The 532,512-nt window shown below is 43.4% G+C and overlaps 9 protein-coding genes and 1 long non-coding RNA gene across 34 annotated transcripts; 4 read left to right on the forward strand and 6 right to left on the reverse strand.

Annotated features, from left to right (window-relative positions):
* Positions 1-638: 638 nt before the first annotated feature.
* LAMB2 (laminin subunit beta 2) lies at positions 639-77,153 on the reverse strand. Of its 3 annotated transcripts, XM_061618846.1 has the most exons (33): positions 76,833-77,153; positions 68,681-68,850; positions 65,599-65,734; positions 58,977-59,050; positions 55,152-55,340; positions 54,846-54,909; positions 51,392-51,594; positions 49,514-49,634; positions 47,875-48,063; positions 46,299-46,478; positions 44,111-44,223; positions 43,940-44,019; positions 43,284-43,419; positions 41,007-41,165; positions 38,257-38,384; positions 37,109-37,229; positions 36,357-36,549; positions 35,295-35,438; positions 33,409-33,640; positions 31,814-31,977; positions 31,471-31,695; positions 30,349-30,566; positions 28,897-28,993; positions 27,236-27,608; positions 23,020-23,204; positions 19,863-20,104; positions 18,883-19,086; positions 18,269-18,413; positions 14,066-14,273; positions 12,255-12,396; positions 9,101-9,277; positions 6,222-6,381; positions 639-1,222 (listed from the first exon to the last, which is right to left on the reverse strand). In XM_061618846.1, the coding sequence occupies exons 1-33, from the start codon at positions 76,858-76,860 to the stop codon at positions 1,086-1,088; spliced, it is 5,337 nt and encodes a 1,778-aa protein (XP_061474830.1). In that variant the 5' UTR covers positions 76,861-77,153; the 3' UTR covers positions 639-1,085. The 3 variants fall into 3 exon arrangements, with proteins under 3 accessions (XP_061474830.1, XP_061474831.1, XP_061474832.1); XM_061618847.1 differs by lacking the exons at positions 65,599-65,734; positions 68,681-68,850; positions 76,833-77,153 and adding an exon at positions 60,266-60,463; XM_061618848.1 differs by lacking the exons at positions 54,846-54,909; positions 55,152-55,340; positions 58,977-59,050; ... (1 more) ...; positions 68,681-68,850; positions 76,833-77,153 and adding an exon at positions 53,485-53,542.
* Positions 77,154-85,375: 8,222 nt separating this feature from the next.
* On the reverse strand, positions 85,376-170,814 carry LOC133380806 (laminin subunit beta-4-like). Of its 3 annotated transcripts, XR_009761550.1 has the most exons (36): positions 170,202-170,814; positions 159,372-159,424; positions 149,357-149,535; positions 147,663-147,786; positions 144,178-144,251; positions 142,131-142,319; positions 139,013-139,076; positions 137,485-137,687; positions 136,480-136,600; positions 135,678-135,866; positions 134,341-134,520; positions 131,988-132,100; positions 131,820-131,899; positions 129,199-129,355; positions 126,051-126,203; positions 124,524-124,682; positions 121,343-121,464; positions 115,713-115,833; positions 109,490-109,682; positions 108,184-108,327; positions 105,314-105,545; positions 103,729-103,892; positions 102,666-102,890; positions 101,210-101,424; positions 100,939-101,035; positions 98,499-98,877; positions 97,848-98,032; positions 97,509-97,750; positions 97,106-97,309; positions 96,165-96,309; positions 95,692-95,899; positions 94,194-94,335; positions 92,416-92,592; positions 90,436-90,583; positions 89,532-89,774; positions 85,376-88,730 (listed from the first exon to the last, which is right to left on the reverse strand). XR_009761550.1 is itself a non-coding variant. In XM_061618849.1 (35 exons), exons 1-35 carry the CDS (start codon positions 170,327-170,329, stop codon positions 89,641-89,643), a joined length of 5,643 nt encoding a protein of 1,880 aa, XP_061474833.1. In that variant the 5' UTR covers positions 170,330-170,814; the 3' UTR covers positions 85,376-89,640. The 3 variants fall into 3 exon arrangements, 2 of the variants coding, with proteins under 2 accessions (XP_061474833.1, XP_061474835.1); XM_061618849.1 differs by having other exon boundaries at positions 85,376-89,774; XM_061618851.1 differs by lacking the exons at positions 85,376-88,730; positions 89,532-89,774; positions 90,436-90,583; positions 92,416-92,592 and having other exon boundaries at positions 94,279-94,335; positions 95,680-95,899.
* Positions 170,815-179,967: 9,153 nt separating this feature from the next.
* Positions 179,968-215,383, forward strand: LOC133380809 (uncharacterized). Its single transcript, XR_009761552.1, has 3 exons — positions 179,968-180,093; positions 208,406-208,650; positions 214,846-215,383. It is a non-coding gene; the product is annotated as an uncharacterized LOC133380809 (long non-coding RNA).
* Positions 180,337-239,425, reverse strand: LOC133380808 (uncharacterized). 4 transcript variants are annotated; one of them, XM_061618854.1, is made up of 7 exons: positions 239,360-239,425; positions 210,005-210,116; positions 197,998-198,164; positions 187,427-187,524; positions 185,842-185,946; positions 183,061-183,092; positions 180,337-181,472 (listed from the first exon to the last, which is right to left on the reverse strand). In XM_061618854.1, exons 3-7 carry the CDS (start codon positions 198,156-198,158, stop codon positions 181,266-181,268), a joined length of 603 nt encoding a protein of 200 aa, XP_061474838.1. In that variant the 5' UTR covers positions 198,159-198,164; positions 210,005-210,116; positions 239,360-239,425; the 3' UTR covers positions 180,337-181,265. The 4 variants fall into 4 exon arrangements, 3 of the variants coding, with proteins under 3 accessions (XP_061474838.1, XP_061474837.1, XP_061474839.1); XM_061618853.1 differs by lacking the exon at positions 239,360-239,425 and adding an exon at positions 214,548-214,665; XR_009761551.1 differs by lacking the exons at positions 183,061-183,092; positions 239,360-239,425 and having other exon boundaries at positions 185,849-185,946; positions 210,005-210,111.
* On the reverse strand, positions 225,468-241,614 carry CCDC71 (coiled-coil domain containing 71). The gene is made up of 2 exons (XM_061618852.1): positions 241,527-241,614; positions 225,468-227,168 (listed from the first exon to the last, which is right to left on the reverse strand). Exon 2 carries the CDS (start codon positions 227,105-227,107, stop codon positions 225,911-225,913), a length of 1,197 nt encoding a protein of 398 aa, XP_061474836.1. The 5' UTR covers positions 227,108-227,168; positions 241,527-241,614; the 3' UTR covers positions 225,468-225,910.
* Positions 241,615-242,037: 423 nt separating this feature from the next.
* LOC133380810 (uncharacterized) lies at positions 242,038-308,722 on the forward strand. 7 transcript variants are annotated; one of them, XM_061618859.1, is made up of 6 exons: positions 242,038-242,105; positions 289,874-290,423; positions 294,855-295,240; positions 297,841-298,001; positions 300,350-300,482; positions 304,650-308,722. In XM_061618859.1, exons 2-6 carry the CDS (start codon positions 289,916-289,918, stop codon positions 304,833-304,835), a joined length of 1,374 nt encoding a protein of 457 aa, XP_061474843.1. In that variant the 5' UTR covers positions 242,038-242,105; positions 289,874-289,915; the 3' UTR covers positions 304,836-308,722. The 7 variants fall into 7 exon arrangements, with proteins under 7 accessions (XP_061474843.1, XP_061474840.1, XP_061474841.1 ...); XM_061618856.1 differs by lacking the exon at positions 242,038-242,105 and adding an exon at positions 286,831-287,084; XM_061618857.1 differs by lacking the exon at positions 242,038-242,105 and adding an exon at positions 286,833-287,092.
* On the reverse strand, positions 266,161-287,060 carry LOC133380811 (uncharacterized). Its single transcript, XM_061618864.1, has 4 exons — positions 286,735-287,060; positions 270,440-270,543; positions 268,169-268,343; positions 266,161-266,906 (listed from the first exon to the last, which is right to left on the reverse strand). Exons 2-4 carry the CDS (start codon positions 270,509-270,511, stop codon positions 266,347-266,349), a joined length of 807 nt encoding a protein of 268 aa, XP_061474848.1. The 5' UTR covers positions 270,512-270,543; positions 286,735-287,060; the 3' UTR covers positions 266,161-266,346.
* Positions 308,723-318,447: 9,725 nt separating the features above from the next.
* Positions 318,448-357,923, forward strand: KLHDC8B (kelch domain containing 8B). 4 transcript variants are annotated; one of them, XM_061618865.1, is made up of 7 exons: positions 318,448-318,762; positions 326,315-326,400; positions 337,382-338,224; positions 351,609-351,773; positions 354,029-354,253; positions 354,885-354,986; positions 356,683-357,923. In XM_061618865.1, exons 3-7 carry the CDS (start codon positions 337,849-337,851, stop codon positions 356,877-356,879), a joined length of 1,065 nt encoding a protein of 354 aa, XP_061474849.1. In that variant the 5' UTR covers positions 318,448-318,762; positions 326,315-326,400; positions 337,382-337,848; the 3' UTR covers positions 356,880-357,923. The 4 variants fall into 4 exon arrangements, with proteins under 4 accessions (XP_061474849.1, XP_061474851.1, XP_061474852.1 ...); XM_061618867.1 differs by having other exon boundaries at positions 337,389-338,224; XM_061618868.1 differs by having other exon boundaries at positions 337,392-338,224.
* Positions 357,924-359,058: 1,135 nt separating this feature from the next.
* Positions 359,059-396,155, reverse strand: C3H3orf84 (chromosome 3 C3orf84 homolog). The gene is made up of 4 exons (XM_061618879.1): positions 396,020-396,155; positions 388,092-388,205; positions 361,432-361,509; positions 359,059-359,806 (listed from the first exon to the last, which is right to left on the reverse strand). Exons 2-4 carry the CDS (start codon positions 388,095-388,097, stop codon positions 359,327-359,329), a joined length of 564 nt encoding a protein of 187 aa, XP_061474863.1. The 5' UTR covers positions 388,098-388,205; positions 396,020-396,155; the 3' UTR covers positions 359,059-359,326.
* Positions 388,652-466,917, forward strand: IHO1 (interactor of HORMAD1 1). Of its 9 annotated transcripts, none has more exons than XM_061618876.1 (8): positions 388,652-388,673; positions 415,376-415,443; positions 422,802-422,955; positions 437,670-437,827; positions 447,767-447,815; positions 448,040-448,115; positions 463,181-463,284; positions 465,582-466,917. In XM_061618876.1, the coding sequence occupies exons 2-8, from the start codon at positions 415,418-415,420 to the stop codon at positions 466,692-466,694; spliced, it is 1,680 nt and encodes a 559-aa protein (XP_061474860.1). In that variant the 5' UTR covers positions 388,652-388,673; positions 415,376-415,417; the 3' UTR covers positions 466,695-466,917. The 9 variants fall into 9 exon arrangements, with proteins under 9 accessions (XP_061474860.1, XP_061474861.1, XP_061474855.1 ...); XM_061618877.1 differs by lacking the exon at positions 388,652-388,673 and adding an exon at positions 395,885-395,919; XM_061618871.1 differs by lacking the exon at positions 388,652-388,673 and adding an exon at positions 402,164-402,696.
* The last annotated feature ends 65,595 nt before the right edge of the window (positions 466,918-532,512 follow it).

Below are 532,512 nucleotides of genomic sequence, written 5' to 3' on the forward strand. Positions count from 1 at the left end.
GGTTTTGATGACCACTAACTTGGATGGCTTAGAAAGGGCACTAGACACAATGAATGAAGAAGTCTATCAATGGTCTCCAGGTTCTGTTACATGCTATTCCAATTGTTTGGGCCCAAAAAATGGTAGAGAGGTATTGCTTTCATGTCTTGTTTGCAGGTTTCCCAGAAGTGATTCAGTAGGGCTCTTCGTAGGTTCTTGTGGTTTTCTTGCTACAGCTGTCCTCTGTTGCTGCCTTTGACCCCTTCTGTCTCTTTGCTCCACCTCTATTCTGCTTGTCTGACCCCACTTCTACCTGTGTGCATCAGTAGCCACATCAGTCATTCTTGATGGCCACATCTGGGAATCCAAGGCCTAGCAAAGGGGATGGGGAACCTGTGACCCTCCAGATGTTGTTGGACTCAACTCCCATCAGCCCCCTCAAGCATGGTCAACTGTCAGGGATGGTGGGAGTTGTACTGGAGGGCAACAAGTTCTCCAACCCTGACCTAGCAGCTTCTGCTATATGACCACTTCATGTTAAATCAATTCCACCAGGGCCCTGCTGCTGCGTAAAATAGCAGGGTAGACATACTCTGGGGTGAGTTGCAAGATAAGATTTGAGCAGACAAAGAAACAAGACAGTATGGCACAGACAGCAATGCCTTTTTGGCTTTTATTCACACACACACAGAAGCCACCCTGGTTAGGGCAGATTGCGTGTAACAGATATGCCAATGTAGCTACCTCATCTGACCCCCCTTTAGGCAACTCCTCCCCTGTTATACTTTACACTGTTATTGCTTTGTGGAAGAGTAACAGAAATCAGAATGGGAATCCATTCCTTTGGCATCTTAAGCGTTGCTGTTTGTGTCCAAAGTTAGCAAGGAAGAGATTCTCCTAAGGAAGCCTTGAGGCATACAGTATTGTGCTTCCCACAGTCAAGCACTGCTGGGAAGGAACAGCCATAGGAAGTGGTGCTCCAGGCACTACGTCAGAGCTAGGCAGGGGTAGCCAAGAGTCTTTGAAGCACATGGGTGAGCACGAAGAATTGGGGTTACCTAATGGGATGGCAGGCGGGGGGCGGTCGAAGAGAGAAAAATGGTGCTTCACTGGCAAGTGTTGTAGATTTGAATCTGCTGATTGATGTCTCCCAAGATGACCCTCATCTTGGCTTCCAGCCCATCCAGTTGGGCTGCTTTCTCTTGCAGCAGCCTCTCATTGTCTCCATATGTTTCTTCCAATGCTGAATTAGGAATGGGAGGAGGCATGGGGTTAGGAATGGATGAGGAAAATTACAACAACACAATGGAGAAGAGTTAAGGAAATGGGAGCTTCTGCTGGCCTATCCCTGATTCCCACGTCTGAGCAGCCAGTTCCATTTTTGTCTCTCTTGCAGTTCCAGACAAGGGTTTGCTTGCATCCGATAAAGTTGTTCTGTTTGTGCAAGGACTTGTTTGTGCAAGGTTGCAAACTGTTTTTAATAATGTATTTTATAGCGCCCTGGAACCTACTGGTGAAGGGCGGGTAATAAATTTGACAACAACAATGGAACTTCCACTCCCTCTCTCCCTGTTCTTCTCCCCCCCCCAAAAAAAAATATGCTCAGAGGGTTTGGGGAACCTCTAAAATAGATTTCTGAGGGGGGAGAGGAGGAGAGAAAGTTCTATTGCACAGGAGGAAGTCCTTTAGGATGCACACCTTAACGTGGTGAGGGGAGTTGAGAGTGCTGAAGAAGCCAAGAGCAATGCTGTCAGGAATCTAAACCAAGAGGCTAAACTCTTAGCAGGGGCACCCAAGGCGGAATGGTCAAAGCTGAGAAACCAGACTAAGATGCATCCAAACTCAGAGGAAGGCAATGGTAAACCACCTCTGAATACCTCTTACCACGAAAACCCTATGAACAGAGTATCCAGAATGCAACACGAGATAGTACTGGAAGATGAGACCCCCCAGGTCAGAAGGCACTCACTGAGCTACTGGGGAAGAACAAAGGACAAGTACAAGTAGCGCTGTGACTAATGACGCGGCTGGGTCAAACCCAAAAGGAAGCCCAGAGGCTGATGCACACAGATGCGAAAGGAGAGTCCGGAGTTGTACGACGCACACAATAGGAATATGGAATGTGAGAAGCATGAACCAGGGAAAGTTAGAAATTGTCAAGCAAGAAATGGAACGTATCAACGTTACAATGGACAGGAATGGGACATTTTCAATCAAGCAGCTACAAAATATTTTATGCAGGAAATGAGAAATCGAAGAAACGGGGTTGCTTTAATAGTGAGAAGTGATGTAACAAAAGCAATTAGGAGCTACAATGCAAGGTCTAAGCGACTGATATCAATGAGATTAAACGGGAAACCTATTAACATAACCATCATCCAAGTCTACACTCCAACGTCAAACGCAGAAGAAGAAGAATTGGAGAGATTTTATGCAGAAGTACAGGAGGAAATTGATCACGCACCAAAACAAGATATAATGGTAATCATGGGGGACTGGAATGCAAAAGTAGGGAACAAAGAAGAACTAGGAATTGTGGGGAAATGGGGCTTAGGAGACAGAAATGAAGCAGGAGGAAGACTTATTGAATTCTGTGAAGCCAATAATTTGCTTCTTGCCAACACATTTTTTGAGCAACCAAAAAGATGACTGTACACATGGACATCACCAGATGGTCAATATAGGAATCAAATTGATTATATAACTGGAAACAGAAGATGGAAAAGTTCCATACTTTCTGTGAAAACAAGACCAGGAGCAGACTGTGATACAGATCATGAACTGGTCGTATCGAAAATCAGAGTAAAGCTAAAGAAGAAGAACAAAGCAATCATAATGCCAAAATACAATTTAACTAACATCCCAGAAGAATATAAAGATCAAATAAGGAACAGATTTGAGGCTTTAAACTTAGTTGACAGAGAACCAGAAGAACTATGGACTGAAGTCAGAGACATTATCAGGGAAGAATGCAAAAAGACAATACCTCTAGTTAACAAGAGAGAAAAACCTCAATGGATGACTGAAGAAACTCTTAAAATGGTTAAAGAGAGAAGGAAAGCAAAAGGAGATAGAAACACAGTCAGAACCCTAAATGCGACTATACAACGACTAGTATGCAGGGACAAAGAAAGCTATTACAATAGTTATTGTATAGAAATAGAAGAGGACAACCAAAAGGGAAGAACAAGAGCCCTATTCCAAAAGATTAGAGAAATTAAAGGGAAATTTAAACCATGAACAGGGATGTTGAACAATCAACAGGGGAACACACTGACTGACCGAGATGAAATAAAAGGAAGATGGAAGCAATACACTGAAGAACTCTATAAAAGAGATGCCAGGATAACAGATTCATTCATGGAGGAACTGTATGATGAAGAACCAGAAATATTAGAATGCAAGGTGAAAGCTGCTCTTAAAATACTTGGAAGAAACAAATCACCAGAAATAGATGGCATACCAATAGAGTTGCTACAAGCAACTGAGACTGAGTCTGTCCAAATTTTGACAAAAATCTGTCAATAAATATGGAAAACTAAACAATGGTTCACAGACTGGAAGCATTCAGTATATATCCCAATTCCAAAGAAAGGGGATCCCAGAGAATGCAGTAATTATCAAACTATTGCCTTAATATCCCATGCAAGCAAAGTAATGCTCAAGATTCTACAACAAAGGCTCTTACCATATATGGAGCGAGAAATGCCAGATGTCCAAGCTGGATTTAGAAAGGGAAGAGGTACCAGAGATCATATCGCAAACATACGTTGGATAATGGAATGAACCAAGGAATTTCAGAAGAAAATCACTCTGTGCTTTATAGATTACAGCAAAGCCTTTGACTATGTAGATCATGAAAAACTATGGATTGCTTTAAAAGAAATGGGGGGTGCTACAGCATCTGATTGTCCTGATGCGCAACCTATACTCTGGACAAGAGGCTACTGTAAGGACAGAATATGGAGAAACTGATTGGTTCCCAATAGAAAAGGGTGTGAGACAGAGGTGTATTTTATCACCCTACTTGTTTAATCTATATGCAGAACATATCATACGGACAGCGGGATTGGACTAAGATGAAGGTGTGAAAATTGGAGGGAGAAACATCAATAATTTAAGATATGCAGACAATACCATACTACTAGCAGAAACCAGTAATGATTTGAAATGAATGCTGATGAAAGTTAAAGAGGAAAGCAAAAAAGCAGGACTACAGCTGAATGTCAAAAAGACTAAAGTAATGACAACAGAAGATTTATGTAACTTTAAAGTTGACAATGATAGTCATTAACCAAAATGGAAACAATAGTCAAGAAATCAGAAGGCTAGGACTGGGGAGGAAAGCTATGAGAGATCTAGAAAAGTTCTCAAATGCAAAGATGTATCACTGAGCACCAAAGTCAGGAACATTCAGACGATGGTATTCTCGATCTCTATGTATGGATGTGAAAGTTGGACAGTGAAAAAAGCGGATAAGAGAAAAATCAACTCCTTTGAAATGTGGTGTTGGAGGAGAGCTTTGCGCATACCATCGATTGTGAAAAATAATAGCAACTTGGTGTTAGAACAAATTAAACCAGAACTGTCACTAGAAGCTAAAATGATGAAACTGAGGTTATCATACTTTGGACACATAATAAGAAGGCATGATTCACTAGAAAAGGCAATAATGCTGGGAAAAACAGAAGGGAGTAGAAAAAGAGGAAGGCCAAACAAGAGATGGATTGATTCCATAAAGGAAGCCACAGACCTGAACTTACAAGATCTGAACAGGGTGGTTCATGACAGATGCTCTTGGAGGTCGCTGATTCATAGGGTCGCCATAAGTCGTAATCGACTTGAAGGCACATAACAACAACAACAAGTCCTTGCACACACGTACAACACAAAAGAACCTGCAGTGGGCATTCCCTTTGGGCAAGAGAATTGCCCCCCCCGTCTCCCCCATAAAGAATGTTTGTGTCACTTCTTGATACATAATCTAGCCTTCCTGCTGGACACCCCAAGCGCCAAGAGAGCTGCAGGGAAGGTGGATGTGTGTGTGTGTGCGTGCATATGTGTGTGTATGCATGCACACGCATATGTGTGCCAGGTCTGTGGCTTGGCTTCAGCGATCATAGATCCTGGGCAGTTGCCTGGCTTGGCTGGAGGGTGGCATTGGCCATGAAAGCAACATCAGCTAAGATAGGGCTCCTCCTGCTGTTTTAGGAGCAGCAAAGCAATAATCGCAAGTTTCCTGCAGTGCTAAAATTCCCAGCATACCGAATTCTCTGCAAGATACTGGATTCTGAAAAGGAGAATGCACACAGCTCTGCCCTCCCCCTCCTAAAATCCTACTTCTCTGGGAAGTTTGCCTCTCTACCCCCTCCCACCCCCGGCAGAAGACTTTACTCCCATTTCCCCACAACAATCTCCTCTCTTTTCCCATCCCTGGGACTTTATCCTCTTTCCCCTGCAATATCCAAGATTGGTGCATTCTCTGTTTGTGAGTCCTCTAACCCAAGTGTGTCATTTAGCACAAAATGGGAAACTTTCAGAATGTCTGTTTTCTAAATAAAAATGGTTCTTCAGGTTTCTGTCCTGCATGATGCAATGAGACAGACTAGAATGGAAATGTGTGGATAGTCTGATGAAATTCCGTCTATACTGTGGAATTCATTGCCTCTGTAGATTAGGCAGGCTTCTTCTGTGTTTTGTTTCAGACACCAGCTCAAAACATTTTTATTTACACAAGCTTGCCCTGCCATGTGACCCAGTTTTATGTTCTTCTGAGCTTTGCCTTTTTAGGTTTTAATTTTGATTTTATGTACACCACTTTGAGAAGGTCTTTTTTCTTAACTTAGCAGTATAGAAATTTGGGCATACGTAAGATAAATAAGCAAGCTCAGACACCAAAAGGGAGGCCTTCCATTAATTAAATGGCAGGGTTTCAGGTCTTCATGTATCGCCCTGCTCTGCTCTTACCTTCTCTCAGTCTTTATTATCTTTCTTTCCCCACTTCCACTATCCCCATCTGTGTGTGTGTGTGTGTGTGTGTGTGTGTGCGTGCGCGCAATTAAAAATTTGAAATTTTGGAAGTAGCATAAAAACCACATGCAAAATGTACACTTGCACTATTTAATCTGAGTGCAGAACATGGGGGGTTTGGCACAACATTTTGTGAACCCCGATTTATTTGGGAGGGATGTTACACATACAGATGTAATATTCTTCCTCTCACCTTTGTTCTGGGCACTTACCGCTCAGCCGTTGCAGCTTGTCATGAGCATCACGTAGCAGCCCCTTGGCCTCATCTCGTAGACGCTCTGCTTTCTGCCGGGCCTGGAGTACATGCTGGGCCTTGAGTTCCACTAGATCATTCAGTGTGCGGTACTGGTCGCTCAGTGACCCATCCAGTATCTGAGATGCAGCAGGAAATAAAGGGCAAGCGCTGAGCAGGAACTGCGTGCCTTCTCTGAAATGACTTAGTGGTGGGATGGGGAACCTGTGGCCCTCCAGATGTTGTTGAACTACAGCTCCCACTATCCCTGACCACTGGCCATGCTCGTTTGGGCTAACTGTGGACAAGGAGTCCAACAATATCCGGAGGGCTACATCCCTGACTTAGTGGACAGGTTTTGTTTATGCCAATGATCCTGCTGAAGCCCTTATTTATTTATTTATAAATCGCTATCATCAACATGTGTAGTGCTTCATAGGGTGCAAGAGGACAAATCCCTGCCCTGAGGAGCTTACAATCCTAAAACATATCTGGGGCGAGAAAGGAATGTCCTCACAGATGAGACTGGCCAGTGACCATGGTTACTTTTTGGTTTGGTTTTTGCTATTTCTTGAGGCTCGTGCCCTCATCCTGTTTGTGGCATCTGGTTAACCCCTGTGAGAAACAGGATGCAAGGCTCTTATTATTTATTTACTAGTTGTTACTATTCCTGGAGTTCAGGAGCTGTTTTTTCTCTAGGCACCTTGCCTCCGTTTGTGGCACATTATGGGCTAGGCTGCATGGATGGATTGGGAGGTGGGAGTTTCTGGATGGTCAGATCTGCTCCTGAACTGGGATGGCTTTTCAACTGCTTCCTAATCAGTGGAGACTGGTGGCTCCAATGTCAGTGGGGCAGTGAATCCACTCTGGGTTTTAATTCAAACTTTCAAGGAGCTGTCCGAGGTTAGGGTCTCTACTGCTCCTAACTTCATGATTCCAGAGGAACACATTATTATCATCAGCATCATCCCTTCCTTCACCAACAGGTCTCAGGGCGGATTACAAAATTGAAATACAATATTAAAAAGAATCAAAACACATTTCAATCACAAGAATAAGGTGGGTTCTGAAAATATACTTATTGGGAGCCAAAGGCCAGATAAACAGATGCTTCTTTAGCATTTGCCAAACTGTATAGCAAAGGTGCTAGAATCACCTCTGTAAGGGAGGGAATTCCACAATTGAAGGGCTGCCACAGAGAAAGCTCTCACCCAGGCCACTATCCCCCAAACTTCTGTGGGTGGCAGAACTACCAAGAAGGCCCCCTCTGCTAATCTTAACACCCCAGAGGGTCTGTAGGGAAGATGGTCTCTTAAATATTTGGGGTCTAATTTGTTTAGGACTTTAAGCACTAATGTGAACATTTTGAACTGGGCCAGAAATGAACTGGCAACTTTGGAATTCCCTCCCCTTAAATATTAAGATAGGCGCCATCTGTGTTATCTTTTCAGCACCTACTGAAGACCTTCCTCTTTCAACAAGCCTTTTAAGCAGAGCAGTTATCCCCGTCTGCATCTGTGTTGGGATTACCTTTTTAGATGTTTTTAAAGCTTTTTTTTTTAAATACATTTTAAAATATATTTTGTTTTAATATGTTTTTAAGTCTTTTGTTTTTAAGATGTTTTAGAGTGTTTTTAGTGTCTTTGTTTACTGCTCTGGGCTCCTTCTGAGAGGAAGGGTGGGATATAAATTTAATAACAAACAAACTTAGAGAGCTGAAATTGTCAGGGGCTGGTGGCTAGAGGAAAGCAGGATATCAGCCTGGCTCTGTCCATCTGCCAGAGGCTTCAGCAAGTACCCAGCTACCCTACCTCTGGTTGTTGTTACGTGGCTTCAAGTCGACTACGACTTGGCAGAAACCTTTTTATCTCTTCTTTTTTTAAAAAAAAAAAAGATTTTTTTGTAGATACGAAATAAGCAAACTACCCAATACACCGGGAGGGGGGGGGGCAGAGTTGTAAGGAGAGACATCAGCAAAATCTCTAATTCTCTTTGACAGGTAAAAACTACCGTATTTCCCCCCTGTTTTACATAACAAGCCTCCAGTCTCAAAAAGCGGGCTGAAGTCCATCTTAAGGCACAGCTGCCTCTTGGCACTGACTGTTGTGGGGAATGTTTGGGGTAAGAAGCATTTCTCCTGCCATCTTTGTTTTGGTTTGAGTGCCTAAGAAGATTAGCCTTGCCGATTTCTCCCATTTATTGAATACTTTATCAGGAACCACAAATACTTGGAGAAACTGAAGCCAGACACTATTTTTTCAAGCTGAGCTACCTCACAGGGTTGTTGTGAGGAAAATTGGGTGAAGCGATTCTGGGGTGAGGCTGGGCTCATTGGGGGAACAGCAAGATAAAAGATAAAATAAAATAAATACATTTAATTAATGTGCCGCAGTCATCCTGGAACGTTTAGTAATAGCAATGGGAGTTTGTTGTGATTTCTCATAATTTAAGAGACAGTAGGATGAAATTGACAAGACTGAATTGCTGGAGCCACTCAAACAAAAGCTAATACAGCAGTGTCACTGAAAGAGCAAGGCTAAGAGGATACATGAAGTACCAGCAGAAGAATGTGAAGAGTTTCCAAGTATCAATTTACACCGACAATACTTGATTTGCATTATTTACTGCAAGCTGCCTTGAGTTGGTACAACAAAATGTGGTAGAAAATCTTCTAAAACAAAAACAAAATAAAACCCAATTGAAACTGTGACGTGCATAGCCACCCATTTGGACCACGTGCATACAACGCAGTGAGGATGCCCCCTTTGCCCACCTTCTCAATCCCAGCTTAGACCCAGGAGGCAACTGGCATCCGTCTCTGCCAGACTCCTAGAGTTCATTCAGCCCAGCCTCAAGTACCTGTTCAGCTTCGCCAGCTCGCTCCCTGGCAGCACTGGCTGTCTCCTCAGCTCGAGTGGCGGCCAAGCTGTTGTTGGCCCGTTTCATCTTGAGGGCATCCACCTGCCTGTCAAGGTGACCCACACGTTCCATGGCTTCAGCCAGCTGGCCCTCAGCATTTGCCGTCTGCTGCCGGATCTGACGTGAGAAGGAAGGCAAGAGGATGAGATGGTAATAATACTGATGAATAAATTTATTACCTGCCCTTCACCTGCTTGTCCCAGAGTGGGTTACAACAGTTTAAAATTCAATATGGTATAGTTTATTGTAAGAAGGTTCACTGTTTCTCATAATTGTGGGAGCATCTCCTCATCCAATACAGAGTGCTAACCTCCCCAAGGATCTAGGGCCCAGACCTGAGACAAGGATGTAGAGGACACCACCTTGGATCAGGAGGAGAATGTGCCCTCTGAACCAGCCTTTGATGTCCCTGCATCCTTGGACATTCCATCACCACCTCTCTGGCATGGAGAGATTACATTATCATTTTCAGACACTGAGGGCTCCAGCTTCGAGGCCACAACAGAACCGCAGTAGAACCTTGCACACATTGCTGGAATCCACAACTTCTTAAATTGGCTTGGCTCCTTTCAGATTAGAGGCTCCACTCATCCAGGGTTGGACTAGGTGTTCAAAAGAAGCTGCAAGCCTATTTAAGGCTCAGGTTGAGAGAGTTGGAGCAACATTCAAGCCTGCATTATCTGACTTTCAGCCTAGGTATTACTTGGAACTATCTATGGTGCTGCTCACCTTGGTTCTTTGCTTTTTGGACTTTGACCTCTGCTTTGCCCAGCCTTGTTTATTCATGTCTTGCCCTCTGCTGTGTTTGACCTTGCCTTGCTGGAACCTGCCCCGTGCTTGACTGCATTCTGCTTCTTGTACTAGTGATATGTGATCTGGTGTCCCTGGGCTATATGTTAGCACAAGCCACCACTTGGCTAGAACCTCTTCCCCCAGCTGGGACAGAAGAGGATTCAGTGCTTCAATAAGACCACCACCACTCATTGCTGAGACCAGGAAAAAGAAAGGGTGGACAGAAGGGGCAAAGTGCATTTCTGGGTGGGTAAGCTTTGTCCCACATCATGTGTATGTATGTATAATGGAGGGAAGCAACCCTTTGGTACTGCATTCCCAAGTACTGTGATATGCAGCTGGAGATAAAAATGGCTAAGGGTTACACTGTTGAGCGAGATCTTTTACAGATAACAACACAAGGAAATATATTTTTGCCTGTGGTCCTATGGCCATTCAGTTCTCTGTGTGAAGCCTCTCACTCCCTTCTGCCTGTCATGATATTCTCTATGCTAGAACAGGCTCCCCTTCTGTGATGGCACAGGCTGCAGCTTGTACCCTGAGTGGGAAAGAAGACAACCAAACCAGTCAAGCTGACCCCTTAACTTTGCTGCTGCTGCTACTGCTGGCTCCACCAAACAGCTCTTTTGTTTTCTGGACTTTAAACTGTCCACCCTACTCCCAATACTATGTAGAGTGGTATGGCAATTAGATGTACAGTGAATAACAAGGACCAAATTCTTCCAGAACAAGTTATGGTTTTACTTAAGGTTTTTAGTAAGGCAACCGGATAAAACAGTGTGAGAAACTGAATTTAGGAAAAAGTAATTTTACAGTTTGATAAGTAACTCAGAAGAGCAAATGAAACAATAAACAGATATATCTATTCTAGACGGTCTCCCTAACCAAGCCAATACTTATATACATTTGTACTCCTCAGTTCAGCTTCTGGGTCTCTTCATGATCCTCTCCTGCAGGACCATCTTAAAGAGTTTCAGCTCCTCAACTTTCTGACTCCATAGCTTTCCCCCCCTTCAGTTCTGCAAGCAACTACCTTATTTTCCAACTCAACTTATATACAATATTTTCACTCCCTCTCATCATCACAAAATTACAGTGTAATCCCTTCCCTCTGATCCTTACCTAACCAAATGCAATTTTTAAAAACTCTCTCCAATGGAGCATTTTATTTAAAAAATTAACAGGAGAGATAGAATATGCACCCTGACAACCGGAGTTAAAATAATGGCATGTCTGGACACATTCTGGCATGCAGGACAAATAGGTAAGCAGAAGCACGTCTGAAAATGAAGGCCAAAGTACAGTGGCAAAAAGCACAAAGCTGGCAGAAGAAGGTAACCAGAAATCTCAATTCAAATTACAAAATTAAAATGAGTTGTAGGAAAATTGGACAAACACACTAGGATCACTAGCAGGGAAGGTGGGAGGATTAACAGAAAAGGTAGAAGCAACCGCTACCACAGCTAATGAAGCCTTGGACCTGGGGCTGCAATAGCAAAGGCAGTTTAAAAAACAACATCGTGGTGGACTCAGGAGTGAAAGATCTTGAAAACCAAAGCTGATTACAAAATCTGCATGTGCATAGGATTAAAGAATCAGCAGAGGATTGTGATCTAATTGTCTTCTTGATCAGGTGGCTATCGGAGCAGTTTCCTGTTTTTGCAAATTTGAGCTGAGAACATAGAGTGCACAATGAGATAGTCCCAAAGCCAAGAAGCATTTTGACTTATTTTATTTATTGTGCCTTCAAGGATGACATACTAAGAGCAGGAACAATAACATCACCTTTGAAGAAACCAAAGTATCACTTTACTAGGGTCTGAGCTCAATTACGTTGCAGAAATGCAGGGATTTGCAATACTGCACCGAGCAATTACAAGCAGCCAGTATTAAAAACAAGTGGGGCTTTCCCTTTAACCTAGTCATCCTCCCAGTTAACACTGCACATTCCGTCATTCCACACAAGGAGACTAGAAAACTATTGGCACTGAAAAACATGGACCCTGGTGACAATGGCAATGAATCAGAGAAAGAAAGGACAGACAGAAAATAAAGGCAGCTAAAAGCACAGGAGCTCAAAGAAAATTAAATGGACACTAGCTAAATAGAAATCTAAAGGTAAAATAGGACTAATGCAAAAGGCTGGGAAGAGGAGCAGAAGGAAAGGATGGGATATCCTCACTCTAACTTTATTTTGGCCTGCCTCTGTATATAAGGCAGCTATGTTCCAGGAGTTCTCTATGTATATAATGGTATGTTTTTGATAGGGCTGGGGAGCACTGCATGCAGTGGTGAGGCTTACCCTGTTAACAACGTTCTCGGTGTTATAGATGTCACTGGCTGCATTGCGAATGGCTCTCTCGGCAGCACTTTGGGCACGTTGAGCATCATCAAGAGCCTTCTTCACAGTTTCAGCTGCATTCTTTACGCCCTCTGCTCGAGTACTGGAGAGAGAAAATTGCTGTAAGTATGAGCACAGACCTATGTTCACTAGCAGTCCTAATGCTCCAATGGCCACTAGCAGAAACGACAAATTCATGGGAGCCATGGATCTATTGGCAGCTATTAATCATTATCACTAAGTGGAACCTCCATCTTCAGGTACAGTGTACTCCCCCCCCTTCCTGAGATCTGTGTCAAGCCCTCTCTTTGGATGTTTTTAAAAAAGACCCCTGAAGACTAATTTGGCTCATTTAGCTTCTTCCTTAATGCTTTTATTCTGACCACTTATGTCCCCTACTGTTAGTTATTTGTTTTATATTGCATTGATTTTGAAACGCTAACTGTGGACTCTGTTCTGAAAGGCAGGGGGAAAACTGGTTTTTAAAAAGAATATTTCAAATTATTTATTTAGCTATTTTTTAACCATCCATTGACCACACTGTAAACAATATGCAACAATAAAAGATTAGAACAATAAAATCAATACCAATAATCATACAAAAATTAACACGTACCATAAAATCATTTTTTTAAATTGTGTTTAAAGCCCAGCTAAAATTCAATAGTTCCAAAGGCTAAAATACATGGGCAAAACATTCCAAACTATAGGAACACAGCATACTTTACACCGGAGTTGGTATAATGTACCCCACTCCAAACTCCATTCAGGACTGGGAATATTGCTGGCTGAGCTGGGCTGAGCCTGGCAAAGGGAAAACAAACCTTTAAAGTTGAGTTTGACTTAAACCATCCTTTTTGCCAGTGTAACTTTGCTTGGATTGCTAGTCATGTGACCGAGCTGAACAGAGTTGGGAATAGGGGTAAGACTCCCCCTGCCCCATCCCCACAACTCCCCTAGAATGCCCCTTTTTCGGGACTTACCCCAGCCTTGACTGAGCCGGCTTCGGCTGAGCCAGGATGGAGGACTTATGCCAGCATATCTCCAGCTGAGCTGGGATGAGCAACTTCAGCCGACGTAGCCCCAGCTAATTCCAAACTCTGCTCATCCCTGTGGAGCTTGGGTTTGGATTGCTCCCTAAATGTAGAAGCGGCCTGAGACTATTAAAAAGCTCTCCACCTGGTGCCAAAAAGAATGCCAAGGTCATACAACAGGTGAGGGTGGTTTCTCTCATGCCTTGCCTGCTTGTGAGGTTCCTAGGGTATCTAGCTTTCTGGGATAAGGCAGCTTTGTATATTCCTAGAGTAGAATCAGAGTTGGAAATGACCTCAAAGGACATCTACTCCAACCCCTGACAGTTCAGGAAATCAACTGCTACAGCATCCCTGACAGAACAGGATATACAGCCTCTGATTAAAAAACGTCAATGAAATAGAGCCAACCACACTGAAGGAAAGAGTCTACCATCTTCTAAGGCAGACTGTTCCACTGTCAAACTCATAACATCAGGAAGTTCTTCCTAATGTTAAGCTAAATACCTTTTCTTGTAATGTGAACCCATTGGTTTGGATTCTACCCCCTGGAGCAATAGAAAATAAATTTGTTCCATCATCTGTGTCACAGCCATTCAAAATATTTGAAGATGGCTATTGTATTGCTTCTCTCTTCTCCAAGATGGCTTTGGGAGTAACAATTTTGGCTCTATTGCCTTGCCCTGAAGTCTGAACGGCAGTCACCCTCTCCTCCTCATGTCCACTCCTTCCCACACTCACTTGGCACGGCGTGCATCTTGCAGTAGCTGTCCTGCCACACGTACATCCCCTGCTGTTTGGTCCAAGATGGCATCCACATTGGCCAGGCTACTGACACGTTTTTTGATCTCCTCAGCAAGATGGTGGATCTGTGCAGGGGATGCTGGGATGGAGAGTTCCAGCACACGGGAGGCCACCAGTGCAATGCTGTCAGGATCAGCCCCCTCAACTGTGTGAGGGATGGGGTCAGTTAGTAGTGTGAACTGGGAGAATGACATTTCCTTGTGGTCCACAAAACCCATCCTAAGTGTCCCTCTGCCCCCTCTTCTTTCATCCCTGCCTGAATCCCCTCCCCCATGCACACACATCACCTCAAGCTATTGGGTACTGCATAACAAATCCTGATTATGGCTTTTGTTCCAAGAGAGGGAGGAATTGGTTTTTTAAAAAAATTGTGAGCTGGTTTAGGAGCTTTGCTCGGTCGCAGAGCAAAATATCCTCACCCCGCCAAGAAAAATGCAACAAGAATGGGGCCCAGTCTATCTCTCTCTCTCCTGCCCCCACCCCCGCTATTCAAGAGGAAAATGCTTTTTTTTTTTTTTTAAGAACTAGAGCACAGAACTCTGGGGTATTCCACATAGCCTCACTGCCACTACCAAAGGCCCACTTCCTATGTTGTGCAAAACGGACCTCCTGATAAGATGGTATCTGCAGGACGCCCTCACCTGCAGAGCATAGTTATCAACTGGGTATATAAGAGGTAAGACAATCTTTCAAGTATTCTGGTTCCAAGTTGTATAAGGCTTTGTACACCAAAACCAGAACCCTGAACTTAGCCTGGTAGCTAATGGGCAGCCAGTGCAATTCTTTCAGCAATGGGGTGACATGTTGGCAATATCCTGCCCCAGTGAACAGTCGCACTGCTGTATTTCGCACCAGCTCCAGCTTCCGGACCAACCTCAAAGGCAGTCCCACATAGAGTACATTACAGTAATCCAGTCTGGAGGTTACCAGTGCATGGATAACAGTAGTCAGGCTATCCTGGTCCAGAAACAGCCATAGCTATCTTACCAGCCAAAGCTGGTAAAAGGCACTCCTAGCCACTGAGGTCACCTGGGCCTCTAGTGACAAAGATGGATCCAGGAGCACCCTCAGACTACAAACTTGCTCTTTCAGAGGGAGTACAACCCCATCCAAAGCAGGCAACCGACCAATTATCCAAACTCGGGAACCACCAACCCACAGCACCTCCGTCTTGCTAGGATTCAGACTCGGTTTATTGGCCCTCATCCAGGCACCAGTCAAAGGCTTGCAGAGCCTCTCCCAATTCAGATTTTACAGAGAAATAGAGCAGGGTATCATCAGCGTACTGCTGAAACCTCACCCCAAATCTCCTGATGACCGCTCCCAAGGGCTTCATACAGACGTTAAACAGCACTGGGGATAAGATGGTACCTTGTGGCACCCCAGAGCACAACTGCTAGGGGGCCAAAAGACAATCACCCAATGCTATTCTCTAAAAACAACCTGGGAGGTAGGATTGGAACCACTGTGAAACAATGCCTCCAATACCCATCTCACCAAGTTGGCCCAGAAGGATACCATGGTCAATAGTATCAAAACCTGCTGAGAGATCAAGTAAAAGTAACAGGGTCGCACTCCCCCTGTCCTTCCCTCGATAAAGGTCATCCATCAAGGTGACCAAGGCCGATTCAGTCCCATAAGCAGGCCTGAACCCAGACTGGAATGGGTCAGGAAAATCTGTTTCATCTAAGAGTACTTGCAATTGCTGCGCCACAACCCTCTCAATCACTTTCCCTAAAAAAGACGCATTTGCGGGTGGTAGTTGTTGCAAACCAATGAGTCCAGAGTGGGCTTTTTCAGGAACAGTTGGATCACCGTTTCTTTCAGGGCAGCTGGAACCATTCCCTCCCGCAATGATGCATTGACCACACCTTGGATCCACTTGGTCAAATCCCCTCGGCAAGCTTTAATAAGCCAAGAAAGGCAAGGGTTGGGAGGACACATTGCTGGCCGCATCATTGCAAGCACCTTGTCCATGTCATCAGGCCGCATCAAACCAATCCCAAGAAGTTGCAGCAGACATTGCACTGGACACCCCACTGAGGACTACGCTAGATGTGGATGGGGCATCAAGACTGCTACAGGGGCGAACAACTTTACCTTCAAAGTGCCTTGCAAAAAAGTCACAGTGGAATTGATATCAACAGACCCCTGACAATATGGAAATGCTCCACTGGACCGCTAACTGGAGGATAAAATGGTGGCAGAGAAGTGGGCCTTTTTTGCCACCCTCACCGCAACACAGTAGGCACGGTTTTGATATTTTACTCGTGCCTGATCAGCCTCACAGTACGTATTTTGCCACTTGCACTCTTGCTGTTGTCTAACCTGTTTCATTGCCCTTAGCTCACTGGTGTACCAAGGTGCAAACTGAGTTCCACAATGCTGGAGAGGACGTTCAGGAGCAACCATGTCAAGGGCCCGACATGCCTCATTGTTCCACAGTGTGACATAGGCTTCAACAAGGTCACCTGCTCTATCTACTGGGAACTCCCCCAGGGCATTCAGGAATCCAGTGGATTCCATTAGTCTCTGGGGCCGGACCATCTTAATCTGTCCACCATCCCTGCACGGAAGGATCAGAGCCATAAGTCTAAACTTCACCAGGAAGTGGTCTGATCATGACAGTGGGGTGACATCCACCCCCCTTTCTCCAGACCACCCCTTCCTCCATCTGGAGCAAAAACCAAGTCAAGGGTGTCCCCTGTCCTACACACCTGGCCAGTGACAACTTGAGACAACCCCATGGTCATCATAGAGGTCATGAAGTCCCGAGCCGGAACACTAGAGGCAGCCTTAGCATGGACATTGAAATCACTCAGAACTATTGTTCTGGGCTCCTCCAGTATCACAGCCAAGATGGTCTCTGCAGAGAAGCTGCCAGGCAGCAGGGTGGGTAGTACACCAGCAGTGACTCTAGTTTACTGTCTCCTTGGCCTAACAAATCAGGCTCAGCTTACACTGAGGATAGTCTAGGAATCTTGGAGGTCTCTTCTCTATCTGTTTTAACCCCATTCAAACCCAACCAAAGTTCGAGTTGCATTTCCAACACCTCTAGCATGTTCAATACACAGGATGTTGGTACAAACAAGAGAAGGACTGTCATCGTCACACCCAGCTGGGGAGCTTTCCAGAGGCATCTAGCATGGTTTAATGTTTATATTTCCTCCTGTTAAACATGGCCTCCTGCAAAGGAAGCCTACAAATCCTAACGCCCTGCTAAGGGGAAGGGTCATAGCTCAGTGGCAGAGCACTTGCATTGTATGCAAAAGGTGTCAGGCTCAATCCCCGGCATTCATTCATTCATTCATTCATTTATTACACTTATATCCCACCTTTCCTCCAAGGAGCTCAAGGTGGCTTGGAAATGCTCCTGTAGGAAACCCTGGAATCTGTGTTGATAATAACTAAACAAAACAGATCAATAGCTGGGCATCGTCTAAAGCAGGGGTGGATACTGCTGCAGCCTATTAGAGGATGGCTTACAGAAAAACTGGAAAGGGAAAGAGAGATTCTTAAGGAGGGGATTGATTGGGGGAGCTGGGGCAGGGCTACAGAAAAGTTTGAAAGCATTTGGACAGTGCTTGGTATATTTGCAGATGAACTGCTGTCATGCAAAATGCAGGACACTGATCCCTTACATATCTCTCTTTTCTGGGGCTACTCATTCTCACACCCTGCTAGCAGAATCCAGATTTCCATACATTTCCCCCACCCCACCCCCAACTTTCACTTGCCCAGGCCATGTCTTGCCAAAAATGAAATTAAAAACCACAAAATTAGTTTACAAACTTAATTTGTTTTGAAACAAAATAACTCATATATGAACCTCTACTGTTTAATCAGCATAATTTATCCTAACCACAACATATTTTTGGGAGTTTCTACAGAATGTGAACATATTGATGACAAATCCAGAGTTCTTTTTAAAAAATGCCTCAATTCAGAGAGGCTACACCGGCATAACTGCAATCTGTGACTGAGTCTACTGATGTTATGATGTATAGGTTCTAATTAAAAAAAAATTACTGGAAGTCTTAAATTGTATATGAAGTATTTTACGTGAGCTATCATGAGAAACCTCTTTTTAATACATTTAATGGAATAAAATAAGGGAGGACAGTCTGATCCTGCACTTACGATTCAAGAATCCTTTGATTTGCTGGATGAGGTCCCGCAGTTCCTTGTTAGACCGCTCTAGCCGAGCTTTGGTGGCATTGGCATTGTCCAGAGCAGCCTGTGCTCTCTGCTTTGCCTCACCTGCCCGTGCCTTAGCCTCAGCCACCTGCCAATAACACATCAGATTCCCTGTTCAGCCAGCAGGGGGCAGCAAATGCACAGGGATGCAGCAGACACTCCAGTTCCAGAAATAAATCCAGAGCTCCATTTACTGCCTTGAGAACCATTTCCTGGCATATGTGCTGGGCCTCAGGCCAGAGCCAGCCTAAAAGTTTTTTGGGGGGGGGGGTTATAAAAAAAAAGTAGGGCGGGACAGTATCTTTTCTGTAATAATTTTATTTATTATTTATTTATTTATTTATTTAATTTGTATCCTGCCCTTCCTCCCAGCAGGATTTTGTAAAAATATTTGGGGGAAAGAAAAATTTAGGGGGAGTCAGCCCCCCACCCAGCCTCTCCCACCCAGCTACAGACCTGCTGGGCCTTCTGATGAAACATAATATGCACAGAACTGAAAGGCTCTGGCAGGTTACCCTACCTACATAGCAAGCTCCACAGTTCCCCTCGATGCATACCTGACGCAGCAGGATATCCACGTCAGCCACAGCACGGCGCAGCTCCCCTTCAGCGTGGCGGGCTCGGTCCAATGCATTATTGGCTGTGGCCACAGCCCCGTTGCAGTTGAGGCCCCCACAGTGATGCCTGCCATCTTCATCGCGGCAACCAGCCCCTCCACAGGGGCTGCTAGAGCAGGGGGCATCCCCTGGAGCACCACATACCTAGGGGAGAGCAGGTGGGATAATTGCTGAAACTGTACTCATATTTCACTCCCCACCAGACCCACTCCCAGTTATTTTACTTATTTATTATCATTTACATACTGCTTAATATAAGCAATCCCTAAGCCACAAGTTGGCAACCTGAGGCCCGGGGGCTGAATGTAGCCCTCAAGGCCTCTCCCTCTAGCCCTCAAAACTCTCCCCCAGCCACACCCCTCAGTGGCACTGCTTCACGTCCTAAGTGTTTTTGTTTGGCCAAAATATGTCCTTCAACTCCAGTAATAATTCTGGTTTGAGGAGCATGTGTAGAAACTAGCCCGCTGTATGAAGGTAAAATTTACACTTGTTGCTGTGCCCACTTTTATCTCTGAGGCATGTGGCCCTCAGAAAGCTGCCCAGAAGTGGTTCACAAACAAAACACACACATCAAAGTACATAAAACAAAATAAAAATGTCAAAGTAACACACTAAAATAGCAATAGAACATTAAACAGAAACACAGCAGTGTGATCTAAAAATTCTTCCAGGTTGGGCTATCCTTTTTTCCTCTGTCCAGACTAACTGGTTACATCAGGGATAGGGGAAACCTGTGACCCTCCACCTGCAGCTAGACTACAACTCCCACAATCCCTAATGTGGCCACACTGGCTGGAACTGATGGGAGATGGGGGCCCAACAATATCTGAAAGGCCACAGCAGAGTTCCCATCTCTGGCTTCTACATGCTCTACTTTGTGATATTGTCATCCTAACCTACCTGCCTGCTTACCCACCCACCTTCTCGTTGATCTGATGCAGGCTCAGCCGTCCAACGCGTGTCGACAGGTCAGCCAGGGCCCGCTGGTTAGCTGCATTCTGCCTATAGAAAGCGTCTCTCCGTGCTGTCATTAACTGTTCTGTGCGACGCCGGGAAGCAGCCGACTGGCTGACGGGGCTAGGAATGGCCAAGGCAGAGGCGTTGGCCCGGTGCTCAGCCTCACGTGACTGCAAAAAGGACTGGTGGACACTGTCATAGGCACCTATTCAGTGGGAAGAATTAGAACAGGGGTACTAAAGGCCCTGTGTTGGGCATGTCATCTATGAGGTCTATGGGAAACTCCACTCACAAGGGATCAGAGGGTTGTGTTCAACCTGGCATTGACTGCAAGCATTTCTGCTTGCCTGACAGAATTATCTCCCCATTCCTTCCCCCATACGCTGTTCTGGGGGTTCTCCCAAGCCTCTGGAGCAGATTTGGGGAAGGTGTGGAGAGCATGCAGAGAGGGGGGAGAGGGGGAAAGTCCTGTTGCACTAGTGCAAAAAGTTAGTTGAATACAGCCCACTGTGCTCCAAAATGGCCCAATAATGAAACAAAGAGGAGCTGGATTTGGGGGACCGTTGCAGAGTTAAGGAGGCAATGTGGAATATTTGGAGTCAATCTATTTGGGTTTCCCACCACAAATATACCTTCTGGTTTGAAAACGGAAAGTGGCCCATACTTTCTCTTTTAGGATCTGAATGCTCTAGGGAAATTTGGGAGTAGGACCAGACTAGAAAAACAAGTCTTGCTCAGCTTGTAACACTGGCCCCAGTGAGGGGCAGGAGTGCAAGAGGAGATTGGAGAACTAGACTGGAGCTTCCCTTCCACCCTCTCTCTGAAATTAAAAATGGGCCTTTGGCTTGATGTTGCCTTATGACAATGTCAAGAAGGGCTGGTAAGGATTGAACTAGAACGCAGCATGCTTGAGGTTACATCAGTGATACATACATGCAAATAATACCACCTGGAGCTGTTTGCATAATTGGTACGCCATGTGGGCTCTGCTAGAGCCTATTCCCTCCCATCCCTTCCCCCCCATCTATTTATTTATTCATTCACTTTTCTCCCTCTCTTTTTAAACATATATCTGATTCTCTTAATGGTATTATGAATTGATATCTTTTGCTGCTCTGGTTTTTGTTCATGTCTGTTGCTTTTATTGTTACAGAAACAAATGAAAAACCAATAAACTATGCATTAAAAAAAAGAATAATCACTCATGCAGCCAAAGCTTTGATCTAGGGATGGGGTTCGGTAGCCGGTTCCTCCTAAAACTTTTCTTAAAAAAAGACTTTTAAAACATCTTCTAAGATTAAAAACATTTTTAAAAAGAAGGTTTAAGAACATATTAAAAAGCAATTCCAACACAGAAGCAGACAGGGATAGGTCTCAACTTAAAAGTCTTGTTGATAGAGGAAGGTCTTCAATAGGCACCTCTCTCAACTCTCATCCTCTCATCTATACCTTCAGACACTCAAACGCTCAGCCAATCATAATACAACACTCATCAACATTCCAACCCATGTACTCCTCCCTCTCACTCAGCCCATTTACCTCATTTACTCTTAATATCTAAATTTTAGCAGGGGGGAAATGTAATTGCTAACGAAAATGCTTATTCTCTAGGCACTTGTTCCACCAATTTGCACCAGCTTAGGGGAAAGCTTATTACGAAGACAATAATGTAAAATTTGTAAAAAATCAATGCCAATCCAAAAATAATGTGGATTGTCGGATTATGTCAAAATCCAGTAATAAATCCGATTTAGCTAATATTCTCCCCCATCCTAGTTTGATTGCTCCTTGTGCTGCAGCAAAGACAAGGTGCTCGGCAGTTTAAAAGGCAATTTCCAGCAAGGGGGGGGGCTGCCACAAAAACAACACACAGACCTGGATGTGTCCACAGTTCTGTCCCTTGTGCTACTTATGGGGGTGGGATGGGGTGGGGTGTTGGTTCTTGGGCATCTCATTACTTCAAAAAGGATTGGTATGCTTTAGTATTAATCAAAAAGATTCTGGAAAGAGGAATTGGCAGGCATCAGAGGCAGGCCAGAAAGGTTCTAAGGTATAGGTGATGGCAACGGCTGAGGAGGCCAAACAGGGCAAAGGTGATGATGGCAAAGGGAAAGGGTGAGCAGGCCAAACACACACAACAGGAGAAACGGAGTGCACAATGCATCCCTCAGCTGTAAGGTGAACCAAGCTTCAATTGTGCATCCTAGCAAACAGCTGGCACCTGGTTCAGCCGTCACACCCTCCCTCAGTGCTTCAGCTGGGTTGCCCCCCTTTTTATTTTTAAAAGCACTGCATAAATACGTAGAATTATTGCAGTGCTTTTAGCATGACAGAGTGCTAGATAACAGGACTGTTGGACTAGTACTCATGTCATGAGAACACCTGCTCCCAATTCACAGAGCAGTTTTGCAAATGTTTTTAACTTGTTTCCGTTATATTTTAATAAGGCAAAAGATGGGAGGCTTAAGTCAATAAATGCACATACAGAGAGGTTTTAAAAAATAATTTAAAAAGTGGGTAGTTTATCTGAAGCATGGGGAAAGATTGATGTCTGATTCAGCATTTGACCTGACTGAACATACACATCTGCCATGCAAAGCCAGTTTGGCACACTGCAGGGAACCCCCAAAGACCTCTCTTTAAATATTACATCTGTCTTCACAGTCGACGACTATCCAATCAATTCATTTCTGAACTGAGATCTGAACTTCCAGCTCATGCTCTTACACACTACACTCACTAGAGATGGTATGTCATGGTAACATTTGTGGAGGCTGCACGTCAAAAGTGTGAGGCCAAAAGAGAAAGGAGTCCCAAGGAGAGTGGTGTAGTGTCAGACTAAGACCTGGGAGACCCAGGTTCAAATCCCCACTCGGCCATAAAGCTCACTGGGTGATCTTGAGCCAGTTACACTCAGCCTCACAAGGTGGTTGTGACCATAAAATGGGGCAGGAGATGGGGCGGGCAAGGTGGCTGGGAAGAACCATATACCCCAGCCTGAACTCCTTGGATAAAGGGGTGGATAAAAATGGAATGAATCTAGAATAAAAAAGGAATAAATGAATAAAGGATAACCAAGCATGGATTTTATATTGCTTTGGCCTCTGGGCGTAGACTTACCCAGCACATTGGCATTCTTGAGGGCATCAAGCTGACGTACAAGGTCTGCCAGGCTGAGATTGAGCGCACGAGCACCACGCTCCAGCATGCCTAGGGCATGGTTGGCATTGAAGTTCTTGTCCTGGGTGGCTGTCAGCAAACCCTCCAGGTTGGTAAGCGTTTCTGTGACATCTGCTATCTCCTGCCTGGTAAAAGGATGAAAGTGAGAACAGGGGAGTGTAAGGAATCAAATATTGGGAATTTTTAATCTTTGACTTCTTGTCTCCTATGGAAATTTGGGGAATGTTGCCCAGGAAGAATTAGGTGCTCCTTCCAAACAAAGAAACGGTTTTACATAAGGATTATGATAATTTGTAACCTTTAGGAATCATCAGGAATCTACAGCAGGGAGATCACACCTATTATCTGGGAACTTATCAGGAAATGGGTTGGTTCACATCTTCCTGGTCACATTTACATTGGAGTCAGTTTAGTGAGAAAAAGGTATAAAACATGAGGAGTTGGGAGCGGTCAGGAGTTCCTCCTTCTGGAGGGCTCAACAGCTGCTTTTCTTATCAACGCACCCTAGCATCTTCGGGACAATTGCAGAACTTCAGAGCTAAGAATTTGGGTGAGAACTTTCAAATCTAGCGCTGGTTACTAAGGGCAGAGCTTTGGCTCATTGGGCTAGATACAAAAGTCTCTCAGCCTTAGTCTTGCAGCAACTCTCCAGGAAAGGTATATGCAACTTCTGGGCCTTTCCTTTTTCTTTCTGTGTGGGTGAGCTTAATGTGAAAGTGTTCATAGGGTTAGTCTCTTTGCTTTAGTCTATCCAGTGTTGCTGAATGAATGAATGAATAGAAAGCTGCTCATTGTTAACTGTACTTGTAAACTGCAATATTTTTCCTTGTTTCTTCTCTTAATAAAACCACTCTTTATTTTACTTTCTGTGTATGTGTCATTGGGTTAAGGGTAAAATTATACATGCTCTGGGGGTGACGTGCGGGTAACTTCAGCAAAAGATCCTGCTGCACTCTCGATAGGGGAACTTGGATTTCTAGTGAGCTCTGCTCATGAGGAAGCTCAAGGTCCATTTGTAAGAGGAGGAAGCACGCACACACACCCCGACATGCTCTTCCACTGCTCCTCTTCCTTGGAGAAAGGAAAGGGGCAGGCAGATGGTTAAAGGTTGCACCCCGGTCATCATCAAAGCAGGTGCTGTATCACTGAACTACAGTCCTTTCAAACCAGCCCTCCCCAACCTGGCAGCCTCCAGATGGTTCAGACTACAGCTTTCCTCAGCCTTGGCCAGCATGGCTGGGGGCTGATGGAAGTTGTAGTCCAAAGCATCTGGGAGGGCACCGGGTTGACAGAAGCTGCTCTCAACAAATGAGGGGCTGTAGCTTAGTGACAGAGCACCAGCTTTGCATGCAGAAGGTCCCAGGTTCTGTCCCTGGCATCTTCAGTTAAAAAGCTCAGGGAGCAGGTGAAGGGAGATGCATCTCTCTGCATGAGACGAGTCAAGAGAGGCGCTACCAGTCAGAAGAAACAATATGGCCTAAATCAGGAATAGGGAACCTGTGGCCCTCCAGATGTGGCTGGACTACAAGTACCATCATCCCTGACCACGGGTCAACTGGCTTGGGCTGAGGGGAGTTGGAGTGCAGCAACATTTGGAGGGGCCACAGGTTCCCCATTCCTAGTCTAGATGGTCAAGCCATCTGATTTTGTATAAAACAGCTTCCTATTCCACCTCTGTTTATACTTAGCTTCTTGAGCAAGTTACTTGTCTTTTAGCCTCATCGGGTTGCCTTCCTGTCAAATGGGTATTCTCTTGGAGCAGAAAACTGTGGGTTCCTGAGAGTGATTTTGTATTTTGGAGCTCAGACGTGATCTCTTATCTCATACTAAAGGTATTTGGCTAGTTGATTTTCTTTTAAGCTTCTCCAATTTACCTTCTGTGAAATGGGTGTTTTGTGACTGGCCCCACCCACACTACAGCAGCCATTTTTTGATGGTGCCCATAATACTTTCTCAATATTCCTAATATAGTCAGCTGCCCAAAATGTTGGCGACTCCTATGATTAATTGATTTAACTGATTCAAAATCATTTTTAATCCACTCAAAGGCATCCTTAATGAACTGGATAGCAAAGTTTTCAAAACACGTTAATTTTTTTTATTAAAAAAACCCTGCAAATGGTAGCTGCCATCTTAGAGAGGCATTTCCCCCCCTTCACTCTCACACAAGCAGGAATCTATCTTCTAAAATGGCGCCAGCTGTAACACAGACATACACCGTCTGAAAAAAGTATTTTTCCCTTCAAACTATGGTTTAGTCATACACAAATTTATGTAGATTTAAATGATTTCAAATAACTAATTAAAACCATTTAATTTGGTTAATCAACTTCTTTAATATGGCGACACCCCTAATTATGACCCTTTCAGAAAGATTCAACAAATCCCCCATGAAGTCATCCATCAATAGCTACTGGCTAACCCTAATTTAAAAAGAACCTCCATTTTGAGAGCAAGTATATCTAATGATGAGATTTTGGAAAAACATCGGGATGACTGCCTCCATCATGCCTTGTTTTCGAGCTTCCTCATGTGACAAGCCACTGTAGTTGTCATTCTAGCCCAATAGTGGCTACTATAGGAGTGGAGAACCTGTGTGGTCCTCCAGATGAGAGACAGACTAGAATTCTGCCCAATTTAGATTTGGTACTGAACATAAGAACATAAGAAGAGCCTGCTGGATCAGGTCAGTGGCCCATCTAGTCCAGCATCCTGTTCTCATAGTGGCCAACCAGGTGCCTGGGGGAAGCCTGCAAGCAGGACCTGAGTGCAAGAACACTCTCCCCTCCTGAGGCTTCTGGCAACTGGTTTTCAGAAGCATACTGCCTGACTAGGGTGGCAGAGCACAGCCATCATGGCTAGTAGCCATTGATAGCCCTGTCCTCCAATGAATTTGTCTAATCTTCTTTTAAAGCCATCCAAGCTGGTGGCCATTACTGCATCTTGTGGGAGCAAATTCCATAATTTAACTATGCGCTGAGTAAAGAAGTACTTCCTTTTGTCTGTCCTGAATCTTCCAACATTCAGCTTCTTTGAATGTCCATGAGTTCTAGTATTATGAGAGAGGGAGAAAAACTTTTCTCTATCCACTTTCTCAATGCCATGCATAATTTTATACACTTCTATCATGTCTCCTCTGACCCGCCTTTTCTCTAAACTAAAAAGCCCCAAATGCTGCAACCTTTCCTCGTAAGGGAGTCGCTCCATCCCCTTGATCATTCTGGTTGCCCTCTTCTGAACCTTTTCCAACTCTATAATATCCTTTTTGAGATGAGGCGACCAGAACTGTACACAGTATTCCAAATGCGGCCGCACCATAGATTTATACAACGGCATTATGATATCGGCTGTTTTATTTTCAATACCTTTCCTAATTATCGCTAGCATGGAATTTGCCTTTTTCACAGCTGCCGCACACTGGGTCGACATTTTCATCGTGCTGTCCACTAAAACCCCGAGGTCTCTCTCCTGGTCGGTCACCGCCAGTTCAGACCCCATGAGCGTATATGTGAAATTAAGATTTTTTGCTCCATTATGCATAATTTTACACTTGTTTATATTGAATTGCATTTGCCATTTTTCCGCCCATTCACTCAGTTTGGAGAGGTCTTTTTGGAGCTCTTCGCAATCCCTTTTTGTTTTAACAACCCTGAACAATTTAGTATCGTCAGCAAACTTGGCCACTTCACTGCTCATTAATTAATTAATTTCCCATTAATCTGTTTATTTTCTATCATTCTGTGTCAGATTCTTATACAGTCATTTTCCGTGGCTACTTTTGAAAACAGATTTTTTTTTAAAAAAAGCTACCTCTAAAATATTGATATTGACCAATAATTTTATTGATATTTCCTTTCATTCACTGATTCCCTTCAAAATATTGATATTAATATTTTTGCAAGTGAAAACACAGATGGGTAAACAGAGCGGCCAGCAGACAAAGAGCAAACTTGAATTGATACCAGCCTGTTAGGTCAACGGAATGCTTTCAAACCAGCAATGGCCAACGGATCCCATCTCTACTTCAGATGTTGCTGGACTCCAACTCCCTACTACTCCCATGACTCCTGACCATTGCCCAACCACTGTTCCTAGGCTCCAACTGAGCTCATCTCCTGTGCAAGTTTATGTGGTGCTAGAATAACCCTTCACTCACCGCAGCTCATCCATGTTATGCAAGACGTGGGTGATGGTGCTGGCGGTAGCGTTGCGAGCATTGACAATGGCCTGGGCAGCACTCAGCTTGTCCTGTAGCCGACGGAAGGTGCCCTCAAACGCCCCAGTGAGGCCTGTCTGGTGAAGGTGTTGGGCACGCTGTGCTAGGCTGCGGGTGCGGGTGGCCAAATCCTGCACAATGCGGTCCCAGTCCCCAAAGCATTGGTGGCACGGCTGGCAGGCTGGGAATTCGCCAGCAAAACCACGGGAACACTGGTCGCAGCGCACACCTGAGATGCCTGGGCGGCAGGAGCAGTGTCCAGTGATGCGGTGGCATTGTAGCTTCTCAGTCCCACGTGGGTCACAATCACAGGCTGCTCAAAACATAAACTAAGTGAGCAAGACAAAATAAAGCCCTCCACCTCTGCCCCTCCCACACTGCACTTCCCAGCAGCCTAAGCCCACAAGGCATGGCCAAATGAACAAATCCCTTAATAATCTGATCTGAGCCCAGGATCTCCCAATCACTCTTCGTAAAACATACTCTTCCAACTCTGCTTATTTAATGCAGTCTCTATTATCTCCCATGTATGCTGGCAGATTACTATCTAGTATTCAATCACACTCTCCAAATGCCTTTGTAATAGAATCAAGAAACCATGATTGTCTCAGGAGTCATCCTCCTGAATTAATAACTGGCTTTCAAGTTTTCTCCAGCATTGATTGCCTTCACACTTCCAAGCATATTGTTACAAGACTGGCCATCCAGCCTTTTAGTATTCCACACCCTTCAGGTAGTTAGTGAAAGGGGCAGAGAAACACCAGTTTGCTGTTTGAATCTGGACAGAGACAGATAGCAAGAATAAGATAAAGTGTTGGGTATTAAGGAATTGGCTGCAACTGGGATACAACTGTCATTCTTTAGGAATCTAATGATGGATTATTCGTTGTGCTGCCTGCTTTAGGAGTCTGCTTGTTTCCAATAAGCTCTCCTTGTACATTATCAAATAAATATTACAAAATACAAAGAAAACCTCCAGTGCAGCTCAGGAGACCTTTTCAAGGAAGTAGGGAGAGTCCCCTTTCTTAAATCATGGCTTGGATTCAAGAGATCCTCATATGCAAACAGAAGACAATGATGATCCCCTCCTACCTCAAAATCTCACCTTATTCTGGAGGATCTCTTGCCTCTCAGGAAGTGCCATTTTGAGGAAGGAGTGTGCATGGGGCAGAAGTGGGAAGGAGGAGAAAGGAAAGCTCTTGAGAGCAAACAAAATCCTCATTCAATGTATTTAATGTATTTTAAGATCTGTTTTTATGATGTTTTAAAGTGTTTTTAGCGCTTTGTTTGCAGCCCTGGGATCCTGCTGGGAGGAAGGGCGGGATACAAATTAAATAATAAAATAAAATAAATAAATTCATGGTTCTCAGAAAACGACCCATTATCTTCACAGTCATAAGGAGCAGAAACTCACTTTTTAAAAAATAAAATAAAAATGAAGTCTGACATTTTCAGGATTTCTGCATCGAATAATGCAGTTGTAGGATTTCAGCATAGACAGTACTTAATTTCATCCTTAATTTCATCTTTGCCTCCTGGTTCCAGCTTTTACACCCCACCTGTCAGGGTCTGGCTTCTGCCAGCACACTAGCTGCACTCACCTCTGCACAGCTGGCTGGGCTCTCCCCAGTGGTTCTCCTGGCATTCTGAGCAAGTGCGACCCCCGAAACCTGGCCGACACTGGCACTGCCCTGTGAACTACAAGACAGGCCCATTTAGAGCTACAAAAGTACTTCTTCACATAGCGCATAGTTAACCTATGGAATCCGCTCCCACAAGAGGCAACGATGGCCACCCACTTTAGTGGCTTTTAAAAAAAGGATTAGAGAAATTCTTGGAGGACAAGGCTATCAATGGCTACGAGCCGTTATGCCTATGTTCTGCCTCCATGGTCGAAGGCAGTATGCTTCCAAGTACCAGTTGCTGGAAACCTCAGGAGAGAGTGCCCTTGCACTCCTGTCCTCCTTGCAGGCTTCCCCTGGGCATCTGGTTGGCCAGCAAGCTCTTCTTATGTTCACCAGCAGGAATTCACATTAGCAAGTCCTTGTTCTCCACCTCAGGGCAAAGATAAGAAAGGTGTTGTCAAGGTGCAAAAGCATATACGCGAGACCTGGATCCTAATCTGACATGCTAACCTCTACTTCACATGAATTCTCAGCCCCAAGCCCTAGATGCTCTCCACTCCTTCAGCATCTAGGACGGTATTGCCCTAGATCAGGGGTGGGAAAACCCAGGCCCAGGGGTCAAGCGTGGTCCTTCAGGCCTCTCTGTCTGGCCCTCAGAACTCTCCCCAGAGTACACCCCTCACTGGCCCTGACTGGCACTCCGAGTTTTTTGCGTGGCTGGATTGTGTCCCTGAACTCTGACACGTGGCCATCTTGGTAGTTCCACCACCCTCAGGAGCTGGGGTGGCAGTAGTGGCAGCGGCAGCAGCCTAAGAGAGGCAGTCTCTGCGGCAGTCTGTCGAACTCCCTCTCCTCAGAGGTGCATCTGGAAACTTTTCTGTACAGTTCTGGGTGAATACGGAAGACGCACCCTTTAACCTGGCCTTTGACACCTGAGGTGTATGTTTTTGGGACCCACCCTATTTTTGTGACATTTGAGATTTTAACTTGTTTTAAAATGTTTTAATGACATATTTTAGACTGCTGTAACCCATCCTGGTGAAGGACGGGTAATAAATTAAAATAATAATAAAAATGATGACAATAATAATAATGCCTCTTGCTTACCTGGATGGAGAGCAGAGAGGGGTATGTGAGTGGGGAAGGGCCAGAGCTCAGTGGAAGAGCCAGGGGGCCAATGGTGCGACTCAGTATAAGGCAGCTTCCTACACTCCTAGTCTGTGTAGGAACTTGTCTGCTACAGAAAAGTAAAAATTTCCGTTCACTGCTCCCCTCACTTTTGCCTCTGGCTCTGCCCACCACTGGCACATGGCCCTCAGAAGATTGCCCAGAAGGGAATGTGGCCCTCGGGTTGAAAAAGGTTCCCCACCCCTGCCTTAGAAGTTCCCAGTCTTCTGCCTCACCTAGCACAGAGCCTCTTAGCCTAACCTGATTGCAAGCAGGGCTCAGTGAGTGCTGGGGGTGGCAGCCGCATGGCTGACAGCCTTGACCACTGGCCAAGTTCCAGAAGTTGGGGGCACAACGGTCACAGCTCTGCCCTTGGACTTTGGGCAAGCATTGGCACTGCCCACTGTGCCGCTCACACTGGCACTGGTCCTGCGATGGGCACTCGCTGCGCAGCGTGCCCAAGAAGTTACAGGAACAACCTGCAGGGAGGGAGGCACAGAAACACTATGCTCAGAAACACTATACTTTTTGAAAATGGCATCTTAAAAAGAGACACACTATCAGGCCAAACAATCTATTTACACAAAAATGACATATGTAATTATGTAAATTAAAAGAAATCATGCCTCATTTGGGTTTAATAAACTAAGGCACTGAGATAGTGGGGTATATATGTAGGGTAGCATTCACACTTTAGCAGGGTTTTCTCAAAATGTGTGTTTGTGCAGTGGGGGGATAGAGTGCATGAAAGTGCATCAGGGATAATCTGACTCTTAAGCTGCTCCTTCAACCATTAGCATGTGATGAAATAGTCACCCTTGTTCTTTGTACAAGGCAGAGAAGACTTGCCTTCTTATCACTGTAACCCTTAAACCTAGGCCCCACTGACATTACTAGTCCCATTTATTAACAATCATGAGGACCAGAAACAGCCTTTTTCTTTTCTTTTCTTTTCTTTTCTTTTCTTTTCAAAGAAACCAAAAACAGAAATTCTTGATCCTTTAAAGGATACCAGGTACTGAATTAGAATGTCAAGTTCCTCACAGAATTATGAAGATAGATGTCCAGTTGCTGTCAACACTACTGGCCCTGCCTGTAAGAAGGGGATGTGGGTGCCTTAGATGGTTTTGTTTCTAATTAACAATTTTGTTGAGAACTGCACTTGGGGATAACAAAATGATATGTGGTAAGATCTAAGGTGCACCCAGACCATGAGCCCTCATTACTCAAGATGATCTCCCTCTCCAATAATTTAACAGGCCAGTTGTTGACAAAATGAGCTGATTCTCTTTAGTTACTGAAGGACCACCAAGAGTCAGAGTTGGGAGGGTAGCAACAGGAGCTGGATGGAAAATAAATCTCTCCTCCACAGCAGACACTCACGGTGGCAGGTGCGTCGGGTGGCATCCCCATAATAGCCCCCTTGGCAATGTTGGCACTGGTCCCCCTCGGTGTGGTAGAGGCAGCGGAGGCAGCGGCCTGTGCGTCGGTCGCAAGATTCTGGGTTTGCCACATCAATGTTGTTACTGCATGCACAAGGCTGGCATCGCCCCCTGGCCTGCCAAGGATTGCCGTAGTAACCAGGAGCACACTCATCACAGCGTGGGCCTGTGTAAGACAAAGGGTGTCCTTTGGGAAAAGCTGGGTTCCTGCCTCGTTATATCCTTGCCATCCCCTCTCAAGACCTCACTCCTAACCCCATGGGGTGCCAGAAGGCTGGACTTGCCTGTATAGCCTGCGAGGCAGCTACACCTTACGGTCCCAGAGCGGCTGTCTTGGTGGCAAGCAGCAGCAAAATGACGTCCAGAGCCAGGTGCCTCAGGGCAGGGGCAGGGCCGGCAGTGGCCACCTGAGGCCAGCGCTGGGTTCCCATAGTATCCAGATACACAACTGCAGATTTGGAGAGAAGAGGTTTCCAGGAACACATTAATTACTATATGTGATCATAAAATATAAAGGGGCAGTGTTTGTATCTTCTTCATATCTGGGCTGGCATTGCATTAAAAGCAGCAGCATGTCACAACTAGCACAGAATACAGGAGTCTGAGAATTCAAGGTTTCTTGATTTCCAAAGCAAGTTTCTGCCCCTTCCCTGGATACCTTCCGCCGAGCATTAAAAACTTGGCTGTTTGGTCAGGCCTTTGAGACTATCGGGATGGGCTAATTATATACTCAATCCCCGCTGCTATGTATTACAATTGCTGCTATTCTGTCACTGATGATTATTTGTATTTTATTGTATTTATTGTATTTACTGTATTTTGTATTTTATTGAATTTAATATGTACGCCGCCTAGAGTGGCTTCGGCCAGATAGGCGGCCTAAAAATCAAATTATTATTATTATTATTATTATTATTATTATTATTATTATTCACTGGTGTGGGTTAATAGGTTGGAATCTGATGAAGAGAAACCCCCAAAACAGAGGAGGTCTGGAAAGGGTTTCCACCCTGCAGAACACTGTACTATTCTGCCATGGCTCATGTTCAATGCACCTCTCAGCCTTCTCACCTCAATCTTTAGGCCCTTGCCCTTTGTTACCCTATTCCTTACCGGTGTTGGTAGTGTGAATGTTAGGCAAGAAGTATGTGAATTGTGCATACATGTAAATTTAATTTATTCACTCCACAGAATCTGGGCTTCCTTAGAACAGAATTTCTTGGGGCGGTGGGAAAGACTATATACCTACCTACAAAAACTCATTACTACAAGGTGAAATTTCATCAAGCAGTATGTAACAGGCTCCTTCACCCATCAGGATGCTTGAGGACTTGCCTGTTTCCATATGTACTGACCTGTCCCTTCTCCAGGAACACCTGCCAGATGTATGTGGTGGGTGGCTAATAGAGAAAGGGCCTTTTTGGTGGTGGTACCCTGGCTGTAGTGTGCTCTCCTTAGAGAGGCTCACCTGGTGCCTCCCAGTGATGTCACTCTGGTGCCACATGAACGCCTTTTTATTTGCCTGGGCCTTTTCATTTGCAATAGCTTTTTATCTATTATCTCTGCCATATCTCTATATGCTGCTTTTATGTCTTTTTTTTTTAATGATTTTATTCTATGAATTTTCACAAACCTGATGATAGGGCACCCTATAGCTATTGGAAAGCAAACATACAAACAAATTCAATAAGTGTGGACATCAGTTTATTGCTGTGGGACTTATACCCAGGGCTGTTGTAGATAATCACTTGGTCCTTTGGAAGTTAGGCACAATCCTGAGGCTTTCACCTCTGAACTTCACATACCTGGGACATCAGCTTGCGTGTGCCCCCAACTTCCGCTAGTAGTTGCCTCAAAATGCTCTAGTGCCCTCCCTCACCTCTGGCATCGATCTCCTTCTGTGTGGCCTCGGCAATGCAAACAGCTGCCTGTCCGTGGGTCACATTCCTCCGAGCGCCCATTGCAGTGGCATGGCTGGCAGTTAGGGAAACCCCAGTGGCCAGGCTGGCAGTGATCACAGCGTGGGCCAAAGACACCTGGCCGGCACGGGCACTGACCGTTGAAACTGTCACAGAAACCGCTCAAGGAGCCTTGGCTGCTGCACTGACATGCTGCAAGGGGAAGGAAGGAAAGTTCACATGTACCTCTGTTCCTCCTCCCAACAGACATAATGATCTATGTATGCTTCATGTCCCACGCATGATGTACCACTCCTCACATATGCACAACTTCCTTCACCTGTACCTACCACGTGGTTCACAGTCTGTGCCAAGAAGATTCAGCTTCTGTTCTCATCCAATTATGCAAATCACTGAATGGAAATGTGCTTATTTTGTACGAAAACTTATTCATTTGATCACTTGAATTTTTGTAGTATGTGCCAGGGATTTTTTTTTTTTTTAATGTCAGGGTAGTGGCAGGACAAAAAAGTACATCCAAGGACAGCAAGATAAATAAAAGGCCATGCTCCAATAACGCACTGTTGCTTCACTGTTGAACAAGTGCAGTATGAGTGCTTAGAAAATGCTATGATACATCAGAAATAGGTGAGCTAGCTTGAGGAAACAAAATGCTTCTTCTTACCAGCTGCTGCTCTTTGAAACCACCCTGCACGGTTCCTTCCCATCTTTGATATTGGGGCTTTGTGAGCCTCCCCATGCTTTGCACTTCTGACAGTAGGGCTGGAAAGCAGAAGTTCAGGGAGGCCTGCAAAGGGCTTTGTGAGCATCCCCACACTTCTCCTTTGCACCTCCGACATTGTAGATGTAAGGAGAAATGTGGGGAGGCTTCCAAAGCATATGGCTAGCAACGCCCCTTGGGCTGTGATTCCCAAGCATGGGAACATTGCACAAGGGACTTTGACAGATGGGCAGGACAACCCACCTGTTGATCATGTGGTGTCATGATGATGTTGCATGATTGACAGGTGGGCTGACCGGCCCACTGGTCAAAATTGGCCTGTGGTGTAGGGCCAGATAAAGATCTGCCCCACCGCAACCAAAACACTTCTCCACCCTGTAATATAGCAACCATGATAAACAGCCTAGCAAAATAATCCAGGTGGATCAAATAGGCAGGAAACATGTGGTCATACCACAAAGTGGTGCACAGAGAAGTCTGCCCCTCATTATCTATGATATGCAGACACATACATTAGAGCCCTCATGGCTGCTATTTGTTTTAGGAAGGAGAAGTAGTGGTTGGCAGGGCAGGACAGCAGCACTTACCTGACCTCCCATAACCAGCTTTGCTGCAACTTACTGGAAGAGGCAATGTTGCAGCAAGGTGAACAAGTCAAATTAGCGCTGCCAGTGTGTTTGCACTGTGCTGACTTCACCCCTTATCGTCCCAGTAAGCTGCGGCGACACTGGTGATGGGAGGTCAGATAAGCGCCCCCATACTGCAAACTGCTATACAAAAGGAGTGATAGGGACTGAAGAAGCAGGTGGGAGGCAGAGAGCACATAATAATTTCCTTGCACACTGCATCTATGTTCCAAAGTGCCTTCCTCTCTGCAAACAGCTTCTCTTCCCCACTCCCATGGTGGAGTTTCAAATGAATGTCCGCAATTTGAGGCATCTTCACCAACCACAGAAGCAAAAGGAAATGGACAATTATCTGTGCCCTGTCCTGGCAAATGTTTACATCAGCACTTACTGAAATGGACTAGCTGAGCAGAGGACTGGTCTATGCTTTCAAAAGGTAAGAACTAAATAAAGAGTTAGTTGTTTGGGGAGGAAAAGCCAGAACCTGAATTTTACTCACATTTGCAGCCACCAGGCCCAAAACCATAGGTGCCAGGGGAGCAACGTTCACAGCGGTGGCCCATGACATTAGGCTTGCATTGGCACTGCCCACCATCCGGATTGCACTCGGAGCTCAGCGAGCCCTGGGGGTTGCACAGGCATGCTGAGGGCAAAGAGAGAGTGAGGAGGAGGCAGGGGAAAAAGGAAGGTGGTGCCTTTTTGCTATGAGTAAGCAGGCGCCTCCTTTCTACTTACATATAAATGGGCTTGTGGAGGAAGATGGGGTATTGAAAGAGCTGTGGCTCAGTGGTAGAGCATCTGTTTTGCATGCAGAAGCTCTCAGGTTCAATCCTCAGCATCTCCAGGTGGGGCTGGGAAAGATTCCTTATCTAAAACCCTGAAGAGCTGCTGTCAGTCAGTGCAGACAATACTGAGCTAGATGGACCAATGGTCTGACTTGGTGAAAGGCAGCTTCCTATGTTCCTAGGTGTCCCCAGCTTGTCCACTACTCTAGTATAGGATAGTTGTAAGCTATATCTATTTGGTATGGACACAATCTTGCAAGGGCGCAAGGTAGCATTTTTTCCATTTGGTATGGGCCTCCAGGGACCATCTCTCCCAGCCCATCCTGAATTCAGTGTAGCACTTGAAACCTTCCATTGTTTAACTAGGGTGGGCAAGAACATCTACTGCAGGAATAGGAAAACTGTGGCCCTCTAGATTTATTAATTTATTTATTATTTAGTATAGTTTATGCTGCTTTTCATCACCAGGTGACCTCAAAGATGCTTCCATAGCAAGAATAAAACAATATAATACAAACAATTCAGAACATAATAATAAAAAACGTCAACAGTATCAATAAATAACACCACAAAATATCACAAAACAGATGTTGCTAGACTACAGCTCCCATAACCCCTGGCCAGTGGCCATGCTGGCCATGGCTGATGTGAGTTGGAGTCTAACAACACCTGGAGGACTACAGGTTCCCCATTCCTGGTCTACTTAGTCATGACTTGCGTGGGTGGATGTATTGTATGGTGGTATGTTTTTTGTGTCTGGATATTTTAACACTCACGCAGTGCCCCCTGGTGGATAATGGCTGACATGCTGGTGAGCAAGTTGGCACATGGTTCCGGGGCAGACATCTTAATCACAGGCCGAGCCTGTAGGGCACAGCGGTAGCGTTCAAAGGTCTCCTTGCGGGTGATGGAGGCGGCATCCCCAGCAATGAACATCTCCAGGGAGGAGTAACGTGGCATCAGTACCAGCTTAGCAGGAAGGAAAATGAGAAGGAGTCAAGCAGAGTGTGTGTTAATTTGCAACTAGGGATGGGTGAATATGTCAATGTCAGTTTCTCTCAGTTTCTTATTTTTCCAATCTTAAGTTCAGTTTTCCACATTTCCACATCAGTTTGCAATGAAAAAAATGTTCTCATGAAAATTTGTCAGCATTTTTGTGCAAATTTCTCCTACTATACACATTTTATATGCAATTTCCCTTAATATACACATTTTTGCAAAGCAATTTTTTCAGATCTAATGTATTTTTGTATTTTCACTATGCATGTACATGTGCACTTTAGTATATGCATTTTTGTACACATATTGCCTGGAGAACTATGTTGCAAAATTCAGATAAGTGTAAATTTCAAAGGATGGCTGTGTTTTGGTTTGCGTGTTGTTTCAGAAAGTGCAAATTGGGTAAGTTCACCTTTAAATGCAAACTGAATCAAATTTCTCCCCCATCCCTATTTGCAGCAACGTGTTCTTCCAACAAGCTATGATTCTGTCTACAGGAGATGCCAGAGCTCTACATCTCAGTACTCACCGAGTCCAAGAGTACAGCAGCACCTTGTAAATGTTCATGTCCTCCATAGCGGGTGAACTCCACCCGGATAGTGTAGCTGATCCCTTGTTCCAGACAGACTGGCTGTGGCAGCACCACATACCTACAGAACAGAAGGACCAGTTTACATCACAAAGAGGAGCGGAGGAACCAGTATTTTTACCATGTGTGGAAGTTTCCTGAATGCCAAGGACAGAAAAGAACTCCCTACGCCAGCCTCAAGTGACTGGCTCGCTACTCACTGCATGGCACATCTAGATACCCTCCTCTGCTTCCTACTACTGATGGGAAGAGGTTGCTGACTTCCGAGGCACCTTGTCTAGCAAGGGGAGGAGGAAAAGGGAGGGAAGAATCCTTGCCACTGCTTATTTGCACATTTCAGGGCTGTGTGAATTGCACATGTCCATTGATTTGCATTTAAAAATGGGCATTACTGTAATTGTTCCTCTTTCAAATGTTTCTAGTCCTCATGGTTACAAAGAGAAGCTTGGAAATGCAGAGTCTGGAGAAAATCTGAAAGAAGATCCCAGCTAAGCATGGCTTTCAGGAAATACTGCTGCCTACTTACCCTGAACCGCACTGCTTTTTTCTCCCCCTGCCACTCCTCCCCTTCCTTCCCCATTCCTATCTTCTATGGACATTTATCAATTTACTATATAATCCTTTCTCATACTGGCAAGGGGAGCCTGCTCTGAAAAAAGCAATTTTGGAAGCAAAATAAAATACACCAAGGGGGAGAGGAATGGAAAAATGCTTAATTTGCATTATTTGTTCTGGGACAGTTCTTCAGTGTCCTTCATGCAGAATTGGATTTTGTTTTTTAAAGTAAATACACAATGCTATGCATTTGTTAATTCATGTAAATATATGCATATTTAAACTTACCTTTTACCTGGACACTGAAGCTTTGAAAACACCCACTCTAAGAACAGCTGTACAGCAAAAGAAAAGTCTGGATGGTTTTAAATGGGCTTTAAATGGGCAAATGCGTAGCCCTGGCTGTTCCCAGTACTGTATGGGCATTCCTCATGACCCAAAGCTCTTTATACTTTCCTTTCTCCCCAGTGTGAGCTGCATTTTTGTTCCAATAAAGTAAAAAGGTCACCAATTCCCAGCTTTTCAGCACTCACCAGGATGTGGGTTGCAAAGCGACAGACATCAAATCATCAGTAGGGATGGTGTTTCCACATGGGCTGCTGGAGGGAATGAGCCCAGGCCGGATCACAGACACTTTCACCTCCTCCCATTTTCCTGGCAGCTGAGGAAAGAGGAGAGCTTAAAGCATTGCTCAAGGGGCCGTATGGCTGGATGGGATATGGAGTCAGGCCAAGTGTAAGATGGTGTCACCCAGTGCCAGTGCCAGGCTATTTTGCGCCCTAGGCAAGGCTAACTACTTGCACCCTCCCCCCCCCCAAATTGCTAACTTCAATGTTCAAAAACAGATGTCTTGTAGAAAAAATGAAAAGCACAAAACTTGAAACTGCTAAATTTATTTTAGTTGCATTTTTTCCAAGGGTTAAAACAACTAATCTGTATAAAACTGTGCCCCTCAAAGGTCAGTACTGCGCCCCTCTGAGGTCTGCGCCCTAGGCGGCTGCCTAGTTGGCCTAATGATAGCACCGGCCCTGGCGTCATCTCAGAGACAGATTTTAAGGTCATTAGCCAGGCCCAGAGTAAAATGGTGCCTCCTCAAACACAACTTTTGCAATCAAGATCTCTCAGGCGCAGGTAAGACGGTGCTGCCTCACAGAGCGTTTTTGAAAGGTCAAGGTCTTTCAGGTCATGGATAAGATGATGCCAGCTCAGATATCATTTTTAAGGGTCAAGGTCTGTCAGGTCAATGTGCAGGTGAAGAAATTATGGGTTCCAGACACAGCGGACTGAAAAGATCCAATAAGTCAGGCACAAGGGAGTAGAACACAATGAGGAACAAAGAATTGTCAAAGCAGGGGGAGTGAGGGCATTACAAGGCAAGGGAATTTGCTTTTTCCCTTAGACTCCCACTGCAGATATACAGTTTCAACAACACGGCTTGGGACCACAATACCTGATGGAACGCCTCTCCCAATACAAACCCACCTGTACACTACGTTCAAGATCAAAGGCCCTCCTCCGGATGCCTACTCCAAGGGAAGCTTGGAGGATGGCAACAAGGGAGAGGGCCTTCTCAGTGGTGGCCCCCAAATTACGGAATGATCTTCATGATGAGGTGCGCCTGGCGCCAACGCTATTATCTTTTTGGCGCCAGGTCAAATTTTTCCTCTTTTCCCAGGCATTTTAGCATGTGTTTTATACTGTTTAAACTTTTAAATTGTGTTTTAAATTGTTTTTATAAGATCTGTTTTAAATTGTATTTGTTTTAATGTTTTTAGTTACTGTAAACCACCCAGAGAGCTTTGCCTATGGGGCGGTATACAAGTATAATAAAATAAACAAACAAACAAACACTGTTTTTATCTTGCCTAAATGGACCGGCTCAACCTTCTGCCAGATACCATAGGATAGGATAGGACTGCCACTTCCACAGATTCCTCTGATTTGCAGAAAACCTTTTCCAGGTTTTTAGCCAAGAGGAATAGAGACAGTAATGCTCCTGACCAGAGGTCTTTTAAGGACTTTTAAGGATGAACTAACCAGTATTAAGGTTACTTCCCTGACCAACTGCATGATATAACTATCCAAAAACCATCTCCTGCTTCAGAGGGCTGAAGGGAGTGCCTTGCTGGAGAGGTCTAATAGAATTGCCAACTTATCTTCACTGACCCTGTGCCTTTTAACAGGAAAACTTCCAGGCAAAAAATTCAGCATTCCTGCCACAGACAGGAAGGGTTGTAATCCAGCGGAGTCACTGCATAAACAAATCTGTTCCAGAGAGTTATGGGAAACCCCAGAGCAGTTTTGGGGAGGATGTGGGGGATGTGAGGGGAAGAGAGGGAAGGGGATTCTGTTGCACAAGCAGAAGTCGTTTTGCACTTGCAATGATTTTTGTTGAATGCAACCTAAAGTGATGAGAGAGGGAGTACAGTATTCCCCTGCTTAATTTTCACATAGTAGGTTGATATTACAAGCCACATGAACAGGGAAAGTAAGAAGATGACAATCTTAGGTTCTTATAGGACGCAGCAGAGCAGAGAACAGGAGCAGAGGGAGAAAGATAAAATACTGGGGAAAACCAAAGGCCATGAGTGGTCAAGAGGAGACCTGGAAATTTGGGAACTATTATTATTATTAGTAGCAGTAGTAGTAGTAATAACAGCTACTGTTATTATTATTGAGAACTATTATCATCATTATTATTAGTAATAGTAGCAGCAGCAGCAGCAGTATTTATTAAATACATATCCTGCCCTTCCTTCCAGAACGAGATCAAGGAGGCAAACAAAAACACTAAAAACATCTTTAAAACATCTTAAAAACAAACCATCTCTTAAAACATTTTTTTTTAAATCTAAAATCAGTTTCAGCACAGATGCAGACCAAGGGAAAAGGCAAAACAAAATTCCAGGCAAGTTTAAAGTTCACATTTCTTGAAGCTGATACTCAAAACATTTCAAATTCTGAAAATCCATAATTTGGGTTTTGATTTTTTAAAATGGAAATACATTCTTTCTTGCTGAATCTTAATCTCTGCATGTTAGTATTAACATATATTTATTCCCCTGAGACATACTTGCTCTGACCTTCACATAAAACTCTGAACCCTTCATCAAAGGGCTCAACATCTGAGTTTATATATTTTAAACTGGAATTGCAAATTGCATGTCCTCAATTTTTCTATTTCAACTTGCCACCCTGGGCTCCTACTAAGAGGAAGGGCGGGATATAAATCAAATCAATAAATAACAGGTGGGAATGGGATGGTAAGCAAACATAGGGGCACCTGAGGCTCATAGCGCAGCAGTATGTCATACTCCATGGAGAAAGGCACATTGTTGATCTGGAACTCCACCACGCTGCCTTCCAACAGCCGGGCAAACCCTAGTCCTGTCCATGTGGCTGGGTGGCCTGTGAGGTGAACTCGCTCCAGTACTTCAGCTCCCTGCCAAAAGAAAGACTAGTAAGACTTTGCCCTTCCCTTAGGACAGCCTCGCCAACCTGGTGCCCTCCCATGAGCTCCAGCCAGCACAGTGTTGGTGAAGACTTCCTGAGGAAAATGCACTACGAACTCAACAAGCTTTGTGATGCATTAACCAACAACCCAGACCCCTTGTGCTTACCTTTAGGGAAAGGGAGACAGTTTACTGTAGGGTGTCATGAAATTATAGCAAATTGTTATTTCATTTATTTATTTATTTATTGCTGGAAAGGGGAGAGGTGCTTGAAAGATTTTCTGCTTTAGCTTTCAAAATAACTCAGCTGGCCTTGGGTACTTTGCACCTTGACTTTAGTTGTGGGGAGGGGATTGCCACTGTTGTTGCTCTGCCTCCGGCAGCAAAATGTCTTGGGCTGGTCCTGGTCCCCCCAGTTCTCAGATAATTGAGATTTGGTTGCCTGTTGCTTTGGTCGTTGAGCTCTTTTAACAGATTTAAGGAATGTCAAGAAATTCAATTCTATTACCTGTGGCTTCAGTCAAGATTATGTTTTTTTAAATCTCACTTTATGTGTTAATTAGCTACCAATAACAGGATCTGTGAGTTATCACCATCATTGCTTCGTTAATTATCATTGTAACTATTTTCTTTTACACAATTGTCACTGTCTGTTCCTTTTATATTTCTTTTCCCCCGATCTCACTCATCTGCATTTCCCCCCATCATGCATATATGTGTCTGTCAATTTAAAATTAAACTTTATGCATCTGATAAAGTATACTCTAGTCCACAAAAATGTATGCCATAATAAATTTGTTAAGGCTTTACAGTCCCACAACTCTTTTTGCTGTTTTAACTACTATTACTGGTATTTATTTTTATAAAATCATTGTTATGCTACTTTTTGGCTTTAAAAGGGGTCCTCAAAGTGACACACAGTAAAATAAAACTGAGTAAGAATATCTGCATGATGCACTTCAACACATTCTAATGTTCTTTATTGGACTGTTTGTTGTTATGTGCCTTCAAGTTGATTACAACTTATGGCAACCCTATGAATCAGCGACCTCCAGTAGCATCTGTCATTAACCACCCTGTTCAGATCTTGTACGTTCAGGTCTGTGGCTTCCTTTATGGAATCAATCCATCTCTTGTTTGGCCTTCCTCTTTTTCTACTCCCTTCTGTTTTCCCCAGCATTATTGTCTTTTCTAGTGAGTCGTGTCTTCTCATTATGTGTCCAAAGTATGATAGCCTCAGTTTCATCATTTTAGCTTCTAGTGACAGTTCTGGTTTAATTTGTTCTAACACCCACTTATTTGTCTTTTTCACAGTCCATGGTATGCGCAACACCACATTTAAAATGAGTTTATTTTTCTCTTATCTGCTTTTTTCTGCACTTATATTAAGGAATCGCACCAGAGAATGTGTTCATGATATGTCTCTGGATGCCTAACTCTCATAGCACAGAAGGCAAGCCTTAAGTGCCAAAACAATGTTCATTTAAGAAGAATGTGTATTTAATGATATCACTCTCAAAGAACAGTAGTCATTGCACCTACAGAGTTCCCAAAATTAAAAGACAGACCTGGTTCACACATTATGCTAAGCCAAACAATCAGTGAGTGTGGATGCATGAGCGTATGTGCTCCCAAGGAGTACAGTGTGGCTGTTTAGCCCCTCCTCTGGTCCTCCTGCTGCAATCTAAGACAGGGTTTGGCTCAGCATATTGTCCAAACCGGGCTTGTGGTTTGTCTCCTGGTAAACCTAAGAACAGTGATCAACTTAAGTTGGAAAATAAAGCCAGAAATGGGCCTATCAGGCCTGCCAAGTAGCCAGCCTCATGGCTGAGTAGGCAATGAACTGCTAGTGACACTTCCCAAAACCAACCAACATCATCCCACGCCTTGGGAAGGGCCATAGCTCAGTGGTACAGCATCTGCTTTGCATGCAGAATGCCCTAGGTTCAATCCTTGGCATCTCCTGGTAGGGCTGGGAATACCCCCTGCTGGAACTTCTGGATAGCTGCTGCCAGTTAGTGTAGACAATACTGGGCTAGATGGACCAATGGCCTGGCTCATCTAAAGTGCCTTCCTACATTTGAGCATCCATCAGCTCCCTTCCTCACCTGGAGAAGCCGTGCCTCTTCAGCCTCATACGTGTAGTGATCCAAAGCAATGTGGTAGTAACCAGTCTGCACTTGGCTGCATTGTCTGCCTACCATGTGGCTGCGGCAGCGGCACTGCCCCGTTTCTATGGCACACCTGTGGCAAGGAAGAGCAAGAGGCTCAAGCAAGGCAGGGCAGGCAGAGCTAGCACACGAAACAATGCCTAACTGTCTCCTCATCCACTGCCAAGCTAAAGGGCTCTGGACGGAAGGCACCGGGTGCTGCAGCCTTGCTGAAGCGAAGCAAGCTCAGGTCTGGTCAGTGCCTGGATGGGAGACTACCTGGGAACTCCATGCATGCTGGCTTGACTTCCATGAAAGAGAGGTTGGGTAGAACTTTAACAAAAGGATGAGTTTTTTTTTTAAAGGAGGGAAAGGTTCTGTCTCCTTCCCCACCTCTCCTTCCAAAGCAACCTGCCCCCTTGCTTCAGCAGATGCTGCCAAGTCTTTCTCCTATTCTGCTTCATGGCTCCTTTTCATGAAGATGGATTGCTCCTCAGCTGATCTGCAAACCCCACAAGACTCCTTGTTGGGCCCCTGCTCCCAGTTCCTCTTTGCTTAGCCTCCACACACACACACACACACATAGAATGCTCTCTCTGTCATCGTCTCCTTACTGGTTGTCGTGGGCACCTCCTACATCGCAGTCACAAGGCCGGCAGCCGTGAAGGTCAGGGCTCAGAGCCCAGTGCTCAGGCTGGAAAAAAAGAAACACAAGCGGGTGTTAGCCCAGAGGGAAGACATAAGCGGAAGGCAAGAGGCAAATGCAGGCTGGCCTGGGTACTTACCAGGCACTGGCTACAGCTGCGCCCAGTCACCAAACGTTTGCAGAAGCAGTCGCCCGTGATGGTATCGCACTGGGGTCCACCCTGCACTGTGCCCCGTGGGTCGCACTGGCAGCCTGGTAGGTCAAACAAACAAGGCAAAATCACCTCCGTCCCCTGCAACTCTCCATAGACGGGCGATACCCCTGCCTGAAATATCTTTGCAATATCACCAATGTCCGATAGTCAGAACTGCTGAGATCTGTCTGATATGGTCTCAGGATGCCTTCTTGGTATATCACCAGCAGCATGGTAAAAAAAAAAAAGCCAAGAGGAAGTGGAAAGCAGCAATTCTCAAACTGCATGCTGGGTCAGAACCCGCTAGGGTGCCTCAAATAATTCATTAAATTTAATCAAGTAATTAAAAGGCTCCTGTGAGCTTGAAGTACCCACCCACATGGGAGGATGCCCACCATGTGTCTGCATAATTAAATGCTCTGGCCTTGTGACTTTCCAATCAGCCTTTGCTGACTTAGTGGGTAATTTAGCCCCATCCTGCATTGTGTGTAATTGGAACATTTGGTCATGCATGCATGCAGAGAAGCAATGAACTTAAGGTACAATTCAAAGCCCACATCCACAGGGCAGGAAGGGGCGGAAATGCAACAGTTTTTATGCTGGTGGCCACTATACATAACATATCCCTGTAGTTTGGATTGCTTTGTTTTCTGCTATTAGAGGAGGCAACCCATCACCTCTCTGAATGAGTGACTATTCTGGGCTTGCCTCCTTCTAGTACACGGAGAACAGCAACTCATGCAGAAACAGAGGGGAGGATGTTCTGAGGGTAGATCATTTTTATATTCCACCCCTCAAGAAAGTAAACCTTCTTGCATATAAGTGTGAAGAATGTTTTCAATTTCCAGCTCTTAGAAATCTGTGGAAAATTTTGTTAGAGGACTGGGATTTTGTTTGGGGACAGGGGGAGGGAGGAAATTTTTGAGGGAAATTGAAATGTTTAGTACATTGGCTTGATTATTACAATAACAATTATTAATACAAGGTTACATTCTTGGGACTCAGCAATAATGCCTAAAAAAGTAATAATGCACAAATATTTATGCCCTTTATATTTCAGCCTTCCTCAGTATAGCAAGATGCACGGGGGAAGTTTCTCCATTTTATCCTCACAACTACCTCGCAATGGAAGTTAAGGTGAGGGCCAAATTAAACAGCATATGAAATGCATGGTCACATCTGTGTATCTTTAAAAAAATGCATGGGCCATAGCTCAGTGGCCGAACATCTGCCTTGTATTGAAAAGGCCCCAAGTTCAGTCCCTATCATCTCCAAGTAGGGGTGGGAGAGAACCCAGTCTGGAACCCTGGAGAGCCCCTGCCAGTCAGTGCACACAATACTGAGCTAGATGGACCAATGGTCTGTCTCAATGGAAAGCAACTTTCTATGTTTAATGTTGTTTTTTAATTGCACCTATAGGGCCTCTCCAGAGGGGAGGAAAGGTTAACCTTCCCCCCCCCACACACACATGGCATGTTCCTCAATGAAATCCTTCCCCTCAACTGCTATTTGAAGATAATATTTGAAGTATATAAATAAATAAAATGTCTCTTTATTCAAGATAAGTCAAACCTCTTTACTCTGGCCTTTTGACACCTGAGATATATATTTTAGGACTCATCCTATTCTCTTGATTGTAACCTGTTTTTAATATTTTATTTTTAAATTGTTGTAACTTGGCGTGAGACCTTATGGTAAAGGGCAGGTAGTAGTAGTAGTAGTATCATCCTGCCCTTCATCCAATTCCTCCAAACTGGAGCTCAGGGCAGCCAACAACCAAGAGATAAACATAAATGGTGTCACACCTTTAACATTTTGTCTAGGTTTGCTCCAAGAGACAGTGACAGGCCCAGTGCACTTCATGGTTGAGCAGGGATTTGAACTCAGTTCTCCTCAGACCAAGTCCTGCACCAGCTTCCCCCAGCCTGGTGCCCTCCAGATGTTTGGACCCATCAGCCCCAGTGAACCCAGCCAACAGTCAGGGATAACAGGAGCTGCAGTCCAACCATTTTGGGGAAGGCTGTGCTATATTCTATGCAATATACCACACGGGCTAAAACAGCCCACCCACAACTGCACCTTGCTTAGAAGAGGAACCGGACAGGCTCAGCAAAACCCATCAGGGGCTACCTACGTTGGCAGCCTTGAGGGTTCTCTGCATTCAGTCCAAAGAAGCCGGGTTTGCACTTGTCACAGCGTGGTCCCTGCACGTGCTCCTTGCAGCGACACTGCCCGGCAATCAGGCCCAGCACTGGATCATCATGTGTATCACACACCCCACCATCGAGTGTGCCATCGGGATCACAGTCACAGGCTACAGGGCAGGCAGAAAAGGGCCAGTTGTCAAAGATGGGCACAGAACAGATCCCACAATTCAAAGCACAAAGAGTGGGAATACTTAAACTAACCCCTCCCCCATTTAACCCAGCAACAAAAAAAAGCATGCCACTTTCAGGAAGAGATATATTTTCTTTTTGGATGGACTGGTCTGATGTGTCAAGCTGAAGTTCTTAATCATAACTTAAAACAGTTTCCATTGTTAAAGAGAGGGGTGCAAGTCCTCAAGTTTGCCTGAAAATCTTGCCCATTAGAACTCAGCAAGTTTTGCCAAATCACATGCTAAATTCCACACAGAGACTGCCTCTGCTAACTTAGCAATGAAGAAAGAGCACCCTTTTCGGAGACAACCAACCTGCAGGCAAAGGAAAACGTTCCTGTTGATGCACAATTAAAGAAGACAGGTTTTGGCAGCTCCACATCAGCTTCTGAAATCAGGATCTAGACTTGGAACCTTTGCAAATCCTCACGCTGCACACTGCTATTGAACAGCGGAGCCCCAGGCTTTCAAGGGAATGTGCCTAGGCTGCCTTCCAGGCACTCCTGTTTTAAGGACTCCACCAGGGGTCCACATGCCAATATCTTTTGCATGCTGTGGACATTAGGCTGAGGACAAAGCCAGCCATTCCCCAGAAGGAGGTTTAGAAGCTCTGTGGTGAGGAAATAAAGCAAGGGTGGGGAACCTTTTTTGACCCAAGGGCAACATTCCCTAGTGGGCAACTTTCCAAAGGCTGGTGGTAGGTAGGCCACATAGAAGTCAGAGGTTTCTACGTCCACATCTCTCCTGCTTAGCAAGCAAGAGGCATTCATACAGTTCAGGGACACACATTTTAGCCTAGCAAAGGAACTGGAAGGGGCATGGAACAGGGCCAGTGAGGAGGAGGAGTGGCCTAGGGAGAGTACCCAGGTCCAGAAACAAAGACCTGGAGAGCTCCTTTCGGCCCTGGGTCTGGGATTCCCTGCCCCTGAAATAAAGAATCACAGGACTTTGGTTCAAACTAGAGTCTGAAACTTGTGCCTTCAGGCTTAACTTTCCAAAAGACTAAGGGTGGTATCTAACTAAGTCCTACTCAGAATAGATCCTATGGACCTATGTTAATTATGTCCATTAATTTCAATGCTTCTGCTCTGAGTATGACTAACATTGGATGCAACTGTAAGTGGGAGATGACTTAAATGATTCTAGGAACAAACAAAGCCTTGGGACCATCGGCAAATCCAGATGCCCCCACTCTCCAAAGCACGCAACACTACTTTTCCAGTGCTGAAGGAGGGAGCCTCTCCTTAAGAGACCTCCTCCACTCCTGAAAACATGCAGACCCCAAGCCCCGTTTCCCCCACCCCACCCTCCCATGCACACAGCACGCCCTCACCGCGGCACACGCTGGGGTCACGGATGTCCTTTGTGGGGTCCTTGTAGTAGAAGGGCTTGCAGAGCTGGCAGTGGCGGCCCATGGTGTTGTGCTGACACTCATCACAGACCCCGCCGCTGGTGTTGCCCATGGCCAGGTACACGGCCATGTCGAAGTGGCACTTGTGCGAGTGCTCATTGCAGTTGCACTCTGCGGAGAGATGGTAATGATGCCCAAAAGTCCTTGACTATGTGCCTGTACCCTGACCCCACACCCCCATACCCATCACTCATATCCATGTAAATCCTAAATCGCTTGGGCTCCACATAACTGACAAAGGGCTGTATCATTATATTATTCATGTTAAATTACTATGAAATCAATAAAAACAATTAAAAAAAAATAACTGACAAAGGGCCTCTTTCCTCTATAGACCAGCCTGGGAATTAGGATCACCGAAGAAGGCCCTCTTGGTGGCTCTGGGGCTCTCAGCGGTTCGGGGAGCAGCAGCTTATGTGACGGCCTTTTCAGTGATGGCACCAAAAATGCAGAATTCCTTCCCCATAGAAGTGCATAGCCTTTGAAAACTGAAGACCTGATTTTGGTGTCCTCCCTGCAATGTGTTATGTGGAAATATTGTGTTTTTTATTGTGTTAATTGTACTGTGTTTCTGTAACCCACCCTGGACCTTCTGGTGAAGGGTGGGCAAGAAAATAAATAAATAAAGAGAATTAGCACCCTGAAACACACACACAGGGCCACCACGTACAAGGGTGAACATGATTTGTTAGATCCATTTCAAAGCCCTGGGCAATCTCCACTTCATAGGGCTGCTTCACACATGACAGTTTCCTACATAGAAATAACCTCCATGTACACACTGCTGTGTTAAGTATCACACAAGGATCCGTTTCCCCAGGGCTGCATGACGTGGTAGCTGCAGCAGACACACTGCTGCAGCAAAACAGCCATCCAGTTTTCACACATGGAAGTGCGCATTTCTCCCACTCCTCCTGCCCCATGCATAGTGCCCCTTGAACAGTAAAAATATAACACTGTCTTAAACAATTGACAATTTGCTGCCTTGTTATTGCCTTCCCAAATTGCCTCACTCTGGGTGCTTCTGGATGACCTGTTTATTGAGTGTTCATCCTGATTTGTTTGTGGGGAGATTAGATGACAGTGCATCAAAGCAAATATTAACCCACAATTTCCAGTGTATTTCCCCATCACTTTCCTTATTGCAAAAAGTCCGATCTTTTGAGGAAGCAGATTTGTTGCACAAGAGCTTTCAATCAACTTTAACTGCGCAACTTGAATTTGCCAGTATGTGACTGAATCCCATCCAAAAATACAGATGTTCTGGAAGTGCCCTCTGTTAAGTTGTAGGACTGGGCATGTGGGACCCCCAGAGCCACTAGATCAGCAGAAGCACCCAAGTGATAGGAGTGCAGTGACCTCCGTCCCTCCACTCTTGAATTCAGATACTGTTGGGACAGGCGATAGAAAAACTCAATTATATGGGTGCGTTGGGAGAGTACTCCTCATTTCCGATCATCACTGCCCTCCCTGCATGGTAGCCCATCCCAGCTTTGCCTCTGGATGCACCAACATCCCTCCTGGCTTCACTGTTCCCTCAGTACCCCCTTCCGACACTCACTCTTGCAAGCATTGGTGCGCCGCCCCTCAGCTGGGCGCCAGGGCAGCTCATGGTAGAAGCTGTTACACTGCTCACAGTTCAGCCCTTTGGTGTTGTGCTTGCAGACGCAGCGGCCATGCACCTGTGGTCAAACAAAGGGGACAATAAAGGCCCCATCCCACAGTGAATGAAAGAAGCTGCCCAGAGGTCTTTCTCTGTTCTCATGTTTTCAGATGGTACATGGTATTCTAAATCTCATGTGGGACAAAGGCCATGTTGGCTGTGAATATTCTGCTATGTTCAGCACCATAGAAGCACAGCATCTGGTGTTTGGCATTGAGTTTAGCATTCCAAGAAACTGTTTTTTATACAGCATGATTCCAGCTCTTAAAATAAACTTGAAAACATGCGGATTTGACAAAAACTTAAAAGACAGAGGGAAATTATTAATACGTTTCCAATAGTCCAAGGGTGAAGCCTCAGAGCTCTGCGTAGTTCCTCATCTCTGCTTTCGGCTAGCGGAAGTGGGGGGGGGGGAAGAGAATTGCATAAGCAGCCTTCCCCAACCTGGTGCCCTTCAGATTGGCTAGTCCACTCTTCAAACTTGGGTCCCCAGAAGTTGCTGGACTAAAACTCCCATCATCTCTGACCATTGGCTCAGCTGGCAGTGGGTGATGGGAGATGTAGTCCACTGACATCTGGGGACCCAAGGTTGAAGAACACTGGGTTGGACTACAACCCCGTCATCCCTGCTCATTGATGACACCTGAGGCTGAAGGGAGTTGGGAGTCCAAAACACCTGGAGGGAACTAAGTTGGGGAACGCCACTTCTGGAGGACGCTGTCCCTCATGCACTGCCCCACCCATCCTACGACTGAGCTCTACCCATCATCCTTGGGGAAGCTGTGCTAAAGCACCACTGTAGCAAAGGCACTGGTTGCCAGTTTAGTATTTTTAGATCTTGCCCTCTGTCCATCATGCAGCTCAAGGAATTGTACATATGCTAATGTCTCTAGCAGCTCAGCAACACCTATCAGTATCAGTGTATGCTCCTTGCAGGCTTAATTGGGAACCTGGATGACCCAATTAACCATCTGGAAGCACCTTGTTGAAGCTAAGCATGTGTGGATCTGACCAGTGCCCCTACTTTGCCTATTATGCCTGCAAGCCCCAAGCACACCTTAGGACAGGTGTTCAGGGGGAGATGGAAGGGGACAAACCATTAGAGCACAATGCAGGGGTAGGCATGGCAGTTACAAATGTAGAAATGTAGCACTGCCAGCTCCTAGCCTTGTGAGAGAGCAGTTGTTTGGGAGGAAGGTGCAGCTTTTCCCATTAGTTTTCTATATACTGAAGACCTTGCACCTGTTGAAATCTGCATGACATGCAGATACTAAAGTCAGTGTGGTGTTGCAGTTAGAGTGATAGACCAGGGTTCAAACCCCCATGCAGCTATGAAGCACATTGGGTGACCCTGGGCTAATTAGTCACAGTCTCTTAGCCTAACCTACCTCACAGGTTTGTTGTGAGGATAAAAGGTGGGTGAAAGACCATGTATGCTGACTTGAGTTCATTGCAGAAAAGGAAAGATATAAATCTATTAGAAAGGCACTATATAAAAACAGTAAAGGGCCACAGCTCACTGGTGGAGCATGTGTCTCTCATGCAAAAGGTCCCAGGTTCAATCCCCAGCATCTCCAGGTAGGGCTGGGAGTGTCACCTGCCTGAAACCCTGGAGAGCTGCTGCCAGCCACTGTAGGCACTACTGAGCTAGATGAACCATGGGCCTGACTCAATGTAAGGCAGCTTCCTCTGCTCCTAAAATATTTGAGGGAGGAGCTGGCCTGCCTAAACGGCAGTGTGTCTATGTGTACCCATATAGCTATGAGGAAGCCTTACCATGCCCTCAACATCAGCAGGGCTGCCAGAGAGTGGGGCACACTCTGAGGCATGCCCGTAGCAGAAGCAGTTTCCGCGCAACACCATCTCATACACAGCATAGTAGTACTTTTCCTTGATTTCCCGTCGGGAATCCAGCAGATCATCCCCCAGTGTGTGTAGTTTGGTCAGGTTTACCCGCAGGTTGGTGACCTTCAGGAGATCTGAAAGACAAAGATTATTATTGTTGTTGTTGTTAATTTATACCCCCCTTTCCCCCCAAAATTAAAACAAATATATAAATAAAACATACAGAAGTTAAAATGTAATTAAACTAACTATAAAATTAAAACCAGTTAAAACACAGTGATTTAAAAAAAATACAAACCAGTAAGAACAGCACCCTATTTAATAGCACTTGCAGTCAGTTCCCAAAAGCCAGTTGCAACAGGAAAGTTCCTGCCAAAGGAAGGCTAGCAGGAAGGAAGACAGTCTAACCTCCCTAGGAAAGGAGTTCCAGAGCCTGGGGGCAACCACCGAGAAGGCACCAAGATTGAGGTGGGTGAGAAGGAAGATCTGTGATTTTAAATGTTTGATGTGATTTTTATTGTATAGTTATAACTGCTATAAACCGCTTTGATATTTTTATGAAACTGCAGTATTATTATAAATAAATAAATGAGAGAGAGAGAGAGAGAGAGAGAGAGAGAGAGGCATCACCACTGGAGGACAGCCTTCTAGACTAGGCTGTAGGTTCGTAAGTGGGCTTTCTAGGCTATAAATATATGATTTGTCAGCCTCCACAAGCAATCAGCTAGGATCAGTCAGAAATATGCACACCCCAACAGGAGGAGAGGGGAGGGACAACAGCTTTCCAGACGTTCACAAAGTCAATAGCTAAATGTAGCTGCTGACAAAGCAGAAACATGTCTAGGGCCAAAATTATCCAGCCCCCAAATAAAACCAATGACAAGGCCAGCTGCAGGCCACACTAGGATCCCAGGGAATCATTCACTAGCCAGCTAAATAATTTGTGTCTAAGCTAACCTTCCTCTTATTTATTTACAAAAATACTTGTATACTGCAATGTCATTAAAAATATCAAACTGGTTTACAACAATTATATCTATACAATAAAATCATAGAAAAATTAAAAACCACAAATCATCAGCTATTACAGAAACTGTTAGGGACTGGAATCCTTTGTTGGGTGTGTTTGTCTAGAACTGGGGTCCCCATAGTGGGACCTGTGTGGGCACCACAACACCCTCAAACACGTTCTTGGTGCCCACCGACACCCCCTGTCCTTCTTAATTTTTAATTATTATTTGTCAGGCTTTTTTGTCTGGTTGGTTGACGAGTTGCTGCCTGGTTTTTGTCTTATGTTTTAATTGTTTTTGGGGTACTGCTGTTTTGCATGTTTTGTCGGGGGCATTCCGTTTTTCTTCTGTGAAACAAATATTTTGTGGTGCCCGCAACAGGTTTCTTAGATTTTCTAATGTACCCCAGGCACAAAAAAGTTGGGGACGCCTGGTCTAGAATGGTTCTCACACAGATGAGGATCCAGCATTTGTGCCAGTAAAACATTTGTTTGGGGAATTGGATCTGGTGGGAAACAGGATGCTTTTCAGGAGGAAAAGATCCAATGTATGGAGCAATTCCCAGGGTACGGTCTGAAAGCACATGAGGATCATCTTGCTCAATTTAGGCTGGGCCTGGTGAGTACCTGGATTTGACACCTCCTTGGTATGCCACCTTGGATTCCATGATGGCTATAAATGTAAGAAAGAAGCATTCCGTATGTGTGATTGTCTGTATTTGGAAACCACTCTCATTAATGAGGCAGAACTTCATAAATGAGCACACTAGACTTATGTATTAACTTTTATCTCACCTTTCTACCAAGATACTCAAAGTAACTTACAACATGATTAAAACAACACAGTGCAAAATGTACAAAACAAGAGCAAAACAAAATAGCACAACAGTTCTATAAAGCAGAATAGCTTTCATTAGTTCAGGCAGTGACAAGGCCAGGCATACTTCGCTCAGGAGGCCATGCCAAATCCTAGGCACCACAACTGAAAAGCCCTTATGCAGAACATCTGCCCTACCTACTGTATCTCAGATAGTGATGGGACCTGAAGGAGCCCTCCAGAACAGAATGAAAGTCTTAGGTACTCATAGGGGTGGAGGGACATGGAGATGGAAGAGACCTCAAATGTCACCCAATCCAACCTCCCTGCAAATGCAGAAAATCCACTTCTACAGCCCTGATAGGATAGGTGGCCATCCAGCCTCTACTTACAAAACCGCTAAAGAAGAAGAATCCATCACCTTCTGATTCAGTCTGCTCCACTATCACATATCTCCTGAAATGTATGCATTTGCACATGAGTGTCATTCTCTGCCTACTGAGTGAAATAGTTTATGGCTGCAGTAAGGTAATTAGCAGATAACGGCCAGCAACCAGGCCGTAAATCTGTCAGGCTTGAGGCAAGGAGGCCCGCAATTACAGTCAGTGTAAATACCAGGTGGGGAACAGCCGAGAGAGTGAAGAACAGACGAGTCCTGAGGAAGTCCAAAGTCAAGGTACCGGAGATCCGATGAGACAGGGCAGGGTCAAAGACATGTGATCACAAGCCAGGCTGGCTACAAGGAGTCATGAAAGGTCGACGTTGTTTCCAGTAACAACCCCAAGCCACTCACAGCCTTTTTAAGCTCCCCTCCCTTGTTGAGGTGCTAGCAATCAGCCCTCCGACTCCCGGGAGCTTGTAGCCTTAGTCAGAATGCCTGCACTGCTGTGTTGCTCGCAGGCGTCTTCACTCTGCAGGGAGTGGAGGGGCCTCCTGTTCACTCCCTGAGTCTGACTGCGGAGCTCCAGCTTTCTCCTGAACATCTAGTGACTGGAGTTCTGGAGCTGCATCTTGGGTGGGTCTACTTGTTCCCTCTTCCTGGGTCTGCTGTGCCAATCCAATGCTCCTCATCCTCCTCTGAGGAATCATCCGAGGGAGGCATGACAATGAGCAAGATAGCCTGAGGTGCATCTGCAGCACAATTTTTATGAGAGTTGATCATGAGGCCTGTAGATGTGTGTGTGTGTGTGTGTGCGTGCGTGCGTGTGTGTGTGTGTGTGCGCGCGTGCGTGCGTGCGTGCATGTTTCTTGTTTGGTTCGGGATCAGCAACTCCAGTCTGGCATGTTAGTGCTACAATTTGGGGGCTTGATTTCACCGTTAAGGTCAAAATGTAATGGTTGGTACAGCAGGCATATTCCAAGATCCCACTCACTTTAAGAGGTCAGAATACTATTTGTCCATTGGGAACCCAACTCCTCTCAAGGCAGAGGGGTGAGGGTGGTGGGGAACAGGATCCATTGCATGCTCAGCCACTCTTTGTCCCAAGCTAGCTCCCCCCTCCTCAGGGTACCTCCCATGGACAGACTCGCTCAGGCCCACCTTCCATAGACAGACTCACTCTGGATTTTTGGACTGTAGGGGTCACGAATGTGGATAGCTGGATCCAGTACCCTGTAGATCACCTGGAGCAAGGAAGAGAGACCTGTCATATCACAAAGAGTATCGATCAAGGGCAACAGGCAGTTTAGAGCATCCAGCTCTGCATGCTTTGAGCCAGGCCTCTACATAAAGGAGAAGGCAGTCTCAAAAGGCATCACCAACATGATCTGTTTGGTACTGAACCTCAAAGCTGGACTCATCTCCCTACCCTCACCCCCACTCCACCGGTAATCCTACGGCTTTGGATACCCTGCCTTTTACTCACCTCACCCTCAGTAGAGGGTTCAATGTCTGAATAACGAGATTCACAGATGACATCATCCACGTGGCGTAAGGGCCCATGGGAGGCAGCAGGGAAGGAGGAAGCACACTCATAGGCAAAGTAGCGGTACACTTGCCAGGTGCGGCCGAAATCTGCTGAACGCTCCACCAACATAGCTGATGGCCTGAAGGTCTGTGGGGGTAGAGGAAAAGTGGGAAGTCTTGAGTGCGACTAGAATGGTCATCCAATAGGGTAGGGTGGGAAAGATTTGCAAATGAGCCCATTCAAATGTGCAAGTCATCATCAGTTGATGTGCCAGTTGTCAAGTGATGGATGCAGATGGGTGAACCAGGCCCCAGACCAAAGTTAACTCTCCAGATGTTGTTCGACTACAACTCCTGTCATCTTTGACCATTGGCCATGCTAGCTGGGGTTGGTGGGAATTACTGGATTCAAACAACATCTGCAGGGTCACAGGTTCCCCAATACCACTGTAGACTCTAGGGCAGCCTTTCCCAACCAGTGTGCCTCCAGATGTTGTTCGACCACAACTCCCATCAGCCTCAGCCAGCATTGCCAATGGTTAGGAAGATGGGAGTTGTGGTCCAACAACATCTGGAGGCACACTGGTTGGGAAAGGCTGCCCTAGGCAATATATACTGTGCTTGCAGGCTTGTGATCTAAAATTAAAGACACATTAGGTAGAGGAGGAATAGGAAAGGAAACAAGAATAAGGTGAAAGAGTGTCAATTGAGATAGGCCAGGGTGGGCAGATGTGTTTTTAAAGAGGAGTTTGAATGAAAAGACAGACTAAGAGAGTTGAAAGTCAGGTGAAAGGACATTCCAGTGAAAGAGGAAAAAGGCACTTAGGCAGGAAATAGAGAGTTGTCTTAGGCCAGCCTTTCCCAACTAGTGAGCCACCAGATGTTGTTGGACCACAACTCCCATCAGCCTCAGCCAGCATCGCCAATGGTCAGGAAAGATGGGAATTGTGGTCCAACAACATCTGGAGGCACACTGGTTGGGAAAGGCTGTCTTAGCCTCAGCTAGAAAGTTAGTGGCTGTAGAGTAGGGATGGGCAAATCTGACAGTTTCATTTTCTTTCAATTTCTCATTTTTCGTATCTTAAGTTAATTCTCCACATTTCCACATCAGTTTGCAATTTAAAAAAAAGTCATGAAAATTCACCAGCATTTTAGTGTGAACTTCTCCTAATATACACATTTTATACACAATTTTACCTCATATAATGCATTTTAAACATTCTTTTCACTGATATATGCATTTAATGCACATTTGTTGTTGTTACGTGCCTTCAAGTTGATTTCGACTTATGGCGACCCTATGAATCAGCGACCTCCAATAGCATCTTGTGTTGTATTTTGGATACTCATGGTAAGAGGTATTCAGAGGTGGTTTACTATTGCCTTCCTCTGAGTCTGGATGCATCTTAATCTGGTGTCTCAGCTTTGACCATTCCGCCATGGGTGCCCCTGCTAGGAGTCTAGTCTCTTGGTTTAGACTCCTGACAGCATTGCTCTCAGCTTCTTCTACACTCTCAACCCCCCTCACCACGTTAAGGTGTGCATCCTAGAGGAGGAATCCACACTTAAGTATTTAAAATTTTTGTACACATTACTTCGCTGGAGAACTGCATGCAAACTTCAGAGAAGTGCAAATTCTGAAAGATGACTGTGTTTCAGTTCACATATTGTTCTGGTAGGTTCAACTTCAAAAGTGAACTGAATTGAATTTCTTCCCCGTTCCTAAGGGAGAGCAAAAGGTCCAAAGAGGAAGAGGTCTGGGGAGGGGCCAGACCTCAGTGGGGGATGATCACATGCTGTCCACAGCACGGGACAGGTAGCAGGTAAGGTGAAACACACTCTGCCTGAGATTCTGGAGAGCTATGCTCAATCAGAGCAGACCATACTGGCCTTGATGGGTAAATAGTTTGTCCTGTTATAGGGCAGAATCCTAAGAGGAGTAAACAACAGATATAGAGGACCATGGAGGCGCCTGAACGCAAGTACAAAGAAGCTTAAGGTAAGAGCAAGAAGGGGGGGGGAACCAGTAAACAGAACAATACAAGGGAATAACATAATCTGAAACAAATCCCTTTTTGCTTTTTACCTTACAGGAAAAAGTTATGTGGGGAGGTGAAAAAATATGGAAACATATATGATAATTTTTAAAAAAGGTAAAGGTGTCCCCGCACTTGTAGTGCAAGTCGTTTCCGACTCTTAGGATGACGTCTTGCAACATTTACTAGGCAGATCATATATATGGGTCGCATTGCCAGTTCCATCCCCGGCCTTTCTTTACCCCCCAGCATATGCCGGGTACTCATTTTACCGACCATGGATGGATGGAGGGCTGAGTGGACCTCGACCCCTTCTACCGGAGATTCGACTTCCTCCTTCCGTTGGAATCGAACTCCGGCCGTGAGCAGAGCTTTCGGCTGTGTTACCGCCACTTACCACTCTTATTCTAAAATTACGTATGATTTATTTAAACCACACTTTATATTATGTGTAACTTGATTAGTACATAGAAGAGAATTCTTTTGTAAATGAAATGGATCGAAAGTATAGCAACAGTATATCCTTTTGAATGATGACAAATATGCACAATATTATGGGCAACATGAAGCTGCAGCTGTGCACTAAGCTGAAATTAAAAAAATTATTCACCCTACAGATCACTGTTATGGAACAAAAGATTTACTAACATATTATTGGAAATCCCAGCTTAATAATTCCCTTGTTTAATTTAACCATAGCTCATTCCAAGAGAAAATATTTCACAATAATATTCTCTGTTTGATTTTTTCCCATTATAGGGCCTCAGAAAATAATCAAACAATGTAAAACCCCAAGCCCATTCCTCTCTCATTTTCCTCCTATTGTGAATAGCAGGTGTGCCAGGAGTGTGTGTGTGTGTGTGGGAAGGAATTCTTGCTGGGATTGTGGTAGGGGCAAAGGGTAAAAGACCCTTCCTCCCACACCACAATCCGACTCTGCACTCCACCCCCAATGCTGGCTATATGTTGCTGTCATTGTAAAGAAATGGTGATGCAAAACCACATGACAAATGACATTTCTTAGCCCAGTGATGTGAGCTCCAACTGCCATTGGTTCCTGAGGGTCTCAGGTTCAGGGTTCTCTCCTATCACCTTCTGCCTGATCCTTTTAGCTGGAGATTAAACAGACTGAACCCAAGACCTGCAAAGGAGATACTCTGCCACTGAGCTACGGTTCCTCCCCTTGTGAGGAAATGAACAGGGTGACAGAGAAACACAAAATCAGAAGGCCACTCATGCTTCCCAAGGTTACATAGGAAGCTGCCTTAAGCTGAATCAGACCACTGGTCTATCTAGCTCAATATTGTCTATACTGACTGGCAGCAGTTCTCCATAGTTCCAGCCTAGGTACATTCCTAGCCCTACCTGGAGATGCCAGGGATTGAACCTGGGACCTTCTGCATGCAAAGCAGATGCTCCACCACTGAGCAAGGGCCCTTCCCCCCAGTTTCCATGTTGCATGGAGGATATGGCTGTCAATGGCTACTAGTCATGATGGCTGTATTGCCTCCAGTATCAGAGGGAGTATGCCTCTGCGTTCCAGTTGCTTGGGACCATCAGCAAGACAGTGTTACTGCGCTCCTGTCCTGCTTGTAGGCTTCTCATAGGCATCTGGTTGGCCTCTGAGAGAACAACATGGTGGACTAGATGGGCCTTGGTCTGATCCAGCAGGGCTCTTCTTACACTCTTAGGAAAGCCTGGATCCTTCCACTGGACAAGAAGCCCACCTATTCCCAAGGGGGACATACCTTGAAAGTCATGATGAGGTGAGTAAAGTGGAACTCTGCCTCTAGGTCCAGGCGGATGCTGACCTGCTCCACACCTGTAGAGAGACAGACAGAGACTGGTGCTATAGGACCCAACAAAATATCATTCCATGAGGCAGTGCTTTTCAGACTGTGCTCAGGAGTCCCTTGGAAGCTTATTAGGGAATTTTTTTCTCAGTGGAAAGATCTGTAATGGTGCACAAGCATTCCTGAAGAACACTGCTTGCTCACCGCTCCTGATCTTCCTACGCAGTATGTGTTGGAAACAGAGAAACCAAACAAATCAGGCAAACACCCTGCCAAGGTACCTCAGCCCCAGGCCCAGCATAAGCATGTGACAGCCTCAAGCAGTTGCCAGGAGGCCCCACCGCTCAGCAGGACCCAGAACTGACAACTGCCTTGAGCCCTTGTTTTTTAAGAAGAAGAAAATCCCTACAGTCCAGTCGGCACCAGGCAGCTGGGTATGAGAACAGCCATTTTAATTGCCCACAAGTGCCACAGAGCAGGGGTGGGGAGCCTCAGGCCCAGGGGCCAAATGTGGCCCTCCAAGTCTCTCTATCCAGCCTTCGGGACTCTCCCCAAGCCACACCCCTCACTGGTCCTGCTCTGTGCCCTCCCTCAAGTGCTTTTGCCTGACTGAATGCACCCTTGGAATGCTGATAATGCCTCTTGGTTGCCTTTTCTTACTTGTAGTTTTATTTAACAAAATGTATATACTGCTTGATTGTAACAAAACTTCTAAGCCATTTACAAGAAATATTAAATTTATTAATAAAAGCAGTTAAAAATAAGTAATCAAAAACATGTAAAATATAATTAAAACCATCAGTAAACTAAAAAAAATTAAAACACATCAACACCTGCTTGTCTAGACAGGTTTGCCTAAACAGCAATGTTTTAAGCAAGTGCAGAAAGGAATACATTGAAGGTGCCTGCCTGATGTCAATACTCAAGGAGTTCCAAAGTGTAGGTGCTGCACAATAAAAGAACAATTTCTTACAAGTTCAGAATGAGTATTACGGGGCACCTGTAATGGTGCCAGTTCCACAGATCAAAGTGGTTGAGTGAGCACATATGGGGTCAGGCAATCCCACAAGTAATAATGGAGTGATGCATGAGTCTGCATAGAAACTAGCCTACTGTGCAAAGGTAAAATTTACTTTTGTTGCTCTGGCCATTTTTGCCTCTGGCCCCACCCACCAATCGCAGGTGGCTCCAAGAAGGTTGCTCAGATGGGAATGTGTTCCTTGATCTGAAAAAGTTACCCTAACCTTGTCTCAGGGTGATGATGCTATGTTGTGCATGATATTAACGTCGCAGCTTCGCACTGTTGCTGTCACCATCAGGGTTCAGCCACATAGGAAGGGGCCTACAGAGGGCACTTTACCAAGGCCCCCCTCAAACCTGGAGCCAGCTCCCTGCTAGCAGTCAATGTGGAAAGTGGTTCCTGTATGGGAGTCAGCAGAGCTTGGAAAAGTTACTTTTTTAAAAAGTTGTGGAGGGGGAAGGGAGAATTCCACTTTGTGGTTTTTCCCATTACAGGGTTGCAAGAACACCTGCACTTGGCTGACTTTCTCTTCTCCTAAAGATACAGGACCAGTCTCAGGCCCTGCACCAGGCAACCCTAGGTAGGACTGAACAACGGTTAAGTGATGGAAACATCTATATCCCTGTCATCGTGATATAGAGTGCAGTGTGTGCAAACCTTCTCTCATAAATTATTGGTTTATTTTATTTTATGTTTTACAATTGGCTTATTAGCTGCCTTGAGGGGTCATCAGGGAAAAGTTCTGTTGAAAGCCTCTTCTGTAAAGAAAGCTTTTGGAGATGGGACAGAAGAATTACTTTCTTCAGTAGCCCCCGACACTCCACCTGAGCCCCTTCTTTGCTGGCTTTTAGGGGCCAATATAAAAAATTCTTTTTAGAAACATTTTAAGGGTTTATGGTAAATGTAGTAGGCTATACTTATACAGGATGCTTTATTTGGTTTGGGAAAATGCTGAGGTGTTTGTAAGCAAGCTGTCACCTTGACTGTGCTTTAACGGGCTATAAGTGGCTGCTCTTTAGTTTTGGGAAGCTGATTTGGTGAAAAGACCCATTTTGTGCATCCTTCACAAGATGCCTGTGGAAGGAGGAGGTATTTTAGTGTAGACAGGATTGTGTGGATGTCAATATTGAACCAAGGGATGACAGTGACATTGTGGAATGCAGAAAAACCATGTGCATATTGCATTGGGTTCATAATTGTGCGTGTACCATGCTGGTGGCCTGGCATATAGGGATGAACACTCTGTCTGCTAAAGATAAGACTCCCATGTTTGCCAGCACTAAGTTCCTGTGAGTAGTAGGCCCCTCCCCTGTTGTCTCTGTTATCTCCCACCCCCGCCTGGCAAAGGTCCAGGAAAGAAGGGACTCACTGGGGTATGATTCAGCGTTTCCTCTGCGTAGAAGAGAAAGGAAAGCAAAAGGGCTCTGGGGACACCCCCTGTGCTGTTGTCTCAGCCATCCCATGTCCCAATCAAAGAAAGCACTCTACAGGCTGCTTGCCCACATACCCAGGGCATGGTGAGTTCAACCAGCTGTGAGACAGGCTTGCCACAGGGCAACAAACAACTCTAGAACAAGGAAGGACACACACACACAGGCATGGGTCCTGCTGAAAAACAGCTTAATCTCCCTACAAAGAAACAATTGAAAGACTGCCTGCTGTAACATGGGATTGTAACGCCCCTGATGGGTTACACATGTATTATATAGGATGGGATATGTAGACATAACATGAAATGATGTAAATGCAGCAGAGGTGGGAGGCATAAATATCTGCACAGCCAGGGTTGTGGACCTCTACTTCTAGCCTGGTGGAGTTCATTGTCTGATGCTGAGAATCACATTTTTCTTCTCTAATAAAAAACATTGGACCCAAAGGTTTCCTTCCTCTAACAGAGGAAGACACTTTCTGGTGGAGGAAGATAACCTTTGAATCCAAGTTTCTAGCCCTCATGGCTAAAGTTAAAAAGGGTTTTAAAAGTAGTTGAAAGGAGTTAAAGGATTCAGAAATCAGAGGCGACCTGGTATGTATGTTCCACATTTGACTGACAGAGGAAGGGTCAAGGGCTTCTTTATTTTGCAATTCTCTTCCTAAGTACATAGCTGAATATAAATGGAAAATGGAAATGGATTGCCTTCAAGTCAATTACGACTTATGGCAACCCTATGAATAGGGTTTTCATGGTAAGCGGTATTCAGAGGGGGTTTACCATTGCCTTCCTCTGAGGCTGAGAGGCAGTGACTGGCCCAAGGTCACTCAGTGAGCTTCATGGCTGTGTGGGGATTCAAACTCTGGTCTCCCAGGTCATAGTCCAACACCCTAACCACTACACCACACTGGCTCTCAGCTGAATACAAAACTACCTTTTTATTCTGCCTGGTGAATTGTTCTATGTAGATTGAAAGGTTTCACATTCTTGTACCAACTAAACTTGGTCACATAATAGAACTACAGAGTTGGAAAGGACTGAAAGTCCCCCTATTTCAACCTCACACTCAAAGGTCAGGAGGATCAGCTGTCTGTAAATCCCCCAAAGATCTACCTATGCAAGGAAACAAGCTTGCAAAGACCTCCAGAAGACTCAAACATTTGGCATTCTTAGCAATTCATGTATTTTGTATAATTTCCCCCTGCGAGCCATGTCTTGACTATACTAGGGGTGGGTAGATCTCCTGGTGATTTACATCTGCAAGGGTTGTTTATGTGTGTGTTATGTGCCTTCAAGTTGATTATGACTTATGGCAACCCTATGAATCAGCTACCTCTAGTAACATCCGTTATAAACCGCTCTGTTCAGATCTTGTAAATTCAGGTCTGTGGCTTCCTTTCTGGAATCAATCCATCTCTTGTTTGGCCTTCCTCTTTTTCTACTCCCTGCTGTTTTTCCCAGCATTATGGTCTTTTCTAGTGAATCATGTCTTCTCATTATGTGTCCAAAGTATGATAACCTCAGTTTCATTATTTTAGCTTCTAGTGATAGTTCTGGTTTGATTTGTTCTAACACCCAATTATTTGTCTTTTTGTGGTTCGTGGTATCCGCAAAGATCTCCTCCACATTTCAAATGAGTTGATTTTTCTCTTATCCACTTTTTTCACTGTCCAACTTTCACATCCATACATAGAGATCAGGAATACCGTGGTGTGAATGATCCTGAGTTTAGTGTTTAGTGATACATCTTTGCATGTGAAGACCTCTTCTAGTTCTCTCATAGCTGCCTTCCCCAGTCCTAGCCTTCTTCTGATTTCTTGACTATTGTCTCCATTTTGGTTAATGATTGTGCAGAGGTATTGATAATCCTTGACAAGTTCACTGTCCTCATTGTCGATTTTAAAGTTGTATAGATATTCTGTTGCCATTACTTTAATTTTTTTGACGTTCAGTTGTAGTACTGCTTTTGTGTTTTCCTCTTTAACTTTCATCAGCATTCATTTCAAATCATTACTAGTTTCTGCCAGTAGTATGGTATCATCTGCATATCTTAAATTATTGATATTTCTCCGTCCAATTCTCACACCTCCTTCATCTTGGTCCAATCCGTATGATATGTTCTGCATGTAGATTAAACAGATAGGGTGATAAAATACACCCGTCTCACACCCTTTCCAATGGGGAACCAATCGGTTTCTCCATATACTGTCCTTACAGTAGCCTCTTGTCCAGAGTATAGGCTGTCCATCAGACAATCAGATCCTGTGGCACCCCCAAAGCATTCCATATTTTTTCGTGATCTACACAATCAAAGGCTTTGCTGTAATCTATGAAGCACAAGGTGATTTTCTACTGAAATTCCTTGGCCCGTTCCATTATCCAATGTATGTTTGCAATATGATCTCTGGTGCCTCTTCCCTTTCTAAATCCAGCTTGGACATCTGGCATTTCTTGCTCCATATATGGTAAGAGCCTTTGTTGTAGAATCTTGAGCATTACTTTACTTGCATGGGATATTAAGGCAATAGTTCGATAATTACTGCATTCCCTGGGACGCCCTTTCTTTGGAATTGGGATATATACTAAAAGCTTCCAGTCTGTGGGCCATTGTTTTATCTTCCATATTTGTTGACTTTTTTTGTCAAAATTTGGACAGATTCAGTCTCAGTAATTTGTTGCAACCAAGAGTTGTTTAGCAACAACAGAAAGGCTCTCCCCCCACCCCCCAAAAATCCAAATTAGGCTGCAAAGAAAGTTTAGGGGAAAGCCAGAAGTGGATTTTTGTGTGAAAGGACTGTGGACGGTGACCTCAGTTCTGGAAGGCGGGGGGATAGGGTTCCCAGGCTCGGGGCCTGAGAATGATTTTGTATCTTTAAGAGAAGAGAAAATTCAGCCAAGTGCAGGTTTTCTTGCAACAGTGTAATGGGAAAAACCACAAGGTGAAATCCTCCCTTCCCCTGCACAACTTTTAAAGATACAGAAGACCTCTTGGAGGCCAGGCCCAGCCCCCAAGAGGTCTTCTGTATCTTTAAAAGTTGTGCAGGGGAAAGGAAGAATTTCACTTTGTGGTTTTTCCCATTACAATGTTGCCAGAAAACCTGCACTTGGCTGAATTTTCTCTTCTCTTAAGATACAGAATCATTCTCAGGCCCTGAGCCTAGCAACCCTAGGGGGGAATGGCTAAGCATGTGCTCAAAGGCACCTTCTTCCTTAATTCTAAATTTATTTCTGCTCCCCTAGGTGCCTATTGTGCACCTGGCTCTACCTAGTGGGCTTCAGGGTTTTCCTAGTAAAACAAAATGCTAAAAATCCTGCAAGCTCCAAGTAAATCTACCCTTGGGTGGAGCCTCCAGATGCTGTTGCACTTCAGCTCCATCAGCCCCAGCTGGGGTTGAGGTAAAAATTCAGTTCAGTTCTCATTTAAAGGCAAACATACCAAATATGCACTTCACAAAATAGTGTGTGACTTGAAACACAGCAATCCTTCAAAATGCACACTTCTCTGAATTTTGCAGTGCAATTATCCAGCCAAGTAATGTGTACAAAAATTTACATAGCAGGATAAGAGTGGGATACTAATTTAATAAAATAAATAAATAATATAAATAATAAATAAGTTTGCTAGTGAAAATAACTTACAAAAATGCATTGTATTAGGAAAACTGCATATATAAATGAGTACAGAAGAAATTTGCACTAAAGCACTGGTGAATTTTCATGAGGACTTTTTAAAAAATTGCAAACTGATGTGGAAACATGGAACTCAACTTACAACTGAAAAAATGAGAAAAAAAGAGAAACCAAAGCTGACAGATTCTCCCATCTCTAGCCCCACTAAACACAGCCAACAGCCAGGGACGGTGGGTGTTACAGTCCAGCAACATCTGGAGGGAAACAGGTCTACCCCAATCTACAGGATCTTCTTTGCACAGAGATCCCAGGCCCCTTGCTCTCCAACGTCCTAATTTGCTGTCTCTCCTTTCCTTCTACAACAGCACTCCAAATGCAACTTAGCGATCTTAAAAATAAGCAAACTACTCTATGTTCAATTTTTTGTACAGCACCTAGCAAACTGTGTAAAAAGGAAATCATGGCAACCTAACAGGGATGAAACCTCCACTTCTTACCATTCTCCGACTGCCACCAGGCCTTTTTGCGACGGGGTGCAAAGGTGGTGATCACATTCTCAATGCGATGACTTTTAGGATTCGACAGGGCATCATAAGGCCGACGCGAGTCACACACAAAGCACTTTTTTTCATCCTGCCAAAGAGACAGAGTCACTCATATGCTGAGCCACATGATCACACTCAGCATGTGAAAGATTTGCTACAGAAGTCAACATCCAAGGAAACTTAACTTTCATTACACAAACACACACACACTTTGCCTTTACAGCTGCAAGGGTGTGCAAGTATTGCCTGGTGAAATCTCAGAAGCCAGTGAGAAGGAATTTTAGTTATCTGTGTGTGTGTGTGTGTGTGCGCGTGCGTGCGTGTGCGCGTGCGTGCGTGCCCTTCCATAGAATCAAATGGTTGGAAGGGACTTCAAATGTCATTTCATCCAATCTCCTGTTGATGTAGGAAATTTGCTGCTTCAGCATCCTCATTCAGTAGCTATCCATCCTCTGCTTGAACAAAGGAATCTCTGACACCTTCCAAGGCAGTCTGTTCCACTGTCGAACAGCTCCTACTGAGCAGGATGAGGCCCAGCCTTGCCTGAGCTGGGACATGGGCTGCATGCACCCCACTAGACCTCTTATGGGGACCCCCCTTATGTTTGATCCCACCCACTGCCATTTCTGTCAGGGAGTTCTTTCTAATGTGCAACTGAAGTTCCCTTTCATGCAATATAAATCCATTGTTTTGGGTCCTACCTTCTTTTTTAAAAAAATCTTGTTATTAATTGTTTTATCTATTCATTTTTGGCATTTTGTTTTAAACTGTTTTAATAATGTATTTTATTAGGTCCCACCTTGGGACTTACTGGTGAATGGCAGTTAATAAATATAAATATAATTTTTATTCAGCTTTTCATTCCAGGAACTCAGAGTGGCATACATGGTTGTCTCCTCTCCTCACCATTTTATCCTCATAACAATCCTGTGAGGCAAGTTGGGGTGAGAGAGGGTGTGACTGGCCCCAAACTACCCAATAAGATTCATGGCTGGGTAGAGATTTGAACTGAGATCTTCCTTGTTCTAGATGTTCTCCCATGGCTGGCAAGAAACAGAATCCATTTTGCAAAATAAGCAATTCTATGCACACCATTGGCTAACTTTATTCAGGCTGCAGAATTTGCCTTTTCTTGGGGCAGAACTTGGGTTATCTTGGTGCAGAATTACCACTTGTTTTCAAACCGTCTTGAGCATTACTTAAAGCACTTAAAAATACTATGTGCTGAACATGAAAACTAAAAAAATTGTCCTCACAGCCAGGTCCAGTACCAGGTGTGTGTGTGGGGCCTTCAGGTACCAACCCCACCGAATGCCCCACCTCCCATGTTGTGACATTAGCACGCTGTGTGCACATATGCTGACATAAACATGCAGAAGCCTGCACTGGCTGCAGGGGAGGGGGTTTGTTGTCTGGGAGGGTTGTGGAGCACCCACTCTGCAATCAGAATCGGGTTGTGGGGCATGATTTGGGGTCACAAATCATACACTCCATGACTTGGTGTTGTCATGGATTGCAGAGTTCCATCCTCCCAGCCCCAGCCTTTAGAACTAGGCAGGGGCCCCTCGGGAGAGATCTGCTATTAGTGTTGGGTTGCAGGGCATGATTTGCGGTAGCAAATCATGTTCAGTGACTCGATGCTGCCACAGATCACAGAGCTCCACCCTACCAGCCCCAGCCTGTGGATCTAGCCAGGAGCCCCTTTGAAACGGCCAGGGCCCTTGGCCCATACCCCACCTGGCCACCCGCTGGCATTGGGCCTGCTCACAGCACTTGTGCAACCAGGGCTGCTGTGTATGTTTAAAAACATTAAAATTCTGTGCCAGAATAGTCCAAATTCTGTATCAAGGAAACATGAATTCTGCAATCTCTATAAATTATATAAATTAAAGACACAGGTTTAATTATGTAAATTAAAGACAATGAAACTGTGTGTCATTTACTCTGTTTGGACATATTATGGGGAGAGGAGAAAGCACACCAAGGGCACTCTCAATTCTGTTTGCAACAATAATGGCTAAAAACTTGTTTATCTCTTTTTTGTTGTTGTTTATAAATAAAAGTTCAAACTTTCAGCACGCTGGGTTCTGCAACCAATTTTCCATTCAGCATTTTTTCCTCCTACTAAACTGCAGAATGCACACAGGCCTGTGTATGTGATCGCACAAGACAGCAACAGATGCAGCAGTGCCCAACAGAACCCAGATGTTGTCGGACCAGTGCAGCTCTCATCCTGGTTGAGAGGAGAGACAAAGAGAAGATGTCTGCTCCTCTCTCGAGAGAAAAAGAAGAACTGAGAGAGGCAGGAAGGAACTGGGATTCAACATTCCTTTGCTTATCAGTATAGCAGGAAGGGAAGAGAGGGCAGGATCAAAGGGATAGGTATAGCCTTAACCAGCAAGAGGTCTAGCTCTCTAGCTGCCCTTATTAACCCCATGCAGCCTCAACCCACCAAGATGGAATTGAACCTCATATATTCCAACAGACGTAAATATAGAATGGCACTGGGCACTGGATAAACACTATGGGCTATAGCCAGGGCTGGCCCTACCATTAGGCAAATTGAAGCAGTCACCTTAGGCGGCATATGCTGAAGGGCAAGGAGTGGCAACAAGGGTTTGGAAGGTCAGGGCTGAATGTGCTGACTGGCCTGGCCTGTGCCACCTTAGCTAACCTGCTGCCTTCAGGTATGGTGGAAGATGTTGTCCTGTTGCCACTGTGTTGAAGTAAGCATCAACTGCCGACTTGGATGGCTTTTGTACATAGACTGGGAGAGAGGACGCCATGTTGTCCGTTGCCTCAGGCAGTAAAATGCCTTGGGCCAACCCTGGCTGTAGCCCACAAAATACTGATTCTTCCAGTTACTTCCAAAGTCCCCACACCCACTCCACTCCACTGTAGTTTGCAGGAACTCACTTCATCCTCTAGCCCAAGCAGGAAGGTGAGGTTCAAGTGCTCAGTGTTTATATTTGCAGACATTGGTCCTCCAAACACCAGCCACTGTGTCTACCTACCTTTGCTATGCAACACTCACCTGCAAGTGGCTGACAATACAGTAGGGCTGGGGACGTCGCAGCCCACATGTGGAGGAGGCGGAGAGACGATCAGTTCGGCCCACCAGCAGATCTCCTGTGGCTGGGTAGCAACTGCCTTGGGAACAGCCATGGGGGTGCTCAGGCTCTTGGCACAGAGCTCCCCCCAGTACTGTGGAGACAAGGAAGGTGGAGAAATAAACAGGGAGTATAGAACAAGGGACACAGTGGCTGCGTCTACCCCGGCTTGGGCCCCTATTTTGGGCAGTGGATGCAATTCCACTTTTAAATGCTTACATTTGCTCCAGGAATAGAAATATATGAGAGGAGTCTACAGGTGCTTCCAGACAGTCAGTATTTTGCCAGAGGGATTCAAGTGCATACTGGAACTTTAGTTTTGCACATTTAAAGAAGATTAAAGTGTTCTGCTATCCTGGTGCAATAAATCCACTAAAAAAAAAAGACTTTTTGCAGTTTGGAAAGTGATGGGAGAACCTATCAAAAAGTGTGGAATGAATGCTCACTGTCATATAACTACCCTGTAGACAAGTCAGAATAAATACTCATTAAAGACTTTGCATGGGCTAACCATTATCAGGATGAATGCTGAACAAGCACGTCATCTGGAGGAGCCCTTCAACTTGGAATTGTGGGGAGATTGTGCTTATGCATTAACTGGGGTTTTGCCTGTAGTGTGGTTCTTCAAGGGCAAATCAGACCCGCAAGCTGGACTACTGTGAGTGCTTGGGGTGACAGAAGATGTAAAATCCATAGTAAGGGAAGACAGGAAAAGTCCACAGTCCAGAGGACTAAAATAAGATTTCCAAATATGAGGAAGATATAACTTCAGCATCTGAGGCCATAACAGAGAAAAGGTCACCAATAATTAGGAGAGTATAGAGAATTTAGATTATTCACAATCTTGGCTTTCATCCATTTTTAACAGCAAGGTTCTAGCTTTCATGAGATAACTTTGAAAGCAAGTAGATGAATTGGAAACAAACAAAGGGAACAGCCCAGTCAAAGGAAAGCACTGTTAAAGTCCCACTAATTTCAGGGAAAGAGATTTACAACCCAATCCTATTCATGTTTACTCAGAAATGAGCCCTGCCAAATTCAATGGAATCTACTTCTAGGCAAGCGTGCAAAGCATTGCTACTGAAATCAGTAGTATTTAAAAATGCTTAATTTAGCTGGATAAGGCCCAAATTCATTAAAATGTTGTCATCAAGGAGCTCTTATTAAGATCTGCTATTTTTTCTTCCAGATTCCCAAGGAAAATGTTTATATAAAACTATATCCGATTTATTTCATTTGTTTTTTTGGGCAATAAAACTTTTCCTGTTAAGTACAGTGTATGGGCGTTTGCATCTGATCTGCTGCTTTGACAGTCTTACTTTTTCCTGACAATATGCAGTCAGAGATTGGCAAGCACACCATACTCTTGTGCATTCCACAGCCCTTGTTCCTTTCACTTGGCTCCTAGCCAAGCCCCTGGACTCCTACACACCTGACCGCTGCACATTCATATATATGTCACCACATCACTGTTTGCTTCTCCACCCCAAAAACCCTTCAAATTCAGAGGAGGGTGGGAAGGGGACAACCTAAACTAAATGGCTCACAACAAAACATTTGTGCAGATTTACTAAATGTGTGTACTGTACCATTGCTTCCCAGCATAATTTGTTTTGAATGGAGAATCCGGGTTTCTTTGGCACAGAAATTTTATTTTTGTTTGTTTCATTTATGAGTCAACACCACTTCCAGACAACTTGCTGAGCATGCATTCTGGACACGATGGCCTTATAGGCCCCTTCCAACTCTACTATTCTATGATTCAATGATCCTGATTTGTTTGTAGGGACATTAGATGTGTGTGTGTGTGTGTGTTATGTGCCTTTAAATTGATTACGACTTATGGCGACTCTATGAATCACCAACCTCCAATAGCATCTGTCATAAACCACCCTGTTCAGATCTCATAAGTTCAGGTCTGTGGCTTCCTTTATGGAATCAATCCATCTCTTGTTTAGTCTTCCACTTTTTCCACTCCCTTCTGTTTTTCCCAGCGTTATGGTCTTTTCTAGTGAATCATGTCTTCTCATTATGTTTCCAAAGTATGATAACTTCAGTTTCATCATTTTAGCTTCTAGTGATTGTTCTGGTTTGATTTGTTCTAACACCCAATTATTTGTCTTTTTCGCGGTCCGTGGTATGCGCAAAGCTCTCCTCCAACACCACATTTCAAATTAGTTGAGTTTTCTCTTATCCACTTTTTTCACAACGGCTATTTACTGAGCATTCATTCTGATTTGTTTGTGGGGAGGTTAGATGGAATTGTGTCAATCAAATGTTCTCCTATATGTCCCAGTACATTCCCAGTCACTTTCCTTATTGCAAAAAGTTTAATCTTTTTGGGGAAACAGGTTTTTTTGCACAAGACCTCCCAGTCAAATATAATGGCACATTTATTTGCCAGTATGTGGCTGAATCCCACCCAAAAATAGTGAGAGTCTGGAAGTGCCCTGATTAGATGGGCTCCTTTGCATTGCTGCCCCTCTAGATTTGATGTTCACAGGCATACAGAGAGTGGTATATTTTGCCCTGGAGGGCAAATAGCAGCTACCATCACCCTCAGCATTGTTATTCCAACTGAACGTCCCTGCTACAGGTGGTGTCTGTTAAACCTTTAAAAACCTATTCCTGTTTGCAGATCTCTTAACATCTAGTTTGGCCCTGAATAAAAGGATAGGTAGATATATATATATGTGAGTTAGAAAAATGCCAGTAGTATAGTGGCAATTTCAGAAGTACAATGTCCCTTAATTAATTAATTAATGCATTTATATACCACTTCATAGCCAAAACTCTCAGGGTGGTTTACAACAATTAAAAACATTAAAAACAAGTATACAATTTAAAACCATACCAAATTAAAACCCATAAAAACTGATAGGCAAGTTAAAAACGTGCTATTCAAATGCTGTTAAAAAATGCCCGGGAGAAGAGGAAAGTCTTGACCTGGCACCAAAAAGATAAGTGTTGGCGCCAGGCACACCTCATCAAGTACATCATTCCATAATTTGGGGGGCACCACTGAGAAGGCCCTCTCCATTGTTGCCAGACTCCCAGCTTCCCTCAGACCTTTGATGTTGAGCATAGTGTACGGGTGGGTTCGTGTTGGGAGAGATGTTCCATCAGGTATTGCGGTCCCAAGCCATGTAAGGTTTTATAGGTTAAAGCCAGCACCTTGAATCGGGCTCGGAAACATATGAAGGAGGGCCAGAATCAGATTTATATGTTCGGACCGTCTGGTCCCTGTTACCAATCTGGCCGCTGCATTTTGCACAAGCTGCAGTTTCTGGACCATCTTCGAAGGCAGCCCCACGCAGAGTGCATTGCAGTAATCTAACTTGGAAGTTACAAGAGCATGGACAACTGAAGCCAGGTTATCCCTGCCCAGATAGGGGTGTAGCTGGACCACCAACTGGAGTCGGTAGAAGGTACTCTGTGCCACCGAGGCTACCTGAGCCTCAAGTGACAGAGATGGTTCTAGGAGAACCTCCAAGCTATGAACCTGCTCCTTCAGGAGGAGTGCAACCCCATCCAGGGCAGCTTGGACATTCACCATCCAGTCAGAAGAACCACCCACTAGCAGCATCTCAGTGTTGTCTGGATTGAGCCTCAGTTTATTAGCCCGCATCCAGTCCATTGTCGCAGCCAGGCACTGGTTCAGCACATTGACAGCCTCACCTGAAGAAGATGAAAAGGAGAAGTAGAGCTGCGTGTCATCAGTGTACTGATGGCAACGCACTCCAAAGCTCCGGATGACCGAACCCAACAGTTTCATGTAGATATTGAACACCATGGGGGACAGAACTGACCCCTGTGGAACCGCATACTGGAGAGTCCAGGGTGCCGAGCAATGTTCCCCAAGCACCACCTTCTGGAGGCGACCTGCCAAGCAGGAGTGGAACCACTGCAATGCAGTACCTCCCACTCCCAACTCAGCCAGTCTCCCCAGAAGGATACCATGGTCGATGGTATTGAAAGCTGCTGAGAGATCAAGGAGAATCAACAGAGTCACACTTCCCCGGTCTCTCTCCCGACAAAGGTCATCATACAGGGCGACCAAGGCTGTTTCCATGCCAAAACTAGGCCTGAAACCTGACTGAAATGGATCCAGATAATCGGTCTCATCCAAGAGTGTTTGGAGCTGGCCTGCAACCACTCATTCAAGGACCTTGCCCAGGAATGGAACATTTGCCACCGGCCTATAATTATTAAGATTTTCTGGGTACAAGGAGGGTCTCTTCAGGAGTGGTCTCACTACCACCTCTTTCAGGTGGCCAGGGACCACTCCCTCTTGCATAATAGTCACAGCCACGCCCCCTCACAGCCATGCTCCCTTGTAAAGTTATACAACCTCTAAGATCATAGAATAATCTGTTCAGGCTTCTTGCTTTAGAAGACTCTTCATAATGGTTAACACACTGTCCTGTCATGATGATTGGCTCATAGGATGCTGGAGACATAGGGATCCTGTTGGGACCTGGCTCCCAAAAAAGTGAAGAGTCTAAGATTCCCTCCCCAAGGCCCTGTACGACTATACCCCAATGCCACTTCTTCAGAGTTTCCAAAGTGCTTTTGCAAAGAAGAGGGGAGGGGAAGGTCAGTATAATCTAACCCTACAGGAAGGTTTTAGAAGCATCACTTCTGTACTAGAGATAATTGATGACCCAAAGAAATGTGGACCAAATCACTGCCTTGGATGGGAGATCCCTGGAGCCCCATATGAACCACTCAAGAGTTCTCCAACAGAAAAGTGAGAAATCATAAAATAAATTAGTAGTAATTTAGAGTTGGTCTTAGGCCCAGGTTCATATCCCACATCTGGCAGGGACCCACTGTATGGCCCATTCTTCACTGATAAAATAAGAATAATAGCAATCTACCTAGTCAGGTTACTGTGAGGACAAAAGCACAATAAAGACTGCCAAACAATTCGCAGATTAAAGATGCTCAATAAGGCACCTCTAGCATCGGGGGGTGTGCCATTTTGATCTGGCCATACACCTAGGACCTGACAGCTCAGTGATTCCAAGCAGGAACAGATAGATACTTGCAATGCTAGAGCTGGAAGTCCCAGGCTCCTTTCACACACAGACGGACTTCCATCCCTCTGACATCCCCTCACCCCCCCCACACACTTCCACCTGTCTCTGTGGCTCATGCAAGGGTGGGGCTAGAGGGAGAAATGTCTCAGCTAGCCTTCTCTGCCCTCAGCCCCTTCCCTCAACTGCAATTCCATGGGGCCTGGGAGCGGAAGCTACAGCACTGCCAGAAATAACCCTGGCAGGGATTGGCTCTGTTGTTCAGCCAGACTGGCCCTGCGCCAGCGATGTGGGGGCCGAGGGCCGCGTTGTGAACGATGGCTTTGTAGAGTACACGTTCATTTGGGAGCCTGCTGAAGGGAGGCAATGAAACAGCACCAGGCAGCAATCACAGCTTAGATAATTTGGGTCCCTCTGGATGCCCAGCCTTTCTCCCTCCACCTGGCTACAGACTGACAAGAGAAACACGGGGGATGGTGATACTGGATACTGTTGCTAAAGGAAATTTCAAGGACCATTCCTTCCTCCACCAGCACATTCCCCACCACGGCAGCCAGGACTCCTGAGGTGGGGCAAGTGTCGGTCCTTCTTGTCAGACCTCCCCCTTTTCTTCACATTGCTAGCTGCTCCCAGGCACAATGCCAGCTCCCTGAGCCTCAAATCCCCTGGAGCCAGAGCTTCAAAGGGCGCCAGGGACAAAGGCTCCAACTGGTGGGGCTGGATGCGCAGCTTCCTCAAGCCCAAGGTTGGTTGGGAATTAAGGGGGAAATACACAGACCACACACCCACCCAACTCTGGAGACAGGAAAGGGGCATGGAGAGACCCAGCTCCACAAAATTAAGTGTGAGAGTGGGTGTAAAGCTACGATTTAAGATGCATCTTCCAAATTACTTACACAACGTATAGTCTATTGCACTGTTTTGCTCTGAATTAAACAACTGGAATAACAGACACCCCCTAAATTTATATTCACAAGCACCGATTAGGATTCCAATCCTACTCATAAGTATGTCCTGAAAGGGAGGAAGAGTAACCGTTTATATATTCTTCAGCTATGCTAATTGTTAATATGATGCGGTGACAAAAGTATGGCAAGGTAGGGAACATTAAAGTACTTCTGAGAATGTACATGTAATATGGATCAGTTACACCTTAACATCTTGTAGCAGCCAAAGGTGGATTTTCTCCTACTGTTTCAGTATGTGGCCATGAGAAGTGAAATGGGAGTTAGGGATTGTAAGGATGTTTCAGACAACAACTGCTGTTTGCCCCAGGCAAAACATCTCTAGGGTTCGTGAAGGCTGATTTGGGGGGTAATAATAGTTATTCCAGACAGGTTAATCCAGAGTTCAATTATGCATGTTCTGCTGATAAACCCTAGTTCAAGAACGTAGGGGAAAGGAAAACCAGCCGCTTCTCAGAGGCCAAGACATTTGTCAAAGCCAAGAATAAGGGCACCTCTCTTATGTACATACTTACAAACATGTACTATTCACGTACACTCACTCTCTCTCTCACATACACACTTTCTAATTTTGTCTTTGCTACTGCCATGACCCCATGTATCCCATATGGTGGGTTACAGCCACAGCCCAGGCTTCCTGTTCTATAAAATTTTAACTTCTTACTTCAGCTCTCAGGGTGCACACTCAAGAACACTTAATGTAGATTCCTCAACATCCTTTAAAGAATGAACGCAGTTGTGGAACACCCAGAATCCAAGATGGATTCTTTCACATTTTATGTATGCATTTGCAAGTAAAGTGGGGATTTTGATCTGCTTAAGTGATTATGAGTGTATTGTATGAGGGTATTGATTTTTATTATTTAACACAGAGTATGATGGTGCAGTCTTGTGAACAAGGCATCAATAGGTGTCCGCTAGTAACAGAAGAACCAGGCAATACCAGCGTAATGCAACCCTTCCCTGCATGACCTGTATCCTTATCCTTTATATGAGGCACATTTAAGATGCAATCCTATGCAGTTACTGCTCAGAGAAGGGCTCACTATAATCTGTGAAAGTTTCTTCTATGCAGACATGCATAGTGTTGGGCTGCTCATCTGAGAAAAGGAGAGATCAGGCTGGTAAGTGGGAATCAGCAGGTGCAGCTTTCCCTGTCATTGTGTCTTGCTGCTGGGGGAAAAAACCTGCTGAGCTTCTGCCCATCATGTGGCGGTTTAAAGCAACACAGCACATTGCCCATCATAAAAGTTGGCAACCCAAAGTGTGAGGCATTCTGGGATGGAGCAGATATGAATCATCCAGCAATCAGTATTATGGGAACAGCTAGGACCCCAACCTCAGCCCAGGGGTGGGTGAGAGCCCTCTAAATCAATATGATCTAGACCAACATATATGGCAGGTAAAGAGTAGGAATTTGGAAGACACACCCTACCAAGAAGGCTATCCATAATTATGTCATCTTAGAAGCTGTCCTCCCTAAAGGGGGAGATCATGGATCCCTTGATGTACTCCCAACCCTTTGCCTCAATTCAGCAGGGGTTTTCTGGAGGTAGTATTCATCCCTCCAAAGCAAAGCTCTGACAGCACTCCAGCAAGGTGGGTGGCTGCTCTGTGGAGAACTGACAGGGTGTTTGCATGAGGCTGAATGGTTTCTCCGGGTTTGGATGTGAGCAGCCCCTTGCTCTGAGGGAAGAGAAAGGGTGGCACTGTGGCAGTGCTCTCAATATGGGTCCCACTCCCTGTCAATAGAAAATAAAAGGCTCTCAAGTCACAATGCTAGTAGTATCAATTATCATTCTTATTATTATTAATTGATTTATATACCACTTATTCGCCACTTCTAAGCAGTTTACAACAGAAGATCAATTAGAAAATGCATACATAATTAAAATACCCACTACAATTCAGTCAGGACGTAGACCCCAAAGGTCCATGTTCTCAGCCTCTCCGAAGAGCTGCCTGCCTGCCTCCCTCCTGACCATCATGCCGCTTTTGACAGGTAGGTGCCACAATCCTGAACCTGATCCTCCTCACCCAGGAAGTTAGATGTGGACTTGACGGAGACTCACCTGTAAGTAGTAAACCCCACAGCTTCATTGCAGCTCAGGGATACCACACAAAAGAGACTCTTCTTGTGATCTGGAGACAAAGCCAAAGTGATGATGAAGAGCAAGGCGACGTGGGCGGGGGAAACTGGGCCTGGGATCACTCCAGATAGGGAGGACCCCCTTTCGAATCCAGGCCGTTCCTTTCTCCTCCTGCAGCCTTTGCTGCCTTCCTAGCTAAGCCGCGGTGTCTCTGTCCCGAGAACCCTTCTTGCTTCCTAGCACTCCCCGCCCTCCTCGCTGCCCCAACTTAAAAAGAAGCCAGCTTGTCACACACCGCCGGGTTTGATCCAAATGCTAAACTTAGTTGGAAAAAGTTAGCAACAAGGCCAAAGGAAAAGCGCGGGGCGGATTCCACCAGGATCTGGTGCTACCTGAAGCTACTATAAACCATACACGCGCGTGCACACATAATTGTGTGCCCAGCTCACTGAGCCAGGGTTGCATCTTCGATGGCTTTTCTTTTTCAATAATCTGACATATGGTTTGAGTGTTTGTTTGGGGGGGGATATGCCAGGAATTTCAGCAAATTAAAACACAATAATTAAAGCTACTTAAACTTCTGCCCTACTCTATTCAAATAGCAAACTACACTGACTGAAAAATAGCCTCAAATGTGACAAATCTACGGATAGTTGGCTTTATATATATTCCATAACATACATATAAAGCCAAAAATCAATATATTTGTCACATCTGTGTATATTTTTCAGTCAGTTTATATATTTCAGAAGATCTGCCAAAACTGTTTTATCTCACATACTCTTCACAATAACAGCCTTCTGAGGTAGGTTAGGCTGAGAAAAGGTGACTTGCCAATAGCTATTCAAGCTTCATAGCTGGGGAGTTATCTGAAATTATTTTCACTATTTTGTAGGAGGAATTCATTTGCATGTTGGAAATTTTGGTGAGGGCAATTCAAGTGGATTAAAGCACTCTGGCACAACAAAACCACTTTAAAAAATAAGGACCTTTGTGGTTAGAAAAGTTACAGGGAAATGCACTAAAAAGTGTAACAATTGATAGGAAGATACATAACTTTCACACACAAAAATCAGGATGAATGCTCATTGTATATAAACTCACACAAACATATCAACAAATGATCCGTCAAGACTGGATATAATCTAACCTCTGTGTAAGCTTTGTACATGCAAATCAGGATGAATGCTCAATATATAGCATTTATTTATTTATTCAGTGTGGTTGTGATTTTCTTCCATAGGGGATGGGTGGGCTCTGAAGACAGGTATAGATGCAGTTTTCACTGTAACAGAGATGAAGAAAATAAGAAAGATTGCTGGCTAACTTTCTGACTGTCCTGCAACTATTAAAAGGATTTTTAAAAAAGAGATCATTGCTCATTTGCATAACTGTTTATAATTGCTGCCTCAGCCCAAAGATTTAGATGAGCGATGCCATTGTGTTACTTCATGTTATTCACACAAAACGTTGCCTATTGCTAAACTTTTTGAAAAACTGACACAAAATAGCTAGGATGTTTAAAAGCTAGCCACATGGAACAGCGTTGGGCTATTTGTAGCTGAATTGCCTGAGGCAATCATCAAGATGGCACCCCCCCATTCCATTCCAAACAGGTTGACCATTGAATTTTACTTCAACGCTGGCGATTTGTCAGAGTCCTCCACTGCACTAAGAGGCACAGGCTAGCTTAGGGGCACACAGAGCTGTGTCTCTGTATGACATGTGCAGTTTTGCCCTCCAACAGAGGAGAATAGCTGGAGGGAGCTCAGAAGGAATGGCTGAGAAGGGGATTGCCCCCCTTGGCCTCCCCAGCTTCAAGGAACTGCTGCTTGAGGCGTCTGTCTCACTCTGTCTAGTGGTAGGGACACCCCTGCCCAATTCTTACACAGGACCAATGGGGGGTGGAGATCAGGAGGGCTATTTAACCTGGGCCTCAAGCTCAAAAAGGACTTCAAATTTAGACACTTGTTAATTTTTTGGCATTTGATAAGTTTCCTACTTGTTTTTATGTGTGTAAAATGTGACATAGGCTGTATGCACACTGTGCATTTAAAGCACATGACTTCCCCCTAAGAATTCTGGGAACTGCAATATACCCCTCACAGAGCTACAATTCCCAGTATCCTTAACAAGCTAGTTTCCAGGATTTGGGGGGGAGGGCAGGAGGGAAAGTAGTATGCTTTAAATATATAGTGTATATATTCTCAGAGGTGCAAATTTAAGCAAATAAGAGATTCATTTGGTAAAAGACTGTTTTTGTTAACTAATAAAATTTTTATATTAAAGAGTTTAAAACACTCATAAAGTTGGTAAAAAAACTATCACCGTTCAGCTATGGGACAAGTCCGTTTGAGTGGGCTCACCATGCTTAATATTAACAGTGACATTGCCCAAGAACTATTTTTTTCCTTAATAATTAGTGCATTTGCTATAAAAGCATTTGTAAAAAAAAAGAGTTAAATTACATCTCACTTTTTTGGTGCCCTATTTTGTTTTCATGTATCACAATTTTTTATTTTAGTGGCCTCAAAAGCTGGATATGGCACAAGCCTCTCTGAACCTTTGAGTGGGCCTGCTCCCGCCTACACAAACAACTAGGCAGGACTGGCTGATGGATGGGGCCAGAGCATGCTGGCCTTGGGTTCTGTAGCTGGAACAGAGTGTTCTTTCTGGTGTGGAAGGAGAAGCAACCCAGGCATTGACTTGGAGAATACCACTTAACTACAATGACAGTGAGAGTCATTTCTTAAAACAGTCATGAGGAAAATATTTGCCTGGTCTCAGGAGATGGTCAGTAAATTCACGTGATAATAGCCCCCAAGCAGCATCCTCTGGCTTTAAAGTGCTACAAAAAGTCTCTGCCTGAGTCTGACTGGCCCTTGTCTTGAGACCTAACTTAAGGCAACATTATCTTCAGGAATTATTACAAACTGATAATGCAGCTGTAAACAGGCCCCATCTATACAATTCATTTAAAGCAGCATCATGCCACTTTTAACAGTCATAGCTTCACCCAAAGAATCCTGGGAACTGTAGTTTGGGAAGGGTGTTGAGAGTTACTAAGAGACCTCTATTCCCCTCATAGAGCTACAATTCTCAGAGTTCCCTGGGAAGAGGGGTTGACTGTTAGACTACTCTGATAACTGTAGCTCTGTGAGGGGGAACAGGGAAATGTGCAGAGTACTCACTTTGAACCAGAGCTTGGAAAAGTTACTTTTTTGAACTACAACTCCCATCAGCCCAATCAGTGGCCATGTTGGCTGCAGCTGATGGGAGTTGTAGTTCAAAAAAAGTAACTTCTCCAAGCTCTGCTTTGAACAATATGCAGCAGGGTTGCCAGGCTCAGGGCCTGAGAATGATTCTGCATCTTTAAGAGAAGAGAAAATTCAGCCAGTGTAGGTTTTCTTGCAACACTGTAATGGGAAAAACCACAAGGTGAAATTCTCCCTTCTCCTGCACAACTTTTAAAGACACAGAAGACCTCTTGGAGGTCAGGCCCAGCTATTGCCAAGATAGGCCTCATACCATATTGTTGCAAGCAAAAACCTCTTTGGATGTGTAAAAATGACATACTCAAGGTGTTTGCATAGTTTGCTAGCTGAAGGTGGTTAATGGCCTTTGATGACTGCTGGTAGTTACTAATGGATCTGCATGGCATGCTGTGCTCTTCTGGAAAATTGATGCTGTTTCCATAAAGGAAGCTACTGACCTGAACTTACAAGATCTGAACAGGGTGGTTTATGCCATTGGAGGTCACTGATTCATAGGGTCGACATAAGTCGTAATCGACTTGAAGGCATATAACAACAGCCACCCTCTCAGAATCACTTGACCCACATTGCATTGCATGTACATGAATGAAAGGAGGAACGGTATACAAATGTAGCAAATAATAGTAAATATGAAAGAGTGAGAAACTAACTATCTTATACAGGCATGAGAGACTGCACAACCTATTAACATTTTCCAGCACAACCAAGTTTTAAAATGTACATTTTCACAACATCTGGGAATCACATACATACATACATACATATATATATATATATACATACATACATACATACATACATATATATATATATAATGTATATATAGCTTTCTGTGTATCATGTCAAAGTACTTAGGAAATAACTAGATTTTTTTAAATGTCAAAACTGATTGTAGATAATAGGAAGTTTTTTAAAAAAGAGATCTAGTACCAAAGCAAGAAAGTTTATATTCTTAATTTGGGTGATATGTAGGATTGCCAGCTGACCAGAAAATAAGCAGCCTGTCTTGCTGCTGTGTATTTAACAGCAGCTTAATATGCATATGTTGGATAATGGAACGGATCAAGGAATTTCAGAAGAAAATGACCCTGTGCTTTAAAGATTATACCAAAGCCTTTGACTGCATAGATCATAGAAAACTATGGAATGCTTTAAAAGAAATGGGGGTGCCACAGCATCTGATTGTCCTGATGCACAACCTATACTCTGGACAAGAGGCTACTGTAAGGACAGAATATGGAGAAACCGACTGGTTCCTCATCAGAAAGGGTGTGAGAGAGGGGTGTATTTTATCACCCTATTTGTTTAATCTATATGCAGAACATATCCTGAAAGCAGGATTGGACCAAGATGAAGGAGGTATAAAAATTGGAGGGAGAAATATCAATAATTTAAGATATGCAGACGATACCATACTACTAACAGCCTTTCCCAACCTTTGGGTCCCCAGATGTTGCTGGACTACAATTCCCATCAGCTCCAGCCAGCATGACCAATGGTCAAGAATGATGGGAATTGTAGTCCAGTAACATCTGGGGACCCAAAGGTTGGGAAAGGCTGTACTAGCAGAAACCAGTAATGATTTGAAATGAATGTTGATGAAAGTTAAAGAGGAAAGCACAAAAGCAGGACTACAGCTGAACGTCAAAAAGACTAAAGTAATGACAGCAGAAGATTTATGTAGCTTTAAAGTTGACAATGAAGACATTGAACTTGTTGAGGATTATCAATACCTCGGCACAGTCGTTAACCAAAGTGGAGGCAATAGTCAAGAAAACAGAAGAAGGCTAGGACTGGGGAGGGCAGCTATGAGAAAACTAGAAAAGACCCTCAAATGCAAAGATGTATCACTGAACACTAAAGTTAGGATCATTCGGACCATGGTATTCCTGATCTCTATGTAGGGATGTGAAAGTTGGGACAGTGAAAAAAGTGGATAAGAGAAAAATCCACTAATTGGAAATGTGGTGCTGGAAGAGAGCTTTGTGCATACCATGGACTGCAAAAAAGACAAATAGTTGGGTGTCAGAACAAATTAAACCAGAACTATCACTAGAAGCTAAAATGATGAAACTGAGGTTATCATACTTTGGACACATCATGAGAAGACAGAAGGGAGTAAAAAAAGAGGAAGGCCAAACAAGAGCGGATTGATTCAATAAAAGAAGCCACAGACCTGAACTTACAAGATCTGAACAGGGTGGTTGATGACAAGTGCTACTGGAAGTCACTGATTCATAGGGTCGCCATAAGTCATAATCGACTTGAAGGCACATAACAACAATATGCAGTTATCAGTAGGGGAAGCTTTTCACAGCACAGAGATAAGCATTAGCTCCAGATATTAGATACAAATATTAGCAATATACTCTCTTGGTATGGGTTGCTGACAGGATATATCCTTATATCTCATGCTGTCAGTATGCTTGTCAGTGGAATACAGTGTGAAGAACCCATAGCTACAGGAAATCAAAGCTTAAATCCAGGGCTGGTGCCAGAGGGCCGCCAGGCTGGGCCCTGGCTGAGGGCCTTGTGGCCCAGAGGGGCTCCTGAAGAGCCCCTCCTTAGGGTGGGAGGGTGGTGCTCCCATACCGTGATCTGAGGCAGCGTTGGGTCCTGCAACCCAGTCCTGCCCCGGATTGTGGAGAGGGAGCTCCCAGGCATCCCCCCAATACAGACTGCAAGGGCTTCAATAAAACTACACATATGCCCCACCTACCTCTCCCATCAAGTGTGAATGCCATGCACACTGTGTGTGCATGTCTGCCATCACCCAAGATAGTGGGGAGGGCTTCTGTAAGGGGCTGATGCCCCCACTGCTATCTTGGTTGATGGCAGGCATGTGCGCTATGTACGGATGTAATTCACCCAACATGAGAGGTAGGTGGGGTGTGCAGGCAGGCTTATTAGCCTCATGCCGCCTGTATCAGGGTAAGTGTTGGGCTACAGTGCTGTGGACCTGGGGCAGGCTGGTGGTGCCCAAGGGCCCAGTCATTCCTGGTGCCGGCCCTGCTTAAATCTATTGCTATGGAAGGATGGAATTAGGCAGGAGTAGCCAACATGATGCCTTCCAGAAGTTGTGGTCTGCAGTTCCCATCATCCTTGACCATTGGCCACGCTGGCTGGGGCTGATGGGAGTTGTAATCCAAAACATCTGAAGGATACTATATTGGCTACCCTGAACAAAACTTTAGATCAGTATTTTTTTCTCCTTTTTTCCTAGTAACATGTAGCACAGGGGTTTCCAAACTGTGGTCCACCAATGGTGTGCAGTGGTCCATTGGCCATGGACCACCAATGATTAATTCAGGTGGTCCATGACATGTCTGTGGATTTGTAGTTGAGGATGGGAGATGGCACATCCACCACACTGAATTTTCATATTTATTTTAATTGTGTTTGTATTGCTTCTTTTCTTTCCTATACCGCTTTCCTATTTTATTGCATTAAAATTTGGATCCTATGAGATTACAACCACTACAAAAGGCAGAAAAGTAATTAAGTGGTCCATAAAAACTCTCAGCAATTTTCAAGTGTTCTGTGGGGGGAAATTTGGGGGACAACCGATCTAGCATAAAATAAATATGTGATATAACACCATCACACAACAGCCAGTGATGACAGCTGGGGCAGAGAATCACTCAGCACAATTATTTCATTTCAGACATTGGGTGCTGCCAGGACGAGGGGGGGGGAGATGCAGACTCTATTGGGATATGTTCTCCCCCCCCCCGAGTAAAATCCACTTGAGTTTCCAACACAAAACAAAGCTGCCTTATACCAAGTCAGACCACTGGACAATCTAACTCAGGGGTGGGGAACCTTTTTCAGCCTGAGGGCCACATTTCCTCAGAGGGGGGTGACTTTCAGAGGTCATCTGCCCATGGTGGGTGGGGCCAGAGGGGAAAGTAGGTGGAGCAATGGATGTGACTCTTACCTTTGTACAGTAGGCAACACTCCCGCCACACATAAATCAGGTTTCTGCTCATGCCCCTTTCCATCCTCCATCCAAGGCAAGCAAGAGGCATTATCACCATTCAATTCCAGCCAGGCAAAAACCACTCAAGGAGAGCATGGAGCAGGGATAGTGAAGAGTAGGGAGAGTCCTGAGGGTCAGATAGAGTTCTGGAGGGCCACATTGGGCTCCTTGGCCTGAGGTTCTTTGCCACCCAGTTTAGCTTACCAACTGCATCAATTACCCACTGATGCACTTTTAAGTATTCTTTATATTCAGAATGAAAGGTGGTTAAACTGATGGACTCCTACCACCTCTTTACTGCTGCATGTTTATAGGTTTTTTAAAAATATCTGTATTATGGCTGTGAGTACAAAAATATGCTATTTATTTAAAATATTTTGTTTATTTTTGGATATATGAATCAATAGAAAATGAGTCTTGCTGTCAGTGATGTGTAAGCTGGGTGGTCTCCCAAGACATAGTGAATGCAAGATGATGATGGTCCAAACCTTTATCGCTAGACTTGGCCAAAAGAGAGGGAGAAAAAATCCTGTTTTACGGCAAGGATGGGGAACCAAAGGCCTTCTAGATGTTGTCAGCCTCCAACTCCCATCAGCCCCAGGTAGCATGGCCAATGGTCAGGAATGATAGAAGTTGTAGTTCAACAATGTCCGAAGAGCCACAAGTTACCTATCCATGTTTTAAGGGATTTCCCTTATAATACCAAAGCGTGCCTCATTCTAGAACACAAGGGTTGTCTCCAAACCCATCCACTTAAATTCCACATATCAGACTCCACGTCTCTTCCAAGTTTCTTGTCTCTCCAGATATTTTAATTAAAACATTAACATTGATATAGCAATGTAAATTCGTCAGGTTTTTTTAATATAAAAACGTACAAGTATTAGTACGTATAAGGTAACATTGTAATCAGATCAGCTTGGACGGTACATATTAAATAATTCTTCCAGGCCTCATCAGCTTCAGATCTGGGATGATTGTGTGGGTTATACAAGCTGATTCTATGTAACATGTTCACAGAGCCCCAACATTAAAAACCTAATGACTTTGTAATTAGCTTTTATATTCCTATAAATTAATGATGACTTTCCTACAAGAATAGTGTTTGTTCAGGAAGGTGGGAGGAAAGGCAGAATTCTACTTTCTTAAGATGACCTGTAAGTCTAGAATATGGCAATCCACTTCTGGGTTCCACTTCCAGAACCCTTAAGGCTTGGTGTAGGGGAAGTCTGTTCCAGTTGCTGTGGCACTGAAACAAACTCCCCCCCTATACCAAACCTTTAGGGTTCTGGAACCCAGAAGTGGATTGCCACATTCTCTCTACACTGCAAAGTTCCTTCAAAACTATTTCTTGGTATTTTAAAAACACAGAAAAAAGTGTTGGCATTTGAGCTCACTGTTTTGTTGTCTCTGCTAAGACTCAGGGATCACTAGTCCAGCATTACATAATTGCTCCATGGTAAAATAATGACTATTAAAATTTATTCTAACATGCATAAAATTAGATGAGCGGACGGCCAGTGTTTTGTTTTTGACATTTTGGTTTGCCAGCGTCGTATCAGTGCCTTTCGTCTCTCGGTGTAGTGGGTGGACACAGGCTCCCATTCCTGCTGAGGACTGAGCATGCTCCAGCTTTTCTTATGTACAGAGTGGGCTGGCCCTGTATCTGGGCTGGAATGTGCCTTTCCTAGCTTGCTCCCCTCCATGCAGAGACAGCCCGACACACCGCTCTGCATTCTGTGCTGCTGTTACCCCCTCGACCTGTTTTCTTTCTTTATGTGGGAGCAGGCTCCTTTTGAGACCCCTCATCAAACCATCAATCCCCTGGCAGAGGGAGTCAGAGAAAACCTTCTCTGTGGCTGCAGGAAAAAAGAGAGAAAAATGATCAAGCTGCTCAGATACCCGTTATAATGATGCTTCACTAGTGGGAGGGGCAGGAAGCCAAAGATCCCCACCCAGGTCAAAAGGCTGTCCTCATATAATACACAGCATGATCAAATGCCCAAGCATTCTAGAGTGGCCAAAAAATGCTCCTGTTTGTAAGTGCTGACTCATTTTAATCATTTCCAGAAGGTTAGCTGTGCTGGTCTGTTGTAACAAAAACAACAAGGAGCCTTGCGACACCTTGAATACTAATGCTTTATTGTGGCACAAGCTTTTGGGGGCAACAGTCCCCCTTCATTAGATGCATGAGGTGAAGCTTGAATTGGCAAACATATATATACTTTTGAATACCCCTCTTCCCACCCCCACGCCTGCCCATTTAAGATTATACTTGATGCATCAGCTGAAGTGAACTATGGTCTAGAAAAGCTTCTGCCATAATATATTTAGTAGTCTTTAAAGTGACACAAGATGCTTTGCCATTTTAGAAAAGTCATTCCCAGACATCATAAAGCCATAGAATATATAAACTGCAGTGCTGAGAGGCTGCTGGGCACAAAGCTAGGGAGACACGGGCACCAGTACTACATTTGCCATGCCCTTATTGTGTGATCTTGGACAAGTCACTCCCAGGGTAATTCCACACATGCCTTGTTTGCCTACGTGCATGGAAAAAGGCATTAAAGTGCCATTTGAGTAGATTGGTTCTCCATTTTGCCATAATTATATGTGGAAGGCACTATAGCTGGTTCTCATCTGGAAAACAGGAATTCAGTACTTTGCTATCCGTCTATCAAATTGCATCTGGAAATTATTGATCATAATAGTGTTGAGTTGATAGTTGATAAAAGCAGTTTTTTACTGGCAGTGTCTACATGATGCAGAACATTTCTGGATGTCTGCCCAGTTCATGTTGCAATGCTTTGACAAAGACAAGGTGTTCCAAATAAAATTTAGGACAGTACACAAATGTGCACAGATAGATGTCTGAGTGTGTCACCACTAGTCACCCCACCCATCATGCTCTTGCAAACAGATGACACTTGTGCTGGTAAGAAAGAAGTGTGGAGGATATCATACCCTTTTCTTCTTTCTTCCTTCCCTCCCAGCTTTAGAGCCTCTTTGTAGAAGGAACTGTCATAAGTGGACACACACAGCACATTGTTTTCCTCTTTCTGCTAGCAGCTAGACACTTGGAAATAGATTGTGTGGGGGTTTTTCTATCCCCAAACCTCATATGGCTTCTACTATTCAGCCACCTTCATTCCCTGACTATGATAAGTAGTGTGAAGTATGATATTGATTCTCGTATCAGTGTAGACAGTATCCACATATGCCACTATTAAAGCATAGGAGCACCTTTCAAGCTAGGTAGTTCTAGGACACAGAAACTGGGACTCACTTTAATTGGACCAAAAGGTATAGCTGTTATTGTCCTTTGTTATTAATGTTCTGGGGGCATGAGAATTCCTTAATCCCTAAAACCATTTTCTCCCCTTCAAGAGGCACAGAGATGCAAACACACATCGGAAAATCAGGAGGGTCAAGGGCTTTATTTTACAATGAAGGGAAGCTAAATGCTCCACTCTACAAGGTGTTGGTCAGGAGGGGGGGTGTATGAGTGGGCATTGGCATTTTTCCTCATGTGCAGTACCCATATATTCACTGGATCAATGGGATGAGAGGAGCATTTCAAGCGGAAAGAATCACAGAGGGCCCTAATGTTAGGCAGACGTGTCTCAGGCAGTTGATTTGGGGTGCTAACTCGTTAATTTATTGTTAATGTATTTTTACTTCCAAGGTGGAAGATGTGCTTGTGGATTTTTTTTTTGTCTCAGTTGTCAAATTAACTTGGGAGGGGGGAGGCAATATACTCTAACTTGGGAGAAAAGGGTGACTAAGAGCCATTGACAGACACACCTTTCGTTTATTTATGTCATCCTTTTTTGACTAGAACCTCACTGACTATTTTTGGTTTGATGGGGAAGTGGTTTGTGTGTCTTCATCAATTAACAAGAATAAGGGCAGTTGTGGGACCTCAGACCTAAAGAGAAGAATCCAGGACTAAACATCTTTCTTTTCTGGGGGTAAAGAGATAGGAAAGGAGAACAGGAGGCCACTGAAAGTCACAAGCAGTCACAACCCTTGATCAACAGGTAGAATTCTGTTTGCATAGCAGCCACTAGGGATGGAGAAAAAATTAAATTCAGCTCATCATTTAAAGCCAAATGTATCAAATTTGCATGACAGATGCTGTTGGAGATTGCTGATCCACAGGGTCGCCATAAGTCGTAGTCGACTTGAAGGCACATAACAACAAAACAATATGAGAACTGAAACACAACCATCCTTCAAGATTTGCAGTTATCCAAATTTTGTGAGGCAGTTCTCTAAACAACATTTACAAAAATGCATATATTAGGGGAAAATGTGTATAAAATGAATATATTAGTGAAAATAACAAACATGCTTGCAAAAATTAGTCAAAACTGCAGACAAAAATGTGTTTCTTAGAAGCAATTCACACTAAAATGCTAAAGAATTTCTTTTTAAAAATGCAAATTGCAGCAGAAACATGGCAAAGTGAATTTAAGATTAGAAAAATGAGAATCTGAGAGAACCAACACTGACAAATCCTTCTATCCTTAGCAGCCATTCAGTACTTTTGTAGACTGAGGTTGCAGGCTGAAGCACCCGGGTACTTCAGGAAGTGCTTCATTTCCATGACAACAGCAAAAGAGCCTGTGGAAGGGAAAGAGAATTGAGCTGGGGTGGACATAATCCAGACACCTTTAAGGACAGGCCTAGTTTTTTCAGTTCTGGGGCAGAACATCAGGGCTTGACTTTAGAAGTCTAGAAAGACATACTCAGTAAAATGAGGAGGAAAGCCCCCAAATGCAGCAGGTTTTGTTTATCACAATTTGACGCAAAATCATAGACTTGGAAGGGATCTTAAGAAGGTCATCTTTACAATTCAGGCAATATACATTACCATCTAAAGAGAGGGGTCTCTTGAGATGATTACATAGGATTAAAGGAAGCTGCCTTATATCGACTTAGACCTTTGGTTCATCTAGCATTGTCTACATTAATTGGCAGCAGCTCTTCAGTGTGGCATAGTGGTTAGAGTGTTGGGCTTCGACCTGGGAGACCAGGGTTCTAATCCCCACACAGCCATAAAGCTCACTGGGTGACCTTGGGCCAGTCACTGCCTCTCAGTCTCAGAGGAAGGCAATGGTAAAACCACCACTTACCATGAAAACACTAAGTCGGAATTGCCTTGAAGGCAGTATATTTACATTTTACTTCAGGATTACCTGGAGATGCTTGGGACTGTGAATCTGGAACCTTCTGCATGCAAAGTAGATACTCTACCACTGAGGTACAACCCTTCCCCATTAACCCTAGAGTTTTAAATTACCTAACTGCACCACAACCTAACTGCATGCTTATGAGATATTGACATTAAGATCACCCTGATGTGCCTGATTCCAGGCAGGCCTAACTGATACAACTAAGTGAAGATTAAATGAACTGAGTTACTTTGAGGCCCTGAATTTACAGCTACAGCCTCAGAACCAGGAGCCAGACAATGACATGTACGATAGGCCCTCTCATCATGGTAGAGTCCAGAGCTGGCAGGAATCAGGCCCTAGCAGGTAGCATAGGCAGTGGCTTTGTCCCGGATATACTGCAGCAGTTCAGTCACTTGTCCCTCCAGCTTCTGCAGCTTTGTTGCTTTCTGTTTCATTTCTTTTTCATTGGTCTCGAAGCGCCCCTCCAACTCTGAAAGAATAGGCACGCATTTTCAGAAGCTGGAGTAATACTCTTACTGGAGTAAAAACAGCTTTTCAGTGAAGAGGAAGTGGAAGAAGATATACTACAGAAGAGTCCCCAGGAAGCTGAACTACGAACTAGAAAGTCCTGGGTTCAAGTCCCACCACTTCTATCACCCTAGGCAAGCAGAAATCTGCATCTCTCAGTGTCAGCCCCCATCAACAACATGGGGATCATAATGATGTTGACCTACCTTTGTAAAGATTACGGCAATGTGAAGTGCCTTGGAAATTTCAAAATGCAAACAATGTTATTACTGCAGTCTTCCTTTGATGCCAAACCTATTCCCAATACCTTTAAATGTAATTTCCTACAAACCTGAAAACATTCCACTGTACAGGAGATTCCACTTACACAAACCACAGGCTACAGAATCATCATACCATCTCTTTCCCAACTCAGAACTTGTTCTACTGACACTCTGGCTTCTCACAGTTATAGTACATACCAGGATATGGCACATGTTGTTTTCATGCGACAGTGACAAGTGACAAAAAGTCCTCACTCCCCCCCCCTTGATTTTCACTTTATTTTTGGTATATGTATTTCTAACATCACCAAGTTTTTTCAAGGTTGGGACCCTGCTCAGTCATCCCTGTGTCATTCCTACCTTCCAGCTTTCTCTTGCTACCATTGGCCTTGTCTAGGAGATTCTGGGCTTCTGTCCTCAGACTTTTCAGCTTGAGCAATACATCTGGAGGCTGTTTTCCCAGTTCATCCTGCAACTTCTGGTATCTCTTCATCACTTTCTCCACCTCCTGCGGACACAGGGATTGAAAATAATCACTACAGTAAGGCATCTATGGAGGTGGGTCAGCAAGACCCAGATACAGGACACCTGAGGTCGGATCTAAAGAACAGCATGCTCTACAGCATACCAAAAGGAAGAGGACACAACACCTGAGGCCAGGGAAGAAATGGAGAAACATTATTATTATTATTATTATTATTATTATTATTATTATTATTATTATTATTATTATTATTATTATTATTATATTTATATCCCGCCCTGCCTCTCAGTAGGAGCCCAGGGCAGCAAACAAAAGCACTAAAAACATTAAAATATCATAAAAACATACTTTAAAACACAGTAAAACAAAACATCTTCAAAAATGTTACTTAAAATAAGCTATGAAAACATCTTCTAAGATTAAAAACATTTTTAAAAAGAAAGTTTAAGAACATATTAAAAAGCAATTCCAACACAGATGCAGACTGGGATAGGTCTCAACTTAAAAGACTTGTTGAAAGAAGAAAGTCTTTCCTATGTTGTGCAGAACTGACCTACTGATAAGATGGTATCTGCAGGAGGCCCTCACCTGCAGAGCGCAGTGATTGACTGGGTATATAAGGGATAAGACGGTCTTTCAGATATCCTGGTCCCAAGTTGTATAGGGCTTTGTACACCAAAACTAGAACCTTGAACTTGGCCCGGTAGCAGATGGGCAGTCAGTGCAATTCTTTCAGCAGCAGGGTGACATGTTCGCGATACCCTGCCCCAGTGAGCAGTCTCGCCGCCACATTTTGCACCAGCTGCAACTTCTGGACTAACCTCAAGGGCAGCCCCATATAGAGCACATTACAGTAATCCAGCCTGGAGGTTACCAGTACGTCGACAACAGTGGTCAGACTATCCTGGTCCAGAAACGGCTGCAGCTGTCTTATCAACCGAAGCTGGTAAAAGGCCCTCCTAGCCACTGAGGTCACCTGGGCCTCTAGCAACAAAGATGGATACAGGTGCACCTCCAGACTATGAATGTGCTCTTTCAGAGGGAGTACGACCCCATCCAAAGCAGGCAACTGACCAATTATCCAAACTCGGGAACCACCAACCCACAGTGCCTCCGTCTTGCTAGGATTGAAAGTCAGTTTATTGGCCCTCATCCAGCCTACCACCAAGTCCAGGCAGCAGTCCAGGGCTTCAAAATCAAGAGGGTCAGAGGACAAAGGATGGAAAAGACAGGAAAGTGAGGGACAGGAAGGGCCAAAGAGAAAGGGTAGTCTGGGAAAGCTTTTATTGGGAATGGACTGGTGAGGCTGTGCTGTTGGCAGCATTGATCAATTTATGGACCCTGAAGGATGTAAGCCCAGGAGTCTGGAAGGGGTGCAGGAGGCTAAAGGGGTCCTATCCAGCCCTTGTTTTGGCTGGATGCCTCTAGTTCACATGATATTTGCTTAAATTTGGTTCAGCAGTTTTTCCCAGCCCAGGACCCACTTTCAACCCAAACATGCACTTGGGGACCCATTTCTTAATTATTTTACCATGTATTTGTATAGTTGTAGTGCTGCTGTTGTGGCCCACCTTAGATCAGGCCATAACCCAGTAGTCCCGACCCACCAGTTAAAGACTAATTTTTAGTTTGAGAATAGAATTTGAATTTCTTTGAATACAAAAAAAGTGGATATGAGGGCAGAGTGGTTACCATGCTTTATGGCAGAAGATGGGAGAAAGAAATGCTTATGGCAGGAGAAATGACAACTTTGGCCATGGGGAGTTGGTATCTATGTTCTTGGCAGTGGACTCGTGGGCAAGCTGACACAGTAGCCATTGGAAATGATGGTGATCTGAGGGAAAAGGAACTCTCACATTTTCCAGTCTGCCAGCAGCAGTGGTAGCACGCTCAGCTTTTCCCTTGGCATCCTGGGCAAGCTTCTGATTTTCCTGGGACTTCTTCCGTAAAGTGGCCACATGCTGTGCCAGGTCTCCAAGATGGCTTTCCAATTGTGACTCCTTGTTGACCAGTCTTTGGAGCTGGCTCTCCGCCTGAGAGAAAAGAAAGTCGTAAGACATACTCAAGAGAAAAAAGGTTATAATCCATTGGACAAAATTCTCACTTCAGGCAGCACCATGAGCGCAGGGACACAATGAGTTCTTATGTCATGAAGAAGCCACTGGAAGTTGACTTTTGCTTTGGCATTGCGACTGGAGTTGTGAATACTCTGGCATGTCTCTGGCCTAGTAGCTTAGTTTGGAACATCACATTTTAAAAAAACACTATGGTTTAATGTGAATGAGCAGTGTGCTCATGCATGCTACTCAAAAGTCTCTGCTTTGTTCCTCCCCCACTCCTGGTGCTGCTGCACTAGGAAAGAAACAAACAAGAGGCTGGTTTTTAGTTACTTGCAAACCAGCACTTGTAATTTATTTCTTGCAAAATAAATAAATGGTAATCCCAACACAAACTTTGGATCCTAGGCCCCATCTGCACTCTACATTTAAAGCAGTATCATACCACTTTAAACAATCATGGCTTCCCCCAAAGAATCCTGGGAACTGTAGTTTGTTAAGGGTGCTGAGAGTTGTTAGGAGACCTCTATTCCCCTCACCCCCCTTTAGGATGCACACATTAATGTGGTAAGGGGGTTTGAGAGTGTTGCTGATCACTGATTCATAGGGTCGCCATAAGTCGTAATTGACGTGAAGGCACATAACAGCAACAACAAATTCCCCTCACAGAGCTACAGTTCCCGGAGTTCCCTTGGAAAGGGGATTGACTGAAATTAGTTTGCTAACAGACATTTGTTAAGAGAATTGTAAGCTGAAGTTTGCTTAAAATCATTATTCTTTGTGAATGCCTCCTCAATCCTTTTATTTAATTAATTATTTTTATAAATATTGTTGTCATCTTTGGTGACTCAATTTTTTCCTCCCCTAACTTTGCAGACATTTGCAACTTGCATTAAAAGAACAATATTAAGATATTTTACAAATTCAAGGCTAATTATTGTTATTTATTAGTTACATTTATACCCTGCCTTTCTTTCACCATGGAACCCAAGGCGGCATACATGTGGTTCCCAGACGGTCTCCCATCCAGGCACTAACCAGACCCAGACCTGCTTAGCTTCAGGAAAATTATGGCCTCATATGCCTTCAGACCATAGCCTAGGACCAAAGTTATGCAAAGTTTATACATTATCTAACCTGCTGTCGAATTCTAACTTTGCTGCTATCTTCTTATATTGCTTATTGAAACTAGGTAGTACTGATCCCCTTATAAGATATGGTTTGAACTTTGCAACTCAGGTCCTGCAAAGCTTCTTTGGCTTCTAATGCCAAGACTTCATTTTTTGAAAACCTTAAATGAAGCAGTGAATGTTTTGTAGCACTTCAGTTGAAACCTGCTTCAGGAATACAATAAGGTTTAAAATGATGCAATTCAAGAATGAAAGGGAAATAGATAACTTCTAATATGACTAGCTCATTAAATTCTTTGAGAAACTTAGTATGTCTGAAACAAAGAACAAAACGAAATTCCAGGGTCAGAAGCTACTCTGGAGCTGCCCACTGAAAAAGCAGAGGAAGTCTTTAGAGAGGCCTTCCTGATCCCCATGGTGACAACCAGATGGCACTCTTCATCTCACCAGTCTGACTCTGCCCTCCACACTCTGGATGGCTTCCTTAGTGCTCTTCATTGCTTGCTCTGCTGCCCTCACGTTGTCCTGTGTGCTGTCTAGTGCCACACGTGTTTCTTTGATGGTTTCCTGAACACCCTCTGCTCTCTCTCTGGATATAAAGATACAGCAATTACAACAGATAGTTGTAGCACCGTAAAGATGAATAAGGTTATTGCAACATAAGCTTTTTTGGATAAAGCCCAACTCTCATCAGGTGCAATAAAGAAAGAGCAAAACACAACACACACACGACAAAAATGTCAGCCTTTGTCAACCTGGTGCCCTCCAGATGTTTTGGACTATAACTCCCATCAGCCTCGGGCAGCACACCAAGATTTGTTCATGACATATTTCTGGCTTACCGATCCAGGTTTGCATGACAGAAGCCATGTTTTTATTATTTATTAGACTTTAGTCATTTTTTATCCAAAGGTCTCCAAGCAACTTTCAACACATTTAAAAACATAAACATGAATACATTGTTTTTATTAATTGGAAGGTGGTTTTTAGATGATTTATTGAATTGTGACCTTTTGGTCTATATATTGTAATTGCTTATATTAATGTACGTCGCCTAGAGTGGCCGTTCATTCGGCCAGATAGGCGACTCACAAATAAAATTTTATTATTATTATTATTATTATTATTATTATACCATTAACAAATTCACACAAAACATTAACAAATTCATACAAAACACCTACGATTTGCTTGTGCTGTATGTGGCACCCACAAGGGTGGAGGTAAGTTGCATGAAGGTAGGTGGGAAGAATATTCACGATTAAGCCATGGTTTAAAACAGACTATAGTGTGACATGTGAACCAGCTCACAGCCTTACACTTGTTTTTCTGCTTAACAGGCTATATCAATACTCCTGCAGATATGTAGAAAAGAACCCAGCCTTTCACAAATAACAAATAAAAAGAGTCTTACCGATCCAGGTTTGCATGACAGAAGCCATGTTTTTATTATTTATTAGACTTTAGTCATTTTTTATCCAAAGGTCTCCAAGCAACTTTCAACACATTTAAAAACATAAACATGAATACATTATGTTTTTATTAATTGGAAGGTCTTTAAAAATTTAACCCAAAAGAGACCACTGACAGTCATGCCAAAACACATTCACACGCACTGCAGCAAAGCTGGTCACAATTCTGGGGGTTTGTTTTAGCTCTTCCAGGGTACAGTTTGAAGCACTGCAAAAATCTGTGTTTTTGTTTAATTTCACCAGAGAGTGGTGCCTGTGTGTCAGAAGGGGCGAAAAATAAAGTAGCCGGAGGCATCCCAATAAAGGACTGCGCTCTAATCAGTGGGTTACGCTGGAGTGTGATTATTGGTATTATGATATCAAGACTTGATTGAATTACGGTACTGTAAAATGTGCAATTTTGCAATTTAATTTTAGAAAAACAACTAGCAATAAAAAAATCTGTGTTCTTTTTTTCTTACAGAGAGACTCACTTGGCTTGTTTTGCTTCTGCCAGTAGTTCCCTGGCACGGGTCAGGTTGTGCACTGTACTGTTCAGGATAATGTCCACTCCATCCAGTTGGCTGATTCTATCCCGGATCTCCTTAATCAGGCTGCTGATCTGATTGGGGCTGCTGGGCAAGGAGATATTCAGGACCTGCTGGGCCACAAGTTCAATGCTCTCAGGATCAGCACCTTCCTCTGTGGAGACAAGAACAGACCTGTGACTGTCCATCCTTGCTTCCTATCCAACCATCCAGTTCTTGACACACACACATACACACACCCCTAAATCTAAATGTCCAAATATCAGTATTGTCATAACATGATTTGATGTAAATATATTTGTATCATTAACCTCTGCATTGTACGTACAGAACCTAAATTTTCCTGGGGCAGCATGGAACACATTCATCCCTTCTCATGTTACATTTATTTATGATCAGAGTAAGCAGTGCTCTGTTACCTGCTAGGAAGTCCTTTATCCTCTGGATAAACTCCCGCAGTTTGGCTGTTGACTTTTCCACATGGCTCCGGGCTCCCTGAGCACGGTCCAGAGTGCCCTGGGCATGGCGCCTGGCATTCTGTGCTAGGTCTTGGATTTCTTGCACCTAAAAATGATGCCATTGTTTAGTACCCCATGGCTCGCATGAAATGGGAGGGTGGTGGATATTTAGCATTAGAGAACACTTCTTGCCCAGTGCAGGGGCTGTGGAGGTGTGGGAATGAATACTTGGTGGACATTCTATATTCAGTGCTACAGAAAAAGATCTAGAAGTTTTTGGTGCCAAGCGTACTTGGTTAAAAGGATAGGAGGGGACTTGGGGATTCTGCCAAACCATCCACTGGTCACACACACCATATCACAACCACCCACTGGTCTCTCTCTCTCTCTCTCTCTCTCTCTGTCTCTCTCTCTCTCTCTCTCTCACACACACACACACATCATAGCCTTATGCTAAGCAGTAGTTTTCAAACTTCCTATCCTTTGGGGAATTCTTTCTGCATCAGTTTGGCTGCTGAAGAACCTTTGCACAGTAGTCACGGAACCCTGTTGCATTGGCAGAATGTTCTGGGTCATGCTTAAGGGGACATGCTCAATTCCCACGTGGCACTGGCCAAACCTGTTGGGTCTCGCCATCAGCCTGCAACAATGGAAGTATGCCCTAGAACAACCAAATCCTCTAGCATTATACAGCACAGCAGGGGAAGATTTCAGGTCTATCTTTTTCCTTTCACTGTCCTGAAACTTCCCCTTCTCCTCTTTAAACCCCAAAGATTGCTGCAAGGCTCCTGCCCCAAGCTGACTGGAACCTGGCCCCCGAATAAGTGGTGAAGTCCTTCCCTTCACCACTTGAGCGGCAACTTTTTTTAACTTACTTACAAACACTTCTGCTGTCACCGTACCTTGCTAGCAATGGCACCCAGGTGCCTTGTGGTGCTCTCAAGCTGGCGAGAGATGTTCTGGGCTGTATAGAGTGCCTTCATGGACACAGGTAGTGCTCCAGTGCAGCCAGGGCCTCCGCAACGCCGTTGGCCTAAGCTGTCCCTACAGGAGGCCCCTCCACAGGGGGCTTGTTCACAGCCCTCTTCTCCAGAAGCACCACAGATCTAGAGCAAGACAGCAATCCGAGGTCAGAGAAGAGCAGGGAGGCAGGCATCTGATGACAGCCTAGTTCCCTGTGCAGCAAGATGTAATGGGAGGAGGGCAGTCATTGGAGTCAGGAGAAAGTGAGGTCTGGGACACAGCTCTCCTGTCTGACAAACTCCTCCCTGCTTGCCTCAGCTCTTGTGGCCCTGCAGAACTCACCTTCTGGTTGATCTTGCTCAGGCTGAGGCTGCTGACCTTTTTCTGGATGTCACGCAATGACTTTCGATGAGCAGCCGCAGTCCTATGAAAAGTGTCTCCTCTGCGCTTCAGCAGCTCCACAGTGGTCTGATGTGTGAGCTTGGCTTGGCCCACTGGGCTCTGTGGCCCTTGAACCGAGGCATTTGCTTGCTGCTGGGCCTGTTCTGACTGCTGGAAGGATCCCAAGATGCTACGGAAAGACTCTACCGGCAGAGAGAGACGTTTCAGGGATGGAACTTCCTTTGCCCATGACACTTGTGTGGTCACTTTTGCTTACGCACTGTCCCCCATGATTCTTACCATTGAAGCTCGTGTTTGCCATCCTCCCCAGCTGGCTACTGAGGTAGCTGACGGTGTGATTAAGCTCCCCCAGCTCTCGGCTCAGGACATTCAGACGGCCCCTCTGCCCTGCAGTTTCCTTCTCAGTCCCATCCAGGTGTGAATCTGCAGCCTGCAGCTGTTGCCATAGCTCATCCATATCTGACCTAGTGAGGGAATATAGCAAATAAGCTCACATCCCCATGACGCTCACTGGGCAAGGCTCACTGGGCAAGAGCTGTTGTGATCAAGAAGGAGAGCATATAAGTAAGACAGAAAAGATAATTCAAGTGCTGCACATCTCCATTATTGGGGGACAAGGGAGAACATACCTGCCATGCCTTTCTCAAATAACATTTGGAACTGTAACACTGAGAATTCTGAAATATGACTCCTAGCTCCCTTTCCCCAAATTAAAATGTTCTATGGGGGAGGGATGATTGTTAGCATTTTTTTTAGTCTGTAGCATGGATGTGCCCAGAAAAGAAAACAGATTCACAGAATGAAGGTTACCATATCAAGCAAATCCTGGCATGCACACACAGAATGAAAAACAGACAATTCCCCCCTTTTCTGCCTCCCTCCAATTCCACCCACCTTTGTCCTGGGCTGGCTCAGTCCATCTCTCCTTACCTAGTATTTGCAAGAAGGACACTGAGCTGGTGCAATAGGGGGCTGCTTGGACTACTCCCTTCCCCAAGAAGCTGCTCCACCTGACCTAGGCTGTTCTCCAGGTTGCGCATGCGACTGTTGCTGGCCTCAGGTATGGGCCCACCTTCCTTCAGGGCCTGCACTGTGTCCTGCAGCCGCTGCAGCTGTCCCCAAAGCTGTCCCAGAACCACATCCCACTGGCCAAAGCAAGGATGGCAGGGGGAGCAACGGGGAAAGTTCTGCTGGAAGCCACGCTGGCATTGGTCACAGTGTTGCCCCATGAAGCCACCTCGGCACGGACACTGTCCGGTGAGACTGTCACACTGCAGGCTCTCAGACCCTGTTGGGTCACACTCACAAGCTGTAGGGGGCAAAGGCAGATGTCATTCCCAAGTATTTTATTCTGTACTAGCAGCCTAGTGCTTGGCATTGCTCAGGAATTCTAAGAAACCAAAAAAAATCAGTGCAGTTTTGAAATTAGTGGTGAAAATTAGGGCCGTTTTGAAAGGTTCAGTTCTCCATCTAGATTCAAAATAGTGTCCAATTGTATCCAAATAGATGAAAACCTGCTCCATGCAAAATTCTGTTATAATATATTACAAGGTGTCCAAACACATAACAGACAAATAGATTGCCAAATAGATTCCACTCAGTGCCATAATAGGAGGTGGTTTACAAAGATTAAAACCAGTTACACAAACATTAAAGTATTAACATCCATAATTAAAACACACAATAAAACAATACAGCAATTAAAACAGTTCTGGCAACAGCTCTCCAGAGTTTCAGACAGGAGTGTTTCCCAGCCCTATCTGGGATGCCAGGGATTGAACCTGGGACCTTCTGCATGCAAAACATGCACTCTAACATTGAGCTATGGCTCTTTCCTCAAGGAGCATCTGCAAAATACAGCCTTTTTATGCCAATAGACCAGAGTGGGTCAGGTTATACTCCCTTGGCCACTGTAAAACATTTCCCGGTCAGACTTGCTTGCTTCTTGGTCTGAATAACTAAGAGATCTGCTCTTGCTGCATCCACCCCATAACTCCTCTCCAACACAGCTGAATCTGCCAGGTATATAGATATGGGAAGGCAAAATGAAGGCAATGCCACCAAAAAATGATGCCACAGTAGCCACGTGGCTCTTGTGGATTTCAGGAAGCTGGCACCTATTTGAGTGATTTTCCTATACATGTAACTAACCTTGGCTTCAAATATTGAATTAAAGAAGGGTGGTACAATCCAATATGTGTTGACATTTTGACTGTTAATTTACTCATTTTTAAAAATTTTATTTTATTGATTTTTCAAACAAAGTAACAACACTTCCCCAACACTCTGCCCACATTGCATGTAACAGAAAGTATAATAGGGATATTCAAAGGTATGTACAGAAACAAACCATAATAATGACTTCAGCCCAAGGATTCCTCTCCACAAGTGAACATGAAACAATACAGGAATGTTTATTTATTCACTGACTTATTTATAAGCTTATTTATCAGCAGTTTTGGGGGCACAGCCCATCCAAGGTGGCATACATATCATAAAAACACAGTACAATTCATTAAAAAAACCTAACAATTTAAATGGCAGCAATACAAAAACTATTTTAAAAACATAGGCCAGTTAGAGTAAATAAAAGTCATATAAATTCCAGCAGATTTTTTTTCTTTAAAAAGCTATCCATTCTGAAATAGCTTTCTAAAATAAAGGCTTACATTAGGAAAAGACAGCCCAAAATAAATGTTTTTTTTTTAAACCTGCTAAAAGATTTGCAGGGTTGAGGCCATCAGCACTTACATGGAGAGCAAGTCTCATAATCTGGGGGCCACTTTCTGTACACTTTCATAATCTTCTTCGCATCAACCTGAAGTGATTGAGCCCTTTTGCTATGATGTGCCAAGATATGGCAGTAGTCTAGTGGGGAGGAGTAAGCTAGTTTATGGAAGTCCCACCCCCTGATCCCATTAAGTCAGGCTCAAGAACTAATAATTTTTAAACAAAAAATCTAGAGAAACCTCCTCTCCACCAGGCAGAATCTTGAAACAATGTGGACAGCCTGGCTTGTTCTAGATACTTTATTTTTAAGTTGAGGAACCTCCTTTCTCCTAATCATATCAGGGCCACTAAGGTAAATCCCAGCCTTACTGACTAGGATGAGGCCCCATTACATACAACACCTAGGCTTTAAAAATATTTAATATGCGTGTCAGGTATAGGCTTAGGGCATGATCAATGTAAGAATTAACGATTAGAGAGTCTGGGACTGGTGTGAATCCATAGAGAATCATCCCTCTGCTTTTAACAGGCTTGTTCACAGTTGCTTATGCTCACGAGAAAGCTGTATGCATGTTCACATTCATCTGTACATGATGTGTGGAGTGGGAGATGCTTGCTTGCACCATGCACTCATACTCACCTAGACATTCCTGTTCTGGGTCACCCCAGTGATCTTCTTGACAGTGGGAGCAAACACGTCCCCCAAAGCCTGGCTGGCAGTGGCACTGCCCTGTGAACTGAAGGAAATGAAAGGCGGGACGGTAGTATTTTTTATTTATTATTATTTTATTATTTTATTTACATCCCGCCCTTCCTCCCAGCAGGAGCCCAGTATAGCTAAGATGCTGGGGCACAAGCTGTCTAGGTGTCTCTCCTCTTTGGCTAACCCTTTTCAGTTTTCAGTCACTTACCATGTTGCAGTCTGACCTCACTGAATAGGCGGGATCACAGTTGCATGGCTGACACCCCACATCACTACCAAAGCCCCAGAAGTTTGGGGCACATCTGTCGCAGTTCTTATCTACCACATTGGCACGGCAGGGGCAATTGCCTGTAGTTCGATCACAGTGGCAGATGCCTTCAGAGCAGTGAGAGGGTAGCGTGCCCTGTTCGTTACAGGTACAGCCTTGGAGAAAGAGGAAGACATTGGATAGGACAGGGAAGAAAAGTGTAGCCTCCTGCCTGAGAAGGTTCTCCTGCCCCAAAGCTCAGGATGCCCCCAAACCTCCTAGGCAGAAAATCAGACCCTGTTTCACTCATCCATGAGAACCACTGGGGCTCCTGATGCTGCAGAATGCAAATCTTTTAAGAGCTTCACATGGAATGCATATGAAGAGCCATGAATTTGCTCAACATGCAACTATAAGATCCATACTGGACTCTTGACCAAAGAGTTGGGCAGTATCCAGCTATCTTATCAGTGGAAGGATTTCTAGTTGCGCAGTGGAATCCCCCTCCCCAATCTGTTCTGGAGGTTCCCCCAGCCCTCAGAAGCAGATTTGGGGAGGGCGCAGGGTGTGCGTGGGGAGAGGAAGGTGGGTGGAACGAGATAGCTGGATATCACCCTCTCTCTTTACAAATTAGGTCTAGTTTCTGAAACATGTTATCAGTGCCAAAGGCACCAGATTCCTAGTCTTTTCTTCATAGCAACAGTGGGCCTCCTCAACGTAGGCCTCCTCAACATGGCAACAGGTCCCTTCCCAGCTATACAGAAAAGGAGCCTATCCTGTAGGCTGCGGTCACTGTGTGTCCACGTCAGGGATAGAAAGATCTATCAGTATTGGTTCTCTCAGTTTCTCATTTTGCTAGTCTTAAATTCAGTTCCCCACATTTCTGCAGCAATTTGCGAATTTTGTTTTTAAAATAATGCTCGTGGAAATTATCTAGAATTTTAGTGCACATTTCTCCTGACAAACACATTTTTATAGGCAGTTTTGACTAATGTACACATTTTTGGAAGCAACTTATCTTGTGCAATGCATTTTTGTATGTTATATATTCGTTTTTATGCACACTTTCCTCTAACATATGCATTTTTGTAAACATTGCTTGGCTGGCAAACCGCATTGCACAATAAGTGCAAATTTCAAAAGATGGCTGTGTTTCAGTTCTCATATTGTTTCAGAAAGTGAAAATTTGATAGATATAACTTTATATGCAAACTGAATTGAATTTCTCACCCATCCCTAGTCTTCATACTGATATGAATGGGCTCTTGCCCAGAATAATGGGCTGCTCACCTTCCTAAGGTTGCCACATCTTCCTTCCTCCAGGCCTCATGGTCTCCCAGCCACAATGAAGCCTGCCAAACACTACTTTTCATTCCCAAATCACAATCTTCTCCCAAGTCATCACAATCTTACTTACGTCGACAGCTACGCTGGAAGGCATTGCCATAGTAACCAGGCTGGCATTCAGAACAGTGAGGTCCACCAGTGTGGTAAAGGCAGCGTAGGCATTGACCACTGTGTGGATCACAGGCCTCAGGGTCACTGGTGTCAATGTTGTTGTTGCACTGACAGGGGCGGCAGGCTCCACCCTCCTGCTCAGGTGCTCCAAAATAACCAGGTGAACAACGGTCACAACGTGGTCCTGTCAGACACAGGAAGTTATTAGGGAGAAAAGTAGAACATAATGATTGCTTAGCAATTGCTCTTTTGCCTCTCTTTTCACGATGGTCCGATGAGAAACAGAACTCTGTTGAACTGTGCTGTCAAGGAGATAGATCTAAAAATTGGGAAGTCCCTCAACTCCTCTTTCCTACCCATTCTCAATCAACCAGTACTAGTGAGTCTCTAGTAAAGAGCAGAAGTGATGTTGGGAAGAGCAGGTCCATGAAGATGCTAGAATTCAAGGCAAGATGGAATACTGAACGAGGAGTTAGGTGCAGGGGTTCAGTGGTGCATGTGTTTAAATGTGCAGAGAATCAAAGATGGGGAGATGGATGAAGCCATCTGGTTATGAATATGAAAGCCTACCAAAGACTCAATAAATATCCTGCCACCTGCCTAACATTGGGGATGTCAACCACCTAACAGTGAATAATACCTGGCTGGTGGGTAGATGTGTTTTTGCAAGTCACTAGTTATGCAGGTCACTATAGCAGGAGCATAGAAAGCTGCTCATACAGAGTCAGACCATTGGCCCATCTAGCTCAGTATATTGCCTACACTGATTAGAAGCAGCTCTCAAGGGTTTCTCCTAGTCTTAGCTAGAGATGCCAGGAATCAAACCAGGAACCTTCTGTAAGCAAAGTAGATGCTCTACCGGTGAGCCACAGCACTTCTTGGAGCTTGGCAGGAGTCTGAAAGGGCCCTGGAGGTGTAGCATAGGCTTTCAGACATTGGACTATTCCCCACAACTGTGACTTAAATAACTACAGTGAGACCAGCCCTGGGAGCATCATCCCTTGCCCTGTAATATCCCTTACCTGTATAGCCTGGAGCACACAGGCAAACAATCTGATTCGTTTCCCTATCCATATGACAGGAGATGCCATGATAGTGCCGAGACCCTGGATATCCAGGGCAAGGGCAGGGACGGCACTGTTGCCCTGAGCCCAAGACTGGGTCTCCATAGTAACCATCCAAGCATCTGTGACAGGAGCAAAAAGAGAACAGAGGCAGTGACAGCAGCCTAAAATTATCCCTGTCTCTTTCTGGTCACTCTTCATCATAGCTAGTTTTGACCCAGTGTAAGTATGATTCCAGGCTTCATCTGCCACTCTATTCCACAGCCTAATCTCTTTAAAATATACTCACTGCCTAATCTTTCCCCCTCACTCCTTGCAGACTCTCTCCCAGTAATCTTCCTGTAGAATCTTCCTATTTCTTCCTGAAACAAGCCAGCAATCCCAGTTCTACTCTCTACCTTTAAGGCTGGTATCGGAGGACCAAGCTACATATTCCATGTAACTCCATGATTAGGAAGAACAATTATCTGTACCTTTCTATCTATGCAGAGCATCCACAGATGGTTTCAAGGTTGGCAGGGGATGGGAAGAGGGACTGCTTAATTCTTTGAACAATAGAGACTGCTGTACAGGTAGATATGGTTTCTAACACACTGCAATAAAACTCTTTAGCAAGGAAAATATTTATTTTTTCTTGATTAAATATGAGTGCCAATCCTCCTAAGAAAGTGGAATCTATCAGTCTATACTTGTCCAATTGGCTTCACTCACTCTACCAGTCACTCTAACCTTTTACACTTCTGTGAAATCCAGTTATGGTCTTCCATACTTTTTTTATTATTTATCAGATGATGCACTGAGGAAGGCATTTACAGCTTTGTGATTTTAAACTATGTATGTCCACAGCATATTTGGATAGGAGATATGATAGAATATCTGTACATTGTCATTTGTGTATCTGCAGCGAGGGAGTGATGGAAAATATTGTTCATTATGTTCTGTATTGCTCCCTGTGTAATTTTCCTAGGGAGAGAGTTTACTTTTTGAATAACAGGGAGAAAATCTATTATTTGTTGATGGATGGGGATTAATACACTACATATAAGGATTCTATGTTAGCAGCTCAATGGATCAGACAATTTCATTGTGTGATATGGGGGTCCCATATGCTGGGCATGACCTGTGCTAAAATATACTTCTATACTGTTTGCATTTTTGTGATGTCTAATGGTTTCTAGCAAATAAATTTGACTGACTGGCTGGCCCACTCTAACAGTCTCTTCTGTGGGGGATTCTTAAGAGATCATTCAGACATCTTCCTCCCAATCTCATTACAGTATGCAGCAGCCTTTCCCAACCTTTGGGCCCACACATGTTGTCATAATCCCTGACCATTGGCCATGTGGCTGGGGCTGATGGGAGCTGTAGTCCAGCAACATCTGGGGACCCAAAGTTGAGAAAGACTGGTATATAGTATGACCAGGAAATATCATACATACTAATAATGAACTTAGTTAACCATACTGCAACATTTCATTGCAGGTCCCATTTACGTTGTACTATTTGAGACCCCTCCACATTTCCATGAATCCCACACACCCACCTCTCACAATGGCGGCCAGCTGTGTAATCACGGCACTGGTGGCAAGCTCCAGTGTGCAAGTCACATTCGTCTGCATGCCCGTTGCAGTGACAAGGCCGGCAGTTTGGGAAGCCCCACTGGCCTGGTGGGCACTGATCACACTGGCGTCCCACAGCACCATGTTGGCACCGGCACTGTCCACTTACTGGCTCGCAGATCTTGGAGACAGAGCCCTCAGGGGAACAGGCACAGGCTGTGGGGACATGTACCAGAGCTGTCAGCATCACTGAGGAAAGGCTGTATCAACTGTTTGGCTAAACATGTAACTGAACAGGGCCCAGGTTAGGCACAATCATCTCGGGATTTCCTAAAGCGAATATTGTGCCCATTTTCCTGGCATAGGGTATTATCAGAGTTCCCTGCTGCTTATATTGTGGTGCCAGGTCTACAAGGCAAGAAAGCTCTCCTAGAACACATCTCCCTAATATCTAGTAGTAACCACCTAAGCATCTGCGATGAGGCAAAGTGATAATAGAAGCAGTGTGAGTGGGTCTAGTGGTGATAATGCTGAACTAGGACCCAGCATTCCTGGGTTCAAATCCCAACCCAGACATTAAGCTCACTGGGCTTAATGACTTTGGGCTGTCCACCTAGACTTACCTCACAGGAAAAAACAATCAGTCTTATGGCATCTTAAAGAGTAACAATTTCATTATGGCTCCATAGAATCACAGAGTTGGAAGGGGCCTATAAGGACATTGAGTCCAACCTCCTGCTCAATGCAGGAGTCCAAATTAAAACATATCTACAGGTGGCTGTCCAGCTGCTTCTTGAAGGCCTCCAGAGTTGGAGAGCCCACCACCTCCCTAGGTAATTGGTTCCATTGTTGTATCGCTCTAACAGTTAGGACGTTTTTCCTGATGTTCAGTTGAAATCTGGCTTCCTGTACCTTGAGCCCATTTTTCCATGTCCTGCACTCTGGAATGACCAAGAAGAGATCCTGGCCCTCCTCTCTGTGACAACCTTTCAAGTACTTGGAAGAGTGCTATCATATCTCCCCTCAGTAATCTCTTCACAAGGCTAAACATGCCCAGTTCTTTCAGTTTCTCCTCATAGGGCTTTGTTTTCAGTCCCCTGATCATTCTCGTTGCCCTTCTCTGAACCTATTCTACTTTGTCTGCATCCTTCTTAAAGTGTGGTGTCCAGAACTGGATGCAGTACTCAAGATGAGGCCTAACCAGTGCTGAATAGAGAGGAACTAGTACTTCACGCATTTTGGAAACTATACTTCTGTTAATGCAGCCTAAAATAGCATGTGCCTTATGCAGCCACATCACACTGTTGGATCATATTCAGCTTGTGATCAGCAACAATCCTAAGATCCTTCTCACATGCAGTATTTCTTTTTGAAAGAAGTCCTAAAAGTCCTTCTTGGCATGAGCCAAGTATCCCTATCTTAGAACTCTGCATTTGGTTTCTTTTTCCTAGGTGTAGAACTTTGTACTTCTCCCTATTAAATTTCATTCTGTTGTATTCAGCCCAATGCTCCTGCCTATCAAGATCCCTTTGAATTTTGTTTTTGTCTTCCAAAGTATTAACTATTCCTCCCAGTTTTGTATAATCAGCATATCTGATAAGCATTCCCTGCACCTCCTCATATAAGTCATTAATAAAAATGTTGAAGAGCACTGGGCCCAGGACAGAGCCCTGTGGTACCCCACTTGTTACCTCCCCCCAGTTTGAGAAGGAATCATTGATAAGCACTCTTTGAGTACGATTCTGGAGCCAACTGTGGATCCACCTGAGAGTTGTTCCATCCAGCCCACATTTGGTTAGTAGCTAATCAGAATATCATGGGGCAAATGAAAGCCTATGCCATAATAATCATGTTAATCTTTAAGGTGCCACAAGACTCTTTGTTTTTGCTGCAAGTGACTTACACAGCTACCCCCTGGATATGTCTACCTCACAGGGTGGTTGTGAGGATAAAACTTGGGAGAATTTTTTAAAAAAACCTTAATTAATTAAATAAATTAAAACTTTGGCGACCTTTCTGGAGAGAGTGGGATAAAAAACAATAATAAACATACAGATGGGCATTCAATCATGTGTCCCTCACCCCCGCAATCTGAAGTGGTTCTCCTGTCTTGACCACTAGAGGGGCCACACAGTAAGACAATTGCCTGAGGGTGACTTTTAGGGCAGATCCACACCATAAATTTAAAGCACATCCAATGCACATTTAAAGCACATGACTTCCATAGAATCCTGGGAACTGTGGTTTCCCTCTTGTAGAGCTACAACTTCCCAGCACCTTTAACAAACTACAGCTCCTATGATTCTTTGGAGGAAGTCATGTACTTTAAATGGATGTGCTTTAAATGTATGGTATGGATCTACCCTGAAGTCAGTTAGGTAGCAATTCAGCATCAAACTCAAGTTATAGGAGCTTGAATCATCTCGAGCAGACTATTTGCTCTAATTCAGTTCTGTAGCTCAACTGAGGCCTTTTATCCCTCTTGGACTGGATTGCGCCTCCCAAGCTCCAACCCTTTCTTGAAGAATGGAGCGTCTTAAAGAGGCAGCTCTCTGGCTTGGAGCTTAGTACTCTGTCAACAGGGAGCATGAGGTCCCAGTGGTGAAAGGAGCTGGTTCCTCAAGGGAATGTAGCTCAGTGGGTGCTATCTCTGGACAGAGGGGGTCTAGTTTGGGGATCTCCCCCCTTCTGTGTCAGGGCCCTGCTTGCTGTTCTAATGATCAACAATACAATCCAGGCACAGCTTTCTACTTCATCTGCTCTTAGTGAGAACTAGGCCTAACACACAGCTGAACAAAATACAAGAATGAACATAAGGGAGACAGTGGTTGCAGGCCCTTCCCTGACTACTCACGGCTGCAGCCATATGGTCCAAATCCATAGGTGCCTGGAACACACTGGTCACAGCGCCGACCCATCACGTTGGGTTTACACTGACACTGACCTCCCAGTTTGTGGCAAACGCTGCTGGTAGAGCCCTGTGGATCACACTGGCAGGCTGCAGAAGAAACTGCACATTAGGAAAGTAGCTATGCAGGGGAAAGACAAGAGGCATTCCCCTCCCCACCCCAATGCAAATAAAACTGGGCAGAACTTGGGAGTCTTTGTCTCTCAGGCTCAGGGACAAGTGCAGATGTCCTCCCAAAGCTAGCCACATAACTTCTTTTCCAGAGCTCACTCACAATTCCGCTTGCAATAAAGTAATGTAACTGTGTAAGTTTAAGATGGTGGCCAAATACTGAAAAAGTGCAAGATATGGTTTAGAACATCAATCAGACAGCTGCCCCCAGATCCTGAGAATCTTAATGTTTGTTTTCTAACCCTCATGGTTGCAATCAGAGACACCTAGGAATATTTTGACATTACAATAATGCTAAAATTTTGGCATCACAATTCTAGTTGCAGAATTCGGAAAAAAGTTGTTTGCCGAAGAATTGTAGATTCTCCTTCACATGATTCCACAGAGTCTTCTTATTTACAAAAGAGTTTCGCCTGGGGAATCCTGCTCTCCCATATCAACCCCTTTGCTTGCTGATTCCAGGCAGCTCTGTCTCAGACATTTGGGGCTTTAATTTTCACAGCCTAGGCTCCAAACGTTATCCTGGACCCACCCCAAAAACTACATTACCCAGTTTGAGAAGGCCAGCTCTCCTTGCTAGAGTGGCCTCTCAAAATTTGTGGGCCTGGGGATGGGGGAGGGTGACAGTTTTGCCAAGTTTTTACAGAGGGAGGAGAAACTCACCAACAATTAACTGAGGGTGGGGTTCATCAATAGCAGTGGCATGTGAATAATTAAAAGATATATAAAAATCTTAAATAAAATTAAATATCACAGTTTCCTTTTTTTCTGATTTTTTTTAATACCACAGCAAGCAGCAGCAACTGTATTGGCAGCTTGGATACCATTTTTTATCCCCCACAATGCCCCAGACCTAGCATCATTCCAGGGTGGGCGGGGGGATGGCAGGTGCCACTAAAATGGTGGAGAATATTCTGAGAAAATTCTGCAAAGTGGCTTTCTTTTTTGGGGGGAAAGAAAGTTCTCATACATTGTATCAGAAAAAAAGGTTTTCTCAGAAATTCCACCTTAGCCGTCCACCTGAGAATGTACACCTTTTCACATACTTCTGTTCCTGGCCCACACTGGGCCTTTCACTCACCCAGAGCCCCATCATGCATCAGGGCAGAGATGCTGCACAGGAGGCAAGCACAGGTCTCAGCTAGGTCAGGCATGGTGGCCATGCGGAATGCCTCCAGGCACGTGTAGCGCTCCAGTGCTTCCCGACGCTCCACTGCTGCTGGATCGCTACCATGGAATCCAGGCAGTTCTGTCACACGGGGCAAAAGAACCAGCTGTAGCAAAGATGGAGACATATCAGAAAATGTTCAGCCTGGTTGGGACAAGGACTAAAGTCACTTCAGCTTCTTATGGAGGATATAGGAGGGATGCCCATGGGGACTCACTAACCAACTAGGAATGTGTGCAGTGGGCCAAGGAGTCTGCCGCACTGCAACTGCATCGGAGTGTACAGAGAAGCTCTCCCACACAGACTCCATTAGCCTCTGTAGAACCCTGGGACCCTCAGCTACCTTATACTAAGAGATGCACCTATTTACCCTGACCTTTCACACCTGGCATGTGTGTTTTCAGGACCTACCCTATTCCTGTGACTCTAATTTGTTTTGACCATTTTAATACTGAATTTTAAATGGTTATAACCCACCCTGGGACCACACCTGGTAAAGGGTAGTTAATAACAACAACAACAACAACAACAACATAGGAAGCAGACCTTTAGTGTAGTATAGTGGCACCTCCCTTTGGAACTCCCTCCCTTTAAATATTAGACAGGTACAATCTCTGTTATCTTTTCACCGCCTACTGAAGACTTTTCAACAAGCCTGTTAAGCAGAGACCTTATCCCAGTCTGCATCTGTGTTGCAATTGCTTTTTAATATGTTTTTAAAGCTTTTTAAAAAAGATGTTTTTAAAGATGTTTTGTTTTAATATGTTTTTAAAGATTTTAAAAATATATTTTAAAGTCTGTTTTTATAATGTTTTAGAGTTTTTGTTTGCCGCGCTGAGCTCCTACTGGGAGGAAGGACAGTATATAACAATAACAATAACAATAATAATAATAATAATTGCAGCAGCAAGCTCCTTGCCATCATTTGGTCTCATTCTTGCTCTTTGCTTGAGGGGAACAAAACATAATTATTTGTTGGAATATGATTTTGGCAGGGGATGTGAAGATTTAAAAACCACCTAACCTGCTGCAGAAAGAGTCGGGGGGGGGGCTTCCAGTAGTTGGGAAGTGGAACTCCTTCACATAGCAGGGCTCAAAGTGTCTCTCTCTCTCTCTATCCTCTGGAATGTTTCCCATCTGCTCCTAACTACAGATTCCGCTTCTTATTTTCTAGGAGCTTTATTCAACTAAGTCCTACTCAGAGTAGATCCACTGAAATTAATGAACCTAGGTTAGTCATGTTTATTAACTTCAACAGATACACAGTAGAAATAGCACTGAATACTCCCCTTTTGTTGTTGTTATGTGCCTTCAAGTCCATTACGACTTATGGTGGCCCTATGAATCAGTGACCTCCAATAGCATCTGTCATGAACCACCCTGTTCAGATCTTGTAAGTTCAGGTCTGTGGCTTCCTTTATGGAATCAATCCATCTCTTGTTTGGCCTTCCTCTTTTTCTACTCCTTTCTGTTTTTCCCAGCATTATGGTCTTTTCTAGTGAATCATATCTTCTCATTATGTGTCCAGAGTATGATAACCTCAGTTTCACCATTTTCGCTTCTAGTGATAGTTCTGGTTTAATTTGTTCTAACACCCAATTATTTGTCTTTTTCGCAGTCCATGGTATGGGCAAAGTTCTCCTCCAACACCACATTTCAAATGAGCTGATTTTTCTCTTATCCGCTTTTTTCACTGTCCAACTTTCACATCCATACATAGAGATCGGGAATACCATGGTCTGAATGATCCTGACTTTAGTATTCAGTGATAGATCTTTGCATTTGAAGATCTTTTCTAGTTCTCTCATAGCTGCCTTCCCCAGTCCTAGCCTTCTTCTGATTTCTTGACTATTGTCTCCGTTTTGGTTAATGACTGTGCCGAGGTATTGATAATCGTTGACAAGTTCAGTGTCCTCATTGTCAACTTTAAATTTTCTGTTGTCATTACTTTAGTCTTTTTGACATTCAGCTGTAGTTCTGCTTTTGTGCTTTCCTCTTTAACTTTCGTCAGCATTCTTTTCAAATCATTACTGGTTTCTGCTAAGAGTATCGTATCGTCTGCATATCTTAAATTATTGATATTTCTCCCTCCAATTTTCACACCTTCATTTATTTTTATTTATTTAATTTAATTTTTATACCGCCCATAGCGAGGCTCTCTGGGCGGTGTACATCAAATATACACCATCTTGGTCCAATCCCGCTTTCCGTATGATATGTTCTTCGTACAGATTAAACAAATAGGGTGATAAAATACAACCCTGTCTCACACCCTTTTCTATTGGGAACCAATCGGTTTCTCCATATTCTGTCCTTACAGTAGCCTCTTGTCCAGAGTATAGGTTGCACATCAGGACAATCAGATGCTGTGGCACCCCCATTTCTTTTAAAGCATTCCATAGTTTTTCATGATCTACACAGTCAAAGGCTTTGCTGTAATCTATAAAGCACAGGGTGATTTTCTTCTGATATTCCTTGGTCCGTTCCATCATCCAACGTTTGTTTGCGATATGATCTCTGGTGCCTCTTCCCTTTCTAAATCCAGCTTGGACATCTGGCATTTCTCGCTCCATATGTGGTAAGAGCCTTTGTTGTAGTATCTTGAGCAATACTTTACTTGCATGGGATATTAAGGCAATAGTTTGATAATTACTGCATTCCCTGGGATCCCCTTTCTTTGGAATTGGGATATATATTGAATGCTTCCAGTCTGTGGGCCATTGTTTAGTTTTCCATATTTCTTGACAAATTTTTCTCAAAATTTGGACAGATTCAGTCTCAGTAGTTTGTAGCAACTCAATTGGTATGCCATCTGTTCCTGGTGATTTGTTTCTTCCAAGTATTTTAAGAGCAGCTTTTACCTCATATTCTAAAATTTCTGTCATCCTTGCATCTTTTTTATAGAGTTCTTCAGTGTATTGCTTCTATCTTCCTTTTATTTCATCTCGGTCAGTCAGCGTGTTCCCCTGTTGATTGTTCAACATCCCTACTCTTGGTTTAAATTTCCCTTTAATTTCTCTAATCTTTTGGAATAGGGCTCTTGTTCTTCCCTTTTTGTTGTCCTCTTCTATTTCTATACAATAACTATTGTAATAGTTTTCTTTGTCTCTACGTACTAGTCGCTGTATTGTTGCATTTAGGGTTCTGACTATGTTTCTATCTCCTTTTGCTTTCCTTCTCTCTTTAACCATTTTAAGAATTTCTTCAGTCATCCATTGAGGTCTTTCTCTCTTTTTGACTAGAGGTATAGTCTTTTTGCATTCTTCCCTGATCATGTCTCTGACCTCACTCCATAGTTCTTCTGGTTCTCTGTCAACTAAGTTTAAAGCCTCAAATTTGTTCTTTGATCTTTACATTCTTCTGGGATGTTATTTAAATTGTATTTTGGCATTATGACTGCTTTGTTGTTCTTCTTTAGCTTTACTCTGATTTTCAATATGACCAGTTCATGATCTGTACTGCAGTCTGCTCCTGGTCATGTTTTTGCAGAAAGTATGGAACTTCTTCATCTTCTGTTGCCAATTATATGATCAATTTGATTCCTATATTGACCATCTGGTGATGTCCACGTGTACAGTTGTCTTTTTGGTTGCTCAAAAAATGTGTTTGCAAGAAACAAATTATATCTTATTTTGGTGTGTGATCAATTTCCTCCTGTACTTCTGCATAAAATCTCTCCAATTCTTCTTCTTCTGCATTTGACGTTGGAGTGTAGACTTGGATGATGGTTATGTTAATAGGTTTCCCGTTTAATCTCATTGATATCACTCGCTCAGCCCTTGCGTTGTAGCTCCTAATTGCTTTTGCTACTCACTATTAAAGCAGCCCCATTTTTTCTTGATTTCTCATTTCCTGCATAAAATATTTTGTAGTTGCCTGATTGAAAATGTCCCATTCCTGTCCATTTTAATTCACTCACGGCAAGTATTGTAATGTTGATGCGTTCCATTTCTTGCTTGACAATTTCTAACTTTCCCTGGTTCATGCTTCTCACATTCCATGTTCCTATTGTGTGCGTCGTACAACTCCGGACTCTCCTTTCACATCTGTGTGCATCAGCCTCTGGGCTTCCTTTCGGCTTTGACCCAGCTGTGTCATTAGTCACAGCGCTGCTCGTACTTGTCCTTTGTTCTTCCCCAGTAGCTCGGTGAGTGCCTTCTGACCTGGGGGTCTCATCTTCCAGCACTATCTCGTGTTGCATTTTGGATACTCTGTTCATAGCGTTATTGTGGTAAGAGGTATTCAAAGGTAGTTTACCATTGCCTTCCTCTGAGGTTGGATGCATCTTAGTCTGGTGTCTCAGCTTTGACCATTCCGCCTTGGGTGCCCCTGCTAGGAGTCTATCCTCTTGGTCTAGACTCCTGACGGCATTGCTCTCAGCTTCTTCAACACTCTCAAAGCCCCTCACCACGTTAAGGTGTGCATCCTAAAGGGGGGAATACTCCCCTAGGAGTCCTAAATCTCATCCACAGCCTTTAATTCTAATTCCTGTCAAAAACCAGTTTTAAACTCAAAGTTCCAAATCCTCCAGGGAAAATCAACACCCTTCACATTATGGGCTCCTCTAGATGATCCATTTATTTAGCATTCATCCTGATTTGCTTGCCCAAAGCTTACAACAGAGGTTAGCTTTAGATATCCAGTCTTTATTGAGCATTCGTTCTGATTTGTTTTTGGGGAGGTTATATGACACTGAGCATTCATCCTTCATTTGACCTGATCTGCTTGTGCGGTATTTATACACTTTTCCACCAGTCATTCATTTATCCCACATGATTCAATTCATTTCCCCCATTATTTTCCAAATTGCAAAAAGTCAGGTTTTTTTCAAGTGGATTTGTTATGCTAGACAGAGCTCTTTAATTCACTTTAAATGCACAAACCTAAAGTTCTGTCTGGTATGCACTTGAATCCCTTCCGCAAAATGCTGACAGCCTGGAGAAACTCTAAGACACAGAGCAGGACAGGCCCTGTAGCTGGCTCCGTCTAGCTTTCTAGCACCTGCTGGCTCAGAAACTGCATCTCACACATGCTGCTAACTGGGGCAATGCTGCTCCCCAAGCACTCACTCTGCAGTGCAATCTAAGCTAAATGCAGTGCACCTGGGCATCATATGCCACTGTGTGAGTAGGCAGCCAGCACCCTAGCCAGAACCGATGAAGAGATGCTTCAGGGGTATTTGTGATAATGCAGAGGTCTCAGAGGCATCTGTCTAAGGAACAGTTGGTGTACATCCAGCCAGCTCAGGTGTGGTGCTTTACATACAGGTGCTAATCTATTCAGTGTCTTAGCAAGTCCTTGGGATCACCTTCGGAAGTGATGCCCAAGTCAAAAATAGTATCCCATCTAAGTTGAGAGATGCTTTCAGCAAAAAAGGGGAAGGACACCTCAGGCAAGAGGGCTCATCTTCTGGGACATTTTCTTGTTTTGACCTTCCAGAGTTTTCAGGGCACATCCGCAATGTACATTTAAAGCACTCTTATACCACAGTCATGGCTTTCTCCAAAGAATTCTTGGAACTGTAGCTCTGTGAGGGGTATCCTAATAATTCTTAGCACCCTTAACAAACTACAGTTGCCAGGATTCTTTGGGGGACAAGCTGACTTGGAGGGTGGGATGATGATGTTGCTGGGAGAGGGTCTTGGCCCCCAAGTAGGATGGTCAGGGAGCATCCAGATCCACAGAGCAAAGAAAGTGTCCATTGCTACCATAGAAAAATCATAAACATGTATGTGTGTGTTGTGTGTTATGTGCCTTCAAGTCAATTACAACTTATGACGACCTTATGAATCAGCGACCTCCAATAGCATATGTTGTAAACCACATAAACATGCACAATCAGTGGCATGAACAGTAAACATCTGAGCAAATCCTCCCTACTTGTGAAATATCTGCTAACTGCAGAATCTGAGAAGTGACGGAGTTGGTTGCAGAATTTTTAATACAGAATTATAGTCTCCTTGCTCATGCATGAAAATTACACTTTTTGGAGGCGAGGACAGGAGGCATAACAAACTCCTTGGGAAGGCTGCTCCTAACTAGAAAATGAGGCCTCACACTGGGAAAAATACTATATGGTGGTAGTAATAACAGGCTGAACAACATAAAGCACCCTTTAGCCATGGTGATTTCTCACCGAGTCCACGAGGATGAAGGCTGCGGGATGACGTTGTGCCACGCCTGCCCGCTGGAACCGCACAGTGATCTCATAATGGTTTCTGGGCTCAAAACAGAAAGGCCGTGGCAGGAGCACATACCTGTGGAGAAAAGACAAGGTGAGGACAGGAAAGGCAGAGAATGCATAGTGATAGGAACAGGTGCAAAAGGACTGAGGAACCCAACTCATAAAATGAAGGCATTTGCAGGCTTGTAGTGTTGATGGGCTTGTTCTCAGTGAGCTTGAGGAAGAAATGTGGCTCACAGATGAAGGGCAATGCCAACTAAGAGTCAATCTGCTAGCCCCTTTGCTAATCTGCCATGCATGTGTGAAGTGCAGGGTGCCTGAATCCCAACTGTGCCAACTCTATTTGCACACATAACAGACTAGCAGAGAGTGAGATCCATATGGCAAGGTGCATGCATGCTAGCAGGACACACCTGACACTGTTGTCCACAAGCAATCATCTTCTTCTTAAGAAGAGACTATTGTTTACAAGCTAAGACCCACCAGCCTCTCTTTGCCATACACACATACTTCACATACCATCCTCAAAAGGCTAGGAAATAGGTTAGCAGTTTGACTCTACCAGGTGCCAGGACTCTGCATTGTCCTTCACAAGTTAGCTGCATTCCCTCCTCAAACTGGCAAAAGCATTCCCATCAACTTTCCCAGTTAGCTTCCCCTGGTCTTCTATAGACATGGTCAGGTGAAAACAAAGGAAAAAGCTCCTGCACTTTTGCGCAGAAGAGGGCCACAACTGCCCTCTTTTTCTCCTGGCCATCATAGGTCCATGTAACCTTTACCCATGATCAGAAATCATCCTCAGGGCAAACAAAGAAGCAAAAAGGCAGCAGTGTCTCTTCCCAGCTTATCTAGATGTTAAAAAAAATACCTCTCTCTTACCATATTGATGTGAAATAGCCCTGTAGGTACTAGTTCGAAGGCAACAATAGGATAGTGTAATGCCCTAGACCACCCTTCATCAACCTGGTGCTTTGGATTAAAAATCTCATCAGCCTGCTGGCTGAGGATGATGGCAGTTGTAGCCTTTGGAATGGTTGACTGAGACTGACAGTAACATTCTAAGTCCATTAGTGGGAGCTAGAGAGGCAGAGTTGACAGATCAAGGAGCAAAATTAGAGCAGGTAGAGAGAAACAGAAGAAAAATACAGATGAAGAGACTAATGTCCAGTGTTTATAGTTTCAGCAGGATTTATATTGGTTAGTTACAGTTTTTTATGGAGTTGGTTGCTTACTGAGACAACATCTGTTTCTGCAATTCTTATTTTTTAAAATTAAAATACAACTTATAATAGTAATAACATACAATAATATCCCAACAATAAATCCTTTTCCAAATTACATTCTTAACAATCACATTTAAAATCAATTAATCATAATTAAATGAGTAACAAAAATCAAATTATAATTGATTTTTGATCGTTACTAATACTGATTAAGAGGACCATATTGAATGAAACCATACTTTGTCATAAAATTGTAGAAGGACTATACTTAATCATCTCCTGTTTACTATTTCATAGCTCCTTAAATCTTAACCAGTTTTATTCAAATTTGGTTATCTTTTTCCCATATTGAACTCACAGAATCCAGATAATTTTACTGTTTATGCAATTCTTTCAAAATTATTGGCAAGGCTTTCATGTTTTGTTTTGTTTTAGCGTTCTCTGCCTCTTCCATGAGTCTAAAATAAAATTTTACCTCAGCTTTTTACCTGAACATGAATAACTGTCTCTGCCAGGGCATAACAATAATCAGTCCACCTCTAATAGCTACAGGGAGGAGGGGGCCCTTTGCTACTGACTGGAGAGGGGCTGCTTTCTTTCTCTGTCTTAGACAATCTTTTAGATGGAACAATGAGCACTGCTTCCTTCATTGCATCAGCCTGCCTGCCTGCCAGCGATAAATGGGGTGGCAGCGATTCAAACCATCAAACAACCTCTGCTGGAGGGAAACACTTGTTTGCCCCATTTCCTTTCTTTTTCTTTGTTTCATTTTTAAACCCAGGAAATGTTCAAAACATTATTGAAGGAGAACAAATTTCAAACAAGAACAAATGGTTCTTGAAATTGGGTGGTTGAAGAGGAGCCTTTCAGTATTTTGGCTGAAGATTTTTGATTTGGTTTTTATAAAGGGCTACTTGAACATAAATGTGGAAAAGTGAGAAAGTCATAGCCCTGCAAAGAAAGAACAAGAAAACCCTTTAAAAACTTCTGAAATTGCCCAGGCCTGTCAGAGGAGTTTGTCTCTCATCATAACTTGTTTGTTTGTTTCATTTATCCCATCCTTCTTCCAGGGAGCTCAGAGCAGTGTAAATTTGTTCTGCCCTCCATTTTATCATCACAACAACCCTATGAGGTAGGTCACTCAGTGAGATTGTGGCCTCAGTGGAGATTTGAGCCTGGGTCTCCTTAATTCTATTCCAACTCGCTAACCGCTAAACATAAGGGATGTGATGAGAAATGTAGCACAGCCATCTTCTATACTCCATTAAGAGTTATGCAAGTAGCTGTAGAAATGTGGAATGAAGCAGGGGAAGGTGAATGGGTTCAATAAAACTAGTGTTCCCAGAGATAGACTACAATCTGAAGGGAAGATGCCCATATCATCTGCAAGCAAAGAATCATGACGGGCAATGATCTGTGCGGGGGGAAATAGGTGCTTCCATACTGTCGCTATTTTCGAGTGGGATTCATACACATACCAGCAAATTCAGGTGGCACAATTAAAGTTAATTTGGAGCTCTTGTGCCACAAATCCACTCCCCCCCCCCAAAAAAAACACTGATGTTTTACAACAAGGGAAGTGACAGGGAAATGCCCTGGGAAATGTGGGATAATATTTACTTGGCACATCACCTAACCTCCCTGCAAACAAATCAGAATGAGTAATCAATAAATAGCTGACATTGTCTACTCTCCCTGCAAACAAATCAGGATGAATGCTTGATAATAAACAGGTTGTCTGGAAGCAAGTATTGCCAGTTCAAATCCAAAGACTATGTGTGCCATTTTTATGTGGTTTTTGTATTTTCTAGCTATGTTTCTCCCCTCCCTACCTGGGCTAATCACACAGAGAACATGCTAACTTCCTTCCTGGGCTCAGCATACATAAGGACATCTCCCCTCCACCCCAGTGTAGCTGTAGAAAGAATGTTGGCATCAATGAAACACCTAGTCTCTAGGCTCCACAGGACTTTTCCAGTTCTGATTAACTAGGTGAGAACTAATGCTCCGTTCTTATGGAAAATGCCCCCTATTTATTGGAACACGGGCAGAGCAATCCAAACTATAGGAAGCCAGCCTAATTTATGCTTGGGTAAATTATGCCAGTATAATTTACCACTATTCCAAACTTCGTTCAGGAGCCAGGCTACTGCCAGCTGAGCAGGCCCAAGCCTGGCAGAGGGGGAGCAAGCCTTTAAAATAGAGTTTGACTTACACCACCTTTTTTGCCGGTGTAACTTCTGCTGGGTTGCTAGGTCATGTGACTGAGGTGAACGGTTTTGGAACAGGGGTAAATCTCCCCCTGCCCTGTCCCACCTTTGCCCTAGAACACCCCTTTTTTGGGACTTACCCTGTCATTGGATCAGCCAGCTTTGGCTGAGGCCTGGCTGAGCTGGCTGATCCAGGCTGGAGGACTTCTTGACCCAGCATATCTCAGGCTGAGCTAGAATGAGGGACTTCAGCCAGCTCAGCTGGAGATCTGCCTATTCCAAACTCCACTCATCCCAGACATTCTTGGGTTTAGATTGCTCCTTACATGTATTTGAATATACTATACAATTAATTTTTTTTGCAGTGCAATAACCTTACATAACTCATACTCTCACAAGCCCATCAAAACTGGACCCTATTCCACAAAATGTGATACAAGAGAAGGATGTACTTTGAAAGACTGGATAGACTTCTGTACATATCACCCAAAACAAAGAACAGCAAAGTTAAAATAATCAATAAAATAAGAAAACTAAATAAGAAAAAAAGTAACAAGAGACACTGAAAAGCTAGAGGAAAAGGAAATTCTATACAAAATGGTCAGATCCCCCAGACAATACATGTTATATGCCTGTGTGAATGGAAGTGATTGTTAGCGAGATCCCCCAAATACTAGATGCTATATACTTATGTGAATGAAACTGGTTATTAGCAATATGAAACATGTAATAAAAATAGTCAGGCAATAGTAGACTCTAAAAAGGAAACTCCAGCATGGTGAGCAGGTTGGAATGAAATCAGAGAAAGCAGCAGTGAATTATGCTATTCCTTTTGCATCTTGTAGTACCAAAAAAACCACCAGTACATGTAGAGGGCCCTTAGCCAAACCAAAATACCAACAACTTCCTAACCACAAACCCATGTGCTCTCCAGTTAATTATGGTAAGGACTCAAGTCAATCCAACGGCAAATGCTCAGATAACAGAAAAATCACGTGTTTGTCAACTGTGCCAAAGCACAGACTGCAACAATTGGAACACAGAAACTACAAGTATGATTTCTTTCTTACAGCTGGAACTTAGAAGCCACAAGTTTGATTTCTTACTTGAATTTATATTGAAAAGTGTTTCATAATTTTCTGTGTGTTTTGTGTCTGTGCAGAATCTGCCCTCTTCACAGGCCTGTAGGAAAAGAAAACTCCTACAGATAAAACTCTTTATAAAACTACCAGCAGACAGATAAATAGCTATCACACACATGCAGGTATTTATTTTACACCATGAATAGCCAAGAGGTGTCCTAAGAGCCACATCTGCCTGACAGCACACACATGCACACACACATACACACACTTGCATAAGCAATTTTATCTGGCCACTTTGTTGTTGTTGTTATGTGCCTTCAAGTCGATCACGACTTATGGCGGCCCTATGAATCAGCGACCTCCAAGAGCATCTGTCATGAACCACCATGTTCAGATCTTGTAAGTTCAGGTCTGTGGCTTCCTTTATGGAATCAGTCCATCTCTTGTTTGGCCTTCCTCTTTTTCTACTTCTTTCTGTTTTCCCCAGCATTATTGCCTTTTCTAGTGAATCATGTCTTCTCATGATGTGTCCAAAGTAGGATAACCTCAGTTTCATCATTTTAGCTTCTAGTGACAGTTCTGGTTTAATTTGTTCTGACACCCAATTATTTGTCTTTTTCGCAGCCCATGGTATGGGCAAAGCTCTCCTCCAACACCACATTTCAAATGATATCTGGCCACTAATGTTAACATTTTCAAGGAAGGGACCCAGTTGTGCAAAATACACTTAGGGCCCCCCTGCACCATGTTTTGAGAATAAAGTGACTGCAGAGAATACAGTAATTAGCCAACCCCATTTTAGGCTGTCAACCACACATTATGTTCGTAATCCAACAACCTGAAGCTAGTTATTAGTGACGTGAGACATCCAGTAAAAACAGACAATAGCAGACTCCAGTATGGCAAGCAATTTGGAATGAAATTAAAAAATGAGGATATAAGCCGTGTGGATTTGATTTCCATTAAAACTTCCCACTGACACGATGTGGGTCTCTGTTGATCTCACCTGATGCACTGCAGCTCCCTTCCCCAACAGAGGCCAACTCTGCTAATCTTGTTCTTACCTGGAACTATGTGGCAGGCTCTCGTGGTACATCTGCTCTGAGGGTAGCACATTGCCACACCGTGGGCTCATGGGCAAAGCCTGGGAGCTGACACTGACGACAGCTTCCCAATCCTCTGTGGACTGAGAAGGAGACATAGCAGATTTAAAGCAGCAGTCCCAGAGAAAATAACCCCCATCAGGCCCACAGGATGGATAGCAGCAGACATGGTCTGTCTGAATCGAAGAACCTCTCGCTGCATTATGTAATCCAACAAAAAGCCAGCAGTGGCCATTCTGCAAAGCCAAAAGGCAAAAGACCATTTGCCTTGGCAACACATTACCCCTAGAGTATCTAAAGGTACATAGAAGCCTTCCACACTTTCTAGCTCTTACCTTTTGTCCTACAAATGGCACCTATAACACTATGCCAGGGTTGGGCAACCTATGGCCCCCAGACATTGTTGAACTTCATCAGCCCCAGCCAGTATAGCCACAAGTCAGGGATCATAAAATCATAGAATAATAGAGTTGGAAGGGACCTATAAGGCCATCAAGTCCAACCCCCTGTGCAATGCAGGAATCCAAATCAAAGCAACTCCGACAGATGGCTGTCCAGCTGCCTCTTGAATGCCTCCAGTGTTGGAGAGCCCACTATCTCTCTAGGTAATTGGCTCCATTGTCGTACGGCTCTAACAGTTAGGAGTTTTTCCTGATGTTCAGTCAAAATTTGGCTTCCTGCAACTTGAGCCCATTATTCCATGTCCTGCACTCTGGGACGATCGAGAACAGATCCCGGTCCTCCTCTGTGTGACAACCCTTCATGTACTTGAAGAGGATAGGCATTGTAGTCTAGCCCTGTGCAGTGCAATGCTATGCATAAGTCCAATGCATAATGTCTGCTGCGCATAAGATTGCAGTTAAGTGTGTATAGGATTGCAGGTTTTTTCCAAGTTTAATTAATTTAAACAGGTATTGTTTTCATAATATGTAATATAGATAGCATCCCCAGTTGATAAAGCGTTCATCGAAAGAATGTGGGCAAATCCTCCCTGCTACCACTGATTATTATGAAAGGCTGGATAAAAAAACGTTAAGGGATATGTAAGGGGGTCATTTATGTGATTACCCTGTCTGCAGCCAGCGGCTTTTCCCCCAGCCTGTTTCATACTACGTATGTAGTGCATTTTATGTAGATGAAAGTGTAAGTTAATGTGCGTAGGATGAATAATTCGTCATAAAAATAAATAGCAATTTTGCATGCCCCCAAGATATACTTAAGGTTTCCTAATTTACATCAGATCTTTGGTCCATCGAGCAACTATCCTGACAGACAGCGGCCTTCTAGAATCTCAGTGAGAAGTTGTGCCACACTGTCCTATGCCCTTTATCCAGTGATTGAACCAGACACATAAGGCATATGCTTAGCCCATATTCAGAAGTGTTGCAGCTCTTTGAAAAACTGTGGGATACCTTTGTCATCTAACCAGGGCAGCCCAGACTGGAGGTGAGGGTGGAAAAAGTTCCATTGTGTGCAGAGTTATGGCTGTGTGAATTGGCCTCAATCTGTTTTATGAACATAGGAAACTGCCATATACTAAGCCAGACCATTGGTCCATCTACCTCAATATTGTCTCCACCGACTGGCAGCAGCTCTTGTGGCTTTAAGGCAGAGGTCTCTCCTAGTCCTACCTGGAAATGTCGGGGATTGAACTTGGGACCTTCTGCATGCAAAGCAGATGCTCTACCGCTGAGCTACGGCTCTTCCTTAAGTGATCTTGAGTACAGTTCTTAGAAACAACTCTGTGAAATTACCCACCACATATATTCACAGAACCAGAACTCCAATCAGGCACAGGTCCAACCACCATAGCACTATCACAGTGTGCCTATCCCCCATCCCAGGAATCATGCATCCAGGAACAGTGGACCCCTTCTTAACCAATATCTTCTGTTACTCCTTCCACAATCATGCCAAAATATGTTTGTACTGCTGTAACCCACCCTGGGACAGTATGGTTAATGGCAGGTGAGAAATCTTATAAATAAACAGGCCTCTCCAGCTCCAGAAAGTGTATGAGCTATGAGCTGGAATGTCCCTTCTACAAATCTATCCCTTAGTCTCAGCCCTCTGACTGTAATATGGGAATGAGGGCAACCAGAATGATCAAGGGGTGGAGCGACTCCCTTACGAGGAAAGGTTGCAGCATTTTGGGCTTTTTAGTTTAGAGAAAAGGCGGGTCAGAGGAGACATGATAGAAGTGTATAAAATTATGCATGGCATTGAGAAAGTGGATAGAGAAAAGTTCTTCTCCCTCTCTCATAATACTAGAACTCGTGGACATTCAAAGAAGCTGAATGTTGGAAGATTCAGGACAGACAAAAGGAAGGACTTCTTTACTCAGCGCATAGTTAAACTATGGAATTTGCTCCCACAAGATGCAGTAATGGCCACCAGCTTGGATGGCTTTAAAAGAAGATTAGACAAATTCATGGAGGACAGGGCTATCACTGGCTACTAGCCATGATGGCTGTGCTCTGCCACCCTAGTCAGAGGCAGCATGCTTCTGAAAACCAGTTGCCGGAAGCCTCAGGAGGGGAGAGTGTTCTTGCACTGGGGTCCTGCTTGCGGGCTTCCCCCAGGCATCTGGTTGGCCACTGTGAGAACAGGATGCTGGACTAGATGGGCCACTGGCCTGATCCAGCAGGCTCTTCTTATGTTCTTACAGGGTTGTTGTAAAGATTATCAAGCTAATTTAATATGAACTGCACTGGCATTTCTTCTTGAACTGAAAGGTGGTATAAAAATACCTTTTAATAATAATTTAATAATAATTTTATGTGAAGCATTCTGAGAACTTACTTAAAGCACTACATAAATAATAATTGTTATTAAAATATTATTCTCCCAGCAATGGATTTTTCCCCATTGGTCATTCCCTGGCCCAACTATGCACTCAGGAAAATTTATTTTATTTTTTTATTACATTTATACCCCACCTTTCTTTTCATGATAGAAATGCAAGGCAGCTTACATATGGTTCCCAAGTGGTCTCCCATCCAGGTACTAACCAGACCTGACCCTGCTTAGCTTCAGCAGGGAGCTGGCCTTATGTGCCTTCAGACCATAGCCTGGGACCAAAATGTCAAAACCTCCCCTTGCAGCAAACACCCACCATACTCTCTCCATTCTTTCCACCCACCTCAGGTTCATAGCGCAACAAGATGTCATATTCCATGGGGTAGGGAATGTTGTCAATGTGGAAGGATAAACCAGCCCCATCCCGCACTCGGGCAAAGCCTGGGCCAGTCCATGTAATCATGTGTCCTGTATGCTCGCGCTGCACGACTTCCACATCAGGCTATGGGTAAAAACATGATGTCAGCAAAGCCCTAGCAACATAGAAAGCTGGCTTACACTGAGTCACACCATTGGTATATCTAGGTCAGTATTGTCTACACTGACTGACAACAGTTCTCCAGTGCTTCAAGGAGGGGGCTATCCCACTCCTACAAAGAGATGCTGGGGACTGAAACTGGGCCCTTCTGCATGCAAGGCAGTGATGGAGAAAAGCTGAACAACTGAAAGGCCATCTTGGCCTCAGCAGCCATTTTGGGTGCTCACCTATCCCCTTATACAAAATGTTATGCAAAAGAAAAGCTGACAGACCATGGTAAGGTAACAACAGGTGAAGGGAAATGGTTTCCAGTTAAGCTAGAGAGGGGGATTTCCAGGTGTCCGAGAGGCCTAAACTGCCATTGCTATGCTCAAAATAGTTGGTTGTTAAGTGCGGATGGAAGAATGCTTTTAAATGTTTGTCTGAAGCTTCTGCTAAAAGCCACCTGGTGGAAATTTCCCCTCATCATATCACGTGATGCTTGCTTGTAACCAGTTTGTGTCCTATAAGCATTGATCAGCCTGCTCAGAGAGGAGAGAGCTCCATTTTGTTTTTTGCCACTCTGTTATGTAGATATATCTCCATAGCTGCAGCTAAGCTATAATAAATTCATCCCAACTATCCTGAAATTGTGGTCAGCCTTCATTTATTTCCACCACAACAAATACTCTACTGCTGAGTTATGGCCCTTCTCCACCATGACCCTGTGCTCCCTCCAGCATTCCCTGCTCCCACCCTATCTGACACTCCTAGAGGCAGCCTGGATCTTTTTGATAACCTGAGTTGGGAGCAGAAGCATCCTGCTTTTTGGAGCCCTTCCACACAACACCACTGAACCCCTGCAGGACATTCCTGACACCACCTGAATGCTAACTACATACATTAAAAACACTGACGTGCAAAGCTCACAGAAGATGCCTTTAAATTACAAGCCAAAGAAATAATACACAGGCTGCGTACACACCGTCAATTTAAAGCACATTTAAATTGCCTGGCTTCTACAGAATCCTGAGAACTGTAGTTTACCCCTCCAGAGGTAAACTCTTACCTTAACTCCCAGCACTCTTAACAAACTACATTTGCCAGGATTCTTGGGGGTGGGGGAAGTCATGTGCTTTAGATTTATGGTGTGCATACACAGAGTTAACCATAAAGTTCCAAGTAGTTCCTCCTCCTCAGCTCTGCTTTATAGAGCAACACCTACTGAATGGCCCAAAGTAGCTAATGGAGCTCTGGCCCAATCCATCAATGACACCCATCCACCATGGCCCTCCTTCCCTTACTCTGTCCCAGCATCCTCTCTCCTGTATCCTTCCCCTCCATCTCGGTCACCTTCTGCTGAAGTTGCCTGGCTCTTCGGAGTGCTGCTCGCTGCTGCAAGAGTCTTATTGTGCTGTGTTGTCGTCGCAGCCTCACTTTGCGCCCATTCTGGACCCCATTGTAATATTCCACACAGTCCACAGGGGCCTCAGACCTCAAGGAACCCTATAGAAAAGAGGGAAAATATTTATCTGCAGCATCATAGGTTGCTCCTTCTTACTGGCAGCTGTGCCTTGCGCTTTTCCCTCCTCAGCTACTCAACAACCTGGGGGCTCTGACAGGAACTGGCAAAGCAAAGAGGCTCCCCCATAATATGTTTGGCCAGTTAAGGTTTTTCCATTAGTGCAAATGGGGTGCTGCCCCACCAGTCTCAGCCTGCCCTCTACCAGCACCCACCTACCTGGCTTTGTAAAAACTCTGGCTATCAGCTTCCTCCTCCTTAGTCTCAGTGTTGCCCATGGAGAACTCAGCAGAGAAGAGGATGGGGGCAAAACTAAATTGTTTGGCTCTGACTCCACCTACTGTTGGCCTCCCTGCCTTACCAGTCCCAATGGGCATCAGCCACCACTGGCTTCGGCTTGATTGAGCCACCTGGATAGTTTTAATAGATTTTACCTGCAACTACCTCTGTGGTGGTGTGATGTGCCTTACTGCTCATGCTCTTTATGTGTGGTGTATGTTCATGCAGAAAATGCAGTAATTATCAAACTATTGCCTTAATATCCCATGCAACTAAAGTAATGCTCAAGATTCTGCAACAAAGGCTTTTATCATATATGGAGTGAGAAATGTCAAGCTGGATTTAGAAAAGGAAGAGGCACGAGAGATCATATTGCAAACATATGTTGGATAATGGAACGGACCAAGGAATTTCAGAAGGAAATCACCCTGTGCTTTATAGATTACAGCAAAGCCTTTGATTGTGTAGATCACAAAAAACTATGGAATGCTTTAAAAGAAATGGGGGTGCCACAGCATCTGATTGTCCTGATACACAACCTATACTCTGGACAAGAGGCTACTGTAAGGACAGAATATGGAGAAACCGATTGGTTCCCCATCGGAAAGGGTGTGAGATAGGGCTGTATTTTATCACCCTATTTGTTTAATTTATATGCAGAACATATCATATGGAAAGCGGGATTGGACCAAGATGAAGGAGGTGTAAAAACTGGAGAGAGAAATATCAGTTATTTAAGATATGCAGATGATACCATACTACTAGCAGAAACCAGTAATGATCTGAAATGAATGCTGATGAAAGTTAAAGAGGAAAGCATAAAAGCAGGACTACAGCTGAACGTCAAGAAGACTAAAGCAATAACAACAGAAGATTTATGTAACTTTAAAGTTGACAATGAGGATATTGAACTTGTCAAGGATTATCAATACCTCGGCACAGTCATTAACCAAAATAGAGACAATAGTCAACAAATCAGAAGAAGGCTAGGACTGGGGAGGGCAGCTATGAAAGAACTAGAAAAGATCTTCAAATGCAAAAATGTATCACTGAACACTAAAGTCAGGATCATTCAGACCATGGTATTCCCGATCTCTATGTACGGATGTGAAAGTTGGACAGTGAAAAAAGCAGGTAAGAGAAAAATCAATTCATTTGAAATGTGGTGTTGGTGGAGAGCTTTGTGCATACCATGGACTGCGAAAAAGACAAATAATTGGGTGTTAGAACAAATTAAACCAGAACTGTCATTAGAAGCTAAAATGATGAAACTGAGGTTATCATACTTTGGACACATAATGAGAAGACATGAGTCACTAGAAAAGACCATAATGCTGGGAAAAACAGAAGGGAGTAGAAAAAGAGGAAGACCAAACAAGAGATGGGTTGATTCCATAAAGGAAGCCACAGACCTGAATTTACAAGATCTGAACAGGGTGGCTCATGACAAATGCTATTGGAGGTCACTGATTCATAGGGGGCCATAAGTCGTAATTGACTTGAAGGCACATAACAACAACATGTTCATCTATAGAAAGGATTGAATGTGTAGTATGTAGTGTAGGGATAGAAAGGTGTGTCAGCCTTGGTTCTCTCAGTTTCTCATTTTTTCAATCTTGAATTCAGTTCTCCATGTTTCTGCAGCAATTTGTGAATTTTTTAAAGAATAAATGAAACTTCTTTAGCATTTTAACATAAATTTCTTCTTACACGGTTGTGACTAATGTACACATTTTTAAAGCAATTTATTCTAACAAATTGCTTTTTTGTATGTTATTTTCACAAATACATTAATTTGTATGGACACTTTCCCCGAATACATGCGTTTTTGTAAACATTCTTTGGTTGGAGGACTGCATTGCAAAATTTGAGTAAGTGCAAATTTCGAAGGATGGCTGTGTTTTGGTTCTCATCTCTTTGGACAGTGTGAATTTTATAGATTCAACTTTAAATGCGAAGTGAATTTAATTTCTCTCCCATCCCAATGCAGGTGGGTTGGTAGGGATGGAAAGATCTGTCTGTTTTGGTGTTAAATTCAGTTCTCTACATTTCTACAGTGATCTGCAAAAAGTTTTTTAATAAAAATCCTCATGAAAATTCTCCACCATTTTAGTGCAAATTTCTCTAAATAAACACATTTTTGTAGGCAGTTTTGACAAAGGTACACATTTTTGCAAGCCATTTCTCATCTTTTCATGCCTTTTTGCATGTTATTTTCACTCATGTATTCATTTTTAAGCACATTTTCCCCTAATATATGTATATTTGTAAATATTGTTTAGTTGGTGAACAGCATCCCAAAATTCTATTAAATGCAAATTTTGAAGGATGGCTGTGTTTCGGTTCTCATATTATTTTGGAATTTGCAAATTTGATAAATTCTGTGGGAAATGCGAACTGAATCAAAATTCTCACCCATCCCTTGTTGGAATATGCAAGATTCTAATTTAGGCCAGTAAACTGGACTGAGAAACTTCAGTCCCAATTTAACTAAGTCTGAGCCACAGAGAACAAGAAGCCCCTGTATACAAATCTCTTAGATACCACCCATAAGAAATACAGGCACATCTTTTCATTTGGACCAGTGTGCCTTTTTCACAAGGGCTTTCTAATCACAGTCTCCCATCTTTATATGGCCCAAGGCATCATGTTTTCCTTCTCCAAGTCTGGCTACCCCATCCTCTGTCCTGGTGCACTCACTGGCAGACCCTGGTGGGTTGGTGCAAGACCTGTAGCATGCTCTGCTTCATGCATATAGTAGTCCAGGGGCATACAGAAAAAACCAGGCTGCACTTCATCACACTGACGCCCAATGAGGTGGGGCCGACAGAGACACTGCCCATCATCTATAGAGCACCTGGAGAGTGAGGAACAGAGAAAGAGAGAGCATGATGGCAACATCTTTGACCTACGTAGATGGAGTAGATTTGGCAAAAGGGAGTCAAAGGAGAGGAAGATGCACATTCAACAACACTCAACTGCCCCTTGCTTCACTTTCTTTAACTTCATGATAAAGATGGTTAAAGGGTAGGCGCCACCACCTTTTTTCATAATTGCATGCTTTTTGTCTAGCATAGGCCTTTTGATTAGTGACTATGAATAGGAAATAAAAACTAGCTAGTGGCAAAGACCATGAAGATGAACAGCATGGACTGAAAACAGCAAAGAAACGTGCAGGTACAACACTGAAAAACAAGGGAGAAGCTTTTGGTGGGCTATTTGAAGAAGCTTGGCAAACTGGGCAGAAGCATGGCCTGCAGGCTGCCTGCTGAGAAACAAAGGGCTAGTAAAAAAGGGATGTGAGCTTGCCTGTTAAGCATGTTTGCTTGCCAGCAGGACAGTTTGACTCGGCTGAGCCCTGCCGTGGGAATCAACACAATGCAGCCTAAGCCAACTCCAAACAGGGCTGGGGTGCAGCCAACACACTATATGCTGAGTCAGCTGGAAGCACCAATACTGAGTCAGATCACTGGAAGTGGCTCTCCAGGACTTCTTCCTTTGCAGTCACGGCTTGAATACAAGCAGCAGCTACAAAGAAAGAGAGGAAGAATCAGGACTGCACTCTCTAAGGGTAGAGACACACTTAGGGCTCATCTACATGGGAACATTTCTTCATAGGAAATACACTTCTTTTTCTTCCACTCTTCATTTGCATCGTCCGCAGTTCCTGCTCAAAAGTTAGTTGCCAATCGCTTTTTCCCATTCACACAAGCAGGCATTCATCTGGGAAGGATTAGTTTCTCTTCTTCCTTGTGGCCCTGCCCTCTAATTATATCTTTCCACTCCCTCTGGTTGCTAGGTGACCAAGCATGCTCAGTCTGTTCTACCAGCTGGGGTAGGTTCCTTTAAAAAAAAACCCGGAAGTGCGAATATCTGTGTTTTTCCTGGTAGGATACAGCTGAAATACAAATCTTTGCTTGAGCTGTGTTATGCTTTTGCGCTCAAGTTAGGAGAAAAAGAAAATAAAGGCACCGTTTGCAGCAACATAAAAAAGGCCAGCAGAATGGAGGAGAGAAATCGGAAGTTGCTTGTCAGTCTACAGGAAATAAAATGAAAGAAGAGAGGAGGAGGTAGTGGGCATGGAGAGGGGAACGATTGACACACCCATTTAAAAGCATTGGAGCAAAGTGTCTGCAAGCACTAGAGAAAGAGAGTAAAGACATTTTTTCTTCCCTTTTCATATAATCAGTAGATTGGGTTAGTACAGATTTACAGGGGGAACACTGCGTGATAGCTTCTGTTCGTCAGTAATGTCATGTGAAACATGCAAATTCAAAGAAGATGTCAGTAGCATCAAACACACAGTAAACTACTGTGTAGATGAGCCCTTACTATTCTATCTACTGGTTTCAGCGATTCTCCACCTCTCTTTTCTGAAAACTGGGGCACACAACACTAGGGAAACCCTGCCCTTTTACTGTAAAACCTGGTGGGATCAGCTCCAGTGCAGTTTTTTTTATTTGCTTCAAAGGTATTTTGCAACTGATTGGCAGATCAACCCATTGCCCCACCAGGTGTGGCCAATGGAAATGTTTTGCTGCAAGCGACTAGTATGCTCATTGCCCAAGTGTGCTCCAGATTCTTCCTTCCCGACTCCTCCTTTCCAGCTGTAATCTGGTGCTTTTTCAGTTTAGCACTTTTGAATTCTGTTGCTCTGCAGCAACAGAAAAAGGCACCAGTTTCTAAGAGTGGCAGATTCTACAACCAGCTGTAAAGGAAGAATCAGGAGTGCTCTTAGAGTGCGCTCCCAAATCTTCCTTTTTTCAATTTGGCCTCATAAGTTCACCTGTCCCATGCTTGACATCAGGTGATACACAGCTATGTGTGGTTTGGATGAAATCACGCCACAGAAAAAATGGGGAGATACTGGAGGTTCCCCACTGCTGCCCTACAAAGCAATAATGTACACTAATGCACAAGTATAACTTGTTCAGCTTTTAAAATTGCAACTTACAGAATCACTTATTAAAACCTGCTATTTGTGCAGTTAAAAAGTTTAAAGTACACTTGTCACTCTTTTCAGCACAAAAGGAAAACATTTTAGTCATATTCCATATTTCCATGCAGTGTTGTAACTGTGAGAATATGCATAACTGAGAAGCCCCTTACCACTTGATGGCATCAGATGTATTATGTAGCCTGAGCACTAGCAACAGATATGCATTAGCATACCATTTCATCCCGACACCTGTCAATAAAGTGGCCCCTGAAATTATAGAAGTTAGACATCCCTATACGTTTCCCATTCCTCGCCAACCACATAGTATCATTCCCAACTTCACCATCCCCCCAAAACCATCCCACGTCTATTCCATTCCTACCTGTTGTTATAGGCACCTCCAAAATTGCAAGCACAGCTTCTGCAGCCAGCTATGTCATAGCTCAACCCCCAATATTCAGGCTGTGGAGGGAAAGGTCCATTAGTTCAACTAGGAATCAGGCCTAGAGTATACACAACACACATTCTGATTGTTCAGCAAGCAACTCACCAAACACTGGTTGCAATATCGCCCCGTAACAAAGCGCTTGCAGTAGCAATCACCACTGATGTGATCGCAGGGGCTGCTACCTATGATGATCCCACGGGGGTCACACCTGCAGGCTGAGAACACATACTAGCACTTTCCATGAGGCCCAACTCTGGATTTTTACCCAGCTGTGGCTGGCACAGGACCACACCATCTTTATCTCTTGGCCCAGCTCAGCAGGCTCAAAGGCTCCAGAGCAACACTCCAACCCTCTGGTCCACCCTTTTGCCGCAACCCTGAATCCCAGATTCTGCAAATGGAATACTTTCATCAACTTAGGCATGCTTCCTAAATGTACGGCTGCATACGTATATCTTGCTTTGATACCAAGGGATAATTTTTAAAGAATTTAGAATTTTTAATTGCTGTGTCTTGCCTGGGGAAAGACAGCAGGAACTCAGAGAACGCTGTTTAAGTAATGTGTATATAGATAGAAAAACAAAGTGGGGTACATGGAAAAGGCTGGAAACTCTACTAAGTAATGAAATGCCCTCCATCATCCAATAGAAATGCAATTCAGGTTCTAAACATTCTGATGCCTGAAGCAGAAAATCCAAATTGCAGAAAAAGTGTAATAAGCTAAAAAAAAAGTAGACAAATTGCCATCCTTTAATAGTACCCAAAAAATTGCCATGTGAGACATGGCACCTAAACCTGCCTAATTGTAGGGCCAATTCCATCTTTTAATCAACTCTTAGAGTGTCGGACTACAACCTTGGAGAGCAGGGTTCGAATCCCCACACAGCCATGAAGCTCACTGGGTGACCTTGGGCCAGTCACTGACTCTCAGCCTCAGAGGAAGGCAGTGATAAACCACCTCTGAATACCGCTTACCATGAAAACCCTATTCATAGGGTTGCCATAAGTCGGAATCGACTTGAAGGCAGTCCATTTCCATTTTCTGTATAACAGCAAGATATACATATATATATGAAATTTACAAGGGCCAGCCACGTGGTTTTAGTCTTGAGGATCTGGAATGCTGTTTCAGCGCTTTTGGCTCTTGAGGTCCAGAGATGTTTCTGTCTGCTCCACATGGCTACTGAGAACCAGCATAAGACCAGCAGAGTGCAGTCTGTATAGGAACTGTCTTATACCAGATGAGACTATTTGTCTTTATAGCCCAGTATTGTCTGCTCTGTTTGGCAGTTGCTTTCTGGGATCCAGGCAGAGGCCGTTCACCTGATCCTTTTTTTAACTAGAAATCCCAGGGATTGATGCTTGGACCTTCTGCATGCTAAGCGGGTGCTATAGTCCCCTTCCTACAAAGAGCATGAGGGTATCCTGCCTTTCAGCAGAGCATTTCCCATGTTTCCATTGTATGTTCTGAGGTGTTGTAGTAAACGTGCCTTTACAGAGGAAGACTAGTGTAACATTTGCTGATGTAATGAGCCCTACATCCTCCCAGATAAACACTGGTGGCCTTCAAGAGGCAGCTGGACAACCACCTGTTGGGTATGCTCTAATTTGGATTCCTGCATTGAGCAGGGGGTTGGACTTGAGGGCCTTATAGGCCCCTTCCAACTCTACTGTTCTATGATTCTATGATCTACATAATTGGTGCACATTCTATCAAGCAGAATGCCAGGTCAGTCTTCAGCCTTGCACCTCTCCCCCAAACTTAAGGACGCTGTCCAATGTTTCTTTTAAAGTCTCATATACTGCAAAAACTTCACCAGGATTTTTTTTGGGGGGGGGAGTGTTGGTGACATTCCACACACTAGCCGATGAGCACGTGAAGCCATTTTTTGCTGCAATCCTTTCAAACAAATTTTTGGCTTGACTCTGGAGAGAGAAATTTCCCTCACTAATCTACAGATTTAACATCTGTCTTTATAAGGCCATATATTACCTCCAGTATCAGAGGCAAAGTACTGCTGAATGCCAATTGCTGGGGATCAGTGCTATTGTGCTCATATCCACTTGTGGGTTTTCCATAGGCATCTGGATGGCCACCATGGAAACAGATTGCTGGGATTAGCACACACCATAGACTTAAAGCACATTTAAAGCACATGACTTCCCAAAAGAATCCTGGGATTTGTTGTTTACTCCTCACAGAGCTACAATTCCCAGCAACCTTCACAAACGACAGATCCCAGGATTCTTTTGGGGAAGGCATGTGCTTTAAATGTATGGTGGTTGTACACAGCCCTGGACTAGGATAGGCCTTTGGTCTGATTCAGCAGGACAATTCTTCTGTTGGATATCAAGCCCTTTCTCATAGTCAGTCCCTGTATTCATGCTGGTACTGCTTGAATCCACACCTGCCTGCACCCACAAGGAGGTCACCCCAGCAGTCACCAATACTAACGCTGGCACCCAAGAGGGTCATTGCGGCTCAGTCCATAAAAGGCCTCTCTGCAGCTGTCACAACGCATGCCTTTGACATTCTCTTTGCAGCGGCACTGTCCAGCGATCATGCCCAGCATCGCATCTGTATGACTGTCACACACACCACCTTCCAAGGACCCCACTGGGTCACAGTCACATGCTGTGGGACAAAAGAGAGGTAATGGAACAGATAAATTAGGAATCCAGTCAGACTGTTTCCTGGGCAGCTATGTGTGGCTAAATCGAATCTGGCATAATAAAAGTCAGGATTCAAAGAAGTGGAGCCACTGTGCGCAACATCACATCCTCTTCCAGAAGTGGCTTGTTGGGTAGGGCAGATTCACTATGCTAGCTTCCTGGCAGGTGTGTCACTGTTGCTTATTTGGAAGAAGAGGAAGGGCAAGGTGATGGGGAGGTGGGCGTAGTGCACACATTTGTGGAGCCAATCCAGTGTTCCTGGTGGTGCATTGGCACTACACTACACCAACCTCCCTGCCATCTCATCTTCCCCCTCCTGGTAAGCAACAGTGACTGCCGGGAAGCTAGCATAGCAGCTCCACCCCATCTGGAAAGCTGTTTCACTATGACAAAACTTGAGGAATTAAAAAAATACAGCGAGCTACAACAGAGGCAGCGTTCAATTGATGTTCATTGCTGTGCTGGTCTGAAGGAATAAGAAACAAGAAACTAATGGGCATAGTGGTATATTTTCTAGACACAACTAGGAGTATGCAAGTTTTCCAATTTCCAATTCCCTTCCCCACCCTCCCACCCCAAAAGGTTAAATAAGAATGGCAGAAGCCATCTAGTTATTTTAAGTGAAGTTTGGAACATGTTGTGTTTCCTTTGTTTGTCTTTTTGGACACTGTATGTTTAAACAAAAGATGTTGCTGTTTAAACAAAATATAATTCATAGAAAAGTTATTGCATCTCTGAATCCAATGCACATTTGTTTTATGCTGTTTTAGAACACATTTATTTTTATTATGACTTTATTGTTTTATTTTGTAACCTACATTGAGCCATTTGGTTTTTGAATAAGTTGGGATAAAACAAAACAAAAATGCCACTGCATGGAATAACAAATACTGAGGACGAACTAACCCAAACAAAACTGACAAAGTTAGAAATCACCCAGCAATGCTACTGTTGAAAAGACATTTGCAAATTAAGAGATTTTAAAACTTGGCTAACTTTTGTTGGTGAAAATAGTCTTCATCATTGTTTATTTCTATGCTGTCTTTCCAGATTAAACCATGCTCAAGGCAGCTCATGTCACATTTAATAAAATAGTGATGGGGATAAAGTGACACTCACGGATGCATGCAGTGCTTGCACGGATGTCAGCCATTGGGTTGCGGTAGTAGAAGGGCTTACAGAGCTGGCAGTGGTGGCCCATGGTATTATGTTGACACTCATCACAGACCCCACCACTGCTGTTGCCCGTGGCCAGGTACACGGCCATATCGAAGTGGCACCTGTGCGAGTGCTCATTGCAGTTGCATTCTGTGGAGAAGCCAGGAATAAAGTTAATGGATACTGCACTGCATTGCCACTCATTCCACTCTCCCATCCTTTCTGCGACTTGATATGCATCTAGATAACAGTGTTACCCAAATAAAGTATGGGTTAGACCATTGTTGGGGCTACCACCTGTCCCATAAGTGTGGTATTTGTGATGGTTGCTGTGTACGCAAGCATGCACGTCATTAAAAAAAATTACTGGTAGGACTAAGGCACCACCAGCTGCTGCATGCAGCAGAAAAGGGTGCAGAAACCTTAGCAACAAGAAGGGGAAGCCAGAGGTCCAGGACTAAAGCTTGAGAGCCTCGTTCAGCAGGATATTCAGGTCTAAGGCAGAAGGACCATCCCCTCCACAAACCTTCTGAGAATTTCCTCCATTGCAAATAAATGGCACCATGGCTGTTTCTTAGCTCTCTCACATTTTGTTAACTTTTCCAGCACTGCTAGCCTCTACTACCTATCTGCCCAAAGCCAGGGGGTGCTGTCATTCCCAAACATACTGAATCTCCTCCCCCAGAGATAGATCTACTCCTATTGGCTCCCATCACTTTATGCGCAGTTCCCCACAGCACCATGCAAGCCCAGACACTCTCACCTTTGCAGGCATGTGGATTGTGGGCCTCAGCTGGTCTCCATGGCAACTCCTGGAAGAAGTCCTTGCAGAGCTCACAGTTGAGGCCCTTGGTGTGGTGCTTGCACACACATCGCCCATGGATCTGGAGCAGAGGAGACTGGTGAGAGGGGCATCCAGAGCCTTGGCACAGCCCAGAGGAATGAGAGCAGAGTGCCACTCAGCATGGAGATTTTTTAAAAGACCTTATGTGGCTTGGCGCTGCTGAGCACTCCCATGCGAACCTGAGCCCAAGAGAGTTAAGTGTGGCTGATGGCCATATAACCAGGAGGCCTGGGAATCTACACGAACATAACAAAATCTAGTAGCACTTGAAGAATCCAAGCATCAAACCATCAAGGCTGTAGCATCCGCTAACTGGATAGGGATGGATGAATCTGTCCATTTCAGTTTCTCAGTTTCTCATTTTTTTCTTAATCTTAAGGTCAGTTCAACACATTTCCACATCAGTTTGTGAATATTTTTTTAAGTTCTCACAAAAAAATAATCAACACTTTGGTGAGCATTTCTTCTAATATGCACACTTTTGCAAACAATTTTCCCCAATATAATGCATGATTGTATGTAGTTTTTCACTAAAAAAATATTTTAGGCACATTTTCCCCTAATATATGCATTTTGGTGCACAAAATTTCGTTGGAGAACCGCATCACAAAATTCAGAGAAGTGCATATTTGGAAGGATAACTGCATTTTGTTTGGGGAAGTGTGAATTAGGTAGGTTCACATTAAAATGTGAACTGGACTGACTTTCTCCCCATCACTAGTGTCTGGCAAGTATCATAAAAAAAGGTCCCAACACTGGGTGGGCCACACACTCCAAATGAAAAAGCCTAGTCTCTCTTATGCTTCTGGAGTTCAGAATGGGTGCTGAGATTGCTAATGGAACCTCCCATTGATCTGTCTTCCTGGCTATAGGGCCATGCCCTGATCTCTCACCCTCAGTCCCACATACTAAATAGCTGCTTACCATGCCCTCAACTCTGCTCGGCACTCCAGCCAGGGGGGCACACTCCGAAGCATGCCCATAGCAGAAACAGCTCCCACGCAGGACCATCTCGTACACAGCATAATAGTATTTCTGCAGCACTTGATGTCGAGAGTCCAGCAGGTTGTCGCCAAGGGTGTGCAGCTTTGTGAAGTTCACCCGCAGATTGGTGACACGTAACAGGTCTGGTGAGAAGAAGTGAGGGGATGGGTTGGTGCAGAGCTTTTGCTCCATTAATCTCTGCAGCCTCACCCCTCATCTCCTCCATTCTCAAGCTTCTCCCCTGAATTCCATCTGTATCTATATCTGTATCTATCTATTGTTTATTAATTTATATACTACTTATATTCCAAAAAGGCTTTTAACTATAAAATCAATTATAAAATACATACTTAATTAAAATACACAATCACAGATATTAGGGCTGCAGCCTTTTATCTGTTTAATTGGTAGCGAGAGTTAAAGGCACAACTGCATATCTAATAGTGTGTTATTGTCATAGAGAATGATAAAGAAAATAATAAAGAAAGCCTTGCCTTCTAACAGTGACTGGTGCCTTTCATTTGTTTTTGTTTTTACATATATAATATGTATATGTTTACATTGTGTGTGTGTGTGTGTGTATTCCAAGTCTTTTTGTTTGTTTCTTTTTTCATATTTAAATTAACTGTCCTATCATAAATACTCATATTACCCCCTAATTCTCCAATAATTTAATCCAATTAATCACACCCAAAGCAGGGTCTTCACTATAATATTCTCAAAATAATCTGTTTCCTTTTCCTACACTTTCTCTACTTTATATCCCATAATTGCTTTTGCAGACTTAACTAAAGTCCAGCATTTTATTTCCCTGTTAATTTTGGTACCTGTTCCTTTTTTCCATAGCGGTCTACCATCAATAAGTAAAATATGAATTCCTTGTACCTCTCCAATCCTTTCATTTGTAATACTATAAATTCTCTCACACTTCACACACCTATATTGAAATTCTGGTAATATACAATTTTATTTAAGTAAATCGATTCATTTGTTAGCAGACACATGATTAATGAACTAAATATCTTTAACTAGGTGACAACAATAGTATATGCTGATGACATATGCCAGGGATAAGGAGCCTGTGGTCCTCCAAATGTTGTTGGACTCCAGTTCCCATCATCCCTGACCATTGGCTGAGGCTGATAGGAGTTGAATTCAAACAACATCTGGAGGGCCACAAGTTCCCCATCCCTATCAAATAAGTTGATAGTCTCTGTGCATCTAAGCTTGGCTGTTTGGATGCCAGTGGAGCCCCTCCAAATACTAGCTTGCTTGCTTGCTCTATCTCTCTGCTTGCTAATTCACTCCACTTGGGCTATGACTTTATGGTGCCATCCCATATCCTTGATGCCATATGTTTGTAAAATTTCCCTCAAACCTTGACAGTGTTTATCTCCAATAAAAATCCCAAGAGCTTGGTCCTTAAAGCTCTTTCCCCTTTTTTTGGATCTACCTTTTATAGCCATACCTTGGATTTCCTGGCTGTATGGGTCCTCTACTTTCACAGCTGGGTCCAGCACTTTGAAAATCACCTGCAGATAAAGGTCAAGACTTACATGTAATTTTTCCCTAGTAGAATAAATAGCAGCTGAGGGGTTGGTTTTTCTTTAGTAACATAGAGCTGGGCAAAAGGATTAAAGCCCCCTTCTCCCCCAGTGCCACACTCCACACCTCCCACACCTGATATTTACTAAAATTTAAAATCAGGAAATCTAATTATGGATCTCTGGCATTTCGACCAGTTAGGTCTCAACACATTGCATATGTCTAGAAAAACTGAAACAGACTCCGCTATTTTCCCCAATTCATTCCAGATTAAAAAAATGAATTTCTGTATAAAAAATCAAGATCTGCAGATTTGAATTCATATCTGGCATTCCAAAATTTGTTCAATGTAGAGATGTTGAAAGTAATTTCCCTGGCTCCAGGAACAAAGGAAGCTACAGACAGAGAAAAGAAATGTTGGCACAGCTACTCAATGAGGATGGCAAAACGATAACAGATGACAAAGAAAAGGCAGAAGTGCTCAATTCCTACTTTGGCTCAGTCTTCTCCCAAAAAAGGGCCTATGACCCCCCTGGGAAACATGAAGTAGAAGGGGCGGGATTGGAGCTTGAGATTGAAAGACAAATGGTCAAGGAATACCTGATCACTTTGAACGAGTTCAAATCTCCAGGGCCCGATAAACTGCATCCTAGAGTATTGAAGGAACTCGCTGAAGAACTCTCAGAACTGCTGTCTATTATCTTTGTGAAATCGTGGAGGACTGGTGAAGTGCCGGATGACTGGAGGAGAGCTAATGTTGTCCCTATCTTCAAAAAGGGCAAGAAGGAGGAACCGGAGAACTACAGACCAGTCAGCCTAACATCAATCCCTGGAAAAATTCTGGAGCAGATTATAAAGCAGTCAATCTGTAAGCACCTTGAAAGCAATGCAGTGATTACTAGGAGCCAACACGGATTTATGAAGAACAAATCCTTCCAAACTAATCTCATCTCATTTTTTGATTGGGTAACCTCCCTTGTAGACTGTGAGAATGCTGTGGACATAATATATCTTGACTTCAGCAAAGCTTTTGACAAAGTGCCCCATGATATTCTGATTAGCAAGCTAGCTAAATGTGGGCTGGATGAAACAACTATCACAGCCTTTCCTAACCAGTATGCCTCCAGATGTTGTTGGACTATAACTCCCATCTTCCTGACCATTGGCAATGCTAGCTGAGGCTGATAGGAGTTGTGGTCCAACAACATCTGAAGGCACACTGGTTGGGAAAGGCTGAACTATCAGATGGATCCACAGTTGGCTCCAGAATCGTACTCAAAGAGTGCTTATCAATGGTTCCTTCTCAAACTGGGCAGAAGTAACGAGTGGAGTACTACAGGGCTCGGTCCTGAGCCCAGTGCTCTTTAACATTTTTATTAACGACTTGGATGAGGAGGTACAAAGCAAGCTTATCAAATTTGCAGATGATACAAAGTTGGGTGGCATAGCTAATACCACGGAAGACAGAAAGAAAATTCAAAGGGACCTTGATGGGCTGGAGCATTGGGCTGAAAACAACAGAATGACATTTAACAGGGATAAATGCAAAGTTCTACACCTAGGAAAAAGAAACCAAATGCACAGTTATAAGATAGGGGATACTTGGCTCAGCAGTACGACATGTGAGAAGGATCTTGGAATTGTCGTTGATCACAAGCTGAATATGAGCCAACAGTGTGATGTGGCTGCAAAAAAGGCAAATGCTATATTAGGCTGCATTAACAGAAGTATAGTTTCCAAATCGTGTGAAGTACTAGTTCCCCTCTATTCAGCACTGGTTAGGCCTCATCTTGAATACTGCATCCAGTTCTGGTCTCCGCATTTCAAGAAGGATGCCGACAAACTGGAACGGGTTCAGAGGAGGGCAACAAAGATGATCAGGGGACTGGAAACAAAGCCCTATGAGAAGAGACTGAAAGAACTGGGCATGTTTAGCCTGGAGAAGAGAAGACTGAGGGGAGATATGATAGCACTCTTCAAGTACATGAAAGGTTGTCACATAGAGGAGGGCCGGGATCTCTTCTCATTCATCCCAGAGGGCAGGACACGGACTAATGGGCTCAAGTTGCAGGAAGCCAGATTTCAACTGGACATCAGGAAAAACTTCCTAACTGTTAGAGCCATACGACAATGGAACCAATTACCCAGAGAGGTAGTGAGCTCTCCGACTCTGGAGGCATTCAAGAGGGAGCTGGACAGCCATCTGTCGGGAATGCTTTGATTTGGATTCCTGCATTGAGCAGGGGGTTGGACTCGATGGCCTTATAGGCCCCTTCCAACTCTGCTATTCTATGATTCTATGATGTCAGAGACTTCTGTTGGAAACAGAAGAAAGACCAGAAATTGCCAATGTTTGTTTATTCATCCCATATCCAAAAAGGAAATCAATCCAGTGAGTATAATTGGTATTCACTCTTGTTATTGTTTTCAGTCTGCAAACAATTTGTACTTGTTTACTCTTTTCCCTATTTGCATTGTGTTTCCTTTGCACTGAAATGAATGGTGTAGAATAATGTCAGGATAACATAATTAATTACATAAAATTCTACCACAGTGAATAGAGAGACAAATTCTGTAGTTGTCATTGGAAGCTGAACTGCAACAGAACAGAAACAGGGATGCATGCAACAAGCACAGGTTGGAATGAAAATTGATGCCTTCTTACACTCTGCTTGAAACTATCTGTATGCAAAACGTGTGCTCTGTCGATAAGCTATGGTCCTTCTCCTGAGCTTTACTTCCAGAACTAGCAGCAATTCGAATTTTAGTGCTACCAATCCCAGTCTGGACAGACAAGAAGAGATGAGAATATTACAGTGATAGCTAGAAAAGCATGATAGGTCACAATCAGAGCTGTAAAAGGGTGATGAATATGGAAAAGGGATTTGAGTCTTCTGGGCTAAATAAGGGCTTGGCTACTGATTTCTGGCTATTTCCTTCCCTTCCTGTCCTCTCCATGTTGCCCATGAAATTTGCAAAATGTCATCTCCCACACGGTGACACCACCCCTCCGGATCTTAATCTAGTAGGGCAGCACTGACCTCGCCATGGCTGGAGGGCTCAATCTCAGAGTATCGCTGCTCACATATTGCCTGGTTGACATGCACTGGGACTTGCGTGAGGACACTAGGGAAGAGCTTGGAGCAGTTGAAGGCAAAGTAGCGATAAACCTTCCAGCTGTGCCCAAAATCTGCTGAACGTTCAATCAACATGGCCGCTGGGCGGAATGTCTGAATGACAAAGGAGGCAAAGTGGGGAACTGAGTTTCAGTGTCTCTTCTACAAGCAACCTGCCCTCCCCCCAAAAGCAACTCTAACTAAAAAATCCCAGCCATTTCAGCAAAGCAAGGCTGATACTCAATAGAAGAAATGGAGTTTCCTTATTACAGGTTTGGGGATTCTTCCAATGGTCTGCAGATTCCACACAGCATTGCACAGCCTCATGGAAAAAGTACTGTAACTTATAATTTTTTAAATATTTTTTTCTTTTTAAAAAAATGTTTTTAATCTTAGAAGATGTTTTCATAGCTTTTTTTAAGTAACATTTTTGAAGATGTTTTGTTTTAATGTGTTTTAAAGTTTGTTTTATGATGTTTTAATGTTTTTTAGTGCTTTTGTTTGCCGCCCTAGGCTCCTGCTGGGAGGAAGGACGGGATATAAATCAATAACAACAACAACAATAATAATAATGGATGAAAATGTAACAAATTTTTGCTTCTAGTAGCTCTATTCCTCGCTGTTTCCTCCAGGATTCTGGGACTGACTTAATGACGCAGTGACAACAGCACGCAACAAGATGGAGATGGGCTGTGTGTTCACATCTACTCCAGATTCTGTGGAATGAAACTAACCGTCTGTTTGTCAATTTGCCATCTCATTGACGGCTAAAGCACAGCATTCATGACAATGGCCAGGTTCACACCTTACATTAAATCATACTCAAGATAAACTGTGTTTTAATATAAATCAGGCTGAGAGAGAGAGAACCTCCTGCTGTGAAATGGCTCTTCCAGTCCCAGGTGCTTTTTAAAGGCAGTGGCTTTCAAATGTTTTTTGCCTTCAAAAAAAACCTGGCTGAATGCTGTTCTCTTATCGTGACACATTTAAATGTTTTTTCTTTTCTTTTAATAATGTTATTTGTTATTTAATTTTGAGAATTGCATTATTGAATTGATGTATTATGATGTGGTGTTATATTCATGTTTTTGTAAGCCGCCTTGAGGGCCTTTTGGCCATAAGGCGGGGTATAAATTTAATAAATAAATAAATGAGCAGCATGCTCATGCACACTGCTAAAATTGCAGGTGCTTTGCTCCTTCCTTGCCCCTGCTTGAAAACAAGCCATGGTCTGGCTTGTTGTGTCACCTGAACCCAGGCTCATGGTTTGTTTGTCTCCAGATAAGCCATGAGCAGAAGCTAAGGTTTGTTCTCGGCTTACTGCCAAACTACACATAATGCACCTTTGCATTTAACATACATATTTTTTAAAAAATGCAAACAGCAACTACTGTAAAGGGAGGGCTGTGTGTTCGCATTTACTCTGGATTCTGTGGATAACTTTTAATTATCAGGATTGCAGCAGAGACGGAGGGGGGATTTAAGGAAGAGCCACAGCTCAGTAGTAGAGCATCTGCTTTGCATGCAGAAGGTCCCAATCTCCAGCATCTGCAGGAGGGCTGGGAATGTCCTATCTGAAACCCTGAAGAGCTGCTGCCAGTGTAAACGATACTGAAGTAGATGAGCCAGTGGTCTCATTCAGTATAAGGTAGCTTTATATGTTCCTAATCCTTTCTTCCACTGCTGCAATCCCAATGAAAACCGCTCCACCGGTCTCCTATTTGCTCTGGGAAGATCTCTCTCAATTGATGCCATTTTAATGGAGCATCTAGTTAGGCCCAGAGACCCAGCCGTCTTGGGTGTCATCTGAAGAAAGGCAAGGTAATAAATAAATAAATGAATATAACTGCTGCCTTACAGTTAGAAGGAGTAGTGCTTCTTGGGTGCTTTTGTCAGTGTTCCTTGCTAGTTGCTACAACAGCATCTAGAAACCGCTGCACCACCTTCTGCCCCTTAGTAGAGTTCTCAGTACCTTAAACTTCATTATGAGATGAGTAAAGTGGAACTCGGCTTCCAGATCCAAGCGAATGCTAACCTGTTCTACACCTGGATAGTGAGAGAGAAAGACAGAAGTTAGACCTCCCACTACAAGTGCCCCTCATCTACAATATATTCTGGGAGAGAAGCCTTCCTGGATGTAATAATAATAATAATAATAATATTTAATTTGTGTGTCGCCTATCTGGCAGATAGCCACTCTAGGCGATGTACATTAAAATGAGATAAAATACAATAATATCAAATGCAGTCACATTAGTCTCAATAAATAAAATACTGGACAGTCATCAATACATTTATAAAATATTTACATTTGCAGCATATAATAGATGACAAAATCATGGAGATTAACCCATCCCAAGGATCTCAAAGGCCTGTTGAAATAGCCACGTCTTCAGGGCCTTGCGGAATACATCCAGGGAAGGGGCGTGTCGAAGATCAAACGGGAGGGAGTTCCAGAGAGTGGGGGCCACCACAGAAAAAGCCCTCTCCCTAGTACCCACCAACCTAGCTGTTTTGGTTGGAGGGATTGAGAGAAGGCCTTGCGTGGCTGATCTGGACGGGCGGCATAATTGGTGGCGGTGGAGGCGCTCTTTCAGGTAAACTGGGCCGAAACCGTACAGGGTTTTAAAGGTTAATACCAACACCTTGAATCGGGCCCGGAAAACAACCGGCAGCCAGTGTAGATCAAATAACACCGGCGTAATGTGATCACGGCGGCGGCTGTTGGTAAGTAAGCGCGCTGCTGCATTCTGTATAAGTTGCAATTTCCGGGTCGTTTTCAAGGGTAACCCCACGTAGAGCGCATTACAGTAGTCCAATCGAGAGGTGACCAGGGCATGTACCACGAGTGGGAGCTGTTGAACAGGGAGGTAGGGTTGCAGCCTACGTATAAGATGTAATTGATACCAAGCTGCCTGGCTCACAGCCGAAATCTGAGCCTCCATGGACAGCTTGGAATCAAGAATGACCCCGAGGCTGCGGACCTGGTCCTGTAGGGGCAACCTCACCCCGCCAAACACCAGGTCAACATCTCCCAACCCTCCCTTGTCTCCCACAAGTAGTACCTCGGTCTTATCAGGGTTCAGTTTCAGCCTGTTCCTACCCATCCATCCACTCACGGATTCCAGGCACTTGGATACGGTCTCCACAGCCCTCTCCGGTGAAGATTTAAATGAGAGATAGAGCTGAGTGTCATCCGCATATTGGTGGCACTGCAGCCCAAATCTCCTGATGATCGCTCCCAGCGGCTTTACATAGATGTTAAATAGCATGGGAGAGAGGATAGAACCCTGTGGCACACCACAATTGAGAGGCCAAGGGTCTGAAACCTCATCACCCAATGCTACCTGTTGACGCCTATCGGAGAGAAAGGAATGGAACCACCGTAAAACCGTGCCTCCCAATCCCAAACTCTCCAGGCGATCTAAAAGGATACCGTGGTCAACGGTATCAAAAGCCGCTGAGAGATCCAGGAGGACAAGGAAGGTGAATTCTCCCCTATCCAATGCCCTCCTCATATCATCTACCAGAGCGACCAAGGCTGTTTCAGTTCCATGTCCAGTCCTGAAACCCGATTGGTATGGATCTAGATAATCCGTTTCATCCAAGTGTGTCTGCAACTGATTTGCCACCACTCGCTCAATGACCTTGCCCAAGAATGGTAAATTCGAAATTGGGCGAAAGTTGTTTAAAATTTGGGGATCCAAGGAGGACTTCTTTAAGATGGGTTTTATAATAGCCTCCTTGAGGGCTAGTGGAATAACACCCTCTTGCAAGGATGTATTAACCATTGCCTTGATCCCCTCGCCCAATCTCTCTTTGCAGCTCATAAGGAGCCACGACGGGCAAGGATCAAGTAGACAAGTGGTAGGCCTTACAGATGAGAGCACCTTGTCCACATCCTCAGATGGAAGAGGCCGAAATCGCTCCCAATTGACCGGTAAGACTTCCACAGGTCCCAATTTGGCCAGTAAGGCTATTTTCCCCCAAACTACCACCACTACCTGTCCAACACCTGATAACATGTGTTGGACAGGTAACTGAGTTCTCCATGAGGCACTCCACCGTACAGTCAGTCCCTGCAGAAAGCAGCCTTGAAGCCACTAGCCATCAGCTGATAAGGAGTAACTTCAAGCCCTCTGATTAGCAGCACATCAAAGCACTGCACAGAGCTCTCTGCAAGCCCTGTGTGGTGCTCGAAAGTTCTGGACAGAGCTTGGAAAAGTTATTTTTTTTGAACTACAGATCCCTGCATCTGGAGGGGTTGTTGGGGAGTATGATGCTACAGGCTTGGGGCAGGCTGGTGCTCAAGGGCATAGGCATGCCTGGTGCAGGCCCTGATAGCAGCCATGGGGCATGTGGGATCTGATTTGGGATTGAGGCATGGGGAGCTTTGCAAAGCTGCAGTTCATCCCATTAGAAAAATATACAGATCATCAGCCTATATTCATATTTTTCCCCCTAATGGGATAAATAGCAGCTCTGGACATAAGAACATGAGAACAGCCTGCTGGATCAGGCCAATGGCCCATCTAGTCTACCATCCTGTTCTCAAAGAGACCAACCAGATGCGTATGGGAAGCCCACAAGCAGGATCTGAACACAAGAACATTCTCCCCTCCTGCAGTTTCCCGCAACTGGAATTCAGAAGCATGCTGCCTCTGACCGTGGGACCAGAATACAGCCATAATGGCTACTAGCCATTGATAGCCTTATCCTCCATGTATCTGTCTAATCCTCTTTTAAAATCATCCAGGTTGATGGTGATCACTGCCTCCTGTGGGACTGAATTCCACAGTTTAACTCTGAGAGGTGTTGATTTTCATCAGGAAAATCGCACGATAAAGGGTTAACTCCCTTCCTCTGCACTATGGTACTCCTCTCTCTCTCTCTCTCTCTCTCTCTCTCTCACTCTCTCACTCACTCACTCACTCACTCACTCACTCACTCACTCACTCACTCACTCACTCACTCACTCACTCACTCACTCACTCACTCACTCACTCACTCACTCACTCACTCACTCACTCACTCACACCAGTAGCTGCTAGTTGCAAAAAATTTATACATTCTCTGTTGTATCATGTAGGGACCCTCCAGATGTGTTCTACTGCAGGTGTATTCTGCAACATATTCTTGACACAATAATAGTGCATTAGTGGTGGATTTAATCTGTTTTATTAGTTGTTCTGTGATACTTTCCAAACGCTACCATATTATTGCTGACTGGAGAGCAACAACAAAAGCAGGACAAAAGTGAGCCAGAACAGTTGTGATGAAAAGTTATGGGATTTCAGCAGGAAGTTACATGATATGGAATGGAAGAAGCATAAAAGTGTGCAGCACAGAAAAGAAAGAGGAGGGCAACGAGAGTTTTCCCGTTATGGTACCATGGGAGGCTTCCATTTAGGAATAAAACCACCAGAGGGTTCATCTGATGGCTGAGGTAACTCTTACCATTCTCAGACTGCCACCAGGTCTGCTCACCATCCTGACCACTCAGGTAGATGACATTCTCAATGCGGTGGCTCTCACGTAGGGACGGTGAGTGTGAGTTACAGATGAAGCATTTCTCAGAGTCCTGTCAAGACAGTCATAGTGGATTACACATCAACAAAAGTGCCAATGTAAGTCCTCAGAGATAATGTGTTTGTTTGTGTTTGTTTTTTTACAACTCCTGTTTGGTCGTCTGCTGGATATTTTTCAATGATTGCATTAACCTTTTAGCCAGGATAGTTGTTCATATTTTGAAATCTTGGTTGAAAGGAGCAATCAGTCAACAGGATTTTACTTTAATTACATTTTTGTATTATTACTTGGTTGTAGACAACTAAGTCCTACTCAGAGCAGACCATCAAAATTAATTAAGTTAGTCATGTCTATTAACTTCAATAGATCTAGTCTGAGTAGAAACAGCACTGATGTTTTTGGGAATTTGATTATAAATTCCCATGTTTTGGGGAATGTGGTTATAAATTGTAAAGCAACTTAAGTAATAAGGAAAAACAAATAGAGGGAAATAAACAGAAAAGAACTGTAACTGTTATGGATGAGAGGGAGTTCCTCAGAGTATCACGCCCCCTCTGGAGGGTAATTGGATGAACCACACATACGGACTGTATTCAACTAAGTCCTGCTCAGTGTAGGCCCATTGAAATTAATTAAACTAAGTTAATCATGTCCATTAACTTCAATGAGTCTACTCTGAATAGGACTAGCGTTGGATACTACCCTTGGTGGACATGCTGAGTGTCAACTAATTGAACAGAAAGACTGACACCTTGATGTTCAGGAGCACTTTGAAAAAAACCTGGGCTCAGTTGGTTATATGCTGACAGTACTCAAAGCCAACCCTGCTGGGAGCTGCTAAGTCTAAAACCAGAAACCCTGGTCTGTGTGCAGCCAGCTGTCCCATGAGGTGAGCCAGTACTGCAGCTTACAACATCTTCTCAGGCTCTGCACTGGCCCCAGAGCCACACAGTCTAGCCACTAGGCCTTCCTTGGTAGTGAGGGCTGTGAACAGCTTCCTATGTGGACTGGAATTTGTCTCAAAGTCTTCATGGGCAGGGTGTGTTTCTTGTTGCTAACCCCCTACCTTTGTCCTCCAGCTGCTGCTCAGTCATGACAAGCCCCCTCCCCCATCTCTGTACATCCCTTACACTTTACAGTTGAAAATATGGGTTTTCACTACAGATGGGGGAGAAATTTGATTCAGTTCACACTTAAAGGCAAATCTGCCTAGTAAAGTGTGCCTAAAAATGCATATATTAGTGAAAATAACAAATAAAAATGCATTATATTAGGGGACATTGCTTAGCAAAAATGTATATATTAAGCAAAATTGCATATAAACATTTTCATATCAGGAGAAATTCACTCTAAAATGCTGATGAATGGTCATGAGGACTTATTTTTAAAAAAATCAAAATGTGGAGAACTGAAGCTAGAAAAAATGAGAAACTGCAAGAAACCGAAACTGGCAGATTCACCCATTCCTAGTTTTCATATTGCCTCAGCAGGGCTGACAAGTCTTTTCTGTAACATTTCTAAACATAACATCCAGGAAAGGCAATCAGTCCTCTGACCAGCAACTCCTTGTCGTTATCCCCTCCCTGCCCATCTTCCTTTGACCAACACCCGAACAGCAATACCTGCAAATGGCTGACAATGCAGTACTCCTGAGGCCCCTCCAGGCCACACGTTGATGTAGCACTCAAACTCTGGGTCCTCCCAATGAGCAGATTCCCTGTGGCTGGGTAGCAACTCCCCTCTGAGCAGCCATGGCACAACAGGTCAGGCGATTCTGTGCCCTGAGCATCAACTACTCGGACTGGTCAGAAAAGAAAGAAAATGCCCAAGGCCATTTTAAGATATTTTGAAACACCTTGGCATAGTGAAACCAAGGATCCCTCCCTCCCACAATTTCTCTCCCACACACAAAATATTTTTCATGCATATACTGGTATTAGCAGCTACTAGTGAGAAAAGAGGAGGAAATTCCAGGTTCTTGAAAAAATATTTAATGTAGGCCCAATGTGTTTCAGAAGGGAGTATATTCTAAGGCTGCACACACCATAACTTTAAAGCACATTCAAAACACCCCCGAAAGAATCTTCGGAACTATAGTTAACCCCTCACAGAGCTACAATTCCCAACATCCTTACCAAACTACAGTTCCCAGGATTCTTTGGGGAGGGAATGTGTCTTGAATGTGAAGTATGGTGTGTAATATACACAGCCAAAGAGCAATTCTCACCAAGTGCATATCAGTCATCTTGTGCCCTTTAGTTGTTACTGAACTCCAACTCCCATCAGCTCCAGCCAGAATGGCCAATGATCAAGGATGATGGGAGCTGTAGTTCAACAATATTTGGAGGGCATCAGGTTGAGGAATGAATGAATGAATGAAACTTTATTTTTACCCCGCCCTTTTTCCAAACTGGAACTCAGGGCGGCTTACAAATAAAACTACATGTAGTTAAAAACATACAAAAACATACAATTAAGATACAATTAAACTATACGCAACCTTAAAACCATGAAACAGGCACTTAAAATACTAAAAAACAATTTAAAATAATACAAATAGCAGCATAAAACTATAAAACAAACCTTGTAGAGCCCAATCCTAAACAGGAAGGCTGTGCTATAGTAACAGCTGCAACAGATTTATTGCTTGTGTGTGTGTGTAAAAGGATAACCTAATTAATTTGATCAGGCAGCTACAAATGTTATTTTCTGGATTTAAAAGGCTGGGCAGCATGATCACCAATGAATTCTGAAAATGCTCTTGCAGCAGAGCATATTAGATGAAATGTTCACGAGAGCTATCATTTGAATGTGGGTTCTGGATTTGTCAATTCCTTAAAATCGGTCTCTTAAAATCAGCTTTCTCCAACCTGATACCCTCCAGATGTTTTGGACTACAACCCCCATCAGCCCCAGCCAGCACGGTCCTACTTATAGGTATGAGGTAGAATGATGGAAAAGGTTGTTTGTCACACTCATGTCATGGGCAACCACAGTAATCTGGCATTTGCTCAACAATAAAGAAGTGTAAGGATATGTCATAGATTATTGCGCTACGGGATTGTTATCTGTCTCTAGAATACAATAGGTTTTATAAAATATAGAGACTGTATATCAAGAGCTCATTATATTGAAAACTTGGACTTTTGCAAGAAGAAATGATACATTTTACTTAAGCCATAAATTCAGTATAAAAGGGTTAACTTTGGATACTACTGTACTACTACACAGAAGGAAGCATTATTATCAATGCATGTCTTTAAACTGGCATGTTCTGGCCAAAAGCACAGTCGAGGATGCTTGAAAGAAAGCTAGCCATTTCTCTGAGAAAAGAACTGGTTTTGTGCCAGGATTGCTGATAGATTATCATTGGGCTTTTCAGTGGAAGAAATTAGGTAATGGAAATGAATCATGTATTAATAATGGGACTGGCTAACGGTAACATGAGGCAAATGTATTTTAGTATAAAAGATATCCAGTGGAAAATTAATTTCAAAGAAACAAAGAAAGAAGACCGGAGCCTCACAAAATCGCTACTACCCAAAATCCTTTCTTTCTCTGGCAGCTTCCCCCTTTCTTTCTCAAGGTGGAAAACTATGTTTGCCACCTTGAGTGGGCTCCTTGGAGGGAAAGTGGGCTACAAATGAAATAACATCCTCTCACCCCTTTCCCTGACCAATTTTACTGCATCCTAGTTCTTTTTTCATATTTTCATGCATGCTTGCAGAACTGATGGCTTGTATGTTTTGTTTTAACTCTTTTAAAACTAGCCTATTGTTACTATATTGCTTACGAAAGTCTATGTCAATTAACTTCTGTTTAACATAAATATGCTAATTTCCTTTTTATTACAATAAATTGCTTGAATGATAACTTTTTTAATCCCCCAGTTTTGGTGCACAACTAGATCTCAATGTCACGTCAAACAATCCTAAAATGGGTGTCAGGTTACATGTAAGAACTGCAGGCTTGCATGCAAATTGCACACTGCTGCTTAACTTGTTAACAGAAAACACAATAGAATTTCTATCTTCTGTTCCCTTATAGAAAGACAAGCTAAAACCTAACTTTTTCTAATACAGTAATTGGCTGTTGTGATAACAGTGTGAAAAGGGAAATAAAGATGCACATCTGGAAAGGACTGATATCTCCCCAAGACTCTCATCTCCAAACAACTCATGCTTCAGTAAATAGGCAGAGAATCCCGGGCTGTTTGTGGCACACTTTCCACATACTCTGTGTGCTCACAGCGAATTTTAGCCTCTGTCATCACTATATCTTCAAGGTAATGACCATGATAGAATGACATCATCTTGGATCTTGAGATTAAATAGTCAAGAGCCCCTAGGCTTTCTTCTCTGTTTTTTATTTGATATTCTGCCCACCACCCATATGATCTCATTGCATATGACATTTGCGGTATTTCAGTAAAAGAGCAGGCAAATAAACCCTTACATTAGGAACGCTATTCAAGTGCTCACAGTGCAAGCTTATACATGTTTATTCAGAAATAAGACTACGACAAGTAATGGCTGTGATGTTTTTCATCCTATGTGCAAAGTTACTGTCCTTCCAGTTGTACAGGGAACCACAGCAGATACATATGAAATCTACAGGTGAACTATGAATTTCATGAGACCCACTCAACACTTTCTAATTCAGTACATTGCATAAATATAATATTTACATTTAAATCACAAGATTGTTGTAAACAATTTGTATACCTTCCACAGTAATCCTTGAAAGACCCCTGTTATGACAGGACAGTATTATTCTGCTTACTACATTACACTGGAGTGCATTCGCACCATACCTTTAAAGCTCTCTTATACCAGTTTAACATTCATGGTTTCCTCCAAAGACTCCTGGGAACTATAGTCTGTTAAGGGCACTGAGAGTTGTTAGGAGATCCCTCACAGAGCTACAGTTTCCAGATTTCTTTGGGGGAAGTGTTAAAGTGGTATAACCGTGCTTTAAATGTATGGTGTGGATGTGACCTAGCTGTCATCCCAAAGATTATATTTCAGAAAGGTGAGGGAGATAGGGTACCTGTGAATTCCATCTTCTTGTGTTGTGTTGTGTTGTGTTGTGTTGTGTGTGTGTGTGTGTGTGTGTGTGTGTGTGTGTGTGTGTGTGTGAGAGAGAGAGAGAGAGAGAGAGAGAGAGAGAGAGAGAGAGAGAGAGAGAGAGAGAGAGAGATCTATATGACCTGGTCTAAATATGTCATGAAAACTACTACAAGCTTTTGACAATGCCACCTCTTTTTCCTAACTCAGTTACATGAAGGAACACTTGAGAATGATGAAAAAAGAATCCCTCCCCTCCTTGCTACACCTTCTGCTCCCCAGCGTCAGCAAAAAATGTCTGTCACATGCTGAAGCTTTAATACCAAAGCACAAAGGGTGCTTGTTAGTGCTGGCAGAGCATGGTGCTGACCTGCCTACAAGCCTGTTAATCTCCAGATCAGAAGGGGGGTTGGATGGGCCAGGATCCTAACACTGACCACATCAGGAGGACTTTGTCAAAGGAGAATAGTGTAAGGACAAAGCAGCAGTGGCAGCAGCAATGACAGGCTACAAGTTCCTGATCCGGTCCAAGAGGCTGGGGAGAGCTACAACTGGGGACAGCAGCTGTTAACATCTCCCAGGAAAAGTTGTGGCAGCAAAGAACAAAACTAGGATAATAAAAAAGCTGTGGATAAACTAATGTTGCAATTTTACTTGCGGATTTATATGTAGAAACTTTGTAAGCAGCACCAGTCCTATCACTCAGCTGAGTGGGATGGCTGCCTTAGGTATCGGATACTGGGATGTGGATGGCAGCAGCAGCACACACACCCTCTGCCATTTCCCCAAGATCCCTAAGCTATCCTGTCCTGTGCTTCCTAAGCTAGCCTGCTGCTGGACGTGTGGTGGAATCGTGGAAAATGCTGTTCTTTCAGCAGTATTTAAGGAAGATTCAACTAACAGTCTAGTCAGATTGTGTGTGTGTGCATGCACACTTCCCAGGATTTTTTGGAGGAAGCTGTCTAAAGTGAAATAAATGTCTGGTATAGGTGTGGCCACCTGAATAGCCAAGCCAAACACATGTGAGTCAGCTTTTAGAACAATGACAGTTCTTACTGAGCATGCCCATGCTTATAATTGATTCCAATGTTAAATTTCTTAAATTAATTAAAAATCAGCCAGGCATTTTTTAAACTTTTAAACTGCAGAAGATGAAGGTCAGAGTATGGGGCAAGGTCAGTAATAGGATTACAGGTACTCTGTGAACATGGCTGATTTCTAATTAATTTCAACAAATTATGAGATAACTGACAGAAAAAAGTCCAATAGGGGTCTGGATTTTTTTCTCTTGTTTTACACTTTGAACTCTCGATTCTCTTTTTGAGTGTTTTGTGTATTGCCATGAAAACTTAGAGGGTTGTTAAGGAAGCGTTTCTGAGTTCAGGACTATATGTTTTGTAAGATTTTGTTTTGAAATGAGTTTATAGGAAGCAGCTGAATGGCATAGGGGGTATTTTCAAAACATTACAGAATGCAAAAAGCCATGCTGGCTATAGTATACAGCCACTCTCATGGCTGTATAATTCTTATGCCCACATTCCAACAGAGGGTGTTGTGTGGTGCAGCTGCTACCCACATACTCCTTTCCAGTTCAGTCCTGCAGGTACTGCCCCTTCCCTGCAGTACTGATTAAACCAACTCCTTTCTTATCAGTACCCAAGTTCTGTCACCCACAACTCTTGCCAATGATTAACTACAAAATGTATCTGTCCAACCAAAGGCATGTCCTGGTACATTCCATAGCAGCCCCTCCTGAGCACATAGCATAGTTAATAAAAAGAAGGTGAGCGGGGGCGGGGAGGTTATCAAGAGACTGCCTGCACGCCACACTTCATGGCATTATGGAAGGCCTTTCCACTGTCCTAGATATGTGTAAGAATTAAGCAGGGGAAACTTCGTGAAAAGTTCCACCCCCTCAATTTCTACAAGCTCACCATGACTTAGCCCTGGAAACATGGAAAGTAATTAAAAATAATTTGCCTCTGCGCATATGCAGAATGCATCTGCTACATGCTAACCACATTCCAATATCATGCAACTGGGTTCATGAATGGGGAATTTTGGCAGGTTTGAGCCCAAGTGCCTCTATTTTTAGAAATTAGCCACTGACCAATAGGAGTTATACTATCAACACTTGGGAGTTCATTAGTTTTTGAGAATGTAGCTGTAGGTGGGTATGGAATAGAGACTTAGGGGAAGGACTTTGGCTCAGTGGTACAGCATCTGCTTTGCATACAGAAGGCATCAGGTTCAATCCCCAGCATCTCCAGGTAGGGCTGGGAGAAATCTCCCCCAGCTTGAAATCCTGAAGAGCCACTGCCAGTCAGTAGACATTATGGAGATAGATGGACGAATGGCCTGACTCAGTATAAAGCAGCCTCCTGTGTTCCTATGACTGCAGGGAGTAGAAAGTCTCCTTTGTCGCAGAGCTGGTACAGGTTCAGCCACGTCTTGTTCCTACCCATCCGTGCTGTGTCTGGTTCATAATGGGCCTCCCAGGCATGACTTGTGCACAGCACGCGTTAAGGCATGCCACTACATGCCGGCATGTTGGAAGACTGGCAGAGATACACATATGTCAGTCAGAAAGCCACCACTTTCTCCTATAGTCCATGGGTAAAACTTGGGACTGTCTAGAGAAAAAAAATCACTATGGCTGTATGGGTCATCCCATGGATCAAACTGCCAACAACAACAACCCCACTATCACCATCAAGGCTATACCACCCCTAAAGTCTCACCGCTGCCACCACCACTCAAGGGTTTTTGCTCCAGTGTGGATATTGGAGGGGAGCAAGTCAGGAAAATCCTCTTCTAAGCTTCTCTCCAAAAATCTCTTTCTCTGTTGCTAACCTGCAGGTTACTGTAGTTATAGCTATAACTAGGTAGATATACATTTTAGTTTTGCCTAAATTGCAATAAAATGTTATTGCAAATAAAGATTATATTTTCTTGTAAGTTGCTTTGAGTATTTCTAACCAAAATGCAAGGCTGTTGGTGGTGGTGGTGTTGATGATTATAAGAAGATAAAAATTGATTATGATGATGACGATGGTGGTGATGATGATGATGCAAGCTCTGTGCAGGGCTCCATTGTACCCACAGACTATATACATAGGGCAAAAACACAGATATATATCTGAATCTCATTTGCAAGGATCAGATACATGCATTTGAAGACTGGCTCACCTACAACTACTCTGCACATAGAATCATAGCATAGTAGAGCTGGAAGGGGCCTATAAGACCATTTAGTCATGCTCAATGCATGAATCCAACTTAAAGCATACCCAACAGGTGGCTGTTCAGCAGCCTCTTGAAGGCCTCCAGTGTTGGATAGCCCACCATCTCCCTAGGTCATTGGTACCATTGTTGCACTAAGTTGGTACCATTGTTGGATTAAGTTTTTCTTAATGTCCAGTCGAATTCTGGCTTCCTGCAACTTGAGCCCATTATTCCGTGTCCTGCACTCTGGGACAACCGAGAAGAGATCCTGGCCCTCCTCTGTGTGGCAACCTTTCAAGTACTTGAAGACTGCCCCTCAGTCTAATCTTCTCAAGGTTAAACATGCCCAGTTCTTTCAGCCTCTTCTCATAGGGCTTAGTTTCCAGTCTCCTGATCATCCTCATTGTTCTCCTTTGAACCGGTTCCACTTTGTCTGCATCCTTCTTAAAACGGGGTGTCCAGAACTGGATGCAGTACTCAACATGAGGCCTTACCAGTGCTGAATAGAGGGAAACTAGTACTTTGGAAACTATATCTCTGTTAATGCTGCCTAAAATAGCATTTGCCTTTTTTGCAGCTACATTGCACTGTTGGCTCATATTCAGCTTGTGATCAATGACAATTCCAAGATCTGTCTCACATGTACTTTTGCTGAGTCAGGTATCCCTCATCTTATAACTGTGCATTTGGTTTCTTATTCCTAGGTGTAGAACTTTGCACTTCCCCCTGTTAAATGTCATTCAGTTGTTTTCAGCCCAATGCTCCAACCTATCAAGATCACTCTGAATTTTGTTTCTGTTCTACAGGGTATTTAGCTATCCCAATTTTGTATCATCTGCAAATTTGATAAGCATTCCCTGCACCTCCTCATCCAAGTAATTAATAAAATTTTGAAGAGCACTGGGCCCAGGACTGAGCCCTGCTGTACCCCACTCATTACCTCTCCCCAGTTTGAGAAGGAACCATTGATAAGGATTTTTTGAGTACAATTCTGTAGCCAATTATGGATCCACCTGATAGTTGTTCCATCCATCCTACATTGAGCTAGCTTGCTAATCAGAATATCATGGGGCACTTTGTTAAAAGCTTTGTTGAAGTCAAGATATATTATGACCATAGCATTCCCACAGTCTACCAGTGAAGTTACCCAATAAAAAATGAGATATGATTAGTCTGGCAGGATTTGTTCTCGACAAATAGTCATGTGCTTTTCTCTGCTTGGATTGCACTGCACATGTGGGGAAATGCTTGTCTGAATCAGAGGTGTGGAACCTTTTTCAACCCAAGGGCCACATTCCCTTATGGATAACTTTCAAGGGACCAAATGCCAGTGGGGAGTGGGCCAGAGGCAAAAGGGGGTGGGACAATAGATGTGACGCTTACCTTTTGATAATAGGCTACATTCCAGCCACACAAAAGTCTGCGCTTTTTATACACTCATATACTCTGTCCATCCAAGGAAGCAAGAAACATTATAACAGTTCAAGGACACACTTCAAAGAGGCAGTAGAGTAAGGCAGGTAAGTAAGGAGAGGGGCCTAGGAAGGATCCTGAGGGCCAAATAGAGATGCCTGGAGGGCTACATTCAGTCCTTGGGCATAAGGTTCCTCACCCCTGGCCCAAAGAGCTTATCAGAAGCACAAACTGGCATATGGCACACTTCTGCAAATGAGTTGAGCACAAACCCGTTTGTGATAATGATAAATAGTTCTAGTGATCTGTTCCGTCCATGCATGATGCAACCCATTTAAAAATGCAGACTAACCCAAAGACATGCAGGAATTAATTGGCCCTGAAAATTTTATACTTTTTTTTAAAAGTCTGTGTATGCTTGCATACATACTTCATTTCTGTGTATGTAGAGATATATAAATACTGCTCATTGCAAGCTGCTGGCAAGATCACAAGTCTAAGTGACAGGGTCTTGCCCAACATCGGGGAAGAAGAAAGGATTAATTTCTTAGGAGGTAGCGATAAATATCAGACCTGAACTTACACGATCTGAACAGGGTGGTTCATGACAGATGCTCTTGGAGGTCACTGATTCATAGGGTCGCCATAAGTCGTAATCAACTTGAAGGCACATAACAACAACAAAAGTGACAAATATAGACTTTAGAGCCTCCCTTCAAACCTAGGACCTTCTGTATGCAAAGCAGGTGCTCTGCCCCTGGGCTATGATCCCTCTCTTGAAACTAGAACTGTTTCCTCCTCTAGCCCTATAGGAGAAAAAAAAGAGAGGAATTGATTTTCTTCCAATCTTGAGCTGTAATCTTATGAATATTTATTGGTACAGCCTTCACTGTATTCAGTAGAACTTACGTCTGAGTAAACATGCACAGCAAGGGTGGGTCACCTCAGGCCCAGGGGCCAAATGTGGCCCTCAGAACTCTTCCCAAGCCACACCCCTCACTGACCCTGCTTCACACCCTGAATGTTTTCCCCTGGCTGGAATGTGTCCTGCCCTTGAACTCTGATAGCGCCTCTTGCTAGTTTGGATAGAGGATAGAGAGGGGGATGTGAGTAGGCTAAAAACTAGCCTACTGTACAAAGTAAGCTCCTTCGGGAGGAAAGGCAGGATATAAATTCAATCATTCATTCAATCAATCAACGTAAAACTTACATTTGTTGCTCCGCCTACTTTCATCTTTGGCGTGCCCACTACTGGCATGTGGTCCTTGAAAGGTTACCCACAAGGTAATGCGGCTCTCAGGCTAAAAAAGGCTCGTGCGGTAAGTTTACTAGATTCCATATAGACTGTGTACATGCAAGTGTGTCGGGAAATGACACTCGCCACTGGCATGCAGCCCCTGGAGAGTTGGCCAAAGGTGAACATGGCCTGCAGGTTAGAAAAGGTTAGCCACTCCCGTGCTAGGGTTTCAGTATCCTGCAGGCATGTAGAATGTAACATATTAGCACTCCAGTCTGTCTTGTCACAGTTGTGATAATGATAGAAGCTGCACCTACCAAAAACAACAACCCCTTTCTAGGCAAAAAAAGAGCAAAAGAACCCTATCCCCATTTTAATATGTGGTCAATGGCACTGAAACCAATCTCAGAATGGCAGGAAACCACACGTAAAGACTGACACTGTGTACACATCCCATGCATTTACTGCGCATGACTTCTCCCAAAGAATCCCGAGAACTGTGATTTGTTAAGGGTTCTGGGAATTGTAGATCTGTGAGAGGTAAGCTCCTGTTTTCTTGGTGGGGCGGAGGGGGTTAATGTGCATAAAAGGTGCTTTAATGTATGGTATGTAGGCAGTCTTACACATCCAGGAGGCACTTCCCCACAGGAGTTTGGCCCAAGTCTCAAAGGGCAAATTTGGTACCCCAACACTTACCCCAAAGAAGCAAATGGAGAAGCAGAGCCATTGGCAATGTGGAAAGTTTCAACCTGGAGAGAGAAAAATAAAGCAAGGAATTGAAATTATGATTGATTCAGCAAAAAAATCGTATTTCAAGTTTGTACTCCACACTGTTTGTATAGGAAAGCACTGTCTGGTACAGACAGTTGTTGGAGGTATAATGCTGAGAATGCCTTGCTGAAGCATATGATGTGAATTTGTCCAGTGATATATTATTTCTGGCTGAAGCTGTTATCTGTCTTAATTACTTCCCCCAAATAATCCTGGGAACTGTAGTTTGTTAAGGGCTCTGGGACTCTGTTGCTGTTTGGGGGGTAAACTACAGTTCCCAGGAGGAGTCATGTGCATTAAATATAATGTGTATGCAGCCCTGGTCCCCTGACTGGTTGCAGTTGTAGTTTTCTTCCCAGTTCAGACTGGTTGCCAGGCCAGACATAATTTTGAAATCTGTATGAATTTACTTCAAAATTAAACACACCTGTAAATTAGGGTGTGTGTTTTTTACTCAGGAAAAATATTCAGGCTTAACTGCTGAGGGTGAGATGGGCTAGGTAGAAGTGGAAGGGGCCAATTGAAAGATGTTTTGTGTAACCAAGTTGTGAGGAAAGCGAGACCATGTGGGAAGAGGGTTGGAGCATTAGGAGGCAAATGAAGAGGAAGGTGCAGTTGTGTGGGAATTTAAAGGAGAAGTTTGGGTGACTATTTGTGGGAAGCTGCAAGTTGTCCCTCTAGAGCGTAACACACAGACCCCTCCACCTCCACCTCCACAATCACCCACAGTCACAGGCCCTCATGGAGCAAGCCCTCAGGAACTCCTTCACACTCCAGAATCCTGCTCCATACAGCAGGCAACTCCAGTTCTTCACCACACACACCTTTCCAGTTACACAGAAAACACATAGCCGCCACCTCTGTAATATTACCCTCCCCAGCTGAAATTTCATCCCTCCTGCCCTGGATGCAGATTTGATCAGGAGGAAAAGTATTGCTCCAGCGGACAGAGCCGCCACCACCCCATCCTCCCAGTCACAGAGGCAGCACGCGAGACTTCCTGAGCTGTCCTCATTGCCTTCTCGTCAAAGATGCCCTTATTATACTCACTTCAAGGTTGGGGCTACCTTAGCCTTCTCGGGTACCGCTTCATTTGCTGCTTCAAGTTGGATCACAGGGATTGTGAGGAGAGGCAGAGTGAATGTCCTCTTTTCTCCTTCCCCCCCACCCAACAAGGGACTTCCCTCTTGTCCCACTGAAGAGTCCCCAGTCCCTCGTTGTCCCAGCAGCATGAGAACTCCAGCAGTGTGAACTTAACTGGCAATGGGTAAAAATAACCCAGCTCTTCCCAACCCCCCTTTCTCAGGGTGGGCAACCAGAGCTGGAGACTGATTTTTATTCAAATAGAGCTAGGACTCTGAAAAGGACTAATGGTCTCTAAGCTACGGGAATGTCGCGGCCTATTCTTTCTGCTCCACGGCACACAGAGCCTGGCCCACTGCAAGCACAGGCCCAGAGCTGGCTGACTGGAAAGGGGTGAAAAAGCTGAAGGGGGATCAGGCCCCAGGCCCACTCCCTCCCAGTCAAGCCTCGGTGAGAGCTTGTTTTCTGGATAAAAATTCTGAGAGGGAAATGGTAGATACTTTGACCACATTCACACCATACATTTATTCCACAATACTATTCCATTTCAAACAGTCACAGCTTTCCCCAAAGAATCCTGGGATGTGTAGTTTGTAAAGGTGCTGAGAGTTCTTAGGAGACCCCTGTTCCCCTCATGGAGCTACAATTCCCAGAGTTCTTTGGGAAGTGGAACTGATTGTTAAACCACGTTGGGAATTGTAGCTCCATGAGGGAAATAGGGGTCTCCTAACAACTCTCAGCACCCTTGTCAAACTACAGTTCCCAGGATTCTTTAGGAGAAGCCATGACTGTTTAAAGTGGAATAATAGTGGAATAAATGTATGGTGTGAATGTAGCTGTAGTCTGACTATTTCTGTGGCCATAGTATCCCGGAAGAGGGTTTGCTCTCTCACTGCTCTTCCCGAGAGGTCTGTCGAGGGAAACTTGCAGGTATCAGGGGAGATCAGAATTGTGCCCATTGCTCACTTTCTGCAACAGTCTGTTCAGAGTAGGGATAAAGGGGACATTAGATTCAGTTCACATTTAAAGATGAACCTACCTAATTTGCACTTTCCAAAACAAAAACACAGTCAGCCTTGAAATCTACATTTTCCAAATTTTGCAGTGCAGTCAAGGAATGTGTAAAAAATGCATATACTGGGACAATATGTGCATAAAATGCATATATTAGTGAAAATGACATATAAAATGCATTATCCTAAGAGAAATTGCTTGGTAAAATTAGGTAAATTTGCATGCAAATGTGTATATTAGGAGACATTCATACAAACTGATGTGGAAATGTGAAGAACTGAACTTAAGCCTGGAAAAATGAGAGAAACCAAAACTGACAGATTTGGCACCCCTAGTTCATAGAGAAGCTCATTGTCCCCCTACCGACATACTAAGCAAGATCAACTCGCCTGTCCTCTGACTGGGACAAGAGGTCATGGCCTAGTGGCCAAGGGAGCCTCTAGTGAAAAGAAAATTAAGCACACAGCCCCTGTCTGGTCTGAAATGGGAAGCTGTGGGGACAAAAGAGCTGGCCAGGCACATGCCCTACTGAGCCACAACCTGTTCCCATGGAGCCTGGCAGCAGCCAGGCAGGAATGCACTTGTTGTGTCTTGCACCAGGCTTTCTCATAAAAGCACCAAGAATAGCTTATCCTCTCCCCCATTCTAAGCAACTTTCCCTGCCCAGCCTGCCTTCAGCTTTGACGGGATGCTTCCCTTTCACAGAGGGGGCAGGGTGGGAAACAGTCAGTGCCTTCCCCTTATGGTCTTCATCAATGGCTTCTCCAGGCAGACAGCCGAGCTATTCCTGGAGCTGCTGGACTTCTATACTCTCCTTTGGCTCTGGGCTGCCAGGATGAATCCCTCTGCTCTGCACAGAGATGGGGAATATAAGCCTGGAATGGGAGTAAGCCACACAGAGCCAGAGACCAAAGCCTCTCCTCCTAGCTACGTATCCTGAAGACAAAACAGGGGTTTGGCTACGAAGGGCAATCAGCGAGAGAAGGACAGGCCAGCGTGGGCTATGTCTTTCCATCATGATATGGCACACCTGGGGATCAGTTTGCTATGGTACATCAACACAACAAGCAGAAATTAAAAATATGAACCTTTTTTATCTACAGCAGCAAGATGCTCAATTATTCCCTGTAAAAACACCTGAACTCTGAAAAAAAAATGTGGCAAGACAACCATACCTAACAAAGGGGTTTCAATTCCTTGTAATCTGTAATTGCCCATAGTTCACCTGCATAGATTTGCTCCTCCCTGTTTCTTTAAAGATCCCTGGGCTTCACTGACACACTCCCTGAGCAACTCAATCATTCATGAGTGTATTAAAAATAATAATTATTAGGGGTACACTGTTAGACATTTGGTGCATGCATAACTGAGGTAACCTGATTACTATTAAAATAGTATTTTTACATTTCTCCCCCAAACAGGCGACTGAGAGTGTATCCCCAAAGGATTAAGTTACTCTCACACTAGCTACAAAACTGAAAGTTTATACCAGAGAAGTGTGAAGGGAGGAGGGGCATTTATATAACTCTCCAACAAAATAGACTCAAAGAATATGGTTAACACATTTCCAGGCTGCCAAGAAAATTGAACTTTGACACAAATGTAGCACAAGATTTACTTCAATTGCTACAAAAGTCTGAAAGGGAGACATTTATAAGAAAGTCCATAAAAACAGAGGGGCAAGGAATGTACCCACAAAAAATAAAAGTACGTCCAGGCCACCTGGAAAGCTGAAATGTGGTACACATATAACCCAAGTCACACAGACCACTCAGAAAAACTGACAGAATTGGAAGAATTTGGTAACGTGCCCCTGAGCATATGGTGAGTGGTGGCAACACCTGCAATCAGCCCAAATAACAGAACCAAGACATGTGCTGTGCTGATCTTGTTTTAGCAGGGAGGAAGCAACTATATTAAGACAGTTGATATAGTTCAGATGGTCACTTTGAATATGTCTGATTTCCTTTGCAATTTTAGTGACATTGCCTATAGTAAATCATTTTCTCTTGCTTCTGTTTCTGTGAATATGTGAAGTACAGCAACTTTGCAACACTAAAAAAAGCTCCAAAAACAATTGTGGAATAATGGCACAGACTCTTCTGCAGAATAGTCTCTAATGAACATGAGGAGTGTCTCATTTTCCACAAGATAAAACAGTGGGAGGTGAAATATATTCTAGCAAAATTCTAGGTATGCTGTATGTTTTTAATTGACCATGCCCACCTTTCCTTAAGTGGAGTAGTTTACGCATACCAGGCTGAAAACATGCATCTTGGGCAGGCCAAGTTTGTTTTTTCCAGCAGCTAGAGTCATTGCTTAAGTAGCAACATATTATAATCAGTCTGATTTTACATCAAACTGCAGTTGCAGATTCAACTGTTAATGCACCCAAAATAGAAATTTTGACACACAAAAAGCTGTTTTCACCATCATATGACATTGACCAATAAAAAGGCTTTGAAATTAATAAAAATAAATTTGACACAGATTTCTAGGATGAATAATGAGAGAAATATAATTTTCTAGGTTAGATTCTCTGTGGAAACAGTAGTAACACAGGAAAGAAGCAAAGTAAGAAGAACACCAACAAACATACAAAAATGTAATTCTCCATCTTTGGAGATGGCAGGTGTTGTCACCACTCCCCATATGCTCAGAGGCACGTTACCAAATTCTTCCAAGCTACACAGAAAGTGGATTGGACTATGAAAGACCAACCCAAATTGTGTTTGCATTTTTACAAATTTGTAGGGTAGTACAATATCTCAGAGAGGTCAGGTCTCCTGCTCCCCTTGTACATTCACTATAGCTGCCCAATTTCCCTGCTTTTTAAAGTTTGATAGAAGTATCTCTTGGCTATAGGTATGTTCTTAAACCACAAGGTGTTTTTTTTTTAACCTATTAGTGAATATAGAACTCTGTCCATGTGATTGGCACTCCTGAAATATCAGGGATCCTGCTTGTTGTACACAAAGGGGCTCGTTACAGACCTTCTTATTAATGTGTGTTCAGGCATACATGACCAGGGCTGGCACCAGGGGGAGGCCAGGTTGGGCCCTGGTCAAGGGCCCCTGCAGCCCAGAGGAGCCCCTGAGGGGCCTCTCCTTAGGGTAGGAGGGTAACCAATCTTCAAAAAGGGATCCAGAGGGGATCCCGGAAATTACAGGCCAGTTAGCTTAACTTCTGTCCCTGGAAAACTGGTAGAAAGTATTATTAAAGCTAGATTAACTAAGCACATAGAAGAACAAGCCTTGCTGAAGCAGAGCCAGCATGGCTTCTGCAAGGGAAAGTCCTGTCTCAGTAACCTATTAGAATTCTTTGAGAGTGTCAACAAGCATATAGATAGAGGTGATCCAGTGGACATAGTGTACTTAGACTTTCAAAAAGCGTTTGACAAGGTACCTCACCAAAGGCTTCTGAGGAAGCTTAGCAGTCATGGAATAAGAGGAGAGGTCCTCTTGTGGATAAGGAATTGGTTAAGAAGCAGAAAGCAGAGAGTAGGAATAAACGGACAGTTCTCCCAATGGAGGGCTGTAGAAAGTGGAGTCCCTCAAGGATCGGTATTGGGACCTGTACTTTTCAACTTGTTCATTAATGACCTAGAATTAGGAGTGAGCAGTGAGGTGGCCAAGTTTGCTGACGACACTAAATTGTTCAGGGTTGTTAAAACAAAAAGGGATTGCGAAGAGCTCCAAAAAGACCTCTCCAAACTGAGTGAATGGGCGGAAAAATGGCAAATGCAATTCAATATAAACAAGTGTAAAATTATGCATATTGGAGCAAAAAATATTAATTTCACATATACGCTCATGGGGTCTGAACTGGCGGTGACCGACCAGGAGAGAGACCTCGGGGTTGTAGTGGACAGCACGATGAAAATGTCGACCCAGTGTGCGGCAGCTGTGAAAAAGGCAAATTCCATGCTAGCGATAATTAGGAAAGGTATTGAAAATAAAACAGCCGATATCATAATGCCGTTGTATAAATCTATGGTGCGGCCGCATTTGGAATACTGTGCACAGTTCTGGTCGCCTCATCTCAAAAAGGGTATTATAGAGTTGGAAAAGGTTCAGAAGAGGGCAACCAGAATGATCAAGGGGATGGAGCGACTCCCTTATGAGGAAAGGTTGCAGCATTTGGGGCTTTTTAGTTTAGAGAAAAGGCGGGTCAGAGGAGACATGATAGAAGTGTATAAAATTATGCATGGCATTGAGAAAGTGGATAGAGAAAAGTTCTTCTCCCTCTCTCATAATACTAGAACTTGTGGACATTCAAAGAAGCTGAATGTTGGAAGATTCAGGACAGACAAAAGGAAGGACTTCTTTACTCAGCGCATAGTTAAACTATGGAATTTGCTCCCACAAGATGCAGTAATGGCCACCAGCTTGGATGGCTTTAAAAGAAGATTAGACAAATTCATGGAGGACAGGGCTATCAATGGCTACTAGCCATGATGGCTGTGCTCTGCCACCCTAGTCAGAGGCAGCATGCTTCTGAAAACCAGTTGCTGGAAGCCTCAGGAGGGGAGAGTGTTCTTGCACTCGGGTCCTGCTTGCGGGCTTCCCCCAGGCACCTGGTTGGCCACTGTGAGAACAGGATGCTGGACTAGATGGGCCACTGGCCTGATCCAGCAGGCTCTTCTTATGTTCTTAGGAGGGTAGCATCCCCATTCTGCGATCCGCAACAGCATTGGTCCCCAACCCTGCCACAGATTGCAGAGAGGGAGCTTCTAGGAACCTCTCCCCCAATATAGTCAGTGTGGGCTTCAATAAGCCCACATGTATGCCCCACCTATCTTTCCCATCCCTGTGAATGACATGTGCGTTGTGCACACGTTTCTATAATCAACCGAGATGGTAGCAGAAGCTTCCCTAAGGGGCTGACGCCCCTTCCACCATCTTGGTTGATGCAGGCATGCACGTACAGCACACATATCATTTACAGGGACAACAGAGGTAGGTGGGACATGCAGGTGGATTTATTAGCCCTGTGCCACCTGTATGGAGGCGTTGGATTATGGTGCCAGCCCTGTACATGACCCCACTCCACTAGAGTACTCTACACTCCTCTATGTGGCAGGCTATCAGAGTCCTCTAAGAACTTAAGAGCCCTTATGCTGGATCATGGCAAATGCCCATCTTGTCCAGCATCCTTTCCTCACAGTGACCAACCAAATGCCTATTGGAAGCCTCCAAGTCGGACCTAGTTGAAGCTACCTCTACTTGAAGCACTGTCCGGTTCAAGTTCAGTTTAAAGATAAAGGGCCATAAGAAAGAGACAGACAGACAGAGAGAGAGAGAGAGAGAGAGAGAGAGAGAGAGAGAGAGAGAGAGAGAGAGATGCTCATGAAAAATTAGTGCCTGGACAGGAGACTTCCCCTCTATAGTGAGAAGTATTGTATTTCTATTCAAATTAAAGTAATTAATTGTACATTTGCATCTACATAATAAATCAGCAAATGCACATTTACACAAATCTGTCACTATCTCTCAGCCTAACCTACCACACAGGATTGTTGTGAGATTAAAATAGTGGGAGTGGAGAAGCCACATATGCCACCTTGACCTCTTTGGCAACAAAAATTCTCACACACTTAACAAAAAATAATTAAAAGCTTCTTTCAAATGTCACTGTTAAGGATTTTATCATCACTTACCTTGCCACCCCACCCCTTCTTGATTTCAGATTCTTTACCCATTCTTGGACACACAGTTCAAAGATCATTCTTAGGACTTGGCTTCTTAAAAGGGATGCCTCCCCATCTACTGTGACTTGAGATCCACCAGAGAGGGCCTGTTGTTTATACCATCACCAAATGAGACTCAGGCTGTCTGAACTAATAACAGAGCCTTCTTGGTGGCAGCTCAGTGGCTGTGAAACACTCTTCCCTCAGAGGTTAATTTTGCATAGCATTTTCTATAAAAGCAGTCATTACTCAAAGTATGATTTGATTTGATAGTTCGTACAACACATTTAATTTTTGTAGTCTTTGTTTTTACAGTTATTGTTTTGTTTGTCCACAGTCCGCACAGCTCTCACAGATGAAGAAAACAGGGAGACAGGGGGACAGCTATTTGCCAAGGGCACAACAGAAAGTCCACGGCAGAGATGTGTCTTGAACTCAGGCTGTTAAAGACTGTGGCTGCAGACTTGCTAGCTGCTTCAAAAGCATTTAAACCGTTTTCTCTGGCTTAGGTTTAAAACACATTTTAAAAGTGTTTGCCCATGGCTGGACACATCTCCCTTTCCCACAGCTGATCTGAGAGCTTTTAGGACTGCCCACAAAGTGTTGAGCCAATCACTGTCTGACCAACCTACAACAAAGCATTTTCATTGGATACACCGTGGAGTGGCTACGGTATGATCCACCAAACAGTTTTGATTTCTGTGTGAAGCTGATTTCATAGAGAAATGCACTGGAGTTGCATTTCCCAGGTTTTGGAGTAAAAAAGAGCAGAGGCTGACTAATGTCATGTGTCTCCACCTTCAGAAAATAGAGCTAGAGCTTAAAGCCAGCACAACTGCAAGTGTGTCTCTACCCTCTCAGCTGAGGGCAGGGGTGAATCAGACAAATGAGTTCATAGAAAAAAGACATCAAAAGCAGAAGAGCTGAGGATCAATATCCTACCATAACCTACTGCTCAAATGGTCAAATATGGGTAATAGACCCAGTGAATTCACACAGTCACAGTCAAGAAGCCCACTCCTAAGCAAGGGGTTGTGTATATCTGCACTAAAAAAAAAATCTGGGCCAGGAAAAATACAATTCACTGACTTCCATAAATTATATAATCATATTTGCCCAATTGCTTTAACTCCACTCTGAATGCAACTAATGCAAACAGCAGGATTTTTTAAATTAAAATTTATATATCGCTTGATTGTAAAAAAAAAAAACCTCTATGTAAAAGACATTAAAATTATCAATAAAACAGTAAAAAACAAGTAATTAATTTTTTAAAAAAACAAATTAAAAACAGCAACAGACATACCGTTTTTGGAGGCTGTTTTTTTTTTTTTAAATCCTGTGATTTGAGACTGTCCTTGTGGCAATGGCCTTGTGGAGGATGTGCCACATTATTTATTTTATTGCCCTATCTTCTCTGTGATCTGAAGTAAACTTTTAGGCCCATTTATTGAAGGGAAAGCCAACTGGTCTGAATTGCAAAGAATTACCTTTCTGCTGGCTTCTTGTAATGGGATGGCTCTGTTAGCAGCAGCAAGATTAGCTTTGGCAGCTTCTAAAGCTCAAGCCAACTGTTTAATTTCTCATAATGCTATTGTGAACAATACACTTTCTGTAATTATTGATAGCTATTGTTTTCTCATTTTCTGTTGTGACCTGTGGTTAAAACAATAAAGGCTGACAGACTTATTGGCCTCTACATGCTTATTTTGCATAATTTATTCTGTGGAGTCTCAGACAGGGGAAAAACTATGTAGAGTATTGACATCCCAACCTTGGAAAACTGGAAATCTTGCTTAGTACCCCTCTTCACCTCTCTGAAATGTGAGCATCACTGCACCCTTGCAAGCCTAATTCTATTGCCTTGAGGGCTAGAAACCTGCTGCTTTAAAAAAATAATAGCTGAAAGCTGAGATCAAGTTTCTCAACTGCATGCCAAGTACCAGCATGCAGCTCTGCCAACTTCAACCAGCTACGCTGACCCCTCTCTACCCCTCAGTTCCCAGGAATTCCCACCAATTCTTTATGATACCAACAAGGTGGTGTTGTGCTAAATATCTCTTTCCAAATGGAAAAGAGATATAAAAATTTTTGCATTAAAAGTGTGTATGTGTTGGGTGTGTGTGTGTCTGTCTTTTCTCTTGGCAGCCTGTCCTGAGATTTAATCCTCATGCTGGTTGCTAAATTCCAGGATCTGAACTTTAATGGGAACAGTTCCAACCATTATTCACAAATGCAGCTCTCGTTAGGTTTCTTTTGCTTAATTAAACTGTATTTATACATCCAGTTCCAAGTGCACTATGTGACATACAGATAGAATACCATTACCCTTCCCCCTCACAACAACCCAATGAGGTAGGTTAGTGCCTGGCCGAAGTTCAGCCAGCAAGCCTCAGGTCTGAATGGGATTTCAATTCAGGTCCAAACTGCTCTGAGTCCAATACTCTTAACAGTTATAGTCTCGTCCCACAGTGGCTTTTAGCAGTTAAGTATTGGTCGGCATTTATTTAAACAGCCTGGTATATGACAACTATCCTTACTCTAATTAGCTCTTAAGGCAGAGTTCAGTGAGAAGCACCAACTGATGCTCTCTCCCCCCGGGGGGGGATTTGTATGCTTATTTGTAGATATAGGACATTGTACAGGGTGAGCCAACAAAAAAAACACCCACCTTCTCCCATTCAGCATGCCAAGATAACAGAATAGAACCATCCCAATTACAGCAAGGGGGCCAGGGTGGTGGTCCCTTTGCCCATGTTAAGAAGCAGATGGTTTGCAGATGAGGTCCTTTTGCATTCAGTCAGCAGCCACCATCCAAACCCTACCTTTTTTTAAAAAAAAGATGCCCTCTTTGCCCAATACTAGATGGCTGTCTGTTGGGCTTGGCTTGGAGTGCAAAGGGAAGCCCAACTTGCTTGGCAATTGCCAGGCCCAGGGAATTGAGGGAGAGGGAGGGGCCCAACTCCTACCTGTAAATATGTCCCCGTTGCTGTTCTAGGCCTTGTGCACTGCACACCTGGAAGAGTGCTGCACTCCTGGCCAATCTGGGCACATGTGCAGCCTGTTCATGCAGCCTGTGCACAAGCTGCCCATGCATTCTCTCTCTCTCTCTCTCAAGAGCTCTGCTTTGCAAAGGGCTGCTTTTCCTGGAGAAAGCTCTCTTCTCCCAGTCCCAGCAGCTCCTCCTCCCTTCATGCAGTGCCAGGCTATGGGAGGAAGGGAGGGAGGGATCAGCCCTGCTTTTACAGCTCAGCCAAGGTACGGCAACAGGCCAGGTAGAGACGCTCCCCGTTCCCCTCCCAACTAGGGAGCGGCGTAATGCCACACAGAAGAATAAGGTGACCTAAGCAAGCAAGGCCAGACCAGGCTGCTGTAGTCACTGCTGGAGAGAACTCTGTTGAGAGCAGGTGTGCTGGTGTTGGAGCTCAGCTGAGTTCCATTGGTGGGCCTCCCAGCAGATATGCACCCGAGCATCCCAAAAAAGAGGGATTGCTTAACATTCCCGTGAGTATGAACAGCCCAGCAGATGGGACCTCACAAGTTATGTTCCAGTCCTGGTTGCAGGCTTTCTGCAGGCATTTGGTTGGCCACTGTGAGAAAAGGATGCTGGACTAGATGAGCTGCTGGTCTGATCCAGCAGGGATGTTCTTATGAACTTGGGTTGCTAATACAGCTTTCCCTGGCAATGACAGGGAATAACTACTCCTATGAAAGTTCTGTTATGTATAAAACCACGCTGCTCTAAAGTAAAAGAGTGTCTAGTTCCCATGAAGACTCAGTTCAGCAGTTTTTTCTAGAAACATTTCTGGCTTTTGACCTGGAAGTCCACCCCTCCAACTGAGGACAGGCAAATTTGTCAAATTTGGTTTCTCTCCGTTTCTAATTTTTTAACATTTTAAATTCAGTTCTCTATATTTCCACATCAGTTTGCAAACTTTTAAAAAACAAATAATAATCATTGAATTTCTCCTAACATACACGCTTGTATGCAGTCAATATACATATTTTTGCAAATAAAGTTCCCCTAATTTAATGCACAGAACTACAATTGTCAGAGTGGTTTAACAGTCAATCCCTCTTCCCAGGAAAAACTGAAAATTGTAGTTCTTAGAGGGGAATAGGGGTCTCCTCTCAGCACCCTTCACAAACTACAGCTCCCAGGACTCATTTGGAGAAGCCATCACTATTTAAAGTGATATGATATTGCTTCAAATGTACAATTTAGATGGGGCCTTACATAGAAAAGCATCCTTTAACTCAGTGCTCCCGGTGCCATCATTAATCAGTTTAGACAGTGATCTGTAGTGCTAAAGCGCTATCCAAAATAAATATTAACCTAATTATTATTTAAGAGAAATAATATTTATAGCATTTTACTTTCTTAAAAAATCAGTTTTTATCCTCCCTGCATAGCACACATAGCTCTGTGTAGTTCAACACCTTGTCTCCACTCTTCTCCCTCACCAGCATCTGCTGCCTGAAGCAGTCGCCTCACTCTGCCTCATGGCAGGGCCAGCCCTGTACATAAAACATCTAAAATGTGTCCAATCTGGCAAACCAGCTTCACATAATTTTAAAAGGCGAAAACTGAACTTAATTAAAAGTGTTTTCTCCAAAGTTTTCCTCAGCAACCATTCTAAAAACCCATGTCTTTACTATATCCACAGTAAAATACGTACCGTACATGCCCTCCTCAGCCTCAGTATGTGTTTCTCCTCACATAGGAATGTGATGCAATTCTGAGCTATTCATTTTCTGCAGCCTTTAGAAAAAAAACTTCCATATATAGTGAAATTGAGACTTACTGTTAAAAAAATAACTTGCAAAGTAGTAGCTCTGTTAGTCTGTTGTAGCAAAAACAACACCTTATCGACCAACGGATTTGTGGCATAAGGTTTCATGGACTAGCACCCACTCCACTTATATCTGATGAAACCTTTTGCGGCAACAAAACTGTTGGTCGTTAAGGCGCCACAAGACTCTTGTTACTCAAAAAACAGCATGCTTACTTCAGTGATCCATCATGACAGTTCTTTTGAGAGCCACCACAAGCATTTTCTCTCCATACAAATTACAGCAAAATGTACATATATATATTTTAAATTCCTGCTACTCCCTCCACACAAACTCGAGCAAATATGACCTCAAGCCTGTTCACAGGTAGGAAATGCAGGGATGCTGCAAGTTGGGTGGATCTGCTCTCAGAGAGCCCCCTTGAGGAATGGTATGGAACTGCATCTGCCTTGTAACCTATTTAAACAGCAACGGTCGATCTTGAAAATGGTGTCTGTACTTCATCAATAACATAAAATATATCTAAATTCTGCAGCTGGAAAATACAAATTCTGTTATCAGAAAACCAGGAGCATAGGTCTGCTGTAGGTGTAGTTGTAGTTAGCAATCCTAATCTGCTTCGTTTGCAAAAGTTATTGTGCCTCAAAGATCCCAATTGCAAATGACTCATTTTTATTTTTCTAAAGAAAAGCAGGAGGAAGGAGAAAGAAAAATATATGGAGGGAAGGGGATGGGTGACATCTCCAAATTGACAACTAATCTATTTTAAAAAATGAGGATGATGTAAGCAAAGCACGTCCTTGAGCAGCAAACCTGTAGATAGTACATAAGGTGCTTCTGGAAGGTCGCTATTTTCAGGTGGGATTTAATCATATATTGAAAAATTAAAGTTGACTTAGACCTTTTGCACAACAAACCTGGTTTCCCCAAAATCAAACTTTTCACAATAAGAAAAATGATGGGAAAATACATTATAAAGTGTGATATAACATTTGCCTGATCCGACATTCCCACAAACAAATCAGAATGAATGCTCAATAAATAGCCTAACCTTCCTGCCAACTTTGGGCAAAACAAATCAGGACAAATGCTCAATAAACAGGTAATCTGGAAGCAACTATAGAATATTCAAACTCTTGACCACAGAGCTCTGTTTGTGGCCTGGCCTCAGCCATCACACATTTTCATCTGGCTCCTTCAGCTGAAACAATTAGAAGTTCAGAGCTGTTGCTCCTGGCCATCCAGATGGGTCAGCTGCTTCCTCCTGTGCCGGTTCCTACCAGTCCACAAGCTGTGTGTGTGACTGTGTGGGTTGCTGTGCAGTTTGCATGGCTGTAGTTCCCCTTCAGGAAACACTAAGGTATGCCAAAGAGAAACGTAATGACCTTTCCTTGAGGTAATTCCCTGTGCTCTACACTCCGGAACGTATAAAGTAAACAGATACAAAAGAGGCCAAGGCTCCTGAACCTTTTGCAGCTAGGAAGAAGGCAGAATTTTGGCAGATGTAGTGCGTTGTGTGCTGCAAGAGAGTGAGAAAAGCAGCAGTTGCCAAAACTCCCACTTTAAAATGTTCAGAAAGGTCTGTCCTCCTTTAATGTTTGACCACCCTAGAAGCTTGGGAAGTTGCCGTCTTTTGCCTCTAAGAAGCCTGCTGTCATTCTGATTCCTTTCTTCGCTCTCCATTTTGTGTGCCATATGTGATGTCTGCATATCAGGTTCCTTTCTTAAGAGTCCTGATTAAGCGGCTGCATTCATCCCTCCCACTGTGACAGCCCCCACAGACTATACCAGGCAGATGCTGAAGCTGTAATGAACCATTGTCTGTAAAAATTCGAAACTCTGTAAGATCCAGCATCCTTGAACTTCTGGGTAACATCATGGAAACATGGTCTCATTGTTCATATGCAAATGTTCTACATGAAACTAGCCAAGTAACAACAGCGCCCTCCTGAAGGCTGAGATTCCCCCACTGGAAAAAAAACATCAAAGGCTCCTAATATGAAGCTTCGCATTAAACGAGATTATATCCAGCTAATCAAAATATTTGCTTTTTGAAAAAGTTAAAGTTGGATGGGTTATCCATGTAACTATTTGGTGAAAGGCATCCCACAGGAATCTGTGATGCTGCTTACAGTATTGTTGTCTGTAGATAAAAAAATTCCAAAATGGAAATGGACTGCCTTCAAGTCAATCCTAACTTATGGCGACCCTATGAATAGGGATTTCATGGTAAGCAGTATTCAGAGGGGGTTTACCATCGCTTCCCTCTGAGGCTAGTCCTCCTCAGCTCACTAGGGCCTGCTCAGCTCGCCACAGCTGCACAAGCCAGCCCCTTCCTTGGCCGCAACTACCAGCTGGGGGGCAACTGGGCTCCTTGGGACTATGCAGCTTGCCCACGGCTGCACAGGTGGCAGGGCATGTAACCCCTGAGCCACTCCCTGTGGGGGTGATCTTTAGCTGGCCCTTGACACCCAGGAGACACGAGCGGGGATTTGAACTCACAGACTTTGGACTCCCAGCCAGGCTCTCCTCCCCACTGTGCTATACCAGCTCATAGATTTCATTTCCATATATCTGTAAGTTGCTTCTGGATTTCCTTTGGTTGTGCAAAGCAATTAATGCATTTAATAAAATGAAATTAATGCATTTAATAAAACTAACTTACATGGATATAACTGTCAGCTCTACACTGCGTCAGCAGTGCCGGTGGGGGGCTGGAAATTCCTGGGTGGTTGGCAGGGAAGCAAAGTCCTTAGCCGGCAGTCTGGTCATAAATCTGCCAGGTCTAGGAGGAGGGGAGCTGATAAGGGCCAGGCTTGTCCGAAGCATACTTGCCGAGTCAGGAGTCCAGAAGTGAGGTCAGTAGAGGTCCGGGATCAAGTGCCAAGGGGTCAGTCCGAAAGAGGGTGCCAGGAAACTAGGAACACACAAGCCACGCCTGACGTTGCAGTCAGCAACAAGCTGCAGCCAAGGTGTGCCTTATAAAGAGCAAGGTTGACAGCAGGTGTGAGTCCTCAGCGTTTGGGCCTTAAGGGGACAGGCCTGCCTCTCTTCTGCCTGACCTTCTGCTGTCTACGTTCTGCAGGTGAGGGGGGAGTATCCTGTTCACTGTCTGTGTCTGGCTGCAGGGCCTCTGCTGTATCTGGGGTGCTCTGCAGTTGAGGGGGAGAAGGAGCTGGATTCTCAGGAGTCTCTTCCGTGTCTCCTTCTGGGTCTGCTGCTCCTGGGTCTGCTGCTGTTACTCCCGAGTCGTCCTCATTGGAGGAGTCCTCTGAGGGGGCCATGACACTATCCCCCGCCCCACGACCAACCCTCCGCCTTCCGCCAGGGCCCGGCTTATCCAGGTAGCGCTGGTGGAAGCACCGGACCAGACGAGGGGCATGCACCTGCGCCACATCTTCCCACGAACGTTCCTCAGGGCGGTACCCCTGCCAGTCTATGAGGTACTGGAGGCGGCCACGATGCCTCCGGGAGTCCAGGATCTGCGCCACTTCGAATTCCTCTTCCCCGTTGACTTGTATCGGCGGTGGGGGCCGTGGTTTACTACCCAAGGGGTGAGGCGGGAGAGCGGGAGTCAGCAGTGATCTATGGAAGACAGGGTGAATGCGGAAAGAGGCAGGGATTTGGAGCCGGAACGCCACCGGGTGAATCTGCTGGGTGATCCGGAAGGGACCTACGTTCTGAGCCTCCAGCTTGTGAGACGGCCGTTGCGAATGCAGGAATTTGGTCGAGAGCCATACCCGGTCCCCTACCTTCAGCGGCTGGCCTGGTTGGTGGTGGCGATCAGCAAAGCGCTTATACGCGTCCTTGGCCTGCTCCAGCTGCTCCTTCAGGACTGCCTGCAGGGCCTGCAACTCCTGCAGCATGACATCCGCAGCGGGGACCGGCGACGGGGGTTGTACTGAGGGGAAGAATCAGGGGTGGTAGCCGTAGGAGGCAAAGAACGGGGTCTGGCGCGTGGAGGCATGCACGGAGTTATTATATGCGAACTCCACCAGCGGTAACAGATCCACCCAATTGTCCTGTTGGAAGCAGGTGTAACACCGCAGGTATTGTTCGACGGTGGCGTTGGTACGTTCTGTTTGTCCATCTGATTAAGGGTGGTGGGCGGAGGACAAGTGGATCTGGACGTGCAGGGCCCGAAACAGGGCCTGCCAGAACCGGGCGGTGAACTGGGCTCCTCGGTCAGAGATCAGGTGGTCGGGGAGGCCGTGCAAACGGAAAACCTGGGTCAAAAACAGTTGCGCAGTTTCTGGGGGAGAGGGTAGTCCGGCACAGGGGAGGAAATGGGCCATCTTGGTGAACAGGTCGACGACTACGAGGATGGTGGTCATTCCCCGGGAGGCTGGTAAGTCCGTGATAAAATCCAGGGAGACCGAGCGCCAGGGCCCTGGGGGGGTAGGCAGTGGGAGCAGGAGCCCCGGGGGCTTGCCGGGGTGGCTCTTGGCTCGCTGGCAGGTATCACAGGCCGCTACATAGTCCTTGACGTCCACTTGGACCCGGGGCCACCAGAAATCCCGTAGGACCAGGTGGAGGGTTTTATATGTTCCAAAATGCCCTGCAGGCTGGCTGTCATGGCAGAGGTGGAGCACCTCTCCCCGCAGAGCTCCCGGGGGAACGTACAACCGGTTCCGGTGGTACAAGAGGCCCTGATGCAAGGAAAAGGGGCTGTCCCGGGTGGGCGTCCCAGACTGGAGCTCTCGCTGCTGGGCCAGGGCATAGGGGTCCTTTTGCTGCTGCTCCTGCACCAGGTCCAGGAGGGGTTGTGGTTGGTGTGTAGCGGCGAAGTTCTCTGGGTGGAGGATTGTGCGAAGGGGGCGATCGACCTGCTCGGCTCGGTATTCCAGCTTGCGAGAGAGCGCATCTGCTAGGGTGTTTCGGCGGCCAGGGAGGTAGATGACTGTGAACTGGAACCGGGAGAAAAACAGGGACCACCGGATCTGGCGTTGGTTCAGCCGTCGGGCGCTCTGCAGGTGCTCCAGGTTTCGGTGGTCCGTTCGTACCTGGACCGGATGGCGTGCCCCTTCCAGGAGATGACGCCAGGTCTCGAAAGCTACTTTGATGGCCAGTAACTCCTTCTCCCAAATGGTGTAGTTCTGTTCCGAAGCGTTGAGTTTCTGGGAATGGAATGCACAGGGGAGCAGGGACTGCTTGCTCCCCACCGGCTGAAGTAGGACCGCTGCCACTGCCTTATCAGATGCATCGGCCTCCACTATGTAAGGTCGGGTAGGGTCGGGTTGCTGGAGGATGGGTTCAGATGTAAAGGCGTGTTGGAGGCGCCGGAAGGCCTGTTGAGCGGCCTCCGTCCAAACAAACTTCTCTTTGCCTTGAAGCAGGTCTGAGATGGGCGTGGTGAGTTCGGAGAAGTGGGAGATGAACCGGCGGTAATAGTTGGTGAAGCCCAAGAAGCGCTGCACATCTTTGGGGCTTCGCGGAGCTGCCCAGTGGAGGATGGTCTCAATTTTGGCGGGGTCCATCTGGATACCCGAGGGCGAGATCCGATGGCCTAGGAAATCCACGGTCGTGAGGTCAAAGGTGCATTTTTCGAGCTTGGCGAAGAGGCGGTGCTCCCGCAGGCGCTGCAGCACCGCTCAAACGTGCTCCTTATGTTCCAAGGGGTTCCGCGAGTAGATCAGGATGTCATCCAAGTAGATCACCAGGAAGCGGTCTAGGAGGTCCCGGAAGATGTCATTCATGAAGTGCTGGAAGACGGCAGGGGCGTTGCACAAGCCAAACGGCATCACGGTGTACTCAAAGTGCCCATAACGGGTGCGGAAGGCCGTCTTCCACTCATCGCCCTCCCGCATACGCACCAGGTTGTAGGCCCCTCGCAGGTCTAGTTTGGTGAAAATGCGAGCGCCCCGCAGCCGCTCTAACAGTTCTGGGATCAGGGGCAAAGGGTAGCGATTCCAAACTGTAATCTGGTTGAGGGCGCGGTAGTCATTGCGCAGCCGGAGTTCCCCACATTTCTTTTTGACAAAGAGGACAGGGGCGGCTGCAGGGGACGTGGAAGGGCGAATGAACCCTCGGCGCAGGTTCTTGTCTAGGAATTCTCTGAGGGCTGCCAGTTCGGGTTCTGACAGGGAGTAAAGCCGGCCCACGGGAATCTTGGCTCCGGGTAGCAGATCAATGGTACAGTCGTAAGGACGATGGGGTGGCAACTGGTCTGCCTCTTGCTTCCCAAACACATCCGCGAACTCCCGGTACTGCTCCGGTAAGGCCTCGAGCGCGGAGCTTGCCTCCCGGGTCATCAGGATGCGCTCCTTTGGCCTCCAGCAGGTGGCTTGGCAATAGGGGGATCCGAGGGTCAGCCGGCCCGTGGACCACTGGATGATGGGGTCGTGCCGCTGGAGCCACGCCAGGCCCAGCACGACCGGGAACTGGGGTGCGGCAGCCAGGTAGAACTGGAGGCTTTCCTGGTGCTCCCCCAGGGCCACGTCGAGCGGCACTGTCTCCTGTACTACAGGGCCCGAGGTGAGAAGCCGGCCATCAACAGTCTCCACCAGGAGGGGGCGGCGAATGGGTTGACTAGGAACCCGGTGGAGCTTGGCAAAGGACACGTCCATAAAATTGCTGGTGGATCCCGAGTCCAGCATGGCGGGTACTTGTACCTTCCGGGGACTGTCAGTGCGATCAACATGGTCAGATGCTTGGGCGGTGAGGAACTGAGGTGGCAGGCCCCTTGAACCACGAGGTTGCCCCGGCTCAGGGGCCTGTGAAGGCCAGGGCATGGACGTTTCCCGAGGCAGGGGCTGTGGGTCGTTTCGTGGAACACTGGGCTGCAAAATGTCCCGGGGCCCCGCAATACAGGCAGAGGCCCTGTTGCCGGCGTCAGCAGCTTTTCGGCCGCAGAGAGATGTGGCCGAGCCCCTCCCAGCTGCATCGGTTCTGCCGGGGGTGTAGGGTCCTTGCCGACGGGCTCCGCGGGCCCAGCCACTGGGGCTGATGCTCTGTAGACTGGCCGGGGTCGGTTGGCAGCACGCCTGCTTTCCAGCCTCCCGTCAATCTGGAGACACAGGCGTATGAGGGCGTGCAGGGTTCCAGGGCGCTCCACCCTAGCTAGCTCATCCAGAAGCTCATCCGACAACCCCTCCTGAAATTGGTCCATGAGAGCTGCTTCGTTCCAGCCCAGGTTTTGTTGTAATAAACGAAACATATTCCCCCAAGGGGCGTCGGCCTTGCCGCAGCCTGCGTATCCGGCGGTTGGCTGTGGCAGATTGGACTGAGTCCTCGAACATAGCCTTCAGTTCTCTGGTGAAGGTGGCTAAGTCGTTGAGCACGGGGCTCCGCTCGAGGAGCAGGGGCGTGGCCCATCTAGCTGCGGCCCCGGTGCACAGGTTAATCAAGAATCCCACCCGGGTCTTATCATCTGGGAAGGCCTCTGGTCGTAACTCCATGAAGAGCTGGGCTTGGGCCAAGAAGGCTGGGAGCTGGTCGGAAGCCCCAGTAAATTTCTCTGGGAGAGTCACAGGGCACTTGGCTCTCCCTGTAGGGAGAAGGGGTGGGGCTGCTGCTAGCTGGGTTTGCAAGCCTTGGACGGCCAACAACAGCTGGTCTACTTGTGAGCGCAGGAGCAAGTTTTCCTGCTGGAGTTGCTCCATGGTCAGCACTTCCCCCACTCCCTCGTTTGCCTGCTTTGTTTTGGGCTGACTGCAAACTGTCAGCTCTACACTGCGTCAGCAGTGCTGGTGGGGGGCTGGAAATTCCTGGGTGGTTGGCAGGGAAGCAAAGTCCTTAGCCGGCAGTCTGGTCATAAATCTGCCAGGTGTAGGAGGAGGGGAGCTGATAAGGGCCAGGCTTGTCCGAAGCATACTTGCCGAGTCAGGAGTCCAGAAGTGAGGTCAGTAGAGGTCCGGGATCAAGTGCCAAGGGGTCAGTCCGAAAGAGGGTGCCAGGAAACTAGGAACACACAAGCCACGCCTGACGTTGCAGTCAGCAACAAGCTGCAGCCAAGGTGTGCCTTATAAAGAGCAAGGTTGACAGCAGGTGTGAGTCCTCAGCGTTTGGGCCTTAAGGAGACAGGCCTGCCTCTCTTCTGCCTGACCTTCTGCTGTCTACGTTCTGCAGGTGAGGGGGGAGTATCCTGTTCACTGTCTGTGTCTGGCTGCAGGGACTCTGCTGTATCTGGGGTGCTCTGCAGCTGAGGGGGAGAAGGAGCTGGATTCTCAGGAGTCTCTTCCGTGTCTCCTTCTGGGTCTGCTGCTCCTGGGTCTGCTGCTGTTACTCCCAAGTCGTCCTCATCTGAGGAGTCCTCTGACGGGGCCATGACAATAACAACAATATATTGTTATTATATGCCCCCCTGCACCTCTTGAGTGGAGAGAAGTTCCGGGAGCAGTTTACACACTTTGGCAAGGTTTGGCTTCCTTTGGAAGGGGAGAGATCACTGGAGACTTACAAGGGTTTTGTAATATTTTATTTATTTACAAATATACGAAGTAGAGCACAGGTGGAAACAATCTGTACAGCACTTCTACAAGGCCAGTAAACTTGCTAACCGCACATGAGATCCCCAGAGAGAGAGAGCTGCTTGAAAAGTGTTAAGTAAAGCTCCTTTAAAAGGTCTGGGAACCTTTGAAGAACAGACTATTAATCTAATACAGAAGAAGCGCTTGTCAGTTATAGCAGCACTTTTGCACTTGTTGGCCAGAAAGTGGAAAGCAGGAACCAGTTTACTTCTTACTGGGCAACCAAATAGAACACCATCTACTTTTATACCTCAGTAGAAGAGCTACAGACTTTAAAAATTAAAACTAAACAGAGGTGGGATTCTGGATTATTTCCAAGAGCGGACAGGCTTCTGCAGGCCATGCTCTCTATAACGAGGGTTCCCAAACTGTAGTCCTTCATTCAGGTGGTCCATGCCATGTCTGTGGATTTGTGAAGATGGGAGACAGCACATCCTTGTATGAAATATTCATATTGATTTTTAATTGCATTTCATTGCTTCTTTTATTTCCTTTATTGTATTTTATTTAATTACAATTTTAATTCTATGGATTTTATTGTATTTGAATCAATTTGAATTTATTGGATTACAATTTAAAAATCATACAGCATCTAGCACAGCACACAGTAATTGCTAAAACGGGCAGAAAAAAATATTAAGTGATCTGCCAAGACCCTCAGCGATTTTCAGGTGGGGAAAAAAAGTTTGGAAGCACTGCTCTGTGGCTATAACCCTGCTAGTAGCCCCCTGCAGCCCCAGAATTATCTATGCTAAGTTCACTGGCACCTGTTTATTGTTTCAAAGTGCAATGGAAGTAGCGGGTTGGCCCTTCAGTTCCATAGTTGTCACTAAGGTCAGTGAGGTGTTTTGCGGCTAGGAGGTGGCTGGCTGTGCGTTGGCGTTGCTTCCCCAGCTGGTGCATTGCATGCAGCTGTTGCCGCCACTCGGTTACTTGCTGCAGTCGGTGCATAGTAGCAGGACGTCCAAGCCAGGGTACCTTAAAGGAAGCAGCAGTATTTCAGGTAGTTGCCTCATGTTGGAATAAAACCTTGAAAAAGAGATAAGGACGCTGATAGACTCTGACAGAGTCTATCAAATCTAGCCTCTGGCAGACTCACAGACTGTATCCACATCATGCATTTGAAGCACATTTAAAGCACTTGACTTCCTCCAAAGAATCCTGGGAACTCTAGTTTACCCCTCACAGTGCACAATTCCCAGCACCCTTAACAAATTCCTAGGATTCTTTGGAGAAAGTCATGTAACTCCTTCATTACAGAGCCTCTCGGGTGTTGAGATCAGCAGAGGGGGCCCTCTTGGGTCATTCCGCCACCCTCAGAAACTTGGGAGTGGTGGCCTGACAGGGCATTCTTTGTGGTGGTCCCGAAGTTGTGGAACTCTCCACCAAGAGGTGTGGCAACTTTGCTGTACAGTTTTAGCTGAATGCTGAAGGCACACCTCTTTACCCTAGCACCTTTGATACCCGAGACCCACCACATTTTGGGATGTATTTTTAGGACCCACCACATTTTGGAATTTTAGGTTGTTTTTAAATTGTTTTAAATGTTGCATTTTAACATAGTTGTAAGTAACACACCCTGGGACCTTTGGGTGAAGGTAAATAAATAAATGTGTTTTATGGTGTGTGTATGCACTAACAGATTTAATATAGCATAAGCTTTTGTGGTCTAGAGCTCACCTTACCAGCTGCACGACCACTGCACCGCTTCTAAGGCTCTCTTTGAGTCCTGTTGTAATCTGAGCTAAGAGAAGACTACCTGGCCTCTTCACTGCCTGCCTGCAGTTTTCGTAGGATTCATTGTGTATATTCTGCTGCTATTTTATATGAAAAGTGATTTGCTTCTTTGCTATAAAGTTTACCAATATGTTTTTAGAATGTATTTTATCTTATTATTGACATTTTTGTATTATATTGATACCGTTGTAAACTGTCTTGTGTACTTGAGAGATGGGGGAAGTGGGGTATAAAATAAATTAATCATAATAATAGTAAAGTGTTGTTGTCAGTTAATAGGCATATGTGGGGAAGGGCTATAGGTCAGTGGCAGAGCATCTGCTTTGCATGCAGAAGGCCCCTAGGTTCATTCCCTGACACCTCCAGGCAGAGCTGGGAAAGTCCCACCTGAAATAGTAGACAGCTGCTGACAGTCAGTGTAAACAATACTGAGCCAGAGGGACCAACAGCCTGACTTGGTATAAGGCAGATTCCTGTGTTTCTAAACAATAAAACTAAATAGCTGTGAAATACAGGGAGTAAATAATCTGTGTAAAGCTTCAATTCTATGTAAAGCTTCAAATGCAAGTAAGATACAACAGTAACATTTGCAATAGCAGCAACTGGTGATAACAAAACTATCCTAGGTTTGCTGTGTGAATTGACATCTGTAGTGGGAGAAGAAAACATGGTCTAGATTCAAGTCTAAGGATAAGCCTGTGCTATCCATTGAGGCCTGAATCAAAACAATGGTTTCTTCTTCCACCACAGGTATTAATTAACAAAGCAAAGATGAGAAAGATATTATAATGAATTATTACTGTTGTTGTGAACTGAAACTGTTGCATACCTTCTTATCTTGCCAACCGAGGATATTCCAGTCTATAAAACATTATTGCACCATAATAAATGTGTTAATCTTCAAGGTGTCATAAGACACTCTTTTATTTATTTATTTATTTGATTTATATCCTGCCCCTTCTCCCGGTAGGAGCCCAGGGCGGCAAACAAAAGCACTAAAAACACTTTAAAACATCATAAAAACAGACTTCAAAATATATTAAAACACAACAACCATTAAAACAAAACATCTTTAAAAACATTTTTTTAAAAGATTTAAAAATATATTACAAAGCAATTCCAACACAGATGCAGACTGCGATAAGGTCTCTACTTAAAAGGCTGGTTGAAAGAGGAAGGTCTTCAGTAGGTGCTGAAAAGATAACAGAGATGGTGTCTGTCTAAAATGTAAGGAGAGGGAATTCCAAAGGGTAGGTGCCACTACATTAAAGGTCCATTTCCTATGTTGTGCGGAGTGGACCTCCTGATAAGATTTTATTTGTAGGAGCCCTCACCTACAGAGCGCAATGATCAACTGGATATATAAAGGGATAAGGTGGTCTTTCAGGTATCCTGGTCCCAAGCTGTATAGGGCTTTATAAACCAAAACTAGAACCTTGAACTTAGGCTGGTAACTAACAGGCAGCCAGTGCAATTCTTTCAGTAGCAGACTGACATGTTGGTGATAACTTGCTCCAGTGAGCAGTCTCCCTGCTGCATTTGGCACCAGCTACAGCTTCCGGATCAACCTTAAGGGTAGCCCCACATAGAGCGCATTACAGTAATCCAATCTGGAGGTTACCAGTACATGGACAACAGTGGTCAGGCTGTCTCTGTCCAGAAATGGCCACAGCTGTCTTACCATCCAAAGCTGGTGAAAGGCACTCCTAGCCATGGAGGTCACCTGTGCCTCTAGCAACAAAGATGGATCCAGGAGCACCCCAGACTACAGACCTGCTCTTTCAGAGGGAGTACAACCCCATCCAAAGCAGGCAACTGACCAATTATCCAAACTCAGGAACCACCAACCCACAGTGTCTCCATGTTGCTAGGATTGAGAGTCAGTTTATTGGCCCTCAACCAGTCCACCACAGAGTCCAGGCACCGGTCCAGGGCTTGTATGGCCTCTCCCGATTCAGATGTTACAGAGAAATAGAGCTGGGTATCATCAACATACTGCTGACACCTTGCCCCATATCTCCTGATGACCACTCCCAAGGGCTTTCTGGGGGATGGTGGGGGGTTGCTGCCAGCTGATGAACACAGCTACTTCTCTGGAAGCTGTTACCAAGCAGCCAGAGCTTCCGGTGGTGGATGAACCTGAACCATCTAACTAATCTAGTTCATTACTCACTCCAGAGTTGTGGTTTTGTGTTAAGCCGCCTTTGGCTAAGCGAGCAATTGAGGAAAATAAAGTGCTGAGCGACACTATAGCAGTATAGTCACAGCATGTTTGTCACACACATCCTGGATGACAATAGACAGCTTTTTCATTTAAAACTATAATAATTCCTTTGAACAGGAAAGGTCAACTTCTGTATTCTCAGGGAGAAGTGGTGGGGATGACTCTGCAGACTGTTGGGAGTAAGGCACCAATGCTAATAACAAGTAACCTGAACTAGTGAGGGGTGATAAACAGAAAGGCAGCCTGTTCTTCTCCCACCGATTTCTTCTTTAAAGACCACTTGTTAATGGATTGCTTTTCTCAGGCATCCCTTCTTCCTTCAACTTGTTAGACAAACAGTATGGTATGTGAGAATGCTAGCCTTATGACATGTATGTCTGTACTCAGAATGGGTTTATTTCCCAGTAGTAATCAACCTTAAGTCTTTATTCTTTCAACCACCAGTCTTACTAGACTATTTGTTTCTGCACTCCGCTGCTATATATACAAACTGTAATACAGACAAAGGCACAGAGGTCAGAAGTGTCTTTTGGCCAATCATAGGTAGCAAAGATCCACAGTAAACCTATTAGAGAACTATCAGCCAGGACACTATATACAAAATCCAAAGAGACATTAAGGTCAAAGTGTAACATCTCTCTTTCACGCATTTAAAGAAAAAATTTTTAAGCAAGACTGGTTAAAATATAATAGGGCTGTCAACTGGCTGATTAAAAGATGTGGTCTGCAGGCTGGCAGTGGCCACCCATTACTTAAAAATAACATATACCCCTAATTTTCCTATTTCACACTTCCACAATACTTAAGGGGTGTCCCTTATTTCAGTCATCATACTCCCATGACAGAGGTATTATGGCAGGCCAGAAACTTAGTGGAAAGATACATTCTACTCCTTACTAGCAGCCTGTTCAGTGGCTCAAAACAGTGAACTCAGGGAAATATTTATTGACATCAGGTAACATAGGAAACCATCTGGAGGGAGAGGCCATTCATTGTGAGGTGCATACCAGGGTCATGGTTGAGAGAAGTTAGGACAGGCTGTGCCTCAAAGCAAAATATAAACTTTATATTTTTGTTATTTTTAAAAAGCTTTTAAATTACTGTAAGCTGCCCTGACATCAACAGAAGGGCAGGGTATACACTTTCTAAAAAGTTCCATTAAATTATGAAAGCATCTGTGATGATACTTTAAATGCTACAAGTACCTAAAGCCTTCATGGAGGCAATGGCAGAGGGCTGACAGAGGCTCAGGCATTGCCCTGCACAACTGGCACAGAGAGATTAATGTATATATTCCTTTTAAAAGCCTCTTAAAACAGATATAGGATATACAAAATAATAGTATCCAGACAACTAGTTTTCTATTGGGCCTGGTTCCAAGCCTACCTCTCACCTGCTGAGAAAGCGAGGGGCCTTTCTTAGCTGCTGCAATCTCACGTTGGCATTTAGGTTCCTCATGCAGGGCCCTCCAGACCTCCTTAGCACCCATGCCTGTGGAGTAGGGGGCAATGTTAGCATATAGTGGTCTGGCAGGGCACAGAAAAGTTATGTTTCCAGACCACAAGTACATCCCTCATGAAAAGCACACAGACTGTAGTCTTTCCCTGAGGTGCTGGGATTTTCAAGATATTTATGAGACAAATGAACTTAATTCTCTCACATCACTTCACCTCATGATGATGGGGGTGAGGTGTGGGAATCATCTAAAAACTTTCTGCAGCTGCTGAAACCAGAGGAGCCCTTCCAGGAGCAAACGAGAATGACAAAAAGATGGTGATCCAAGCTATGACTTTTCCTAACTGAGGGTAGAAATAAACTAACTGTTCTTCCGGTTCTAGTGTGTCTCCACCTCTCCTGAAAACAGGGGCACGTGACACTACTTAAACCCTGTCCCTTTTTACTGTAAAACCTGGTGGGAGCAGCTTCAGTTTTTTAAAAAATCTGCTTTAAAGAGATTTCACAACTGATCAGCAGATCAACCATTCCCTCTGCAGGTGTGGCCAATGGAAATGATTTGCTATAGGCAACTAGTGTGCTAATAGCCCCCCCCACACACACCCCGTTTAGTGCTGTAGACTGTTAAACTGACAAGGAGAGAATTCCTGGGGTCCACCCATGTCATTTCCAGTCACATTGCCTACTTGCTCATTAGCTCTCTGCTTGACAGACAAACAAGTGGTAACAATGATGAGGAGTAGGAACAGCAAGAGTTTGTGACACCTTGGCTGTAAACACACTAGTCACCAGATCAAAGCATTTCCATTGGCCACACCTGGAAGGGGAACAGGTTGATCTGCCTATCAGTTGAAAAATCTCTTTGAAGCTGATTTTTTAAAAAATGCACTCAAGCTGCTCCTACCAGGTTTTACAGTAAAAAGGGGTAGGGTTTGACTAATGTCATGTACCCCCATTTTCAGAAGACAAAGGTGGAGATGCACTAGAACTGGCAGAACAGTGAGTGTGTTTCTTCTACCCCATGTTTCAAAAAGCATCTGCTGTTAATGAAGAGTCTGCAGGTATATAAAACTGGAGTCTTTATTAACACAAAATAAGCATGCTTTCTCCTGCCCTGCTACTCTCCTGCACTAACTCCTTCCTTGTGTGTATTGAGTAACCTCCGGTTGAGGTTGTGTTGCCTCCGTCTGTGTTTTCCCTCTGCATCACTGGCTTTCTCCTCCTGTCTGATGTCCCGACTCTCTCACTTAGTTCCACATATTGCTACAAGGGGGTAGTCTCTCTGAGAGAAAGGGGTTTATGGAGGTTACCTAGCCCAAGGGCCCTCTGAAACCTCAAGCTCACACATACGTAAGAACATGTTCTTGTACTCTACGTTAATTAATTCAAAACAACAACCACCACTTTCTGGTTCTGAAACTAAAATGGTTTAGAATCCCCACTTTATCATGCGTTGAGAGGATGAGGAGAAATGGCCAAAAAAAAATAATTTGAAACATGTAATGCTGCTGCTCACCTAAACCAACCACCAGCAGGTGCTGCACCCTAGGGTTCACTGGCTGCTCCATGGCAGGTGGATGCAAGAAGTATAAAGCTCTCTCAGAGCCCAGTAGCCTAGGGAGAACGATAACATGAGGCACAGTGTCAAGGCAGATCTCTCAAAGAACTTTTAGCCAACCCAACTGAAGACAATAAGGAGCTTTCTTATACCAAATCATAAACTGTTCTATTTCTATTTTCTGTAAGGTTACCTAATGTAGTGCCCTCCATATGCTGTTGGACTGTTTCCAGCTAACATAGTCAATGGTTGGGGGTGATGGGAAATGAACTACAATTCTGGAAGGCCCCATGTTGGCTATCCCTGGTTGTTGTCATCTTCTACTACTACAACATTACCATTATCTTGAAGCTGCCTTAGATCACGATTCATCATGTCCAGTCTAAGGCCTAGACCAGCCTTTCCCAACCAGTGTGCCTCCAGATGTTGTTGGAACACAATTCCCATCTTTCCCGACCATTGGCAATGCTGGCTGAGGCTGATGGGAGTTGTGGTCCAACAACATCTGGAGGCACACTGGTTGGGAAAGGCTGGCCTAGACACTCATAATAGAATCGTAGAATAGTAGAATTGGAAGGGTCCTATAAGGCTATCGAGTCCAACCTCCTGCTCAATGCAGGAATCCAACTTAAAGCATACCCAACAGATGGCTGTCCAGCTGCCTCTTGAATGCTTCTAGTGTTGAAGAGCCCACCACCTCCCTAGGTAATTGATTCCATTCTTATACCACTCTAACAGTTAGGAGGTTTTTCCTGATGTTCAGTCAAAATCTGGCTTCCGAAACCTTGACACCATTATTCCATGCCCTGCACTCTGAGATGATTGAGAAGAGATCTTGGCCCTCCTCTGTGTGACAACCTTTCAAGTACTTTAGAGTACTATCATATCTCCCCTCAGTCTTCTCTTCTCAAGGCTAAACATCCCAGTTCCTTCAGTCTCTCCTCATAGGGCTTTGTTTCCAGTCCCCTGATCATCCTTGTTGCCTTCCTCTGAACTTGATCGAGTTTGTCTGCATCCTTCCTAAACGGTGGTGTCCAAAACTGGGCACATTACTCAAGATGAGGCCTAACCAGTGCCACATAGAGGGAAACTACTACTTCACACAATTTGGAAACGACACTTCTGTTTGTTGTTGTTGTTATGTGCCTTCAAGTCAATTACGACTTATGGCGACCCTTTGAACCAGTGACCTCCAATCGCATCTGCCATGAACCACCCTGTTCAGATCTTGTAAGTTCAGGTCTGTGGTTTCCTTTATGGAATCAATCCATCTCTTGTTTGGCATTCCTCTTTTTCTTCTCCCTTCTGTTTTCCCCAGCATTATTGTCTTTTCTACGCATCATGTGTCCAAAGTATGATAACCTCAGTTTCATCATTTTAGCTTCTAGTGACAGTTCTGGTTTAATTGGTTCTAACACCCAATTATTTGTCTTTTTTGCAGTCCATGGTATGTGCAAAGCTTTCCTCCAATACTACATTTCAAATTTTTCTCTTATCCGCTTTTTTCACTGTCCAACTTTCACATCCGTACATAGAGATTGGGAATACCATGGTCCAGATGATCCTGATTTTACTGTTCAGTGATATATCTTTGCATTTGAGGACCTTTTCTAGTTCTCTCACAGCTGTCCTCCCCAGTCCTAGCCTTCTTCTGATTTCTTGACTATTGTCTCCATTTTGGTTAATGGCTGTGCCAAGGTATTGATAATCCTTGATGTTCAATGTCCTCACTGTCAACTTTAAAGTTACATAACTCTTCTGTTGTCATTACTTTAGTCTTCTTGACATTCAGCTGTAGTCCTGCTTTTGTGCTTTCCTCTTTAACTTTTATCAGCATTCCCTGGGATCCCCTTTCTTTGGAATTGGGATATATATTGAACACTTCTAGTCTGTGGGCCATTGATTAGTTTTCCATATTTCTTGACAAATTTTTGTCAAAGTTTGGACAGATTCAGTCTCAGTAGCTTGTAGCAACTCTATTGGTATGCCATCTATTCCTGGTAATTTGTTTCTTCCAAGTATTTTAAGAGCAGCTTTTACCTCACATTCTAACATTTCTGGTTCTTCATCATACAGTTCCTCCGTGAATGAATCTATCATCCTGGCATCTCTTTTATAGAGTTCTTCAATGTATTGCTTCTATCTTCCCTTTATTTCATCTTGGTCAGTCAGTGTGTTCCCCTGTTGATTATTCAACATCCCTACTCTTGGTTTAAATTTCCCTTTCATTTCTCTAATCTTTCGGAATAGGGCTCTTGTTCTTCCCTTTTTGTTGTCCTCTTCTATTTCTATAAATAACTATTGTAATAGTTCTCTTTATCCCTACGTACTAGTTATTGTATTGTTGCATTTAGTTTGGTTTGGTTGGAAGATGCCTGTGCATGAATTATTTTTATGTGGGGAGATTGGTGCACGACGATCAACACACAGTCTTGACAGAAAAAGGCTTTGATCCAATGGCATGGATACCACAAGGATTGGAAGTCTTTTATCTGCTGCAGCCTTCATCTGCCTTCACAGCCGTTGTAACATACACATTGTTATCCTCTGCCTGTTCTGCTGTTGAGGACTTTCTTGGATTGTTCTTTGTCTGGTTCCTCTTCCTTGACCTTACCGCCATGGGTGACCCTGCTGGGAGTACATGACTCCTGACGGCATCGCTCACAGGGTTCATTGGAACACGCAAGCCCACTCACCACTGCAAGGTGACGATCCAGCGAGGGGTGACGTTCCAGCGAGGGTCCACCAACACTGTCTCCAGAAAATTCTGCAAATTACTTGGGAAGATAGGCGGACTAATGTTAGCGTACTGGAAGAAGCAAAGACCACCAGTATTGAAACAATGATCCTCCAACATCAACTTCGCTGGACCGGCCATGTTGTTCGAATGCCTGATCACCATCTTTCAAAGCAGCTACTTTACTCCCAGCTTAAGGATGGAAAACAGAATATCGGTGGACAGCAAAAGAGGTTTAAAGATGTTCTCAAAGCTAATCTAAAAAAATGTAACATAAGCATCGAGAACTGGGAAGCCTTGGCCCATGAGCGTCCCAATTGGAGGTCGGCCATTATCAAAGGTGCTATGGACTTTGAAGAAGCACGAGTACAGGGTGAAAGGGACAAATGAGCTAAGTGGAAGGCACGTCAAGCAAATCCTCATCGTGACCATCTTCCATCTGGAAACCTATGTCCTCACTGTGGGAGGCTGTGTGGATCCAGAATTGGCCTCCACAGTCACTTACGGACCCACTGTTAAAGACCTTACCCTGGAAGACAATCTTACTTGGCCACGAGTGATCGCCAATGAATGAATGAATGTTGCATTTAGGGTTCTAACTGTTTGTCTCCTCTTGCTTCTGCTTTCCTTCTCTCTTTAACCACATTAAGAGTTTCTTCAGTCATCCACTGAGGTTTTTCTCTCTTTTTAACTAGAGGTATTGTCTTTTTGCATTCTTCCCTGATAATGTCTCTGACTTCACACCACAGTTCTTCTGGTTCTCTGTCAACTAAGTTTAAAGCCTCAAATCTGTTCCTTATTTGATCTTTATCTTCTTCTGGGATGTTATTATTTGCCTTTTTGGCAGCCACGCACTGTTGGCTCATATTCAGATTGTGACAAACAACAATTCCAAGATCCTTTTCATATATAGTATTGCTGAGTCAAGTATGCGTACAACATCTATGCTTACAACGCATTATTTCATTGTATCCCCTGGGAGAAATTACCATTACCTGGCCTGCCTGCCATATTCTTTAAGGTTACCACTAGATACCTCTATGAGCCACATTACCAGTCAGATGTCAGTTCTTTGACCTCCAACCTATTGGCATCACAGTTCTAGGAAGATATAACACGTTATTCCTACCACGCTGCTGGTCTTTTCTGTTCCCAGAGATGCATAAGAAGAGACCTGCTGGATCAGACCAAAGGCCTATATAGTCCAACATTTTTTCCACAGTGGCTAGCCAGATGCCTGTGGCGAGCACAATAGCACTCTCTTGCTTGTGATTCCCAGCGTCTGATATTTAGAGGCACACTGCCTCTAGATAAAGAGGTTCTACTTTGCTATCCTGGCTGCCTAATTTGCTTTAGATAGGTCTATTGTTCCCAAATTTATCTAATCCATATTTAAAGCCATCTAAAGCAATGGCTGTCACCACAATGTGATGAAACAGAAGTACTATCTGTAGGCATTTCATCTGACCTGGAAAATGGTGTTCAACCTGTTTTGGACAGGGTTGCATTACTACTAGACCATATTTGCAGCTTGGGAGTACTGTTAGATCAGACCTCTTCTTCTAACATCTAAGTAACATCTATGGCATGAAGCACCTTCTCCCAGATGAGAATGGTGCCCCAGCTGCAACCCCCATTGGATAAAGACAGCCTGGCCACTGTTATTCATACTCATGTGACATCCAGATTAGATTACTGCAATACATTATATGTGGGCCTGCCTTTGAACATTACTCAGGAATGGCAATAGGTCCAAAATATAGCTGCTAGACTGGTCACTGGAACAGGTCAGGTGGAATATGGCTTGGGAAACTTGGGTGTCTTGAAGGACAGCCTGCTCCCACATGGACCTGCCCAATCATCATGTGGGGCCCTTCTCCTGGTGCCACCGTCAGAGATTCAGGAGGTGGTCACTGGGGCAAGGCCTCATCAGCTGTGGCAGACTGTTTATGCAATGCTCTTCTTCCCAGGGATGCTCCCTGGACACCAGACTGAATGACAGGTGTCCAGGCCCTTTGGGGAAAGGCTGTAGCTCAGTGGTAGAGCATCTGCTTTACATGCAGAAGGTCCCAGGTTCAATCCACAGCATCTTCAGGTAGAGCTGGCAGAGACCCCGTTTGAAACCCTAGAGAACCTCTGCCAGTCAGTGCAGCTAATATTGAGCTAGATGGACCAATGGTCTGACTTGGTATAAGGCAGCTTCCTATGTTCCCAAAGTCTTTCATTCCTACAATGTTGCTGTCTTCTGATGTTATTATTTGTAGCTTGCTCTGATATTTAAGCATAATTTTTACACTGTCTTAATATTATTTTTTATTTTATTTTAAGACACCTTGAAAATTGAAATGGCAAACACTTTAAATAAATACAATAATAAACAATAGCATGACAGCAGATTCCATAAAAAAAGTCTCTCTCTCTCTCTCTTTTTTCCCCTGTATGAGTTTTTTTTGTCTGTAATATTTTTTTCATCTCTCTGTAAACATTTTAAAGTCTAAGAATATCACAGCCTGGTGTAAAAAAAACAAGTGCTGTGCCAATAAACCAGATTAAAAAGCGAGGAGGGAGGCTATAATTTATTTATTATTATTTGATTTTTATATATATATTTATAATGAGGGACAAAGACCAAAAAGTAGCTCTTAAAGGGCTTGGAGTTTGATTCAATAGCTCTCCTCTTGAAATGTGGGTTATTATTTGCATTTGTTATTTATGATTCAAACACGCTATACATGACAGTCACCATTATTCAAATGCTTCCCTCCTTATTGCAAAATTTCAAAAGCTGCTTTAACGGGTTCTGGACAGATCCTTCTCCTTGCAGATACAATATATTATTCATCCTCAATTATTGCTTAATGACCCCCCCACACACACACCTCATTTTATAATTCCTGGTACACCTCAGTTTAGTTAAATGTTGATGACTGAATTCAGGTGCTTGCTTCAATCTGGAGAAAGTGGGTGAGGCTTTTGTTTTTTAGTGGTTGCATTTCAGACTAAGAACAAGGGCTCATCTACACAGTCGTTTGCTGCGTGTTTGGTGCTACTCACATCTTCTTTAAATGTGCATAGTTTACACAACATTACCAGCAAACAGAAGCCATCAGTTTCCCCCCTGTAAATCCGTACTAACCCAATGCGCTGATAATATCAAATGTATAGAAAAAGTCTCCGCTCCGTTTCTCTACTGCTTGCAGACACTTTGCTCCAATGCTTTTAGATGGGTGTGTCAATTGTTCCCCTCTCCATGCCCACTATCTCCTCCTCCCTTCTTTCATTTTGTTTCCTGTGGGCTGAGAAGCAACTCCTGGTTGCTCTCCTCCATTCTGCTGGCCTTTTTAATGTTGCTGTAAATGGTGCCTTTATTTTCTTTTTCCCCTAACTTGTGCGCAAAAGCATAACACTGCTCAAACAAATATTTGTATTTCAGCTGTTTCCTACCAACCATAGGCACGGAAAACATAAATATTCACAAAAAACCTACTGGATCTGGTAGAATAGACTGAGCATGCTCGGTCACCTAGCAACTGAGGGAGTAAAAATGTGTAATTAGATGACAGGGCCACAAGGAAACAGTGAGTAGACATGTATAGGATCACACAGTTAAAAAACCCCTAACTACTAAAACAGGGATGGGGAATCTTTGGCTCTCCAAATGTTGTTGGACTCCAACTTCCATCAGCCCCAGCCAGCACAGTTAATGGTCAGGGATGATGGGAGTTGGCGTCCAACAACATCTGAAGGGCTACACCACAGGTACTTCTGCTTTAAAATATTGGCTGGAAATTCCACAGGAAAAGAGCCATTACAGAAAAAGCCCAGGTCCTCATTACCAATAGGTATGCATTTGCTTTCATAATCTCTACCCCTCTGCAGAAGCAAGTGAGACTTTGATTTTGTCCCACAGAAAGTGAGGAGGAGCATGAGAACAAGAAAGAAACAGGGTAGGAGGTCCAGTAGTCTGAATTTTCTCGTTGGTTTTATGGTTTAAAGCAGAGAATGAGAACCTGTGGCTGTCTAGGTGTTGTTGGACAGCAACTAAGAACATAAGAACATAAGAAGAGCCTGCTGGATCAGGCCAGTGAACCATCTAGTCCAGCATCCTGTTCTCACAGTGGCCAACCAGGAGCCTGGGGGAAGCCCGCAAGCAGGACCCGAGTGCAAGAACACTCTCCCCTCCTGAGGCTTCCGGCAATTGGTTTTCAGAAGCATGCTGCCTCTGACTAGGGTGGCAGAGCACAGCCATCATGGCTAGTAGCCATTGATAGCCCTGTCCTCCATGAATTTGTCTAATCTTCTTTTAAAGCCGTCCAAGCTGGTGGCCATTACTGCATCTTGTGGGAGCAAATTCCATAGTTTAACTATGCGCTGAGTAAAGAAGTACTTCCTTTTGTCTGTCCTGAATCTTCCAACATTCAGCTTCTTTGAATGTCCACGAGTTCTAGTATTAGGAGAGAGGGAGAAGAACTTTTCTCTATCCACTTTCTCAATGCCATGCATAATTTTATACACTTCTATCATGTCTCCTCTGACCCGCCTTTTCTCTAAACTAAAAAGCCCCAAATGCTGCAACCTTTCCTCGTAAGGGAGTCGCTCCATCCCCTTGATCATTCTGGTTGCCCTCTTCTGAACCTTTTCCAACTCTATAATATCCTTGTTGAGATGAGGCGACCAGAACTGTACACAGTATTCCAAATGTGGCCGCACCATAGATTTATACAATGGCATTATGATATCGGCTGTTTTATTTTCAATACCTTTCCTAATTATCGCTAGCATGGAATTTGCCTTTTTCACAGCTGCCGCACACTGGGTCGACATTTTCATCGTGCTGTCCACTACAACCCCGAGGTCTCTCTCCTGGTCGGTCACCGCCAGTTCAGACCCCATGAGCGTATATGTGAAATTAATATTTTTTGCTCCAATATGCATAATTTTACACTTGTTTATATTGAATTGCATTTGCCATTTTTCTGCCCATTCACTCAGTTTGGAGAGGTCTTTTTGGAGCTCTTCGCAATCCCTTTTTGTTTTAACAACCCTGAACAATTTAGTGTCATCAGCAAACTTGGCCACTTCACTGCTCACTCCTAATTTTAGGTCATTAATGAACAAGTTGAAAAGTACAGGTCCCAATACCGATCCTTGAGGGACTCCACTTTCTACAGCCCTCCATTGGGAGAACTGTCCGTTTATTCCTACTCTCTGCTTTCTGCTTCTTAACCAATTTCTTATCCACAAGAGGACCTCTCCTCTTATTCCATGACTGCTAAGCTTCCTCAGAAGTCTTTGGTGAGGTACCTTGTCAAACGCTTTTTGAAAGTCTAAGTACACTATGTCCACTGGATCACCTCTATCTATATGCTTGTTGACACTCTCAAAGAATTCTAATAGGTTACTGAGACAGGACTTTCCCTTGCAGAAGCCATGCTGGCTCTGCTTCAGCAAGGCTTGTTCTTCTATGTGCTTAGTTAATCTAGCTTTAATAATACTTTCTACCAGTTTTCCAGGGACAGAAGTTAAGCTAACTGGCCTGTAATTTCCAGGATCCCCTCTGGATCCCTTTTTGAAGATTGGCGTTACATTTGCCACTTTCCAGTCCTCAGGCACGGAGGAGGACCCGAGGGACAAGTTACATATTTTAGTTAGCAGATCAGCAATTTCACCTTTGAGTTCTTTGAGAACTCTCGGGTGGATGCCATCCGGGCCCGGTGATTTGTCAGTTTTTATATTGTCCATTAAGCTTAGAACTTCCTCTCTCGTTACCACTATTTGTCTTAGTTCCTCAGAATCCCTTCCTGCAAATGTTAGTTCAGGTTCAGGGATCTGCCCTATATCTTCCACTGTGAAGACAGATGCAAAGAATTTATTTAGCTTCTCTGCAATCTCCTTATCGTTCTTTAGTACACCTTTGACTCCCTTATCATCCAAGGGTCCAATTGTCTCCCTAGATGGTCTCCTACTTTGAATGTATTTATAGAATTTGTTGTTGTTGGTTTTTATGTTCTTAGCAATGTGCTCCTCAAATTCTTTTTTAGCATCCCTTATTGTCTTCTTGCATTTCTTTTGCCAGAGTTTGTGTTCTTTTTTATTTTCTTCATTCGGACAAGACTTCCATTTTCTGAAGGAAGACTTTTTGCCTCTAAGAGCTTCCTTGACTTTGCTCGTTAACCATGCTGGCATCTTCTTGGCCCTGGCGGTACCTTTTCTGATCTGCAGTATGCACTCCAGTTGAGCTTCTAATAGAGTGTTTTTAAACAACTTCCAAGCATTTTTGAGTGATGTGACCCTCTGGACTTTGTTTTTCAGCTTTCTTTTTACCAATCCCCTCATTTTTGTGAAGTTTCCTCTTTTGAAGTCAAATGTGACCGTGTTGGAGTTTCTTGGCAATTGGCCAGTTACATGTATGTTTAATTTAATAGCACTGTGGTCACTGCTCCCAATCGGTTCAACAACACTTACATCTTGCACCAAGTCCCGGTCCCCACTGAGGATTAAGTCCAGGGTTGCCGTCCCTCTGGTCGGTTCCATGACCAACTGGTCTAGGGAATAGTCATTTAGAATATCTAGAAACTTTGCTTCTTTGTCATGACTGGAACACATATGCAGCCAGTCTATGTCCGGGTACTTGAAGTCACCCATTACTACCACATTTCCTAGTTCGGATGCTTCCTCAATTTCATATCTCATCTCAAGGTCTCCCTGAGCATTTTGATCAGGGGGACGATAGATCGTTCCCAGTATTAAGTCCCTCCTGGGGCATGGTATCACCACCCACAACGATTCTGTGGAGGTGTCTGCCTCTTTTGGGGTTTCGAGCTTGCTGGATTCAATGCCTTCTTTCACGTATAGAGCGACTACGCCACCAATACGTCCTTCCCTGTCCTTCCGATATAGTTTATATCCAGGGATAACCGTATCCCACTGGTTTTCTTCATTCCACCAGGTCTCCGTTATGCTCACTATATCAATGCTCTCCTCTAAGACCAAGCACTCCAGTTCTCCCATCTTGGTTCGCAGGCTCCTAGCATTAGCGTACAGGCACTTGTAAGCAGTGTCTCTCTTCAAGTGTCTTTGGCACTTGTGGTTAGGCCTGTGGTAATTTTGCTCTTCTGAATTTATATCCTGTGCCCCTGCTCTCACAATGCCTACTTCTAGGCCTACCCCTTTTAAAATTTCATCATTTCTTTGGTTTTTATCCCAGGGGGGAGGTTTATTCCGAACCGGACCTTTCTCAGCTCCTGTCGGGTTTCCCCCCTCAGTCAGTTTAAAAGCTGCTCTGCCACCTTTTTAATTTTAAGTGCCAGCAGTCTGGTTCCATTCTGGTTCAAGTGGAGCCCGTCCCTTTTGTACAGGCCCGGCTTGTCCCAAAATGTTCCCCAGTGCCTAACTCTCATCAACCTCAGCCAATATGGCCAGTGGTCAGGGATGATGGGAGTTGGAGTCCAGTAACACCTGGAATGCCACAGGTTGCCCATCCTTGCTTAAAAGTAATGCTATGTTTTCTAAGGTGCAACCTAGCCTGCCTAGAGGCTACCCCTTCTATCCATAATCCCAGTTATGCCATAACCTCAAAGGTCCTTTTGTCTGTCTCACCAACATATAAAGCACATTTGGAAGGAACTCAAGACAGGGCTTTCTCAGTGGCTGCTCCCAAGCTCTGGAACTCCTTGCCAAAGTAGGCCTAGCTAATCTTGTCTCTAGTGACCTCCCACTGGCAGGTAAAGACCCTTTTATTAGCCAGGCCTTTCTCCAAACCCTAGACCCAAGTGATAAAGGAGCTGCTCACCTTTGGAGATACTGTTGATAGTCAGGCAGGGGACTGTTTAGAACGTCCTTCTCTTGGGTCCTTTGCAGATTCCATCTCCCAGACCCACTGGAGCTAGCACACCTATGAAAATCTTTGACTTGTCCTGAACAATGGGACCAGATATGGTTTGGATGTGCCATCACAACCTGTTAGAAGAGGATGGGGAGGGAAGCAAGGATTGAATCTGAATCCTTATTTATTAATTCCCTCCTAAACTTCCCAGTACCAGCCACTTCCCTTACATTCACTTCTCCCCCATGCCCACTTTCTTCACACCAAGAACAGCCCCTCATTTGCCTATCAGTCTATGACTAACCTCCTGGACACTGACTTTAGGACCTGATCTACAGTCATGCAGTACAGAGGCATCTAGCCTCTTTAGTTTTCTTGTTTGGGTTGTCACCATGGCACTCTGTGTTCCACCTGCTTTATGAAAGGCAGAAACCAGAACTAAATCTCTTTAACATGGGCAGTGACTAAGGAAACTAAAGCTGCAATCCTATATATAACATTTGGTTGCATGGCTTTAATACTGTGCACATTTACCTGAGAGAAAGATACATTGAACTTAATAGGACTTACCTTTGAGTAAACATGTATAATTATAATTATTATTATTTATTACATTTGTATACAGCCCCATAGCCAAAGCTCTCTGGGCAGTTTACAACAATTAAAAACATTAAAATCAAATATACAAATGTAAAAACACTTTAAAAAACCAACAATTTAAAAACACATGCTAAAATGCCTGGGAGAAGAGGAAAGTCTTGACCTGGCGCGAAAAAGATAACAGTGTTGGCACCAGGCGCACCTCGTCATAAAGATTATTCCATAATTTGGGGGCCACCACTGAGAAAGCTCTCTCCCTTGTTGCCATCCTCCGAGCTTCCGTCCAAGTAGGCATCCGGAGAAGGGCCTTTGATGTTCAGCGTAGTGTATGGGTGGGTTTGTGTCGGGAGAGGTGTTCCATCAAGTATTGTGGTCCCAAGCCATGTAAGGCTTTATAGGTTAAAACCAGCATTTTGAATCGAGCTCAGAAACATACAGGCAGCCAATGCAAGCGGGCCAGAATCGGTTTTATATGTTCGGACCATCTGGTCCCTGTTACCAATCTGGCTGCTGCATTTTGCACAAGCTGCAGTTTCCGAACCGTCTTCAAAGGCAGCCCCATGTAGAGTGCATTGCAGTAATCTAATTTAGAGGTTACCAGAGCATGGACAACTGAAGCCAGGTTATCCCTGTCCAGATAGGGACGTAGTTAGGCCACCAACCAAAGTTGGTAGAAGGCACTCCGTGCCACCGAGGCTACCTGAGCCTCAAGTGACAGAGATGGTTCTAGGAGAACCCCCAAGCTACGAACCTGCTCCTTCAGGGGGAGTGCAACCCCATCCAGTACAGGTTGGACATCCACCATCTGGTCAGAAGAACCACCCACTAGCAGCATCTCAGTCTTGTCTGGATTGAGCCTCAGTTTATTAGCCCTCATCCAGTCCATTGTCGCAGCCAGGCACTGATTCAGAACATTGACAGCCTCATCTGTAGAAGATGAAAAGGAGAAATAGAGCTGCGTGTCATCAGCATACTGATGGCAACGCACTGCAAAGCTCTGGATGACCGCACCCAATGGTTTCATGTAGATGTTGAACAGCATGGGGGACAGACCCCTGCAGAACCCCATACTGGAGAGTCCAGGGTGCCGAGCAATGCTCCTCAAGCACCACCTTCTGCAGTCGACCTGCCAAGTTGGAGCAGAAACACTGCCATGCAGTACCTCCCACTCCCAACTCAGCCAGTTGTCCCAGAAGGATACCATGATCGATGATATTGAAAACCACTGAGAGATCAAGGAGAATCAACAGAGTCACACTCCCCCGTCTCTCTCCTGACAGAGGTCATCATACAGGGCAACCAAGGCTGTTTCCGTGCCAAAACCAGGCCTGAAATCCGACTGAAATGGATCCAGATAATCGGTCTCATCCAAGAGTGTCTGGAGCTGGCCTGCCACCACTCATTCAAGGACCTTAAAAAATGGATATGTTATAATGGACCTTTATTTAAATGTGAGTGACATTAGTGGGAATTAGTAGGAAACATAGGATTGGCCTGTACAAGTCATATTATTTGTGTGGTTAAGAAAATCAAGATGCTCTCCATTGGAAACGCATGACTTTCTAGTTTGCTTAGTTGTAAAATTAATTATTCAAACCTTAGTACATGCTTAGATATCATGTGGTAAATACTGAAAATTTAATTATGGCATGTATGAACAAGCCCTTAGCATCTATGTCTGAGCTTGATTCCTGCCTGTGATAGCACAGGGATCCCATCGCATTGTGTCATTTAGCTAATGTAATACAGCAATTGTCATTCTGGGTGTGGGAAATCTAGTTTCAAATCTTTACCAAACCATGAAGTTACTGAGCAGCCTTGGGGTGAAAAGTCAGTCATTATTCATATAGGAATGCTGAAAGATTAATGAGATAAAATTGTAAAATACTTTGTATATTGAAAAATGCTAGGCTGGGAAAAGGTAAATAATGTGTACTTTGAGAGGATTTTGGGACACACCATAGAATGATTTCAAATGCAACTGCTGGCTTTTGTTATATAGTCAAATTAGGAAGAAAAAAATATTTAGAGATTATCCTTGTTATCGACAAACATTCTTGCACAGGGAAGTGTACAAATGAAGTAGATGCTGGTTTATCCATGTACATTTAAATGACTTAAGATTCTCACATTCCAGATTCCTACATTTTACATATTGTGCCACAGAATATTTTAAGCAACCTGCTTTCAATAGATGTAATTAAAGGAACATACAGTGGTTCCTGTGCATAGTCATACACACACTTGATTGTGTTTACCTATTGTTCCAGAGTAGCACTGTGAAGATGTTACGTTGTACACTTGTTCATGGAATGTGTACAGGCATAGACGTAATTGTAAGAATGAGTGTATCATACCCAAATGATACATGTGTGGATGAACTTGAATAAATATGGAGGGGTGACTGCACATACTCATGCATGTACATTCACTGAACATAGGTACAACTATGTGAAATGTTGCATATATGGTGACTGCATAATATCCACGTACAAAGTTGCCTTCTAAACCATAGTGCAATTTGTCTACCCAGCATATGTCACTGATAATTGTTCATTTGAAGCAGACAGAAAGTGACACCAGGGCCAATGCCAGGGGGCGCCCAGGTTGGTCCCTGGCAAAGGGCCCCTGAGGGCCCCTCTTAGGGTGGAAGGGTAGCATTCCCGTCCTGTGATCCACGGTGGTGTAACCTCCCCCCCAATATAGTTAGGGAGGGCCACACATGGCCCTCCTGCCTCTATCTCTCTTGTAAGTTATGTGCATGCATGTCTCCCATCAACTAAGATGGAGGCAGAGGCTTTCCTAAGGGTCTGACGTCCCCTCCACCATCTTGGTTGATGGCAGGCATGCATGCACATCATTTATAAGATCGACAGAGGTAGGTGGGATGTGCGGGGGGGTATTAGCTCTGTGGGGCCTGCATGGAGGGGTTGTGCTCTGGTGCCATGGGCCTAGGGCAGGCTGATGCCGAAGGGCTCTGGCACGCTTGGCGCCAGCCCTCAGTGACACTAATTTAAACTGACAAAACACACACACTTTACAACCCAGAAAACATGATAGGCATTAAATTCAAGGGGAAGGAATCATGGGGCTAAACATACAAGATAACTATATATTGTGCAAATATGGGCATGCTATGGAAAAATGGATATAGAAGAAAAGGATTTAAGAAGAGCCTTACTGAATCAGACCAGAGGCCTGTTTAGAGTGGCCATTGGCCAGATAGGCGACGAAGAAATTAAATTTATTATTATTATTATTATTATTAGTCCAACATCCTATTTCCCACAGAGAACAACTAGATGCCTCTGGGAAACCCCCAAACACAAGAGCAATAGCCCTTTCTCACTGTTATCTCCTAGCAACTGGTGTTATTCAGACAGATGCTGCTTCATAATCTGAAAGTAGATTGTAGCCATCATGGCTAGTAGCCCTTGATAGCCTTATCTTCCATGAGTAGGAACAGGATACTGTCTAGGTGGCGTGGAACTTGCTAGTATCAGCAGGCATAAGTAGGTACGAGTTAATGGGGAAGGGCTGTAGCTCAGAAGTAGAGCATCTGCCTTGTATGTAGAAGGTCCCAGGTTCAATCCAGGTAGGGCTGGGAGAGTTCCCTGCCTGAAACTCTGGAGAACTGCTGCTAATCAATGTACACAATACTGAGCTAGATGGACCAATGGTCTGACTAGGTATAAGGCAGCTTCCTATGTTCATGTGTAAGAGTAAATAAACACAGGCACACTGAATGATAAGGATCACCCAACATGCACAAAAGTGAGCAAGCACTTGTCCACTGTACATGAGTCGGGTTCTGCTGGATCAGACCAGAAGGCCTTTCTAGTCAGAGTGGCCAAGCAGAAGCTTATGGGAAGCCCACGGATTCTACACACATTCAATGTAGCATCTGAAGAGGGCTTCTCTTTATCTGTGTAATTTCTGTATTTGGCATTCCCCTCTCGGTACCTTCAGAAAGGTTTTCCGACCTACGCAACTCTACTATTTATCTGTTGTTATTCAGAATACCTTCTGCAGCTGTCACACTGCTTTTTGCTCCCAAAGCATTTCAAATTCTGAAAAGAAAAAAATTGCCCACTCTCCTACAAAGAACTTTTCAGATTCAAGATGTTGTGAATTCTTATTTCTTGAGTCCTGGGGTTTGCATGTTACGGGGTAAGGTGGGTGGGAGTGTTTTGCTTGGCTAAGGTCCTGGCAAGAGGTTAGTGGGGGCACAAACTGTTAATAAGGCCCAGCTAGAATAGGGAGGTTGGAATACTTTGTTTCTGGCAAAAAGCCCCCATACAGGGGAGGAGCTCCCTGCAAGGAAAGCTTTACAGTAAGCCACATTGGCAAGTACAAGAGGGGTTGAGGAGAGAAAGAAATTAAGGGTGAGTGGGGCTGTCTGAATGAGGTCCGAAAGGAGAGACTGACTGTGGCCTTGACTGCTAACAGCTCAGACTTAATCCAGGAACGGAGAACTGTGAAACTCTCCACATAAGATTTTCAGCCTGTTTCTGTGTGGGCTGTTCTTTATCGCAGTCAGACAGCAGCATGATGCCCAAATCACGTCTGCATCTCCCACAGACGTGAGCTGGACCACCTAATCTTAAAGTGATGGGTAATAGGTGCTTCTCAAACAGAAGGTTCCAGAAGGCCTGTTATTTTCCTGCCTCTAGCCTCTCTCGCTGTCTCTTTCTTCTTCAACAGGGCCAGCCCAAGATACTGTGTTGCTGAGGCAGAGGACAAGATGGTGCCTCTCTTCCATGTACAACAGCTGACTGAACTAGCTGCTGATCTTACGTCAACCCTAGTGATGGGGCTGTGTCCTTCACCGCACCTGAGGGAAGCAGGCTAGCCAAGGGAGCTTAGGGTAGACGGGGGTACACTCAGCTCTGTCCTCCAACCATCCCCAGCACCCATCCACCCCGTTCTCTTTATCGCCTCACACTACTGTCTTCAGTGTATCATTTTGACTTTTGGGGTTGTATTCAACTAAGTCCGACTCAGAATAGACCCATTGAAATTAATGAATCTAAATTAGTCATGTCTATTCACTTCAATGGGTTTACTCTGAGTAGGACTAGTATTGAATACCATCCTTTGATTGCAGGACAAAAATGCCTAACGTGATAATAAAGCTGTTGCTCATGTGTACTTGCAAATGTATGTAAATTTAAAACCAGGTGCAAATTAAAAACCCTGATAATGTCAGCTAGATGGCTGTAAAACATTGTTAGCTATTAAAATATTTATAGCTCACCTTTTCTGCTTTGCTTCTAAAGCTAATACAATGTATTTATAATACAATATAAAACAATTTGAGAAATCAACCCACACAAATATTTATTACAATTATTTATATCATGCCTTTCAGTTTACAAACCATGTCACAGTGGCTTGCAAGTAACAGCAATGCACATCTAAAAAACAACATTAACATGTAGCAAATAATCGTACTGTTTTGATGCCTGCTAAGAGGAAGGCCTACACAGACATGCAAGTTTATTAATGCTGATTTGTTTTTGAAACTGATCGGAAGCGGGCCTTGTTTTAGCACAGGAACAATTGGGAGCCTACTTGAAGCTCCTGATTGTTCCTTTGAAGGTCTGCCTTTGAAGTATGATGTCAGGTGTAGGATGGGTGGATTTGGCCATCCCCAAACAGTCTGGTGGGCCAAATGGGGAGGCCTGGTGGGTCTGCGGGCTGGAGATTCTCCACCCTTGTGCTCCATGAATCCAACTCCTGCTTCTTAATCTTCGCTGCAGCATCTAGGTCCACTAGCTGTAGTTTCCAAATGTTTTTCGAAAGTATCAACACATAGTGTTAGCAACAGTCCAACCTTGATGTAACTGGTATATGTGATTGTGGTATGTGATCCAGTTCTGAGATATCAGGCACAATAACCAAAGGTTGTTTCAGAGAGTGTAATTGTTCAGATTAGAAGGGAGCTGCGTGGTGTTTCAGTTGTAACTCCTCATTTTATATTGAGTGACTTTCAAATCACTCTGTGCTTGCAGTAAATTGTGCTATATTTGCTTGTGTTGGAAGGGCTAATGGAAGATAGAGAAGGACCACTGCTCAGTATTAGAGTAACTTGTCTGCATGCAGAGGTTTTACTTCCTGATATTTCCATTTAAAAGGATCAGGTAACACAGGAGCAGGAACCTCTTTCAGCAAAAGTGCCAGATTCATACCTGGTCAGCCTTCTGAGGGCCAAATGGGTGGGGCTGAGGCAGATGGGCGGGGCTGAGGCAGATGGGCAGGGCTAAAATAAAATTCTTACATTTGATACAAATAATGAAAGTGTTTGCTTTGTGTGGCCCCCACCTCCCCTTCCAGCCACCCGCCCTCCACTCCTTCTAGTGTGATGGTTGCAGACTCTTTTCCTTTGTGAGCCTTGCAAGTCTGGCTACACCGATGTTGGTGCCACTCTCAGCTGCCTTTCCAAGTTGTCATCTGTCAGTCTGGCACAAAGGTGGTTCTTGGCCTGGGTCAGCTTTGAAAACAATTACTTTGCTGCTGTTGGTCGACCCAAACAGAGATGCTATTCCTAGTACGTCACCTGTCCTGATTGAGTTAATGAAATTTCCCTTGAGAAATTCATAATTTGCAGAATTCCAGTACATTCATATATTCCAGTTGTATTTGGTTTGCAGTTTAGTGTTACCTTGCAGTTCTACCAGTTCAAGCTGAAATTCTTTAGGAGCCTTATCTGGTTTAATATTGAATGATTTTTCAAAGAGGTCTAACTGCTATTCCTGCAAAGTTGCTCATGAAACTTCTCCAGCAAGACAAAACAATGTTTAGTCAACAGGACAGTGCATTTCCTAGTGCTGCTTCTCAGTAGCTCCTGAATGAGTGAGAGGAAGGAAGTACATTGCAGGCTCCAGAGCGGTGATGGTAAGCACCTGGCAATGGATGCTGGATGCTCCCATTTTTGCCATTTAAGAGGAAGGAAGGAAGAAACCTCCAAAACAAAGCTATGGCTGCACTGAGAGCTTCGACAATTGAATTGGGAAGTGCCATGTAGAAACCCAAAACAGTGATTTAAACATGGGCTAGTCAGAAATTGACAGGTGATGTCAACTGACTGGCAGGTGAGTATGGGCCATTTGCAGGAATTGGGCAGGCCTAATTATAGGCCTCAGTTGTCCATGCTCTGGTGACCTCCTGCCTAGACTACTACCATGTTCTCTACTTGGGGCTGTTCTTGAAGATGGTCGAGAAATTGCAGCTAGCATAGAATGCAGCTGCTAGGTTGGTGAGGGAGACAGCTACGTGTCACCAGTCCTAAAAGCACTGCAGTGGCTGCCAGTCAGCTACCAGAGCCAATTCAAGGTGTCAGTAGTAGTGTGCAATGTCCTAAACCGCTTGAGACCCAAGTACCTGAAAGAGCGCCTCTCCCAGTATTAACCATCTTGGATCCTACAATTAGCAGGGGAGGCCCGGTTGGTGCCGATGCATGACAGGGTCTTCTTGGTGGCAGTTCCATTTGTATCGTTCCTATGAAGTTTCTTGGCTGAAACCATGACAGAATCCTGACAGAAAATGGATGCTCTTGTTACTAATAATACTATGTCCTGCAGAAATTGAGATGAAATCTTGCCTGGCTGAGACAATGATTCTGTTGCATACAAGGAGTCTGAAAAACAGACCAATCCTCCTGCATCATTCCATGTATATAAATCAGCACAGACCTAGTCAATATCTAGCACATACAATATCTAGCACAATATCAGCACATACAACAGCCAGTATCTCCTACCTCAAGGACTTGTTGCTTGATGATCTGCAACTAAGTATATGAGCTGCCCCTCCCTTAAAAATATCCTGCTGAAGTGACGATAGGTAAGGCGATACAGGACAGACAAAAGGAAGTACTTCTTTACTCAGCGCATAGTTAAACTATGGAATTTGCTCCCACAAGATGCAGTAATGGCCACCAGCTTGGATGGCTTTAAAAGAAGATTAGACAAATTCATGGAGGACAGGGCTATCAATGGCTACTAGCCGTGATGGCTGTGCTCTGCCACCCTAGTCAGAGGCAGCATGCTTCTGAAAACCAGTTGCCGGAAGCCTCAGGAGGGGAGAGTGTTCTTGCACTCGGGTCCTGCTTGCGGGCTTCCCCCAGGCACCTGGTTGGCCACTGTGAGAACAGGATGCTGGACTAGATGGGCCACTGGCTGATCCAGCAGGCTCTTCTTATGTTCTTATGTTCTCTTAAAGCAAAGCTTGAGGATCTGACTTTAAACAAAGCACCTTTAGATAAAATGGAATGGAGACGTATTTATGAGGTAGCATCTGCCATCTACTGGCTTTTGAAGGGAAAGCAGAACAGGCAAAAAAAAGTTAAAAGGAGGAAGAATGGTTGCTGCAAAGGCCACTGTTGCCTCCTCCTCCCCCCCCCCCAGGTCCAGTGTGAAAAAAGGACTTGCAGCACAGACGGAACTTCTCCATTCAGAAACTGAGCATGATAGTCTTATGCTAATACCACATGGACAGTGTAATCACAGATACTGTAGAACTGCAGATGGGGACAGATTGCATATTTCAGCCATGCAACGATACTCAGTAGACACACATCCAGTTAATCTGATGGAACTGAAATAGATCTCATGTGCAACTGAATTGCAGATTTCTGGTAGTGTAGACTGAAGGCAGCACCTTGTTCTGTTTGATCTGACATTTGCCTATCTGACATTTGCCTACCAGGAAGAATTAAGGATTCTATGGTATCTAACTCCACACTAAACGCAATTGGAATCTGCTGAATAAAAATGTCAGCATAGATTGAAAAGTTCCTGCGGATAATCCTTTAAGATCTGTTAGCAGAGGGAACAAAGCATGGGTGTCCTGTTGAAGTTTTTGCGTCAGGAGAAAGTGTTTTTACATTAGCTCCGTAGCTGAGGAAGAGGATGTATCAGGACATAGAAAGATGGGCCAGACCAATGATGTACAAAACACACGGAAGTACATCCAGTTCTGACTTTTTGATTCCCAACTATCCGCCTCTTCAGATTTCATCCAGTTTAGTTGCAGCCTATGGTTCAGAATCTGTTTCTAGACTGGAACTCATTCTGGCTTCAGGCAAAAATTAGTTTATTTGGATATCAACTGCAAAGTATTTTGAGTCTACCATATGCAACAGCTTTAAATTCCATGAACTTTAAACCAACGGGTGCTAATTTTTTCTTTGGCCTTTGCTCATATCTATCGCTTTTTAGAACAGCAAGTATTTTTTCCAGATGGTAGCAGCAGGATTTTGTTCAGTAGATGCATCTATCTGCAGTAGCAACATATAAGCAGGAGCAGTGGATTATAAGCAGGATCTAAAGAAGAGTCTAATAGATACCACACATACTCTCCAGCACATCCCTTCTTGCAACACTACATGGCAAACTCCTTCTGATACTGCGAAGAATTTCAAAAACAGTTTTGTGATATGATATGGGAGTTCAAAGGGATTTTAAACAAGCAAGTAATCATTATCAGCAGGATAGTAAAAATTGGTTTTAAATTCAGGAGCCAGAATGGAAAGTGACAGATGCACATCTGAGTGAACCAATGACAGGATAAATTACATCTTAACCAATTTTATTTCAGCCTAAACGTCAGTAGACCACTTCATCAGATGCATGTGGTGGCAGGTGTATGTGTGTTATAATCTTTACACCTACACATATATGGGGGTGGGGGGAGGGAGGAAATTGCAAGCAGCGAGGTCAGAGGAAAGTGAAATGCATTTCTAAAGTCCACCGATTCTATTCATCCTGTATAGATGCAGAGCAATATTGTTGGCACATATGGCCTCTGTCTATGACTGTAAATTGCACTACCTGCCAATCAGCTACCAGGCTAGGTTCAAGGTGCAGGTACTGGTCTACAAAGCCCTATACTGTTTGGAACCAGGATGCCTAAAAGATCGCCTCATCCCCACCTACCCAACCAATCATTGCAATCTGCAGAAGAGGACATCCTGCAGATACCATCCTCTGGAACTCCTTCCCATTGCATTTCAGAAAGGTACTTTCTCTATTGTCTTTTTGGCTCCTGCACAGATGATCCTCTTTCAACAAGCCTTCTAAAACCTTTATCCCAAGTGGTGTCTGTCTTGGATTTGAACTGATTTTATGTATATGCTGCTGTTATGAACTCCTTTTATATTTATAAAAGTTTTTAAGATCATTTTATATATGCAATTGTTTTAACTGTTTTTACATGTGTAATTGTTTTATATGTTATTATATTGTAAAACATTTTGGGATGTCTCCTGGAAAGTGATCCATAAATGAAATAAATAATAAGCAACTTCAATCATGTTTATTAAGAAGAAACATTTTGTTCTTCAGGACTAATCCATCTGTTTAGGGAAAAAAATCCACATTCCTTTTTCTATCAAGCTTGACACAGAAAGAATAAAGCTATCAAATGTATGCAGCTGGCATGTGGGCAGATCTTTCAAGAGTAACAATTCCCTGAAACTTTGCTCAACACCCATTTAGAAACAGCATGTTTTCATTTGCAATTAAATCTTTAGTCATCACATGGAATCCATTAAGCTTCCAGTCCAGATTTATCAATGAGATTGCCAGTTTTTAATAACTGGGCATTTTCCTTTTTCTGAAGAGAACTAGAGAGCTAACAAGGTTCTCAGAAATAACCAATTCTACATTGATTTTGTTCACATGATGCAGTTCAAGGGTGTGTGTGTAGAAGGTACAGTATATCAAAAACTCTTGCCCAGCAGTTACAGTCCAATGCAATTACAGACCAAGCTAGTCTCCTGCACAGAGGTGGCATTACAAAAACTGCAGGATGAAAGGCCATTTCAATGCAGGGCTTTGACGTCATGCCCTACTTTGACAAAAAAGTAGGGAAGAGTCTAGAGCAGCAGCTACTCATCCTGCTCCCCACCCAATGCACTTCAGATTACCCTGTAGAAAGCAAAGTATATGGGATTTGCCACATGTAAACAAGAGCTGCTCTCAATATTTATTTCCTGTGTCATGCTCACACAATTCTGTTGTGGCAGCTGATCTGCTTACAACCGACTGAGTGTAAATGTGCAAACAACAACAGATGGCCCCACGCCTTATATTTAAGCACCCCAACACCTTTTGGGACCTCATTTTCATTGTGGCACACTGACTACAACTGCAGCACCCAAGTTCTCCTTTAGGCACCAAGCTAAAAGATATTTTTTGCTCTCATGCTTCCCCTAATTGCCCTGAGTTTTACTACTGCTGTTTAAAGGGTGGTGGTGTTCAATTCCAACTACGTTAAACTACTGAAATAAATGGAGCACGTTAGTAATAATGACAGACATCCAGTCGACTTCAATGGGAAATTAGTTCTTGTAAGATTTTTAACTCCTTACCTGGGAGAAAGCCCCACTGAATTCATTGGGACTGACTTCTGAGTAGACGTGGTTAGGACTGCAGCCTTAGTTTGGATCCAACCCATTGTTTACTGCTTTGATTTTTATGGCTCTATATAAGTCAATTAAAGAGAATATAAGTTCATTAAATACATAATTTGTAAGATATGCATATTTGCATACAAGTTATTCCTCTTCCTCTAAAATCTCATCAGTCCTCCGTATTCAAACACTTGATGAAGGGGGAGGATTCCTACTATTTGCTTTAGGTCAGTCGTTCCCAAACCTTTTCTCCCATGGACCACTTGAAAATTACCGAGGGTCCTGGTGGGCCACTTAATTTAGGTTTTTCTACCTGTTGTAACAACTGTAATGTGCTGTGCTAGATGCTGTATGATTTTTAATTGTATTTTTATCGCTTCTTTTATTTCTTATATTGTATTTTATTGAATTACAATTTGAATTTTATCGAATTCAAATTGAAATACAATATAAGAAATAAAAGAAGCAATAAAATAAAATTAAAAATCAATATGATTAATACAGACATTATTTAATGAAGCTTGTGGACCACAGTTTGGGAACCCGTGCCTTAGGTTATGCAACTTAAATAATTACTTATTGTGACAAAATGGTAATCTAGGGATATTCCTTCAGCTCCTGACCCACTTTGCATTTCATTTCTCGGCTTGCACAGACCCAGTGTCATTTGCCTCACTCTAGTATTTCAGTAGGTACCTGAAGCTCACCCCTAAAACCCTCTCATAAAAAGTACCCCCCCCAAAAAAAACTTTCCCACGTTACCAGTAGTCCAAACTCTTGGTACATTTTATTTAAAACATTCATATCCCAACCTTTCTTCCATGACAGAACTCAAGACAGTACACACAAGTTCCCAGGCAGGTTGCGTACATGCTATACATTTAAAGCACATTCTCCAAGAACCTGTAATTTGTTAAGAGTGCTGAGAAGTGTAGCTCTGTGGGGGTAAGCTAAAGTTTCCAGGATTCTTAGCAGAGGGGGATATGCCTTAGGCATTGTGAGAGCAGGGGCACAGGATATAAATTCAGAAGAGCAAAATTACTACAGGCCTAACCACAAGTGCCAAAGACACTTGAAGAGAGACACTGCTTACAAGTGCCTGTACGCTAATGCTAGGAGCCTCCGAACCAAGATGGGAGAACTGGAGTGCTTGGTCTTAGAGAAGAGCATTGATATAGTGAGCATAACCGAGACCTGGTGGAATGGAGAAAACCAGTGGGATACGGTTATCCCTGGATATAAACTATATCGGAAGGACAGGGAAGGACGTATTGGTGGCGCAGTCGCTCTACACGTGAAAGAAGGCATTGAATCCAGCAAGCTCGAAACCCCAAAAGAGGCAGACTCCTCCACAGAATCGTTGTGGGTGGTGATAACGTGCCCCAGGAGGGACTTAATACTGGGAACGATCTATCGTCCCCCTGATCAAAATGCTCAGGGAGACCTTGAGATGAGATATGAAATTGAGGAAGCATCCAAACTAGGAAATGTAGTAATGGGTGACTTCAACTACCCGGACATAGACTGGCTGCATATGTGTTCCAGTCATGACAAAGAAGCAAAGTTTCTAGATATTCTAAATAACTATTCCCTAGACCAGTTGGTCATGGAACCGACCAGAGGGACGGCAACCCTGGACTTAATCCTCAGTGGGGACCGGGACCTGGTGCGAGATGTAAGTGTTGTTGAACCGATTGGGAGCAGTGACCACAGTGCTATTAAATTAAACATACATGTAACTGGCCAATTGCCAAGAAACTCCAACACGGTCACATTTGACTTCAAAAGAGGAAACTTCACAAAAATGAGGGGATTGGTAAAAAGAAAGCTGAAAAACAAAGTCCAGAGGGTCACATCACTCAAAAATGCTTGGAAGTTGTTTAAAAACACTCTATTAGAAGCTCAACTGGAGTGCATACTGCAGATCAGAAAAGGTACCGCCAGGGCCAAGAAGATGCCAGCATGGTTAACGAGCAAAGTCAAGGAAGCTCTTAGAGGCAAAAAGTCTTCCTTCAGAAAATGGAAGTCTTGTCCGAATGAAGAAAATAAAAAAGAACACAAACTCTGGCAAAAGAAATGCAAGAAGACAATAAGGGATGCTAAAAAAGAATTTGAGGAGCACATTGCTAAGAACATAAAAACCAACAACAACAAATTCTATAAATACATTCAAAGCAGGAGACCATCTAGGGAGACAATTGGACCCTTGGATGATAAGGGAGTCAAAGGTGTACTAAAGAACGATAAGGAGATTGCAGAGAAGCTAAATAAATTCTTTGCATCTGTCTTCACAGTGGAAGATATAGGGCAGATCCCTGAACCTGAACTAACATTTGCAGGAAGGGATTCTGAGGAACTAAGACAAATAGTGGTAACGAGAGAGGAAGTTCTAAGTTTAATGGACAATATAAAAACTGACAAATCACCGGGCCCGGATGGCATCCACCCGAGAGTTCTCAAAGAACTCAAAGGTGAAATTGCTGATCTGCTAACTAAAATATGTAACTTGTCCCTCGGGTCCTCCTCCGTGCCTGAGGACTGGAAAGTGGCAAATGTAACGCCAATCTTCAAAAAGGGATCCAGAGGGGATCCTGGAAATTACAGGCCAGTTAGCTTAACTTCTGTCCCTGGAAAACTGGTAGAAAGTATTATTAAAGCTAGATTAACTAAGCACATAGAAGAACAAGCCTTGCTGAAGCAGAGCCAGCATGGCTTCTGCAAGGGAAAGTCCTGTCTCAGTAACCTATTAGAATTCTTTGAGAGTGTCAACAAGCATATAGATAGAGGTGATCCAGTGGACATAGTGTACTTAGACTTTCAAAAAGCGTTTGACAAGGTACCTCACCAAAGGCTTCTGAGGAAGCTTAGCAGTCATGGAATAAGAGGAGAGGTCCTCTTGTGGATAAGGAATTGGTTAAGAAGCAGAAAGCAGAGAGTAGGAATAAACGGACAGTTCTCCCAATGGAGGGCTGTAGAAAGTGGAGTCCCTCAAGGATCGGTATTGGGACCTGTACTTTTCAACTTCTTCATTAATGACCTAGAATTAGGAGTGAGCAGTGAAGTGGCCAAGTTTGCTGACGACACTAAATTGTTCAGGGTTGTTAAAACAAAAAGGGATTGCGAAGAGCTCCAAAAAGACCTCTCCAAACTGAGTAAATGGGCAGAAAAATGGCAAATGCAATTCAATATAAACAAGTGTAAAATTATGCATATTGGAGCAAAAAATATTAATTTCACATATACGCTCATGGGGTCTGAACTGGCGGTGACCGACCAGGAGAGAGACCTCGGGGTTGTAGTGGACAGCACGATGAAAATGTCGACCCAGTGTGCGGCAGCTGTGAAAAAGGCAAATTCCATGCTAGCGATAATTAGGAAAGGTATTGAAAATAAAACAGCCGATATCATAATGCCATTGTATAAATCTATGGTGCGGCCGCATTTGGAATACTGTGTACAGTTCTGGTCGCCTCATCTCAAAAAGGATATTATAGAGTTGGAAAAGGTTCAGAAGAGGGCAACCAGAATGATCAAGGGGATGGAGCGACTCCCTTACGAGGAAAGGTTGCAGCATTTGGGGCTTTTTAGTTTAGAGAAAAGGCGGGTCAGAGGAGACATGATAGAAGTGTATAAAATTATGCATGGCATTGAGAAAGTGGATAGAGAAAAGTTCTTCTCCCTCTCTCATAATACTAGAACTCGTGGACATTCAAAGAAGCTGAATGTTGGAAGATTCAGGACAGACAAAAGGAAGTACTTCTTTACTCAGCGCATAGTTAAACTATGGAATTTGCTCCCACAAGATGCAGTAATGGCCACCAGCTTGGACGGCTTTAAAAGAAGATTAGACAAATTCATGGAGGACAGGGCTATCAATGGCTACTAGCCATGATGGCTGTGCTCTGCCACCCTAGTCAGAGGCAGCATGCTTCTGAAAACCAGTTGCCGGAAGCCTCAGGAGGGGAGAGTGTTCTTGCACTCGGGTCCTGCTTGCGGGCTTCCCCCAGGCACCTGGTTGGCCACTGTGAGAACAGGATGCTGGACTAGATGGGCCACTGGCCTGATCCAGCAGGCTCTTCTTATGTTCTTATGTTCAGTCACAGTTCCCCATCCAGGCACTGTTCGGCCCCAGACCTGTTTAGGTTGTGGAAGGTAGTACGCATGGGTGGGCCGAATGCGACACCCCAAGATACAGGACAATAAAAAGTAATAAAAAACCCCTCAAAAATGTCAAAGGCATGACAAATGAAGCATACATTCACTCATGTCAGGGGTGGTTAGCCTGTGGCTGTCCTACTTACATTATCACTGGCAATAGTCACAGATGATGGGATCAAGCAACATCTATAGGGCTACAGGTTAGCCACCCTTGACTTATACAAAGATTTCCCTAACTTGCATGGTTTCAGGATTTTCACTGTATTTTCAAATATGGAGACAGGTCCATGTCCTCTGACAAAAAAGCATGAAATAGTAGGAAACTCATCCATTATGTCCCCACCTTGCAAACTGGGCCTCTCTCTACCGAAAGGAAGCTCTAACTTTCCCTGCGTCATCTTTTTTAATAGACAGAAGCAGTCTTGCCGGGAGAGAGAAGAGCCAAATCCACTTTTTCGACATGCATATACCATTCTTCAGTACACTAGGTTTGTACCAGTCAGACAGAGACATTCAAAGAGAAGTTAAATTAAGCAGGATTAGGTACTGGCCATTTGGACCACTTCTAACATCTTATATAGACATGTCAAGACATTCCTTTAGGCACTGACAGGTCACTTGTAACATCTCTTATCCAACAGGACTGTCTGCCTCTGTGTGTTTGCGTGTATGGGAGCACTAGGTGACAGATGGATTCACAAATGGAACAACATGGACATACGTGTGCAAAAGCAAGGAAGCTGTTTTCAATGAACTTTTAGACCTCAGAAATATGGAGCTCGTCATGTTGGGTTGTGACATGTTTCCCTGCCTACTTAGTACAAGTGATGGTAAATTGTCTCAAAGCAGGTGTCTGATCCACTCAGACACCCAAATCCCCCTCCCCCAAACCACACACAGCTTTTCTTTCTGCACAAAGAATAAAGCTCATTGTTTCTTCTGACCTTGGTAAACAGAAACAGTTATCTCCAGTTACTAAGCTCTGGCTCTTCAGACAAGCCAGCTAGAGCTCATGAGCATATTGTCAACCCATGAACATATTTTTAAAACTCAAAGTTTTCTGAATTAAAGAGAACATCTCATTTTCTTCCAGACACTTAACAGAAAGCATATATTAATTAGCAATTTAGGTTTTGATAACATGTCTATGTAATTCCTATCCAGATGGTTTAAAAAATATATAGCAACTGTATTTAATCTGTTTCCATTGTTTGTTGCCAAAATTATTTTTGCTTTGATGTTTAATCAACATTTTTGCAAGCTTAATCACCATTATTGCCAATTATTGCATTAATTGTAGTCAAGCTACAACATGGAATAGGTGATAACAATTAGAAAATACTCTGTACCTTTTGTTATCAAAGGATAAAAAAGGCAAATTGCTGATAACTTGGGGCTTTTTAAATGGAAAATCCTCTGCTTGTGTGATAGCAAATCTGGTAAGACATAATTTTATGAATGATCATTCATAATTATGTCATAATTATGACAAGTATTGCTATTAAAAGACAATCAATGTCATGATGCCAAGTGATTACGTATGAACTCTACTGAATTATTCCTGGTTAGTAAAGAAAATAACTTTTCCAGCATGGCCAATGGCCAGGGATGATGGAGTTGTAAGTCCAGCAACAGCTGGAGGACCAGAGACTCCCCACCCCTGGGCTAATATAACATTTACGTACATGTTCCTGTCTCATATGGTGGTTTCTTCCTCAAATAGGTGCCAGAACTGAGGAGGCATTCCCCCCTCCAGCTGTGTATCAAATGTGGTTCAAGACATGTGAACCAGATACCAATGAGTAGGGGGCCTTAGCTGAGTGAGTGAGTGAGCATCGGCTTTGATGCAGAAGGTCCCAAGTTCAATCCCTGGCATCTCCAGGTAGGGCTGGTAAAGACTCCTGCCTGAAACTCTGGAGAGCCGCTGCCAGTTGGTGTAAAGAATATTGACCTAGATGACCAACGGTCTAATTCTCAGTATAAGACAGTCTACTATGTACCTATTGGTAGACTGTCTCACATTTGCCTCCGCTGCATGTAACTGATATTTGAGAATACAAACAAGTAGTTTCCCCAGGACTCTCACCATCTCTCTCCTCAGTTTCTGATACTTTTGAAGGAGAAAAGGATCTAAAAAAAGACAAGACAAACACAGTAAGCTGGGTTTTGAAGCACCATTTTTATGTAGAATGGCAGAGTGGGATCATCTGCTACAATTTCAAAACAAAGGAAAGAAAAGTTTCACTTCATTAAAAAATAAAAGACAGGTTGGTTTTGTTCCCTTTCCTCCTTGGTGAAAACATAATACTCAAAAAATCTCCTCTCATCACGCAAGGCTGTCCCAAAAATATACAAACACTGAAACTGGGAACAGTGGGCTGCATATGTAACATCAAAACAGAGAGCTTCAGAAAGATCCTGCACAAACTGAATATGAGAAGAATCTGCTCTTGCGAGGCAGCCAGATGCTGGTACAAATTCATAATACCAAAGTTTTATTACCATATCCTACTTCTCTTCCCACACAGTGCCACAAACAGCAGCTCCTAGAAGTGAGGCTGTAGGGAGCCACATATGACAAGTAACCAAGGATCAGAGGGGGAAAAAGTGTGTGTGTGTGTGTGTGTGTGTGTGTGTGTGTGTGTGTGTGTGTGTGTGTGTGTGTGTGTGTGTGTGTGTGTGTGTGTGTGTGTGTGTGTGTGTGTGTGTGTGTGTGTGTGTGTGTGTGTGTGTGTGTGTGTGTGTGTGTGTGTGTGTGTGTGTGTGTGTGTGTACACACACACACACACACACACACACATATAATGTTGTATCAAGGTTCACAGTACATTGTAGAAATGGTGGATAGTTATGAGTTCAGGGTAGAAGAGGAGATCCATGGCAAAAGCCAGCTTCTGTGGAAGGAGAACAGGTTTGTGCTTGGCAATGCAGAAAAGTTCAGAGGGACTACACATGATAACTTGTGTTGGCCCTGTAGACACTGGCTGGCATCTACCTACTCTGTAGGTAACTTATATCAGGAAAGAGAGCATCAAAAGTACAAAGGACCAAGGTGAGGGTGGTGGAATGCTACATAAATTAATACCAGCTTTGTGGCTCCCATGTCCTACAGGGCAAAAGGGTATAATTCAAAGTGCTTTGCAAATGTAGATTGGCAGAGAGAGAGAGAGAGAGTGAGCCAGGACACTGTGGTTTTTAAATGCCTTGTAATTAACAACTGCTTGCTGGCTGTGCTGCCACAGAAACCCCCATTCCAGGCACTGGTGTAGCAGCAATACCCTGTTCACAGTGGTAGGAACACAACAGGAGAAGGGGGAATTCAAGACAATCACTCAAGATCTCTACAGAGTGTGTGACCCAGCTAACAGCTCCCCAAGGGCATATCCATCCGGTTTTTGCCCTTCTGATCCCCACAGTACAGCCAAGTGAAATGCTTCAGCTAGGTCTTCACATGACTGATGGGGATCGGTATGGGTCACACAATCCACACGGCTAAGATGACCTGTGTCTTTGGGTTACTCCTCTCCACACCCTCAAGTTGTGCCCTACAACACCAACTGGTCATGCCACCAGGAGCAGCTCTTGGGCAGACTTAATTCTTGCTATCTGCAATCTACTCTTCTAGACATAAGGAATCATATTCCCAGGAAAGTGGGAAGGTCAGCTTGTGGGCCATGCCCAATCGCCTGCTAACTCTGCAGTTCAAGTGCAGTGCCCAGCCGCCTCCGTTTGCTAACCAAAGGCAAGTTTGCTCAATGAGAAGCATGGGACTCACCCACAAAACGGGGGAAATGCTCTAAGTGGTAGATGCCAAATTTGCTTGAACCGCTCACACATTCTACCATCATGTGAGGGAGGCCGCACATTCTAGTCCTGTTCGTGATGTCAACTAGCGCTGCCCCTGGCATCTACACATCCATCTGCAAGGAGGGAGCCTTCACACATCTAGTTGTACAGGCAAAGGCTCCCTTCCTGCAAATAACTGCATGGATACAGGAGGAAAGGAGGACTCTGAGTGAACCAAGTCTGGGATGAGGCTAGTTGGCACAGCTCTGCTCACATGTTGATGGAAGAATGAAGGAGCAATTTGAGTGAACAGGACTAGAGTTTCCCCCCAAAACTAGCACTCTGCTCTGTCACAGGAGACTAGGAATAGTGGACTGAGCAGCTCCGTGCATCTAGTATCTTGTGAGTACTCCTAATCCTGCTTCATACCTTCGGGGCCCACACCTACTCAGCAGCAGCATTTCTTCCCATTTATCTCATCCAGAGCCTCCGCATGCCCAGCATGTCAACAGAGTATAAATCAAGTCCTAAGCTTACAAATGCATTAGCTAACTGGCACAGAAGGTACAACCCCTTGCTAAAGGAAACTATCACAAAGAAGGGGCCAATCTGAGACAGTTCTGATATATGCTTTCTGATGCCGAGCTGTGGAATTTAAGTAATGTTAAACAGATATTGGTCATGCTGACCCAGCAGGGCACATTGTGCTCCATCCCTAATCTGAGGCCTGTGTGGCCTCTTCTCCCCATGCAACTGCCTCTCTCCCCAAAAGGCACTCAATAGCATGCGGAAGTGAATCCAATTATCCCCCCTAAACGAACAAAACCCTTTCAGCCCAGAGATACCGTATGCAAGTGTTCCGTCAACCCAATGACACACACACAAAAAGTTTCCCAAGGGAATCTCAGCTGGTTCAGTTTTGGCAAATTGCAGAGCAGTGGAATGGGATTCTGAGGGCAGTACAGACAGCTGCCTAGGATCCAAAGATTCTAAACACAATCCACACACACCCAGGGGGAGCTTTGAGTAGTCATTATCAGATGGCCACTGAGGAACGGCAGATGTGCTCTTCAATTACTGCCAGGTGAGAGAGCAATACATATATCAACATATGAAGTTGCCTTATTCCTAGCCAATCAGTGATTCATCCGAGTATAGCCTCCTTTGGCAGTGAGTCTAAGATACTTACGCAGAAATCTTTTTTTTTTTCCTTCATAAAAAGTTTCCCCCCCAGCCCTTCTACCATAGATTCTTGTACAACTGGAATGCTGGAGGGTGAAAACTGGGACCTTGTGCGCGTGCATGCCAAGAGATGGTTCACATGCAGAGGCCCTGGGTGCAATCCCTGGCATCTTCAGTTAAAAAGGAAACAAGGCTGGGAAACACCAATGGCAGTCAAAATAGAGAATCCTGGGGGATAGATGGAACAACAATCTGACAATGCAGTTTCCTACATTTACAAGAAACAACAAAGCTTTACCATGTGAGTGTGGCCTCCTAGACACACTCCTGGAAACTGAGTAGCAGAGGCTACATGCATGTGTTGAGAATTGGCCCAATTACCCCATGCCCAAGGTAAATAGCACTCTTGATGGAAGGGGCCTATAAACACCTTGACACCAGCTCTGTGCATGAGCATCTGCCATAGAGCACAACCGCCCTCTTAAAATTCTTTTACTGAGTTGAGGTCATAAGAAAGAAAGAAAGAAAGAAAGAAAGAAAGAAAGAAAGAAAGAAAGAAAGAAAGAAAGAAAGAAAGAAAGAAAGAAAGAAAGAAAGAAAGAAAGAAAGAAAGAAAGAAAGAAAGAAAGAAAGAAAGACAGACAGACAGACAGACAGACAGACAGACAGACAGACAGACAGACAGACCTTGCCTTAAAACCAGGCTGTTGCTAAAACTGCAAATAACCAGGGCATCACAGGTTGTCCCACCCTTCAGCCAAAGGCCATTAAGAGACTTGAGCAATTTATCCCATGCAAAAGATCACACATCTCTCTCTGCTGACTTATTACAGTTAACCATGTGGGCTTTTCAAGCATCAACCAGAGAGAGGAAATATGACAGACTACTGTATGTTGATGTGACAATTGTAAAGGCACAAAAGCTGTCTAGACTTCTACTTAAATTTCCTTTAGAGTTGTATCTTTACAGAGATGCTACAGACAGGATCGTCTAAGTAACTGCATGAATGGAACAACTTCCGCTAGTGCTATGGGATTCCCCCCCCCCTTCTCTTCGCTACATGCATCCCACACTATCCCAAAATCTGCTCCAGAGGGTTGGGGGGGAAACCCAGAACAGAATTAGGGGGCATGCAGGGGGGGAGGGGGAGAAATGTTCTGTTGCATAAGAAGAAATCCCTGCACTGAGAGAAAGTTCACCTTAGTGCTATGTTGAATGCAATGGATTGAAAACACACTTCCTAGAAGATCTTCTTGACTTTCTTAACCTCATCCTTTGGCTCTCTGAGCCTGAGCTAAAGAAGATAAGAGCTCTTTTCTTGTGCTGTTCATAAGCTGCTGATGCAGTTCACACCTTTCCAGGCTAATTCCAAAATTGAAAAACCCAAAGAAAAGGCCAAGCCTCCACCAAGAAATCACAAATGGCTTATCATTACATGCAAATTGCCTGATGTATTTCCATTTAATTTTGTTTTGTTTTCAGTACCAGGTTGAGGCATTGTCTGGTTTTGTTATTTGTTTTCTGGCGGTGCCCCTTTCTTTTTACTGCCCAGGACACTTACAGTAGGACTGAGTCTACACACATGCACACATCCAGCCCACCCTGCAAAAGGTATTTAGGGCAATGAAGACTAAAGTTCCTTTACCGCCGTGAACATGTGATTGAGCCTTATTTAATTGCAATAAATGTTGCCATCTCCATTCCTTTACCAATCGAGATATGTATTAGTTCAGGTAACCAGGAATGATCCTAGGCATGACAGTGAGCCACTGTAAATAACACTGCCAAGGATGGACAGCAGCCTGTGTCAGCCACACAACTTGAGGACTGGTGGAGAAACAAGACAAGAGGGATTTCCCCAGATGAACGAAAGGCAAGGAGGTGGGCATTGTTAATGCCAATCCCATTATTGTCAGTGAGCCTCATCCAAAAGACAAGGACGGTGGTTATTACACAGACTCTTGTGCCTTTTAATAGTTGGGCAGCAGAAAACTGATAGGTGCATTTCTTTCACATGGCATTAATAAGGGATCCAGCCTCTAGATGAAATTTTTCCTTCCCTCATGACTATCAGAAGCACAAGATCCACATCTCAAACCTTGTTCTGGCCTTCTGTGCTTTTAAAAGCCCCAAGGCAGTAAGTGTAGCTTCTTAGCTTCACTCAAAGGAAGCCAAGGTGGCCTAGTTAGTGTCAATGCTTTTTTTTTTTTTGCAAAATACTTTATATTAAATTTTGAAATTTTACATATCTTTCACATGAAATCAACTTTCAGGTACAGTCTGCATACATAAATTAGTGCCAATGCTTTTGATCAGTGCTTCCTGCCTCAAATTGAATGTGGCCATTTGAGCGCCAGGCAAGTAAGAGTTTGCATCATAGAGCTGTGGAAGAGAGATCAACTCCTTCCATCATCCTGTAACCCAGGAGGGGAAAGGAAACAAGTGCTATTAGATCACTGTTGTTCTAACCTAGCTCTATGAATGAAGCATCAACCAGAGAACTGCATAAACTACTTCCTATCATGGAGCTATTTAAAAAGAGCACTTTTCAAGGCCAGGCATTGCCAACACTGCTAGTCCAATGTCACCTTCAAGGTCAGATCAAGGTCAATTTACTCATGAAGAGCTCCACATATACCTGAACATACTTTGACAGCACGAGTCTGCAAGATTCCTCTTCGGAACAACCTCCTCATTATTCTTCCCATGTTTTAAGAGGAGTTCTCAATCCATCACTCTACCCTTCTGTGAAAACACTACGTCTCAAAAGACAGGTTTTTTGATAGAGGAAACAAGACTCCTTGAAGGAACAGGAAAAGCTATCTGTTATAAATGCAGCCATAGCACTCAGGATCCTCACTGGCTATTCTTGGTTAGACAAGCAACTGGGACTCCCGGCACTTTGCTGGAGTTCACAGCTAGCGAAGGGCAATTTAACAGCAGCAAGTAGAATGGATAGTGCTTGACTTTAAAAGGTATGCCTGTGCCTTTTAAGCAGTAGTTCAGATATGTTTGCAAGTGTGGCTTTTTCATCCCAGTAGCACTGGGATGGGAATTATTTTGTGCCAGTCATCTCTGATAGGTAGGGATTAAAGACACAGAAACATTCTATGGGTCACCTAACTGAGAGGTGGGAAGAAATCCATAGGGCTTAAGCAGGAGGACCTGTGAGCCTCAAGATGTTATTGGACTCCCAACTCCCATAAACCCCAGCCAGCATGGCCAACAGTCAAGGATAATGGGAGTTGGAGTCTAACAAGAGCTACAGGGCCACAGTTTCCTATCCCTGCTCTACACCTCCTTCCTTTTAAAAAAAAAATCCAAGTAACACATAGTTGTGTTAGCAAGCCTTAATTCCTCCAACAAGAACTACAACACTCAATGGTACTGTAGGGGTGGAAGCCATGATCATTAAAGCCAGGCTATACTCATAGAACAGATATGGGTACACTATGTGTACAAATCAAGAGCCAACGCTTCACTAAAAGCTATGCTGGCTCGGGGGAGGGGGGCAGTCTGCTCTAAAAACCAAAGGTACACCAACTTTCCTGTGTACTGATGCAATGCAACCAAATCTTGACTTCGCCAGGCACTTGGTGTGTGTATATGTGCGTGTGTGTAGGCATCATAAGGACACTTGACCAGCACATGTCCCACTGGAAGTGTAGAAGAGTTTTATACAAGTTCATCAAAGAGAAAGCTTCAAAAGCATCTAATGAAGTTCGAAAGAGGCTCAAATCGTTTCTTTCTGCCCTGCCAGTACTAAACATCCAGAAGAGTTAGCAGAAAGAAAGGCTATTATAGTTTGGAAAGAATCTTTTCTGAAAGCCACTTGACCATGCAGGCCAGAGTCACAACAAACTGAATTTTCTCCTTGCAACACAACACAAATTTAGAGGAGACCCTCACATCCAGAGACCCTCACAGTAGGCTGATATGCCTCCTAAGTTAGATGATTCATTGTCCCAGCATTGGCTCAGTTTGATAGGCTGGATTTCCAAAATGATGGTGCCAATGGCCCATAGAGGAGGGTTGTTTCCTCCCCCATCACCTCCCCATTGTTTTAAATAGAAATGTGCGAACTGGCCAAGGACCCTTAATCAAGCACAAGGTATTTGCCACAGTTGAAAGGAGTCGTGATGGGCTGATCACACTAAGGCGTTTGCCTCCCAGAAGAAGCTACAGAGCATGGGAAGAGTGCTGGGGAAAGGCAAATTCCCACCACACACCCCATTTTCCTAATGCTTACTATATGAAGGCAGCATGACAAAAGTAGTATGACAGCTTCAAAGCTTGAGATTAGAGAGTCAGCTTAGATTTTTTTAAAAACTAAAACTTTATATAAAAGGAGGTGGTTAAAATTTCTGACAGTACCACTTTAGATTGCAGCTGGGAGGAGGCGAATGCGTGTTGAGTTTTTTGATACACCCTGCTATCAATATCTCGCAGAGTGTAGAAACTGGCACATGTGGGGGGAAGGTCCAGCAACTCATCCCTCATGTGCTAGTTTACTATGTGCATGCAGCTTTTCATGTAGTGTAACATTCAAAGATATGATCATCATCACCTGCAGCTTGATATGCTACAGCCCAGAATTCTACAACCTCATCTTGCCTAAACCAGAAAGCGGCTATTAGTTTTGGCTGCCCTAAGACCAAATGCTTTCAAGCAGAAAATGTTTTTACAAGTTCTTTTTCTAAATCATTGTAACATAGCAAACCACAGTGAGAAAACAGAGGCTTTATCAACCACATACCCCAACAGTATGTCTACCAGTTTGGTTTGCCCAAGAGACTCATTACAGGAATGAAGGATTTCCAACACACGGTTCTCAATACCTTCACAAAACCACTGCTGCCAGTGTTCCCTGGGGAAGCCACGGTGGTTCAGCAGGTTTGAAGCAAGCTGAGGTTTGCAAACGTGGCACAAAGATGAAGTGAAATACTGAAGGTGCTGGCAAGTAAATGAACGTTCAATGGAGTGTAGGCCAGAAGCCTCTACTGTGGTAATTTAATCTAGCTCCCCTTTTGCAACACAGGACAAGAATCACACTCAGTCACTTCTACATCAAGTCTGAGAACCTCTTGCTACTGCAGCAGGAGATATAAACCCAGACAGTTTGGACACACCTGGTACATTGAGACACCCAATGACCATGGGTCAGACATACTGAAATGTCTGGCAGCAGAAATGTTCGACAATTGCACTAGAAAGTATTATTCGTCATTTATCATAAGCAGCCACAGGTACTTTTTTTCTTAACTCAACAGAGGGGAGTAACAGAACAGTCAACTCTACTGGGGTTCTTTAACAGTTACCCTTTGGAGACAAAGACACAGAAAAGCACATGGCAGTGGTTGGCAAGCAGAAACCCCATACAAGCTCTGCAGAGAGGCATGCCAAATCTATAGAAAGGCTCTCCACAAACAAGAGGCGTCCCTCCCTGCCTTCTATGGCACTAATGTGGCAGTAATCTACAAGGCACCCTTCTCTGCTTGCCTGGGGCACACTGGGAACTTTGGCCGCATTCAAACCGTATGTTTATTCCACTATTTTTCAAAATTAAACAGTCATGGTTTCCCTGAAAGAATCCTGGGAAGTGTAGTTTATTAAGGGGGCTGAGAGTTATCAGAAAACCCCTATTTGCCTCACAGAGCTAAAATCCCAGAGTTCTCTGGGAAGAGGAACTGATTGTTAAACCACTTGGCAATTGTAGCTCTGTGAAGGGAGTAGGTATTCCCTGTTGACAACTCTCAGCACCCTTCACAAACTACACTTCCCAGGATTCTTTGGGGGAAGCCAGACTGTTTAAAGTGGAAAAATAATGGAATAAATGTATTATGCAAATGTGGCCTGAGTCTATCCTCCCTTGCCACCTTTTCAAAAAGGCCTTTCAAGTCTCCATATTTGAGGCAACTACCCTCCCCACTCACTCCTCTCCACTGCCACCACCTCACAGCTTGTTAGGGGAGGGAAGAGTGATGGCATCAGAGAAAGCCCACATTTTCTCCAGTTCTCCCTTTCTATATGGGAATATGCCTCCAGCTGACACACAACCCTGATCCTTCGAGTCCGCTATAACAGGTGGTGGCAGGAGCCAGCAACTAGTGAATGACAACTAGCCCCTCAGATGTACAGTGAAAGAAGATTACCCTGGAGACAAGCGAAGGCCTTCACGTCTTCCAACAAACAAACAAAACATGAGAGAAAAGCTTTTGAACCCAGTGCTACGGAAGGGCGGGGGGGGGGTCATGAAAAAGGGATCACATTCTGACAGCCCTTCGGCAATGCATGTACATGAGTCCATAGATATTTATATTTAATAAGTATATAAAATATGATCAAAATAAAACCAAGTAGATTTACAGACTGAAAAAAGAAAAGAAAAATATCACAGTACAGCAATATTCCCAAGTACTGCCAAACCCCAGATGTATGCTCTGCCATGTTTACAAAAACACTGTAGAAAAGTTCTAGAGGAAGGCCAATGCTCTGCTCCATTTTTCTTGCAGTGAGGCCTTGGGAGGCCTCCTCCAGTCTTTCTAAACATTTTTTTTTTAATATAATCCAGCAGTTGCCCAGCTCTGCAGAATATTCCCCAGCTGCTAGCTATGGCCTGAGGGCAAGCCACTGGAAGACTGCAGGCATGTACATCCTCATCAACCCCCAAGGGGCCTGAAGTTGGTCTGATCGCACTTGCACTGTGTGGCCCTGTGGCTCCAACTTAGCTAAGCAACTCAAGGGACACTGTGAGAGTGAGGCAATGGCTGAATTCTAATAACAGGGGACAGATTGACCCTAAGGATCTTCTGTGCTCTCCTCCTCAATTCTTCATCTGAAGAGCTGTTCACCTTGATGGCCTGGAATTTCAGCAGGTTCAGCGTTGCCGAAGCCAGTTCCGGTTTACTGGGGGGCGGAACAGAATTGGGTTTCTTCCGGCGTGGCAATTCCTTTCCCTCCTCCCCTCTTTTCCTTTTCTGCTCAAGAGTCTCCTGATGGCTTCCACCACCTCTCCGTTCCAATTTACTCACAGATGGCTCCTTCATTCTGGATGTTCCCGTGCTACAGCTCTGGGAGGCACTTCCAGATATCCTGCCATTTAGGATCCCAGAGGCTTTACAAGCATTGCTTTCCTGCAGCACCCCACCCTTTGGTCCTTTCATAAGGCTCACAGTCAGAGCGGCAGAGTCCGGCACTTTCTTTATTAGGTGCCGATACCCTTTGGGGTCCATCTGACCAGGTGATATTTTAGTGGCCTTGGTGGCTGAAGACTGCCTGGATGCACTAGCTGCCTTGAGGAGCTTAAGGTCCGAGGGAGAAATCCCAAGATGCCCTTGCTCACATTTTGACTCCAGACAGGATGCTGTGGCTTTCAGTGGAACCAAGGCCTCTAGCACCACAGACAGTCTCATGGCTGGATAGACACCAGGGTACATGTTAGAAGGAAAGCCCACCGCAGAGGCTTTTGATGTGCCCGAACGTGTCCGTTTCAATGAGTTCAAGAGGAGGTTTGTGGAATTACTGTTCTTAGACAATGGTTTAGCAGAGTCTTCAGGAGAACTTACTGTAATACCTGCGAAGGGGCCAGATATTTTTGCTGTGGTTGCTGTGTTTCGGGCTGGAGCCTTAGCAGACTCTGAAACAGGGGCAGCTGCTTTTGAAGTGTTCTGGATGCTGCCTTTTGGCTGGCTGGGCATATTGGCTGTACATGAGCTGTAGCCGTACACGTCTTTACTCCTTAGAATTGTGGGCTGGTAGCCTTCCTCCCTGAGGCCTTGAAGAAAAGCTACCAGCTGGGTCTCTGTGTCAGACAGGTCCTTGGACATGGGGTTGAACACTCGGAGAGCTTCTTCCAAGGCTTTCTGTCCTGCAGAGGAGATCCTTGACCAGGAATGGACAGCTTTTTCTTCCACATTGTCCACCTCCACATTCATGGCATTAGGCTAATGGGAACTTCTAATACGTCCAAACCACTTGGAAGCCAATGCAGGTCACCTTAAAGGAAAAGGGGAAAAGGCAGTTAACTTACAACTCGAAAAACATCCATCTAGAGGCTTTTGTGGGGGTTTTTTAGTGGAAGCTCTTAATGCCACCATGACACTTCTGCAATTATTTCATCTTACCTTTACACAGCACGGGCCTAAAATCACAAGTGGTCAATTCTGCCAAACCTCCACTGACCAAATACGCACATTGCTTGTAGCAAAGCCACACAAGAGAAAGCGGCTTGAGTTTAACAAACCTAAACAAGGAATGCACATTCTCTAGCAAGCTGCCCCTCCTTCCCCCCACCAAGGTGTCTCATGAGCTTTGGTGTTGTGGATGTGACTTGTAAGGAGCTAGTCGTATTCTCAGAATGTGACCACAGACGCTGGAAGCTATCTCCCAAAAAGGTGAGGAGCTGAAGGATTCCTATCCCATTACTGTACATCCTCTTACACTACACTTTTTTGTGATTAAGCAGAAGCCATGGCTCTATAGAGATGCCTATACTACATTTTTAATAGATCATTCTAAATTTTGTTTTTACTAAGATTCAAAACCTGTCATGACCGTTCTAAAGTAGTCCCTGTATCCTCCACCTTGGTCTATAGGCTTCCTAAAACAAATGTGTTCGCAAACTCTCGTCTTCAAATAAATTATTTTCACTTCACCATCACAAAGAAGACTATTTCAAGGAAGGTGACTGTTAACTAACATTCTACAGACCCTCATCATATTTAAGGCATTGTTCTTCCTTTTAATCCTACTGAGATATAGGGGGACACTTTCAATCCTGCTGTTGCTGACAACAGAAGAAAGATAAAAAGGTTGCTAGGAGGGAAAGGCTGAGCAAGGCGCAAGTTAACTAGGTGAAAGGTTGCTGGGTCGAGGGTGAATCAAGCAAGAGTGGAAAGATGAATTAAACCTGTCCTTTTCGTTAATATCCATGACAGCTTCACCATCTGGTCCACACGCTGTTCACAAGCCATTTTGTTTTGAGCGCACACACTCTCAAGCATTCATATTCTTCACTCAGAGTGATGTTTCCCCTGGATAGGCTGCGCCATTATGTTATGGCGTTTCAATGAGCTAAAGAAATACGCTCATGTATCACAAAGTATGAGTTGTTCTACCAATCTCACAATGAGTCAAATTTTCTCCTCGCTATAATGCACGCAGGAAATGTTTGGTGAGATATCCATAAGCAGGAAGAGCTGGAATGCTGCTCAACTCACTTATCTACTTGATTATATTTGACTGCAGTCTTAATATTCTATGAAGTCAAGAATGCCCTTATACAGATAGGCAGATTGAAGTTTAGGGCGCAGCAACAATTAGGTCGTATCACACCGCACGCTAGTTGTAGTGCAAACACAAGAAAATTCTTTCATTAGTGACTCAATCTCAATAATCCGAACGGTCCTAAAGAGGACAGCAAGTCAACAGAGCTCAGGAACACTGTCGTCTAGAACTGAAGCTAAGTTTCAAGTATGCAGAAATGCCTGTTGCACACTTGAGAGCTGTGGACATTCCAGTACGTGTTTAACACTATGTGGTATGCACATAGGTGAGGTCTTCTCCCTTAATAGATACTGATAGGTAAGGACTCTGTGCCCAGTCCTTAACCAAGGGAGGACAGCTTCCCTCCTTCAGTTCTTCAGTGATGCATTTGACCATAATCAATGTACTTGTTTGCCCTTATGTAATTACTGTAGTAAGCTATTTTATAATAAATGTGCCAACACTGCCATGGATTAATTTGGACACATAAGGTCCACCGAAGTGCATATAAGCATACTCAAAGTGACCTGGTTTGCATGCAACATTAAGTCAAACCAGGGCCTAATACATACATGCGAGACAAACCATAAGTCCGGATTTGGACTACATACTACATTTGGATTTGGACTACATATCTTCATTGTTTTTAGATTTTTAATGTCTAGGTATTGTATGCCTATTTTGTAGGTCACCCAGAGTGGCTGGACAGCCAGCCAGATGGGCGACTAATAAATTCAATAAATAAATACTAAGCCAAACCATGACTTAGCTCACAGCAGCACTGACGACTCAAAGTGGCTGTGATCTCCTCTCTGGGAGCCTGTGTGGTCGTGCTAAGCCACCGTTTAGCTTAGCGTAATGTGCAAACTGAGCCAAATTGTTAACAGCCATATGTACAAGTTGGGCTTTTAACATAGCTTTGACATGGTTACCATGCGGCTTCCTATCCGGTTTGGAATCCATCACAAACTCCTTTTGCTTACCTTCAAAGCCCTCCACAATCTTGCCCAACTTCTCTGTCCTCATAGCCTAATGTAAACCTGCCTGTGACTTTCACTCTCCCACCCCTTTATTGCCCAAAGGTCCCCTACTCCACTGGTGCCCCTGGAACACCCCACCAGAACACTTACATGGCACCACCTTTCTTCCATCCTGTTCACCCCTCCTTACCTTTTCTGAAAATCTGTCACCCCTCAAGTCCTCATTCTCTACCTAAACTAAGCCTAAGCATGGTTAACTGTATTTCTACATAATGTTCCCCAATTTACCTTTGCTTCTGTTCCCCCTCCCCCACCTGGGTTGAAATTTTGATTGTAAGCGTCTCAGGATGGGGACTTGTCTTTTTCTTACATTGCCCCATAAAGCACCATGTACATTGATGGTACTTTATAAATAGTGTGCGTTTTAGTTGTTTAATGGCCCCTCCAGCCTGGTCTTTTATTGTGGGCATGCTCTCTTGAAACATGTTCTTGACACAATAATAGTGCGTAAGTGGTGGATTTATTCTACTTTAGTTTGTTTTGTGATGCTTCCCCAATGGTACCACATTATTTCTGCCTAGAGGGGCTACAGTGCAACCAATGCAGGACAAAAGTAAACCAGAACTTTTTTGTGGTATTAAAAGTTCTGGGATTTCAGCAGGTTTTCAGAAGTTACAGGATATGCACTGATTGGAAGTGAAGCATTGTGACTATCCTAAAACTTTTGCAGGCACAAACAATATGGAAAGAGAGATCATGTGCGCCCACCACACGAGCATCAAGAGCACAAATCATCATGGGGGGGGAGACACCTGAAGGAGTCCTTCATTTCAAAGAAAAAAAGTCTTAACGTTTGAGCTATCCTCTGGGGTTCCAATTAAAAAACTACTTTTGAAAACTATTCAGTCTCTTATCACCAACAAACACTGATATTCCAACAATATTCTGAGCTGGAAAAACAAGTGATTACCCTAATTTAGAATGAAACTGTTTCATGGTTTTGACGATCGGTGCAAGCCTCTTTCACACACAGTTCCACCAGATAAATGTGCTAAACATTTTGACCATTATTTGATAAAATGTACAGTAGGGCCCCACTCATACCGTGGGTTACGTTGCGGGGGCCCGCTGAAAAGCGAAAACCGCCAAAAAGCGGAATTCATTTAACAGAATGGCGTGCGACGCCTGAAAACCACCATAAAAGCGGAACAAGTGCCGTATGAGTGGGGCTTTAGTCTTGTTATGTGCCTCCAAGTCGACCACGACTTATGGCAACCCTATGAATCAGTGACCTCCAATAGCATCTGTCGTGAACCACCCTGTTCAGATCTTGTAAGTTCAGGTCTGTGGCTTCCTTTATGGAATCAATCCATCTCTTGTTTGGCCTTCCTCATAAAGCGGGGCCCTACTGTAAATGTAAATGTACATGTACTGCCTTCAAGTCAATTCTGACTTATGGCGACCGTATGAATAGGGTTTTCATGAGGCTCAGAGGCAGTGACTGGCCCAAGGTCACCCAGTGAGCTTCATGGCTATGTGGGGATTCGAACCCAGGTCTCCCACATCGTAGTCCAACACCTTAACCACTACACCACACTGGCTCTCTATTATTTGATAAACTAATTCTTAATTGGCTCAAATGGTCAAACCTTGTCCCAGAAATATGTGAGGATATAAACCTTAATCCGGACTCTTAAAAAAAATCACACTGTCTGACTCTGGGGTATATTTGGACCCCAATGAGATTTCCAATGGAAGGATGGGGTCATTTTGTATCCCAGATACCTTCTCTTTTGTCACCACAAGTGTGCTTGACATTACCAATGCACCTTGAGCCAAAAACAAAAACTCTTATTCAGAGGAGGTAGAAGTTTTCTGAGCAGTATATGTTGGTTCCTTCTCCATACATATTGATTAAACTGGGGGATTTTTGGACCTCAGTGGGGTTTTTGTTTCCAGAAGGAAAACAGTAAGTGGTAATTGGCTGAAATTTGGTGTTGATGTACAGGTGACAGACTGTGACAATGTGCTAGAAGAGCAACCCTGTAGGTCTACCCATGTATAAACTACACAATAAAAGGCAGAAATTTGCTCCCAGGGCTTTTGCTGGGGTATTTTTTTGGCTCCAAGTGGTTTTTTGCTTCCAGAAGAAGAGTGGAAAGTGGTAACCGGCTGAAATTTGGGGACATTGTACAGGTTAAAATTTGTGACAATGTGCTAGGAAGACTCTCCTGCAGGTCTACTTATGTGTAAATTACACTATTAAAAATTGCACCTGGGGATCTGAATGGACCCCAGAAGTCAGGATGAAAGTAAACAGGGGATCTCTGTCTCCTGAGCTACTCAAGAGCAACAGGCAAACATTAGGACCTAAGTTAACAGGGGACAAGGTCCCCTGTTAACCTAGAGATGGAGAATGTTGCTGGACTACTATCATCCCTGACCACTAGCCATTCTGGTTGGGAGTTGAATAGCACCAGGAGTTCCACATCTCAGTGTTAACCCTTTCTTCAATAAACTCAACAAAATCCACTTGATGTTAAAGTTGATTGTCATTTTGCAATATACTGTTTGAACTGTGGCTCTCAGAACAGGCCAAAACAGACTATAAAATGCTGGTGATATCCCCTAGGACCTGCTTGTTTTCCCACTGTTTATACAACCTTCTTGAAATGTTGCCTCTTGGAGGCCCTGCATTTGGCCCATAAAGATAAACGTTACACATTTTCAGCAATGTGAGCTGCCACAACAACTGGAACAATCACATTAAAGAACACGGGCCATTCAAGGTGTGAGCGGATGGGGCTGCAGGGCAACCCTTGCTCCACCTTTGAAAGCAACTCCACTTCCAAGCCTGGAGGCCAATCTTGAGAAGACATTTGTATAGCAGGGTTTGCTTGTCCACTGCAGTAGGGAGCACTCATATTAACCTTTGAATGTAGGCAACTGCCTTATACTGGGGCCAGATCATTGATCCAGCTCAGTATTGTCTTCACTGATTGGCAGTGGCTCTCCAGAGTTTGAGACAGGGGACATTCTCAGCCCCAGCTGAAGACACTGGGGATTAAACCAGGGATGCTCTGCTACTGAGCTATGGCCTTCACTTTAGCAAGTAGCAGACAACAACAAGGCAATCCCCCTCCCCTGCAGCAACACGTCATACTATTTCACAGACTCTTTTTAAGTCCCTGTGGAAGCACTATTCCTCCTCGCAGTGTACTAGGGCACATGTCTTTAGCTCTCTTCCCAACCCCACCCCACCCCCAAGTGACAGGAAAAACTAACCCTCCAAGGCAGATATAAGAAGAGTTTTGGGCTGGGTCAGGCCAAATGCCCATCTAGTCCAGCCTCCTGTTCTCACAGTGGCCAATCAGGTGCCTACAGGAAGCCCACAAGCCAGAACTCAGCACAAGAGCACTCTCCCCTTCTGCGGTTTCCAGCAACAGGTATTCAAAGGCAAACTTCCTCTGACAGTAGAGGCAGAATATAGCCATTATGGTTAGTAGCCACAGATAGCCTTATCCTCCACGAATTGGCCTAATCCTCTTGAAAGCCACCTAAGTTGCTGACCATCACTGTAACTTGTGGGAGCCAATTCCACAGTTTAACTATGCCTCTATCATGGGGGGGGGAGAGACAAGCAATTTAGAAGTACCATAAAAAGCACCATAAAATAATCCCACTCAGCAGTTTATTCCACAAAGGCTTTCTAACCAAAATATTTTCAGAGGCCTTCTAAAACATTTCAATAGCTGCAGGGCCAATGACAAGAAAGCCGTGTTCCTCAAAGGCGACCTGACACATTTGTATTTGGCTTAGAAGTTTAGGTAATAGGCTTCTCAGTTGCTATGTTAAGATTAAGCTGAGAGATGATGACTTGAGTTTCGTAGCATTGGAAGGGACCTCAGAGGTCATCTAAGTCCAGCTCCCTGCTCATGCAGGAAGCTCACTCCTACAGCATCGCTGATAGGTAGCCAAACAGCCTCTGTGTAAAGGCCTCTAATAAAGGAGAGTCCACCATTTCCCAAGGAAACCTGTTCCATTGTCAAACAGTTCGCACTATCAGCAACGTTTAGCTGAAATCCCCTTTCTTGTAATTTGAACCCAATGGTTGAAGACATAATGTTCTGAAGCAACAGAAAATGAATTTGCCCATCATCTATGCGATGGCCCATATTTAAAGATGGTGATATCACATTGCCTCTTCATTGCCTCTTCTCCAGGCTAAACACAACCAACTCCTTCAACCTTTTCTCATAGGACTTCGTCTCTGGGGCCCTCACCATCTTTGTCACCCTCCTCCAGACACTTGTCAGCTTGCTGATATTCTTCTAAAACTGCAGTGCCCAGTCTGACCAACGCAGAAAAAGTGATTCTACTCCTTGTAATCTGCTCACTATTTATGCCCAATATCATCAGTGAGCGGTACAGTCAGTAAATATTTGAATATGGGTTTCCTCCATATTGTAATTTAACACTAGCCCCTTGCAAAGCACTCTGCAAGACCCGATAATCAGCTTATTGTTTGGTCTTGTGAAGCCCTGCACACATCACTTTACACACACCTTACCTGACTGGCAGTGCCCACAAACCTCCCCCATACCTGATCTCACATATTATGTCAAGGGTACAGCAGGTGGGTGTGACTTGGCCTGGTGGGCCAAATGGGGAGGCCTAGTAGGTCTAATTAGGCCTAGGGGCCAGAGCTTCCCCATCTCTGCACTATGCCATACTGCAATAGTTTTCAAACTTCCTAGCTTCAGGATACTTTTTCTACAGAGAGTTGCCTGCAAATGAATCCTTTGCACATTTGGCATGTAATCTCTGGGTGCTACAGAGGATTCTGGAAAGCATTCAGCTTCTGGGCACATATTTAGTTCAAGCATAACCCTTGCCAAACTTGTTGGACCTCACCATTGTGCCACATGAATTGAGCATGTACCCTAGAGCAGTGATTCCTAACCTGGGGGCCGTGACAAAACCCACAGGGGCCACCAATAGTAAAGAAATGAATTATTTATTAATTTTTAAAAAAACATCTTCACTCCCTGGATACTGTCTACTTCCCACTGCCGCTGCAGATGACACCTCCCCCTTGCTCCAAAGAAGAGGGGAGGACTTTTGCTGAAGCGCCAGAGCGTCTTTCAGGCGCACCAAGGGCAGGCATCTGCCTATAAAATACATGGCAGATGCCAAAGGAGGCTGAGAGTAGAGATACCAGGAAGAAGAGGGGATTACTACCACTGATTCCTGTCTCCTTGCACTGCCGCTGCTGACGACGTCCTAACTCAGAACGAGAGAGGGCTTTTTGTTAAGCAAAAAGAAACAGGGCTGAAAGAAAAGCAAGGCTTTCCCCCTTCCTTCCTGGCAGCTAGCCTGCCTCACAGGGAGGAGGAGGTCACAACATTTTTTGAGCTTATAAAGGGAGTCCCATACTCATAAAGGTTGGGAACCACTGCCCCAGAGCCACCATGTGGTTGGACTTTTAAGGGGATGATCTGGAGTGGTACCAACACAGATTTTCAAGGCAGCTTATGCATCACTACAGGTCTTTGCACTGAAGAATCTTTAGTCTCCTGAAATATATTTGGAGAACCAATGTCATACCGGATCTTCCTAACCAGCTGGATTTCAGTTTGAAGATATTATTTTAGTAGTTAGGGCATGTGTCATAACTTATTTAATCACATGTAATGGTTTTTAAAGAGATATGTTGAAAAGCTACTTTACACTCCTATCTGTGAAACAGCAACCCACTTTTTGTTTTTTTCTTTGTTTATTCATTTATCTAGCTTTATTAACTTATTTATTCTTTTATTTATTAAATTTATATCCCACCCTTCCTCCTAGAGGAAGTAAACAGCAGCCACTTGACAACATTTAAATAACCGACCCAGGTTAAGCACAGAAGGTGAAATGATAGTTTCCCCAGTCCTGACCATTTTTTTCTCATCGTTACGTAACTTATGAGCATGGACACACATCTAAGAGAACTAGAGCACATTAACCATTGCACATTGCTCATACTTAAATATCTCCCTAGATCATCTATCCTGAAGAAGAAAGGAGGGCTTAATTTGAACCAGGCCTCACAAAAGCTTCAACCCAGAGCTAGTTTTCAATGCCATAAGATATATGAAGGAATAATAAAGGACAAGATAACATAAGCTTGTGCAGACAGCCTCTCCATCACTTAAAAAAATCAACCATTCAACTTCCTCATAATAGTTTCAGGGCATGGTGTCACCAATATGGTGATGACTCTCACCTCTATTGGTCCATAACATCCAAATAAGGAAAGCCCATGCAGGGCCTGGACCAGTGCCTGGATGCAATGGTGGGACGGATGAAGGAAAATAGGCTAAGCTTAAATCCTGGCAAGACAAAGGCACTGTGGGTGAATGGTTCCCATGTCTGAGAAATTGGTCAATTGCCTGTCCTGGACTGGGCTGCACTTCCCCTGAAGAAGCAGATATGCAGTCTGGGAATGATTCTGGATCCACCTCTGTGACTGCAGGTCTAGATATGCTCAGTGGCTAGAAATACTTTTTATCAGCTATAACTACTACCAGTCCTGGGTCAGGAGAGCTTGGCCACAGTAGTTCAGGCATTGGTGACTTCAATACTGGATTACTGCAATGCACTCTATGGAGAGCTTCCCTTACATTTGACCCAGAAACTACAATTAGTGCAGAATGCTGCAACCAGATTGCTGACATGAGTGAGATTCTATCAGTATATAACACCTCTGCTCAGAGATCTGCACTGGTTGCCAATTTGATACTGGGCCAAGTGCAAGGTGCTACTATTGGTATATAAAGCCCATAACAGTCTGAGACTAGTTTACTTGGACCCCTTTACCCCACAAGTGCCCACTTGAGTGCTTTGATCTGCAGAACAAGCACTGTTATAGGTGCTGCATTATACTCGTTCTACACTTGTAAGAAATCATTATTTTAGTGTGGCAGCACCTACTCTTTGGAACTCCCTCCATACTGACATCAGGCAGGCACCTTCACTGTATTCTTTTTGGCGCCTGCTTAAAACTGTTTTTAGGCAAGCCTATCCAGACACATATATGTTGATGTGCTTTAATCTTATTAGTCTACTGCTATTTTTGTCTGTAAAGTGTTTTTAATTACTTGTTTTTAATTGTTTTATCAATTTTTTTTGTAAGCCACCTAGAAATTTTTTACAATCAGTGGTATATAAATTTTGTTAAATAAAATTTAAAAATTGACATAAGGGGAAGAGCCTGCAGATAAGATTTGAACTCTAGCTGCTTTCATTTAAGAAATTAAGCAGCAGGTACAAAGGATGTTAACACATTTCCATGTGTCATAACAACCCAATAAAGTCAATTACTATTATTGCTATCTTGCACAGGGACTTGAACAAGGCCTCCCACCTGAGTCCATGGTTAAACTGGAACTGAATGACAGTTGGGGGAGTCCAGAATTATGTGTTGAGCTACCAATAGTATCAGGGAACGAGGGATTTTACAGGACATAACAATCCAACCTGTAACCACCCTACAAGGCTCTGTGCATGTAGGTTTTTTGCTCAACTTCATGCCAACTGAGACCAGAACTAGATATTACAGCAATCCCACAACTTCTCTTCCTCTCTCTGGTAAGACAAAACACAATCTGACAGCAGCACAGAGGAAGGGAAAGTTGCATATGCTGACAATTTAGATTGCAACCCAATACATCCCTACTCAAAAGTAAGTTCCATTGGATTCAATGGGCCTTATTCCCAGGTAAGTGTGTATTGGATTGCAGCCTTAATCTTCTAGAAGGTGAAAGAAGAGAGCAGAGGACCAGCTATCCTAGACCTGATCCTCACTAATAAGGCAGAGCTGGCTGATGAGGTGAAAGTAGTTGGGACCTTGGGTAGAAGTGGCCACGGGACCTTGAGATTCATGACTAAGGAATGGAAAAGCTGAGTAGTTAGGTGTGACTCTGATCCCATGGGTAGAACTATTCAAGAAGAAGAGAAGGGTGGGCTTTTCTTAAATGTCAGATACTGAAGGCACAATCACAAGCTGTTCCAGTGTGCAAAAAAATTGAAGTTATCTACATGGGAGGTATCTAAAGAAACCAGCATGAAAAATAAAGAGCTCTCTGATTAGCTCACGTTTAAGAGCAGCACGTATAGGAAATAGAAGGGGGGCACACCACCAAGGCAAATAAAAATGAGTAGCCAATACTTGCAGGGAGTGTGTCAGGAGGGCTAAAGCTCACAATCAGCACAGGCTTAGAAGAGATGTTAAAATTAACAAAAAGGAAAAAGGGAGGGCTTTTTTTAAAAAGGTTTTTAAAAAAAATATGTTCAAAGTGAAAGGAAGAACAAGGTATGGTAGGTCAGTTGAGAGGAGAATATGGAGAAATGTTAGCAAATGATGGAGAGAAGATGGAAACTGCTCACGTCCTATTCTGCTTCAGTCTTCTCCCAAAAGAGACCAAATGATGAAGAGAAGGAGTTGCAGCACAAGGAGCACCTAGCCATGCTAAACAAATGGCTGAAAAATTTTATGTGAGAATTTTATTCTAATACCTTAGAAAACAGAAACAACATCCAACAGGATCTTGACAGGATGGAGAACTGGGCCAAAGCTAACAAAATGTATTTCAACAGAGATAAATGTAAAGTTTCGCATTTAGTAGAAAGAATCATATACACCACAGGAAGGGAACTTGCAGCCCTCTAGATGTTGCTGGACTGTAACTCCCATCATCCCTATCTTGGCCATACTGGATGAGGCTGATGGGAGTTGTAATCCAACATCTGGAGAGACTTGGTTCCTGATATACACAAATACAGGATAGGTGACACCTGGTTTGACAGCAGTATGTGTAGAAAAGATGTAGGGTTTAAGTAGATAAAAAGCTAAACACAAGTAGCAATGCAACATAGTGGCAAACACCAATGAAATTTTAAGTTGCATCAACAGTAAAATACTGTCCAGATTGTGAGAAGCAAGGGAACAGCGCTATCCTGCTTTGGTTACCTGCAGTAGTGTGTTCAGTTCTGGGCCCAGCAGTTTAAGAAGGAATACAGGTGGGTGACAAAGATGGGGAGGGGTGTGAAGACCAAGTCTATGAGGAAAGGCTGAAGGAGGTGGGTATGTTTAGCTACAATTAAGAGGTGATACAATTGTTCTCTTCAAATATAAGGGCTGTCAAGTAGATGACATACCAAATTTATTTTCTGTTGTTCTAGAGGGCAAGATCCCTAACCCAAGGGTTCAAATTACAAGAAAAATATTTTCAACTCAACATTAGGAAGAGCTTCCTGCTGGTATGACCTGTTCAAGATTGAACAGACTCCCTTGGAAAATGGGACTCTGCTTTGTTAGGCATTCTTAAGTAGCAGCTGGATGGCCACCTATCAGGGATGCTTTAGCAGTGGGTTTCCTGTGTTGACAGGGGAATGGACTAGGTGACCTTTGAAGTCCTTTCCAACTCTATGATACAATCCTGTCACATATTCTGCATCACTAGTTGCAAGGAAAGAGCTGATGACATGAGGCTACAGTTTCGGGAGCAACCTCATTAGACATTATGCCCAGTTTCAACCTATCTCACACACAAAATCTGTGCACTTCTTTCAAACATGGTATTAGTTACTTAATAGCAGATTCAGCTTGGTCCAGTGGACAGTTATTGGCCTGGACATCAATTTGTATCACAATTCTTCTATGAATTGACAAGGTAACTTTGGATAAGTCATTCTTAACAGGTCCCTCTTTGTAAAATGGGAATTACTTCATACGGCTGTTGAAAGGATGATGAAGTGTAAGAACATAGAGCACTTTATACAAAAGGAGTATAGCAATCAATAATCTCATTTCCAAAGTAATCACATTCATACTTATAGGCTGAGAAACCAATTAAAACACAGAACCCAGTCCAAAATTAATCACTCAGCAGCACTCACTCTGAAGCACCCAAAGCATCTTCATGTTCAAATACTGCAACTTTTCACCCAAAGGAATGCTAGAAGCAATCAAAACCAGCAGGACTCTGGACTCTAAGGCTGTAATCCGAAACACACTAGAGTAAGCACTACTGAACACAGTAGGGCTGACTTTAAAGTAAAACTGCACAGGAATACACTGTTAAGACTTCTTTAAAATGAGCATATGAGTCAGTGGCCACCAACCAGACACGAAAATTTGCTATTACAAACCTGCTACGTATAAAAAAGGTTTCAATTGCCCACATAAATGGGTAGAATCCACTTATCCAAAAAAGCTGTAAAAAAACTGTCTGGGCTTAACAGAAAGAATACGCTAATCCAACGAAGCCAGAATTACATTGGGATGATGAGTGAGTACAGGGGACCAGGCAGAGGAAGGAATGTCTGATTGGGCCACTCCTGGTTTTAAAAAGAAGAATTAAAATGAGTAATCATAGTTTGGCTTTTAACGTTCTTGTGGCATATACCAAATCTAAGGGTTACTTCAAAAATTATTTTTCCTGCTTGTGTCTTAAAATATTCATTAACATAAGCTAGGGATGAGTGAGAAATTTGATTCAGTTCACATTTCAAGTGAAATCTATCAAATTTGCACTTTTCAAATCAATATGAGAACTGAAACATAGCCATCCTTCCAAATTCACACTTATTCAAATTTTCCAGTGTAGTTTGCCAACCAACAATGTACAAAAATGCATTTAGGTGAAAGTGTGCATAAAAATGAATATATGAGTGTAAATAACATACAAAAATACATTATATGACAAGAAATTGCTTGCAAAAGTGAGTACATGAGTCAAAACTGCCCATGAAATGTGTTTATTAGGAGAAATTCACAGTAATATGCTGGAGAATTTTCTTGAGGATTTAAAATCGCAAATTACTGCATAAATGTGGCGAACTGAATTTAAGAAACTTGAGAAAACCAAAATTGACAGATCTTTCCATTCCTAACATAAGCTAAGGCTATACATGTACACTGCCTCTTCAGGAACCTTTAAGACTAAATATTTCAAATACTTTACAACAAGGAAGCATGCTCTTAACGACCTTCCAGTATATACAAAATATGCTCTTTAGCTGTGAAGTAGACACACATATAACCCTAAACAAACGTTTGCAATCATCTTGAGACACGGATCTTAAGCATCTCACAGTAACGACAGGAAAGGAAGTTCATAACCTTTAATTTGTGAGGGCACATTAATTGGCCTCTTCCCCCCCCCCCGACAGCTGTTTTAGGACTAGCTTTTAATTTTTGCCATTTAAAACCACAGAAACCACCTTGAGAAGACCACAACACAGCCTCCAGCTTGAACGTAAATCCATATTCCTAACTAATCTAAATAGAGCTAGAGTGGCATCTGGCTATCTGTTGAGATGCTTATTAAGAGTGTGCATTTTTGGTGCAAATTGTGTGAGAACAGGATTACAGAGACCACTCCAAGAGAAGTGACCAAGGCAGACAAAGCATTATTTAAGACGTTGGCTCCTTCTCCTTCTGTAAATCCAAGGACATCCACCAATTTTTTTTTCTCCTTGCAATAAATGGAGCCTGGGACAACCATAATGATTGAAACGGGAAGGGGGTTATCGAAGGCAATAGGCAAGGACGAATCACCCAAGCCTGGTTCTACTGTGTGGCAGCAGATTTTGGGAGGGGCACGACGGGCTCCATCCTGAGAGCAGTACAGCCCGTATTCCCCACAGAGGTAGGATCGAGGCTGACAGACACTGGAAACACAAACTCGAACGGAAATGGTATGCCTCCCATCACGATCGGGGTTAAAGAGCCAGAGGAAAGGAGTAGCACCAGAATAAAAGGCGGGCAGGGCACAGTGGGATCCGGGGCGGGGGTGAAGAAAGCCCGGGGTAAAGGATCGGCCGTTGTAGCAAACGATACCCCTCAAAGTCAGTGGCGGAGGGATGATCCTGAGACCCCAGGGGGGAGAGGGAGAGCAAAGGGCGGGGCATCCCATGACTGGACAAGAAGGACGACGCATGGGAGAAGGAGGAAAGCCGGGCAGGGAGCCACCCAAGCCGCCAGGCCACTAGTTCAAATCCCGACTGCAGCGCCCCCATCAGGAACCGCGCTCCCGGGCGGCGGCGCCGGCCCGCAACCTACCGGCCGCCGCGGGACCCAGCAAAAGCCGCTGCGCCGTTCCAGCCCTTGCAACATGGCCGCCCGCGGAGCACCGGAAATATAAGGCCACTTCCGCTTCCGGCCACGCGAGAACAACCCCGAGGGCCCCGCCCACTTTCAGCTTATCACCTGGCCAACGCCCCCTCCGCAGCTCTTGGCCGCGCCCACAGTCGAGCCTTTCCAGGCCACGCCCACTTGGCACCTCTGTGGCTCCGCCCATCTCCAAGGCCACGCCCACCCCAAAGACCCCCACCCTCACCTACCCACATAACTTAGCCACGTCCGCAAACTTCACTCTTTTTCTCTATCCTTCTTTTACTTGGTAGTCATCTGGTTTCCTTCTCCTTGAACCACCATACTTGCCTTCTTCCTGCCAGTCAGTTTCACAATGTTCATGATGCCTGATAACGTTCTCTCCCCCCTTCTACGCCCAAGCACCTTTCCTGAGATTTTTCTTTGATTAACTTGCCAAAAGCCCCTTTTTCCTGTCTTGCCATTTCCATTGCTTTCCCCAAGATTCCTTGCAGGCTTCGTCCATTGAACTCCAGTAAATTGTCTTGGGTAAGTTACAACCACCTATTTCTCTCACCAATATACCATTTGCTTTGTTTAACTTTCCCACAATTCTCCATGTCCTCCAACCAAGGCCAAAATGGTCTCCCCAATTACACATCCTTCTTTGGAAATTACTGAAGTACTCTAAAAATTAGTTTCCTGCACTATCTAGTTTAAGAACATAAGAAGAGCTTGCAGGATCAGGCCAGTGGCCCATCTAGTCCAGCATCCTGTTCTCACAGTGGCCAACCAGGTGCCTGGGGGAAGCCCGCAAGCAGGACCCGAGTGCAAGAACACTCTCCCCTCCTGAGGCTTCCGGCAACTGATTTTCAGAAGCATGCTGCCTCTGACTAGGGTGGCAGAGCAGAGCCATCATGGCTCGTAGCCATTGATAGCCCTGTCCTCCATGAATTTGTCTAATCTTCTTTTAAAGCCATCCAAGCTGGTGGCCATTACTGCATCTTGTGGGAGTAAATTCCATAGTTTAACTATGTGCTGAGTAAAGAAGTACTTCCTTTTGTCTGTCCTGAAACTTCCAACATTCAGCTTCTTTCAATGTCCACGAGTTCTAGTATTAGGAGAGAGGGAGAAGAACTTTTCTCTATCCACTTTCTCAATGCCATGCATAATTTTATACACTTCTATCATGTCTCCTCTGACCCACCTTTTCTCTAAACTAAAAAGCCCCAAATGCTGCAACCTTTCCTCGTAAGGGAGTCGCTTCATCCCCTTCATCATTCTGGTTGCCCTCTTCTGAACCTTTTCCAACTCTATAATATCCTTTTTGAGATGAGGCGACCAGAACTGTACACAGTATTCCAAATGCGGCCGCACCATAGATTTATACAATGGCATTATGATATCGGCTGTTTTATTTTTAATACCTTTCCTAATTATCGCTAGCATGGAATTTGCCTTTTTCACAGCTGCCGCACACTGGGTCGACATTTTCATCGTGCTGTCCACTACAACCCCGAGGTCTCTCTCCTGGTCGGTCACCGCCAGTTCAGACCCCATGAGCGTATACGTGAAATTCAGATTTTTTGCTCCAATATGCATAATTTTACACTTGTTTATATTGAATTGCATTTGCCATTTTTCTGCCCATTCACTCAGTTTGGAGAGGTCTTTTTGGAGCTCTTCGCAATCCCTTTTTGTTTTAACAACCCTGAACAATTTAGTGTCGTCAGCAAACTTGGCCACTTCACTGCTCACTCCTAATTCTAGGTCATTAATGAACAAGTTGAAAAGTACAGGTCCCAATACCGATCCTTGAGGGACCCCACTTTCTACAGCCCTCCATTGGGAGAACTGTCCGTTTATTCCTACTCTCTGCTTTCTGCTTCTTAACCATTTCCTTATCCACAAGAGGACGTCTCCTCTTATTCCATGACTGCTAAGCTTCCTTAGAAGCCTTTGGTGAGGTACCTTGTCAAACGCTTTTTGAAAGTCTAAGTACACTATGTCCACTGGATCACCTCTATCTATATGCTTGTTGACACTCTCAAAGAATTCTAATAGGTTACTGAGACAGGACTTTCCCTTGCAGAAGCCATGCTGGCTCTGCTTCAGCAAGGCTTGTTCTTCTATGTGCTTAGTTTTTTTGTTGGCCCATTTTGTACTGTCTACCAGGCCTCTGTTGGTCTGATTTTGACCTCTCAATGGGTGCACCCACCACCACCTTTTATGTTCAGACAGCTTAACCCAATACTACAGCACATCAGCAGCCAAAAATCAGAGCCCCAGACTCAAGTGAGACATGTAATAAAGGGTGCTTCCAGACGGAGACCTTATATCACTTATATTTTCTGTGTGCATGTTTGGCACATTCGCTTCCAAACATTTTCATTGTTTTCGGTCATGGATATTCATTGCTATTCAGCCACTTGCTGTCCACACCAATGGGTAAAGCTTGACAGAATGTATCTGGGTTCTGTTTTTCTGTCCTCCTCCTCCACCCTTCATCCTCCACTACCATACTGGATTCTGGGCATTGTATATTTCTATATCTTTGCACTCAAATCTTTGTTTTGTTTCAATCACAGCAAACTTTACTAGCCTTATCCAGTCAGTTACTATGTTTCACTATGGTCAAAATGGACGCTTGTGCTTTTGAGTGGGTGGACAATATCCATTTCCATTTGTGTGTTTTTAAAAATGTAATACTGAGGTCTTGTGCACAAGTGCAAACGTGATCAAGAGGTTCGCACAAGACCTCTATTAAAAATACATACATTTTTAAAACAACATCAAATGCAGTTGCCTAGGTAATATTTCAAATTTACTGTGCAGATATCTTAAGATAACATCTAAATTGGGCATGTGGTAATTAGTGGAAGTAGATTTCTTTCCTTTGGTACTGGTTACCACTGGAAACAAAGGCTAAAAGGTTCTCAGGTGAAGAGCAAACAGAAATAGGTTGTGGCTATAGAAATATCCCCACACACATGACAAACTGCCTACTCCCAAAAAATCTGCTATTTTTACATATTGGATTTTCTGCAGTAAGGAAAAATCGGATTTTAAAAAAGCATAGGCTGGCATTTTGATGACAAACAACATATGTGGACGCTCCAAAAAGCTTGCGAATATGAGCAGCACCAATTCAACAATAAACTCCCCACTGGAAGTGCCCAGTTTGCTGATACTTTGGGGGAGGATACAATCACAAGATGTATCACTTATGATCAATGGTGGGTTATTTCTTACAATAAAAGATACCAAAATGATAATTTTCAGAAATTGACAAGTTACAAATGAATAAGAAATTTGATTGTGATAACTCTTAAGAGGAAAATGTATGTAATTATAACCCAAGACAAAAAGACATGTACTATAATCACAGCAAGGATGAATATGATATGAGTATAAAAATATAGGGAACAAGATGTGTTATTATAAGGAACAAGGCAAAGACTATCATTTCAAAGGTAACATTAGATCTTCCATTGATCAGAATGGCACAGGCATGATTTTATTAGTTCCACTGGACAGACGGGGGGCCCAGGGAATCACTTGATAGAGTGGCTCGGCAACTAGTTTTCATTCTGTCCCTCCTAATTATTGGCCAACATGTCAAATCCTCTTAGAAACCCTCTGGCCAAGGTATAGGAAAACATCTGTCCATTAAAATATTAAAAGATTTAAAGCTGTAGGTGATTCTTGAACCCATGGTTGATTCCAAATGTGGTCATATGTTGATCTAAATGTGTCAACTAAGTATTACAGTTTGGTTCATCCTTTAGATCCGGACCGTGGAACCTGTGATCCTTCAGATGTTGTTGGATTCCAGCTTCCATCATGGTCCATTCATTTGGCCACATGCATACTGATGAACATATGTAGAATTCCTCCACACAAGGTGGGCCCAGGGCCAATCAGAGTACCCCTTATGTGGAGAGCTATGTGTGTACATTGGTATGCACATGGTGACTCTTCCCATGCTCAGTGAACATGCAGATAGTGTTTGGTGTGGTAGCTGTGGGTATCAATGACAGGGTGGAGCTAGCCCATGTCCCCCCTCATTCTTTCAACTCTTGGAGGGGAGGTAGTCTGAAGTCCCCTAGAGTTGTGTTTCCTCAGAGTTCAGATCCCTCTCCAGAGACTTTGAACATTAAATCTTAAGGCAGTGGGGGAAGGAATGCAACTGGACTTTAACGCACATGGATGTCAGTGGACACATATAAACAATAAGGCACCATGCAGTCTGCCAATTCACACATTGAAACTTCTCGTATATTTTTGCTGAGAACATATTGTCAGACTATTCAGATTTTCTATAATCCAAATTATCTCATTAATCCAAGGAACAGTCTTTAAATTGGTAAATTACAAGCTATTCCATAATACATAAATATAGCATCCAGTGGACAGAGAAGAGCCTGCAGCAATGTATAATGATGTTGCGGGAGGGGGGCAGGGAGGCAGTGTACCTGCAATGGGGAAAATAGTATTAACAAGTGTGTCCTTATTTCCAACTGAGAAATGTTAGAGGGTATGTGAGACTGAAACCTTTCCCTAAATTAATTTCAAGCAGTCAGGGAATGCTAAGTTCTTAACACCATGACTCATCTCTCTCTGTCTCCCCTAGTCAGGCCAATTGCTAATAGAAAAGCTAATGTAATTGTCAAGCATTAATATTTCAAGACTCTCAAAATGGCAGGCTGCTTACCTGAGGCATATCCCAACCACCAAGTTCTTTCCAGGTTGTTACCTGGTCTTGTTGCTCCTCCCCCAGCAAAAAAAAGGGCAACAGGAACAATGCAGACCAGCAAGGGGCTTAAAGCTGTGGGACATGACCAACTAAGGTGAAAAGTGGAAAGCTGAGCTTGTTTAACTATTTATTTACAGTATATTTATACCCCTTCAATCATATTCCCATGGATGGCAGTTTTCCAAAACCGTGGTTTATCTTCCTTTCACCCAAGTAGAAATGAAGTTTTCCATTGTCCCAAGTTGAATAAAAAGAGAGCCCTGCTGGATCAGACCAAAGATTAATCTAGTCAAGCATCCTCTTCGAAAAAGAGGCGAGCCAGATGGATCTCAGATGCCCACAGAAGGACATGAGGGCAACAGTTCTCCTCTGCTGTTTGCCTTACCCCAGAAATGGCCAGGATGGTGGCCTCCAGATATTGCTGGATTAATGTATTTTAAAGTCTGTTTTTATGATGTTTTGAAGTGTTTTTAGTGCTTTTGTTTGCCATCCTGGGCTCCTGTTGGGAGGAAGGGCTGGATATAAATCAAATAATAAATAAATAAATACAACTCCCATCATCCCTGACCATTGGCCATGCTAGTTGGAGCTGATGGGGGTTGGAGTCTTAACAACATCTGGAAGCTATCACGTTGGCTATCCCTGCCTACCCTTATTCCAACAATTAACCTGAAGGTTTCATTTAGGTGTTGGGGCTAGTAAGGTGCTCATCCTCCATTTTAAAGCCATCTAAGCCAGTGACTATTTCCACATCATGGTAGTAAATTCCATAAATTAATTGTATATAATAACAGCTGGCAGAGATGGAAGGGTAGGGGAAGGATGTCCAGGTGGTATCACCAAGCAGAACTCTCCCCTCCCTTGGGGGGCTGCCTGTGATGGTTAGACTATGTTAGTGGCTGGAAGGGTTATTTGTATGGTTTGATTACCTCATATTGTGCTTCATCCATAATTCTTTTCCATATGTTGTATAGACTGTTTTACTATTATACGTAGGTTTCTTTGGGACGGTTATATAAAGCAATTAATAACCTTAATGTGGTTGGAATGAAGTAGTTCAGTTTCAGGAAGGTCACTGAATTAGTTCAAAACTCTCTGAACTCCATCTGAAAGTAGTTCGCATAATTGTTGGGTTAATAGAATGTGAATTAAGTTCATTTGGAGGTAAAACTTTAAAAGATTTCCAGTTCATCTTCAAGTTCATTCTCTTACATGTGTTTTTTATGCTTTAAACTCCTCGAGCCTCTTTAAAATGGTTTTTAATTGTTTTTTAAAATGTTTAAAATATGTTTTATTTTATTTTTAATGGTATTGTTTTTTACTACTTTGTTGTTTGCCTCCCTGGGCTCATTTGGGAGGAAGGGCAGGATAGAAATTTAATAAATAATAAATATCAGAATTGCTGAGAAATATAAATGAAACAAGCCACATTCCACTGTGTGTGTTTTTTCATGTTTTTATAGTCTTCCTAAGTGTATGTTATACTTCAGCACAGTGGCTTGTAACATTCTGAATGCTGAAAAAATTACGAAGGATAATTTTGATGAACTTGAAGTGTGAGCTGAATGTGAACTGAACTAGTTTGTTTTGTAAAGGAACAAGTGTTAATTGGAATTAGTTCCTTTTTCAACGGAACTTTCCAAGCTCTGCAACCTATGGGCGAACCTGTCAATTTCATTTTTTCCATTTTTCCAGTATTAAGTTCAGTTCTCCACATTTCCACAACAATTTGCAATCTAAAGCAAATTGTTCGACTACATATACTTTTACATGCAATTTCCTAATATGCACATTGCAAAGCATTTTCCCAATATAATGCATTTTTGTGTGTTGTTTTCAGGGCTGGTGGCAAAGGGTGGCCAGGTGGGCCCCTCACTGAGAGCCTTGCAGCCCACAGGGGCCCTTGAATGGCCCCTCATTAGGGTGGGGGAGTAGCGCTCCCCTGCCACAGATTGCAGGGAGGGAGCTGCCCACTGGCTCCCAGCCCACCCGCTTGCTCGCCAGCCCACTCCCTCGCTCGCTGTCCTGCCCCCTGGCCTGCTCGCTTGCTCGCCCGCCTCCACGCCCACTCAGTAGGTAGGCAGGTGAGGCGTGTGTGCGGGTGCCAGGGCCCAGGCATGCCTTGCTCTGGCCCTGGTTGTTTTCACTAATATATGCTAATAATTTATATGCACATTTAGTATGTGCATTTTTGTACATATTAATTGGCTGGAGAACTGCATTGCAAAATTTGGAGTACAGTAGGGCCCCACTTATACGGCAGATTAGGGACCAGACCCCTGCCATAAAGCAAAAATTGCCAAAAAGTGGAACATCAATCAGCTGTAGAGCGGGGAGCTCCAGTGACAGCGCTTGGCCCCTGAAGCTCCCCCCAAAACAGCTGATTGATGTTCCACTTTTCCGTGCATTGCCCTCTCCCCCCCCCACCATAACGCTCGCCCTCGTTATGGTGGGGGAGTAGTGCTTCCCTTCCACGGCAGGCTCCCTGCCGCGGATCGCACGGAGGGAGCTGCCCACCAGCCCGTGCCTGCTCACTCCCCTTGCCCACTCGCCCTGCCCCCTGCCTGTTTGCTCGCTCTCCACCACCTTCCTCGCTCATCCCCCCTTGCCCGCTTACTCTCCCCCTGCCTGTTCACGCACACGCTTGCCCTCCGCCGCCTCCCTCGCTCATCCCCCTTGCCCGCTCGCCCTCCCCCTACCTGTTCACGCACTCGCTCTAAACTACAAAATGCACTAAACTACAACTCCCATCAGCCCAACTGAGGTTTAAAAAAGGAACGTTTCCAAGCTCTGATGATGCGCTCAGGGCGTTGGGCGCCATCAATTCGTGTCATGCCACAAAATCGCTGCAAAAACGGAACAAGCAGCGAACATATAGGACATGGACACAATTCAAAACCACCACATTAGCGAAGCGCCGAGAAGCGAAGCACTGTATAATGAGGCCCTACTGTATTGGAAATTTAAAAGGATGGCTGTGTTTCGCTTTCCATATTGTTTAGGAAGGCACGAATTAGCTTAGTTCCCCTTTAAATGTGAACTGAAATCGATTTTCTCTCTCGCTTCCCGTCCCTACTAGCTGGTGTCATTCTGTTAAGTACAGGGTGGGGACAGCGATATTAACAGGGTGGCACCAAATAATACACGGCCTGCAGACCAAGTAGGCTTTTAAATTTTAAACCAGTAATTTAAATTACACCAGAAACTCACTGGGATGCAGTGAAGCTCTTGGAGAACTGCTATAGTTTGTTCTTTGAGGCTTGTCCTGGTTAACCACAAAAAGGGCTGTTACTTTTTTACCCAGGAAGCTTTGGTTGGTCACCTCCCTTATGGGGTTTTGCTGTATGGCAAATACCGTCCTGTTTTGGCAGATGTTTTGTTTTCATCAGATAAGTATTTATCCAGGGCCTCTGCTTTAGTTGCTAAAACATGTCTCTTTTTTCATTATGGTGTGTGTTTGGTTTTAATTGTTGTTATCTGTCCTGAATGGTATTGGCAATATAAATGTAATAAATTAAAATAAAGTTTGCACCAGCTGAAGCTTGCATATAGTTTTTATTCATTGCCATTAACTGGCTAGGGTCCAATCAAGAAGCTTGCAGTTTTATTTCAGGTGTTTGTGATCCCTTGCTAGAGATGGGGGCATTATAGTCATTGGTGATCACTCGTGGCTGAGTAAGATTGTCTTCCAGGGTAAGGTCTTTAACAGTGGGTCCGTAGGTGACTGTGTAGGCCAATTCTGGATCCACACAGCCTCCCACAGTGAGGACATAGGTTTCCAGATGGAAGATGGTCATGATGAGGATTTGCTTGATGTGCCTTTCGCTTAGCTCGTTTGTCCCTTTCGCCCTGTACTCGTGCTTCTTCAAAGTCCATAGAACCTTTGATAATGGCCGACCTCCAATTGGGATGCTCATGGGCCAAGGCTTCCCAGTTCTCAATGCTTATGTTACATTTTTTTAGATTAGCTTTGAGAACATCTTTAAACCTCTTTTGCTGTCCACCGATACTCCATTTTCCATCCTTAAGTTGGGAGTAAAGTAACTGCTTTGGAAGACGGTGATCAGGCATTCGAACATGGCCGGTCCAGCAAAGTTGATGTTGGAGGATCATTGTTTCAACACTGGTGGTCTTTGCTTCTTCCAATATGCTAACATTAGTCCGCCTCTCTTCCCAAGTAATTTGCAGAATTTTCCGGAGGCAGCGTTAGTGGAATCTTTCAAGAAGTTGGGAGTGGCGTTTATAAATGGTCCATGTTTCACAGGCGTACAGTAAGGTCGGTAGTACAATGACTTTGTAAATAAGCATTTTGGTCTCCCTGCAAATATCCCAATCCTCAAACACTCTAGGCTTCATTCGGGAGAATGCGGCACTCACAGAGATCAGACGATGCAGAATTTCAGCGTCGATGTCAGCTTTTACAGAGAGATGGCTGCCAAGATAAAAAAAGTGATCAACATTCTCCAGCATCGCACCATTAAGCTGGATTGATGGTGCTACAGAGGGATTGGTTCGCACTTGCTGATGAAGCACTTTGGGTTTTTTGATGTTAAGCGAGAGGCCAAGCTTTTCATATGCTTCTGCAAAGACATTTAGGATAGTTTGAAGATCTTCCTCTGAATGTGCGGAGACTACATTATCACCAGCATATTGAAGTTCTATGACAGAGGTTGTAATTACCTTGCTTTTTGCTTTCAGCTTGCTGAGATTAAAAAGCTTTCCATCTGTTCGATATGTGATTTCCACACCAGTGGGAAATTTCCCCTCAACAAGGTGTAGAATCATGGCGATGAAAATAGCAAATCAGGTCAGAGCAATGACACATCCCTGTTTGACGCCTGATCCCACTTTGAATGGATCACTTTGAGAGCCATTGTTATCCATCCAAAATTGTTCCCATCATGTTGTCATGGAGGAGACGCAAAATATTCACTAATTTATCAGGGCATCCAATTTTCAGAAGGATGGTCCAGAGAGCAGTTCGATTTACAGTATCAAAGGCCTTAGTCAGATCAATAAATGCCATATACAGAGGTCGGTTTTGCTCCCAGCATTTTTTTTGAAGCTGCCGTGCAGTGAAGATCATGTCCACTGTCCCCCTGGAAGGGCAGAAACCATTTTGGGATTCAGGGAGAATGTCTTCTGAGATAGGTAGGAGGCAATTTGCAAGGATCCTTGCAGAGATTTTACCTGCGGTAGCAAGAAGAGAGATGCCTCGGTAGTTCTCACAATCTGTTCTATCACCCTTCTTGAAAAGAGTGATAATTATGGCATCCCTAAAGTCTTCCGGGATCTCCTCCCTCATCCAGATTTTTTTGATGAGCTTATGAAGTTGTTGTGTAAGTTCAGGCTCACCTTGTTTAAAGACTTCAGCAGGAATCCCATCAGGTCCACTAGCTTTGTTATTCTTCATTTGATTAATGGCTTTACTGACTTCATCCAAATTAGGGGATACTGCAAGCTCATCTCTAATTTGTTGTTATGGGATTTGCGAGAAGACCTCATTAGCCACAATAGAGTTACGATTAAGGAGGCTGTGGTAATGCTTTTTCCAACACAGTGCAATAGACTCTTTGTCCTTTAGAAGTTTGGTACCATCTATTGAACGTAAGGGATTTGTACCATAATTTGTTGGTTGATGGCCTTTGTGGCATTAAAAAAGCCCTGTGCATCATGAGCATCTGCAAAATGCTGGATTTCTTGAGCTTTCTTTATCCACCAGGAGTTCTTAAGTTCTCTAGTTGTTCTCTGGACCTCAGCCTTTGCACTGGCATAGATTTTTTTCTTAGCAGCACAGTTAATGTCTTTTTGCCATATCTGGAAGGCTTTCCTTTTCTTGTCAATGATATGTTCAGTCTCACTATCATTATCATCAAACCAGTCCTGATGTTTCTTAGTTTGGTATCCAATAGTTTGTTCACATGCTGCAATAATGGAAGTCTTCAGTTTAATCCAGTGTTCCTCAACGTTTTCAGGGAGTTCCGTTGGTAGATGTTTCTTGAGACTTGTTTGAAAGCAGGCTCGCTTAATAGGATCTTGAAGGGCATGGATGTTCATTTTATGCCTTGGTTTTCTTCCTTGGAACCTACGTTGAGGAACAATATTAATGGCCATAGTGGATCGAATTAATCAGTGATCTGTCCAGCAGTCATCAGCACTCGTCATGGCCCTGGTGAGGAGTACATCACGATGATCTCTGGCACGGACATTATGTAATCCAGGAGCTGCCAGTGCTTCGACCGAGGGTGCTTCCATGATGTTTTAAATTTATCTTTCTGACGAAAGAGTGTGTTTGTGATAACAAGATTATGCTCTGCACATTTAGTCAGAAGTAGAATTCCATTCAGGTTGCTATTGCCAACTCCTTCTTTCCCAATGTTTTCTGGCCATAAATCAAAATCACACCCAACTCTTGCAGTGAAATCACCCAGGAGGATAATTTTATCATCCTTAGGTATCTCTGATAAGATGGTGTCCAGCTGGGTATAAAATTTTTCCTTGATGTCTTCATCAGCATCTAATGTTGGTGCATAAGAACTTACAATAGTTGCCTGTTGGTTTTTGGCGAGTTTTAACCGGAGAGTTGAGAGTCGTTCATTAATGCCAGTAGGAACTTCTGACAAGAGCTTCACAAGATCATTTTTAATAACAAAGCCTACTCCATGTATTCTTCATTCTTGTTCAGGCAGTCCTTTCCAGAAGAAGGTGTAACCTCCTTTTTCTTCCTTCAGTTGTCCTTCTCCTGCTCTTCGAGTTTCTTGAAGTGCTGCTATGTCTCAACTCCCTCACGATGATGGCAGTCCTGCATTCAGGTTGTTCACTATCTGTATTGTCCAGCAATGTCCGTATATTCCACGTTCCAAAGTTCATTTGTCTTTTGCGACCGCTAAGTGGTGACCCCACTGGACGCAGTGATCCAGTCAGGGAGAGAGATGAGGCAGACTATGCTTAGGGCACCTTTTCTAGCCCCCTCCCCATATGGGGTGAACAGAGTGGATCCTGAATAGGACTGCTCAGTCGTGGATACAGCTACCGAACAACTCAACTGCCTTGGTCCTTGAGCCAGGATGACTGAGTCTGTATCCACCGCCCATGTGCTGGTCCATGACTAGGGGCTTCCGGATTTCACAGTCCTGCCCCCGTTGCCATTCGCCGATCGCCATGGGACTTTTGGTTTGGTTTAGTTGGAAGATGCCTGTGCGTGAATTTGTTTTATGTAGGGAGATCGGTGCACGACGATCAACACACAATCTTGACAGAAAAAGGCTTTGATCCAATGGCATGGATACCATGATGATTGGAAGTCTTTTATCTGCTGCAGCCTTCATCCGCCTTCACAGCTGTTGTAACATACACATTGTTATCCTCCGCCTGTTCTGCCGTTGAGGACTTTCTTGGGTCGTTCTTTGTCTGGTTCCTCTTCCTTGACCTTACCACCATGGGTGATCCTGCTGTGAGTACATGACTCCCGACAGCATCGCTCACAGGGTTCATTGGAACACGCAAGCCCACTCACCACTGCAAGGTGACGAGGCTGGTTCATTAAGGTGAATGGGACACTGCCCCACCACCCTCAGTCTCCCCTCAGCCTGCCTGCCTTCTTACTTACATCCAGCCCAAGGGATGGCCCTCTCATCTTCCTCCTCCTTAGTCTCAGTGTTGCTCATGTACAACTCAGCAGAGAGGAGGATGGGGACAAGACTAGAATTAGTTGTCTTCACCTGTCATTGACTCTGGCTCCGTGTCCTGTTGGCCTCTCTGCCTTCCTGCTCCCCATTCCCACTGGGACATTAACACATCTCATTGTCTTTCTGTTTTCTATTGACCTGTTTAGCTCCCAATCCGAGAGATACTGAGTACTGATACTGAGTCATCTTTGCTTTGTCTAATAAAGGTTCAAATTGTTTCATTTCAGATTACAGGAGCTTCTCTATGAGAACGTGGCTTTGGAAGCTGTGGGTTGAAGGAAGCTCCTAAAATGAAATTGGCTGGCAGTACTGTTTAGCTAATACAGACTGTACATCCTACTCAGTATGATTCAGAACTGGGTAACTCACAGCTTGGTCTGTTTTTTGTGTGTGTTTTTAACTATCCTGGAAAGGGTTCTAGATGGCATTTCACACAAGAAAGCATGTCAAAGAATTATTATTTGATGAGCTGGCCACACACATTCAAGGACACAGCGTGAAAAGTCTGTTAAGGCTGTGGCTCCTGAAAGCCACCTGAAATTATTGAAAACTACTACGTTCTCCTTCTTCCTAAGGGCCAGGCCTACCATTTTTGAGGTTTGTTTGTACACAGTTTGTGGTTAGGAATTTGCCAGCAGCCTGACAGGCTTTCCTGGTGCTAGCAGTGAATGGCAGTAGTTGCAGTGCTGGGTGGCTTCAGTCCAACCATATAAATTGTTCACAATGCCCGGGAGTGACACTAAAGGGGCATTCAGGGAAAACTGAGCAGCAGCCAGAATTGGTCATCCAGCATGGCCACACACACACACACAGAGCCACTGGCAGAGTATCAGCACAGCAATGGCCCCCGCTTGTGCTGGGGCCCTAACAGCTGCACAAAAATGTGGTGGGTTGATGCCAGGCCTGTTTTCTATTATGTTCTTCAAGACTACTTAATGGAGTCAGAGAATGGAAATGACCTAGAAAATATATTGACAGCCTGGAAAAGTTAGATCTGCTCAGCTCCCTCAGGATTTTCTCACTTTGCATGATAGCTACCCAGTGCCTAATTTCCAAGAGAGAGAGAGAGAGATGGCAAGAGTTATAACTGACTGGAAGCAACACCTCTCTTATTTGGCAACTTCACCCATCCCTGCTTCCGAGCTGACCCTCAGCCTTTTTAAATAAAGTTGCTGCACAGCAGTTTTAGTAGTAAAATATAAAAAGTTTATTAAAAGGGCACTCACAAGAAACAATTAGCAATGTGGGTGCGGTTGACAACCCACCTGCCTTTGTCCCCCAGTATATATACCCTTCCTCAGGAAACAACTTACAGGAAGCTTTACAATAGGAACTCCAAATAAGGCAGTACTACACTACTTCACATTTTGATTTGCTAACTTCTAGCTTACAACAGTACAACATTCCCTGATCACGCTTCTGGCCATTCCCTGATTTCTCCTTTGGTCATACTTCCGGACATGCACTGATCACTCCCTGAGTGCGTGATCGGCTTCTACTACTGAGATGGCAGATGTAAGGCATCCGTTGTAACATTGAACTGCTTAGCCATAATAGGAGATAGCTCTCAAGTCATAATAGTAGATACCATGCAAGGAGGTCTTACACTGTACTGTTAAAGAAATTAACCCTTAACAGCCTTCACTGCACAAGTCCTTCCAATTTTGTGTTTTCCTCATTCATACTGTCAGCTTTTCTGAATACCTGAGGATGTCCCTTACATCAGGAATGGGCAAACTTCAGACTTGCAGGATCTACTTTGCTTTTTTACTACAGCTCCAGTCCCTCACCCAGAACTGGTTGCAAAATAGTGGGTTGGGGGATTAAAAATTAAGGAACGTGATGCTTCTGAACATATCAGTCTAGATATTTGTATTTGTTTTCAGTACCAGAACTGAGCTCAAAGTTTTTTCACACAAAAATCTACTCAAACTGTCAGTGGCTCTCCAGTTTCAGCCAGGAGTCTTTCCAATTCCTAACTGGAGATGCCAGCAAAGTGTGTGCTTTTCCACTGAGTGCAGCAGCTCACCAGCAACTACAGACCATAGAACAGAGACACTAGACCCTGCAAAAAACCCAGGTATTGCTGTCTAGACTGAGATTGAAGATAAATACATTTTGGTTTGCATTTAAACCCAAATTTATCAAATTCACACTTTCCAAAACAACGAGAACTGAAACAGTCGTCTTCAAATGTCACACTAATCTGATTTTGCAATGCAGTTCTCCAACCAAACAAGCTTTACAAAATGCATATATTAGTGGAATATGTGCATAAAATTAATATTAGTGAAAAATCACACACAAGGCAGCATTATATTACGATAAATTGCTTGAAAATGTGTACATTTGTCAAAACTGCATACAAAAATATATTTAATAGGAGAAATTCGCACTAGATTCCTGAATTTTCATGAGGATTTTTTTAAATTGCAAATTGCTGTATAACTGAATTTAAGAGTAGAAAAATGAGAAACTGAGAACCGAAACTGACAGATCTTCCCATCCCTATTTTTGTCTCCATATCTACTCGGGCAACATTATTACAAGTCCTAATAATGTCAGCCACCACAGTATCAAGGGTTTATTTACCTGCTCATCTTCCAGTGTGATCTATGCAAGCATCTACCAGTAATGCTTTCTACATTACACATAGCACAAATAAGCCAGTCTCTATGCAAAAGAATAAATGTACACATATGAAAAAAAAAGTGAGTGCCAGTGGGGAAGTATTTCAATCTTCCACTGACCATACAGTGGGTATTTGTGAGCAAAGGAATTTAAAAGGGAAACTGCAACATAAAACTGCTGATTTACAATTGATCAAGAGTTCTCTCACCTGAGGCTCACATGGGGATGATGGGTTGTTGATGTTTTTAGTCACACTACATGTGTTAATTAACTGACCAATGTGTGTTATCACTGAATGGTCACTGTGGATACTGCTTCATTAGTTACACAAAGTGTTATCCTACAGACTCATGATTTTGAGAGAAGGGAAATTGTAAAAAGTGAGGTGAGAGAAAAATGAAATGTAGAAAATTGTAATTTAATAATGTGATAATAACGTACTTAGCTGTGAGAACTCACAAGGCACAAATCAGTTCCTTTGATCCTTTTTTCTCACACACACACACACACACACCAACCATGTGTGTATATACTTATAATCCAAGATATATAACTTAATGTATCTAATGAGCTTCTGACTCTAGTCCGCAGAAGCTGGCCATAATAAAACTGTTAGCCTTTAAGGTGTCGGGCCACAAGGCTCTATATTGTTTTTGCTGCAAATGAGTAATATAGCTACTCCTCTAGAAACGATTAATAATGTAATTGTTATTATCTGTACTTTCTGCATTTCACTATTTACAGTTCCCCACCTCCTCCATGTATAGAATTGTCCGCAACTCAGGACAAGATATCATGCATTTGATATTGTGGGCTCCAGTCCACAAAAGCTTATGCCATAATAAATATTGGGTCTTTAAGGTGACACAAGACTTTTTGTTGGTTTTGCTCCTTTTGCTTTTATGTAATAATTTGCAGCTTTGAAGGTAGATCACCTGTAGCCTAAGCAAGCAGAGTGTAAATTAACTTTTACCAATCACACTAGAGTAGAAATTAACAGTAAAAAGATATTTATTTAGAATACACTGCTGAACATAAACATAAAACATTCATAGAATCATGGAATAGTAGAGTTGGAAGGGGCCTATAAGGCTATCGAGTTCAACACCCTTCTCAAAGCAGGAATCCAAGTTAATCCATTAGCATTCCTAAATGTTACAGTGCTAACTAAAGTATTTATCCTAAGCTGGTATGTATAGGTAGTTACGATTCATTTTAGGAGCAGCAAAGGTTTTGTCCTATAGAAAAGTGGAGGCAGGAGAGAGACAACTCTTGAATCTGCCGGCATCAGGTTCCAATGTCAGAGGTATCTTCAGCTTAGTTCCACTCAACTGAAGGTGACTCATAGGCACACAGGACTCCATTTTTATGGAAACTCTCAGTCCTTTGGTGGTTCAAAGTGTACCAAATACACTGGATTCTCAAACAACAAAGCAAGTTGTTGTGTCAGAGATTGCCTCTGCTTAACATACCAAAGGACAAGGGAAATTCAAAAACAATAGTAGAATAATACTTTTATAGATTAACTACGCCACTGTTCTGGTTTGCGTGGCAGGGCACTTACCATAGGGAAGGTGAATGCTTCTCAAACAACAAAGCAAGTTGTTGTGTCAGAGATTGCCTCTGCTTAACATACCAAAGGACAAGGGAAATTCAAAAACAATAGTAGAATAATACTTTTATAGATTAACTACGCCACTGTTCTGGTTTGCGTGGCAGGGCACTTACCATAGGGAAGGTGAATGCAGGCTTTTCTTTTCTACGCCTTTCCTTCAGTGTGCCAGGGAGGAAACCAACCACAGTTATGTGCAAACCAGCAATTATAGTTTGTTTGTATTATGTGCAAACCTAAACTCATGGTTTGTTTCCCCCAAACAAACCATGAGTCTGCAACACAAAGACAGTCTTGGTTTGTTTCCTTTTGTGACAGAGAAGGAAGAGGCAAAGGGCATAACCACCTTAAATTAAATTAATTAATTAATTAATTAAATTTCTGTTTCCCCCTTCTTCCCCAAGAAGCTCAAGGAGGCAACTTAGGGTGCTTCTAGATTAAGGGCTTTTAGCACTGCCCACTCATTGCCCTGTAAGTTGCAAAATTCTTTACGCTTGGCACGTATATCCCTCTACCTTCTGCCATGTCAACATTCACTCACTTTATACAGGGCAAAGAGCAGCAATTCCTTCCCTAGTGTGGAAGGACCTATAATTTATTTTAAATGATGGTTTAAAGAGATGTGCAAAAACAGGACCATCAAAATGAGCACTTTTTGAGTTCACCAGAGCTCTTTTTCTCCTGAGCATTAAACAAAAAAGTGTAGGGGGGAGAGGGGGGGAAGTCTGCTTTTTGTAGTCTCAGGCTACATTCCTGAACATAGTGGGAATTACTTTTAAGTAAACATGCACAGGACTGTTTCACACAGACATAGGCCTATGCTCCAATATTTGGGAGTAAGTCCCACTGCATTATGTCGGGCTTACTTCCAGGTATACATGTATATCATTCAGCTTAACCTACCTCACAGGGTGTTGTGAGGGTAAAATGGGGGAAGGACCATTTATACCATCTTGAGATCTTTGACTGAAGGGCAGGATATAAATGAAATAAACCAATTGGGCTGTTAATTGGGTTGCTAGCAGTAGTGCAGTGGCAAATTCAGCAGTACAGGGTCCCATTATAATAGTCACAGCCACGTCCCTTTCTAAGACTATAATAATCTGGCCAGGCTTGAATACTGCTTTCTACTTCTCTATTACTGTCACCATTTGACTGTCTGTTCTTACTGTCAGGGATATTACTTGAATGGCTGAGTTCCGTGTTTACCCATGTTTATCTCCTGCTGCTACCAGACTACTTGGTTATGCAGATGGGATGCTATCATCAGGATCCAATGTCTCTTCTTCTGCAATTACACACTTCTCACTCTCCACAATTTGGCTGTTTGAAGTAGGAACTAATAGGAACTCCTTTCACTCTGATTGGCTCCAATCAGCCAGAAACAATAAGGAAGCAAGTTAGAATACTCTTCTCAGTGGCCAATACACTCCCTTTTCCTGCTGATTGGCTCATAGGACACTGGAGCCATAGGGACTCTGCTGGGACCTGGCTTTAAAAAGAGTAAGGAATTTAAGACCCCCTGAGACCGTGGATGACTACATCCCTGGTTGCTAGGTGCAAAAAGATCTCAAATTGCACTAAAGATTGCCTGGCATAAGACGCAATAACTGCTCTTTAGAATATATGTCAGAATTTCTCTCTATTGAGATGCATAGCAAAGTTGTGTAGTGCTGCGGAATGGAGAGTATTGAGCGAGCTTAGTGTGTGTGTGTTTGAATCTTTGTTAAGATTCTACCTTCCCTGCAAATTAGTCAGACAGAGACTTTAAGCTTTAAAATAAGAAACAACTACTTTATTCTGGAAGTACATGCTTGATAGGAAAGAGTTCTATATCTAGGTTAACTGGCTATGCTGGAGCAGCAAGCACTGGTCCCAGTACTCGCCCTCATCCTGGTTGAGAGGAGAGACAAAGAGAAGATGTCTGCTCCCCTCTCGAGAGAGACTTGGGAAGGTGGGAAGGAACTGGGATTCAACATTCCTTTGCTTATCAGTATAGCAGGAAGGGAAGAGAGGGCAGGATCAAATGGATAGGTATAGCCTCAACCAGCAAGAGGTCTAGCTCTCTAGCTACCCTTATTAACCCCCATGCAGCCTCAACCCACCAAGTTGGAGTTGAACCTCATACATTCCAACACCCCTTCTCAACGAGAACTTGGTTCATTCTACAAGGTGCATCTTGCCTCGTAGTTTCTGGTGTCGGACTTTGCCCAATGGTTTGGTCAAAGCATCAGCTGTCATTTCTTCTGTTGGACAGTAGGTCATCTCTAGAAGTCCTTTCTCCCTTATGTCCTTGAGGTATGAATGAATAAACTTTAATTGCTCAGAGCCATTGGCCACCGCAATAAAATACATACAGATACAAATACAATGCAGGTACAAAAAGCATATACTAATATTAAAACCGAGCAATAAAGGAAATAATTAAAATAATAATTTAAAAGGGAGGGAGCACCTTCCAACCTTGATTTAAAATTTAGGTGCAAGTTTGCTTCTGGGCCACCGCTAATTGTTTTACATATTTGGCTCTGATTTTTCCGGCAGCCAGGGCAAAGTTTACCATTTGTTGTGTTAAAAAAATATCACTGCCAACTAAAAGGATGCTTATTTGCTCCATAACGGGCCTACTTGACATGGAGTGAATGATAGAATGTAAAAATTTAAACCTTGGATCTTTATAAAGGGGACATCTCAAGAGACAGTGGGCGATGTCTTCCACTTCTCCCAACTGACATATGCAGACACGGAGGTGCACAGGGGTGTTGGCATAACGCCCTTCAAGCATGGCTGTGGGCATTGTTTGAAGGCGTAAAGCTGTGAAAGACCTTCTCAATGAAGGAGCTGTTAGGAAAGTGAGATATTGTTCCATGGTGAAGGTCGTTTTAAACCATGGATACCAAAATGAAAGAGACGATTGAGTGGAAGAATGGAGGGTCCATCGTTTAGTATACAAATGAATTCTTTCCTTCAACAATTGTTTAGCCCTCATCAGGGGCTGTGAGGGGGAGGAATGTCCTTGAGGTAGTGGAACTTCACATCAATGTGCTTCATGCAAGAACTTTGCCCTTCTGATTCTGCGAATCTTATGCAGGCTTGATTGTCCTCACGTATTCTGATAGGCTCTGGTTCAGATACGCCCAAGTCTCCTAGAAGCTTGCGTAGCCACAGCATTTCCTTGCATGCCTCATCAGCTGATACGTACTCAGCCTTAGTAGATGAATGTGCTACGGTCTCTTGCTTTCGACTTGTCCAGCAGTTAAGTGACTGCCCATAGTAGAACAAGTTTCCACTGGTTGACTTAACGATCTTTGGTGTCTCCAGCCCAGTCAGCATCAGCGTATCCTAGAAGTTTAGGATCTTGAGTAGCTGATAGCTTTAGTTTCAAGTTTGCAGTGCCTTTCAGATATCTTTCCACTCTCTTGACTGCTTCCCAGTCTTTCTTGTTTGGCAAGCTGGTTTTTCTGCAAAGGTATCCCACTGCTACCGCCACGTCTGGTCTGGTTATTGTGCTGATGTACAGGAGTTTCCCCTATAGCTTGTTTGTACCTTTTGTTGTCTTCCCAGGGTTGATTGTTCTGGTCTGGTTTCAAGTATCCTACTTCCATTAGTGTAGGTGCTGGATGTGCATCCTTCAGTCCTAGACTCTCAAGTAGGTCTTGAATCTTTTGTTTTTGATTTAGAAGAAAGGATCCATCGTCCTCTCTTTCAATTTGTATTCCAAGGTAGTATGTGATGTCGCCTAGGCATTTCACTTCAACTTCCTTGCTTAGATTATTTACTAACTCTTGCTTTTCTTGTGGATTCTCATAAGCCAATAGAAAGTCATCTGCATAAATCAAAATATAAGTCCATTTGTTGTTCTTGAATCTGCTATATAAGCATTTGTTTGCTTCGCCTCTTTTATAGCCTTGTTTCAAGAGCATTTGGTTCAGTTTGTCATTCAATGCTCTAGCAGCTTGTTTTATTTCTAGTTGCTCTACCTGCATCTTCTTCTTGGCAGCGACACTCAGGAGTGTCCTGATTGTTGCATACTTGACTACAGTTTCAGTATCTTTCCAGGTCTCTGGCTCTGGAAGTTCACCAGCTCTTGCAAGGTAGGACAGTCTCAGAGGAGGTACACCTCTGTTGGTGCGGTTAGAGCGTCTTGGTGCAGGACACTCTGCTGCCCCTTCTGGCTGTGCAGGTTCCCCTTCTTGCTCTGATTCCTCACTGTCTTCCAGTGCTGGCATGTTGCTGTAATCTGTACTACTGTATGGTATTTCTACTTCATCTTCTTCACTATTGTGGTCTTGGAATGGTGCCCCTTCTGGTTGGAATGCACCTTGACCTTCATCAAAGTAGACAGCTCTTTGGATTTCAATCCTTTCTGTTTCGGGATTTAGGATTCTGTATCCTTTTTTTTTTTTTTTAAGAATATCCAACGAAGATTCCTTCCTTTGTAGTATTGTTCAATTTGGTTCTCTTCTGGTGTGGAATGTGACCATACACTTTTGATCCAAACACCTTTACAAATGAGCCAAAATGGGTATGCGCCCATACCATAATTCGAATGGGGTCTTGTTGCCATTCACCTTTGTTGGCAAACGATTTTGTAGATAGGTGGCAGTATACACTGCCTCTCCCCAATGTTTCTGCAGGAGACTAGCATCTTCCAGCATGGATCTCACCATCTCAATTAGGGTTCTGAATTTTCTCTCTGAGACTCCGTTCTGCTCTGGGTTGTGGGGTACAGTGGTTTGATGCTCAATCCCATTTTCAAGCAGAAACTGCTGGGTAGCATGTGACATGTACTCTCCCCCGTTATCAGAATGTAGAATCTGTGGTTTTCTCTGAAATTTAGTGGTCACCATTGCTACATATTCTTTGAGTTTCTGAAGCATTTGCCCCTTCTCCTTCAAAATATAGACTACAGTGAATCTTGAATAATCATCAATAAAGCTCACAATATATTTGTTTCCACCAGTTGAAGTGATTGGCATTTCACAAATGTCGCTGTGAATCAATTCTAGGGGGCGCTTAGTCTTCCTTTCACTCTGCTCTGGAAAACTGGGTCAGGTCCCTTTCGCTTTGACACAGCATGTGCATCTCCCCTTTTCTTGGCAGGGTTCAACTTTCATGCCTCTTACTAAATTATTATTTTGAAGGGTATTTATCTTTGCAATGTCTCTATGCCCTAATCTCCAATGCCATAAATGTAAACAAGAGTTGCTACAGCATTCTTTCACAACATTAGCTTGTGGACCTTCCTGATCCACTTCATACATGCCATTTCTTTTGGTAGCTGCACATAAAATTTCACCATCTTTAGAAATTATGCAAGAATCTTGTTCAAATAACACTTTACATCCATTGTTTGTAGCTTCACTAACTGATATCAAGTTGTTTGAGATTCTTGGGGTCCAGAGCGCATTCCTGAGATAAATTTCCCCAGGGCCACTTGGAGTCTGGCAAAACAGCTTAGCATCTCCCCGCGCCTTTATGGGCAGGACTCTCGAGTCAGCCAATCTAACTGTGCTTTCATATGGGGTTAAATCTTCAAACAAAAATTTTTCTTTTATTAAATGAGCGCTTGCCCCCGAATCCACATAAAATTTATTTTCATTGTAACATTTTTCCACATGAGTTACTTGAAAGCCCTTTGCACTTTTCTTTTCTGTCCCTTTAAATCCTCTATCTCTTTCAGGCTTCCCTTTCTTGTCACATTGGTCTTTAAGGTGTTTTTCTGAATTGTATAGATAGCATAGCTTGGCTTTCACACCTTGGGATCCCCTTTGTTCCCGAAATCTGCATCTGACTGCCTGTCGGTCAGCAGCTTCTTTGCTAGCTTCTTTACTTAGGAAAGAGGAGAGCTGTCCTTTTTCCGTAGCTGCTTTCTGAGAGAACTGCTCTCTCACTTCTGAAATAATCTCGTTTAGAGTTTTGTTTTGTTGTTGCATTATAATTATGAAAGTCTCCATATATTTTGGAAGAGAATCCAGAAATAATGCAACCTGTACATTTTGGTCCAGCTGCGTTGCCGCCTCTTCTATCCCTTGGATTAACACCATAAATTTAGTAAGATGTTCCTCAAAAGAACCATCCCTCATGTGCAGATTAATAAGACTTCTTAACATTGCAATCAGATGTCCCTGGCTTTTCGGATTATGATGGGACTCAAGAGTTTTCCACATCTCTCTGGCATTTTTAGAATTCATAATCAGAGGAATCTGCGCATTACTCACAGATTTAGTGATGAGATCCTGTACTATTTCATCTTTCTTCTTCCAAACTGTTTGCACTTCCCGAGAAGCACCTTCTCTTGGTTCTGATCCTGTAATTACTTCTAACAGCTTCTGTTGCTTTAGATGTTTCTTCATGCAAAACTCCCAGGGTTTCCACTCTCCGGGCTTGAGTTTCTCAAGACCTAGCCACTCCGTCACGCTGGCCATCCTGAAGTAAAAGCCTCAACTCTTCACTGACTAAAAACTCTGAAGGTCTCTATTTTAGCTTCCTTGATTCAAACACAATAGCTCCTTTAATTGCTCAAATCTCCATTTGCATGGTTGGGCCAATAACCTGTCCGAATTTCTCTCTATTGAGATGCATAGCAAAGTTGTGTAGTGCTGCGGAACGGAGAGTATTGAGCGAGCTGTGTGTGTGTTTGAATCTTTGTTAAGATTCTACCTTCCCTGCAAATTAGTCAGACAGAGACTTTAAGCTTTAAAATAAGAAACAACTACTTTATTCTGGAAGTACATGCTTGATAGGAAAGAGTTCTATATCTAGCTTAACTGGCTATGCTGGAGCAGCAAGCACTGGTCCCAGTACTCGCCCTCATCCTGGTTGAGAGGAGAGACAAAGAGAAGATGTCTGCTCCCCTCTTCAGAGAAAGAGAACACAGACTTGGGAAGGTGGGAAGGAACTGGGATCAAACATCCTGTTACTTATCAGTCTAGCAGGATGGGAAGAGATGGCAGGATCAAATGGATAGGTATAGCCTCAATCAGCAAGAGGTCTAGCTCTCTAGCTACCCTTATTAACCCCCATGCAGCCTCAACCCACCAAGTTGGAGATGAACCTCATACATTCCAACAATATATACATGTCAGCAGTTATTTGCATGCATCTGTAGAACTAATTTGGGTCCCTTGTAAGGCAAAAACCAGAAGTAAAGACAAATATTGTCATCTTTATATTAGCAAGGCTAATATGTGTGTGTATGTGTAGTTATAAATAAAACAAGTAGACTAGGACATTTTTCTTTACTTTTGCTTTCTGCCTTACAAGGGATCCACCTGTACCAATTAATGCTAGAGAATCAATTGGGCCAAATAAAGTCTTCAGATAAGAACAAACTAGAACACTATTTCTTTGGGCACAATTATTACGGCTTTATACTTCCATAAGAAGTAGAAAATGAGGTAATGCACAGCTCTCTGGGATGGAAGGCTATCAAATAGTTGATGAGTAAATATGTGCAAAATGAAACAGAACAAAATCAATGCTAGGAATTTCAGGAATCAACATTATGAAGTCTAGCAATGAAATCAGAAACCCAGCTCAACTGAGTATCAGGGAACAGCTCCTCACAGAACAGAATGTCTAAAAATACCACATGCGTTGTCCTACGTTGTATGTTGCTGACTGGTTTGGCTCTGTGTGCTAATAATAGGTTATTTTGCAGGAAGCAGTTCAGGGTATGAAAAAGCAACTTCAGCGTTTCTGTTCAACACCAGAAGAACCTGTGTCTTTTTGTTTGCTCGGCTGATCTTTGGGGCTTCAAAGTGCCACACACAGCTCTGTGCAAGCACCGACAATCGACTAACTGTCAGGGCTTGCAAAGAGCCACAAATAGCACTATGCACAGGGCTTTGCAGAGCCCCTTTGTGGGTCAGCCTCTTTTTGTGCAAACCCTTTTTTGGCCCAATGGTGTCTTTATTTGCCCCACACACCTGACATCATCTATGATGTCAGGTGTGTAGGGCAGGTGAATGTGGTTTAGCCAAAACAACCTCATGGACCAAATGGTCCAAATGAAGCCTGCAGGCCAGAACTGGCCCACTGCTGTCTTAGCACTGTTTAGCTCCTATTGAGGAAGCACCTGTTCTTGGACAGTAACAACTGTTATAAAGGCTCTTCAGTGGTGTTGATGGAGCTTGCCGTTGCCTCATTATTCAGCTTTTCGGCCAGTGAAATCTGGGTATGCTGATCTGCAATGGGCACTAGAGGGCTATTCATATTTGGAGAGCTAGAGGTTCTCTGGAGGAGGCCGAGCTTCTGCAGTGCTTCATCCCTAGGCGACTGCTGACCTCTAGGCAATGGCAATGGCTGCTTATTTGTTCTGGCAACATCCTCTGTTGCTTCCCTAATAGTAGCAGAGCTGTCAAGCTGAAGGAGGAAGCGAGAGCGAAGCTCCTGAACATTAACCCCTGACCTCATTATTGTGTCATACTTCCTGAAATGAGTAGGATGAGAGTCTGCCAATCTATGAGGCCCTTTGGCTTTGGGACAATGAGGGTCAGGCCTGCCCTTCAGAGCGATGTCACCAGATTCCTCTGAAAGCGACTTGATCATTTTAATCTTGGAAAAGGCTGAACAAGGACCGGGCTTGGTTGGCGCTGCCTCCACAGATGTATTTTGCTGCGTCCTGGAGTCATCATTGTTCTTGCACTGGTTCTCAGCACCTGCACACACAACCAACATGGCTCAAAGCTATTAGGGTAGGGAAAGCAGAGATGGAGGCCTCCTTAAGTACTCTCCCTTCCAATCCAGATAGATCCCATTTCATACAATGATGTCGCAAATGCATTTGCTGCAGCTATACTAGTGTTACACTAATGATGCCCACAGTGCACACATCAAGCGTGAAGACAGAAAGCAGAGGGTTGATGACTGAATTTCACATATTGATCTAAAACAAGCTTCCCAAACCAGGTGCCTCCCAAATATTTGGGACTACAGTTCTCATTATCCTTGATCATTAGCCAGGCTGGCTGGGGCTGATGGGAGTTGTATTTCAAACCATGTGTGGAACACCAGAGCTGTATACACACCATAAATTTAAGCCACATGGGTACCACCAAGAATCCTGTAATTTGTTAAGGGTGCGGGGAACTGTAGCTCTATGAAAGGTAAACAACAGTTCGCAGGATTCGCAGAAGCTCGGTGCCTTAAATATATGATGTGCATGCAACCCTCATTGGGGAAAGCTGATTTAAAGTAACCAGCCTGAACCAGCTAAATCTCAGGCTAGCATGTGCATGTATAAGAGAGAGGGAAAGAGAGAGAATGCACACTTGTACCCTCTGCATGTGGCTAGAATTGGCAGTTGCTTGTTAGACATAGAAGTTAGGTAGGGGTTCCCATCCCCTTCCATTCTAAAGATGAAATAACAGCTATGGAATGCCAAAAATAACATTGCCACCATGTAGTGGGATGGATGTCCTGCCCTTCCTGCTGGGAGGAACGGTGGGATATCCATCCATCTCTCCCTCCTCCCTCCCTCCCTAATTTGACTGGAGGGCAGTGTGCTACCGGGGGCCTAAGAGGCAGTAGGGCTGTACACACACTATACATTCAAAGCACATGACTTCCTTCAAAGAATCCTGGGAACTACAGCTTACTCCTTGCAGAGCTAGCACTCTTAACAAACTATAGTTTCCAGGATTCTTTGTGGGAAAGCCCTGTGCTTTTTAAACGTGCTTTAAATATATAGTGTGCACACTGCCTTACTTCTTACAAGGGACAGAAAATATTGTGTGCTTTGGTGGCAGGACAGCAGAGAAGCGAGAAAGTTTTGATTTCATGTGCTGACTGAAAATAGCCAGCCAAATCATAGCTGCAAGAGGGGATGGACCTTCCTTACTACAGCAGCCAACTGGCCTGCATTATCTAGATTCTAGAAGGTGTTCACAAATCTGTGTAAACAGGTTTGATGTAATCTCACCTAGAGATTCCACCATTTCTTCATGACTCCCTTCGTCATCATCTAAAGCATCCCCATCCAAGGTGTTGATTGTCTGTAGCAAATACTCTAGACATTCCTTCTCTTCTGGACTTAGACCAGAAAGGAAATCTTCATCGTCATTTGAGATGCCTTCAGGATTAGATAGCGGGGTCAACTAAAGGCAAAATAAGAAGCAATTCAAGAAGCAGGGGTGGCGTGCAAGAAATATAACTTCTCAAAGCCCAATAAATTTATACAGCTAATTTTCTAATTATTAAGCAAGACTGATGAATATGGGAGGCAACTATAAGGGGAAACAATTTGGGAGATGGGGTAGTTGGAAATTGCTGAACAAGAAATGAAGATTAGGACAAAGTCCTGAATCGCTATTGGGTGTGGATGACTGATGATTATGTACCCTTTTCTCTATGAACCCTCTGCCCTAAACCTTTACTGATTTCAATGAGACTTCCAGTTAAATGGATTTGCAATTGCAGCTGATCCTAGGGTCTCACCAAGATGGCTGTTGTTGTGTCACATTGATAGTCATGATCCTGAAATGGTGAACAAGTTGTTGAGTCACCTGGCTACACCTGTGTCCCTCCCTGTTCACACCCTGTCTCTGCCAATGTTTGGCCTTGTGCTATACAATTCTACCAGTGTAGATGTGCGGCATAAGTATCTTGCCAGTGCCACACAACTCCCAGCATACTGCACAAATGCAAGGATGACACAGTTATGAATACCTACGTTAGGCCTGTACAAGGCATACTACATGCTCATGTACCATAAGTTAGAGAATGTACCCTGAAAAGTGCAATTATAATTATAATAATTATAACACTGGAATAATTATAATAATTAGGCAACCGGTTTTCAGGCAACCGGAAGAAAATATGGCTGTTTAGTGATAACTCCACTGGATATGAGGAAGCTGTGCGACAAGCATTCTTTGAGTTAATATGTGATCCCCAACAGCACTATTTAATTAACTGGTGTCTGATTCTATTGTACATATAGTTATTCTTCATCCCCATCACCTATTTTTCTTTGTTGAGAACAATTTATTGTTGGATAGACTGCCTATCCTATCCAGCCCAATCTCCTTTTCAGGCCAGCTTCCAGAGAGCATATGGGCTAACCTTGGCTGCCAAGAGAAGTTGCTTGCCAACCTGCAACCATCCCAGTTTGGTTGGCCAAAGGCTTCCATGTACATTATAATGACAATAATAATTAATTATGATTTATGCATCCCCTGACATAAATCATGACAAAGCGATGTACAACGTAAAGGTAATTTATAGGATATACAAAGTCACATACTCTTTTATATTGAATGTATATTTATCCACTCCCATAAAACAATCCTCTCCAATTACCACATCGATAACTTAACAACCCCCCTTCCTCCCAGCAAACATGACATGGTCCTCCCCAATCTTCCAAACTAAATCCCCAAGAACCACCAGTACTCAAATGGCTGGGGGTAAAGAAAAGTTTGCGCCCGGCATCAGAAGGATGTCAGAGTTGGCACCAGGCAAAACTCCTTGGGGAGAGCATTCCAAACCTTTTGCTCTCTTTTCCAGCACACATACACCACCCTTGCCCACTCAGAGAGTTGAGTGTGTGTTTGTAAATCCAGCTCCTGTCACATGAAACTGCCTTGTACTGGCAAACCATTGGTCCATCTAACCCTGTGGTGTGTACTCTGACTGGCAGCAACTTTATAAGATATTGGGCTTGAGTCTTCTTTGCAGGCCCTGCTACATTAGACACTTGAACTGGAGGAGATGTCAGGAAATAAGACTGGGACTTTCAAAACGCAGGTAGTTTGCCATATATATATAATTGGACCCCACTCCTATCCTACTTCCCCCTCCCATTTAGGCACATGTGGAGAAATTACTTTGCTCATATGGGGAGTGATTATATAAGATTCCAAGCATCATAGGTCCCTTTGCCCCAAATGCAAATCATTTCAAAGGATGCAGCTGTCTGCTTTAGACCCCAGTGATAATGTAAATTCCTCTCTCCACTCAATATGAGGAAGCCAAGAGTGGCTATCATGTTGCTTTTGTGATTGAGAGATGAAAGACCCAACTCTAGCTTCAGGTCTCTGTATCTAAATTATTTTTCTGTAAAATGAGGGATGTTTTCAGATGTACACTTTGCCCAATCAAAGCAGATGGTGATGAATAATAATCACTCCACATGGAGCATGAATGAAATGGGGGCTTGATAATGGAAGGAAAGTGTAGATTTTGCTTGTACCTCAGATGGTGCTTTCTTGTTCATTTGCCCAGTTATGAGCTGGTTCCTTGTAGCTTCATCAGTAGTGTCCATTTCCAGTCATCACAGAAGCTGTTTCATCAAATCTACAAGTTATACAAGAAGAGCAGTTAAGTGTGAATTTGAGTAGAAACTATACCAACAGGAGCCAGGGTTGTATCTAACAAAGTTATACTCATAGCAGGCCCATTGAAATTAATGGGCCTACAGTAAGTTATTCATTTCCATTATTTTCAGTGGGTCTACTCTGAGTCAAACTAACACTGGATACAAAACCCAGTATTTGGGGGGTGGGGAGGAAGTGATGTGCTTGAGAAGTTATGCAGTTTGTCATAGTTCTCTCAAGGTCTCCAGCAGTGTGTCTTCTCAGCTACTGCAGGGAAACCAAGTGTACAGAAAGACAAAGAAGATTAAAAGAAAGGTCTAAAAAGTCACAATCCTACAACAAAGGTCCCCCAATGATTTTACAGGCAGGAAACACAGATCCATACCTGAAAGACATTAGGCAAGTTAAGGTTACTTTGCAAATGTTTATTTTTGAAAGATTGTTAGGTTGTAGAAGAGGAATGCTGAACTATGCAGCAGCCAAGACTGGGACCCATGGTAGAAATGTTGGTCTGCCAAAGGTATTGGATGTCCAATCCAAAGCATAGAGGCCTTGTTGGCTGAAGGTTGGGAGGGGACTGGACAATGGGAAAATGCAAGATAAACAGCACTTCAGATGACCAGAAACACCTTGTTCAAATTGTCATTAAAACTCAAATCACCAGCACCTTACCTTTTGTGATTTCCCCCCTTGACTGCTGTTTGTAAAAGGTAATCACTGGGGTTATGATTATGGTTACATAGGACTCCTACATTGTCCCTCACAATTTGAGCACTGAAACAAAGTGATGGTGGCCCGGTGGCCCTCCAGAGGTTGCTGGACTTCCATCTCCCATCATCCCTGACCACTGGCTATCCTGGCTGGGGTTGATAGGAGTTGGAGTCCAACATCACCTGGAGGACCACAGGTTCTCCATCAATGCAAGAAGCAGTTCACTGCTGTTTGGGCTACTTCATGGAGAATGACATGGTAAAGCAATAGTACCAAGGAATGTAGGCCCTGATCACAAAACCAGGACATCTGCTGCTACTGCCACAGAAAACTAATTGCCTTCCTTTTCTCAAGTAGTGAAACCAGCCACTGCCTCTCCTGATGCGCTACAGATCATGGCACCCCAAAAGATATTACATTCCCCATCAAGTTCCATACTTCAATCAATCCTATTGTTTCCTGGGAGTGTCTGATTGCTAGGATAAGTACTCATTTCAGAACATTTCTGTTCTATGAAACAGACATCCATAACTCCCAGTGGATTGCATACTCAAAAGCTTTACAGCTCTCGTTAAGTGCCTACAGCTCCACAAAGAACCTCATAATTCCATGCAGTATATAGCCAGTACAAGGTGTTTTAATCTAGATTGTTCCACATGAGCCTCCATCATTCATTTTTTAGTCTGGAGAAGGTTGATATGCGGCAAAAGAAATATCACAGGAGTCAGCTAGGAGTATGTCACACATACGGTTAAGTTGTTGTTTGTTGTTTTTCTTCACAAAAGTGACCCAAAGCAACTTACATTAAAGCCAATTAAGACAAGCAACCAATAAAAACCTAAAAACACATCTATACAGATAAAATGCAAGTTGGGGTAACTTCCAGGGCCAAGGCTTGAATGTGACAGGTGGGTCTTGGAAATAATTTCACAGATTTGACCTTAGTTAAAAAAAAATGCAGGATACACTGTAGACAATACTGAACTAGATGGATCAATAGTCAGTATAAGGCAGCTTCCTATATTCCTAAGGGCCTAGGAATGTTCTGGAGACAGGGTGTTTGCGCAAAGTGCTCTTCCTCTATAGTTTACCTCACCCGAGGCTTAGAAGAGAGAGAGAGAGAGAGAGAGAGAGAGAGAGGGTGACAAAGACAACATCTGGTCAGACTGTCCGTTCCCCACCACAGGGCCAACAGATGCCATCTGCCCTGTGGTGGGAAAGAAACATTTGATGCCACCTCCTGCCTCTGTTGGGGTGATTGTTTCTGTGGGGGCTTCCAGTCTGTGGGCCATTGTTTAGTTTTCCATATTTCTTGACAGATTTTTGTCAAAATTTGGACAGATTCAGTCACAGTAGCTTGTAGCAACTCTATCGGTATGCCATCTGTTCCTGGTGATTTGTTTCTTCCAAATATTTTAAGAGCAGCTTCCACCTCACCTTCTAAAATTTCTGGTTCTTCATCATATGGTTCCTCCATGAATGAATCTGTCATCCTGGCATCTCTTTTACAGAGTTCTTCAGTGTATTGCTTCCGTCTTCCTTTTATTTCATCTCGGTCAGTCAGTGTGCTTCCCCTGTTGATTGTTCAACATCCCTACTCTTGGTTTAAATTTCCCTTTCATTTCTCTAATCTTTTGGAATAGGGCTCTTGTTCTTCCCTTTTTGTTGTCCTCTTCTATTTCTATACAATAACTATTGCAATAGTTCTCTTTGTTCTATAGGCCAGCCTTTGTCAACCTGGAGGCCTCCAGATGGTTTGGACTACAACTCTCAACAGCCCCAGCCAGCATGTGATGGGAGGTGTAGTCCAAACATCTGCAGGTAGCAGGTTGGCAAAGGCTGGCCTATAAGCCAAGAATAGGGAGTCTGTGGCCTTCTAAATGTTATTGGGCTCCATCAGTCCCAACCAGTTTGGCCAGTGGTTGTGGATGATGTAGTCCAACATCAACTGGGAGGGGCACAGGTTCCCCATATCTGCTGGACAGGATTGTACCCTTAGTTTTCCATAGATGGCAGGAGCAGAATTTGGGCAGAAACAGATAATGTGCTTTTATTATTATTATTAATTGGACTTGTTAGTCGCTTGTTACCCAAAGGTCTCAAAACAACTCACAATACATTTAAAAACATAAACATAGATACATTATTTTTTTTAAAAAAAACTTGAAGCTAACTGGATTCTACTGTGTCCCTTATGATTCCTTCTCAACCTGTCAATCAGAGGTGGGAATTTTTGATCCTCCTGATGTTGGTGAACTACAACTCCCATCATTCCTGGCCATTCTCTCCATGTTCGATGGGGCTGACAAGAGTTCTGGTTTAGCAACTCTTATCAATTGTGGGGTTGGGTCAGCGGGTGGGAAGTCTGTGTGTCCAAATAGATGCCTGGGAACCAGGGGTATCCAGGAACCTTTCATCTGCCTCATGCGCCCTTGGCTGCTGAACGTTTCTTACTTCCCTGCTAGCTGCCAGTCCTGCCCAGCGGCTCAGAGCCCAGTCAGCTTCTTCTTTTCTGGAGGCCTGCCTATCTTGCTTCTGCCAGCTGGTGACATCCGCTGATAAGTGTCATTTGTTTCCTTCTTAGAACAGAGAGGCACATTATTTTCTCCCAGCATCCCAAAGTGGTCACAAGATCCCCAAAGATGGGGTAGCTGATGGTTGTCACTTGGCACAAGTGGCAGGGATATTCGTGCTGATCAGAACAACAATGTCATTGTTCCATGAATGACCCCAGTATTTACCTTACCGACATTGAACGTCTAACCAATAGTATCCTAGAAGCAAACGGAAAGCAAAAAATGGCTGAAAGTATATTTAATTTAGGAGTATTTGAACTAGACACAAACATAATCCGTGATTTTAAAAAGGTCTGAAAACTGATCAAAATAAATTTTGATAGACTGATCATATGAGATTGTATCCAATGCTAGTCCTTCTTAGCGGAGACTCATTGAAATTAATGGGCCTAAGTTAGTCATAACCATTAATTTAACAGGTCTACTGTGAGTAGGACTAACATTGCATACAACCCATGCATTTGACAGAGCAATCCACACTGTCTAAGGGGCTATAGCAGGGGGGCAGAACCTCAGGCCCAGAAGCCAAATGCAGCCCTCTTGCCCTCTTTGTCTGGCCCTCAGAACTCTCCCCAGGCCACACACACCCCTCACTGGCCCTGCGCAGCATCCCCTTTCAGTGCTTTTGCCTGTGAGAGATGTGTGTGGGTACACAAGTGTGGAGAAACCTCAGACTTTTGTGTGGCTGGAGTGTAGCCTACTGTACAAAGGGAAGAAACACATTCATTGTGCCACCCAGTTTTTCCCTCTGGCCCCCACCATTAGCATACGGCCCCTGGAAGGTTGCTCACAAGGGAATGTGGCCCTTGGGCTGAAAAAGGTTCCCCAACCCTGGGCTATAAAATACGTTCTGCTATGCTGGCAGAATATGAGATACAGCGATGGAATACTCCAGATATGCTAGAGAGACAAGAGAGAATGCCTGTTTTAAGAGCTTGCTGTCTGCTGATTTTGTAAGTCCTCATATTAAAAATAAAAAAAACTGCCACCCACTTTATAAAGGACATCTTTTTATTATATTTTGAAACTGATTAATCTAACCATTTAATTATTTAACATTGCAGCCGTATTAAAACAAGATCCCCAGGAGGCTTAGGTTCAAATGTTAAAAGCCAACACAATTATATATATACTGGGAGGCTCTGCCCCTGCTTGCTTCACTCACCAACTCCCCACCCCAAAACACATACACTCAGCAGGATTCCACCCCAACAGGAATGCGCGCACACATGGATTCCGAAACATACACACTCACAAATGAGCCCCTTAGGTACTCGCAAATGCTCCCCAGGTACCCCCCAGGCAGTCCACTCCCCTCGCCAACCCACAGTGGCATTGGGTGCACACTGGCCACCATGGCCCGCTAGCGCTCACCTGTTCCTATGCTGTGTTGCTGCTGCTGTTGCCACCTACCCCGCTGCTTCCCCCTCAACAAACAGTGGTGCTGTGCAGCATGCCTAGGCCTCCTCTCTACCTAGAGTGTTTATCTGCCTCCCGCCCAGGCTGCTGCCACCACTATCTGCCCCCAGCCGCTTACTCTCCCCTCTGGGCACTTGCCTGCTTGCTCCACACCCACCCACTCGCCTCATTTGCCCGCCCCACAGCCTCCACGCCTGCCTTGCTTGCACTGCAGCCAGCCATCCCATTTGGTCGGCTACCCAAACCCCCAGCCAGCTTTCCTTGCTTCCCTCATGCCCTCGCCTCACTTGCTGCCCTGCCACTGTCCCATACTTCGTCCCCATACCGTGATGGCTTAGGAAAATATTCTGTAGTTAGATAATTAGATATAGCCTTAACAGCATTTCAAAAACTCATCCAAATACCCTTGGTGGTAAAGCAAACAGCACTGGTGCTATTTTCTTCTTCCACAGTCTTGTTACACACTTCAGGAAGTGTCATTCAAGGAGAGTTATTAAGCAGGTACAGTTGGATGGTATAAGAATTACCGGCTTGTATCACAATCCTAAGGTTCTTCTGTTTCCCGCAACAGTCCCTTTTGCTGAACTGAAATCCAATTATAATAGTAACACAGCATTGACACTCTTTCTGCTTACCAGCAAGATCCTGTAGATCCTGCACCTGTCCTTGATTCTCTTCTGGTGCTGGGAGTAAAGGAGCAGCAGCCAGTGGTTTGTGCTCTCTCGGTGTCTCCAAAGGAAACAACTGACCCTGTCAGGGATTGATCCAGGACTGAGAAGATGGGAGGGCTTTGGATTGTTTGTTTGGACTCCCACTGACATGCAAATAAGAGTTATTTCCTTATTATAGCAATAAAGGCTGTATCAACAACACAAGCACTGTCCTGCCCTTCAGCCAGGCCCCTAATTCAAAAGCAAAGGACTCCCTCCTGTGCAAACACTTTAATTATCCTGGGATGGAGGGACTGAAAGAGAGGGGAGGGACAATGGCCTAGTGGTTGCAGGTATCTTAGCTACTGGATCACACAGAGATAGGAAAAACTCTTTGTTACTGTGGGAATGGCATGCACCTTTACACCATTGTGGAACTACCACTTCAGCTTAGTTGATTCCAATTCAAATATCACATGAAAATACACAATCTGACATGTGATGAGTCCCTCCCACCCTGATATTCCTTTCCTGAATATAGGGTGCTTCCTAGGCCTGGCAAAAGCAGCTAGACAGGCGCAAGGAACCTTTTTGGTTCCAGGGCCCAGATCTTTTATCTGGCCCCACCACACAGGCCAACATTCATAGGTGGGCAAAGAAATCCATCTGTCAATCACACGACATTATGTCATGTGATCCACAGATAGATTGTCCAGCCCACCTCTCAAAATCCTTAGCATATGTCTCTCCAACTTGGAAACCACAGAGCAACAGCCGTTGCCAGCGTTATGCTTTGCAAGCCTCCCTGCCTTCTCCTTTCCACCCCCAATGTTGGAGGTGTCAAGGAGAAGTGCAGGGAGGCTCACAAAGACCAGTGCTGGGAGGGAGAAATGGTTTCCATTAAATGGAAACTGCTTCTCCCTCCTTGAGTAAGGCATTAGCTGATGGGTGGTTAGGAGTGGGCCTTATTCCAACAAAGGAAGAATCAAGAGCCACTTGAAGCTCCCAGTTGTTCCTTTGCAGCCCCACCCTTACCTGCTCCACACCTGACATAATGGATGACATCATATATATGGCAGGTGGGTGTGGCTTCCCCAGATTGGACCCACAGGCCAAATGGGGAGGCCTGGTGGGTCAAGTTTGATTAGTAGGCTGGAGACTCTCCAACCCTTAGGCCCTAAGCCATTGTAAACTTAATTGCTTTGGATTCCATCCAGGGCTGAGCAGAATTAACTTTGACTTTAAGGGAAAATCTGTCAAGTTCAATTCTCTCAGTTTTTAATTTTTTCAATCTTAAATTCAGTTCTCCACATTTCTGCAGCAATTTGAATTAAAAAAAAAAACTCATGAAAATTCATCAGCATATTAGTGTGAATTTCTCCTAATAAACGCATATTTGTATGCAGTTTTGACTAAAGTACACATTTCATTTCTGCAAGCAATTTTCCTTAACCTGATGCATTTTTGTGTGTTAGTTTCACTAGTATATTCACCTTTATGTACACTTCCCCCCTATATATGCATTTTTGTAAACACTGGTTAGAAAACTATCGCAAAATTTGGGTAAGTGTGGATTTCAAAGGATGACTGCTTTTTAGTTCTCTTTTTTTTTTTCAATAATTTTTATTCAGATTTTCATAAAACATACAAGACAAAATCATAAAACATTCAAAGACAAAAAACAAAATCAAAAATAGTTAAACAAAAAGAAAAAAAGAAAAAAAAAAAAACAAAAATAAAAAATAAAGAGTAAAATATTGACTTCCCATTTGTCAAAGATCAAATCAGTTATAAGTCTATAATATATAACAATCCTGTCTCTTAAGTCATATTATAAAATCACTTTCCTCCAGTAGTTATCTTACTTAATCATCAAATCTCATAAACATTACTTTATTCTTTCCACAAAAAGTCAAAGAGAGGTTTCAATTCTTTAAGAAATATATCTATCAATTTTTTTTTTCCAGATAAGCATATCGATTAATCCATCTCATTACTAATTATGATAATCTTATTGTCATAACCATAGTCAAAATAAACATTTCAATTAATCCATCACATCAGAATCTGTTAGGTTCAATAATTTCAGTAGCCATTGTTCTATTATCTCTATTAGTTCCATTTTCCATCTTCCATCTTCAGTAGTCTTGTTAAGTCCAGTAATTTCAATATCCAATCTTCCATTATCAGTATTCCATAATAATCTTGCTGTCAAAGCCATAGTCATATAGTAAGAGTCTGATGGGGATTACCTCTATCCCAAATATTTTCTTGCCATCCATTCTGAATAGGTTGCTGAAATACTGCTGTAAAATCATATCTCTGTTCTTTTTTTCAAAATACACTGGGTCATCTCTTAAAAGTTTTTCCATTGTCACATGGCTGCAGATAATTCCATAGATTTTCTCTATATTGGGCTCCATCACATCATTCCAGTCCAGAAGATTATCCATGCCATTGATAACTTTATCTCTAGAATCTTCATTCATTTCTTCAGAGATAACATTGAGTTCCAAACAATAGATTTTATTTCTAAAGTCCATAGACTCCAAATCTTGTTCCTGTTCCACGTTGGTTCCAATCTCCGGGATCTCCTCTCTCACAGGGACCCCTATTCCAGTCTCCAGGGTCGCCTCTCTCACAGGGACCCCTGTTCCAATCTCCGGGGTCTCCTCTCTCACAGGGACCCCTTCCAGGGTCACCTCTCTCACAGGGACCCTTATATCTTTAATCTCCTGCTTCATTTTACTCAATTCAATTTTCATTATCTCAATCTCATCCATTATTTTCTGAAACATAGTTATTTCCAGATTTTCAGCCACTTTCTTAATTGCCATTTTAAAAGAAAAATATAGGAAAACCACTTCTTATTTCAGCAACAATTGGGTTAATACTCCAAACTTGGTGACATCACAGTATAAACAGAGCAGACAGCCTTATCTCTCCAATAGTTAAGTAAACAAAATGCAGTTCCCAGGATCGAAACAATTAATGGCAATCGTCAAGAAACAGATTCGTCAAAATAAAATAGACCAAAAAGCGAGTAGTCTCAAAACAGTATAATATTTTTCAAAATAAAAATCTGGAATAGAAATCCCTCTTCTGTGTATATCTTTAGAATGCAAATCCAGGACAGCTTTTTGCAACAAAAACAGAGATAAGCTATTAATTAGTGCGTAGCAGAGAGAAGTTATGGCTCCCCAGTGAGATGTCAAAAACTGATCAATCTGGCAAATCTCTTTTAAACAGCAACAATTTAAGTCAAGTAAAAGAAAAATATAGAAAGAAGGGTGCTTGCCTGTTAGTGCGTTCTCTCTTAGAAGATAAGGTGAACGTTCGCTTTATCAGATAGAGCTTGCTGTTAAAAATCCGTCCCACCTTCGTTGGCTGGACCTCGTCCCATAAATTAATGAGATCTGGTCGTCCCAACAAAAATAGGCTTTGAGGTTAATCTCTTCGTTTCTCCCTACCCGGGAGAAGTTTAATCAGTCAAAAAAAAAAGAAAAAACTGACTGATATATCTGAATAAGCTTCTTTTGAGGCAGGAGCCCGTCTCAAAAGCAGGCACAGGCTAAGTCACCCTTCCCGGAAGTCGACTGCTTTTTAGTTCTCATGTTGTTTCAAAAAGTGCAAATTTGATAGATTCACTTTTAAATGCAAACTGAATCAAATTTCTCCCCATCCCTGCTTCAGACTCACCTTCTGTGAGTTGGGCCTGCCATCTCTTCTGTCTTTACCCCGGTTTTGTGTCTTTAGCACAGATATTTGGTAATCTTAGGCAGGGGCCAAATATGGGCCTCCCAGGCCTCTTTGCCTTGCTCTTGGGACTCTCCTCAGGCCACGTATCCTCTTCAGCTACACTTCTCCTTCCTAGGGTTGCCAGGTCAGAAGCATCCCAAACCCTGAGATTTCAGAGATGTGCCCTAGTGATATCATTAAGCATGATACATTAAGCATCAACCACAGTTGCTTGGAGCATACCACTCTCTGACTGAAAATTAAGATAGGTTCAGTTGAAGTGAAAGGAATGTTTAATCTAGCCTACTTGCTTCTGGGAAGAAGGGTTTAAATGCCCTGAGGCCAGGCCAGTCACCAGAAGGCCGTTGAGGGAAGACAGCCTAGTGTTATGGAGATGTTAGATGGGAGCACTCAGGAGTAAAGATGGATGCCCCTGAAGACTGCAATTCCAAACACACTTACTAAGGGACTAAGCCCCATAGAACTCAACAGGACTTACTTCTGTGCAGTTATTGTTTAGATTGTGCTGTTGGTAAGGCTTGACTAGGGATCCTCTGCGATTATATCCATATTAAAGCAGGGTTGGTAACTCCCTGTCTGAAATGCCCTGCCTGCCTTTTAACATGACTGCTCCAAACTTCTTTAAAGACTTAACCCTTCACTGCAGAGAGAGGTTTGAGAAATGAGTAAGAGTAAGAAGATTTTCTGCTCTCCTGCCTACTCTGTGGGCTGCTATAAACTCATTTGACAGTCAACCCAATTCCAGTGAGTAATGATTGACAGAGAGAAAACACACATGGTTTGGTCTACCTTCACAGGCAGTAGATTGGGAACAACAGCAATTGAAGCCACACTTCCAAATATGTGAATTCTCATACCACTATTGGGCAAGAAACAAACCATCATGCAAATAACAAGGTGCATCATCATTGGGTTTAAGGGGGTTGAGCTGACCACATGGAACCACTGTTGTTGCCTCTATGGATATAAGGGAGTAAGGTCAGAGGTAAATGAAATGCAAATAGAAAAATAAAAATAAAAGACAATGATGATTTCCTGAATGCAATACCATACCAACCACAAGATTCCTATGAGTAAGACAGAAAACTCAGCATCCCACAACCAATCAGGGTTCCTAACTAAAACTAAAAAAATCCTGGCACCCAGTCAGTCAAGATCACAGAAATCCCCATGCAGAACAAGCTGACTCGAGGGCTGCAGTTAGTGCAGAATGCTGTGGCACAATCGCTGACATGAGTGAGACCCTATTAGCACATAATATGTCTGCTCTGAAGTCTGCACTGGTTGCTGATTTGCTACGAAGCCAAGTTCAAGGTGCACTTTCCATGTTACGGGTTCTACATAGTACTTGTTGTGCTCTTGTAAGAAATCAGTCCTTTAATGTGGCAGCACCTATGCTTTGGAACTCCTTGCCTATTAACATTAGGCAGGCACCTTCATTGTACTCATTTTGGCACCTGCTAAAAACATTTTTGTTTAGGCAAGCCTACCCAGACATATAGAAGCTATTATGTTTTTTATCTGTTTTAAACTCATAGTTGGTTTTATTATTTTTAATGTTTTTAAATATATGTCTTTAACTGTTTTTGCCAATATTTTTATTGTTTTAATTCCTTCTATAAACCACTTTGAGGTTTTTTACAGTAAAGCAGTATATAAATGTTGTAAATAAAATACATAAATATATTTTGGACTCACTGTGGCCCTTGGGTCTCTTTCCTTTTTTATACAGAGTCAGGCCATTTGGTACCAACTAGCTCAATATTGATGACATGGATTAGCATTGGCTGTTCAGAATTTCAGGCTATAGTCTCTTCCAAATATTGAATTTTGGACCTTTGCATGCAAAGCATCTGCCCTACCACTGAGCTACAGCCCTTACCTTGTTTAAAAAGGTATCTTTTAATGTTCTTTTCAGTTCACTAATTAATGCACAGCATACTAGGACAGATCCGCACTATTTAAAGCACATTCAACATACATATGAAACACATTTGCTATCGGGCCAAGTTCAAGGTTCTAGTTTTGGTGTACAAAGCCCTACACAGCTTGGGACCAGGATACCTGAAAGACCATCTTGCCCCTTATATACCAGTCGATCACTGTGCTCTGCAGGTGAGGGCCTCCTGCAGATACCATCTTATCAGGAGGTTCGTTCTGCACAATATAGGAAACGGACCTTTAGTGTGGTGGCACCTACCCTGAGGAATTCCCTCCCCTTAAATATTAGGCAGGCACCATCTCTGCTATCTTTCTGGCACCTTTTGAAGACTTTCCTCTTTCAACAAGTCTTTTAAGTTGAGACCTATCCCAGTCTGCGTCTGTGTTAGAATTGCTTTTTTATTTTTTTTAATAATAACATGTTTTAACCCTTTTTAAAAAGATGTTTTTAAAGCTTTTTTAATGTTTTAAACATTGTTTTGTTTTAATGTATTTTAAGGTCTGCTTTATGATGTTTTAAAGTGTTTTCAGCGTTTCTGTTCGCCACCCTGGGCTCCTGCTGGGAGGAAGGGCGGGATATAAATCAAATAATTAATAAATAAATAAATAATGAATCATACTGCAGAATCCTGGGAATAGTAGTTTGTTAAGTGTGGTGGGAACTATAAATGTGAAGGGGAAACTACACTTCCCAGGATTCTTTGAGGAAAGGAATGTGCTTTAAATGTATTATGTGGATCTTCATTACTTCATAAACTTTGCCTGCATATAAATAATTTTAATTAAAATTTAAAACGGAATTAAACTACAAAGTTTACTGGGTGACCATGGGCTACGCCCCATCTCTCAGCCTAATCTGCCCCTCAGGGTGAAAAGAACAGAGGGGGACCATGACCACCCCAAGGAAGAAGGGCACACTTAAAATGTAGAGGAAATAATAATGTGTAAATAATAATTTACAACCATAGTGTGACAACAGACACATATCAAGACATAGTATGAAGAAATATTTATATAAGCATGAATGTCAAATATATTGTTTACACAACCTGTAAAGATATTTATAGTGCAATTCTATGCATGTTTACTTGAAGCAAGTCCCAATGTATTCAATGGGGCTTACTCAGACAGGGAAGCATGCAGAGGACTGCAGTTCAGTGATAAGGAACTTCACTCACCCAATCCAAAATTCAGAATCATGCCACTTTAAGCTGTTTTGCAACTGTTTTATAGTTACTGGATTTTAAATGGCTTTATTTCTTGTGAGCTGCCTTGGTTTCCAACCCTATCTCAGAGTTGTTGGAAATATTCCATATACACACACCCTGGAGATGTAAAAATACATACACCCCATGTAATAGTTTACTGTCAAAACCAGTTGGCTGTTGCAGAACTTTTGTTTTAAGTATTAGTTTCCTGCCAGATAAAAGCAGTGACACTTAACTGCTAAAAAAAGGATCAGAGGGGGAGAGAAAGATTTACAACACAATCCTTTTCTATGTTCACTCAAAAGTCCCATTAATTTTCAGCACAATCCTAAACTTGTCTACTCAAAAGTAAGCCCTACCGAATTCATTGGGGTTAACTCCCAGGTATATGGAATTAGCATTCCAGCTTTACTCTCAAAAAAGCTTCATATTGGGAAAGTTTTCAAAACAGGTTATAAATAAGACACATAAATTGCCCTCTTAAACAGTCCAGTAAAGTTTAAATTTGTTTGACTCCTTAATTAGAAAATTATAACACTGCAGCATATACACTTTTAAAAACTTCTGTTCAAAAATTAGATGAAAGATAAAATGTATAATATGCCATTTTTTGCAGTAATAAAAACCTGAAGGTACACTTTTATTATAACTAAAAGTGCCCACCAAGATCCAGCTGTGATCTTCTGCTGTAGTGCAATCCTATGCATGTTTACTCAGAAGCAAGTGCCAATCCTGTACTGAGAAAGTACTCTTTATGCTGCTGAAAGCTATATATTTGCTGAATTCCTGATGTGAGATAAGCAGGAAAAGGAAACTGTTTTCAGAACCTCAAATGGGGTTTAGCTATTGCTATTGACAATCACAACCCTGACTTCACTTATTGGCTAAAACCTGAAAGGGCAGGGATTAGAGCAGCCTTTACTAAGAGAAGTTGCGGGGATGTGTGGGGAATGACATTTTGGTTTGTATCTTTTGAATCAGACCACCTAAAAACTTGATTTTAAAAAAAATGAAAACTAAGAGATTAAGGTGACTCACCTAGAGACCTGGAGAGGACCCCCAAGAACCAGTCTCTGGGCAAAAACCAGATACCTGGTAACCCTACTCCTAGGGCACAGCCCTCACTGACACTGCATTGCACCGTCCTTGAATGTTTTTACCTGTCTGGAATGTGTTCTTGAACTCTGATCATGCCTCTTGTCCAGATGGAGGAAAGGAGTATGTGACTGAGTGCAGAAACTAGACTTCTAAAAAAATATCTAAATTAACATTAATTACTTCACCAACATTTGCCTCTGGCTCTGCCCACCACTGTCATGTGGCCCCTGGAAGGTTATCTATAAGGGATGTGACCCTTGGGCTGAAAACTCTTTTCCCACCTTGCTTTTGCAGCTGCATGCCAAGCACAAATTCCACAGGTGCAGTTTCTTCCCAAACGCACACAAGTGGCTGTGAAAGCATACCCTGCCACGCTATTAAAAAACATTGAAACTGCCAGGAAAGATAGAGGCAACCTCTATCAGCAAGCCCTGCTTACTAACAACAGGTAGACCTTGTGATTTGCCAGCCAACCCAGTGAGCCTCTACTTCCTGCTGTTCTCAGCTGTTCTCAGTGGGTAGCACTGGCCACTGGCTAGTATCCCAATTCTGTGTAAAGAAATGTGCAAGAGACCCTTGCACAAGATCTCTACTTAAAGAAAGTGAAAGAGGAAGTTATGAGATAAATGTTTTCTCTCTCTTGCCATAAGATGGAACAGTGTCAAAGTAATAGGATTTCTGTATTCATTCCAACCCATGTACTCCCCCCTCTCACTCAGTCTACTTACCACATATACTCTAATAAACCTGCACTTACCATATTTATAGTATTATATATACAAGACATCACATATACTTGTATAGTTCTGCACTATTTATTATTCTTATTATATTATTATTATTATTAACTGTTTAATTTAGGTATGGGAAACCTTTGGCCCTCTAGAACTACTGGAATGGCTGAAGTATTCCCATCAGCCCCAGCAAGCATGGCCAGGGATGGCGTTGTAGTTCAGCAACATCCGGAGGACCAAAGGTTCCCCACACCTGCTAAGCACTGTTCATATATTAAAAAATATATCCCAATCTACAGGGTCAAAATCTAATAGACACGGTATAAAAGGGGAAAAAATGGAATGGGAAGGAAAGAAGAAAGCATTTCCTCTTACCTTGAGCTTTTGCCTTCTAACCATCAAACTACCGTTCTCCCCTTTTCCTTTTCCTCCTTCAAATCCTTCCTCAAGAAAACAAAGGCTTTCTTGAACTAATCCAAACCTCACCTCTTCATTACTACCTGATTCCCTCCAATCCATGCTTTTTACACACTGCAAATCCCTGATTGCTCCACTTCCTCTTCGAATCTGCCTAGCACAGAACATAAATCTTCTTGGATAGGGATCAGATTTAGGATTGCCAACCTTTTTTCTTCCTGTAGGGATCTAATGCCTTTTAACAACTGTACTGGCAAGCAAATATTCAGCAGGGAAAGGTTCACACTTGTGTCCCATGCAATACCCAGCATATTCTTAACATAAATCTAAAACTGTAGTAGGGAACAGGGATCTTCTCTAAATGGAGAAAGAGGAGCTGAGGAATTGCAGACCATACTGAAACTATTTTTTTATTATTGATGGGCAACAGCATATATACTTTTAAAATAAAGAGATGCCCTCTGAGAACACCAGCATGGATTGCACTTGCTTGTGGCACAATACAACCTGGAAGATTCTTATGGCTTCTTCCTGCACTGTTTCAGTTTATTGGTTGGTAGAAGCAGGAATGATGTATTTTCCAGAAACTAGGCAAATGATGTATGCTGCTGAGAAAGCACACTTAATTTGCATTATTACCTTTGATATGTTTGTTATGTAAATTGTTGCAGAGATCCTCTTCCTTTTCTTTTTTTGTCAGGTAGATGTGTTATTACAACTCCTCTCTCTACAGATAAAAACAATGTGGTCACCCCACCCACTATTGGGGAAAGGGAGATTCTAGGCATTATGCTGAGGGCTCCTCAAGGCCATGGCTTCTTAATGTGTTTCAGACCTGGTACAGACACACAGAAGAAGGTATGAATGCTCTGAAGTGGTGGAATCAACTTTTCCACATCAGACTGGAACTGAGGCGCATTGTTTTTTTAAAGCTTCCTTGTTTTTAAACATACTTGTACTAAACTTCTCTATGAGGAAAGTTTTCAGTATTTTTTAGTTTAGAGAAAAGGCGAGTCAGAGGTGACATGATTATAAAATTATAAAATTATGCATGGCATGGAAAATGAGGATTGAGAAAAGTCTCCCTCTCAAGACTAGAACTCATGGTCATCCAGTGAAGTTGAATGTTGGAAGATTCAGGACAGACAAAATAAAGTACTTCTTCGTACAGCACATAGTTACTATGGAATTCGCTCCTACAAGAGGCAGTGATGGCCACTAACATGGATCGATTTAAAAGAGGATTTGACAAATTAATGGAGGATACAATTATCAATGGCTACTAGCCATGATGGCTATGTTCTTCCTCCACTGTCAGAAGCAGCATGCCTCTGAATACCAGTTGCTGGAAACCGCAGGAGGGGAGAGTGTTTTTTGCACTCAGGTCCTGCTTGTGGGCTTCCCACAGGCATCTGGTTGGCCAATGTGAGAACAGGATGCTGGACTAGATGGCCCTTTGGCTTGATCCAACAGGACTCTTCTTATGTTCTTTAATAATAAATATCTCCCTTCAAATAGAAAGCTAGGACAGCAAGACATAATTTAAACTAGATTTTTTTATACACGGTGTGCTAGCTTTCTATTTGCAAGGGATCTCTCTCTCACACACACACGCGGGGTTATTTAAAATGTTCATCTCTCTCACACTCCATATTAACCTTATTCCACCATACGTGTAAACCAGGCCTCAGTCCTTTCTTGATCCAGTTACAAAGTCTCAACGTTCTGGAGTCACACCCAACACAACAGCAGCTCTGTTTTCAAACCCAAGAACCACAGCAGGCCGGAGAAAACTAACGCGCTGCACCCAGTTGCTTCTTCTCATCCCAGCCAGCAAACTTCAGCGGGCGATTCACTCGAGGAAAACTTAGTTCAGTCGCCAGATGGCGCCGCAGCCACAGGCACCCAACGAGGAAGTGCAAGGGAAGAGGCGTTCTAGACATTGATAACAGGTTCCTCTATGGTGCATAGAGTCGGCTCCAGAGCGGAAGTTGGAAGCCGGGCCGCGGTAACTTGGTAACGTTGGAGAAGGGGGCGGCTTGTTGGTGGCGGTGGTGATTGCTGTCGAAAAGCAGGGCTGGATCTTGTGCACTTTAAAGCTGGGCAGGAGGAGAGGGCAAATAGACAGAAGATGAGCTTATGCGACTGTAACCCACCCCGTCCTATGGGAAGGAAGATTCATTGATCACCTGGCCTACCCCCCACATCTTTCTTGGTCCTGCAAATTGGATATTGAGAGAGCGCACCTCGGCTGAGGAATGTGGTAGCTAAGAGGGGATGTGATGATAGAATTAGCTGCAGCTAAAATCAGTCTGGAGAAAATAAGATGCTTAAGAAAATTGTTGCCATGTGGCTTGCGGTTGATCTGTGGAACTCCCTTATGCCAGAAGTGGTCATTACCAGTCTTATAATAAGAACATAAGAAGGGGTCTGCTGGATCAGGCCAATGGCTCATCTAGTCCAGCATCCTGTTCTTATAGTGGCCAACCAAATGCTGATGGGAAACCGGCAAGCAGAACATTCTCCTCTCCTGCAGTTTCCAGCAACTGGTGTTCGGAAGCATGCTGCCTCCAAACATGGAGGCAGAGCATAGCCGTCATGGCTAGTAGTCATTGATACCCTTATCCTCCATGTATTTAGTCTAACTCTCTTTTAAAGCCATCCAAATTGGCTTTAATCAGTGTCTCCGGTGGAAGTGAATTCCATCGTTTAACTGTGCATTGTGTGAAGAAGTACCTTCTGAATTTCCCAACATTTAGCTTCATTGGATGTCAACAAGTTCTAGTGCAGATTTATCCTGTGCAAGTGTACTTAAAAGTGAGTTCTACCTTCAATGAACTTTATTCCCAAGTTAGTGTACATGCATATGATTGCAGCCTTAGGGTGCAGGAGCTTACTTGAAAGTAAGTGCCATTAAACAAAGTGTAATTTACTTATGACTAAATGTGCATTAGATCAAGCTGTGGTTTGTTTTTCAGCCGACGTAAGGCTAGGAGTATTGGTTGCTGAATGGAATAGTTTTCTCCTGGTTGTAGGTTTCTTTAACAAAACATTTGGGAATTCTGTTTTGCTTTTGATGTGGAATAACAGTCCTGCTTACATACTGTATTGCATTAAACTGTGTTTACCTTTTAGATCAGACAAAAGACCAGCCAAGTCTAGGGATCTCTCTCTGCCTGCTTAACTGTGGCTATCCTGGTTTATCTTTGAGAAACTGAGAAGCAGGATGCATGGCAAATAGACTCCCCCACTGTTTTCTCGCAGTATTTGGTGATCATACATACATATAGAGAAGGTCTCTGAACCTTCTTGCATAGGAAATCCCCTGAATGCTGAGGTTCCATGTGATGTTGTCATTACTAATGGCAAGTGGGAGACCCTTTCTCCATGTATATGACAGTAGCTAATCCTTAAAAAAACCCAAACTCTCTCTCCTAATGGTTTTCAATACATCTTGTGGCAATGATTATCCTAAGTTCAGTTACGTAAAGAAGTTTTTCCTTTTGTTTGCGAGTGGATGACTATGAAATGACTGCATGCTGTTGCTTATTGTGTTCCACTTACATGGGATGGAGTGAGTGTATGTGCACCAGCTCATCAAGTAGGAGAGAGGAAAACAGAAGTGAAAGAGATGTGGTGGGAATTTGTGCTTGAGCAGTATTGGAGAGGAACATAAAGAACTCTGGGAGAAGGTTCAGGTCAATCTGATGTACCAGATGGATCATCCTAGTCAGGCCTTGTATTGCAGGAGTCTCTGCTATGTTCTAGTGTCAGAATAGACGGCGTGCTCCGGTGGGTAAGGTGTTGGATTCAGCTTGACAAACTTTGAACCCTATTTCCTTTAGCAATTAAATAAATTAACTTTGCAGCATTTTAGATTAAATTGATGAGAACAATAACAAAGATGCAATAGATAAGGGGTTAGACAGCTGTGCTATCTGAGACCACATGAGGAGAAGGGCTATTGCTCAATGGTTGTGCATGTGCTTTGCATGCAGAAGATCCCAGATTCAGTCCCAAGCATCTCCAGGTTGAGCCAGGAAATGCCCATGTCTGAAATCTTGGAGAGCCACTGCCAGTCATTAGAAAACAGTGAGCTAGATGAATCAATGGTCTGTCTTGGGTATAAGGCAGCTTAGTTCCTTCTTAAGACTAGAATTCAGATCCCAGTTCAGTTATTAAGTGATTCATTAGAGACAGATCTCTAAATGCAAATGTTTGAAACAGCCCCCTCATCAACATCTTCTTGCACATGCAAACCTTAGGATGTCAATAAACTTTCTTCGATGTGATAGCTTTGCTAAATTTGTGGTTTGGCTTTCCTGAGGGTGGTCTTGGGACATAACCATTTTTCTGCTTCAGTCTCCCATCTGTAAAAAAAGTAGCAGTATGGGTTATCTCAGAGGATATTGAGGATGCTGATGATTATGTTGATTAGCTTGTTAATTTGTATCCTAGTCTTCCTCCAAGGATCACAGAACTCCTCTCAGTAGTTCATCATGCTAAATAGTAAAAAGTTGCCCAGATCCATGTAATAGATTTCATAGCTGAGTGCACCCGGATCCAGATCCAAGCCCAGTACTATAAGCTGATGCATCACACTGAATGAGAGAAAAAAATAGTGGTAGATGTTTTAACTGTAATTGTGTTTTAGAATAACTGTTTTTAGAATGCTTTTCTCTTTATTGTTAAATTGTTTTGTTGGTATGCTTGCCACCCTGGGCTCCTTTGGGAGGAAGGGCAGGATATACATTTATAACAGTAATAATTGGCTACTTAATCTTCTCATTGATACAGGTGAGCCTGAGACACCATTTCCCACCTAATTCATCTCAGACCATGAGTGACGCAACAGCTTTGAGGGTGAGAGATCCCTCTGGCAGCTGGACTGTAGAAGATGATATATCCGGCACAGATACTAACACTTTGAAACCCAAGCTGATGCCTGTATGTGCAGAGATGGCTCCTGAACTAATGGGCACAGGTTCTGTCTCCAACAGTTCCAGCTTGAGGAAAGGAAAAATATATCATTCTGGGACTGGTGGAAATGGCATAAGAAATTCTGTAGAGGAGGACAAGATCACCAGGCCCAGCTATGCAGAAAGACAACATGGTCAGTCTCCCCCCAAAAAAGGAGATGAAAAAATGGACTGCTGGCAGCTAGGAACCAACACCTGCATAGTTCCTCGTCCTGTGATGATCTTAAGTCCTAAGAAAAGGAAGCTGGTTCTACACATTGATTTAAACAACACCATCCTAGTGTCTGATGCTATCACTGGTCAGGACCCCAGAGCTGCTCTAAACTATTTCCTGAGTACTGTGACCTGGGGAAAGATCAGCCCGACAGGTAAGACAATATGGTATTATAGAGGTAGCTAAACTCGAAGTTCAGCGGCTGGATGAAATTGTGCAAGAAAGGAAATTTGCTTTCCCCACCCCCATTCTGAAAAATGGGATTTGTGATCCAGGGAAAGAAGGGATGGAACATTGTGAGGTCAAGGAATGTGCAGGGAAGGAGACAGGAGCTGGGTGTAGCGAAGAGATAAGTTAGGATGCTGTCCAGAATAGTGAAGTCTTGCTTGTAATCACTGGAAATCCCACACAATGCTCCTCTGGTTTCCAGGTGTTTACCAGACACTGTTCACACACATACTTCATGAGGACTAGAAGCAAGAATTCCATGTCAAAATATCACGTTCTGTGAGAACAATTACGGTTGAGCTTTTCCTCAGTCACATTTGTGTGTGTAATAAATACACATTTGTTTTTTGTTTCAGTCTATACATATTTCTTCAATGAGGTGTTTTTGTTGTGAGACTATTGAATATTTTTAGCCTCTGTACTTAGGGAAAATGCAAATGAATGTGGTCATGCATGTGTCACAAACATCCACTGTATACATTTGTAAAGCGATTAGTCACCGATGAACAATACGGCTCCTTCCACCTTTACCTCTACTATGTTACACGGTAACATCCAAGAAGCTAAGTTCTTCTTGGAATGGGCCCATTGAAATTAGTGGGTGTGAGGTAAGTCATGTTCATTCATTTCAGTGGTTCTGATTTCTGCTTTGAGTCTAACGTCAACTCCATATGTTTTTGGTTTTTAGTTATTGTTTGCAGACTGTGTACTCCATATCAAAAAATGAAGTGACATATCTCACAAGTTGCTGAAGAAAATAGTGTAATTTATTTACCAAAGCACTCCAATTTTCTATTATCATGCCTAATGCATTTTCAAGTATGACATACTGTTCATCAGAGGCCATCATCACTACTTGTCTCCTGCATGGGGAGTTTCTTTGTCTTTTTTTAGTAGAACACTCAAAATGCGTTATGCATAATAATAGAAAATTGGACTGTTTTTGTAAATAAAACAATTTTCTTCAGCATCTTATGCTAATCGCCTCTTTGCTTTGCGTATGTGTGTGTGTTAGAATTGGTACTGCCCTCTTTCTGGCAAGCTGTGTACTTTCCCCCCTTCCACATGCTGAAGAGGGGGAAAGGGTGGACAGCAGGTGGGGTCCCTGCCCTGCTGCGAGGGTGTAATCTTAATCTATTGCAGGGATTGCTAATTTGTAGTTCTCCAGGTGTTAATAAACTTCCAGTTCCCATCAGCCCCAGGTGGGACGGCCAGTGGTCGGGAATTGTAGAGCTGTAGTCCTACATCATCTGGAGGGCCACAGGTGAAATAAAGGTCTAGTATGGGTATGGCTCTCCGATTAGCCAAGCCAAACAGCTGTGAGTCTGGTTTTTAGAACACTGACAGTTGGTTCTTAGTGAGCATGCTTGGGCTTATCATTGACTTCAATGTTAAATTTCTTAAATTAATTAAAAATCAACTAGGCATTTTTTTAACTTTCAAACTACAGAAGATGGTCAGAGCATGGGGCAAGATCAGTAATAGGATTACAGGTACTCTGTGAACATGGCTGATTTTTAATTAATTTCAACAAATTGTGAGACCAATGACAGAAAAAAGTGAACAGGGGTGTGAATTTCTCTCTGAGTGTTTTGTGTATTGCCATGAAAACTGGAAATGGACTGTTTTCAAGTCAATTCCAATTTATGGTGACCCTATGAAGAGGGTTTTCATGGTAAGCAGTATTCAGAGGTGGTTTACCATTGCCTTCCTCTGAGGCTGAGAGGCAGTGATTGGCCCAAGGTCACCCAGTGAGCTTCATGGCTGTGTGGGGATTCAAACCCTGGTCTGCCAGGTCCTAGTCCAACATTAGAGGGTTGTTAAGCAAGCGTTTTTGAGTTCAGGACTACAAGTTTTGTAAGGTTTTGTTTTGAAATGAGTTTACAGGAAACATCAGAATGGCATGGGGGTATTTTCAATTTAACATTACAGTATGCGAAAAATCCATGCTGGCTATGGTATACGAGCTACTCCTGTGGCTGTATAATCTAGTCTGGCACTCTGCTGCAAGGATATCTATTATGCCACCCACAAGCCCTGTTTCTTTGTAGATCAAGTTCTTTTGTTCTCTGTGAAGCTAACCTTATCAAGGAACTGTTGCTTCCTGTTTCTCTCCATAGTACATTTACATATTGTTGGTCTCCTCAGAATTAGGTTAAAGCAGTTCTCTCTCTCTCTCTCTCTCTCTCTCTCTCTCTCTCTCTCTCTCTCTCTCTCTCTCTCTCTCTCTCTCTCGCACACGTGCACACGTACACCAAAAAGCCAAAATTAACATATGTACCTAAGCGGCTTGACTTCAGGTAACCTCTTTCTGAATTGTTGCCGTTTGCATGAGAGATTCATAAATTCCACATATTTCTTCACCCCTCCCCCACATTTTTGGAATAATATTTTGTCCACGCTACGGTTTTTAGCTACGGATTCCCTCAAAATCCTTTGAAGGGGAGGTATGTCATTTTGTCTTCTTTGCAGTGATACTGTTTTACCATGTAGCTGGAAGGCCAGCAACAGAGTAAGATTTATAATAACGTTGTGGAGTCTCCTCAATGGGAGGTTTTCAAGTAAAAGGTGGGACGTGCATCTGTTCAAGGAAATTCTAAGGCAGCCTTGGCCAACCTGGTGCCCTCCAGATGTTTTGACCTACAACCCCCATCAGCCCCAGCCAGCATCTGCTGATGGGCGTTGTAGTCCAAAGAGTCTGAAGGGCACCAGGTGGGTGGAGGCTGCTCCAAAGGATGCCCTCATTTAGTGTGCTCTGTGTACTGATCTCCGACAGCTGTGCCCCCTACCCCATAGTTAATGGGCTCTCATATCAGATTGACGGGGCCTGGCAGTCTGGTTCCTAGCTTTCATTCCTGGGATGTCCAGGGGAAAGAGAGATCTAGCTCATGTTCTGGGTTGTGTGGCACAGCACCACCTTGGGACTGTGGGATGCTCCTGGCCTCAGTATCGAGAAGAGGCCTCGGTGCAGGAAAAAGAGCCAGGTGGGCATCTGGGGCTTAGCCGGGGTACTGCAGCACATCCTGTTGCTGCAGAGACAGACCATTTCCAAGAGACTGAGCCATGGCTTGTTTCTTTAGCAACTGATGCTGGCACAAAGAAAAATAGGTAGCAAAGTTCAGGCTGCATGCACAGTTCTCCCGAGTGTGTGTGCATGTTTTTTCTTTGAATCCCTACAGCTAGGTGGACTCGCCCTTTGGTACAAGAAATCCCATCTTTGGGTGACAGATTGGTCTAGAAACATTCCAACGCTCTGTTTGACTGTGAGCAGTTGGTAGAGACTTGTACGGTTTTTTTCCCCCTTAAAAAACCCCAACGCTGTCTAGCACAACATTTGGTATATTAATAACAGTGTCTAGCACAATATTAGACACCTTATAAATAAAAATGTGTAGAAACATCATCCTGAACCAAAAGAACAAGCAGTTCAGAGAAGATGAGCCTGGAAAAGTTTTATTGAAGGTTTTTTATGTGGTTTTAAATGGAGCAGGACATGAGGGTAGCCTGAGGAAGACTTGCTTCAGGCATAATGACCCGCTTCAGCAGGAGGTGCGGAATTTGGAGATGGGAGAAGAAATCAGAAGGGGACTGACGACGTTCATACGTATTACTTTTATATTCCACTCCTCTTCCAAGTTAGCTCAGAGTGGCACGCTTGGTTTTCTTCCTCCGCCCCGTATCCGCACAACACCTCTGGGAAGGGCCACAGCTCAGTGGCAGAGCATCTGCCTTCCGTGCAGAAGGTCCCAGATTCAATTCCTGGCATCTCCAGGTAAGGCTGGGAGAGACTCCTGCTTGAAACCCTGGAGAACTGCTGCTAGACAGTGTACCTGATACAGAGCTAGATAGACCAGTGGTCTGACCCAGTAACAAAGCAGCTTCCTCGGTTCCTGTGGGAGGCTGGGAGAGACAGTGTGTGACTGGGCCAGGGTCACCCAGCAAACGTTATGGTTGAACGTGGATCTGAACCTGGCCCTCCCCACTTCTAGTTGAAGACTCTTAGCTCGGCACCATCCTGGTGGCTTGAGTGCAAGAGAATACGGGGAAGTTGTTGGGACAGAGAGGCAAGGAGCCTTATCTGTACAGGCTGGGAAGCCCAACTGAATCAGACCACTGGTCCATCTGGCTCAGTATTGTCTGTACTGACTGGCAGCAGCTCTTCAGGGATTCAGAACGGGGGTGCCAAGGAGTGAGCCTGGGACCTTCTATGGCCCCTTTCGAGGTGGCACAGAAAGTGTTGAGTGAAGCAGCTCTGGGACCTAAGGTCAGGGATGACACAATCATCGCAATGGAGGAGAGAGATTTATTTGTTGTTGTTTTTGATACAAAGCATTGCTCCTTTCGTCTCTTGTTTCAGGTGAATGGCAATGGCTGAGCGAGTCCCCCTCCCTGCACCCTCCCTGCCAGGGTGCTGTGAGTTTTTACTCCCAGTATGGCCGCAACACCAAGTTCACCGATGTGCCCCTGGGGCGGCAGTTCTATGATCTTCACAGGCGCCACCTGGGGCTGCTGGAGTGGCAGGGCCAGCCTCACCCGCTGCTCTCCAGTCAAGACGAGCAGGCCAAGCACTACCACTTAGTGTTGCCTTCCTTCTTCCACCTCCTGGAGAGCCTGCACCAGGAAAAGAGGCGGTTTGCTGTCGTCTTCCGCACCTTCGGCACAGACCTGCCTCGTGTCCTGCAGGCGGTGCGCTGCGCCCTGGAGGGGGAACACCCCTGCTTCCCTGCCCTGCGGGATATCTCGGTGAGTGGGCAAAAAAAAAAAAAGCATGTTGGATTTCGCCTTGGTGTCGCTTCTCCAGTTGTGGCTTGCCTTTTCCGTGAGCCCAGCGGGTGTTTGCAGTTTGCTCAGCTGAGACTCTTTTGATCAGAATGTAACTGTGCCTGTCACCTTATTAGGCAGCTGACCTTTGCTTCTCCCCCATTTGTTCATTTTTGTAAAGCCTTTCAGCTGAATAGAGTGTGATTGAGTTTGTTCTGCCATGCAACCTCTCGGCAGGCTTTGGGAGTCTCTCTGTTGTGTCTCTGTGTGATGGCACTGGGTTCCTGTGAGATTTAGGTTTAGACTCCCTGATTCTACTCCCTCTTCCTGGGGTAAAGAAATCCTGCCAAGCTCATAGCTGTATGCTTGCTCTCACTGAGGGGTAGGCAGCAGAAATGAAATTCAGCATTTTTAAAATTAAATTGTCTGTCTTATAAGAAATGAATATAATCATGGAGATGCAGAACTCTGGATTTCATAGGGGCTCCCCTTTGTGTCCTGGTGACCAAGTTTGCCAGCATTATGCATTGCAAAATCTTGTTTGAAAGTGCAGAATCCTAGTGGCTTTGGTGGAATTCAGCTTTCATTAACAATAAATAGTTATTTAAAATAAACAAATTAAAATGACATGTTTCTGGTTCCTATAGCTGCAAAGAGAACCTTCAAATAATGGGTAGAGTCTATTCAAGGTTAGACCCAGAGAAATCCTGGCTATGGCCTCAGTGATCTCGAGGTGTTCTGTTTACCTATAGCTTCCTATTCCCTTTTATGGGCCCTAGTACCTACCTTTCCACTCCTACATACCTGTGCTTCCTCAGTTTAGAATGCTTTTAAATTATTTTTAGAATGTCTTAAAAATGTTCTTTATTATTATTATTGCTATGTTTGCTGTCCTGGAATCCTTTGGGAGGAAGGTTTGGATATAAACAGAATGAATGAATCATGTAGATGAAAAGAATTATGGTATATAAAGAGCACTGCAGACTTTAGCTTGTGCTCTTTGTGCGGCTGTGAGTGTTCCCATTTTACAGCTGAGAAACTGAAGCAAAGAACAATAAGCTTGCCAAGGCCACTAAACAAGATCATGATTAAGGAGGCATTTGATAAAAGTCCAGTATGCTGTCCATAAGATTGGACCACAGTGGCTCTCTGCCTAAACATAAGGCATTTATGCATGAAAAGAAACAAATTCTGCTGTCGGTTGAATTGGGACTTAAGAAGAGCAGGGGGTTGGACTTGATGGCCTTATAGGCCCCTTCCAACTCTACGATTCTATGATTCTAAGACCAAATAAATATTGTGACACTACTGCTGATGTTGTTTTATTGATAAGTGGAATTACATGTGGGTAGAATTCGATGTTATTGTGGCCTGATCTTTTGTCACTTTGTTCACTTCTGGTGTGTTGCAGGCTGCTGAGAGATTTCATCTGTGGCAACCTCTGTGATCTGTTAGGAGACCTTTGTTGATCATGAAACTGTATTTATTATATAATTATTACATTTCTATCCCACTCTTCCTCAATTGAGCTCAGGGAAATGCACAGGAGGGGCTATCCCATGATTATGCTTCCTATAACCCTGCGAGGTGGGTTAGGCTAAGAGTGAGTGACCAGGTCATCCTCTAAACTTCATGGCCACAGCCCACGTCCACTGCTCTGGCCATTATACTGGACAGGTTCTCTGACTGTTGCAGATGAGATGCATGTTTAGGAACAGTGTACCTCTAAAGATCCAATACTGAGAACATACAACAGGTGAGAGCTGTTGCTCCCATGCCCTGTGTGTGGGCTTCCCAGAGGCATCTGACTATGGGAAACAGAATGCTGGACTATGTGACCCATTGGTGCAATCCAGCAAGGCTGCTGTTCTGTTCATTTGAGCTCCAGCCTTACATGTAACACTGTGTTATCTGGGCAGACCATTCACACAAGAGGAGAAAGTTTCTGCTGCTAACATGAAAGTAGGCCAGCCTTTCTCAACCTGGGGCAGGATCCAATGCTCCTGGTCCACTGGAACAAAGGACATGTGCTAGTGGAACTGAACTTTCCCCTCCTATTCTCTCTCCTACAGCCTTCCATGCACCCTCAAAATCAGTTCCAGAGAATTGGAGGACCCTCCAGAGAAGATTTTTTTGGGTGCATGGGGGGGGGAGAGGAAATGGAAATGCTGCTGTGCCAGTGGAACTCCTCTGGCACTGTTTTGGATGCAACCTCTGGTGCCCTTCAGGTGTTGGACTCTCACCTCCCAACAACCTGACCATTAGCCATACTGGCTAATGGGAGTTGTAGTCCAAAGCATCTGGAGAATGTCAGGTTGGGGAAGGCCAAATGAGAGCTTAAGCTGTTTGATGGGACAGCCCCTTCTGCATTCAGATGGGACGTTTTCATGTTTCAGACACCTTGAGCCACTGGTCCATTATAGAGACTGTCTCTTTCTGTTCAGGATGATTCTTCATCTCAAACTCCTCTTTGCTTTGATGGCCTCACACTTGCTGTTGAGAGCTTGATAAGATAGTGATGCACACCAGGATCTGTGTTTCAGACATTTTTTTCCTCCTGTCTCCCTGCTACGCTGTGGTAGTTGCCCGTAGACCTCAGTCCTGGAAAGATACGTTGCAGCAAGCGAAAGGTGGTGGTGACTCAGGGGGTGGAGCGGCTCTCCACTGAAGATGGTGACAGGAGAATGCACCTGTACTTCAGCTCCAGGGAAGGCCTTTGTGGCTTCCAGGATCACTTTGGCTGGTGAGATATAAATGGAGTTTACTTCTTACTCTGTGGTGACTGCTGTATTTTTATTTAGGATTAAGTTAGTAAGTAAGTTACATTAATGGATATACTTTTTTTAGGCTGATACTAATTCAGTTTATACTAGCTTTCAAAAGCAAACTTGGCCAAATTTTTTAAAATTGCCCTCTTAGTCCATGGATTTCTCAGGTCCTTGCCTTTCCTGACAGTTGCTTCTTAGCTAGGTGAATGTCCATGGTCTAAATCAGTCTTCCCCAACCTTGTGCCCTCTAGATGTTGTTCAACTATAACTCCCGTTATCCCAATCACTTGCTATCCTGGCTAGGGCTGATGGGAGTTGTAGTCTAAAACATCTGGAGAGTATCAGGTTGGGAGAGGCTGTTACTACTCCTTTTATTTCCTTTCTCCAGCCTGACATTCCTGCTGTGCTGAGGCATTTTTTTAAAACTTTCTTTCCCTTACTGCAGGCATGGAGAATCTGTAGCCTTCCAGATGCTCTTGGACTACAACTCTCATTATCCCTGATCACTAGCCATGCTTTCTGTGGCTGATGGAGGTTGTAGTCCAACATTTGGAGGCCCACAGGCTCCCCACCTCTGCCTTACTGAGCTCACACCTGCCAGGATACTTAGAAGCTGTTGTTTAAACTGAGAAGTCAGCATTGGTTCTGTCAGCTGACACTGCAGTGTCCTGCTGCTGGGATTAGGATTTGTGAGTTCATCTTGCCCTCCAAGCACATGACGCTCCCTACCAGTTTAAACAAAAAACAAACTGCAGTAAATCCAGGTAATTCTATTGGGGATAACCCTCTTGCTTCACCATGCAGCCTGAAACATCTGTAACTTTGAGGAAATCTGTTCATTTCTGATCTAACAAAAATGACTCTTGAGCCATCTGGTAATGTAACCAACCAAAGCTGAGCATAGGCTAATTGCAATACTTTTATCATCTATTTGTTTTTAGTACTAGAAGGCATGCCCTAGACGTACTACAAAGCCTGCCCTTCCCAAGGCCTTTAGCAGACACTGCTAGTCCTAAACATAGTTGTTGTTGTTGTTATGTGCCTTCAAGTCAGTTACAACTTATGGAGACTCTATGAATCAGTGACCTCCAAGAGCATCTGTCATGAACCACCCTGCTCAGATCTTGTAAGTTCAGGTCTGTGGCTTCCTTTATGGAATCAATCCATCTCTTCTTTGGCTTTCCTGTTTTTCTACTCCCTGCTGTTTTTCCCAGCATTATGGTCTTTTCTAGCGGTCCTAAACATAGGAAGTTGTCTTATACTGAGTCAGACTAAGAAGTGCGCCTGGCAACTTCACTATACAGTTTTAGGCGAATGCTGATGACACACCTCTATACCCTGGCCTTTAACACATGAGACATGTATTTTTAGGGTCTACCCTATTTTGGGATTTTAGGTTGTTTTAACATTGTTTTAATGTATTTTAAAATTGTTGTAACCCACCATGGGACCTTTGGGTGGGTAATAAATCATGGTAATACATGATGATGATTAGCTGTCCAGCTCTGTGTTGTCTGCACTGACTGGCAGTGGCTCTCCAAGGTTCCAGGCATGGTTCTCTGCCATCCCTACCTGGGGATGCCAGGGATTGAACCTGGGACCTTCTGTGTGCAAGGCAGCTGCTCCATCTCTGAGCCGTGGCCCTACTTGTAACCTTTTCTCTGCAGCAGCTAGGACTGGGTTTTGTTCTGTGCTGTTTTATACAAATTAAAGGGGCGCAAAGAGCTGCAGTTATATGCATGATCCTATAGTGAGGGCTGTGCCTATTTCATCTGTTTGCAGTTTCATCTCCTAAGCACACTCATGTGGTGTCCTAAGAATCTTTTCAGATTTTTTTTGGGGGGGGGAACCAAGGTTCTAGTCACCATTTTGCACAGAAGCTTGAGAATATTTTGGTATTCTTGCAAGAGGGCTCAGAAACTAGAGAGAGGCTCCAGTAGTGAAGAGCTGGATTATGAACACCCAGCACAACTTCTGTCTATCTTTATTGACTGTTATTTCGTGTCCCACCAACTATCTTAAACTTTCTCTTTTGATCATCTCATTCTTTGCCAAAAATAACCTAAATGTTTTCAAGTCATGAAACATGAAAACAGAATACATTGTGTAGTATAAGAATAGATATATTAATTGAATTGGGATTTGTATGCAGGAAGAACATATAATCACTACGTGCAATAATTTCTTGCATTCTTGTTGCTATTCTTTGCAGTGGAAGGGGCAGGGTGGGTGTCTCAGCAGAGCTGCATTAGAGGCTTTCTTCTCAACAATCTGGGAAAATGCCCTGAGAAGTTCTGATTGTGTGTCTCATGCTGTCCTACAGGTGGGCCAAGAATGAGTTCTCTAGCCAAGGTGGGAAGCCCCTTTGGATTGACCCTTATGACGCAAGCGTCCACCACATCTGTATTGATGACAACATTCGTCTGAATGATTCTGATACCATCATCCACCCTCAGGTATCGTTGCTGGGGAATGTTGCTCTAACATGGTTCAGTGTTAAAATAAAATAAAATTGGATAATGCCTGCTTTATAATTCTCTCATCCTCACAACAATCCTGGGAGGTAGCCTAGGCTAGCCAGAGAGATTGTGGTCAAGGTTTTGCGGCTGAGTAAAGACATGTACAGTAGGGCCCCATTCATACGGTGGGTTATGTTCCGGACCCCTGCCGAAAAGCAAAAACCTCTGAAAAGCGGAACAAGCGCCGTATGAGTGGGGCTTTAGTCTAATTGTGTCTAATTGAGACTGTTGCATTAGCAAAGCGCCGTAAAGCGAGGCCCTACTGTACCTCTGACTTCTGCATCTCAAACTGTCTGCCATCCTCAGGTAGGTAGTGGAGGCTGTCTCTTTGGCTGTCTTCTGAACGCCTAGCTTGGTAAGGGGGAAAATGCTCAGACAGTCCCAAAGGAGATGGGGAATGGGCTTAGCTGCTTGTCAAAACCGCAGGTGATTATTAGAGGAGAATTGTTTGCTGGCACGGAACAGCAGGTGCTTGATGCCTGTTCTCGCTGCAGATCTCCCTCTGTCCTCAGCAGGCATGAGTCATTCCCCCTCCCTGCTGGAGTCCAGCAGTCTGCCTCTGTGTGGCCCGAAGCTCATTCATAGCACTGTGTGCTTAAAGGGCAGCTTTCACACTGGAGCATGCTCAGAAGTGAAATTAAGGGTCAGGGAGGGGGTGGAAGAGGTGCTCTGGCCATTGTTGCAGCTCTTTGTATATAGCTAAGAGCGTTCCCTTCCAAGAGGAAGAGAGAGCCTAGGAGGGAATGCACCAAACTGCTGGCTGGACTGGAAACTTGAGGAGCAGCTGGGCAGGAAAGGTTAATTGGTTTCTGCTGGAGTCTGGCCACCACAATAGCCTCTTGGGGCTCTTTGCTGCGCTGCAAGTGGAAGATTGCTTTGGGCCCTGGGAGGCTGTTTGGAAATGAAGGAGTTTCTTTTCTTTACGTTGGGTCCTTAGAGCTGGTCAGTAATGTAAAGAGCTCTTTGTGGAAGATGCAAAGAGCTTCTAGCACCACCCCCACCCTGGCCCCATCGGCAGAATCGATTGATGTCTGAGTCCCTGTTTGCTGAGCAGGGCGACATTGCTTATCCATCCCTGGCCATGTGACCTCAGGTCAAATTATATTTAGGAAGCGTGCTCCAAAGACGACCCCTGGCGATTCTACAGGGTCTTGCTCATGCTGACTCCCAATCTGATCTGCTGGCTGTAGAAGCCAGGAGGGGTTTGCTAGCTGCATCCCCAGCCTTGGTCTGTCTCCCACTTCTTCCTCTCTTTAGTGCGTGGAACAGGCTACTTTACTGGTGTTTGTTGGCTGTTTTTATGTCTGGTTTTAATGTCTTTGTTTCTGTGTTTTTATTTTGTATTGAGTATACATTATTGGAACAACAACAACAACAATAATAATAGTGCTGCACTGCACTTTGCTTTCCTCTGGCAATAGTTATCCAGCCTGCTAGAGAGTGCTGGCTAGACGCAGTGCAAGTGGAGGCTGCTATGCATTTCATAGCTGCACAGAAGGGAGAATTTGGGGCTGGTGTCGCTTTCTTGTCAAGGACCCTGGTGGGAGAGATGCTGCCTGCCAAATTCTCCCAGAGGCCTACAGATTAGGACGCTTTAGATGCTGCTTAGTCAAGATGTGCACAAAGATAGAAGTTTGTCACCTGTAAAATCTCAAATCACCACCTTAGTTGTATCCCTCGTGCAAACTGGACAAGGGAGGACATTGCTGCCACATAACAGGAGAGCAGTTGCATTTGAATGACTTCCTTTAGCAGCCTCATTTTGCCTCATCAGCAGAGAATGCTTTTGGGGACAGAGGCTTGCAGAGATCCTCCCAGTTAGAGGGAACCCAAAGCAAATGTCTCCGCTCTCCTACCTTGGGCTTCCATCCAAAGTTCAGTTTGACCCATAGCTTGCTGCTGTCAGTCCCCAAAGGCTGGTCTTAAGATCCTAGGACCTGAGCCACTCATGTTTGACACTGACTGCACCTTTGCTGGAGGAGATGGTGTGTGAGAGATGAAAGTTCCCTTTCCTTGCCATTGTCCTAGCCAGCTTTAATAGTCAGTTTCTGTTAAGGCAGGTATTGGGGTTCAAGCCTGCTGGAAGCCACATGCTCTGGCCTCCTGCCTCCTAATCCCTTAGATTTAGGCAGGTAGATTCTTATTGCTCTGTAATGAGAGTGTGGCACTCTGCACATGCACAATGGCATCCTTTGTTGTTACTACTTGCATTCCAATAATGCTAGTTCCAGCATGTGCTTCTTACGTTATACCGTGGACAAGTGGTGACTGATCATGCTAATGGATCACTTCCCCACCAACCACAGTCTGCCCTCAACCTGCCTGCCTTCTTACTTGCAACCAGTCCAGGAGGTGGCACTTCCTGTCTGCTTTTTCCTCCATAGTCTCACTGTTGCCTGTGAGGCTTCCTTCCCTGGCTCTCCCTGTCAGGTTCCTACCTGCTCGTGGTTACTGCCTGTCACTGCTCGTTGCTTCTCCCTCTCCTCAAACCCCATTCTCAACTTCTCAGTTTCCAACTCCCTCTGTTTGTCTTTTTCCTCAGCCTCAAAGACCCGCTGTTTGTCTTTTTCCTCAGCCTCCATCCTCATTCTCTCAGTTTCCATCCTCAACTTCTCTCTCAAGTACTCTATATAAGCGGGATTGCTTAAATATCCTTCTGGGGTCTCTTCTCTGACAGGTTGTTTTTGCTGGGCAGTTGCAAATCCTATAAGTGCTACCCTCAATTCATCTACCCCTTTACCCTCGTGAGGTAAATTGAATGTTATGCACTTCTCCACCAGCTCCTCTCTTTTCATTTTTATATATTCAGCCATGGTGTTTGAGTTCACTCACTCTTTGCCACACACTCTTTGCCAGTCACTCTCACAAGTAATCTTGTTTTGTTATTTCTGTTTGCCACACCACTGGTAGGGATTCTCTAGTATTCGTATCTCACTGCTACAGCCAACACCTGTGATGTAATCTCCTTTGTTAGGATCTGGATTCTCTGTTGTTCGTATCCCACCGCTACTGCCACCACGTGTGATGCTTCCTTCCCTGGCTCTCCCTCTCAGGTTCCTACCTGCTCGTGGTTACTGCCTGTCACTAGGCACCACCAGGGACTCCACCAGTCCGGACTGCTCTCTCTTATGGTTTCTCTCCCCGCTCTAGCACAGATCTCAACAGATCCCCCTGCTAGGCAACCACCAGTAATGTCCCAATACTAGTATTCCCAGAGACTCTGAATACTGGTATTGTTATTCTCTTCACCACTGCCACCATTTGTTACAGTTCCCCTTCAGCCTTGGTCATTACCTTACCCTCCCTTCTGGTCTGTGAAACCCCAGCCAAGGATCAGGCCTTTGGTAAACCAAATTAAGTATTTATTACAGATAACAAAGCTAACAAGATTAACAAGATTTCTTCTTAAGGCACATAAGCATATGGTTTTACTCAATACTAATCCGAACTCCACCTCCCTCCTTCTCCACTCTCTCCTGTCAAACAACTCTCTAAACCCCACCAAGCAACCCACTCAGTTCTCTTCTCCCCCCGATTCCACTCTCACTCTTCCTTTTATACGTTCAGCCATTTTAAACACTCAGCCAATCATCTAGCATTCTACTGCCCATTCACTCCCCCTCCTCTTTCACTACTTACCATATATCTTCTAAACAACCAACACTTACCATATATACATTAATACAGGAACATCACATTGCCCCTTGTAGAACTCAGCAGGGAGGAGGGTGGGGACAGAACTAGAATGAGTTGGCTTTGCCCATCATTGGCTCTGGCTCCACCTACTGTTGGCCTCTCTGCCTTCCATCCTACCAGTCCCAGTGAGCACCAACCATCGCTGCCTTGGACTGGACCGGCTCCAAACTTTAGCTCCATTCAGATCACCAGGCTTCTGAAGACAAATGAGTTCTAGGCACCCTAAAGGTCCAGCATCTCTATATCTCTCTCAACAAAGTAAGCAGAGTTGCCATCCAAAGTGTGGGGATGGCTGCTTGCTCTTTTGTTGCCGCCTTCTTGTGGGCCCCCTGCCCCTTGCCTCTCTTCATCTAAAGAATAAGAGCTGTGGCTGTCTCTAATAAGATCCTTCCTTCCTTCACCCGGCAGGTCTTCACAGGGCAAGGAAGCAGCTGTCTCCGGACGACTCCCACCTCAGAGCTGTACAATGTTTGCCTGGTTCAAACAGACCTCCTGGAGGCCATCTCTGACATGAGCTATTTCTGCCACTGCATAAGACGGTGCGAGGAGAACTATGACAGCTACTTGGCCAGCAGTGCTGGGAATTGCATCTAGTGGGGCTGACCTAGTGACGGTAGCGGGGGGAGTCCTATTGCCTCAGGCATGGTGTGGTGCTTACAAGAGAAGAAGAGAGTCAACTGTTTTGGGCCTCTGGGCATTGGAAGCCTCAGCTGAGCTATTCCCTGCACGCACCCCATTGGAGTCAGCCTCTTTGCTTTTGCCTTCCAGTCAATGCTCGGGGCAGGAAATTCCAGACGCTCCTGTGGAACAGACAGCAATCCGGGAAAGCACCCTGTGGCACGTTTTCTGATTCTGTCATAATCAGAGCATCTGCACAGAGGATACTTTCCTCTTACTTAATATTTATTCAGAAGGTGTTTGGGTTTTTTTGGCGGGTGGGAGTTCATGGGACTTCATTGCTGCAGAGATGGTTGACCTTGGCTAACCTCTACCTCAAAGAGCTTGTACCTTACCACAAGGCCCTTCAGCGTTGTGCTCAGCCACGGATGCAGAGAAAAACTGCTGGCACAGTCTGTCTTTCCAAACATTAAAATCAACTCCAGCTGCTCTTGTTTGTTGATTGGCTGTGACGGCTGCTGACCCCAGTGCCTGAGGTATGGTGCTAAGTAGGCCCTCGTGAGTGAGGTTTGAGGGATTAAGGTTTGTTTCTGGTACAGCCAAGCAAGGAGCTAAATGAGGTTCAGTGGCTTGTGAATGCAGCCTGTTTGGAGAATTATTCATAAACATGACCACTGCAAAATCATGTAATAACTGGCTTCCAAAAGCTCTGACTTCAGAAATAAGGGGTTTGGTTTATTGCCCTCTATCTTTGCATGCAGATCAATGTGAGCAAAGGGCCCGAATTCTCTGGAAAGAAGCTAATCGTAATTATGCTGGAACGGCTTGAGGACTTCCAGGTCAGGAATGGGAACCTGTAGCCTTCCAGATGTGGTTGGTCTCCAGCTTCTATCAGGAAGGAAAGGCCTGTAGCTCAGTGGTACAAAGCATTTGCTGTGCATGCAGATGGTTCCAGGTTCAATCCCCAGCATCTCCAGGTAGGCCTGGGAGAGACACACACACCCTGAAATCCTGGCAAGTTTCTGCCAGTCAGTGAAGGTAATGCTGAGCTAACAGACCAATTGTCTGATTCGGTATAAGGCAGCTTCCTGTGTTCCTATCAGCCCCAGCTAGCACAGCATTGGTCAGGGATGATGGATGTAGCAGTCCAACAATGGAGGGCCACAGGTTTCCCCTCCTTGTCCCAAATTCTGCTTACCTACCGTTCTCTTCATATGGTAAGGGAGAAGAGGGATTTTTTTTCATAAAGTCCCCCCCCCCACCTTTTGCTGCACAGAGAGAGCTCAGTCCAGGTTGCTGTTGCTCTTTGCAGAGAGCACTTTTGCTCACAGGATCCCTCCCACCCAGTGTCAGAGAGAGGCAGGCTCTGCCTATTGTTGCCGCTGTGAGGCCAGTGCTCTGTTTGGTGCTTGAGAGAATAGTTTGACATAACAGTTTTACCTCCCCAGCAGCGGGAGGCTGAGCCCAACTCCTTTTGCCAGGGCTCAGCAGAAAGTGGGCAGTGGAGGAGCCTCTGGAAGCCATTGTTCCTAGTCTGCTCCTTGCCTTTTAAGGTTGTATTTCTCCTCTTGTTGAGCTGCAGGGCAAATGTGTGGCACAAAGTGGGAAGGAAAACTGTGAAGTATACTGTAATTCAAATATCTGGAATGCTGTGATGTGTGTGTGTGGGGGGCGTAAACATAGGGTTGCAGTAGATTATCACAGCCTTTTTGCAGAATGTGGTTCAATTTGGGTATTGTCCGATAGGCAAGATAAAATAACCACATGAATTTGCACAGATCAGCCCAGAGTACTCAATTTTATTATGCAAATGTATTATCTATTCCATCCCTTTAGCTTGGGACTGTTTTAGAAAGATCAGGATGTCTCAAAATATACTAGATATGCAACTAAATAAACCCCATGGGCACTAAATGCCTGCTGTCTTACATTTCCCTCTTGAAGGTTGATTTTGGCTTTCAAAAAGAATTAAATGAGTTTGAGGATAGTTTTATCACTGCTTATTAGTCATATTTTCTAAATGGAACCTCCAAATTCAGAGGTGGTATACCTGAATACAAGACACTGGGGATAAAGAAGGCAGAAGTGCTATTGCTTTCAAGTGCTCATGCACTTCTCAAAGGCATCTGTTTGGGAAGAAGATGCTGGACTAGATGGATCTGTGGTTTGGTCCAGCAGGGATTGATCCAGCATGTTCCCTGACCCTTTAGAAAAAAGGTTTGCCTGGGAACAAGCCATCAAGACTACCTTTCTCTGTCTCCTTCCTGTTCATAGTTGGTGCTTGAGGGACAAACACAGTCAAGATTGAAAATGAGGCAAAAGGGAGGAGAAGGTCTCTGAAATATATAGGATTCAAGGTGCTCCAGACTTGAAAGGTTCATCAGGCAGGTGGCAGGCATAATCAATGTGCCCATGCTATTTAGACAGGGAATGTTAAGCTAGCTTGGAGAACCAGCATGATCCCATAGAGATAGGTGCAGAACCTGGGCTCAAATTTCCGCTTCAGTCAGATCTGGCCCATCCACATGTCCACACTGACATGTTGAAAATACAAGTTAGGTGGATCTGTGCAGAGTGTCATACCTGTTAGAATTGCTTGTGGGATTGTTTTACCACATTCTCAACTCGTAGCTGCACCATTGCTTCTTCACAGGACAAACCCTAAGCAGACTTCTACAGATGCGGTCAGGACATAAGCTGTGAATAGAAGTTTGAAATCATCTGTTCCACAGGAGTATAATGGATATGCTTGAGATTCTTGTAAGGCAGTTTGTGCATTCAAGAAGCATTATGTAAATGATCCTTGGTGACTGATTTACAACATTTGTTTAGCTATTTCTGCCCAAAAAGATGCCCAGAAGTGGCTCACTACATTCACTATTGGCAATGGCTGCTTTGTCATGCATGTTGAAACCAGTCCACATGGCAAGATTCTATGGCTAAATACAATAGAACCTCACTGTAATGTGGCTCGCTGTGCCGTGGATTCAGATATACTGCAGCTACGATGATGACCCTGATGAGTACAATACTGTATACAATTCTGTAGTTTCTGTTATAACGCAGAAGCCCTGTAACCCGGGTGCATCCTTTGTCCCCCAACCCCCATGTTATAACAAGGTTCTACTGTATTGGAAAAGGGGCTTGCTGGGAGGGGGGGGGAAGCCTATACAGTTCCAGTTGCTCCTTTGCTCTTCAAGAGGGCCTCGAACCAAGGGGCTTGTTGGTCTGTGCATAATGCAAAGCCCCTCTCAAAGCAGACCCTCACTCCTACTTCAGTGTCCCTCCTGCCAGTCCCTTTTAGAAGCATGGCCCTGTCTGTCCACATATTTCTCAGCCTGACAGGTGAGTGACAGCTCTCTCCCTGAAGCCTCTCCTTGTCAATTATGAATTCAGTTGCTATCGAGACTAAGGGGATTAAGGCAGCTGAAGGCTCCGGGTTTGCAGCCTGCCGTGCAAGACATCTGTACAGAGCTGGCTCTCCACAGTCTGGCTCTCCTGCAAGATGAGATTGCAGGGTTTCTACTGGGCTGCCATTTCTGAAGGGCTCCCCAGGCAAGCTGAACCACTTATCTCCTAGGAGTGCCTATCCCCAGATCACGTCTTTCATTTTTTTACTTCAGAGTTAATTAGTCTGAAACAAATACCACTTCCCTGGCTCCATAAAGAGAGCCAGTGTGGTGTAGTGGTTAAGGTGTTGGATTACGACCTGGGAGACCAGGGTTCGAATCCCCACATAGCCATGAAGCTCACTGGGTGACCTTGGGCCAGTCACTGCCTCTCAGCCTCATGAAAACCCTATTTGTAGGGTCGCCATAAGTCAGAATCGAGTTGAAGGCAGTACATTTACATTTTGGCTCCATAATCTCTTTTTTTTTTTTTTTTCAATAATTTTTATTCAGATTTTCATAAAACATACAAGGCGAAATCATAAAACATTCAAAGACAAAAAACAAAATCAAAAATAGTTAAACAAAAAAAATAAAAAATAAAAATAAAAATAAAAAATAAAGAGTAAAATATTGACTTCCCATTTGTCAAAGATCAAATCAGTTATAAGTCTATAATATATAACAATCCTGTCTCTTAAGTCATATTATAAAATCACTTTCCTCCAGTAGTTATCTTACTTAATCATCAAATCTCATAAACATTACTTTATTCTTTCCACAAAAAGTCAAAGAGAGGTTTCAATTCTTTAAGAAATATATCTATCAATTTTTTTTTCCAGATAAGCATATCGATTAATCCATCTCATTACTAATTATGATAATCTTATTGTCATAACCATAGTCAAAATAAACATTTCAATTAATCCATCACATCAGAATCTGTTAGGTTCAGTAATTTCAGTAGCCATTGTTCTATTATCCCTATTAGTTCCATTTTCCATCTTCCATCTTCAGTAGTCTTGTTAAGTCCAGTAATTTCAGTATCCAATCTTCCATTATCAGTATTCCATAATAATCTTGCTGTCAAAGCCATAGTCATATAGTAAGAGTCTGATGGGAATTACCTCTATCCCAAATATTTTCTTGCCATCCATTCTAAATAGGTTGCTGAAATACTGCTGTAAAATCATATCTCTATTCTTTTTTTCAAAATACACTGGGTCATCTCTTGAAAGTTTTTCCATTGTCACATGGCTGCAGTTAATTCCATAGATTTTCTCTATATTGGGCTCCATCACATCATTCCAGTCCAGAAGATTATCCATGCCATTGATAACTTTATCTCTAGAATCTTCATTAATTTCTTCAGAGATAAGATTGAGTTCCAAACAATAGATTTTATTTCTAAAGTCCATAGACTCCAAATCTTTTTCCTGTTCCACGTTTGTTCCAATCTCCGGGGTCTCCTCTCTCACAGGGACCCCTGTTCCAGTCTCCAGGGTCTCCTCTCTCACAGGGACCCCTGTTCCAGTCTCCAGGGTCTCCTCTCTCACAAGGACCCCTATATCTTTAATCTCCTGTGTCTCCAAACAATAGATTTTATTTCTAAAGTCCATAGACTCCAAATCTTTTTCCTGTTCCACGTTTGTTCCAATCTCCGGGGTCTCCTCTCTCACAGGGACCCCTTCCAGGGTCACCTCTCTCACAGGGACCCCTATATCTTTAATCTCCTGCGTCATTTTACTCAATTCAATTTTCAGCTCCTTACAACCCTGTCGCAGGTTTTGTTTCGTTATCTCAATCTCATCCATTATTTTCTGAAACATAGTTATTTCCAGATTCTCAGCCACTTTCTTAATTGCCATTTTAAAAGAAAAATATAGGAAAACCACTTCTTATTTCAGCAACAATTGGGTTAATACTCCAAACTTGGTGACATCACAGTATAAACAGAGCAGACAGCCTTATCTCTCCATGCTTAAGTAAACAAAATGCAGTTCCCAGGATCGAAACAATTAATGGCGTCGTTAGGAAACAGATTCGACAAAATAAAATAGACCAAAAAGAGAGTAGTCTCAGACAATATAATATTCTTCAAAATAAAAATCTGGAATAGAAATCCCTCTTCTGTGTATATCTTTAGAATGCAAGTCCAGGACAGCTTTTTGCAACAAAAACAGAGATAAGCTATTAATTAGTGAGTAGCAGAGAGAAGTTATGGCTCCCCAGTGAGATGTCAAAAACCGATCAATCTGGCAAATCTCTTTTAAACAGCAACAATTTAAGTCAAGTAAAAAAAAAATATAGAAAGAAGGGTGCTTGCCTGTTAGTGCGTTCTCTCTTAGAAGGTAAGATGAACGTTCGCTTTATCAGATAGAGCTTGTTGTTGAAAATCCGTCCCACCTTCGTCGGCTGGACCTCGTCCCATAAATTAATGAGATCTGGTCGTCCCAACAAAAATAGGCTTTGAGGTTAATCTCTTCGTTTCTCCCTACCCGGGAGAAGTTTAATCAGTCAAAAAAAAAAAAATCTGACTGATATATCTGAATAAGCTTCTTTTGAGGCAGGAGCCCGTCTCAAAAGCAGGCACAGGCTAAGTCACCCTTCCCGGAAGTCCATTTTGGCTCCATAATCTCAATTGCTACATGCTCAAAAGACTCTTTAAAAGAGGAGTGACAAACTTTTTTTTATGTCCAGATGCCACATTCCCCAAGGGGTAATCTCTTGGGGGCTGAATACTGGTGGATGGTGGGGCTAGAGTCAAAAATGGGTGATGCCACCCCTTTTTTCTTTGAATACATTTTTAAGACTCTTTCAATGCATACTCAAGACATGAACTATTTTATTCCTTCACACACCGAAAACACCCATTTTCTATTCACAGTTGGCACAGCAAGTGTCTTATTTCCCCCTCATCCCCCCCTTTAAAAGTAACCTTGGTAATGGGCATTCTAAATGTTCTTAGGCTACGATCCAGTGCACACTTACCTAGTGGTAAGTCTCAGTGAAGTTGCTTCTGAGTAGACATGCACAGGATTATGCTGGTTGCAGTTTTGAATAAAGAAATAAATGTATGCCAGATGTCACTTTACATCATCCCATTGTACTCCAAAAATGGGTATTTAATTCTTAATTGCTCTCCAAGCCTAAGTGTGTCATGGAGGTTTGTGGGGGTGGGGTCATCTACTTTTTGGCCACCCTAATTAGGACTGCAAAGGAGTGGCTAGCTATACTGAGAATTAACCATAGGGCATTATAAATTGTAGCACTTTATTCCCAGGAATGCCTGCAGAAGTCTGGCCCTATATTCTTTTTGAATACAAGTTCATTCAAGCACACGCTTGAATTGGTCTGAGATATTTACAGTATGTTGAGCTCATGCATTTTATTGGTCTCTTTATTAGCATTTACACTGTAAGTTTGTTCTTTGCGTTATGGGCTGCTTCATGTTTCTGTTAAAAATGAAAATGGGGGTAAAAGAAATAAAAATAATTTTGGGATGTGCACCCATGTACTCTCTTTTGTATCCAATAAGTATGGACTCCTCCTTACCTGTGCCTAATCCTGGAAGCTGATCTGTCAATTTCACCTCTTAAGGAAGCTCTTTGGCAAGCTTGAGTATCATCCCAGAACCTTCCTTCTCTACACAGTGCATCACGTACCTGTTGCATTTCATTTTCTTGTCAAAGCTCTTTGTCCTGACTGCCCCAACTTATTTTGGGGCAAGATAATTCGAGTTCAAAGTAAAATTGTGTGTGTGTGTATGAGATTATAATTTCATGCATTGTTTATTAGTTTTTCAAATTTTTCTGTAACAGTACAAGTAACAAGCATGAAAAAGAAAAAAAAACGGAGCAGCAAAACTTGTCAATTCATAATACCATGAAGAAAATCAGACATATGTTTAAAATGAGAGAGAGAGAGAATAAAAATCTGGGGGAGAATGGGTTGAATAGGGAAGGGGAGGGAATAGGCTCTGGCAGAGCCCACATGACGTGCTGATCATGCAAACAGCTCCAAGCAGGGGTCCCGGATCTTGAGAGAGTTTGTTTTGCTGTGTCTCTGAGTAAAAGTAGCTCACTCACGTGCTGCAAGGGAAGAAAGATCCTCTGACCAACGAGCAATTGGGGGAGCCATTCAATCCTTCCAGTGTTGTAAGATCTGTCACTTGCAGATTATATATTTGGGTGCAAAATGAACCTTGCAAATCAATAGCATTTGTGTAGATAACCATATTTTCTGCAAACTTTCCTAGCAGTGATGAGGTGTTGAGTGGTATGGCTAAATGAGCACCCTGAATGGCCATAGGGATGTTAGACTAACTACTCTAAGGAGCTCGTGTGTCTTTAATAGTTGTATACAAATGGGGAGAGTAGTGATAAGCATAGCTTGCAATGGTGGACATAGTTACTTTTCTCCCCCCTACCCCCCAAATTCTCCAGTTACATGGCTAAAGCCACAGATGCCCTGTTTTGTTCTGAACATGACCATAGACTATGAGTTAGCAGGGAGCTACTCAAGACATGGAAGTTCTGACCCTTTCATATGAAGGGTTGTCAACTTACTTTCCTAGTAAGCACTTGTGCCTTTTAACAACTTACCCAAGTTCCTGATGCAGAAATTTAGAAGTTGGATATTTTCCTGTCACGGAGACAAAGTGATGGGGATGGTTTCACCTACTGTATTTCTGTGTGTTAAAAGCCCAGGAGCCTTTCCAGAAAAAGTTGTGTCCAATTTGTACAGGACTACCTTTTGCACATGACATGGTGAAAATGAAATGGACTGCCTTCAAGTCGATCCCAACTTATGGTGACCCTATGAAGAGGGTTTTCATGGTAAGCAGTATTCAGAGGTGGTTTACCATTGCCTTCCTCTTGAGGCTGAGAGGCAGTGACTGGCCCAAGGTCACCTAGTGAACTTCATGGCTGTATGGGGATTCGAACCCTGGTCTCCCAGGTCGTAGTCCAACACCTTGCCTTTTTAAGGAGCATATCCCACAATTATTCATCTGTTGCAAACAAAGGAGCAAGAATCTTGTGGCAGTGTAGTGATTGCCACAAATGCTAGCATGAGTTTTGTAGAGTGAAACCTACTTCATCAGGTGCAAATCTACTTGTCATGTTTATGGAGATAAGTTCTGAAAGTGATGACAGTGTGCATACACATGCTTTTAAAAGCCCTGATCTATTAAGTTATCAAAGTGTCAATTCTAATTGGTTTGGAGTTTTTTTTTAAGATTCCAGATGCGTGATGTGTTTTACACAACACGTAACTCACGCACAAAATCCTTTCCTACAAAATGGGCATAAGTTTAGAAGACTTTAAAGGACTGGACAAAGTCATGGAGGACTGGACTATCAATATTAACTATGACATCTAAAAAGAACTTCCAGGTACAGAACCAGTATTTCTGTGAACAGCCAGATTGTTGTTGTTATGTGCCTCCAAGTCGACTACAATTTATGGCGACCCTATGAATCAGCAACCTCCAAGAGCATCTGCCATGAACCACCCTGTTCAGATCTTGTAAGTTCAGGTCTGTGGCTTCCTTTATGGAATCAATCCATCTCTTGTTTGGCCTTCCTCTTTTTCTACTCCCTTCTGTTTTCCCCAGCATCATGGTCTTTTCTAATGAATCATGTCTTCTCATTATGTGTTCAAAGTATGATAATCTCAGTTTCATCATTTTAGCTTCTAGTGATAGTTCTGGTTTAATTTGTTCTAACACCCAATTATTTGTCTTTTTCGCAGTCCATGGTATCCGCAAAGCTCTCCTCCAGCACCACATTTCAAATGAGTTGATATTTCTCTTATCCACCTTTTTCACTGTCCAACTTTCACATCCGTACATAGAGATCAGGAATACCATGGTCTGAATGATCCTGACTTCAGTGTTCAGTGATCCATCTTTATATTTGAGGACCTTTTCTGGTTCTCTCATAGCGACCCTCCCCAGTCCTAGGTCCTAGCCTTCTTCTGATTTATTATTATTATTATTGTTGTTGTTGTTGTTGTTTATACCCCGCCCTTTTTCCAAACTGGAACTCAAGGCGGCTTCCAGATAAAAGTACATATCATTCAGAACATATAAACATATAAACATATATAATCAGCATTAAAACAGTCTCCATTTTGGTTAATGACTCTGCCAAGGTATTGATAATCCTTGACAAATTCAATGTCCTCATTGTCAACTGTAAAGTTACATAAATCTTCTGTTATTATTTTAGTCTTTTTGATGTTCAGCTGTACTCCTGCTTTTGTGCTTTCCTCTTTAACTTTCATCAGCATTCATTCCAAATCATTACTGGTTTCTGCTAGTAGTATGGTATTGTTTGTATATCTTAAATTATTGGTATTTCTCCCTCCAATTTTCACACCTTCATCTTGGTCCAATCTTGCTTTCCGTATGATATGTTCTGCGTATAGATTAAATAAATAGGGTGATAAAATACACCCGTCTCACATCCTTTCCAATGGGAAACAAGTCGGTTTCTCCATATTCTGTCCTTACAGTAGCCTCTTGTGCAGAGTATAGGTTGTGCATCAGGACAATCATATGCTGTGGCACCCCATTTCTTTTAAAGCATTCCATAGTTTTTCATGATCTACACAGTCAAAGGCTTTGCTGTAATCTATAAAGCACAGGGTGATTTTCTTCTGAAATTCCTTGGTCTGTTCCATTATCCAATGTATGTTTGCGATATGATCTCTGGTGCCTTTTCCCTTTCTAAATCCAGCTTGGACGTCTGGCATTTCTCGCTCCATATATGGTAAGAGCCTTTGTTGTAGAATCTTGAGCATTACTTTACTTACATGGGATATTAAGGCAATAGTTCGATAATTACTGCATTCGCTGGGATCCTCTTTCTTTGGAAGTGGGATATATATTGAACACTTCCAGTCTGTGGGCCATTGTTTAGTTTTCCATATTTCTTGACAGATTTTTCTCAAAATTTGGACAGATTCAGTCTCAGTAGCTTGTAGCAACTCTATTGGTATGCCATCTATTCCTGGTGATTTGTTTCTTCCAAGTATTTTAACAGCAGCTTTCACCTCGCATTCTAAAATTTCTGGTTCTTCATTATACGGTTCTTCTGTGAATGAATCTGTCATCCTGGCATCTCTTTTATAGAGTTCTTCAGTGTATTGCTTCCATCTTCCTTTTATTTCATCTCGGTCAGTCAGTGTGTTCCCCTGTTGATTAATCAACATCCCTACTCTTGGTTTAAATTTCCCTTTCATTTCTCTGATCTTTTGGAATAGGGCTCTTGTTCTAACCCGAACAGCCAGATACTGGGGCTAAACAATAGGAAATGTGTATAATCTTCATATTCTGCTAGTGAGCTTGCAGGTTGGCTGGACGCAGGAAGGCATTATCTTGTGTTATGTACAATGTGGCTTATGATTCCAGACTAACATTGCATAATAAATGCAATTTGTTTGACATCTTTCTGACTTACTGTTCATTGCATTCACGTAAATGGTGCACAAACTGGATTCATTACCTATCCCTAAGTATACAAATTAGTTGTAGTCTTCTGACTCATTATGAATTTCTAGTGTGGCATAATTCTGAGCCAGTTGCTCACCTCTGGCAAACAGTCAAAACATGACAGATGGACCCAGCCAACCACCAGAGAACTGGACAATGAGAAACAAATGGGACATTTATATATAATTTCCTGCAGAGAGATGATATTTATGATTCAGTAGGACAAAGGAAAAAGTTATATGCAGTGCAGGGATGTTATTCAGTACATGAAAGACTTGGGACATTGGCCCATAATACAAATTTGCATATGCTAATATACATATATGCAAATTTAGATTTGAGTAAATTAAGATGGTGGGTGACTAGGATCTCAGTGGGGCCGTGCTTTCCAGCAGCTCTGCAAGTAAAACATTTAAGTTTTTAGAAAAGGGGGGAAAGGCAGGAGAGGCAGGGCCCAGTATAAAAGTCCAGGGCCTCAGGTCCCTTGGGCCATCCCTTAACAATGCTCCTGCTGCAATGGCAGCTCACCCCATGTTGTCCCACCCAAATAAAGATTTGTGCTTTGTACATGACAGTGCATATAACTTTTTAGGAAAAATGTATGCTAGTGGCCAGTTGGAAAGGGTACCGGTACAGAACAGCAATGTCTCTTTGAAAAATGTGTGTTTTTGTGTGTTTTAAGGGAAGGAGCTGTAGTTTAGTGGTAGAGAACATACTTTGCATGCAGGAGCCAGATTCAATCTCAAACATCTCCAAGTGGGCTGGGGAAAAGTCCCAGCTGAAACCCTGGAGAGCCACTAACACTGGTATATCAGGATTGGGGAACCTGTGGCCCTCCATATGTTGTTGGACTCCAACTCCCATCAGCCCTAGCCAGCATGGCCAATGATCAGAGCCGGTGGGAGTTGTGGTCCAACATCTGGAGGTTCCCCATGCCTGGTGTCGGCAATACTGAGCTAGAAGGACCAGTGGCCTGACTTGGTATAAGGCAGCTTCCTATGATATTTTTCTTTGGTTTCTATCCCACCTCTGTTCCATTGTCGAACGTTAGTGAGTTTGTACCATCTGCATCAGTGTTACGCAGCTGGAAGGCCATGAACTGGATAGGAGGAGGATGCTAGCTAAGCAAGAGGCAAACTATCTGCCATCCAGGAAGGAAAGTAAGGGAGAGCATGGATTTGTGTGAGATCAGAGATCAGGGTTGTGGAGGGCAAGACTGGTGAGGTCAAGGCCAGGCACTCCTGGCTTAAGCTTACTAGCCCAGTGAGCAAGCCTGGACCACCTGCATCAAAACTAAAGAAATGGAAACACAGAAAATGGGGTAGACAACTGGGGTGGGGCAGGGAGACATCCATCTTGGTGTACCATATGAAAACATTACAGCAGCCTTGTGAATAAGCCAACAAGTTATTTGCCCGCAAACTACAGCAATAAAAGATCAAGCATGCAGGGGGCTGGTGGCAGCCTGCTGAGCCTCCATGCTGGGTGAAGGGAAGGGCCTTTGCCTTCTGGTAGCCTGTCTGGTTTCTGTGATAAGTGCAGAGGAGGGATGGAGCCCTTTCCCATCCCCCACTCGCTCGCTTGCCTGCATCCATGCAGTTCCTCATCACTTAGGGCCACCAGGCATGGGCTTAAATACAAGCCTGCATTACAGAAGAGGCATCACCCCACCTGTGAGTGAAAGAAGGGAGAATCTCAGCCTCCTAAGACTGTGGTTTATTGTCTGCAGCTTTTTAGAAGGGCCTCGAATATAGGAAGGGCTATACAGATCTAGGTGGTCTTACTCTGCATTGTCTGCACTGACAGGCAGTGCCCTCCCTATCTGAAGCCCTGGACAGCTGCTGCCAGTAAGTGTAGACAATACAGAGTTAGATGATCTGACTCTGTATAAGGCAGCTTCCTGTGTTTGAGGCCTTCATGGCATAGAGATTAGGATGTTGCACTAGGACTGGGAAACTTTCGATTCAAATCTCCATTTGTAAAAAGCTATAAACAGTAAACTGCCATCATGAGAAATTGCGATTCTTCAGAGGGGTGATGCCTCAAAAGGTCATAAAAAGGAAAGGCCAATGACTTTCCTCGACCTTTAGTTTTGTGCAGCTCCATACCATACATTTACACACATGGCTTCCCCAAAAGAATCCTGGGAACTGTAGTTTGTTAAGGTTGCTGAGAACTTGTTGCTCTGTGAGGGAGAAACCACACTTCCCAGGATTGAGGGATGTCATCAGCTTTAAATGTGTGTTGGGTGTATTTTAAATGTATGGCCCATAGCTCAGTGGGACAGCACTTGTGTTGTGTGCTGAAGATCCCAGGTTGAATCTCTGGCATCCTCATCCTGCCTGAAACCCTGGAAGAGTCATGTGGACAGGATAGGGCTAGATGCACCAATGGTCTGATTCGGTATAACACAGCTTCCTAGGTTTCTTCATGCTCCACCACCCGAGTGAGTGGGGCATTGCATTTGCTTTCAGAAATATTTGTGGGGCTTTTTTTAATAGCAACGTCAAGTCTTTCATTGGGTCTTTTCTTCCCTACTCCTAAAAAAAATAACTCAGTTTATGTAATTGTTCCAGATATGAAATATTTAACCATTCAGAAAGGGAAACAATTCCGAAATGTTAACATCCTCACTAAAAACTGCAAAGGAAAAAAAAACTTAGCAAATGATCCGAAACAGCACCTCGTGTTTCTAACCGCAGGGGCGTAAAAGGCGCCACGCGTGGCCGCCTTCTCCCACGGGCCTCTTCTGTGCCATTGCAAGGCGGCTGTCCCGAGCGCGCTGCGCCCGGGGGAGGAAGAGTTAAAGCGGTGAGCGGTGTGTGTGGCGGCGGCGGCGGCGTTTTCTTCCCCCTTCCTCCCCTCTCCCCCTCCGCGATACTGAGAAGCTCGCCGAGAGTGAGGAAGCTGGATTGGAACAAGGAGGCAACGCGCAGAGAGGAGGTGTGGGGAGGGGGCGCTTCTCCACCGCGCCCGCAGAGTTTGCCCGGGCCAAAGAACCGCGCAGTCCAGGCAGGTGAGCGACGCGCGTGGTGCTGCTGCCCGGGCTAGTTGGGTGGGTCTGAGGCTCCGTCGAGCGATGGAGAACTCCGATTGTCAGACTGTGGCGTCCTTCTTCTTTCCCGAACGGTGGAGCCCGGAGAGGGGGACTCCTCCTCTTCCTCCTCCACCAAAGTTTTTTCTCGGCGGGAAGAAGGGAGAGCCGAGAGAGGCCGCAGGGAGCCGGAGCAGGCGGCGTCTTCCGAGCGCATCCGCGCCTTCAGGCAGTCGGAGAGGTGCCGGGGCGCAGTGTGCTAAGCAGGCGGCTGCTGGAGCTTTACGCAGCGTGCCTGTGGGCTCCGCGCCTCCCTTTGCGGCCATTTGGTGTTGCGGGAGCTTTGGGCGCACCGCGAGTCTCTCGAGCTGGACGCTGCGGCTGCTAAAGGCAAGATAAGTGTTGCTCGCGCCCCGGAGCCGGCCGCCCCAAGCTCTTTATCGGGCCTTCAAAGAGTCCGGAATGGCTGGAGATGGCGGGGGAAGGGGCGATCGGCGTGTGCTGTCGGGTAAAGCGGGGATGGGAGCCAGGGGCTAATAAACGCCTTACCTTCGCGGCATAGTTCCTCCCAGGGGTGACGACCCCCCCGTCTACTTTTTCTTCCTTCTCTCCTGCCCTCTGGAGGGCTGAGGAGTGGTGGTGAGAATCCTGTTTTTCCTAGAGCTTAGGAGATGTGTGCCAACTACGTGTTTTGAAAAGGCGTGATTAGAGCTGGGGTTCATCCTTGGCCTGTTTTCAGTGCCCTCTGAGCATGTGCAGAGTGCTTTTCGGCTGTCCTCCTCGCCTCCACCAGATGCACAGTCCCAGTTATGTAGCTTGATCCTATATATTTTGACTCTGAAGTAAGACCCACTGTAGTCAGGATAATACAAAGGCAACTGTTAAGAAGCATTAAAAGAAAAATTATTGGAAGGCAAAACAAAAAAGAAAGGACAACCACGTTTTAAAACAGAGATCAGAGACGAGACAGATTCCAACACCAACCCACCTTTTTGTCTTAACCAAACTAAAATTTTGCTGCCATACACTCCTTATGTCTTACTGCACCGTTCACCAAGCTGGTGCCCTCAAGATGTTTTGGACTACAACTCACGCCAGCCCTGGCCAGCTGTATGCTGAGGGCATAATAGTGACAAATGAAATGTCAGGAGCTGTTTGGTTTACTCTTTCCTAATTTTGGGTTTTTTTTTTAACATCTGACATTTCCATGTTATGTCCCTTTCACAACGGTCTCTTTTCTAGTGGAGTCTAGGAGGCTTTTTTGGCTTCCCACAGGCGCCTGGTGAGGAGAGCTGCTCTGCCATTAGCCCCACAGCTTGCTCACTCGTCCATGAGAAGAAACAACCCTGCCGGATTAAACCAAAGGCCCATCTAATCCAGCATCTTGTTTCCCACAGAGGCCAACTAGTTGCCTCTAGGAAGCTGGGCTGGCGCCAGGCGTGACTGGGCACTGGCCTGCCCCAGGCCTGCGGCGCCATAGCCCAACTCACTCATGCAGGCAGCGTGGGGCTAATAAACCCACCTGTGCATCCCACCTACCTCTCCTGTCCTTGTGAATGATGTGCGTGCTGTGTGTGCATGCCTGCCCTCAACAAGGTGGAAGCCCCCGTTGCCATCTTGGTTGATGGTAGGCATGCGCTTGCAAGTGCACATATCATTCACAGGAATGGGAAAGGTAGGTGGGGTGTGCTTGTGGCTTATTGACACCTGCACTGACTGTATTGGTGTGTGTGCCTGGGAGCTTTGCTATGTGCAGCAGGATCGGGAGCCAACCCAACAGGAGTGCTACCCTCCTGCCCTAAGGAGGGGCCCTTCAGGGGTTCCTCGGCCAGGGCCCAACCTGGCCACCCTCTGGTGCCGGCCCTGCTAGGAAGCCCACAAAGCAGGATATGAGGGCAATAGCCTTCCCACCCCTGCAACTGGTATTCAGAGACTGGCTGCCTCTGATCCCTGGAAATGACATATATCCCATCATGACTTCATTCTCCATGATTTTGTCTGATCACACTAAAACTAAGTGGGTGGCTGTTTCCAAATGAGTGGCAATGCATTCCATAGTTTTAGCTCTGTGAAGAAGTAGTACTTCCTATTGTCTGTCCTGAATCTCCCACACACAGCAACTTAGTTGGATGACCTGGTCTCTAGTACTGTAAGCGAGGGAGAAAAACTTCTCCTTCCATTTTCTCCACATCATGCATAATTATATAAGGATCCATCATGTCCCCTTGTGCTCCCTTTTTCTTTCTAAATTAAAAAGCCCCAAATGCAACCTTTCCTTGTTAGGGGAGTTGCTCCAGCCTCTTGATCATTTGCTCTGGCAGCGGTTGCTTCGTTCAAAGAAATGAGCAGAGTCCCACTCTTCTGATGAGGAGCGCAGGGGAAAGAAGCAATTTGATAACATTGAGGATGTTTCCAGATGACCTGTCTGTTGAACCGTTATCCTGACTTGTTTGCAGGGAGTTCAGATGAAGGTGTAGCAAAGCTAGTGTTATCCCACACTTCCCAGTGCATTTTCCTGTCACTTTTCTCATTGCAAAAAGGAAATTGGTTTGCTGTGCAAGACCTCCCAATCAACTATAATTGCATAACCTGAAGTTTCCAGTATGCGGTTGCATCCCATCCAAAAGTAGTGACAGCATGGAGGCACCCTAATTGATTCCACTGTTCCAGTCTGGAATGTTTTGAAGATAGCGGGTGAACAGCCAGGTGTTGGGTTGCTCAGTGAGGCCATCGGGTGGGGCAGAACCACATGGCTGCAGCTTCACCCCAGGCCTGCTGCCTCAGACAGTATAGTGTATTCAGCCATTCGGTACCCTTGGTTGGGAAAGGGTGAATCAGACACTCTGTGGACAGCATGCATCAGTCATCATTCTTGATGGGAGCAGTCCATCTGGCAGTGAGGTCTTGGGAATTATAACAGCCTTATCCTGAAAGGTCCACATCCTCAGTGCTGGCCCTTGGGGCAGGAGATGGGGATTAGAATTAGGAGCATGCTCCATGCATTGTGGAAATGGCTAGCTATTTCACTGCTCGAATTCCACCTGTTTTTAGAAACAAGGGATGTAAGAAGGCATCAGTTTCCATTCAGGCCCGTGTTTCTTGCATGTAGTGCTGTTGCTGTTCTGCTGCAGTTTGGCTTCCGACTTAAACAATGTTATTCATCTTGTTGTCCGCTCTGGTGGAATTTTACGTAATGAATTACATTATTGTTACTTTATTCCACACGATTCATTTCAGTGCAAAAGAAATGTGTTGCAAATGGAGAGGGGGGCATTATCAAATTATGTATTGTTTGAAGACTGAAAACAGCAACAGCAGCAAATATCAATCATATTTGATGGATCGATTTCCATTCTGGACAAATAAGCAAAAATTGGCAATTTCTGTTCGTGTTTTTGTCAGATTTCTCCAGCATCCCTATTAGAAACAATCAAGCATTGACATGTGTAGTTATCTGCTTGAGAGTCGCAGAGTGTATCCTGAGAATTTGGGGGCAGCATGGCATAGCCATGTCTTTGGAAGTAGATTGCATCAATTGTTCTGAAGGTTGTTGTTTTTATTTAAGGGTATGACTTGGAATGCTTCCAGACAGACGTCGTTTTCCAGTGGGATTCAGTCACATACCAATAAATTGAGATCAGACACAATCACAGTGGATGGGGAGGTCTTGCATGACAAAAATCACTCCCCCCCCCGCCAGACTTTCTGCAGTAAGGAAAGTGATAGGAAAATGCACGTGAAAGTGGGTTAACACTTGCTTTGACACAATGTCATCTAACCTCCCCATGAACAAATCAGGGTGAATGCTCAATAAAAGGATCATCTGGAATTGCACTTGGAGAAGGATTGTTGTAAGGGAGCATCATAACAGGCAAAGACATGGCCCTTGAGTCAAGAGCTGATCCTGGTCTGGTTGGTTTCAGCGCTGCCTTAGATCCAGGGATTAGTTCAGCCCTTGGATGTGTTTTCGAAGCCAGAGCTTGGCGTTGGAATATGTGTTGTAATGAAAGGAATGTCTGTTTTGATCACGTGCGCAGTACATCTCTCACACACATCTGAGGATTGAGGGAAGAGCTTTTAGGGGAAAGTGTATGCATAATGTTCCTGGCTGAGGCCCAACACTTCTTATTATAAATTAAATGATGGTTGATCAGAAAGCTCCCTGTTGGCTGCCAACAGTTGTTACTGAGTTGGTCGAGTTGTTAATTGCAAGATTGTTGGCATGTTACTCCAAAATAGGAGAAGGGGGTGAACAAAGCTGGTGAATAGAGGATGAACCCAGGTCTTTTGAATCATGCCTGTTCAAAGTGGCTTTTATACCCTGATCCTGAGCAATAACATAAGAAGAGCTCTGCTGGATCAGGTCAGTGGCCCAATTAGTCCAGCATCCTGTTCCTGTACTGGCTAATCAGATGCCTATGGGAAGCTCAAAAGTAGGATCTGAATGCAACAGCAGTTTTTTTCTGTAATTATTTCACTGTAACATGATCCATTGAAAACATGGACCATCCTTCATACTCTATTCCAAGTAAATGGGACTCAGATTAGAGTGTTGTGCTTTTTCAGTTATGAACCTTAAACCGGAAACAATAAGCAAAGCAAGGGGATTAAGAAAAACTGTAGTGAAGAGTGGTGCAGCTAGGTCAGTTTAGACTTAATGGTCATCCCCCATCCCCTTAGATGCTACCTTTTATTGCTTCAAAATGTGGCGTGCTAGCCCTTCTGCATTTGGGGCCCTCCTGCTCATTCTGTTGAATGGGGCCCTGGACGTCTGCCCCAAAGTCCTGTCCTGACGGCACCATCACACATGCACACCTGGAAGGTCACATTTCTCTTCTGGAAGTTGCTCTCCTCCTCTTCCTCACTTGATCCTTTCCCCAAGCATCAGTATTAAGCCCAGATATTCTTCTCCTGAACCCTTTTTTCTTTATGTGTTCCGAATAGCTCCCCATTCTTGCTTGTTTTTAATGCACCTTCTTATGTCAAATCCATCCTCTTTCCACCCCTTCCACAGTTTGTCTGTTCATTTCTCCCATTTGTAGGCTGCCCTTCATCACATCAGCGTGATTCTTAGGGTGGTTTTCAGCAATGCACAATAATGAAATATCTTGGGCTAACACTGCAGAGCTTTCCCTCCCAGCTAGGATTGTGGGTGTTCTGTTAGTTTGTGCCTTTGGAAACCCCCCTGTTTGCTGAACATGGCATTTTGAGAATCTTTGCTTTCAAGCTTCTAGTCCTCGTGTTTGTGTAGAATAACTCTGAATTCTATGGGCGGTATTTGGAATGGGCTCAAAATGAAGTAGGCGGGAAGTGGTCTCTAAAGTCATCAAGGGTTTCAGTACTCTGGAGTTCTCTCAGATCTACTAATCTGTACCTCTGCGTCTTCCGCTGGGCTCTTCTGCTCGTTGCCTTTTGCTTTTCCAGTTCTTGCTTTAAAATTCCAAAGTATTTGCTGATCCATATCTTGAAAGCTATATCTTGTAGGACAGAATATGGAGAAACCATCTGGTTCCCAATCACAAAGGGTGTGAGACGGGTGTATTTTATCATCGTATTTGTTTAACCTATATGCAGAACATATCAGAACATATCACGAAAAGCGGGTTTGGACCAAGATGAAGGTGTGAAAATTGGAGGGAGAAATATCAATAATTTAAGATATGTAGACAATACCATACTACTAGCAGAAGCCAGAAATGATCTGAAATGAATGCTGATCTGAAATGAATGCTGAAGTTAAAGAGGAAAGCACAAAAGCAGGATTACGGCTGAACGTCAAGAAGGCTAAAGTAATAACAACAGGTTTATGTAACTTCAGAGTTGATAATGAGGACGTTGAACTTGTCAAGGATTATCAATACCTCGGCGCAGTCATTCACCAGAATGGAGACAATAGTCAAGAAATCAGAAGAAGGCTAGGACTGGGGAGGGCAGCTGTGAGAGGACTAGAAAAGATCCTCAAATGCAAAGATGTATCACTGAACACTAATGTCAGGATCATTCAGACCATGGTATTCACGATCTCTATGTATGTATGTGAAAGTTGGATAGTGAAAAAAGCGGATAAGAGAAAAATCAACTCATTTGAAATTTGTTGGAGGAGAGCTTTGCAGATACCATGGACTGCGAAAAAGACAAATAATAGGGTGTTAGAACAAAATTTATTTATTTATTTATTATATGATTTATATCCCACCCTTCCTCCCAGCAGGAGCCCAGGGTGGCAAACAAAAGCACTAAAAACACTTTAAAACATCATAAAAACCAGACATTAAAATACATTAAAACAAAACAACTTTAAAAACCATTTTTTAAAAAGCTTTGAAGACATTTTTTTTAAAAAAGGTTAAAACACATATTGTTTAAAAAAGGTTTAAAAGCATATTAAAAAGTAATTCCAACACAGAAACCAGAACTATCACTAGAAGCTAAAATGATGAAACTGAGGTTATCATACTTTGGATGCATAATGAGAAGACATGATTCACTAGAAAAGACAATAATGCTGAGAAAAACAGAAGGGAGTAGAAAAAGAGGAAGGCCAAACAAGAGGTGGATTGATTCCATAAAGGAAGCCACAAACCTGAACTTACAAGATCTGAACAGGGTGGTTTACAACAGATGCTACTGGAGGCCACTGATACATAGGGTCGCCATAAGTCATAATCGACTTGAAGACACATAACACACACACACATCTTGAAAGTAGAATATATTAGGCAACTTAAGCACAAGTTACTGACTTGGTTTGCATTATCGGGGGAGCTAGAATTTCTGTGGATGCAAAGCAAGGGCCTCTTCTTCTTGTGTACGTATCTCTGGATATATGTCTCTCTCACCTTCCTTTACCTGTTGTAAGCGTGATCCTTCAAATCAACTGAGGCTTATCTGTCTCAAGTTAATAAAAAAGGAATTTTCTGTCGGCTTAAGACTGAATCCCCTAGTCTTTTCTTTGAGGGATGAGATGGCAAAGGTGCCGGCAGCAGAATTAACTTGGCCAGCCTGCACACACTGTCTTCTGAGAACACCAGTGGGATCCTTTTTTTTTTTTTTTTTTTTAAAGATAGAGATTTTAAACTCTTGGTTGCTTGCACTGAACTGCAGGGGTAGCTAGAGCTAAAGTTTGCTGAGTAAGCAATGCGGTCAAAGGCTCTGCAGTAGATCGAAGCAAAGTGTGGTCAGACACTTTGCCCAGATGGTTGCTTCCAAGGTAGACAATATCAAATCTGAAGTGGAATGTTTGCATACATATTGAAATGTTTGATCATGCAAGAAAGCAGCCAGATTTGAATTAATTTTCCCAGTGTTGTTTCAGTGCCAGTAAGAATATTGGAATAACTAAATTCACATCAAAGGTGGCTGACCCAGCTCCCTTCCTAATCAATGAATGGATGAGATGGGAGCTTATATATGCAAAGCAGGGGTTGTTCTACGGAGCTGCGCTTCACTCCCTTCATCACCAGAACTGCCTTCTTGTGCATGCATTTCCAAATTACACTTAAGGAACAACTAATAATATTTTTTTTCTTAACAGGATAACATAGTTTCAACATATAGCAATTTTCCTCAGGGATGTCCAACGTACACATAAATTACAGCTGAGACAGATTCATTATCCAGGTAAGTATGTCTAGTCTGAGAGGTTTCTCACTATCTACAGAAATTTTTGTTTTTAATTATAAGAATATAAGAGAGCCCTGTTGAATCAGACCAAGGATGAGTACACACCATACATTTAAAGAGCATTCCCCCTCCCCCCAAAAAATCCTAGTTTACCCCAATGGAGGTATAATTCGCAGCATCCTTAACAAACTACAGTTCCCAGGATTCTTTGGGGGAGCTCGTGGGCTTTAAATGTGTGGTGTATTCACAGTGCAACATTCCATTTGTTGAAGTGTCACATTTCCCAGAGTTAACAAGTAAATACCTCTGGGCTCCCTACAAGCAGGACCTGAAGGTCATGGACTTCTTTTCTTGTTGTTGTTCTTCCTCAGTGACTGATATTTAGAGGCCCGTTACCTCTGAACTTGTAGGGTGGATCAGCCATAAGAACTGGTAGCCCTTGCTTGACATAAGAAGGTGCCTTATACCAAGTCAGACCATTGGTTCATGTCGTTCAGAATTGTCTACACCGACAGGCAGAGACTCTCCAGGGTTTCAGACAGGGAGTCTTTCCCAGCCCTCCTTGGAGATGCCAGAGATTGAACCTGAGACCTTCTGCACACAAAGCAAGTGCCCTGCCAGTGAGCTTCAGACGCTTTCTGGGCTCCTTTCTTGTTAGGTAGTTGAGGTAAGGACATAAGAACATAAGAAGAGCCTGCTGGATCAGGCCAGTGGCCCATCTAGTCCAGCATCCTGTTCTCACAGTGGCCAACCAGGTGCCTGGGGGAAGCCCGCAAGCAGGACCCAAGTGCAAGAACACTCTCCCCTCCTGAGGCTTCCGGCAACTGGTTTTCAGAAGCATGCTGCCTCTGACTAGGGTGGCAGAGCACAGCCATCATGGCTAGTAGCCATTGATAGCCCTGTCCTCCATGAATTTGTCTAATCTTCTTTTAAAGCCATCCAAGCTGGTGGCCATTACTGCATCTTGTGGGAGCAAATTCCATAGTTTAACTATGCACTGAGTAAAGAAGTCCTTCCTTTTGTCTGTCCTGAATCTTCCAACATTCAGCTTCTTTGAATGTCCACGAGTTCTAGTATTATGAGAGAGGGAGAAGAACTTTTCTCTATCCACTTTCTCCATGCCATGCATAATTTTATATACTTCTATCATGTCTCCTCTGACCCGCCTTTTCTCTAAACTAAAAAGCCCCAAATGCTGCAACCTTTCCTCGTAAGGGAGTCGCTCCATCCCCTTGATCATTCTGGTTGCCCTCTTCTGAACCTTTTCCAACTCTAGAATATCCTTTTTGAGATGAGGCGACCAGAACTGTACACAGTATTCCAAATGCGGCCGCACCATAGATTTATACAACGGCATTATGATATCGGCTGTTTTATTTTCAATACCTTTCCTAATTATTGCTAGCATGGAATTTGCCTTTTTCACAGCTGCCGCACACTGGGTCGACATTTTCATCGTGCTGTCCACCACAACCCCGAGGTCTCTCTCCTGGTCGGTCACCGCCAGTTCAGACCCCATGAGCGTATATGTGAAATTAAGATTTTTTGCTCCAATATGCATAATTTTACACTTGTTTATATTGAATTGCATTTGCCATTTTTCCGCCCATTCACTCAGTTTGGAGAGGTCTTTTTGGAGCTCTTCGCAATCCCTTTTTGTTTTAACAACCCTGAACAATTTAGTGTTGTCAGCAAACTTGGCCACTTCACTGCTCACTCCTAATTCTAGGTCATTAATGAACAAGTTGAAAAGTACAGGTCCCAATACCGATCCTTGAGGGACTCCACTTGAGGGACATAAGAAGAGCCCTGTTGGATTGGGCCAAAAATCCATCTAACCCAGCATCTTGTTTCTCATAGTGGCCAATCAGATGCTTCTGGGAAGCCCGCAAGGAGGGCGTGAGGGCAATCGCCCCCTTCCATTGTTTCCTAGCTGCTGATAATTCCAAGGTATACTGCACCTTCGTCATATGCAACACCAGCAGAGATACTACTTTTCCTCCTTCAGTCATTCATTTCCTTGCAGGAGGAAAAAATCTGTACCTTGAACTTGGCTAGGTTAGGCAGCTAGTGCAGCATTTGGGGCTTTTTAGTTTAGAGAAAATGCTAGTAAATGTAGTGGTTAAGGACTACGACCTGGGAGACCAGGGTTCGAATCCATGAAGCTCACTGGATGACCTTGGGCCAGTCACTGCCTCTCAGCCTCAGAGGGAGGCAATGGTAAACCCCATCTAAATATCCCTTACCAAGAAAACCCTATTCATAGGGTCACCATAAGTCGCAATCAACTTGAAGGCACTCCACTTCCTTCATAAAATTATGCATGGCATGGAGAGAGAAAAACTTTTTCCCAACGTTAGAACTCATGGAGATCCAATGAAGCTAAATCCTGGAAGAGTATTATTTATTTATTTATAAAAATATATACCGCTATTTCGTTTAAAACATCAAAGCTGTTTTCAACACATTAAAAACAACTACCACCACCATAGAATAAAAGCAAAGGTCAACTGTTGTGAAAAAAAATATTTTTAATTGCCTGCATAAGCCTGGCAGAACAGAAAGGTTTTCGGCAGGCATTTAAAAGTTAAAACAGAAGGTGCCTCCTGAATCTCTGTTGGCAGAGCATTCCAGAGAACTGGGCTGATGACAGCGAAGGCTCGATTTCTTGTTGATGTTAAATTAGCCTTGCCAACTCAGGGGATGACCAAAGCAGTTCCTGCAGATGATCTCAGTAATTGGGCAGGGATATAAAGGTTCAGGTGGTCCTTAAGATACCCTGGACCTAAGTTGTTCAGGGCTTTGTAAATTAACACAAGGACCTTGAATCTGGCTTGGCAATGAATGGGCAGCTAGTGCAGATGTTTTAAAAGTGGTGTTGCATGTTACCGACTATTGTGCTTGCATCTGGCCACCACATTTTGCACCAGCTGGAGCTTCCCAACCAGGGTCAAAGGCAGCCTCACATAGAGCACATTGCAGTAATCCAGCCTCAAGGTTACCAACACATGGACTACAGAGGTCAGGCTATCTCTGTCAAGGAACAGCCGTAGCAGATGATCCAGACAACATTGGTAAAAGGTACTCCTAACTACAGTGGATACTTGGGCCTCTAGTAACAAAGATGAATCCAGGTGTACCCTTGGGCTATGGACCTGGTCCTTCAGAGGGAGCACAACCTCATCCAGAATAGGTAACTTGCCTGTCTCCTGGACATGGGAACCACCTACCCAAAAAGCCCCCATCTTCCCAGGATTCAAGCACAGTTTATTGGCCTTCATCCAGTCTACTACAGCATTCAGACACGATCCAGAGCATTCATAGCCTCTACTGATTCAGATGTTATGGAGAAATAGAGCTGCGTGTCATCATCATACTGTTGACATCTTGCTCCTAATCACCACTCCCAACAGCTTCATATAGATGTTGAATAGCGCTGGGAAGAGAATAGTACCCTGCAGAACCCCATAGCACAAGTACTGGGGGGCCGAGGAACACTCACCCAGTGTTACTCCTTGGATGCGACCCTGAAGGTAAGAGCGGAACCACCGTAATACAGTGTCTCCAATACCCATCCCACTGAGTTGGTCTAGAAGGATACCATGGTAGATGGTATCAAATGCCAGTGAGAGATAGAGCAGAAGTAACAGGGTCACGCTCCCCCTGTCTCTCTCACGATAAAGGCGACCAAGATTCAGGACAGACAAAAGAAAGTACTTCTTCACATAGCTTGTAGTTAAACTATGGAATTCACTCCCACAAGAGGCAGTGATAGCCACCAACTTGGATGGCTTTAAAAGAGGATTAGACAAATAAATTAGAGGATAAGAATGCCAGTTGCTGGAAACCGCAGGAGGGGAGAGTGCTCTTGTGCTCAGGTCCTGCTTGCGGGCTTCCCCCAGGCATCTAGTTGGTCACAGTGAGAACAGGATGCTGGACTAGACCGTGGCCTGATCCAGCAGGCTCTTCTTATGTTCTTATGATTCAGTTGCAGTTTATGACTGCATCTAGGTACATGCACAGCTTAAACCTTTCTCAGATATTACAGAGAAATAGAGCTGGGTATTGTCAGCATATTGATGACACCTTGCCCCAAATCTCCTAAACACTGCTCCCTAATATAATTTTATTATGGATTTCACTGCCATCCCTACTTGCAGCTGCTCCACCCTCCAAGGAGAGCAAGCATTTTCAATGGTACGTATTTATTTATAACAGTTTTATACCACTTAATTATAATTATTAAGTGGTATAAAAATGTTGTAAATAAATAAGTACCATTGAAAATGCTTGCTCTCCTTAGGTGGAGCAGCTGCAAGTAGGGATGGCAGTGAAATCCATCAGAAATGGAAATGGGAGGGGAAATTGCCACAGCGTGCTTGCATGCCCAAGGTCAGGAATGGAAACCACGCAACCGAATGTGAGTGGTGTTTGCTATCAGTTTTTTAGTACATGAAAGTTACATAAATAATTATGTTATCTTTTGCATTTTTTGACATTTCTCTTCCATTGAAATGTATTGAAATTAATTACATAATTATGTTACTTTTGGCCATGGTAGAGGACGGATGTAGGTTTGTTTCTTGAGTTCTTGATCTTAAAGGAAGCAAAAGCTGAGAGTAGCCATATGCGTACCCTGGACTTCAGGAAAGCCGATTTTACTAAACTCAGAACAATGGTAAGTAAGGTTCCATGGCAAGTGACCCTAATGAGAAAAGGAGTCCAAGATGGGTGGCAGTTTCTAAAAAAAGAAATTCTAAAGGCAGAATGGCAAACAATTCCATCAAGGAAAAACGGGGGAAGATAGTGAAAGCAGCCATTGTGGTTTCACAGAAAGCTTAGAGATGACCTGAAAACAAAAAAGGACACACACAGGAAGTGGAAAGAAGGCCAGGCCGCAAAGGAAGAGTACAGACAGGTAACACAAAATTGCAGGGATGGTGTCAGGAAGGCTAAAGCTGAGAATGTGCTAAGGTTAGCGAGAGATACCAAAAGCAACAAAAAAGCTTTCTTCAGGTACACCCATAGTAAAAGACAGAGAAAAGAAATAGTGGTACTCCTACTCAATGAGGATGGCAAAGTGATAACAGGAGGCAGAAGTGCTCAATTCCTACTTTGGCTCAGTCTTCTCCCAAAAGAGGGTCTATGACCCTCCTGGGTAGTATGAAGTTGGGGGAGGCAGGATTACCTCTTGAAATTGATGGACAAATGGTCAAGTAGTACCTAATCACAAGTTCAAATCTGCAGGCCCCGATGAACTGCATCCTAGGGTATTGAAAGCACTGGCTGAAGAACTCAGAACCACTGTCTATTATATGGATTTATTATATGGATTTATAAAGAACAAATCCTGACAGACTAATCTTACCTCATTTTTTGATTGGGTAACCTCTTGTAGACTGTAGGAATGCTGTGGACATAATATATCTTGACTTCAGCAAAGCTTTTGACAAAGTGCCCCATGATACTCTGATTCGCAAGCTAGCTAAATGTAGGCTGGATGGAACAACTATCGGGTGGATCCACAGTTGGCTACACAATCATACTCAGAGAGTGCTTATCAATAGTTTCTTCTCAAACTGGGGGGAGGTAACGAGTGGGGTACCGCAGGGCTTGGTCCTGGGCCCAGTGCTCTTCAACATTTTTATTAATGACTTGTATGAGGAGGTGCAGGGAATGCTTATCAGATTTGCAGATGATACAAGATTGGGAGGGATAGCCAATACCATGGAAGACAGAAACAAAATTCAAAGGGATCTTGATAGGCTGGAGCATTGGGCTGAAAAAACAGAATGAAATTTAACAGGGATAAGTGCAAAGTTCTCCACCTAGGAAAAAGAAACCAAATGCACAGTTATAAGATGGGGGATACTTGGCTCATCAATACTACATGCAAGAAGGATCTTGGGATTGTAGTTGATCACAAGCTGAATATGAGTGAACAGTGTGATGTAGCTGCAAAAAAGGCAAATGCTATTTTGGGCTGCATTAACAGAGGTATAGTTTCCAAATTAGTATTAGTTCCCCTCTTTTCAGCAGTGGTTAGGTCTCATCTTGAGTACTGCGTCCAGTTCTGGACACCACACTTTAAGAAGGATGCAGGCAAACTGGAACAGGTTCAGAGAAAGGCAACAAGGATTATTAAATGTAAATGTACTGCCTTCAAGTCGATTCCGACTTACGGTGATCCTATAAATAGGGTTTTCTTGAGGCTGAGAGGCAGTGACTGGTCCAAGGTCACCCACTGAGCTTCATGGCTATGTGGGGATTTGAACCCTGGTTTCCCAGGTTGTAGTCCAACACCTTAACCATTACACTACACTGGGTCTCTCAAGGATTATTAGGGGAGTAGAAATAAAGCCCTATGAGGAGAGACTGAAAGAACTGGGCATGTTTAGCTTTGAGAAGAGAAGGGAAACATGATAGCACTCTTCAAGTTCTTGAAAGGTTGCCACAGAGAGGAGGGCCACGATCTCTTCTTGATCATCCCGAAGTGCAAGATGTGGAATAATGGGTTCAAGTTGCAGGAAGCCAAATTTTGACTGAACATCATACTGTTAGAGCGGTACGACAATGGAACCAATTACCTAGGGAGTTCGTGGGCTCTCTACCACTGGAAGCATTCAAGAAGCAGCTGGATAGCCATCTGTTGGGTATGCTTTAACTTTGATTCCTGCATTGAGCAGGGGGTTGAGGGCCTTATAGGCCCCTTCCAACTCTACTATTATTCTGTGATTCTAGTGGAATCCAAACTGCAGCAGAATGAAAACAGTGCTGATTGTGACAAACACAGGGACAGAAATTGTTGCCTCCTATCCCTGGCTGTAACTCTTGCCTTTGTAGCCAAATGCAGTGCAGCATATGTCACTTTGTGCTCTCCTCTGGCTAGTTATGCATCTTGATGCTGAATGTCTTGCCTTGCCTTTCCTCAACTTTTACAGCTGCCTGCAAAGTTTCTTTTCTAACGTTTGGCCCTTTTACTGCACATCTCCCAAGCACACTGATAGCTCTGGTTTTCTCACAAATTAGCTGCAGCATCCATGGTACATCTGGGAAAAAATGCCAGGTGGTGTTGGGGACCACCCAGTTCTTATTCACTAGGAGTGTTACCTTGCCTGCAGATTAAACTCCTGCTTTTCCTGCAATTTTCAAGAGCCAGCATGTACCAGGTCCCCTTGGGTGCTGAAGATGGCAAAATAAGTCCCTACTCTCTAGCTCCTAAGAGCACTGGAAGGCCCCCTGAGGCAAAAGCTAATACTGATCTGGGGCCTAGTTATCAATATTTCATGCCTGTGTTGCTAAATTATGCAGCTCTTTGCTATTAAGCTACTAAAGCGCCTAATTGTGTGAGGAGGAAGATAAATGAGCTGTAGAGTCCTAGTAGTTGACAAGATTTAAAGCGGCGGGAGGGATTTATCATACAAATTAAAAACACAGAGCAGACAAGAAGAGATTGGTAACATTTGCAGATCAAACTGCTGTTAAAAGTATAGGAGCATTTAAAAGTTGTCAACCCTATGCAGAAATGTAGCTTCTTAAATAGACAGAAGCCCTTCTAACCAAGGTCCAGCTTTTTCCCTCGCACCATTTTCCTTGTCCAACCACAGACTGGGACTGAGACCCTATTTATTATTTATTTACTTTATGTAGTTTTAGATCATCCTTCAGTTAAAATTCCAGAGTTTTCACAGGAAGAATAAAACAATTAAAATAAAAATGCAAAAAAAAAAAAGCTAAAAGCCACAAAATCATAAAAGCAGCATGAAGCCGTCAGCAGGTTTACAACTGTATCTTAAAAAACTCAGAAAAAGAAAAAGATTTGCCTAGTGCTGGGAAGGACAATAATGTAGGTGCTAAGTGAGCCTTTCTGGGGAAGAGCATTCCAAACTGCTTGCTGCTGTGCAGGCTGGCAACCCTCCCCCCTTTCATTCTATCTTTCTCCTCTTTGGGGACTAGAGCCTTAAGGCTTTTCTTCAGATCATTGTCTTTGAAAAAGGGGGGGGAGATCATTCAGTTTCTAGAGTTTGAAAAGAGGTGTGAGCGATCAATAGAAGGTCTCTCTGCACTTTATGCTTGTCAGGCCTTTACTATCTGATTACTGAGGTAAGTGAAGCACAATTAATAGTTGAGTGTGTGGTGCATGTCACATTTGATAGTTGTAGGGTTTCATACAGTAAACACTAGGAGTCCCTCCAGACATCCTTTTTATTGTGCATTCATCATGATGTGTGCTTATGATGACATCAAGGCAGACATAAGCAATCCTGCTTCCAATACTCTTTGTGCGTACTTCATTTTCAATCAGTTCATGTCCCATAACTGAAATCACATAACTTTTTATACGCCAATTTGTGGGGGGGGGGATTGCCCCTCTTTTGTTGCTCTACAGTGCAAGAGCTCCTCCCCAGACGTTGATAATGCGATGACATTGGGGAGGCAGTGTAGAACAACTAATAAAGTGGAATGATGTCTGCACGGCCCAATATAAATCCACCACTAATTCATTATTGCATTTAATACAGTACCATGTTGCAGAATAAAGTAGGGCCCCACTTTATGGCGCTTCGCTTTACGGCGCTTCGCTAATGCGGCGCTCTCAATTAGACGCAATTAGACTAAAGCCCCACTCATACTGCGCTTGTTCCGCTTTTACAGCGGTTTTCGGGCGTTGCACGCCATTCTGTTCAATGAGTTCCGCTTTTCAGCAGTTTTTGCTTTTTGGCAGAGGTCCGGAACGTAACCCGCCATATGAGTGGGGCCCTACTGTACACTTTCAAAAAAACCCACACCAGTCTGGAGCAGGGGTGTAGTGATCCACGGTCTCAGGGTGTCTTAGACCCTTTATTTTTTTGGGAGCAGGGTCCCAATGTCTCCAACATCCCATGAGCCAATCAGCATGAAAGGGGAGTGTGTTGGCCACGGAGGAGAGTCTTCTGACATGCTTCCTTGGCCTTTCCTGCTGATTGGAGCCAATCAGAGTAAAAGGAGGTGAGAAGACTCTTCTCAGTAGCTAAAACACTCCCCTTTCATGCTGATTGGCTCCTAGGGACATCTGTTGTTGTGGGAGAAGTTGCCTGTGGGAAGAACTGAGAAGTGTGGAGATAATAACGTAAGCGAGGGGGCATGGGTGTGAGAGGACGTGGCATGACTATCCTGAAGGGACCCTGCACTTCTGAATTTGTCACTACAGTACTGGTCTGGAGGGACCCTAGGTGAGGGAATGGAACTGTAGTTTAAGCTGGGGTTGTAAGGAGTGTTAACCCGCAGGCAGAGTAGCTCAGTCTTGGCAAACAGTTAATGAACAGGTTTCCATTGTTTCACTTTCCCAGCTATAGGAGTTGTGATGTTAGAGAGGGAGGAGAGGCTGATGGCTGGGCTGACCTCCTAACTCCTGCTATTGCCGTTGCCACATCCACTCTCTTATCCTCTGGTGACCCTCCTCGCTGTTGTCATTTTGCAGGGAAATGTGTTTTGAAGCTATCTCTACCCCAGCAGGCACCTTTCACATCTACTTAAGTCAATCTCTTCCCGGTGTGGGTTGCTTTTCTACCAGAGTGTGAATCAATATACCCAGCAGGCCACAGTTATGTCCTCTTGGGCTGTCTGTAATTTGTTTGACAAGGGCCATCCTAACGTCAAGTGGTGTTGACCTTGGACACTGGTGGTTGATCTCGTTGTTTGGGGGCAGGAGTAGGTTGGGCTAATTTAGCTGCTGCTGCTAAGCTCACTTGGGACCTTGCAAAATAGTAATAAAACTGTTTCCCTGTCCTATGCTGCATACCCACCATACATTTAAAGCACTTTTAAAGCACATTATTTCCCCCAGAGAATCCTGGGAACTAGTTTACCCCTCACAGAGCTACAATTCCCAGCACTCTTAACAAGTTCCCAGGATTCTTTGGGGGAAATAATGTGTGTTAAATGTATGGCGCATATGCAGCCTGTCAGCCCCACCTTAGTTTTTCTTTTAGTTTCTATTGTTTCACATGATCCTGGAGCTGAAGAGGTGGGGGGGGGCAGGTGTAAGATTCCAGCCTGTCAATTTGGATTACATTTATTTAAAAGTATCTTTATATATGCACTTGTTATACTTGTAATTGTTTTAATTTTTTATATGTGTAACTGTTTTTATATACGCTGTAGTTTTGCATATACTTTTTATTGTACAGTGAAAACGTTTCATGGGAAGGGATTCCTAAATGAAATAAATAAATAAAATTTATCTCTTGATTCAGCCTTCACACATGTAGGTTGGCATGCTCACTCTGCATGTGTTTAAGGGGTGGGTGGGAGAACTCACTCTCTTACCACTTAACCATCTTGATTGTGTGTATGAAAAGGTAGAGAAAGGGGCAATTGGCAGAGTGAGACAACCACCTCAGGCAGCTGATTTTGGGTGTCATCAAAAGGCAGCAAACTATTGTTTGTTTATTTGTTGTCTTTTTACTGGCAGGGAGGAAGAAAGGCACTTCTGGGATTTTCTGCCTCAGGGTATCTGTGGGGGAAGGTGCCATTCATTGCTCTGCCTCAGCTAGCAAAATGTTTTGGACCAGCCCTGGTTCATGAGAATGCAACAATGAGCTGGATATATGGCTTTCTGGAAGGTTCATTTTTTGTGGGGAGAGGAAGGATGAGGCTGTTCAGTTGGGAAGGCTTTGATAGACCGGATGGAACTCACAGACTGCATTTTTCTGGCACAATCTGCACGGGATAAGCAGAGCTGGTACTGGCTATGTTTGTTCAGTCTGAAGCCCAGGTGGCCTATAGCCTTTACCATCTACTGGATTTGGGACTGCTGCCTAAATCTGAAGGACAATGTGGGGGCTTGTGGGCAACCCTTTGGGGAATTTCCTATAATCCACCTTGTCCTGTTTTCTCTATAAGCATATTCCTCAAAATGGCTCCCAAGGCAGTCACTAGTAACCTTGTGCCTCCCCTTCCTTATTCTCTTGTCTGTTTGTGTGTCTCTCCCTTGGAGGCTGCAGCAGGACTCGTTATCAGCACAAGACCTGAGAGGAAAAAAAAACTTCAGAACAAAACTTGCAAAGAAAGTCCTGCTTTCCAAGACTGACTGGCCTATTGACATTGGTGTCTACCTCCAGCATTTCAGGCCTGGCTGTGCATATACAGGGCATCCTCTTGAAGACATCTCTAGCCATTCTGGATAGGAATGGTTCCCCTCCCACAGGAGGCAGCATCCCTTGGGCATCACGGCACTCCTTGCGTGCTCCCTCTGGGGACCCTGGGCTCTCCCTGTGGCCATATTTGCCTCCCAATCTACTCCTGCCTTGTAGATGTGGAGTTTCAGTGGCCCAGGAAGTAAGGCCTTCTACCTGCCTCAGGCCAAACGCTACAGATCTCTGGGGTGCTGTGTAGAAGGCCGGCATGCCAAGACACTGGCCCATTGCCATGTCTGCCTCCTGAGATGCCAGGCTGTGGGGCAAAATGGAAGCTGCCAGTGTCAAATCCTTCTTCTGGGAGGCTTTCCCGCCACTGCCTACCTGTCGGGTTTACTGCAGCTCAACCTACCAGGATGGACACCTCTTTGTGGTGGGTGGCTGCAGCCAGCAGGGTCAGCCCCTGGACACTGTGGAAATGTTGGATATTGTTTCCCGCAAGTGGACAGCGTTGCCCCCTATGCCCACCTCACGGGCAGGTGCTGCAGCGGTGATGCTTGGCAAGGACGTGCTGGTAATTGGAGGGGTGGACTCCACACAGAGCCCCCTGGCCTCAGTCGAAGTCTACCATGCGGATGAAGGCAAGTGGGAGAAGAAAGCAGACCTCGCCCAGGCTTCCATGGGCATCTCCGCTGTGGAGAAAGGTAGGTGCAGATTCACTCTAGTGTAGCTCAGCAGGGTGGTGCGAGGTGGAACAAGAACCAACCAGTATTTTTCTGTTCTGCAGGGTGGTCACTGTTCCTATAGGAGCAAGTGGGACGTGTAGCAAATCGTTGAAGTGTGATGATCCTGGTCAGGGAGCCAGCCAGCCAGCCATATCCTCTTCCAGGATACTGGGGGGGGAAATCCATTTTTGAGAATAGCCACGGAAAATGACTGCATAAAACTCTGGTCCACAACAATAGAGAATAAGCAAATTAATGGAAAATTTGGTACCAAATCAGAATTGGGTGGAATTATGGCACATCCCTGCTCAGCATTCCATTCCATATCCAGTCCTCATTGGGCTGTTTCAGGTTTCCTGTCCCCACTTAAAATGTTTGTTCTTCTGCAAGCCTTAGAGCACCTCCAAGCCTGCTGATACCTCTTACACAGTCTCATTTTGATTGCATAAGGATCCACACTCACTAAGTGAGTTGCTATTACTATACGTGCTACATCCCAGGGAAAGGGGCACATCCAAAGAGGTGTGTTCCATATCATCCATGGGCCCACTTGACTAAGGGGTCAAAGGAAGGCACTGACTGACATCTGGTCTGCTGCAAGATGTTTATTTCAGGTCAGTTGCTTCACAGCCCTGTTTCCACCCATGTCAGAGTACACTCACCAATCAAAAAAGTCCTTCTGTAGTCATTCTTTCCTAGGGCTCCTGGCTTCCTGCTCTTGGACTTGGCAGGCTTAAGTCCAGGACTCCTGTATGCCTTCTTATGGAGGAAAAGAACTGGGTACAGCTAGAATGCAGCTATTTGTTACAAACATAAGAAGAGCCCTGCAGGATCAGGCCAAAGGCCCATCTAGTCAAGCATCCTGTTCTCACAGTGGCCAACCCAGATGCCTGTGGGGAGCCCACAAGCAGGACTTGAGTGCAACACCACTCTCATTGCCTGCGGTTTATTCAGAAGCATACTGCTTCCATCTCTGGCCCCACCTAAAGGGCTTTAGGGGGAGATCCTAAAGATGGCCTCTGGCAGGGGAGTTTCCCCAGGAAAGAAATCTTCCTTTTTGTGTAGAAGCAACTTAGAGGCCTTGCTATTCCAGCCTGTTCTTTGTACCTCCACTGCCCCTCTTCCCCCTCTCTGAGGCTTTTTATAACCTCTGGGTTTCCCGACCCTTCATTCTGGTTGAGACCCCGCAGCCGTGCTCCTTCCCTCTTATCAGCCAGGTGAATGAGAGGGCCCTTGGCCTGCTCCTACTAGTACAGGTGGAGCCTCTGGGCAGTGTCCAAGTATCATCTCCTCAGGAGCCATTGCCTGCTTGTGGCGTGGAGGGAAGGTGCTGGTAAAGGACTGGCAAACCCTGGCAGCCTATCCACAGTATATCATTTGCATCTCAATTAAGTGCTCCTAGCATGGTAATGGATGTTCGGTTTTAATGGGAGTCAGGCAGGGACGAATAACTTAAGTGGAATTGCACAAAGTTGGTGTCAGCTGCTGCTTTTGAAGAAAAGGTTATAGTTTTCTACTTTGTGACGTTTTCTGATGTTTAATTTTTATTTTTAGTTTGTGATCTGCCTTGAAAATACCTTTCTTTAAAGGGTGGAATTAAGTTATGCTAGGTCCTCCTCAGCTGCTCTTTGTGTAACATTAATGCCTGCCTGGGCTATGAATCCCTGAAGTGTTTACACGGCTGGTGTAGGCAAGGCAACTTGATTTAAATAAGCTGCAGGACATGCGCAGTGTCACAGCAGTAACAACTTCTTGCTCACCCAGCATCACATTTAAATCAGGCCTGAGATTCTCATTTAGTCACCTTTGGCAGGACAATTGCCTCCAGACAGGGAAGCATTACAAATGCTGCTGTCTTTTTCCTCTTTTTAGACCACAAATAACTAACATACATGGGCACGTGTGGGTGGGCTAGTAAGTTTTGTGAACTTATTTGCAAGGCCGCGTTAGTGCCTGGAAAGACATATGGCCAAACTATGCATTACGCGGGAGCTCCATGATTTAAACTCCCCCTCAATGGACACCTTGCATCTGCCGTTCCATCAGGCTGCCGCAGAGGGAGAGATGGGAAACTGGACCACTCCATCAGCTCTGCGGAGAGATCACCTCTTACTGACTCTGACTCTTCCCTGAACTGTTTCCATCCCAGCTGAACCTAATGAGAATTTTGTAACTAAGAATTAGTGCCTAAGTGTGATTGTTTTCTTCTCTCCCAATCACTGTTTGTGTCATGTCTTTTAGATTGTAAGCCTGAGGACATGAACTTTCTTGTTCTTATTGATCTGCAAGGTGCTCTTAGAGCCTTTTCTGTTGAAGCGTGGGATAAAAATGTTTTTAAATAAATAAAATAAGCATCGATCTTTTTAATATAATGATGCTGGAGGAGGTTGTCAATTTGATTGGAGATGTGGTGTTGGGAAAGGGGGCATCTCTTTCTCAGACTTCTTACTAGCCGCATGGGGGGGGGGCTTTGGTTGCCTCCTCTATTCCACAGGGCTAACTGCAACTTCAGGAGGAGTAATTTAGATTTTAAAAAATGGAATGCAAGTGTGTGGAAGGGTTTTTAATGCTCCCCCACTCAGTGCGGCTGCTCTGATAGCATTTGGAGCCGTCCATGGCTGCAGTAAAGTTACATCTACTGCTGAAACAGAAGATATCATCATTGATTGCCCATGTAATGTATGGCTTGGCTCTTACATCCTACCCAGTAATATGTAGTTAGCAGTTTCTGCAGCTGAACACATTGCTTATTGGAAGCTTGACGGTTGGAATTTTTGACGGTATCTGGTCTCCATTTTTGGAAACTTTTTTGTCAACTTACCCTTGGCTCTCTTTAGGACTGGCTCCAGTCCTTTAGTTCTAATCTTTTTATGTTCCCCTGCCTCTCTCCCTTTCCTTGTATTTTGACTTCATTGTGTCATACAATCAGGAATAGATTCAGAAGCCTTGTCTGATAGACACGAAGATAACAGTTTCGTCGCTAAGAATTTTAGTGTAAATATTATTTTCCTGGTTCTTTTTTACTCTGCTTATTCTAGCAAACATAGCCACTGATATTTCATGTAATTGCACAAAATTTATCAGAACTTACTATCTTCAATCAGAATCAGATCTGTTGTCCTTCCATTTGTTCCCATTGGCCTGATTCAAACATTGCTTTCAACCACAGTTAAGCTTAACTATAGTTTAAAGGTGAACTCACAGTGTATTGGTGCATAGGCTGAAAATTGTGTCCATTTCACACACACCCCAAGCTGTGATACTGGGAGCTAATCCATGGTTTGGCTTAGCATGAACTCGGGCTTATGGTTGGTCTGTCTCTCTGAAGAAACCATGAGCTTGTAACCAAGGTTTATTCTTGGCTTACCGCTCATGATTTGTTTGGGGGAGACAAGCCATGAGCCTGGGTGTGGACTTAATGCAGCTGAGCCAAACGATGGTTTAGTTCCCAGCAGTGTAACCCCTCTGGGAAGGAGTGAAACAGCCACGATTTTCACATTGGTGCACTACCACACTGCATCTGTGACATATGAACACTGCCAATAATCAATCAATACTTTTGTAAGCCTTACTAAGATTTAACATAGTATTTTTCTTTTCCCTCTGTATCAATATTTTCATAAAACAAAAATGATAAATCTGCACTTGAAGATTTCACATTCTGCAGTCTGATAACACACATTCATGGGGTTTAGAATGTTGGCTTTAAAATAATCCTTTTATTTTGCTGCTACCAAGCCCAAATTCTATTGCTGGAATAATAGAGTTCTGTACAAATCAGAGCTTGGAAAAGTTACTTTTTTTAAACTACAACTCCCATCAGCCCCAGTCAGCATGGCCACTGGAGTGGGCTGATGGGAGTTGTAGTTCAAAAAAGTAACTTTTCCAAGCTCTGGTACAAATGCACACATGACTTGCACAGTTGTTTTTTTCAAGGAGAATTCTGGTTTTGGTTTAGACTCTTGTTCTGAGGATTGGACCTCTTTTTTATGAAGGACTGCAAAAGAAGGGGAAAATAAGACTTGGGAGAAAAATCAGCTCCTAAAGGCAGGAGTCCAAGGGAATGGTTGTCCTGAAAGATGAAATTCTGTGCCTTATTGTTAAAATTCCTACCTGTGCCTGTCCCAAATTTAAGAGGCAGGGGGGAGGGAAATATTTTCCAGGTTTTTCTCTGCACCCATGTAAGCTAGAAATTGTTTTTTTACTGCTTGTTTTAATCTAAGTAGAAGCTGCAACAACTCTAGATTCACAATTGGATTTCACAGTCCCATGCTGTGTTCACAGCTATGCAAATTTCTAGCATCTCTCTGCATACTGTGTTGAAATAGTTGTACTCTGCTGCCATAATCTACTCTCATTTTCTGGCCCCATTCTCTCCGGTGCCTTCTCTTATTATTATTATTATTACCATCACCATCATCGTCCTCTCAAAAAAAAAGAAGAAAAACAAATAATAAAAATAAGCAAAAAGACATTGCCAGCTGACATTGACAATAAAAATATTCCATCAATCCTGTTTTAAACATATATACATTGATATAAGCAGCTCAAATAGGGTGTGTAAATGAAATAGACAGTTATAACCCATATCTTCAAATACAGAAAGGTGCCTTCTAAGGGAAACTAGATGATCGCAAACCCAGTCCAAAACATTTGGGTGCATGAGATAAAAAATGTAAGGCTATGTATACACCATACCTTTAAAGCACATTCAAAGCACTTCTCCCACCCCCCAAGAATCCTGGGGATTGTAGTTTGTTAAGGATGCTGGGCATTGTATCTCTGTGAAGGGTAAACTACAGTTCCCCGTATTTGGGGGGGGCTTCAAAAGTATGGTGTGTTCTATGGATGGGGGAGAAATTTTATTCAGTTCACATTTAAAGCCAAATCTATCAAATTTGCACTTTCTGAAACAATATGTGAACCGAAACACAGCCATCCTTCGGAATTTGCACTTATCTGAATTTTGCTATGCAGCTCTCCAACCAAAAAATGTTTACAAAAACACATATATTATGTAAAAATGTGCATAAAAATATATTACTGAAAATAACATACAAAAATGCACTATATTAAGAGAATTTGCTTACAAAAATTACTCAAAACTTCATACAAAAATATGTTTATTATCAGAAATTCAAACAAAAATGCTGAAGAATTTTTATGCTGATATTTTTTTAAATTGCAAATTTCTAGAGAAATTTGGAGAACTGTATTTAAGAGTGAGGAAATAAGAAATCCCAAACTGACAGATCTTTCCATCCTTAGTGTGTACACAGCCACAGGTTCCATACGTAATCTGCATACTGAGCCCATTGTAGATCTGACCTTTTGGGGTCAGGAGTACAACAACTAGAACTGGCTCCAAGATTGTGGGTTTTTTGGGGGGGTTGGGGTTGGGCAGGATGTCTATAGTGGGACCTTCCTCTTTGAGTGGGCCTCCTTCTTGCCACAGAATTATTTCTGGTGCAGAATTATTTTTCTTAATTTGGATCGAAGTTGGTTGGGGAGAAAGCACATCAAAACAGAGTATTTCATAAGAAATGACAGGATGGATATTTATTGTTAATGTTATTTGTACATCGCTTCCCAAACCAGTGGGAGATAGCATTGGATGCAGAGCCAATGGGAGTATGCACACTGCCTGAGTAGATGAGACAACAGAGATGTGTGATCAAAGTAACACTTCCCTGCAAATTTTAACAGATAGCGTGGGGAAGGAGGGCTCGTGGCATTTGGGCAGTACATACAAGTTTTCCCCAAAGCGTTAGCAGATAGCATGGTGGGGTGGAAGGCACTTACCTGACCACCTGGTAGGTGAGTCATTGCTGCTTACCAGGAGGAAAAGCAGGAAGGGCCAGGAGGCAGGAGTGCTAGATTGGCTTGGCTGGTGCATTTGCGGTGTGCCACCCTCACCTCTGTTCCTTTGCCCCTCTCCCTCCCAGTAAGTGGCAGTGATTCACCTGCTGGGAGGTCAGGGAAGCACCTTCACCCCACCATGCTATTCACCACTGCCCCAGAGAAACAATAAGGAGCTTTAGCAGGGCTGGCCCTGCCATTAAGCAGAGTGAGACAGCTGTTCCGACAGCAGTTTTTGAGTGCTGTGAAAGAGCAGCAAATGATTAGTTACACTCATTATTATTGTATTTTTACTCCCAGGGAGAGAGGTGCTTGTTGAATTTTCTTTCTTAGACTGCAAAATAATTGTACAATATATGAAGGTCCAAGTAGAAATACCGTGAGAATAATAAAGACCCACAATATACAAAAGGTTCTATATTGAACTCGGTTATAATAATATAAAGAATTGCATTTTGTATCTTTATATTATTATTACTGAGTTCAATACAGAACCTTTTGTATATTGTGGGTCTTTATTATTCTCACTGTGTGCAAAATAATTGGCCAGTTTTGGGTACTGTGGTGCTTGACTTGGGGAACGGGTAGAGCACAATTTGCCAGTCCTTTTCAGGCAGCAAAATATCTTGGGCTGGCCCTGAGCTTCAGGGGGGCAACTTTTATCAGGCAAACAGTGGGGGGGGTTGCCTGATAGCAAAGCACCTGAGAATATAAAACTTGTGGCAGCCCTTCTGAGAACAAAAGTGCAGGATAAATGCTAAGACCCACAGTCAGAAAGTACGTTTTTCTTAGAACTAACCAAAATGTCAGAAAATAGTGAGCAATTTTAGTTGGTCCCACTCACCAGACTGTGATTTGGGAATTTTTCTAATAAACCATTATGGTTCCCTCTAGTTTTTAGTGTGTCTTGAAGAATACAGGATAAAGACATTTTGTCTGCTTAAGCCCTGAGATAATTGAAGTGGTCACCCCTCCTCTCTGCTTTCTGAACGCTGGCCCTAATCAGCCTTCCCCAGGTGCAGATTTTTGCAAAGACCTACACTTGCTCCCAAGGCAGCAAGTAACACTCTGTTTCAGCTTCATTGCATAGGAAAATACAGCATATAGTTTGCCTTCTATCTGGGAAAGTGGGTGATATTTGTCCCAGAAACACAATGCTTTGCTGAAAATTGAATACAGTAGGGCCCCACTCATACAGCAGGTTAGGTTCCAGACCCCTGCCGAAAAGCGAAAATTGCCGAAAAGTGGAACACCGACAATAAAATGGCGCCTAATGGCCTTCTCAGAGCGCATCATGCCAAAAAACACCAAAAAAGAAGAACAAGCGCCATATGAGTGGGGCCTTCTGTAATTGAAAACTGCCATATTAGCAGAACACCAAAAAGCAGGGCCCTACTGTACATTTATTTAAAGGAGATTCTGATTGGATGGGTGCCAGCCCAGGTAATACTGGAGAAAATTGAGATAGGAAGGAAGATGGCTTATTGTCAGTATTATGTGCACTCTTGGCCATGAACAACTGAATTCTGCAACCTGTATACATAGACAATTGTAAGCAAATCTGCTTATTTTGCATAGGTAGTTATCTAACATTATACTATATATCCATCTTGCTCAAGCAGTGGCTTTCCAGAGTCCTGGGCAGAGATCTTTCCCATCACCTCCTGTATGATCTGCAAGTATATGAAACTTCCAAGTGCCAGGGGTTCAACCTGAAACCTTCTGCATTCCGAGCATGTGTTCTACCTAAAGATGTGACGGTCTGGGGAAAAAATGGGAAAAGTGGGAGGCAGGGACACAGGGTTTTTCCAGTTTTTTAAAAGCCTTTTTGGGTTCCCCCCCCAAAAAAAAATGGGTTAAAAAAAGAGGGAAAATGTTGGGTCCCTCCTGGAATTTTTCTGACCCTGGGCCAGCCACTCTTAGGCAGCCCTACCTTGCAGTGTTGTGCAAATAAGGGGGAGGGGAGAAATAAAAGTATATTAAAGAATTAATATTATCAAATCCTATTTTTTAAAAGGAAGATAATGGCTTCTTCAAAATAAAAATAAAGATGTGCTGATTTTGGGCACACCACTCAAAGTGAGTTTATCCAAGTACAGACAGCAGTTTGCTGTTGGAAAAAAGTTACTGCACACTTGGCCATGTTCCTGCCGTTGACTTGCATATAGCCAGCAGCTAGAGAAGTCACTGCCACCCTAAAGGCAGTTGTGAGGATTGCTCCTAAACTTTTCCTGGCCAGAGTTTTTCTTGGTATAGGGGGAGTGATATTAAATCCAATTTTAAAAACATGAATAATAAAACTGGTAGCAGCCCTGAGGGCCTGAAACACTCTATCCCCCAGCCCAGCTAACATTTTAATTGGAGATGCCAACAGTTAAAGTTGGGACCTTTATACATGTAAAGCAGGTACTTTTCCATTGATCTGTGGCTTCCCTACATGGGTAAAAGCACTAATTTTCTTCAGCCCATTTAATAATTTTTACATTGCAACCAGACAGTACATATCTATAGATCTCAACATCACAGAGTTAACAAATCAGTGACAGCCTGAATGGCCAAATTCAAATGATCTATGTATAATTAATTTGTTTTGTCTATTCATTCACCTTAATGATCCAGAATTTAATTGCTGTGTACATGCATTTAATATTTAATGTTTGCTGCAATTGTTCTACTTTTTACATATTTCAGTCCCATTTTCTTGTGTTGGTTTTCCAAAATAAGTCTTGTTGCTTGAGTATTCATTGCCTCGTCATTTTGAATCTACTAAAAAAATAAAGGACTTTCCCTTAAGTGGTGGGCATTGATGGTGAAGGTCACTGACAGAATTCCACTCAGCATGGAGGGCTTCCCTGCCTTGGTCGAACCAAGAGGGCCATTTATACATAAGGCCACTTCAAGTGGCCAGTAGCAAGACTAGGGTAGCTATTTTAGTTCAAGGGCCACATCCCTTCTTGGGTAAACCTCTGGGAGCTACATGCCAATGGTGGGTGAAGCCAGAGGCCAGGTTGGCCTTTACTAGGGGAGCGAGCCTTTAGTGTGGTAGGCCCTACCTGCCCTGTGGAACTATCTACTAGTAGAGGTTCAGCAGGAACCATCCCTCCCTTCTTTCAGACCTCATTTGAAAACTGTAGTTTAGACCGGCCTTTAAAATACGATTTTTCTCATTTTAACCAATCTGTATTTCTTGATGTTTTGTTAGTGTTCTTATTTATTTATTTAGTTTTGATTATTATTTTTGCTGATTTTAGTTTTATTTGTTGCATACCATTGTGATACATTTTTATGAAAGTGTGGATTATAAATACATAAATAAGTACATAAAAATGAGACCATAGGGAAGAAGTGGGTGGAGCAACAGATAGGCCTTTTACAGCGCACTACATTCCAGCCATACGAAAGCCAGGGATTCTCTCTCTCCACCAGGCAAGCAAGAGGCATCATCACAGTTTGAAGATGTATTCCAGCCAGGCAAAAGCATTTGAGGAGGATACAGAGCAGGGCCAGTGAGAGGTGAGGGAGGCCTGGAGGGCTGCATTCAGCACCTGGGCCCAAGGTTTCCCATCCAGCCCTGTATTTTTGAGCTGTGGTGTTAGAGGCTGATCCAAGGCCTCTTCTAGGACCTGGGACCAGAGATAACCTTTCAGATAAGAGCCCTAGTACTATATCCTTCTTGATGCTGCATCTCCCAGCCATTGTTGAGTCTGGCCAAATTGGGGGGGGAGAAGAGATTGTACATATGTGCAAAGATGACTGTCCTTACAAAACTAGTACTGCTGCAGTCCCCCCTCTCAGATTGGGGTGGGGTGTCTCTGAGCCCCCCCCCCACCACTATCTGCAGAGTGGTGGGCAGGCTGCGCTGGAAGCAGAACTTGGCAGCATGGCTGGGTTGCCATGGCGTCTCCAGGGATACAACACGGCAAGTATAATTAGATGTGATTGCCTAGTATCCCTGTGTTGTTCATTGTTGAGTATGTTGGAAAGGAGGGGTGGGTGTCACATGGGGAATGGCAGGTGCTGGGGCCTGCCAGAGAGCAGGAAGATTAAGGCCGGTTGTCTTGGTGAGGTGGGATATCGTGCAGCACTCTTGCTCTAGAGTCTAGAGTAAGGTCAGGTAGGAGTATAATGCAGAGAATTCAGCCAGATAAACCCACACTCAAGTGTTGAGTGGGCGCTGGGACATCCCTAGAGTCTTTTAGATAGTCTTTACCCTTCTCCTTACCCAGGATTACCTAGTGTCATGATTTCCCCATGAATAGCTCTCTCTCTCTCTCTCTCTCTCTCTCTCTCTCTCTCTCTTTCTGTCGTCTGAATGGGTGGTGAAACTCTTAAAAAGTGGGTTCCATAGGAGACAGATCAGGATTAACAATTTTACACGTATTTTTCATGAGAGAATGAAAAATAAATATCAAGCTATGTTTCATAGTGAATATAGTGATATCAATTTATTCCCCATCCCATTTTAAAAATTCTTTTTACACAGAGACTTACGGAATGGAAGTTCTCACCTTGTAAACCTGTTTCTAACCTAAAACTCACATCTATCCTCTACCCTGATCCCAGACTCACTGACTGCTTTTACAGACAAAACCTAATAGCTCCTTCCCCAGCATTCCACCAGGCAGTAGATTGCTCTTTCTGCCGACCTTAGCAGTCCATCCTTAAAGCAGCGCCCCCCCCCCCCGGTGCATCCAGTACATTTCAGAATATGATTCACTACACCAGATTAGATGAGGGGGTCATGTTTCCCTAGATTTTTCGCTAGAACTAAATCCATTCAAAATGACAGTATAAATTGGTAGGTCTGCCACTACCTCCTGGATCATTTTGAAGTAGGGATTCTTAATAACGATGAGCAGTAGCTACTTTTGTTTACAGATTTATCTAGGCCATGGAGTTATAATTCCAGCTCCTTAACGCCTCCAGAGGGTTATTAATACTCTTCTTTTCCTCTTTTCTTTAGCAATTTAGCTAAAAGGTCAAAGGCATTAATGCAGGATGAGAGAAACCCAGTAGAATCCCCCCCAGTTCAGAAGATGCTGGTTTATTTAACCAAGAGATTAGGTTTATCATTTAATATACATAAAGAACACAACAGTACTATCAAAGAAAAAGCTCCATAGGGACATAAGAGGAGCCCTGCTGGATCAGGCCAAAGGCCCATCTGGGCCAGCATATCATAGTGACCAAGCAGATGCCCGTGGGAAGCCAGCAAGCAGGACCTGAGTTCAATAGCCACTCTCTCCACCACCATTTTTGGCGGGTTGTTTGAGGTATATTATTTCTTTTTGTAAGAGAAAAGGAGAAGCCAGATACAGGAGGCCAAACTTCATTACCTTTGATAGCTATGTAGGAGATGGAATTAGGAGAGAAAGAAAAGCTGTATGTGTCCAAATTCCCTCTCCTGCAAGAGGCCTTGTCCTCAATCTGATCATCTTAGAGGGAGATGGTGAAATTTATTTATTTGTTTGTTTATTGTTGTTGTTGTTGTTCTTGTTGTTATTAATTGTTATTGTTATTATTATTATTATTAAATAATAATAATAATTACTATTATTACATAAAGCCATCAAAGTGGTCTACATGATTAAAACAATAAAACACAATCTCTTAAAAAACAATAAAATCAATTCTACAAACTCTGGGGGAAAAACATCCCAGCAAGGGTTGGCCATGTGCACACACATTTATTTTTATTTATTTAAACTATTTCTAACCTATTCTTCACACAGTCCCAGAATGAGGAACATCAGTACAATACAATAAAACAATATGATTTGATTTGCTGGTGTTGGTGAATGTCCAAGATCCAAGTCAAATGGGCAGAGACAAATTCCCTACCCAGCAGAATCTCAAAGGCCACAGCAATACTTTTTCACTCCAAAATTTCTTTTCTACCTAAATTTGATACCGTGGACAAACTATTGCTCTGTCTCATTTAGATATGAACGTTGGAAAAGACAGAAATCGTTGCAGTCTATTTTGATGGTCATTGTTATTTTTATGTATAAATATTCAAAACACGAATATGATTAAAAGATTACATAAAATATAATGTGGTACGCCACGGCAGCCATGAGTAAGTCCTAGTGTCTATTAAAGGAATTGGCTTCTGGACCATTAAGATGATTCACTAATTTCTGTGGAGTGTGGTGGAGTGCCACAGGTCCCTAAAAGGTCTGATAAGGCTCCTGGACCTTGTGTGACTCCTTTGCATTTAGATTTGGTTATCCTTAAACTTCTGCTTGTCAGATTTTGAAATTCACTGATACTGGCAAGGCTGGCCTCCTTCTTGTGAATGCACAGGGTCAAGGGTGCTTTCTCCCGTCCTCCGTGTCTACGTAGAGTCCTTATATGTCGAACGTTAGTTCACCTAAGCTCACAGGTTATCAACAGCAGTTGTCAATGCAGGTGGAGGATAGAGCAGACTCCACTCAAGAATTCTTGAGCCTTGGGAGGTACCAGAAATTTTCTTTTTGTGTGTCAGACTTCACACAGCAGAATAATCTTTATAATATATGCTATTTATTCATATCTTGCACACTACAACTAATAAAATGTATTCTAGATGGCCTTAGCCAACATTGCAGAAACAGAAAATAGCAATACATATTAGCAAGAAAAAAGGTGCTGGATATCCATTTAACTTCAAAGCATAAGACTTCAAAGGCACATCTTAGTTAAAACAGGTTACAATAGATGAAAGAATGAGTTACTCTAAGTCATATTAAAGAGCCAAGTTAGAAAGTACATGGAACTACATGTCATGATACATCACCCATGAGATGTCATGGATGGTTCTTCCTGCTTTTTCTTCAGTCCTCTATCCAGTCAGAGTGGAGGGTAATGAGCTCTATAAAACCTGACCTTTCATACATTTTTGTGTTCCCATGGTATTATCAGTTGCTGCCTTTTCCTTGCGCCTCTTCATGCCACCTCCTGTTAACTAGTGTCAACAACTAGGCAACTTAACTATCTGTAGGTGTTATCCACGCCACGTAAGGAGCTTCCTCTTACTTTATGTTGACTTTTGCCAGAACCCATTGGCTGTCTGCCCAGATGATTTGTCTTATACTGTGCATCAACATTCTGATGCAAAGCATTACTTTGTTCAGAAGGGAGGGCGAAGCCCATTTTAAAAACGGACCTTTATTACTCTTTGGCTCTTTCGCAACTTATGCATCAAAAAGCTATAAACTAAGCAATATAACCAAATGTGAATGATTTCAGCACATTATTTTAATGCATATCTTAGGCCAATATCTGGGCTAGCCCATTACATCACTAAGTCCTTCCTTTAATGCCCTGTAATTTTTCTATACTTTTTACTGGCATGTTCAGGGTTGGTTAGTGTCAGAAGTGGCACATTAGGCAGCAGAAGTGGCACATGGCAGTAACTGTTTTTAGGTCCTTGTTATGCTGCCTGCTACCTAACACATGCAAAAAGCTTTTTGTAACATCCTCTTTCTAACTCTTTTACCTGCCTACCCCTCTTCTTTTCCAGATGGTGCAGTTTACGCTTTCGGTGGGATGGGAGCAGACACCTCTCCACAAGCCGTGGTGCGAATGTATGAGCCAGCAAAGGATCATTGGCAGCTCTTGCCTTCTATGCCCACACCTAGCTATGGGGCTTCTATTTTCTTGCATGGGAACAAGATCTACGTGATGGGTAAGAAGTAAGGAAGCAATGCTTTGCTGGCTGTTCAGTTAGATTAATCAACTAAAACCATTCTAATCCACTGAAACAGTGCCATCACTTCCAAACAATTCACTAGCAGATGTTTATATTTATTCTTTAATACAAATACTTCTAAACATTGTAACTAACAAACACCATCTTAGAAGAGGCAATCTCCCCAAAGGGTACAAGATGCTGCCTTTGAATGAAGAGATGCCATGGTTCCTCCATGGAGGTCTAAAAGGCAGAGGAACAGGACGTGAGGTGATAAAACAAAGAGATGACCTGAGGCAAGGGGGAAGTATTGGTAATAGAGAGCCCAGAACGGGTGAGGCTGTGATGACCCAGGGCCACCCAGGCATGCAGGATTTTTTCAAACCTAAGGGGCCCCCATTTGTGACTTGTCTGGACTTTTTCACATACAGTCAAGAATTCCTATCTAGATGTTCCTCCATGTGATTATAATCATGTGCAGGGGAAGAGCATGGCTGTGTCACCTCACCCCCACCCCATTTGACACATTGGGAAGCAACGCCTGTAAAAGGGAGTCTACCGTATGCTCATAAATGCAGCTAGGCAAGTGAAGAGCTTTTGATTCTTGCACAGTTGGATCTGAACTCACTACAGCAGCAGAGGCTGGCCTAGGGGCCTGATCTGCCACACACACACCAATTTTGGCAGCAGTGGCAAAAGTTTTTTTTTTTTTTAAAAAGAAGTTGAAACAGTACTGGATTGTGCAGAGAGCTTTAAACCTTTCCACAAAGCACTCAAAGCAAGAAGGTAAATTGTCCTCTTTCCAGTCATTAGATCAATCATTTGATGAGTAGGGAGGGGGCAATAACCACCACCACCCACTCATCTGCACAGATTAGCTGAGGAGCGGGAACTGTTGTGTGCCTGTGTGTCTATCTCAGGGCTGGGGAACCTGTGGCCCTTCAGATGTCATTCGACTAAACTCCCATCATCCCTAAAACTCCCATCTTCACTGATCATGCTGTCTGGGGCTGATGGGAGTTGGAGTCCAGTAACATCTAGAAAACCACAGGTTCCCCAGCCCTGGTTTATCCTGTGTGTGCATGCAAGAATGTACATGCAAGATTATGGGGTGGCCGTGCCCGCTTTTGGCCACCACTGCCATGCAGCCCTTTTGGAAGGTTGGTCAAGTATGAATGCAGCCCTCAGACAAAAAATAGCCACCCCTGCACTAAACTCTTCTCGGTGGCTAGGAGTGCCTTTTACCAGCTCTGTCTGATATGTCAGCTACAGCTGTATCTGCATCAGGATCACTTGGCCACTGTAGTCCATGCATTGGTAACTTTGAGATTAGATTACTGCAGTGTGCTGTATGTGGGGCTGCCCTTGGGCCTGGTCCAGAAGCTCCAGCTGGTGCAGAATGCAGCGACTAGACTGCTGATGAGGGCAGACGGCTGACAGCATGTGACACCTCTGCTAAAACATCTGCACTGGCTGCCCATAGCCTAGTGGGCCAGGTTCAAGGCTCTTCTGTTAATCTATAAAGCCCTGAACAACTTGGGTCCAGGATACCTTAAGGACCGTCTGAGCCCCTGTATCCCAGCTCAGTCACGGAGATAATCCGGAGAGGCGCTGCTAGTTGTCCCCTGTGTTAACAGAGGCCTGACCGCCCTCAACCAGAAGTCAGGTGTTTAGTGTCGCCAGCCCCACGCTGTGGAATGCTCTTCCAGCAGAGATTCAGCAGGCATCTTCCCTTTTGACTTTGGGGAGTCTCTTGATGACTGGCAGGCCTAGGCAGTTGTTTAAAATGTCTCTTGAGTAGCCAGTCATTTTAATTTTTGTATTGCTTTTCAATGTTTTTATGTTGCTGTATACAGCCCTGGTGTTTTGTGAGAGGATAGCATATTAATACGTTTATGAATAAATAAACCTCAAGCTGAAATGAGTTCAGTTTACATGACATCTTGTCTCAAGGCATCTTGTTTGCCCTCAGGCAGTGTCCGATCGCAAACAAATTAATCTCCAGATAGTTCTGGCTCTGTAGCACAAAGCTTGGGCGCTTGAGACTGCAATCCTAACCCTACTTTCCTGGAAGTAAAACCCATTGAATCCACTAGGACTGATGTCGCAGTAGACTTGATTAGGATTGCACTGTTAGCCCTCAGGTCTTTCTCTCCGTGCCTGAATCCTCAGCCAGAATGTGTTATGCCTCAGTGCATTTCGAATCAATAGGAGTGGGTGAACTAGTATGTTGGTGTTTCTTCTTTCCATAGGAGGAAGGCAAGCCAAGCTGCCCGTAACAGCCTTTGAAGCATTTGACCTGGAAGTGAGGAGCTGGACACGCTACCCAAATGTGCCCAGCCGGCGTGCCTTTGCCAGTTGTGCCATGGCTGATGGCTGCTTTTTCAGCCTGGGAGGACTGCAGCAGCCAGGCCCTCACAACTTCTATTCCCGACCCCACTTTGTCAACACTGTGGAGATGTTTAACTTGGAGGAGGGTAACTGGAGTTGTGTGTGTGTGTGTGTGTCTAATGAGAATGTGTTTAATGCGGAGACTACAGGAGATTAACAATAACTCTTTTTTGTTGTCTAAAAGTGACTGTACAACAGCCCTACCAAACTCACTAATGCAGAACTTCCTTGTGCTTCAGTCCTAGTTCTAGTTCCATTTTCCATGCTGTACCAACTATATAACGCAGCCTTCTTCAACCTTGGGTCCGTAGATGATGTTGGACTACAACTCCATCATCCTTGATTATTGGCTAAACTGGCTGGAGATTACGGGAATTGCAGCCCAACAACATCTGGGAACCAAAGGTTGAAGAACGCTAGTATACAGCAGTGCTTATCTATTCAGGATCACCTTTTGCCACAGAGTGAATGAAGACAGAGAAATAAAGCCCTGCGATTTACAACAACAACAATAAAAGTGATTGCCCTACTTATTAGGAAAGATGGGAGTGGGTAAGGACTGTGAGTTGTCCCTCCATTCACCTATTGTATCCATACTGATAGGTGCAAATACTCAAATTAGGGATCCATCTTTTTTCATTCACAGGTTTACTGCCCATCTAGTTCCACTCCTTTTACAATGAGCTAAATTCTTCCTCCCTGTAATGTCTCATTCAGGGTCCTGGAGTCGACTGAACCGTGCCATCCGCATGAGGGACAAGAGGGCTGACTTTGTAGCTGGCCACTTGGGTGGGCGTGTGGTAGCAGCAGGTGGTCTTGGTAAGTGTTGCACATCTGGGACTTCTGGCTGTTGAGGCCTGTGGAGGATGGAGATGTAACTCATAACCAGAGCTTGGAAAAGTTACTTTTTTGAACTACAACTCCCATCAGCCCAATCCAGTGGCCATGCTGGCTGGGGCTGATGGGAGTTGTAGTTTAAAAAAAGTAACTTTTCCAAGCTCTGCCCATAACTCATGTCTCACTGTGAATTAACAGTGTGATAGTGCACACTGTCTAAGCACTGGTTCACGTCACGCTAAGCCAAGGCTTACGATTCGTTGCTCTTGGCTCCAGGCAGGGCAGAGCAAAACGGGGGTAACTGAACAGCTTGCAGCATGTTTTACTGTGATGTGTGAACCAGCCCACTCTGTGAACAAACCTTTAGCTACCTCTAAACACAGGATTTGCCTTTTTGTTGATAGAATCAAATTAGGGTTTTTGTGGTTTTTATCATCTCATCTCACATAGCCTCATTGCTTGTAGTATGATTCTAGCTCTGAATCAAGACATTGTATGAACAGAACTACCTGTCATGGTTTTTTGCTTGTGCGAACTATGCAGAATTTTAAAAATGCACACACCCCTGATCATATGAACAGCCCGTGGCTTCAGAATACATAGTAGCCAACCTTTGCCTTGCCTGTCTCTGGACTGTGCAGTGCTGCCACCTGTTAGCTCTGCCTGTTCCTCTCTTTGTTGCCACCTTCAGCCTGGTGCAACGGATTTGCATCTTGCTCCTTTCTCAAGGCTCCAGCATGGACTCTTATATCCAAGCTAGTTGTTAATGGTTACGGATGGCCCTCCTTTTGCACTGAACCTTGTAGGTCTTTCCTCTGCCCTCCCCAGAGTTTATGTTGCAGTTTGCCCCTCTCCATCTCCTCCTGCACATACTACTAGGGTAGCCTGTGATTCACTCATCTATTTCTCAGAAAAGTTTTGTGTATCATTTTCACAACAGAAATATCTGCTGTGGAATGCTTAAAAGTCAAAATCGGGGATGGGGAACCTGTGACCCTCCAGATGTTGTTGGGCTATGGCTCTCGTCATCCCTGAAAATTGGCCGTGCTAGCTGGGATTGACGGGAGTTGAACAAGATCTGGAAGGTCACAGTCCCCATCTATGGTCTAAATGTTTTGTTACCTGTCACTGGGCTAAGCATGGTAGTGGTCTCTGTTTCCTGCAGAAAATAAAGCTAAACCCTGTCTTTCTGTAAATTTTCCTGCCTTTCTCCTGGATGTCTAACAGCATAAAAAACAAGCCATAAACGTTAAAATTCAAAACTCCTAAGAGATCATCTTTGGAGTGGGAGTTAGAGGCAGGGATGATCCGAATATGTGCAATCTGAATCCTTTCAGTCTCTGGCTTTCATACAGACTCTTAGTGTAGCTGGCAGTCCCGGGGTGCTGGCAAAGTGGTCTGCAGTGAGAAAGCAAGCCAGGATCTGCTTGCAGTGTTTCTGGCTTCAGTTTGAGCTGTAAGTCCCTGACTTTCATAAGCATCACCTTGGCATGTAAATGAAACCCTGAGAATGATGTGTCATGCAATTCTTGGGAGAAGTTTGCCGTGGAGCCGGGCTCAGCCATACCATCCCCTTGCAATAAACTCAGCAGACATTCCTGGGGATTTTGCAGTTGCTGGCACTAGCAGGCCAACTGCTGCTTAGCTCATGGATATGCACCTCTTTTTCCCCTTTCAGGGAACCAGTCAAGTCCTCTTGCAGCTGTGGAAGGATTTAACCTGGCAAGGAAGAAATGGGAGCCCTTGCCATCCATGCCCACTGGCCGCTGTTCCTGTTCCAGTCTGGAGGCTGCCAACCTGCTCTTTGTGATCGGAGGGGTGGCCCAAGGCCCCAGCAGTGCAGTAGAGGCTCTGTGCCTTCAGGAAGAGGTCTAGTGATTGTCGCTTGTGGAAGGTTTCCTGCTAATACAAGCCAAGAGGAGTAAAGTGCCTGATGATGGTCAGAGGACACACATACGAGGGAGCAGGGAGGAGAGCACATGCTTCGTCACCGACATGGCAGCCGGCAGCAGTGACCTTTCCTTTGCTGTTCTCCAAGTAACTCATTTCATCTTCGCAAAGCGTAGAGTAGCTCAGAGACTGGAGCAGTCTGTCCTGTTAGGCAGGGTGAGGGTGAAGCATCTTAGCAGCCCTCTCTGCCTGCTGAAGCAAGGTGGACTAAATGGAGCTGACTCTCTCAGTGCCAAAGCAGGCACAGAAGGTCCTGCTCCACAGCCATGATTTTCTTCGTTGCGCACAGCCTTCTCTGACTCCAAATGGATGTGGTGAGAATGTGGGCTGTGCTTGGTACAGGTTGAAGTGGCAAAGTGATTGCCAACCAAAACTCAATTCCACTCCCTTTTTGTTATCTTTCCACCCCCGTCCACAGTTGAAATGTAGATTATAAGGGTGCAGGTCTCTCCTCCTTTTCCTCTTTCTGCTTATGCTGCTGCCATGTACACTGATACTGATAGTGCTATTAATAACTCACATTTTACTGCACTGCTATAAAGCTGCCAGTGAAAGAGTGAGTGATGACATGGCAAACCCAAGTTGAGTTTTGGGAGACAAACACGTGGTGAAGCAATCATACAGCCTGAGACACAACTCCACCCACATTCTTGCCATGCTCATTGGGCTGCGTGGGTTGGCCCTTAGTTGGAAAGGGCAGCACAGTTTCCTCAGCAGGCCCTGGGGAAGAGTGAAGGAAGGTGTGATCTAAGTGGAGCAGGGACTCCAGTGCTTTGAGTCTTCATTCCTATGCTTGTGCTGATGTCAGCTGCGTTGACTCTAGGAAAACTGGGTGTAGCCATGATGCCCTGTGATGTGTTCCTAATCTGGTCAGTGTCTCATGTAGCACATAAGGTGCCCTCTAGCTCAGTGCCTAGGAGGTGGTGTAGCACCTCATGCCAATAAAACCAGTGGAGTTTTTTTCCTGGCTTTCTGTCTCCTAAATTTGTGTTCCATGTGTCTTAAGTTGTGTTCTCTCCTGTATGCAATTCACTCTCAGCTGCTATCTATAGGAAGCCATTGTAGGATCAGTTGTTAGCAGGAAGTCAAGCATCATCATCACAGAGAGTGCATGCCTACATTGCTAAAGAACCAGTTTACCCCTCATCAAGAGGCTAAACTGGTAGATCAGGGTTAGTCAAAAGATAAAGCCACTGTCAAGCGATTCAGCCAGGCTGAGTAGGAGAACTAGAAGCTGGTATTATAGGCTGCTTTTGGAAATGGAAGGAAAGGCAAAAATAGAGCAGAACTAGAAGATATATCCAACACACAGACTGTGCTGGGCTTGAGACAAATGTAAGATAAACTTGCTCAGGCAAGAGCTAGATGGTGATCTGGATCAATTTTGAAGTCAGCCAGGCAGGCCTAGCATCACTAGCCAGCATAATCGGGCAGCATATTTGTTGGGTTATAAGTAGATCATCTGCAACAGTGTACGTTCCTATAAGAACAGTCACCTGACCTCTGTCCTATTGCACCTTCCCCACTGGTGGGATGACATGGATTATTTTGTTCATTTTTACCTTTCCAGAGTAAGTAGCCCAAGGCAGCTCACAAATAACATTGCATTGGGATACGGACCCCAGGATTAGGAATGTCTCTGCAACGATGGCACAAATACACGCATTGTGGATATCAGCTTGCTAGTACCTCAACTACTTCGAATTTCCAGCAACACATTTAGAGCAGGAGAGGGGAACCCAGATACCTCCTTTTTAAACAAAAACTGATGCTAGTGTGCCTGTTTACAATAGTGTCCGTTCACAGGTTTCTGAAGTAGCATATCAAGGCTTTAAGGCATATGCATCTTTGCCTTTCAGCCAGGTTCCATGCTGAATTATAAACTACAGTTTCGTCATTTGTGGTTGTCATTAGAGAAGCTAAAAGGCAACCTGAAGCTCGTGTATGACAATGTCCAAAGGTTAAGCTCGAGCAGTTACTAGAGAAGCAGCAGCTTTACTTCTCACCAATCCTCACAATCTTACCTTTCATACCTTCTGCCACCTCGATAAATGTCTCCATCATAATTCCCTACCACCAACCATTTGTTCTTCATTTTGAAAATAAATCAATTCAGTGGCAAGATAGTGATGGCATCTACAGGCAGAATTAAAGAAACACCCCGTACAACTCTTGTGACTTGCAAAACAGGTCAGTTGCAGAAATTATTTTTGTGACATTTTTTTTTCTTACGGGGGGAAAAGCGGGGGCATGCAAAACTCAGGATCCCTCTTATCGCAGGCCAGCAAGATTTTATTTTTTCCATATTTAACCTTGTACAAAGGAGCATTTAACTGTTCTCACAGATGCAGAGGAAATAATCAGATGTGCGATCAACAATTGTGCCAGTGCAAACAGTCCGAGACTGTCAGTCGGGGTCGCTTGTAGGCTGCAGAACGCCCAGAAAAGGGTCCTGAAGCAAGGGCTTCTGTGGTTGTGCTGGTATCTGTTGCAGTGGGCTCACTGGAGATGGGAGCAGCGAGCTCACTAGAGGCAGGCTTGATGAGCTCAGGTTCTTTGGGATCAGGATCCTTAGCCACCTCCTGTTCTTTGACTGCCCTGAGGATGGGTTCACGCAGACAGTAGCTCCGGTATGTGTGCTGGTAAGTGGTGCTGGGTGTGCGTTGGAGGGGCTGCCCTTGCACGTGGCTATGATGAAGTAACACCTGGGGGACCTTGTCTCTGGTGCGGTAGTCAGACTGGTAGCTTGAGATGAGGGGTCTCTCGCGTTGTAACTCCTCCTTCAGGGGGATCCAGTCAATTAAGTTGTGGGTGTTGGGAAGGCTCCCCTCTATTCTCCGCCTTCCTAAGCCCTGCCACAAAGCAATGGCCAGACTGTTCAAACTTTCACTGCAAAAGAATCATCTAACAAACCAATGGAGCAAGAAGAGGCCAGAAAGTGATCAAGGGTGAAGACAGATATATTTTGAGAGCAGTGGAGGCAATTGGAAGTCTCTTGCCATCTTGAATAGAAATTAGTGATGGGCTCAATTTGGAATTGGACTCAACTAACAGAGCCTTTGTAAAGTGAAGGATAGACAAAAGAATACACGTGACATTGATTTTTAATAGTATGGCCTACACAAGGGTTTGACATCTCTAATGCAAGTTTACAGAGGGATTCACACAACTCACTGTGATTGCTTTCAAAACATTTCATCTGTCTGCACACCAAGCTGAAACTCCTGCCCTCAGCACTTGACCCTGCCCATATTAGTTTTCTACATATTGCTCCAGAAGATCACCAATGTGCCACACTTGCACATCTCATATCCATCTGTTCAGTGTCTATGGCATACTCCTGATATTACACATAAGTCCTACAGTGATTGACTTGAGGTGATTGGTGTAGCTATTGCTTATGGCAGGAATAGAGAACCTGTGGCCGTCCAACTATTGGACTACAACTGTCATCATCCCTGACCTGCACCAACAGCAACTTCTAGAAGGCCAAACGTTTCACATCCCTGGCTTATGAAATTATACCTAATCCCAAGGATGTATGTATTCTGCTGTATTTTTTTTTTAAATGCTACAATTTATGCACCAAGAAAGGCTGAATTCTGCACGTTATCAATGAGGCAACATTTTAAAAATTTGCCTATTTTTGCATTATTTTGTCTTCTCTTATGGGGGATCAGAAGGAGGCAATGAGCTCTGCAGGGCTAAAACCGTACACACTAAATAATGAGAATTCTAGTGAGACCCTGTCCCTTGGCTTCTGAAAGTTCAGAGTTACCCAAATAGTTTCTAAGCCTATCTTTGCAGCCACGATTAGAGATGTGATTTTTTTCCGCAAAAAAATATTCTGGGATTTTTAGCAACCTGAATTCTTGTACTGTATTGCAAAATTTCTATAGCCCTCTGCCGGATCCATACTTCAGCCAACCACTATGTTACTGAGGACCAGAACCTCTGTCTAACATAATGGATAAAAATACATGGCTCACTAACATTTCCCCTCCTGCCTGGTTGCCTCCGGAGCTGTATATGCAGATCAGGAGTGGGAGGAGTCTTACGGAACACTCCTGACTTAAGAAATGATGTGGCATGCCGAACCTACTCCTGTCCAGCTCTATTCTGTTCATGCTGCAACTGACTCTGACTGCCGGGCTGCATCAAGCACCCATTAGATGTGTACCGATGAGCAATTGACAGTGCAGGCACACAGCCTTAGGCTATTGCATGCAGCACAGAGCTCTTAACTAATGCTTCTACAAAGGCAGCCAGTTAGTGTCATCAGTTCCTGAGGGAGCCCTGGAACCTGCCAAGGGAGAGCTTATCACATTAGGAATGTAAATGTTGTCTCTAATCATGCACTCCTCTGATTAGCTTCTCCGCTGGCATTGCTGCAACATAAGAGAAAAGAAAGAATGAACCTCACCTTCCCACCACCACCCTTGCCGCCCTCAACTCCCTCTGGACCAAGTATACTCACATTCTCAAAATATGTAGCCGATCCTGGGAAGGCATGCCTGTTGTCATGCTTGGAGAATATGTGCTTTGAAGGTGTTTCCTTGAAAAGAGCACAAGCAAGATTTATTTATTTTTGTATTATAACATTCACATCCCACCTTTCCTTCAAAGAGCACAAGGTCGTGTATAAACATGATTTTTTTATCCTCACAACAACCCTGCCCCCTCTAGGATGCACACCTTAATGTGGTGAGGGGGTTTGAGAGTGTGGAAGAAGCTGAGAGCAATGCCGTCAGGAGTCTAGACCAAGAGGCTAGACTCCTAGCAGGGGCACCCATGGCAGAATGGTCAAAGCTGAGACACCAGACTAAGATGCATCCAAACTCAGAGGAAGGCAATGGTAAACCACCTCTGAATATCTCTTACCTATGAACAGAGTATCCAAAATGCAACACGAGATAGTGATGGAAGATGAGACCTGTGTCCCACCGCTGCCAGCACATGTAATGTTCTTCCCCTAGAACCACCTGTCAGGCTCATACCCGTGGCTACTACCAGGGGAAAATGTAGTTTTTATTTTTCTTTAGCTCACCCTAGCACAGATCTCACAAGATCCCACTGTTAGGCAGCACCACCAGCCATTCCCTGTAAACAATACTGCTAGAGACTTTGCCTTGTCTCCCTATGGCTTATTGTTACTTTGTGTCTGGGTGCCCTTGCCGTCCACAACCCCCCTGTATCTTTGTCTATAAAGCATACAGCCCAGGGTTGCCCTGGATACTTGATGATACACTATCTCTTCACCGCTGCCACCATTTGATACTGTTTCTCCGCCTTGGTAAATACCCATTTCCCCTCTGGTCTGTGAATCCCCAGCCAAAGATCAGGCTTTAGGTAAAGCAATAAAAGTATTTATTTAATTAACACCATATTAAGAGGCACGTCAGACTTTGCTGTGGCATACATTGACACATATATAATAATAATAGTAATAATAAATTTTATTTGTTAGTCGCCCATCTGTCTGAATTAACAAACACTCTGGGCGACGTACAACAATATAAAATACAATATAAAACATATACAGTCACCAATTACAATATTAACATCAATTCATCTAAAACCATCCTTCAGTTAATACAGTATAAAAACCTAACCCGCCCCAGAGATCCCATAGGCCTGCCTGAATAGCCAGGTCTTTAAGGCTCGGCGAAAAGCCATCAGGGAGGAGGCATGTCGGAGGTCAAACGGAAGCAAGTTCCAGAGGGTGGGGGCCACGATCGAAAACGCCCTCTCTCTGGTCCGCACCAGCCTAGCTGTTTTCACCGGTGGGACCGAGAGAAGGTCTTGTGAGGCTGATCTTGTTTGGCGGCATATTTGGTGATACTGGAGGCGTTCCTTCAGATAAACTGGGCCGAAACCGTATAGGGCTTTAAAGGTTAGTACCAACACCTTGAATTGGGCCCGGTACACAACTGGCAACCAGTGTAGCTCTATCAACACTGGGGTGACATGATCCCGGCGACGGCTCTGCTTTATCAAGCGTGCCGCCGCATTCTGTACCAGCTGCAGTTTCCGGACCGTCTTCAAGGGTAACCCCACGTAGAGCGCATTACAGTAGTCTCGTCGAGAGGAGACCAGGGCATGTATCACCCGTGGGAGCAGATGAATAGGAAGGTAGGGTCGCAGCCTCTGTACTAGATGTAATTGGTACCAAGCTGCCCAGCTCACTGCCGCAACCTGAGCCTCCATAGACAGCTGGGAGTCCAAAATGACCCCTAGGCTGCGGACCTGGTCCTTTAGGGGTAATCTCACCCCATTAAGTACCAAGTCAAAATTTCCCAACCTTCTCTTGTCCCCCACTAGCAATACCTCGGTCTTGTCAGGGTTAAGCTTCAGCCTGTTCTCTCCCATCCATCCACTTATGGACTCCAGGCAATTGGACAAGGTATCCACAGCCAACTCTGGTGAAGATTTAAATGAGAGACAGAGCTGCGTGTCGTCCGCATATTGGTGACACTGCAGCCCAAAACTCCTGATGATGGCTCCCAGCGGTTTCATATAGATGTTGAATAGCATGGGGGAGAGGATAGAACCCTGTGGCACACCACAATTAAGAGGCCAAGGGTCTGAAACCTCATCCCCCAATGCCACCCGTTGATATCTGCCGGAGAGGTAGGAACGGAACCACTGTAAAACAGTGCCTCATATTCCCAATCCCTCCAGGCGATTTAAAAGGATACTGTGGTCAATGGTATCGAAAGCCGCTGAGAGATCCAGGAGGACGAGGAATGTATATTCACCCCTATCCAATGCCCTCCTCATATCATCCACCAGAGTGACCAAGGCTGTTTCAGTTCCATGTCCAGTCCTGAAGCCCGATTGGAAAGGATCTAAATAATCTGCTTCCTCCAAGTGTGTCTGTAACTGTTTAGCCACCACTCGTTCAATCAGCAAGTCGGTGCCTGAGCATGTTCAACATTTAACAGCCGTGTTGGAAGCGCTTAAAAAGGCTGGTTTAACCATCAAAGTAAAAAAATGCCAGTTTGGGTTACCCGAAGTGACCTACCTAGGGCATAAGGTGGGGAGTGGTAAAATATCCCCCTTATGGGATAAAGTGGAGGCTATCCAATCTTGGCCTGTTCCCGTAAACAAGAGACAAGTGACAGCATTCCTAGGTATGGCTGGTTTTTATAGAAGATTTATAAAGGGGTTTGGAGAAATAGCAACCTCGTTGCATGAATTGACACAGAAAAAGTGTGCTGAGTGTATGAGATGGGATGAAAGGTGTCAAAAAGCTTTTGATCAGCTGAAGCAAGCACTGTGCCAGAGTCCAGTGTTGATAGCTCCGGACTTTGAGCAGCCATTCATCATGGCGACAGATGCGTCTGATCTAGCTCTTGGAGTTGTGCTGATGCAAGAGAGGGATGGCATCAAGCATCCTATTGCATATCTGAGTCGAAAACTGTCAGCGAGAGAACGGAACTACTCATCTGTACAGAAAGAGTGTTTGGCGGTCGTGTGGGGCCTGAGCAAGCTGCGTCCCTACGTGTGGGGAAGAAGATGCACGGTCATCATGGATCACCGAGCGCTGCTGTGGCTGAACACCATGAGAAACAACAACACCATGCTGCAAAGGTGGTCCTGGGCGCTGCAGGAATATCACTTGGACTTCGTTTTCATCAAAGGAAAGGACAACGTGTTGGCGGATGGACTTTCAAGGCAGGTTGCTGATACTGCAGTCACGTGATCAAGATGTGTGACAGAAAGGACACTCTAACCCTGAGTGACACGTACTTGTGTATAACACGTCGTATTATTCCTGGGTACAGGAGTAATACTTTGCTTTTATTTAAAGGGGGGGGGGGGAAATGTGATGCCCCTGTATTTTTATGATTGTAAATATGGTAAGTGCAGGTTTATTAAGGTATATATGGTAAGTGGATTGAGTTAGAGGGGGGAGTACATGGGTTAGAATGTTGGAGAATGCTGTATGATGATTGGCTGAGCGTTTGAGTGGCTGAAGGTATAAATGAGAGGATGACAGTTGGTTCAGGGTTCTGTTTGGTGGGGGAGTTGTTGGCGATTGGTTGTGGAGTGTGAACGGTTGTTCAAAGTCTGGAGCTATCAATATCGGACCCTGACACAGCGCTTGCTTCAGTTGGTCAAAAGCTTTTTGACACCTTTCATCCCATCTCACGCACTCAGCACACTTTTTCTGTGTTAACTCATGCAGTGGGGTTGCTATTTCTCCAAACCCCTTTATAAACTTTCTATAAAAACCAGCCATACCTAAAATGCCCTCACTTGTTTCTTTTTTACTGGAACAGGCCAAGATTGAATAGCCTCCACTTTGTTCCATAAAGGGGTTATCTTTCCACTCCCCACCTTATGCCCTAAGTAAGATACTTCGTGTAACCCAAACTGGCATTTTTTCACTTTGATGGTTAAACCAGCCTTTTTAAGTGCCTCCAACACCGCTGTTAAATGTTGAACATGTTCAGGCACCAACTTACTGAATACGGCTATATCGTCAATATAAGCCACAGCAAAGTCTGACATGCCCCTTAAAATGGTGTTTATAAATCTTTGAAAGGAACTTGGTGAGTTCCTAATCCCCATAGGTAATGTGGTAAATTCATATAACCCATCAGGTGTGTTAAAAGCAGTTTTGGCCCTGGATTGCTCTTCCAACTCCATCTGCCAAAACCCTTTGCATAAATCTATTGTGGAGATGATTGTTGCTGGCCCCAACAGTTCTAGCATGGTGTCTACCCTAGGCATGGGGTATGCATCCGGAACTCTGATTTTATTTATAACTCTGAAATCAATACAAAATCTGATCGTCCCATCTTTTTTTGGTACCAGCACTATACTAGAGGACCAGGGACTGATTGATTCCCGAATCACACCCAACTCTAGCATATCTCTTACTTCCTTTCTAATTTCATCCAACATTCTTCCATTCACTCTGTAAGGGGTAGATCTAATTGGGGGATGATTTCCAGTGTCAATAATATGTTTTGCTACACTGGTTCCACTAGGTCTAACATTAAAGAGATCCTTATGTTTGCTCAGAACACTTAGGATTCCCCCTTTGACCTTGTCATCCACCTCCTCTGCCTTGTTTTTTGTACCAAGACTGGCAAATTAGGACCACTCAGCATTCTGTCAAATCTTTCTGCATTTGATACAGCTTCCGGATTTGATAAATCATTTGCAATCGTTTTCAATCCTTTCTTTACTTCAGATAATTGTAAACAGTGACTTTATTGCATTGGCCTTTGATGACCACCTTGTATCAGAAAAACTTTTAAGTGACATTTTTAAAGACTTCATTAAAATTTCCCATCGTGTTGTTATAAATTATAAATTACATTTCACAATCACATACGTATTTAATTTTTAATTTAATTTAATTTAATTTATGTACAATATAAATTTAATAAATTAAAATATCTACCCTGGTATAGAATTGTAGCAAAATAATGTACTATTGCTAAATTCAAATAGATGATTCACCACCTTAACCTTAAAATATACTAACATATTTTTGAGATTTTTATTATTTAATAAAGCTTACCTACCTGTTTTCACAATAACACATAAACACGAAAACAAAGTAATTCGTTCATTATCGAATCACAAGTTGAAGTCAGACTAGTTAACAAACAGCGTCAACAATATTTTCAGCTGTGGTCGTTGGGTAAAAAGCAGCATAAACCACGACATAAACATAAACATTCGCTCCCGTCGTGCGTGTGATGCGGCGATCAGTCCTGCGATTCAGTCATTCAGATGTTGGTGAGCAGAGTGCGTCCAGGGCATCCAGGGACAGAGCGATGCAATGACCAATCGCTAAACCGCTAAATAACACAATGGGCTGCCTGGGCCCACTCGACGCACTCAGTTCACCGACATCTGAACTGCACAGCAGAGCACGGCAGCGAAATTTAAAATTTGAAAATATTATGTTTGACCATTTTTTTTGTCACTTCCATTTCAGGGCCCCCTTTGTCCTGTGCCCTGTGCCTGTGCACCTGTTGCACCTGCCTAGTTACGGCACTGCTGCCTGGGCCAGCTCAACGCACTCGGTTCACCGACATCTGAACCACACAGCAGAGCACAGCAGCGAAATTTAAAATTTGAAAATATTATTATATTTGACCATTTTTTTGGTCAATTCCATTTCAGGGCCCCCTTCATCCTGTGCCCTGTGCCTGTGCACCTGTTGCACCTGCCTAGTTACGGCACTGACTGCAGTCACGTGAACAAAATGAGAGACTTAAAGGACACTCTACCCCTGAGTGACAGACACTTATATAGCACGTCATATTATTCCTGGGAACAGGAGTAATACTTTGCTTTTATTTAAAGGGGGTGTGTGTGATGTCCTTATATGTTAAAAACTGTAAATATGGTAAGTGCGGGTTTATATAGGGATATATGGTAAGTGAATTGAGTAAGAGGGGGGAGTACATGGGCTAGAATGCGGGAGAATGTTGGATGATGATTGGCTGAGTGTTTGGAATGGCTGAAGGTATAAATTAGAGGATGACAGTTGAGTAGGGGGGAGTTGAGAGGAGAGTGATTGGAAAGGAGTTGAAGTGGGAAGCAGTTGGGATTGAGTTGACAGAGTTCTGAGGGAGGTTTGGATTCTATTAGGCTGATATTTGAACAGAATATATATAACTGGAAACATAAGAGTGACACTATATGAAACCATACACTTGTTAAACATTCCTAAAGTAATCTTGTTATTTCCTAGTGTTATCAAATAACTACTTTTATTGGTTTACCAAAAGCCTGATCCTTGACTGGGAATACACAGACCAGAAGGGAGGGCAGGGCAATTACCAAGGCTGAAGGGAAACTGCATCTAATGGTGGCAGCGGTGAAGGGAGAAATTGTAACATCGTCAAGTATCCAGAGCAACCCAGGATTGTATGCTTTATACACAAAGATACAGGGGGGTTGTGGACAGCAAGGCACCCAGACACAAAGTAACAAGCCATAGGGAGACTAAGGCGAAGTCTCTAGCAGTATTGTTTACAGGGAGTGGCTGGTGGTGCTGCCTAGCAGTGGGATCTTGAGAGATCTGTGCTAGAGTGGAGTGAGAAAAAATAAAAACGACAATCCTGACTGGTGGTGTCCTGAGGTGGTGCCCAGTGAAAGGCGGTAGCCACAAGCAGGTGGAAACCTGACAGGTGGAGCCAAAGGTGGGATCGTCACAAGACCCCCAGGTCAGAAGGCACTCACTGAGTTACTGGGGAAGAACAAAGGACAAGTACGAGTAGCGCTGTGACTAATGACGCAGCTAGGTCAAAGCCAAAAGGAAGCCCAGAGGCTGATGCGCACAGATGCGAAAGGAGAGTCCGGAGCTGAACGACGCACACAATATGAACATGGAATGTGAGAAGCATGAACCAGGGGAAGTTAGAAATTGTCAAGCAATAAATGGAACGCATCAACATTAGAATACTTGGCGTGAGCGAACTGAAATGGACAGAAATGGGACATTTTCAATCAGGCAACTACAAAATATTTTATGCAGGAAATGAGAAATTAAGGAGAAATGTGGTTGCTTTAATAGTGAGAAATTATGTAGCAAGAGCAATTAGGAGCTACAACGCAAGGTCTGAGCGAGTGATATCAATGAGATTAAACAGGAAATCTATTAACATAACCATAATCCAAGTCTATTCTCCGACAGCAAACACAGAAGAAGAGGAATTGGAGAGATTTTACGCAGAAGTACAGGAGGAAATTGATCACACACCAAAACAAGATGTGCTGATAATCAGGGGGGATTGGAATGCAAAAGTAGGGAACAGAGAAGAATTAGGAATTGTGGGGAAATGGGGCTTAGGAGACAGAAATGAAGCAGGAGAAAGACTTATTGAATTCTGTGAAGCCAATAATTTGTTTCTTGCAAAGACGACTGTACACATGGACATCACCGAATGGTCAATATAGGAATCAAATTGATTATATAATTGGTAGCAGAAGATGGAGAAGTTCCATACTTTCTGTGAAAACAAGACCAGGAGCAGACTGTGGTACAGATCATGAACTGATCATATCGAAAATCAGAGTAAAGGTAAAGAAGAACAACAAAGCAATCATAATGCCAAAATACAATTTAGATAACATCCCAGAAGCATATAAAGATCAAATAAGGAACAGATTGGAGGCTTTAGACTTAGCTGACGAGAACCAGAAGAACTATGGAATGAAGTCAGAGATGTTATCAGGGAAGAATGCAAAAAGACAATACCTCTAGTTAAAAAGAGAGAAAGACCTCAATGGATAAATAAAATGGTTAAAGAAAGAAGAAAAGCAAAAGGAGACAGAAACATGGTCAGAACCCTAAATGCAACAATACAGCGACTAGTATGTAGGGACAAAGATAACTATTACAATAGTTACTGTATGGAAATAGAAGAGGACAACAAAAAGGGTAGAACAAGAGCCCATTTCCAAAAGATTAGAGAAATGAAAGGGAAATTTAAACCAAGAGTAGGGATGTTGAATAATCAACAGGGGAACTCCAGGAGCGTCACCAGCGGGGTGCAGGTGGTGCGGGTCGCACCCGGGTGACACCATGGAGGGGGTGACACCAGAGCCACCCAGCCCTGCCCCTAGGCTGCAGCACCAGGTCCAGGAAGAAGCGGGGCAGGCCGCAGGCGGACGCCGCGGACAGCAGAGAGCTGAGCTGTCCGGCCTGAGCAGTGTGGCGCAGCATGCGCGCTAACACATCATTGGAGGCAGGATGCGCCCCCACGCCCCCCACGCAGCCCCCCTACCTCTCTACAGTAGTCTTTACCATTGCCCTTAATTAAGATGGCAGCCGCAGTTTCCCTAAGGGGAATGAAGCCTCAGCTGCCATCTTTGTTGATGGCACACGTGCGTTCTACACACGCACATCTCTGCCATCAACTAAGATGGCGGCAGTGGCTTCAGTACCTTCGGAAAACTGTGGCCGCCATCTTAATTAAGGGCAATGGTAAAGACTACTGTAGACAGGTAGGGGGCCGCGCAGGGGTGTGCGGATCACGGAAGAATGAAGTTCATGGGCCACTGTTTAGGAACCCCTGACCTAGAGAATCTACCAACCATCACAAGCACCACATAGTTGTTAGTCATCATGGTTTCATATAGAAGTTTGGAATTCTGTGGGCTGATCCTTCTGGTAGCTCAAAAACTACATGACAGATAAATATCTGGTTCTTGCATTGTTTTCTGTTTTACCATTTATTCTTATTTTTCTGATTATTGCTATTTTAGTGAGGTCTTATTTTTATCTCTTACTGCTATTTATATTGTAGTGTGATCTTGTATTTGCTTTGTTTATTTATTTGCTTATTTTGTATTGATTTTTTACAGTGTAATCCAATCCTATCCATATCTACTTGGATGCAAATCCCTTTGAGTGCAATGGGGCTTTCTTCCAAGCTTGCAGCAAAGAACTGCAGCCCTAATGTTGTTTTATTATTTGGTTTGTTAGTAACTTTGTTCATTTGATAAAGAGAAAGCAGGCTATACTTTTGAAATAAAATAATAATAAATAATAAAAAGTATCATAACTGTCAATGGCTGTGATTATATTTATTTATTTTATTTATTATATGATTTATATCCCGCCCTTCCTCCCAGCAGGAGCCCAGGGCAGCAAACAAAAGCTTTAAAAACACTTTAACTTTAACACATCATAAAAACAGACTTTAAAATACATTAAAACAAAACATCTGTAAAAACCTTTTTTAAAAGCTTTGAAGACATCTTAAAAAAAAGAAAAAAAGGTTAAAAACATATTAAGAAAGATTTAAAAACATATTGAAAAGCAATTCCAACACAGACTCAGACTGGGATAAGGTCTCAACTTAAAAGAACAAGTTCCTTATCACTTGAGGCTGTAGTTCTCTGCACACTTCCCAGTTTGAGTAAGCCCCATTGAATACATTGGGACTTGCTTCTGAGTAAACAAACATCGGATTGCACTATAAATATATTTAAAGATTGTGTAATTCATAAACATATTTGATAGTCATGTTTATATACATATTTCTTCATACTGTGTCCCAGTAAGTATTTGATTTCACACTATGGTTGCAGATGATTTTTTCCTCTACATTTTAAGTGTGCCCTTCTTCCTGGGGGTGGTCATGGTTCTCCATTGTTTTCATCCTGAGGGGAGGATAGGCTGAGAGATGGTGAGTAGCACATTTAAGGTCTCTTCACTCCCCCCCCCCCTTTTATTTGTATTTACTTTATATTTCTTCAATATCTTCCCCTGGCTGTTTTTATGTATTTTAAATATTTTTAGATTAAATAAATAGGAAATCATAATTGTGAACCTCCCTAAAAGCAATTTACCTATCCTTATGTTTTGGCAAAGTGATGGTGTGAAGGCATGCTGGTAGAACAAGAGATCATGTTTGAGGCATGTTATAAGGTGTTTGAGGACTTTGTCACACATTATTTTTTGAGACCTGTAGATTCATGTTGGAAAGAACATGTGCACGTAGTGAATGGTGGCTTGGGTGCTGTTTTTTCAGTCTATGCTGCATGCGTAGGGAAGGTGATACATCATCTGGCAGCTAGCTTCATAACGTGAGAATGAAAAACATTTGGATCACCATTCACTTGTTTACTTTTCTCACTATTGAGACCACTTCATATATTACTTTTTCATACACAGAAATTTAATCTTTGTATAGGAAAAAGTATTTTGTAAAATATGAAGGACAGTGGCTGCCCAGTCAGTATAACCGCTGTACAAGATCTACTCAGCCACTGTAATTACCTTTTTGTTTTGAGTGCCCTTTTGTCTGGGTCTTGGTTCAGGTGCGTATCCAACTTTGATGTGCTTATGGAAGGGGTGTGCAAGTAGTGCCCCCCCCAAGTGTGGAGGCTTGGACAAGCATTGTGTTATGGAAAACCAAAGTCTGTGTGAAAGTACATATTTGGGAATGCCATCAGTGTAATCCTAAACACATTTAATAAATAATATCGAACTTGCACGTCACAAAATATATTACGGTCATGTCCATAAGCACCAGGAGGGTAATCGCCCAGGGGATCTTAGTCCCTCTGCTTTTTGGGGAGCAGGGTCCCTATGTCTCCAAGCATCCTACAGTCAGCATGAAAAGGGAGTGTGTTTGTCACTGAGAAGAGTCTTCTAATATGCTTCCTTGCCTTTCCTGCTGATTGTAGCCAATCAGAGTGAAAGGAGGTGAGTCAGCCACTGAGAAGACTCTTCTCAGTTGCTAACGCTCTCCACTTACATGCTGATTGGCTCCTAGAGATGTTTGTCGTGAGAGAATGCATTAACAAAGATCTCATTCTTAATCCAGGAGCAAAAAATTGTGTATGTGGCTGCAACTATCATGAAGGGACTCTGCACTTCTGAATTTTCTACTAAACAACTGATAAATACCTATGTAACTTTGTGTCTGGCGACTTATCACTTTCCATAATTGTAAGGAGGTGTGTCCACCCGCAAGCATCCCAGGCACCTAAATGAGGGGTGACAGCAGCATAGGGACATAAGCAGATGTCTTATACCAGGGGTTCCCAAACTTTTCTTCTACATAGACCACTTGAAAATTGCTGAGGGTCTGAAAGTATCTGAAAATTTACTATGGGCAAGATAATTAACTCCCATTAGTGATAAGAGCAAGAATTTGGGCTGTGCGTATGATATTGTAATTTAAAGGTGTAATTTTAATTTTGCTAGTTGTTTATGTCACTACTATTGCCATTACATTCAGTGATATATGGGAATTACGATTTACAAGTAACATTAGTACAAAAAACATTACTAAGGATTCTGTATGGTCTGGTACGGGAGGAGGTCCATGGGGGTGACACCATGAGTTACCACACCGGGTGACATGAACCCTAGTGACGCCACTGGGGAACACACTGACTGACCGAGATGAAATAAAAGGAAGATGGAAGCAATACACTGAAGAACTCTATAAAAGAGATGCCAGGATGACAGATTCATTCATGGAGGAACCGTATGATGAAGAACCAGAAATTTTAGAATGCAAGGTGAAAGCTGCTCTTCAAATACTTGGATATGGAAAACTAAACAATGGCCCACAGACTGGAAGTGTTCCATATGCATCCCAATTCCAAAGAAAGGGGATCCCAGGGAATGCAGTAATTATCGAACTATTGCCTTAATATCCCATGCAAGTAAAGTAATGCTCAAGATTCTACAACAAAGGCTCTTACCCTATATGAAGCGAGAAATACCAGAAGTCTAAGCTGAATTTAGAAAGGGAAGAGGCACCAGAGATCATATCGCAAACATAAGTTGGATAATAGAATGGAGCAAGGAATTTCAGAAGAAAATCACCCTGTGCTTTATAGATTACAGCAAAGCCTTTGACTGTGTAGATCATAAAAAACTATGGAATGCTTTAAAAGAAATGGGGGTGCCACAGCATCTGATTGTCCTGATGCGCAACCTATACCCTGCACAAAAGGCTACTGTAAGGAACAGAATATGGAGAAACCGACTGGTTCCCCATTGGAAAGGGTGTGAGACGGGTGTATTTTATCACCCTATTTATTTAATCTATACGCAGAACATAGCATACGGAAAGCAGGATTGGACCAAAATGAAGGTGTGAAAATTGGAGGGAGAAATATCAATAATTTAAGATATGTAGATGATACAATACTACTAGCAGAAACCAGTAATGCAAAGATGTATCAGTGAACACTAAAGTCAGGATCATTTAGACCATGGTATTCTTGATTTCTATGTACGGATGTGAAAGTTGGACAGTGAAAAAGGCGGATAAGAGAAAAATCAACTCATTTGAAATGTGGTGTTGGAGGAGAGCTTTGCGGATACCATGGACTGCGAAAAAGACCAATAATTGGGTGTTAGAACAAATTAAACCAGAACTATCACTAGAAGCTAAAATAATGAAACTGAGGTTATCATACTTTGGACACATAATGAGAAGACATGATTCATTAGAAAAGATAATAATGCTGGGAAAAACAGGGAGTAGAAAAGAAGAAGGCCAAACAAGAAATGGATTGATTCCACAACGGAAGCCACAGACCTGAACTTACAAGATCTGAACAGGGTGGTTCATGACAGAAGCAGAATCAGGTCGCTGATTCATAGGTCGCCATAAGTCATAGTCGACTTGGAAGCACATAACAACAACCCTATGAGGATTAGCCTCCTGCAAAATGTACAGCCTGCAGCTCTACCAGTGGAGTAGGGATGGATGTGATCTCAGACACTGACAGGGCACGTATGGCCCAAAGCCAATAGATTCAGAGTAGGAACTGAGAAACTATGGATTTGTCATTGCTATGGAAGATAATACCAAGTCAGTATCTCGCAGCCTTGGTTCTCCACCGGTATGATGTCACTAATATTGACCTACCTCATTATAGGAGTGTTGTGATGATAAACACAAGTTCAATACAGTCTTCAACTGGCCAGTTTCTTGTAGGTTGACTGTCAGATACTTATGCTGCCTTTGTAGTTAACTTTTTATAAGTATACAGCAGGTATGGAGAATCTTTGGCCTTCTGCAAGTATTGCTAATGGCCAGGGATTAGAAGAGTTATAGTTCAGCAACATCTGCAGGAGCAAAGATTTTCCCCACGTAAGGTTTTTTTTTTGTGATGGTACTCATTGGTACATAGTACCATTACCTTTTCACCATGGCAACCATTTTGTGCTGGCACCCACGGGACTTTTATAAAGATGTGAGAACTGGCACCTCATTTTTTTTTACCGAAAAAGCCACTGCCCACACCTACTATATAGGCTGAGTGAGCAGCCAGTAGAGACAGCTACAAGCACACAATCAGTGCTAGTTCAAAATCAACTGAAAAAAACTGGATTTTTTTTAAAAAAACCATTAACCTGCTGGAATAGATATTGTCCTTTGTTGATCACCAACCCTAGGGAAAGATATTTCTCTACTTTGTTTAATAAAATGGCTCACAAATACCATAAATGATCAATAGTAGCAATTAACACCTTTTTTAAAACATTGAAGGCATCACAAGTTGATTTCTTTGGCCTGCGGGCCAGTCTTGTGAACAGTTAAAGCATGTCAATATTGCAACTCCCCATGTTCTAGGTCAATCCACTTTTTTATTCTTTTCCAGGGTATGTTAAGATGCAAGCTTGACCCATGACAATGCATGCACAAGGTCATTTAGCATATAAGTAGAGCCTTACTGGATCAAACCAAAGGTTCATCTAATCTAGCACCCAGTTTCCAGCCAGATGCTTCCAGAACATCTATAAGCAGGACATGCCAAAATCCCTTGCAAATATCAACGTGTGACTTAATCACAGCCAATATATCTATATTTTGAAAATTGGTCGCTTGTGTTGCAACTGATCTTGGAGATGTAGGTCATCATGGTCATTATTCCCATTCTACAGATGAGGGACTGAAGCTGAGAAATGACAACTTGTCCATTTGTTACATAGTGGGTCCTTCAATGAACCAGGATCTGATACCAGGACTCTGTATGTAGCAAATGGACAATCATTTCTTTGCTTTAGTCCCTCATCTATAGAATTACTGTTAAATTGAGTGAGATAACATCATGTCATGAGCCATAAGGTGTGTTTTTAATTAATATTTTTTGTGCAGCATTACTGATGGTGACCATATATGCAGATTGCGCAGGAAGCATGCCATATCATAATCGGTTCCACTTCTGGGCCTGGGGTTTATCAGGTCTTCTTTTTGCATTAAAGTTTTTACCTCATTTTTTAAAAAAGTATACACCTTTTTGTGATGGGTCTACATGGAATTATTGCATTTCTCCCACTTCCCAGCTATTGTGTTTCCCCTCCTCTTTCACTATGGGAGCATTTTCTCCAACTTCCTTTGCATGGAACGTACCCCAGTGTATCTACCCATCCATTTACTGTAGGACACCTTTGCTCATTTTATTTGTAGATTCTTCTAGTATTTCTTTCAGGAAAAGCTAAAGCTGGCTGCCTCATAACACTGGACAGAATTGCTTTGTGATCCTGTCTCAGTTTCCCCTCTCCCCCCGCATTATACTGTATCACAATTTTTGGGGGGGTGTATTATAGGTATATAAGGACAAAGGAGCAATTTTTTTAAAAAAATGGTGGGAGGAAAGTGTGAGCCTTCAGTTCCAGAATGAAGGGGATCAAAATACAGGCAACCTGTGAAGATTGGTCCTGACTCCTTGGCCAGCGAAGACTCATATTGTTTGCAAGTCTGGATGCATCCTCAGATAAGTGATGGGCTATAAACCCAAATAAATCCATCAAATGTTCTATGTGTTGTAAGGCCAAATAATACAGTGTTCATCCAGAAAAACAACATGAGAATCTTGGTCCTGCCTGCTCCATATTTCTTTTTCTTTAATGGAAAGGAACCAAGAAAAAAGGTAGAAATAAATAACAAAGGGCGAGCCTTATCTTTATGAAGCACTTTACTCAATGACCACATTTGTTAGTTTTCAACTAAGGTGGGTGTATAAACATGATCTGAGAGCTCAGGCAGTTGACAGTCTGGCCAAACCCAGCATTATGCAGAGAGGTCAAACTGCTGGTTAGAAGACGTGTTCAAATTTTCCCAACAACTTTGAGGACTAGAAAGTTTACTTTGCCTCTGAAATGAACGGAAAGATCATAATTCTATAGTGTAGTAATACAGTATTGTTTGCTTGTTTGCAAATCACCTTGTATATGTATATCAAGTGCCAGTGTATTGAAAGCCAGTGGTTAGAGCAGCCTTTCCCAACCAGTGTGCCTCCAGATGTTGTTGGACCACAACTCCCATCAGCCTCAGCCAGCATTTCCAATGTTCAGGAAGATGGGAGTTGTGGTCCAACAACATCTGGAGGCACACTGGTTGGGAAAGGTTGGGTTAGAGTGTTGGATTACGATCTGGGAGATCAGGGTTCAAACCCACTCAGCCAGGAAGCTCACTGGATGTCCTTGGGCCAATCACAGTCTCTCAGCTTAACCTACCTATAAAATGTGCGGTGGGGGGACCAAACCATGTTGAGCTCCTCAAAGGAAAGGTGTTGTAATAAACAAATAAACAAGGCAATTTACAAACATAATAAAAAACAGCTAAAACAGTTTAAAAAAATACAAAAAATAACTGAAGATAGGTTTAAAAACAATTCAAAATGAATATCTAAGGTATAAATGTTTTCATTCAGCTGGAAAAACTTATAAAAAAAAGTTTTAAATTGTTACCGAAAGTACAGATAGTGGGGGCCTGTTGTACCTCAACAGGTGTTCCACAGTTCACGGGCAGCCACACTGAAAGCCCAGTTCCAAGTTACTATGGAGGAGGCTTCTGATAATTTTGGGGAGTTCAAGGAGACATTCTTCTATAGAACACACTGACCTACTGGGTATATAAGGGACAAGGCAGTCTCACAAGTAAGCTTGAACTTGGCCCAGGGATTGGCAGCCAGTGCAAATCCTGAAAACACGGTGTTATATGCTGGCAGTAGTTTTCTTCCACAGGAAATCTAGCCATTGCGTTTGGCTGGCATTAGCTGCAGTCTATGGACCAGTCTCAAGAGTAGCCCCATATAGTACACATTGCAGTAATCCAACCTTGAGGTTACCAGTGCATGGACAACTGTGATTAAGCTATCCTTATCCAGGAACAGTCATAACTGTCTTACCAGCCAAAGCTGGTTAAAAGACACTCCTAGCCACTGATGACACCTGGATGTCTAATGACACAGCTGGATTTAGGAGCACCCCCAGTCTATGCACCTGCTCCTTCAGAGAGAGTGCAACTCCATCCAGGGCAGACAACTTACTGGCTTCCCAGACCTGGAACCACTCACCCAGAGAGCCTCTGTCTTGCCAGGAACCAGACTCAGTTCAAGGGCTCTCATTCAGCCCACCACTGCATCCAGACACCAGTCCAGTACATACAGTATTGGACAGACTGGAGAGACTTGGGTTCAAATCCCCACTTGGCCATGAAGCTTGCTGGTAATTTGTTTTCCTCACAATAACTCTTGTGAGGTACAGAATGCTGAGACGAGAAGATAAGGTAAATCCATGTATAAAAGAAAAATCCCTGAAATCCTTGAAGTTAGGGTATAATAAAAATGTGACCAAAAATATAGCATTTTTAATTATAAAGAGTGCTTTCCAGTATGTATTCAGGTAAACACCAGTCAGCAAACTTAAACTGTCTGAAAGGCAGTGCCTTGGCAAGGGGACCATATGAAGGGGCTAGATAGAATTTGAACGTGGGTCTATCCCACACTTCTTACTACTGGGATTTGTAATATGTCTTCCACTCAGGCCAAACTCCTTGTGTGACTTGGACAGATCTAAAAAGGGTCCCAGGCTATGGTCTGAAGGCATGTAAGGCCAGCTCCCTACTGAAGCTAAGCAGGGTCAGGTCTGGTCAGTGCCTGAATAGGAGACCGCCTGGGAACCATATGTAAGCCGCCCTGGGTTTCTATCATGAAAAGAAAGGCGGGGTATAAATGCAATTAATTAATTAATTAATTAATTAAAAGGGTCAATTTCCTGTTCCTCTTCCACAGTTTCCATCAACAAGAAATAATTCAGATACATAACATAACACATAACACATCCAAATCACATAATTGTTAGCGACTACTAGTGAGCCTCTCAGCCTTTTTTACTCTCTCATAAGCCCACCCATGAGATACTAAAAATTGTAATTAGTGAGTTTCATTTCCCCCTTTTTATCTTACATTAGTGATGATCTCATTGTATTGCTGTGTAGTATTCCTCCTTGTGGTTGCCTGTATTTTCAAAATAAAATTTAATGTAAAACAAAACAAACCATTCTATTCCTAGGCAAACAAGGCCTAGTCTTAGGTTGCAATTCTAACACACACACACACAGCGACAGAGAGAGAAGCACACATCTGGAGTGGGATTAGCTCTATCCTCCAGCTCCTCAGGCTCGCCCGCAACAAGAAAAACAAAACTGCCGCCTCTTCTGACAGGAGGAAGAACGGCATCCGATGCTGTAGTGCATCTGCCACTTTGTACCTCCTCAGGACGTTAGGACTACTCTGCCTGTCCAGATTAACAGTGTACACCTACTGAGCCTTATCCTGCAAAGTGCTGAGCCAAGACCCTTTCATCTCTTCAATTCAGAGCTCCTCAGCATCTGACAAGAATGGTAGGCACTCTGTGTTCTGTGTAGCGGACACTCTGTTAGCAGATACATTTAATCAATCAGCCTCTAGGAGTATTCATTCTAAGGGACTCTTTATTGTGCCATTTATCGCCTGAAAAACACTTGCAAGCTGGCAGCTGAAGATCTGCTTTGCATTCTCCAAGGGCTGCTTATTCTGTTGCTGGTTGTGTCGATCCAGTGCCTGAAAAGCTTCTGCAGGCACACTTAACCATCCCTAAGAGCCAAAAGGGCAGCAGGGCCAAGAAGGTTGTGGTGCACATGTCGTGTTTCTCTTACTGGTTAGAACTAGCCAAACAAACATTTTGCTACGGGTGTCCAATTGCTAAAAGCGGACATTTATATAGTGCCTTAAACTGTGAAGTGCTGGCTCTTTTAGAACAACTTTGTCACTTACAACCAATCTCAGTCAGTCTGGCTATAGGAAAATTCTCAGTTTTACAAGCTCAAGCCAGAATTGCTCTTTTATAATAAACAGCTTGTAATTCACAGATGCTCTGTGTCTCTGGATCATACTGTACACAAGTGTACAAGGTGCTAGCTAGAGCCCCATTGCGATGTATGTATATGTGCATATAGCTTTAAGAGAGCCTGCAAGTCGTCGTTTCTCTTTCCTCCTAGATCCTGGCTGGGCAGAGTCTCTCACTCTTGGTGCAGGCCTTGGAGCTGAGGCAGTGCGCCACGTGGCTCCTCAGAAGGTAGTGTCTTTTCGTGAATGGTAGCAATAAAGAACCCTGTTGTGAAGGTACTGAAGCGTCTCGTGTGTTGCCTGCAGAGCCGAGCAGATGGTAAACTACAAACTAAGCAGTTTGTCACTCGTAACAAATTATGCTCATTGTCCCTATCATATCTGGGGCCAGTATGGGCTGCTTTGCACCACGGGTGGTACAACATTAACAGGGGCTTCTCCTGCACTCCTTCAACCTGCTTTTCAAAAGTCACATCTTCCAGTTTGGGTTGAATGCTTTAGCAAGAAGCTTGCAATCTGCAATCTCTGATTCATCTTACCTTAACACCCTATATTCAGTCCATCATTAACTTACATTGCTTCTCCCATTATAATACTACAAAAACTATAGCCTTTCCTCTTTGTCCCCCTGTGTCCTGTTAATCTATCATATTGACTACAGTTTGCAATAATCTCTCTGGTCTTCCGACATCTCACTTTTGTCCACTCATATCTACTCAGCACTCTTCTGTTAAAATTAATCCCTGTTTTCGTCACTGACATTGTGATGCCTGTCCTTATTTCCCTACACTGGCTTTCTGCCCTCTACACAAGCTTCTCACCCTTACCTTCAAAACTCTCCACGGCCTTCCCCCCCCCCATTCTCATATCAACCCATTCCTTCCTGTGACCCTCACTTGTCTAGCACAACCACCTTCAGCCATACAAAGGTATCTTAAGAACATAAGAACATAAGAAGAGCCTGCTGGATCAGGCCAGTGGCCCATCTAGTCCAGCATCCTGTTCTCACAGTGGCCAACCAGGTGCCTGGGGAAAGCCCGCAAGCAGGACCCGAGTGCAAGAACACTCTCCCCTCCTGAGGCTTCCGGCAGCTGGTTTTCAGAAGCATGCTGCCTCTGACTAGGGTGGCAGAGCACAGCCATCATGGCTAGTAGCCATTGATAGCCCTGTCCTCCATGAATTTGTCTAATCTTCTTTTAAAGCCATCCAAGCTGGTGGCCATTACTGCATCTTGTGGGAGCAAATTCCACAGTTTAACTATGCGCTGAGTAAAGAAGTACTTCCTTTTGTCTGTCCTGAATCTTCCAACATTCAGCTTCTTTGAATGTCCACGAGTTCTAGTATTATGAGAGAGGGAGAAGAACTTTTCTCTATCCACATTCTCAATGCCATGCATAATTTTATACACTTCTATCATGTCTCCTCTGACCCGCCTTTTCTCTAAACTAAAAAGCCCCAAATGCTGCAACCTTTCCTCGTAAGGGAGTCGCTCCATCCCCTTGATCATTCTGGTTGCCCTCTTCTGAACCTTTTCCAACTCTATAATATCCTTCTTGAGATGAGGCGACCAGAACTGTACACAGTATTCCAAATGCGGCCGCACCATAGATTTATACAACGGCATTATGATATCGGCTGTTTTATTTTCAGTACCTTTCCTAATTATCCCTAGCATGGAATTTGCCTTTTTCACAGCTGCCGCACACTGGGTCGACATTTTCATCGTGCTGTCCACTACAACCCCAAGGTCTCTCTCCTGGTCGGTCACCGCCAGTTCAGACCCCATGAGCGTATATGTGAAATTAAGATTTTTTGCTCCAATATGCATAATTTTACAGTTGTTTATATTGAATTGCATTTGCCATTTTTCCACCCATTCACTCAGTTTGGAGAGGTCTTTTTGGAGCTCTTCGCAATCCCTTTTTGTTTTAACAACCCTGAACAATTTAGTGTCGTCAGCAAACTTGGCCACTTCACTGCTCACTCCTAATTCTAGGTCATTAATGAACAAGTTGAAAAGTACAGGTCCCAATACCGATCCTTGAGGGACTCCACTTTCTACAGCCCTCCATTGGGAGAACTGTCCGTTGATTCCTACTCTCTGCTTTCTGCTTCTTAACCAATTCCTTATCCACAAGAGGACCTCTCCTCTTATTCCATGACTGCTAAGCTTCCTCAGAAGCCTTTGGCTTCTGAAATGTTATGGGGCTGTCCTTGCTGTCCCTTATAACTGGAACTGCTTCCCAGAATGCCTCTGTGATCAGCTTCCTTACTTCCTTCAGGTCCCTCCTCAAAACGCACAATTTCTGGAACGCCTATGGAACAACCCCCTAGTCCCAATACCCTATTGTAACAAAGGTGCATGTAGCTGAAATAATCACATATTCTCCCCCTGCTGTTTATCCCTGCCTCAGTTTCTCACCCTCTGTTGTTTCCCTGTGTCTGCTTTTAGACTGTAACGCTCTTGAGATACGGACCTTTCAAACCTAATTTATAAAAAGCACCATGTACATAGATGGTGTTATATAAATAATACCCAATTTTCATTGATAGGGAAACATGTGAAGTTCCTTTACACAGAGGCAAACCTTCTAGCCCTTCCATGATCATTATTCTGTCTAGTAGTAGTTCTCTGGGAACTCAAGCAAAGGCCTTTCACAGCAGTTGATGCCCACCAGCTTGTGATGCCAAAGACTGAGCCTGGGGCCTCCTGTATGCAAGGTATGTGCTCTACCATGGAGCTATGGCCCATTCCCATCATTTTGCACTTTATACTTATAGCAATCCTGTCAGGTAATTCAAAATTGTCCCCCATTCAATGCTGGCTGAAAAGAATACCGGTATGTCCAAGACTACTCGGTGACTTCACAAGTGAACTGTGATTTGAAATCCAGGATTTCTGGCTCCAGGCATTAGCAGCCCAGACACTGTTGTGTACAGCCAGTTGCAATACAGCAGGGATTACTAACTTCTGAACATGTGGAGTCAGGCCTCTAGTCCATCCGGCTCAGTGCTCTGGCAGGCAGCAGCTCCCCAGAGTTTCAGGACCAAAGTAGATATGACGTTTAGCCCTGCTGTGCTTGATACTGTATGGCATGGCGGAGGGAGGCTTGTTTAACCCTTTGCCCCATCATGGTTCCAATCAGAATCACTCCCACTGCAAACATCAGGTGCATGGGGGGATTCTGATTGAGAGCACAACGGGGTGAATGATTAAAGCTCCCGTCCCCACCACCATCACAGTCCTGATCTGGTTCAAAGTGGAAGTGGGAGTGTTGCATCAGCTATTTAATTAAAAAAATCAAGCACAACAGGGCAAACTATGATAAACATCACCTCCAGTTTGGCTCTCATATAAAGGTTGTTCCTAAATCTGCTACCTGGATTACTTTACTTGGAGAATTTGGAGATTAAACTAGGGGATTATCTGCATGCAAAGCATGTACTCTACTACTGAACAGTGACCCTTTGCTTCTGTATTCCCTGAAGCCAATCAATAATTTCAGGGTTGGTTCCTTTTGTCATCTCCTCATTGCTGTTTAAGCTTTATAAATAAATTAACAGGTATTGCAGCTTTGAAACCCACAGAGAAATTCCATCTCTCATCTTACAGCTTTAAAAAAAAGGTTTTCCGTACTAGTGACACTGTTAGCAAACACCTTGATTACAACATATTATGGTGACTTGGGACTAGATAAAGTGCTTCAGGAGTTATATCTGGCCCACAAGCTGCCAGGTCTTTTGTAGCTCTAATAAACTGTCAAATAAGGAATTTCAACAGGTATAGCTTGTCATGTCAAAATGCTGCAGGGGTGGGAGAGCAGCACCTGCTCAGTTAGACACAACTATTAAGCAAACAGGAGCCCTGGCTATTGCATCTGATCACCCACCTCCAGGGTCTCATTAGATTAGGTCTCCCACTTATATCATATGGGGCTTTACCATTTTGTCCCTCCATGAAATAAGCTGAGAACTAACACTTTGACTTGGGCATCAGCAGTGGGCGTTCTCCCTTGCAAATGGAAAGGATCAGAAAAAGAGATTATCCAAGCAGCACAGATGCAGAGTCGCATGAGCTAAGCCCCTTGTCATAATACACTGTTCTGTTTCCTGCCTCTGCAGTGCTGCGAGGTGACAGGACTTCAGGCACGCACAGAGAAGATGCACAGAGAAGAAGCTGTCCTGACTTTACCTTTTGTCAAAATTGCTGTGGGTCCCGAAAGAGAATTAAGAGGCAGCTGCCTTTATCACCTAATGGGGACAGATGCCAGGCTTCTTACTGTCAGCGCCAGGATGTGGGGGGCGGAGTAGTCTAATCCACAACATGCAGCTCAAGGTATTTCCAAAGCAATTAAATAGAGCTTAGCCACTTCCTGAAATCCCAACAGGTACATTTCATAAGAGGAAGACAAGTGTTTTCCTACCACAGAAACAGAAGACGATCAGGTCCTCCATAAGGCAGGAAAGAGCTGCCGACAATTGACTGGGTATCCCTCTCATGAGCAGGTGACACAGGGTGCTTCCAGACTGTCACTACTTTCAAGTAGGATTCAATCACATACTGACAATTACAGATGATTAAGAGGTCATGCACAACAAACCCACTTCCCCAAAATACTGGAATATTGGAATTTTTGCAGTAAGGAAAATGATGGGAAAATGCACTGGAAAGTGAGGGATGACATTCGCTTGAAGCAACATCATCTAACCTCCCTGCAAACAAATCAGGATGAATACTCCATAAAACAGGTCATCTGGAAGCATCCAGAATAGAGGGTACTAACCTCAGGCCCTTTGAATTTGATTTACCTTTCACTGATTCTTTATTTATTTGAGTAATTTATATCCATCTTTCCACTATAAAAAACCTCAAGGCTGCTATTAAAAACAGCAAGAAAATAATTAACAAACAACTGTATTGTTAGCATTTAGAAGTTTTAAGCTGCATTCTAGCATAAGCTCTAACAGTGTGACATTTACATCCTCCTAAAACTTTTCATAACTTAAGTACAAAAGCATTACCTACAGATCATTTTCTTATCGGAAAAGTATTTTACAGCATGGCATATGATGCTTTACAGCAGGATACATATTCTGGCAACACCCAGATCCCAGAACTAGGGCACACCAAGGCATGACTTGGCCATATAGGAAAGTTGAAGGCTAGGATTCAGGGGACTGCCTATCATTCCAGCTCAAATTAAGGCCACATGGGCAAGGGCCCAAACAGGATAAAATCAGCAGGTTTTGCCAATCAATTTTATCCAAGTTGCATTAGGATTCTTATCCTGGGCTTCAAACATATATACCAGCACACAAGCAAGAAAGAGTGCTTCAACCAACACAGCTACCATCAGGTTTGAGTGATAGCATCCATCAGTCCTCCTGATGCATCCACCATGGTATGCCTCTATCTGTTTGGGCACTCTGAGTCTGGATCTCCGCCTACCATGGATGAATTTTCTCCCACTTTCCTTGAAGTAATACGCCTGGTTCCTTCCATCCTTTCCTGGCTGTTGCCACCACTGCTGTGTTTTGATACTCAGCCAGCTGCTTTGCCAGTTGTGAGGGAAGAATTGAACTAGAATCATATTGTGTGGATACTTCAGAGAAGCACACTCCAGCTATTCGAAACTCTTGAATTGGTTAGAGTGTTTAGACGGGCAGACACACCCACAACCTATTAAATAACTATATGACAGAACTGTATGACTACATTATAGCATTATAAGACCTGTAAGAACATGAGCTTGCTTTTCCCTTTTCATTGTTTGTCATGCCTTTTCAGATTGTGAGCCTGAAGGTGGCGATCCTCAAAGTACTGATTTTTTGTAGGCGGCTCTGAGAGCCTTTTTTGGATAAAGCTCAGTGCGTAAATAAATTATGTAATTATATCAATAGAATAATCATCATCATCCATTTATACTTCTTTGAGCTCCTTGGAGAGAGGGTGGAATGCAAACATACTCAAACATTTGTCTGGTATCGATACCTGCCTTATAATGAGTCAGACCATTGATCCATCTCACACAGTATTGTCTACGCTGACTGGCAGCAGCTCTCCAGGGAGTCAGGCAGGGAATTCTCCCAGCCCTACCTGGAGATGTCAGGTATTGAACCTGGGACCTCCTGCATACAAAGCAGATGCTCTTCCACAGAAGCGATGGCCCTTCCCCAAATGCTAGTTTCCAACCAGAGTGGTTGCGATTTGCAAACAGACCACAGCTCAAGTTAAAGTGGGTCACCACAGTGGCGCCTTCATTTTCTTTTTTGGTTTTGAGTTTTTGTTAAGAGACAGTGGAGAAAGAGAACAGAAAAAGGAAGAAGAAAAGAAGAAGAAGAGATGGATGGATGGAGTATAAAATGTAAACATTTCTAGAAGGATAGTCACAGGTGTGCAATAATGGTATCTTGCACCATTGAGAATATCATACATTTACAAAGCAAGCTCCCCAAAGTGCAGGAGAGATTGTGCTACTAAAGGAAGTTGGCTGGATTTTGGGATCTAATATTTAAGAAATTTCAAAAATAGGGGAAGATTAAAAAATGCTAGAATTAGCACCATGAAATTTATTCAGGATAGAAAATCAAGACATGTAAAACTTTAATAGGAAATTTGTTGATAGAAGCCAGGACTCTTATAGTCAGATTTTGGAAACACCTAAATGGAATCTCAGTGGCAAAATAGTATAACTAAGTTTGGGAAGTCATCCTGACAGAAAAGGTCACTCAAAAACTTATGTATAGCTAAAGGACAAAAATAGATAGATACATTTGCAGTGGACTGGTGGAACTTTATTGTATGCACAAATAAAACTGATAACAGACCAGTGCCAAAAGCATATACTAACCAGTGGTTCCCAACTTGGGGGCCATGACCCCCAGGGGGGCTGCAAAGTAATTCAGAGCGGCTGCGAACAGTAAAGAAATGAATCATTATTTTTTAAAAACAATTCATTCCCTGGACACTGTCTGCTCCCCACTGCCACTACAGACAACACCTCCCCTTGCTCCAAACGAGAGGGGAGGACTTTTGCTGAAGCTCCAGAGCATCTTTCAGGTGCGCTGAAGGCAGGCATCTGCCTATAAAACACATGGCAGATGCAAACGGAGGCTGAAGTTGGAGATACTAGGAAGAAGAGAGGATTACTATCACCAACTCCCATCTCCTCACACTGCTGCTGACGACACCCTTACTCAGAATGAGAGGAGAGGGCTTTTTGTAAAGCAAAAAGAAGCAAGGCTGCAAGGAAAGGCTGTTTCCCCCTTCCTTCCTGGCAACCAGTCTGCCTGCCTTTCTTGGCTCCAGATTCACTACCATCTCCTTTTAAAAATTATTCTTATTTGCGAGGCCCCCCAGATCTCGCCTTCAGCCCAGATGGAGCCAAGGAGCAGTGAGGAAGCTCAGGACTTCCTCGTCCCCATCTCTGAGGCTCTGTGTGTGCCTGTGTCCCTCCTTTCTTCCACCTACACTCTGCCCCCCCCAATCTCTCTCTCCAAGACGCTGCAGCAGTTGAGGGCTTCCCCCCTCTCACATGCCCACACACCATGGAACTTTGCCACACACCATTTTTGCAATTAACAGGCTAAAATTACAATTAGCGGGGGGGGTGTCATAAAAAATCTTGAGCTTATAAAGGGCGTCCCATACGATTGGGAACCACTGTACTAACCTATGGATTATATGACACACATATTATTTAACTTATTTAGATGTTTTTAAAGTTTTTTAAAAAAATGTTTTTAACGTTGTTTTGTTTTAATGTATTTTAAGGTCTTTTTATTATGTTTTAAAGTGTTTTTAGCATTTCTTTTTTCCGCCCTGGGCTCCTGCTGGGAGGAAGGGCAGGATATAAATAAAATAATAAATAAATAATAAAATAAATAACTAGATTATTCATACCATTGGAATGCATTTGTATGTAACACAACATATGGTATTAATGATGGTTGTCTACTTTATTTTGATTTTTTTCTGTAGAAGTTCATACATGGTTTGGGGAAATAAGTAAAATATTAATTAAACAAAAAGAGTAGTCACAGTTGAAAAGATTGAAGACTTGTAGTCTAGTAGTGTGGTGTAGTGGTTAAGGTGTTGGACTATGACCTGGGAGACCAGGATTCGAATCCCCACATAGCTATGAAGCTCACTGGGTGACCTTGGGCCAGTCACTGCCTCTCAGCCTCATGAAAACCCTACTCATAGGGTCACCATCAGTCAGAATCGACTTGAAGGCAGTAAATTTAGTCTAGTAGTTAAATATCTGAACTGGAGGTGAGCACTCTGACTTTAATCACTGCTGACACTGAGGCCTACTTTCAGACTCAGTTCATCTAAAGTTTGTCTCTGTGCACAGTGAGTTTAGACACTGCAGACCCGCAAGGCCCCTGATTCCATTTGTGCCTACTGACAACCAGAAAGGAGGGCTGGTAAGGATTGAAGGCTTTGAGTAGCCTTTGTCTTCTCTGGGAGCCTGTTCAAAGACCAGCTACAGACGCCCTGTCACTCACCTTCATTCTCCTCAGGAAGAGTTCAGGAGGTTGTGGCTGGACTGCTTTACGATACTCCTGGGTGAAGTCACTCCTGCATCTGCTTCTGAAGTTGCCATAGAAACCATTGGCGTGCTAGAGCAAGACAGGCAACAGGAAGCCCCTAATTAGCAATTGTGCAATATAATCCAGCAGCCTCTCCAAACTTGCTGGTTAGCTGTAGGGCCAGCGGAGGTCACACTTTGCCTCTGACAACGACGAAAGGATTTTACAGGGATTTATTATTCCTATTACTGACAAGAAAGCAGCTCTTCAGCCTAGGGCAAGCAGACAGGCGAATCTCTGAAGATGTTCGCCTGCTTCCCACAGAGATCTTGATCACATATTCCAGCCAAGGGCTTGTCAAGAGAGCTTCATTTGGGAGAGCTGTCGTGAGTAATTTTTCGACAGACTTGATCACCATAGTCTGGGCATGTGGCATGCTTCAGCCTGAGTTTATCTGAACCAGTCTACAAGGCTGATAGGGAATCTTCAGCAGTACAGGCTGTGCCCTATTCAAGGCTGCCCTTCGGCACTTATCAAAACAGCATTCTGGCTTAAGAGGTATTCTCCACCTCCTTACACTTCCTGTGCTCTTGCTTTTGTGCTACAGAGTCCAGCTATGCCTGGAAAGCCATAATCTGGACCAGCCTGTTACAACAAAAAAGTATAGGCAAGACTGAGTATACTGGGCTTTTTTTTTTAAAATACTGAACTAAGGTAACTTAATGAAAAGCAAGCGTATTTGCATGGATCTTATTATTTGGCATAATTTATTCTGCTACTTATGTACCCTCCAACATTTTGTCAATAGAACTAGGGATGGGCTTAGAACACCCTAATCTTCAAACCAAGGATCACTTAATGAGCCACCTCGCCTCCTATCTTGAATATTTTGCAGTTAGTTGACTCCACATTAGCCTGTCCTGCACTGATTGAAAAGCCAAGAGCAATTCTTTTGGTTGCAAAAGAGAGCCATCCTACAAATTTGTTATCAGCTGTTCAAGATAAACCTCAGCAGCTACAGGTTGTAAAATGGTAGGCTATAGACTGCATGGTGGCTTAGTGCTCATGTGCATGCATTTCTCTATGTATAGTAGAGCCATCTACCCACTTAGAGATTTAACTTCCCTGGGAGGGAGCTAAAGTAAGAATAATGACTCTGTCAACTCATATTTACATTTAAAGAAGGCAATCCCTAATGACAAAAACTGGGACAATGATTTACTAGGGGAAGATATTAGAAAAAAGGTAAAAGGGACAAGGAGTACTTGTATGTGGGTAGGTAGGGTGGCACAGAGTGGTAACACAGCCGAAGCTCTGCTCACGGCTGGAATTCGATTCCAACGGAAGGAGGAAGTCGAATCTCCGGTAAAAGGGGTTGAGGTCCACTCAGCCTTCCATCCATCTGTGGTCGGTAAAATGAGTACCCGGCATATGCTGGGGGGTAAAGAAAGGCTGGGGAAGGAACTGGCAATCCCACCCCATATATACGGTATGCCTAGTAAACGTCGCAAGACGTCACCCTAAGAGTCGGAAATGACTCGCACTATAAGTGTGGGGACACCTTTACCTACCTTTAGGTAGGGTGAAGGGAAAACAGGTAAGGGCACATTGAAATGTTTAGTGGTACGTTTAGGTAATTGTTGACTCCAGAATTCTGGATTACATAGGGCCCTCTCTTTAGTGCTACTTCACAACTTCAAAATGTGGTAAGCAAGTCCTGCTGCCTTTGAGGGCCTCCTACTCATTTTGTTGAGTCGGACTCTGGACATCTGTCCAAAAGTCTAGCCCTGACAGCGCCACTGTAAACTTCACTCCCTGACACTCAGAAATTATGTTCAACCTTGATCTTTCATAAGGCATTACCTGTCCACTTTCACACCTATCTTTGCAGACCTGTCAAATGCCACCCTAAGTTCCCTTTTGTAGGGTTGAAGGGCAGGATAGAAATATTTTAAATAAATAAAATGAAAATATGCTTTTAAAACAAAAGTGAAGAATCTCAAGATGCCAAATTCTGTGCCACTTTAATTGTCTCAGATAGTGGAACACACTGCTGTGATTATGGCAAAGGACAGAGGATCTTGTTCTGAATTTGTTTGTGCTGTATTGACAAGAGAAAAAGGGAAAGGCTGAGCTAGAAGAGCAGGAGACAAATAAAGATTGCTTTTCTGTGCACACTGTCTGGCCTGTGCAGTATTTTGAGGCCACCATTTCTCACTGCTATAAAATAATGTATAATTCCATCTTTCATCTATCTTGGTTGGTAGGCTGTGATCCTTATATCTCAGCAGTGTGTCTCAGCAATGTGTCTCATACAATAGATTACAAGCCATGCTGCCCTACAGGGAGTGCTGTTATGAGAAAAACTGTAGGAAATGTATATATTACCCCGCAGAAAGAAAGAGAGAGAAACTGGAAGAGAAAACATTTGGGAGGTTTTCATATATTAGAAGGATGCCAAAAAAGGGAGAATATTTGCTCATTGTATCTATCAAGAAAGGGGGAAAGAAAGATGGGTTTAAGTGGGCGAGTTTAGATAAATAGTAGAAAAACGCCCTGGCAGCAGCAGATGGTTAGGCCTCTTTATGCACAGCACATGTTTGCTGTTTATTTCTGCTGCTCAGGAATAATAGAAAGTGAAGAATAGAAGACCAGATGCAAAAGAAAGGCTAGGAAGTCAAGATGCAAGAGGAAAAGATGTGAGGTGTGAGTGAATTATTAGCAGCTTGGAACCTATAGATAAGGACTCTCCAGGAGGCAAAGTCTCTCTCCAAGATGTGATAGACAGTAACATTCCCAGCAAGGGAGAGCTTACCATTGCAGCTAAAAGAATGGCAAAATTAATGAGGCCTAGGTGGAACTTTGCAGCCTATAGGACAATATGGTATCAGTGAGCCCAGATAACAGGATCTAGCTTAAGGGGGAGGGAAATTGCCATTTTTATATTTGGTCTAGAGCATCAATGCTAAACGCTACTCTAGTTCCTGCAAGGGTTGCTAGGCAACCATAAGACTTGCTCCCTAATCATATTCCCCAGTGGAAAAAGTAGTAGTCCAGTGATGATGAACAAGTGAGGAGAAGGAGTGGAGGCACCAGAGACAGAAAGAAGAGGGTTGGAGGCATTCAGAGTATCTCACTTTTATGGCTGGCCCTCTTCAGAGACATCAGTCGGGATTTGGGTCAAGCGATACCTGTAATTTCTGTCCTATTCCACAGTCTAAAAATACCATGCACCCATACTGCTGTACAAAATCTACCATTTGAGTGTGTCCTGCTGAGGAAATGGGGTTATCTAGCAGATGCCATCCTTCCCATACAGATTGTGGCTGATATTTTGCAAGACTAATCTGACCTCATCAGACCCCCTCAGCTTTATCTCTTAGGCCTCTTTATGCTCCATACTCTGGTTTAATGACCTTCATGCGCTGGACTTGATTTGCACCAAGACTTGCCAAGGCTCAGCCCTGGAACATGTGAAGCAATGATAAAAATGAAAGGGCCCCTGAAGCAGTACAGAATGCATTCCACTTTTCACTAAGAAAGTACAAGGCATTCCTGACCCTATGGATTAGAAGGAAGTACTTCCTGATCAGAGGGTGACATTTCCAGAGACTTGAAGTCTACCATCCCTTTCTCTAGAATATAAGCACTGTTCATGAGGCCTTACAAATAGCCACAGACAACATTTATCACAGGCATTGAGCTTACCCACGTCCCTACCATCGGGCTAGGCATCCCCTCAGGATCTGAGGGGAGCCACCTAAAAGCAGCCAGCCCCCTCAGTTATTAGAGCAGCTACCTGAAGCTGCCTGGGACCTGGGCCTAGGACTTGCCGCCCATGTTTATATAGTTGCTAAGCAACTATTGTGTGAGTAAAGCATTGATTGTTAGATCAGAGACAAGATGTCTGCATACTCAGCATGACATGTTTGAGTCCATTCTCTCCTCTTGAGAAGGAATCTATATTAAAATATAGTCACTTGTTAGTAACCAGTTCTCTGATACTGTAGTGTTTAGGAAAGTCAGAAGGGCAGGTAAATTGGGCTGCTGACTGGCAAGGGGAAAAAAGAACAGTCTGGCTTGCTTTGATGCCTTTAATAGGGGTTTGATATGCAGTAATCAGTAGGTGAAGTATTCCATGCATGGGTGTCCATAGGACTTTTGCTGGGGCAAAGGACTTAAATCCTTTAAGTAATTAAATTGACATACACAACTAACATCAGGGGACAGGTCTACCATTTCTGGTAGATCTGGTGATGGAGCAGTGACAAGGCCTGAGCAGACCTGGACTCAGAAACTTATATTTACTAACAGGCAAAAAACCCTTGTGGTTTAAGAACGTACCTATAGCCAACAGATATTTCTATCACACTTTAAAAACCAGGGAAATTGGGCAGCTATAGTGAATGCACCAGAGGAGTAGGAGATCTGACCTCCTCTCTGAGATATTGTACTGCCCTACAAATTGGTAAAAATGCAAACACAATTTGGGTTGGTCTTTCATAGTCCAATCTACTTCCTGTGTAGCTTGGAAGAATTTGGTATATGATGAGTGATGGCAACATCTACAATCAGCCCAAATAAAAGAAACAATCATGCTTAGGATAGGTGAAACTGACCATGGGGGGATAGGGAGGGGAGGAGGAGGAAGGGCAGAGGGAGAGGAAGAAGGGCAGACGGGAGGAGTGGGATGGAATCAGGCAGGAGGAGAGAGGAGGAGGAGGGTAGGTTTGATCATTTGAAGGCTTACTGAGTTCAGAGGGATTTACTCTCCTGCAATCATGATTAGGATAGGTAAAACTGACCATGGGAGAGGAGAAGAGGGAGGGAAGGAGGGCTGAAGTGGACAGGGGGGAGGAAGAAGGAAGAGGGGAGGGGAGGAAGGAGAGAGGGGGAAGGAGAGGAGAGGGGGAGGGGAAAGGCAGGTCTGATCATTTGCATACTTATTGAGTTCAGTGGGATTTACTCCCATGCATTCATGCTTAGAATAGGTAAAACTGACCATGGAGGAGGGGGAGGAAGAGGAAGAGGAGAGGGAAGGAGGGGGAGGGGATTGGAAGGGGATGGGGGCAAAGGAAGGGGGAGGGAAGGGGCAAAAGGGAAGGGATAGGAGGGGAGGGCAGGTTTGATCATTTGCATGCTTTTTGAGTTCAATGGGATTTACTCCTGTAAAGTCATGCTTAGGATAGGTGAAGTTGACCTGGGGGAGTGGCAGGGAGGGAGAGGAGGGGAAAGGGGAGGAAGGGGAGGGAGAGGGAGGAAGGGGGGGAGATTGGGTGGGCAGGCACTGGTCAGAGAAAAAGCCCCTTTTCTTTCCGAAAGGAAAACATTGTGAACAGTATAATTGTTTTCCAGCATTTCCCCCACCTTTTTATTCTACAGCAGGCACATGTAGCCTCCCACCCAAATTTAAACCAAAGCTGTCCCTGGCCACATCCACACCAGACCTTTATGTCACTTTAGACAGTCATGGCATCCTCCAAAGAATCCTGGGAAGGGCAATTTGTAAAGGGTGCTGAGAGGTGCTAGGAGAGGCCCTATTCTCCTCACAGAGCTACAATCCCCAGAAGAGGGGCTGACTGTTCAATCATTCTGGCCACTGGAGCTCTCTCAGGGGAATAGGAGTCTCCTAACAACTCCCACAAACTACACTTCCCAGGATTCTTTAGGGGAAGCCATGACTATCTATAAGTGAAATAAAGGTCTGGCATGGGCATGGCCCCCTGATTAGCCAGTCCAAACAGCTGTGAGTCTGGCTTTTAGAACAGTGACAGTTGATTCTTACCTGTTCTTCTGTTCAAGTCCACCCCGCCATTGGTTTTCCATGGGTAGACCTACTGTCCATCTGAGGGTGAACCTGAACATGCCTGACGCTATAATAGACTTCAATTTTAAATTTCTTAAATTAAAAAATCAGCCATGCATTTTTTAAACTGCAGAAGATAAAGGTCAGAGGGCAAGGTCAGTAATAGGATTACAGGTACTCTGTAAAAATGGCTGATTTTTAATTAATTTCAACAAATCATGAGACTACTGACAAAAAAGTCGAACATGGGTCTGGGTTTTTTTCTCTTGTTTTACACTTTGAACTGATTATTCTCTCTGACTGTTTTGTGTATCGTCATGAAAACTTAGAGGGTTGTTAAGCAAGCGTTTCTGAGTTCAGGACTATAAATTTTGTAAGGTTTTGTTTTGAAATGAGCTTATGGGAAGCAGCAGAATGGCATGGGGAGTATTTTCAATTTAACACTGAGGAATGTGAAAAATCCATGCTGGCTATATAATTCTGTTCAAGTCTGCAACGCCATTTGTTTTTCATGGGTAGACCTACTGTCCATCTGAGGGTGAACCTGACATCCAGATATCTTTCCACTCAGTGCTACAATTCTCAGTCCTTTCCCTGTCTCCCTTCACCTCCTCCAGCCATTAGTTGTTTGCATGCTGCTACAATCAACTCACAACCACCTCCCCACTGCTTCACTCCCCTTTTCTTAAATGCCAGGTTAACAACACTGGACTACAATTCAGGGTTGTCATACACAGTCTCCCTCCTCCCTTTAGCAAAATGGGTATAACAATGGGCTACTTTGCATGGCTGGCATAACCCACACTCACTCTCAGCCACAGCCCTGCCCCCTGCAATATGGACATAACAATGATGGTCTTTATCTGCATTAACATTAACAGAGTAATTTTTAAAATCTGCACAAACTCAGAAGAAAATCACATTTTTGGAATGAAATAAGAGCTCAGTTAAAGATCATGAGGTCTAGCCTTTACTGCTCTCTTTCAATTGTGAGTATTTATTTATTACATTTATATCCTATCCTTCCTCCCAAAGGGAGCCCAGGGTAGCAAACAACAAGTGATAAAACACATCTTAAAATCATACTGGGAGGAAGGGATAATAATAATCATAATAAAAACATAGAATACTAAGATTGGAAGGAGCCTATAAGGCCATCAAGTCCAACTCCCTGCTCAATGCAGGAATCAAAGTTAAAGCATTCCCGACAGATGGCTGTCTAGGTGCCTCTTGAATGCCTCCAGTGTTAGAGAGCCCACCAACGCCCTAGGTAATTGGTTCCATTGTCGTACCACTCTAACAGTTAGGAAGTTTTTCCAGAAGTTCAGTTGAAATCTGGCTTCCTATAACTTCAGTCCATTATTCCTTGCCTGCACTCTGGGATGATTAAGAAGAGATCCTGGCCCTCCTCTGTGTAGCAACCTTTCATGTACTTGAAGAGTGCTATCATATCTCCCCTCAGTCTTCTCAAGGCTAACCACGCACAGTTCTTTCAGACTCTCCTCACAGGGCTTTGTTTCCAGTCCCCTGATCATCCTTGTTGCCCTCTTCTGAACCTGTTCCAGTTTGTCTGCATCCTTCTGAAAGTGTGAACTCCAGAACTGGATGCAGTACTCAAGATGAGGCCTAACCAGCACCAGATAGAGGAGAACTAATACTTCACATTATTTGGAAACTATACTTCTGTGAATGACACACTACACCTCAGTCACAGCTATACTAAAATCCAGGATGCCTGAATTGTTTTCTATAGGCAGCAACAGTCACTCCTTCACTTGGGAAGAACAGCATAAAACACTTAAAAACAAATGAAGAGTCTAGAGATAATAGGTGTTTCACTCCAGCCTTCTCTTTGTCTAATCGGCTTCACCTGCTTTCCTAAATGTCAGTCATTGCTATGACTTAATTCATTGGCTAAAAACACTGAAAGCTTAGAGGGGACTAGTTTCTTACAAAACAAATGCGAATAGTGCCTGCACATTTTGCCTCATAGATCAGGTACTACAAATGCTAGACTTTTTAATGAAAGGTGGGAATCTGAGGATTATGGGAGAGGGAGATGCCTATAGATTCATGGTATGGAACTAATCATTATCACCTGCTAATGACTGCAGATCAAACTGCTGTTCTGGTCTGAGGCTGGCCGTTTCTAGAGCACTACAATGGAGGAAGATGCAGCTGTTGAACCTGTACCTGACTTTTAGTTTAAAGGTCAGAAACTCTCTAGGTATCAGGTGCTGGTGACTTAAATTGGATGATTCAGTATCTTTGGCAAGTATCTTTCTGCCCCTCCCTTCCTACAGAGGCTTTCCTCCTATCTAGCATTACCATCTGTCTTAAAGAGACAAGTGTGTGTGCATGGGTGCATGTGCACGCATGTACAAACACATACTTAAAGTAACAACTTTAAAACTGCACTTTGGCTTGGCATTCGAGATTTGATCTTGAGCAGCCACTGTCACACAGCTTACATTAATACTTCTTTCTATAATCCTGAGGCTAAAAGTTTGCTAGGTTCAAAGGGAAGAATCTTGACAAGATCAGGAAATCATGCTCTAAAACAGATGCCATACTGCTGTGCAATTATGTACCAGAGTGGAACATATATCCTTTGAGTTGAACTAGGATTGTGATGCAGTTGTGTGCATCAGTTCCATTAAAATAAATAGCTTTTACGTCATAACTGTCTGCAGAATCAACCTTAGAATGGAACCTTGTCAGACAGCCATACTCCTAACTGGAGAGGCCTTAGGAGCAAATAGCCATTCATAAGCATTTTATACAGTCAAGATCCTTATCTGCCATGATCATTGTAGTAGAGAAGTTGAAAAGAAATGATGGATTTATAAAATAGTTATGGCTTTTATGAAAGGCTGAACACCAACTTATTTTAAGTACTAAGAAGAAACTGTGATTTTGTAAAACAACACTCCTGTGTGCTAGAAGGCAAGGTACTTAAGAACATTCACTAAATAGGAGGCCAGTTGCATTCAGGTACCTTCATTGCATGTTAATAAATTAAAGACTTCTGGTGTCTGACTATAGAGGCAGAGATACTAGCTTCCTTCAGATATACTCAGGACCTGAAGCCAGTGTTGGACAATAGCCTTAAGTTCTGCGCTGTAAAGAAGAGAAACTAGAGATTATGATGGTGAGGTTAGATGGCTATGAAGGAAAATGTCATTCTTTAATGAAATGTTGCCTTTTTGCACATAAGCCCTCTGAAAACATAAAATCTCATTTTCTTAGCCACAGAGGTCCAGCCAGCAATCAGCACAAAGCTAAATCTCCGCAGCTGCTTCTGGAGAATGAAGCATTTTGTGTAATAGCAGAAAATAACAGGACAAACTGGTGCCAATTCTCATTGAAACTGTACAGTGCTAAAGCAACTCATCTCTTAACAGGGATGGAAATGTCTTAAAAGGGAGCCAATGAAGCTTCGGAAGAATTTTGGAGAAAGAGGATGAAATTCCATGGGTTTTTGTCATAGTCTGTGGGATGGTGATAAAATAATTTAATATCATCATTGAAGGCCGTTAAAAGATTTATTTTATTTTTTTTGCACTGATGGCCAAAGGGAAGAATTCCACAGAGGAAGGGCAAGAGAAGAATAAAGCATGTATGCAGCATCAAATGCCTACATACACACTGATAAAAGCATGAAATCAATTTCCTGGCATAGATTTTTACTTGCTGAGAATCTATTTTCTAAGCAATTTTTAAAATACAATTTAAAAAATACCACATTTTCAGCTTTCATGATTGTAAAGAAATGTATAATTATGTGCAAGGCAGAATCCAAGGAGAGTTCTACAAAGCATAATTATTTTTGTAAGGGAGCAAGGCTTGTGTGTTATGTGTGGTTCTTGATTCTTCCTGACTCTTAGGCCTTACTCTAACTGTGCCTCTCACACACACACTTAGCCTGTGCCTTGATATACTCTGTGTTTTTTCAGTATGTGTACCATCTGCTGGTATGTGCACATAATTTGCACCTGATGTCATGTGTCCCCAGATTCACAACACAGAAGTAGAGACAGACTGAAACCAGTATATCTGCAAGTGTGTCCATAGCCTGACAAAGAACCAGAGCTTGGAAGTAATTAGTTACAAAAAATTACTTGTGATTCATTCCTTTTTTTTTTTGAGGAATGAGTGGGTAATTCCTTTACATTTCGATTGTAATGGAACAAGGAGTAATTTTATTACTTTTGAGGAGTAATTGTAATGTTTCCAGCATTACTTTTGGGCATTACTTGGGGAGGAGCAGGGGAAGTCTTTTGCTCCTCTGATTTGTGGATGAAAATCATGTGCCTCAAACTGGGCTTCTGTGCAGCATCACTCTTCTTTCGTGCTCTGTGGGTGGTAGGCGGCAGTGAGGGAGGAGGTGGAGAATGAGACGGGTGGAGTCAGGGCCCGCTCCAGACATGCCAGGGCCCTTGGGCACCAGCTTGCCCTGGCTCCGGTGCATGCGTTCACACACACACATGCTCACACATGCACCTACCTGTCTCTTGCAGGGTGGGAGCTTCTTCCGCCCACCCACTCACTGGCTCCGTCTCTCCTGTCTTTTGCAGCTGCGCAGGCTGCTATACATGTGCATCGCAGCGATCAATCAAGATGGTGCTGGAGGCTTCAGCCCCTTAAGGAAACCTTGGCCGCCATCTTGGTTAATGGCAATCCTGCGCATGCAGCCCGCGCAACTTCAAAATATAGGAGAGATGGGCTGGCTGAAGAAGCTCCCCCTCTGCGATCCACAGCAGCTACTGTGCCGCGGATCGCAGAAAAGGAGTGCTACTCCTCCCCGATCCTCATTGAGAGGCCCCTAAGGGGCCTCTGTGGCTCCAGGGTCCTCAGCCAGGGCCCAACCTGGCTGCCCTTTGGTAACAGCCCTGGGTGGAGTAGAGAAGACAATTGTTTTAAAAAATGGACGGTGATGGAGAAGAATGGAGCAGAGGGAGAAAGGAGCCGAAGGGCAAGAACATGGACAAAGGAGGAGAAGGAGGAAGCAACATAATGAAGATAAAGAACTGTGGAGGTGAAAGACAACGTGTGTGTGTGTGTGTGTGTGTGTGTGTGTGTGTGTGAGAGAGAGAGAGAGAGAGAGAGAGAGAGAGAGAGAGAGAGAGAAAATACTGTGCTGCACTTGGCACACAAAGTGGCCTCCACCGCCCTCCCTGGCTACTTTGCTGCATTTGCAGTGTTTTAATTTTTTTGCATCTCGGGAAAATGTTTGTTTGGGTGAGTGTCCCTTAGTTGGTGCCAGTGCAGGGTCTGGGAGGTGGTTAAGTGAGAGAGATTATGCTTGCTGGCTGAGAGTGTGTGTGTACTTGGTTTGACGTGCAAAGATCTGAGTAGTGGCCTCTGCCTCCCTTCCCGTCTCCCTTACCAGTGGAGAGACCACCACTGCTATCTTATGGATAAAAAGAATTATGCTACTATCTCTCTCTGTGTGTGTTTATTTTTAATGTTGTTTTAGGCAACCTAGGTGTGCAGCAGCCAAGGCCAGCACCTTGTAGGCACTAGAGGTTTTTTTAAAGTAACTTAAATGTTATTGTAGTGATTACTTTTGAGTAACGGTAAAGTAATCAATTCCTTTCAGAACAATTGTAATGGTAATTTATTCCTTTTTAGGGCCATGTAACAGTAATTTATTCCTTTTTAAAAGTAATTTTCCAAGCTCTGTAAAGAGCAAAGGAAAGCACGCCATCTCTTCAGTCACACAGGCGCGCATTACTGCATACTGTTGTTAGGTCCAAACCCAACACGCAAGTCGCCCTGTCAACCCCAACTCGCTTATTACACCCGGGAAGAGTGCGGAGTTGAGTGCAAATGAACCCACTATCAGAGATCAAGTAACACGAGACAAAAACCTTTGCAAAGGGGACCCAATACTTACAAGCCGAAGCAGGCCAGCATGGGAACCTCGTTTATTGGTGTCATAGGGTTTATATAGGCTCACCCCGAAGTTTACAGTATCGGGCATACGTCACAAAATACAAAAGAAGCAGTTGCTAGACACTATAGCTTTGGGGCAGACAAAAGGAGGTAAAGGGGTGTAGGGGGAAGGACGAAAGTGGAAACACTAAGATTATCTCTTAGATTCCATGTCTGCATACTTCGCATGTCCTAGAGATAAGCACTATGCAACTACAGAAGAAGGGAAGAGTAAAGGGGTGGCCGGCTGCAACCGGGCGCCCCATGGGTAGGAGACAGACATGAAAATTACTACGCTTGCATATCAAAGGGTTTCACAAGTCAAGATCTGAGGGGCAGCGGAACAGCTTATAACATTTCTATGCAAGGCACCTTTATAGCAATAAACAAGGTCATAGGCATGGATGTGATACAAGAGATACATAGTAGGGAAGTTTCCAGCTTAAACCGGCTTTTATTATGCAAGCCACTGGAATGTAGGTAAGGGTCAGGTCACCAGGAAATAAACCGACATTTTATATCAAAAGTCAAATAAAGGCCACTTTGGTTCTATTTCCCATAAAGCCCAAGCTGGTTTAGATAGGACAAGTGAACTATAGTTTTACAAGCACTGGGGATTTCAATTTAACCCCAACACTGTCCATGCCATCATATTCAAGCAGCTTTAACCACAACATTTTATTTGGAGGGGGAAATGGATCACTGCAAAGGAAAAAAATGTTATTCCCTCCTCCCCTCAACCTTTTCAACTCTTTAGCAGGATATTGAAACAATGAATAGTTAATACGTCATTACATCTGCATAACCAAAGTCGAAAAACCTTCCCTTGGAGAATATGTAGCTCATGGATTATTTACCTAGCTGTTATGATGGGAAAATTTAGCTCCCTGTAATTTCCCCAGTAAGTGAAATTCCCATGGTGTTTATATATTACAAACATTGGTTTTGCTTTGATGTTAGCATGCCCTTCTGATAGGAGACAAAAACAGAACCTCTTAGCGCCCCAATGGAAAAGTAAATAATTACACAAATGATAAAACTACAATGCTAAAGCTTTCATAACACCATAAGAAGTCCCTATTGGATCAGGCTAGGCCAGTGGCCCATCTGGTCCAGCATCTTGTTCTCACAGTGGCCAACCAGATGCCTATGGGAAGTCCGTAAGCAAAACCCAAACATAAGATCACTCTCCCTTCCTGTGGTTTCTTCCAGCAACTGACTTGGGACCACAGTACCTGATGGAACGCCTTTCCCGACCCAAACCCACCCATACACTACACTCAACATCCAAGGCCCTCCTCCGGGTGCCTACTCCAAGGGAAGCTCGGAGGATGGCAACAAGGGAGAGGGCTTTCTCAGTGGTGGCCCCCAAATTATGGAATGATCTCCTTGACTAGGTGCACCTGGCGCCAACACTGTTATCTTTTCAGCACCAGGTCAAGACTTTCCTCTTCTCTCAGGCATTTTAGCATGTGTTTTTAATTTTTTTTTAAAAAAAGTGTTTTTAAATTTATATATTTGTATATTTGTTTTTAATGTTTTTAATTGTTGTAAACCGCCGAGAGAGCTTCGGCTATGGGGCGATATAGAAATGTAGTAGTAGTAATAATAATAATAATAATAATAATAATCAGAAGCATGCTGCCTCTGACCATGCAAGCAGAGCATAGGCATCAAGGCTAGTAGTTCTGGGATCTTTGAAACAGAAATGGAATGTTGTGAGGAGTTAAGATCTTGAGTGGAATTTCTGTGAGGGGGAGTTTGAAGTTGTTGTTGCTGATGGTGCTGTTTGGACAGATTTTAATCTTTTTTAAAAAGTGAAGCAAAACAGCATTTTTATTTTAAAATGAAATGTCAAAATACAAATATGAGGAACCAAAATCTGTGATGCCTAAATCTTTGCGAGGGGGGGAGGCTCTTTTAGCAAGTAAGATTACGAAAATAGGATTACCCACTGCTAAGTGGTGGTGGGGGAAATGGGATGAGGATTAATGTGCCTCTCTGGATCTATGTGGAAGGACCATGGGAGTAACTGTAGGGGGGGGGGAGCAAGAAGAGTTGACATTTTTTGTGGGGAATGTGATTACATCATTCTGTCAAGGGACTCAAGACTTTATGTTGATTCTCTGTAAAGCCTGTAGGGATTGTAAAATTCCTGGGTCCAACAGGGTAGAGACAGTGACCAAAGATCTTCAGGCTGCAATCCTGAACACACTTAGGCTGTGAACACACCAGTCACCAGATCAAAGTGTTTCCATTAGCCACACCTGCAGAGGTAGGGTTGCCAGGTCAGAAGCATTCCAAAGCCTCACAGATCAAGCATCCACAGGCATCAGAGGCGGCACAAGAAAGAAAAGCAGTCTCCAGATTCTCAGCAAGAGAGCAGCTCTGGCCGGGGCCTGAACCACCTTCCCCATCAGAAGAGCCACTTGCAGGATAAACTCCTTCCAGGCTCTGAAGGTGGAGTGACCTTGCATGAAATGCCAAACGGGACCGTGAGCAATGCACTGCTCTGAATGGCCCTTGTGGGCCAATCTCCCTGGCTTCAGAGGTTTATAAGCATCAGGCAGCTGACAACAAACCCTTCCACTGCCCCAACTGTGGCAAAAGGTTCACTGCAAAGACGTCGGTGACCAGGCACCAGCTGCTGCACCGAGGTGAACGGCCCTTCAGGTGTTGCTACTGTGACAAAAGCTACATCCAGAAGAGCCACTTGAAGAGGCATGACCAGCAGAAACATCAACCCATTCATTAATTGGAGACTAGCTCTGAACTTGCATCAGAGAGCAGCAAGATATAAGAGAAATACCTTGTGTCAGCAAGGAAACAATTGAACAGGTAATGTGGAAGATCTAAAACACAGAGGCAGAAGAGCTGGTTATACGGTGTCTTTGCTAATCTACCTTTTAAGAACTACAGGGAATCTTAACTGGAACCTAGCAAGAGTGAGTTCCTTCCTCAAAACAAAATGTGTTGCTGTTAAGTAAATATTTCTCTAGGCAAGTATGTTATATCGGAGATACCTTAAAGACTTTAGAGATACAATTTTTTTATTGCATAAACACATTTGTACATAATTTTAACTCCTTGACTAAAACAAGATCTCTCTGTAGGGAAACGTAACTCTCTGAACTGTGCCACATTTCTGAAGTAGTTGTTATGTGCCTTCAAGTCGATCAGGACTTATGAATCAGCAACCTCCAGTAGCATCTATCGTGAACCACCCTGTTCAGATCTTGTAAATTCAGGTCTGTGGCTTCTTTTATAGAATCAATCCATCTCTTGTTTGGCCTTCCTCTTTTTCTACTCCCTGCTGTTTTCCCCAGCATTATTCTCTTTTCTATGGAATCATGTCTTCTCATTATGTGTCCAAAGTATGATAACCTCAGTTTCATCATTTTAGCTTCTAATGATAGTTCTGGTTTGATTTGTTCTAAAACCCAATTGTCTTTTCCCCAGTCCATGGTATGCGCAAGGCTCTCTTCCAACACATTTCAAATGAGTTGATTCTTCTCTTATCCGCTTTTTTCACTGTCCAACTTTCACATCCGTACATAGAGATCGGGAATACCATGGTCTGAATGATCCTGACTTTAGTGTTCAGTGACACATCTTTACATTTGAGGACCTTTTCTAGTTCTCTCACAGCTGCCCTCCCCAGTTCTAGCCTTCTTCTGATTTCTTGACTATTGTCTCCATTTTGGTTAATGACTGCCAAGGTATTGATAATTATCCTTTACAAGTTCAATGTCCTTGTTGTCAACTTTAAAGTTACATAAATCTTCTGTTGCAATTACTTTAGTCTTCTTGACGTTCAGCTGTAGTCCTACTTTTGTGCTTTTCTCTTTCTGAGGTAAGCATATAATATTTTGATACCAGGGTTTCTCCCTCAATGGATTAAAGCCAATAATTCAGGATTTGTAACAAACTACACCTTCCTGTTTCACCTAAAAATGAAAAATTGATTTGTACAAACTTTAGTTAGTTAATAAGCCATTATATCAAACCACACTTTTAAACCTGCCTTGATAACTTGGTTTGTTAACTTACTGTGACTTGTATAAACTACAGTATGTCATATTCAGACAAACTGGGGGTTTGTTATCAGCTGCAGACAAGAGCTTTAAACTGCCTCCTCTCACATGCAAAGAACCTGAGGAGCACATGAGCCCAATGCTTGCATTTTGATCACAACAAAGCTAGCTGGTGTGTTTTTGTCCCAAAGACCTGTAAAAGCATTCTAAGTCATATATACGTGAAGGAACACTTCTCCCATTACCTGCTACCCCATGCTTTAAGGTTTGCAGAGGAGACCCTTCTTGCTATCCCATCAACGAGTGTAGCTCATGGGGCGGTAATGCAGTTGTGCTATCCCATCTGTGGAACTGTCTCACCCTAGTGCTACTTGGCTCCCTCTTTACTGAGTTTCGGGCATGTTATGAAAACACACCACTTTAAGCAAGCCTTTAAACCAGAATGATGATGTTTGGTTTTCTATTAGGATGCCTGCTGCGGTTTTGTTTAATGGTTTGGATTGTTTAATAGCAGGACTTTTAACTTGATTTTTTGTTTACATTTTAATGTTTTATTGTGTATTTTGCTGTTTTGACTGGACAGATGTGTAAACTGCCCTGAGATCTTCATTGATGAAGGGTGATTTAAAAAATCAGATAAAGCCTGAGATTTGAGGAGCGGGCACTAGTGATGTCATGGGAGCTGGTCATAGTGATTTCATGGGGAGGGGCAGTAGTGATGTCATTAAGCATGATACATTAAGCATCAACCACGGTTCCTTGGAGCATACAGTTCAAACAAAAACATTTATCTGATTGGAAATTAAGACAGAAATCTTAGCTGAAAGATAGATCCTGGGTAGGGAACATTAAATCTAGCCTACTTGATTCTGGCAAGAAGGATTTAAGTGCCCTCAGGCCAGGCCAGTCACCAGAAAGCCATTGTAGGAAGAAAGGAGCCTACTGTTGTGGAGATGTTAGACAGGAGCACTTAGGAGTAAAGATGGGTGCCCCTGAAGGCTGCAATTCTAAAAACATGTGCTAAGCCCCATAGTACTCAATAGGACTTACTTCTGAATAGATATGGTTTGGATTGTGCTGTTGGTAAAGCTTGACTAGGGATCCTCTGCAAAGATATCTATATCCAAGCAGGGTTGGCAACCCCCTGCCTGCAATGCCCTGCCCAAACCTTTCAACATAGCTGCTCCAAACTCCTTTACAGAATTGACCCTTCACTTCCAAAAGAGGTCTGAGAAATGAATAAGAGTAAGAAGATTCTCTACCCTTTTCTGTCTCCCTTGTGGGCTGCTATAAACTCACTTTGACAGCCAATCCAATTCCAGTGAGTAATAATTGAGAGAGAAAACACACATGGTTTGATCTACCTTCACAGGCAGCAGCTTGGAAACAACAACATTTGCAGCCACCCTTCCTAGTATGAGAATTCTCTTTTGCCACTACTGGGCAAGAAACAAACCCTCATGCAACCAACAAGGTGCATCATCGGTGGGTTTAAGGGGGTTGAGCTGAGCACATGGAACCACCGTTGTTGCTTCTATGGATGTAAGGGAGTGAGGTTAAAGGTAAATGAAATGCCAGCAGAAAAATAAAAATAAAAGATAGCAATGATTTCCTAAATGCAATACCATACCACCAACAACAAAATTCCTGTGAGTAAGGCAGAAAACTCAGCATCCCACAACCTGTCAGGATTCTTAACCAAAAACCAAAATTAAATAAATCCTGGCAGCCAGTCAGCCACCATCGCAGAAATCCCCATGCAGCACAGCCTGACCCAGGGGTGGAAGTTAGTGCAAAATGCTGTGGCATGATTGCTGACAAGAGTGAGACCCTATCAGCACATAATACCTCTACTCTGGTTGCCAATTTGCTACCAGGCCAAGTTCAAGGTGTGCTTTCCATGCTATGGGTGCCACATAGTACCGTATATTCCGGCGTATAAGATGACTGGGCGTATAAGACGACCCCCAACTTTTCCAGTTAAAATATAGAGTTTGGGATATACTCGCCGTATAAGACTACCCCTGCTTATGACATGCCATTCTTGCCTTCCTATCGAACAAGTTTGTTATTCCAGATAGCGTAGCTAAGTTTCTTGTTTTTTGTTTGTGTATTCGTTTCCCAGAGTGTGGAGGTTTTGTTATCTGTCTATCCTACGTTTCTTCCTTCCCTCTGTCTTGTGTTTGACATCGTTTGTCTCGTTGTTCCTGGGGAATTCCTTGGGGGGGGGCCCTCCCTTCCCTGATCCTTTCCCCCAGAACTTTCGCCTACGGCTCCCAGAGATACCGCGGCTGCGGTTCTCTCTCTCTCTCTCTCTAAGGCGGCTGCCTTAGTCTCCTTTTGTTAAGGGAGCTTACGGCTTTCCTTCTCGCCCAGCGGCACTCCTCTGCCCCCGTTTAGCCTCGCAGGAGCCGCTGCTCTCTGCCGATCCTAACGGCGATTCCGGGAGACCGCGGCTGCAACTCTCCCTCGCTCAGCAGGCGGCCGCAAGTCTAATCGAGAGCTTCCGATCGCGGCTCTCTGCCTCGCGCCGCCTCGCTCTCTCCCTTTTATCGCCGCCTATTTCGGCGGCCTCAGAGCCTGCGGCTGCGGCTCTTTCCCTTGCTCTGCCTCCCCCTCCCTCCGGCTTTCTCCGCGGCAGTTAATTACGCCGCGACGACCATTGAAGCCTGCGGCTGCGGCTCCGTTTAAATTTGTAGTCCAGCAATGCCCACTCTTGCGAAATAACTACCGTATATTCCGGCGTATAAGACAACTGGGCGTATAAGACGACCCCCAACTTTTGAGAAGATTTTCCTGGGTTAAAAAGTCATCTTATACGCCGGAATATACGGTACTTGTTCTGCTCTTGCAAGAAATCAGTCCTTTAGTGTGGCAACACTTAAGCTTTGGAACACCCTGCCTATTGACATTAGGCAGATACCTTCATTGTACTCTTTTCAGCACCTACTGAAAACATTCTTGTTTAGGCAAGCCTATCCAGGCATGTAGAAACTATTGTTTTTTTTATCTGTTTTTAACTCATTGTTGGTTTTATTATTTTGAATGTTTTTAAACACCTGTCTAACTGTTTTTGTCAATAATTTTATTGTTTTAATTCCTTCTGTAAACCCCTTTTAGGTTTTTTACAGTGAAGTGGTATATAAATGTTGTAAATAAAATACATAAATAACTCTTGGAGTCACTGTGACCCTTCGGTCTCTTTCCGCTTTTAGGAACAAAGGAATCTACCTTATAGCAACTCAGGCCATTTGATACCATCTAGCCCAGTACTGATGACATGGATTAGCATTGGCTCTCCAGGATCCCAGGCAATAATCTTTTCCAGAAATTGAATGTTGGACCTTTACATGCAAAGCATATGCCCTACCACTGAGCTACAGCCCTTCCCATTTTAAAAGAGTATCTTTTAAAATTGTTTTTTTCAGTTCACTAATTAATGTATATCATACCTAGGGCATGAGCTATTTGCAAGTGTTTATACTTGTTATGGTTATTGGATTTTAAAAGGATTTATTTCTTGTTGTGAGCTGCCTTGGTTTCCAATTGGCAGTCCTACCGCACAAGATTGTTGGGGATACTCCATATATACACACACACTGGGGATGTAAAGATACATAGACCCCATATAATAGTTTATTGTCCAAACTAGTTGGTAATTGCAGAACATTAAAAAAAAATCAGTATTAGTTTCCTACATAATAACAGCAGTGATATCTATGTAAACCTTGCCTAATTGCTTTAAAAAATAGAACTGGAGGGAGAGAGAAAGATTTACAACACAAACACAATTATTTACTATGTTCATTCAAAAGTCCCATTAATTTACAGCACAATCCTAACCATGTCTACTCAAAAGTAAGTCCTATTGAATTCAATGGGGTTTACTCCAGGTATGTGGGATTAGCATTGCAGTTTTACTCCCAGAAAAGCAAGTATTGGATTAAAGTGTCATATTGGGAAGGTTTTCAAAACACTACCATCTTCAACAGCCCAGGAAAATTTAACACATTAAAAACAGAGTTTTGGTACTGCTGAAAGCTATATACTTACTCAGTTTATGAGATTTTCAGAGTGGTAAGCAGCGGTAACGCAGCCGAAGTTCTGCTCACGGCCGGAGTTCGATTCCAACAGAAGGAGGAAGTCGAATCTCCGGTAAAAGGGGTCGAGGTCCACTCAGCCTTCCATCCATCCGTGGTCAGTAAAATGAGTACCCAGCATATGCTGGGGGGTAAAGAAAGGCCGGGGAAGGAACTGGCAATCCCACCCCATATATACAGTCTGCCTAGTAAACGTCGCAAGACATCACCCTAAGAGTCGGAAACAACTCGCACTACAAGTGCAGGGACACCTTTACCTTTTTACCTTTGCAATGGAGTTTAAGGACTGCCTGGAGGCCCAGAAATCCCTTGTCAATCACAACCCTGACTTCACTTATTGGCTACAAACCTGAAAGGGCAGGGTTAGAGCAGCCAGCTAAGAGATAATTTCATGGAAGTTGCGGTGGGCTGACATTTTGCTGTATATCTCAAGAACCAGACCACCTAGAAACTTTTTTTTTAATGAAGCCAGAGATTCTCACCAGGAGAGGACCCCCAAAAGCTGGAGTATCCGACCGGAAACCAGACATCTGGTAACCCTATCGGAGGAACGGGTTGATCTGCTGATCATTTGTGAAATCTCTTTGAAGCTGAATTAAAGGGTAGAAACACAGGATAAAAACACACTCACTGGTCTGGTGGTTCCAGTGCTTCTCCGCTTCTCTCTTCTGAAAATGGAGGCACACAACACTAGTCAAACCCCACCCCTTCTATACTATAAAACCTGGTGGGATCAGCTTCAAAGACATTTCACAACTGATCAGCAGATCAACCCGTTTCCCCTCCAGGTGTGGCTAATGGAAACGCTTTGGGGTAGGTAACTAGTGTGTTTGCAGCCACACTAATTGTTCTGCCAGTTCCAGTGCATCTCCACTTCTCTTTTTTTGAAAACTGACACACGATGCTAGTCAAACCCCACCCCTTTTTACTGTAAAACCTGGTGGGAGCAGCTTGAGCATGTTTTTTTTTAATTCAGCTTCAAAGAGATTTTGCAACTGACTGGCAGATCAACCCATCACCCCTCTAGGTGTGGCTACTGGAAATGTTTTGATTGGGCAACATGTTTACATCCAAACAACAAAAGCAAACCCATATTCAAGCTGCTCCCACCAGATTTTACTGTAAAAAGGGGCAGGGCAGGGTTTTACTAGCGTTGTGTGCCCCCGTTTTCAGAAAAGAGAGGTGGAGATGTGAGTGTGTTTCTATCCTTAATAAGGAAGTAAGTGCTATTGAAATCAGTGGGAGTTCTGAGTAAACATTAACAGGATCAGGCTGTATGTATAAAAATATAGACTTATAACAACATAAACACCACCAAGCATAGCTTACAGATTGACTTGGAATTTGAATTTTACCCTTTACTAGGGGCAAAAATGCAATGTGTCTACAGGCAAATCAATGGAGCACAAGGGTCCTACATAAAACTACAGTAAGTGGTGGATACAGGCTGGTGAGAGTCTGTGGGGCAATTAATCTAGACTGACCTTTGTTCCTCTCTCATACATAATGGTAAAATATAGTTTCCTCTGCCTTTATATCTTTTAAAGGAAACCAGTTTGTATGGCCTGCTTTGAGAAAATGTCTCAGACCTAATGTGATTGTGTAAAAATCTTCCTTTCTTTCATCCTTTGAACTGTTGGAATGAGATTTCCGACCTTGATTTGTTCTTTAGAGGATGAGCAAAGGTTAGCAAATGGGAAGACTGCAAATATAGATTTCTCCACTGGGGAGTCACCTGGTGAAAGACCTGCTCAAAGCTATTTCTGCATTTTCAAAGTACTAGCGGCTGCCTGGCCTGCCAAAACTAAATGCACAGCTTTGTCCTGCCCTTTGTAAGGAGGACCTACTGCAAAGAGCATTGTGTAACATAATGAAAAAATAATTGAAGGCCTGAATTGCAGGGGCTAGGATTAATGTCATGGCTCTTTCAGAACCTAACACTGCAATCCTATTCCCAGTTTATGTTTGCTGGGTGAAGTAGGATTGCTCCAAAATCCCCATTTGTATTGGCAGTGAAAAGGGACACTGCTGCAACCCATATGCCTGTGGGACACTGCCAGTGCAAAGAAGAAAATGGGTGGAATGACATGTATACAGGGATTAGGATCCAATGCTTGCTCGGAGTCAGATCTGCCCACCCCCAAATGGCATAATATTATGCCTGCAAGAAGTGGCATAAGGTGTTCATACATATATACATATAAATTTGTATTATTGTTGTTAGCTGCCTTGAGCATCATTTTGGTCAAAAGAGTGGGTATAAAACTGACAATAAACAAATGAAACTTATTTAAAACATTTAAGTAAATGAAGAACCGAAAATTATTGCCCCCATCCCATTCCATCCCACCCTTACGGCTACAGCAGAGAATAGGATTGCAGATAACTCCGCAGCTAATTATAGCACATCACCAATCCATGTAAGTCCCATTCAGGGAACACCAATGTCATATCTCAAACCACACAGCATGCCAGAAAAACAAACAGTGAGCATCACAAGGTGCTGAAGTGAAGGATGATTTGTTTACAAAAGCACCCCAATTTTCTGTTGTGCCCAACACATTTTGAGTATAACTTTGTCAGAGGAATAGTCACTTCTTGTCTCCTGAATTAGGAGTTTCTATCCTTTGAGAGAGCACCTTGGTTATATCACTCTGCCCCCATTTCTTTAGAACAATGACAACACAAGTGAGGGCTTTGGTGCTGGAGCATTTTCCTTTAAAATTATGTGGACTGCCTATCTACAATACATGTTTATATTGGTGTTACAGCAGTTTGACTGTCATGGGTTCCCCTAAAAAACATCCTGGAAATTGGTGAGGTGTTGATAATTCTGTTAAGAGATTCCTAGGCCCTCCTAGTTCCAAGGTTTCCCTCAGTACAGGGAATGAGTTTTAAATAAGTCTTGAAGCATCCTAATAGGTTTCACCTCTTTCTGACATTCAGGCTGCAAACCTATAAACCACAACCACCGGTAGGCCCTGTTGAATTCAGTGGTACTTGCTTCTGAGTAGACATGTATGAACATAAGAACATAAGAAGAGCCTGCTGGATCAGGCCAGTGGCCCATCTAGTCCAGCATCCTGTTCTCACAGTGGCCAACCAGGTGCCTGGGGGAAGCCCGCAAGCAGGACCCGAGTGCAAGAACACTCTCCCCTCCTGAGGCTTCCGGCAACTGGTTTTCAGAAGCATGCTGCCTCTGACTAGGGTGGCAGAGCACAGCCATCACGGCTAGTAGCCATTGATCGCCCTGTCCTCCATGAATTTGTCTAATCTTCTTTTAAAGCCATCCAAGCTGGTGGCCATTACTGCATCTTGTGGGAGCATATTCCATAGTTTAACTATGCGCTGAGTAAAGAAGTCCTTCCTTTTGTCTGACCTGAATCTTCCAACATTCAGCTTCTTTGAATGTCCACGAGTTCTAGTATTATGAGAGAAGGAGAAGAACTTTTCTCTATCCACTTTCTCAATGCCATGCATAATTTTATACACTTCTATCATGTCTCCTCTGACCCGTCTTTTCTCTAAACTAAAAAGCCCCAAATGCTGCAACCTTTCCTCGTAAGGGAGTCGCTCCATCCCCTTGATCATTCTGGTTGCCCTCTTCTGATCATTCTGGATTGCAGTGTTATTATTATTGGGTTGTTTCCAATGTTAGTAGTAAATGGAGTAGACCCATTGAACATAATGGACTAACTTAGGTCCATTGATTTCTATTGGTCTACTCTGAGTAAAAGTTAGGTGGCTACAAACTATTATTGTTACTGCTACTAGTACTACTACACATATGAGCTTTTTAAACTGTTGCTCAATGCTAGACAACAGGAAAACTTAGCTTACATATAATTACATTTATATATATTGATCTATGGAAATAAAAACAATTGTTATTTTTGTGGTGGGGGACTGACTACCATTTCTTTATGAGAAATTTGTGGGACTCCATCATTGTGGTCTTAATGAATGAGGTGTGGCCTGTATTCAGAGTAATGCAGTTTCCAGATTTTTTCAGGGGAGTGGGGGGGAAGAGTTCTGGAATCTCAAACAGAAATGGAACGTTTTAGAGGGTTTAAGATGTTCAGTGGAATTTCTGTGAGGAGGAGTTTGGTGTTGTTGCTGCTGCTGCTGCTGCTGCTTGGACAAATAATTTTCTTAAACGAAACAGGTTTGTTTGTTTTTTAAATGAAATGTCAAAATACAGATATGAGGAATCCAAGTCTGTGATGGTTAAATCTTCGTGAGATGGGATGGTGGACTCTCAAAAGCAGGTAAAATTAGGAAAATAGGATTATCCAACCACCACCACTAAATGGAGTTTCGGAGGTGGGGAAAAACGGGATGAGGATTAACGTGCCTCTCCAGATCTAAGTGAAAGGACCGGGGGGGGGGGAGAGCATGAGGAGCTGACATTTCTTGTGAGGAAAGTGATTACGTCATTCTCTCAAGGGACTGAAGACTTTATTTTCCATGAGGTACAGCCTCGGTGAAAAGTGGTGGTGAATGATGAAGACTGTGAATTAGTGGGGTGGACCATGTATGTTTTATGTAACGCCGCTATTAAATGTTTTGGTGGGACTCGCATAAATTAATGCGTGAGGAAAATGGAGGGCAGAACACGCACACACACCCCGCGCGCGCACACCGCACTCAGTTCTCCTTTGAAGAAGGAGAGTCAAGTGGCTCGCGCACAGCTGAAAACCATGCCCCGGCAAGGAGGGGAGAAAAAGGTCAGCCTTGCCTTCTAGGAGGCGTCAGGCTTAGTTTAAATATCGCACGCTAGCCTCCCTAGAATATTACCTCATTCTGTCTCTGAAGGGAGGAGGTACAGGGCTGCCATATCTTCTCAAACCAAGAAGGGAAGCTCGCTTGCACCGGAGTCCTCTGTGTTACATCAGGAAAATGTGGCAGTTCAGTTTCCAGATTATGTAAAGGAAGCAATTACTCTTCAATAATGAAGTGCGCCTTTCGGCAGGAGTGACTGTAAGCAATAGGCAGGGTCTTCCTTCCTGAATTATTTAAGGCCTCAAAACAAAACATCAAACGATACAAATGGGACTGCAACAAAATGCTGCAGTGCTGTGGAGTGGTTTTGTTTAGTGTTCCAGCCAGCCAACTTTGCCCTCTTCCAGGCCCTCCATTCCATTTTCTCTCCTGGCTGGTTTTCTGTCCACCCACCCAGCCACCCCCATCACATATAGCATTTTTTGTTCACTAAGCGCACTCAGTCTTTATTAGGTTGTTTTGGGGAGGGGAGTGTTGCCCCTTAGTTTTTCCCTTGGGGAAATCTTTTACCCTAAATATCCCAATCATCCTGCTATTTTCCTTTTTTTCTCTTTGTAGGCCCTGTGTTGCCAGGCTGTGTACACATCATACATTTAAAGCACATGACTTCCCCCAAATAATCCTGGGAATTGTAGTTCTGTGAGGGGTAAACTACAGTTCCCAGGATTCTTTGGGGTGAGCAATGTGTTTGAAATGTATGATGTGTATGCACTACACAGAATCCTGTTGGCACTCAGTTTTCTATGGTAGTGATAGGAGGGTATAGGAGTACTTCTGGATGGAGGTCTGAATCATAATTCTGATCCTATTTTCTGTATGTGCGTGTTTGAACGCTAGCTTCCACACATTTCTGTTCCCCCCCCAGTTATGATAGACATTGCTATTCCACTGCTTGCTGTCCACACCAGAGGGAGGAACTTGGCAAAATTTTATCTGGGTTGTGTTTTTTTGTCTTTCCCCTCAATCACTTCTCTCTCCTCCATTACCTAGTTCCATCTTGGTATGTATGCATCCATTTATGTACCTGTATGCACACACACACATATTTAAAAAATCCCAGGAAATATGCAAGAGTAAATGGTATTTTCCTTTTGCATTTGTTTTTTTTAAAAAAATTGATACCGAAGGATTCTGTGAGAGTGATTAAAGAAGCCATGCACAAGATTTCCATATAATTTTTTTTAAAAACCCTGATGTATGTATTGTGATTACAGTCTCCATGGTAATCCTCCCATTTTTATTGTGGGAAAATCTTGAGAGAGTAGCTCCTCCTAACTGATAGTGCCTTCAGCATGTGGCAATCAGTGGAAATAGTTGTATTTTATTTGGTATTGGGGACCTCTGGAAAGAAAATGGCTAGGTTATGCTCAGTTGAAGAACATACAGTAAGATGCATGTGGCAAGAGACCACCCACCAAAATGACGCCACACCCAAAAGTGCAGTGAGTTTCCACAATAGAAACGAACGCAGATGTTTAATGGGTTATTTTTACATATTGGATTTTCTGTGGTAAGGGAAAATCTGGATTAAATGTTAAAAAAAAAAAACACCCATGGGCTAACATTTTGATGATGGGGATTTCCATGTGGTTGCTGCAAAAAAGTTGCTGGCATTGAGCAGTACTAATTCCAAAGTAAACTCCCATCTGAAACACCCTCTGTTTCATTCCTTGTATTGATTTTTTAATGCTAAGTGGCAGTAGCATAACCCTCTCTCTTTTTTGCCAGGCTTTTTACTTCATGATGGACATGTTCTACTTTCTTTAATTAATCTGCTGTAAAGATACAAATTTTTGATCTAGAAAGTGTCATTTCTGTCTTTTTGTTTGCCAACGTCACCTCCCCCCCCCCGATTTGGCAGAATGGGAGTCCTGCTTGTAAGCTTCTTGGGAGTGGGGTGTCTTTAGGTAAATCATTATCTCTCAGGCTCTCCTGTATAACATGCTTGCAATGTTAAAATGTAGTTCTGACTCTCATGTGATGCTGTACATATGTAAATCATAATAACAAAACTAAAACAATTTATTTGGTTGGTATTGTCCACGAATGGAGCAGGGTGGCCACAACTTGACAATGAATCTTGTTTTAATAGCTCCAGGCCAAAGAAACAGGAGCACGCCATCCTCTGCAGATTAAATCAGTACTGGAGACAGACGTGTTTGAAAATTTATCAGGACTCAGGAGGCAGGTCTGAAATGTTTCAAACTAACCTACTACCCTCAGAGGGTAGCTTGCTCCCACTGTCTGGTTTTTATGACAGTCAGGAGAGAAACACCTGTTAAAAATGGTGTCTTGTTGAATACAGGCTGTGTGCACATTTCTGGCTTAAAATGCATCTATGTTATTTTTCTCGATTTTAATTGAAGCTGGTTTGGGGAAAAGCTTCAAAATGCAGAATTCCATAAGAAATGACAGGATAGATACAGGATTGATAGAGATTATGGCTAATATTGTGCTTACAGTGTTTCCCAAACCAGCAGCAAGTCAGAGCACACTGGATGCAGAGTAAATGGGAGTGTATACACAGCCCTCGAGACAATGTATGTGAAGAAAAGTGTACCACACTACAACAGTTACCTGTTTCAATTTTTGTTTTAACAGGCAAGCCTGAGAAATGATTTGAATCTCTGGAATGTCAAAGAGATGTTCAGCACTCCCATAAAATTGGGGTAAGCGGCTTATTATTGCCATTATTGCAGTAGCATTTTTGCATTAATATTGTCGTCGGCATCATCAGTATCACACAATTCCAACCATGGTTTCATATTCTGGTTTCGATGCAAACTATAGTTAGTTGTAACCATGATTTGCCCAATTTGGACCACCTCACAGCAAACTATAGTTACAGTGAACCAAGAAGTGGAAAAGAGAATTGCAATATGCAAGAGGAGGAGGGAAATGAATGGGGGAGGATAGAATGTGCAAACCCACAGCACATTCCCAACATCCAAAACACAGATGTCTGAATGGAGTATTTGAGACAATACATGCATTATGAATTGGCTCAGACATAAGCAAATATCTGCTTGCTTCAGTAGTCAGAGGAATATAATGGCGTAGAATCATAACAATATAGAAAGTTGCCTTATGCTAAGTCAGCCTGTTGGTACATCTAACTCAGTACTGTCCATACTAACTGGTGGTGGTTGTCCAGGATTTTAGATTGGAGTCTTTCTTGGTTCTATCTGGAGATACCAAAAACCAAACATGGGATTTTTTGAATGCAAAGTATGATTTACCACTGGCCTATAGCCCTTCTCCCTTATTTCAGCAGTCATATACGTGCGTGCATAGATATAAATATAGATACACACACACAGTAATATTACAGAATTATTTGATTCTGAGAGGCAGTGACTTAAGAGGAGTATTGGGTTTGAAGGAAAGATGGATATCATCACTGTTACTAATTTGTTTTTGTTTTGTTTTTTAATCCAACACTTCCTTTAAGGAAGTCAAGATACCATACATCTGCCTTCCAACAATCCCCTGATGTTTGAGATGTTAGGGATTGGACCTAGCAGCTTTTGCATGCAAAGCATGTACTCTACCAAGATGCTGGATCAAATGAAGGTCTATCTGTTCTAGTCCAACATCCTGTTTCTAACAGAAACTAACCAGATGACTTAGAAAACTCATAAGCATGTCATGAAAATGATGGTCTTACCCTGTATCTCACATATGGTATTTACAGGTATATTACTTCTGTATTTGGAGGTTCTATTTAGGCATTTGCCCTGGATAATGTTAAAAGAAGATGTGAAGGCATATTGCATATCTGTGGCATGTTGGGGATAAACAAATACCTGCTCAGGAAAGCTCCTGCTGTATATATGAGTACAATACTTTAACATTACACTGCATAGAGCACTTATTTGTGCATATCAGAGCCATTTCATAATGTGTGGATTAGCTTTTAATGATCAGGACAGCCCACTGTCCTTGTTGTAAGAGTAAGAAGGAACTGCTGCCTCTGTGTTGGCTTTAAAAACAGTTTATTAGCATAGAATTTACAGAGGATGAAATGCATGATAATGCATCCTGAAATCCATGGCTTTGTTATCCTTTTTAAAGGAGTTGCTAGTGGAACGGTCTGCATTAATATGGTTGATATGAGTAGTATTTATGGTGATGTGCAAATACATCCATTAAATTGGAGGTGATGTATAATTTGTTGTTTTTCCTGAAAATGCCTGATCTTCTATCAGGCTGCAACAACACATATTTAGTAATAAATTTTAATTTTACTTGAGGGGGAATATTAGAATGTAAAGAATATATTGTTTTACTGCCAGATTAAATTATTATAGGTTTTTCAAGCATTTTGTCTCTGTAATTTCCTTTGTGCTGTTTACAGTACAGAGCTTATTATGTGAAGAGGCCTCTCAAGTAATGATGAAGACAGTGCTGAAATGAATCATGATGCTGAGAATATAATTTACTCATTATACAACTGTGTAGCATATTCTACTGCCTTTATGAGCTTGGGTATAAGTTTTTCATTTTAGAAGTAACAGAAGGATAGCTTCTGCATCCAGGCTGTAACAAAATAACAAATGTTTTTCATGTTGTAGACATGGAGAGAAAACAGCGGCAGGGGAATTTTTAAAAAGAGAGAGGAGCAAAGTAGCAATCTTTAGACCCATTTCACAAACAGTCAAATTAATCCCCCATGTAACTCCAGCACAGCTAAGTGATGAATTTGGCACACCGCGTATATATATATTCTAAATTAACCTTCTAAAATTATCATGAAAATTTATCAGGGTGCACACTAAATCCTCTGTCATTATGCTTTGCTGTGATGGTGGATGAGGGGGAGGATTAAAACAAGTAAATAAATTAATTTACTTGCCAAGGAAAAGGAAAAGTTATTCACCTCAGGCAAGCAAGTTATCAGAATTTTGTAAGGCAGAAGGTGTCAACAAAGCTAACATGGAGAAGAGTACAATTAACTTTCTCTAGCATGATTTACTCATTAAATAAACACATGTTGCTTGATTGTGTTGACATTTAGGAGTTTTCAGGGTTTTTTTTTAACAAGGCTTACTAGATTCATATCTAAACCAATTGTGCTACTAATATTTTTCCCCAATGACATGGTTACGTAGGAAAGCTCAATTCAGAGGGAGCAGATTCATCTAGGTTCTTCCACTAGGAATGTGAAGCACACTTTCCGACCCCATCCATGGATGCTCAATGAACAGATTAAAGACCCAGATGCTGCTTTATCCATCTCATGTCACCTTACATGTTTTTGGTGTGTTTGTGTGGTGATGGAAGCTTTCCGGATAGGATGTAGCAGGTTGCTTGACTCATTTGGATTGTTTAAATCAGGAGTCAGGAATCTGTGGCCCTCCAGATGTTGCTGGACTAAACTCCCACTATCCATGACTATTTGCTATGCTAGCTGTGACGGATAGGAGTTGGAGTCCATCAACATCTGGAGAACTACAGGTTCTCCACCACTGGCTTAAATAAATAGTTCCTTGAATTAGGCAGGCACACTTGTTCACCTTTTCACTATTGTCATGACAATCAATCAGAGAGTGAAGTGCAGGATTGGTGTGGGGTAATATGTGTTGGGGAGGAACCCACCTTAGGGTAGAGAGTTAATCTTCGGGTCAGTGCCAGTCCTGTGATGCAGACTGGAGAGGGTACTGCCTATTTTTTTTATCTTTAGCTGCCCTAGTACAGTTATTGTGGAAACTCCATTCCAGGACTGGGGAAGTGTCTCTATGACAGAGGATGTCTAGAGGCAAGTATAGCCATGGGGTGGTGGTGAATTACCATAGAAGATGAGGGCAAGGCTGTCTGCGCCTTGTTCCTTGCTGCCACTCCTCTCATGGATGGGTTTCTCATTGCTCATCTGCTGTGCCCACTGGCCTGTGTATGTTGTTGTTTAACACCAGATCGGTATGCAATAAGACCACACCAATCTTGATGCCCCATCCGCATTTACTGTAGTCCCCAATGAGATGTCCAGTGCAATGTCTGCTGCAACTTCTAGGGAACAGTTTTACTTGATGTAGCCTGATGATGTAGACAAGGTGTTTGCAATGATGCAGCCACCAACGTGTCCTCTCGACCCTTCACCTTCTTGGCTTACTAAAGCTGGCTGAGGGAGTTTGAGTGAGTGGATCCAGGGTGTGGTCAATGGATCATTGCGGGAGGGAGTGGTTCCAGCTGCCCTGAAAGAGGCAGTGATCTGACCGCTCCTGAAAAAGCTCACCCTGGACCCATTAGTTTGTGACAATTACCGACTGGTCGCAAATATCCCCTTCTTAGGGAAGGTGATTGAGCGGGTTGTGGCGCAGCAATTGCAAGTACAATAGGGCCCCACTCATATGGCAGGTTACGTTCTAGGCCCCTGCCGAAAAGCAAAAACCGCCAGAAAGTGGGGCCCTACTGTATTCCAGCTGCTGCGCGCCAGCTGACAGCGATCAGCTGTAGCATGCGAGCTCCCTGCGCTACAGCTGATTGCTCTGCTGGCACCACCATATTAGCAGAATGCCAAAAAGAGGAGCACTGAAAAGCGGGGCTCTACTGTACTCTTGGATGAAACAGATTATCTTGACCCATTCCAGTCTGGGTTCAGGCCTGGTTATGGGACTGAATTGGCTTTAGTCACCCTGATGGATGACCTTTATCAGGAGAAGAACAGGGGAAGTGCAACCCTGTTACTCTTACTTGATCTCTCAGTGGCTTTTGATACCATTGACCATGGGATCCTTCTGGGCCAACTTGGTGAGATGGGTATTGCAGGCACTGTTATACAGTGGTTCCAATCCTATCTCCAAGGTCATTTTCAGAGAATAGCATTGGGTGATTGTCTTTCGGCCCCCTGGCAGTTGTGCTATGGGGTGTCGCAGGGTACCATCTTGTTCCCCATGCTGTTTAGCATCTATATGAAGCCCTTGGGAGTGGTCATCAAGAGATTTGGGGTGAGGTGTCAGCAGTATGCTGATGATACCCAGCTCTATTTCTCTGTAACATCTGAATCGGGAGAGGCTGTGCAAGCCCTGGAATGCTGCCTGGGCTTGGTGATGGGCTGGATGAGGGCCGATAAACTAAGTATGAATTCTAGCAAGATGGAGGCACTGTGGGTTAGTGGTTCCAGAGTTTGGACAATTGGTCAGTTGCCTGCTTTGGAATAAGTCATACTCCCTCTGAAAGAGCAGGTCTGTAGTCTTGGGGTTCTCCTGGATCCACCTTTGTCACTAGAGGCTCAGATGACCTCAGTGCCTAGGAGTGCCTTTTACCAGCTTTGGCTGGTAAGACAGATGCAGCCGTTTCTGGACTGGGATAGCCTGACCACTGTTGTCCACGCACTGGTAGCCTCCAGGATGGATTACTGTAACACTCTCTATGTGGGGCTGCCCTTGAGATTGGTCCGGAAACTGCAGCTGGTTCAAAATGTGGCTGTGAGACTCTTCACTGGGGCAGGATATCACCAACATGTCACCCCTCTGCTGAAAGAATTGTACTGGATGCCCATTTGCTTCCCTGGCCTAGTTCAAGGTTCTGGTTTTGGTGTACAAAGCCCTATACAGCTTGGGACCAGGATACCTAAAAGACCGTCTTACCCCTTATATACCCAGTCAATCACGGTGCTCTGCAGGTTAGGGTCTCCTGCAGATACCATCTTATCAGGAGGTCCATTCTGCACAACATAGGAAACAGACCTTTAGTGTGGTGGCCTACCCTGTGGAATTCCCTCTGCTTAAATATTAGACAGGCGTTATCTCTGTTATCTTTTCGGCACTTACTGTAGACCTTCCTCTTTCAACAAGCCTTTTAGGTTAAGAGCTTTTCCCAGTCTGCATCTGTGTTGGAATTACTTTTTAATATGTTTTTAAACCTTCTTTTAAATATATATATATATATATATATATTTAACCTTTTTAAAAAAAAAGCTTTCAAAGCATCTTTTTAAAAAAAATGTTTTTAAAAATGTTTTGTTTTAATGTATTTTAAAGTCTGTTTTAAGATGTTTTTAGTGCTTTTGTTTGCCGCCCTGTGCTTCTGCTGAGAGGAAGGGTGGGATATAAATAATAAATAAATAAATAAATAATGTATAAAAATTTAAAATTGCCCTGCACCCTTGACTAGCACCCAGGCTAATCTAATGAAAAAGAAATCTGGGCGGCAAGTAAAAGGCTAGGCTACTTTAAAATAAAGTGTCCATTTAGTCCATCATTCTGTCACTAACAGAAATCATCTGTCTCCAGAATCTCACAAACAGGTGGTAGCCTCGTTGTCAGAGCAGAATATGTAATTCTGGTGTGCTGCTTTGAGAATGGCTGACCTATGCTATATGTCAAAACCATGCTGACTGAATGATTTGGGAAGAATTTTGATGTGAATCCACTGAAGCTTTATCAAATATCAATTTCCATATGGGATGGAGGAAAAGTGCACAATTGTGTGTGGTATTCAGTCCCTTTTTAGATGTAATTTGTGCACAGCATAGAGCTTTGTCTGCATCTGGTACACAGCTGAGTTCATCGTCTAATGTTATTATATTTAAAACAATATTTGCATATTTATTGCTTTCAGTATTCTACAATATGCTTTCCAGTCATTTTTCTGATGTGTCAGTACTCCTGTTCCAACATGGCTGGCATCCTATAAATAGCAAAGATAAAAAGAAAAAAATAACATTTTGTTGGAACAGGGCTTCTGAGAAAAAATAAGCATGTCAGTGTTTGCACTGCAACAGAAACACATGATCTGAAAGACTCTGAAAAGGGAACACTCCAGCACATGGTAGAAATCGAAACTCAAAATGCCCCCTAAGCTAGAGGGTAAAGGACACAGAACTAAACAAGCTTCTGAACATGGAATATTAAATGAATTGCTTTGCTAAATGCAGGATGTTATGCTTTTGAACACCAAGCGCCTTCAAAGAAGTCTGATGAATTTGAAAAGGGCATAGAGAAACCAGTTTTGTATGAGTGCAGGCTCTGCTAGCTGATACGAGGATTCGAAGGAGGCAGTCTATTCAGTCTTGCTCCTGTGAGAAAGAATAATACTGCTACTGCTGACTCTAGACTGGGACTGTTAGACCATGGTTTTAAAAATTATTTGTGAGAAGTCCCAAATAGCTTATAATGGATGTTCTTAGAGCCTGAAAAACATTAAAGGATGAAAGGCTATATGAAGGTTCCTGTGTTGTTTTAAGCTGAAAATTCTAGGAGGAAGGGTGGGATATAAATTTAATAAATTTAATAAAATTCTGCAGCAAAGTAACTCAGATTCTGCTGTAGTATGCAAATCAAATTTGCACATCTCTTTATAACTTATTCTGCCTCTGCTAGTAAAGGGGAAAAGCATGAAGCTGCAGGGTGGTGTCATCCCACCTTCTGACCACTAAAACATTTGCTCAGATATCCCACTCCATCCCCCAGTTTTCTAACATTTCACTAGGTGTTACCTATAGACTCTAGTCTTCACAACTGTAAGAGTTCAATTAAAAAAAAAAGTTTTCAGGATGCTGGATTGACTACCTGTCCTCCTTATAAAGAACTGTGAAATAGAAGGAACTCTGGCCATAAGAAACAACAAAATATCAGTAACAGCAAATTTGTAGCTACTAGCTGCATTCTTTACATGTTTTCCACATCTGTTCATTTTCCTCATGTAATTTCGACCAAGAACCTCAAACGTGTAAATTCATTGGAAGAGAGAAATGATCAGGCATATGACTGGTAACATATTTTTTTTATTTCAGTCTGAATGCCCTGAGAAAAACGATGTGGTTTTAAATAATTGTTATTTGAATTCCATGTTTTGTGGCTTATTTGTTTATGATGAATAGTGGAAGATCCGCTGCCTCAAAATGAATATTCATCAGGATTGTCAAACATTTAATAATGTTCTATTATGGGATTTCGGCAGTTAAAGAACCAAAGGTCCTTTGGCTGCGAGTTGTGTGATAAATATTTAATATATTGTCATTATTTTTAATACTTTTTATTTGTTACACTTGCTTAGGGTTAATCATCTTTATGTTTTCCTAATTCAGGCCTAATAAATCATCCAGCTGGACCAGTGATTACAACAGTATGAGTGACTCTCAGTTCCTTTTTGGTTCCCAGTTCTGCCCAGAGAATTCACAGCCAGCTTCGGCCCCTCTTGAATTTAGACACGACAAAAGCTCACAGCAAAATTCTCAGGATGTGAGTCTGATGTGTTTGTCTGATGTGTAATGTTTCTATGCTGGCATTATGCTGCCTTTTGGGAAGTAGAAAAAATTAAACATTAGATACAGCATATTATTACATTATTTTCCGCAGGAACTCAGTGTGGCATTTTAACCTCACAACAACTCTATGAGGTGGGATACAGTGAGAAACAATGACTTACCCAAGGCAACGCAGTGAGCTTCATGGCCATGCTGAGATTTGAACCCAAGTTGCTTTAGCCATTGTAACACAAGCAAATTTGGTTACAAGAGGTGTCCAAATGTGTAGTGGAAAAACAACTTTCCAAAATATATAGTACATAGATCCTATAGAAGACTATAAGCTCAGTTTGGGTCCAAGCCTATGTCTTATATATTTGTACAGCATGTACACCATATGGCATTATACAAAGGGTTTCTATAAAGTATAATTCAGGAAAAACAGTTTTTCATAAAATAAAACAGTCTATCGCAGCCTTCCCCGAACTGGTGACCTCCAAGATGCTTTGGACTACGACCTGTCAACCCCAGCTGGAATGGTCATGTCAGCTGGGGCTGATGGGAGTTGTAGTCAAAACCACCCTGGAGAGGACCTGATTGGGGAAGGCTGGTTTGTGTTGTGTAGCAGGAAAGGAGGTACAGCTCATCTTCCTCATGTTGGTACCATGGATGCAAATTCATATGATCTGAATGTAATACAAACAATATAGATGGCTCCCTGATATAGCTAGAGGCTATCTCCATAAGGAAGCAGACTTCTGTGATTTTATTATTGTTATTATTATTAATTACATTTATATCTTGCCCTTCCTTCCAAAAGGAGCCCAGAGAGAGAGAGAGAGAGAGAGAGAGAGAGAGAGACGGACGTGTGAGATGTGTGAGAGAGAGAGGTGTGTGAGATGTGTGTGAGATGCTAAGCAGTGCTGGAATCCCACTGATCAACTTGTTTGGGAAAGGGGAGGATGGTTGGATTGTCCTCCTTCACTGCCAAATAGCTGACCAGGAGGTGTAGTGGCTTTAGTATTGGACTGGGACCTGGGAGACCAGGGTTCAGTCCAGAGAGACTGGGTGACCTTGGCAATTCACTGCCACTCAGCCTAACCTACCTCACAGGGTTGTTGTGAGGATAAAGTCAGGAGGGGGAGAACCATGTTTGGATGCCACCTTGAGCTCCTTGGAGGAAAGGTGGGATATAAAAGTAATCATAAATAAATAAGGATCCCAGGTTTTTATTGTACTAAATGCACACATTCTGTTAGACTGGCGTGTTTTGTTTATTTTTTTAATAAGTAGCTGATTGTAGTAAACTTTCTGGAATGGTATAAGTGAAGTTGACTGTATATTTTACTACTGTATACCATTCTCTCACATGAAGAATGTTGGTACCTAGGTTCTTATGTTCTTTAAACATGAATTAGACCAGCAATGTTGCTAAGCCTGCAGAAGCCACTAGGTGGCAAAAAACCCAAAACACAACACCTGCCTCTAATGAGTGAAAAGCAGACAAGTAAAAAAATATTGTAGGCTACTAGTATTCCCCCCTTGTCCTCCTTCCCTGCTGCCCTGACTGCTTCCCCCACAATTAGGTGGCATAGAGGTCCTTCCCCCCCCCTTTGTGCCTTTTTTATCCTTTACCTGTATGCCATCTTGCAGGGAAACATCTCCTGAACTGGCTCCTACCATGCCCACCATCTTCACTTGTCCAGAGTGCCATGTGGGCCTAGGCCCACTCTGGGCAAATGAAGATGGCGGGTGTGGCTGGCTCAAGAGGTGCTGCATGGAAGCAGATTGGGCTGGTGAAATAGTGACATAGTGCTTTGCTTTGCCAACCTGATTGGCTTACTGTGAAGGAAATGGCTTCACTTCCTCCACAGCTAATATGGAAACAAATCATTACTTTGCCAGCTGAAACAGCTGTCACACTGTTGCTGTGTGTGTTTGTGTGCTTAATTTAGTTTAAAGCAGCACAACAGCAGCAGAGAGTAACAGCCGATGTTGAAATGCGAGTGTGCCAGCGTGTGTGTGGATTTACCTAAGAAAGCAGGATTTTACCCTGCATCAGCATCACTGAGACTTAGTAAAATAAGAAAAGCTACTTTATTTATAGAAATACATAGTAGATAGAAAGGCAAACCTAGTTCTAAATAACTAACTATGTTGGAGGCATAACACCCAGGTGTAGGAGTTAGCCCCATGGCTAGGAGAGAGAGCAGAGACAAAGGAATGTCTGCTCTCTCCTGGACAGCTGGAGGACAAAGGAGGGGAAAGGGCAGAAGGAGGAGGGGCAGGTAAGCTTCCCTAAAGACATAACAGTCTAGAGACAGAAGGAAGTCAGTCAGAGCATCACAGGTAAAGGTAAACAAGCCTATACATCTGGAGGACCCTAGCTCTATCTCCCTTCTGGAACATAAACAAAAGCACAAAACAGGAGTTGCTCTTGCCCCATTTCCAACACACACTAGCTGAAAAGGAAGCAAAGCCACTTCCTCCACAGCCAGTACTGAAGCAAATGGGGCTGGTGAAGGGGAGTGCTCTGTCTCTGCTTCACCAGACCAATCACTCACCTGGAGGAATTCCACATACTCGCCTGGTTTGGAATTCTGATTACCAATGGCAACTGAGAGAGTGCTTAAAGACAAAACTGGATTAGACAAATTCATGGAGGAGAGGTCTGACAGAGGCTATTCGCCATGATAGTTAAATGGAATCCCCATGATCAGAAACTGTATGCCACTGAACACCAGTTCCTGGGAGAAAAACAGGAAAGGGTATAGTCTTCATGCCCTGCTTATGGGCTTCCTGGAAGAATCAGGGCATGTACACACTGCGTGATAATGTGCATTCAGTGCTTGATGCAGCACCTTTTTGGGGTGCTGTACACACAACATCATCCTCATGTCATCTCTGTCCCCATGCTATTTGTCTGTCTAAATCACATTCTGCTGGAACAGTTCCAATCCATTTTGTGCCAAGAATGTATTTCTCAAGCATTTGTTGTATACTCAGAGAGCACTTTCTCAGGTCATTTCCTATTGGGGCCAACCTACTGACATTGCTGTGCCACCCCCACCCCCCTTACCATGTTTAATTTGTCTATGAATGAAATAAGCAAACTAGGAAGCAGTACAGTAATTTAGCCACCTCTGTATACTGGTGTACAGTATATCCCTGTATATCAGTATATCAACACACCAGTTTCCAGCCCCTCTCTTTTGAAAAACTGAAAAATAAAGTTTTAAAAAAGGTCTGTGGAAGCACTAATTGAGGGGAGGAGAGTTTGAAAACACATCCAACTGTGTGTACAGACAACACAGATGGTAGCTGCTGATCGCTCAAAGGTGTGCACAATTGCAAACTGCTATTTACAAAAGCACACTGTGAAAAAAACAACCCCTGTGCATTTCAAAGGCTACATGTGTACGCAGCCTCAGGTTAACTACCATAAGAGGCAGGACACTGGACTAGATGGAACTTTGGTCTGTTCCAGTAGGCTGTTCTTATGATACAAATTAATGCTGCCCACAACAGTTGGCAAACTAAGTAGTATGATTATCATTATAGTCTATGGCAAAAGGTTGCTTTTTTTTGTCCAATATAAGCAGATGTTTGTAGTATGAAAGTGCAGTCTAAGGAGTACTGCCCCAAGAAAGGCAAATTAGCAAACCCTGAATAAACTGAAAATTTGCACATATTTTCTTATTTTTGCATAATTTGTTCTGTGTCTGCTAGCCTTGGGAAGAGACAAGAAGCTATGGAGATCACTAAGCCCTTTCTCTTCAACCTCCAGAAGTTTTAGAAAGCCCCCTTTCTGGCTTCTGTGAGTTAATTAGACACTGCCCACTCATTTTCAGGTTTATCACTATAGCCAACAAGGTTTGGGTTTTTGTAACTGAAGCTGAGATTCTGTGGCACACACCAAACAGCATAGTTGTACAGAACAATTATAGATGTGTGGAATATACATAAACCTTATAAATGAGTATTGCTGTATGAAAGAGAAACATGTGTCAGCAGCTATGGGCATATAATTTATATTTCATTCCAGGCATAGCTGTTGTTTTGCTGTCTTTAGAGGCTTCCAGATGACTTGCTCATTGAGTATTCATCCTGATTCGTTTGCAGGGAGATTAGGCAACATTGGCAATTTAATTAGTGTTCATTCTGATTTATTAATAGAGAGGCTAGATGACATTGCATCAAAGCAAGTGTTATCTCACACTTTCCAGTACATTTCCCTGCCACTTTCCTTATCGCAAGAAGTCTGATCTTTTGAGGAAGTGGGGTTGCTGCTCTGCTCAACATCTCTCAGTCAACTATAATTGTGCAGCCTGGATTTGCCAGTATGTGACTGAATTCCACCCCAAAATAGGGACAGTCTGGAAGCACCCTTTGTTTCCATACCTGAAGTGGTCTCTGTTCCACTGACCAGTTTGCTCACGTTGTTACTTATCTAGAAAACCTTTCCTCATGTGAAAAGAGCTGTGTTGTAGTCATTAGGTCTGGGGTGGGGAGGGGCCAGGGAGAGAGGAAGGCTTTCCACACGATGAGCCATGCTGGAAATTATTCTGATTAACTTTAAATTTAGCAGTCATCTGTTCAACTGCAGTTGACTCTACTGTGAGGATTTTTCACTGGCTGCAAAAGAAGGAACCAGCCGATGCTCTCCATATCTCTTGTGCTTTTCTGAATAGTATGCCATTTGCAATTAAGGCTGCTGCATACCCACAAGCCTGTTTCTAGTACAAAAATGTGGTTTTTCTCAATATGGAATTGTGCATGCTCATCCTCAACATGCTGCATCTAAATTCTAAATGGTTCTAAATCGTACCATCCACAAAGGTGGGTATTACGCTTACTTGATAGTAGGGATGGAAAGATCTGTCAGTTTCAGTTCTCTCAGTTTCCCATTTTTCCAACAGTAAATTCAGTTCTCTACATTTCTGCAGCAATCTGCAATTTTTTTAAAAAAAACCTCATGAAAATTCGCCACCATTTTAGTACAATGTTTTTCAAATAAGCACATTTTTATAGGCAGTTTAGACACAGGTACATATTTTTGCAAGCAATTTCTCATCACATCATGCCCTTTTGCATGTTATTTTCACTCATATATTTATTTTTATGCACTCCTAATATGTGCATTTTTGTAAATATTGTTTAGTTGGCGAACTGCTTCCCGAAATTCCAATAAATGTGAATTTCAAAGAATGCTTGTGTTTCAGTTCTCATAATGTTTTGGAAAGTGCAAATTTGATAAATTCTGCTTGAAATGTGAACTGAATCAAAATTCTCACCCATCCCTACTTGACAGGTGTTTGAAAACCGTCTACTTGATTAGATTATCCACCCCTTTTCCTCCCTGCACATGCCCCTGGTGAATGAAGAAGGAAGTAGTGATTGCAATGTTGGTATACACCCTCCCACAATGTCATTGGACAGGTGTAAATACACCCCCCATTCCCAGAACCACCCACACCTGTTTTCAAATGGACACATTGTGGAATCATGCAGAATCAATCTGCAATGAGCTTTTATTTATTTATTTATTTATTTATTTTATTATTTGATTTATATCCCACCCTTCATCCCAGCAGGAGCCCAGGGCGGCAAACAAAAGCACTAAAAACACTTTAAAACATCATAAAAACAAACCTTAAAATACATTAAAACAAATCAACTTTAAAAACATTTTTAAAAGCTTTAAAGATATCTTTAAAAAGGGTTAAAAAACATATTGTTTAAAAAAGAATAAAGTTTTTAACAAATATATATTAAAAAGCAATTCCAACAGATGCAGACTGGGATAGGTCTCAACTTAAAAGGCTTGTTGAAAGACGAAAGTCTTCAAAAGGTGCTGAAAAGATAGCAGAGATGGTGCCTGCCTAATATTTAAGGGGAGTGAATTCCACAGGGTAGGTGCCGCCACACTAAAGATCCGTTTCCTATGTTGTGCAGAACGGACCTCCTGATAAGATGGTATCTGCAGGAGGCCCTCACCTGCAGAGCGCAGTGATCGACTGGGTATATAAGGTATAAGACGGTCTTTCAGGTATCCTTTTATTTTTGGAATGAAACCGGTTTCTCAAGAAGTGCTTTTCAGGGTCAGACAATATGCAATAGATCTAGATTTTGTGGGGACTGTGTAAAATTAAAACAAGCAAGTCTCCATCAGTTAGAATAAAATGTTATGTGTGTGTAGCCTCTGTCATCATTTGTTGCTGAAATCCTGCTTTAAACCAGAGCACGTACTTAAGGATCAAAACAAAAAGAATCATAATGTTTGAGATTCAAAAGTACATACTGTGGTCAGTTCTGATGTCCTGATTCTTTTTGCCCCATCTCCACTTTGTATATAGATTTTCTACATCTGCCTCTTTACTTTGTTAAGATGAAAGATACCAATCCATCTAGACAGTCTTTCTGCTTAAATTGAAGATCAAGGGAGTGAGGTTTCCATTTTGTTGTGCAATGGTTTGTTGGGTCAGAAGCAGGTCTTTTGTTGCTGAAATGCATACAACACTTAAGAGTTGGTACACATATACAAAATTTCAGCAATGTGGAAGTGCACTCATCACATTTGCAAAACAGATATGCTGTTCTCAGCTTAAAATGGGGAAGCTGTTTTTCTGATTTGAGAAGGATCTGCATAGCACCAGTTGGTTGGCTGTTGTGTGTCAGGTCACATCTACACTATACATTTCAAGCACTTTTATACCACTTTAACAGTCATAGTTTCCTCCAAAGAATCCTGGGAGCTGTAATTTGTTGAGGGAGCTGACCTCACAGACCCGCAGTTCCCAGCACCCTTGCACACCCTAACAAACTACAGTTTCCAGAATTCACCACCACTGTTAAAGTGGTATAAGTGTGCTTGAAATGTATGGTATGGATGTGTCTTCTGTCACAATGCTTTGTCCTCTCATCTTAGAATAGCTATTTCTGTGCAGTTTAATCCTGATTTCCTTAGCTTGCTGTTTCTCTCTGCTACAGTCCTGTAAGGTATTGATCAGCTTAGTCCTCCTATGTAGGGATGGAAATATCTGTTGATTTTGGTTCTCTCACTTTCTCATTTTTCCAATCTTAAATTCAGTCCTGCAGCAATTTGCATTACAAAAAAAATCCTTATGAAAATGCTTCAGCATTTTAGTGTGATTTTATCCTACTAAACACATTTTTATGGGCAGTTTTTAATGCACACTTGTTTGCAAGCAGTTTCTTACCAATAAGTAAAAACAATTATACTTCTGCAGTCACTGCTGGGGTGTAAGTTCCTTAGAGCAGTGGTTCTCATACTCCCCCCTCAGACCACTTGAAAATTGTTGATGGTCTTAGAGGACCACTTCATGCTTTTTTGGTCTGTGTGGGAGCAGTTGTAATGTCCTATGCTAGATGTTGTGCGATTTTAATGGTATTTTTATTGGTTCTTTTGTTTACAACAAATTAAAAACAACCACCATAGAATAAAAAACATTAAAAATGCAATAAAAACAAAGGTCAATTGTTGGGGGGGGAAGCATCTTCTTAATTGTCTGTATTACGATTTACACTCCATAGAATTCAAACAGTATTACAATAAAATACAATGTAACAAATAAAAGAAACAATAAAATACAATTACAAATAAATATGAATAATTAATGCGGACATGCCACGGACCACCTGAATGAAGCTCATGGACCACTCGTGGTCCATGGGTCACAGGTTGGGAACCCTTGCCTTAGAGCATTTCTTTGGTGCAGGGGCATGGGGCAGTTGGTAACATGTTTGGTAACATTTTGGTGGATGACTCTGTTGCCACACCCCTCCTTCTGTTTGCTCCTCATTTGACCACAACCTAGCCATTCTTTTTCTGGCGGCCAGAGGATTTCCACCAATTGCTGCAAGCTGAAGGCATGTTCCACAGCTCCAGAGCCAGGTGAGGCTCACAAAGGGAGATGCATAGCGCCTTGCAGAGAGAGGAAAAAAATACCACAAGAACCAATCCTTTACTGCTCAAAGCCCTGATTGTAAACAGGGTAGTGGTGATACAATTTGTGGTTAATTTAAATGAGAGATGTGAGGGAACACACCTTTATACCGAATTATTGTTATTAAGATTCATAATCAGACATCATAACAACCTTTACCTCCACAGAGGGTTAATATAAAACACACTTACAGAAGACATGTCAGGCTTTGGGGTGGAGGGTGGGTAGTGGGGTTGCATTGAAGGAAAGCACACAAAGTTAGCTGAGCACAACCTTCCATTTTCCCTATTGTGAAACATGTTGGTAACATTCACTCTTGCACTTGTGTGCATGACCTATGATTTATTTATTTATTTATTTAGAGGTGCACACACAGAGGTACAAAGATACCTACCCAGAATGGGAAAAGGTAGCAGAGGTGGGGTACGAGTAACTGAGGGGAGGGACAAAAAAGCACAAAAACAGCTTGGATACATTCCATCAAATGCCACCTACTGGGGTGGAGGGCAAGTGATAGAATAGCAATAAATATCCATGACAGAAAAAATATAAATGTGTGGACACTTGTATGCCAATCATGCCCTCTGAAAAATTGGATACAAATGATCCATTTGCAACTAAACATAGACAGAATCTTCTATAAAATTAGCATCAAACTTGCAGAATGTTCAATTACACTATCAATTATGCACTGCATGGCAAAGTGGGAAGTCCATATGGAAAGTTATATGCCACAGTAAGCCATTAGAGCTTCGGCTATGGGGCTGTATACAAATGTAATAAATAATAATAATAATAATAATAATTAGTACCATTTTAACAAAAGTAACATCCATCACCACTAGGGATGGGATCCATTAGCTAGTGCCACTTAGAAAGCAATCTGTTGACCTAACAGGCAGTATTGATTTGAGTTCGTTCTTTGTCCAATATCCACTGCTTTTATTGGTCTGATTTTTCCCCTTCCCAAAAATAATATTAATATCAGTATTTTCTTTCAAAATATTGATGTTTTCTTTCAAAATATCAGTATTTTGAAAGGAAATATTGATAAATGAAAGAAAATATCAATATTTTGAAAGACAATATCAATAATTTGAAAGACAATATTAATAAAGGAAAGCAGCTTTGCCGCTGCCGCCTCCTCTGCTGTGACTGAAGCTAGTCAGTTTTCACATTACCAAGCAGAGACTGGCTGTTTTCCTTTGGGAAAGGAAAGGAAGAAAGAAGGTTTCAGTGCTCCTCCTCCTCCTTGGCAAGCCCTGAGTCCTTAACGGGGGCGAGACTTGGCTTGCTTTCTTCCACTTAGAGCTTAGATTATTTGGGTGGAGGAAGGTGGCACAGAGAGAGAGAGAGAGAGAGAGAGCTGTACTATGCTGTGAGTAAAATCAGTAAAAGAACAATACTGTATCTTTGATGGAATATTTGAGGGGGTGGGGAAAACAACTGAAGTTTGGAACAAATAGGATTGTTCCACAACAATGGAGAATATGTGGACCATTGAAAAATTCCAGTGCTAAATCCAAATTCTCGCCCATTCATCACAGTCAATAGGATGTTGTTCTTTTACATCTCATCACTTAACAGTAACACTGTCTCACTTTTCTTGCTATCACCAGTGCAGAGGCGGGTCCCCTAAAGCAAATGCTTTGTTTTCCAGCTGTTCTTTTTCACCTGCTGAACATTCTATCACATTTATTATAATCATTCCTCCATCATGTTTACATATGGAAGGTGTCACAGCTCAGTGACAGAGCACATGCTTTGCATGTTGAAGATTCCAGGTTCATTCTCTGACGTGTCCAATTAGAATCTCAGGTAGTAGGGATGGGAAAGTCTCTGCCTGGAGATCCTGGAGAATTACTGTCAATCTGTAACGTAGTGGTTAGAGGTTTATACTAGGACCCAAGAGATCCAGATTTGAATTCCCATTCAGCCATGAATCTCACTGGATGACATTGGTAGCCTAACCTACCTCTCAGGATTTGTGAGGATAAAAGCACAGGATAGGGAATGCAGTGGCTAGACTGCCGGCAGCATGTGCCCCCTTTGCCAAAACATCTGCACTTGCTACCCATATGCTACTGGGCCAGGTTCACTTTTCTTGTATGCAAAACCCTAAACAACTTGGGTCCAAGATATCTTAAGGCAGGGCCGGCTCCAGGCATGCGGGGGCCCTTGGGCATCAGCTTGCCCTGGCCCTCCGGTGGGTGGGTGGGTGTGCACGCCCCCACGTGCCCCCCATGCCCCCCCACCTGTCTAGTCTTTACCATTGTCCTTAATGAAGATGGTGGCTGCAGTTTCCCTAAGGGGAATGAAGCCTCCAGCGCCATCTTTGTTGATGGCACACATGCGTGCTATGTGCACACATCTCTGCCATCAACTAAGATGGCAGCGGCTTCAGTACCTTAGGGAAGCTGCGGCCGCCATCTTCATTAAGGGCAATGCTAAAAAGCCGGCTGACAGGTAAGTGGGGGGGGGCGCGGATCACGGAAGGGGAGCAGAGGGCCCCTCAGGGGCTCCTGTAGCTCCGGGGCCCTCGGGCCAGTGCCCAACCTGGCCGCCCTTTAGAACCGGCCCTGCCTTAAGGGACTGCTTGAGCCCTTATATCCCAGCTTCATCACTGAGATAATCCTGAGGAGCGCTATTGGTTGTCCCCTGTGTTTTGGGAGCTCAGCTGTTTCCAACTAGATGTCAGGCATTTAGTGTTGCTGGTCCCATACTGTGGAACACTCTTCCAGCAGAGAATCAGCAGGCACCCTCACTGCTAACTTTCAGACATTTAGTTTAATTGTATAATTTTTCCCCAAGATGAGCCAGTCATGATGATTTGGTATTGTTGGATAGTATATGTTTTATTGTATTTATGTAGATATATATTTGTTGTAAATTGCCTTGATACTTTATATGAGTGGGTGGTATATAAATATTTCTGTAAATAAATAATGCATGTATGCCACCCTGTGCTTTGGAGGAAATGTAATAATAATCTGTATAAAATGAGAGTGTAATAATAGGAGCAGACATTTTTTAGTTAGTTGGACCAATTTCCAGAGGCCGTATAAGGCATTTTCATGTGCTTTGTCAGAAGAAATGGTGTGTGAAACAGTTCTCAGACAACATTCCAGCATACATATCTGTATCCATTTAAAACCACTCCATGCTTGCCTTCAAAGCAGTCATTTTGGCATCCTATGAAGATGATTTATAGCAGCGGCTTCACTAACACATTGCTATCTTCTGTCTACCCAGCATAGCTGAGCCATATATAAATTAATTTTATATGTGCTATTGTTTTACACTGTCTTTATATTTATAATTGTTTTAAAATTATTTTTATATATGCACTTGTTTTAACTGTTTGATATATGTTATTATGTGAAACTGTTTTATATATGTTACTCTTTTATATATGTTATTATATTGTAAATAGCTTTGGGATTCCTCATGGAAGCAATTCATAAATGAAATAAATAACAATAATGTGTGTGTGTATTTCCTTCTAATACCTCATCTTTCTGAATTACATAATGTATTGCAACACATGACTACCATTGTTGTTGTTGTTATGTGCCTTCAAGTCAATTATGACCTGCACTGGTTGCCAATATGTTTCCGGGCTAGATTCAAAGTGTTGGTATTAACCTATAAAGCCTTATACGGTGCGGGACCACGATACCTTGCGGAACGCCTCTTCCGATATGAACCGGCCCGTGCACTACGTTCTGCTACGAAGGCCCTCCTCCGGGTTCCAACTCACAGGGAGGCCCGGAGGGTGATGACAAGATCTAGGGCCTTCTCAGTGGTGGCCCCCGAACTATGGAACAGTCTCCCTGAGGAAGTACGCCTGGCGCCGACTCTGCTTTCCTTCCGGCGCCAGGTCAAAACCTTCCTATTCTCTGAAGCATTTTAAGTTACATTGATCTAATTTTAATAATGTTTATTGTATTGTTGATTGTATTTTAATATTATTTTGTTATTCATTGTATTTTTATACTATTTTATGTTCACCGCCCAGAGAGCTATCGCTAGTCGGGCGGTATATAAATTTAATAAATAATAATAATAATAATAATTATGGCAACCCTATGAATCAGCGATCTCCAATAGCATCTGTCATGAACCACCCTGTTCAGATCTTGTAAGTTCAGGTCTGTGGCTTCCTTTATGGAATCAATCCATGTCTTGTTTGGCCTTCCTCTTTTTCTACTCCCTTCTGTTTTCCCCAGCATTATTGTCTTTTCTAGTGAATCATGTCTTCTCATTATGTGTCCAAAGTACAATAACCTTAATTTCATCATTTTAACTTCTAGTGACAGTTCTGGTTTAATTGGTTCTAACACCCAATTATTGGTCTTTTCCCCAGTCCATGGTATGCGTAAAGCTCTCCTCCAACACCACATTTCAAATGAGTTGATTTTTCTCTTATCTGCTTTTTTCACTGTCCAACTTTCACATCCATATATAGAGATCGGGAATACCATGGTCTGAATGATCCTGATTTTAGTGTTCAGTGATACATCTTTGCATTTGAGGACCTTTTCTAGGTCTCTCATAGCTGCCCTCCCCAGTCCTAGCCTTCTTCTGATTTCTTGACTGTTGTCTCCATTTTGGTTAATGCCTGTGCCAAGGTATTGATAATCCTTGACAAGTTCAATGTCCTCATTGTCAACTGTAAAGTTACATAAATCTTCTGTTGTCATTACCTTAGTCTTCTTGATATTCACCTGTAGTCCTGCTTTTGTGCTTTCCTCTTTAACTTTCATCAGCATTTATTTGAAATCATTACTGGTTTCTGCTAGTAGTATTAGTATTAGTAGTAGACTACCGTTAAGCATGTTAAAATTTTTCACATTCTTTCTTCTGAAAGAAATTTCACACACCTGAGAAATATACATAAAACAACAATTTGCCTCTGAAATTTACCCACAGAGAGTCCTGTGTCTCGTAATACTGTAAAAAATAAAGATCTACTCACTAACCCTATAAGAATGTTACTATAAAATAAAATAAATATACCATTATCTCTGAGGCAATATTTTGTCATATATCTGGAAGATCCTAGCTTATATCCAGACTTCCTGTCATAGGTCAGAATAAACTCATTAAATCAATGAGACTAACTTAAATCCCATTCAGTGGGTCTACTCTAAGGATGACTAAGTCTGAATCCAACCCACTTTGTTTCTCATTAATATTGGTAAATTAGATAAAAATATCCACTGCCATTTGTCATTGTGGTTCAAATAAGCCTATTCAAGATGGGCTTACGCTGTATGTTAAAGAGCAGGTGTAGTTTGGGAGTTCTCTTTGGCCCAGCTCTACTACCTCATTTTCAGGTGGCATCTGTGGCTAGGAGATGCTTTTACCTACTCAGGTCCATACAGCAACTGGACCTCCTTCTGGCATATAAGAATTAACACCTTCCTGTTTAGAAAAGCATTCAGCTGAATGGGCTGTTGCTGTGATTTTGTTTATTAGTGTTTCTACTAATATAATAACCTATTTTACCGTTGTTTTTGTACTGTTTTCAAAACTTTGTATGGTATGTCTATAAATTGCCTTGAGATATATGTGGGTAAGTGGTCCCCAAGTTCAGGAAATTGGCAGGTTACTTGTACTTGATGCAGTTGCATTGTCCCTGAAGGAGCAAGTACATAGCTTGGGGAATACCCTTAGATTCATCACTGTTACTGAAAGAGGCACAGGTGTCCTCAGTGACTGCTTTCCCCCCTGCTTCATTGGTACACGAGCTTCAGCCATTTCTGGACAGGGACAGCTTGACCACAGTGGTGCAGGCCTTGGTAATTTCTAGACTATTGCAATGATGCTCTGCATGGGGCTAACCTTGAGGTTGGGTTGGAAACCGCAGCTAGTGCAGAATACTGAGACCCAGCTTTTGGCTAGAACAGCTCTGCATCAGCATATTACACTGGCTGCCAGTGCATTAGGCTAAATTCAAGTATTGCTGTTATAAAGCTCCAAACAGCCTAGGACCAGACTACTTGAAGGACTGCCTTGTCGCTTATATCAGATGATGATCACTTCAATCAATTTGAATATACACTTCAATCATCTGCAGAATCCCTCCTGAGTGCCCCTCAGTCATTTCAGACTTGGCTTCTACACAAACCAAGGGATTTAGAGTAGTGGCGCCCGTACTTTGGAGCATCTGTTCCCACTGAAATCAGGCAGGTATCCAGAATTCTGATATTTTGTGATCTGCTGAAAACATTTCTGTTTTGTCAAGCATTCTTAAGGTAATTAATATGATTAATTATTGGGCATTTGTTATGTATTTTATGATTTTATTATTTTTAATGCTTATATTGTACATTGCATTTTTGAATGAGTTGATGGTTTAGAAATACTCCTATAAAATAAATAAATAAATAAATAAAAGACCATAAATAAAAAACATAGGAAACTGCCCCATACAAAGTATCCCTACCTGTAGATGCCAGGGATTGAGTCTGGGTCCTTCTGCATGCAAAGCTACAGGTGGCTCTTGCATTGTTTTATTGAATTGTATGTGTTTTAACATGCTGTGTGGCTCCTATGAGATCTTTTTGGCTGAACAGCAGAGTAAATTCTTTTGAACAAATGCACTGCACTGAACAAAAGAGGGAGTGCTTACTAGTAAAAGTATAATTGCTAGAGTTTGGATGCCACTTTATCTGTCTTTATCCGTAAGTGCATGTTACATATTAACACGTTTTGCCTCTTTTTCTCTCAAAAACAGAATGAGCCCAGTATTTTTGCCAAATACCAGTCTAAACCACAGCTCTTTGGAGGTGATGGAAAGGAAAAAGGATCACTTAATTTTCCAGCTGGAGGATTCAAAGGTGTCTTGGAGCAATTTGAAGAGAATAAGAAAAAGATCAAGGAAAAACATGATAAGTATGCAAACAGCTGTGAAATGAGTTGACTCTCTTCTATTGAGAACAGTTGTATATAAGTAATACAAGAATTCCACGCCCACCCCTCCATAAATAACATTTTACTTTGGCTAAGAAATTGTTTAGTAGAGGGGTCTCACCCTCACACTGACAGCTCCTGTTCTGTTAATGCATCTTCATCACCCCCCGCAGGAGATGATGTTGCCCACCTGGTGTGTTCTGGGCAGGAAGCCAGGAGGGATCACAGACTGGTGCTGATGTGGCTCAGTCTCCTGCCTGCCCTGGGAGCCAAACTGATGGATTCCTAGGGGGATAGGGCCAGGGGAAGGCCTTAAAGAGCACCCCCTGGCTACAGTAGCCCACTTCTGCTTCCTGGCATCTGAACTGGTGCTTCCAGATTGCTGCTGTTTTCAAGTGGGATTCAGTCACATAATAGCAAATTCAGGTTACAGCTGATTGGGAGGTCTTGTGCAATTAACTTGCTTCCCCAAAAGATTGGACATTTTGCGATAAGGAAAGTGATAGGAAAATGCATTGAAAAGTGTGGGATACTACTTGCTTGATCCAACATTGTCTAACCTCTTAGCAGTGTTCACTAAACAGCCAACTTGGTCTAACCTCCCTGCAAACAAATGCTCAATAAATAGGCTATCTGGAATCACCTTTAGTGGAATAGGCTTTTCCCTGGCAAAAGGATAGTAGTGGTATAGGCTACCGCTTTCTGTGTTTCTGCTGCTGGAGGATTTGATCCCTTGTCTGCAGTGAGCCCTGTGGCTCCTCTGGATAATTGTTCATACATATGCACTGTGATAGCCATTGTGGGTTGCCCTAATCTGCTGCATGGGCTAGGAGGGATCTGTGTAAGTATCAACACAGTTGCCATATGACTTTTGGAAACTGGATGCAATAATTCAGTGCATCCAGTGCCTCTAGAAAAAATATCTTGTGGACATGCCGTGAAATGATGGAAACATAAGGGCATAATGAGAGCCTGCCTGATCAGGCCAGTGGCCCATCTAGTCCAGCATCCTGTTCTCACAGTTGCCAACCAGATGCCCATTGGAAGCACATACCCAAGACCTGAGCACAAGAGCACTCTCTCCACTTGTTATTCCCAGCAACTGGGATTCAGAGGCATACTGCCTCAGATAGTGGAGGTAGAAAGGTGCTAAGGGTTATCTGTTCCAAGGTGTAGTGATGGCAAAGCACCATGTAGGTACTAATGTGCATTAGTCTAAACAGAGTATTGGCTATATAGTGGATCCTCTCAAGGGAGATATGAATGTATAGTGTTTGCCTGAGCCTGATAGGCATTAACTTTCCATATGCTCTTTGTCAGGAGAGGAATGTGTCTTGTCAAATTCCATATGAATGAATTTCACTGAAGAAAAAATATTTTAAAAGGTCAAGGAAGTGTTGTGGCACTGCTACACCAGCATCTGGATTTTGATTAAAACTAGAACATCATTAGAATGACTGTAGTGTGGGACAGTGTGGGACTGACATACACACTGCAGTATGCAGTGTGGGAAAAGTGAGGGTTTAAAAATGTATATCTTTATCATATAAACAAGCATTTTAGAGCTGTGTTCTATCGTCAACACAGCCTCCCTGTGGTATTCTCTGTTATAGGATTAGGGGGTTGGTATGGATGATGTCTGTGGGTACCCTTCAAGCCTGTAATTCTGTGTCTGTAGAGATGCAGTTTGTAGTATTTCAGAGTTTGCTGAACTGGCCAAGATAGTTTCTCTGTTAAGTTAATGGTTCTGTCAAATACCCAATCTACATGTCTAAAGACTTGGTCAAGAGCAGATGTGTTGCCATAGGAACAGATGGGGTGATGCTTCTTCAGGAGGGTAGCCCCTGCCTCACCAGACTGGAGACCCCTTATCCTGGGGCCAAGAGGCAGCTTGTGTTCTTTTAGTTGATCTGATGTGGATCTGGAAAATGGAAAGACACAGAGAGGCTTGCTGTCTGTGCTGTATCCAAGGCCATGGCTTTGGGGTGCCTCCCTGGAAGCCTAATGGGGAAGCAAGATCTGTTTGACAATTAATGCTGAGAACCTCTCCATGCTCAGGTGTATATATGTGTAAATTAAACCATATATCGTAAAGACACCACAGTTTCCACTGACCGTCATTCCCAAGAAACTAAACCCTGGGTAAACAGAGGAACTTTTGGAGTCTCTCACTACTCAGAGATTGGGGGACACACAACTATATTCTTTATAAGTAAGAGAGGATTAGGGTGGACCCTAAGAAAAATCAAGTGTGAGGGTTTTTTTTAAAAAAAAAAACAAGCTAAGCAACAGCTTTAGATGCAAGTGTGAAGGATCTCAATGAATTTTTCTGTGGGCTGATGAATAATTCCAGCTCTGGTACATATTCTATTCAGGAAAAAAGATGTGAGAAAATCTGGGGGGAAATAATGTGTATGTTTTTCTAAGCAAACTATACTTTGATGAAAAGACTTCAGGTAAATGCAGTTGCTCATATGATGATCTTTCCTCTGAAATACATTTAAAAGCTTCTGATAAGACAAATATTGAAAACCTCTGACAAAAGGAAAACCAACATTCTCTACATTTAGCGAAAAATAGAAATACAGATTTTTAAAACCCTGCACTTCCTTTTTGTTTTGTCACAATCCCCTTAGCCAAAGCATTTCCCCTTATCATTATCATCTACACTAGGATTGCCAGATCTCCAGTTTCCACGCAGATATTCCATTTTTGGGGTTATTCTCTAGGTCTTTGGATGAGTCATTCCAATCTCCGGACTCAGTTTTCATTTTTTAAAAAATTTAAGTTCCTAGGTAGGCTGGTTCAAGAGATATACACCAACATGTCAGCCCCCGCCCCCGCAAATTCTGTTGAATGAGCTAGTAGCTGGCTCCTCTAATTCCTGCCCTTTCAGGTTTTTAGCCAATAAGTGAAGTCATGGTTGTGATTGGCAAGGGATTTGTTGACCTCCAGACAATGGATAGAACCCATTGCAAGTCCTGGAAATAGCTACCTTTTCCTGCTTATCCTGCACATCACGAGTTGGATACATTTATAGCTTTCAATAGCAGTAAGAGTGCCTTTTTCTGTGTGAGATCTAGAACAAAAGGTCACAGCAGGATCTTGGTAGACATGCACAGTACACAATTTCAGTTATGATTATAATAAAAGTGTACGTGCAAGGGGTTTTTAAATTATGTGCAAAAATAGCATACATTTTATCTTTCAAATAATATTTGAACAGAAATTTTTAAAAAGTACATGCATCTTATGGTGCCATTACAATGTGTTATACTTTTCTAATTATAAGGAGTCAAACAAGTTTCAATTTTCCTGGGCTATACAAGAGAGCAGTTTATTTGTTTAATTCATTGCCTGTTTTGAAAACCTTCCCAGTATGCTTCCCATTATGAAGTTTTAATCCTATACTCACTTTTCTGGGAGTAAAGCTGCAATGCTAATTCCACCATTTCAGTTGTGTTCTCTATCCAGCCAGCAATAAAGAAGCATATTTGTTTCCCTGCAGTAAGAGGTAAAGGTTTGTTTATTCTGCATTTATTATGATGAATAGAGCAGGATTGGTTGCTTATTGCTAAAGGGTGAAATAAAGAGATAATGTAATGAACTGCCTTCAAGTCAATTCCAACTTATGGCGACTCTACAAATAGGGCTTTTATGGTAAGCAGTATTCAGAGGGAGTTTACCATTGCCTTCCTCTGAGGCTGAGAGGCAGTGACTGGCCCAGGGTCACCCAGTGAGCTTCATGGCTGTGTGGGGATTCAAACCCTGGTCTCCCAGGTCATAGTCCAGCACTTTAACCACTACACCAATGTAAAGTGATCTGAAAAAAATACCTTCCCTGACTCTTTACTCTTTTAAAGCACTCACTATACTCACAAATCATAGTGGCTGTTTTTTCTTATTATTATTGAGTACTTTATGGCAAAGGAAAAAAACAGCCTTAGAGGAATAGAAACACTGCTGTGCATACTATATTTAGCTGGCTAGCTGGCCTCCTAGACTGTAACACAGGCTGAATTTCTAATTTTCCCATTGTGTGCAACTCAGCTTGAGGTGTTTTTAGGGTTTCTGGGTTGAAATATCAACTCAGCAACCAGTAAAAAAAATCTTGCTTTTCAGTGTTAGTTTCTAATTGCTTAGTTAGTCCTTTATATAGCAACCAGTAAAAAAGTTTTTTCCTTGATTGTCCAAAATAAATGAAAATCTAAAAGTCAGGTACAAGACTAGAAGGAGGAACCCTCAAGGAGGAGTTTACAAACACACCCTAAAGTATTTATTTTCTCTCTGCCCTTCACTAATTTTGTAGTATGGACAAGTTTGTTTTTGGGATGGAATCTAAAACTGAGATACCTAATGCAGCATCGAAGCCAAGCTCAGGAGCTCAGTCTCATTCCCAAAGTAGTTCAGTTCATGAAGAATCAGACCATAGGGACAGACCACAGGTGAAAAATGACTGTAGGTATAGGCAAAGTCAAGCTTTTGAGTCTGGTATTCCTGGGGATCTCTCAAAAATGGGTGAGACAATTCAACTTTTTAGTTATAGCATAAGCTATTTTATTTGTTTTACATCTTTTGGTATCCCTTTGTCATTGCCTTTCCCTTTCCTTGGCCTGGCTGTCACACCCCTTCCACCAGTGGGGAAGGGGGATTAACTGGTGCTATTCGCCTCCTCTCCAAAATGCACCACCTAGAAATGTGGCTGCCCCACCTAACATGGAAGGGTTCTACAGGACTGGGCTCACCTATCTCTGCTGAGTAGGAAGAAACCTCTGTGTAGCCATACCTCTTTATAACACATGCTTTGTAATGAATGAATGAATCTTTATTTTTACCCCGCCCTTTTTCCAAATCTGGAACTCAGGGCGGCTTACAAATAAAAACTACACATAGGTAAAAAAACATACAAAAATATACAATTAAAATAGAATTAAACTATTCGCAGCATTGAATGAATAATTATCTAATGATAATTGTGTAATAGCCCTTTGTCATGGTATAATATATATTATAAATTTGGAACTGTATGTTGCATCTCTCGCTTGTTCCTGTTGAAGATGTTACTCTGTCTTAATCAAGGATAGGGAACTGCTGCGGCCCATAGGCCAGATGTGGCTTTGGACCCAACTCACAGCCTCAATGACAATGGCAACAACTGAAGCTTTTTTCCTAAGCCCATATATACGGTCTGCCTAGTAAATGTCGCAAGATGTCACCTGAAGAGTCGGAAACAACTCACACTATAAGTGCGGGGACACCTCTACCTTTTAATTACTTTCTGGGTGGGCTGATTTTTTTGAGGAGGGGGATTGCAGATGGGGAGGGAAAGGTTAACCCACTTACAATGTAATCCCTTCCCCAAAATGCTCCCTCCGGTACCTCCAGAAAGGTTAAAGCTGAGCTGACTCTGCCCTGGCATTCAGCAACACAAAGGAGGACAATTAGTTTAACTCCCCTCCACAATAGTTCTGTATTCAAAAGGATACAACTTATTTAGAATAGTAATTTCCAAAGTAAAATTATTACACAACTACAGCTTTAAAGAATTTTTGTAAAATCAAATGCCTTTGATAACATGGTTTTTGTCTAGGGCTTTGAAGCCTTTTGTTTTCTAGTTTACCAAATTTCGCATTTATCCTAATTTACTTTATCAACAGTTTTAGTTCATTGTGTGGTGTGAATTTGTCTATATGCCAGTTAAAACAGAGGAAGTGAGTCCTTAAACTTTATTGTACTGAGGATCACAGTTCTGCTTTGCTTGCTGTTCACAAATCACCACATCTTTGTTCTTTATGGCCACTAGTGGAAAGCTGACAAAAATGTTTCAAAATTAAAATTAATTGGGGCACTTGTCCTCCAGGACCATGATCCAAAAAAGCTTTATGTGGGCATGGAGGGGAGCCATGCATACAGTACTGGGTTTCTTAGAAATTTTCCATTGCAGGAGTTACCCCCAGCTCTTCAGTTGTCTCCTCTTATTTTCACTGAGGTCTTGAGGACTGCCTGAAACTGCACCAAGGACTACTGGTGGTCCCTAGACTGCAGGTTGAGCCATATTTAGGCTTATTAGACCAGCTCTGCCACACTGCTTCCCTTAACTTTGTAAGTTACTATTTGTTAGAGAGAGGGAAAACACAAGGTAAGTAATGCAGAACCTGCCAAGGTACCTCTAATCTAACTTGATATCTTTATATAACACTTATCTCCATGGTGTTACTATTTGATTTCTTGCTGAACCTCTTGATGATGTGTTTCCTCCCACCCCACCACACATGGAGACTTCCACAGGTGAAGAAGAGTTGGATATAATGTAGTAAGAAAGCTCATTTCCCAAATTAGACTGTAGTAATAATTGCACCCTTCTTTTCAAAGGTCAATATATAGTAGTAATTTTATCACATTGTATTCCTGCCAGCTGAAATATTAAACAGGACTTTCTTTTCTGTAATTTCTGTGTGCGCACACAGTCATAGGTGATCCGACATTTCCTTTGTTTTGAGAAATTCTAAGACTGGATTAATCACAATGCTTAATAGCCTAGTGTTTTTCCTTTGTGATGTTTTATTTGTGACAAGTATAGCTACATTACATATATTCTAGTGCTCATGCTGTTTCATGCATATTTTAATTTAAACTTTTAAATGCTTTAATTCTTACAATCTGCTTCTGCCTCCTTCTCTTGCTGTACAATTCCTGGATCCTGAGAGAGAATGTGCCTGAACTTTTATTTTTTTTAAATGGGGGGCAATGAAGAGCAGCCCAGCATTCCTTCCACTGGCAAGGCCACCCTCTCTCTTCCAAAACCATTACTAGAGATATAATGCTATATTATCACTGAGATATCACTTTCAGGGTACACAATGACTGTGTTTGGATGTAACACTAAATAACAGTTTAGCATTATTTGAATGAGCTTAGCCTCTCCCAGGCTCACACACTCCCCCTCCCCTCTCCTCCTGAGCAACCAGGAAGGGGATTTTGGAAGCTTTTACTTGCAGTTTTAACTAACCACAGTTTCCTGTTTTGTCTGTGCCAGGGATTATGGTTTTAACATTTATGGTCAGTTTCAAAATAAGCCGACTTCAAACTGTGATTTATGAAACAAGCTTTCTTAAACTAATTGTAGTTAGTTTAAGCAAGCCAGGGGGGAGAAGGGCTAATTACATCAAAGCCCTTGCCCCCTCTGCTTTGCCTGCTCTGTTTCAGAATTTGGGGATGCTGGTCTGCCCACCCCATGGCCTTGTAATGGTGGTGTTAAATGCCAGGTCTGCCCAAAATAAAATATCTATCATCCACAATTTGATTGTGGATGAGGGAGCAGACTTAGCGTGTATAACAAAGACCTGGGGTGATGAGCTGGGTGGCCCAGTGCTAACCTAGCTATGTCCACCTGCGTATTCGGTGCAGCACCATTCCAGGTCAGAGGGAGGGGGAGTTATAAAAATTCCATCTCCTTCACCAGGAGACCAATGCACATGGTGTATGGTTTTGAGATATTGCTTGTGGTGTTGGGCCAAAGAGAAAGAACAGGGATGTTGTTAGAGTACCATCTACGCCACTGCATTACAACTTCCCTAACTGAGCCAATGGACGTAATCTCAGATGTGGTGTTGAAGAAACCTCTCACAGTGGAGTTGGGGGACTTCAATTTACACACTGAAGCTGCCTCAAACGGGCCAGCTCAGGACTTCATGGCCTCCATGACAATCATGGGGCTATCTCAATACATCAGTGTCCCAATGCAAATGACTGAGCACACCCTCAGCCTGGTCTGCTCTTTTTCACAGAGCAGATTGGTAATACTCCGTTGATTGGGGGACTTGCTGTGAATCCGTTGTCATGGATGGACCGTTCCCTGGGAAGGTTTTGGCTGAGTGTAGCTACTCCACCCTGCAAGGGTGCAGGACCCATTGACATAACCTACCCTTGGAGATTTATGGAATCTGATCGATTCCTGAATACTCTGTGGGATTTTCCAGCTGACATGGTTGATGCTTCTGTTGAGGCTCTTGTTTCACCCTGGAATGGTGAGATTAGAGGCTTTGACACAATCACTCCTGAGTGCCCTTGCCATCACTATGGAGCAAATAGGTCATCTTGATAATCCAGTGACCTGCATGTGATCAAAAATGAGGGTCGGTGGCTGCAGCACAGGTGGCATAAGTCCAAACCTGACTGAACACTGGTAAGGTTACACCATTGTGCCTACCATGTGGTGGTGGCAGCAAAGAAAGCCTACTTCGCCACCATTGCATCCACAAGTAGCCATCCGGCAGAGCTCTTCTGAGTGGTGAATGAGCTTTTGTCATCTGGCCAAGAAGCCTGCTGTAACAACTTTGCAAGGCACACTAGGGACAAAATTGCTCTGATTCAGACAGATGCCACAGTTAGAAGATCCAATGGAGGCATCCAGAGCATTGTTTGTTCTATCTGTACTGGATCAGTTTCAATTATTGTGACCTGAAGATGTGGACATGTTGTTTGAAGAAGTGTGGTCATCCACTTACCCCTTGACTGTTGCCCATCTTGGCTTCTTAGAGCAGTCAGTTTTGGCTTCACAGAACAAGGGACTATGTCAGTATTCTGTCAGATATCCTTTAGGTCATGTTAACTGAGTGACTTTTATGAATTGAAATAACCCTTTCCCATAAGTTCAGCAATCTTCATAGACTGCACTTATAGAGGAGAAAGTGAGTTGATACCTAAACTCCCCTTTTCCACCATCCACACATTGATCAGCTGTGGATGGAAATCAGTGGGGCAGTGGAATCTGCTCTGGATTTTAGTCTGAAGCACCTTGGACATCTCCTTGAAAGTTCACTGATGGGAGCAATGAGTAGGTGTGTGTGATCCTGATCTCCCTCTGTTTATTCAGTTTGCACAGGGGCAGACCTACCATTAGGCAGACTTAGGTAGCTGCCATAGGCAGCAGATGCTCTGCGGAGGGGAAAGCAGCTCACCACAATTGTGTTCCAGCCGTCTAACACAGCCTCCTTTGCACCCTCTAAGCTAGCCTGCTGTCCTCAGGTACAGTGGAGGAGGATGTCTCATTACCACTGTTGAAGTAAGGTTCACCAGCCAGTTGGGTTGGACTCTGTATGTAAAAGGGGGGCACCATCTTGTCTTTTACCTCAGACATCAAAATATTCTGAGTCTACACAAATTCTGAACATGTGTAAAAGGCTTTTGTGATCTGTGTTACAGGAATAACAATCAAAGTAGTTGATACTGTGTGGCTTCCTATTAGAGGGTGTGCACGCAGGTGTAATATGGCATATGCAGCAGTGCATGAATGGGTACCCAAGTTGCTCATTCCTTTGTACAACTTTCTTAGAAACCATTTTTTCCAGGTTTTTCATCTGGAACTGTATGTGCCACAATCTCACCAAATGTGGGTGTTCTTCGGTCACCCAGGTGAGGATTCCACACTGCAGTCCCTATTTTCTCCTCTGCATTACTAGGCTATCTGGGAACACCTCCAGGTACATCCCCCAATTTGTTCTTCATGCATTATTCCTTCACTTGCTCTAGTTACAGGCACCATTTTCAAATGTTTAATATAAAGCTACCATGGGCTTCTCCTCGCCCCACTTTTCTTTTCCTCATAATCAGATCTTAGCAAGTAAAACTCGCTCGTTAAAACAAGCATTCCTACAATTACTAGCAGTTCTGGTTTAGCACTTGCCATCTGTCAACATATCAGAAAGACAAGTTCACTGGGGATTCTTACTAATGGAATTTATTTGACTGTAGAGGTGAAAGTTCAGTGGAGATAAATACATTAATGAGTAACAAAGGTGTGTTAAATCTACATTTTGCTATGTGGTGCATGCTGTCTTGAGATTATCCTAGTTTTTCCCCCTATTTGCATTGGACTAATTTGCATACAAATTTTGTGTGTTTTGTGTATCTCCCTTTCAGTGAGGTTTTAGACACCTTTATTTTGAACACTAAAGAGAGTCTTCAAAGGGTAAGTGAATCCAAATCATAAATTGTAAATGGGTGGGAAATGTTTCAGTGCATTTCCCCTATTTTCTAATTAATAAATCATTTGCCTTTTGTCATGCAGTATGATAAAATATAATTGAACTATTGGTTTGAATGTTTTTTTATTCAGTTGAAAATACTGACTACATTGAAAACTCTGTAATGGAAATGAAATATCAGGCTCTCACAGAACTATTTATTTTGCAGTTGCAGTCTTCCTTAGATAAGTTTGAAGAAACTTTGAAATCTGTTTTGGATGCCTTGGGAAGCCTTTCTAAGACAAGTAAGTGCCTGAGATATTTCTGTTAAAAGCAGAGGGTGGGGTCAGACTATCATTACACCTGTATACGTATGTTCACAGGTGTGGGGAACCTTTCCAGATGCTGTGGTTTTCCCTAGGTAATAATGAACAAGTCAGTGTCACCACAGGAAATACAGTATCTTATTTATTGCATCTTTATGCTATCCTTCATCCATTCTCACAATAATCCCACGAGAGTTACACTGAGAGAAAGAGACTGGCAAAAGGTCATCCAGTATGATTCAAGGCTGAGCAGAAATTTGAGCACAGGTCTTCCAGTTCTATTTTACTGCTCTAACCATTACATTATTCTAGCTCTCCCCTTGTTGCGAATGACACATTGGTAATCCATGTCTCCAGTATATGATTTTTGGACCATAAAGGTGTGACTGTTTGGGGTCTCTTATTGGAGGATGACAGTTTTATTAGTGTTTTAGGACTTATCCAAACGGAGCGGGATAATCCACTGTTTCCTATTCGGGTTGTCAGCTGATAGTCCTCACTTTGCCTTTCCCCCCTGCTGTTTCCCATTGGAAAAAACGCTTTTTTTGTGGCACAGCGAGATTCCCGATTTCAAACAGCAGATCGTATTTTTGCCAGTATTGGAAGGAGCGGATTTAACCCGCGAAAATGCGTAACACCGCGCGACGTCATTTGGAAGACCGAAAAATAATAAACACACATAGCGTGCGTGTCACACATTTTGCGGTCGTCTGGATGAGCCCTTAGTTGAGAGGCTATTGTTTGGTGCACTTCAAGCTTATTGTGAAATCTGTCCATCTGCCTGCTGACTTTAATTTGCCAGTTTGCCAAAACATATGCTGTCATTGTTTTGGCTTCATAGTTGTCATTTTCAGAGTCAAATGACTTTCCCCTGTCCATCTTTTTTTTACTCCCAGAAATTGTGCACTTATCCTTTCCATTGTTAGAACACCCACCTCTGAAAATGAAGACACTTTACCTGTGGAGTAGGAATGGGATCCATTAGCTGGTTTGAAAGCATTTCCATTTTTAATATTGTTATTTTTGAAAATAAGCTGTGGAAAATTGCAACATAAAAATCCAATCTGCAATGATAAAGGATAAGCTAATTAGTGGAAAATTTGGTACCGAATCCAAATTTGGTGGAATTTTAGCACATCACTGCTAAGGAGCAAGGTCATTGTTCTACACTAAGGCTCAACCCCCACCCACCCCGGCAGAGAGCCAGGCATGGGGACTTGGATCTAGAATATCTAGGTTGTTTTTGTCATCATCATCATCATTATTATACCACTTACATGCCAAAGTGGCGGTTTACAAGTATGAAATCAATTCACTAATAGGCAAAAAAAACTTGCAGTTTAAGAACGAACCTATAACCAACAGACATTTCTATCAAATATTAAAAAGCAAGGATATTGGGCAGCTATAGTGAATGTACAGGGGGAGCAGGAGATCTGACCTCCTCTCTGAGATATTGTACTGTCCTCCACATTTGTAAAAATGCAAACACAATTCGGGTTGGTCTTTCACAGTCCAATCCACTTCCTGTGTAGCTTGGAAGAATTTGGTAACGTGCCTCTGAGCATATGGTGAGTGGTATTCTTCTTACTTTGCTTCTTTCCTGTGGAGAGGAAGAAGGGAGGAGGAAGGGAGAGGAGTGGGGAAGGAGGGGAAAAGCAGGTCTGATCATTTGCATGCTTATTGAGTTCAGTGGGATTTACTCCCGTGCAGTCATGGCTAGGATAGGTAAAACTGACCGAGGGGGAGGAGGAGGGGGAGGGGGAGTAGAGGGAAAGAGGAAGGGGGGAAAGGGGAGCAGAAGGAGGGGGAGGGAGTGGGAAGGAGAGAATTGGAACAGGGAGGGAAGGGGCAAAACAGAGGTGATGGGAGGGAGGAGGAGGGGAGGGCATGTTTGATCATTTGCATGCTTATTGAGTCCATGCTTAGGATAGGTAAAACTGACCGAGGGGAAGGAGGAGGGAGGGAAGGAAGGGGCTTTGAAATTAATAAAAATAAATTTGATACAGAATTCTAGGATGAATAATGAGAGAAATAGAATTTTCTAGGTTAGATTCTCTGTAGAAACAGTAGTAACACAGGAAAGAAGCAAAGTAAGTAGAACACCAACAAAATACAAAAAATGTAATTCTCCATCTATGGAGATGGCAGGTGTTGCCACCACTCACTATATGCTCAGAGACACATGGTTACCCAATTCTTCCAAGTTACACAGGAAGTGGATTGGACTGTGAAAGACCAACCTAAATTGTGTTTGCATTTTTACAAAATTGTAAAATACCTCAGAGATACAGTGAGAGAAAATATCTCACTATAGCTGCCCAATTTCCCTGCTTTTTAAAGTTTGATAGAAATATCTGTTGGCTATAGGTATGTTCTTAAACTGCAAGGTTTTTTGCCTGTTAGTTAATTTCTCTGCTTTTTAATCTGGAAGTTAAGAAATGGGAACTTGTGCAAGTTTGCTGAGAATGGATTGATCATTTGCATGCTTATTGAGTTCAATGGGATTTACTCCCCTGGTCACAGGGGGGATCAGGGAGGGGAGCAGGAGGAAGCTCAGGGGAAGGAGGGGCAGGGGGGAGGAGAGCAGGAGGGGGAGAGGAGAGCAGTTTTGATCATTTGCATGCTTATTGAGATCAGTGAGATTTACTCCTGGGCAATCATACTTAGGATAGGTGAAACTGATCATGGGGAAGGAGGAGGAAGGAGCGGGAGTTGGAGTGGACAGGGGAGGAGGCAGAAAGAAGAGGGGAGGGGAGGAAGAAGGGATGAGGAAGGGAGGGGAGAAGGGAAAGAGGGGAGGGGAAGGAGAGAGGAGAAAGGAGAAGAGGGAGGGGGAGGGGAAAGGGAAAGGCAGGTCTGATCATTTGCATGCTTATTGAGTTCAGTGGGATTAACTTCCTTGCAATCACTGACCATGGAGGAGGGGGAGGAGGAGGGGGAGGGGACTGGAGAGGGAAGGAGGAAGAGAGGGGGAGGATACTATCCCTTTATTGGACAGTAGTAGGGGAAATGGTTTTTCTGATCCAAGTTCTTTATTTTTTTATTTATTATTTGATTTATATCCCATCCTTCCTCTCAGTAGGAACCCAGGCTTTATATGTAAATAGTGACAGTTTGCAAGCACCTTGGGTGCACCAACTATGGCAAATTTGGAAATGATAGTTGTATGACATGACTAGAAAATTCACTTTGAAATCGAATATAAATTATCTACAAAAATGTGGAACTAATTATTTTTTATTTTTAAAAGGCAACATTGTTTCCTTTACCTTGTTCAACCCCTCAGCACTCTGGATTTTCTCTAACGCTAGTCCTACTATTGAAATGATTGTGCCTAAGTTAGGTGAGTCTTCTCTGAGTAGGACTATCATTGAGTATAACTCTATGTCACTATTTCCATATTTACAGTTAGGGAAAGTGATGCCATGAGCTAATGCACAAGGCAGTCCAGTCAGTCTATGGTCAGGCTTGGATATAAATCCTATACCTGTGTCCAAGTTAGGGATGGAAACATCTGTCTATTTGGGTTTTCTCAATTTCTCATTTTTCCAGTCTTAAATTCAGTTTTCCACATTTCTGCAGCAATTTGTCATTTCTTTTTAATCCTCATGAAAATTCTCCAGCATATTAGTGTGAATAAACACAGTTTGTAGGCAGTTTTTATTTATTTATTTATTTGATTTATATCTCACCCTTCCTTCTAGTAGGAGCCCAGGGCAGCATTAGCTTTGACTAATGTACAGATTTTTTCAAGCCATTCCTTGTAATATAATGTATTTTTGCATGTTATTTTCGCTCATATATTCATATATTTTTACATACACTTTCCTCCTAATGCTGCATTTTTGTCAACATTGGTTAGCAAACTGTAGCGCAAAATTTGAATAAGTGCGAATTTTGAAGAATGGCTGTGTTTCACGTGTCATTTTGTTTCAGAAGGTGTGAATTTGATAGACTTAGCTTGAAATGTAAATTGAATCAAAATTCTCACCCATTCCTAATCCAAGTATAGAAGCCTACTAATTGAACCACTGGCCACTATAATTTGAAATTTGCTTTGGACCTGTGCATGTGTTTTTAAAAACCTGCCTGCCAATCATTCAAAAACTATACTTTAGCATTGCTGCCAAACTTAGCTATGTTTCTGTAAGGCAATGTGAAATATAGGTTTTCATAGTGTAGGGCTCCACAGCAGCATTTTCTCATTCAAATACAGTAAACAATACGTCACTGATAATGAGGCAGAGCTCCAAAATATCATGCCTTGTTCAATATCAGGCTTTGAAGTGAGAGGTTCAATGGGTGGGAACTGACATATTTTGCATATAAATAACATGGACATTAAATTCTACAGCTAAAAACAAAGAATTCTGATTCTGATTTTGACAGCCTCTGGTTGCTATCCTTCTCCTTACATAGTGACACTTGTCTTTCTCGCCATCTCATCAGTGATGAGATCCAACCCAGTGGCCCTGTGAGAGCCAGGCATGGGGCCCAAGTTGTTGTTGTCATGATGATGATTATGATGATTGACTGATCGATTAAATTAATTTAAATCACACCCTTCCTCCCAGAAGGAGCCCAGGGCGGCAAACAAAATGCTAAAAACACTCTAAAACATCTTAAAAACAGAGTATAAAATATATTAAAACATAACATCTTTAAAAACATATTAAAACAAAAACATATTTAAAAATATCTTAAAAAGCAATTCCAACACAGATGCGGACTGGTTAGGATCACTACTCAATTAGAAATTGCTGTGTTGGATTATTCAGCACCTTGGACAGCTCCTTGGGAGTTTGGACTAAAACCCAAAGCGGATTCCACTACCCCATGACATGGAGTCACCAGCTGTCACTACACAGGGCCCAGTGGTCCTGTCTCCCTACATTCTGCCGTAGGTGCCATGAGCAGCAATGATGTGGATGCAAGAAGGGAGGTTAGAGTTGCACCCTAAGTCAGCAAATCTGGAAAAGAACACTTGGCATTTGCCAAATTAACAAATAACATTGCAGCAGAATGTTGCATGCATGATGAAAGCTAATCAGCCACATTCAACATATTGCTTCCTCCATATGCATTGGTTCATCTGTGTGTAACTGGCTGCCAATAAACACTGCTGTTTGACTGTGATCTCAGTAACGGTTAATTATCTTCCTACAATCTAAGTAACTGTGGTGCAGTCTTGGAAGGGTATCAGTTAAATGTGTTCCATTTGAAATCCAAATATCTCATTTCCTGCATCTAGTGCAAAAGACAGTAAAGTTTTCCTCCAGCTGACTGGCATTTTGAAAGATTGCAGCTATCATTGTGTACCTATGGGAGAAAATTGTATATATTATGTTTTATTGGTATATAGAGAAGCAACAGGAAATAGGTTGGTGTATTAGACTTCCCACTGCATCAGATGGACAATGTCCTAGTTTCTGGTTGCTGTGAATATAGGGCATTTGTTTTGGGAATGTGGCCTCATGTGAAGAAGGCAATGGTTTTAGCTCATTTTAAGCTCATTATGTAGAGTTGTGCATAGCTAAGCAGACCCATTACCCCTCTTTCCTTTTTGCCTCTGTGCCTGACTCTGCAGTTCTTTACCTAGTGAGAAATGTCACAGAGATGTGTGCCATTGATTTAGCACAGTGGGAACCAAAAATGGATAATGTAATAATGACTTCAAAAGAAAACTAAGCTCTCCTTCTGGTAGGTTTCTCCTTTGATTCCCTTTGCCCTTCACAGTTAGGGTTGCCAGGCTCAGGGCCTGAGACTGATCCTGTATCTTTAGGAGAGGAGAAAGTCAGCCAAGTGCAGGTGTTCTTGGAACTCTGTAATGGGACAAACCACAAGGTGGAATTCTCCCTTCTCCCTGCACAACTTTTAAAGATACAGAAGACCTCTTGGTTGCCAGGCCCTGCCTCCAAGAGGTCTTCTGTATCTTTAAAAGTTGTGCAGGGGGAAGGAAGAATTCCACCTTGTGGTTTTTCCCATTACAGTATTGCAAGAACACCTGCATTTTGCTGACTTTCTCTTCTCCTAAAGATACAGGATCAGGATCAGGCCCTGAACCTGGCAACTCTATTCACAATGCTTTTGACAGACATATATAAAAGCAAAATGAACACTAATCAATTTGTCTGTCTTGCATTCCCCTCTATGTTTCAAGTGAGATGTTCACTTAAAAAAAATGTGACTAGCACATTTATTTTATTGATTTAATGTTTGTTTGGTGTGTGTCCCATGTTTTTTTAAAAAAACCCTCACCTACGCAATTTCAAAAGAGTTGAAAAAATGTTCCTTCAAGAGAAGTAGTGGGAGTTGTCACATCAGAAGCCCTTAGTCAGTAAGCACAGTTAAAACATTTATATGCCATCTTTCTATATTCAACCATTTTTAGCATGAATTATAAACAAATTATGTACCCAATTTAGTTGTAACAAACTAAAAAGTAAAACCATAAACCTTAAAGCTCTAAACATTTGTTTTGCATAATGGAATCTGTCACCCCTCTTAATTTGAATATAGCATAAAATCTAAGAGTTACCAGAAGTTCCTTTCAGGCGATTTCTGTCTCCAAGGCAGTATGCCTTTAAATATCAGCTGCTGGGAATCACACTGTTACATTCAGGTCCTACCTGTGGACTTACCTTTTGGCCACTGTGGGAACAGGATCATGGACTAGATGCATCTTTAGCCTGATCCAGTACGACTGTTCTTATGTTCAATACATTTTCTCACTCACTACTGCTGAATGGCCTCTGCTTTGATATCATCTTCAGAACCAGTTGCTGAAATTTACCACCAAATAACTTACTCTCCAATGATTTCTAGTTTTATTTAATTTTTTGTGATACCCAAATACAGTAATTCTTTGGGTGAGCACTTTCTGGATATATATACCCTTATATACCCAGTCAATCACTGCACTCTGCAGGTGAGGGCCTCCTGCAGATACCATCTTATCAGGAAGTCTGTTCCGCATAACATAGGAAGTGGGCCTTTAGTGTAGTGGCACCTACCCTTTGGAATTCCCTCCCCTTAAATATTAGATAGGCACCGTCGCTGTTATCTTTTCGGTGCCTACTGAAGACCTTCTTTCAACAAGCCTTTTAAGTAGAGACCTTATCCCAGTCAGCTTCTGTGCTGGAATTGCTTTTCAATATATTTTTAAACTTTCTTTTTTAAAAATGTTTTTAAAGCTTTTTAGAAAATGTTTTTAAAGATGTTTTCTTTTAATATGTTTTTAATGGTTGTTGTGTTTTAATATATTTTGAAGTCTGTTTTTATTATTTTTTAAAGTGTTTTTAGTGCTTTTGTTTGCTGCCCTGGGCTCCTACTGGAAGAAAGGGTGGGATATAACTCAAATAAATAAATAAAAATAAATGTGCTCTATCTGGGACTAAATAAATAAATGTGTCCATCTGGGACTGCCCTTGAAGATGACTTGGAAACTTCAACTGGTCCAAAATGCAGCAGCCAGATTACTAGCTGGGGTTCCCTTTAGATCTCATATAACCTCTGGTCTAAAACAGCTGCATTAGTTGCCAGTTTCTTTCTGGGCCAAATTCAAGGTGCTCATACTAGTGTTTAAAGTCCTAAATGACTTAGGTTCCAAATATCAGAGAGACCGCCTCCTACTGTACAGACCTTTTTGGGTGTTGAGATCAGGAGAGGGGGCCTTCTTGGTAGTTTTACCACCCTCAGAAGCTTGGGTGGTGGTGGTCTGGGAGAGGGCATTCTCTGTACTGGCCCCTAAGTTGTGTAACTCCTTCCTGATTGAGGTACGTCTGGCAACTTCACTGTACAGTTTTAGGCAAATGCTGAAGAAATTTTTCAGACCCACCCTATTTTGTGATTTTAGGTTGTTTTAAATTGTTTTTATGCTGTATTTTAAAATTGGTGTGACCCACCCTAGGACCTTTGGGTGAAGGGTAGGTAAAAATGTGTTGTTGTTGTTGTTGTTGTATTAGTGAATTTTAATTATTATCAAGGGTTACTCCTCATCACGTCAGCTGTGGAAGTAACAATAAAAGAGAAAGTGTTTCTTGCTAATGTAGCATGTAGATATAACAATTTTTCAGAAATGCCACATTAGCAAAAACATGTTCAGTCACATCACTGTTTCTTGCCACAGGAATGACTGCCCCATAAATCTTATGCATAAATAATCCAGAGGTAAAGAATGTCCATGCTCTGATTCCATTCATATGTACCAGATGCTGATTTCAGTGACAATTATTTTGCTTTCTGCTCATTCAGACATTACATTCTCCAGAAATGTTGCTGAAGTTTATTTATTTATTTATTACATTTATACCCCGCCTTTCTTTTCATGAAACCCAAGGCAGCTTACATATGGTTCCCAGGTGGTGTCCCATCCAGGCACTGACCAGACCTGACCCTGCTTAGCTTCAACAGAGAGTTGGCCTTATATGCTTCAGACCATAGCCTGGGAAGTTCATAATTTAATGTTTTGGAATATGATTTTTTTCAGTTTGTAATGCTCAGCTGTACTATATATAGAATCCCATCCCCCCCCCCAAAAAAGTTCTTTGGCTTGGAATGTAAATATGAGGTATGCACAATTAGCAGTCATGCTGACACGGCTGCTGTGTACACACGCATGCAAAAGTTCTTGAAGAAAGCCCTTTACTCTCTATTAAACTCTCCTTGATTGCTGTTACATAGTGTTAGCTGCAAAGCCAACTACTTTGCAAGTGCATGCACAGATTTTCTTTAATGTTAGCCTCAGACAGCTACACAACCAAAGTACTTTTTGTTTTGTATCTGCTCCAGGTTTGGATCTATTCTCCTGATTTTTTCCCTTGAAAACATGTTGTACATTAGCTGTTTCCCCACTCCCTCTTGTTCCCAGTAGGGATGTGCTAGAATTCCACCCAATTTGGATTTGGTACCAAATGTTCCATTAATTCTCTTATTCTCAATAGCCAAAGATCAGATTTTAATGTAGCGAATTTCCGCTGCTATTTTTGAAAATGGACTTTTGTTTTTTTTTTAAAAAAACCTGCCTCTAAAACATCCATTTGTAAGAATGATAATGTATCAATACTTCCTTTTAAAATATTGATTTTCTTCAAAATATTTATATTTTTAAAGGAAATATTGATATTTCTTTTAAAATATTGATATTAATATTGACATTTTTCCAAGCTAAAACCCCCCCAGATTGGTAAAAGCAGCGTTTAGCAGATACATAACAAATACAAATCAATGCCAGGTCGGTGGAATTCTTTTGAACTGGAACTGGCCAATGGATCCCATCCCTAGTTCCCAGGCAGAACAAGGCAGGAGGGAGGAGGCAGTTGAATTTCCAAGCTGCTCTATGGCATGGTAGGAGCAGAGCTCTTTAGGGTGCAGCATGTGCTATTGCAGTGCACATGTGCCAGTGTTACAAGCTGGGAGAGAACTCTTGAGAAAATAATAAGGTTTCTTTCTAATCACTCGCCAGGAAAGCTAGTAATTCTGAACTAAATCAACCAATGAGAATTTGCCCATCACCAATTCTCCACAATGTGTTAGTCTATCATATGTTATTAATTAAATGTATATCTTGCCCAGGGTGGCAGACAAAACACTAAAAATATTCTAAAGCATCTGAAAAACAGACTTTAAAATACATCAAAACATCTTTAAAAACATTAAAACAAAATATTTTTAAAAACTTATTAAAACAAAACATTTAAAAACATCTTTTTAAAAAACAGAGCGCAGTGATCAACTGGGTATATAAGGGATAGGACGGTTTTGCAATAATAATGTACCGTATATTCCGGCGTATAAGACGACTTTTTAACCCAGGAAAATCTTCTCAAAAGTCGGGGGTCATCTTATACGCCGGGTGCTGAAAAAGAGCGGGAAAATTGAGCCAATGAGAAAGGTTTGGGGTGAGGAAGGAGCAATGGCGGTCTAAAGAGAGCGCCAACTAGCTCAAGCTTCTCAAAATTTTTAAAAAACTCAACAGTCGTCGATGGCGGCTGGGGGACGAGCTATGTCTTAATAGCCGCGGAGACGGGCTCACGAAGCGCCAAATTTAAACGGAGCCGCAGGCTTCAATGGTCGTCGCGGCGTAATTAACTGCCGCTGAGAAAGCCGGAGGGAGGGGGGGCAGAGCAAGGGAAAGAGCCGCAGCCGCAGGCTCTGGGGCCGCCGAAATAGGCGGCGATAAAAGGGAGAGAGCGAGGCGGCGCGAGGCGGCGAGCCGCGATCGGAAGCTCTCGATTAGACTTGCGGCCGCCTGCTGAGCTAGGGAGAGTCGCAGCCGCGGTCTCCCGGAATCGCCGTTAGGATCGGCAGAGAGCAGCGGCTCCTGCGAGGCTAAACGAGGGCGGAGGAGTGCCTCTGGGCGAGAAGGAAAGCTGTAAGCTCCCTTAACAAAAGGAGACTAAGGCAGCAGCCTTAGAGAGAGAGAACCGCAGCCGCGGTATCTCTGGGAGCCGTAGGCTAAAGTTCTGGGGGAAAGGATCAGGGAAGGGAGGGCCCCCCCCAAGGAATTCCCCAGGAACAACGAGACAAACGATGTCAAACACAAGACAGAGGGAAGGAAGAAACGTAGGATAGACAGATAACAAAGCCTTCACACTCTGGGAAACGAATACACAAACAAAAAACAAGAAACTTAGCTACGCTATCTGGAATAACAAACTTGTTCGATAGGAAGGCAACAATGAACTGGAGAGTGGGAGGGGTCTGACGCCCCTAGTCTTGACTTCAAAGACATTCTTGCCTTCGCACGATAGGCTTTGTATACAACAACCAGCCAATCGCCGGTAAGGTACATCGCTTGCATGTCATAAGCAGGGGTAGTCTTATACGGCGAGTATATCCCAAACTCTATATTTTAACTGGAAAAGTTGGGGGTTGTCTTATACGCCCAGTCGTCTTATACGCCGGAATATACGGTAATTCATGAACTTGGGAAGCTTTTGTAATAAGTAAAAAAGTAGATTCAACAAGCCTGAAGGCTGCTCGCCCCTGGTCTACACTGACTGGCAGTGGTTCTTCAGGGTTTCAGACAACAGTTTCCCCCATTCCTACATAAATATACCAGAGACTGAACCTGGGACCTTCACATGCAAAGCATATGCTCCACCATTGAACTGCAGCCCCTGTATTAAAGTGGAACACCAGCTTTTATGGTGTCATGTTACTGAAGGACCACATTATTGAATGTAGGCAGCTGTTAGTCCTAAATTTGGTGAACATCCTCCTAAGTCAAACAGGGTTGTATTTTTAGGTATTGTATTTTACACAGATTTTAAAAATGGGAGCCCTTGTATTGCTGATGGCTGACTTCCTAAGAATGAACAGCAGGCAGCTGGATAGGTTGATATCCATCACTGAAACATTGTGTGATTTGATTACACCACTTTCCAGAATAATGCAATCCTAAAGACAATGCCCAGGTTGCTGTGCTTTTTCTCAAGTCATTTGAAAACATCCTCTGAAAATCTGACATGGTATCCATTGGATGGTGTTACCAGGAGAACTGCTGAGAATTACAGTGAAAGTTCAAGATACCCATTAAAACCCAAGTAATATATGAGGCTTGGCATTCAAATTCATTAATTTGAGGAAATGGATGGGTTTTTGAACTAATAAATGTAAAAGCCATGGCAAGGGCACCAAGACTTCCCAGGATGCTTAAACTAATAAACCCAAAAGGGATTGTGTTGGCTTTTAGTGGAGAATCTGTCACTTAGGAGTATTTTTTTTTAGAGGGAAAAGAAAGATGTCACATCATCTGCATTCTGTACTCTGTAGCCTTGTGCAGTAATGTATTAGCCATTAATAAGAATAACTGCTGTGGAGGAAAGGAGCCTTTTCATTTCAGGAAGCTCATCTTAGATGTTACAGCCAGATTTTTAATGAGAATTTTGCTTTTTGTCAAGTTTTTGAGCAAGGTTGACTAGGGTCAAGTAATACGCTTGGCTGCAACTGTGGCATCTTCGACAGATCTAACTGTGCTTCTGCCATGGAAACAGCTATATAACATCTATGAAAATAATAATGAGAAATGATGGTACTGTAATAATGTAAAAGTTTTTTTATCATATGTGTTGGTACCGTACAAGAGTAATGACCTTTTGGGAAATGGTGGTAAATGCAATTAGTTTGAGGAAATGATGAATTGAAAATGCCCTGAGATCAACTAGTTTGTTAGATGAATTATACGAAAGAAGCTGTGTGTAAACAAGAGATAGTACTGAATTTGATAAGAGCTGTAAGATTTATTTTACTGACTTTCGTGAAATATTGAAAAGCATCAGCTGTCCTGAGAAAACATGAATGGTTAAGGAAAGTATGGAATATATTAAAAATATAAAATTGATATATAAGAAAACAAAGGTCAGAAGGGATATACCACTTTCTGTCTCATGGGCATTAGTTCTTAGCTATACACATTGCATTTATTTATTCCCATGGTTTTAATGCTGTCTTTCCTCCAAAGAGTCCAGGACAGTACACGGTTCTTCCTATTTTATTCTCACAGTATGATGTAATGGTTAGGGTGGAACCTGGTAGACAAGGGTTCAAATCCCACTTGGCCTTTAAGACACTGTCTCTCACCCTAAACTATCTCACATAGTTGCTGTAAGGATAAAATTGGGAGAAGAACTATGTTTGTATGTCACCTTGAGCCCTTTGGAGGAAAAGTGTGATATAATGTAATAAATAAATTAAAAAATGAATCTGTAGGGTTAGTTTGAGATGGTGACTGGCTCAAGGTCACCCAGTGATTTTGAAGGCTGAGTAAGAATTTGAACCTGGATCTCTGTCCAGTCTTAGTCCAATTTTCTACATTTTATTTATTAGAATTCTTTATATCCCACTTTTCCACTTGTCAGAATAGTGTTCAGCAACATTCAAACAACAATAAAGCAATAATTTATAATTATAGCTATTACAAAAAAAAAACACAAACCAGAAACAGGATGGTAGATAATTAAACTATCAGATTCATCTTAAAATACTAAGGTTAAATTAAAAACCTGCCTGAACAAAGTTGTCCACCTGGTGAGGTTAAAAAGAGAGAGTGACAAACAAACCTTTGATGGAAGGGAATTCCACAACTGGGATGCAGCTACAGAAAAAGCCATCTTGTGCTAACCTAACATCCACCTGTGTCCGGGTGAAAAGAAGGGCTTTTCATCACACCTTACTTTGTGGGCAAGATGATATGGAAAGAGGCCATCCTTTAGGTATTCTGCGGTTAATAAGTAATATAAATTGTAAATTGTGACATGTTTTCCTGTTCACCGGAAATGAGTTCTTTATTGTTTTTTTAAATAGGGATGGGCAAGAAATTCAACTAAGTTTACATTTAAAGGCCAAATCTTTCCATTTGCACTTCCAGAAACAATATGCAAACCGAAACACAGCTACCTTCAGAACTTGCACTTACCCAGATTTTGTGTTCCAACCAAGCAATGTTTACAAAATGCATTTATTAGGGGAAATTGTGCATTAAAATGAATATAGTAGTGAAAATAACATACAAACGTGCATTATATTAGGAGAAATTGCTTGCAAAAATGTGTACATAAGTCAAAACTGCATAAAAAATGTGTTTATTAAGAGAAATGAAATGGGTATCATGTTTTATTTATTTATTTAAAGACTACCGTGAAGCTTATCTTTCAGCCAGGCTGATACCCATCAAGAACAGACTGAAGCCAAGCGCAGTGACTCCCTCTGTCCAGTTCCTGGTGTAGGTTGTCAACTAGGCCTGTCCATGTCCCAAAATTAAGCCTGAAACCAGAATGAAAATGGTCTAGAACTCTAGATAATCTCTTTCATCCAAGAAACAAACACAGCAACACAGAAGTCTGACAGTTAACATTATCTCTTAGTTCCCATGTGGTCCTATAAACTACGTGTGTGTGACTGAAATAAACAAATACCACCGCTCCCTCTGCCACACTCTTTTCCCTCTGTTGCCTGTCCTGTGTTGAATTTTAGATTGTAAGTCTTAGGGCACAGACCTATCCTCTTGCTGTATAGTGCACAGTGATGGCAGCATTTAATTGATAAATAATAGTTTTCAGGAAATTATTACATGCTGTACCAAGTGCTACCTTTTGCAGTTTTTCTGTGCTTGTGTAAAATTGCAGAATAAAATATATACTGTACTAAGATCTGTCAACTATGATCAGAATTATTGCAGATAGCAGTAGACATTATGAAGTTCCTGATAGCAGTGGTTGTGTGCTGTTGGCATTATCACAAACCCAGTTATAGCTGGAATTTATATCTGCTGATGCAAACTCTATATGTAATGTACCAGCCATCAAGCAAAGCAGAACTTAATGTTTGCCTTCCTTTGTAGCTGCATCTGGAGCTAATTCCTTTGTGGATATACCATTTATTTTCTGCATGCAGAAAATAGTGCTCTGGGTTGTGTGGGAGGGCTGGAAGGTGGTATGTGGTGGACCAGATGGCCTTTCTTTTTAGTTCTGTTATTCATAGGGTGGGGTTGTTTTTTTAGTTAACAAGCATGAACTACACAAAGTATGCTAAACTTTTGTGTGTGCAAATGCCAGGTTTTTAAAAGCTGGTGTGATTTCCAAGAACATTCCACACAGCTATCATCTTAGTCGCTGGTAGAATTGTGGCATGATGAAGTATATTAGGTTGGGCTGTGCCATGCATATAACCCTGGGTTACTTGAAGACCAGGCATGTGGAAAAATCATACCAATAAGTAATTGCCCTGGGCATGTGTATGTGTAACATAAGAAGCGAAAGAATTTTATAACAAAAAGTTAATATGAACCCTTTTTCATTGAGTATGGCCACTTGAAAGGATTAGTTGATCAATGTTATGTCAGTTCAAACAATACTGTGTGGGTTTTCTAGCTCTCTGTATTAGAAGTTACACCCACTTCATAATCCATGGTGACCTCATGACTGTGTTACCAGAGTATACCATTTTATTCCAATTCCATTGAGAAACATTAAGTGGCATTTTATCTTCAACAGAATAAATGTGATGGAATAAATGTGGTTTGTATTGATTTCTGTGTCTAGTGCAAGAAACATCTCAGTCTCATTATGAATTGGTACTGAATGCTTTGAGAGACAAAAATGAAATGGAGCAGACATTACTGGGAATGGAGAAAAGATTGGAAAGTGTAAGTGCAGAAATTGTTCTTTATTTAGCTGAACTTTGCTTCTGCTTCTTCTTTTCTTTCTTCAGAAAATATAGAGTAATTATCAGATTGTGTCTTCATCTGTATGCTTCCTATTATGAAATAATAGCCAGCTTTTTAGCTGTAGTGCACTGTTAGGGAGTGTAGTTTGCTGCAGATCAGACTCCAAAATTCCAAAAAACCCTCAGGTTCACAATCAGCAAAATAAATGGGTCCCTCCCCCATACATTTCTTTCAAAATACTCTTGTGTATAAACTTCAGGCAGTGGGAAATTTTCACAGGGAACTGGCTTATTTCTTGGATTGAGTGGATTTCACAAAAATAATGATGTTCAGTTTTATTGTGGGGAAAAATAATCTTCATTCCCTTCCTAATAATAAAAATGCAAGATTGATATCATGGATCTTAAATTTACCTAGAAATCCTCATCCCAGAAGTTGTTTCACTCTGAGCATATGTTTGTTGGGAAGATATAAGCTACTGGAAATGAGAGCAGCCTATTCACATCTATGTCAGAGCTTCTCCAGATGACCTATTTATTGAACATTCAACTGATTTGCTTGCACAAAGCTTATGCGGAGGTCGGATTATATCCAGTCTTTATTGCTCATTTGTTGTAATTTGCATGGAGATTTTATGACAATAAGCATTCATTCTGCATTCATCTTGATTTGCTTCTGGAGTGTTCATATGTCTTCCTATTAATCATTTCTTGCCACACTTCTCAATGCATTTTCATATCACTTTTCTAACTGTAAGCTATGTGTGTGTGTTTCAGGTGGGTATGTTGTGCTTGGTAGGGAGACAGAATGCTTTAATCCACTTCAATTGCGCAAACCTAGATTTCCCACATGAGCTTGAATCCCTCCCGCAAAATACTGAACAATCTGATGGTGCCTTTAATTATTTGCAGTATGCTGATGGCCAAAAAGAACTAGTTCTCTTTGTCTAGTCAGGCTGACCCCAGGCAATTTTAACCTGTCACAGGCAACCAAGCAAGTGACTATTTTCAAGTGTAAGGGGAGGACTGCTCTGCATGAAAAGGGGGGAGTATCAGGCACATTCACAGAACTGCTGCAAAAACATTGTGATCACCATCTTGTCTTTGATTTGCAGAATTAAATATCTTGCCCAAGAGCGTTGATACAACATTCTGAAAGCAGCCTAATAAGTTATATGGGTTAATAAGGTCTCAGTGTTGGAATTAATCAGGGTCACAAAGAGATGTCTGCTTAAGATATTAACTTTCAAAAATGTACTGTACAAGAATCCATAATATTAAAAATGTAGCTTTAGCTAAAATAGGAAAGTTAAGAAGGAGCTCCTGCTCAAAAAGAAAGTGGCTTTAGTGAAAAAAAAGGGAAGTTAGGGATTTTGCAAAATCAATGAAATTGGGAACACCATTTCACAAATTATTGGAGAAAGAGCAATGACAGGAAAAGAATGAACATAAAACAAATGAGAATAGCGATACTGCAAAGACAAAAATAAGAGAAGGGTTTTAACTAATACCTACCTCATCGTTGGTTTCGTGTTTTCTTTTGTATAGTTTATATCTGTATTGTTTGTATATGAAAATGAATTACACACTTTTTTGCATGTAACTGTGAATATTTAATAGAGTGAGAGAGAAAGATGGGCAAGTGCTCTTTACATGGAGCACATAGAAAAGCAGAAGAAGGGTTTCAAGTGGCCTAGTCTCCGAATTTCTCTGCCTAAGCCCTGTAAGTATTCCAGGTGGAAGGAAGCTTACTCCATCCTTCAGGATCTCCAGCAGCCAGAAACAGACTGGCTTACATGTGGTTACTCACTGTAATATGTGAATCAGCCTGTCTATTTATGGTGGTTAATAAGAGGATACATTCAGCAACCAACTCAATACTGATGCTGAGATCTACTTCAGACATGATACTTTCTATACTTGGAGATAATTTCCATGTAAAAAAATGTTGTGTATAATATATGTGTAGATAGTACAAATGTTTACTTGGCCATAACTGCTGTGTTTGGAAGAGACTGCTTGCATTAGCTTCAAAGCACATGTAATAATGGCAAAATAAACACTTGTGCCATCTTCATATATGATGTACATAAATGTATATTCTCCCACCCACACGTGCAATTTCCCCCATATAGGTGAAATGTCTATGTAAAATGTCATTCAGTTCAAGTGGAAAGCTCTGTAAATTATCAGCACTAGTTCGCTATGATTCTTTGGACTGAAGACATTTATGTTCTAGATTTTAAATGCATTTTGTCATATGATCACTTTCCATAGAAAGATACAGAAATCTCAGATCTGAAATCCAGCCTGCAATTGCTAAAGAAGGGTTTGGAGCAATTAACATCTCAGCAGAATGAGCAGCACTTGAAGCTCTGTGAACAACTAGGCCACCTGCAACTCCCTAGTATTCTAGCTGATTTGCAAACTTTCATTTCTGCACCCAGAGTACCTAATCATATAAAGGACAATGTTTCCCAGACTTCTCCAGAAATGCTGATGACCCAACAACTTTATGATTCCCACCTGAGTGTTTTAAATGCTCCTTCTGGAAGCCAGGTCATTTCTACTGTTACTGCTTCACAGGGCAATGAAAATGTAAACGTACAGCAGAGAAGCCATTTTCTAGCCAGAGGCTGTAACACTGACAATCTCCTTTGCACCTGCTGCTCTAGCGCAGCCATCTCTGCAGGCAGCCATGAGGAATCCTGGTTACTTACTCAAGAACCAAGTCAAGCCACACCACTGAGGAAAGTGATCAAAAGAGACAACCGGACAAAGGGACGTACTACTCTGAGGGTTTCACAGTTTAATGGGACTCACATTGACAATGCAGATAGCCACAAAAATGAGAAGCTGGCCGCAGAGAGCAAGATGCAAAGTAAAGGTAGAGGAAGCAAAATTAAAAAGAGAAAGCCCCAAAAATGTAGCCAGGGGAAAAGACTTCATTCATCTGGGAAAGAAGGAAATTGTTCAAATGTTACGAATTCCAGAAAAGGGTGTTCTAAGTCAGACAAGTCACAACACTCTTGTAAGGATACAAGGAATCCCAGTAATTCTAATTCTGGATCTTTAGTTGTCAGTCAGAAAAAAATGCCCTGGGGCCAGGATGGGAAGGCAAAGAAATTGAAGCTTGTGCTCCAGTCCCATGGAAATGAGCAGAATATGCCAAATATCCAAGTGACATCTGGACTTAAAAAGAGGGTGGATCCTTCCAGTCCAAAAAACAATAGTTTCAGGGCATGTTCCTCTTCAGAAAGCTCTTTTTCTCAAAACCAGTTGTGGTGGTTCAATCTCTCTGATAATTACTCATCTGCCTGGGCTACACCAGTGCAGCAGAAGACTACAACATATTGCCCATTATTTTTTGACAGTGATTTTTCTGATTAAGGATGTTCTGCAAAAGATGCTTCTTGCCTTTGTAAAATGTTGTTTTGAAAACCTAAGTACATCACAAGCAGTAATATGTTTTTCTCCTCAAAACTACCACAATGCATCATTCTAACTCAGAGCAAAATGGATCTCTCTTCTTTTTTAAAAATGTCTTGGGCCTATTTCAGCCTTTCCCAACCAGTGTGCCTCCAGATGTTGTTGGACCATAATTCCCATCTTTCCTGACCATTGGCAATGCTGGTTGAGGCTGATGGGAGTTGTGGTCCAACAACATCTGGAGGCACACTGGTTGGGAAAGGCTGGCCTATTCAGATGTTCCTTATCAAGGAGAAAATCCAGGATGAGTCTCTCTCTGATTTTTGCATGGTCTTCCTTGTCTCCTCACCATTTAATCTAGGCTGAATCATATTCAAATAAATGTGGGATCTTCCCTGAACCTCTCCTCCCTTGGGTCCCATCCCCAGAAAGTATGCTTGTTTTCTGCTATGGCATCTGGGAGATACTACGTTCAAACAAAAGAAGTACAGTGTAGATCAGACTGAATTTTCTTCCCATGTCCAGCAGATGGGGGAGGATTGTGTATGTGCCCAAGAAAATTAAAGGGTTCAGATATCTAAACAGGTTCTTTGATATCCTTCTTCTCCCCCCAAAGTTTACCACCATCAAAAAACCAAACTGTTATGTATGTTGTGCACAATGAGGCAGTTATTGTTTACTTCAATCTGGGCAGTGCTGGTAGTGTGGGTTTGGGCAGAGGAGCAAAGTAAAAGATGTATTGGTTTTATTTATGATGTGTTTGTTTGAAATGTGCTAATTAGCCATGTATAATAAAAGTTCTATAGATAGTTCTCAGTAGGGTACCAATGAGGGTGGAAAGGTTATTTGTAACTGGCCCTGCTGCCGTTAACACACATCACAGCTGTGTGGGACAGCAGTGTGGGACAGCAGTGTCACAGGGAAGTAGCTCCCGTGTGGCTTGGTGTATATGTGATAAAGAAGCCTTTTTGGAGATATATCTATTGGAGAAAGCATGTGATGAGAACTCTTTCTTTTCCATATTGTTTTCACCTGCAATATTCACCCAGCATAATTGAATAAAATTCCGCTTTTGTACTTTGTCTCCTTGGAGGGACACGTCCAGCAGCTTCTTGCTCCTGCAGCAACCCAGAGAATCTCTGGCTTTCTTGAAGAGGTTTTACAGGTTGGGGAGGGGGCACTGCCTCATTCCACTTTTGGAAACTGGATTGACTTCAGTGGTGTGCCATTCCTTCCTTGCTGAAGCTTCTGTGCTGTTTGGAGTAATATCACTCCCTTCTGTGTTTCCCTTGGGTTTAAAAAAGTTGCAGCTTACATCATGGGGTCACTCCATGGGCCAACTCTGCTTCTTCTAAATCTGTGCCATTTTCAATATCTTGGACCAGAAAACAGCTCCAGCAGACAGAACTTTATCCCCATCAATATCAACAAAGCCAGAATCTGGTTCTGCGCTAGCTTTGACACAGTATTCCCTATCTGGGAATTGAGATAATTTCCCCTGCATCTCTCAGAGTCCAGACATCCCACAGTCTCTAAATCCCATAGATCAGAGATATCTGAAAATTCCTGGGAGAATGCAAAATATATAGATGACAGGTTTGTTGTGTTGTTTTCCCAACACGGCAGGTTATAACATATCTCATATGGAAGCTGCCCTGGGCTCCTTCTGGAAGAAATACAGAGAGACAGAATGTTCCCCTACACCAGAGGTGTGGAACCTCAGGCCCGGGGGCCAAATGCAACCCTCCAGGCCTCTCTTATCTGGCCCTTCGAATTCTCCCCAGGACACACACCCTCTCCCCAGTACATGGACCCTGCTTTATATCATGAGTATTTTTGCCTGGCTGCAAAGTGCCCTTGAACTCTGATAATGCCTCCTGGTGGCCTGGATGGAGTATAGAGAGGGTGTGTGTGTAGAAACTAGCCTACTGTACAAAGGTAAAATAATTGTGCTGCCCACTATTACCTCTGGCCCCACCCACCACTGGCATGTGGCCCTCAAAGGTTGCCCAGAAGGACATACAGCTGTGGTAGTGAAAAAGATTCCCAATCCCTGCCCTACATCTAGGGAAGCACTTCAGCCAATGAAGGCAAGAGGGTTACACATTGTGCTGGCACAAGCCCCAGCAAATTTAAGAAGGGCATAGTATCTCAGGGCTTTGTTAGCTGCAACCAGGGGCTGTTGACAAGGTGACATTTTCAGGGCACTGCCCATATTGCCACCCTGGACTCCTTTCAGGATATAAATCTAATTAAAATTTTAAAAATACCCTCAGTCTCTCTGGGCACAGGACTGTTTTAGCCAGCCATTGCCCAGTAACAGTGGAGGCTGGTCCATTAGGGCAAATGGGGCACTGTCTGCACTCAGCCAGCCCCCACCTGTCTGCCTTCTTACTTACAGTCCAGCATGTAGGGGTGGCACTACCTGACAGCTTCCTGCTCCTTAATATCAGTGTTGCCCTTGTAGAACTTGGCAGGAAGGAAGATGGAGCACAAAACTAGGATTAGTCTGCCTTTCATTGGCTCAGACTCCACTTATTGTTGGCCTATCTGCCTTCTGCCCTGTCAGTCCCAATGGGTAACAGACCCACAGTCCAGTAATGTTCATTTATGCATTTGGGGTGATTTTGAGCTTGGAATAGAGCACTTAAATGAAGAAGTGTAGAGCACTTCAGTGAAGAGAGGTGTCTCTCTATGGAACACAGAAGGAAGAAAGGCCGTACAAGCAGGCAATTTCAACAAGGGAACTGCCCTCGCTGGATCGTCACCTTGCAGTGGTGAGTGGGCTTGCGTGTTCCAATGAACCCTGTGAGCAATGTCGTCAGGAGTCATGTACTCCCAGCAGGGTCACCCATGGCGGTAAGGTCAAGGGAGAGGAACCAGACAAAGAACGATCCAAGAAAGTCCTCAACGGCAGAACAGGCAGAGGATAACAATGTGTATGTTACAATGTCTGTGAAGGCAGATGAAGGCTGCAGCAGATAAAAGACTTCCAATCATCGTGGTATCCATGCCATTGGATCAAAGCCTTTTTCTGTCAAGATTGTGTGTTGATCGTCGTGCGCCGATCTCCCCACATGAAACAAATTCACGCACAGGCGTCTTCCAAGCAAACCAAACCAAAAGTCCCATGGTGATCGGCGAATGGTGACGGGGGCAGGACTGTGAAATCCGGGAGCCCCTAGTCATGGACCAGCACATGAGCGGTGGATACAAACTCAGTCGCCTTGTTATAAACAAAACGCCCTAGCCCCTTTTGGGGGTTCTAGTAGCTTGGATCCGCTCCCAATACTCACCCAATAGAGTCTCAGAAACGAACGAAACAAGATGGAGGATGGAGTATATTTATTTCTAACACGTGCACGTGGAGAAGGGCCAAGCCAGTTCTGGCAAAACATTGCAGTGCTGGCCTTTTTATAAGCTTTGTTTTACTAATTATGCATGCATCAATATCATAATAACTACATCATGACTACATCATTAGTCCATACCCATTTCCTCCTGGTAACCATATTAGGAGATTGTTTTTCACACTTGTTATCTTGTTATGTTCATTTTAGCCTTGTATATCTGCAACATAGTTTGATACTTTTCTACAGTACAGCTGCAGTTTGCAACAACAACTGATTTCCCCAGCTATAGCTATTTTGCAAACACAGCTCTAAACAAACAATGATAATGCATGTCAGAAAATTAGCATTTCTCTTTACACACACACAAATGAATTAACTTGTCAGCAGATTAACACACAAGCAAGTTAACTGTCAATTTACTGTGCTACATTTCTAAACAGGCCCAGCACTTTTTACTTTAAGCAGCAAATAAGCAAAATACATCTTTAGTTTAAACAAATAAAGTCCAGTGTCACAATTCCCCCCTTAGAAGCTTTTTGATATTTATATCATATAGCTTCTTCATTCTGAATCACTTGTTGATACATAATTTTACCATATGTTTGCATGCTACTTTTAGTTACTGCATTGTCTATTATGCTACGAATACCGTTCATGATTACAGGTAATAAGCAAGGCAAAAGCATACATCCCAATAAAATCAAAACAACTAATACAATCATTGTCTTCATTCCTCCTAACCAGTTGAACCAACTTCCCCAATTTCCAAGATTTATTCCTTTCCAGGTTTGCACTGGGACATGGGCAAGTACCTTAATCTTTATGCCAATCTTTTTTACTACTTCGCCATTGTCATCAATTTTCAAACAACATTCTGTCAAATTAAGGAGTCCGCAGACACCTCCTTCTTTGGCTAACAAATAGTCCAAGGCCAGTCGGTTTTGGAGTATTGCTTCTCTCATTTGAGTTGACTGGTCAGCAAGCAATATTAAAGCTTTAGCTGTTTGATTGGTTATTATCTCCAATACCGCTTGAAGTCTAATAAGGCGATTCAAAATGTATATTGGGCCGCAGTATCCTGCTGAACCATCTTGTGCCCATGAAGCAGGATCATAATGTTCAATGATCCGTTCTGGAGGCCAAGTGTCTCTCCAACCATTGTCTTGGCCTTTTGTTAAAGAGGTATCAATGGCCCGCTTCTTTCTATCAGATTGTTCTTCATCAAATACTGGAATTAAAGGATTTAGATTTCCGCCTTTTATGGTATACATTGGCTGTATGATTCCAACATAACAAATACCAGTCCAATTTAAGGGGAGAATTGCATAAGCCTTGTGATCACAAATCCAATAGTGTCCTTTTAGTGCAGGAATAGTAGTATTATGTAGAATTGGGGAATTTTTATTATAAGGAATGTAGTAGGTATCTTTTGAGCCAAGAGGGCCCGTAACAATACGATACCCTTTTCCCAAAATAAAACTACATTTCCATAATTGAGATTCATTTTTGTAGGTACATTTGGTATCATTATTGGTTTGGTTCCATACTGCCCAATAATTCTGAAATCCTAAAATAACAGTTCCATTAAGGTGTTTCCATAACCAACCTTGATCCTTTAAGATTACAGGAACTGTTAGATTTCTTTCTTGACACTCATTCAATTGAATATCTGTGTCACACTTAGATCTACACGAACTCCGATTACGTGCATCAGGGATACATGAACACCATGTTCCATTTGTGAGTTGGACATGTGTATTATTCCATTGGGAGGCAAATGTAGTACAATTCGTAACTGGACAACCACCGATGGAACAATATTCACGCCATCCCAATGTCCAATTACATTTACTATTTCCAACATATTTGCCTCTAGAAATATTCTGTTGGAGACAATATTTGCCCATACTTGATTTGTACAACTCCCATTCATGTGGCTCTGTCCAAGTGCTCAGATTAACATGTACTTCACTTTTATTACTTAAAAGCCAGTAGGGTGCAAGGGGAAATCCTATCCATGGCCATTTTAAAAATCCTTTTGGACTTCCACAGATCCAACAATTTGTGAGGTTAAACCCTTTGGCTACCTCTTGAGCGAGTTCAACAAACACATTTTCCCTTTTTTCCTTCTGGAATGAGCTCCTTTGACCTCTACATACTCCCGTTTCTTGAGTGGAAAAAGGAGTTGGGAAGCAGATATATACCACAAATAAAGAAGTGAGACACAAAATAATACCAAGGATAGGCTTAAAGCCCAGAGAATTAATATCTGCTGAGTTTCTTCCCATTTTGACATAAGGTATTGCTAATTATGATCTATTCTATATTAATATCTTCTAATCCTAATCTCCAAAATGTTAATAAGCCCCAAGTCAACACTTTCCAACGGTACCTTGTTCGTATGTAGCCCTTCTGATTTAACCTAGGCTGAGCATACAATACTTTCACATCTACCGCTGGTCGGGTATCTCCTGGAATCTCTCGTACAGCTGCTTTCAAAGGTAAGGGTCTTACTGAACCTCCCATTGACTTAAGGGCCTTGATCAAGGATGTATCGATCCGCCCATCTACGCCATACACGTCGTCGGTGTGTGAGATCTGTCTCTAAAATAAGATTATAATCTTGAAAAGGACTTTTATGTGTATCAACAATTCTAGGGACACGAGGCAAAATAACAGTAACTGAAACCCGTCCCAAAGAGTGACTTTCTCTACGAAGACTAGGATATACTTCCGGTGTTGGTGTTGGTGGAGATCCTCCCATCTACCACCTCAGGCGTACAGTCCTGAGATCAATATCATGCGGAAGAACAGAATTCAGAAAGGTTCGAGCAATAGTATGTAGATGTTGTTTTCTGTTCTTAGTACACGTATCTACAATTTGGACTACTGTTATTGGAACCTTCCTCCTAGGATCTCCTGGCAGCCGTACACTAACAGCCTGAATGGGAAAAGGTTTCCATGAACCTCCCATACAATCTCAGTCTCTCTGTCTCTTCAACTTGAGCTTCAGGTTGAAACCCGGTACGGTTTCCGACAACCACTTTTCTTCAGGCGTCTGATCCTTCGCCTCTCCAGGTGGGGAGTCCTTGGCTACTCCCTTCTCTGGTTCCTGGGTAATTGTAGGTTCTGCTTTCTTTATCCTGCTGGCATGGACCCACCGCTTATGGCCTACGAGCTTTACGGCAGACTCAGTAATCAAAATGATCTGCTCCGGTGGTCCCCACGTGGGCTGCAAAGGCTCTTGCTTCCACTTCCGAACTCGTACCCAATCTCCTGGTTGGTATTGGTGGATAGCCACATCCAAGGGTAGCCTCTGAAACTCACGATTATGCCTGTGAATAGAAGACAAGACACCCTGCAAGGCAGTAACATACTCCAATAACTGTCTGTTCCCCAGTTCCCCATTAATCTCTATCTGGGGCCCAGGCTCAATGGGAGGTCTGCCAAACAGTGACTCAAAAGGAGTCAATTTTGTTTTTCCCCTTGGAGTGTTTCTCATAATGGTCAAAGCCAATGGCAATGCTGTTATCCAATTCAGCTTAGTCTCTTGGCAGAGTTTGGTCAACAAAGTCTTAACCATTCGGTTAGCACGTTCAACTTGACCGGATGATTGTGGTCTCCATGGAGTATGAAGGTTCCACTTGAACCCCAAGGCCACACTTACAGCACAAATTATCTTACTCACAAAGTGTGGGCCTTGGTCTGACTCAAATGTCTCTGGCATAGAATATCTTGGAAAAATTTCCTTCAGCAGTATCTTTGCTACTATAATTGCTGTCGCCGTTCGCGTAGGTGTCAGGCCCAGGATGCGACTCAGGAACCAGACCAGAGGTTGTAGTTAATTCGTGTTTTATTAGAGTAATGTCCAACAAAGACTGCGCTTTCTCATGAAGCAATACAGGGATACAGGTCCTGCGACATTGGGAGAAAGTTGACAGAGCAAGGGGCTGCTTCCCGCCTGTTCTTTAAGAAGGGGCTAAATGGGCGCGCAACCTTTCGCTCCTCCTTAACTCCCCCTCAGGTACTGCCCGCCTTCCCCCCCTTCTCTCCTGTCTTTTCAACCGTCTGCATGTGGTGAGGGGGGAGGCATCACCTCCTCCTCTTCTGAAGTGTCCGATTCCCCTATGGGTGATAAAGGAGGAGCTGAGGGTAAGCCATCTCTCCGCCTTTCTGCTGTGATCAGCCCTCCCTCTTGCTCTGAGCTGCGGAGAAGGGAGGGCCTGGGAATGTCTGGGGGGGATTCTAAAACTTCAAGGCTCTCAGGCTCCCCGTTGCTAGGCGACCCTATCTCTGGCATGTCCTCTGTTTCGGCTTCGCTCCACAGAGGGTAAGTTCCTCCCTCCTCCCTCTGCCAGCCATTTGAATCCTCTTCTGACAACCCCCCAGGAGCCCAGCTCATCCTCCCGACAGTAGGAAAGGCCTCTATCCATCCTGTCAACTGATCTATTATAACTAGCAAGTACTTGTACCCTGCACATCTTGGCAATTCTGCAAAGTCTATTTGTAATCTCTGGAAAGGATAGTAGGCCCATGGTCTTCCTCCCATTGCTGGCGGTGGCTTTGGAGCAGGATTAGTTGCTGCACAGATAGTACATCCATATACCGCTTGCTTGGTCTCTTCATATAATCCAGGTGCAACCACTTGTCTGATTAGAAGATCTCCTAAAGCGTTGCCTCCAAGATGAGTCTGTTTATGAGTCTCTAGTACAAGAGCTCGAAGCACTGCCCTTGGGACAAAAATTAATCCTGTAGGTAACTGCCACCAACCACTAGGTAATTTCTGAGCCCCATATTGTACTGCAACATCTTCTTTCTTAGAATATTGAGGGACCAACTCCCTCCATGGAATCATAATGTTCATTAGATTCTTCTCCAATGATCGTCCACTCAGCGCTGCTTCCTTTGCTGCCTCATCTGCTTGATGATTTCCCTTTCGCCAAACTGGATCCATTTCTCTTCCATGGGCCTTCACATGAATAATAGCTACTTTCTTTGGTAACTGGACACATTCCAGGAATTCCTTTATCATCTGTTGATGCTCAATCCTGTGTCCATCACTTTTAATAAAGCCTCTTTCCTTCCACAACATAGCGAAAGCATGTGCAGTTTGGAATACATACTTAGAATCAGTGTATATATTCCCCTCTTGTTGATCCAATTCTTTCAGGGCCTCTATGGCTGCGGCCAATTCCGCCATCTGGGCTGAATAGGTAGGCGGCAACTTAACACTCTTTACAGGCTTCAGGTCCTCACACACGGCGTAGCCTGCATACCGTTGTCCATCTATTACCTTCGAGCTTCCATCCACATATAAATGCCGTCCTGCTATTGGCTGATCATTCAAATCTACTCTGGGTTTCAATGAGCATTCCAGTGTCTGGATGCAATCATGTACTAACTCTCCCGGTTGGGGCAGTAGTGTCGCTGGATTCAAGGTATTACAAGCTTTCAGATGTAAGCCTTGTCGTCCTAGCAGCTGCTGTTCATACTGGGTAAGCCTACTTGGGCTGAGAACCTTAGCTTCCTTTTCTCCCAGGATTCTTTATTTTCTGAAACATAAAGTCTGTATGGTTTGAGCCCATCTGGTAAAGCTAAAGCTGGTGCTTTATGCAAAGCTCGTTTGATATTTTCAAAAGCTTGATGACATTCTTTTGTCCATTTCCAATCTGTTTCCTTCTTCAGCAACTTGTACAGGGAAGTGGCATAACTACTATAATTTGGTATCCATTGTCGACAGAAGCCAGCTAAACCCAAAAATGATCGTAGCTCCCTAACATTTGTTGGTGGTGGTAAACCACAGATCGCTGTCCGCCTTTCAGTTGACAACATTCGTCCCTCCTGTGATAGTTGGTATCCTAGGTACATTACTTGCTTCTGGTTCCATTGTACCTTATCCTTGGACACTCGATATCCACAAGCATGCAAATGATTCAATAGGCTCACAGCATCCTGTTCATTGCTCCTCTTATCTGGGCTACAGATCAAAAGATCATCCACGTAGACCAGCAATACTGACTTTGGTTGTCGTTGATACCATGGTCCTAAATCTTTCTGTAATGCCTTAGTAAATTCAGATGGGGAACTGATGAATCCTTGAGGTAATATGGACCAGGTTAGTTGACACTGGCGATGGTCTACTGGGTCTTCCCATTGGAATGCAAAAAGATCTTGACTATCTTTATGAAGGGGTATTGAAAAGAATGCATCCTTTAAATCAATCACAGTAAATCGGGTAGTATCGCCAGGTACATGAGCCAGCAGAGTATGTGGGTTTGGCACTACTGGAACATCTTCTAGAACTTTTTCATTGATAGTTCGCAAATCTTGCACCATCCTATACTGTCCTGGGCGGCCTTCCTTGGGAACTCCAAATATGGGGGTATTATGAGGACTAGTAGTTTGATGTAACCATTGATACTGGATGAAGTCCGTCACTAGTTCCTTCAAACTTAGGCGTACTTCTGGCTTCAAAGGAAATTGGCGTACTGGGGTTGGGCCTACCCCAGGCTTCAATCTGACAGCCTGGCTCTAGGCCCTGCTGTTGGGGTAGTGATGCTGTCAGGGCAGGACTTTGGGGCAGATGTCCAAGGTTCCACTCAGTAGAATTAGCAAAGCTATACACTAATATGGGATCAAATGTACAAAACCAAGGCTCTATTTCACCAAATCCCTATTCCTGCAGCCCCAGTAGCACATCTCCCACCAACAAAAGTTGCTGCTTCATCAGGGATGATGATGGGATAGCAATTATGCATTTGCATATGCCCAGTGGGGAACAACTGCAGCACTAGGGGAACTGAAGAAGACTTGCCCTAGGAGTGAGCATCTGAGCATCTGGGTGCTTGCTGCTTATTCTTCTGGGTTGCTGTCTCTTGAGACAGCTGAAGTCCCTGGTAAGTGCTGCAAGGACTAGGACCCCCTGCTCCAGAGAGACACTGCAGTTAATCTTGCAGGCACTTGAATCAGCTCCTGGCTGGGTCAGGAGGCATAAAAGCCCAGCTGCCCTTGGGGGTCAGGTCTGCTGCTGCTGGCGTTGCCACCAAATAACCCCTTAGGGAGTCCTGAGAGTGAGGGCACTACCCTCTTCTATTTCTTTTTTCCCCCCTAACCAATCTAGAGGAGATTGGTAGTGGGGAGTGTGTATGGCTCATGTGTAGTTCCTGCACAGGGTGAGAGCCTGTGCAGTGAACTGAATTATAGGAGAAAGTCACCAAATACCTTCAGAGTGAGAGTCTGTAACTGGCAGAAGGCTGGCCCTCCCTGGGTGTGAGACGGGGGGGAATAGATGTGCCCTGCGTGAAAAATATTGAGTAGGTCTGACTGTTCCCAATTTTTGCAGAGGCTTACTGGGATAATTGGCTCAGGTAGGTTTTGTTGGTGGGCTCTTGTTGGGTCCATATCAGGTGTTTAGGAGGAGTCTTAGTAAGGAGGGACATGGACGACACCCCAGTTTCAGTGATCACAGGTAGAGGGAAGTATAGCCATGGGGAGGTAGTGAATTACCATTGAAGATGAGGGCAAGGCTATCTATGCCTTGTTCCTTGCTGCCACTCCTCTCATGGATGGGTTCCCCATTGCTCATCTGCTGTGCCCACTGGCCTGTGCATGTTGTTGTTTAACACCAGATCGGTACACAATAAGACCACACCAATCTTGATGCCCCATCCACATTTACTGTAGTCCCCAATGAGATGTCCAGTGCAACATCTGCTGCAACTTCTAGGGAACAGTTTTACTTGATGCAGCCTGATGACGTAGACAAGGTGCTTGCAATGATGCAGCCAGCAACGTGTCCTCTCGACCCTTGCCCTTCTTGGCTTACTAAAGCTGGCTGAGAGAGTTTGACTGAGTGGATCCAGGGTGTGGTCAATGCATCATTGCGGGAGGGAGTGGTTCCAGCTGCCCTGAAAGAGGCAGTGATCTGACCGCTCCTGAAAAAGCTCACCCTGGACCCATTAGTTTGTGACAATTACCGACTGGTCGCAAATATCCCCTTCTTAGGGAAGGTGATTGAGCGGGTTGTGGCGCAGCAATTGCAAGTACAGTAGGGCCCCACTCATATGGCAGGTTACATTCCAGGGCCCGCCGAAAAGCAAAAACCAGCAGAAAGTGGGGCCCTACTGTATTCCAGCTGCTGTGCTCCAGCTGACAGCGATCAGCTGTAGCATGCGAGCTCCCTGCGCTACAGCTGATTGCTCTGCTAGCACCGTGGTATTAGTGGAATCAAGGCAGTTGAGTAGTTCAGCAGCTATATTGACAACTGAGCGGTCCTGTTCAGGATCCACTCTGCTCACCCCATATGGGGAGGGGGCAAGAAAAGGTGCCCTAAACATAGTCTTCCTCATCTCTCTCCCTGACTGGATTACCACATCCAGTGGGGTCACCACTTATCGGTCGCAAAAGACAATTGAATTTTGGAACATGGAATATACGGACATTGCTGGACAATACAGATAGTGAATGTCCTGAATGCAGGACTGCCATCATCGCAAGGGAGTTGAGACGTTTTAATATTGACATAGCAGCACTCCAAGAAACTCAAAGAGCAGGAGAAGGACAACTGAAGGAAGAAAAAGGAGGTTGCACCTTCTTCTGGAAAGGACTGCCTGAACAAGAACGATGAATACATGGAGTAGGCTTTGCTATTAAAAATAATCTTGTGAAGCTCTTGTCAGAAGTTCCTATTGGCATTAAAGAACGACTCTCAACTCTCTGGTTAAAACTTGCCAAAAACCAGCAGGCAACTATTGTAAGTGCTTATACACCAACATTAGATGCTGATGAAGACATCAAGGAAAAATTATATAACCAGCTGGACACCGTCTTATCAGAGATACCTAAGGAGGATAAAATTATCCCCTTGGGTGATTTCAATACAAGAGTTGGGTGTGATTTCGATGTATGGGCAGAAACCATTGGGAAAGAAGGAGTTGGCAATAGCAACCTGAATGGCATTCTACTTCTGACTAAATGTGCAGAGCATAATCTTGTTATTACGAACACACTCTTTCATCAGAAAAATAAATTTAAAACATCATGGAAGCACCCTTGGTCAAAACACTGGCATCTCCCAGATTATGTAATTGTCCATGCCAGTGTTGAGCCCAGGGGTAACGGACCCAGCCTCCTTCCCGAGGAACAAGGGGGAAGGCATGAGTTTCAGAAGCCTCAGCCATTAGGGAGCATGGATGATCCAGCTGTTGTTGAGTCTAACCCCGACCTTGGGGAAGAGAGTGAGTCACCTGCCCCACCAGTTCCCATGGCTGGTCCTGCCCTCAATGGGACAGCGCTCAGCCCCCCCAGCAATCCCACGGGACTGTTGGGGGATGCTCCTGAGAGAGCAGACACTCCTCCTTCACCAAGCAGTATCTTAGAAATGCCCGATGCTTCCCCACCCTACGCTCTTCCGCCTGCCGATCAGGAACCTGTGCTTTCCAATGAGCCTCCGGAGACTCGCCCCCCCCTCACCTCGCTCATGACGTCGGGAGAAGCGGACAGGGCAGAAGTGTGTGTGTGTGCGACGGAGTGAGAGGTTATGCCCCAAGACCTCTCCTATTTGAGGCTACCGTGCATGGAAGTGGGCACTGAGTCAACTTTCCTCACAAGTTGCAGAGCATGTCTAGAGTGCAGTTAGGGATTGTAGTGAGTTAGCATAGGGGTTTCTATGAGGCGCACAGCCTTTGATGTATCCATTACTTTAATAAAACAAGAATTGATTGCACCCTCGTCTCCAACTGGTGGTTCTCGCTTCAATCCACTATGGCCATTAATATTGTTCCTCAACATAGGCTCCAAGGAAGAAAACCAAGGTGTAAAATGAACATCCATGCCCTTCAAGATCCTATTAAGCGAGCTTGCTTTCAAACAGCTCTCAAGAAACATTTTCCGACGGAACTCCCTGAAAATGTCGAGGAACACTGGATTAAACTGAAGACATCCATTATTGTAGCATGTGAACAAACTATCGGATACCAAACTAAGAAACATCAGGATTGGTTTGATGAGAATGATAGTGAGATTGAACATATCATCTACAAGAAAAGGAAAACCTTCTAGATATGGCAGAAAGACATTACCTGTGCTGCTAAGAAAAAAATCTATACCAGTGCAAAGGCTGAGGTCTAGAGAAGAACTAGAGAACTAAGAACACCTGATGGATAAAGAAAGATCAAGAAATCCAGCACTTTGCAGATGCTCACGATGCACGGGGCTTTTTTAATACCACAAAGGCCATCTATGGACCAACAAATTATGGTACAAATCCCTTATGTTCAGTGGATGGTAGCAAACTTCTTAAGGATAAAGAGTCTATTGCACTGCGCTGGAAATAGCATTACCACGACCTCCTCAATCCTAACTCTATTGTGGCTGATGAGGTCTTCTCGCAAATTCCACAACAACAAACTAGAGACGAGCTTGCAGTATCCCCTAATTTGGATGAAGTCAGTAAAGCCATCAATCAAATGAAGAACAACAAAGCTAGTGGACCTAATGGGATTCCTGCTGAAGTATTTAAAGAAGGTGGGCCTAAATTTACACAACTTCATTAGCTCATCGAAAAAATCTGGATGAGGGAGGAGGTCCCGGAAGACTTTAGGAATGCCATAATTAGGGTGATAGAATAGATTGCGGGAACTATCGAGGATTCTCACAAATCGCCTCCTGCCGATCTCAGAGGATGTTCTCCTCGAATTTCAAAATGGTTTCCGCCCTTCCAGAGGGACAGTGGACATGATCTTCACTGCACGACAGCTTCAAGAAAAATGCCGGGAGCAGAATTGACCTTTATATATGGCGTTTATTGATCTGACTAAGGCTGACACTGTGAATCAAACCGCTCTCTGGACCATCCTGAAAACTGGATGCCCTGATAAATTTGTGAATATTTTGCGACTCCTTCATGACAACATGACAGCAACAATTTTGGACAACAATGGCTTTCAGAGCGATCCATTCAGAGTCGGATCAGACATAAAACAGGGATGCATCATTGCTCCTACCTTATTTGCTATCCATTGCTATGATTCTACACCTTTTTGAGGGGAAACTTCCTACTGGTGTGGAAATCATATATTGAGCAGATGGAAAGCTTTTTAATCTCAGTAGGCTGAAAGCAAAAAGTAAGGTAATGTCAACCTCTGTCATAGAACTTCAATATGCTGATGATAATGTAGTCTCCGCACATTCAGAGGAAGATCTTCAAACTATCCTATATGTCTTTGCAGAAGCATATGAAAAGCTTGGCCTCTTGCTTAACATCAAAAAAACTAAAGTGCTTCATCAACAGGTGTGAACTAGTCCCCCTGTAGCACCAATGATCCAGCTTAATGGTGTGACGTTGGAGAACGTTGATCACTTCCCCTAACTCGGCAGCCATCTCTCTGTAAAAGCTGACATCGATGCTGAAATTCAACATTGTCTGAGCTCTGCGAGTGCTGCATTCTCCCAAATGAAGCATAGAGTGTTTGAGGATCAGGATATTTGCAGGGAGACCAAAATGCTTATTTACAAAGCCATTGTACTACCGACCTTACTGTATGCTTGTGAAACATGGACCATTTATAAACGCCACTCCCAACTTCTTGAAACATACCACCAACGCTGCCTCCGGAAAATTCTGCAAATTACTTGGGAAGACGAACTAATGTTAGTGTATTGGAAGAAGCAAAAACTACCAGTGTTGAAACAATGATCCTTCAACATCAACTTCGCTGGACTGGCCATGTTGTTTGAATGCCTAATCACCATCTTCCAAAGCAGCTACTTTACTCCCAACTTAAGGATGGAAAACGGAACATCAGCGGACAGCAACAGAGGTTTAAAGATGTTATTAAAGCGAATCTAAAAAAATGTAACATGAACATCGAGAACTGGGAAGTGTTGGCCCACGAATGTCCCAAATGGAGGTCGGCTATTATCAAAGGTGCTGTGGACTTTGAAAAGCACGAATCCAGGGTGAATGGGACAAATGAGCTAAGTGGAAGGCACATCAAACAAATCCTCATCGTGATCTCTTCTATCTGGAAACCTATGTCCTCACTGTGGGAGGCTGTATGGATCCAGAATTGGCCTCCACAGTCACTTATGGACCCACAGTTAAAGACCTTATCTTGGAAGACAATCTTACTCGGCCACTAGTGATTGCCAATGAATGAATGACTTTGCAGTGTTATTGTTTGCAAGCCAATCCTACTAAGCTAAGAAGCAAAAGCATTTTATACCGGATTAAGTTTTCAACTAGATGGGACAGATCTGACCCCCCCCTCCACAAGGAGAATAGCCTCTTTTCAAAGGGGACGGTAGAAGAGGATACATTGGACTTGAAGCACTGGCTCAATCGGGCAAGTTGGGCTCTGTGTTGCATGCTAATTTAGGATCAGCTGATGTTAACAGAATCCCCATAGTCAGGTGTGTAGAACTAATTTCCTGTGAAGCTAAATTCAATTAATATGCAAATAGTGACTAAACAGAATGATCTTCCCCTTCCCAGCCCTAAGGATCTATACAAGATTATATACTTCCAAAAAAATGGATGTGCCATTAAGGTAAGTGGAGAGTAATTATTTAGCAGGAGAAATTCATTTTACATTTGCCAAGGAGCTCTCAAAGTCCCCAACCCAGTGGTAGATATCTCAGACAAAAGGAAAATTGGTAATGAATTAAAACCCACATTTTCAAGGATATGAGAATCTCATTCATGAGACGCCTCAGCCTGCACTGATGGCAGCCTGGGGATCAGTTTGGCTTTTCAGGTAGCCAGTATATCAAAATTATATCTAAGAATGGCTTTTTCATCACAACGGGCTAGCCCTAGATAGCAAGGCCTGAAGAGAGGTAACTGTGACTAAACAAAAGCAAAGTGAGCACAAGTATATAGCCAGGAGAAAGATACAAGGTCCCTGTGCAAAAAGGAAAATAAAATATTTCAAGTAGAACATGAGCACAGCATAGAGCATGCTGGACTAGCATCTATTACTAGGTTGTGGGTGGTTTTAAAAAAAACTTGCAGGGATTTTTTTCTATAGGAAAGATTTAAAATGGTAACCCCACTTGCAGCCTTAAGTGGTATAGTCATTAATTAATTAAATTTATATCCTACCCTTCCTCAGGGTGGCAAGCACACAAGTGATAAACCATTATAACATATAAAAACAGGCTGGGAAAGTTCTCTAGGCTTGTTAAAAGAGGGAAGGTCTTCACTAGGTACAAAAAGACAAGAGATGGCACCTATCTAATATTTAATGGGAGGGAATTCCAGAGGGTAGGTGCCACACCACTAAAGACTCGATTTGTGTGTTCTGTGGAACAGACCACCAGATAAGGTTGTATCTGCAGGAAACCACCTCCTGCAGAGCGCAGTGACTGGGTACGTAAGGGGTAAGATTATCTTTTAAGTATGTACCCCTTCAGAATTTAGCCATCTCTTTCTGCTGCATGTCAGAACCAGGTCTGTAATCTGAAATCCCTGACATGGGGCAGACAATGCTTTTTACTTATGGAGCAATTTCCTATATGATGAAGGATAGTTGTCAGGCCTGATGGAAGTGCCTGTATGAGATAGGATTGCTGCATGCTGCTCCTGGTGCTGCTTAGCTTCATTTATCTCAGTTCCCTGGAAGATAAAGCTGATAAAATTATTGTTATGCACCTTGCCTCTGATTTTTATAGGAACAGGATCCCATCATTTTCTTTCCTTTTGTAATTCTGTGATGTTCATGCTTTGTTTGGCAAACATGACAAGCTGACATTTTCAATCAGTGCGTCAACTTTCCCTGGGGAAGCAACACTCCTTAGAAAGTGACAGCAGCACAAATGACTAAGGAAGTCTGCAGGGTCCCAAGTGCAATGGATAATTCTGGTGTGATAGTCGTCATGGGCATGTCTCTACTCACTCCCCATCCCACCATCTCTTATACAATCATTACTCAAACAGAGGAACTTGAGAAGGGCCCTGGTGTCATGACCCTGGAGTCAGATTCCCCATCTTCAGGGAGCGAGGGCAAAGACTGTGAGGCAGAAGGGGAAGGGCGTGCATGGCTAGCCTAAAAGGTGCTGCAACCAGCCCCTGAGAATGTAGCACTGGCATCCTCTGACTCAAAGGACTCAGCTGCAGAAGATCTAGCTCCCCCACTCCAGCATAGTAGGAGATTACTGGAGAAAGCTGGGCCTTTTAAGCAGAGCAGCATCTTGCAGCATAGGTGATGCTAACAATTAGGCTTTGTCTGCTGCTGCTGCTGCTGCTGCTGCTATAAAAGGTCTTAGTTTCCAGGTTGTTCCTTGTAAGAGCAACTTCAGAGCTCTAAGCCCTGCATCCAGCCTGAACTGTATTTTGCTTTGCATCCTGCCTTAACCTTTTCTCATCTTAACCTTGTGTTATACCCCACTGGTAGTTTAGCATCTTGTTTCCCACAGTGGCCAATGAGGGGTACTTCCAGACTGTTGCTATTTTCAGGTGGGATTAAGTCACACACTGGCAAATTCAGGTTGTGCAAGTACATTTGATTAGGAGGTATTGAGTAACAAGTCTGCTCCCCCAAAACCTTGTAATAAGGAAGGTGATGGGAAAATACATTGTAAGCTTCATGACTGAGTAGGGACTTGAACCCTACCCAGCTCTCCTTAATTATTTCCGACACTCTAACACTATACCACACCGACTCTTATTATTATTATTAATTAATTAATTAATTAATTTGTATCCCGCCCTTCCTGAGACTAGTAGCTCACCTTGTTCCAAACCACAAACTGGGGGCCACAAATCGTTGATGATGCCCCACTTTTGCTGCACTCCCATGGATGCATCCTTTATCATGCCAATGCAAGCTAACTAAGCCAGATGCATGTTATAAATACTGATTTGACCAGTAGGGGGCAGCATTTTACTTGTTCAGTCAGTAAAACTGCATTGCTACAGAACCGACTCAGGTTAGATTCAGGCCGGACAACAAGCATATTTGCTGAAAACCATTGCCCCTCACAAAAATACACATTGTTAGGCTGAAGTAGGCTATATCTGGTCTTTATTGGGCATTCACCCTGAATTGTTTGCAATGATGGTTATATGATAACGAGCATGCATCCTGCGTTCGTACTAGTTTGTTTACAGGGTGTTTTATCACTTCTTCCCATTCATTTATCCCACACTTTTCCATTCATTTCCCCATCATGTTCCTAACCACAAATCCACTGTAATTGTGCAAACCTTGATTCCCTCTTGCAAAATGCTGACAGTCTGGAGATGCCCCAAGAACTCTCCTGCTGAAAGTCCTTCCTCTAATTCCCAACTGGTGTTACAGTCAATGGCAGGGGGACTGCCTGGAAATATTGCTGGTAGGTAAGTTTCAATATTGGTCCTTAGTTCTTACTACAGATAAATTCAGTACATACTAGCAATCAGTGCACATCTTCAGGGCCACATCACATGTTATCCTCTTGATGAGGAAATGCATGGAACCAGTCCAGGACTCATGGTGCCTCTCTTCAACTTATTTTATTTTATTTATTTATACATACCTGCCTTCTTCCCAGAAGGCACTCAGGGCGGCAAACAAAACATTAAAAACACTCTTAAAACATCTTAAAAACAGACGTTAAGATATATTAAAACAAATCATCTTTAAAAACATATTAAAACAAAACATATTAAAAACATCTTTTAAAAAAAACTCTAAAAACATCTTAAAAAGCAATCCCAACACAAATGCATTCTAGGATAAGGTCTCTACTTAAAAGGTTTGTTGAAAGAGGAAGGTCTTCAGTAGAAGCCGAAAAGATAACAGAGATAGCTCCTGTCTAATATTTAAGGGGAGGGAATTCCACAGGGTAGGTGCCACTACACTAAAGGTCTGCTTCCTATGTTGTGCGGATGGACCTACTAATAAGATGGCATCTGCAGGAGGCCCTCACCTGCAGAGTGCAGTGATTGACTGCGTATATAAGGGGTAAGAGAGTCTTTCAGGTATCCTAGTCCCAAGCCGTATCCTTCTGGAAGAGGGCAGAAGCTTGCTGACTCTGGTGGCCCAGGCAAGCAACTGTTGTTCTCCCATCCTGGAGAAAGTCAGTGTCAGAACTGATCACCATCTCACCACCTCTTAGGGGTGAGAGAAATTCAATTCAGTTCACATTTAAAGGTGAGTCTGCCAAATCCACACTTTCTGAAACAATGTGAAAACCAAAACACAGCCACCCTTCAAAATTTGCACTAAATTTTGCAAAGTGGTCCTCCAACCAAGGAGTGTGTACAAAAATACATATACTTAGAATGCATATAAAATACAAAATTGCATTTTATTAGGGAAAATAGCTTGGCAAAATTGTGTATATTAGGGTGGTTCATGAGATACGCTTTTGGAGGTCATTGATTCATAGGGTCGCTATAAGTCGTAATCGACTTGGAGGCACAAAGGCAAAATTACATACAAAATGATGTATATTAGAAGAGATGTACATTAAAATGCTTGATGGGTTTTCATGAGGACCTTTAAAAATTTTTTTACAAATTGATGTGCAAATGTGAAGAACTGAGCTTGAGACTGGAAAAACAAGAAACTGAGGGAAACCAAAACTGATGGATTCGCTTATCCCTACCACCTCTCCTAGCTTTTGGAATAAGGCAATATTCTTGCCATTGATCGAAGCAGATGGTGGCAAGCAGAGACCATTCCTCATATTCATCTCCTCTTCACCCCCACCCCCCACCAGCAGGGGGAAATCCGTGCTTGGCCTGATTCCCAGCCACCCCCACCTGTCTTTGTTGCTAGAATAAAGCAGCCTGCCCTACTAACTAGCCCTTGACATTTAAAACGACTGTCTCTGTTACCATAGCAACATAGGAAGCTGCTCTACACTGTGTCAGACCATTTGTCCATCTACTCCAGCGTCTCTCCAGGATCTCAGGCCTTTCCTATCTCACCTATTAATAGATGCCTTGTCTGGAGATACCTAGGACTGACCTTGAACACTTCTCCAGGCCAAGCATGTCCTCTGCCACTGAGCCACAGTCTCTCCCTCCCTCTCCCCTTTTGGTGGCTCACAAGTGACAGTGGCAGAAGTTTGGATCCACACATTCCTTCCTTATGGGAGTAATGTACAGCCAGCCTTGAGAAAACAGATACTTGTCTGGTGGCATTTTTTGACAAAGAATATTAAGTATTACATGTCAAAACGCACACCTCTCTATGGTCCCAACCAGCCTTTTCCAACCTGATGTTTTGGACTGCAGCTCCCATCACCCCAGCCAGCATGGTCAGTTGGTATCTGTCTTGGATTTTGATTGATGTGCTCTTGTTTTAAACTGTTTTTATATTCTAAATATTCTTTTTATATGTGCAATTGTTTTAACTGTTTTAACATGTGTGATGGTTTTATATATGTTATTATATTGTAAACTGCTTTGGGATGACTTATGGAAAGCAATTCATAAATGAAATAAATAAATAAAGGTGAGGAGTTACAGCCAAAACATCTGGAGGGCACCAGGTTGACTACCTCCAGTATAACCCTACAGCAGGTCTTGACTGTGTGATTGCGTCCTTAGTTTCTCAACAAATAATTTCACCAAATCACGAAGACACAATAGAACTAGAAGTAGAAGGACAAGCTCTCTTGGCAAAGAGTATCCCCAGTAAAAGTAAATTTCCTAAATGCAAGAAAAAAAGCTATCACCTGTCTAAGGTAGCTTAAATTTAACAAGACATGGGCAATTGATTGCATATCCATCCCAACAGTTTCCAGTGACCCTCTAGGATGGCTTTCCCCACTCCTAGTGTGAGAAGAATTAGGCTGGACGATCAGCTTCATTTTATGCCCCACACTTGGTTTCCAAAGCACATATTTTGTCATTGTTCTCTTGTGTGTGTGTATCTCTGTCTCTGCTGCTTTTATGCTGTTCATTTCCTTCTAGGATTTGTAGAATAATGAAAGAGGGCAGGCAGGAAGATTAGGGTTAGAGCATTGCCAAATGAGAAATCTTTGCCAAGCAAGTGTCTCATTCCAGTAATGTTTCTCATTTAATAATTATTCATTTGGTAAGAGAGAAAGAGAGTGGGTGCCCAGAAGAGTTGGCATATGGAATGTTTTCTGTGACAGGAGAGGTGGACCATCTTGGACTTGGGCCTTACATTGTTTTGATTTTCACATTTCTAGTTTGGGTTTTACCCCCTCCCCCCCAGTCAGTCCCCAAAACAAGATGCATGCAGTTTGAACAAATCAATGACTGGATAAAAAAGTAAGGATTGCAAGCCCTCATACTCTTTTTTCTACAAAGCACCTGGCTGGCACAATGGTCACACTGCACCATACATTTAAAGCACATAGCTTCCCCTAAAGAATCCTGGGAACTGCAATTTGTTAAGAGTGTGGGGAACGGTAGCTCTGCGATGAGTAAACTACAGTCCTCAGGATTCTTTGGGGAGCCATGACTGTTAAAGTAGCATATATTGGCTTTACCCATCAGGTGTGGATGTGACCAATAAGAACGTTTTGTAGCACAATCCTATACATGTCTACTCAGCAGTAAGTCTCATTAAGTTCAATGAAACTTACTTCCAGGTAAGTGAGTATAGGATTGAGGCTAAGACTTTTGGGGAAGGGCCTTAACTCAGTGACAGAGCATTTGCTTCAAATGCAGAAGGTCCCAGGTTCAATCCCCAGCATTTCCAGGTGGGGCTGGGAGGGGGCTCTGTCAGGAATTCTGGAGAGATGCTGACAGTCAGCATAGACAATAAAGAGCTGGGTGGATCAGTGGTGTGACTTCCTATAGTTTTATAGTTTTGTTCCAGAAACAGTTTATTTTCATGGTTAACAATGACAATTACAATGGAAAAGAAGCAATCAAGTTCCTTATGTCCAGTGAGTGACTGGAGAGTTGAATTTGCTTCTAGGAGACCTGTGTTTATTTACACCCTTGCCCTTACTGACTCATTAAGAGTACCAGAGGGGGACTGGCTGACTGGGTGAGAGGAGTGATAAATGCCTCTTTACAACAAGGCAGAATTCCAATGTGCCTAAAAGAGGCAGTTGTAAGACCTTTGTTGAAAAAGCCCTCCCTGGATCCCTCTATAATGGGTAACTATCGGCCAGTCTCCAGCATTCCATTTCTGGGTAAGTTAACAGAGCGTGTGGTGGCTGCCCAGCTCCAGAGATTCTTGGATGAAACGGATTATCTTGACCCATTTCAGTCTGGTTTCAGGCCCGGCTACGGGACAGAGATGGCTTTGGTCACCTTGGTGGATGACCTACGCAGAGAGCTGGACAGGGGGAGTGTGTCCCTGTTGGTTCTACTGGACCTCTCAGCGGCTTTCGATATCATCGACCATGTTATCCTTCTGGGCCGCCTTGCCGGGATGGGACTTGGGGGCACTGTGTTGCGGTGGCTCGGCTCCTTCCTGGAGGGACGAACCCAGAAGGTGGTGCTGGGGGATTCCTGTTCGACTCCTTGGCCGTTGACATATGGGGTCCCTCAGGGCTCAGTTTTGTCCCCCATGTTATTTAAGATCTACATGAAACCGCTGGGTGAGGTTGTCCAGGGGTTTGGAGTTCGGTGTCATCAGTATGCGGATGACACCCAACTCTATTTTTCCTTTCCACCTAAAGCCAAGGAAGCTGTCCTGGTCCTGAACCAGTGCCTGGCATCAGTGATGGACTGGATGAGGGCGAACAAATTGAAATTAAATCCAGACAAGACAGAGGTGCTCCTGGTTAGTCGAAAGGCAAATCAGGGAATAGGGATTCAGCCTGTGCTGGATGGGGTTACACTCCCCCTGAAGACACAGGTTCGCAGTTTGGGTGTGCTCCTGGACTCAGCTTTGAACTTGGAGGCCCAGGTCTCTGCAGTGGCCAGGAGTGCTTTTGCCCAGGTAAGACTGGTGCGCCAGCTGCGCCCATTCCTGGAGACACCTGATTTGACTACAGTGATGCATGCCTTAGTTACATCCCGTTTAGATTACTGTAACGCGTTCTACGTGGGGCTGTCTTTGAAGACTGTTCGGAAACTTAAACTGGTACAAAGAGCTGCAGCCAGAGTGCTAACTGGGGCTGGTTACAGGGACCATACAACCCCCTTGTTGCCACAGCTCCACTGGCTGCCAGTTTGTTTCTGGTCACAATTCAAAGTGCTGGTTTTGACCTATAAAGCTCTATACGGCCTAGGTCCAGGCTATTTGTCAGACTGTATCTCCCCATATGAGCCTGCCCGGGCATTGAGATCCTCAGGAGAGGCCCTTCTCTCAGTCCCAACACCTTCACAAGCACAATTGGTGGGGACGCGAGATAGGGCCTTCTCGGTGGCTGCCCCCAGGTTCTGGAACTCTCTTCCTAGGGAAGCACGAATGGCCCCTTCCTTGCTATCCTTCTGTCGGCAGGCAAAGACTTTTTTATTCCGACAGGCTTTCGGACTAGAAGATGTTTAAGATAGGACCTCATAAGGTCTGTTGTACCTGTTCTATGGTCCTATTCTTAATGTTTTAAATTGTCTTAGTATCTTAAGTGTATGTTTCATGGTTTTAATGTTACGAATAGTTTAATTTTATTTTAATTGTATATTTTTGTATGTTTTTTACCTATGTGTTGTTTTTATTTGTAAGCTGCCCTGAGTTCCAGTTTTGGGGAAAGGGCTGGGTAAAAATAAAGATTAATTAATTAATTAATTCATTCATTCATTTTATTTATTTATTATTTGATTTATATGCCGCCCTTCCTCCCAGCAGATGCCGAGGGCGGCAAACCAAAGCACTAAAAACATTTTAAAACATCATAAAAACAGACTTTAAAATAAATGTAAATGTACTGCCTTCAGGTCGATTCCAACTTATGGCGACCCTATGAATAGGGTTTTCATGAGGCTGAGAGGGAGTGACTGGCTCAAGGTCAGCCAGTGAGCTTCATGGCTATGTGGGGATTTGAACCCTGGTCTCCCAGGTCGTAGTCCAACACGTTAACCATCCTTACAAACATTTTTTAAAAAGCTTTCAGGACATCTTAAAAAAAGAGGTTAAAAACATACTGTTTTTTTAAAAAAAGGTTTCAAATTCAAATCCCCCATTGGCCACGGACATTGTATAGTCTAGAATGGAGCACATACTTTGCATGGAGGAACAGCAATGGCTAACTTTTGGACATGTGCCACTAACCAAACCCAAAGTATGAACAATTCTAATCAGACATGCATTACACCATGTACACAGGCCATTGTGCTTGTTTTGCCTATAGTCAAGGGATGGGGAACCGGCCCTCCAGATGTTGTTGGATTCCAACTCCCATCAGCCTCAGCCAGCATGACCGATAGTCAGAGATGATGCAAATTGAAGCAGGGCGGATTCCACTGCCCCACTGACATGGAGCCACCAGCCGCCACTGATAGAGAAGGCAATCATAATAATAAAGACTAAGCAGTACTTTGTAAATTGCTGCGTCGGAAAAACTGTATGCCATAATATATGACTAATATTGTGCGTGCCTCTTTGGTGCTCATCAGGATGATTTGCTGCCCTGGGCTCCTGCTGGGAGGAAGGGCAAGATATAAATCAAATAAATAAATAAATAAATGGTTTCTGATCTGTGTGCCCAAATCAAAAGATTATGTTCACACATCAGGCCTTTGCAATATGAAGTTTCTCTTTTTAACCAATCTGTATTTATTGATGTTTTCAATGATGTTTTAATGGATATTTTCTGCTGATTTTATATTTATATGTTGTATACCACCTTGATATATTTTTATAAAAGTGCAGATTAGAAAGAAAGAAAGACACACACACAACACACACACACACACACACACACGAAATCCCAGTTACACTACAGGATGGACACACATTTTAGCAAGAGCTTCTTTCCCATCGCTTTATGGGCTTGAAAGAGGAAGCTTCATCTGCTGTTAAAAGCACATGAGCAGGGCCAATTATAAAGACTGGCAATGCTGCAGATCTATACTAGTTGATTTTTATTACACCTACGATTTCAACCTGTTTTCAGTATTTTATTACTTGATTGCTCATTATTACTGTAGACTTTTTTTCAAGCTTTATGAACTCCTTAGGAAAAAAGTGAGAAACAAATGCTAATAGATTAAAAATTAATCCGTGCTTTCTCTTGATTTTACAACAGCCCTAAAGTCCACTTTCATTATCTCCCTGCTGCTGTCTCGGGCCATCAGGAGTAGTATAAATGATATCAAATAACCAGGTGCTTGCAAATTGGCCTTATTGACATATGCTGTCCTAGTTGGAGAATTTAACCTTTCTTGGCAGAGCATTTTGATGCAGTTCTGGAGATGCTGGGCATTGAACCTCAGACCTTCTATGCATAAAGCATGTGCTCTGCTACTCAACTATGGCCATTTGCTTATCTTGGCCTACAAAATAAACTATGCCTCTTCTGCTGATTGTGCTGGGCTGTCTTCTTCTACTACCTCTTTCCTCCCAGGGCTCTGGATCCCTGGAGCCCACTTCATGTATCTAATGAAGTTGGCTTTACTCCATGAAAACTTAATGCTACAGGGATGGGAAAGAAATTCAATTCACATTTAAAGCCAAATCTACGTAACTCGCATTTTCTGAAACAATATGTGAACCAAAAAAACAGCTATCCTTTGAAATTTGCACTTCTCCAAATTGTGCAGTGCAGGTCTTCAGCCAAGAAATGTGTACAAAAATGCATATACTAGGGTAAAGTTTCCATTAGGGTTGTCAGGTTCAGGGCCTGAGACTGATCCTGTATCTTTAGGAGAAGAGAAAGTCAGCCAAGTGCAGGTGTTCTTGCAACACTGTGATGGGAAAAACCACAAGGTGGAATTCTCCCTTCCCCCTGCACAACTTTTAAAGATACAGAAGACCTCTTGGAGGCCAGGCCTGGACTTACTTTGGACACATAATGAGAAGACATGATTCACTAGAAAAGACAATAGTGCTGGGAAAAACAGAAGGGAGTACAAAAAAAAGGAAGGCCAAACAAGAGATGGATTGATTCCATAAAGGAAGCCACAGATCTGAACTTACAAGATCTGAACAAAGTGGTTCATGACAGATGCTCTTGGAGGTCACTGATTCACAGGGTCGCCATAAGTCGTAATCGACTTGAAGGCACATAACAACAACAAATAATTAACGTTCTTAAACTGCAAGGTTTTTTGCCTATTAGTAGTTGAGTTGCTAGGAGATGCCCTGTTCCCCTCACAGAGCTTCAATTAGAGTGGCTGACTGTAAACGACTCTGACCCCTGGAGTTCTGTCAGGAGAATAGGAATCTCATCTCAGCATGCTTCAGAAACTACACTTCCCAGGATTCTTTGGGGGGAAGCCATGCCTGTCTAAAGTGAAATAAAGGTCTGGTGTGGCCCCCTGATTAGGCAAGACAAGCAGCTGTGAGTCTGGCTTTTAGAACACTCACAGCTGGTTCTTAGTGAGCATGGCTGCGCTTATCATTGACTTTAATGTTAAATTTCTTAAATTAATTAAAAATTAGCTAGGCATTTTTAAAACTTTTAAACTGCAGAAGATGAAGGTTGGAGTATGGGGCAAGGTCAGTAATAAGATTACAGGTACTCTGTGAACATGGCAGATTTTTAATTAATTTCAACAAATTATGAAAACACTGACAGAAAAAAGTCCAACGGGAGTCTGGGTTTTCTCTCCTTTATTCTCTGTTTTGTGTATCATCATGAAAATTTAGAGGGTTGTTAAGCAAGTGTTTCTGAGTTCAGGACTATAAGTTTTGTAAGGTTTTGTTTTGAAATGAGCTTATGGGAAGCATCAGAATGGCATGGGGGGTATTTTCAATTTAACATTGCAGAATGTGAAAGATTCACACTGGCTATAGTATACAGCCACTGTTGTGGCTGTATAATCCAGTTGCGTACCACTAGCATCCAACCTTATTTCAACTTATTACTTCAGTTGTGAAGCACACAACTAACTTTTTTCTCCTCCCCGCTCCGGTCATTCCACACATTACCACTGCTTCAGCATTCCTGACATGTTAGAGCAAAAAGCAAACAAAAAACCTTTGCTAACACTAATTAAATAATCATAATAATGCTGAGCATATGCAGTTCCACATTTTTAATTCACTCACGTCGCAACCCTATCATCTATGACTAATGGAAGAACACAGGCTTCCCTTCTGCTAGACACATTTACTTGGGTACAAGCATTTTCTTGTAGAAAAAATATTTTTAAAGTAGAAATAATAAAATGAGCATCTGTTAACACATAAAATTACATGTTTGGCCAGCTGTCCCCTGACTATAAAATGTATTTTTTAAAAAAATCAGAACAAGTGCATCCTACAGTGACCAGCATCAGTCCTGATGGGCCCATGCTGGCCTGGATGCTGATGCTGGATCTGATTGCCACTCTCCCCATCATTTGCCACTCTCTGCATGGTCATCTGGGGACTCCCTGGCCTGTGGAATTCTGGGCTTCAGCAAAGAGGTCCAACCATAGATGTTCCAATGCTAACATATCTATGGCACTGCAAATAGTCTCTAAGGAATTAGGGAATTTGCAATTGGCTTTAGCCAGATTCCAAGATTTAATTATGAGTGACTCTGAGGTTGCCAGTTTCAGACCCAGAGGAGGCTCCTATACCAAATGTGTCTAGAAACCAGACAGGCACCGCTTTTCCCATCACAGAGGTGCGGATGTGAGAAATTCTACTTCCATTGCAAGTCTTGTGTTTGGGGTTTCCCTTCAGTGCAACTCAAAAGTGAAAATGAATCCTAGGATAGCAAATGAAACAGACCAAGCTGATCTTGCGTAGGAGAGTATATTGGATCCAGTGTAGTTTTCTGAGTGGGCTGAACAGTAGATGCCTAAAAGGAATCCACATGACTGTATCCCATGTGCACCATGGAAGTGTCTATGCTCTTGGAAATGACAAGTATCTCTGGAGTACAGACAGACTAAATCAGGGGTTGTCAACTTTGGGGGGGGGCATGACCATATTTGCAAACCAGAGAAACTGTTGTGGGCACTACCTAGTATACACTGCAACTCCAGAATGCTTCTTTCAAGCTAAATTTCAGGGTAGGGGAGAAATGGGGGAGAGACCCTGTGGGCTCCAGGGAAGGCCTCTGCAGGCACATATGTGCCCACAGGCAACTTCTGGACTGCATGGTGCACACAAGAGGGATAGAATGCCAACATACAATAAAAACTGGGGAGGGGATGGTTTGGAGTGTCATGCCCTGTCCCATAACCCTTTCCCTCCCTGCCATTTCTCTGCTATAGTTCAGCACTCCCAAGCCATTTACCCCCTCACACTGTCCCCAGCCTACCGTGTGGGTGATGTGACCTTTTGGATGAATTTCATGGCAGTGACAACATGGTTAGGATTTGCCACACTCTTCAGCAATGTTCATAGAAAAGTGTCTAGCTTTCAAGTTTTGCATTTGCTTCTTTAGGAGGAAATCTCAGGTCTGGGATATTGTACACAGGATAAAAGTTGACAAATCTAGGTAGAACAAGAAAAGGAAGGCAACTTAACCAGAAATATATTGAGAAGTGGAGTTTTTTCATTATATATTGGAATGATATCAGACAACGCCAGCCCATATTGTTTTGTGGTGAGAATTTTGTGGTGAGAGGAAAGCATGACGCAGGAAGTCTCAATTATAGTATATTTGTTTATGGCAAGTAATAGAAGTTAACATTTATCATTTTATATAATCTCATGTGTGTATGTATATTTATGGATAATATACTTACCTGTTTATTTTCTGATGATTGTACTCACTGATACAGTAACAAAAATAAATGAATAAAAAAGGAATTTCATGCAACCTTCACTGCCATTGCAGCTGTATCATGCTGCCATCTTGTGGATCTTGCAGGAATCTATTAAACTATACAGATTCACTCAGAGTCCTACACAACACACCATGGGTGGAGCATGTGATTCCAGATGTGTTGTAGTGTTTTTAGTTTTTTTGTTTGCCACCCTGGGCTCCTACTGGAAGGAAGGGTGGGATATAAATAAATAATAGTAATAATAAGTAAATTGGGAGAGTTAACACTCCGCTTAATATGCAGTGTTAACAAAGAGGGGCACTCCCCATGGACATCTTCCATCTCAGTGGTATAACATGAATGTTAACTTTCTGCAAGTGGTGCTATTACTAAGGATACCTCCAGATGTCCTTTTTAGTGTATATTCATGATGATTTGTGCACATAATGGTATTGGGGTGTTCATATATGATCCCACTTTCAATACTATTTGCACCTGCAAATGTTTTGGGATGGTTATACTGCTTCATTTCCAGTCAGTGCATGTAACTTCCTCCTGAAATCCCATAACACTTCGTACCACAAATTTTCTGGTTTACTTTTGTCCTGCTTTTGTTGTGTTGTAGCCCCTCTGGACAGAAATAATGTGGTGGTATTGGGGAAGCACCACAGAACAACTAACAGAGCAGAATAAATCCACTAACAATACTCTATTATTATGCCAAGAACACACCAGTCTGGAGAGGCCCTGTGAATTATGCTGGGCCAGTTCAAGGTTCTTGTGTTAATTCACAAGGCCCTAAACAACTTGGGTCCAAAGTACCTTAAGGACTCCTGATTCCTTATGCCCCACCCTGATTGTTGAAGTCTGCTGATGGGGCACTTTTAGGGTTTCCAGGTCTCTTCAACTGGAGACTCCAGATTTTGGAGGTCCTCTATTCCAGGTGAATCACCTTAATCTCCGGACACTCAACTTTAATTAAAAATAAATTTCTAGGTAATCTGGTTCACGAGATATAATCAAAGCATGAATCCCACAACTTCTGTTAAATCAGCTTGTAGCAGGCTGCTCTAACCCTGCCCTTTCAGGTTTGTAGCCAATAAGTGAAGTCAGGGTTGTGATTTGTTGACCTCCAGGCAGTGCCTGGACCCCATTGCAACATCAGGAAATGGTTGCTTTTTCCTGCATATGAAAATCTCATAAATTAAGTATATAGCTTTCAGGTTTTTCTCTCTTTTGTGCAGGAGTCAAACAAGTTTACATTTTCCTGGGCTATTGAAGAGGGCAGTGTTTTGAAAACCTTCCCAATATGAAGCTTTAATCCAGTACTCACTTTTCTGGGAGTAAAGCTGCAATGCTAATCCCACATGCCTGGAGTAAACCCCATTGAATTCAATAGGACTTACTTTTGAGTAGACATGGTTAGGATTGTGCTGTAAATTAATGGGACTTTTGAGTGAACATAGCAAAGAATTGTGTTTGTGTTCTAATTCTTTCTTTTCCCTTCCAATCCTATTTTTTAAAGTAATTAGGCAGGTCTTACTTAGGTATCACCATTTTTATTATGTAGGAAACTGATACTTTTTTTAATGTTCTGGAATGACCACCTGGCTTGACAATAAACTATTATATGGGGTAGATGTATTTTTACATCTGCAGTGTGTGTGTATGGAGTCTTTCCTACAACCCTGTGAGGTAGGGTTGGTGACTGGAAACCAAGGCGACTTACAATAAGAAATAAATCCCTTTAAAATCCAATAACCATAAAAACAAGTATAAACAGTGTATAAACTTCTACTGATAGTTCTGGTTTAATTTGTTCTGACACCTAATTATTTATCTTTTTCGCTGTCCATGGTATCCGCAAAACTCTCCTCCAACACCACATTTCAAATGAGTTTATTTTTCTCTTATGCATTTGTTTCACTGTCCAGTGTTCACATTCATCCACAGAGATCGGAAATGCTGTGGTCTGAATGAACTTGACTTTGGTGTTCAGTGATACATCTTTGCATTTGAGGACCTTTTCTAGTTCTCTCATAGCTGCCCTCCCAAGTCCTAGCCTTATTCTCATTTCTTGACTATTGTCTCCATTTTGGTTAATGACTATGCCAAGGTATAGATAATTCTTGACAAGTTCAATGTCCTCATTATCAACTTTGAAGTTACATAAATCTTCTGTTGTCATTTCTTTAGTCTTGACGTTCAGCTGTAGTCCTGCTTTTGTGCTTTCCTCTTTAACTTTTATCAGCATTCATTTCAAATCATTACTGGTTTCTGCTAGTAGTATGGTATCACCTGCATATCTTAAATTATTTATATTTTTCCCTCCAATTTTCACACCTCCTTCATCTTGGTCCAATCCCATAATTCACACTATGCTTGTAGATTATTATTTCCTCTACATTTTAAGTGTGCCCTTCTTCCTTGGGGTGGTCATGGTTCCCCTCTGTTTTTGTCATCATAAGGGGCAGATTGGCTGAGAGATGGTGAGTAGCCCATGGTTATCCAGTACACTTTATAGCTCATTTCCATTTTGAAAAATTAATTAAAACAATTTACATGCAGGCAAAGTTTATTAAGTAGATCCACACAATACATTTAAAGCACATCCAACTCGCATTTAAGGTGCATTATTTCCCTTAAAGAATCCTGGGAAGTGTAGTTTCCCCCTCACAGTTATAGTTCTCACCACCCTTAACAAACTACAGTTCCCATTATTCTGTGGTGGGATTCATGTGCTTCAAATGTGTGTTGAATGTGCTTGGTATGATGTGTATCCGTTAGTGAATTGAAAAGAACAATTTTAAAAGATACTTTTTTAAACGGGAAGGGTTGTAGCTCAGTGGTAGGGCATATGCTTTGCATGCAAAGATCCAAAATTCAATTTCTGGAAAAAACTGTTGTGTAGAATTCTGGCGAGCCAATGCTAGTCCATGTCATCAGTACTGAGCTAGATGGTACCAAATGGCCTGAGTCAGTATAAGGCAGATTCCTTTGTTCCTAAAAGTGGAAAGAGACCAAAGGGCCACAGTGACTCCAAAATTTATTTATGTATTTTATTTACATTTATATACCGCTTTCTTATAAAAAATCTCAAAGTGGTCTACAGAAGAAGTTAAAACAATACGATTATTGGCAAGAACAGTTAAAGACAGGTATTTAAAAACATTCAAAATAATACAACCAACAATGAGTTAAAAACAGATAGAAAACACAATAGCTTCTACATGCCTGTTTAAGCTTGCCTAAACAAAAATGCCCCCTTTAGGATGCACACCTTAACGTGGTGAGGGGGTTTGAGAGTGTTGAAGAAGCTGAGAGCGATGCCGTCAGGAGTCTAGACCAAGAGGCTAGACTCCTAGCAGGGGCACCCATGGCGGAATGGTCAAAGGTGAGACACCAGACTCAGATGCATCCAAACTCAATGGAAGGCAATGGTAAACCACCTCTGAATACCTCTTACCAAGAAAACCCTATGAACAGAGTATCCAAAATGCAACACGAGATAGTGCTGGAAGACGAGACCCCCAGGTCAGAAGGCACTCACCGAGCTACTGGGGAAGAACAAAAGACAAGTACAAGTAGCACTGTGACTAATGACGCAGCTGGGTCAAAGCTGAAAGGAAGCCCAGAGGCTGATGCGCACAGATGCGAAAGGAGAGTCCGGAGTTGTACGTCGCACACAATAGGAACATGGAATGTGAGAAGCATGAATCAGGGGAAGTTAGAAATTGTCAAGCAAGAAATGGAACGCATCAACATTACAATACTTGGTGTGAGCGAACTAAAATGGACGGGAATGGGACATTTTCAATCAGGCAACTACAAAATATTTTATGCAGGAAATGAGAAATCAAGAAGAAACAGGGTTGCTTTAATAGTGAGAAGTGATGTAGCAAAAGCAATTAGGAGCTACAACGCAAGGGCTGAGCGAGTGATATCAATGAGATTAAACGGGAAACCTATTAACATAACCATCATCCAAGTTTACGCTCCAACATCAAACGCAGAAGAAGAGGAATTGGAGAGATTTTACACAGAAGTACAGGAGGGAATTGATCACACACCAAAACAAGATATGATGATAATCATGGGGGACTGGAATGCAAAAGTAGGGAACAGAGAAGAATTAGGAATTGTGGGGAAATGGGGCTTAGGTGACAGAAATGAAGCAGGAGAAAGACTTTTTGAATTCTGTGAAGCCAATGACTTGTTTCTTGCCAACACATTGTTTGAGCAACCAAAAAGAGGACTGTACACGTGGACATCACCAGATGGTCAATATAGGAATCAAATTGATTATATAATTGGTAGCAGAAAATGGAGAAGTTCCATATTTTGTGCAAAAACAAGACCAGGAGCAGACTGCGGTACAGATCATGAACTGATCGTATTGAAAATCAGAGTAAAGCTAAAGAAGAAGAACAAACCACTCATAACGCCAAAATACAATTTAAATAACATCCTAGAAGAATATAAAGATCAAATAAGGAATAGGTTTGAGGCTTTAGACTTAGTTGATAGAGAACCAGAAGAACTATGGACTGAAGTCAGGGACATTATCAGGGAAGAATGCAAAAAGACAATACCTCTAGTTAAAAAGAGACAAAGACCTCAATGGATGACTGAAGAAACTCTTAAAATGGTTAAAGAGAGAAGGAAAGCAAAAGCAGATAGAAACACGGTCAGAACCCTAAATGCAACTATACAATAACTAGTACATAGGGACAAATAAAACTATTACAATAGCTATTGTATAGAAATAGAAGAGGACAACCAAAAGGGAAGAACAAGAGCCCTATTCCAAATGATTAGAGAAATGAAAGGGAAATTTAAACCAAGAGTAGGGATGTTGAATAATCAACAGGAGAACACACTGACTGACCGAGATGAAATAAAAGGAAGATAGAAGCAATACATTGAAGTACTCTATAAAAGAGATGCAAGGATGACAGATTCATTCACGGAGGAACCATATGATGAAGAACCAGAAATTTTAGAATGTGAGGTGAAAGCTGCTCTTAAAATACTTGGAAGAAACAAATCACCTGGAATAGACAGCATACCAATAGAGTTGCTACAAGCTGCTGAGACTGAATCTGTCCAAATTTTGAGAAAAATTTGTCAAGAAATATGGAAAACTAAACAATGGCCCACAGCCTTAAGCGTTCAATATATATCCCACTTCCAAAGAAAGGGGATCCCAGAGAATGCAGTAATTACCGAACTATTGCCTTAATATCCCATGCAAGTAAAGTAATGCTCAAGATTCTACAATAAAGGCTCTTACCGTATATGGAGCAAGAAATGCCAGACGTCCAAGCTGGATTTAGAAAGGGAAGAGGCACCAGAGATCATATCGCAAAGATACGTTGGATAATGGAACGGACCAAGGAATTTCAGAAGGAAATCACCCTGTGCTTTATAGAGTACAGCAAAGCCTTTGACTGTGTAGATGATGAAAAACTATGGAATGCTTTAAAAGAAATGGGGTGCCACAGCATCTGATTGTCCTCATGCACAACCTATACTCTGGACAAGAGGCTACTGTAAGGACAGAATATGGAGAAACCAATTGGTTCCCCATCAGAAAGGGTGTGAGACAGGGTTGTTTTTTATCACCCTATTTGTTCAATCTGTACGCAGAACATATCATACGGAAAGCGGGATAGGACCAAGATGAAGGAGGTGTGAAAACTGGAGGGAGAAACATCAATAATTTAAGATATGCAGACGATACCATACTCTTAGCAGAAACCAGTAATGATTTGAAACAAATGCTGATGAAAGTTAAAGAGGAAAGCACAAAAGCAGGACTACAGCTGAACGTCAAGAAGAATAAAGTAATGACAACAGAAGATTTATGTAACTTTACAGTTGACAATGAGGACATTGAACTTGTCCAGGATTATCAATACCTCAGCACAGTCATTAACCAAAATGGAGACAATAGTCAAGAAATCAGAAGAAGGCTAGGACTGGGGAGGGCAGCTGTGAGAGAACTAGAAAAGGTCCTCAAATGCAAAGATGTACAATGAAGGCGTATGCCTAATGTCGATAGGCAGGGAGTTCCAAAGTGTAGGTGCTGCCACACTAAAGGACTGATTTCTTACAAGAGCAGAACAAGTACTACATGGCACCTGTAGCATGGAAAGCACACTTTGAACTTGGCCTGGTAGCAAATCGGCAACCAGTGCAGATTTCAGAGCAGAGGTATTATGTGCTGATAAGGTCTTACTCATGTCAGCAATCATGCCATAGCATTCTCCATTAACTGCAGCCCCCAGGTCAGGTCGTGCTGCATGAGGATTTCTGTGACCTTGGCTGACTGGCTGCCAGGATTTCTTTAGTTTTGGTTTTTGGTTATTAATCCTGACCGGTTGTGGGACGCTGAGTTTTCTGCCTTACTCGTAGGAATTTTGTTGTGGTTGGTATGGTATTGTATTTAGGAAATCATCACTGTCTTTTGTTTTTCTTTTCTATTTGCATATCATTTATCTTTAATCTCACTCCCTTACATCCATAGAAGCAACAACAGTGATTCCATGCTCTCAGCTCAACCCCCTTGAACTCACTGATGATGCACTTATTGGTTGCATGATGGTTTGTTTCTTGCCCAATAATGATAAAAGAGAATTCACATATTTGGAAGTGTGGCTGTAATTGTTGTTCCCAAGCTGCTGCCTGTGAAGGTAGACCAAACCATGTGTGTTTTCTCTCTGTCAATTATTACTCACTGGAATTGGGTTGGCTATCAAAGTGAATTTATAGCAGCCCACAGGGTAGGCAGGAAAGGATAGAGAATCTTCTTACTCATTTCTCAAACCTCTCTCTGCAGTGAAAGGTCAAGTCTTTAAAGAAGTTTGGAGTAGCCATATTAAAAGGTAGGGGCAGGGCATTCCATGAAGGGGGTTGCCAACCCTGCTTGGATATGGATATCTTTGCAGAGGATCCCTAGTCAAGTTCTACCAACAGCACAATCCAAACTATATCTACTCAGAAGTAAGTCCTAGGGTTACCAACCGTACTCTTTTAAGAGTACATGTACTCTTTTTGAGATGGTGCAACAGCATACTCTTACTTTTCACTTATCGAAGCCAAATGTACTGTTTTTGAAATGACAAAATGATGGTAACCCTAGCTCCTGTTGAGTTCTATGGGGCTTAGTCCCTTAGTAAGTGTGTTTAGAATTGCAGCCTTTAGGGGCATCCATCTTTAGTCCTGAGTGCTCCAATCTAACATCTCCACAACACTAGGTTCCTTTCTTCCTACAGTGGCCTTCTGGTGAGTGGCCTGGCCTGAGGGCACTTAAACCCTTCTTGTCAGAAGCAAGTAGGCTAGATTAAATGTTCCCTACCCCAGGCTCCATCTTTTAGCTAAGATTTCTATCTTAATTTCCAATCAGAGAAATGTTTTTGTTTGAATTATATGCTCCAAGCAACTGTAGTTGATCCTTAATGTATCACGCTTAATGACATCACTTGGGCCCACCCCTAGGACCCACCCCTGAAATCTCAGGGTTTGGGATGCTTCTGATCTGGCAAACCTAGACACTTTTGGTAGTCCCACATGACCCTCACGTTCATCTGGCCTTCACCAGGATTTGAGCCTTTAGTGTCACAAGCCCTGCACTATGGAACTCCTTGCCAACAGAGCTTCAGCAGGAACCACCCTTGCTTGTTTTCCTCAGACAAGCCTTTCAAACCTGAGATGATCTGCCAGCCACCTCTTACTGATGTGTTTTGACGTTTTTGTTGTTTTTATTGTAATACTGTGTTTTTAGTCTGTATGCTGCCTTATGATATTTTATATGAAAGTGTGATCTATAAATATTTGAATAAATAAATAAGTAAAATACATGAACAAATGGCCATATAAGCAAGACCTATATATAAGGATTAGGAAAATGATTATAATATGTGGGATGGGACAGAAGGCTGGAGAGAAGACCCATGTCTTGCAAGCTGGATAGAGTTTTTAGCTCACATGTCTGCCCCATTCACTTACAAGGCCTACGAACATAAGAGCAGCCCCGCTGGATCAAACCAAAGGGCTATTTAGTCCAGCATTCCACCCTGGCCAACATAGATGCCTATGAGAAGCCCATGATCTTAGGCACAGGAGTTGTGAACACAAGGCCACAAACAGAGTACTGAATCTTACAAAAAAACTATTATTTATGGAAAGCTATTTATTAACTATCAGAAGAACATCATCAAATGGAATGCAGATGGACTCTTGGGTTCTTTCTATGGAATTAAGATTCCAAAGTACAAAAGCTAAGAAAGGAACAAAGGGGACCTGCAAAACAATGCCACAGCATGAAGTGCTCCTGTTCAGGATTCCAGCCAGCCATGCCCTTTTCCAGGATACTCCATTCTGTCCCCTGCCCTGAATTTCTACCCGCCCACCCTTATCAAAAGTCAGTTCAGGGTCACTGGGCAAGCTCAGTCCTCTTGGGCTGTTCTGGGATCCCCCCCCCAAAAAAACTGTTTTGTACTTCTGCAAACCTTGGGGTTCCTCCAAGCCTGCTGAAACCTCCATGTTTTGTGTGGATGTTATTTGGCCACATAAGGATCCACACTTGGAGGACTGCATTTACTATCAGTATACAGAATTCAGTGGGATTTGGGTTTTCTTGATGTGGTTCCCCCCCAGAATGTAATTACCATATGGAATTTAAATGGCCGCCACACACCAGCAGGTTCCTCAGGACTGGCCGTCCGGCCTCCATTCACGACCCATTGCTTTTTTCTTTTCTTTTGTTATGATCATAATCTGACACTGCAGATGAGTCTTAGGATCTCCACACAGGCAAGTGCCTAGGCAAATCAATAGTCATTATGATATTGCTGTGGTACCTCACGTGTACTGTATAATTTGTCTTCCCTTTTGTTTAATTTTTTAAAAATTGTATTGGCGTGAGAATTAAAATTAATTTTTAAAAAAAACTACTGATAATTCTACAGCTGGGACAGTTCCCAATTTTCTTCAGAATTCAAACACATAATTTCCCCTTCTTTCTGTGATCAAGCTATGCTAACTGAGTCTTGTGGCTGAAAGAGAAGCAAGCAAAAAAATCTCATTTCAATTAGTGACAAAACAATAGATTCACTCCCCCTTCTTCCCACTGCCAGATGTTTCAGGGGCAATGGTCAATTTCTAATTTTAATAACTCAAGGCTATAATTTACCCCAAACCTCCTCTTCACAGCTGGCTACTCTGACTAAAAGATTTGCATGTGGAGTTCACCTGTGCAATAGACCATTCTTAATTGGACAAGCAAAAGGACAAAGGTTTATCAATTTTACAAAGTGTCTTATTTTTAGAGTATTAGGGCCAAACTAAACAATACACTGGAGACACATTAGTAGTCTCTTAATGGTTTTTGTTTAAAATAGATTTTAATGAAACCTAGCACAGAAAGTTGTGGTCAGGAACAGAGAGTGATGTGGGGAGGGGCTGCTTGCCCTTTCCCTCCCCATTGTTTTTCCCAGTTCCTGTTTTAAGCAGTTCCTGTCCCCCACAACTCCTGTTACTGTAGCCCTTTCAGTCTGCCCTAGGCTGTGGGGGGCTAGTATACTTACAGACGCTCCATGCACAATTAAGGGTGCTTCCAGACAATCTGTTTATTGAACATTTGTCCTGATTTATTTGCAGGGAGATTAGAAGACATTGGTTATTTAATTTATAAAAGTATTCATTTGCCACCCCACAGTCAAAGAACAGTCAACAGATCCTTAACCCAATTTGAGGGCCTGGTGCTCTCTGCTCAGAGCTGCTCTAAAGGTAGGATTGCCATATTGCTCAGTTAGCTGGGTTTTGCCCAGATTCTAGCCATGCTGCCTGGTGCCCACCTAGCCCATTACATGGCCGAGAGTCACAGCTTTCATTAATACAAAAAAGCAAGTAAGTCTTTAGCTCTTGTGGATCCAGAGATAGAAGGAAAAATGTGGAGATAGTTTTCTGCCGAAGCATTTTGTAATAAATCAGCCTATTCCCGCCTTCCATTGTTCTTAGCCAATGAAGGACACCACAGTTGTTGCGGGAAAATCAAGAATTTTAGCCTGCCTGCCTGCCTGCTGCATATACAGAATCTACAGTTTAGAAAACTGCACATGCTCACTCGATCAATACATGCAGCTCCGCCCCTTATCTAGAGATTAAGACATTGAAGTTTAAACATTGAAGGCTGAATATGTAAGTTTTTTTAAAAAAAAGATTTCTCACATCCTCCTCCAGGTTTTGGTGGTAAATACTAGGCATAAAAACAAAACAACTGGGCAATGCAACTATTAATATGCATAATTTGCATAATCAGCAAATAATTTGCATAATATACAAATTAGTCTGGAAATCCTATATAAAGGCCTAGTCTCTAATACCTATGACACCTTCCTAAACACCGGACCTACAAGCCTGTCTAGTATAAAGATAGTTTGGGAGCAAGATATGGAGAAAGAGCCGGGGGATACTGGATGGAATGACATATAACAAGGCAATTATCTTGACATCATATCTGAAGGAATTCAGGAAAATGCTCTGAAAATGTTACACCGCTGGCATTATACTCCTGTATACCTTTTTAGGACAACAGGTCAGGGCTCTCAATTATGCTGGAGGGGATGTGGGTTCCATGGCACACTGTGGCACTTGTGGTGGGAATGCCCAGTGGTAGAAGCTTTTTGGGACTTTGATTTACATGAAGTTTCCTTAACTTTAAATGTTACTCTATGAATAGTTCCAGAACTATGGCTATTCTCCGCTTTTATGGACGAGAATGAAAACCTGCCATTTGAAGACTTGATAAACCTTATGTTGATTGCTGCCAGACTCACAATTACACATAACTGGAAGGAGGCAGAGACTATTGATAGATATGTAAGAAAAATTACATGAGAATACTCGAGAAATTGACCAATAATGTTCAAACCATATGTGTAAATAAAAACCAAGAAATCATTATGACATTTGGTTTGATATCTCTTTATTGTGCATACTAGGGGTCCTGATGCCACGAGTCATCTTCAGTCATATTATGACAGAATCTGGATAGCTTTAGCTTTTCAATGGTTATATTTTGTGGGAAGAAGGACTGTAGCTCTCCTTCAAGTGGGCAGGCCCTCTGTGTTCTTGCTAAACATACCTGCAAAGTCTATTGACAGATTTTAAGTTTTCACCACCTGTAACCTCGCCTGAGTTATGTATCCTTAGTTTTACAAGTTCTGCTTTTGCTTCATGTACCGTGTTTTCTCTTTGGTATTTAGAAGTTGTAATGTTTCACTGTTTTAAAAATAAATGGGGGGGGGAGTATTCATATACCACCATCTCATCCACTGTATGTCAGTGTGACATACAGCAACATAAAAACATTTTAAAACAATACAATACCAAAACAATTGTCAAAATGACTGGCTACTCAAGAGACATTTTAAACAACTGCCTAGGCCTGCCAGTCATCAAGAGACTCCCCAAAGTCAAAAGGGAAGATGCCTGCTGAATCTCTGCTGGAAGAGCATTCCACAGCGTGGGGCTGGCGACACTAAACACCTGACTTCTGGTTGAGGGCAGTTGGGCCTCTGTTAACACAGGGGACAACTAGCAGCGCCTCTCCGGATTATCTCCGTGACTGAGCTGGGATATAGGGGCTCAGACGGTCCTTAAGGTATCCTGGACCCAAGTTGTTCAGGGCTTTATAGATTAACAGAAGAGCCTTGAACCTGGCCCACTAGGCTATGGGCAGCCAGAGCAGATGTTTTAGCAGAGGTGTCGCATGCTGTCAGCCGTCTGCCCCATCAGCAGTCAAGTTGCTGCATTCTGCACCAGCTGGAGCTTCTGGGCCAGGCCCAAGGGCAGCCCCACATACAGCCCATTGCAGTAATCTAATCTTGAGGTTACCAACCTTGGTCTGTGGGGGAACAGATGGGGAACCACTGTTCTAGAATGTACAAGCTGTTTGATGATGAAATTGACTGCTTTGGAAGCTGGTGAATTCTGCTTTATTAGATGTTTTCCTGAAGCAGTCTGGATAGTGAGTGACCTATCAATGATGCTGAAGTGGTGGCTTTCCTGCAAGGGGTGGGACTGGATTACCTTTGAACTCTCTTCCAACTCTATGATTCTATTATTTTAAGGCAAAAAGGGTTTAGGAATGTGTGTAACTTCCTACATGGAAGTACAAATGATTCATTCACAAATCCAAAACTAAGTTGGTGGGCTTCCTTTCAAAAAGATTTGGGATCTACCAGTGTCAGGCTGTTTCACTTGTTGATGTGCTGTACTTCCATACCATACATTTAAAGCATATCCAACACATTTAAAGCACATGACTTCCCCGACTAATCATGGGAACAGTAGTTTGTTAAGGGAACTGGGAAGTTATAGCTCTGTGAGGGGAAAACCACCCTCCCCAGCATTCTTTGGGGGAAGTCATGTGCTTTAAATGTGCATTGGATGTGTTGTGAATGCATGGTATGAGCAGCAAAGCAGAAATGACAAGGGATGCTACAGCCCACAATTGCTGAGGAAGACTGTTGTGTTTCCCAGGGCAACAGATATTTTTAGAGTGTGCATGTCATTCACAGCTATTTCTGTCTGGTTCAACTTCAGTGGGCAGTGGTATGGCTAATGCACCAACAGCCATCTGTGTTACCTCTGCTTGAACACCTTTCCACAGCATAAAATGTGCAGGCCAAGCACATGATTGTGATATCAGTTGTCCCAAGGCATCTGTCATATTCTTAACAGCACATTTGCACCTGAGGATCAGAGGTGAAGCTGAGTGAGCCAAGGGCCTGGCAAATTGTGAGCATCCAGGGGCTGCAGACGAATGCAAGAAAAGGGGGGAAAGCTTGTTTGCTGAGTGGTTGTGGGCAGAATTACACACCCTGGAATCCAGGACACGCATCCAGAACACAGGGGCAGGAGACAGGAAATGGTGCTTCACACATCCTTCACCTGCTAATTCTCCCCCTTGGCTCGTCCCCCTTTTCCTGTTCCCCCTCAGCTGGCTGGGAGACTGCAAGTAAGTCAGCTGGGACTGGAAAAGGCCTGAGGGAAGGGGTTGTGTGAGGGCCAGCCCTATTCAATAGGCAAAGTGAGGTGGCCACCTCAGGGGGCAGATGCAAAAAAAAGGAGCAAAAAATCTTAATTTCACATATACGCTCATGGGGTCTGAACTGGCGGTGACCGACCAGGAGAGAGACCTCGGGGTTGTGGTGGACAGCACGATGAAAATGTCGACCCAGTGTGCGGCAGCTGTGAAAAAGGCAAATTCCATGCTAGCAATAATTAGGAAAGGTATTGAAAATAAAACAGCCGATATCATAATGCCGTTGTATAAATCTATGGTGCGACCGCATTTGGAATACTGTGTACAGTTCTGGTCGCCTCATCTCAGAAAGGATATTATAGAGTTGGAAAAGGTTCAGAAGAGGGCAACCAGAATGATCAAGGGGATGGAGTGACTCCCTTACGAGGAAAGGTTGCAGCATTTGGGGCTTTTTAGTTTAGAGAAAAGGCGGGTCAGAGGAGACATGATAGAAGTGTATAAAATTATGCATGGCATTGAGAAAGTGGATAGAGAAAAGTTCTTCTCCCTCTCTCATAATACTAGAACTCGTGGACATTCAAAGAAGCTGAATGTTGGAAGATACAGGACAGACAAAAGGAAGTACTTCTTTACTCAGCGCATAGTTAAACTATGGAATTTGCTCCCACAAGATGCAGTAATGGCCACCAGCTTGGACGGCTTTAAAAGAAGATTAGACAAATTCATGGAGGACAGGGCTATCAATGGCTACTAGCCGTGATGGCTGTGCTCTGCCACCCTAGTCAGAGGCAGCATGCTTCTGAAAACCAGTTGCCGGAAGCCTCAGGAGGGGAGAGTGTTATTGCACTCGGGTCCTGCTTGCGGGCTTCCCCCAGGCACCTGGTTGGCCACTGTGAGAACAGGATGCTGGACTAGATGGGCCACTGGCCTGATCCAGCAGGCTCTTCTTATGTTCTTATGTTCTTATGCTGGTGTGTGTGTGGCAGCAACAACCCTCCCTTTGGCCACTCTGTATACCCCCCCCCCAAAAAAAACATGGATAGGATAAGACTATGAAAGCAATTTCTCATCAGGAAAGGCAGCCAGAAAAGGTGGCGGTGGTAACAAATCATGTATAAACCCATAGTTCAGGGGTGGAGAACCTCATGATTGGGAGCCAAAGGTAGCCCTCCCAAGCATCTTGTCCCAGGCCACACCTACAGTCCCCAGGCCACACCCTCACTGATCCTGCTCGGCACCCTCCCTGAGTGGCTGGAATGTGTCCTCAAACGGTGATGCTTACCTGGATGGGGAGATGTGTGTGTGCAGAAACCTCCAACTCCATGGCTGGTATGTAGCCTACAAAGGGAAGAGTCACTGTACAAAGGTATGTTTGTCTCTGGCCCCACCCACCACTGTCATGTGACCCCTGGAAGGTTGCCCATGAAGGAATGCGGCCCTCCAACTGAAAAAGGTTACCCCCCCGCCACAGATGGAGCAAGGAATTAGGACAAAGGAAATTTGAAAATAAATGAATAGGGGCCACAAGGCATCTCATTACAATAACTTTGCAAAGATTGCAGAGGTCCAGCATTAGTGTTGCCAACTTTTCTACTAGGAAGGGCTTCTGTCCATAAACAACTGGAATGCAGGCAGAAACCCAGCAGGTTAAACTTTCTTTTTTCTTCGTCCTGCTACTGTGCCTTTTACAGTTGATGTGCAAAAATGAAGCAGGAAAGCAGTTGTTCCTGTCATTTTGTCTCAGTGCCAACCAGGAAAAGACTTCCCTGAGTTAATTTTTGCACATGAGGTACCCGTTTCAAAGCACAGGAGAGGAGTGAACAAATAAAGCTGGCAACCCTGACTTAAAGAGGACAGGTATAAAAGGAGTATGTCTGGAGATGTCCATCCCTCTGCTGTTAGCACTTTACATTAAAGTGACCAGAGCTAATATAAGCAGAGCAGCAGCTTAAGATTCCATTCATTGTAGATGTTGGTGGCAGAACAATTAAGGAAATGTTTGCTCAAGAAGGTGCCTGGCAGTGCTTTGCCTCTAGGTGGTGCGGAGAGACTGTAAGGAAGACACAGGGCTAATGTGTCATGTATATCTGCCTTGAATTTTTTTGGAAAGGTGGATGCATGAAGAACATATAAAATATTGACATGGAAGTATTCCAATAGCATTTACTCCTCAGTCAATGTCCTTGTTCATTTATTTGTTAAAAATATTTTTAATCTACTCTCATTCCTTATGGGTACCAGGGCGATATACAATAGAAAGGACTGATCTAATGACACCAAGATAAAATGCAACGATGCAATTACAACAGGTTGCAGTTAGGGTCTTGCCAGACACATACGCGAAGCCAAAGTGCCCAGGTGGGCAGCCATGGAATGTGCCTAAGAAGGGCTGGGGAAAGCCTGTAGTGCAGGGAGAGAAGAACACCTGCTTTGCATGCAAAAGGATCCAAGTTCAATCTCTGACATTTCCCAGGAAAGGCTGGAGAAGCCCCTGTCTTGAGACCATAGACAATACAATAGCAGAGATAGGAATGGGGGTGGGGAGGATTTTGGTTTGCCCCACCAATTTTGGAGTGAACCTCCCCAGTCCACATCTGATGGATTGCGCTCAGATCCAAAAATAGATATGCCAATTAGGCTGCATTTCTCTGCAGAGCTTTCTGGGCATGGTTCGCTCCGACTTCTGTTGTTTTTATGTGGTGGTCAGAGGACTTTCTGGCTCCTCTTTCTTTTTAAAAAAAAGGTTTTTAGCTACTTGCTGTGCTCATTGAAACATTCTGAGTAAAAAGCCCCTGGAAGTGGAAGTATATGTTATGACGTGGTGCCCCCACTTACGGGGTGTGTGTCATTTTTTTTCTGTACAATGTCCTTGGCAACCCTGCTGGTAGGAAGCCACTAGAAATGGGTTTTTGAAAGAGCCAGAAAGCCTTGTATAAACCTTGTAAACGCTTCATACTTTGCTTCTTTTTACATTTTAAAAGTGTGGGGTTTTTTTTATTTTAGGATTTTGCCTAAAAATATCAACATGGACATTTCCTTGGAACATGCTATTCATGATGGCCAAAGGGCACATGCCGCATTAAGGCCGTTCTGTCCATCCCTAGCTTCAAGGAATGGGTGGTTTCATTCAGCAGCTTCCTATGCTGCTCACCACCATGTGCTACCTTGTGACTCAGGAAATCAGTATTTATTACTGCCTGAGTTTTAAGGATGTGCCCTGGCAGAAAGAAGAACCTGCTGACCCCAGCAGCTGCCTACGACCAACAACTGAGAAGAGAGGCCCTGCCTTGACCCCATTCTTTCCTTTCTACTGAGAGGTTTTCAATGAGCTCCCAGGATAAGCAGCATGGCAGAGGTTTGGATAGGACTGCCAACTTCTTTAACAGCCCGTGTTCCTGTGTCTTTAGCAATAGCTTGAATTACAGACTTGTACAGGTCATTATTTATTTATTAAATTTATATCCTGCCCTTCCTCCCAGTAGAAGCCCAGGGTGGCAAACAAAAACACTAAAAACACTATAAAACATCATAAAAACAGCAAGCGCATAAATTATGCTTCCAAAATCTCTTGATAGTGATTCCGCAGCCACCCCTCTCCATGTGCCACTCACAACAGAAACATGGTTACCTCCATGCATTAAAAAGCTTTACCTGTCCATTTCTGCAGATCCAACTACTGCTAAATGTACAATAGCAGGCCAGGAGGTTTTTTCCCCTTGTGGTCAGTTGGCAACGCTAGTTTAGCGAGTGCTTGTCCCAAATCTGAGCATACTTGCTACTTTGCTGATTTTTCCGTACTCAGAGCTGTGTCTGTGAGTATATCTTTTTGCCCTTCCAGCCTCCCCTATGCAAATCCATGGATTAGCTGCCCTGCACCCTGCAAACCGATAGTGCTTTTGTGCCCAAATCGCTCTGCCAGCATTCTCCAAATTCTGTGGGTTTAAAAGCTCCTGCCCCAGACCCACTGAACACAGCTCAGATCCCACTAACAATGAGAGATTAGATCCACCAAGTCTCTATGGATGTAATCCCCCGTTAGGGAAGAGAGCAACATCCTGTGGTTGTCTATGCAAAAGCAACAGGGGGCCAGAGATTAAGGCTTAATAGGGAATGGAAACAGGCTGAAGGTGCATGTTCTGGTGGCAGAGAAGTGCTTATTTAGTTGAACAGCCCTGTTCCATATCCTCAGTGGCTCCTTCACTACCAGGGCTGGGCCTAGACCAAACAACACCCAGGAAAGGAGCATCTCCAGCACCCTTCCCATTTTTTTCAACATTTGAAAATTATATATATTTGCATTGTATATTTGCATTTGTATTCCATACCACAGCTTTGATGCATAATTTGCATGCATGCCATATGAGAGGATATATCTGCACCCATGGATCTGATCACCATCACTCTTAAACACACACCCTGTTGTTTGAATGGGCGCTGATGCTACACATTTCCCTGCAAATAGAGCATTTTAAGAAACTGGAATGGTAACACAACGCTGGTTTTATAAGTAATGAACTTTTTGAGCTATTGGTTTCAGCAGTTGAGTGGACAGCTCAGAAGACAGTCTGGGAGCTCCCTGGCCAGGTCAGCTCCCCAGGTGGTCACCTGTATCTAAACTTGCCCGTCTGCTGTCACCTAACCATCTCTGATCCCCGGGATAGCCACATGGTGCCCACCAGAGGTTTTGGACTCCAATTCCCATCAGCCCTAACCAGCACACCCAGTGGCCAGGGATGATGGGAGATGCATTCTAGCAGCATCTGGGGGGGGGAACCACACCCCTTTGCTGCTGCTCATTGGTGAGATCCCTGACTCCTTCGGCCTTCAGCACACCACAACCAATGACTATGGTTGTGAACTGACAGGGCTGCCCTCATTTGCAGTAACTTGTTTTCCCAAGAAGCATAGGCACAGAGTGGGACCGCTTCTGGGTCTGGGATTCCTGTTACAGTCATATTTAAGATTTGTGATATCAATCTTGCATCTTTATTACGAAGGGAAAGACTATGATTTCCATCTTGACATTTCATATAAAATTGTACGCCCTCCTGCTCTTTTCTAGCATCCAGTGCCTGAAGGGAGAGAAAAAAGTGGGATCGTTTTGAAGGAGGTAGAATAGCCTCAAAGTTGAGGGAAGACAGAGGAAGTGGGATGGTTAAGCCTGACTAGGGACATTGGGTGGAAGGAGAGAAATACAGTTCAGTTTTCATCTAAAGGTAAACCTACCTAATTCACACTCCTTGAAACAATACGTGAACCAAAACACAGCCAGCCTTCAAACATCACACTTCTCCAGATTTACCAGTGTAGTTCTCCAGCCAAGTAATGTGTACCAAAAACTCATCTGCTAGTGTACTGTGCATGAAAATGTATATATTAATGAAAATAACAGACACAAATGCAGTATATTAGTGAAAACTGCCTGCAGAGATGTATATATTGGGCAAAATTGCCGCCTTGAGATAGAACTTTTTTCTCTGCCAATTGCTAGGCGTCATGCAACCTGAAACCAGCACAGCACCTAGCACAGTGATGCTAGTGCCTCTGTGTGAACAGGTGAACTGCTCTATGTGAACAGGTGAACTGCTGTTCTCCTGGAAACCCCCCCCCCCGCCTCATAACACTGGCCTTTACAACAAGGGAAGAGAGAAAACATTTTACTTCAGGCTTGAAGAAATCTGCTTGTGGTGTCCAGCATTTGACTTTTTGAAGAACTGACTGCTGCTTATATTTTTGTTGATATTTCAATGTACCTGAAAATATTTTTCATGTCTGACTCTGGTTCATATGTTCTGATAGTGTATTTTATAGTATATTTTAAATGTTACAACATTTCTGTTATCAAAATGAATTCTTTGTTTGTGTTGTTATATTGTGTTTATATTGCGTACAGCACAGTGGGGTGGCTGGGAGTCCAGAGTCTGTGAGTTCAAATCCCCGCTCGTGTCTCCTGGGTGTCAAGGGCCAGCTAAAGATCACCCCCACAGGGAGTGGCTCAGGGGTTACGTGCCCTGCCACCTGTGCATCCGTGGGCAAGCTGCATAGTCCCAAGGAGCCCAGTTGCCCCCCAGCTGGCAGTTGCGGACAAGGAAGGGGCTGGCTTGTGCAGCTGTGGCAAGCTGAGCAGGCCCTAGCCAGCTGAGGAGGACTAGCCTGAGAGGGAGGCAATGGTAAACCCCCTCCGAATACCACTTACCCTGAAAACCCTATTCATAGGGTAGCCGTAAGTCGGGATCGACTTCAAGGCAGTCCATTGTGTTTGAATAGTTGTTGGACCGTTATTGTAATGTTATATTGATAATGCATTTTTTTTCTTTTGTGTTGTGAGCCACTTCAGGCACATTTGTGTGGAAAAGTGGCACACAAATAGAATAAATAAATAAATAAAATTGCACACATAAATGGGTTTGAGAAATTTGCTGATTCATTTTCTTGAGAACCTTTTTTTTATTGCAAACTTATTTATTTATTTATATCCCACCCTTCCTCCCAGCACTGATGTTGAACTGTCCAAAAGATTGGTAAAATGAGAAATGATTAGAAACTGAAATGGACCAATATGCTCATCATCCCTAGAGGAGACTCAGGGTGGAGACACACTCACTGTTCTGCTGGTTCCAGTACGTCTCCACCTCTCTCTTCAGAAAACAGGGACGCATGATGCTAGTTGTGACCCTTTTCACTCCCTGGTGGGAGCAGCTTGAATGGGATTTTGCAACTGATTAGCAGATCAACCCGTTCCCCCTCCAGGTGTGGCTAATAGAAACGCTTTCATCTGGTGACTAGTGCGTTCACAGCCTCAGTTATGTCCATCAGAAAAGAAGTGGAATTAATCGTGAACCCAGTTCTTCCAGTGCCGCTCTCTATGAAGCCAAAGCAACACCATTCATGTACACAAGAGGGAGGGTATCAACAGACTCAGGGGAATCCTTTTGGGGGGGACCCTAAGAGATGAACTGGGACGAACAGATATCAGTCTTGCCCAGAAAACAAATTAAGAACAGATAAAAAGTGACAAATGTCACATCAGACATGAAAGGCATCTTTAATATACAACTTCCTTTGTGTGATATTGCCTGTTAAAATCATGTCCCAAATCCCAGAATATGGTCTGAAGGCACATGAGGACATTCCACCTTGCTGAAGCTAAGCAGATTTGGGTCTGGCCAGTGCCTGGATGAGGAACTGTCTGCCTGGGAACCACATGTATGCCACCTTAGGTTCCGTGACAGAAGCCAGGTGGGCTAGAAATGCAAGAAAATAAATACATCCTATCTGTATTGCAACATTCAGCCCTCTGAAAGAGGCCTGTGTGATACTTTGATTTCCAGGCTATGCCAACAGTCTATCTGCAAGGAAAATACCAGCTGAGAGAGGTGACTGAAGATGTAAAAGAATTTGTAAATCAGTTGAGGAATGCCGTGTGGGATCTGTCGCCCATTTTATGTATCTCCTTGGGGGAAAGTTTTTTGTACTGGAATTCTTGCTAGGATGATACACAACAATGACCTTAAGAAAACCTGTTATCATCTAGTGCTAAACTTTGTAACATACAAAGTTACTCTGGTTTGCGATGCCTGCTGGAAAAACAAGGCAAAAATTTGTCCAGTGTAATATTGCACAATAATTTTTATATGATAAATAACCATCTTTAACATCCTCCTCCTATATCACAATGACTTTTGGCTTTAAACAAATAAATAAGCTGAAGTGAAATATAAGGATTTTTAAAAAATTCCTTAAAGCTGCCGGTTTCTGCCAACTTTAAAATGAAAGGGAGGTCTCCGTAGGAGAGAGAAGCTGTCTCTGCACTATTGAGCTCCATCCACCATTTGAAGTGATTGCTGTTGAATTTATTATTACTATCAGTAACTAAATTTGCTATCCTTTTATTAACACCCATAACAACAACTAAATTTGCTGCCCTGTTATGACACTAATATAATAATAACATCTTAGCCCACAGAAAACTCTGTGTTGTATCCAAAGTAGCGCCAAGGAATGTGGTCCGCCAGCGCAAGGATCTCTGCTCGAGCGGCAGGACTTTCACCTCCTCTTCTCCCCTCATCCATTCCCTCTTCTTGGTGTTCCTCCATCTGTCTGTAGCAGACTTGGGGAGGGTACATGTAGGGGGAAAGGGGGAAGTGGAACTCCTTGCATTGACAGCAAGGGTTAGTTGGATACCACCTTTTCTATTTTATTTATTATTTACATGCATATACTTGCAGGAGCAAGTTAGGCTAGAACCCTTCTCCTTTACATCTAGTTTTCTATATGTAAGGAATTTTCTTTGGACGAAGGAACATTTAGCCACGTTAGCTGGGCCCATGCCTATTGCATTCATTCATTGGCGATCACTCGTGGCCGAGTAAGATTGTCTTCCAGGGTAAGGTCTTTAACAGTGGGTCCGTAAGTGATTCTGGAGGCCAATTCTGGATCCACACAGCCTCCCACAGTGAGGACAAAGGTTTCCAGATGGAAGATGGTCACGATAAGGATTTGCTTGACGTGCCTTCCGCTTAGCTCGTTTGTCCCTTTCGCCCTGTGCTTCTTCAAAGTCCACAGCACCTTTGATAATGGCCGACCTCCAATTGGGACGCTCATGGGCCAAAGCTTCCCAAGTTCTCGATGCTCATGTTACATTTTTTTAGATTCGCTTTAATAACAACATTAAACCTCTTTTGCTGTCCACCAATATTCCGTTTTCCATCCTTAAGTTGGGAGTAAAGTAGCTGCTTTGGAAGATGGTGATCAGGCATTCGAACAACATGGCTGGTCCAGCAAAGTTGATGTTGGAGGATCATTGTTTCAACACTGGTGGTCTTTGCTTCTTCCAATACACTAACATTAGTCCGCCTATCTTCCCAAGTAATTTGCAGAATTTTCCGGAGGCAGTGTTGGTGGAATCTTTCAAGAAGTTGGGAATGGCGTTTATAGATGGTCCACGTTTCACAGGCGTACAGTAAGGTCAGTAGTACAATGACTTTGTAAATAAGCATTTTGGTCTCCCTGCGAATATCCCGATCCTCGAACACTCTACGCTTCATTCGGGAGAATGTGGCACTCGCAGAGCTCAGACGATGCTGAATTTCAGCGTCGATGTCAGCTTTTACAGAGAGATGGCTGCCAAGATAAGAAAAGTAATCGACATTCTCCAGTATCACACCATTAAGCTGGATTGATGGTGCTACAGAGGGATTGGTTCGCACCTGCTGGTGAAGCACTTTGGTTTTTTGATGTTAAGCAAGAGGCCAAGCTTTTCATACGCTTCTGCAAAGACATTTAGGATAGTTTGAAGATCTTCCTCTGAATGTGTGGAGACGACATTATCATCGGCATATTGAAGTTCTACAACAGAGGTTGTAGTTACCTTACTTTTTGCTTTCAGCCTACTGAGATTAAAAAGCTTTCTATCTGTTCGATATGTGATTTCCACACCAGTGGGAAGTTCCCCCTCAACAAGGTGTAGAATCATGGCAATGAAAATAGCAAATAAGGTAGAAGCAATTACCTACTGTAATTTTCTATATGTGGGTCTTCCACTGAAGACGGTCCATAAGCTGCAGCTAGTGCAGAATGTGGCAGCTCACCTGATTAAAGGCAGCCGCCGCCGACATCATACTATATAATACTGGGAACGATCTATCGTCTCCCTGATCAAAATGCTCAGGGAGACCTTGAGATGAGATATGAAATTGAGGAAGCATCCAAACTAGGAAAGGTGGTAGTAATGGGTGACTTCAACTACCCGGACATAGACTGGCCGCATATGTGTTCCAGTCATGACAAAGAAGCAAAGTTTCTAGATATTCTAAATGACTATTCCCTAGACCAGTTGGTCATGGAACCGACCAGAGGGACGGCAACCCTGGACTTAATCCTCAGTGGGGACCGGGACCTGGTGCGAGATGTAAGTGTTGTTGAACCAATTGGAAGCAGTGACCACAGTGCTATTAAATTAAACATACATGTAGATGGCCAATTGCCAAGAAAATCCAACACGGTCACATTTGACTTCAAAAGAGGAAACTTCACAAAAATGAGGGGATTGGTAAAAAGAAAGCGGAAAAACAAAGTCCAGAGGGTCACATCACTCGAAAATGCTTGGAAGTTGTTTAAAAACACTATATTAGAAGCTCAACTGGAGTGCATACCGCAGATCAGAAAAGGTACCGCCAGGGCCAAGAAGATGCCAGCATGGTTAACGAGCAAAGTCAAGGAAGCTCTTAGAGGCAAAAAGTCTTCCTTCAGAAAATGGAAGTCTTGTCCGAATGAAGAAAATAAAAAAGAACACAAACTCTGGCAAAAGAAATGCAAGAAGACAATAAGGGATGCTAAAAAAGAATTTGAGGAGCACATTGCTAAGAACATAAAAACCAACAACAACAAATTCTATAAATACATTCAAAGCAGGAGACCATCTAGGGAGGCGATTGGACCCTTGGATGATAAGGGAGTCAAAGGTGTACTAAAGAACGATAAGGAGATTGCAGAGAAGCTAAATGAATTCTTTGCATCTGTCTTCACAGTGGAAGATATAGGGCAGATCCCTGAACCTGAACTAACATTTGCAGGAAGGGATTCTGAGGAACTGAGACAAATAGTGGTAACGAGAGAGGAAGTTCTAGGTTTAATGGACAATATAAAAACTGAAAAATCACCGGGCCCGGACGGCATCCACCCGAGAGTTCTCAAAGAACTCAAAGGTGAAATTGCTGATCTGCTAACTAAAATATGTAACTTGTCCCTCGGGTCCTCCTCCGTGCCTGAGGACTGGAAAGTGGCAAATGTAACGCCAATATTCAAAAAGGGATCCAGAGGGGATCCCGGAAATTACAGGCCAGTTAGCTTAACTTCTGTCCCTGGAAAACTGGTAGAAAGTATTATTAAAGCTAGATTAACTAAGCACATAGAAGAACAAGCCTTGCTGAGGCAGAGCCAGCATGGCTTCTGCAGGGGAAAGTCCTGTCTCAGTAACCTATTAGAATTCTTTGAGAGTGTCAACAAGCATATAGATAGAGGTGATCCAGTGGACATAGTGTACTTAGACTTTCAAAAAGCGTTTGACAAGGTACCTCACCAAAGACTTCTGAGGAAGCTTAGCAGTCATGGAATAAGAGGAGAGGTCCTCTTGTGGATAAGGAATTGGTTAAGAAGCAGAAAGCAGAGAGTAGAAATCAACGGACAGTTCTCCCAATGGAGGGCTGTAGAAAGTGGAGTCCCTCAAGGATCGGTATTGGGACCTGTACTTTTCAACTTGTTCATTAATGACCTAGAATTAGGAGTGAGCAGTGAAGTGGCCAAGTTTGCTGACGACACTAAATTGTTCAGGGTTGTTGAAACAAAAAGGGATTGCGAAGAGCTCCAAAAAGACCTCTCCAAACTGAGTGAATGGGCGGAAAAATGGCAAATGCAATTCAATATAAACAAGTGTAAAATTATGCATATTGCAGCAAAAAATCTTAATTTCACATATACGCTCATGGGGTCTGAACTGGCGGTGACCGACCAGGAGAGAGACCTCGGGGTTGTAGTGAACAGCACGATGAAAATGTCGACCCAGTGTGCGGCAGCTGTGAAAAAGGCAAATTCCATGCTAGCGATAATTAGGAAAGGTATTGAAAATAAAACAGCCGATATCATAATGCCGTTGTATAAATCTATGGTGCGGCCGCATTTGGAATACTGTGTACAGTTCTGGTTGCCTCATCTCAAAAAGGATATTATAGAGTTGGAAAAGGTTCAGAAGAGGGCAACCAGAATGATCAAGGGGATGGAGCGACTCCCTTATGAGGAAAGGTTGCAGCATTTGGGGCTTTTTAGTTTAGAGAAAAGGCGGGTCAGAGGAGACATGATAGAAGTGTATAAAATTATGCATGGCATTGAGAAAGTGGATAGAGAAAAGTTCTTCTCCCTCTCTCGTAATACTAGAACTTGTGGACATTCAGAGAAGCTGAATGTTGGAAGATTCAGGACAGACAAAAGGAAGGACTTCTTTACTCAGCGCATAGTTAAACTATGGAATTTGCTCCCACAAGATGCGGTAATGGCCACCAGCTTGGATGGCTTTAAAAGAAGATTAGACAAGTTCATGGAGGACAGGGCTATCAATGGCTACTAGCCGTGATGGCTGTGCTCTGCCACCCTAGTCAGAGGCAGCATGCTTCTGAAAACCAGTTGCCGGAAGCCTCAGGAGGGGAGAGTGTTCTTGCACTCGGGTCCTGCTTGCGGGCTTCCCCCAGGCACCTGGTTGGCCACTGTGAGAACAGGGTGCTGGACTAGATGGGCCACTGGCCTGATCCAGCAGGCTCTTCTTATGTTCTTATGTTCTTACTCCAGTCCTCAGGGAGCTGCACTGGCTGCCGGTGGTCGCTTGGGCCAAATTTAAGGTTCTGACTTTAACCTTCAAGACCTTATTTGAAGCCGGCCCTCTCTACTTAAAGAAATGCCTCCATTCTCACCAGGGGCGCTGTCGAACAAGATCATCCATGAATGGTTCACTCCTTATTCCCCCTACAAAAGCAGCTAGACTGGAGAGGACTAGGTCAAGAGCCTCCTCTGTAGTGGCTCCTTCGCTATGGAATGCCTTGCCAACTGACCTCCACCAGGCCCCCTCCTTGCTGTGCTTTCGACGGGCCTCGAAGACTTTGCTCTTCAACCAGGCTGGGGAGGGGGTTTAGGTTGTTAGATTGCAGTTCTAGGGGTGGTTTTAATTTTTCTGCTTATGTTTTTTATGGAATGTATTTGTATTTTATTGTACATCACCCAGAGTGGCAGGATAACCCCTGCCAGATGGGTGTCTAACAAATGTAATAAATAAATAAATAATGATGCATCCCTGTTTGACACCTGATCCCACTATTGCAGTCTTAAGTGGTACAGTTCAGCTCAGTGAGAACTAGATCTCTAGGGTCAGACTACAGAAACCCTTATGGGACAAATCTCTGGTCTAGTGAAGAAGCTCTAGAACCACAAGTTTTCACTAGACTTATCAGAGCTACATCCATCTCTGCCTGCTTTGCCAAAACACAAGCTAGATGGCTTGACCAAGTAAAAAGATCCTTCTTTTTTTCGGCTTGACAGAGGCTCTGTCTGTGCCTTTAACAACAACTGTTGTTGTTACGTGCCTTCAAGTCGATTACGACTTATGGTGACCCTATGAGTCAGTGACCTCCAAAAGCATCTGTCATGAACCACCCTATTCAGATCTTGTAAGTTCAGGTCTGTGGCTTCCTTTATGGAATCAATCCATCTCTTGTGTGGTCTTCCTCAGTGGGACATTTGAGTGAACATAGAAAGGATCGTGTTGTGAATCTTTCTCTCCCCTTCCAATCCTTTTTTTTAAGCAGGGCTTAGTTAGGTGTCACTGCTTTTATTTGGCAGGAAACTAATACTTTAAAAAATGTTCTGCAATGGCCAACTGGTTTTGACCATAAACTATTATATGGGGCGTATGTATTTTTACATCCCCAGTGTGTGCGTGTATATATGGAATATTTCCAACAACCCTGTGAGGTAGGGGTGGAAGCCAAGGCAGCTCACAAGAAATAAAGGCATTTAATAATAATAAAATATAAAAATAATAAAATTTTATTTCTAAGCCGCCTATCTGGCAGAATTAACGGCCACTCTAGGCGGCGTACATAAAATTTTTAGATACAACATATAAGTACAATTACAACATCAACCTCTAATTAATCAAACCCACCCACATCTTTACAAAATAAAACTAGATTACCCAGGAATCCAATAACCATACAAGAAGGACAAAATAGCTGCAAAATAGCTTAAAATTGCATGATTCTGAATTTTGAATTGGGTGTGAAGTTCCTGTCATGAACCTGTCATAAACCTGACCCTGTTTAGTCTCAGAACTCAATTCCCAAACCCAGGGCAATTGGTCCTGGTAAGGCACAACCCAGTGCCTCCCTTAACAGGGCTGAATATGCTAACAACAACCCTGCAAGGTAAGTAGACTGCCACTGACGGGGAATTTTGGGTTCTTGGACTGGGGGTCCTTAACGAATTTAAAGAACACAGGCTTCAGGCAAAGTAGGCCTTTATTTTATACAAGTGTACACAAAGACAGCCTCCCTAGAGCATCTAGTGAAGACTGCAACATGGCACTGACTGTAATGACCTTTTATACAGTACTAAGCACAGCATGTGACATCATTTCACCAATCACACAATTTCCTCAAAGCACTGCATAAAGGTTACACCCTCCTGTTGTTGTTATGTGCCTTCAAGTCGATTGCGACTTATGGCGACCCTATGAATCCGTGACTTCCAATAGCATCTGTCATGAACCACCCTGCTCAGATCTTGTAAGTTCAGGTCTGTGGCTTCCTTTATGGAACCAATCCATCTCTTGTTTGGCCTTCCTCTTTTTCTACTACCTTCTGTTTTCCCCAGCATTATTGTCTTTTCTAATGAATCATGTCTTTTCATTATGCGTCCAAAGTATGATCACCTCAGTTTCATCATTTTAGTTTCTAGTGACAGTTCTGGTTTAATTTCTTCTAACACCCAATTATTTTTCGCAGTCCATGGTATGCGCAAAACTCTCCTCCAACACCACATTTCAAATGAGTTGATCTTTCTCTTATCTGCTTTTTTCACTGTCCAACTTTCACATCCATACATAGAGATTGGGAATACCATGGTCTGAATGATCTTGATTTTAGTGTTCAGTGATACATCTTTGCATTTGAGGACCTTTTCTAGGTCTCTCACAGCTGCCCTCCCTAGTCCTAGCCTTCTTCTGATTTCTTGACTATTGTCTCCATTTGGATTAATGACTGTGCCAAGGTACTGATAATCCTGGACAAGTTCAATGTCCTCATTGTCAACTGTAAAGTTACATAAATCTTCTGTTGTCATTACTTTAGTCTTCTTGACGTTCAGCTGTAGTCCTGCTTTTGTGCTTTCCTCTTTAACTTTCATCAGGATTCGTTTCAAATCATTACTGGTTTCTGCTAAGAGTATGGTATTGTCTGCATATCTTAAATTATTGATATTCCTCCAATTTTCATACCTCCTTCATCTTGGTCCAATCCTGCTTTCTGTATGAAATGTTCTGCCTATAGATTAAACAAATAGGGTGATAAAATACACCCGTCTCACACCCTTTCCAATTGGGAATCAATTGGTTTCTCCATACCCTGTCCTTACAGTAGCCTCTTGTCCAGAGAATAGGTTGCGCATCAGGACAATCAGATACTGTGGCACCCCCATTTCTTTTAAAGCATTCCATAGTTTTTCATGATCTACACAGTCAAAGGCTTTGCTGTAATCTATAAAGCACAGGGTGATTTCCTTCTGAAATTCCTTGGTCCTTTCCATCCAACGTATGTTTGCAATATGACCTCTGGTGCTTTTTCCCTTTCTAAATCCTGCTTGGACGTCTGGCATTTCTCACTCCATATATGGTAAGAGCCTTTGTTACAGAATCTTGAGCATTACTTTACTTGCATGGGATATTAAGGCAATAGTTTGACAATTATTGCATTCCCTGGGATCCCCTTTCTTTGGAATTGGGATGTATATTCAACACTTAACAACAATAGGACAACCAAAAACTCAGTGGGTGCATACAGCCTTTCCTAGCATAGAGATACCATAATGAAGCTGTACTTGTTGAACCTCTAGCTGTCATGTAGATGTTCAAGGCATGGAGCCTCCATCGGTGGGGGGGGGAAAGGTGGCAACTCCAAAACACAGCATATGCAGCCTTAAACTGGGCCACTACTATTGCCAGCACCCCTTTTGGTCTGTAGACGTCAGGTATCCATAGTCTTCTTGCCACACCCAAAAAAGAGCTTTATCTTTGTAGGATAAAGGGGACAAAACTTTAGGTGTTGCACACAAACCTTTCACCTCCCTCCAGCAACAGGTATTTCAATTCAACAGCAATGTGGCTGCTTAAAAAACAAATGCAATCATAGGTTGCATCAGCAGAAGCGTGAGAAGCAACATTTGAATACTCCCATGCTGATCAGGCCACATTTGGGGTACTGTGTCCAGTTCTGGGCTCCACATTTTAAGAAGGACACTGACAAACTGGAGTGTATCCAGGACAGTGGCCAAGATGGTAAGGAGTCTGGAAACCAAGTCCTATAGGAAGCTGAAAGAGCTGGGTGTGTTTAGCCTCAAGAAGCGAAGATTAAGGGGAGACATGGAAGCTGTCTTCAGATATCTGAAAGGGCTCTCATTCACAGAATGGAGCAGATTTGGGCTATAAACACACTAGTCATCAGAGCAAAGCGTTTCCATTAGCTGCCCCTGGAGGGGGAACGGGTTGATCTGCCAATCAGATTCTCTTTGAAGCTGAATTTAAAAACAACAACACTCAAGCTGCTTCCACCAGGTTTTACAGTGAAAAGGAGCAGGATTTGATTAGCATCATGTGCCCCTATTTTACAGAAGAGAGAAGTGGAGATGCACTGGAAGCAGCAGAACAGTGAATGTGTTTCTACCCTTGTTCTCTGTTGCTCCATCGGGCAGCACTAGAAACAATGGGTGGACGTTGCATAGAAGTAGATTACAGCTATTAAAACATTGTATTCCACACCATACTTTTAAAGCACAAGCATCCTGGGAACTGTCATTTAGCTCTCATAAAACTTCATTTCCCAGCATCCATAACAAGCTACCATTTCCAGGATGCTTTGGAGGAAGCCATGACTGTTAAAATGGTATAAGAGTTCTTAAATGTATGGTGTGGATGTGACCTGTGCTATCTTTCTTAAGATCTCCTGTAGGTAGGCAACATTTGCAATACAATCCACTTTTTATCATCATACATTCACAGTGTGTGCAAATTACTTTGGTGGGTTTTTTTGTTTGGTTTTCATCCATTAACCAGATTTGCTTCCCCTTCCCGCTGTCCTCCCTCACCCACTGGCGCTGTTTTCAACTGTTGTTTTGATTCTCTTCAGCCCATTCACTGATATACACAAAACCTGCCCTTCTGGTGGCAGCCAGTTCCCTGCCCCCTCTAATCCTCCTGGATTAAGCATTCATAGCCTGCGAACGGGTTATATTTAGCTGCTGCCATTTTAATCAGTGGCGCATGAATAAAATTGGAGTGGGGGGCAGAAGCAGCACTCAGGAAAGGATCAGGGGGAACAGAAGGGAGAGGGATGAGAGCTGGAGAAAATTGCTATGTCATGAAAGAATGGAAAGCAAGACATCAGCAAATCAGCTTGCAACCAAGTGCATTGAAGGATGCCGTTTCCTCCCGTCCAAATACTGAGACCCACAACAGATCAAGGGTGCGTCCAGACTGTTGCTATTTTCATGTGGGATTTCATTCCATATCTGCACATTCAGGTTGCACAATTACAGCTGATTTGGACATCTCGTGCAACAAACCTTCTTCCCCACCCACCCCATATCATAATTTTTGCAACAAGGAAAGTGACAGGAAAATGCAATGGAAAGCGAGAGATAACACTTGCTTTGATGCAATGTCATCTAACCTCCCCATAAACTAATCAGAGTGAATGCTCATTAAATAGCCAATATCATCTAAGGTCCCTGCAAACAAATCAGGGAATGTTCAATGAACAAGTCATTCGGTATCGCCCAGGACAGGAGACTTGTGATGCAATGCCTGTTCAAGGCTAGCTGTGGAATGGATTCCCCCCTCCCTCGGCCCAGGAGAAGGTGCTTGAAAAGAGTCCAACAAACATTTTGAGAGAATTCTCCTTATTCCTGATGAGATGGGTATGTTGATAAAGGGGACAGGGGCAAATCCTCTCCCCAGATTGTGGTTTAATACGCCAAATGGTTGATACTTGTTCTAAGTTTATTGTGCTTTTTTTCTAGCAGTGCACTTCAGTTTTTTTAGATTCTAAACCTAATGGTCTTACAACCCTCCTCTTCACATAGGAATTTCTATTAGTCTATTTGCTTCAAAATGTGGTAAGCACACCCTGCTCTGTCTGGAAGCCCTGTTCTGACTGCATCACTATCTTTTTTGATAACAAAGCACCTCTGTGGCTTAGTTCATGCAAACAGTAGATGAGGTAGTGAAACTGTTTCTGGACCAAGTTTAGTGGCCTTCTCCCCAATATGGAGAAGCTTTGTGGTGATGAATGCCTTACATTAAGTAACAGCTTTGTGAAGAAGTACTCTAGTCTTCTGAAAGCCTTGAATCTACTACTAATTAATTTTATTGAATGACCCCAAGCTCTAGTTTTATGGGGGAGGAGAAAAAAAATCCATCTCTTCATTCTCAACATGCAACTCCTAATGGCATAAGCCTCTCTCTGCCCTGCTCTCCTAAGGGCCAAACCACACATGGGTCACACCCACATGATACATCTAAGGCACTCTTATACTACTTTAAAAGTCATCCCCCCCAAGAATTCTGGGAACTGTGATTTGTTAAGGGTTCTGGGATTTGTGGCTCTGAGGGGTAAAACTAAAGTTGCCAGGATTCTGCGGGGAGAAGGGAGCCATGGCTGTTAAAGTGGTACAAATGTGGTTTAAATGTAGGGTGTGGATATGATCCAGTGGAGTTAGATGCTTTTCTTGAAACTGTGTGATGCTTTTTTTCCCCAAATGCAAACAGCAGGCCCTTCCTGTGCATGTAAAAAAAATTAGGTTTGGAATTCCAAGACGTAGGGAAAGGAAGTTTAGGCTGTGAACACTCTAGTCACCAGAGCAAAGTGTTTCCATTAGCCACACCTGGAACAGCACACCTGGGAACAGCTGAATTTTAAAAAAATGCACTGAAGCTGTTCTCACCAGGTTGTACAGAAAAAAGGGATGGGGTTTGACTAACGTTATGTACCCCCATTTTCAAGAGAGATGGATCTGCACAGGAATAGGCAGAACAGTGAGTGTGTCTCTACCCTTAAAGCTGTATCAGGAGGGAAGCTACCATTGACCCAAATGGGAGTTTCTCTCCTAATGCACATAGCAGTTTTGGAGGGCCAATTTTCATAAAGACCACGGCAGGGGGACAAAGGGTTAAACTCTCCCTTTGCCCCCTGCAGTCCTGAGCCTGATTGCTCCCTGGACACACATATGTCTGCTATATGCATTTGAAGTAAGGTTCATGCAATTTAGTGTCATGTGAATAGGTTGCCTTACTAAACTACACAACACAAACCTTTCCTTGTTGGAAAAATCCTTGGAACGTGAACAATCATTTCACTTGCACTTTTCCACTCTCTGATAACATTTTCAAGATGGGGCAACCAGAACTGTACAAGAGGCATAAATTTAGGCATGACATGAACCCAGCTCCCAGTGGTGGCCTCTTCATTCCCCAACTACTTCAGAAAGTAAATTTCAGAAAATTTCAGAAAGATATAAACTGAAGATTAGGTAACATAAAGATAGCCCAGTAAATGGGCAACTCTTCTCTTGAGGATAAACCAGGGATGGGATAAACCAGCCAAGTCAATGGTCAGGGATGATGGAGTCCAACAACCAGTGGTGGCTGGTGGCCTTGGATAGCTCCTTGAAAGTTTGGACTAAAACTGGAGAGGATTCCACTGCCCCACTGACATGGAGCCACCTGCTGCTACACCCCCAACACCTGGAGGCCCTCAGGGCTCCCTCCATCCCTGGGATAAGAAGGGCTGCAATGACGTGACAGAGCACATGCTTTGTGTACAAAGGGTACCAGTTTCATTTAGCCCCTAACACCTCCTGTTGTTTTTCCTTTCTCTAAAAAGAGTAAAAACCAACAAGGGCATAGGACACAGAGGCTGCCTGTCCAGTACACTGCTAATGCAATTAGAAAAGTTAACCAACCTGGCAATAGAGATGCTCACCTTACACAGGCTGCAGTGACTAGAAAGGGTCAAGGATGAATGCTTGCTTGTTTTAGCTGCTCCTATTTGTCTATATTGTTGTTTTGTTTGTTTTACAGTTTGTATTCTATTTTTTTTTAATTATTTGTTTTACTCCTGCCTTCTGTATACTGTGCAGGGTATTTGTGGAGATGAAGGGCGGCTTAAAAATACTTTTAATAAATCAATGATGAATGAATGAATGGGTGATCAGTCAGGAGACACATGAAAACTGAGTTGCAGCAGTGGGGAGACATGTGCTTTTAAGGAGCATAGGCAGCCCTGAAACTTTTTTTAAGTAACAGGACTAAGCCTTGGGTTTCTTCACACAACTAGCTGGGGAGTTAGATTTTTAAAAATAATAACAACAGTAAATAATTAAATTTATGGAGGATAGGTCTGTTGATGGCTATTAGGCATTAGACTAAATGGAACCTCCATATTTAGAGATAGTATACCTACAAATAACAAGATACAGGGACAAGCAACTGATGGAGGTAGTGAGCATGTGATCTTCTCCACAGCATCTGGCTGACTACTGCTGGAAACAGGATGGGCTCAGTGGGACTGTGGCTTGATCTAGCATGGCAGTTTATAAATACAAGAGCTTCTGGGCATGTGAAAAATACTTTTCCTCATACAGCATATGGAACCAGAGCTTCCAGACAATCTCCTACTCAGGAATCTCCCCTGCTCACTCGAGGAAGCTAGGGCGTTGTGCATATTTAGTGTTTAAAATCTAATCCTGTCTATAGTTACCTGTTCACACCATTATGAAAGAACTCTTCATCACCAGCTGACAAAGCATCAAGGCGAGTTAAGCAGCAGAGCAAAAAGAGGGTAAGTAGCTCCCATTTAGTCCATTATTTAATTGAAGTAAAACAGCTCAGAGCAATAAGTAATAAGGGCAGCCCAAGGTCACCCTGAGCTAGGAGCCAAATCCTGAAAGAACCTATATCTTAGGAGACAGATCCTAGGAGAAGGAAGCCTATAGAAAGCTAGTTTTCAACACCACCCTAGCAGGAAACCTTCAGGGGACACTGTAAACAAGGCTAAATTCCAGTCGGAGAGAAGGGGAAAAAGAAAACTCCACCGACACATACAGGGACAGAGTCAGCTCAGTCCTTGCTAAAAAGGGCAGCTTCAGCCTTCCTGAAACACAACCACAAGTTCTGTTTCCCTAGGTTAAAGAAAGGTCAGGCTGTTCTAGGTGGGAAAACAACAAACAAAAAAGACTTGCCTGGAAGTCGCAGCCCCTTGCTTAGATTAAAAGCAGCCAAAAGCTTAAACAGCCCCGCCCCTCGCTCAGGAAGGAAGGAAGCCTGCCTTCCTGCCTTCAAAGGAAGGAAGCCTGAGAGAATACTAAAGAGTTAAGCCCCAGCTGATAGCCATCAGCCTCAAGTAACACATCATTGGCTGGCAGCAGTAGCTGGGAGGAACCAGCCACACATATAAAGTCAGAGCACCCTAGCGAGGGAGCCTGCTCCACGAGCTAGAGGGAGCCCCAGCTGACGAAGCATCAAGGCGAGTTCGGCAGCAGGGCGAGTTCGGCAGCAGGGCGAGTTCGGCAGCAGGGCGAGTTCGGCAGCAGGGCGAGTTCGGCAGCAGGGCGAGTTCGGCAGCAGGGCGAGTTCGGCAGCAGGGCGAGTTCGGCAGCAGGGCGAGGAGGCCAGGGCCCCCCACTCTGCCCGTCTGTTCCCTGACCTCAACTAAACCACAGTCTCCAACCCATTGACTTAATAAACCTTAAACAAAACTATGCAGGTAAGAAGCCAGCAGGGGTGTGGGGGCTTTCCAGTGTTTTGCACCGCCTGCAGCATGTAAGACTATCTGCCTGTTGGACAGAAGTCGTGGGTGTGCTCTCGGTGCAATGAGCTCCTGGCTCTCCGGGAACGACTTCATTTCCTTGAGGCCAAGGTGGCGGACCTGGAAAAGCTGAGAGAGGCAGAGAGGTGTGTGGAGGAGGCCTTCAGGGATGTTATAGCTGTGTCCCACTCCAACGATGATAGCTCTCCTGCTATCATGGACAACAATGGTCTCGGGGAAGGAGAACATCCAGCTGAGGAAGAGGGAAACGATCCCTTAGAAGGGACCCATTCCTTGGGGGATGAGCAGCTATCCTCTCGTGCCGAGGATATATCTCCAGGGGGTGGAGGGATCCTTGTAGTGGGTGATTCGATCATTAGGAACATAGACAGTGGGGTGTGTGATGGGCGTGTAGACCGCAAGGTGTTTTGCCTGCCTGGTGCGAATGTTGCGGATATCGCCTGTTGTTTAGATAGTTTGGTAGACAGTGCTGGGAAGGAGTCAGTGGTCGTGGTACACGTTGGCACCAACGACATGGGGAAATGCAGCCGTGAGGTCCTGGAAGCAAAATTTAGGTAGCTAGGTAGGATGCTGAAAGCCAGGACCTCCAAGGTGGCTTTCTCTGAAATGCTACCGGTTCCACGCGCAGGACCAGCCAGACAGGCCCAGCTTCGCAGTCTCAATGCGTGGATGAGACGATGGTGTCGGGTGGAAGGGTTCGGATTTGTTAAGCACTGGGGAACATTTTGGGACAAGCCGGGCCTGTACAAAAGGGACGGGCTCCACTTGAACCAGAATGGAACCAGACTGCTGGCACTTAAAATTAAAAAGGTGGCAGAGCAGCTTTTAAACTGACTGAGGGGGGAAACCCGACAGGAGCTGAAAAAGGTCCGGTTCGGAATAAACCTCCCCCCTGGGATAAAAACCAAAGAAATGATGAAATTTTAAAAGGGGTAGGCCTAGAAGTAGGCATTGTGAGAGCAGGGGCACAGGATATAAATTCAGAAGAGCAAAATTACCACAGGCCTAACCACAAGTGCCAAAGACACTTGAAGAGAGACACTGCTTACAAGTGCCTGTACGCTAATGCTAGGAGCCTCCGAACCAAGATGGGAGAACTGGAGTGCTTGGTCTTAGAGAAGAGCATTGATATAGTGAGCATAACGGAGACCTGGTGGAATGGAGAAAACCAGTGGGATATGGTTATCCCTGGATATAAACTATATCGGAAGGACAGGGAAGGACGTATTGGTGGCGGAGTCGCTCTATACGTGAAAGAAGGCATTGAATCCAGCAAGCTCGAAACCCCAAAAGAGGCCGACTTCTCCACAGAATCGTTGTGGGTGGTGATACCGTGCCCCAGGAGGGACTTAATACTGGGAACGATCTATCGTCCCTCTGATCAAAATGCTCAGGGAGACCTTGAGATGAGATATGAAATTGAGGAAGCATCCAAACTAGGAAAGGTGGTAGTAATGGGTGACTTCAACTACCCGGACATAGACTGGCTGCATATGTGTTCCAGTCATGACAAAGAAGCAAAGTTTCTAGATATTCTAAATGACTATTCCCTAGACCAGTTGGTCATGGAACCGACCAGAGGGATGGCAACCCTGGACTTAATCCTCAGTGGGGACCGGGACCTGGTGCGAGATGTAAGTGTTGTTGAACCGATTGGGAGCAGTGACCACAGTGCTATTAAATTAAACATACATGTAACTGGCCAATTGCCAAGAAACTCCAACACGGTCACATTTGACTTCAAAAGAGGAAACTTCACAAAAATGAGGGGATTGGTAAAAAGAAAGCGGAAAAACAAAGTCCAGAGGGTCACATCACTCGAAAATGCTTGGAAGTTGTTTAAAAACACTATATTAGAAGCTCAACTGGAGTGCATACCGCAGATCAGAAAAGGTACCGCCAGGGCCAAGAAGATGCCAGCATGGTTAACGAGCAAAGTCAAGGAAGCTCTTAGAGGCAAAAAGTCTTCCTTCAGAAAATGGAAGTCTTGTCCGAATGAAGAAAATAA

The sequence above is a fragment of the Rhineura floridana genome, chromosome 3 (genome assembly GCF_030035675.1).
Source record: "Rhineura floridana isolate rRhiFlo1 chromosome 3, rRhiFlo1.hap2, whole genome shotgun sequence".
NCBI classification, from domain to species: domain Eukaryota; kingdom Metazoa; phylum Chordata; class Lepidosauria; order Squamata; family Rhineuridae; genus Rhineura; species Rhineura floridana.

Excerpts from the sequence above, each read along its gene's own strand:
- LAMB2 (XM_061618846.1), bottom strand. The coding sequence starts at position 76,860 with ATGAAGCTGTGGGGTTTACTACTTACAG. Across the intron at positions 48,064-49,513 it reads GCGCACCAATGCTTGCAAGA|AGTGCAACTGCAATGAGCAC; the intron begins GTGAGTGTCGGA and ends ATCTCTCCGCAG. Across the intron at positions 9,278-12,254 it reads CCGAGAACGTTGTTAACAGG|ATCCGGCAGCAGACGGCAAA; the intron begins GTAAGCCTCACC and ends TTCTCACGTCAG.
- LOC133380806 (XM_061618849.1), bottom strand. The coding sequence starts at position 170,329 with ATGCATGGGCAGCTTGTGCACAGGCTGCATGAACAGGCTGCACATGTG. Across the intron at positions 132,101-134,340 it reads TGACCCTCTTGGGTGCCAGC|CCTGCAGGTGTGACCCCCGT; the intron begins GTTAGTATTGGT and ends ATGTGTTCTCAG. Across the intron at positions 94,336-95,691 it reads GCAGAAGCAAAACAAGCCAA|AGAGAGAGCAGAGGGTGTTC; the intron begins GTGAGTCTCTCT and ends CTTTATATCCAG.
- LOC133380808 (XM_061618854.1), bottom strand. The coding sequence starts at position 198,158 with ATGGCACATCCAAACCATATCTGGTCCCATTGTTCAGGACAAGTCAAA. Across the intron at positions 187,525-197,997 it reads TATCAACAGTATCTCCAAAG|GCTACTGGGCTCTGAGAGAG; the intron begins GTGAGCAGCTCC and ends CGTTCTCCCTAG. Across the intron at positions 181,473-183,060 it reads TCGGTTGGCAAGATAAGAAG|GTACCCTGGCTTGGACGTCC; the intron begins GTATGCAACAGT and ends GCTTCCTTTAAG.
- CCDC71 (XM_061618852.1), bottom strand. The coding sequence starts at position 227,107 with ATGAATGTGGAGGTGGACAATGTGGAAGAAAAAGCTGTCCATTCCTGG.
- LOC133380811 (XM_061618864.1), bottom strand. The coding sequence starts at position 270,511 with ATGGACACTACTGATGAAGCTACAAGGAACCAGCTCATAACTGGGCAA. Across the intron at positions 268,344-270,439 it reads ACAAGAAAGCACCATCTGAG|TTGACCCCGCTATCTAATCC; the intron begins GTACAAGCAAAA and ends TTTTGCCTTTAG. Across the intron at positions 266,907-268,168 it reads AGAAATGGTGGAATCTCTAG|GTGCTGAGAACCAGTGCAAG; the intron begins GTGAGATTACAT and ends TTGTGTGTGCAG.
- LOC133380810 (XM_061618856.1), top strand. The coding sequence starts at position 287,037 with ATGGTGCATAGAGTCGGCTCCAGAGCGGAAGTTGGAAGCCGGGCCGCG. Across the intron at positions 298,002-300,349 it reads TTCCAGGATCACTTTGGCTG|GTGGGCCAAGAATGAGTTCT; the intron begins GTGAGATATAAA and ends GCTGTCCTACAG. Across the intron at positions 300,483-304,649 it reads ATACCATCATCCACCCTCAG|GTCTTCACAGGGCAAGGAAG; the intron begins GTATCGTTGCTG and ends TTCACCCGGCAG.
- KLHDC8B (XM_061618865.1), top strand. The coding sequence starts at position 337,849 with ATGGAAGCTGCCAGTGTCAAATCCTTCTTCTGGGAGGCTTTCCCGCCA. Across the intron at positions 338,225-351,608 it reads CATCTCCGCTGTGGAGAAAG|ATGGTGCAGTTTACGCTTTC; the intron begins GTAGGTGCAGAT and ends CTTCTTTTCCAG. Across the intron at positions 354,987-356,682 it reads GGTAGCAGCAGGTGGTCTTG|GGAACCAGTCAAGTCCTCTT; the intron begins GTAAGTGTTGCA and ends TTCCCCTTTCAG.
- C3H3orf84 (XM_061618879.1), bottom strand. Across the intron at positions 359,807-361,431 it reads CGGCTACATATTTTGAGAAT|GGCTTAGGAAGGCGGAGAAT; the intron begins GTGAGTATACTT and ends GCTTTGTGGCAG.
- IHO1 (XM_061618869.1), top strand. The coding sequence starts at position 412,594 with ATGGAGGGCAGAACACGCACACACACCCCGCGCGCGCACACCGCACTC. Across the intron at positions 437,828-447,766 it reads ATCAAGGAAAAACATGATAA|TGAGGTTTTAGACACCTTTA; the intron begins GTATGCAAACAG and ends TCTCCCTTTCAG. Across the intron at positions 448,116-463,180 it reads GGGAAGCCTTTCTAAGACAA|TGCAAGAAACATCTCAGTCT; the intron begins GTAAGTGCCTGA and ends TTCTGTGTCTAG.